General features: G+C 40.7%; 1 protein-coding gene and 1 long non-coding RNA gene across 4 annotated transcripts; one reads left to right on the top strand and one right to left on the bottom strand.

Moving 5' to 3' along the window:
- Positions 1–20,005: 20,005 nt before the first annotated feature.
- GRIN2B (glutamate ionotropic receptor NMDA type subunit 2B) lies at positions 20,006–441,009 on the top strand. Of its 3 annotated transcripts, XM_032159685.2 has the most exons (15): positions 20,006–20,095; positions 20,435–20,669; positions 21,662–22,091; positions 135,727–136,155; positions 246,250–246,848; positions 323,964–324,078; positions 383,759–383,961; positions 384,746–384,917; positions 385,143–385,296; positions 388,540–388,665; positions 391,562–391,791; positions 428,154–428,314; positions 430,104–430,291; positions 432,849–433,087; positions 436,076–441,009. In XM_032159685.2, exons 4-15 carry the CDS (start codon positions 135,745–135,747, stop codon positions 437,930–437,932), a joined length of 4,455 nt encoding a protein of 1,484 aa, XP_032015576.1. In that variant the 5' UTR covers positions 20,006–20,095; positions 20,435–20,669; positions 21,662–22,091; positions 135,727–135,744; the 3' UTR covers positions 437,933–441,009. The 3 variants fall into 3 exon arrangements, with proteins under 3 accessions (XP_032015576.1, XP_032015577.1, XP_032015578.1); XM_032159686.2 differs by lacking the exon at positions 20,006–20,095 and having other exon boundaries at positions 20,220–20,669; XM_032159687.2 differs by lacking the exons at positions 20,006–20,095; positions 20,435–20,669; positions 21,662–22,091 and adding an exon at positions 56,348–56,439.
- A 9,893-nt stretch (positions 441,010–450,902) lies between these two features.
- On the bottom strand, positions 450,903–460,533 carry LOC131384074 (uncharacterized). Its single transcript, XR_009214570.1, has 2 exons — positions 460,218–460,533; positions 450,903–460,046 (listed from the first exon to the last, which is right to left on the bottom strand). It is a non-coding gene; the product is annotated as an uncharacterized LOC131384074 (long non-coding RNA).
- Between the last annotated feature and the right edge of the window lie 37,664 nt (positions 460,534–498,197).

Raw genomic sequence — 498,197 nt, 5'->3', positions numbered from 1 at the left:
TAATGGGTGCAGGAAATCAACATGGCACATGGATACATATGTAACAAACCTGCACATTGTGCACATGTACCCTAAAACCTAAAGTATAATTAAAAAAAAAAAAAAAGAAATGGTAATTTAAAACTTACCAACAAAAAAAGTCCCAGACCAGATGGATTCACAGCAGAATTATAGTAGACATTCAAAGAAGAATTGGTACCAATTCAAAAGTGGCTTCCTTTTTGCTCTTATAAAATAAGATGAAAGTGAAAATGACCTCTCTCCTGCCTTCACTTTTGCACTGCCCACTCTTAAACAGTAGCTTGTTGCTCCTGCTGATGAGCTTCCTCGCAGTGTGCATTTATTTAATGGTTCAGGAATGACTTACACATACTACAACATGGTAACTGTCCATGTAACTCCCCAATTTTTAAAGTTATAACAGGTTCTTAAACCATGCTACTAAGCAAGAGTAGTGCTCCTCCAGTTTAGAAAGTCGAATTAATATTTCTGTGGAGTGTTTACTTATAGATCAGAGTTTCATTCATATTCAATTTATTGAAGAGGGGTTTTCTTGTAAATATAATGTTTAGAGCAATCGATTATGTCAGGCATCTTGACTGATTTACCTTATTCTATATCTCCTTTGTCTTCCCCAAACCTAATGTGACCTGACCAATGTAGCAAGACATGCAGAGATAGATCAGAGGAGAAGGGAAACCCAGCCTGCCTTACAGCTTTCCAAACTAAATACCATTAAACATCTTTATTTCTTCTGCCAAAGGGGTACATCAGATATTGGGAAATACTATTTTAGAAAATACAACATTGAGTTTTATGTATTTTTGACCTGGGAGTTCTTCTAAAAATTGTTATTAATTCCACTTTTTGAAGGAACAGGGAGGAAACAATTCTGAGATACTAAAGCTCTGGGCACAGCCAGTTCAATGTACTTAGGGCCCCCAATTAGAAATGCCAATAGAGCTAATGTATTAGTAAGACATTTCCATCACTGGGCAGCTCCCAGCTCAAAGTTGGAGCTGATAACCCTGCAATTGTTTTTGTACTTGTCTCAACAGAGCAAGGAGTACAGCAAGGATCTATTGTTTCTAGTGAGCAAAATAAACAAACATGAGGCTGTTCAATTTTTCTTTCTGATGTTTCCCTTGGAGACTGTATGGTTTTCTTACAGTCAGGACTTTTTTGAAGGTGGAAGGGGAAAGTAAAGGTGCATAAGAGGACATAGAAGGATGAATGAACGTGAAGTTAGCTCATGAAGAGAAGAAGACCCTGAAGCTGGTATAAAGAAGGTCCTCTCCTTTGCCTTCTCTGCCTTTTCTGGAGTCTTAATAACATTGGGGCTCAGAAAATAGCACAAAAGAATACAGGAAAATTTTCCTGCATTGTACTTTTTTTTTTTTTTTAGGAAGAAAGAGACCCATGTGGCTCTGTCCAGTTCTTCCTTCAAAAACATATTAAAAGTAAGAAAAATGGCCAGGCGTGGTGGCTCACACCTGTAATTCCAGCACTTTGGGAGGTCAAGCTGGGTGGATCACGAGGTCAGGAAATCGGGACCATCCTGGCTAACACAGTGAAACCCCGTCTCTACTAAAAATACAAAAATATTAACCAGGTGTGGTGGCTGGCACCTGTAGTCCCAGCCAGTAAGGAGGCTGAGTCAGGAGAATGGCGTGAACCCAGGAGGCAGAGCATGTAGTGAGCTGAGATCGCGCCACTGCACTCCAGCTTGGGTGGTAGAGTGAGACTCCCTCTCAAAAAAAAAAAAAAAAAAAAAAAGAAAAATGACTTTTATCAAACCATTAACTAAGACAGTGCCAGAAGCAAATTTTCTGTCAACTCTTTTGGAATAATTACATATACTCTCCTATGACTCAAAGTGATATTTTTGCTTGTTATTTAAACCTGGCCTTAATAATTGAACATAAGTAACAATCCTAAATTTGCAGCCTTTTTGAACACCATGCTGAAACCTTGTCATTTAGTTTACAAGCTCCGAGCTGTCATTTTTGCTAACTGCTTTGTTTTTGTCACTTGTATGGTCTTCACTTATTTTTTAAAAATCAAATAGACATTTACTATTAAATGTAGAAATGAAAAAAGAGGCATTATAATGAGCAGATTTATAAAATATATTGTGTGAATGGACATTTTTGACTCAACTATAATTAAGTTTGGGATGGTGCTAGGGCATGTGGTTTTCATTTCTCTCTATAAACTTTTAGTTAGGAATTACTGATGCTAAAATTTACTAAGCGTACGTATAGCATGCAATGATTGTAGAAGACTTTATAACAGTCTTTATTGGTTATTACCATATCACATCTGTGTAGTGAGTAGGAATTACTAGGAATATAATTTCTTCAGACCCAAAACAATAATTTTTAAAAGTGACAAAGAGTAATGTTTGGGACCAAGGAATAGTTCCAGCACTCTAAGTGCACGTTTACATCCTTTTTAATGAAAATATGACCTTCAGCCTCAAAGATAGCTCCAGCTCTAGATATGATTTTTAATTACATCTTTACTCTAAAAATGAGCCCCAAGTCACCATTTGGAGAGTAAAATAAGAGTTGAAGGTTAGAGAAAATATTTTAGTAAATCTTGCTGCACATTCTTAGACTTCCCAGGAAACCGCACCTCACGAAGGGACAGAGGGGATAAGCCCTTTATGGAGAAATGAAGAGGGTTTCTTCTTCAACAGGAACAAGGAAACAATCCTCAGATACAGTAGGGACAGAAGAATCCAGAAGGAGAGAGAGCAGAAACATTACTCCCCTGCTCAGCCACCTCTCCCGGCATTTCCATCTCTTTCAGCTCCTCTGCCATCTGACTTGCTAGAGTAAGCACAAGGAAAAAGAGCAAAGTGGCAAGAATAAAGAAAACTATGTATTAATCCTTTTTCACGCTGCTATAAAGACTGGGTAATTTATAAAGGAAAGAGGTTTAATTAACTCACAGTTCCACGTGGCTGGGGAGGCCTCAGGAAACTTACAATCATGGCGGAAGGCAAAGGAGAAGCAAGTACCTTCTTCACAAGGCAGTGAGCGAGAGACAGAGAGTGAAGAGAGAACTGCCAAACACTTTTAAACCATCAGATATTGTGAGAACTCCCTCACTATCACAAGAACAGCATGAGGGAAACCACTGCCATGATCCAATCGCCTCTCACCAGGTCCCTCCCTTGATACGTGGGGACTACAATTAGAGATGAGATTTGGGTAGGGACACAGAGCCAAACTATATCACTCTATAAAATACAGAATAAGCATCCATTATATGTCTTTCTAAGGCACACATTCAGGAACAAGTCATCTCAAAGATGCCTCTGAATAATTCAAAATTTTAAGCACAAGAAAACGCTTTATCATCTTCTGTTCTCTAAGTGAGACGGTTTTTTGCATATGTTTTATTTAAGAAAAGAAATACTAAAATGGAAAATGATCCAAGTGGGAAAGGAAGAGGTTGTCATGGAAGTGATCTTGGAATATAATTTGATGAGAGTAAAAGGAGTTTTGCTGTTCAGTAATTAGCAATATTTAAAAAAAGTTTTTACATGTGGAACTAGCAAAACATTTTGGAGGACTGATTATTCAAGTACAAAGAAGCCAACAAGACACTCAATTCACCAGTCATTTTAGATATTTTTCCTATTTCTTCTGAGCTTAAACTATGATCTAAAGAGCCATTGATTTTGCTTTGTTACTGTAGTTAGTGTAATTTTTGTGTGATATGATTCGATACAATTCACCATGAGATAGATTTAATTCATTTATTAACATTTATAATACGTTAATGGTCACAGCATCAAAAGCATTAAAGCCCAATGTGTTGATAAGCACCAATCCACTATTGAGTTAATAAGAATCATTGTAATTTACATAGCATTTTATAAGCTGCTCTCCAAAAAATATAGAAATTGGATTAGAGAATATAACTATCTACAGTTAGGCATTGCTTAATGAAGGGGATATGTTCTGAGAAACGTGTTGTTAGGCAAATTTTGTCATCATGTGAACACCATAGAATGTACTTATGCAAACCTAGTGGTATATCCTACTATACACCTAGGCTATATGGTATAGCCTATTGCTCCTAAGCTACAAACCTGTACAGCATGTTACTGTATTAAATATTGTGGACAATTGTAACACAATGGCATTTATGTATCTAAACATATTCAAACATAGAAAAGGTGCAATAAAAATGTCACAATCTTATGGGACCACCTTCATATATGCAGTCCATTGTATATGCGGTCCATCATTCACTGAAATGTCATTATGTGGCACATAACTGTATTCCTAAGGAGAAAGTATGGAAAGACTTGAAATGTAGTCATAAACTGCCTTCCTATTTCCACTTAGCCATGTAAGAGCTGTGTTAACTGTATGACAACCCATGTGAGGATGTGAATGATACAGTATAATTCACTATTGTAGAATCAACAATCCACATTTTTTTCTGCCCTGTGGTAGGATTCTGTAAATAACAAATATCCTACATAAGTCGTTGCCATGCTAAGCAAGTTAGAATTAATCCTGTAAGTGATAAGAGATAGTTAAAGGATTTTATGGTGGGAGGTGCCATGATCAATGTATGTTCCTAAAAGAGCCCTCTGGTGCATTTTGCTATTTGGGAAGGGGTCATTCAGAAGTTGGAAGAACAATTAAGAGTCTATTGCTATTGTTAATCTCCAAAACAAATAAGAAACTTCTGCAACAAAGACGATTTTTGGAAATCATTGTTGTACAGTTGGTATTTGAAACCATGGGAGCAGATGAGATCAGTTTGGAAATGAATTCCACAGGTGTTGTTTCAGTGAACTTTCTAATGCAATAATCTTTTCTTTTTTTTTTTTTTTTTTTTTTTTTTTTTGGGGGGTCTCCCCTTTCCCCCCCGGGGGGGGGGGGGGGGGGCGTTTTTTTTATTCCCAGCTCCCCCTCCCCGGGGCCCGCCATGCTACCGCTTTTTTTTTTTTTTTTTTTTTTTTTTTTTGATACGGAGTCTCGCTCTGTCACCCAGGCTGGAGTGCAGTGGCGCGATTTTGGTTCACTGCAAGCTCCGCCTCCCGGGTGCACGCCATTCTCCCGCCTCAGCCTCTCTGAGTAGCTGGGACTACAGGCGCCCGCCACCACGCCCGGCTAATTTTTTGTATTTTTAGTAGAGACGGGGTTTCACTGTGGTCTCGATCTCCTGACCTCGTGATCCGCTCGCCTCGGCCTCCCAAAGTGCTGGGATTACAAGCGTGAGCCACCGCGCCATAATCTTTTCTTAATGAGGATGAAACTTCAGAAAGTACAGAGAATTTCTCACAATGTAAGGCTGTTGTTCCTTTAACTTTGAAGTGGTGGATGACCACTGCTGTCAGAGAAAAGAGAGATAGTTAACATCGCTGCAAGAAGAACATGGCCTTTCCCTTAACTGTGCTCAATTATTGCGAGTTTTTGTTTATCTCTATTTCTAGAGAGATTATGGCCAGGATGCTTCTGGAGTGGCTTCTGAAAAGTAATTCCCACTAATGTATTCTTGGAATAATAGTGTGGCTTAAGGCTGCCATGTGCAAGCACAGGTTGTATGATCTCAATCCATGGAAAGCTACTGAGAGAAGTGCCTTTCTATGCTGTATTTACCAGCTTTCTAAAAGCATAAACCCTGGATGTGTACCAGGTTCAACTTTACTCACATTCATAATACCAGTCTGCCTGGGTGATTCATGAAGTCAAAGTGTTAAAGCCACATTGCAAAGGAAGAAAATAATCGTCCAGACTTTCAGCACTAGATTGAGACTAATTTAGGCCAATGTAAATTAAGTTCCTGGGAGTTTAGAATATGGTAGTTAGAAATTTCTATATTTCTATTACTATTTACAAATGTTTTTAATAGAAGAAAGTAGGTTATACTAGGGGAAACATGCAAAAATAAATATGATAGGTATAATTTGAACATTCAAATGTAAAGAGAATGACTATAGATACATAAAATTAATATTCCTCTTCCACATAATAATTGACCAAAGAAGAGGAGCAAACCATTTGCACACAAGAAAGAATGAACACCAAGTCAGTATGCTTGGTAATAGCTACAGCAAAATACATTAAAGGCCATAGGAGATGTTGCTTCTTCCCTGTTGTATAAACGAATGTAAATATGGTAATAAAATCCAAGTTTGCGGGGCAGTAGAAAAAGACGTGCAAGTAAGATTTTGCAAATTTGTAAAATCTATCTAGAGAACATTGGAAATGAAGGAAATACACATGATAGTACTTGGTGATCAATAATCCTACTTTGAAGGAATATATTTCAAATTAAATACTTCTAAATAAAAAATGTATTTTTTGTGTTCAGATGTTTATAGCAAATTATTCATTATATTAAAAAATTGGAAATAAAACTTAAGGGATAGATTAGAAAACTGTAGTCTTTATCTTGATAAATATGTGACCTATTATTTCTAGATATCTAGAAAATTATATAGCAAGTAGATTTAAATGAGAAAAGAACATAAGTAACAATCACATAGATTACAACTACAATTTACATATTTACATATGTACCTATAAAGATTGAAGCAGGTGACATAACCAGCTGTTTCAAAATTAAGGTGTAGAGGAAAGTGTTCTTTAAATGAAAGAGTAATTAAAAATACTACGGTGGCTCACGCCTGTAATCCCAGCACTTTGGGAGGCCGAGGCGGGTGGATCATGAGGTCGGGAGATCGAGACCGTCTTGGCTAATATGGTGAAACCCCGTCTCTACTAAAAATACAAAAAAATTAGCTGGCCGCGGTGGCGGGCGCCTGTAGTCCCAGCTACTTGCGAGGCTGAGGCAGGAGAATGGCGTGAACCCAGGAGGTGGAGCTTGCAGTGAGCCGAGATCACGCCACTGCACTCCAGCCTGGGCGTCAGAGCGAGACTCTGTAACAAAAAAACAAAAACAAACAAAAAAAAGAAATACTAATACAGAAGACACAGATTTTTAAATCTTTATTAATAAGTGTAAATTTAAGTTCTTTTCAAATAAAATGTGATGGTCAATCAATCATCTATAAAGATCTGAGGGCAAGATAAAACTTAAAAGTAGATGTTCTACTTGACCAAATTCTAAGAGACTTGATGTCAAGGGTAAATGTATACTCTTTAAAACGCCAAGAAAACCTTTAGCATGATGGCATGTTTCTTTGGAAAGTCTTAATTAAGCCAATCTGTTTTTCCTTCTGCAATCATGTTAGTTAATCGTTTTACCCTCACCTTTTTCTCCATTAGATACTGACATTATTAGATAGCTGTTAAGTTTTTAGTTCTAACATTTATCATGCCATCAAATATGACTTCCAAGTACAGGAAAACCTCATTAATTTTGACCTTACTAAATTGAAATTTGCAATAATTTAGGCAAAATGTGTTTCATTTATCTACATACTGCATCATACTGACTAGTTTTACTAGATCAGGCAAACTCTTCCTTACCCTTGGTGAGATTTGTCAGGGTCAACAGAGAGATTCTGAAGCCCATCCTTCCCTACCTCCCTTACCTCCTGCCTCTCCACATGAACTGTCCTGTTCAGAAATTTACCTTTGTCATGTAAGGCTTTGCTGTCAAGAACATAAAATGTTCTCTCAACCGGAGGTCACAGTCTAGATATTGCCAAGAAGTTGTGTTTTGTTTAATCCCTACAGTGTTTAATTGTGCACACATACACACACCCCTGCCCCCACTGGAATTTGAAAGCCTTCAGACTGAGCATATACTTTCCAGTTCACCACAGCCTTCGCCAGTCTTACATTGGGCTTCTTCATACATTTGAGTTCACCACCTCATTAACTGTTAAGATACTCTCATAAAAGCATTTCAAAACATTCCACACTTTGCATTTTTCTCCTTCCTTCCTCCCTCCCTCCCTCCCCCCTCCCTCCCTCTCTTCCTTCCTTCCTTCCTTCCTTCCTTCCTTCCTTCCTTCCTTCCTTCCTTCCTTCCTTCCTTCCCTCCCTCCCTCCCTCCCTCCCTCCTTCCTTCCTTCCCTCCCTCCCTCCCTTCCTTTCCTCCCTTCTTCCCTCCCCCTTCCCCCCTCCCTTCCCCTCCCCTCCTCTCCCCTTTCCTTTCCTTTCCTTTCAACAGGGTCTCAACTCTGTTCACTGCAGCCCTGACCTCCGAAGCTCCAGTGATCCTCCTACCTCAGCTTCTTGAATAGCTAGGACCACAAGCACCTGCCACCATGCCCATGCCCGGCTAGTTTTTTCTTTTTTCTTTTTTTGAGATGGAGTCTCGCTCTGTCACCCAGGCTGGAGTGCAGTGGTGTGATCTTGGCTCACTGCAACCTCTACCTCCCAGGTTCAAGCGATTCTCCTGTCTCAGACTGCTGAGTAGCTGAGATTACAGGCACACACCACCACGTCCGGCTAATTTTTGTATTTTTTTTTTTAGTAGGGACAGGGTTTCACCATGTTTGCCAGGCTGGTCTTGAACTCCTGACCTCAAGTGATCCACCCACCTCGGTCTCCCAAAGTGTTGGAATTACAGGTGTGAGCCACTGCACCCAGCCTATTCATTGTTTTTGGAGAGACAGGGTCTCCTTATGTTGTCCAGGGTGGTTTCAAACTCCTGAGCTCAAGGGATCCTCCTTCCTCAGCCTCCCAAAATGCTGGGATTAAGGTGTGAGTCACTGTGCCTGGCCCGCATTTTTTTCTTCAGTGATCTCTGGAATACTATTTTTTTCTTTCTTTTTTTTTGAGATGGAGTCTCACTCTGTTGCCCAGGCTGGAGTGCAGTGGTGCAATCTTGGCTCACTGCAACCTCTGCTTCCCAGGTTCAAGCGATTTTCCTGCCTCAGACTCCTGAATAGCTGGGATTACAAGTGCCTGACACTACACCTGGCTAATTTTTGTATTTTTGTATTTTTTTAAAAAGTAAAGATGAGGTTTTGTCATGTTGGCCAGGCTGGTCTCTAACTTCTGACCTCAAGTAATCCACCTGCCTTGGCTTCCCAAAGTGCTGGGATTACAGCATGAGCCACCGCCCCTGGCCTGGAATACTATTTATTTTCTGCTTCTTTGCTTGTGTTTATTAACATTTCACGGACACAGCCTGGTTCCTTATGGGCAGAGATAGGTCTTAAATAATGTTATGTCTCCACAGTGCCTAGTAGAATGTCCTTCATCTAGGTGTTCCATGACTGTTAAATAACTGGCTAATATGTAACTGAGGGTAAATAAAGATCTGAACATCATATAGAAGGATACTAGTCATGTTGCACTTTGAAGTTCAACAATCAAAAGCCTATGGATTCTGTCATTTGATCTTTTCAAACCCCCGAGAGGAATGGCAGTTATGACAGAAAATAGAGCACGAATGCCTTGTGTTTTGAGAAAAGAGGTAGAAATTAGGATAGATAAGTATACATATGTTTATCCAAATACATTTCAAATTAGTGCTTTCACTTTGATCTTGAGTTTTAAGACCGCAAATGTCTAATTACTGGTATGTTATGAGAGGCAGCATAATTGAGGGATGCAGATATCACTACTGCTAAACAATGCTTATGGCTCTATTCCTTCTAGACAGGATTGCACTTCCCTGCTCCCATGAAACTGGGCTTGGCCATGGGAGACTAGTTCTGACTGATGAGTGTGGGCAGGAGTGAGATGTATCATTTTCAATCCAAAACATTTAATTGCCAGTTCAAGACATGTCATCCCTCTCCTTGCTTACAGCTGCTGTCTCGGTAGCACATGTTGCTGTGAAAGTGACATAAGATATAACACAGAATGTTTTGTCAACACATGGATAACTATGTCTTGAAGGGTTGCCTGAATCTGTAGTAGCTTTTGAGAGAGCAAGAAGGAATCTTTTGTTAAGCAACTGTTGTTAGGAGGCTCTTTACTGCAGTGGAACCTTGATTTTCCCGACTAACACAGCTGTTGGGACCAGGGCCTACCATGTTGGTAGAACTCATATGGATTGATTCAACAGTGTATCTGTAAAGAGTGGGATCCTACAGCCAGATTGCCTGAGTTCATATCCAAGCGCCATAGCTACTTGTCCAAGTTCCTTAACTTCTTTGTTCTTCAGTGTCCTTATCAATAAAATGGGATAATAATGGCACTTACCTTATGGTGTTGATGTGTGAATGGATGAATTAATTCATGCAGAGCACTAACAACGGTGCTTTAGAACAGTGCTCAGTGAGAGATAGCTATTATTAATGTTATCATTACTAGTCAGAAAGCATCCTGAGATGATAAATAAACTTAGTGTATTAGGTTTCTTACCACCAAACCTGCTCTTCCTGTCCTGTGTTCTCTATCTTAGTGGCATTGACACAGGCTGTTTGGTTAAAATAAAAGATGTGGAATCTTCTTATCACATCCCATCACCACACATATTCAGCCAGTTGCTGTATCCTGGTGATTTTACTTTGACTATACAAATAAATATAACTTTTATAATCTCCCCAAAATATATTCCCCTTTATCTTTTCTTATTGTTATTACTATAATTCATTACCACTTTCCTAGACCAATAACCTCCTAATTTGCCTACCTGTATACAATATTTGGGAGACAGAATGATGATAGCAGAAAGAGCACATATTTTGCCATGCATACTGACCTTGAACTCTGGCTCTATGTCTTGCCAGCTATAAGATTCTGGGAAAGTTACTTAATCTCTCAGTGTTGTTTTTCTTCATTGGTACAAGGGGATGCCAATATTCACTTTATAGGATTGTTGAGAGGCTATATGAGATAATCAAGGTAAAGCACTCAGTGTAGAGAATCAACCATTCTAAATTTTGTTCCTTTTTCCTCCATTAAATGTGGCTCAAACTATTGCCAATATTATTTTCCAAAGGCTTAGGCCAGATCAAATTCCTTTCTTCCTCCAGAACCCTATAGTATCAAATAAACATAGATTACTTAGTATAAAATTCCATAGACTCTAGAATGTGCTCCAATACCCTTCCACATTTGCGCTATCTCTTACTATTACTTGAAAGTCCCTCTGAACTTCTGTTCGTGCCCCTCCTTCAGCTTGGAATGGTCTAACTCCTTCTCTCCCTATCAAAAGTCTGCTTCTAAGTCCAGAACTGATACCACATCCTTCGAGATGCAAGATTTCCCTCATCCTTCTGTGTATCTGTTAGGTAGTGTGATAAAACTGCTGCGCAACAGATCACCCTGAAACTCAATGGCTTATAACACCAAGTATTTATTCTTGCATATCTATAGGTTGGCTGAAAATGGTCTGGGCTCAGCTAGGGTGACTCAGGTTTGCGCTGCATGGCCCCTTTTCCTCCTAGGACAAACAGGCTGCCCTGGACATGCTCTTTTCATGGCAGTGGCAGAGGTGTGAGTGCTGAAGCAGAACAATGCAGGCATTTTGCGACCTGGATGTGGAACTGGCACTCCACCAATTCTACTTCATTTGGTTGGTTTAATCAAGTCATACTGCCCAATCTAAACTCAAAGTCTAGGGAGGTATGCCCCTTCCATTATCTGGGGGCCACTGCAGTGTTGCATGGCAAAGGTTGTGGTTATATGAAGAAATGAAGGATTGAGGGCAATAAAGCAGTTTCCACACTTTTGTTGGAATGAATATTTAGAGGTATTAGAATTCTACTTCTATCTTTATTATAAGTGTTACATAGCTCTGTATTTTATTACCTGCTTCTCTTTTTACATACTGACTTCTTTTCTTTAGACTATATATATATATATATATATATAATTTTCTAGCTCTGCTAATAATTACTGCACTAATACCACTATCAACAACAGACATACTGTCACTTAATATTTTATTTCAATTCTCTTTGTCCTTAAGTTATTAGGAAACAGGGACATGGGAGCGTGGTCTCAAATTATCATCAACAGATTGCCTATTAATTACAAAAAGGGAAATGTACTTTCATATTGAGAGATCCCTTAAACACTCCCAAATCTGTGATCAAATTTGGAATCATCAGTAATGGGACAAACTGGCATTCCAGGCCTTCTGGTATGACGTGCCAGAGAAGTGTGCAATAACACCTTGCCAAAAAATGCTCATCCTTCATCTATTCATGAGGAAAAACACACAGACACATTTAGAATATGAAATATTCTGTAAGATTACTGGTTCTGACTATCCAAAAATGTCAATGTCGTGGAAGACAAAATAAGGTGAAGGAACTATTCTAGATTAAAGGAGACTAAAGAGACAAATAACCAAATCTAATATGTGATAAAGAACATTTATGGAACAACTGTTAACTATGAATATTGATTTAAGTAAAATTATGATATATGTATATTGAAAGATATGGGGATAGGACTAGGAAGAGTGCATGTGTGTGGCTCATTAGAGGTTTTTTTGTTTTTGTTTTTGGGGAAAGAGAGGCAAACCCTTATCTTCCACAGTGGGATATCAATTGATAATGAGTGGACCGAAAAAAGAAGAAGTAACAATGTAAGTGTGCCATGTTGAGTTGTGAGAGTAAATGCCAAAAATTTCAATGAAAAAGGCAGAAAGGGGCCTTTAGGGAGTGAAAAATTGTGGTGCTGAGGGGATAAGGGGACTGCTGTTAAACTATTCAATTATTTTAAACTCTTTACTTACATAGTTTTGATAAAACTAAAATATAAATTAAAAATAAAATAAACATCAATTTGAAAACAAAACTATAAATGAATGCATTTTATAAAGAGCTACAGAGGAGAGGTAAGTTGGGACCAGACAGTGAAGGAACCAGTGTGTCAAGCGAGAATTTGAACTAAATCTGTTACTGTGGAGCCTGTTGAGAAGTTCAGGTAGGGTCATCATAATGCAGCTATTATAGAGGCATAGAAAATCCTTCCAGAAATACTTACTGACCTCATTCTTCAGGTCCTCTTACAAGTCATTCATTCATTGATTCATTGAGACACTGCTCTAGGTGTTGGGAATGCAGCGGTGAACAAAATAGGCCAGGCCCCTGCCCTTGTGGCGCTTATAGTACCCACCTCCCAGGGTACGTGGCCAGGGTTGATCGTGTGAATTTGGGACATGGGAGGAATAATCCCCCACCACCTCAGGGGGGGGACCTCAGAATTCTCCAAAAGCACTAGAGGTGTGTGTGTATATTTGTGTGTGCACACGTGTGTGTGTGTGCACACACGTGTGTGTGTGTGCCCTAATGAAATCCACCCTAATTCACACAATTTAATATTAATTTCACATTTATTTTGTGAGACTCCTGCCTCCAGACGTGAATGTCACACACCCATGTTACTCCATGTTCTCTCAACAGATTGTCAGGGTCTCCCAGTGGCCTCCTCTTTTCCCTCAACTTGGGCAGATTTTTAAGCAGTTTTGTTCTCATTTCCTTTACTTGGGCTCCACAGAAGTTCTCTTGGCTGTCAGTGGGGAAGGGTGCAGGGTGCCAGGAGTGAGGGAAGGGTACATGTCTTTTCTAGAAGGGGGCAGAAGTCATTATCAATAAAAGCTACTCTAGAAGATAAAAGGACCCTCTGAAGGGGGGTAGGAAAAAGAAGTGGTATTTCCCTGGGGGTGATAACAGGAACTGTTCCAGGAAGAAAGGCCCACAGGAAAGGAGACAGATATTACATGGAAAAAGAATATTGGAGCGCTGGATACATGGCTCACGAAAAAGCCTTTAAAAAATCAGAGAAAGGATGAAGTGACAAGGGAAAAGAGAACTAGCGAAATGAGAGCTGTAACATTTATTTCCACTTTGTTTCCTCGTTTACATCACTATCCGACTGCCTCTGGCAAGAAGATGTTCCAAAATGCCTTGAGATAGAGATTGGGTCTCTCGTTCATATTGTCCATAGTAAAAGAAATTAGCGTACATTTTTTGAGAAACTCAAATAATGAAAGCAAAACAAAAGAAGAATATATGTCTTCTCTACATAAATAATGGTGAGGCTGGAGACAGTTTTTTTCCAAGGTGTTTCCAGGAGAAAAAAAAAAAGAGGGGAGAAGACCTATTCGGATAGAAACATTAAGATTCTAAAGAATCCTTTTTAAAAAACAGCTGGGTCAGATCCGGTGTTGTTGTATCTTTGCTATGTTGAAAGGGAAAAATACAATTAATAAGACAGTGCCAACTGTACCTGTGCCTAACAGGGGATTATTTCCATTCAGGGTATGAGTGATCCTAGAAATAACAAGTGAATTCTCCCTTTCCTTTAGTACAGAGAAAGCTTACTATCACATCGCATCCTATATTTCCTCCTTTCTAGGCTCATTCTTCTCTCTGGAAGTCTTATTCATTCCTCCTTTCTCTCTCTCCTCCCATCCTGCCCCTTTGATTAATTTCCAAAAGAAAAGGGCAGATTTAAGGGTCAGGTGCGGTGGCTCATGCCTGTAATCCCAGCACTTTGAGAGGCTGAAGCAGGTGGATCACGAGGTCAGGAGTTCGAGACCAGCCTGGCCAATATGGTGAAACCCCGTCTCTACTAAAAATACAAAAATTAGCCAGGCATGGTGGTGCGTGCCTGTAGTCCCAGCTACTTGGGAGGCTGAGGCAGGAGAATTGCTTGAACCCAGGAGGTGGGGTTGCAGTGAGCTGAGATCACGCCACTGCACTCCAGCCTGGCAACAGAGCAAGACTCTGTCTCAAAAAAAAAAAAAAAAGGCAGATTTAGATTAGTATTGAAGGAATGTTTCCATCAGAACACAATGTAAATGTCTAGAAGTGTATTGTTACAGTGTATACAACAGGCTCAATAAAATGCCCTGCATAATGAATAATTTTTTCATTGTTGGAGGATAAGTAGGTCTTCAGACAAGGGGTTGAGGGTTGTTTAACCCTCCTTTTGAAAAAGACCATCTGAGTTGAATAATTAATATTATTATGATAAGAACAAATTAGAGATTCTTTTCAAAGAGTAATGATGGTAGAGGCAGGAGCTTAGTATGCTTTTGCAAGTTATTAAAATTGAATGCTCTGCCTGTGTTTCCCGTACACTCCAGGAATTGCAAGCAAAAAAAGATGGATTGGATTAAGCAGAAAACATTAATATGCGTGTTGTCAACTGAGCCTTTAATGATTACCTTTTCAAAGATAAAAATCATTCAAATATTTTATTTAGAAACCAGCAAGCCTGTTTTACATTAGGTAATGAACTGAGAGGCAGACTGACTTTGAAACTACTACAGCTTCGGATTCATAGACTCTCGCTTGGGCCCTTTCTAAGGTCTTGGGAGAAGCCCTAAAATGTGCCCAAATGTTTTGGTGAAATTTGCAAAAGTAGCATATTTTAATTGTAATCTATTATTATTATTATTATTATTTTATAACTGCCTCTTTGTCACCCAGGCTGAAGTGCAGTGGCAGGATGTCAGCTCACTGCAACCTCCACCTATCGGGTTCAAATGATTCTCCTACTTCAGCCTCCCGAATAGCTGTAATTACAGGCGTGTTCCACCACGCTTGGCTAGTTTTTGTATTTTTAGTAGAGACGAGATTTTGCCCTGTTGGCCAGGCTGGTCTCGAACTTCTGACCTCAAGTGATCCACCCACCTCGGCCTCCCAAAGTGCTGGGATTACAGGTGTGAGCCACCGTGCCAGGCCTTAATCGCAATCATTTAAAATTGCTCTTTCCATTCCAACTTTCCCTGTCAGATTTCCCCTCACATTGGGTGTCATTGGAGTGGTGGTGACCATTTTTGGGATGAAGCTAAGGGAAAGTTGAATTGGAAACACGTTCATTTAGGCTTAGTGAGATATATCTCTACACCTTGCAATCAGTTCTCCACAGAGTTAAGTTATTGCTCGCTGTTCCAAAGGAAGAAAAGGTTTCCAGGTGTGACACAAAGGTGTCACAGGATATGTGTTCTGTGGGTCATCCTGGTATTCTAGTTCAAGAAAAAGCTGCCTCTCCCTTACCTCAAAGTTTCGGACCACTTTGGTATTTTGTAACATTTTTTTCTCCTTCAGATTTGTCTCTCAAATGGAGTGTTTTAAACATATATGACAAGTTAGAATTTTCTTTAAAGAATCTAAGTGTAATGTTTATCCTTTGGAAGCTGCTCAAGCCTGTAATGATACCAAAGGGGGGCAGGGAAGTGCTGGGAAGGGAAGGGCGTGGTCCCTGGCTAGGGCTCCAACCCTGTGCCTGTGCCCAGGGACCTAGGTGAGCTCAGGCATTTTTGTTTTCCTACCCAAATGTTGCACTTCCCAAGTCATACCTAAACTAATTCTTTAAGATGAAAACGGAAATTTTAAACAGAGGTAATGAATAGACCCCTGGGAACGTTTGACAATCAAATTAATGAAGAGAAGTGAATCACATGAACATATTGGGGAAATATTTATATTTTTGGCTCGTTCGAGACAAAATGCTGTCATTGATGAAGACAGTATAAAACTTATAATAAATTACAAACTAGTTAATGAATGTTATCAATTCAAGAGATATTTAAGATTAGTCACTGTACAAGAAAACTTGAAATCCTTGTAACCTTAGAGCTTATATATCAAAGAAATTTGATAAATGTCTTTCTAAATTTGACAACAACCCTTAAAGGTGTAAACTGTACTAATACCAATAAATAGGAAATTTTTCTAAATTATCTATAATGAAAAACAATTTTCAGTTATTTTGAAGAATAAACTGGATCCCAGATTATTTTTTTGATTCTAGTATCTTCATAGAAAATTATACTTTAAATCACAATGTGAAGAGGTGCTCAAAGAGAATGTGGTAAAAAAAAAATACAAAAACAAATATTACAGAAATATGCAGTTAACAAAAGATTATTATTTAAATTTTTAACTTTTGTGGTGTTTATAACTATTAAAGAATTTTTAAGTTGTGATTTATTTTCTAAGTGGATATTCACTTTTGCAATTAATTTTTTATTCTTTCTCTTAAAGAGGGACTCCAAATTGTATAAACTTCAGGCTCCACCCTTTGGTACCAGTGTTTGATCTGAAAGATGTTGCCAGATAAACATACTGTTTTTGTTGTTGTTGACCAGGCAAGGCACAGGCTTTGCGTTTGCTGATTGGGCCATGAAAAAGAGTGTTTGCATCTTCTGGGAACCTCTCTTTGGGTTGAGTTGGCAGAATACCTCCAAAAGTGTCGTTAGCAGCCTCAAGCAAGAGCTTCTCCTCAATAAGCAATGCTGTGAAATATGATGCAACATTTTGTCTCATTAGAATATTGTTTTCTGTGTTGCTGGACTAAGAGTTAGGAAATATATATTTGTAACACTAAGAAATGGTGTTTCAAATTTCATGAATCTGGGTGGTCCTTGAAATAGTTTTATTTTATTTTATTTTTTTGAGACGGAGTTTCGCTTTTGTTGGAGTGCTGGAGTGCAATGGCATGATCTCAGCTCACTGCAGCCTCTGCCTCCCAGGTTCAAGCAATTCTCTTGCCTCAGCCTCCCAAGTAGCTGGGATTACAGGCATGTGCCACCACGCCTGGCTAATTTTGTATTTTTAATAGAGATGGAGTTTCTCCATGTTGGTCAGGCTGGTCTCGAACTGCCGACCTCAGGTGATCCACCCGCCTTGGCCTCCCAAAGTGCTGGGATTATGGGTGTGAGCCACCGTGCCTGGCTGAAATAGTTTTATTGAGAGGCTTATGGTCTATGAAGGCAAAGGTTATTAGTGAGAAGAGCAAGTGAGTGACAAGGAGCCAGAAAAAAAGGAGACGAATCTTGGTTCCATTGAGTACTCAATGGGCAATGAATGCCATGGGCAAGGGATATTACTTTCCACTTCACAATCTGTGTGGTCCCTAGAATTAGCTATTTCAGAACCAGAAAAAGTGCTTGATAAAGTGGCTTCAAATAGTCATAAAAAATATTTATTGAACCTCTACTGCATGTCTGGAATTGAGCCAGGTACTGGGAATATATGGATGACTTAGGTTATGGTCTATCCCCTTAGGGAGCTAAACAGCTAGTTAGGAAGACAGGAAATTGATACCAGAATACAATTTTAAGTTTAACTTTATGAAATTGCATTTTTATTATATGTCAATAATGGTTATTTCATATGATTGGCAATTTCATATGATTGAATATCAATAGTCTCACATGGTTCAACATGAATAGCTACAGAGGTAATATTTTTCCCTATAGTGGGCCAGTACCTGGTTAATGAATGCAAGAAGTTATCACCCAGTCAGTTTGATAACTGATCAAGCAAACTCTTCCATACATTGCTGAATACAGAAAATGAAAGTGGAGGGGATGGTGGTGAGGTGTCATCTCTCATTTTAAAATCCTTGCAATTTTTACAGAAATCAATTCAGGCTTGGTTGACTGAAAAATATCCCCAGAGGAGGTGGGACTTGAGCTAGAAACTGAAGAGGAGTGTGGACTCAATTAGGTGGAGGAAGTATGAGTGTTCATTTTTCCCTGTACACTTGGAAAAGTGAACAGGGTGAAATGGAATTGCAACAGGGTTCAGGTAGGGAGGAAAAGGAAAGAAAATAGAGAATAGTATAATTTTGGTGAAGGGACTGAGGATAGGAAGGGGAACGTGGGCTATGAGCCAGAGATAAAAAAATATAAAAACGTAAAAAGTAAATTCAAGGTCAACCCATGTAGATCCTTGAGTGAGCTTGGACGTTATTCTGAAGGTAATGGACCAGGTAAAGGTAATTTTCCCGGAAAATTCAGGGAAGAGTGTTTCAGAAAATCTCTATTAGGTTCTTGCTTTCTGCATTCTATACTCCTCTTGGAATCGGTGTTCTAACAACTGCAAACCTGCCCATAGGCAGGTGAACTTCAAAACCTGGAGACATTATTAGAGGGGCTTGGATTGGCTGTTGTGTACCAAGAGGGCACAGCAACTCTGGGGTGCTTCAACACTTCCCCAAAGTAGTGAAAGATCAGCTCTAACTCTTAGAAAAATAGAAAACCATTACTGAGAAGGAATAATTTGCATGTGAACACACTCTATTTGTGTTTTCACACAATGCTTATGTGTTCGTGTGTATTAAATATGTTAGATTCAAAAATTAAGGCTGAGAGAAACCAGGAAACACAGAAGAATTACTGTAGTTCAGAAATATGAGTAGTCTGGTCTACAGGACAGCAAAAATACATCCGATGGCTTCTACAGACTAAAGTTCCAAGCCACTAGGTATATCCACTTCACACAGCCTTCTCTCCTGTGCGTTTGTATGGCCACTTCTCAGGAATGCTGGTGAGAAGCCCATGATATAACCGATACGAAAATGTTCCACCATTGTAGTATTCTAGATATTTGAAAAGACAGTGGATGAGAATGAAAATGATGCATATACAATAATATTAATGTTAAAAGTAAACAATACTACCGGTGGCGATAAGGGCTATTAAAATATAAAAGAGTTCAATAGGAAGAGAAATGAATGGATGTTCGCCTTTTCAAAGAGGGTGGGTTTATAAATGCCAGGAAATCCAGTTTCCTTTAGGGATTATTCACCGGCCTCATCATCTTCTCTTCTCAAGGCATTTAAATAACAGGATCCACTTTAATAAAAAATGTCAAACTCCTCACGCCTTCACTAGCAGCCAGAAAAGCACGCGAATGGTCTAAACTATACAATTTAGCCACGAATGACATCTGCTTTGCTTTGTTTTCTATTGTGTTAGGCGTCAGCCTCGTGTGCTCAGATAGATCTTAAGCTCCTTGAAGGCAAGAAAGAACCCGGCCCCAGACTGCGTCCGACACGCAGAATGCTCGTAGGAGGCACAGGCTGATTTATGGAAAATACAGCAAGGGTCTTCAATTTCGAACTACAGCTCCGCCTAGGAGATGCTTTCCGCAGCCCGCGCGGCCGCCCACGGGGGGCACTGTCTAGCTCCCCTCGCCCCTCAGCCGCTCTCCCTCGGTGCTGTTCCCCGCTGCGGCCGGGAGGAGGCGCCACGGACTCGGACTAAGCTTCTTCCCCTTCCGTCCCCCTTCCTACCCCACTTCCCCAGCACATGACGTGGGAAGCTGCCTCCGCCAGTCTTAGCAAGAGGAGTGAGGGGGTGCAGGGGCTTGGGGGTGGGGTGGGGTGGGGGGTGTGGAGAAAGAGGACACGCGCTCTCACACCCGCCCCTGGGAGCAGAAGCAGCATCTTCCCCAGCTTCGTGGGTTTCTCCTCCCCCCGGAGTCAGGGTGTGAGAGGTAGGGGGGGTGTGTGTGTCTGTGTGTGTGTGCGCGGCACGTTTTTGAGTGTGAGACCCAAATCCAGACCAGGCAACCTGCGCTCCCCGCACCTCCCCCCGTCCCCAGTGATTAATACCCATTTTTCTGACGCTCCCCTCCTCCCCTCCTGCTCTCCCTCTCCGGCTGCCGCGCGGTTGACTTGCACAGCCTGCCCCCGCCCGCTTCCCTTCCCCCGGCTCTGATCCTCACCAACTGGAATCTGGGCTCCTGCCTCTCCACCCCCCACCTCTTTTTGAGAAAGGAAGGTTCCCCCCACCCCCTTTCAAAAACCACTTCCTCCGGCTTCTTCACCTCTAGGAAATCTCGGGGCTTCGCTCTATCGAGAGTGCTCGTCAAGGGTGATTCTTGATCACCACTATCCAGAAGTGCTGGCGTCTGAATGCATATCCTTTTGCCTTGCAAAGAAGAGTCGTGAACTTCAAAACCCCCGAGACGGATCATTAATCCTGCTTTGCAGGAAAGGAAAACCCTCCATTCCCAGCCACCGGCCACCCCTCTCCGCAGACTGCAACCGCGGAGGCGCTCGGAGCCGGTACGTAAAGATGGGCTTTGGAGTCTCTCCTTTCAATGTAGAGGTTTGGGGGTGTCAGGCAGATAAAGGGTCGAAGCTGTGAAATCGTGAACCAACCTGGCATGAGGTAAAGCTCTAAAATCCAGCAGAACCCGGCACTTGCTAATTTGGACGTGGCTTTTTTAAAGGTTTTTTGTGTGTGTGTGGGGGGGGAGGGGGTGCTGTGACTGGGTAGGGCTGTCTCTGGTCTTTTGGGGGGTTTCATCCCCTCACCTAGCAGAGGGGCAGGGCAGCGGCGCCCCGGGCCGGACCCACGCGCCGAGCCCATCCGTCCAATCGACACGTTGCAGGTGAAGCCCCGTGCGCTGCACCTCAGCGCGGCGGCAGCGTGAGTGTGCGCGGGGGTGAGTGTGCGCGGGGGTGAGTGTGAGTGCGCGCGGGGCGCGTGCGCATCGGGGGCGTGTGCGCGCGCGTGTCAGTGTGCCCCTTCCAAGAAATGCCCAGTGTGCACCCCGTGCACAATCAGAACCCATTCAGCACAAGCCCGGGGTGGGAGGCGGCGCTGCTGCTGGAGGCGATGGGGAGAGCGAGACAGACATGTCAGCAGCAATGCAGATGGGGCTGGGGGCCGCACTCGCTGGCGAGTTAAGTGGGAATTGTGTTTCTGCGTGTGTGTGAGTGTGTGTTGCTGTATGGTGCCGCTTCTCCCTCCCTTCCTCCTTCCTTCCCACTTCCCTCCTTCGCTCGCTCCCTCCCTCTCTCCTCTTCCATTCAGGTTGGCTTTCCCACCTCTCATCCGTGCCTGTCCCAGGAATGGTATAGCCAGACCTTTTCTGAATTATTTATAGACCGGTACCAGCTGTTTTCAATTCCTCTCGTGTGCACTCTGTGGGAAATGCGGGGTTTCCTCCCCCCTTTCCTTAAAACGAATTGATATCTTTTTCGGAATGCATTTTTCTCACCCTCCGGGGGACACGCGAATCAAGCCCTGACCGCCTCTTTTTCCCCCTTAGGAAGGGGACGCTTTGGGAATGACCATGCTCCACCGAGGGACGGAGCCGGCCCCCAGCTTCTCCACACAGAGCCTCCTCCACTAACGCTCCAAAAACCAAAAACCGTAATTGCCAGAAGAAGCGTTAAAAATCTATTCCAGCCACTAACCTCACATGCACGCGGAATAATTACTCTGGATTCTGCATTGTGAGCTGCTCTCCATACCCTGAATTACCTTTGAATTAAATCTTTTTTTATTTTGAATTTGCATCTCTTCAAGACACAAGATTAAAACAAAATTTACGCTAAATTGGATTTTAAATTATCTTCCGTTCATTTATCCTTCGTCTTTCTTATGTGGATATGCAAGCGAGAAGAAGGGACTGGACATTCCCAACATGCTCACTCCCTTAATCTGTCCGTCTAGAGGTTTGGCTTCTACAAACCAAGGTAGGGCAAATTCTATTTTATTTTTTCCTCGCCTGGGGTAGGGATTCCTCCTTTTATCTATCTCTTCGAGTCCCTCAAGTGGATCCTTTTGGAAGAAAAGGTCACAAGATATGAAAATAATGCTGTTTTGGTAAAAAGGCTTATTACAAAGAAGGAAATCTCTCATGTTTTTTCTTTTTCTTCTCTCATCAAACAGGTTTTGGGCTTTTGGGGGGCAGTGGGGGTGGATGTATGTAAGCACAAAAGATGTTGGATGGCATCAGGGGAATGTATCTATATCTGTATCTATAGACATAGCCAGCCGGGAGACCTGTGTGATTTTCCAGTTAAATAGCATTTTATTCATCCAGAACTAAAGCTCTGATTTTTCTGGGAATCTAGAAATCCCCCCCCTTTTTTTTTCAGGTTGGCTTTATTCCCCTTGTCACCTTCATGCCTCTCTCCCTGTCTCCTGTCTTTACCTTCCTAGGCAGCCTTTCCATGCCCTTTAAAACAGATAAAAATAATGACTGAGATTACTGTGATTGTTGCACTAAAATCCACTTGCTGTCTAAAGGGTTGACACTGGGCCCAGAGATCCCAGGAGGCCTATTGCAGAGGGGTAGGTCTAGGTGGGGATCGGGCTGGTCTCAGAACACCTGGAATTGAAGGATGCTGCAGGTTAAAGGACTTAAATCTTAAGCTCGGAAAGGAGGAATTCTGTCAATATTCTACTTTTAATTTGTATTTTTTTCCTGTGCTATTATTTTTGAGCTGTAAATTTCTCCTTCTGTCTACACATCTATTTATACCCACACATCCTCCAAGCAAACTGTTACTTCCACACTCTTGCAAAATGGCTATCTTGCAGAGTTCTAAAATGCTGTGCATGTGGAAGGGGTGCAGAATTCGACACGTGAGTCTTTGTGTTAAACAAAGAGATGTGCTGTTTGCATGTGTTAGTCTTGTACCCTCAAGAATGGAATTAATACTTTAACATTTTCCCTTTCATCAATTTTTACAATATGTGAAATGTGATTAGGCAGTATTTTAATGTACCTGAGAAGAGAAATAGCAGGAGAAATGGAAAAGACTCAGCTAATGACTCTTCAGCTAGTCACTCATGCAATCCAAGGCAATTCTTGAGAAAATCAGATCATTCATGGGTTCGAGGGCCATGATGGTGAGTGGGCTGCTCCTTTCCTTGCTCCACTGACCGTACGTCCCTGAACTCTGAAGGCGTCTAAATGCAGGGATCGGGTTGGGATAAAGATCTCCAAAAATATGTAGCAGAATCATTAGCATCATTATTTTTCCTAAAAGTATTAGCAGCCCCCCAACACACACACATTTTTTTTCTGGCATTTTAAAACAACAATTCTTTGATAAACCAAAATACCCAAGGGATGTGGGGAAGAGGTGAAAGATCTTTGTCGCTCAACATGACAGTAGATGATAGTTCTTCATTGTCCAGAAAGGATAAATGTAATCCAAATTCACTATCCCCCTTCTCTAGGTTTCATTCTTTTGAATTTTACTGCTGAAATGCTACTTTGTGACCATGGTGTAATCAGAGTGAGAGGGTGGGATGCCACTTTGAACCATGTTCTCACCATGTCTACAAATAGCTGAGGTTATCTGGTGTGTGCTCACCTTAGGGACACCTGAGCTCATTCTCCATCTGCTTCCACTCCAAGTAGGAGGATGAACTCTTGATTTGACTTCAAAATAGAAAAGAGCTATGGGTGAGAAAGGCAGCTCCATGTGCAATGCTTTCATACATACAGATGGACAAGGAGAGGAAGGCATTGATGGGGCACAGGGCCCCTTTTGCGTCCCCAGTGCCACACCAGTACTCTACACCCAGTAGGTCCTTTGGAATGTTTGTTTGTTGGTGATGGGGTTGACAAGGATGCGGTTTGACAGGATCTCAGCTACCTCATTTATCTTGAATGCCAATGGATGAAGCCAGGTTCCAGGCTATCATTAGTTGTCCCTAAGACTAGGCGAGGTTGAAAGGGGAGGGAGTTGAGGAAGACAGGAAAAAGTGGGTGGGGAAGCTATAAAGGGAAAGGAGAGGTAATCCAACTGGAAAGGGCTTGTTAAGATTCAAGGAGGAATCGCCACAGGTGGTCTGTGCCTTTTCACCATCCAAAGCCATTTTGGAGACCCCGATGAGGAAGCAGGTGTTCCCCATCCTCACGGGCAGTCTCTCTGAGGCTGTGACTCAGTGGTGCTCGGAACCATCTCAGGGCCATTGTTCTCGCCCCGTTTTTTCCCCTCACAGCGCAGAGCTGACTGGGTTCTATTTTGTCTTTTCTCCTTCTGCCACCCCCCTTACAGTGTGGGTGACATGGGAAAGAAAGGTGGCGGCTGGTGGGAGGAAGAGCAAATTTAATTTCAATTGAGGAGCCTCCACGATGTGCAATTAAGAAAAATAATAATAATGGGAAATGAAGACTTCCCAGGACACAGTTAAGGACATTAGGTGGGTGATTTCAAGAGAAGCAGAAAAACATGGTTATCTTCTATGTCTGTTTCAGGTGTGGCAGAGCATGGCGGATCTGTGAACACAGAGTGATGTGGCAGTTTAGAGTTAGGTGTCACATGTGAGGAGAGGAGCCAGGAGTACCACTGGATTGTGTAATTTTTCCTCTCTCATTGGTTCCATCCCTAGGAAGCCTGTCTGTCTGAAGATCCTTGCTTTGCTAATGTATATATGCAATTTTTGCCAGGGATGGACGCAGGCAGAGAGAATCAATAAGAAGGTGAAATGACAGGAAAGGAGGGGAAAGAGAAAAAATCCTCTATTCAATACTTTGTGCACCAAGTGCTTTTCTTTAAGGTTGATTGAGAAGAGCGACTTCCTCTGGAGAAGGGATGAACAGCAGGAATCTTGATTTTGTGTTCTTGGTTTACCTCCAGAAAGATAGCTTTGGAATCTTGACTGTCTTCCTTGACCTTCATGTACATGCACCCAGCCTTGTGTGGGGAGAGGCAGGGGGCACCTGGGAGGTGGGCAAATGGACTGAAATTGGCTGGTGGAATGACCGGTGTTTGGGAGAAACAGGACTGAGCTGATCCATCCCTTGGCCACAATATTACCTTGTAAAACATTCTTCCAGTTCCTCCATGAATACAATAAACCCCGGGGGCAGGACTTTTTTTTCTATATTCTCGTTTAAGAATCTGAAAACAAAGGTGACATATATACTACTAACAGGTTAAAGTAAAAAAATTGTTAATATTTATGGGCTATAAATAATATTGGTGGACTATAAAAGGAGACAGATGAAAGGACAAATTGTATGGGAAGAAATCATAATCCCAAATCAGCATGTAGAAGCTAAGCAAGAGAAAAAAGCCAGGGTTGAACTCACCATTCTAAAGATGGGAAAACTGTTGTTTCAAACGATAGTCTTGTGTCTTTAATATTGAAGACTGGGGCCGACAAAACCATTCATCTTGTGTATTTTGTTGGAGTCAAAAGTGGCTGAGCTGGGAAAATGAGCTCCTCCTTTTCCTCAGTGCCATTCTATCCCATCCTTAGGAATTCTAGAAATTTCTTCCTTTCAGTAAACTACACTTTCAGTCGCTGCTCCTGTGCACATGATTGGATACCGGTATTGTCTCTCATTGTAAATAAATATAGATCAAAAGAGTTACTGGTGTAATGAATTGTTCGCATTTATTAAAGTGCATCTCCTCTTTGCAACCACAAGAAGAAGTCTCCAGGGAGAGTAGATTAGTGGTTGAATTGATATCTTCCAGAAGGAGGCCAAAGCTAGAACAGAATGTAGTTGGGGTGAAAGAGCAGGCATAGCTCAGAGAAGGTGGGTTTTTGAGGTTCACCTGCGGCTGTTAATGGTACCTGTGGCCATTACACAGAATCCATTGTGCTGTGAACATTTTGGGGGATTGTGAACCCAGCAAGGTATGTTTATGAACCTTTGGTTGTTTTCTTGATGTTCTCCACCTTATATTTGGTCTTTTCACTTCCTAGCACTTTCAGCAGAGGTTGGCAGAGAAGGGACCTCATGCACGTCTACCTTGTCCCCTTGGTGAAACTCTTCATGGTTGCCCCAGGCTGTGGAATTGCCTTCCTTTCTGGTCTTCACCAGCATGTGCTCATGCTTCTTAGTTTATCCTGATTTTGTTTATATGCCCTGTTTCCCTAAGAAGTTTGTGCACTCCTCAAGGGCAAGGAGAGATGTTTTATTCATCTTAGAATCATTTGTACTTAGTGTAGTGACTAGCACATAATAGATTATCAGAAAATGTTAAATAAATGAACAGAGAAAGGAAGTGAGATATTAATTAGTTGACGATGCTACCTGTTTGTTCTGTTGGGTTTAGGAAGGGTTAAAGTTATGCTGTTAGATGAGATCAAGAATATTAGAGCTATGTGACACTTTAGAAAGCATCTACTCTGAAGTTCTCATTTAATAAAAAAACTGAGATCCAGGGACATTAAGTGATTTTCCTAAGGTTGTATAACTTCTTAGCGCCAGTGCTTTGTACACCATGCCATTGATTAGAGTGAAATGCAGAGTTATCTGTGGATTTTAAGTATCTACGTCAGTGCTTCTCTAACTTTATCGTATATTAAAATCATCTGGAGATTTTGTGAAGCTGCATATTCTAATTCAGTAAACCTGGGCTGGGGCTCCACATTTTGCATTTCTAACGAGCTATCAGTTGAAGCCAGAGTTGCTGGACCACACATCACAGGTCTACACCATCCCTGCTTTTAATTATAGACCATGGTTAGTGGCCTTGGCACCAGAACATTGACAATTGTTCTTGTATTCTACTTTTGGGATTCCAGCACTTCTTTTTTTTTGTTTTGTTTTGTTTTGTTTTTTAAATCGGAAAGAAACCTGTAAATTTAAGTTCACCCATCTCCTCTCTTCTTTCACTCTTTCACCTCTGCACATCTTTTGCCTGCTCTCTTTTCATTCTGTGCTCTCTTATTCTGGTCCTTCTCATAACTGATTCCTCTCTTTCTTTTTTTTCTTCTTATGTCCTCCTGCTTTTTAGTGTATCTTTTTATTAATGTCTCTTAGTCTCTTTTACCCTATTCTGTTCTTTTAACTTCATTTATTTTCTTGTCTTTTGCTTTGTTCAATTATTCAACAACATTTAAGAACATTGTGCTGTGAAAAAGAATTAACTCTGTCTGTACCTTCCAGTAGCCCAGGATCTAGTGGTGTGGACATGTATAAAGAGATAGTTATAGATTTAGGTAAGATCTAAAAAGGAGAGAAATCTGGGAGAGTAAGGAGGGCTTCATGGAGGGGTCGACATTTAAATTATGTCTTAAGGAAAACATAGGAGATTTGTAGGATACAGAAAGACAGGTCGTTTTAGGAGGACAGAAAGCATATGAAGAGGAAAGTTGGTGTAAAAGGCAAACCTCCCGCTCTTCCTTGCATCCCTTAACTCAAGGAAAAGAACAACACAGGAATTTGCTGCTTCTTTGATTAGGAATTTCAGATTACAAATGACAAGGTTAGAGAATAAAGCCAGGGTCATCTTAAAAGAAGGAAAAGGCTCTAATTTCTGCTTTCATGATTGTATAGTTAGTGAAATCCTAGCCTTGTTTATTAGACTTGCCTCTAGAATGAGCAAATGATACAGTTTTCATCTTAGACCACTGGATTGCAGCTAACTCTGTTGATGGCCATTACAAAGAAAGGGACAGCTGTTAGTTGGTTTGTGTCCAGAGGGAAACCTGGATCCTAGCCCAGGTCAAGCTACTCAGAAAGAAGGACCAGCCTAGCCCATGTGTTTCTGGAGTAGCGAGGTAAAAAGTTGCCATGCCCTTCAGACACCAGCTGCTTTCTGTAATGGCAAAGGGAGTGATGGATGAAGAGGGATCCCATTATTCCTAGGGGATTCACAAAATGCTTCTTGGTAGTCTATTTAGAGTGGCTTGATATTTTAGAGGTTTTTACTCCTGGGGATGTCCAGGGGTGGAGATGTTGGGGAGACACCTTCAGTCACCTCTTGATTAAACTATAGCATTGGTGCCTAAGGGAAGATGGGCTTGAAATGGATGATTCCCTAAATTTATTTTGTATCTTTTTCTGCTCCTTATCCTTTTACCATTTATCTACACTTTCACCATTCTTTATATGTCGTGGTTTGGATTTGTTTCATTAGCAGAAGAAACCTAAGCTCAGCCTGCTGACTTATTAAAGATGCATTACATATAAAGAGAGTACCCTGGATCTGAAGATGTGTGGGTGAGTAAATGCCCACCATTGACTGACCTAAGAGTCATGCATTCCAACGGGACTTGAGAGGCAGAGCAGGGGAGGCACAGTGATAAGGCTGTGCCCAGGGTCCTGAGAAGGCAGTAGAGGGGAAGCAGGGCCAGCTCTCTGGGAATGGCAGACCTGGAAGGAGAGAGAAGCTACAGGCTTTGGCCCTCCTTGGAGCCCAGCTTGATGGGGAGCGGAAAGTCTGTAGTAGAGGAGCTTCCTAGATTAAGACAATTAAAGTTTCAATGAATTAACCCTCTGAACTGCTCACTCCACTCACCAATGGCAAACTATGCCGTCCACACGCCATCCTCTGTGTCTTTCCTCACTGCCTCACTCAGACTGAAAATTTCTTTCTTTAGAAAGAAATGTCAAGCTTAAGGTTCCCATTAATCTTTATATAGACCCACTCAGGGCTTCAACCGGATAGAATTTCTTAGGAAATCAGATCTTGTTTCTTTTTAAGAGGGGGGACTTAAAAACAATGGCTGAATAAAAGCACTACATAGTTTCAGGAAGGGAGAAGACAGTCTTAGAAGAAGCCTGAAGCTCAGATGAGGACGGTCCTTCTTTTTCCCATAGCTAATTGTACTCTGTGAAAATGGTCGACATTCTTAACTAATCCTACCACCTTCTAGGGGCCGTAGTCTGGTCACACAGATGCCACAGCAGTTTGTACCTTTGGATTCGAAGTTAGTATATTGGATATGTATCCAAATCCACACACACCCCATGCACCTGTGCATATTAGACTTGTGTGTGGATGGATATGTTTGTGCAGTGACTTACCTACCAAATATAGTAGGCCCCAAAATCTTAAATGCATTAAATGTGTGCAATTTAGGGACAATAATGCATGTGGTCTGTGTGTGTGGTGCAGGATAATAGAGCAATAATGCTGACAGTCACCTTGGAGGTTACCTGTCCTCCTCGACAACAACCCTTTAAAAACTATGAAAATAGTTCTAAGGTTGGCCACGTGGCCTAAAGCCACATAATGTGGTCAGCCACGTCCACTGACCCTCACTTTAGTACTTTCCTCTCCCCTGCCCTGCCCCCACGAGCCCCCTTGGAATGCATGGCCCTAAGTCAGCCAGTGGTGTGCATTTGCTCATCCACATAGCATCAGAGTCCGGAGTTCTTTCTTTATATGTAATGGGTCTTTAAAAATGTTAGGTTTTTCCAAGCTGTCCAGTAGCTGCCTATATGATAATGAAAGAGGTGGTGGTCTTAGGAGGTGGTGGTCTTAGGAGTCAGAAGCTTATATTTAATTCTGCTTGTGTTGCTTTATTCTGTGACCATGTATAAACCGTTGACTCTGGACCTCAATTTTCTAATTTCCATAAAGTGACAATAGTCCGAAGCAGTGATTTTGAACTCCACTTCAATAACAAAATCATCCACAGAGCTTAAATAAAAACAAATACAAAAAACTAAACAAGAATAACAACAAAGAAAAGAATAATGCCCATGCTCAGACCCTACCCCAAAGAGTTAAATTGAAATCTCTCAGGGAGGGATTCAGGCAATTGTCATTTAAAAAACTTCCCTGTAGGATTCTAATGCGAAGGCATATTTGAGAATGACTGGGCGAGATGATTGACAAGGCACCTGTTAGCTCTAAACATTATGTTATACTAGCATTTTAACATGAAGGTAAGACCTTGTCACTGTTAAACTGTTCTATGATTAGTGGAGGGTCCCTGGGCCAGAAGTTAAAAAAAAAATGCTGTTGGGATATGACGGTACTTAGTCTACAGATTGCACACAAGGGGTGGAACTGGGGGTTGAATTAAGGGAAGCTCTCTCAACACTAACACTGGCTTGGTGTTGAAAGTTAGGAAACTTAGGGAAAATGCTTTCCTGACACCCTTAAAACAGGTGTGGCTGCAAAATAGGGCGAGTGTTTCTTGGTTTTGCAAACATCCTCTGTTCCACTTAGTCTTTATTGAGGGTGCCCCATTTCTTGTTTCGGAGAGAAAACCTCATTTCGGTCCTTTGTAACAGTGTAAATGTAGGAAAACTATTAATAAATGGGGCTGGCTAAGCAGACCCTGATTGACTGGTGAGGGGTGTGAATGATGCAATTATCTGAGTGCTAGTTGGAATTCACTAGCCCTGTTGCCCTCCCTCTCAGTGCCTGAAGTAGAATAATAAAGGCACGCAGAGGAGGAAGAGGGTAGGAGGCATCAAGATGTCGTTCTTCTCTGACTGTAACTTTAATCACTGATTATTAGGCTGGCTAGGTTAATATTTTCTCACATCCTTCCTTTTTGGCTTACTCTCTTCCCTGTTTTAAAATAAATGTGAACCTAAATGTACAGAGGCAAGAAAAAACCCAGATTTATGAATCCGTGTCTTTAAAAAGACAAACTATAAAAGAGTAAAAACACTACTTCTCTTTTGGACAGCTACTAATAGCCATTGAAGATAGAAAGGGTATGAGTGTGGTTTGGACTCAGTGGTGTTTGGTGGGCTGTGTGGTGGTGTGAGGCACTAAATATTTAGGAGAAAACTAAGATGCATTCTCCTTGATTTGAATTTTTCAAATATCTGCTGGCTGGCCCCACATAGGCAAAACATCCAAATCATGGAGCTACTGCAGCCTTTACCCTGGAATTTGTTACCATGCAGATACATCAGTTTCACCCGTGAGCTCTGTGGAGCCACAATTGCTGTCTTTGTGATTCGTGGTTCTTCCTCTCATCACCTTGTTAGAGGCTCCAGAATTGTTTCTGAGCTTGAGGAGGAATGGAGAATATTTCAGTTTGTATTTGATTTTGTTTACATCTGTATCCTGGTTTTTCCTTCAGTTCACATAGGAAGAAGGACTGCCGAAGAAATTCTACCCTGGCCAAATATAGGTGCTCAGATTCGAAAGATCTTTCCTGAGTAGGAGAATGCTACTCTTTGGATTTTTGAAGAAAGAAATACTGGATGGGTGTGTGTGTGTGTGTGTGTGTGTGTGTGTGTGTGTTTAGAGCCTGCATGTAGAAGATAAATCACTTTTGTTTAAAAGTGATCAAATTTGTTAAAGTGATCAAATTTATTAATTTTTTATTTTCCCGTGAGGACAAGATTTATGTCTTTGTCATTTTATGTCCTCAGTGGTTAGCAGAGTGCTCTCTGCACATGGTCAGTGCTCAGAAAATGTTGGTTGTTGGTAAAGATGATGATGGAAATGAATGTGCGTTGAAGATAAAGCTGACATGTTTATACCTTTTATGTTTCCATTTCTTTGCCATCCAAGCACCTCTTAATGCTTTGGGTGAGATTTACTAGAGTTGAATAGATGAAAGTATCTTTAGTGCCAGCTTTAGGCCGATGAAGTGAAAATATACTCATTCCTTAGTGCCTCAGTTCTTTGAGCTTCCTTTCACATTGTGTTCAATATGGACATTTCTTCAAAAAGTGCTCTCTCATCATGAATTATGCTGTTGCCCTTCCTTTCAAATTCCATGTTAATATTGTCCACTCCTCAAGGCTCATCTCAAAGGCAGGCTCCACCATGAAGTCTTGCTTGATCTCCCCAACTAGAAGTGAACTCTCCCTTGGGAGGCCGAGGTGGGTGGATCAAGAGGTCAGGAGTTCGAGACCAGCCTGGCCAAGACGGTGAAACCCCGTCTCTATTATAAATACAAAAATTAGCTGGGCATGGTGGCAGTTGCCTATAATCCCAGCTACTCGGGAGGCTGAAGCAGGAGAATTGCTTGAATCTGGGAGGCGGAGGTTGCAGTGAGCTGAGATCGCACCACTGCACTCCAGCCTGGACTGTCTGGAATAAATGGGATCATAGTTACCTTCTCAACCTCTCCTTTTTATTATGTACCCATTTACAAAGCTGCTTTGATTTCAACATAAAATTCAAGTTTGGTACTGAAACTCATAAATGATCTTTCAGTAACCATTGCAGGCAATCTAGTTTATTGATAAGTCTGCATTTACGCAACTGAGACAGATTAGGAAAAGGAGTGAGAAGGTCCTGGAATTATGTAATCAGAATTTGTGTATCATTTAAAGATAAGAAGTGGAATGAAAATGCTAAGAATTATTGCTGTCAGTCTAAATATAGTTATCTATAAGGAATTGCCTTGCCTTTGCTTGAGACAAATTTCTGTTGAAAATTATATTCTAGATTACACTGATTATATTCTAGATTATATTAATGCACATTATTCACTTAATCCTCACCACAAGGCTGACATTATTTCTGTTTCTCAGATAAACTGAGGATTAGAGAGCTGAATGTTACACAGCTATAAGGAGCAAGCCAGGATTCCAACTTACATCTTCTGATTCTAACCCCTGACTCTTTAAATTATATAGAGTTGCTTCCATGTTAAAAAAGATAAAGGTTTATGTTGCATGTAGTGGAACTCATAAACAGCATGTACTTGGAAACTTCAGCTAAAGTGATTTTCTTCTAGATCCCTTCCTTCTCTTGGGGCTTTGCTGCTGGTAAAAGGCAAAGTTGTTTTAAACTGGAAAAATGGATCCCTACAAAATAGCTGATTTCTGGACCTTAATTTAATTCAGTGAGGATGAAGGATGAGAAACTCATGGTACTGGCCATAAGCTTCTCATTCATTTCACATATGGCTAAGGCCTGGGCATCATCATCTTTGCCTACTCCTACCATTCTGTAAGTATATTTCACCTCTGAACTTGAAGACTCTGGTTCCTCTAAGAGGGAAGGAACAACCTACTTCTCTCTGATCATGTAATCTTGGACATTTTGAAGATTCTTCATTTTCTTGTATCTATTTCTTTCTCTAACCCATTTGCAAACTACTCCTTTGAATAGAGACTAATGGTTAAGTGCAAGAGAATGGCAGTCATAAGTATTGCTTTGTGCTTGGATTTTACTATTAACAGGGGTCATCACTGTTAAAGAGGAAATTCCAAAAAGGACATGAGTGAGCTAGTTTTGTTTCAAATATCTCTATCAACTATTAACTCGGAGGGCAGTTTTATAGAAAATACATATAAAATACAAAGGTTAAATTCCCCATATCTTTTCTTTCCATTATGAAAGAGGATATATATTGGTGCCACATGGATATTTTAAAAAGGCCTTTCAGTAATTGGAAGCAAGGTGGAATTGAGGAGAGAGCCACTGGTCTTTGGCCCTGTTGAGCAGATCCCACCTCGGCCCCACCCTGGCCATCACTGTGTGACTCAGGCAAGCTATACAACCTTGCTGAACTCACTTCCTCATCTGTCAAATGAGGTCTTTACGGGAGCCAGTTATCGTGTTGACCCCTGTAAAGATGTCATTTTGTGGACTGAATGAGTAAATGTAAAAAATCTCCTCAACCATAAGTGTAACATACGCATGTGCTGTATGAAATAATAATTAATAACTGCATCCTGCTCCAAATAGCCAGTTTTCAATGTATGATGTGGCCTTGAATTCAATACATCCACTCTCAGTGAACAAGAAAATGGAAAATATTTAATGGGCAAGACATGTCATGAGTGGTGAGGTATGCAGCATTCTGAATGCAGAGTGGCACCTAAGCATTGTGACCTGCGGTTTTTAAATCTTTGGTCTATGTCTCCTTCCCAGGTTCTCTTTCACAGTATTTTATTGAGAAAACTAGACAAATACTTGTCAGAAAGGAGAGCAAAACTAATCTTTCTAGCTGTATGTGTGAAACTGTTTTTTCCAGGCTTATCTTTTATCTTTACATGATCCAAGAAGCGAAGAGATGGAGATGGTGACACAGGCACGGGCAAGGGATACTGTGAAAGGCTGATTTACACTCCAGGCCTTTGCTCATGCCTCTTGCTCTGACTGCAGTGCCCTCCCCACCTCCCCTCATGCCTGCAAGTTTCAGCTCAAGGATCCTCAGCTGCAGGCCTTCCTGTCACCCATAGACTGGAATCACTGCCCTCTTCCTGCTCCCATAGCCCGCCCTGGGATGTGAAAGGACTGCTGTCATGTCTCTATCCATCCCACTTCCTGATGTGAATTTCTCAAGGGGAGAAACAGCATCCACCCTCATGTCCCGGTGTATGCCTAACAGAATGCTGGCATACCATAGATGTTTAACAGATGGCTGCTACTTCGTTGTGAGCACCTACAGGTTCTGTGCTTAGTGCTTTCCATGAACTGACCAATTTAACCCTTTCAAACACCCGTAGTGGTATGTAAATTTATCTGCATTTCACAGATGAGGATACTAAGACATGAAGACGTTAAAAGCTTGATTTGCTTAAATGGCACAACCAGGATTTGAACCGGGCGTTTTGGCTCAAGTTCACACTCTTAAACTCTTTGCTCTAAGCTTTGTAGTAAATGTTTATGGTTGACTTGATGCTCAGAGACTTAAAAGAAACATACTGTGTGTCTGGTTCTACATAATGAAGAGAGTAGAGAAAGAGAAGGGTGCACAGCAGGATTCAAAAGGTGGTTAAGACCTGGACTTCTGTGAATGATTTGTGGACCTCTTTCTTCTGATGGGCTCATTAGCTATAGGACACAGCCAAGACAGTCTTCCAGAAATGCACAGGAATGTAATTAATGTAATTGTTGAGTTATGCAGAGGGTGAAATGGGTTGTATTTGCAGCACTTTTACTTCCTCAGCTCCTTGCTGTCATCTTGGGTTTTTTACATTTTCCCCACGACTGTCTTCTCCACCTTTCTTTCTGCAGTGTAACATGGTGGCAGAGGCAGAAAACGGTGGTTTTTCTCCTGAGCAAGAACTCAGGAGTCATACTGCCAGGGTTTATGTTCCGACCCTTGTTCATGTATTGGGCAAATGTCTTTATTTCTCTGTGCTATCAGATTCCCTATCCATCAAATGGAGTATTAATGTTTCTGGGTTTTTAGAGTTATTGTGAGAATCAGGTGAGTTATTTCACTTTGAACAATACTTGTCACAGAGTAGGCATTGCATAAATATTAATTACTGTGACTTCCCCTGTTCCCAACCCACTAGGTATCCAATCAGAGCTAGTTTGGGTGGTGCAGTGTGATGCTTAGTTGTCCCATGTAGAGGGCCAGCAGTCATTTCTGAATTAGAAGCTTCCAGATCAAGTCTGACTTCTTTGAGTATCGCATCAAATTACATCTGGCAAGAAAAGACAATCTGGACACGAGGTGCCATGTTTCCAGAATATTTAGAGAACATGAATTTTTAGTACAAAAATGCAGAAGATACAAATGGAAACCAATTAATTGAGGATTTAAAGGTTCAAGTGAGCCTAGGACAAAGTCACCATGCACGGATCACACATGAAAAACTGTAAGGAAAACTAAAACGAGCCAAAATTTGAGAAAGAAAAGGAAGGTTTTCAATGAAGGAAGGTGACGGAGGCAAAGACAAACCAAATTAGATGTAATAACATCGATCACTTACATTTCTAAAGGTTGATAGTGAGGGTGTCAATAGCTTTCTCATATATACTGTCTTCCTCATACATTATTTGATCTTCCCAAGAACTCATCAGGAGGAATTCTGGGCATGAACTATTATCCCTATTTTAAAGGTGAGGAAATTGAGATACAAAGTACTCTAGTGATATAAAGTGCTTAATGATTGCCCAAAATTACGCAGTCAAGAGGAAGAAAAAGCTAGAATTCAAGCCCAGCTTTTCTGAATCTCATGTCCGGGGCTCTTTCTCCTCTGCAGGTGCCTTGAGATAGTTTAGGAGATCAGCTTGCTCTCCTAGATGAGAAAGTCTGGAGGAATCCTGCTCGGATAAACAAAGGGCTTATTCTGAAAAGAAAGCCACTTCAGCGGGCAGGTAGGCATCTTCAGAAATGGTAAAGGTTGTGAAATCTGAGAAGGAAGATTGACATATCATGCAAAAGATTTAAGACTTCAGGAGCGACGGAATTATTACCATTTTACCTCTCTATCTTTACTTTCCAAAATTTCCACAATAAAGCATGTCATTTTTATATTTAGAAAAGATGATTAGGAAATAAAAAATGAGAAACTTTAGTTATATGAGAAATTAAAGGGAAAGCAGTAAAAGCCATCTTCATAAGAACAAGAAGTATATCTTTAATTTCTTAGAAATATAATTGATAACTGGTAACTAACATATAATCACACACGTGTGTGTGTGTGTGTGTGTGTGTGTGTGTATGGTGTATAATCTGGATTCTAGCATGAGTTACGGAACACAAGACCAATATAAAATTGGAGAGGATTTTAAAACATTAATTAAGGAGAATATGATAAATAACCCTAGGTCTTCATGACAGATTCTAAAATGTCTTTAACAAAGAAGTGGCCAGTGCAGGGCCAAAGGCTGCCATTTGGGAAAATCACATAGGACTGGAAAGATCTCTGAGAGCCAGCATATAACCTTCTTTGAAAAAAGAGATGATGGCTAGAAATTACAAACTCATAAGCATACATACTAGGTTGCAAAAAATATCAAACCTGTCAGTTACCTTAAAGAGACCAGGGCTAGGAACTCTCAAAATGACTTTTTAAAGAACAAATCCTATTAGATCTGGGGCTCTGTGAGAATTTCAGTCTTGGCAGGCTGCAGGAAACTGATATATGTAACTAAGGAACAGTAAGAAAAGTTTAAGATCTGGCTTATCCTGAGATTCTACTTTCTAAACAGGGAAAATGGGGTGGGTTAAATAGATGGTGCTCAAAATGGAGTGATAGCAGTGGCTGCCAGCTAGGGCACTGCCAAAGACGCTATGTGGTTCTCACCTGGGGGAGCTTGGACCCAACCTATATTAACATTCTCAACAAAGGGGGGAACAGGTCTGAACAAAGAAGGCTGAGCTCCTGCTGAGGAATGAGGTGTTCTGCGAGTCACCTTTGGACCGCTGCTGACACAAACAGCCTGGCTTACAGCCTGTGAAGTCCATGCTGCCCTCCTTGACCCCCAAATCTGCTTCATCTTTGCTGCCTTCCCACTTTACCATGACCTTTATTCCACACATTTAAGCAGCAATTCCTAAAATGAATGTTCTGGATCCTCTTCCCTGAAGAATCTACTTTTGTGCCAATGCCTCAAATTCCACACGAAGTATTATTCGGGGACTTAGGATCCCTGAAGCCCATCTATGAATGGCAGGTTAAGAGCCCTTGCTCTGGACCATGTGTCCAGGGCACATCCTGGCAAATATTCCTCTGGTTACTTGTCTCTAGAAGGTGAAGACTTTGGAGAACAGCTTTTCCTTGCAATCTTGACTTTTTTTGTCTTTCAAGATTAACCCACTGCATGGATTCATTTATAGGATGTTTATGAAGGTTTGTGGCCAAGGGCAGGGCCTCTTTGCTGTGGAATCAAATTTAATGCCTGTCCTCCAAGAGCTCACACAAACCAGGAGCTGAGATTTGGGCAATGTCTAAAGAAGAAGGCAGAATTGGTGGTGTCTTTAAGGTGGTAGAAATCAAGTAATGTAGGAGCCCAGCTATCTGGCCCAGACACCGGTGAGCCAACGTGACCACCCAGGGACAGGGGATGCAAGTACTTAGGAAGGGATGAATGTGATTCAGATAATATTGGGATAGAGGAATACTGGCTTTCTTTATAATTCTCTACTATGTTAGCCACCTCCCAGTCCACACTAATGGACTCTGACTCTTGTCTAAGGCCCTGAGAACAAATTCTAGCCACAGCCAGAGATTAAGTCTCCATCGGGTGAAGATTTCTTAAAATTTCTCGTAAGGTTCTCCTCCCCTCTCAAAGTTGATATTCAGTGGAGTCTCTCTTTACCTTTCCCACCAAGGGAGATTTGTCTCTTTTTTCTCCTGGGTGCCAAGCAGTGCCTTACAAGGACAGCTGAGCCCTGGCACCCTCAGGATCCTGGGCTGGTACTGCTGTGGCTTTTACACCAAAGCAAGCCTAGATCTTGAATATTCAACATCCAGAAGTACAGATGGGAGCCCCAGTACCACTCCCCAGAGAGGCAGCCTGTGGGAGTCAAAAGCTGGGTCTCTGATGTCAAAGGGACTTGAGTTCAGAATCCTGGAATTGTCACCGAGTGACTCTGGGTAAGGCATTTCAACTTTTGACTGCCAGCTTTTGCTCTGCTGTAAAGTGCAGGTTATGTGAAGGTTAGATGAGGTGAAGTATGTAAAGCGCCTGGAACTGAGCTCCCTGCCTCTCTTGTCCATATCCTGTGAGTAACGCTGCCGATTTCTCAGTAGGGTAGGAAAAAGCAAAAGGGATGGTCCTTGCTGGCCTTCTCCATCTTCTTTTGTTTTTCTTACATAAATGCCTACCCCAGCCTGTGCCTCAACGATCCTCCGCTACAGCTGTCATGCCGCGGAGAATTGCAGAAGCTGGGTGCGTTCATTTCTGCTGATGAGGGAGATGGAGTAAAGTGTATGAAACCGAGTGCCTAGGAGAGCCTCAGGAAATTGGGAGTGTTGCAGAATAATCCCAGAAATTAGGTGTGTCCAAGGGGGCGATCCAGAGAGACCTGGGGGCTGGGAGCCTTGGGTTACTAGAGAGAATGGCAGGAGCAAGGAAAGAGGGAAATTTTTTAAAAAGAGAGGGTGACACTGATGAAAAAGAAGAAAGTGCCATAGCCAGGACCTGAACTTCCATCAGCTTCTCTGCTTTTTCTCCACCTGTGTGCTAAGGAGGAAAAAACTAGGGAGGGAGAGAAAAAAGGAAGAGGAAAGATGAGAAAAACAGGGTAGAAGAGGTGGCGGATGAGGGGCTGAAAGGAGGTCTGCCTTCTCTGACAGCCAGGGGGAGACAGAGGGTCTGTCTAACTGCATTCCCCAGGGAGGGACAGTGCCTATCACCCTTCCTCCTTCCTTGCCTAGCAGATGACGAGGTAGCAGCAATTTTGGCACACTTCTGGGGGAGAATCAGAAAGCGACAGCTGCTCTGCCCCCCTGGGAAGTTCTGTCTGGACTCCAGGGAGTTTTTGTGACCTCTTTGTGGAGGTCAGCCCGCCTGCCTGCCAGCCTCCAAGGCTTGCTTGGGTGTTGCGATCAACGTGATAATCCAGTCCTCTGCTGGGCAGATATTTGCTTGGTGTGCGTCTCTTTGTCTCACTCCTGCCTGTAAATGGTGGCCAACAGACATTTTGGAAAGGAATTAAGCATTATGAGTTCACAGAATGTCAACATTCAAGTGGCAAATATAAATCAATTTTGAATTGTTTCTGGTTTTAGGTTATTTGTAGTATGGTGCCTAGTTGTAGCATAGGCAATTCAGGGTTACTTTTATACAAAACGAATGCAATTTGCTAAAATCTGAATTGAATAACTGCAGGCTGGTGGAAATATTGATCTTTGTGAAGCCCTTCTGTTTCCGTGGGAGAAGGGATGGTATATATTTAAGGCATTGGGTCTTGATCTCCCTTTGGTATTGGAATCAGGGGTGGGCATGAAGTAGGTGTGGAGACAAGAAGAGCGTGAGCCTCCCTCTGCTCCTGCCTGGTTCCTCGGTGCAGTTGGGTTCAAGCCCAGATGCAGCTGGAGGAAGAAGCAGCTGCCAAGCAAAGCCGTGCTCCCTGCCACTCACTGTGTGGAAGAGCCAGCTTCGTGCACGTGTGTGTGTGTGTCTGTGTGTGTGTTGTGTGTGCGTATGTAAGAGAGAGAATCTGAGAATATGAATGAAAAGCCGTTTCTTCACAGGGTATAAAATCTTTAGGGTATGTTCATAAGGGCACTGATTCTGATTTCTGTCTTAGGGACCAGCATATTTGAAATGCTGCCCAGGTGGTTCTAATGTACAGCCAAGTCTGAGAATTGCTCTTCCAGACCCTCCCACCACCTCTCTCATACCCGTTCCTTTGTCTCGTGTGTGCCTGAGCCGTGCTGCCTGCAACCTCCACTCTAAGGGAGGAAGACAGCCTCTGACTTCTTGGGACTCCAGCCATTCTTGTCTGCCATTCCGCTGGACCTACGCTTCTAGAAGATGTGGTGGGTTGATTAAATAAATGCTCTTAACCCTCTAATTTTATGCACACAGCTCCTCATGCTGTGGAAATAACTGCTCTTAGATTTTTCATTGTAAGTGGATTGCCCAGATTGCCCAGAGGGAAAGAACTTTGTCTAATTTTAATAAAACAAGTGTTTATTTAGTTATTCAGTTAAAATGGTCAGCATTTTTGCACTTTGTTACATTTTCTCCTACATATTTCAAAATATACACTAAATTAACTTTTTTAATATGTTGGATTTATGGATTCTTGCACATTTCCATTGCAGATCAACCACTTACCGGCAAAAGTGTGCCCTCCAATTCTTCCACATTGCCTCTTTGTCCAGGTTTCCAGCAGCATTTCTTCCCTGTGGTATCTCTGTCAGCCCCTCCCATAAGATCTGGATCCTCTCTCCTTGCGACTTCAGGCTTTGCTTCCTCCACTTCACTTAGATCACTGACCTTAGCTCTGAGTGTGGAATTCTCTAATGCTTCCTTCTCCTGGGCTTAGAATTCCTTGTTGCTTCCCTTCCTTCCCTCTCCTGCCACTCTGTTTCCTCGAGCTGGAATTCAGCTTCTCCAGTACTGACCCACCCACTTGCAGGCATATCTGCTTTTAGTGTTCTGTCACTCACACTACTAAGGGCAGATAAAAAAAAAAGTCCTCAGAATCCTTTCTTCCAGAGCCCATCATCACGAATGATGGCGTGACCAGCATTTGCTCACAAGCACCCGCCCCACTCTCAAAACATGGGCTCTCTGAGCATTCTCTCCTCCATAGTCCTGGTCTCAGTTGATGGTGTCATCACACTTTGCTGAGAAATCATCACTCTTTGATGTAAATGTCCATAATCATTCTCTTTCCAGTATGAACATTCATGTCTATCTTTTGTTTGCTGGATGCTTCAGAGGGGACTTTGTTTTGTCCTTTACAGCTACAACTGCCTTTGTCCTGACCCAGTCCATCTCTTCATTACGGACTTTGCTGTCACACGATACTTCCTGTCTTTCCTGACATCAGGAAGTTCTGTCTTCTCTGCTTCTTCACTGCTGCTTTCAGTGTGGTCACCCTAAAACCTTTATTGATCCAAAACAAAATTCACTGTCTTTCCCCAGCCCCTCCCTCTGGGGTCCCTGTTTCTTAGGTAGTAGGAACCTTCTTTTAGTGCCTTAGGCCTGATGCTTTGGGGTCTCCTGCATGCCCCCAGTACCCTCTCTGCAGCCCCCCTGTGGTGTCTTCAAAGAGCTTTTGCATATGAATCCTCTTTCCACAAAAAGGCAGTAGAGCCTTTTGATAAAAAACATGGGCCTTGGAGTCAAACTGCCTGAAGCTGCCACTTTTTAGTGGTGGAAACTTTGAAAAATTACATCACTCCCGAGTCTTGGTTTCCTTATTTGGGAATAATGGAGAATAATAGTAATACAGTGCTTAAAAATATTGTTTTGAGAATTAAATACATTAATACCTATAAAGGACTTAGAACAGTGCCTGGCATATTATAAATGTCTAATAAATATCAATATTACCTCTAACCCATGGGTCTCTATTGGGGGCTGTTTTTTCTCTCAAAGGACATTTGCCAATGTCTGGAGACAGTTTTCATTGCCATGACTGGGGAGCAGGGGTAGGTAGAGGCCTGGGATGCTGCTCAGCATCCTAGGATGCATGAGACAGCCCTTGAAAAGGAAGAATGAGGCATCGCAAAATGTCAGCATTGCTGAGGCTGAAAAGCTCTGCCCCACTTATGCCACCATTTTCTCAAGGCTCAATCAAGCGTCCATTCTGTTTTTTCTCAGTCCTCTACTTCCTTGAATGCTCATTTTCGCACCTGGTTTCAGTTAAAAACTGGTTTTGATCGTTCTGCAATCTACAGTTCCAGCATCCTGAATAATAATATCTCCAGTGGTGGATAGAAAAATCTCTCCTGGCATGTTCTACCAATATTGGAAAACGGTGAAGACCAAAAAAAAAAGAAGAAAAAAAAAAGAAAGAAACCCACTGTTCCTTTCCCTTCTCCCTTCATTCAATCAGCATCTCTTCGCCAACACATTTCTATGGTTGCCAGTGGCACACTGTCCTGGCACCAGTTTCCACTGGCCCCCTCTCCAAAATCCCCCACTTCCACTCCACACCAATGTCGGCCGGTTCTCCCTCAGCATGGTTTCCTTGGATCCTCATTTTCCATTTCCATTTCCATTTCCATGGCTACTGCTTAGTGCAGGACTCTAGCTGGCATCCCCCACCTGGACCTCGCCTCCTCTCCTCCACCCTTCACACAGCTGCTGGAATTGTCTTCATTAAACACTGTTTTCCTCTACTCATGAATCCACGGTGGCTCTCCATTACTGCTTATTAGCAAAAGGAAATTCCCCAGGAAGCCCTCTGCAGCCTGACCTCCCTCTCCCTGCGGGCCCCACCCTGGCGGCTGCCTGCCTTTGTGTTACTCCCTCCCAGTCTCTGGGCGTTCACCTATCGGAACTCTTCCCTGTCTGTCTCTACACCTTAGAGTGTTATAATTCCCCTTCCTGGAAAGCCTCCTTCTCTCCTTTTGCCAAACTGTGTCTGTCACCTCCTTTAAAATCTGGCTCAATTTTGAACTCCCCTAAGAAACTTTCCTGAATAACCCACCAGATTCTCTGTGTCCTATTACTGAGTCTCTCATTTTGGTCACAAGTATTTATGACAAGTATTTATTAGACTTGGCCTATGTTAATATACACTTGCTGATGTGTATGAAGAATCCCTTAGTATTTTTAGAGAATATCCAAATGTGTATGTTTCTTTCCCCCTCCCCCCCCTTTTTTTTCTTTTAAGCTAATTCCCGCGGTCCAAATCAGGTGCTCTGGATAGAGCAGGACTTCAATAAATGACATCTCTGTAATGTCTTTTTTCCCCTTTCTCAAAGCCAAGGAGGGACTTCAAGGGCATATTTTATGGGTGACTTTAAAATAACCTTCTCATCTTTTTGTGGTTGTGTTTGTAGTGGGTGGGAGGAAGAGGAGGAGGATGAGGAGTAGGAGAAAGAGAAAGAGGAGGAGGAGAACACGGAGGAGGAAGAGTGGAGGGAGGAGGAGGAAGCAAATCTGGGCTTGCCAAACACAGGCAACAAAATGCCTCCATCAGAGGTTGCCCACGGGATGAGAAATGTGCTATGAGAAAAATGCACCAGTGCCATGTCCTGGGCATCTGCTAATGAGAACCTCCCTAGGGAAAAAGGAGAGAGAAACATATTGTGTAATAACGTATGGGGGTAACACCCAGCTTTTGTTTAGCATTTGGCAGCAAGCTGGACACTTTTAAGTATATTTTAAATCTATGACCTCATTTGGCAAATGAGATAGGTGATGTTGTTCCATTATGCAGCTGAGGAAGTGAAGGCTAGGACAGCTCATGTGACTTGCCCCTGGGCGTCAGGACTGTGCTGGCGTTTGGACTCAGTTCTTGTGAATTCCGGGGTCCCACGCTTTCCATTGAACCTTGTTGCCTTATCTTACTCTGTAAGGTAAAGCTTTAGTCCACTTCAGTGCCCTTATTTTTACAGATTGTGTTGCCATTATTAGTCCATTATTAGTAAAACTCGGCCTAGAATTAATCCTAATTAGTGCTCTTTTCACTTTATCACAAACACTACATTTTATTCCTAATCCAAGGTGCAAATAGACCTCTTCCCAAGAGCCTTGAGACCAGCGCTGTCCAATGCAATTTTCTACCGTGATGAAAATGTTCTCTAAGTTTGCTGTCCAGTGTGATAGCCACTAGCCACCTGTGACTAATGAGAATGGAGAATTTCAGTTAATTTAAGTGCCAATAGTCACATGCGGCTGGTGGTTCCCTCCTTGGACATGTCAGCTCCAGATTCGTTATGTTCTTATATTTGTCAAAGTTAGTAATTTGCCTAAACTGGGTTTTCACATCTCCCTTCCCTTTTCACCCTCTGGGAGGTTACAGTAAACCACGAAGATTCAGAATGTGGGAGCTCACCCAAGACGGGCCTCCGCAGAGCCTGCATCATCATCAAGGGAGGCAAGAGAGATGAGGGAGCCGACTGCGGTGCTGGGGAGTCGGCACTGGGTGGGAGGCATTTGTGGAGGAGAAACCACCAGCTCCCGGGTGGGTCTCTTCCCTCCCAGCAGCGTTATAGGAGCTCAGCACTCATTCCTATGTGGTTCTTGCCTCTTCCCACAGGAGACAGGCCATGGGAGGAAGATGAACTGCTTCTCAGAGGTTGGGGTGGAGGGAGCTCTAATGTGTTGTAGCATTAGCCTTCTCCATCTGGCCCAGTAGAAGATTATCAATGAGATGAAGATGAGTTCTTTGGGTTCTTCTGTCTTTAATTTCCACAGAGAGATACCTCAGTAGTGCTTTATGGTTGAAGCCTCTCTTTGCAGTCCTCTCTCTCTCTCTGTCTCATGCTTGTGTGCGTACCCATACACATGTATATGGTATGCACACCAAATGCCCTAAGTACCTTTCTTCCCATTTCCTGCATTACATCAAAAATACTAGTTACTATATTTACTGAGGCCGACCTCCCAGGAGAGGCTCCCAATGGCAGACTTGTTGCAGCCGAGCCGAGTCCAGTGGAAGCATCAGAAAATGACAGGTCCCCAAGAGAACAGCTAATGGAAGCGATAGGTTGATGGTATGGCATGGTGTGGCCTGACCCTGTCTTTGCTGGTTTCTTTCTCTTTTCTTGTTCACTATTCTGCTCCACTTGAATTTTAATCTAATTTATTTTTATGCCTATAAGAAAATAACCTGAACTCTCTTTAACCTGTGGGACATACAGCATTGGAATTCTCACCCTAGATAAATTGAGTCTGTTTATACACAGAAATTAAGGGTAGAGGACGAAAAAGAACTTTCCTTAGAAATTCAGTCTTTAATTGTGGGACTAGAAGGAGGATCTGAACTCTGACTCTCTGAGTCTAGAGGAATTGTGGAAGAAGTTAACCTCGGAGTTAACTGTTTAAGGGACATGGATGCTATTCATCCACGTAAAAATGTCCCGTTGTGCTCTTCATTGCTGTGAATATGTTTACAGGGAAATGGAAGTTTTGTTCTGTGGCTCATGGGCTTACTGGTGAGTCCCCAGAAGACCCTCCAGGTATGCTCGTGATGATGCGGCTCGTTGCTGGGCAGACAGATGTGAGCCCACACAGGGTACCCAGAGTCCATACGGAACGAACAGTTGGAGGAAACGACTTGGAGAGAAAGGCGCTTGTTTTCACACAGAAGCTTTTAGAGCAAAATGAGGGTAGGAGCATTTAGGGCAGCTGTGACAGAGAGAAAGCGTTATTGCCCTGATAAGAGATTTTTGCAAAATTTTCTCTGAGGAATGTAGATTTTAAGAACATAACTCAAATTGCCACGAGTTGTCATTTAAATCAGAGATCTAATCACATCTGCCTCCTCGGAAGCCTTTAATGGCTCATTATTACGTGCAGAATGAAGTCCTTGTTTTCCTCCACAGCATGCCTGGGCGTCCGTGGTTTGTCTCTCACGGCCTTTGTCGTCTCCTGCCCACTGCATTGCTTCCTCCTCTTTCTGCTCCATCTCATTCATGCCCTTAGTGCATGCCCTTGACATACTTCTTTGGCTTTGCTCAGGCCATTCCTGCCTTCGGTCAGACATATGCCCTACTCCATCCCAGCACTACCAAAGTTCTGCAACTAAGTTCTTCAAGGTGTCGCTGCAACCTCACCTCCTCTAGGAAGCCTTCCCATATCCTTCAAATGGGACGCATTTTTCTCTCCTGCGTTCTTACGTATCACTCTGTATTCTCAATGGCCCCTGTCACCCTTGTCTTATTTGCAAGTTACTAATATACGTGTCTGGTGCCACCATGCAGCTGGGGCCCCCTGGAGAGCCAGGCTGCATCTTCTTGATCTTCACACTACACGTACTCTAGAAAAGTGCATTGCATACAGCAGGCACATTAAATGGGATGGTTCTTTGTTTCTTAATTGAAACCACTGGCTGCTTACCTTTATCTCCTCATTTGCCTTTTATACTTGTTCTGTAGTTTCAAAGTATTGTATGCCATATATAGGCCCAAAGGTGGAATTGAGTTAAGTGAAGAAGCCAGCTCCAGTGTACATGATGAATTCTGCTCATTTCATCTCAAAATTATTTGGATGCATAACTAACTTTAGCTGAGTAGAATAAGGACATTTTGCTTCAGTTAGAACCGGTTCAGCTGTTTCTTGCTCCTTGAAATCATCGAAGTAAAGTTTTGAATTTGAATGCCTCACAGGTTCTACCCTGTTCAAATAGAGCCAACATAATGATTTAGGCGAGATTCTATGTCTGCTGCAGATGTGTGCTGAGTCTTCTGTCCTTTCTGTTAGTCTTTTGGCATCTTTGATATTACTTTCAGATTTTGGTTTTGGATTCGCATTTTGCCAACTTGTGTTTCTGAATAGTACTTAGGTTTATCTATAGGTCAGATCCTGCTACAAGAAATAACATGAAAATCTCTCTGCCAACAAGGAATGCTAGGTCTAGATAAATAGGTAACCCATTTGCCTCAAATAATATCCAATCAAATAGAATATTTGACCTGAAAATGTGTAGTCACATTTGTTTATAGTTTATTATAATATTTTATTTACTTCAAATATCTTAAAAGATGTTTTGTTAAATGCATGATCAATTTTGTCAAATCTTCTTCTCCTGGAATAGAAAAGAGACAAAGGATGGGTACCTTGGGTGAAGGCTCATTTATGTGCCTAAAAAAGGGCAACCACATGACTTTGCCCCTGTTTCTATCAGCTCTATAATGAAAGCATTTCTCTAAAGCTATTCCCTGTGATGGTATAATTGGAGGGCTCAATTGCACAATTTTTCTTCCCTTTTGCGACAAATTATGTTCCTTTTGTGTCATAAGATTTTTTTTTGTCCCTTCAAAGAAGAAAAAGTTGTTCTTTTTTTTTTTTTTTTTTTGAGACGGAGTCTCACTCTGTCACCCAGGCTGGAGTGTAGTGGCAAGATCTCGTCTCACTGCAACCTCCACCTCCCAGGTTCAAGTGATTCTCCTGCTCCAGCCTCCAGAGTAGCTGGGATTACAGGCGTGCACCATCGCACCTAGGTAATTTTTTATATTTTTGGTAGAGATGGTGTTTCACCATGTTGGCCAGGCTAGCCTTGAACTCCTGACCTCAAGTGATCCACCCACCTCGGCCTCCCAAAGTGCTGGGATTACAGCACTTTCATATGAATGTCACCCAGTGGTTCCCCTGAACTTGGATGGGACTCAGTCTGCAGATGGCCAGATTTACTTGTAAGAGGCTGATGACCAATGCTGTCTTGCTTTTATCTAAAGCTGAGGAGGCAGAAGTGCTCTGAGCTCCCACACTAACCTGATGTGCTGGCCCCATCCTTCCTGTCTCAACCTCAGGTGAAACGTCAGGGCCAATTGTTACGGTGGAGATGGCTCTAGTATCTCTAACCTGGCCAGCACCCTTTGTTGAATCATGTAGCAAATTACGTTTGTTTGTCTGTGCTGAGATATTTTTTAGTGCTGAGGTGAGACGTTCAGAATCAATGCCATTGTGGGTTAGGCCCAGACCTAGTAGGCAGATTATATCTGAAAGATAGAATCACAGAATGTTAGCACCAAAGAGGACAACTCATTTTGTGGCTGAGGACACTAAGGCCGATGGGCTAAGCAAATACCAAAGTACGTAGCTATGCCTGGTCCAGGGCCAGAACTCAGGCAGCCTGACTCCCATTCCAAGGTTTTGAAACTATGTCAATGGTCTACATGCCTTTCAAATCCCACATTTTGGTGAGTAAAACATTTGGGGGTTTTTATCCCTAGTCTGTGTATATTATTATACAGTGAAGAAAATAGCCCATACTAGGTAATTCAAAAGGGACAATTTAATGCTGGGAATCAGGGAAAAAGGGATAAGAAGAGCTGAAAGCTAAATGGGGCATGGCCAACCCCATGTGCAACCCCAGATCAGCAAAGTAGGAAGCCATTGCGAACCTTTGGGTCACAGAGAACAAGATAGAACTTGTCCACTGAGAATGGAACAAGTGGTGGCTGCCTGGCAGAGAATGTCAGTCAGAGAGGAGATATAGCTCCTGGGAAGATGCTGACCAAAGCAGAGAGAAAGGGGGAGATATATTCTAGCTTCTCCTCTCTCCAGCACCCCCACCATCTCTTGGCAGTATCTCCATTGGTAAATCCTAGCCAGAATCTATTTGGCACAGGAGGCTCGGAAATGTGGTCTGCAAGGTTTTTGCTTTCTGCAATAAAGAGCAGTAAAGAGAAGGGATGGGGGACAGATCTCAGAGTGAATAGGCAAATTGGTGTAGATTATTTTCCAAAGGTAACTACAACAGTCTCTCCCATCCCACCTTCTCCTCTGCAATGTGACCTGGTCATTATTGCACATCATGGTGTGGAGAGTCTAGCCCCCTCCCCTTGTATCTGGGCAGCTTCATAATTGCATTGACTAATTGAGTATGGAGAGCATGGCTCTAGGTGACTTCTAAGGCCAGGTCAGAAAAGGCCATGCAGCGTCTATCTGGTTCCCTCGGTTCATTTGTCCTTTGGACATCCCTGCTGCCATGCTGTGAGAAGCCACACAGACAGGTCATGTGTAGGTACTCTGGTCAGTGGTCCTGGCTGAGCCCAGGTGTCAGCCATGTAAGTTGAGAAGTTTCAGATGATTCTAGCACGCATCCCTGGAGTCACTTCCCAGATGCTTGGGTCTTCTCAACGGAGGCTCCAAAAGTCTTGGAAATGAATCAAACAATTCCAGCTGTGCCCTATCCAAACTCCTAACCCTCAGAATTGGTGAGCATAATAAACTGGTTGTTATTTTATGCTACCAAGTTTTGGGGTGGTTTGTTATGCGGCCCTGCAGAACTGGAATGCCAATGACCAGCGTGTTTATTTAGTACATAATTAAATGTGTATACTGTCTAATATGTTGTGTTCATTATAAAGCACACAAAAAAACAGAAATTAAAAATGGGTGAGATAAAAATAAATGTAGATAGAAGTTCTAACATTTTATTTTCATGCCCAGCTCCTGGGGGATTGGAAACTACATGCCATTATATACCTTAAATACATGGCCAGAAGAAGACAGACTTTGATATTCAGGATCTTTTAAATAGTTTTAAAAAATCTATGAAAAAGAAAGACGGGGGCAAGTGATAGAGAGGGGAAGTACAGATAGCGAGGTTCTCACCGGAGGAATGCAGGAAGGAGAGAAAGGAAACATAGGAGGAGAGGTTCCATGGGATAGAACACACGGCTCCTAAACTGGGTGGAGATTTTCCTGAAGCAGTATTAGGCTTTCAGAGTATTTTAGTTTCATTTTTGTAATGCCATTCAGGAGGACCGTCGCTAACTATATCCTAATTTGTGGATTCCTGTGGACACTGTATAGAGGTGAGTGGGTAAGATGAGTTACAGTTTCATTAACACAACGGGGACTGCTATTGAGAGCTGATTCTAGAATCGAGTGCTTCAGAGATCTTAATATTTTTAGAAAGAGAATTGGGTTGAGTCTTTTTTCTAATATCTCTCACTTCCTTTACGGAAGCTCTAACGTATTCCGTGTGAGCACCTGACATGCACATATAGACACATCCTTAAGGTCCTTATATACATTTTTATTTTTATATCATCATATACATGTAGACTTCTTTCTTCACAACCCAACCAAAAAAAAAACCCAGAAAAGTCTTTAATAATTTTCCGTCTTACTGCTATATATACACAGATCCACTTTTGATATATTAAGTGTGCTTATGTATAAGACCTGTACAGATAAATGTATCTAATCTATTGCAAGCAATTAATAATAATAACTTTCTTCTTCTTTCTTTTTGTCTCCTCTTCTCTTTCTTGACTTATTACCAATAAAATCTATTTATCCCCTTCTTCCTGTTTCCCTTACAGAAGCCACACAGGTTAACCAGCTATATAGTGTGGTGGCCATTTGCTATTAGGGCTGTGGTTTCACAGAAAAATTAGATCTTGTCTCCACTCTTGAGAAGCTCACAGTCTAGAGAGAGAGATGGACAGATAAATTGGTAATCATATTTTGTGTGGTGAGTGCTGTGATGGAAGCAAATACAGTGTGTGTGGGAGCCTGTGGTATGGATGCTAAGTGTCCATGAAGTTTTCCTAGAGTTTTGACAAATGGGTGCAATTATACAGCTCTACCAACCATGAATTGCATGTGTTTGGCTTTTGGATGCAGTAAGCTTTCTACAAACAGACTGGATTATTTGACTTGAATATCCTGTTAACAAGACAAGCTAATTTGCCCAAGGGGACTTCTTCACCCTTACATTTAGGCTAAATGGTTTTTACATTGGATTTTCTTATTCAGGCTGCAGGGTTCCCATCCTTCCCTGGAATGAATGCTCTCTAGCTTGTCTACCAGGCAGAGACTGCTCAGGGATCACTCTGGGTTTTTTCAGTGTTTCTATTTCATTTCTGGCCTCAGTCAGTCTGCATACAGGAGGTTCCCTGTACTATATCTAGGGTTGTCAGATTTAGTGAATTAGACACTCAATTAAATTTGAATTTCAAATAAACAATAATTTTTTAGTAGAAGTATGTTTCAAATATTGTAATATTTGCATACTTATACTAAAATTATTTGATATTTATCATGGAAGTTCAAATTCAACTGGGTGTGCTGTATTTGATCTGGCAGGCCACATCACTGTTCTCTCTTGGCCTTGCTCTTCTTGGAATGTTCACAAGGGAGTGGGAGGTGTATGAAATTTTTGTCTCTAGAAGCACCACTTCTGGATTGGAGATTTTGTCCTTCACTTTTCTCTTCCCTGGTCAAACTTAGCTTTTTTCTATGTTGTAGGTGGCTAGGCCTGTCGTTCCATGTTGAATTTATTTCTGATAGGGATTCTGGCGGTATTAAAATTCTGGCCCTTGGTTGAACCGCTTTACCAAAGTAATATTTTACCTAAAACTTATTTTTCTCCATAAGCTTGAAGTGGAAACTCTTTTTAAGGAATTGTGCCCAAAGCATGAGTCAGAGCCATGAGAGTAGGCTCAGGGAGCAAAGGGCATTTACTGTCGTGCAGGAATCTGAGGCATCTCAGCACTCCTTTTGTTTATTTCTTCATTGTTCATTGTGACCTGGCAAATGAGAACCCTAGGCCAAGAATTTTTAGATAGGCAAGGAGTCAAATATAAGAAACAATAATAGCAAGAATTTATCGAGCACATCTTAGCAAGCTAAATGCTTTTCCATGTATGTTCTCACTGAATCCTCACAATAATTGAATGAGATAAGTACTCTTATCATCCTTATTTTCCAAATAAGGAATAAACTTAAAGAGATGAAATAACTTGCCTCAGGTTGTATAGCCCATAAGTGACCAAACTGGGATTTGAAGGCACGTAAATCTGACTATAGAGCTCCCACTTACAACCCCAATGCTACAGTCCATGGGGCTGGGCCTGGGCTAGGGTCTCAGTAAACACTCTTGGGTTGATTCATCTACTCTGTTTAAATGATTTCTAATAAGGAGGAATACTTTATAACCTTTTTTGTAACTTCTAGTGTGTGATCCCCTATTTTGACTTGCTATTCTTCCATAGATTAATACAATGATTTTCACTCTGTGTATAAAACCATTCCTTAGCCTCAGTAGAAATAGCAAATTGATCAATATCTTCCCCTTAAAGTGGTAACTTTTCTTTTTCCTCTGCTTGTCTCTTATTTTTTCTTCTTAGGTTCTGTAATCGACATCATGATCAAAGGTAATTTAAATGCCTGTTCTCTAATGTTTACTACTTTTTGTTGCTCTCTTTTGAGTTCCTCCTTAATGAATTTAGTATATTTTGGAGAATCACAGTGCTTACGTGCATAAAGTTCATAATAAACATAAATTTGATTGGTTTGGTTCTTGCAGGCTTCTGTACTGCAAACACAGTACTGCCTGGTACGTATCTAAAAGTGGGTATTTTGCTGAATCCCTTTAGGCTGTATCCATCTGTGTCTCATGGCCCATCAATATACATTATATTGAATGCAACTTCTTGGCATCGTGGTTTGTGATCTTCCTCTATAATACTAGAACATGTATGTAAATGACATTGTTTGTTAACAATCGTATGTCCACTACGTAATACCTGACACCCTCTACAGAGGCTAATGGCAGTGTAGATGTTATATTGATCATGAGGCCATAGAGTCCCTTACAGTTGAAGCACCTTATGTCGGTGGCTTTGAGCTGATTGCCGAATGCCACGGCAGCTTTCACACTTAAAGGACTCCAGGAGGCCCTGTTGTCCCTCTGGTTGAGTGTTCAGATTAAGGGTCCTGGAAACCTGTAGCAGCCCTGGAGAGAAGAGGCAGGAAGAGGGAGAGGAAAGTTTCTGCCTTTGATCTCAGAGGGTCTGGAGGATGTGGGAGGGCCTAGGAGTTGGAAAGATTGGAAACTCTGTTTGGGACATCTCCATAGCAACCAGAATCTTCTGAGATGTCTCTACTAACTCTTTTACTTAGCCGAGGTTTGCTTGCTGTCCAGGCTGAAATGCAAACCAGCACCTCCCTTCTCCCCTCAATTCTGTCCAGAAACTATGGGTTCTTCAGGCAGTGGATTCAGCCCTGATTTGGATCTCTGGGCACTCTTAGGGTTGAAGCAACGGTCCCTCCAAAGTCCGGCAACCACACAGATAATTCTGCTATCACCTGCTGCAGGGACTAATGGCCTGCCCCTGCTGAGGACTTGAGATGCAGGGAAAGTAGTAGAACCTCTGGGAACACCCTCTTAAGACTGCTTTCCCTCCTTTCCCAAGAACTTAGTTCTTTCAGAGAAAAAGCAGTCTGCAGTAGTCTGGCGAGTTTGTGGTTCCTGGGTTTTCTGAGTGGCTGCCCATCAGTTTAGAGGGACCAAAGTGCCGGTGACTCTAAATGGCCCATCTGTCCATGGAATTCCCATTAGTCACCAGTTACCTTCCTTACATTCTGGATGTCTCCGCACCACAACTTTTGAGTCTTTACTCAAAAGTAAATCAAGACACACCATCCTTGGCATGCTGATGGGATTAATGTAACCTACATTTAGGGGAATTTCAGAAATTTTGTAATTAGAGGTACAGTTGCTCCTTGCAGAATCCAGGTCTCTTCTCTTCAGAAATGTGGCTTTTGAATGAATAGTCTTTGTTAAGTCACCAGTGTTGGCTCTGCCACCACCAACTGTGTTGAAATCTTTGGCATCAGAGCAGAACCGGATGACTCTGGCAAAAATGAATTTGAGAGGATATATATAAAAAAATCTAAGACCCAAATCTGTGAGACTGTGCTTTATCTCTAGCAAAGAAAAATAGGACTTCCTTGCTATTTACAGTGCTCTTTCAGCAAGGCGCACATCTCAGCATCTTTAGTCCCCCCAGAGGGCTAACAAAGGTTTGTTGTTCTTTCATCGCAGCCCATTTTTGAATTTAGCATTTAAACATATGGGGCAGGGTTGGATTGATCCTTATGAAAAGAAAGCATTTACCCCAAGGATCCCCCCTGGCAGAGACTTTCTTTAGGCTTTTTCTATGAGGCAATGTGGTTATATTTGCCCTAGAACCTTCTTTCTTGTAGCTATTAGACAACAAGTTGACATTTTGTATCATATTTATGCATGTGCTACTTTTAGATACCATCTTATCCTTCCCTGACAGCACTTTTTCTACAATTAACTGCAACATTCTTGGGTTTTGAGCGAGTAAATACCATACTTTCAGGGCCTAGGTGGCAGTATGGTCACCTTTCCCATTGTTTTCTTATGGAGAGGTCCTGAGGAGAGTGAAAGAACAATTTCAGTTTAAAAATGGGCTGCTTCTCTGGTTCTGGGACAGGACAGTAAACACAGAGGGTGGTAGGTTAAAGCCTACAGTGTGGTTTAACATTATGGAAGTGAGTTGGAGAACAACTCATGCTTCATCCTCAGCTTTGCGCTGTGTGTCAGTGATGGTTGCCATGGTGACAGCTTCATGTCATCACTGGAAGATTTGGGCTGCAGCTGGAAAATGAGCCACAGCCAAAGGTGGGGTCCTATCAGATCAACAGCCACTTTTGATGCTAGGGTTTCAAGTTGAAAAGGAGAGGATGGAGCAGATTATTGAAAACGTAAGAATATATACGATGTAGAATACCCATGGGGATGTTGAAACATTCTGTTGCAGGATGTGGATAGGATTGCGACTGGATGTATGGGAAAACCACGTGTATGGGGTTGTGATTGTCTTTTTTTCCCTTTGTGGGCCACATTTCTCCAGTGAGGTGAAGCATGACTGTCTGAGCTATGTTACAACTGCCCTGGCAAAGGCTGGTTCATGGGTTTTGCTGCTTGCTGGACCAAGTTGCTGACTCATCCCTATGGGAAGATAATGAGGAGAAGAAAGTAACATGCAGCCCACATTGCTATAATCCAAGGACAATTCACATGGCGAGCCTCAGTTTTTTCCTATTAGTAGTAATGTAGACAGTGAGGGGATACATACATGCAACTTCATGGTTTATTAGCTACACTGACCAGACCACAGTCAGTGGGAAAAGCAACAGGTCTACAGTGTTTCAGAAGTTCTGCAACACAGCAACAAACTGGAGAACAGATACCTTTGTGAGTACATGAAGACATTCAAAGCAGTATGAAGGCATGGATCATTTTAAGGGACTTAATGTTCAGATCATCAGTTTCCTACTATATTCTTTCCTAAAATCCATCTGCTAGAGAAAGTGTCACCTCCCCTTTCATGGTTGCTCTTTTCTCTCCTTACCAAAGAAAATCACACCTCTCACTTACCCAAATTTTACTATATGCATCGCTCAAAGGTGAAAACACTTCTAAGGGTCACATAAAGGGATAATTGGAAATATTTGTGTTAGGAGAAGCATCCTTTCATCAAGAACCATAGACTATCTCTGTCTCCAGCTTATTAAAAGATACAGTCCTAATAATACATTTTTATATATTTTAAACTGTGGTAAAATACACATATCATAAAATGTAATTAGATTTTACTATTTATGTTTAATACTTGTCTGTCGAAATTAGTGTGGTTATTTTATTTTCACCAAATGTTTACAAATAATTATTGTAACACTATCTCAATCCAGAAAACAACACTTAAACACCTATGATTACAGGAAATAAAAAAAATTATAAACTTCAACTTATATATATATATTTTGGTTGCAAAGAAGTATAATAGTGACCAGTAAAATACTTTCAAGCATCATGTATATAATGTAACCTATATATTACATTACAATGAAATTTTGTGGGGGAGATGGAAGAGAAATTCAATGTCAGGGAAAAGAAGGAATGATATCAAATGTATAACTTAAAAAAAGGGTTAATCTTATATTTTAAAAATGGATGGTGGTAGATATAAAGTTACTATGGTCTTTATATTCCATGGAATAATTTGAAAGAGTGGTGAAGTAATTTTATTTTAAAATATTAGTATTTATTATATGCCAGAAATTATATACTTTGTAACCATTTAGATTATGATGGACGAAATTAGGTATCAGCCTAAAACAAATTTTTAAGAATCCTTTTAGTGGGTAACTGAGCAAACAAGTTTGAAGACATCATTTACCCCCTCCACACACAGAATTTACGTATTTATACTAACTTCATCACTGGACTGTCCTTGTTTCCTCTTTTGACCCATCAATATTTTCACTCATTATCTCTCCATGGGGTGGTCTACATCATACTCTGGAATTTCCCACAGAGCTGCTACTTCTGTTCCCAAATGAGGCTTGTTCTTCCATTTTCTTGCATTGTTATAATATGCACTTTTGTTATAATATGAGCAGTGGCTTGGCATCCTAGGCTGCCCTGTTTGGCATCTGTAGTCATTCCTTGGAATTAAATGTAGTAATAGATGGTTTACTTCCAAGTATGACTTTATCAGACTCTATTGCCTCTGAAATCAATCAGGTGAAGAACTAGTTGTTTATGTTCCCATGTCTCACAGACTTCAGCTGGGGTTAGACTGACCTGCTTTAGCGACTGCCTTTGTACTGTTGCTTCTGAAGCCAAGAGATCACCCCTCATTGACTCTTAATACAACCCATCTCACTGTAGGATTTGTACACACAGGTAGGTACTGGTGCTGCCCTCTGTGCTCTATGAAAAGGCTAGCTCTGGAGAGGAAACAGTGGAAGTGGTCTATAGAAAATCTGCTGCCATTGTATTCACAGGAACTTACCACTGTTCTACCAGGTAAGACCAAGGTTCTCGTATCAGCAGCGGTAGGTAGCTCCTAAATAATCTTTCTCCAGGATCACACAGGCAGAGCCAGACTCAAGCAGTAACACCCTGCAGTGTAACAGGGATCTGGAGTGATATAGAAAACAAAGCCTTCAGAAGGAGGTGTAGGTTAGTTAAAACATTGTAACACCTCATAAAAATGCTTACCACCCTGCCACTTCTCACTCTTTCTAATGTCATAACAATGATACATTCAATGCATTAAGGATCTGGAACAAGAAGAGTAGCAGGTGCTTTGTTGCATTTTGCTTTGTGGGCCTGTATGTTTGCTTTGTGTTTTTCGTTTTTGGCCTGCCACAATTTGTTTAGACCCTGAACTTTTAGCCTCTATTTATGATTAGTGTCAACTTAGGAACTTCTGTTGAACCACTCTATTCTTAAAAAGCACATTACCCTAGAAAAGCAGTTTATTTTTCTAGCTGTAGCCATCTGAGAAGTGATTTATGATAAACAACTCATGGTTTACAGGAATCATACAAATTAACTTAACCAACAGTCCAGAACTTAAAAAAATTAAAGCCGTAAGCATGTAAGAAAATAGATAACTGAATCAATAGCCCATAGCTCTCCCTCTCAGCTGGGAACTTCCACATTTCTTCTGTATTCTAGATTACCTGTCATGGTCTGAGACATATAGTCAATTGATGAAAAATACTTGATTAATTAGGTGAAAGCCTTTATATTTCTATGTTAAAACTATAAGAAATATTTCTTTTTTGGACTCAAGTCAGTTATGGGTTCATGTCCCTGCCCCTAACTCACTTCTTGGCCTTGGTCAAGTTGTTGCACTTTTCTGATGCTCACTTTAATTGTTTGTAAAATCAGAAGTAGGAGGCCTACCATGCAGAGTTGGGAGGACTAGAGGAAGTAGATGTAAAATACAAAGATGCTGAATAACTGGAGCTGCTGTTACCATTTTCCTCAAAGGCATCTTAGTAAGTGTCTCTCTGTACATGGAGCTTTGCAAGAATCTGGCTACAGAGCAAGAGGTGGACAGCAGGCCAGCCAGCTGGGAGAAGCATCTCAAGTAAACGTACACACAGCTCTGCTTCTGTTGGGAAGCTACCTTGGGGCAGGGACAAGGATTCTATCTGTAGCAGGAGTCATTTGGTGATTTAGACTTGTGTGAAGTGTGAAATGTTGGGTTGTATGACTGAGATAGTGGCTTTGAAATATTACCTCTCCTCAACAATATGTGGTTAAAGAAGGGTTTTAGGAAATCGTGGAAGGCACTTATAGGAAGGAAATGGTGGCAGTTCAAAACAGGATGTTTCAGATTTGGAGAATGATATAAGACCTAGACAGAAATGGATGAAATTAGATAAATTGGGTAATGAATAGGCCCATCCATATAAATTTGAGATTGTCTTTTCTAGATTTGTTTTACAAATGAAACAAAGTACCCAAATCTGGATATATTGAAAAAGGGATTTATGCTCATTTATTTATTCATTAATTCAGTAGATATTTATTGAGCGTCTACTATGTGCCATTAACTGTTCTAGTGCTTGGGATACATCAGTAAGCAGGCGAGACCCGGTCACTGCCTCCTGAAGCTTTCATCGTAATGGGAGGGACAATAAACAGAGATGCGAATATGATCATAGATGAGAGTGATGGGTACTGCAAATAAAATGGACTATAGGTGAGGGGCTAGACAGTGATGGAAGTTTCTATTTTAGGTAGAGGGGCCAGGAAAGGCCTTTTGGATAAGGTGACATTGAGCGGAGGGGCATAAATGAAATGAAGAGATGGGAATGTAGTTCTTCGGGATGAGAGCGTCTCAGGCTGAGGAAACAACAAATACAAAGACCTTGGAGTAGAAATGTACATGTTTGTTAAAGAAAAAACAAGGAGGCCATGCTTAGGGCTTGGTGAATGGAGCAGAAGTGGGAGAGATGAGATCACGGAGGTAGTCAAGGGCCAGTTCACGTAGGGCTTTGAAGGCCACAACAAAAGCTTGGATTTTATTCTAAATTCAATGGGGGAGTCAGTGGAGAATCTTGAGTAGGAGTGTGACATCATCTGACTTCAGGATCCTTTATGTAAACAAATTATTGTCGGGAAAATAGCAAGCCTGATGGGTTGATTCCATTTCAGATGTGAAGTTATGACTCAGAGAGCCTTGCGTTTGAATCCTGACTCTATTTCTTAAGGTTTTGTAACTGGGCAAAATGCTTAAATTTTGTACACTTCTCCTTTTTCATCCTTAAAATGGTGGAGTAATAAGAAGATCCACCTATGGGGCTGTTGTAAGAATTAAGTGAACTTTTCCTGAAGTGCTGTTGCACAGGCAGGCACATCTACTGAGAAGTGCCTGGGGGTGCACTCCCGTCTTATCAGACGGGAGCAGTGGCTGCTCTAAGGCTAGAAGTCAGGTCCCCTCATTCCCTGTGGCATCCCTTGCTCCACCCCCACCCCACACCACCTGCCGCTAAAGAGATGCTTTTCTCCATGAACCATGATGGGAGGGCCTCTGAGTGACCAGAGGGGTCAAGGAGGTGATCAAAGTGCCAGCCAAGCAAGATAACTCCAAGAGTGGCTTTCAGGATTTTCTGCAATTTATCCTCACGGGGAGACACGATAATGAGATTGTGCTGTGTCTCTCCCATATAGTGCTGTGTACCCAGCAGGCTCTGGATAAACATTTGTTGAGGATGACAATCCTTTAGTGATTATTGTCTCTCCTGAAAGATACTGTATTCTAAACTCCCACTAATTTGAATTATTTTAATTTATATACATTTGTACTTTGTATGAATGAAGAGTTGGAAATAAGTAACTTACTTGGGAACTTTATAGAAAATAGATGATTACCTAACTTAGGCCTATTAGGATATCGTTAATTAATTTGCCTCATTTTATTTTACTTGTTCATATGTATCTTCTGTTAAAATGTTATTTGTACAGCAACTAAAAGTCGTGAAATAATTATTTCCGAATGATTTGAGTTTTCATTAATTTTGAGAAGACATTCTAGTCCTTAACATTTGGAATGAATTACATTTAATTATATTATTCATTTGTACAAGTTAGGTTCCCAAACAGTTAGTGCCTGGGCCCGAGGCTGAAGTATAGACATAGTATGTAGTGGGATGAAGATTGTAGGAGGAATTTTTCTCAGACCCAGAATTGCCTAGAACAATTGCAGGGCAATAAACAGAAAAAGGGGGTTCTTGCTTAAAAAGTTGATCAGCTCTGAAGTTCTGTGCTGTCCTCCCCACCCCTGTCATATCAGTTCTTCCAGCAAATGATGCTAATCCCTTTCCCACAATTACTTATGACCCCCGATGAAGTCTGGGATCTCAGAAGCCCTTGGTTCCAATGGAAAAAGTAACATGGTGGTGGTCGTGGAGAGAGGTTTGCATGTGGAAGACAGTAAAAGCACACCTTTTCTCAAAGGCTTGTAAAAGAGTGGATTAAAGATTAACTGCTATGGGGCACACAAACTTGAACAAGTTATGACTCACACATTTGTACCGACTTTGACCTTTTGCCCAGGAGAGGGCAGTAACATGCTAACATTTAAGCTTTTCCAGTTGTCCTTAGCAGACACTGTGCTAAAGGAGCCAGCATAGAATTAGTCACAATTGGGCCTCATTTTCATTCTCACCTGATCAGCGTTCAATCTTATGTTTAGTTGTTTTCAGCCTTCGGCTACCACGGTTTGCACACACGTAGATCTAGAAGTGACACTTTTCATTTGTCCTTAGGACGCTAACAGACTGGAAATCTGCAGTGATGGTCCCCTGGGTTTGATGCTGTGAATGCTGCATGCCTCGGCCACCACTTCCCAGTGGGTCAAGTTTAAGGGCAGTTTATGCTGATCTACCTCAGCCACTGAGGTGGCTGTCCTGTCCCTAACTTCTCTAGACTAACAAGTCATGCTCCCCACAGTTTATATCCTCCATCCTATCCCACAGAACTTTACATCTCAGACTCAGAAACAAAAGCTCACACCCAATCTGGTGCCTCACCTGGCTTTGAAATCAGAGCATCATTGTGATTTTTTTCTTGTCCCTTTGTCCATCTTCACCGCAGGAGGGTTTGGCAACCTACCTCAGCCTTATCATGCATATGACTGGAGTTGTCAGCTTTTCTTCTGGGACAATTTTCTGGCTGCAAGGTTTGTGCAGAGTTGTGTTCTAGTTATAGGTATTTTTAGCTTTTGACCAGGTTCAATGTGGGAACGTAAAGGAGTATCAAAGTACTAAAAATAGAAGGCACTGAAATATAAGCTAATTCTCAATATCTAGCAGTACTGTTTTGGTCATTCTGGGTAACTGGCCCAGCTCTATCCAAGGGCCACAGAGAGTGTGAATCCCCTGTCTACCCACCCTCCTATCTACCTCCTACCTACTGTGTGTGTGTGTGTGTGTGTGTGTGTGTGTGTGAACATATGTGTGTCTGCTTTCCCTGGAGAAAGCTAGTGGGGCACTAGCATAAATAATAATGGTTAGTGAAAGAAAATGTAGGAAATGAAGGGAAATTGGAGAGAGGGTGAATGTGAATTAGAGCCCCAAAGTCCCTGTAAGGTGTGTGGAGAGTCCCCTAGTTTCAATCATCATGTTGGAAGGTGTGTGGGGAGCATGGGTGATTGTGAGGTGTATGTCAGGGTGGGGCAGGGAGGGAGAGAGATAATACAGAGATGGAACTGTCATCCTTCACAGAATGGCTTATTTAGCAAAGCGATTCCAGGATTTCAGTGAAATGTAAATTTCACCCCTGCTCCCTTTTTTTCTACCAGCCAGGCCACCTGTTATTTCCCATGGTTGAGTATTTAACGATTTCCAGCCATAGGGCTTCCCTGGCTTCTCCTGGGAGCTTGCTTCACACTCTGTTGAGTTGAAATGTTTCTTGATATTCAGCCTACACTTCCCTTTGCTCAATTTCACCCCATTATCTCCTAGTTATACCCCTTGTATTACCCTCATAAATCAATCTTTTCTCCCACTTCGTCATTTTGGTAGTTTGGAGCCTTATCTGTTCGCATGCGTACGTGTGTGTGCGCGTGTGTGTTTGTGTGCCAAGGAGATGAGTTGGAGGACAAATGGCAAGGTAAGAAATAAAAACCGCTGGGGAATAATGCCTTCAGGCTGAGCTATGTGGAATTCTTTAAAGGTGAGAAGGTTTCCTTATTCTGCTTTTCCATAAATCATAAAGCAGTCTGAGGTAAAGCCCGTCAAAATGGATCTAAGTAACTGTAAATTGTATCATTTTCCCAGATGCTGCGGGTGTAAGTGGCATAGGGCACTGAGAGGTGAATGGGATGGAACAGACTCAAAAGGCAGACCCTATTGCAAAATATTTAAGTCTTGGTTTCACTTATAACGGTGAAACTGTAAATATCTCATTGGACTGGTAAAAATTAGCAATAGAATCTACAGATTGCAAACTCTTTTCTCCACATATTCATAAGCTTGCAATACAAATACTACTGGATCATGGACCTGCACTTACAGGCTTACAGGTCACTGTGGTTGCTTCCCAGCTCCTGCCTTGATGCCGTACCTAATGCACAGGCACACTCAACCCTTTCTAGTTTTGTATTCTGTGTACTTTCTGTGGGCTGGATATGTTTCTTGGATTAAAAACTGTATTAGTCCATTTTGTGTTGTTATAAAAGACCGGAGACTGGGTAATTTACAAAGAAAATTTGGCTCATGGTTCTGCAGGCTGTACAAGAAGCATTTTAACCAGCCTGGGCAACATGAGGAAACCCCATCTCTACCAAAAATGATACAAAAATTAACTGGGCATAGTGGTGTGCACCCAGCTACTCAGGAGGCTGAATTGGGGGGATTGCTTAAGCCTAGGAGGAAGAGGTTGCAGTGAGCCAAAATTGCACCACTGCCCTCTAGCCTGGGTGACACACTAAGACCTTGTCTCAAAAAGGAAAAAAAAAAGCATGGTGCAGGCATCTGTCTTTCTGGTGAGAGCCTCACGAAACCTTCAATCATAGTAGAAGGTGAAGGGGGAACAGGCATGTTATGTGGCAACAGAAGGACCAAGAGAGAGGGAGGGGAGGCATGCCATGCTCTTTTAAACAACCAGATCTCCTGTGAACTACAACAGTGAGAACTCACTCATTACCTGGGGAAAGGCACCAAACCATTCAAGAGGGATTCAGCCCCCTGACCCAAACACCTCCCATCAAGCCCCACCTCCAACACTGGGGATCACATGTCTACGAGATTTGAAGGGGATAAACATACAAACCATATCAAGAATGTATGTTGTGTTTTTGAACTTCCCTGACCCACAGCAGAATTTTAAAAACTAGATTTTTAGATAACTAAACGCTACTGAAGATCAACAAAGTTGATTAGTAACAATAATAATGATATTGGATGATAATTCAAAGACTACATTCAGAATAGACAAGGAGTAGGGAACAGTTAAATTCTTCCGAGGTGAGCTCCTATTTTGTTCTAATTCTCCACTTCTCTTTTCTTTCTTTCCTGAATGAGCATGTGTTGAAGTTTGATGTAATGGCAAAAAGAGAAGAGAAGCATTTAATTGTCTTTATTTTTTAAGAAATTAAATAAACTTTATTGAAGTAAAATTGCCACAAAAATTTACATATTTTAAGTGTACAGGTCCATGACTTTTGACAAACATATACAACTGGATGCTAGTTTCACTAGCAACTGTAATAGCTAGAACTCTGATCAAGAAGTAGAACATTTCCATCAACGAAGGAAGTTCTCTTGTGCCCTTTTGCAGTCAGTTTTACTCACCAGTTCCCTACCCAAGGCAACTATCAGTCTGATCTGTATCTCCACAAATTAGCTTTGCTCTAAAATTTCATATAAATGGAATTACTATGTAATCTTTTGAATCTAGCTTTTTTTGTTTAGCCAAATGTCTGAGATTTGCCTGTTTTATTGCACATATCAGTAGTTTGTTCCTTTTTATTGAGTATTGGATTTATGAATATACCACAATTTGTTTACTATTAATGGACAAGTGGATCATTTCCAGTTTTTGATTATTACGAATAAACCTACAAAGGACATTTACATTCAAATATTATTATGAACGTATGTCAAAAAGTAGAATTGCTGGATCATGCAGTTGCAGGGTACAGCTTTTTCTGTCCTTTTACTTTAACCCATATATTCCTTTATATTTAAAATGCTTTTTTTATAAATAGCATATAGTTGGGTCTTGCTTTTTTTTCAGCATGACAATCTCTGCCCTTTAAGTGGAGGGTTGGTATATTTATATTTAATGTAATTATTGAAGTGGTTAGGCTAATGTCTATGTCTTGCTATTTGGATTTCATTTGTCATTTCTTATTTTCATTGCTTCTCTGTTTCTTCTTTCCCGCCTTCTTTGGGGAAAATAAAATATTATTTCGTATTTTCTATTTTATTTCCTTTGTTGTCTTCTTACTTATACCTCTACTTAGTATCTTTTTAGTGGTTGCTCTAGGGCTAAAAAATGCATTCTTAATTATGTTAGTCTATTTAGAGTCAGCATTGTGTCTCTTCACACGTAACATATGATATTGCATACTTCCTGTTTCTCACTTCCTACCCATCACCTCCCAATTTTTATTTCCTGCTTCTTGATTCTTACTTCTCACTTCAGAAGTGTAATAACTTCACAGGAGGATAATTTCATATGACTGTCCACTTTGTCTTTAGTATGATTGTTGTCCTATCTTTTACTTCTATGTGTACTATAAACCTCACCTTATAATGATTTTTGTTTTAATAAAGTGTTATCTTCTGTAAATTATAAAAAGAATAACATAATCTTTTATATTTAGTAATTTATTTTCCATTTTCAGTACATCTTATTTCTTCTTGTAGATCTGGGTTTTCATCTTGTATTGTTTCCCTTCAGCCCGAAGGCCGTTCTGTCACTTAGCTTTTGTTTATCCTAAAATGCTTTTACTTTTCTCTCATTCTTGGATAATAGAATTCTGGGTTGACAGTTTTTTCTCTTTTTTTTTTTTTTTTTTGGCACTTTAGAGATATTATTCCATTGTCTTCTGGTCAGCAGGCATTTTTATCCTTGTTTCCCTGTACTTCATTTATTTTTCTTTCTTACTGGCTACTTGCAAGATCCTCTCTTTAGCCAGGTCTTCAGAAGTTTATGATGTAATTAGGTTTGATTCCCTTTATTTATCCTTCTTGGGTTTGCTGAGCTTCTTGGACCTGTAAGTCAGTGAAAATCGAATTGGCATTCGGGAAATTTTTGGCTGCTATTTCTTCTCATGCTTTTTTCTGCTTCAATCTCATTTAAAAAAAATCTTTTGGGATTCCTCTAGTTATATATATATATGTTAGATTATTTAATATTGTGTCAAATATTAACATGCAGCTCTTTCATTTTTCTTCAATCTTTCCCCCTCTTTTTTTATTTCTGTGCTGTGTTTGAACTCTAGCTCTTTACTGCAGTCAGGAAATTGTCTCTAGGCAGACAGCCAAGGTGAAAAAAAGAAAAGAATAAGAATAGATCAATGATATTATTAATCTGTCTTCAAGTTCACCAACTCTCTGCCATCTCCAATTTGCTGTTAAGCCCATACAATGATTTTTTTTTTCATTTCAGTTACTTTCTAGTTATAGAACTTTTATTTGCATCTTTTTTTTTTTGTAATTTTCTGCTTTTCTACTGAGATTTCCTATCTGTTCACTCATTAGGGCCATATTTACCTTTAATTATTTGAGCATATTTTCTGTACTTTTTAAGACATATTTATAATAGCTGCTAATAGCTGCCTTAAAGTTTCACATGCCAAGTCCCTAATCTGTGTCACATTTTCCATTTTCTTTGTATGTATAAGTGATTTTTAATTAAATACTGGGCATTTTGGAAAATATGTTTTAGAGACACTGGATTCTGTTGTTTCCCTTAGAAAAGTATTAATTCTTGCAGCTTAAATACTGGCTGATCACCTTGAACTTTTGCAGGCTTGATTTTGTGCTTTGTTGTTACATATCTGTGGAAAACTCATGGCATTTTCCAAGTCCCTCTAACTTGGTAAGACTCAATCTTTAAACTGTTCCCTTGAGGATTTTGTTGTAGTTTGAATGTAGTCTTTATTAGGGTGAGACTATAGTAGGTCTTATTTTGGGGTACAGATCTTACTCCTACAGAGTGGCATTTCTGGAATCTCAGATTGATGCCACAGATGTTTTAACATTTAAAGAAGGCTGTTCTACTCTGGCAGGGCTGGAACTCCAACCAGCTCCAGCACTTCTCTTTCCCCACCAGTGCTCAACCTCTAGTAACTGTGTTTTACCTTTAACACTGTAATGGGTGCTGTCTAGAAAATCTTGGAAGTCTTTCCCTGAGCATGTATAACTCAGCCCTCAGCCATGAATTCATAGAGGACCTCATCTTGGACTCATGGGGACCTCTTTGCACATGTGTCTCTCATAATCCACCCTGCAGATTCTAGCCTCTTTAGCTGCCACAAACTATGACCTCTGCCTCCTCAGCACAGTGCAGCCACTGTGCTGTGCTTGGACTCTAGCTCTCTGTCAGGAAATTGTCTCTAGGCCAAAGAGCCAGGATGATTATGGGCTCATCTCATAAAGTTTTCGTTTCCTGAGGAATCAAAGTCTTATGCCGCTTATTGTCCACTGCCTGGAAATAGTTGCCTCACATCTTTTGTCCAGCTTTATAGTCATTTCCAGTAGGAAACTGGCCTAAAATCAGGTATTTTATCATGGCAAAAAGCAGAAGCCTTCCACTTATCTTTGTCTTTAATAATAGCTAGCATTTATTGAATATTTATTTTCTGCAGGGTACTCTTCTATTTACTTTATATGTATGATTTAGTTTAATTCCCACAATAATGCCATGAAATAGGTACTATTTTTTGTCACAGTTTTATAAGCGAGGAAACAGACGTGTAAGGGGCTAAGTAACTCATGGCAGGAAATCCAACTGGTAAGTATCATAGTCTGAATTCAAACCCAGGCAGTTTGAATCAAGTTAATGCTTTTAAATCATATATTCCCTGACTTGACAATAGCCAGTGCTCTGGGAGTATCATTCAGTGTCATTGTTACCATGGAGAAAATGCTTTTCTCCTCTAAGGATGAGATGAAATGCTTCCTAAATGCACATATGATTATTGGTATGGGAATCCCAAAAGAAGGTGCGGTCATGTTATGTTCTGAGGTTGGTGTGAAGTTAAGTAGTTTATTGAGTCCTATTTTAGCATAGCAGTTACTAACTATGGCTTATATTCAAGATTTGTATGATACAGAGGGCTTATAATTTTTTACTGGTCACATATGCTAGCCTTTTGAACAGCTATGACGGGGTCAAGCTTACTTAGCTATGGCTCTTTAAAACTCTAAGTTAATCTTACGTTTCCACATACTTTTCTCATCTATGGACCAATTGTTCCTTCTATCTCTCTATCTTATAGTCCCAGGAGTTCCTGGCTATCTATTCTCAGAAAACTTGAGTCTTCTTTTAGAGGGAAATGGAAACAAACATCTTATCCATTCAGGTGAACCAGGAACAGGAGAAATAAGACAACGAGCTGCTGCTTGCGATCAGATTTTTTAGCTGGAGACCTAGAAGAGTACCAGAGCAGAGTGTTTTCTGGCTGCTGGCCATAGCTGCCTTGACAGACGATCAGAGGCTGAGGATGTATGAGCACATATGGCTTTGCTGACATCAGAACTGGGAGCCATGCTTTCCATATAGAGCATTGGTGAGCATCACTCCTGAGGAGTGAGTGCAGCAGCAAGTGGAAGCCAGGTGTCAGGACTCAGCATGTGGATTGGGGTCTTGGCTTCCTGCCAGTGACGAAGTTGTATGTGATGGCCAGATGCCCTGTTATGGGCATCTCCCTGTGATGTTACACCCACTTGGTAGCCTGTGGAGGAAAGAGGGTATCAACCTGGAGTAGGAAGAGAGATGTGCTAACAGAGAAGCACTGTGGAGTAGCAGGCACAGACTTGGATTGTAATCTGAGTTAAAATCACTTACAAGCCCTGCAGTCTTATGTAAGTTACTTAACCTTTCTGAGCCTTGGTTTCATTAATTCTAAAGTGGAAGTCACAATGCTTGTCACATCCCACCATTAAGGAATTTCGTGAAGAGAAGGAAATAATGTATATGAAAACTATAGTATCTAACCCCGTTTCCAAATAGTTTCCTAAGGACAAGAGTCAATGGAATGCAACTTCTGGAAATTTAGTTATTGTGTAATTTTTGATTTTTGAATAAAACATACATGGAAACAGTTGGCTGGAGAGATTTGGACACAGAGGAAGAGCATGGGTAGGCATGGGTTGTCAAGGAGTATTAGGATTTGAGTCTGTGAGAGTCACTGAAAAATCAGCTGCCAAGATTCGCTAGTGAATTAATAAACATTTTCTGAAGTCCTCTTGGTACTTAGCACTAGGCTAAATGCTACAGAAAACACAGCAGAAATAGAAGGCAGAATTCATGCCTCTATGTGCATATAGTCTCCTCAAGTGGTAGGACTTGCTGGTGGTAACAGATGTTTTAGGAGAATCAGCAATTTGAGTAGGTTGGTGGTGAGCAGAAGATATTGAAGGGTAAGAGGAAGGTTTGAGGAGGAGGAAAATATTCACTGTTACCGCTTCTAGCCCTGCTCACCTTCAGGCAGGGTGAACCTCATTCCATTAGCTTAGACCTGTCCCCATCCCAAACCAGGCTTTACCACGGCAAGTAGCTCTACACCCTCCCATCTATAGTGTCTGGCAACTTGGCCATGCACCTACAGCCATCCCTTCAGTTCTTACAGTCTAGTTGCACCATGGGCCTCTACTTTACTTTCTTGGTTTCCTTTCTAATTGCTCTGCAGGGCCACATGCTCATCTTTGAGTCTTAGCTGCTTTGGCTGATACCTGATACCCTTCTTGCAGAGGTACCAGCAGCATCAGAGGCATCCTAGGGAATGGCTAGTGGGTTGCATTTGGGAAGGCAGGGTTAAGTGGAGAGTAAAAATAGAACAGAATTGTAAGTGTAAGGATATTCGGGTAGGGCCGTATCAAGGAGATGTCTGGGGAAATGGTGATTCAATTGGTTATTAGCTAGTAACAGAGATTGTTGTTAAATTAATCCACCAGTCTTGGAGTTCAAGTAGTGACCAAAATGGAGATATATAGCAGCCACATTAAATTGATTTGATAGAAGGTGCTGCCCCAGGGAAGGGTTTCATCTTTTGGGTTCTACCTGTGTTTCAGTTGGGGTCCTGGCAGGGAGACAATGGCATACTTGAAGGGTTTAATTGAAGAGAGTTTGATAAAGGGACTATTTGCAGAGGTATGTGAAGAAATAAGAGACTTAGCATGAGCTGATGACTAACAGGCTGGAGACTAGCAACAGCTGGAAGCTGTGATCACCCCTGGTTGAATGGGCAAGGGGAAAGGAAACATGCCTCAGGGGCCTGGTGAGAGCTGTAAGCTGTAGCTATGGAAGAGAAGCTGCCCAACAGTAGCTGTGGCCATACACGCAAACACACACACACACACACACACACACACACGCACGCACACACACACACACACACGACAAAGCCTTTTTCAGTGCAAACAACAGTTTACCATTATTTTGGAATACCAATGAAGAAATACCAATAGTTTTAGATGAAGTCTTTCTACTTACCTTATCCGGGAAGGGAATAGTGTAGAAATTAGGCTTTTGTAGTTAAGGGTTGGCTGCTTCCTACTTCATCCTGATTTCTGCAAAGTCTAAAATCAAGATTCTCCCAACCTTTTAGTTCTTGACTGAACGTTTCTCTGGATCCTTCCCAGTTCTGGAAATCTCTCTCACCTAGTCTTGGTCTTTCCGGTAGAAGCTTTAGGGTAGGCATTGTAGAAAGGCCTCTCTGTGTTCTCTCCCTCAGGACTTCTCCTCCATGTTCCCATCCATTTTTTGAATGCTTAATACATCTAAAATAAAGACTTTTGACTGGGTGTGGTGGCTTACACCTGTAATGCACAGATTAGTAGGCAGACATTTATTACTGCCAATTAAGTGGTAGGCATTGCTGTAGTCACTGGGAATGTAGTGATGAAGAAGATGGACAAAAAGCCCTGTTGTAGAACTGACTTGCTAGTGAAGAACATAAATATTAATCATGTAAAACATGATATAAATTTAGACAATGTTAAACTCCTCAAAAAATATAGAGAGTTTAGGTTCTTTTGGGTAATGTAGTCATGGAAGATCTATTGGAGCAGGTGGCATTTGTGCAGATACCTGATAGATCAAAGAGAGTGGGCCACTAGAGAACCAACAACCAGGACAAATGCCCCAAGACATGAGCGAGTTTGGTATGTTTGAGCAGTAGCTAGACAGTCAATGTGATTGGAATGTAGTGAGCATAAATGTATTAAAAAAAGGAATTTGAAAGATAGATAGGAACTGAATCATGAGGGCCTTCCAGGCTACAGCAAGAGGTTTGGATTTTTATTCTATAATGGAAAGTCATTTTATTCTAAGTGTGATGGAAAGAGGATGATTGGGGGATGTTGTCTTTTTTATGTTTTAATCTAGCTAGAGAGTGAATAGTTTGTAAGGGAGAGAGACACTTAGGTGGCTGTTTCATCATTTAGGTGAGAAATGATGGGGATTAAGGTCGCAGTTATGGAGGTGGTGGACAGTGTTAGATTCTAGATATATATGTATTGTACAGCTGACTTAACTTGCGGAGGTTGCATATGGAGGGATGAAGGAGAGAGAGGAATTGTGGATGACTACGTGGTTGAATAAATGGTGCTGGTATTAACTGAGATATGGAAGACTTAGGGAGAGGCAACTTTGGTGCAAGAAAACCCGAATTGTTTTTTGTCTGAATTAGTTTAAGGTATTTCTGATTTAGAAATCCATTTGTGTCTTGAGGTTTGAGGAAGTCAGAACTAGACATATCAACTTGGGAGCTGTCAGCATAGAGATGGTATTTAAAGCTATGGATATGGATGCAGTCATTTAGAGAGTGAGCCTAGTTAGAAGGAAAAAAAATGTCAGATATCAATCCCTGGAGCATTCTACTTTTAGAGGGTGAGAAAAGGAGGAGAGACAGAGAGAGACAGAAAAGACTGACCACTGAAGTAGGAAGAAACCAGGATACTGAAGTGTTACTGAACCTAGAAAAGGAATCATTTCACAAATAAGAGGATAGTCAACATTGTTGAATGCAGATGACAGAGGAAGATGAGAGAGTAAATTGACCATTGCATTTGGTGATATGGGGATTACTGGTGACATCTATACAAGCAATTTCAGTAGAGGATTAAAGGGAGAATAGAGTGTGAGTAAATGGTGTTCTGCAAGTATTAGGAAATAAATGCCACTGGGTATTTTTTAAATTTTTAGATTTAAAATTTTTAGATTAAATATATTTTTTTAGATTTTTAGATTAAATAATTTAAAATTTTTAGATTAAATATTTTTTTCTGGTCAAACCACCTCTATGTGACCTCAAGTGCTTCTAGGTAATGCCTAGAACTGAACTAGTAGTCCATGTGTGATCTGTCCCATGTAGAACATATCAGGAAAACATTTTTCTTCATTCTGAGTATTCTATGTTTACAGTTGTAGCCTAAGAGAGATTGCATTGCTTTTTATGACAATCACATTGAACTTCTGATTGATATTATCATCTAAGCTTTAAATCTTGAACACACATGCTATTTCAAAGCAAATTCTCCACCCTGTTATTATATAGATGGGTTTTTTTGTTGGGGGGCCGTGGTTTGGACTGAAGTGCTGGACCTGGTGGTTGTCGCTGTTGCACTTCATCTTGTTTGATTTGGCTTGTCAAGGTCTATTTTACGTCCAAATTCTGTCACTCGGGGATTGATGTCATCCTTTTATAAGCAGCTCCCTCTGCCTTTATCCAAATCATTAATAAACATGTTAGCTGCTTCATACATTCTGTGGAAGTAGCTGGGTATAAATTATAAATTACTGATACATTAATACAAATGTAGACAAACCAAAGGCCATTTTTAAACACAGGTTAATGGTGGGAAGGCCCCACAACATCAGAGGGTCTGGTTTTTACTGGCTGAAGATCAGGGGCAGGTGGATGCTGCTGTTGCGTGTGTGAGTTTGGACCAGTTCACAAAGGCTCCTTTTAAGCTGCATTCCCCTCATCTAGCTGTGAGCCTCCTTGATTGCACCATGAATCTGCCCACCATTCTCTCTTATAGTCTCAAAGATCTCATAGGAAACTTGGCCAAATGCCCCCATTAAAATCAAGATCCCATGTATTTATATTTCTCTGAATCACCAGTCTAGTAATCCTATCAGCAAAGGTTATAATAAGATTCTATTAAAAAATAAGGTTAATAACTTGTATTATTTATTTATTTATTTATTTTGAGATGGAGTCTGACTCTGTTGCCCAGGCTGGAGTGCAATGGCGTGATCTCAACTCACTGCAACCTCCACCTCCTGGGTTCAAGCGATTCTCCTGCCTCAGCCTCCCAAGTAGCTGGTACCGCAGGTGTGCGCCACCATGCCCAGCTAATTTTTGTGTTGTTAGTAGAGATGGGGTTTCACCATTTTGGCCAGGATGGTTTCAATCTCTAGACCTCATGATCCACCCGCCTCAGCCTCCCAAAGTGCTGAGATTACAGGCTTGAGCCACTGCGCCTAGCCAATAATTATTTATTTAGCATATTGTGGTGTTTGGAGTGCTTCAATATGTATTTTCTCACTTAACCATTGCAGTGAACCATCACAGTAACCCAGTGTTACTGGGTTCTAGGGTGCTTTATTTTGCAGATGAAGAAATTATCAAGGAAGTGAAGTAGTTTGCCCTAGGTTTCATGACTGCTTGTAAATTGTAAAGCTCAGATTCAAACCACTGACATGGAGTTTGGAAATTGGACCTAGGCAGGTCATTATGGCAGGCTGTTGTTCACAGGTGACAGGATAGAGGAAAGCTGCATGCTTCATTAGACACTCAGGGCCTTGTTCAGGCCCAGCATAGTAACAGCAGGTATACAGCAGAAGACAGTTTGCAGATATCCAACACTAATGGAAATCTTCTTTAGCATAACATAAGACCTGCCTTTCCCAAACTCAGGATTGGTTCTGGGCTGAGACTATGTTGTTAGGGTTATTATTACTGGCAGCTGGGCAGGGCTAGTGCGAAATGGACCGGTAATGAATCTATGCTGATTCCTGGTGATCACACACTGTTTTTTTTTAAAGCAACAGCACCATTTGTTTAGTGGTTTGGTTTAGGGCTTTTCTGTGAATCTGTGCAAGTTAGAACTGGTCATATTTTATGGATTTCACTGTTTTTTTGTTTGTCTTAAAAATGACAACCCATGCCGGTCTCCCATTTAGGTATCTTTTTATTCTGCATAATTTCTTAAGGATTATTGATAATGATTCTTGAACAAATCTTCAGGTTATTTAAGTATCTTTAAAAGCAAGACTTATGTGCTAGACACACTGAATTCAGGACCTAGCTCTATACTTTCTAACTGGGAATTTGAACAGGTTTCTTAATGTTTTAGTTATTCACCCTTAAAATGGGAAAAATCATAATACATACCACATAATATTGTTGTGGGGACTAAATTAGTTAATGCTTAATAAGTATTTAGCACAATGCCTGGCATCTCTTAAGAACTCAGTAAACACTAGCCATTGTTGTTAAGTTATTGTCATTGTGCTGGGACAGTACCTGATGTGTATGTTTAAGTGACTGACTACTTCTTAACTATTTCTTTTCCCATATAGGGTTTCAATTTTATCTTAAACCATGTTTGCCTTACCCTTTGCAGTTTGAAGATCATTTTCCTTTGTGGAAGATATAAAAAGCAAGATAAAAGTTGAATACCTCTGCCTTCTCTTTGTCATCGTTTAACCTTCCATCATCACACAAAACTGTTTCTATCATTTCCTGGATCTCTTTCTTTTGAACATAGCTTTAACAAGTCTTTTACCATTTTTTCTAAGCTTTAGCCACTTTTCTTACAAGTTTATCCTTATACTTTTATAACTGTTCTGTTTTTATATATTATGAGTGCATCCTTATCTTCTATATATTTTGTTACATAATTTGATTTCATCACAGAACTTTTTAGGTAACCATATTATCTCCTTTAAATATCTTCTGAATTAGAATTGTTAGCTATTATACAGCCAGAATGAAATAATTTAAAGCAGTGAATCTCTTTTAAATCACCTTGCTCTTTTAGATGTGTCCATAGACTAAAATTCATTCTTTCTTTTTTTTTTTTTTTTTTTTTTTGAGATGAAGTCTTGCTCTGTCACCCAGGCTGGAGTGCAATGGCGTGATCTCAGCTCATCACAACCTCTACCTACTGGGTTCAACCTGCCTCAACCTCCCAAGTAGCTGGGATTGCAGGTGCGTGCCACCATGCCTGGCAAATTTTTGTATTTTTAGTAGAGACAGGGTTTCACCATGTTGGCCAGGCTGGTCTCAAGCTCCTGACCTCAAGTGATCCACCCACCTCAGCCTCCCAAAGTACCGGGATTACAGGTTGCGCCACTGTGCCTGGCATCCAACTTTTTATTTTCTTTATCATCCTTTGCATGGCATCCCCCTTCCCCCCCCTTTTTTTCTTTTTTTTTTGAGACAGAGTCTCGCTCTGTTTCCCAGTCTGGAGTGCAGTGGCAGGATCACAGCTCACTGCAGCCTTGGCTTCCCGGGCTCAAGTGATCCTCCCACCTCAGCCTCCTGAATAGCTGGGGCTACAGGCATGTACCACAACACCCAGCTAATTTTTTTTTAATTTTTATTTTTTTGTAGAGATGGGGTCTCATTACGTAGTCCAGGCTGGTCTTGTACTCCTGGGCTCAAGCAATCCTCCCACCTCAGCCTCCCAAAGTGCTGGGATTACAGGTGTGAGCCACTGCATATGGCTGCACCCTCTCTGTTAGCTAATATAAACACCAGCAGGGTGTGGTCATTTTCTCACTGGGACATCATTAGTTCCATATAAACATCTAGGGCAGGGGTTGGCAAACTACAGTCTGCAGGCCAAATCTGGTCTGCTGTTTGTTTTTATAAATAAAGTTTTGTTGGAACACAGCCACATCTGCTTGTTTAGTAGTGTCTATGGCTGCTTTTGCACTACAAGGGCAAAGTTGAATAGCTATGACAGAGGCAGAGACCATATGGCCCACAAAGTGTAAAATATTTACTATCTGTCACTTTACAGAAAAAAACATTTCTAGCCTGTTACTAAGGCTTCCTTGAGGTGGAAAATTAAACCTCTGATAGCAGCTCTTCTCAAAGATTTCTTAACCTCCAGGGAAATACTGCTGTTAGAAGGAAAAATCAGATGCCCTGTTTTAAAAGAATTAAACTTCTAGCATGTCTAAATACTTGAAATCTTGTATTGCTATCATATGTTGCCTTTCTGCCAGTTTTGTGATTTCTTTCAGTAAATATTTTCAATATCCTCTTTCAGGCTAAGATGCTGGGTGGTCTCTACTCTTACAGTGATATTATTATCTGTCTTATTTTATCCTTCACTCAAATGCTCTCAGCCATATATCCTGGTTCCTGAATTTCCATACACATTTACATCCCCTTAAATGCTTTCCATACAAATTTGTCTTTTTTTTTTTTTTTTTTTTTTCCTGAGACAGAGTCGCACACTGTCCCCCAGGCTGGAGTGCAGTGGCCTGATCTTGGCTCACTGCAAGCTCCGCCTCCCGGGTTCACGCCATTCTCCTGCCTCAGCCTCCCGAGTAGCTGGGACTACAGGCACCCGCCACCACGCCCGGCTAATTTTTTGTATTTTTAGTAGAGACGAGGTTTCACTGTGTTAGCCAGGATGGTCTCAATCTCCTGACCTCGTGATCCGCCCGTCTCGGCCTCCCAAAGTGCTGGGATTGCCACCACGCCCGGCCACAAATTTGTCTTTTTAAAAATGCAGGCAGAGCCAGGTAGGTGGTAAAGTCCTTGACTTTGCTCATTTGTCGACTCACTCTGCTCCTTCTATAATTGTTGGACATCCTTCCCAGCTCTCATCCAGGTTCCATCCATGGGGCAGGATGATGCTGGAGAAACTGGGGAAGGAGGGTTATTGTACAAGGTGGTCTCTGAGCATATGCTGTCAACTGGAGAAGGATAAAACCAATCAGGAGAGTAGCTGCTTCTGCTCCCGGGAGGAAAGCAATGCACATTGTTTAGGTGTGGATGGGCTTAAGGATACACACCAGGCAAGGGTCGATAGCCCCGGGATTCAATAAGGTACAGAACAAAAGCAGTGAACCTGGAAGTGACAAACGGGGGATAGATGTTTCTTTTTGTCATTGGGTGTGTGTTGCCGAAGCTGGAGTGGCTTTTTAAAGATTCTGGATTCTACTAGTTCCCTGGCCTGGTCATTCTGTCCATCTCCAACACCTTCTCATTTTCTGCCTTCTGAATTTGCACCATTTCCCTTTCTTCTCCTTGGTCTAAGTGTGCCCCAGATGGATTTATTCCCTCTCTAACCCACAGTTTCATACACACAGGACTTGGTCTTTACTTCAGATCTGGCATATTCTTGCCCCTTTCCATTGCCTCCTCTGATTGTCAGTCGCTAAAATGTATTCTTTCCATGTACTTTAGTTTTCTTTATCTATGAACTCTTCAAATTGAAAGGAAGAAAATATTTTAGTCTGGAAAGAATGATGAGAAAAGAAGAGTTAATGAATTAATGTAAAAGCCCGTCACTCAGTATTTTAACAATAGGTCATTCGCAGTACTTATTGCAAAAACCATTAAAATCATCAACAGGTCATTAGTGCTGACTTTGAACTAGCTCATCAAAATTGCACTATTAATAGCTTCAATAGCTTTGAAATGCTTGAATTTTTAATAGCCGGGAATGAAAGGTGGAGTAAGGTGACTATTGGGCTTGGTTAGTTTTAAGGCTCTTAGGGAAGTGCGGGGTGTTTCGGGGGTCCTTCCTTAAGTGTGAGGCTAATGCCATAGATGGTGGTGAATTCAGCTTGATCATAAAGCATCTGGTGCCACTGTCCAGGGAGAGATAAAGTGTAACAAGTGCTGGTCTGACCTGCCGAGCCATAAACATGTTGCTTTTCAAAATGGTGGAAATCAGAAAAAGAAGCTGTGCTTTGAAGATTCTGTCAGTAAACATCTCAAAAATGACAGCTGTCCTACTTTCTTTTGCAGTCCTTTTGTGACATAACAGCTCTCCTTTTGTTGGAGTCTCTTCTAAAATCACATTCCTAAATTACTCCTTAATTTCTTCCTGTTATTCCTGCTCTGTTACGCTTCGTAAAATAGGATTTTGCAGAAACCAGGGTCGTGGGTCAAGTTTTTATAGGAAGCCTTGGACTTTGCCTGTAGTCAAAGACTGGGAGCTGCTGAGGGCTGTTTCTAAGGTGAAGCCAGGCTAAGTGGAGGTCAGTGCCATAGTCAAAGTCAACACTGGCACTTCAGCCATTGTTTTTAATTGTCCTCTTAGTGTAGGGGTGGTTTTCATTTCAGGTGTGCATTAAATGATACCTGGATTCTGGTTTTTATATATTGTTAAAGCACAGATTTTCTTTGTCCTTTGAGGTTTTGGAGGACAGTTAGCATTTCTACCATTGCCTTCATTTTTGTTTCATGATTATACCCTTAAGGAAGGTTTTGTCCATGTCTGTGCCTGGGCATGGATAGTGGGAAATAGGAAAATACCACTTTTGCACCCTATGCTGTAGGGTATAAAACTGCAAAAATTAAATAAAACGCAGATTACCATTTAGAGAGGATAAGGAGATCTCACACAAAAATAGAAGGGTTAAAAAAATTACACGCTTTGGAGGAATATGTGAAAAGTTGCCATGGTGTGAGAAATATAGATATAGATATCAGTGAAGATACAGATATTCCTCTTTTTGCTCCTCTAGATCCTCTTCCCATTCTTCTCACTCTGCTTTGACTACAATGAGACTGAACCCTGTAGACTGGATCGGTGGATTTCCTAAGGATCTGATTAGCATTGGCCAGGAGAGAGCAGTCAGGAGGGTGCAGTTAGATGGCCCTTTCTGCAGTTCCCTCTATCCCTGCTGTGCTGTGGGTTGAGAATCCCTGACTTCTTCTCCCAAAAGCCAGAGCTCCTGTAGGGTGGCCACTCTTACATGTCCAGCTCCTGCTGGGTTCTATTAGCAGCTCCCTCACCTTTCTCCTTTGCGGGAGCAGGGGTGATCACAGCTCTCACAGTTGTCAGAACCTGGATGTTTCACCAGTCCTTGTTGGTTCCCCTAGACTCTGCCTACACCTTTTAAAATAGTCCCTTCATTAAACTCTCCTCTATCTTCCCATTTGGAGTTGCCATCTGTTTTATGTTGGGACCCTGACTGATACTATCCTAGATATCTTATCCATATACAATATACCTATTACTGTGTACTGCTTTTACATGCTGTGTGCAGTGTATACCTCGGGTCTTTTTAAAGCACCAACCAGAATGTGGCACTGACTAATCCCCCCAGAGGCACAGGTTATAGATTCTGGAAAGAAAGAACAGTAAGAGTAGGATTCTCTGTTTCTTGTAGAGTAAGAAATGAATCTTGATTGTCTACAAAACTGAGAAGAAAATATTCATCCTTCCTTTTCAAATCCTCCTTACAAGAGAGTGGCCTTATTAGTTATTGTTGGAGTAGCTTTCTTATTCTGGCCCAAAAGCAATGTAGATGAGTTGTCATGGAGACAGTGTAGGGTGTTTGTTGAGCGGTAGAAACATCCATTGGGGCTGAGGGTAGACTGGCTTCACCCTTAGACTTTATTTCCTCTTTTGGTCCATAGTGGCTAAATTTTCTGTGGCCCTTAAACAAGGAGCTTCTTTTAGCCCCAAGCAAAGATGGCGGCATCCCTCCATGCTTTCTACCCCAGAGAGCAGGGCTGTTGCAAAACAGCAAGTGTATTGTGAACATTCATCCCTTTACCCTGGATAACCTGATTCACTTTTAGTACACTTCTCTAAACTCCCTTGGATTTATTCTCTGCCTGCTCTCTCTCTTTAAGGAAAATATGTACTTAATAACTCAGACAATGTACCATAGAGGTCACTTACCATGGATGTATTTTGCTAATGTCTGATATGTTGTACTTTATGCAATATAGAACTTTAATGGTATTTAAAAGTGCCTCATCTCACTGCAATTTCATGTCTGATTCTCTGTCTTCACCTTAGTTCTAAGGTTAGGTGATTTGTTCCATTATGTGTGAATATTAGAATACATTTCTTTTTTTCCAGAAAAATGTCAATGTGAATTGTTTCCAAGTTGAATCTAAACAATGTGATTTTAAAATAGACTACTTTATCTATTGTGGTGTTTCTTACACTAATGTCTGAAAAATATTTTGAGAATTGCTGAACGATCAGATAAACAGAATGCAACAGAATGCATACCCTAGATTTAGTAGAAGCTGCGTCTCAATTATTTGGGCCTTTTTTTGCAGCTCATATAAAATAACATTGCCTAATTTCAGGAAAAAAAAGAAGTATATTAGATTTAAAGAAAAAGGAAAGGAAAAATGCCAGGTACTTCCAAGGATGTAGGTAGCAGGAATTAATAGTTTTGTTTTTTTTTTCCTCAGAGATTTGCTACTGGAATAAGTGATGCTAGATGGTTCAATGTCTTTGTGTCAAAAAACCTTTGTGATACTGTGTTTAAGATTAGAATTCTAGGAAGAGAGCATCCTTTTGGCCCAGCATAGGTCACTTGCCCATCTTTTAGAAGGGAGATTGGGGCATGTTGTTTGACAATTCCATGGAGATTTTATCCATTGGAGGAGGGGTTGTTTCCCAAAGCACGGTTTTGGTGCTGTTACCACCAGTAGGAGATCAGGTGCCCAGCAGGCAAAGCCAACAGATATCCACTTCAGCATCTCTCTTTAGTTTTTTGTTTATCTCTTTTCCAGATCATTAACTAAGATGTTAAATAAAATCGGACTTACCACGGGTGCCACAGGCTCCCCACCAGGCATTCCTCTGCCTGTGTACATTATCGTTGATAATTATTCATTTGCCTTTAGTCAGGTTTTAGCCTCTGTGATGAGTTTTACAGTCTTGCCCATTTGAAATTTCATGCGCTGCCGTATCAGTTTCTTTTTTGGAGTCAAAATGTATTATTTCATTGACTGTGTGCTCCTCTCTACTAATCTTGTAATCCTAACCCAAATAACAATTCAGTCTGGAAGACTGCCATGTGGCCAAAACATGAGCTAGTTTTTCTAGCCACCTTCCATTGTGGAAGCAGGGGTTTGAGCTCAGACACCCAGGGCACCCTGCTATCTGCCATTCTGGCTAATGAACTGGAGACACCATGTCTCAAATGACCTGCTGAAGCATTTTAGTGCTCTCTGAACCATTGAGGAAAGATTGAATTCGGTTCAGTCTACTTGTTTAACCTAAGCATATTTTACACTACTCAAATCCAGTAAAGATTGGTAACGATAAATATTATGTAGGAGAGCTTACTGTGTGCTAGACACCTTACTAGGTACTTTGCTTGTGCCACCTCTCAAACCTTCATTCCAACCCTAACAATCCTGAGAAATAGGTACAATAATGCTCATTTTCCTAATACAGAACCTAAGGCTTAGAGGCAAAATAACTTGGTCAAGGTTACATATTTAACAATATATATTTCATATCATTTAACCTCTGCTGCTTGTGCTTGGTACATACTTACCTGCCTATCCATCTATCCACTGATTCTTCAAACAGTGGCCTACTGTGGGCCAGGGACTGTTGGAGATGCACAGTGCTGGGCACAAAGCTCATTGGACATGGTGTCTTCCCTGCCACCGAGGATCTGGCATTCTAGTAGGCTAAGAAAATATTTATATGGAAACTCTGACTTAATTGAACCTGACCTGCTGTTTACAGAGAATGTATAGATTTTCAACCTCCCCAATACTGCTGTACCATCTGAAATCCCTTCTGAAACATGAACACAAGAGAAACTTAGATAGACATATAGAGAGAAAGATGTGCAGTGTGTTGCAAACTCTTCCATCCAGATACTCAAAATTACAAAGGAGGGTGGAAGCTCATCCTTCAGGTTGAGAGTGCAATGTAAAGTAGCCTTCTGAAAGAGTTATTTTCTCTTAGGTTTTATATTTTGTCCTAAAACTTTTTTATTTTATTTTATTTTTGAGACACAGTCTTGCTCCTGTTGCCCAGGCTGGAGTATAGTGGCAGTGGCACAATCTAGGTTCATTGCAACTTCTGCCTTCCGGGTTCAAGTGATTCTCATGCCTCAGCCTCCCAAGCAGCTGGGACTACAGGTCTGCACCACCACGCCTGGCTAACGTGTTGTATTTTTAGTAGAAATGGGGTTTCACCATATTGGCCAGGCTGATCTTGAACTCCTGGCCTCAAATTATCTGCCTGCCTCGGCCTCCCAAAGTGCTGGGATTACAGGTGTGAGCTACCACGCCTGGATCCTAAAACTTTATTTTAATATGCCCTTTCCCTATGACATTTCAGTGATTATTTCAATATAAAAATAAATTTCTAAAATTACATACTATTGAGTAAAATGGCTCAAGAATACGCATTGTGCTTTGTTAGGGTTTTACATATCCTTGGTGCCGTCACGATTGGTACAAGTCCTCCAACTTGAGAACCATGGGGCAGACTAATGTATTAGTCAGGATTCACAGAAGCCACCTTGGGTATTTTGAAGAGGAAGTGATTTAATACAGGGAATTTGAGGTTTACACAATCTTTAGAAGGCTGGAGGAGTGAAGAACAGGAAAGCTTCATTCGGGAAAAATGTAAGTGAAGGGCTACAGTGAGGCAAGTGGGTGATTCTCCGGAGATGCCTGATGTCACCAGCAAAACTGTACCTTTGCCACAGGCCAACATCAAAGTGACTTCCTCCAGGTGCACCCGGAGCATAGCAGCTTCTCTTTCTCTTCCACCTTCCCCACCCCAGTCTGGAGCCTCTCACTGCTGGGATCTAACCAGGAGCTTGCTAGCAAAAACATTTAGGAAAGGAAGGAAGTTTCTAGGCTTCATAAACCTGGAATGTAAAAGAGCTTAGAGATGTGAGAATGGTGCTAAGGATCAACAAACGATATCCTGCACAATTACAAAATGATGTTTTTGCCTAGGATAAAGCAGTCTTATCCCATATTTTCCCTACTTCTGTTCTATTCCTTTGAATTTTTTCCTTGAGAAGTTAAAGTACCAATGAATGATGCTTCTGTGAGAAGCGTGAGTTGGGGAAATTTAATTCTGTTGACTCTCATTTTTTCACTTCACCTCCTACTCTCCACCCTCCTAGTTCTCCCAATCCCCTTTTTTTTTTCTTGAGATGATGGGGTCTTGCTATGTTACCCAGGCTGGTCTCAAACTCCTGGGCTCAAGCGATCCTCCTGCCTCAGCCTCCCGAGTAGTTGGGATTGCAGGCATGAGCCACTGCACCCAGCTCTAATTCCTTTTTTTCAGTGAGGAGGAGGGCTCTTAGTCCCAGGATTGTGACTGAATTCCTCTGAGGGCTTTTTACCACCCTAGGCCTCTTCAGAGATAAGCTCTTTAGGGAAGACAGAAGGGAGAGAATCTGAATTGATGGCAAGGCTTTGTGGTGTATTCCTCTGCAGGAATGTGATCTTCCTCCTGTGGTAAATGGCGTCAAATGCTCCAGCCAGTTCATCTGCATCATCGCTGCTCTCATTTTCAAGGTGATTCTGATATGGCTCCAAGAATGTCTGCTTTTTTTTTTTTTTTAAGTTCCTGAGCTCCCATGTTCCCATCAGTGTTCAGAATGGAGGGCCATGGACCCTTTCCAGGAAGACCTTCCCTGCATCAGCTTCCAATTTTCAAGCAAGATCTTGGCCAACAGCTTTATAGGGTTCATTTGGATGCTTCCCTACCTTCTTATAAATGGATACTGTCATTTTCCACTAGTAAACCCAAAGACTTAGTTTAAGTTGATGGACTGTCTTAAAAGACTGCATCACATGGCATTTGTTATTTTTAGAGATATTATTAAGCCCTTAAGAAAAAACAAAAAGCCATATTGTCTCTACCTGGAATCTTTCATGTCATACAGGGCCACTATTTCTAAAACGTTGAGGTCATTCCAAAAGTACCTATTAGGGAATGTTAGTTTAGAAAAGAGTTTGAATTTTAGAAACGTTGTGAGAGAAATGATTCAATTTACGTGGGTGTTTCATTGGAATCATTATAATAGAATATTTGAAGAACAGGAGTTTTTAATCCCTAGCTTGACTTTGTTGGCTTTTTATGTAGATGATATATGGGGACTCCTAGAACCATAAAGTATAAACTAGATTCAGAAGGTCTCTAAGAACCAAACTTTGAACATACACACTCTAACTCAGAAGACTGGAGGTTAAAGGAGGTCAGGTCAGTGTGCATATTTGTGGGAAGGTTTGGTTATATGCATGCTAATTATTGAAATCAGGCAGATAAATGTAGAGCTTTTGGAATTTTCATGTGGAGGAAAAGAAACTCAGGCCCACTGTGGGAATTTCCCAGAAAGGGGTGTGAATCTCTATTCTTAGCTGGAGGTAGAAGTCTCCATTTTTTCTTTATGAGAACAAGATAGGTATTAAATAAATGAAGTAAATGAAAATAAGTTAGTTGAACTGCTAATAGTTTTGAGTGGGTGGAAAGATTGAGAAGGATCCTAGACAAAGAAAGCTGACTTTCAAGCTAATTGTTCCAAAAAGACATCACAGAAGGAAGAGACTAAGAAATCCATTTTCAGCTTTGTTTTGATAAAGCCATTCATTTTTGAAACTACAACTACTGTATAAAAAAAGAGACCTCAACTTCGTAATGTGTAGTTTATGAATCAATCATCCACAGGATTTTAGGAGAGGAAGCAAATAACCATCCCTTTAATACATTTTCTTTTCTCCTAACCAATGTCTAATTGCAGAGTATGCATTGAAAATGAAAAGGAACTGGGGTTGGTTGCTGCTATTTGTGACTGATAATTAGGCAAAGGATCAGAAAAAAGGGATTTTCAATTGCCATGTGGCCATTTTTTTAACATGTCCAGATTTCAGAACATCAAACTCCTATTAATGCATAAATGCCTGGTATTTGGTTGTCAAACTCAATTGAACTAAGATTTGTTGAGTGTTGACTATTTTCCATATCCTTTTCTTTTTTTGAGACAGGGTCTTGCTATGTGATCCAGGCTGGAGTACAGTGGTGCAGTCATAGCTTGCTACAGCCTCAAATTCCTGGGCCCAAGTTATCCTCCTGCCTCAGTCTCCTGAGTATTTAGGACTGCAGGCACGTGCCACCAAGTCTGGCTAACTTTCACTCACATCATTATGTTAATCTTTGCAGAAATCTTGTGAGGTATTACTATTCCCATTTTACAGGTTAGAAAATTAAGGTCCAGAGGAGTTAAGAGACTTGTATCTTTAAATGCACTTAAGGAGAAAAGGGTGGAACTGGTACTGAAAGCTAAATCTGATGGATGTCTGATGGCAAGTCCAGGGCTTTTTTCACAGTGCTGCCCTACTTGGTTCCAGTTTCTGGGGACCTGACTTCTATCATTGATATTGCCAGCTGACCACTGTGATGTCTTTATTTCAGAAAATCCACCCAGTATGTCCAAAGAGCCTGGTGAGGTGACCTAATTTATCAGAGGATTAAAAAAAAAAAAAAAAAAGAAACCCAAAAACTCTACCAAAAATCTGATATTTTTCTAGCATATAGTATAATGAAAAAGAAAAAAAGACCACTGTTGCATATTTTGAAATTGCCACTTAAAGTGAGATATTCCCACAATAATGGAACAAATGTTTTTCATCCAAAAATTACCGGCTGATTTTGACTTTATACCTATCGGTGATATTATATCGTTTTCTGTGAATGTTCTAACTTCCTTCTGTACTTTGGGGTAAGTGTACCTCCTTAAAACTTGGTCTCCTTAAGCATGGCATAGAAGATCAATCTTAAGAATCTAATGGCATGCCAGGAAATTTTCCAGCTAGTCCACATTTACCCTGGTCACTGCTGTCCTCTTTTTCCTTCTTGTGCGTCACTCTATTGGACTGTACTTTATGTCTGCTTTTAGCCTCCTTACATTCCTCTCTTTACGTTAACTGTCATTTAGTGCCTCTTATTTAAGTACCGCAGCACTTCACAATACAACCGGCCCACCCAGAGGGTCTCCAGCGCCCGCTGGAATTTTTGCATCACCATCGTATGGATAGTTGGCTACCTGCAGCAGCAGTGCGTGGTCTTTTCCAGGAAACAGCAAACACTGTTCACGTATATGGTGGGTTGCTGGGACTTGTAAAATAAGCAGTTTTGATTAGCAGGGTTTTGGGGTTTTATTAGTGGGACCTCATTTGGAGCCTTGTTATAATGGGATGTGACCCAGAGGGACATGATGTGCTTGGACTGGTTGCATAAATTTGGAAGAGGCTCAAGGGAGACAGGAAGGACTGGCAGGACTGACAGGCTTGAAAATAAAAATGGGGCCAATATTCAGGCTCGCCCCTTAGTGTGGAATGCCCATTTCTTCCCTTGTGCTTTCCTTTCTTCCCATGTTCCTTTCCTGAAATGTAGCTTTCTCTTCCCCATCTTTGCCTGGCATATTTCTATTTGTTCTTTAAGTTGCAGCTCAAAGGATACCTCTTCGTAAAGCCTTTCTTGACTTTTCCCTGTGCCAGGTATTGCTCTATTCTCTGTGTTCCCAGATATCTTGTGTGCAGCATGTGCTATATATAATAATTATTTGCTATAGCTTTGTCAGTAACTGAACTTTGAGCCCATTGTCATCCTGGCACACAGTAAGGATTAAAATACACACACACACACACACACACACACACACACACACACACACATGCCTGGCCACCACGCCTGGCCAATAGATACTTATCAAATGAGTAGATCAGTTTTCCTTTCCATTCCCAACTTTTTCTTACGTGGACCAAGATTTTTGTTTTGTTTTTGTCTAGAGCAACTAGCTTAGAACCATTCACACAACACATTTAATGTTATGGAATGAAGGTCATGAAACCATACAAGACTCACGCCTTCCAAATGAGAGAATGAATCTGTTCTCTCTTAGGGCCAATCTCAGTTTGGCAAAGATGATAATTTATTTATGATCTCAAACCTAACAAACTTCCTGATTTAAAATGAAAGTTAACTTAATATTCTTTATTGCTTCTTGGAATCTGATCTTGGCAAGATTAATGCAGAAAACATTGTGAAGTAAGGTATTCTTGTGGAATTTTTGACTGAGTGAAATGGAAATGCCAAAGATCTCATTTTCAAAAGGTCCCCCAGCCTCTTGCCCCTAATCTGAAGTCAGTGCACAGGCTTTTATTTCCTGGCCTCAAAGCTCTGGTTTTTGCTTAGGTGCCCCACAGCTCTATAGCGTAATCCCACTGCAGGAGGACCCTTCAGAGACCATTACAAGCATAGGTCCAATTTATGTACACTCCCCAAATACAGTGAACCAAGGGGAGATGTTGATTTTACCTGCATTTTAAAAAACAAATCATCTAGTTGCCTAGTGATTGAAGGGCACTGGAAATAGCCATTGAGTGATCTCATTTTCCTGCCTCATCACGCCAGCCTTGATGGAAGTAACAAAGTCCAAGTAAAGATGCCAGCCAGGTGGTTGGAAGGTTCGGATGTCTTGTCTGGAAGAGTGGCTTCAGTTGGACTTTGGCAACAACTGGAGGTGATGCTAAGGCTATGCTAGCCAATGCGGTGGCCACTGGTCATATGTGACTATTTACATTTAAATTAATGGAAATGAAAAAAATAAAAATTCAGTTTCTCAGTTGCTAAGCCACATTTCAAGTGTCCACTGGCTGCATGGGGCAGCTATAGTGGACACTGTGGATATAAATTTCCATCACTGCAGACAGTCCTGTTTGAGCAGTGTTGTTACAAGGGGCCTGGAGCCTATAACATTGTATCTTCTGCAAGATCCTGACTTCCTGAATGGCCAGGAGCAGACCCAGGAGGCACAGCTTAAAATAGAGAGTGAGGTCAGCAAATGGTTTTGGCCTGCCTGTGGCCAGGGGTTGGGTGATGCCCACGGGTACAACTAGCAGGTTTGAAACATAGCTAGTGGAGAGGAAGGAAATGGAGTGGTTTAGACTCCAATTGGTATCTAAGTACAGTGTGACTAATGTATGCCAGGAACTATGTTGTTTGCTTTTGCCTTTGTTACCTTATTTCAACCTCTAAGATAAGATAATGGCCTGCTAAAAAAAATGGATACACAATAGATGTACATATTTTGGGGGTATGTGTGATATTTTGATACATTCATATAATGCATAAAGATAAAATCAGAGTAAGTGGGATATCCATCACCTCTAATATTTATCTTTTCTTTATGCTGGGAACATTTGGATTCTTCTCTTCTAGTTATTTGAAAATATGCAATAGATTATTGCTAACTGTGGAAACCCTACTGAACTGTTGAGCACTAGGTATTTTTTTTTTGCACCCATTAACTAACTATATTTTTTTTTGCACCCATTAATTAACCTCTCTTTATCCCCTCTTTCCTCTACCCTTCCTGGCCTCTGCTAATAGATAATTCTCTATTTTCAAGAGATTTACTCTTTTAGCTCTCATATATGAGAGTGAGAACATGCAATATTTGTCTTTCTGTGCCTGGCTTATTTCCCTCAACATAGTGATCTCTGATTCCATCCATGTTGCTGCAAATGACAGGACTTCATTTTTTATGATTGAATAGTATTCCACCGTATACATTATACCGCGTTTCCTTTATCTCTTCATCCATTGAAGGGCATTTAGTCCAGATTTTGGCTACTGTGAATTGTGCTACAATGAATACGGGAGTGCAGACATCTCTTTGATATGTTGATTTCCTTTCTTTGGGATGTATACCCACTAATGGGATTCCTGGGTCATGTGGTAGTTGTATATCTAGTTTTTCTGAGAAACTCAATACTGTTTTCCATAGTGACTGTATTGATTTACATTCCCACCCACAGTGTATGAGGGTTCCCATTTCTCCATATCCTCACTAGCATCAGTTATTCCCTACCTTTTCGATAAAAGCCACTTTAACTGGGCTGAGACGATATCTCCTTGTGTTGTGGTCTGCTTTTTATAGATGAAAAAGCTGAGGCTAAGAGGCATTAAGTATCATGGAAAAGAGGGTGTAAGCTGGAATCTGATGCTTCTAACTCTTAAGTTCAGTGCTTTTTTGGCTTTAGGGGTGGGGAGGAGTGGGGAGGAGGTAGGCAGGGGACCAGTAGTGAAAAGATGAGACAATTGATTTGAAGAAATTGACCTGGTTGCCCCATTCATTCATTCCATAGGGCCTGGTTCATGCTCAACCACTTTCTCAGAGTCTGTTGTTAAGAGCTGATGCTGAAGGGAATTTTTCTTCTATGGTAAGCTTAATGAATGGAATGAGGATCTGCTGAATCTAAGATCAAAGATGAAAATATAATTAATAATGATGATGATGATGTAGCAGGTGCTGTTCTATGTGCCAGACACTGTACTAAGCATTTTTCATAAATTAACTTAGTTAATCCTCTCAGCTACACAATGAGGTAGATACTACTGTTACGTCTATTTTATTGATGAAGAAACCAAGGTTTGGAGAGAGAAAGTAAGTTGTCTAAGGTCACACGGCAAGAAAGTGGTCCCTGAGAAACCATTATCTCCACTAAGCATTTACAGTGGAGATGGCCTTGGGGCAGGATAGATGATGTAAATGCTAGAAGTCCCTGAGTGTGGGGCAATAGGGAGATTTGGAGTATGTGCCTCGTCTAGTGTTTCATATTCACACTACAAAACACAACGCAACAATTCAGCAACATCTCAATGAAGCCCAGACAAAACTCACCTGCAGTTGGCATATTGCAGACAAGCAGACAGTTTGTAACTATTCAATTTTCAGAGGTTGAACCAGAGGCCCAGAGGGATGAAGTGACTCACCCGGTGCCTCACAGACAGCAGCGCCAGCAGTTCAGTGCCCTTTAGGATTCCTTCCCTGCCTCCAGCGCCACAGTTTTAACCCCTCTTGGCACAGTTGGCTCTCAAAGGGGGCACTGCTTAGAGCCTTCTGGAGGCTCTAAAAAACTCTCTTCTGTCATCTGTTTCCCCGTCAGCCATTCCATAAGTGTCTTGGGTTGTGTGCAAGTAGGGTGAGTATAGGAAGGGCGTCAGGGGTGTTGAATGGAAGATTCTGGCCTCTAAAACCATACTTGAATGTTGTGCTTTCATGAGACTTTTGTTTTAGGAAAGAAAGGGAAATATGGTAAGTGTGGCTCCAACAGTACTAAAGATCTATGTGGGATCCTCCATCCAGGCCATGTGGACTCTGGGCATTGAGTTTCTATCCTTTTCACATGGGATCGTAGCTTCTCACTGCCACTGTTACTCTCAACTCGGGTGGAAATCTTGGGGGCAAGCTTGGGGAGCTCAGTCATTTCTTTCTGATGGGAGGATTGAGGAGTGAGATGAGGTGTTACCAAACCCACTGAGGTATGGGACCACAATTCTAGCCTGTAGGACCAGGAGCCTGCCTACCTCGTTTTCTAAGCAGAGACTTTGAGGAGGGGACCCAGGGATTTTTTATGTGCATCCCGACACCTCTTACCTTCCTGCCTCTTGTTTTTCCCATTGGGAGGCGCCAGAAGTGCACTTTACAAAATACACATGCATTCACTCCCCCGAAGAACTCCATGAAGGATATTCATCCTCATTTTAAAGATGAGGAAACTGAGACTCTTAAAGGTCTAGTCATACTGGAAAAAAAGTCGTTTGAACCAGCACCTCCAAATACTAAGGGCACACTCCTTCCATACTGCAGTGGCCTTGACTCTTGTGTACAGGACACTTCAGGTTCGGACAGAGCCAGGCCACATCCTCATCTTGTGCCCACAAGTACGGAGCTCTGAGCAGGAGGCTCTCAGGTGAGCCCATTGCTCTCTTAGACTGGCCATACTCTCTGAAACCCTAATGGCGGTTTCCTGCAGGTCGTGTTCCAATACGTAGCTTCAATGGGAGTATTAATTCCTTTCAGCGATGTTCACACATCATTTCCTTTAAATGCTAAACCTTTGGAAAGTGATTCACTTTCCCCTCTCACTTTATGTTTCACTTACTTTCTCCTTTCTTCTTCTTTAACATCTGCTTGTTTCTCCTCTCTTTTGCTTCTCTCTCTCTGCTGATTCTCTGTGAGTGGCAAGAGACCCCAGTTGGTTATTATTCACCGCACAGAGTTGTTAGATTGCACCCAGAGTGAATGTCAGCCTGTGATGGAAGAGCTACGGCATCAGCTCCATCTTAATGAGCGCCCCACGCTTCCTGGGCTGGGAAGCATTAAGGAACCGTCTGCACTCTACAGCAGAGTGCCCTTTCAGGGTAGCAGCTCCACCCTGTGTAAGGTGCAGTTGCTGAGGGAAGAGGCAGTAGGCGAGTTCTGAGGGGCTTGGTTAATTCGTGCGCACTAGTCGCTCATTCCCTCGCCCCGAGTGTGGCTGCTTTCATCTCTGTCTCTCCGCACTGCACGCACAGTATGGCAAAGCTTCGCTGCACTGATGGCAGGGGCAATCAAGCCTGCCGTTTTCTTGCTAAATGCTTTCTTCGTAGAAGAAATAGTGTGAGGGGATGGAAAAAAAACAGAGAAGGCAGAGAACGAAGGAGACTGAAGTGAGCAGGTATTTGCATACCTTCCCCTGTGTGTCTGCGGTCATCCACCTTCTGCGAGGGCTGGACCACAGCACCGCTATGGAATCTTTCATGCCGCCTGGTCATTTTGAGGGTGCCTGTGTACGTACTGGGCTGGAGGGAGACCCTGAGGTCTAGATCATGATTCATGGAAAAGGGAGGGAGAATAAATCTTTTTCCTCCAAAGCCATAGAAGAAAAGGGACCCACTAGAAAGACGGAAGTCATGATTTTGATTTATTGCCTGGGGTAAACAGGTAGCCAAGGAGAACTATGTGAAGAATAATGAATATTGACACAAACTACAGAGGCTGGAGGTTGTTCCTGTTTGCCAGGTGGTGACCTCAGAGCAGACTTCTGAGGCTCACTTGCTTTCTTTGACGAGGCCTTCTTGTTGCTTACTTCTCCAGACCTCCACATCCTCGCCCCCGACTTCTAGCAAGGCTTTGATATGTAGGCTCTGACATCTGATCCTTCTGTACCGTCCCCTCTGGCTGAAGCACCTATGTCATCATTCATTCATTTCTTATTCAAAACTATCATCTTATTCTGCTTGGCTCATTATCCTTTATTTTTTTTCTTGTAAATTCTGTGCTAAATGTTTGAGATACAAAAATAAATTAGGTACAGTCATTTTTTCAAAGGAGTTCATGTCTAGTTGAGGAGATGATAAGACTCACTATGGTAGTAGGTGCGACAGTAGAGGTATCTAGGGGTCCATAGGAGAAGAGAAAGGGCCTGGTCCAGGGAGATGCAGAAAGGGTTGGAAAATATCTTTTACATAAGTGTGATGTGTAAACTGAAGTTTGATGGCTAGACAAGGAGAGAAGGAAAGGATACCCCAGGCAGCCATCAGTGTGAAAGCGGGGCTATGGAGACCCAAACAAGCATGACAGATCTGGAAACCTTGAAGTAAAGGGCAATTGGTTTGGTGTAAATGGGTTCCTGAGAGATGCCATGAGATGAAAGTAAAAATCTATGAAAGATGCAAACCACAATGATCATTTTCAGTCATGCTAAAGGATTAATTTGAACTATATCCTCAGAGCTGCAGGAATCCACTGAAGAATCTTTAAACAGAGGAATGACACAGTGAGGTTTATATTTTATGATAAAAAATTTCCTTGGGAAATGGTGTGCAGCAGTGTTGCCGTTCTGCCCTTAGAGCTTAGAGCAGTGTGAATTGGTGGCAGAGCTCATTTAGAGACCTGCCCAATAATCCTGGCCAGAAAAGATGAAGACCTTAGCCGAAGCAGTGGCAAAGAGAGGAAGAGGATGGAGGACTTGCGTCAAAGGATTAGCTGTGGACAGAAGGGGGCTGCACCTTGTTTGAAACCAGAGAGAAAGCGAGAGAAGGCTGCATATTGCTAGCATAGTCTTGTCCATGTGTTTTCCTCATTTCATCAAGCCAGTCCAGGTCAATTTTCATCCAGGAACCTAACACCAAGGCACTTTAGAGACATAGATTCTTGCAAATACTCTAAATATCCCCTGGAAGAAATTTGGGGGTGTTTATGTGTGTGTGTCCTATCAGTTTTATAAGACTCTAAGCTCTTCGAGGGAGGGCGCACACAACATATTCATCTATCTATAATGTGCATCACTTAGCACACCAGGGATACTTAATAAGTATTTAAAGTATTTAATAGTAATAAGATCTGAGCCCCAGGAACATTATTATATTTGTCAGTAATGAAATAACCAGGTTTGGAAGCAATTTGACTTCCAAATTTTATAAGAAAATCTCAATTAAAGATTTTATAAGATTAATATTTATAAGAAAATCTCAATTATTTGAACTTTTGAACATAGCCAAACCCATTCCTGAAATATAATGTAAATGGCTTCTGCTCTTAGTTTGTCTACGTACATATTTTAGTTGGCTTAATTGGAGATTGTTTCTAAAACTCTAGGAGGTACTATTTCTTTGTTGTTCCATAATCTCTGATAACCTGTCTTTAGAAACAAGAACTTTTACAATGATGCTTAATATTTTCTAATTCAGGTCCTTTCACTCTTTCCTGATACTTATATATGTCGGGATAGCCACCACTCATTTGTCTATAATTTACAGCACCCTTTTCTCTCTGTTTACTTCCTTGTCACATTTACCTTTATTGCTGCTAGATATTCCTTCACACCTTAGGGCCCTTTCTTATCCTTTTTCTTCCCGAGTCTTTCTAGTCTTTGTCCCATTTTAAGGACAAGTGAAGTGTCAGCCGTCAGGCCGCTGGATGCAGTCTGCTTTCACAGTGCATTAGCACTGGGCACCAGACCATGCGGTGCCTGTGTCTGTTATGATACACCCAGTTGATATTTTTCCCCGAGACTTTGATAAGCCTGATCAGAAAGTTTCACTGGATTTAAGAACAATGCTCATTATTTCCTGCCCTCCTTGTACATTCCGGTTCTACATCACTAGGACTCACGGCCCTATCATGAGGCACTAACCTGAAGGTGCGGTTATTACTGACCACTTAACATAAACAATAGACTTTTAAACACCCTGGGATGAATCCAGGTAGTCCTTACCAAAGACAAGCTCTCAGGAATGGTAGTGTTCATCTTTCTTTGCTGTGGTTGTTCTCACAACCAGTCCTGGCTTAGCATATGATCTTCTATACATGTAAGCAGTAGTAAGTCAACTTTAAATGAAGCCCTCTGTAATATGGCCTGCCTGAGCTGTGGAATTTGGAGCTCCAAAATTTTGCCCTTTGTGTTGTTCAAGGATCATTGGCTTTGATGAGCTTGTGGAAGGCAGAAGGAGAGAAGAAGGTATATTCATGTCATTTTTTTGGAGCCTGCATTTGTTACAGAGTATGAGCCAGCAGCCATTTATAGTGAACATGGTGGACACACAATCCCAGGACCCCTTCTTTGGGTCACTCCACTCTTTACCAAGCATTTCTAGATTCCACGAAAGTGGCTCTTCCCTTCTGGAGCAGTGCAGCAGTGTGCTTCATGTTATGCACTTACCAGACCACTTTGAAATATACTTTCTTCAATACCAGGCAATCACTGAATATACTGGCATGTGTTTTGTGAGATGTCTCAAGCAAGGGGAGATGTCTTGAAACGAGTTGTAGAAAAACCTGTTGAAGGAAGTAGTGTTATTTAACTTGAGTAGAGAGGTTGAGGGCAGGGCATGACAGTTGCCTTCATGTATTTGAAATATTGTAAGGAAGGAGATTAACATTGTTCTATGTCTCCTCAAAGATCAGGTGCAAGGTAGAGGGAGACAGAGTTCAACTCATTATAAGGAAGAACTTTAGGGTGTGATAGTTAAGAATTTTGCTCTGAGATCAGGCTTCCTGAATTTAAATCCATCATCTGCTAGTTACTAGCCGTAACAACTGGGGTATGTTTTTAAAAACTCTTTTAATCTTTACTTTTTTCATCTGTAATATGGGACAATATTAGTATCTAACTCATGAATTGTTATCGTTATCTGATGCCATGCCGCTAGTTACATGGTCTTAGCATGATGCTAACAGGGATAATGCAACTATTCACAGTCTCAGTTGTCTCAAGATAGTATACATGTTTAAAAACAGTTTCCAGGATTTCCCACTATAACTGAGCACTATATGTTCTTTTCTGTTTTTTTTTTCAAATATGTAGTTCTCTGAAATATATATATGTGTGGTTTTCTCATTTTTTTCTTAGATGATAGAGATTGTTGGAGGACTGAGAAGGCTTAGCTTTCAGAATAACTCGAATGGCATAGATATTCCTGTGATGTTTAGGAAAATGTATACAGTATAGAGCGTCATGAGTTCAAAATAACTGGGGTATGGGGTAGGATGGGTGAGGATGCCATTCTGCCCTGATGAAAAGTTGAATTAGGACTTTTTAAAATAAAAAAATGCAGTTTTAGGATTTTAAAATACTGTATGCATTTCCAATTAAGGCACTTAGGGCAGTAACAAGTAAAATGCCATTCATGGACACTCTTTTAAAGAAAAAGATGAATTATTTTATCCTGAATTTTAAGAAACATTGAAATAATTAAATCTGTAATTTTCCATTTCTTGAGCTCTTGTTCACATACTTTTTTTAAAAAAGATTGAGGTATAACATACACACAGCAAACTTCACTCATCTCAAATATACAGCTTGATGAATTTTTTCATATGTATAACATCCATATAACCACTAAATGGATAAAGATATAAAACATTTCCAACAAATCAGTTTCTTCATGCCCATTTCCAGTCAATACCATTCCCTGTTATGTTATAACCACTATTTGGACTTCTGTCAACCCGAGATAAATTTTGCCTGTTCTTGAACTTCATATAAAGGGAATCAAGTAATAGTACTCTTGTGTCTGGAGGACTTTTTTTTCTTTTTTTCCTGAGACAGAGTCTTACTCTGTTGCCTAGCCTGAGGTGCAGTGGAGTGATCTCAGCTCACTGCAGCCTCTCTGCCTCACGGTCTCAAGCAATTCTTGTGTCTCAGCCTCCAGAGTAGCTGGGACTACAGTTGCACGCCACCACGCCCTAATTTTTGTATTGTTAGTAGAGACAGGGTTTCACCATGTTGGCCAGACTCGTCTCGAACTCTGGACCTCAAGTGATCCATCCATCTTGGCCTCCCAAAGTATGGGGATTACAGGCATGAGCCATCATGCCCGGCCCTCTGGAGGCTTTTTCTCAGCATCTTGCCTATGAGATTCTTTCATATTGTTGTATATAATGAGTTTATGCAAAAACTTCTTTTTTTTCTAGATTGCTTTCCATTTAGAATGAATTATTTTACTACAGATAAATTTTTGAAAATTGTGAGGCTGGGAGGAATCTTACGCAGCTTCATGTCCACGTCATTTGATTTATGTGAAACATCTAACACCAGAAGATATTAAGTAATCTGCATAGTTTTGACTAATGGCTAAGTAACCTAGTATGCTGTATCTTCATAGAGATAAATCTGTTGCAAACATTATTCTCAGTAAGAGTCATGCACATAGTGTCTGAATTATACATAGAAAATGTGAATTTTTATAAATTACATTATATTAAATACTCAAATTACAAATTCATATGATACAAATTAATCCTATTCACTAATGGCCTATATTCGTGGGTTTTATACACATTTTGACAATGACATTGCTAGAGCAGTTTATTCTTGTTGTCCAGTTAAGGAAATCATTGTCATCATGTTCATTAACATAAGACGTGAAGCGCTGCGTATAACAAAATGGAATTGATTTTGCCCGATTAAATCTTAAACACATTCTCTCTTTCTTTCATACACACACAAACATATTCATAAGCAGACATACACTACCTACATGAAATGTGTGAAAACCACACACTTTCTAGGATATAACCATTTATCTCTAGATCAAGTGAGACATTGTCTTTCTACAACCCTATTGTTATTGAAACTCAAAAAGTTGTTCTCGGAATTGATTGAATACAGCAAAACTATAAAATAAGGATATGAGAGGAGATGGAAAAGTGGCACAAGAATTGCCCTTTAGTGCTCAGTGCACTTTAAACTTTGACATAGGAGGACAAGAAGTTAGGTCCTGACTACCTGTGGATTTATGGGTTTACTTGTAGTTAGGGGGCCAGGTACAAGATGGAATATGTTAAGTGACAGAGGCATAAAAAAGACCATTCATTTCTGAGAATATGGCTGTGTGGCTATGTAGCCCAACCCTCTGCTAAAAACATATTAAAATGTCAATAAAATGATGTCTGAAACCATCAAATTGCTATAAGAAGATAAGGCATCATGATGCTGAAATCCAAGAAAAGTATTGGGAGCTCTGTTTACCCAATGGTATTTGCAGATAATTAAGCTGCACTTTTCATGGCCTGGCAGAAGAGGGCAGAAACAAATCTTGGGACTCAACCCAAGTGGGGAGCCTAGGGAAACCCTCCCATATTAAGCTGGACTCTCAGAACCAGAAATAACCTGTGATTATATGCACAGGCAATTCTATGGAGAGCGTCCTTGAGGCTGAGCAGAGTGGGGCTGGGGATGGGAAAGTGAAGAAAACATCAACAACAAAAACAAGACCCTGTCTCTGAGAAGTTGTTGGCTCTTGGCTCATCAGAATATTGGTAAGCTATATTTGCATAAATGAATGGTCAAGAACCCTCCAGCAATGAATTTAGTTTGAGATGGTTCTCGGTCTGTAGTTCTTTTAAGCACCTGGCAGAAGCAAATGCAAAACTTTTTTAAGGAAGACGTCCTAGACTGCTGGGAACCACTTCCCCACTCCTTCATTTTCAAGGGTAGTGAACAGTATAGTCAAACAAAACCAGAGGAAACAGCAGAGTGCAGAAACAGATCAGCACATTCTCCAGACATTGGAATTATTGGCATATAGTATGAAACAACTATACTTGCCACATTTAAATAAATAAAAGGGAAGCTTAAAAATATCTCCAGGAACCAGGAAAGTGCAAAAAGTATTTTTGAAGATTTGTAAAAGAGCCAACTAAAACGTCTAGGAACAGAAAATAACTGAAAGTGTAATAAAAGCTCATCTGATTGATCTAGCAGCTGATTTGTATAGGGCTAACGAGAGAATTAGTGAACTGGATGAGGGGTCTGAAGAATTTTCGAGAAGGCAGCAGGGAGAGACCTTCCCCACTGTCTTCCATGCATATAATCAGAGTGGTGAGAGAAAATAGGCGGAAAAAATATATCCGAAGAAATAATGCTGTAGAATTTTCCATGATCACATCCTCATGATAAAAAGTTTATTTTACCAGAACTATGTAACAATTTTGAATTTGTACATACTTAAAAACATGGCCTCAAAATATCTTTGTTTATCTACCTATAGTTATAAATGAACAGATCTACAAGAAGAAAAAGTCAAATCTACAGGTTCAAAAGGCCCAATAAGAACTAAGAAACATAAATAAATGTATGTAACATTTATATCTCAAAATGGTTTCCACCTCAGAATTACATCATAATATTACAGCAGAAAATCAGCTAAGTAGAGAATATCTTAAAAGAAGTTATGGAATAATGGAAGATTATTTTTGAGAAATGATAGGCAGACGAACTCCTGACCTCTCAAGAACAACAAAAGCCAGGACATTGTAGAAAATTTATGTGTCAAAAGAAAATAACTGACACCTTAGAATTTTACACCAGTGAAAATGCCTTTTAGAATGAAATAAAAGTTTTAAAGATTTGGAAAAATAAAAACTAGAATTTTGAACACCAGCAAACCTTCAGTAAACGATATTCTAATGAACATGAGCCCAAGATGAAATGTCTGAGATGCAAGATGGAGTGAAGAGCAAGTGGAGTAGAAAATGGGAACCTAAATGATTAGTAGCCATGTGCAAAAAGATAAAGATGACTAACAGTGATGCAATTAAAAATGGGAAAAATAATGACAACAAAAGTGTATGTATAAATTAGGCAGGAAAGTTAATGGGGTTAAAGTGTCCTAAGATATTTGTATTTTCTGAAAGAAGGGTAATGATATGAATTAACTCTAAACTTTGATAAATTAAGTAGACATATTTTAATTTCTAGGACAATCACTAAAACACCAGAAACCAAGTGTAGAATTTACAATTAGCAGATTGGAAATAAAAAATGATAAAATATTCAATCATTGTAAAGAAAGGAAAGAAAGAGAGAAAGAAGAAGAAACAGAGGAGGGGTGGGACAAATAGAAAATACAAAATAAGGTGATAAATTTAAGCCCAATAATTACATTAACTAAAAATGCTGAAATTACAAAATCATTTTCATATTGTATTAAAAATAATATTCTGTTTATAAGTGACATATCTAAAACATAATGGTACTGAAAGAGTGACTATACAAAGTTGGAAAAACATATGCCATGCAAATATTAGTCAAAATAATACTAATATAGCTATATTAACATCAGATAAAATAGACTTTAGACAGATTGGTCACTTCAATTGATTAAATATTTTAGATTATAATGTAAACATTTTAGATTATATGAACCTAGTAGCAAACCTCAAAGTATATAATATCAAAAATAACAGTTGTATAATGAGAAATAAAAATATTCATGATTATGATAGGAGGTTTTAGAAATACTTCTCTCAGTTACTGATATGGATATAGGAGATTTGATTAATATGATTAACAAACTTGACATTAAAAGGTAAATACAGAACACTCTAGTAAAAAGCTACCAAATATTACTTTTTTTTCAAACATATATGGAACATTTAGGAAATTGACTATTTATCAAAACTTAAATTACATCTCAGTGAATTTCAAAGGGACTGAAATTAAGGCCAGGAAGACCTTGTTCTTCCTGATCGAAGAGCAATTTAGCTATAAGTAAAAAGCAAAAGGACAACTAGAAAATCTCATATGTTTCGGATAAATAATTCATGTGTTAAAGATGAAATCATAATAGAAGTTTAGAAAATATTTTGAATTGAACAATAACTAAAATGCTACGTATCATTATATGTAGGATGCAGATAAAACAATCCTTAGATGGAAATTTATGGTCTTTGTAGCTTATATTTTAAAAAAGAAAGATTGAAAAATAATAAACTGGACATCTGTCCCATGATGTTAGGAGGAGAATAAAATAATCTAAAAGAGTACAAAAGGAAGGAAATGATCAAGATGAGAGTAAAAATAAAAGAAATTTATAATAAACATATATTGTAAAGTATTCACGAAACGTAAAGTTTTTTTTAAACTTATACATTTACAAATGTCTGGTAAGGCTGCTCAACACAAAATAATATAAGGTACAAATGGTTTAAGGAAGAAAAATGGGGATATCACTAGAAGTGCTACATGAAATAAAGAGGTAAGAAATCATTATAAAATTTTATGTTGATGAATCAAAAAAATTAGTTGAAATAGAAAAATTTTTAGAAAATATAACTCACCAATATTGATTTACAAATAAATAGAAAACTCGAAGATTATGATCCTTTAAACATTTAGTTATTAGTAATAGAAATCTTTCTAAAAAAGTGTGCCAGGCTTAGTTAGCTTCATTGGCAAGTCTTATCAACCATTAAAGAAAGAAAAATTATTATTATTATTTTTATTATAATTTGAGATGAAGTCTTGCTCTTGTGGCCCAGGTTGGAGTGCAGTGGTTGATCTTGGCTCACTGCAACCTCAGCCTCCCGAGTTCAAGCGATTCTCCTGCCTCAGCCTTCTGAGTAGCTGAGATTACAGGCGCGGGCCACCACGCCTGGCTAATTTTTGTATTTTCAGTAGAGATGGAGTTTCACTAGGTTCGCCAGGCTGGTCTCGAATTCTCGACCTCAGGTGATCTGCCCACCTTGGCCTCCCAAAGTGCTAGGATTATCGGCATGAGCCACCGTGCCCAGCGAAAAAGTATACTGTTACACAAACTCTTCAGAAAATGAAAAAAGAGATGATAATCCTTAATTTTTTGTTTTTTTTTTTGGTTCATTTTTTAAATGTATCTGCAAAGACCAAAAAATAATGTAAAGCATTATAAACATATGTATATATGTTTATAACATATATAACAACTAAATTGAAGTAGACGAAAGGAAATGCTATATTTACATATTGAAAGACTGCATTTTAAAATTATTAACTCGCCCCCCAAATGATGTAAGATTCGATTTAATTGAAATTAATGTGTGGCAGATTTTTTTTTCAGAATTTAACAAATAGATTGTAAAATTAACTTGAAATTGCAAACAGCTAAGACACTTAAAGAGAAAGAATACAATGGGAAAAATTGCTTTACCAGATATCAAGATTTATTTTACATTACATTAACTAAAATTGCTCCAATTAAAAAACAAGTATCAGATTGGATTATTTTAAAGCTGAATGGTGTAACATTTTTGCAAGGGTATACAAATATATCAATGAAATGGAATAGAAAATTTCCAAAACAGAGCCCCACTTTTATAGTCACATGATAAATAATAGAAGGGCATGGCAGATTGGTGGAAAAAGGTAGACTTTTTAATAACTAATGCTGAAAAAATTTGATATCTGTATAAAAAATACATTTCTCACTTCACAGCATATACAAAAATCTCTTTGAGATACAAATGTGAAAGGTAAAATACAGAGACTACAGGAATATCTCATGAACTTGAAGTTGGAGTACGGAAATTTTTTGTGTATAAAGCAAAATACTTCTAAAAATAAAAGATGAGATTGATAAATTGAACTATATTAAACTTAAAGTCTTTTATTTATCAAATTATACGAAAAAGATAATGAAAAGACAGATCACAGAGTGGGAAAATATATTTATAAGATACATAGCTGACAAAAGACTCGTATTTACTATTATACTGTCTAACATGGTAGCCAGTATTACATATGCCTATTTAAATTAAATTAGGTTTAATTTAATTTAAAAAATGCTTCTTTATTCTCACTAGCCACATTTCAAATGCTCAATAGCCACATGTGGCTATTGGATACCATATTAGATAGACAACACTGATTTAGATTTTATAAAGAAATATATATCCAAAATATATACAGGGTAGTTTCTTTAACTTATATTCATTTATATCTGTTTAAAGTATCCATAATGTATAAAGAAATGAATATTCTTGTATAAATGAGTAATAATAAAAAAGATAAGTCAGTGGTAAAGTGGGCAAATAGGCCTTTCCCAGAAGAAGATGTCTAAGTGGCCAATAAACATAAGAAAAGATGTTCAACCTCATTAGGAAGCAAAGGAATGCAAGTAAAAACCACTATAAATTGCCAATATATACTCAATGGATTGGTTAAAACGTTGTTTAAACTTGGCAATACTGAATGTTAGTGAGAATGTGGAAGAGGAATACTTCTACACTGCTTGTGGAAATTTAATTGGCCCAATTTGAAAAAATCGTTTGGCATTATCTTTTAAATTTGAATCTTAGAGAACTTCAGTTATTATTGTACTAGGATTCTTGGACAAGAATAGGCATGTCAGAATTGCCCCAAATTGGAATCAACCCAAAGGTCTTATCTACATTCTAATGTAGATAAAGAAGTTGAAGTGTAATCATAAAGTGGAACAGTACATAGCAATTAAGGTAAATGAACCACAGCTGCTCCCAATAACATGGCCAAATCTCAGAAGTATGCTATAGAGTAAAAGAAGCAAGAGGGGAAATAATACATATGGTAGATTCTAAGTGATTCTATCCACGTAATGTTCTAAAACAAACAACTGAACATACTGTTTAGGGATGTGTCATTATGTGAAAATTACAAAGAAAAGGAAGAATACGATGATAATACTCAGAATATGATTATAGTACTCAATGGGGGTTTCCTGCATTGGTGAGGGAGAAGGTTATTACATGGGAAAGGGCACGCAGGGACATTTTGGGACGCTTATGAATTCTTTAATCTGGGTGATAGTTATGGAAGTATTTGCTTCAGAATTTGGAACAATGTGCATAAATGTTCTATTAACTTTTCTTTTTTTTTCGAGATGGAGTTTCATTCTTGTTGCCCAGGCTGGAGTGCAATGGTGCGATCTCTGCTCACTGCAACCTCTGCTTCCTGGGTTCAAGCGATTCTCTTGCCTCAGCCTCCTGAGTAGCTGGGATTACAGGCATCCACCACCATGCCCAGCTAATTTTTTTATGTTTAGTTGAGACAGGGTTTCTCCAAGTTGGTCAGGCTGGTCTCGAACTCGTGACCTCAGGTGATCCACCCTCCTTGGCCTCCTAAAGTGCTGGGATTACAGGCATGAGCCACCGTGCCCGGCCTTATTAACTTTTTATATGTATATTCCACAATAATGAAGAAGGGAAGCTCTAAGCTGCTTATATTTTCTTGAGTTGATTTGAAAAGAAGTTGTAGAGGAAGGATATTTGAGAGTGTTCTTGAAATATGAATAGATTTAACAAATAGAGAAAGAGAAAGATCATCCTAGGATGGGAACATCATGAAAACCGCATGGGAGTGGTAAAATATGCCTGTTTGGATCCTATGAATAATATGTGGGTGTCCTTTAGGGGAGTTGGTAGGATATAATAAGGCTGTTATACAGCTTAGAGATATAGCATGTGAGATAATCATAGACTCAAAGACTATGGTGAAATTATTCCTCAATTAAAAAAATTTGTACATATATTGTCTTCTATAAAGCACATCTGTGGATTTCTCTAAAAAAAGAGCATGGCCATAGCTACATCTTCATTGGTTTTAGTATCAGACAAAATAAGAAAACTTTCCAATATCTTAACATGCTCTTCTTTGTGTATACTAGCTAACAGGAAGTGGATAGTTGGCAATTTCCCCCTTTGACTTATTTAGTTACAATGAATTATTTGGTTTAAATTATTATTTTGACATAGGAAATAATCAAATTTAATGTTAATAGGTTCCTTAATGTGTGTCAGTTACTTTTTGCTACTATGCTGTGTGCCTGGCAAAAATGCATGGGCCAAGAGGAGACAACACCCCTCTGGACATTCCTGCCTATTTTCATTTTCATTTGGGTTGAACATGGCTTACGTAAGGTACCTCCCCGATTGCCCTATGATTAAACACTCTTCAACTTGTCACTGATCCACTTCCTTTTGCCAGATCATAGTGTCTTGTCTTATTTTTATTGAACATTACCCAGTCTTTTTTTTTTTCTTTAAGGGCTGTTTTTGCAATTTAAAGAAGCTGTGTGTTTTGTTTTCTTTCTTTTGTTTGTTTATTTTTGGCTTCAAAAGAATAGGGGGCTTTGCACAAGTTTGTCTCCTATGTTAATTTAATTAATGTGGTCTTGATTCCAGAATTCAAATCTTTCATAATATATTTTGAGTTGTGTAAGACAGTGTTAGGTTCTAAATTTATCTCCGGTTTATAAGCTAGATTGACCTGACTTATTGGCCTCTTAGAATTTCAAGTTTTCTCGTCTGTAAAATGGGGAAAATAATTCTTATGTAAACAAAGCACAGTATCTGACAAAACATAATTCTCAGTAATTGGTAGTGGTAGTAGTTGTAATAGTAGTAGTAGTAATAGTTGTTGCTATTATTATTATTTTTGAGATGGAGTTTTGCTCTTGTTGCCCATGCTGAAGTGCAATGGCACAATCTTGGCTCACTGCAACCTCCGCCTCCTGGGTTCAAGCAATTCTCCTGCCTCAGCCTCCTGAGTAGCTGGGATTACAGGCATGTGCTGCCATGCCCGGCTAATTTTGTATTTTTAGTAGAGATGGGGTTTCTCCATGTCAGTCAGGCTAGTCTTGAACTCCTGACCTCAGGTGATACACCCACCTCGGCCTCTTAAGGTGCTGGGATTACAGGCGTGAGCCACCGTGCCCAGCCCAGTTGTTATTTTTTGCACTAGAGAATGTGCCAGGAAACGCAACAGGCAGACAAGGAAGAACCACATTTGTGTTCTTCCTCTTGCATTCTCCCACATCCAGCAAGTGGGATGATCTGGCCACACAGTGGTCATACAATGTCAACTAAGAGAAGTGCCTGTGGTTAAAAGCACCAGCCTGAGAATCAGGCAGGCCTGGTTTCAGATCCTTACTCTGCCATTTATTAGTTGTGTGGTCTTTGGCTAGTAACTTATCTCTGCTTTGATTATTAAATGCAATTATATGCGTAAATCACACAGCATAGTGGCTGGCCACATACTTACTCAATAAACGAAATTATTATTTCCCTAGTTCTATTAATCAATAATATAAGAAGCTAGATAGAAATAATGACTTGGAAAATCCCTCCAAATCAGTGTCAGACCCTAATGGTTCCCATTTGCAGCCCGTGGATTTGTTTTGCTTTGAAAGGAGAAGAGAGTAACACACTTAACCTCTGTGTATATTCACTGTCATTGTTTCTTTTCCACCTCTCTTTTTCTCATTAACAATAAGCCTTGTTGATAGAGCTAGTGCTCGTTAAAGGTAGCCCTTTCTTTATTATGAAAATGGCAGTGGCAGGTGTGAGGGTAGACAATAAGGACGAAGTTATTAAGATAATCTGGGCCTAGGATATAAAATTTTCTAGTAAAATCAAATTATGGAGTCATTCAATTGTTATGACTTTCCCAATAAAAACGTGCTTTCATTATGTATCTATCATCTATTTATCATTATCTAAATATCTATTCATCCATCTCTTTCTGCTTTATTGATGTAATTTTTAAAATGATATTTAAAGATTCATAGGCCGTTATTTCCAGAAAAGACCTTTAAGATTACCTAATACAACATTCTTATTTTCTAGCGGGGAATCCCAGGGCCCAGAGGGATAAGTGTCCTGCCTGAGATCTCATAGCTAGTTACTTCTAAGAGTCTAAGGGCTCTTGACTCATTGGGAGAACCCACATTTTCTATAGATTGAAATAGAATATGGAAGGCTTAGGAGACCTTTCTTGGGAAATGATAGGTAAAGGGGTAAATTTGTACTCTGTCAAATATGGAGGATTTGGGAGTCTCTCTAAGCTGATGCTCTTCTGGTGCTCTTTATCACACAATAGGATTTCTCTCCCTGGAGCCTGCTCACTGATAGATTTTGGCTTTACCAGTGAAGCAGGGGCAGGGCTGGGGAGTCTTTTATTTAGAGTGTGCTAATGGAGTAAGTGATGGGGTAATTTGGACAGGTCATGCAGTGGGGCTCTAGCTAGGCTGGGCCCTAGTCTCCCTGCGTGAGTGAGGCTGACTGAACTGAGAAGTTCTGAGGAAATATGCTGAGTTGGTGAGAAACTTTTCTAACACATCAGGCTTTTCCTAGTTCTTGTCCATTTATTGATGCATTGCGAGTAGGAGGGGGAGTGGCAGAATGATGCTTCCTTTTAGGGTAATTGAAAAGGGCGAGAGAAGAAGGATTTTGAATGTTTGCAATATTTTAAGTAACATCCTCATCATAATCATTATCATAACTAGTATCTATTATGGGGCAGATGTTCCAGGCATCTTTCTGAGTGCTTTACATACATTATCTCATTTAATTCTCACAAGAGTTCTGCAAGGTAGGTATTATTATTACCATTTTACAGATGAGAATACTGTGGCTTAGAAAATTTAAACAGCTTACTCAAGGTCACCCAGCTAGTGCATGTGAAAGCCACACTAGCTCTGTCTGTAGTGCTTGCTACATAGTGAACTGCATTGCATATAATTTTTTTTTTTTTTTTGAGACGGAGTCTCGCTCTGTCCCCAGGCTGAAGTGCAGTGGCGCGATCTCGGCTCACTGCAAGCTCCGCCTCTCGGGTTCACACCATTCTCCTGCCTCAGCCTCTCCGAGTAGCTGGGACTACAGGCGCCCGCCACCACACCCGGCTAATTTTTTGTATTTTTAGTAGAGACGGGGTTTCACCATGGTCTCGATCTCCTGACCTCGTGATCCGCCCGCCTCGGCCTCCCAAAGTGCTGGGATTACAAGCGTGAGCCACTGCGCCCGGCCTGTATTGCATATAATTAACTTGCTCATAAAACAATAATATTCTTCATGTTTAAATACCCAAAGGCCCTTCCCAATCCCCCAACACATTTTGTATTCTGAGCTTTTCTTTTTCAAGGACTTTACTGTCCACAGAGCTGTGAGATCATCATGTGAGTATTATTTTTAAAAATGGAATGGAGTTTTGTAGTGACTTAAGGAGATCATTGCCATGTAGTTGTACATTATATTCATTTTGGAGACATGTTTCAAATGTTATAGGCACCACTATGGCCTTAATGATCGCTCCCTTTAATCGTCCATTTTTTGCTTCCTTTGGATGCTTTGCATGCCCTCACTGGCCAGTGGTAATACTGCAGACCTTCTGAAGGACTAACCCGTCGCTTTGCCCTTTTCAGTGGACACCCTCTCCTCTTCTTGAGTCTATTCCAAATGGCTGTCTTGATCTTTAATTACAATCCTCCATGGACTTGTCATAGCCAAGCTCATCCTGCACCTTCGCTTTGTCAGCTCTGCACTCCTGTCCCCATCTTCCTCATTATTACTCATTTCCCCTGGCGTGATCCTGCTGTTCTCAGCTTTGAGTTTATTGCCAGTTAAAGGAGCCTCCTCATTGGTAGAGCCTTCTGTTAAACCTAATCTCTCCTCTGAAATCACACTGTAATCCTGTTTGTGTACTTTATTTTCTATTTTGTTATCAACATTGAGTTACTATATGTAGGAAATATTTGCATAGTGAATTTATTGAAATAGTATAGATTAATATAGGATATATATGATATACTATCATATGCACACACGTATTTGGTAAAAGCCTATCAGATATAAAGGGAGTTTAGTTGTTCTGCAAAGTGTTTTAAGTCATGACTTAACCTCTGCCACATACCATAGTACCATGATTAATAGGCACAGGACTCTTAAAAAAGAGCCAACACACACCTCATTAGAACTTGAAGTTAGTGGAACTCACATAGCATGAAAAGATCTAAAGATCTACATTCTAAAAGTTTTTCTAAAGCCCTAGATAATAAGCTTAATAAGTCACCTTGAAAAACTTTACATATGCTGATCACAGCAAGCAAGAATTGCAAAGCAGGGATAGCTGGCCTAATGTTGTACAAGAACAGTAAAATATTTATTATCTGGAGAGTTCCATTTACATTATTAACCAACTTTTCTGTCATTTCTCAAAACCTGAAATTCTTAGCCTTTCAAACTTCGGAAAGAGCTGTTTTGATCTTAAAACACTAACAAAACAGAAGTGCTTTAGCCTCTACTTTCAGTTTATTCTGCTAATTGAGATATTAGTGACCACCCAGGACAGTCACATACATATCTAAGGGCTCAACCACACACTTCTAACAGCTTTTTCAAGTCCCTTTAACGAAGGAACATACAAAATGGCTAAAGTGAAAGTGATCATTTCCTGGGTAGGGTAAGAGTTGGATGTTACCGCAACTTTATCTCAATTTTCCAGCTTCTTACAGTCATAAGGCTGGGTGTAAATGTGGCAATATAAATTAGTGGAAAACCTCCGGATTGGCTTTGCCACTGGCCAGCCAAGTGATCCTGAACGAGTTCTTTGACCTCATGATTTCTTTGGGCCTCAGTTTCTTCATCTGTTGAGGGAGGAGGTTGAACTGAATCAAACCATTCAAGTCTTAGTTGCTTTAATATTCATGCGTATACATTTACACAATGTGCACACATTCACAAAAATTACACAAAGTACATATGCCTTTGTATACACACAAATGAGGGTGCAGCACTTTAAATAAATGTGATAACTCAAAATTAGATCATGACTCTTGCTTTGCAGAAATGATTATTTCCAAAATGATTCATTGTATGGTTCCTTTCAGTCAAGACTAGGAAATATGTGACCCTAGACAGATTTAGGCACTTAATTTTATCCAACTAATGGAGTAAATATTTCATATGCTAGTAATTGCTAAATTACAACACAGCCTTAAAAATTTAGTGGCATTACCTAAAAGGAGACAGGAAGTGGTTGATCTCCATTAATCTGTTTCTCTGTCTCATTTCAGTTGTATTATTCTTCCTTTGTCTTTCGACTGGTATATATACTTAAGCAATGTTTAACATAACTTTAATAATTTTTTCTGATTATAAAAATAACAGAAGTTCATTGTGGTATATTTGGAAAAAAAAAAAGAAAAAGTTGACAGAAAAAAAAGTCACTCAAATTCTAACAAAGACAATTGCTGCTAATGTTCTGTTACTTCCTTCCAGCATTTTTCTATGCATTTTAAAATAGATGAAATCACACCAATTTTTTGGTGTTCTTTTTAAAATTTAACATCACAGCATACAGATTTCTCTATGTTATTGAAAACTCTTGGTAAACATAATTTTTTTAGGCTATTTAGCATTCTGTCATAAAGCTATAGTATAATTTACTTAACCACCTTCTTACTGTCGGCCATTTAATTACTTTCCATTTTTCACTATTATAAATGATGTTGCAGTGAACATTTTGGTGTATAAAGCTTTTTCTGTCTGTATTTTACATTATTTCTTTAGGGAAGATTCCCAGAAATTGAATTACAGGGTCAAAGGTATGCACATTTTTAAGGCTCTTGATCTGTAATGCCAAATGGCTTTTCTAAAATGGTTTGTATCAATTTATATTCACTGTGGTAATATGTGAGAGTGCTGTGTTTCACCATGTCCTTGGTCACCCCCCTCTAAAATCTAAATAAAAAATCTTTATGATTTGGTAGGTAAAAATTACACTCCACCGCTGTGTTTTTATTTCTGTAATTATGAGTAATATTGGACAATTTTCCAGGTTTCTTCACTGTGGCTTCTCTTTTGTGAATTTTCTGCTCATATCTACAGTGTATTTTAAATTCTTTGTTATAGTTGTGAAAATCAGATAAATACAAGCCCCCTTCTTTTTTAAAAAAAAGTCACTTTAAGTTGCCTTTTATGTTCATTCTTGGCTGATTTTATTTTCCTATATCAGTTCTTCAAAATCATTGTTTAAAATAGTAAGTTATGTGCTTTTGAGTAGATGGCTTTCAAATATCTGTGGAATACATTTATAGATTTGAGTTTTATGTTTAGCTTTTGAGGCACATATCTATTAAATAAAAGTGAGATTCGCATTTGTCTGTCTTTTCACAGATTTCCAGGTCACTGTGGGGTCTGAAATCTTAAGTTTTTCTGATTTGGCATTAGTTAATAATGATTAAACAAATAATTTATGAATGTTTATCATCCAATATTTTGGTATATTTCTTCCTACTTTTGTATGTGGATTATTTGATTTGGAATCATAATTTTTCATGTTCTTTTCCTTTGACATCACAATTTAAGGATTTTTCTCTTTTATTAAAACCTTTTTTGGAAGTATTAGTTTTTAATGTTTTCTGCTACCCCCTCCCCTCCACCATCTGTCTTCTGCATCATTTTTCACCAGCACAGGAAAAATAGAAACACATGCTTCTTCAATAGTTGGCCATATGATTAGAAATCAATGTGTATGCAAGCCCTATGAATATTTTATTGATAACAGTGGTGAAATAGAGTGTGTTTACTATTTTAAAATATGGTTGTTTAGATGTAATTCAAAGGCTGTTCAAAACAATTTAATCAAATTTACTTAGCTATGAGCCAAGTGCTAGTCATTGATCAATGCTGAGCAGGTCAGTTTGAATACTGAACAAAATCTAGAGCTAACTAAATGATTCTCAGGGGGTCACAGGGATGGTTTTGGTCGGGTCATCATTCAGTTCTGATTTCAGGTTCTCATCCCTGATGACTGCTTACTCTGTGCTTTGAACCCACGGGTTCCGTGAAAGAGAATGTTCTTTCAGGGAGTCAGGTGAATTCACGTTTAGAACAAGCTTTATAGGATTCATTCTCTACAGTTTCATCAACCTTATATCTTCCTAGGAGGCTAAGTAGATAACCTTCACTCTCTCAAAGTCCTCAAGAGAATGATATGATTTATGTGGGCTGCAGTTAGCTCTTGGGACTCTTGTTGGTAGTTTAGGCTCCTGTGTTATTCTCATATACCACAAAGCTTAGGAGAGTGTTTTGTATTTACAAGGAGAGGTGTCTTTCTCCAAGGTGGCAGTCTCTGCCTCACCTCCACCACTTCTGCAAAGCTAAGTGGAATAAGCAAGCTGTTGGAGATTAGAGACAATGGGAGTTTAGTTTCATTCTGGCCTGCACCCTGTTTAAGCTTATGGTGTCCAGGAATCTTGGGTGCTCACTGGCCCCCCGGATCACTTAAGGAATCTCATTTATTCCACTCCCAGCATAGGGAGGATAAATCTAGCCTGTGTGATATTTCATTATGAGAATTTGAAATAGTTTTTTAAAAATAATATTCTTTATAAAAGGGCCAAGACTGGAAAACTGTAAGAACATTATATTGGATTTGACATATAAGCATAAAATACAAATTAGAACTCGGCCACTGGGAGATGGGACTTCTGGTTTTTTTCTTCCCTTCTGTCATTATAGCCCTGAATGAAAACCTATTATGAGAAGGTTTTAATTTAAGGATCTCACCTTGGTCTTTGGGACGGTTGTGTTTCACCTATGAAATTTCAATTCATTTCACTTCAACAGTTATTTATTCATGAGTCACTAGGGTTGTTTCTTTGAATTTAGCCTCTATTATTTATTAACTGTAGAATCCTGGGCAAGTATGATTGTCATGAGGATCAAAGGACATGTCCCAGGCTGAGTGATGAATATGGTACCTGGTATAAAAGAAGTGCTATGGCAATATTAGTTACTGCCATTATTTTTATTAGATAAATGCTTCTAAAGGGCAAGGCTTGTCTTATGTTTATATTTAAGACAACTTAGAAGAGTGCCTTGTACATAGTAGGTAAATAATTTTTGAATTTGATTGGCTTCTTCAGTAGCTTCTTCTGGGTCTGAGCACCTCTTGGGCTTTTTGTGGCTTTGGTGTTGATGATGGTGATCATAATGGTGATGGTGCAGGCAGCATTTGTTAAGATACATGTAATTCACCATTCTAAGGCTAAATAGAGGATTCAATTTTGCAGTTGCCAGTCTGACACCTTTTGCCAGCACCATTGTAAATTTCACTTTAAAAAGTTTGTAAACTGAAAAATTAGCCGGGCGTGGTGGCGGTCGCCTGTGGTCCCAGCTACTCGAGAGGCTGAGGCAGGAGAATGGCGTGAACCCAGGAGGCGGAGCTTGCAGTGAGCCGAGATCGCGCCACTAAACTCCAGCCTGGGCGACAGAGCGAGACTCCGTCTCAAAAAAAAAAAAAAAAAAAAAAAAAAAAAGCTTTGTAAACTGCATTTTTTTTTTCATTAGAAAGGTGTGGCCACATCTGTATGGTAGATGAGAACATTTAAATTTAGACTTACTAAGCGGACTGTCAGATTCCATGAGGTTAAGAATAAAATTACAAATTGGCAGTTAGATGGTGTGAACCTCATTGCATTGGTGGCACATCTATAGATATGCACTAAACAATGCCTTACAATGACCATTATAGGTTTAAATGGAATTCAGTGGAGCCTGTAATTTTTTTCAGGGCTTTGAAGCTTAGTGAAGTTACAAGCTGGTCAGGACCTTGAAGGGAGGAGGGGGAGAACATTGATGCAGGGGGATGCAAGGAAGATGTTCTTCCTTCTTGAATAGGAATCACAGTCCCATTAAAAGAAAAATGCCAGAGTCTTGGCAGAAAACACAGATTTGCATATTATTCACATACATTTGCATATTGAGTTCAAAAGGCTCTATCTTCAAGTATGTAAAATAAATAGTGTAATCTGCTGCAATTGTGTTCCAATCCAGTATCCAGGGCACTGCACGAATGAAATACATAACATATTTAACAATCACATTTCAGAAGATGAAAGATGGCAATCAGCTGAAGGTGGCTCTGCGTCAGTAATACTGATAGGGAGTGGAGCTTGTCTGGCTTGGCTAATGTGTAAGATTGGAAAAGCCATTGCCTTAAGAGGCCTCATCTGCAGAGGAAACCTGCTCAGATGGGTTCTGGGCCCACTGGAGTTTGCAGCCTCAAAGTTGTGATACCCAGGGCACTATTTGTCTCCCAGGGTGGAAAGTCTGCATGGTGCTCAAAGGACTCTGCCTTCTCTGAAGCTGAGCAGGAGTCACGCTGTTTCCAGACTGCAGACCAGGAATTTCATTTCATGGGCCCTTCCATGTTCAATCATAGAGATCTAAGTGCCTAAGCTGGTTCAGGGGACAGCAATAAGACAAGGGGTGTTGTGGGAGAAACATATAATCTCATACTGTCAACAAGCCCTCGTGAAGCACCCCTTCTTCTCAAGAAATATATACACTAAGTAAAAATAGTGTGAGCTATGGAAATGCTACTCTATACCAAGTCCCCTGGTTTTCTTCTCCAACCAGATTGCTGCCACTGAACCTCTCCTGAATAGAAATTCTAGTGCTGCCACTGGGCACATGGGGTAGTGGCGGTACCCGTCCTCCAGTCCTCCGCGAACGATCAGATTTTGAGATGCTGTTTAGGCTCTGCAGCTTACAAATCCCCAATATGGCTTTCAGATCCTATAGAGCAATCAGTAAGAGATTTAGATTTGAGGAATCCCTGATGTAGTTTGCTTACTAGAGGTGGTAGGTAGGTGGGCAGACTTCATAAGATGTTAAAACCAAAAGGAACAGACAGATAGGGCAAGAGAAAATTACTGGAATGGGCAGTGATTTTGTAAGGAGTGGCAAAACATCCAGGAAAGGACATCCATTCTTCATGTGTGTTGAAACAACGTCCTGAATGTTTATTGTCCGTGAAACGAGGTAGGCCAGCCATATAGTCAGCGTCAGCCCAGCAGGGGCTGAAAGGAAGGCTGACGTCTTGTGGACAGCAGGGACTCACATCCTCTCAGTACAGGGAGGACAAAATTAGAGTAGGAAGACAGTTTCGATCCTCACTAACTGAGGTGCCAGCCTATTGTTTTGACCAGGCTTTTCTTAGAAGTCTAGGCAAGATGAAATCCTCTGAGCAGCAAGGCTGGAGAATGACGGTCACTGATGGGGAGCATTGTTTCCCTGATTGTACATCTCTGTACCTGTTACCATTGAGCGTGTTAGCTTCCTGGGCTCAGATCTACTTGTGAAAATTGTACTGCGTTTTGTCATTTGAATGAAAGGCAGGCGTATGCCAATTTTGCCAGTGCAAAAATCCATCCTTGCTGCCATTCCATAATGCCAGGAGGTTGAGAGCATGATAGTTTCGGGGGAAAATGAGTTTGGCATGGTCTTAGGGAACAGAAATATTTTACTGCAGTTCACGTTCTGATTCCACATGCTAGCCTTTTTCTTCATTTTAAGGTAAGTCACTTAACCTCTTGCTCATGATTTGTCCATTTACAAAATGGGTATTTAATACATGCATACCTTGCAGAGGTTTTGTGAAAATTAATTAGGTAAAGGTTATATAATAGTTGGCAGATGAAGCACTAACTGTTATTAAGCTGGGTAATTATATTGTGCTTACTTAAAATTTCTTCAGTAGACTCAGAGTAAAAGCATTTTGTATGCCCTATCTCAAGCTTAATCAGTAGATGGCAAAATTGTTTTATGTGCCTAGATATGTAATGTACAACTGTGTGCTGCTGCATAATGATGTTTTGGTCAATGATGGACCACGGGTACAGTGGACCACATATATGGTGGTGGTCCCATAAGATGATGATGGAGCTAAGAAATTCCTACTGCCTAATGATGTCTTAGTGATTTTGATTCTGTGTAGAACTAGCCTAATGTATATGTTTGTGTCTCAGTTATTGACAAAAAATCTAAAAGCCAAAACAAATAATTTTTAAAATAGAAAAAAGCTTACAGAATGAGGATATACAGAAAGAAAATATTTTCTATAGCTGTCTTACAAAAGAGACAAAAGTTAAGCAATTTTAGAAGTTTATAAGGTAAAAAAGTTATAGTAAGCTAATTTATTACTGAAGAAACTCTTAAAAATAAATTTAGTGTATCCTAAGTATTCAGTGTTTATGAAGTCTACAGTAGTGCACGGTAATGTCCCAGGCCTTCACATTCACTCACTCACTAACTCAGTCAGAGCAACTTTCAGTACCTGCAGGCTCCATTCTCTATACCATTTTTTATCTTTATACCATTAAAAAAATCTTTTATACTGTATGTGATTTTTTTATCATTTTTTTTTTTTTTTGAGATGGAGTCTTGCTCCCTCTCCCAGGCTGGAATGCGGTGGTGCGATCTCGGCTCTCTACAACCTCCACCTCCTGAGTTCAAGTGATTCTCCTGCCTCAGCTTCCCGAGTAGCTGGGATCACAGGAGTGCACCACCACACCTGGCTAATTTTTGTATTTTTAGTAGAGACGGGTTTTCACCATGTTGGCCAGGCTAGTCTTGAACCCCTGACCTCCAGTGATCCACGCACCTCAGCCTCCCAAAGTGCTGGGATTACAGGTGTGAGCCACCACACCTGGCCCCCTGCTTTTTTTTAAAATCTTTTATGCTGTATTTATACTGCACCTTTTTAATGTTTAGACGTGTTCAGATACACAAATACTTACCATCGTGTTACAAGTGCCTATAGCATTCAGCACAGTAACAGGCTGTACAGGTTTGTAGCCGAGGAGCAATAGGCTATACCACAGAGCCTAGGTGTGTAGTGAGCTATAGCAACTTGGCTTGTGGAAGTGCACTCTGTGATGTTCACACAAGGATGAAATTGCTTAACAACACATTTCTCAGGCCGTGTCCCCGTTGTTAAGCAATACATAGCCGTATATTGATTTTTTTTGGTTAAACAAAATGGTTTCTTTTTACATTCTATCCGTTCCACTCATTCTCTTTCCCTTTCTCATTTCTCTGCCTTCTCTTTCTGATACCAATTCAGCTGTTTTATTGTTTGTGCAACTGACTTGGAATTAGGACAGAGGAGCCAACAGGCTTGTAGAAGTGGACGAAGGTGGACTGTGCACTGCGTCAGTCCTGGGGCTAAGTCCACAGCCACTAAGATAGAGCCATTGTCACCATATATTTGAGGACATGACACAGTTTTCTTCCCATTTTAGAGGGCAAGCACTATGTAAATGTAATACCTGGCTGCAAAGCAAGCTTCAGAAGTAAATGCCTAAGAGCTACTCGCCCATGGAGGCATCAATTGTCCCTCTCTTCTTTTCGAGATTGCTCCAAAGAAATAAAATACATGAGATCCACAAATCACCAGTCTTCATTACTCACTTTCCATAATTATTACTTGTCCTGGATGAGTGAGTAAGTGTAAGTAAGACTGAAATAAATCCCCAAAGCATTCTAAAAGCAGGTCACTTTGACTAAGAATTGATTCATTCTGTGAGAAGTTTGGATTTCTTTTTGTTTATTTATTTTTCTACTTCCATTCATGCTATCTTTTGCCGATCCTTTTGTATGAGTTCTGTTGAATTCTGTGCCTTGTAATCTCATGCCTGTGTATTAGTTTTTTGTTTTTTTTCAGTTTTGAGGATAGAGAAAACTTTTTTTTCCTGTGAAGATTTTACTACACTTCATAATTACGAAAGTATTGAAAAACACGAATGGTAGGTTTTAAAATAGAAATTCACTGAGCTGCATGTACATTTATAATGTATATATTTATATGGTTGTACTTGCCTGTGTAAATACTACAAATTATTAAAATGTTTTAAGAAGTCCCTTATTCAGATCTGTACTTTTTAAAAAAATTTGTGTCTTTGTTTCTCCTGTATCATTGAATGGTTTTTCCAAAGCATTGCAGCTTATTTTTGTAATTATTTTTGGCTTGAAATCTAATTTGTTTTCCTATGTTGACATCTGAGAGGATATATAGGGTAGTGATGAAGAGCATGTGCATTAGAGATAACCGCCTTGGGTTGTATCCTAGCTCCTCCATTTAGTAGCCATATAACCTTGGGTTAGTTACTTAAGTTTTCTGTACTTCAGTTTATTCATCTGTTAAATGGGGCTAATAGGGCTAATAATAGCATCTACCCCATAGGGTTGTGTGAAGATTAAGTGAATTACTATATATAAAGCACTTGGAGTATGCATGTGACATGAGTACTGTGTAAGTGTTTATGGGTGAGGACTTATTCTGTGAACCTCTATTATAGAAGCATCATACTCTAAACATGTGGTTAAGAAACACTGATACTCCTGGAGCTGGCTTGCATTAGGAGGTGTATTATAGAGGAAGGAGTATGGCCCTCAAGAGGAACTGGTGAGGGTGGTGGGTGAGTATTGGGCAGGCTGCAGGAACCAGGCAGCTGCTCTCCTTGTCTCCTTTCCCTGCTGTCTGTGGGAACTCGATTCTGCTTCTCATTCTTTGCCTCTCAGATGGTGCCATTTCTGTTTCTCTTTGCCACCTGGCCCTTCTTGCTTGCTCAGCAATACTCCTCTGTTCAAAATCCATCACCCCAAATGATAGTCTCAACCTGGCAGTTTAGTCAGCCTCAAAAGTCCATTGCCCACAGCTAACTTATTTAGCTTCTAGGCATTCATGTTCCAGTTTTCCTAATTGGTTGAGCTTGGTCAAGCACCCAGCCCTAGTTCAAAGCCAGAGCATGTGGGGTGATATGGAACTGTGGGAGCAGATGATGTATAGGATACTTCTTTGGAGGCAGTTTCTATATGAACTATGTGAACCATGGCTTTGAAAACATTTCCAATTAAATACATTTAACATCAAACCAGTACATACACTGGTAAATATTAAACTGAAAATAATCTTTGCCTTTACAACATGATGTGAACTGATCTGGTCTATTTCATTTCCTTAAAAAATGCTAGTTATCAGCATATTTGGAAAAACACTGCTCTGAGACTTGTATGTACTTGGTGCATTGCGTTGGGGGACAATTGGCTTTTTTACACTCTTCTAATCAGGGCTTCTCTCTCTTTAGTGCACAACAGTGTCATCTGGGGCACTTGTGGAAAATGTAGATTTCCAAATTTATCTCCAGGTATTCCGCATCACCTGGCCTGGGATCAGGCCTAAATATTGGCCAATTTTGCCAAGTGCTCAGGTGTTTCTGATGCAGGTTGCTTGCAGATCTTATTTTGAGAAACACTGCATTAGATATGTGCTCTCAACTAAGCTATATGCCGTTATCACCTTTATTTCCTTCTGTGCATGAGTACTTTGTCTAATGAACAACTTGTATTCTGAAAGTCAGTTTCTGAGACTCCTATTTAAAACTTCAGAATACTACTTCTTTTAGGAAGCTTGGTAGATTCCTAAATCAATACATAAAAGCCTTGTTAAGCACTCCTGTAGATCTTGTTACCAGTGCTTCTCAGACCTGATTGCTGGTAGCACTGGGTTGAGTGACAGAGGGACCAGGATTTGGATTATAGGCAGGGGCAGTGAGGGAATAACACAGGGGAAGAACATTTATGTGGAGGATGAAGTGGACATGAAAGATGAAAGAGTGAAATCTTTCACATTAACAGGGAGAAAAGGTTCCTCTTAGAGGGCTTCTAACCACACCCAGCTACAGAGGAAGATCTCTTAGGAATGTATACTTGCACTCTCAATTTAGAGATAGATTTCATTCTTGTAATGTCTTCATTTAGTTGACACTTAAGTCAGATTTTTCACCCTAACTGCTCTTTTTTTGTGGTTTAGTATTTGTGTTTCATTGTCTATAGGACCTTCTACATTTTTATGTACTGCTAAAATCTGGAAATTGATACAAAATACACAGAACTTATTTTCCACATCGTCTCCCACCACTAACTTCTCCCAAACTTTGGTGTAGGGAACAATTTTGCACAATTTTCCTCTGCAACATTTTTCATAACTTACTGTGTTTTACCCGTCATCAATTTCAAATCTATTATCTTCTCTGCAGCATTTTTTTTTATGGCCTGATTATCTTCTACACGAATAGCTATAACCTCTTTGGGAGGTTTCTTACTTTCTGTGATCCTTCACTCAATCTCTCAAACTCTAACCAAAATAACCACTACATGTGCTAATTTAAACTCACTACTCCCTTCTTAAGTCTCTACTTTTTGAGCAGCCAAGTTCATAGAATGAATCTTGAAGCATGAGAAAGAAATATTTCTTGTAAAGGAAAAAGACAAAAATATGTATATATATACACACACACATTCATGATTTTAAAAATTTCATCAAACTAGAAATGGAAAGGAACTTCCTCAACTTGACAAAGGTATGAAAACCCTACAGGTAATATCTTATTTAATGCTGAAAAACTGAATATGCTACCCCTAAGATAAGGAAGAAGATAAGGATGTTCTCTGTTACTAGTTCTATAAAAATTTTTATTGGAGGTCCTAGCCAGTGTTATTGGACTAGAAAAAGAAGAGGAAGGAGAAAAAAAATTATCACTACTCCCAGACAACATGACTGTCTATGTAGAAAGCAGCAAAAAATACACACAAAAAACCTGTTAAAATCAATGTTAGTTTAGTAAGGTCCCAGGATACAAGGTCATACAAAAATTAATTGTATATATATTATCAATGAACAATTAGAAATTGAAATTTAAGAAATTTGTAGTAATATCAAAAACATGATATTCTTAGGGATAAATTTTATAAAATATCTGACTCAATATTGTTAAGGCGTCTATGTTTCTTAAATTTTTGTAGATTCAACAAAAACACAGTCAAACTCCCAGTAGGATTTTTTTTGTAGAAATTAACAGCTGATTCTAAAATTTACATGGCAAAACAAAAAAGCGAAAACAATTCTGGAATTAAAAAGTTGCAGGACATACACTGCCTGTCTATAAGACTAAAAAGCACAATAATCAAGACAGTGTGGTAATGGCATAAAAGAGTCCACAAGTAGATTTTTGACAAACGTGTCAAGGTGGCGGAGGAAGGGCAGTCTTTTCAGAAAATGATGCTGAAACAATTGTACATCCATATGCAAAACATACATACACCCATAAATGAACCTCGACTCATACCTGTGCCATGTAAAGCGATTAATAAACTGAAAATGTATCATAGAGCTATAATTATACAACTCTGAAATTAAAAAACTTTTAGAGAAAAACAGGAGAAAATCTTTATATCCTTTGTTTAGGCAAAGACTTCCTAGATATACAAAATGTATGAGCCATAAAAGAAAAAATTAATAACTGGACTTCATAAAAACAAAAACTTCTTTTTTTGAAAGGCACTGTTAAGAAAATGATAAGCCACAAAATGGGAGAAAATATTTATAAAATACATATTTTATATAAAGGACATATCTAGAATATGTGTAGAACTCTCACAACTCAATAGCAAGAAAACTCAATTAAAAAGCGGACAGAAGATGTGAACAAGCACTACTAAAGAAGAGATAAGATGGTAAATAAACATTGAACAAAATTTTCACATCATTAGTTGGCAGGAGATTCAACTCAGAACTACAATGAGCTACCACTGAACACTAAGTAAAATGAATGAAATTTAACAAAAAGAAAGAAGGACCAAAGGCAGGTAAGAAGGAAGGAAGAAAAGAACATTCAGAAGACTTTGGAAAGAATAGGTTGGTAGGAATGGTAAGAATGTGGAGAAACTGCTGGTGGGAGTGCAAAATGGGACAGTCACTTTGGAAAAGTTTAGCAATTAAATATAAATGTCAAAGTACTCTAACCAATAACTGCAATCCCACTGTCAGGTACCTACTTAAGAAAAGTGAAAACATATATCCACACCACAGACCATATGTGAACATTATAGCAGCTTTATTCATGATCACCAAAAGTGGAAACACCCCTTAATGTCCATCAACAGTGAATCAATAAACATATTGTGATATATCGATACAAAGGAATATTACTCAGCGATAAAAAGGATGAAGTTCTGATACACACAACAATACTGAGGAATTTCAAAAGCTATTATGTCAGGCAAAGGAAGTCAGACACAAAAGGCTGCATACAGTATTATTCCATTTATAGGATGTCTGGGAGAAGCAAAATTATAGAAATCACATCAGTGATTGTCACGCACAGGAGAGGGCTAAGGGATTGATTATAAAGGAACACGGAAATGTTGGGGTGATGGAAATATTTTATATCTTGGTTATGGTGGTGGTTATATACTGTATATATTTGTCAAAAATCTATAGAACTGTAAACTTGAAAGCGTGAATTTTAATGTATGCAAATTGTACCTCAGTAAACTGATCTTAAAAGATTTTCATAGATTAAAATTTACATACTGATATATACATAAATGAATAATGTCTTTGTCAGGCCCATTTAGTAATAACAAGCTTCCACATTTGCATAGTATCTTTCCATTTTTAAACTACTTTCATACCCATTTTCTCATGTAAGTCTCACAACGCTGTGAAAGAGGCATTGTTGCTTATATTTTAGAGATGAGCCTCTCCGAGGTTCAGAAAGGCTAAATGATGTGCTTAAGGTCACATAGCAAATCTTTCTCAAATCCAGGGATTTTCCACTGTTGCTCAATGCCTCTTTAAAAAATAGATCATATTTGCCAATTTTGAAAAAAAAAGCTTTTTATTTGTTATGGCTTACTTGGCTTCTCTTTCCTCCTCTTGATTGACTGGGAATTCCTGCTTTGGTGCCTTCCATTTATCCAGACAAATTCCAGAGAGCTTCCGAGCACTTCACTAGTTCTCTGCCAGAGTTCCATTTTGTCTAAAGGACAGATCTCTCGGGAAAGCTCTCTTGATAAACTCAGAATCTCCTACCCTTCAAGAGCATGCTAGGTCAGGAAATGTGTCCCTTCCTCTTGGCAAATGAGACACATACTATGTTTGTATCTTATGTCACTAGTTTATCTCTGTGTTATTTCTTCATCTATCTCCAGGAGATTTGTGTAAGAAAGACTCATATTGACCCTGGGGTGAGGAGACAGATGGCAGTTTAGAGAGTTGGTGTAGGAATGAATATGTGCACAGAATGATAGAAGAATGAGTAAATTTTAAGGTGTGGATGATTAATGAGATGCAGAGGTAAAGGCTTAGTGACTCCCTCATTAAACTCTGCAGAGCTCAGACTGAATCAGGTATGCTCCTGTCAAGCCACATCACTATCTCTGTATGTAGATTCTTAAGGGAAGAGGAGAATAGGAGAGAAGATGTGAGGTTTTAGAGGAAGGAAAGTGTAGTATGGCAAGCAGGAGAAAATGATTCTGATGGAGGTATTTTGATGTAGAATGAAAGGAGAAGCCAGAGAAAAGATGGCTGTTGGAAAACATTAGGATATTGCATCAGGTGATGAAGAAAGAATTTGGTGCTAAAGCAGAGAAAGTAGCAGGGTTTGACTTAGGCCTGAATATATATTAGACAAAGGAAAATGACAAGGGCATGCGAAGAGCTTGTGAAAATGTTTCAGATGGGTTAACCTTGCAGCGAGGCCAGGCAACTAGGCAGATGGATAAAAGTGTGAAACCAGGCCTTTCTTCTAGTTAAGGAAGAGTAACTTTTGGGTCACTGACTCAGTTGGGGGACAGGGGATTGGGGGGGTCATGGCTATATCCTGGTCTAGAAATGAAACCTGCTGAAGAGACAGGTTGAAGAACAAGAGAGAATGGTCCAGGCAAAGTAAGAGAGTAGAGGAAGAGGTGCCGAGGGAGACCGCCAGGTGCAAGTGGACCAAGGAAATGTGGAGAGATTAAGTGTTGAGGTGGATGGTGCAATGGGGAAAGAAACAGATGACAAATCTTGTAAAGGACAGCCAGGGAAAATTAGAACGGCAGAAAAAAAGAGGCAAGTGGAGTTGTTCATGAACATATTTTAAGAATAGAGAAGACAGATTTAAGACACAAGGTGAGGAATAGAACAAAGAGGATGGAGTAGGAGAGGCAAAATGAATAGAAATAAAAGTCTTTTTTATACTTACTCTCGTGTGCACGTGTGCATGCACACCTGCACACACACACAACCTTATACTCCTTTGTCAGCCAAAGCAAGGCAAGAGAATTTGAAAACTGAAACAAAGCTGCCTCCAGATGCGAGGTCTCAAAGAGGCTGTAGAACAACCTTTGCAAAGCATGAGAGTGAACACAGTAAACAGGAAGGCAAGAGCTGAAGGAAAAGACTTGGGCTAGAGATGAGGGAAGAGAGGCGTCTGTACACAGGGCAGTTGCAGGCAGTAGCCCAGGGTGATTGTACTTAGGTTCATGTGAGCAGAGGGAAGTTTTCGTGTAGAGAAGAAAACTGTTTCCATGAATATTATTTCAATTGAAAACACTTCAGTGAATGTTATTTTGTAAGCGCTTCAGTTTCTTAATCGTTATAAAACTGGGGTCTTCACTTCTCAACAGTGGCAGCTTATTTGCTGTTTTTGGGTGGCAGGGAAGGAATTTCCATGCTGTAATAAGCCAGCCTAGTTGATTTCCTAAACAGCTCTCGGAGGCAGCTGCGGTTTCAGCCACCTTGGAAGTTGAGGATAAACTGGATTTAGCGATGGGAGATCTGTTCCTCTTCCTCCCGATCTTCCATTGTTTTTGGTTGCATCTCTAGCGTTAAGTCGAGTGCCGGCTGAGCATCCCCAATTCCTTGGCTTGCCTTTTCAGCTTTTCTCCAAACTCTCCTTCCGTGGGCTCTTGCTCCTGGCCAGGCCACGCTGTCCTCATTCCCCAATATGTTTTGTGCCTCACTTGTTTTCTGACTTAAGGCAGCCTCATTTTTGTATTTTGGCTCCTTTCCTCAGATACCCTCGGTGCTCTTTAGTCCAGCTCAAAAGCTGCTTCCTAATAAAGGCGTCTCCAGGACCCAAGGCCAGGGCAGTCCCTGTGCGCTTGTCTTTATACTGCCTTAGCCCTCTCCGCGGCCCTGACAGTCCTGTGTTGGGGAGTGTGTGTGCTTTTCTGTGTAGGGGTGTCAGGTCCTTGTGGCTGAATTCTTACTCCTTAACACACTTTACAGTGACTCACAGATGGGCACACAATAAGGACATGTTGGTTCATTGGACTTTTGAGGACAGAGGGATAGAAGCTGGTGTGTGAAGTTGTAAGTCAAGTTTTCAGCTTTCAACATTTAATTTAAGGTGGGAGAGTTGCAGACATCCTGATTGTACTCCCTTTATCTGATTTTGGAGAATTCTGTCCGTGGATTCTGGCCTGGCCTGCAGCTGTGTCCGGCAAGTCAGGGAGGAGCTCCATTTGGCCTCAGCGGGGCATGGACAAGGAGGCACTGACTGTACCGGCCTGTCCCCCTTGCCCTTCCTATGGCGATGGTGGACATGGTCATTCAGGCCTGATATATGTGCTGTTCTAGCAGAGTCAAGAGGCTGGATTCAGAGACAGCAGCTACTTGCTTTCAAAAACAGTATGAAATGTGAAGGGTGACCAAACTGCAACTCTATTATTACTATTACAGGAAAAGATTCACAAACGGTTCTCATTTTTTTTTTTTTTTTTTTTACTAATTCTAATTTCTTTTCTGCATATTAAGAAAAACCACAAAGTTAACTGTTATATATTTCTTTGCAATGTCACCTTTTTATTTTCTTGTGTTGTTATACAGTCATGTGCCCTATAATGACAGTGGTTCTGTAAGATTGTAATACTGTATCGTTACTGCACATCTTCTATGTTAGTTGTATTTAGATGCAAAAATCCTTACCACTGTGTTACAACTGCCTACAGTATCCAGTACAGTAACATGCTGTACAGATTTGTAGCCTAGGAGTAATAGGCTATCCCATACGGCCTAGGTGTGCAATAGCTGTACCACCGAGCTTTGTGTAAACACACTCCATAGTGTTTGCACCACGATGAAGTCGCCTAATGATGCATTTCTTAGGACATAGCTCTGTCATTAAGCCACACGTGATTGTATTTCCTTCTACTTTGGTTTCTAATTTGTATAGTCAGTAAAAATTGATTCTAAAACTCAATTTGTTTCGTGAATCAGATTCCGACCAAATCAAAGAGAAGAATAAAAAGTTAGGGCTTCATTAACCAGTTTGTTTCTTCAGCAAAGTCCCATTTAACGACCACATTTTCCCTGAGTGAAAATGCACTGCCTTTCTCTGAATTTTATTTTGTAGTCATTATAATAATTGCTTGCTGTATTTTTCTGACTCCCAGTGCTTTTACATTTCTCATTCTCAAAATGCTGGCTCCTGACGGCTGTTCTCTTGAAATAGTCTTCAGGTGTTTGTTCTTTGCTGAGGACCAGGCACCTGGAGACCATTGCTGCTTATGATGCTGCTCACCAGGGCCTGAGGATAAGCAGGGAGCAGCGTCAGGAGAGGCCATACTCGACTCAGTGGTGGAGTGGTGGTGGTAGAATTCAGGTCTTGCTTTCACCACTTTGAATCAAAGAAAACCTCATAGGTATTATTGTGGAACTCAGGAGGAATCTGCATCATTTATAGTCACAGCAGAACACAGAAGCCACACTCAATTTGTTTAATTTGAAGAGAGTTCAGTAAAAGGGCTGTTTACCAAGGTGTGGACAGTGCACAGAAACCACAAGAAATGGTCTGGCATCCTGGAACTAGTAGCAGCTGGGTGTAGCTACCACCACCTGTGGCCCCGAAGGAGGAAGGTGGGAGCAATTTCTGGAGTCTGAAAGTAGGCTGTATGGAGCCAGTCATGGGGAGAGGTTTGCTTAGCGGAAGCTGTGACCTTCAGTCAAGTGATACAACCAGCCCACAGTGAGTGGCAGAAAGGGAAGTGGGTCAGGGGAGTCGATAGCCCTGTCTTGGTCTTGTTCCCACTCATCTCCTGCTTGTGTTGTCTATTGGCAAAACCCACGTGGAAACCAGACAACTGGGATATTTACCATATAGTCCAAACAGGTCTGCTTCCCAGGGCTTAGTGCAGAGCAGAGTAGACAGTAGATTTTTTTTTTGAGACAGAGTCTTGCTCTGTCACCCAGGCTGGAGTGCAGTGGTGCGATCTCGGCTCATTGGAACCTCCGCCCCCCAGGTTCAAGCAATTCTCCTGCCTCAGCCTCCTCAGTAGCTGGGACTACAGGTCCGTGCCATTACCCCCAGCTGATTTTTTGTATTTTTAGTAGAGACCCAGTTTCACCGTGTTAGCCTGGATTGTCTCAATCTCCTGACCTCAAGTGATCTGCCTGCCTTTGCCTCCCAAAATGCTGGGATTATGGGTGTGAGCCACCGCGCCCAGCCTGAGAGTAGATCTTAAGTGGTGAGTGGAAGACCAGAATTCACAGAATTTTAAAGCTGGAAGAGACTTCAAGAACCAGTCCATTTCTCTTATTTCACAGATCAGGAAATAGAGCCACAGGCTTGTTAGTGGCAGAACTGCAACAAGGCCTAACAATTTCCTCAGTCTGTGTGCCTCCTGCCCCACTATTCTACTCATCCTGTAATTTGGGAGAAAGGAGAGAGAGGAGGAAGGGCAAGAACAGCTAAAGAGTAAAGCTTCAACTTACAATAAATGCTTCGAAGAGGTGCTGAGTTACACAGGTAATGTTAGAGGGATTTTAATTAGTTCACAATTTGGTTATGCTTAGTTGTGTGGCTATGTATATTGGTGGGAATAATGATGGAAATTCATATTAGGAAATGTGTGATTGTACCTATAGTTGGCCTGATAACCAGGCAGCTGAAACAATGCAGCTTTTGCTCCCTAGTGACACTGGCCTAGCTACAGGGCTCTCTTTGAGGTATGGTCTCAAAAGCTTCTTTTCAACCTTGGCTCTGAGGTGAAGTCTGAGTCATACTTGGGTGCCATGTTCCATCAGCAGAACCATCCTATAGCTCAGAGACCCAGGGAAAGAGGGCTAATTTGAGCTCACACACAGGCAACTCTCATACAAACATTGATTTACACATACAAATATACATCCAGATACATAGGCAATTACCAACTAAGAACATTGACCTAGAAATGATCCCTATATATCAAGAAGTTGGAAATGGTATTGGTGTTTATTGTATTGCCCTTCTGTTATAGTAACCCTTGAGATAGTTGTATAAAATTTGGTGGCTATTTGGTGGCTGGTAGGAGGGAGGGAGCAAGGAAGTAGGTGCTGGCTCTCCCTGGGATTAGAATTTAAGTATTGTTTACATTAGCCATGAGATTGTCACTTACAGACTTTTTAAAACAACCTATTTCTAAGGTCAGTAGAAATTGTGCTAAAAGCCAGGGAAGGAGGTGGGAGGGAAGAAGCTCTTTGACTCCTTTCTAAGTAATTGGAGTCAACAGAAGCTCCTTATCTGCCTCTGAACAGAATATATTCACATTCAATGAATAAATATCAGGTAACTGCATTGTGCTAGATGCTTTCAAGTAAATTGTTTAATATTCACAACAACTCTGTAAGGTGAGGATAATAATTCTCATTTTATAAAGAAGAAAATGAGGTCTAGGTAATTTAAGTTACTCTCTTCCTTCCCCCACCAAGATAAGTGTCAAAGCCAGGTTTCAATTCTAGCTCTTTTTGACTTTAGGTCCTTGCTTTCTTCACAGGATCATAAGGATCTTCTAAATGATATTTTATTACTTTTGTAATTTCAATCTGCCATTTTCACTACTATTTCCTACTTATCTGTTCGTCCTTAGCTCATTACGCTCCTGATCTCTCAGTTAGCACTGGGCATGCTCTGTCACAGCCCTCTCACGTGATACTGTAATTTCCTGTTTATTTGTTTGTCTTGGCCACTAGTCTAATGGCTGCTTGGAGATAGGATCCCATTCCCATTCTGTGTTGGATCCTGTCTCCTAGCACGTTCCCTGGCCCATGGAAAATGTTCAACAGACATTTATCAAATGAATCGATCTTCACAGTGATTCTGTGAAGGCAGTAGTTATCTCACATTTTGCAGATAAAGGACTTACAGTTAGAGAGGTAAAGATCACACAGCAAATTAAGAATAAATGTTAAAAGTGAGTCCATTAACTCTAAAGCTTTGCTCTCTCCATTACAAAACAACATGATTATTATTGCATTATTGCAAAAGAGGCTTTGTGGAGGGATGCGGTGGCTTGGAATATGTCTAGGCTACAGAGCAGATTGTTTTGGGGGTTGGGGCTTGGAAATAGCCTTCTTTGACACCTACATTTTATTTTATTTTTTACTTTTTAAGTTTTTTTTGAGACAGAATCTCGCTCTGTCACCAGGCTGGAGTGCAGTGGCGCCATCCAGCTCACTGCAACCTCCGCCTCCTGGGTTCAAGCGATTCTCCTGCCTCAGCTTCCCGAGTAGCTGGAACTACAGGTGCTCGCCACCGCGCCCGGCTAATTTTTGTATTTTTTGTAGAGACGGAGTTTCACCATGTTAGCCAGGATGGTCTCTATCTCTTGACCTCGTGATCCACCCACCTTGGCCTCTCAAAGTGCTGGGATTACTAAAGGCGTGAGCCACAGTGCCCGACCATTTTATTTTTTTCTTCAACTTTTATTTTAAGTTCTGGGGTACTTGTGCAGGATGTGCAGGTTTGTTACACAGGTAAACTTATAAATGGGAGCTGAACGATGAGAACACATGGATACATGGATGGGGGAAAATACACACTGGGGCCTGTGGGGTGGGGAGGGAATGGGGGAGAGAGAGCATCAGGAAGCATAGCTAGTGGATGCTGGGCTTAATACCAAGATGATGGGTTGATCTGTGCAGCAAACTATATGGCAGATGTTTACCTATGTAACTCCTACTTTTAAATCTCCTCTAGTGCGGGCTGTTCATCTGCAGCTCAGAACACCACTGTTTTCTGGGTGGATGCCTATACATTTGGTGGTCTGTCTCCTATTCCCTGCTGTCTGTAGTCCTTCCAGTATCTTCCTTTGACTCCTTCCCAGCTGAGATTTTCCTGCTGCCCGTCCCCCTCTTAATAGATAGCGACAAGCCAATAATTTTTATTAACACTTGAAAATGCTATTTTGCTGTTAAACCAATACACGCAATTGCCCTAATCTGCTGCCAAATGGTAATAATCAGAATCAGGTTTCAAAAGGTTTGGATTTCAGCAGTGCCCACACCGTCCTTGGAGGCCTGTAAATTAATTATAATTAAGAACTGTGTGCAGATATTAGGAGAGGAACTTTGAGCAATTTTGATGTCTGCTCTTGCAGCGTATTAAGGAAAAAGGAAAAACCCGCGAGTGTTTGCTGCTGGTGAGAGTACTGATAATCATCTACGTTTGTATTACAAATTTCTATTAAAATGCACACATGTAAAGTGATTTATAATCCTTTATTAGTTATCTGTACAAACCTTGTATCAAGAATCTGGGTGACAGTAGAAGTGATACTTCTGCTTTGTGCATACAGCAGGAAAGAACAGCTCAGATAGGAAAACCTGGCTTGAGCCACTGGAAGTGTTGTAAGGACAAGAAGGAGCCCAGGTGACAGGTCTGGTTGAACTACGAATGAGAAGGCTCTTAACTCGGGAGAGGTTCTAGGAAAGATTTGGCAGAAATATCGCTGCCAAGAGATCCAGTATCACCTTTACTTTTGGCAGTGATGGGGCCATCTTCTCCTAGGGGTCTACAGGAGCTGGGGGTCTTAGGATGGGTATCCTTACACGCATTATGTAAGAGGACTTGATGGTTCATCTGCTGGCTCAAAGATTTGGATAATCAAAGCCTGTATCTTCTCCCCCTCTCCCGTCTGTCCTGCTCTTCTCTGATCAAATATTTTCCAAGAAACAGCTTTAATGAAGGTTTTGATTTTCTGTTTCCATTATTTATGTGGCTGTGATATGTTGAAATCAATTTGGGGTTAATTCCCTGAAGGACTATATTTAGGTGAGTAAATACCCCAACTCCAGGACCAAGGATCCCTGTTTATTGTCATGTGGGTCACTCAATGACAAATGAATTGGGCATGTATCTAGCATGTCCAGGGAGATATTTCTTTCTCCACTGGTTTCACAGGGGCACAGTCTCAGCCCCTGCCTCCAGGCCCCAGACTCTTAGGATTTCTTACCTTGCTCCTTTCTGAAGAAAGAGCAGGGCAAGGGAGCTCAAAAGCTTGAAAAGAGTAACGGATGATGGTAATAGTGTGAGAGCGAGGAAAATAACAGAACACAGAAGTGTAGGTTGCAAGTCAATTGAAATCAAAGATTGGTGCCTTTTATGTGTTATTTCTACAGACTTGGATGATATTTAGTAGTTTAGCAGACACTAAGTGCATTTAGAGGATTGAAATTGGATTTTCAAATGCCCTGAATATATAGATGCCATTTGACAAAAATAGATACTGGTCTTCTACTTAATAGTGATATTGAAAAGTAGATGTTTGTCATCTGTGATACTCACATTTCCTACCTCAGATGGTTGATGAATGCATGTATTGCCTAAGCTAAGCATTCTGACTCAAGGTCACTTCTTTGGTTGAACATTTGCCCTGCTTCTCTAGATTTAAATTTACAAGGTATAACTTAAAACTTTAATTGACTTGGAACTTACAATTCTTAAAAATATATTAATTAAAAATTATTTTGGATCTGTTCTGCAGAATTGAGTCAACCGTACTTCTTAGTTCATAGCACACTTTCATTATAGGTTCAGATAAGGACATTGTGTTTAATAGTTCTTTGGGTACTTTTATCCTTTGTTATACATTTTAGAATAAATTTATAGCATTTCTTTTAAAATCTTACTATTATTTTGATAAGAATTGGCTTGAAATGATAGACAATAGAGCTTAAAATACTGTGATATCACATTCATGAATGTGGTATATGGTTACATTGTTTGGGTCTTCTTTCAAATCTTTTAATAAAGTTTTCAAATTTTTGCTGTAGAGGTCTTGTTAAGACTTTTGTTAATTCCTACATAGATTATAGTTTTTGGATGTACCCACCAGGTAAAGGCTGATGATCTCTTGATTTCCTATTATCAAAGAGTTATTTTTTATTTGTTTTAAACACAATTTAACATTTCTATCATATATATTTCCTTTAGTCAAGTGTGTTATCTGCATTTTTGAGATATTCATGTAAATATCTCATTTAGTTCTTTAATGTGGTGAATTATTTTGATATATATTCTGAAGTTAAGCCATTCTTGCATTTCAGGTAGAAACCACAATTGATCATGGTGATGATGATTACTATTTAAAAAATATACTGTTTTAGTTAGCACTTTTTTTTTTTTTTTTTTGAGTTGGAGCCTTGCTCTCTTGCCAGGCTGGAGTACACTGGCATGATCTCGGCTCACTGCAAGCTCTGACTCCGTTGTTCAAGGGATTCTCCTGCCTCAGCCTCCCAAGTAGCTGGGATTACAGGCACGCACCACCATGCCCAGCTAATTTTTTGTATTTTTAGTATTTTTAGTGATCTGCTCACTTTGGCCTCCCAAAGTGCTGGGATTACAGGTGTGAGCCACCATGCCTGGCCACTAATTTTTTTTTTTTTCCTGTATGCCCATAAGTGGAAGGGATTTATAATAATCTTTTCTTATAATTATCTGAATCTAGAATCAAGCTTTCCTTCTTTTTCTTTTTGTTCCACTTTTATGAACAAGGCTTGTTTCTTCCTTAAAAGTTTGATATGCTTAATCTATAAAACCATCGGTACCACTTTTGCTTCTTTTTATTTTGGCAGAGGTGGGGTGGGCTGGTGGGATGATTGAGTGGGGAGTGGAGGACTAGGGTAGGGAGTAGTTTTGTCGAATTAGGGGTGTGGGCTTTAATAACAATTTCTAAAATTTCTAAAACTTAATTCAAATGTTCTACATTCGTTTAAGCCCCTTTCCCTATTTGCCATTTTTATTATATATTACACATTAAATGGAAAAGTAACTAGTTTTCATAATATTCATTATTTCAGAATTTCTATTATATATGTTATTTTCTCTTTCATTCGCATTTTCTCTACTTTTGTCTTGATTCATCTTGTCAGGACTTTATGTCTTTTAAAAGATCGGTTTTGTTTTTTGCTTTTCTTTGTCTTGTGTTTCATTCATTTGTTATTTTCTTGTTTGTTAGGGTTGACTGTTAAGTTTTTAATGCAATAAGTGAAAACTTAATTATAATTAATCATATTTTATTTTCTTGGTTTCTTATAAATGTATTTAAAAGTGTATTTTTCTCTCTAAATGCTTTAATTGTGCTCTAGAAATTCTGACATTTAGTATTTGTATTGTTATTCTGTTCAAAGGAATTTTAATTTCCCTTACAATTTCCTTTTTAACCTTATAGTTATTTAATCACAAGTTATTTTTTTTTAAGATTTTGGATATGTAGTATTTTTAGTACCTTTAAAAATGTACTTTTAATTTAATCATAATATAGAAAAATGACAATTGATTTCATATTGATTTTTTTAATCTATTGATGTATTTTTGTAGATTTAATATTTTTCATGTATGTACTTAAAAAGAACATCTATTCTCTGTTCTATATGCATTTCTAGGTATCTGAACTAGTTCAAACTTACAACTCATGCTTTAAAAAAATCTTTTATATCTTAGTTAATAAGATCTTTTGTCAGTTGGATTTGTTTCTCCCCATGTAAATTTTAGTTGTTGCCTTGTACATGAAAAGTCTATATTTTAGCCTCATATGTGTTCATAATGATTGCATCTTCCTGGTACCTATATGTTATATCACTTAATGTCCCTTTTGATGTTTTTGCCTTTGAATTTTATTTTGTCTTGATATTAAAATTTTGATAGATACTACCACTTTGACCTCCAAAAAGGTTATACTCGTTTATACTTCTCTTGACTTCCATTGTAGGAGAATTATTGTTTCCCCACTCTCTAATGTGACACCTTTTAAGCCTATGTCTCCTAACCTTCTGTCTTTATTTGGTAGCTTGGGAAACTGGACCTGATACATAGTTCTGGCATTTTAATCTTAACTTCACTCACTGCCTGTCATATTCCAGTCGTAGTCTCCTTAATTGAATCACTCTAAATAACGTCCTGACTGCATTAAGGGATGGTGCTTGGAATATTTTTTGACTTAATTATTGATTAAGTCACATTTTATCCTTCCAGTTGGGGTTGCCCCAGGACTCAGTTTTCTAAGGACAGGGTTGGCCTGGCTTCTCACCCAGATGTGTCTTCCCTTTGAGCCTGCTCTGAGCAAAGTGTAGACTGTTTCCCACTATAGTTACCCTGTACCAGTTATCAGCATGAAGATAAGCTCCTGTGGCCTTTTGTTTACTATGGATCTTGGGATCACTTAGCCCAAGCTTAAAGGAGGCAAAGAGCCAAATGAGTGAACAGTCAGCTCTCTAATCCTGCTGCTTTGTTGCTAGTCCTGCTGGTACACCCTAGTTTCTGAATTCATGGCATGATTTTGATATGCTGAGCTCCACTGATTCCCAATACTGGCCCTGGCCTGAGTGACTCTTGAATTTATCTACATGACTAGTAAGCTGTCAGTGGAGGTTGCTGCTACCCCGAGGCCATTATGGGACATCTTCTTCAGGGAGTTATATCGCTCAGGGAACTAACATCTTTTGCCCCATGTGGGGTTCCTCTTAACATTCCTTTCAGCCTCTGTCTGCCATTCTTTCACCCTCACCTCCCACACGCTCACTTTGTGCTATCATAAATAGCTAGGCTCCTTGAACAGCTTCTATAGAAGCTTAAACGTAATATCTTTTGCATCTGTAGAGTATTTTAGATTCTTCAAAGCACTTCCATATACATATTTTCATTTGATCTTCACAAAAATCTTTCAGGTATGTAGGTTAGGTATATTATCCTGGTTTCACCGATGATAGCATAGAGATGGTAATTAGGTGACTCGCCCATCCTCAGGCACTGTGTTAACGCAGAACTGGTATTAAAACACCAGTTGGTTTTAGTTGGGGATTTCATTCATTCACTCATTCATTCACTCAACACTCATATTATACTGAGAGGCCCCAGAAGGGAAAGAGCAAGGGCTTTGTAACCAGACAAACTTGGGTTTGAAAATTGATGCCATCCCTTAATAGCTGTGTAATCTTGGTCATGTACTTAACCCTCAGTTTTCTCATTTGTAATAAAGGGAAAGTATGACTTACAATGTTTTTGTGAGTATCTAATAATGCATGAAAATTACCTGGCAATAATAATATCTGGCACCTGGCAGGTTGAACTATTATAGGTCAAAAATAGTCAAATATTAACAATTTTATGTGGTTCAACCTAATGGTAGAAACTCAATATTGGCCACCATTTATTGAGTCCTTCCTTATTGCATATGAGGCACTGTTAGAGCTCAAGAATATGAATAAAAGTGAGGAAACATTTTCTTTATGGGTCTATGTCTGTATCTTCTGCTAGACCATGGTCCTGAAGGATAGAATCTGTATCTGTTGCGTCCTCACCACCAAAAAAAAAGAAAAAAGTTCACTAGGTTATAAGTGCTCAATAAATAATTACTGAATTGAAAAAGTCCCTGCTCACAAGGAGGTTATCAACTAGTTAAAGTAGGTGGACACATCATCATATATTGATAATAAAAGTTCATGTGTATTTAGATAGATACATGCAGGCTATGGTGAGAGCCCAAAGGAAGCAATGCTCAATTCTACAGGGGGAGCAAGACTTCCTAGAGCAGGTGCATCAAGACTTATCATGGTGTCTGTGAGGAAGAGAGCAAAGCCACTCTGCTTATCTTGGACTACATGCTTTCTCTCAATGAATCCCCTTTTAATGTTGGAAATTGAGTTTGTATTCAAAGTAGCCTCTTTGTCTCACAGCCCCTCTGCTACTGTTATCTCCCATAATGTATTGCTTTGTAAAGTGCTTTGCTGTATCCTGAGTATAAATGAGATGCCCTGTAAAACCAGATGCTATTCTTTGGGTGTCACAACTAGCCACTGCATAGCCAAATATAATATATTGTGTGAGACAAGATAGAGGAACACAAGAGATATTTTAGAGAGAGCAAATAAAACATCAAAGTGGGAGAGTGGAGTGCATTAAAGGTAATAAACTGTCACGGCAGAGTGGGCCACTTTTAAATGTGAAGGAAACTAATTTAGTGACTTGTAACTGTAGGATTAGAATACCATTGGAATGAAATTAGCTTATAGTTTTGCAAAACGGTAAATCTTTTGGCTTTCCTTGAGAACCAGTCATTGGAATTGAACTGTGTGTGTGTGTGTGTGTGTGTGTATGTGTGTGTGTGTGTGTGTAGCTTGTCCACGGCTTTGTGGTGCTAAACCCCTTCTGTCTTCCTCTGAATATCAGTACTACTCAATTGCCTATCTAGTGTTTCTTTCCTTTAAGTTCTGAGAGGAGGAATTCAGGCCCTGGTTCTCCTGCTAAATTGTGTACAGCCCATCAGCAAAGGTTTCCAGGGATCGTGGAGTCATTCCCTCTTTTCACAGAGACACTGAGATCAGAAAACTGTCAGGAGTAAACTTTGCTCAGGCATGAACCACTGAGCTACTCATCTTATTTGCGAGAGAGAGACAAGGCAATCAATACAGGTCTCCTTCTTGGCAGCGTTGAAGGATGACTATACCATTAAAAGTTCCAAAATGTTTTCTGCCAAGAACTGGATTGGATTTTGTGCTTCTTCAGCCGCAAAATGTCCCAGCATCTTGCTCCCAAATCATTAATGCCCTTTGCAGTCAAGACTGACTGCTTAGCTCGAACACTTCCTTATCTTTCTTTATTCAATACCATCATGATTTTTTAAATTAGCTAATCTCTCAACAGTTTTAGATTTTTGATCTCTCACCTGTTTTTTTTTTGAAACAAGCAGGAGATCTGAAGCAGCATTTTCATCCTTGATTGCATGCTCTCTCTCTCTTTGTAGAAGAATGAGAATCTGGTTTTTGTTCTGGGTGCAGTTTGTAGAGTATTGCCTTGGAGTATTAAAATGCTGTGTTTATGTATTGGCATGCTGGTGTTATAATGCTATTGACCTTGGATAATTACATAACTGTGTTGAGCTTCTGTTTTTCTATTTGAGAAATGGGAATAAAATGTCTAATTTATAGGGTGTCCATGAAGATCAGAGAGATTATATATGAGGAAATGCCTAACACAGTGTGCAGCATATAAAAGATGTGCAATAAATGATTCTTTTTAATTTTTTATGGATTCAGGCAGTACATGTATGCTTTTGTTACATGGATATAGTGTATAGTGGTGAAATATGGACTTTTTAATGTAGCCATCACCTGAATAGTGAACACTGATTACTTAAAATAAAGCAACATAAGCAGAACTAGTTATATTAAAATAAGAGGAGCTCTTGGAGAATAATGAGAAGCATAGAGAGAGATGGCCAAGGCTTATATTCTATAGAGCGTTATGTCCTTAGTTTTGTGCATAGAGTAAGATTTAGGGTCATATGTGGAAGTAAAAAGGAAGGAGTTCCTTGTAGGTAAAAGGTGGCAAATTATATGAAAATACGGTATCAGTCATTTTAGGGAAGTCACGACTGTAGGATGGCATCAGGAAAAAAAAAGGAACATTTTTCAAATGTGGCTCTAACATTACTTCAGCTGCTAATGGTATTTGTTTAAATTTCTGTATTTTGGTGCCCAAATAGATTGGAGTAATATGTGTTCCTTATAATAATTGGTTATATGAGAGGCAGTTCCACGTAGTGTAATAGAACACATATTGGAATACAAAAGTCAGAAGATCTGGGTTCAGGTTTGTTTCACTTAATTGATTGGTTCATGGTCTTAGAACACTTAGCTTCTCTGAGCCTTGGCGTCAATGTTTATAAAAATGGGGATAATAATGTTTTTCTTATTTTATTCCCTACTGGGTCATTGTAAGGATCAATTGAGGCAATGTTTTAAAAATACTAGTCATGTATCAGTTGTTCTTGTAATTTAATATTAAGAGCCAGATACTAACAAGGTTACTAAAGAATTTTCTGGCTGTTGTCCTCATGGAGGCAAACATAAGGTGAAGGCAGCAAGAATGCAGGGCTTGTGTACTTATAGCCCCCCACATCCAGTTTATCCAGCCCATGTTCTGTTGGTCATCTCTGCTGAGCACGTTTTTCTGCTCACTTTGTCTGGCCTTGCTTTCCCTCAGCCCAAGAACAGTACAAGGGTGGGCTGTAACAGGAGGGCCAGGAGATTTGTGAATGCGTACTCGCATGGCTACCTGGACCGCTCACAACCCCTTTTCCTCCTTTGTCTCTGCCTGTAGCTGCCAATGACTATAGCAATAGCACCTTTTATTGCCTTGCTCAATGATTTCTGAGGCTTTTGAAAGTTTCATTTTCTCTCATTCTGCAGAACAAATACCAGAGATAAGAGAGTATGCTGGTAGATGGAGTTGGGTTTGGTGTTCAATGAAAGGAGATAAGGTCCTCGAATTGCAGTATCTAGCCTCTTCTAAGACAGGTTACGTGGTGTGGGTCCTATTTTAACATGCTCTTTCTTTGTGTTTGCAGGGAGTCGACGAGTTGAAGATGAAGCCCAGAGCGGAGTGCTGTTCTCCCAAGTTCTGGTTGGTGTTGGCTGTCCTGGCCGTGTCAGGCAGCAGAGCTCGTTCTCAGAAGAGCCCCCCCAGCATTGGCATTGCTGTCATCCTCGTGGGCACTTCCGACGAGGTGGCCATCAAGGATGCCCACGAGAAAGATGATTTCCACCATCTCTCTGTGGTGCCCCGGGTGGAACTGGTAGCCATGAATGAGACTGACCCAAAGAGCATCATCACCCGCATCTGTGATCTCATGTCTGACCGGAAGATCCAGGGCGTGGTGTTTGCTGATGACACAGACCAGGAAGCCATCGCCCAGATCCTCGATTTCATTTCAGCACAGACTCTCACCCCCATCCTGGGCATCCACGGGGGCTCTTCTATGATAATGGCAGATAAGGTAAAAAGGGGCAGCAGGGAGAAGGGCCTGAGGGTTTGTACTGAGGACTAAACCATGCATTTGTTTTCCTGTAAAACTTGGTTGTTAATGATGGAAGGTAACCAGATTGCATTGACAGCGTGGGTAGGCCAGCAATTAATCCTTTTTTGTTTTGTTTTGTTTTCTCTTTGAGACAGAGTTTTGCTCTTGTCAGCCAGGCTGGAGTGCAATGATGCCATCTCGGCTCACTGCAACCTCCGCCTCCCACGTTCAAGTGATTCTCCTGCCTCAGCCTCCCGAGTAGCTGGGATTACAGGCGCCTGTCACCATGCCCAACTAATTTTTGTATTTTTAGTAGAGACAGGGCTTCAGCATGTTGACCAGGTTGGTCTCAAACTCCTTACCTCAGGTGATCCACCTGCCTCAGCCTCCCAAAGCACTGGGATTACAGGCGTGAGCCACCGTGTATGCTCAGCAATCTTTTAAAGGTGAAAGTGAGGGAAAGGTGCTGGTATCTAGAAACTCCTATAGTTTTGAAAAAGTTTTTGTGTCCACTTGTTTGTAAATGGACTCACTGAAATGACTAAGGGATGTTGACGCTTGTAGCTCTGGGATACCGTTTCTTCAAATGGGTATATGAAAGGCATACTCTGTTATTCTTTGGCAATACATGTTCTCCCCCATACTGTTTTCAAGACTATAAAAAGAAAAATCCCTCAAGGCAGGTGATTTCTCTCCTTGAAGATACAAATGTCATAGGGAAATAATTCTTGCCAAGGTATTAACGCTCATCACACACATTGATCTGCACATCCAAATGGATTTTAATCCATGGAACCTGTAGCAACACATTTTCCCCATGCTTAGATTTGAAGGCAATTGGGTGCACATTAAAATCACCTGAAGAGCTTTCAACACTGCCGATGCCTGAGTCCCACCCCTCGGGATTCTGATTATTGGCCTGGGCTTTGGGAGTCTTAAAAGCTCCCCAGGTGATTCTAGTGTGCAGTTAAGATTGACAACCACTGCTTTAAATCTCCAACAAATCCTAGCCTCTCCTGCATTAATGTTAGGTTAATTGTCATATGACTAATTGCCACTTGACACTGGGGCTTATTTCCTAACTGCAGAAAAAAGCGTTTTATTCTGCTTTGGGTCGTTTTGTTTTTACATACTATCAGTTATTCAGTTATTTTCCTTGCTTTGCTGATTATTGTTCATTGCTTAGATACAGCACTTAGTACATATGCACTGTCCTTTGCAGCCAGCCATTCACGTCTTAGAATAGTTAGTTTCACCACAAGTGCTACGTTTATCATTTTTCATCACTTTGGGTTTCTACTATTGTCATTGTCATCTTATACTTTTTATCACCACATTCAAACCTGCCTTTAGTTTTGTACTTAAAAGACATGCTTTCGGGTTAATAATGTTTGTAAACACCTTAAAACCTAGCACAGACACCACAAGCATGCTGCCTGGCTAGTTGAGAACCTCCGCAGTGGAGCAGCTGAGCCGAGACTGAAAGAACCTTGCATGACCGCTACCGCCACCTGTCGGCAGCAGGCAGAGATGACTAGCTTCTGCTTCAGAGCTTCCCTTCAGTCTAGGAAAGGTCAGGTTGACGGTGTTAAGTGAAGACATTGCAGTATCATATGAGAAACATATTCTTCCATTTACGTGGGTGCAGGTACAGATGTTAGAAAATAGGCACTAGCAAAAATATCCCATGCTAAGGGAAGTGGGAAAAATAAGCAAAATGGAAAATATAGAGTGCCGTGGCAGAACCCATTGAGTTGTGCTTCAGGTAGATTTTTTTTTTTTTTCAAACATGATTGTCCTTAGCAAATTATATTTTATTTTAACAGTGGCAATTTGAGGGCACAATTTTGCTTTGAAAGAATTCTGATATGGTTAAGAGCGAATTTTAAAATTACCATGAATAAGTACATACTTAACTTTGAGAGCACAACAGGTAAAAATGATTTTTTTTCTCACGTGGGCTATTGTACAACCTATATTATTTCTCCCTGTTAGAAAAGGTTATGCCTAAACTAGCTGATTGCTTCTCTCTGGTACCTTTTACAAATCCACAACATCATTATACAAATATGAGGTAAGATGCAGAGCATGCAGAGAGACTGAACTCTTTTTTTCACTGATGTATCTTAGGGGCTTTGAGAGTGTTCCCCATATGCTAGGCGCTTAGTGCTGTGTACGCACTATCTTATTTAATACTCTTAACTACTTAGCGACCTAAGTGGTATTGTTTAATCTTTATCTTACAGATGGGGAAACTGAGGCTCAGAGAGGTTAAATAAGATATCTAAAATGCCATAGCTCTTAAGTGGAAGCCAGGATTTTAACATTGGTTGCTGGCTTCAAAGGCTATGTACTCTCTTGCCTCTCAAGAAAATGACTGGTTAAGGTCTCATATATCTTACTACCCTTCACTTTCTCCCTTGTTAGATGGCATTGTGGGGGATGTCATCTGACTGAAAGTGATCTATTACGTGATTTACAATCAGGCAATACTGGAGTCTAACTACAAGAGAACATAACAAGGGTATGAAATGGTGGGGCGCTTAAGTGTAGCACAATTCCATAGAGGACCCACTGGCTACTGCCTTCCAGGAGTAAATAGGAGAACTGACACCAGTAAAGTGAATTCTTCTAGGTCACTGTAATGAGACCTCCTCTCATCACTTTCCCCTTGCTCCTGCCTTCATTGCTACCACACCCAAATATTCCATCATGTCTTTCTCTCCGCCAAATAAGGAGGTGGGCAATGACTTTTAGATGCTTTTCTAAAATAGTGTAAATATCTGACTTTTGACCTGGAAAGAATGGTTTCTAAAAGGTAAGCAGCAAGAGGGAAAAGAAGAAAGAAAAAGATCCAATAATGGAGATCCTGGAAAGTTGGAGGCTCAGCCCCAGGGGTTTGATGCTGAATGGGTGGTGGCAGGAGCTACCTGGAGAGAGAGTGCCAGCAGCAAACTTCCCAGTAGCCGTGCAGAGGAATGTCTGGGGGCTTAACGGATTTGCATAAAGGCAAATAAAAGGAATCCCCAAATCTCAGAGAAAAAAGCCTTTGGGACAAGTTTCAAAAATAAAACACCTCAAAACTAAGGCCAGGCCAGGCGTTTTTTGTTTTTTTGTTTTTGGTTAATAGAAGTTTAAGTACCATGACCATATTTTACAAACATAGAATGGGGACACACAGTTGGACAACTATTAATAACAGGGGAATAGGACAAAACATTTGAAAGTGGAACTGATGCAGAAAATCTAAGACATGTAGCTTGGCCACACTGAAGGCTCATAGTAATCGTCTGAATGATGATCAATAAGCCTTCTATTTTGTTCTCCCCTTCTCGGAGACAGGTAATTGTCAGTCTGTTTTAACTTAAATTTTTGTTGTTAGTTTATTTCCAATAAAACCCACTTAGTAAGTGCTCTTGTGGACAATTGCATTACAGGGATAAAGTTTGTATTCAAGAAGTTTTTGATGCTGGAGGGACAGCATTGTTCTGTAGACTTTTGACAACAGCACAGACACAGTTCAGCAGTTCAGCACCTGGTCAAATAGCCTGTGCTCACTTTTTTGCATATGCTAATTAATCAGTAAGAACATTAATTAGCACTCTGCTTTCCCAAAGAGGAAATGAGCTTTATATTATGGTGGAAAGAAGCATGGAGGCTAGCTGAGTAGGGCTATTAAAAAATCAGAATTTAGAGTCCAAGCTGGATTCAGGCATCACTTCCTAAATGTTGGAATCAGGACAAGTCACCAATCCCTGACTCTCAATGTTGGTTTCCTTGCCTGTATAATGGAGATAATAATATGTTGATTACAGGGTTGTTGAGGATTAAATGAGGTGATATATGGCAAGTGCTTCACTAAAGTGTCCAGCCTAACATTCAACAGGTGAGGCTGGAGGCTATGTGGAGCAGTTTGGAGGGAGTGAGAGTGTATCATGATGCAGGAAAAGAATGGGAATCGAAAGGCAGCATGGACAATTGTAGAAAAAACTAAATTGGAGACCACCCAAGAAGGGCATATGGTTGAAAGGTGAAAATCCGGGGGAAGGCTCTGAAGTGTGAGGTGGGAATCTTGGTCTCACCCCACCGGGGAAGTTGAGGCTCACAAGTAGTATGGAAGCCTGCTGCAGCCACACAGGGCATGGTCCCTTAAAGAAAATCTCTAACCTGGAAAGAACTGCTAGGTGCTTGTAGCAGAAGACTGTTTAGAATAGTAATGGAGAATGTTTAAAAATGTATGACGTGCTTTTTGGCAGTTCCCCACCTGAGTATAAAGAGCCTATTTTATTTTGCCTTGTTATAATTGCTTTTATTCTCCCTGAGATCCTGGATTTAAGATGCCCATCTGAAACCAAATAATGAACTGAAGCTAGGTGTATTTCCATTTCTTTCTAGGAGGTTTTTCTACTGATTGTCTGAAATCTTCCCTGGGTTTTCAGATTTTAGCTTAGAAAGGTTAAGTAACTAATCCAGGATATCACAGCACATTATTAGCAATGGGACTAGAATTCAAATATCAAGAATACCTATTTTGAAACCTACGCTTTCTATTATACAATTCTGCATCATAAGACACTGAACTAAGAATTACACATCCCTGAGTTTTAGTCTCCATTCTGATGAGCTTTGAAAATGTGGGCAAACACATTACTTATACTACATGATACTCAGTTTATAGTTTATGAGATATAAATCTTGTGTTCTGCCCTATACATCTTACATTTTGAAGATAAAATGAAATAAAATATGTGGAAGATTTTAGAGCTGTACCGTGGCAAACAGACACTTTAGGTGAGGGAAATAAGGAGTAGTGATAGGGAATGACAGAGTCAATGACAACTGTTTTGTCCTTGGCATTAGGACTAATGAAAATGGCTTGGGCAGAAGGTAGGAAGGAAAATAGAAAGAAGTTACAGTAGGAGCAGGCAAAAGGATTCAACATCCAACTTCTAATGCTCCAAGAATGGGGAAGAAAAGGGTATGCTGAGTAAAGGATCAGGATCTGGAAATAGACGTGTTGATCAGGGTGTAGCATGGTAGCTAAAACGTGCATCACATTCTGGATCTTATTCTTCCTTAGATGACATGCAAAAATATTCTTACTGTGGAGTCTATTGCTATGATTCTTTCCTTTCTAAATTGCTTCTTTGGGGGCCAGGCATGGTGGCTCATGCCTGCAATCCCAGCACTTTGGAGGCTGAGGCAGGCAGATCACCCTAAGTAAGGAGTTTGAGACCAGCCTGGCCAACATGGTGAAACCCCGTGTCTACAAAAAATACAAAAATTGGGTGTGGTGTCACACACCTGTAATCACAGCTACTTGGGAGGTTGACGTAGGAGAATTGCTTGAACCTGGGAGATGGAGGTTGCAGTGAGCCGAGATTGCACCACTGCACTCCAGCCTGAGTGACAGAGCGAGACTCTGTCTCAAAAATAAAATAAAGTAAAATAAAATAAAATAAAAAATAAATTGCTTCTTTGGGAATGGATGCTTTCAATAGCACTTTTCATTTTCTGTACTGAGAGCCACATTTCAGAATCTAATTGGGGATAGGAAGATGGCCCTACTCTTCTTTGGCTTCATCCTCTCCCCCTCTTCCCCTATCCTCTACCCCCACTTGCTTAATGACAGTGGTTTTGGAGAGAGTAGATGGGCTGGCAGTGGTGTGTGACACTGGGAATAGACTATTGCCTTCCCTTGGCTCATATGGATTTGCATATCCACATAATCTTGAAACCAAGATGGCTACATGTTACTCATGCCTTACCCTACGCTTCTTCACTAATTTCTGGTGTCTGTTAGATTGTTACCTTGCTTTTAGTTGTCTGTGATATAATATTCCTTGGGACGGAATACTTTGGGAGCAAACTGTAGTGTTATGGCATTTCTTGGATGAAGGGTATTAAGACATAGATGTAGGAAAAGTGACAGGAAAAAGACTAACATAATATGTCAACTTTGAACCAGGCATGATGTTAATGAGCATTTTAATTCTTATGCAATCCCGTGAGGGAAGTAGTAGTATTTCTTCTTTCCTGATGGGGAAACTAAATCAGAGAGCGTTTATGTATGTTGGCCAAAGTCACACATCTACAACAATAGTGGGACTGAAATCTGAATTCAGACGTGTTTGACTTTAAGACTTTTTCCCAGTGCACACAATGAGGGAGTAAGAAAAAAAAGGCCAGGATAAAATTACCTGGAGCTCAGTTTCTTCTCTCCAGTTTTCCCTACTTGAACTATATTTTGGGGAAAGATGGGTAGGCAGTGCTCTCTAAGGCACTGGAAACTTTGTAGTGATGTAGCTCTGTCTGTCTGGCTCTTTCCACCCGCTTCTGTGAAATGTGTTTCTTGTTGGCCAGCACATCCTGTCTTTAAAAATTGGAGCTAGGATTTTCTTTAGGTGCAGTGTTAATGATTGTAACAATTGAAGCCCAGAAATTGCTTCGACATTCATAGAAATACAGGCACTTGGTGCTGGCAAGTAACACACCAGCCATCACTTGTCATACATTTTCCAGGGACGTGATGGTGTCTAAAAGAAGGTACCAGCACAAGGAGAGAATGCAGACTTTGGAGTCAATGGGCTCTACTCATTCTCAGCCATGTGACCTTAGTTGGACTCTTCAGACTCTCTGAGCCTCAAAATCTCCTTCTGTAAAGTGGAAACAAAAATAACACCCAGCTCATAGAGGGTAGGAAGCCTTATGACACAATGTACCCAGTGCATGGTAGACAGTTGGCGCTTAGTATATGCCATCTTGGATTCTCAAAAACCAGACTTGTCCTAAATCATTTGAGGAAAATGGATTCTAATTTTTCCTATTAACAGAAATAGAAGATTTGGGGATGTTAACCTGCTTCCATTTAGACGTGGTGGATAAACAACAGCTCAGTAGGTTCCACCTCTTTGGTGATGCAATTACTGATATTGACTTGATCAGAACTTATCAGGATTTTCAAAGCAGAGACATAAAGTGATTTCAACAAACAGATACACATAGGATATAAGCATTAAAGACAAGTCAAGATCATTTTCTAAAAACATAGCGGAATAAAATAGTGTTTGAATCAGAGTCACTCATAGATTTGGAAGTGTTAATATGTTAAAAAAAGTGAATTATTACATGAAGGAAATATTAATGGTACTAGGTGAGAAGTAGTAAAATGTTATAGATACAAGACAACATAAATTTACTAAATATTGCCAGCCAAATTTTATATCACATTGATATTGCTGAAAAAAACTCCCTGAATTATGATTTCTATACAAAGAGTATATTCTTAGTCCCCTTTCTGAGACTTCTGTGATTCTTTTTGTCTTATTAGATCTACATTTTATTCAAAATTATATTTTGATTCTGTAGTTTAAAGGTCTAGCATGCAGGAGAGTAACATTAAAGGTGGTTATTTTTATTCTACCTTTCTGAGTACAATAAAGGTTTATTGCTATAATTCTATTTTACACAGACAAAGAAGATCTAATTATTGTAAGTTATTTTAAGGTTATGATGAGAAAGACTGACACTGATTGATCATTTATTTTTTGTCAAACTCTGAGCTAGTCACTTTATATGAGCTAGTCATCTTATATATTTTATCTCATTTAATGTTTTCATTGAATTTAGAAAGCACGTATTTTATCTTTATTTTAGAGACAAGGAAACTATAGATCAGAGAGGTTAGCTATGTTGCCCAATACCTTTAGGTAGTGATTTGCTCACCGTAGCTTAAACAAATGAGTCTGTGGGTGTCTCAGAACAAAGAGTCTAGAGACAGAGGCTGCTGGGGGTGGTTCACTGGCTCGGTGATGTCAGTGCTGACATCTGGGGTTCGCCTGGCATTTTGTCATGGTTGGAAGGTGGCTGCCCCAGCGTTAGTCATCCATCATGCTCATACTTAATGAAGGAAAAAGAAGTGGGTTGATATTGGATTAGAAAAAGTCTTCCCCACATCCTGATTTCATGAGCCCAAACGATGTCACATGGGCAACCCTGTGGACGTTGCAAGTCTCTCTGGTGGAGGTGACAAGGGGGGAAAGGAGTGGGAATGGCTTTGGGGCTAGTCAACAGACAGTGTAGTCAACAGACAGTGTAGTCCACTGTGTCTCAAAGGAAGTGACATCCTGGGAATTCAACCAATGCCTGTATGAAACAAAGCCCAAACATCGTGTATTTCCCTTGTCTCACACCAAACCCTCTTTTGTGTCTTAGTCTAGTCTTCTCCAGAACTAGGATCTTGGTTCATCAGTCATTTTCTTTTTTTCTTAACTATCAACTTATTCCTCTCTACTGGTATCTTCCCTTTTAGGGATTCTTAGAAGACGTTTGGGAACGTATGAGGGTGATTTTTGGATGTCATAATAACTGGCGTGTGTAGTGTGTGTGTGTGTGTGTGTGTGTGTGTGTGAACGCACGCACGCACCGCAGGCACTGAGAACTTAAGAGAACTGGCATGTTAAGCGGCCTGTAATATATGTGTTAGTGTCCCACTGTCAAGAATAGTCTTACCCAAAATATCAATTGTGCAACCAAAATATCAATTATCACTGTGGCCCATAAATGTGCTCAAATCACCCTCATCTTATTAAACAAACATGAAAGTTTTCCTTGATGCTCATTCTCCCTCCCTGTCTCCTTCTTTTCACAGTTCACCTCCTTAAAGGGTAGCCTGAAATTGCCTTTTGCACTTCCTCATCTCTCACTTCTCCAAGGTGCCAAATCCAATGGACTTTTCAAGTAGTTCTTGACCTTCTGCAGCACTGAATACTGTTGACCCTTTTAGTGCTAGTCACAAAAATTACGATAAGAGTAATTAGATTTGTCACAGATTTGGTGACAGCGGCAATGAGAATGTATAGAATTTAGAACATGGGTGGGTCATATAGGTGGAAATGTCTAGTAAGCACTTGGATTTGGGCCTGGAGGTAGAGTGAAAGATTTGGGCTGGACATGTAGCTATAAGCCTCATTTGCAGGGACAGGATAGCTGAAACCATGAGAGTGGATGAGATGGCTCAGAGTGAACAGTGGAAAGGGGAGAGAAGTGGGTCAAGGGCAGAACCCTGGGTGCACCACCATTTGAGGGATGGCCAGGGGAGGTGCAAGGTGCAGATGATAAAGGATCTAAGACAAAATTATCAGAGAGATAAGAAGAGAACACGAAGAGCAAGGAAGGAGAAGCATTATAGGAACCAAGAGTTCTAAAAAGGGAGTTATTTCTCAGTCTGGAAATCAACTTAGAGCCCTCCCTTCCCCTCCGACAGTAATGGGACCTTGATAGTTCCACCTTCTTAGGTAGCTCCAATTTGTCCCCTCAACTCCATACATGCTGCAGTGACCCAAGGGCTGGCACTCATTCTCTCTTGTCTGTGCTGTCACATGGAAGCTTACCTGTGATTCTTTAGAAACCCAGATCTGATTATTACTTTTTTGCTTAAAACCGCCCTGGCTTCCTTCAGCTTAGAATGAAGCGTCCTCTTTAATCTGGTCCCAGGCCACCTCTCCAGGATTTCTCTTAACCTCCCTGCCCTTGAGCAGCAATGTCAAGCCACACTAAATTATTTACAGCTCCCCGAATGGTTCCGACTGTTTTACATCTCTGTGCTTTTGTCTTTGCCACCTCCTCTTCTTAGAATGTCCTCTTCCTTGCCCACCCCTTGTCCACTTTATAGGAGAATTCATGACGTTTCTTCTGTGTGCACTTTCCTGACTCCCACCTTCACAGAATCTGCCATTTCTTTTCTTGTGCTTCACCTGTGCCCTCTTCATGCTTTTATTATAACCTGCCTTGTTAACACATTTGTCTCTCTTGCTGCAGAGTAGGCTCATTGTGGGCCAGGGCTATGCTTTAGTAATTTTGTCTTCCTAGCACATAGTGTCAGGTTCGTAGTAACAGCTAACTTTGATGAAACAATTAACACTCATTAAACTGTGCACTCTATACACACTGCATTGGGTAGCATGGTGATCCTCCAAAAGATAGGTCCATGTCTTAACCCTTGGAACCATAAATGTGACCTTATTTGGATAAAGGATCTTTGCAGATGTAATTAACTTAAAGATGTCATGATGAGATCATCTTGAATTATTTGGGTGGGCCCTAAATTCAATGACAAATGTCGTTATAAGAGACAGAAGAGGAGAAGACAGAGATACAGAGGAGAAGCCCATATAAAGAGAGACAGAGGTGGTAGTTGTTGAGCTACAAGCTAGGAAAGCCACCAGAAGCTGGAAGAGGCAAGGAAGGAATCTCCCCTAGAGCCTTAGGGTGTGAGACTCCCGACACCTTGATTTTAGGTTTCTGGCCTTCAGAACCTTGAGAGAATATATTTCTGTTGTTTTAAGCCCCTGAGTCTTCTGCAGCCTTAGGAAATGAATACACACACCACAGTTAAGTGAGGGAGTTCTGGACTCTCACTGCCTCGGCTGTTTCCTGGTTCTATCACCACTTACTGTGTGACCTTTGGAAAAATTCCTTAACTTCTCTGAGCCTTAGTTTCCTCATCTATAAAATAGTGATACAAATAGACCTTTTGCTCTCTCGCTCTCTCTCTCTGTCTCTCTTTTCTCTCTTTTGTCTCTTTCCTTTCTTTCAACAGGGTCTCACTCTGTCACCCAGTGTGGAGTGCAGTGGTGTGATCTCGGCTCACTGAAGCCTTTGCCTCCTAGGTTCAAGTGATTCTCCTGCCTCAGCCTCCTGAGTAGCTGGGATTACAGGCATGCACCACTACGCCAGGCTAATTTTTTTTTTTTTTTTTTTTAAGTAGAGATGGGGTTTTACCATGTTGGCCAGGCAGGTCTCAAACTCTTGACCTCAGGTGGTCCACCCACCTTGGCCTTCCAAAGTGCTGGGATTATAGGTGTGAGCCACTGTGCCTGGCCTAGACCCTATTTCTTAAGGTTATTAAGTAAGGTTGTTCAAAGTACCTGGAAAAGACCTTGAAAATGGTAGGAATCAGCAAGTATGGGTCTATGAGAGTTATTTGGTAAGTCTCCATTGAATAAATGAATGAAGTAAACAGAAACACAAACCATCAACAGTATGATCTTGAACTCACCTAGCTCTGTGGTCATTGGACATGCAGTTTGGGTGTTCTCTCCAAAGGTGATGCTCTTTCTGGTTCACTCCAGGCCTGGGACAATGCTGAAAGAGTTAAGTGTCAGTGTTCCCTTTAGCTGTTCCACTACTGAGGTCCTTGGTGGGACTGGCAAGGTGAAGTTCGTCTTTTAGCACTAGTGTTTCCCTTTCTGCACGCCTCTCTCTTTGTTTTGTTTTTGCTTTTTGCTTCTTGCTTCTTGTTTTGTTTTGTTTTGAGACAGAGTCTCACCCTGTCACCCAGCCTGGAGTGCAATGGTGCGATCTCGGCTCACTGCAACTTCTGCCTCCGGGGTTCAAATGATTCTCCTGCTTCAGCCTCCCGCATGGCTGGGATTACAGGCGCTCACCATCACACCGAGTTATTTTTTGTGCTTTTAGTAGAGACGGGGTTTCACCATGTTGGCCAGGCTGGTCTTGAACTCCTGACCTCGTGATCCGCCCATCTTGGCCTCCCAAAGTGCTGGGATTACAGGCGTGAGCCACTGCTTCCGGCTTGCTTCTCGTTTCATGTGCATGTGTGTGTTTAAGTGTGGTGCTGATATTTTTCTACTTTCCAGGGCCCAAGTGGTACATCTCATCTAGGGCTGTGCTCCTCACCCAAGGTCCTCATGCCCTCAGATATTTTTTCTTCTCTACCATCAGTTCAAAACTCCTGTTTCTTTTCCCTTTATTTCTTTTCATTTCATACATAGTCCATATCACAACTGTAAGTAATGGTAGTAGTTTTTTCAGTTCTCTGTCCTGCTAGACTACAGACTTTGCAAGGGCAAGGACTAGGTCTTTATCATTTTTATATCACCAGAACCTAACATATAGCTTGGCACAGAGTAAGCCCTTAATACATATTTATTAAATGTATGGATGAATTAATTATTTCGGGGCAGCAAATGTCAGTTGCAATTAAGAGAAAAGTATTTTAAACCCAAATGAAAACGGCTGATAGGTTAATCTCTGTGGTTACTGGCAGATACATTCCTACGTCTCTCTGGGCTGCTAGCTCCATCACCTTTCCCTTCCTCACAGATATGAGGGCCAGATACCAGCAATCAGCAACCTGGCACTTCCAGCGGGAGTTATCACATTCGTGTCCACTTTATTTTTAGCAGACAGACATGGCAAAAGGCCTGCTTCAGGTTAGGGGTGCCATCTGAGGTAGCAGAGCAAGACTTTTATCATGAAAATATTTAAGTGCCAGTGATAGCCCTGACTTTATTAGTGCTCTATCAAAAGAGGGAGAAGAAAGAAATAAACAGTTTTAAACACTTTGGAAAATAAACATATGCAATTTATATTATATGCTAATTGTCAAGGTATCACCCAACTATATTTAATCAATGCAATTAACTTTTCAAAGGTAGTAACTTCCTCTCCAAACAACATACTTTCTCAGTTACTTATTCACAAAATATCTTTTATCTACTGGGTATTAGGAACTGTTTGAGGTCCTGGAGATGTGATCAGTAAGAGAGACGTGTCCTCATGGAGCATTGACTGACAGTAAACAGACACATCAATTAAACAATAGTATTTTGGATAGTGGTGAATGCTTTAATGAAAATAGCAGAAAGAGGTATTGTGAGCTATTTTAGTTAGGGTTGTCAGAGAAGGCCACAGAGGAGGTAGCCCTTGAGATTTGCACGATGAGAAGGATCAAGACGCGTGAAGATCTGAGAGGCAGCATTTTGGCAGAGAGAACAGCAGGTGTGAAGGCCTTCCAGTGGGAAATGGTTTTGGTTACTGTTGTTTCTTGATGAGTAATAGGAGGGTCAGTATAGCTGAGGCTGAGGAGGTGCTCTGGAGTTGGCTGATATAGGGCCTGAGGTCTTGGCAGGGAGCTATTTTTTTTATTCATTCTGGGTGTAAGAATGGGGCCATGTTACCTGATACAGTGTCTTTTCAGATGGCGGCAGTATAGTATCGTGGATGGAGCAGATGCCATGGAGCCATTTTGAGTTCTGGTTCCACCTTTCAGAGTCCGGTGACCTCTTGCCATGTGTGATTTCTGTGATCTGTTTTTTTTTTTTTTTTTTTTTTCTCATCTCTCTGTTGTGGTTAATACTCTTCCACCTCAAAGAACTATTATGGAGATTAAATGAAATAACCTTTTAAGTCACTCATTACTCTGCCAGGTACACACCTGGTTTTGAATAAATGGCTTCTGTTATCTACTAGTATTGAAAGATAAATTCCTCTTAAAAGAAAAGGCATCCTTTTCTTTTGATAGATGCATTATGCAGGTTTTGTTTTGTTATTTTTACAAAATTTGTTTACAGGCTTGCAAACAGATGAGCAAAGCAATGGAGGAAGTTAGATACATTATAATTGGCTTTCCTCTAACTAAATGGTTGCTTCTCCTTTTGAGTTCTTGGAGTTTCCATGCACTAGTGTCCCTTGACTACTCCTGGATTTGTCTGCCTAGTTGCAGCTGAATATCATTTCCTCTCTTCCCAAAGTAGGGGGGTGGCACTGAGAAGAGTATCACAGGGAATGCTGCATCTGGGGTGAGCTTTTGAGGTATGGGTTGAGAGTGGAAGGTAGCACAATGGTGCAGCCAGCCAGGGTAGCCTGTCTTGAACTGAGGATTCCTGGCATACCCCCAAGTCCTCATGGCCTGCCACCACGTGTCTTGGATGCCTTCTGTTGCCTTGGCAACATGTAATCCAGAGTAGTAGGGAGCAGCAGCCTTTAACCTTTCAGCATCAGGTTGCTAGGGCAACAGGCTTCCCAGGAAGCCAGGATGCACTGTGGTTTCTGCATGCTGCTTCCGCCCACCTGCCCTCCTCCTCCTCTGCCTACTCGTATTTCTGCTGTCTTCCATCTGCATCGCTCCACTTCTTTTGCCTTCATAGATCTACTGTCTGCATACTCCTTCAATCTCCTTCCAACCTCTTTGCCTTTTATTCTTACCATTCCTGTATTCTCATTGCTTATATCAAAGCAAATATTGTAAATTCTCAAAAATAAAACAGTTTGACATAATCAGCTGAGAGGATGGTGAGAATGAAGGAGTTAAAAAAATAGCAAGAAAGAGAGAAAGGAGCTTGGTAGAATTTATAGTTTATTTTACTGTATGGTAGTGGTTGACTTTGAAATCAACAGGGGAGATTTTATTTTATTATTGTTATTTTAATATAGATGCTCTGGCCTCATACCTAAGGATTCCAATTTAATAGGTTTGGAGCAAAGCCCTACTAATTACTGTTTTTATAAACTTCCCAGTTTGAGAACTACTGGTGAGTAGAACATGTCATGTTGTTTAGGTTATAAAGTCTGTGACAGGTCAGGCTCTATTTGTTGAGATTTCTTATCATGGTTTCCAGTGCAATGTCATTGAGTGAATGCTTAATAAAGATCAAGAAGGAGAAAGAAGAGTTGAAGAAAAATGAAAAGAAGCTAACAGAGATGAGGAAAGGAAAGGAAAACAGAAGGGAGGAAACACCATGAAAATGACAAAGAAAGTCAGTGGAATTAGAGATGATGAAATCCACCATCGGATGTCAGTTCAACAACTCTCTTGTCTCTGATATTCAGTGGGAGTGCGGGCTGTTAAGGGTCTTAACCTAGAATTGATTAACATACTCTTGGGTATGTTTTGAATCCTGGATTTGCCCTGGTTGGGAGGAGAGTGGGGTGGGCCAAATTTGGAGTTTCAGAAGAGGTCAGTTTCATTTTATTCCCCCTTTAGAAAAACCAAATGCCTACTGCATTTCTGGTGCCACTCTTTATATGAAATGGTGCTTTGCCTGCCCTGAGCCAATTTAGCCTTCAAAGGAGACCTAGGATTTAGGCAGTAGTATTATTCTCCTTCTTTTACAGATGAGGAAAGAGAATCAGAAAGGAAAGCAACTGGCCCGCACTATTAATGGCAGTGTGGAAACTAGAACACTTATCCAAATGACAGTGAAGCCCATGGATTTCACCAGTATGCTTCACTTTATTTTGAACACTTTTATTTATTCAACCCTCCTGGGACATCAAGCATTTAGCCTTGGAGTAATAGGATATCCCAGCTATTGCAACAGGGGCTAACTGGAGCCTGGCAAAGTTGATTTCCTCCCTTTCCCAGTTGACCTTAAGACCCAAACATTCAGAATAAGAGAATAGCCAAGGGAGAGACAAGAGTGGGATGAAAGACAAGAAGTAGAAAGGGAAGGAGAATTAGAGAAGAAAGGATGTAGGGGTGGGAAAAACTGTCAGGTCCACCCCCAGTCTGATGGGGCCTGGGAGCTACAGCTGCATGGGAACTTCAATTCTCTCCAAACTCTAGACTCTGGTCAAGAGTGAACCTGAGACCTTCAAGCCCAGAACACTTTCAACTGGATGCCCCAGGATTTGATCCTGGATCAGCTGAAACTCTTCAATAACCCTGGGGACTGGGGGAATTTTTTTCTGTACCATGGTGTTGTGAGGAGAAAATAAAATTGAGTGCACATCAGTCTAAGGTCTAGGATTCCATCTCAGTAGATGAGAAGTTGACAAGGAAGAGAGTATCCTTTCCTCACTATCCTGGATGGTGATAGGTCTTGGAGCAATCTTTTCCTTCTTACTTCTTGAATAGTCTTAGAGAATCAGCTGTAATCGCTGTTACCTCAGACCAAAATCTTTACCAGTCAGTGGTGGTGTTGCCCAAAGGCTGCTTCCATTGTCCCCCTCAGAACCCTCCCGTAGTTCCTCCCATTGCTGGGCCTTCAGCATCTACTGTCCCTATTATTTTCCCAGGATAATCAGAGGCTTGCTTATCTGCAAGAGGGGTATTCAGGTGTTTGGAAGATATCTTTGTGAGCATGATGGGACAGATATCTAGGTGGGCTCAGGCAATGCATGAGAGAAGTAAATTTATCACACCGTGTGCAAGCCCTTTCTAGAGAAAGAGAGCCCCTTAGTTTCCACCCCTCATGATTGGGACAACACAGAACACATGAGGTGCGCTCAGTATGTATTTGTCAGTAATGATAGATTCTTTGAAATCAGATGGGAACAGGCCATATGCTCTTGGAAAAGGGCCCACATTACAAGGTGGGATGGATGAGTGAGATGTGTTTTTGCAAGTTCATTTCATCTCTAACATCTGTGATCCTGTGAATAATTCTCTTCCCCTAGGCCCCAGCTGGCTGCTTGCCTGGAGTCTCTTCCAGAACCTTTCCCCCACCGCCCCTCTGAATGGAGATCATAGAGAGTCTTCTCTTCTAGATAGATGGCTCTAGAAGCCAGAGTTGATACTGAAAACAGGAAATAAGGTCTGAAGCCTAGAGTCAGAGCCCAGGAAGAGAGGAATTAGGGCAGGAAGTGTGAGTGCAACAATTCCCAGAACCAAGCAGGAGAGAAGTAGGGGAACTGATGGCTCAGACCAACATTACCTGAAGTTGTCCAATGGCTGTGACAGCTGTAGGTCCAGTTACACTCATATAGGCCATGGAAGCTTTGCTCCGGCCAAATACAGGGACTGGCTGAGTAGCAGGACTCAAGACCGGGCTGCTCTGCAGGGTAGAAAGAGAGCAGCAGCCAGAGTCCCAGTTCTTGTCCTGCTTGCCTGCCTGCCTGCCATGTCATTCTTTCCAGACATCTAACCAGCACATCTGTATCAGAAGAGGCTGATACAGATGTGAATGCCCTGGTCTCTCATCACTGTTGTTCTCCAAGAACAAATTGGTGACTAATTTTACTGAGGAAAGTACTATTTGGGGTCATGGAACTTCACCCATTTGGCCCTGCAGTTTCTGTGCCCAAGGAGAAGTCTCATTGGTCAATGAAAGGGAAGACTTGGTAACCCAGCAAGTAGTTACTGGTGTCATTTCAGTTCTTCCAGAAGTGAAACCAGTTCAGTGGTTGTTATGAAAACTACTCAGCAAAGCAGAGAGGGGATAAGGACACCGTTCAGCTTTCTAGATGCTCTGGGAGAACAGCACTTTCTCTGACATTGGTGTATTCCACTCTTGTGCTCTATTGGATTCAAGAAAGAGGCTAACTAGTCATGTAGTGGGGGCTTCTGATGCTGTTAAGAGTTGGAAGTATCTGGAGCTGGCTTTTTGTCTGTGGGAGGAAGCATTAGGGCTTGAAAAGGGTTTTTTGTGTGCTTCTGGAACTTCCAAGTAGCAATCATGGCCACTTTGTCATCTTGATCTTGATGGTCAGTTCAGGGAAAAGTTATGCAATTGGAAAAGAGTGTACGTTTAACCCTTTTTTCCTTCCTTTTCCATGTTCTTTTCTCTCATTTGATAGCTCCTACCTCTAATTCTCCAGTGCCTTCTTTCTGTCCTTTGCCTGCCCAGAGGACTCTCTTCCTGCTTCCCTCTGCTCCCGGCACTGCTGGGGTTTCTCCAGGAAGTACTGTTCGATTCAGTGCTGGGTCTGTCCTCCATGTGGCCCCAGAATTTCCTCCTTCCAGTCTATAACAGTAAGTCCTTGCCAGGGTCCAAATAGACAAGAGCAACTAATGAGTTTCCCTCCCTAGGGGCATTTGTATTCTAACTTGGTGGAAGAAGTTTGTAATAGAGGAATTTCAGATACCCCATTGGCCCATAAGGGAAATATGTATTTTAAACGGACGGTACTTTCCTGATGGCCACAGATCCCGCCATTTGTGGGGAGCCGCTCTGATCCTAGCATGAGGGATGGCTCTGCTGGGATACCTTGCTGCAAACAGAAACCCTGAAGGGGAGCTGCTTGAGGAGGGTGTCAGTTGTCCTCAGCTGAGCAGCGGACAGTCCATACCTGCTCTGGAGCCTGGAGAGAATTTTGTCTATTAAGGCAGAAGGACTTCAGGACCTGCTCTGGGAAGTAGAAGAGAATCAGGCAGAGGAGGGAAGTCCACATAAATTGGTGAACTCTGACGATTTCTGGACTGTTTTAACCATCCACACTATGGAGAGGGCTTAACCCTACTTTCTGCACTAAGAACCCTCAGCTGCCTTTCCCTGCCCTCATGGACTCATCTCAGCCTGACTGTGCATGCATCCTTCTTTGTTTCTTCCCCTCTTGGCTTCTCTGATTGTTCCTTCTCTCTGTCTTCCTTTCCCTCCTTGCTCTGCTCCCTGCTCTCCATCATTGCATCTCTGGTTCGTGTCTCTCTGCCCTTCTCCCACCTTGTCCTCTCCCCCATCTCCTGTGACCCACTGTTCCACATGGCTTCTACCTTATGTGGTACACGCAGCCATCGTCGTGCTTCATCCTGTCAGTGCCGAGGCCCCTCCGTGGCCTACCTTTGGACCTGGCATAGTTAAACGTCCCCAGGTGGTCTGCTCTGGACTTTTGGAGCTATTAAACATTAGCTTTATTGTCTGTGGCCACTTGGTTCAGTTGGTTAGAACTTAGCATGTAATGAGGCCACCCAAGGACATAATGCCCTATCTCTGTGGGACCTTGTAGTGCTCTTCCATCCCACGGCAGAGATGCCCTCCAGCAGCCACCTTCTCCATCCATATGCTTGGTCATAGTGGGGGTCTGGGTGAGGAGCTGTAGCTAATTTATTGATAAGGGATATCAGGAATAATAATATAAATTTTTTAGATTAAACATTTTGTTGTGAGATCATTGTAGATTCACATTTTGTAATTTTAAAAATTGAAAAAGAGTTTGAGCTCAATGTAGTAGATAGAATTCAGGCCCAGACAGACCTGGACTGATTCTGGCTCTCCCTTATTAGTTCTATGTTCTTAGCCTACTTAACTCTTCTCTGCCTCAGTTTCCTTAGCTTTGCAGCAAGGAAAATAATAGCAACCGCGACATGTGTTTGGCCTCTTTTAACCTTCCTCTGCCTGCACTCCTTTCTCTTTCTCTCTCGCTCCTGGGTCTATTTTGTTATACTGCTTTCTTTCTTAATTGTTTTATATTTTTACCAATGTTCCTAGGAAATCTCCCCTCCTTTCTCCCAATTTTGTGCTTCTCTTTCCATTTTCCCGACTCTTAACCATTTCCTTATTTTCACTCTCCAACTTTCTCATTTATCACCACCTCACTGAATTTTTACTGCCTTCGCAAATATGTTTCCTCATTCATCCCCCTCCGTCATTGACTGTTTCTGGGCCCTTCATGGCTTCCGGGGGAATGTGCAATTCTTAATTATTTATAAGCATGGGAGAATAATTACAGAAATGATTTAATTACTTTTTCACATAGATCCTACAGCATTGACTGAGCTAAATGGTGGTGGAGTCGAATATCAGCAGGCAGTCTCAATACAAGAAAAAGATTGGTTTGGGTGGGTTTGAGGTAGAGATGCAGCAATAAAGTCTATAGAAGTCTCAACCTCATTAGTCAAAGCAACTGGAAAAAATAGGCAATTATTCACAGCTAGGATTACGTAAAATGGAAGGTATATGTCACCAATATTTGAAATAGAGGGAAAGAGAATAGGGCTAATTATTATTTTTAAAAATAATTTAAGTCTTATGGGCAATATAGTGGATGGTATGCGGCTACTCGCTTTTTAGGGCTTTATTCTTCTTTGGAATACTCCATAGGGTTGAATGGAAATATTCATTGCATGGTGTAGATGTTAGAATGGAAAGAGCCTAAACTAAACTACCAAATCAAGAGGTCTGGTTCTCATCTTTGCTTTATAATCCATATAGCTGTTTGATTCTGGGCAAGTCTCTTTATCTTTCTTTGTTCTTCATCTGAAAATAAAGGGGTTGGGATTTACAATATGTTCAAGAAGTTTCTGGTATGATGTCCATGAGAAGAGGATGTTGAGTGAAGGAAAGGTGAGCGAATAAATAGGGGGAAAGCCACCAAAAATGCACAGGGTTCAGGGTGAGTAGATTAAAAGTAACCAAAGGAAATGAGCAGTGGTGGCAAAATCTGAGGATGTGTGATCAAATTATGAGTTTTTAAACTGCATCCTTGCTGACAGATTTTAAGATTTGGCACATAAAAGGTTGCAAAGAGAATGTTGAAGCTCTTTACATGCAGTAGGGAAAGGAAAGGGAATTCCTGATAAGGCACACTCTATTTTCTTCCCCACTCCACTCTATTCCTCACCCCTCCACAAAAATCCAGATGAACATGTTATCTTACTACATGGTATCAAAGACCATCAAGGTTGGAAAGGATCTTAGAGACTAGTCTCATGCCCTTATTTTACAATAGAGGACACTGAGGCCAAGAAAGATTAAGTGACTTGCCTGAGGCCACATCTGAATTCTCTCCTGGAGCTGGCCTACTTTTCCAGATTACCAGATCAGTTCTAGTAGAACTTTAAAGTCAACAAAATACCAATCCTCTCTAATAGTTCACAGTCTACAGATAATATGATGAAATGAATTGCTATCAAGGGCAAATTGAAATTAGGACTAGGGTAGGGAGGGGGATATGACATTTTAATGTGTTTTGAGATGATTGATTGAAAGTATATTAATAAAATATATTGATATTGATAAAAGTTAATATTAATGACATTTGGGGCTGTATATAGTAGAAAGCCTATATATTAGAGATTATATGAACTTCTGATAATCGTAGGCAGACAGATGGAAAGAAAATTTGGATAAAGTAAATTCTATTTGGGTGAGACTCTTCAATGATCAAAGAAAACTCCAGAAACTGGTGTGTCCCAACTACTCACAGGCCATAGATAGTTCTTTTATTTCCTCCAAATGTGGCACCCTGAGGTTAGCCCTTTCACTCCTCATCTTGAAGCATTATTCTACTGAGTTACTTAGGAAAGAAGTGCTCAAGTATGCAGAGAAATTCATGTACAGCAGAAATTCATACTGGAAAAGCAGGGAGTCTTCCAGAAAGAAAGGAGAGGAAAATCAGAAGAGAGAACAGGAAGAAACACTACAGTACATGTGGCTGGTGGTAGGAGATAAAAATAACAAAATATTACATTTCATGATGTTTTACAGTTTTCAAAGAAATTTATGTACTTTACTTTAATTCGATACTCATAATGATTGTGCAGTATGGGAAACTGCATCTCAAATTCTCTCTCTGAAAAGTGAAGATAGCTATTGTCACTATCCCCATCATCACCATACGTCTCTGAAAAGTTAAATGATATGTCAAAGATGGAGAAATATTAAGTGGCAGGGCTAGGACTAGAATGTAGGTCTTCTGGCCCCTAAGTTAATGGCTACAAGAGAAGAGAACCATGTAAGCTACACTGGAGTGCTGAATGGCTATGAGTGATGAGTGGTGCCATGTCAGCACAGGGGAGTCAAATGGAATGCAGAGGATTTGGCCACGGAATTCTTTGTAGACCTTGGCTGATGGTTTTATGTTAAATGAATAGCTTTGATGGGACTAGAGAGGATGAAGAAGTTACTTGAAGGGAAGAAGAAGAAGCTATGGGTCTGTTAACAGTGCATGCTTAAGGGCCTAGACATTGATTGGAAAGGTTGGGCAGGTATCTAGAATGAGGAATTCATAGGCCCCTACAGAGGAATAGACCCATACAGAGGAATTTTAAAATAAGGACAAGGATTAAACCTCAGTTTAGTGAACAAAAGGCAAAACCATTCAAGCCAAACATGACAAAGTTAAGTCTACAGCCTCTCACCTTATCCGTCCCCTCCTGGGGAAGGAAAAGAGCCACTATTAAAGCTTTTTACCAGAGTACTCTTAAATCTATTCTGAATAAAGCTCTAAATGGGCTGGGACGGTTTCCCTTCATTAATACTTCATTAAGCTTTGTCAGATATAAGCCTCCTAGCCAGATCCTGGAAAGGGACTCTCACTGAGGTGATAATGAGGAGAAAATGTTTTGGCCTACTCCGGAGCTGTTGAATGTAGGCTAAAATGTATTTTGATAACATCGGTATTAAAATGAGTATTAAACATCACTTTACCCTGGGTGGTGTAAATAGAATACATAGGCACAAACAGAAAGAGACAAGCATGCCAATATAACATGACACATTTCAGAGAGATTTGGTGATTGGCTGGAAACAAATTGTTAAAATCTAAGTCATGTTGGACTTCACAAATGATGGGATCTTGATAGATTTACAACGTGTACCTGATATTTTTAAAAATGCCTCTTTCAAAAACAGACATAATAATTGTACATGACTCTTCGAATGTTGGTGCTTTTAGCCCTAAATTGTCTTCTGACTGTTTAATATTTATCAACCACCAGGTGTTCTTAGAATTAAATTGTGCTCATCTTCTAGTAGCTTACCTATGCTCTTAAAAGTGCTGTCACACTGATTTAATATCCTGTGAAAGCCTGAAGGTGCAGACATTTTAAGGAAAAAAGGTGTATTTAATCTTTACTTTGAAGAAGCTTCTGATTTGGCCTCATGGAAAAATTATGAAATTTTATGAAAATATTATAAAAATACAAAAATTATAAAAATATTAACACAGAATCAAATGTGAATGGCTCCTAGGGGTATTTGATGGGGACACAGTTGTCTGGATGATCACACTCATAGTAATCAGCAATCAGATGTCAACCAAAATTTGGAAAGTGAATATTTGTGTGTGTGTCTGTGCGAGTGTGTGTGTGTGGTGTTTATGGGGATTCAGGAGAACATAAGAAAAGCCAAAATGGTGTTTTCGAGGTGATTTTCCTGGGCCCAGTGTTGATATTATTGTTTTTAAGAAGCAGCGTTTTTTTGTTTTGTTTTGTTTTGTTTTATTTTTGTTTTTTTCCAATGTAACAAGCCTACACATTCTGCACATGTATCCTGGAACTTCAAATAAAATATAAATAAATAAATAAATAAATAAATAAATAAATAATAAAAATTTTTAAAAAGAAAAAAATAAAAAAAGCAAAAAACCACAAAAACTGAAAAGCAGTGTTTTGAAAACAATAAATAAGATTTTCTAAAAAAAGAAAAGAAAAACCAATCTCCCCAACATTCCAATAAGCAACTAATCAGAAAAGGAGTTGGAAAAGGAAGACTATTATGTATGGAGCCCTTGCTATGTGTAAGAGCTTTATATGAACTATCTCATTATAATTCTCCTAATTAATTTTGCCATCACTTCGCTAGACCCCATTTTCACCCTATTTCCATAATGAACTGTAGAAGTTAGCCTACTTTTCAGGATTATTTTTACACAAAAAGTCAACATTTTGATAATTTCATCAAATTATCTAATGATTAGCTTTTTGGAAAGTGGTCTAGGATTAGTTTACTCATTCAGAACATCCATTATATGTTAGATGTGATGCAAATCACTGAGGGTATGATGAAGTTGGAGAAATAGATGAACGTGCATAGTGTTTTAATCAATAGTGGTATGCAGAATGCATCACTAAAGGAGAAAATGGCACAGACATTAGATGAGGAAGATCGAATTTGAGCAACCAAGATCTGGGGGACAATCATGAAAAGTTTGTGGCAGTGAGCTACAAAAGCCAGATATGGTATACCTTGGACACTTGAAAGGCTTATCTCATAGGACTAAGAAAAATAATGCATATCAAAACTGCTGGTGATGTTGACACCTAGTAGGTGGTTACCCACCTACATTAATTGAAGTGAAAAATGAAAGCAAAGAACGTAAAACAGAAGTCTCAACTATAACATAATGAAACCCCTATGTGGCTGAATTCAGAAGATACTTGAGTGGAGAGTGTCATATTGGGATATGGTTATACGAAGCTCCCTGATGTCCCATGACCCATACTGGCAGTGACAGTCCCTTCGTCAAGCCTCCTTTTTGGCCAAGAGGGAACCAGTCTTGGTGGGGACTTTACTCCTTCCAGGCACACAGCCTCTATTACCAGTTGCTTAGAGGAGCTGTTTCTGATTTCTCAATTTACAGACTAATTATGTTGTAATGATAGTGGCAGTGGTGGCATGATGTAGCATGATGAATCGTTATTTTTCCAATTTTGACTTTTAAAAAATAGTCCTATACCACATTAAAAAAAAAAACAAAGGATATGGAAACTACAAACAAAACTAAGAAATACATGATCTCAGAATAAAGAACAGTCCTTTAAATTGAATACATATAGCTGTGTCAACAACCCAATACATTGTTTTTATTTTTCTCATTTTTCTGTGGGCCAGTGATAACTTTATCATGGATTGTCATTGATCAATGGGCTAGTGTTTGGGAAGCACTGGTGTAGATATTGTTGCTAGAGGCAGTGTTTCCAAGGAAATTGCTTCTAAGAGCTGTGGATCCAAATGCGTCCCCTGAACTGTTAGGCTAGAGCCTGACAGGTAAGGGCTCTACTCGTATCTTGTTTCTCTGACAGAAATTACAGCACAACGAAGAGTGTGGCACTGAGGTCCTATGGGATATCATCATCTCCAGTAGTGACAGACTGATGAGGTTCCAGGATTGGGGGGGAAGTGATCAATGTACTGTGTCTTGACTTTAGCAAGCCTTTTATTTCTGTCTCATGTGACATATTCATCAATAATCTGAGAAAATAGAATCTACACAACTTTCTGGTTAGAAGGTTATTTCAAAAGTGTGGTACAGAGGTAAGAGGGCTTATCTGAGAGTTAGAAACACTGGGTTAGAGTTTAGGCTCCGGCATGGCTAGCTGCGTGATCTTGGACAAATCATTCATTAGGTCTCAGCTTCTTCAGCCGTACAATGAGAATTGCATCTCCTGGGGCTCATCAAGTTATCTTTAGTGTTACAAAACCCAACATAACTTTACATTTATCTACAAGTAGGCTGCTTAGGCTAAGAAAAATGTGTTTCTTTGCTTTGAGTTAATATTATATCATATCATTGATGTACAGGAATCTCATGCTGCTCCAATATATATTTGTAAAAAGAGGAAAACTATGATTATTTAATAAACACATGGCTATAGGGCATTATTCATACCATAGTGAGGAACAATTTTTCTTTACTTCTTGTTTCTGCCCTCTGGAGAATGGAGCTGAAGGAGTTCTTCTTATATTTTTAGAGCTATGCAAAAAATGATAGGACAAACAATTCAAGACTCGGAGAGAACACCACCACCACCACCACCACCACTAACAACAAAAAACCCAGAGAATGTAGCATACAAAAGATAAAAGTCAGCTATGTAGTAGTATATTTGGAACCAACCAATAAAGAAGCATCCAGTGATTTTTAGACATATAAAAGGTAGAAAGTAATCTAACTGGAACTGATCAGGTACTTTGCTGTATGCTTTGTTTTTTATTTGATTACATTGGGTATATTATTTAATTGCATTATATTAATTAACATATGACATTAATGATCTTGTTTGTATTTTTCTATAATCCTGTGAGGTAATTATTATTACTCCCATTTTATATACAAGAAAACTGGGGCCCAGAGATGTTGAGTGGTTGTCAAAGTTGTCCAGCAGGTAAGAGGGGCAGCCAGGGTCTAAATCAGGTATCTTTGTCTACCAATCACAAGGTCCCCTGCACTGATACATTCATTTACTGCCACCTTCTAATGCACAGTAAGCATCCAAGGCACTTTTTTCAGCCTTGGATTTTTACCTATTTTATTCTGCTGTTTTTCCTTTCAACAAAATGACCTTGAATTCCTTTCCAGCTCCATGTTTCTAGAATGCTTGGATCCCTACCGAATCCAGAGGGAGTGAAGTTGGCGCCAGTGATATGGAGGGCTGGGTGGGGTAGAACTGACAGGCACAGGCTGAAACAGAGCAGTGTGTTACACACTGTGGTGGCATGCATAATGCCCTCTTAGAGATGGAGCGAAACACACCTCACCCTTTGAGTTACAAGTGGTTTGATCCTTCACTCTAAGGTAAACTCACTTGTTCTCCTTCTAGCTAGGTGGGGAGAGACATTACATTTTATTCCAAAAGATTCAAGTATAAAAATATCCCATGGTTTCTATATAGGATAAATATACATACATATGCGTATTTTCTATTATGGAGATTTTTTTATGTCCATTGAATGAGCTTACTGGACCATTCAATAAAATCAAAGCTTTGACCTGGTTATCTGACCTGACTAAAGAAGCTGAATTTTTAATAGTCAATTGATGCTGTTGGATGGCTTTAGTACACACATTTTTCTCAGTTCTTTGGGCCTTTCTTGTCCCTGTCCTTGTTTCTCTGAGCACTGTGGACCATGGTGGCATCAATCTGAGGCATGCAGTCACAAGACCTTTGTCTGACACCTGGGACTTCCGTTTGGCTCTGCCTGTTGCCAGCTGCGTGACCTTGGGCAGATCACTGAACCTCTCTGAGCCAAAGCTGCTTTGTCCATAAAATAATGGATGATGTAATGACTGAAATGAGATACATGAGAGTGCTTCGCTGAGCTATAAGCACTGCACAATCATAAGGTATTGTTCATATTCTGGCTAGAGGGAGCTGAAAAACATCTCAGGGATTTTCACCATGACGATTGTATGTGTGGTTACATTTCACTGATTGAAGCACTTTCAAATTTTCTCCATCTGGAAAAGATACTAACCCAACATCTCCTCTGTGTAAGTAATCATGGTAAAGCCACTTCTGGGCTCCATCACTCTCATTCAGTTACTTCTTAGCCCTGATTCAACCTGTCTCCCTTGTTCTGTGGATGTCTCTGCATGTTACGTCATATAATTAATTTTAGATGATAGAAAATCAGCCTGCCAGGCTACTGTAGAGATCACGGATTCTTTGCTTTAGCTTCATTCACCTTTCTGCACATGTATGCTTCACAGTGCCAGAGCTGACTTAACCTCAGAGTGTGATCGTTAGGTGTTATAAACAGAAGAGTCCTTGGTGGCACCTCTTTTGCCATGTGTTGGCAGAGTGAATGGGTGAATATGCTGGCAAAAAAAGTGGTTCAGGCACTGGGGGCCTTGCTAAATGACTGCTGATCTGATGAACTCCCCGGTGGAGTGCTTCCAAGAGGGGCAGTTGTCAGTGAACATGAGTATGTGAATGCTGGAGTGCCTGGAATAATATGTAAGAGGGGAAGAGGCAGGTTTATGCTGCTTTTCATCAGCAGGGCACTGGGAGCAAGTTGGTAGTTTCCTCTACACACCACCCTGAAATACAGGTATTTCTTCGGCAAGACATCTGGCTTCTCCATCCACTCCCCTTCCTCACCCTCCCTATTAGATTGCTTCTAGGCCATGTTAGAAATTCTCCTGTGCCACACCTAAGCATCAGTGACTGCTGATGGACCTTGAAGAGGTGACAGGAGAGGGAATAGATAAGATTGGGGGGTGGTGGGGAGAAAAGACAGATAGGAAGAGATGGATATTATAGGAAGTGGAGGCCAGAAGGTTAGCACTATAATCAGAAGAGGCCATTGAAGTAATGTGATGAAACAGTGCATGGATAATTCAATTAGTTTTAAAATGCAGGTTATTCAACTGAGGAAAGGAGAGAGAACTAGGAAGGTAAGAAAGGTTGCACTGAAGGACTGGGGTGCTTCGGATATGGACCTTTGTGTTTTCAGGATCAAATGGATTTAGACTAGGGTTTTTTCCTCAGAGAATGAAGCATCCAAGGGAATATCAGGGGCTTTAAGGTGGAAAATGGACCACGCAGGTGCTTTAGGCCAAGGCTGACTGTGCTTCAGGCTTTGTCTTGAGAATTTTAAGTAGTGTTTGTTAAACACTTCTTGTTTTCCTTTCTAATTTTCCCATTTGCTGTTTACCTCTTATTCTTTCCTGTCCTCATCTGTCTGATATGTAGCCTTTTGCACATTTAATTTTGGTAAAAATGGATGGTTTTGCATTTCCTCTTGTAACTTTCTTCTAAGTCTTTACATCCCTTGGTAATTCATGGAGATCCAACTAGAGAAAAAGCAAAATTGCAAAGAATGCATGGTATTTTCTGTTAAACAAATATTTAATATGTATTTGCATTTGTTAGAAACGCAGTGTGCCCACGGCTGCTCCTAGGAAGGCAGGGAGGTAGGAGCTTCTAGCTGTTCACAGATTTCCATCAGCTATAACCCCTTCCTCTTCCCACACCATAGCAGCCGTCCCAAATAAATACACATGTAGAATGTAGATGTGTTTGCTATGTGGTGCTGCCTCAGCACAGCTGCTGAGCCCTGCCTTTCGAACAGATCGCCAACCTGCTGAGCCCTGCCTTTCGAACACATCGCCAACCTGCTGAGCCCTGCCTTTCGAACAGATCGCCAACCCCAAGCCCTTCTATTTGGACATCCTGCACCACCATCGAGAGGAAGGCCATGGTTAAGGACAGTGAATTTGAAAGTCAAAATTGGTTTTGCTGGCACCTGTCTGTGTGAACTTAGGCAATGACTTAACCTTTTGGAACTTCAGGCTCCTCACTATTAAAACAGGAATAATGCCAGCCATGTATGGTTAACATAGAAGGAAATGCCTTACCTCACTAAACACTCTGTCCAGTGCTTGGCTGAGAAGGGTGCCCTTCTGACTGCCAGCCTGCAAATGGGCCAGGCACCATGCCTGCCTCCCCCACAGATATTTTATGCACGCCTCCCAACAATCCTGTGAGGTAGAGATTGTTGTACAAGTGCAGAAATGCAGGACTCAGGGGGACTGTGGTTTGGGCCAGGACATGCATGTGTGAAGTGGTGAAGAGGAGGACGTGTCTCAGAGAAAGATCTGCTCTTGGTTGGAGGAGATAGGGCCAAGAGAGGGTGTTTTTTGTGGGAGAGGTGTGATTTCCTTTAGCTGGGAGTATAGTGAAGCCCCTAAAGGCCTTGAGGCCTCTGCCTTGAGTCAGGCCACATGGGACAGATAAGATGGACTCATTCTGGGTTGTGGGATGTTTATGGAATGGAAAGTTTCAGAGAGAGAGCACAGCAGAGCAAGTGGAAATTTCAGTTTTGTGTGCTAAGAATAAATCTATAGAGAAAATGATTTGATGTAAGCCAATGAACAAAAAGAAAGAGAGAGCCCGGGGATAGCAGTGCACCCATCTGCTTCTATTATTATTGTTGTTGTTAAGCTAAGAGGAGGATGCATTCTCCATTTCCGGGGCCGTACGGGGCTCATCAGGTTACATGGACACCTATGACACACACTACTCCTCGCAGTGGCATCTGAGTGTGCCATGAGGCGCGGGACCATTTGCTTCTCCTTCTCAGCTTCTGGCTTGGCCCTCACCTGATGGAGCTGCTCAGCTCACAGGGCTCTGTCAGAAGATCTCCAGGTCCTAACAGAAGAGGAAAGGGGGAAGGCAGAGCAGGCAAACAGGCCAGAAGGACTAGGGGAGAGACTTCTGAAAGGAAAAAGAGACCAAGTAATGTGGAAGGCAATGTGATTGAGAACTAGTTGCAGGGTGAAATGAATGCTGAGCATTAAGTGCATAATTTGAGTAATTAATGTTCCAGATGGGAGAACAGTTTTATATTCTTATTCCTATTTTCCAAAGGTTCAGAGCCACGCAGGAAACTCTTCCCTGAATTGCCGGCATCACTGGCTTGATCCCAAAGGACCACACATGGCATACCTTCATTTAGGCATGGTTGCCAGGTGGCTTTAACATTTTTTGAATAAATAAAATGTTTTTTCTTCCCCTTTAGGCCAGAATTCCTAACTAGTGTTCCATGAATGCTTATAGGTGTGGCCGAATAATTTGCTGTGCTCAGTCCTCAGGACTGCTGGGTTCAATTCCCTGACGGCACAAGATCACATGCCTGTCAAGTCTCCTGGGAAAGGCCTGAGCATGGCAGGCGGGTTTGCTGTGGGGCTGGCAGCCCTGAGGACAGTCCTGGAAAAGAAGAGGAGTACTGGGCTGGCAGCTGTGTGGCTTTGGGAGAATCTTTCTGAAGCTACAGGTTAACTACATACAAATGCAGTCCCCAACCTGCCCAGATCAGAGAGAAAAGATCCAGTTCAGGACTTGCAGCTTCGCTGTATGAAATTTCTCTTGAAGAATGGCCGGGCCTTGGGCAGCCTCTCCCTGTGGCTCTCTGCAGGCTTCAGAGCTCTTCCTCCTCTCCCAACCCTCCCTTACACTCTTTTCTTTCTTCTTCTTCATAGTTGAACTATTTAACATGATGTTTAAAGGCATGCCTGGCTGCCTTGTGGAGATTCAGAGTTGCCATGGCAATGTGGCCTGTTTCTCCAAATTAGGACGTATTCCTGCTGCCTTTTTTTTTTTTTTTTTAATGTGCTATGTTTTCCCTCTCATACAACTCCTTTGCCTCTTTACATCCATCCCTGCCTTTCTCCCTGAGAATGCTAATTTAAGTACCTGTCCCCAGAACTGGAGAGGTCTGAAGGCTAAAGGGGGTGCCTTCCTGATGTTCTCTCCAAGCTCATCCTTTTCCTCGTTGCACGTGGGTCTATGTCTGTGGGACTGCCATTTCTGTGGCCTTCGGGGAGCCCTTTCTGTGAGGTTTGCTCCGGATGCCTGTTTTTTTCCTGGGCTGGGCTGGTAGCAAATGAATTTCTGTTTTACATAAAACCCTTTTGTGAATGGAAAGAGGTAAGGAAGAGACAACTGTGGCTTGGATTTTAAATATTATTTCCCAGAAACTTCTTCCCAGGCACGTGCTCCCTTTAGGGGACGCTCACAAGATAGACAGGATTCAGGATAAATGAGGGTGCGTGCGCCTCGGCTTTTTCTGTACCACTCATTTTAGGATCCCAGGAAAATATGAACTTCAAATCAAGAAAGCTCTGTAATCTGAGGGTAAGGACAAAAACTGGTCAATGTTTTAAAAAAAGAAAAAGAGAAGGCTGTGGGATGGAGGCGTTTCTTTCCTTCAGGATTATTTCTGCTCCATAGATTGTAGATAGCTCTTCGAGCCAGTTGAATTACAGTCTGTTATAAAAATGGGGAAAGAAAGAGAATGAGAAAAGCAAGACCGATTTAACTCTCCTGTTTCTTATTTTAATTGCTGGTGCTCTGTCCTTGGCACATGAAGGCCAATTAGAAAAGGTTCCTTGGCCCACACTTAGAGCAGAGATGTGCAAACTTGGCTACACTTTGGAATTGCCTGGGGAGTTTAAAAAAATACGGATGCCTGGGTTGCCCCCATAAAGAGTCTGATGTAATTGTTTCAGGGTGCAGCTTGGGCATTAGAATTATTTTTAAATGCTCTCCAGTTGATTCTAATATACAGAAGTTGAGATTTACTGGCTTAGATGGTGATCGCTTTTGGAAGACAGAAATCATGGCTTCCAAATGTTTGGCTATAAAGTGGCTATCTCTGAAATCCTTGGACAAAAGGCACAAAATTCTCAGATTTAATTCATTCAAACCTTCCCCTCTGTTCCCTGCATATTCACCTGTGAAAGGGCCGAAGGGAGAGCACCAAGACAATTAGCCAGGTAAACAAGACAAGAGTTGACCCAGGGACGAGGTCCACTGCAGCCAGACAGTGACAAGATGGGAACCTAGGCAGTGTCAGGGCTGCTGATGCGCAGGCCGAGAGTGGGAAATAACACTGGTGCAGTCACATGTAGGTCGAAGATGACACCGTGCATTGTAAGTGAAACATGACGTGGCCCTTTGATGTGCTGCTGGGGCTTGACCTAAAGCTGCTAGTGGAACTTCCTGTGGACAGCCTCTTCTAGTTCTAGAAGTTAGCTAAGAGGGCCCGGCACGGTGGCTCATGCCTGTAATCATAGCACTTTGGGAGGCCGAGGGGCGTGGATCACGAGGTTAGGAGATTGAGACCATCCTGGCTAACATGGTGAAACCCCATCTCTACTAAAAAAAAAAAAAAAAAAAATTAGCCAGGCGTGGTGGCGGGTGCCTGTAGTCCCAGCTACTCGGGAGGCTGAGGCAGGAGAATGGCGTGAACCCAGGAGGCGGAGCTTGCAGTGAGCCGAGATCGCACCGCTGCACTCCAGCCTGGGAGACAGTGCGAGATTCTGTCTCAAAAAAAAAAAAAAAAAGAAGTTAGCAAAGAGGCAACTGTGTTTTCACCTTGCACCTTTTCTGTAGGCAGTGGGCATGTGTACAGCAAGAGGCAGCAAGCTTTCAAATGACACACTTTTGGCCACATTCAGAAAGCATCACTGGAGTGCCCTTCATTTTCTTCATCTGTAATCTTCATTAGGGAGTAATCCTGGGGTAGTAGGAAGGACCTGTGATGCCTGCTGTGCCATTAGCAATCCGTGGTACTGTGGTAAAGTCCCTTATGCTCTGGGGACTTCATTTCTGTGTCTGTAAAATGGGGTAGGAATGGGAGTGAAGTGGGGGCTGTTGAGCCCCTTCGGTTGCAAGGATGTTGTTTGTTTCTGTCAGTCTCATGTTTGCACCTGCTGTTTGTTAAAAGTTACCTATCAGGTGGCAACATGATGACAGCCTTGTTTTAGGTCAGGGTGGGAGCTAAGCCAGATAGTAGGAATTCAAGATGTGGAGTATCTTGGGCCCCAGAGGTCATTCAGGAAAGCTAATGAGAACACACCTGAATTTGTAACAGAACACATTCTCAGTTAACTTAAAGAACCAGACTTGGGAATCAGGGAAGGGCTGGAGAGGAAAACTGGAATAAGCAAAAGGCCAATATGCAGAAGAGATGGAGAGGAAGAAGGTTCCAAGGCCCATCGTGACTGTCCTAAGCCAGGTTCTAGGGTATTCATCTCCTCGTGAGGACCAGGCCTGGACAATGGACCTAGCAATTCTCTGCTTTGAGTACCTACAGCTCTCTGAACGGAAGAATTGAAATTGTGAGATGTTTTAGTGATTGGGCATCTTTCTAGTTCAGGTTGATGATATGCCCATGGGTTAATACAGGTTTGTATCCTCTGTCTACTTTCAATTCAGGGGATGATAATTTTTAATACCATATCATATGTCATGCACTGTGCTAGACACTGTTCTCAAGAAGCTTCCAACCACAGTAATAACTACTTTAACAATGAACATTTGTATATCACCCAGTATACAGAGCCATTTTTACATGATCCCCTTTGTTCCTTCATACTGTTTATTCATGATATATTTTATCCATCAGAATGACAATTTTTTTTATTAAAATATATAGTGTTGGTGTGAGTGCAGGGAAATACTTTCATAATTTCATGGTAAACATATAAATTGGTGCGACCTTTGTGAAAGACAGCTTGGCAATAAAAGCCTCAAAATATGTATACCCATTACTGCTATTCAACTTATAGAAATTGATCCTATGACAATGCAAAAAACCTTTCAAAGGTGGTCATCATAGCATTAGTTATAACAGTGAGTAATTTGAAACATTTTACATGTTCAGTGATGAAGGGCTGGTTAAATTAAATTATGGTGTGGATGATAATCAACCATTAAAAATCATATTATAGAAGAGAAGAATAATGAAATAGGAAAATGTCATTTCTATAAATACACGAGAAAGGAAGGTTAAAATTATAATCAACAAATATTTATTGAGTGCCTGCTGTGTTCAGGACACTATACTGGACACTGAGAATAGAGTGGCAAATCAGACAGACTCTAGACTCCAAACTTCCATCCAGTGGGCATGAGGGGTCTATACTCTGGGAGGTTTTATCCAGTAGTGGTGTGGAGGGTGTAGACTCTCAAATACTCTATTTAATATGGTGTATTTCAGAGGATAAGGGTGAGATGAGGAGGAATACATGTTTGTACTATGAAGATGTGAGCATTTAAAGCGGATTACATACAGACACCAAAATAATGTTATATCTGAATGAAAAGTAGCACAGATGATGTAAATGTTCTTCTGTATCTTTTTAATAATTCTTTGATTTATGAGCATGCTTCATAATCTTCTTATAAGAAGAATAAATACATGTAAGAAGAAACATAGTTCTTAGAAAGTTGCTAAATTTTCATGGACTCTATTTTCATTTGTAAACACCACCTTTCTTTAAATTTATCCTTCTACTTCTATTGGCCAGCACCAATAAATAAAAATAAACTTACAAAAACATACTACCCTGCCCTCCACTGCCCTTCACCACCAGGGGAAGAAAGAAAAGCCCATCTATATATGGAAGCCTGTATTTTGGAACAGACGTATGAAAGTGTTTCTTCCAAAGTCACATTCCCCTGAAAAGATGATAGAACACTAATGAAACACAGAGTACTGCTTATTGTATTTATTTGGGGCCTGCTGATTTGTTTCTCTTAAGAACAGTCAGATTAATTTTTGTTTCTGGATATATCAGCACACAGTGTTTATAAGGCTGAATAAAAAAAGAGACTAAAAACCTTTCACCAAGGAGGTGGCCAGGTCTGGCCTGGTGCAGACAAGGGGCCTATGACATTGCTCTAGAGGGAATTGTGGGTGGCAGTCACCGGGCTTCCCCACATGAGCCTCTTTTTCTTCTTCTACTGTCCTTGCCTATTCCTAACGTGTTCCCTTTCTCCTACTCAGTATCAGTCCCTTTCGATCCATCACATTTATTGAGTGTTGCTTGGTCCGGCGTTATGCTAATCTCCCTCTCCATAGCCGTTGGTTTTAGTAACGCCTTCTGTGACTCCATGCCTGTTGGGCCTGAGCTGGCATCTTCTAGGGGATCCTAGAAGAGAGGATCACCAGCAATTAATAAACACTGAGAATTCTCCCAGCTCTGTCATTGTCATTTGGGGCAACTTAGAGTTTACTTGTACTGGTTCTGTAGAGAATCAGAAAATTAACTTGCCTGCTGTCTTAGTTCATTTATGTTGCTATAAAGGAGTACCTGAGGCTAAGTAATTTATAAAGAAAAGAGGATTATTTGGCTTACACTTCTGCAGGCTGTACATGAAGCATGGCACCAGCATCTGCTTCTAGTGAGGGCTTCATGCTGCTTCCTCTGAAGGTGGAAGGTGAAGGGGAGCTGGTGTGTCCAGAGACTATAAGGGAGAGCAGAAGCAGGAAGGTGCAGGACTCTTTTTAACAACCTGCTCTTAGGGGGACTTTCACAACGGCTAATAGATTGAGAACACACTCATTGCCTTGAGGAGGGCACCAAGCCATTCATGAGAGATCCACCTCCATGACCCAAACGCCTCCCATTAGGCCCCACCTCCAACACTGGGGATCAAATTTCAACATAAGGTTTGGAGGATCAAACTACAGCACCTGCATTTTTCCATATATACCTGTGATAAGGCGGGGCAGATGACCACGATGTTATATGCATTGAGATTTTTCCTGCTAGGCCTTATTTCCTCTTCTCTTGCAGAAAAAAGATTCTTTAAGAAGGAATATTCAGGCAGAAATGTTGCCCGTGAATTAAGCCTGCTTTAACAGGGCTTTTGATCTGTATGTATGCCTGATGCTATCTTGTGGCATAGTTTCTTAGCTGGGGAGGGTGTACATATATCTAAAATGTAATATAGAACAGATACATATTTTGTGTGTGAATATGTATACACACATACATTTGGCCTTCTTCCTCTGATAAGATCTTTTAAAGATAAGCTAATATGTGTGAAAGAAAAGCTAATGCTTGTGTTTGCTCCAGAGAATATTAGGACATTTGTTTTTTTCTCCTACTATGTTTGCTATAGTTTCTCTATGACTTTCGTGTTCATTAAGAAATGAAAGAAATAGTATCTCTGGGTATTACTGCAGGATCATAAATCTAGAAGTCACGTGTTGAAAAAGACTTATTTCTCAAAGTAGAAGCATGAGTATGTTAACCTTATTTGTTTCAGTTTTTGCAGTACTGATAGTTTTCATATCTGAAAGAGTCTATGTACTAACAGGTTATAATACAATTCACAAAAACTATATTATTCAATCATAACAAAAAGTATAATAATGAGTTTACTAACTGTGCCCTGCTTTTGTTTTGGGTTGCTCCCCAAGTTATAATCCCTGACCTTAGATACGTCCTTCTTTAAAGTCCCCTGCTTTTGTCAAATATCTCCTATATTCAGCTTGTTAATAGAACTCATTTTTGATGACACAGTGACAGACTATCTCTACCTTCCAGGTAGTGGGTCTCAGGTACTTTAAAGAGTGGATTAGAACTGCCACACAGACTCTTGTCCCATCCTCCCAGCCCCTCCTACCCCTACTGCCTTACCTGCCAGCTCACTTTACCACTTCACTCCTTTACCTTCTCACAACATATTGGGAAGAAGAAGAAGACTCTGAGGGAGGTCCTTTTTTTAAGTCAGAGAGCTGTCGTAGGGACTCCATAGTATAAGCATGGAGCAACTGCTTTGATAAAAGTCATCTTTCTATCCTTCTCTCTGAACTCATCTGAGAAAGGAAAAGAAAGGTTTTCTGAACCTAAACAGGTGGACTTCCCAGGACTTCCCTTCCCTCCCACATCACCCTCTTAGAAATGGACATTGAAGAGGATTCCAATTTTAATTTGGATAAAGATAAATCCCAAATACTCAACCAAGACTTAGTAAACCTGCATTATCATTGGGTCTTCTCAAATTAGCTGTTAGGCCAGGACTGCAGATGATAAAGCAGGAGTGGGAGCAAAGAAAGAACAATTAGAAAGACAGGACAGCGGCAACATTAAGGGCTCAATTCCCACACCATCTTTTCTTATCAATCTAGGTCACAAGCCTATCTCTATGTTCTGAATTTTCATTAAAAATAAACAGTATGTAACTCAACAAATATTGAGTACCTAGTATATGCAGTTACTCTTCTAGTTGGTGGATATTCAGGGGTAAATAGACGTATCTTAGATCTAATGGAATTTACATCTCGTGCTCTGGGAGTGGTCAGATAAAACACATCAATAAACAATTATTTTAGACGGTAGTAATTTCTATTAAGAAAATAAAATGGGATCTTTTAGTGAAAGGTGATTGGATGAGTAGCTAGTTTGTATTGTGTGTTCAGTGAAGCCATTACTGAGAAGATAAAGTTTGAACTGAGGTTAAATGACAAGAGGATGCCCCCTATGTGATGGCCTCTTCTATGGTAGAAGTACCCTAGGAAGGGTTAACAGCAAGGTGAAGGGCTCCAGTATAGAAGAGTAGAGCAGAAAGGAAGCAAATGTGGCTAGAATACAGTGAGCAAGGGAAGATTGGTAGAAATCAAGGTCAGAAAAAAAGACAGGCACCAGATAATGTATATCTTTCTTTAGAGGCCATGGTAAAGACTGGATTTAATTTCATGTGTAATATGAAGCCACTGAAGGTTTATAAACAGGAACTATATGATCTGATTTGAACATTAGATTTGAACATTAGAAGCAAAAATTATGATACTTTCACTTCCAGCCATGAGGGAGTGTGGCAATCTGAAATTACCCTCCCACCATAAATAACTAGAAAATCGGAAGAGGGAAACGAAAATGGCAACTTTTAGGCATTGGACAATGGGCAGCACAGGATTATTATTCCTGAGAAAAGAAAAGTAAGGTTTTTCTAGGCTGTTTACCTGGAGATAATTCCAGGACCGAGGTTCAATGAGGAGTAACCCAAGCAGATTTCAGCAATTTCACTGAGTTGAGGAGACAGAGATCAGCATTTGGGGAGGATAAGGCATGAGAGTTTTGTGGGGTGGAATTCCTAAAGTTAGAAGGAGCTCTGGTAATATGCACTGGGTTCCTTTTGAGTTTTTGCTCAAATCTGTGCATATTATAGGTGAAATTCCATGTCTGGACAAAGTTACTTTCTGGGGAAAAAAAACAATTATCAAGGAGCCATAAGAAGAACAATTCCCAGAATTCCCACTGGGCCAGAGGCCATTCTAGTTCTCTTAAGCTAGAGTAGAAAGAACTCACTGATAGTTAATAGAGATCTCAGAAGAGCCATATCTTAGAGGAAGGGATAAATAAGTGCTAAAATAAAGGTTATTCGATAATGCCATAAAAAGGAACAAACTAACCTGAATGCTACTCCCTGCCAAAAAGTTCTCACATTTTAAACAGGAGTTTCAAAAATTATTACACACATGAATATGTGCACATGCACATACACACATACACATTAGGGAATATGACCCATAAACAAGAAAAAAAACAGTAGAAACAGATGCAGAAATAACAAAGATGTTCACAATATTAGTAAAGAATATTAAAAGACCTATTATAGGCTGGGTGCCTTGGCTCACGCCTGTAATCCCAGCACTTTGGGAGGCTGAGACAGGCAGATCATGAGGTCAGGAGTTGCAGACCAGCCTGGCCAGTATAGGGAAACCTCGTCTCTACTAAAATTACAAAAATTAGCCGGGGTTGGTGGCATGCGTCTGTAGTTCCAGCTACTTGGGAGGCTGAGGCAGGAGAATCACTTGAACCCGGGAGGTGAAGGTTGCAGTGAGCCGAGATCACGCCATTGCACTCTAGCCTGGGCTACAAGAGCGAAACTCCATCTCAAAAAAAAAAAAAATATATATATATATCTATATATATAGATATATATAGGTATCTATATATAGATATATATAGGTATCTATATCTATATAGATATATATAGGTATCTATATCTATATATAAATCTACCAGCTTGACCAAATTGACCTTTCTAGAATATTCCATCAAACAACAGGAGAGAGAATATACATTCTTTCTAGTTAATATGTTATATTTACTGAGATAGAAAATATTCTATCAAATAAGTCTTATTCTATCAAATGAGTCTTATCAAGTGTAAGTTGATTGAAATTATACAAAATGTGTTCTGTGACCACATTAGAATTAAAGAGAACTATAGCTAGAAAATACCTAAATTTTGGAAATTAAACATTCAACTTCTAAGTAATGCATGAGTCAAAAAAGAAATCACAAAGGCCTTTAGGATATATTTTGGACTGAATTAAAATAAAAAAACAACATAGTAAAATTTGTACAATATGGCTAATGCAGTGCTTCAAGGGACATTTATAAAATTAAATGATTATATTAGAAAAGAAGGAAGATGTACAATTAATGATCTGAAGCTTCTACCTTAGGAATCTAGAAAAAGAAGAGTAATATAAACAGAATAAACAGAAGGAAAACAAATGAAGAGGGGAAATCAATGAAATAGGGTATAGACAAATTAAAGAAAATCAGTAAAGCCTAAAGCTGTATTTTTTTTTTTTTTTTTTTTTTTTTTTTGAGATGGAGTCTCGCTCTGTCGCCCAGGCTGGAGTGCAGTGGTGCAATCTCAGCTCACTGCAACCTCTGCCTCCCGGGTTCAAGCAATTCTCCTGCCTCAGCCTCCCAAGTAGCTGAGATTACAGGCATGCGCCACCACACCTGGCTAATTTTTTTTTGTATTTTTAGTACAGACGGGATTTCACCATATTGGCCAGGCTGGTCTCGAACTCCTGACCTTGTGATCTGCCCGCCTCGGCCTCCCAAAGTGCAGGGATTACAGGCGTGAGCCACCACGCCTGGCCTAAAGCTGGATTTTTGGAAAGATCAATAAGATTGATAGATCTCTAGCAAGACTGGCTCAGAACTGAAGAGATAAAACATAAATTATCAACATCAGGCAAGAAAGGGGGATATCACTATAGATCATATCAAAATTAAAAGGCTAATAAAAGAATATTATAACCATCTTTATGTCAATAAATTTGACAACTTGGGTAAATAGACAAACGCCTTGAAAGATAGAAAACTACTAAAGTTAACTCAAGAAGAAAAAAATAATGTCATTCTTTATATATCAAAGAAACTGAATTCCTGGGTAAAATCTTTCTTGTAAAGATAATGCCAAGCCCAAATGGCTTCACTGGTGAATTCTACCAAAAGTGTAAAGAAAGAACAATACCAATTCTACACAAACTCTTCCAGGAGACAGAAGGGGAGGAAACATTTTCTAACTCCTTATCAGTATTCTTTTGCTACCAGTAAGTGGCAAGATATTATAAGAAAACTATATACCAATATTTCTCGTGAACATAGGAGCAAAAATCTTCAAAAAACATTAGTTATTGGAAATCCAGCAAGATATAAAAAGGATAATACATCATATCTAAGAGGTGTTTATCCCAGTAACACTATGTTGGTTTAACATTTGAAAATTAATGTAATTCATTATATTAATATGAAAAAATACATATGATCACTTCAGTAATGCAGGAAAGAGTTTGAAAAAATTGAACACTCATTCACGTTGAGAATTCTCAATAAACTAAATGTAGAACATCTTCCTCAACCTGATAAAGATATGTATGGAAAACCTATAGCCGACATCATACTCAATGGTGAAAAAGTGAATATATTTTCCCCAAGGTTGGGAAAAGGCAAGGATGTCTGCCTTTACTGCTTCCACTCAGCCTTATACAAAGGGTTGTAGCATATGGAATAAAGTATGAAAAAGAAATAGAATATTGATGAGAAAGGAAAGAGTAAAACCATCTTCCTTCACAAATGACATGATTTTCTATGCAGAAAATTCTACGGAATTTACATAAAATCACTAGAACTTAGATGAATTTAGGAAGATTACAAGATACAAAGTTAATATACAAAAATCAATTGTATTTTTATATACTACTGGAGAATTATTATCAATTTAAAAAATTTAAATAAAATACTATTTATAGTAGCATCAAAACCATGGAAAAAATTATACATATATATCAACATATTCAAGACCTCTACCGTGAAAACTATGAAGCATTGCTGAGAAAAATTGAAGACTTCAATAAATGGAAAGCTATACTGTGCTTATGGATCAAACGAATCAGTATTTTAAGATTTCAAATCTCTTTACCTTCATCTTTAGATTCATCTCCATCCCAGTAAAAAGCCCAGTGGGGTTTTTTCAGGGTGGGGGTAGAAATTGATGTCATTATAAAAAATTTATGGAAATACAAAGGACCTAGAATAGTCAATACAATTTCAAAGAAGAACAAAGTTGGGGGACTTACATTACCTTAAAACTTGCTATAAAGGACAATGTGGTATTGGCATAAGAAGAGATATACAAATCAATGGAACAGAATGGGGCTCAAATGGACCTACACTTATGCATTCAATTGGTTTTCAATAAAAATGCCGGAGTAATTTAATGGAAAAAGAAGGCTTTCCAATAAATGATATTGAAATATTTGGTTATCCAAATGGAATAAAGAAATGATCATCAACCCTTAGAAGTATCTTTAAGGAATTACAACTAGGATTGGGTGTCATTTATATAAGAAAGATTGGAACGCCAGTCATCAAATCAGTGATCAAAAGAAGGCTTTGTTCCTACATCAAAAGATTGGTGGATGTATACGCATTTATATATTTTGACTTAAAATGTATAAAGAGTAAATGTTCCTTGCTTAACCAAAGTTTCTTGTTTGTCCTGATCTTGTCCAGTAAGATAACTTTTTTTTTTTTTTTTTTTTTGAGACGGAGTCTCGCTCTGTCCCCCAGGCTGGAGTGCAATGGCGGGATCTCCGCTCATTGCAAGCTCCACCTCCCGGGTTCACGCCATTCTCCTGACTCAGCCTCCCAAGTATCTGGGACTACAGGCACCCGCCACCACGCCCGGCTAATTTTTTGTATTTTTTAGTAGAGACGGGGTTTCACCGTGGTCTCAATCTCCTGACCTCATGATCCGCCCGCCTCGGCCTCCCAAAGTGCTGGGATTACAAGCGTGAGCCACCGCGCCCGGCAAGATAACTTTTTATCACTGTGTTTTTGTGTGGTTTTATGAGACTTAACAGAGGTGTTGTAAAGTGCTTGGCACGTAGAATCTTCTCAATAAACAGTTTTTAGTATTACCCCATACCTTCATTTCTTAACTGTTTCTCATCTCTTTACCCTTTGTCTTATTCTATCATATTTGCCTTTCTTCATTGGCACACTGCATCTTACCAAATAGATTGTAAGTACGTAGACTGTTTTTTGTACTTCTAACCCTCACAACTACATTTTGTACTTCTAGCCCTCATAACTACATACAGTATGCCTGATTGATTATGTTTAGATCTTTTACTACTGCCTGAGAAGGTGGACCTACCTTATAGATACCTTTCAGAATCTGTTAGAATGTTCAGCTTCTCTTGACCTAATATATTAGAAGAGTGGTAACATTATTTTTAAGCAAATATATTAAAAGTGTGATTCCATCATTTTTTCGTAGAGGTATTGTCTCCTTCTCTTTTTGCACATCCAAATTCCCTTTGAAGCCCTTGTGCTAAAAATTCCATAAGACTTTAGGCCCAGCCCTTTAGGAAATACTTATAGTTCAGAAGGCAGAATAGAAAAGCAGAGGAAATTAAATTGTCTTCAACATCATTCCCTGATTTTGATTTGACTTGATACCTTATATATATTAGAATTAGGACATATTTCATGGCTGAGATAGAGAATATTTATGGCAGGCTTCTTACAGCTTCATTGCTTCCCATATTTATTCTGGGTAATAGAGAAAGTAATGTTTAGAAGTCTGAAAAACTTCAAGGAATATATTTTCTTCACTTTAAGTTTGGTTGGTAAAAGAACGTCTGGTCCTGGATAGAATGATGGCTTGAAATTCTTGTGAATTCAATAGTTCACTAGATTGTAAGCTGTTTGAGAATAGTGGACATACCTTTGTCAATCATACATGGCTCCAAAAGAACATTGCACAGTGCCTGGTGCTACAATTTTTCTAAATGCCCAGATGATCACGATTACTACACAGAGCCAGGATTGATCCTAGACAAATGGTGAAATAAGGAAAGTTTGTTTTATGCTACCTCTTTTTATATAGCACTTTTCTTCCTTTCTGTCTTCTGCCTTCTTCCTAACACCAGTCCCATTCTATTACTCACCTGGTCATTAACTAAACCCTGATAAGATGGAAGGGATCGTCAGGTTAGCCTTTGCATATGAGGCATCTTTCAGACATTTGCATTTTAGCAACTGCCTCTTAAAGGCAGAGGGATGCATTTCACAGTTCAGATTTGGGGCCAAGAATTAGCTCCTCTGAGCTGTATGGTATGTGTAAGTGTGTGTGAACAGACCCTTCTGTCCTGGGATCCACCTTTACTCTATTGCTTGGTTTCAGAGGATGAAGATGACTGCCTGAGGAAATAGAGAAACTCTATGTGAGAAATGACACTTGAGCTGGGCCCTGAAAAATACTTGAGTTTTTCAGGTTGGGAGGTGGTTTAGGGTAGGGGACAGAGCGGGAAGAGAGAAATAGTAGGAAAGCATTCGAGAAAAATGGAACAGCATGAGCAGAGGTACAGAGATGGAAGAGCAAGGGGTATTTTAGGCACATCGAGTAGTTCTTGGTAACTGGGGCAAACTTCGTATGGTAGCAAGTAGAAGGAAATTGGAAAATAAGAAAAAAACAAGTTGGGGCAGACTGTAAAGGGCCATGTATGTTATTCAAAGGAGTTTAATCCTCATTCTGTGGGCAGTAAAATTCAAAAGGGGGAAGAATCAAATTCCTATTATAGAAAGCTCTTCTTGGTAGCAGCGTAGAGGGTGGATTTTGTGGGCAGGGAGACTAGTTACCAGGCTGTTAAAGCAATTCAGCCAAGAGATAGCAAAGGCTCAGCAGTGGGGAAAAGGAGGAAGGATTTCCTTTCAGATAGTTAAAACAGAAAATGGATAGCATTTAGCAACCAGGTTTGCCCTCATCCCAGTTCATTTATTCATTAATGAAATCAACATTTATCTAGCTCCCTAATGTAGGCCAAGCATTGTACTATATGCTTGAAAAATAAATAGAATATGGTTGCTTCCCATAACAAGCTCAAACTTTAGTAAGGAAAGCTGACACTTAACAATTAAAATGAATTGAGTACTGTAACAGGGGTGAACAATGTGTGCTATCAGAATACAGAGAAAAACAATTTCTAAGAAGCTCCATGAGGGTAAATTCAGTGTTTTACTCACTGTTGTATCTCTAGTTCTTAGTTGACTTGGGGAAACTAATAGGTGCTTAATAAATATTTATTGAATAAATATATGAGCTTGGGTAGGTGGCTATATATGGTCAGAGAAATGACAACTTCTTCTCCACTTTACTGTAGACCAGAGAAGTATCAAATATATAGGGTTGTGGCCCTAGGTGGTGGAGACTAGGATGGCATTGGTATTTGGCTATTGATCTAGTCTCTTTTCTCTTGGGGGCTCATGTGGGCTCCGTGGGGACTGTAAGCCTCTGAGAGTTAGCTAGCAAGAGTAGGGTCAGCATGGCTGTGTTTGTTTCCTCTTTGGCATTTCTTGGAATTTGGTACAATCTTTTGGAAAATCTTAGTTTAGTTGATCAGAGATAAGGGAAACTAAGGGAGAGGTTTTGTCTAAACTTGGGTCAGACAGAGATTCAAGGAGAGTAGGACCCACCTCGGGTCAGGAACCAAGTGGGAGAATCCTATGAGGAAAATGAAACCACAGTGCAGGAAGTTTAGGTTGTTTATTGGTTGTTCCTGTTCACTGGAAGTCTCCATTTATGTATGGACCCTGGACCTTCCGGACTTCATTTTATTAAGGGAAGTTGACCAAGTCCACAGTCTCTTAATTGCCACTCTGAAATCCAACAAGTTCAGAAATGCAAAGGATTTTTTTGTAGTTTATTTAGCATTAAAATATGAACTAATGTGAATTCATTTGGCAGCAAAATCTGACATACAGTGCTTTAAAACTGTTTGTAGTCTTAATCTTAAAAGTGCTCATATTTTTGTGTTTTGTGGGAGAGACGTTTATGTGTTTGATTATAGCATCTTGCCCCAGACACCCCTAGGATAGTGCTAGGTAGTATTTGGTAAATACACCCTATTACCTTCTTAAAATCTGAAAATTTTTGAACAAGAAACACATCCTGTTCCTAGGAACTTAAAGAAGTGGAGATTTATTATATATTTCCTTTCAGGGATTAGTAAGGGTTTGTGGACAAGATGAGTGTAGCTGAGTCTTGAAGATGCATAGAACCTTGTTTTGGTTCTCAGTTGGAGGTGGTATTGTCCCTGTTTTAGTTTTCTAGGGCCCCGGTAACAAAATACCACAGACTTGGTGGTGCAAACAACAGGAATATATTTTCTCAAAGTTTGGAAGGCTAGAAGTGCAAGATCAAGGTGTCAGGAGGTTTGGTTTCTCCTGAGGCCTCTCCTTGGGTTGTAGATTGCCACCTTCTCTCTGTGTCCTCACTCACATGGTCTTTCTTCTAAATGGCTGTGTCCTGGTGTCTTCTTGTGTGTTCCAATTTCCTCTTTTTGTAAAGACACTTGTCAGATTGGATTAGAATTAACAGCCTCACTTTAACTTAATCACCCCCTAAAGACCCTATCTTCAAATACCGTCACATTCTTAGGTCCTAGTGGTTAGGCCTTCAACATATAAACATTGGAGGGACACAGTTGAGCTTATAAAGCTCTCATAGGTGTTGGAAATGTGTGAATGTATTCTTTAGAGGTTATGTGGCTGTAGAGTGTTACTCTCTCTTCATGGGCAGGGCTAGGGTTGCTAAACAGCTTTTAGTATGAAAGAGACCCCTATATGATGATTTGTCTGCCACAAAAGGCCATCAACATCTCTGGTGTGAAACACTCATGAAGGCTCCAAAGAAAGGGCTGGACTGGTCTCTGGGATAGGCTCTGTCATGATGGTTCTGTCTTTGATGGAAAGTGGAGGGCTAGTGATCTTAAGAGAATGGATGTTCTCTTCTTAAAACTACTTTCTATCCTCTCTTCTTTACTCACTTTTTAGTTGGTTCTCTCAAGCAGCATTCCTGGACTTTGTGAAACAGGTATAATAAACAAATAGATTTAACTATGTGAGGTTTGGCTTGAAACTTTGGCTTCTCAATCTCTAAGAATAATGAGAAATTTATACTTTCTGTGTTTCCCCAACTTACCTGTGACTCTTAGACTGAAATAACACCCCTTCTTAAAAATAAATCCTGCCTTGCCTCTAGGCTTGCAGTGGTATGAAATAAAATTGCATGCAGAGCTTAGCACAAGTGTTCAAACAACCAGGGCATAAATTAGTACCCAGAAATATGCCTGTGGCATGTGTGGGCTCTGACTTCTTGGAATAGCCTTTGGTTCCAGTATGTCCCCTTTTCTTTCCCACTGGGTCGCTGGCTCCTTCCTGCCCTTTGGTTAAAATAAAGGGAGTGGGACGATTCAGTCCTTTTCATGTGTAGAATATTGAAATGCCTTGCAAATATTATTGCATTCATTAGTGCCATCATAGGTTGTTATTCAATTATAAATCAACATATCATACAAATGTTAAAAATAACAATAAAATGAGTCTATTTCGTAGGCATTCACTGCCCAGACAGCACTCCATTTATGATTTCTTGAGTCATGCTGAATTATTCACTCCTCTTTTTACAATCTCAACATATAGGAGAAACAAAAAAACTGTAACAATTGCCACTATAATACATAAATAAAAATGAATAATTCAGAACTCCCATCTTATTTTAACTCCCCGTTGTCTAACTCTGACTGATCCCAGCTTTGCTTTCCATTTCACAGCACTCAGCAAGGTAGACAGAGGAGAATGTTCAGGTATAGAAATAATGACAGAGCATTTTAGTTGTTTGACCCAGAAGAACCATTCCTGAGCGGTTGGAAACCCGTGGCCTGACTTGAAATGTCTTTGCCTATGTATGTGGGCTCTCCTTAGTCTTTACTCATCATTGGGTTATTCTGGGGACATTTAAAAAAATAATAACCATTCTCCAATCAGCACATTTTTGAAACTTCCCTTTATTAAGTTTCCTCTCAACAATTTGACCAGCAACTGTAGCAACAGGTTCTTCTCAGGTATAATGCTTTTGTGCATTTTTGCATTCCACATGTGCTAGAATTAATGTCCTAAGTTTATTTTATAAGGTGGAGAAAGAGTTGAAAACAGGAATGGGATTTCAAGGGTTCTGGCTACAATCCTGTGGCTGGTGTGTGGATCGTGCTGCTAGGCCAAGAGCCTTTCTGACATGCCCTGTCCAGTTCCCGAGCATCTGCTGACTAACAGGCTTCCTGAACTTTGGTTTGCTTCCGGTCAGTGGGCATTGCTCCAGCCCAGCTAGAGTACATGCTGTCAGCTCTTGGAGACACCAGAGAAGGGGGCACGAGGGCTACAGAGCTAGCTAAAGAGCCCGTGCTTCCTTCTGTTGGACTTTTCTGATTCTAGAAAACCATTTCCAAACTTTTATTCTTCTTGCAAAATTATGACCAAGGGATAGAAATTGAGAAAAAAAAAATGCTGCACCAAACCCTCAACGGTAAAGATAGGGAAGAGCCTCTCCTTGGCTCTAACAGTTAATTAAATCCTTTGTATTTGTATGCTGGCATTCCAGGCAGACAAAAGAAAATAAAAGAACCCAATGCATGGGATTAGTAGGCCCATCTCTTTAATATACTGCTTGGCAAGATTTGTATTTTTCCAATTTCAAGTGTAGGGTTTTTGACTTAGGTTTAGATTGCTTAGGTTTTTATTTTTCTCTTCTTTACCAGCCCATTCCCCAATAAAAGAGGAAGAAACATCTGAATTTTAAAATCATCTTTGAAGGACATTAATGTACACACACATAACACATATATATTATCTTGTTAGGACCCCACTTTCTCAAGACACTCTTTAATCATTTGTGAGGGGGTTGGGGGCATGTGATATGGAGGTGGGTGTTGGAGCCATGCTTTAGTTTCAGAAGGCCTGGAGGCACAGAGTCACAGAGAGCTGTTTCCATGGCAGTGCTATGGAAACCAGGTCTGCTGCTCACTCCTTCCCAGAGTGGAATTTCCATGCTTCTTATAGCATGGGCTCCAAAAAAGCCTGCTGGTATCTTATCCAAACTGTGACTTTATCATTGAAATCTCATTGTAACCTTTTATTCCGGCCTCTTTTAAGTATGGGAAAATGGGGGGAAAAAAGGAGTTCCAAACACTGGTAGGAAGTCTGAAACTTAGATTTTCTGGACATTTTCCAGAAGGATGGGGAGAATATTAGTTTTGTTGTCTTATCAGTTGTCATTTCCATAACCATGTACTTTTCTAGGTCCTGTTTTATAGCATTGTTAAAGCCCAGAGTACTGTAGGTGATAGGTCCTTGTACATATTTTTTAATCTGTTGAACTAGAAGTGCAAGATCTGTCCCTTTAGAGACCTGTCATCTCTAATATCTAGCCACATAGGGTGGTCTCACCCTTCATACGACTTGTCCACGTGTGCTGTTTTTCACACATGTGGACCAGATGAAAGGTCACAGATGAGTCACTGTAAATTCTTTTTCACTCTGCAAATGCCTCTCAAGTATATGTCTTGCTAGCAGTGAGTTTGTGGCATCATTTCATACCTGAGGAACTTCAGGGAGTGTGTGTGTGTGCACATGTGCATGTATTTGGTTCTCTTGACATGAGATGTTGCTTTACACTTACAGTTATCACCTACTTGTGTTCTTTTAATGGAAAGATTGTTGTGTAAGGAATGACGTCAAATGAAGACCATGAATATAAGTACAAGAAAAAGAAATGTGAAAGTATACAAGCACATTTTTAGAATGGGAGAAAGAAAATACATGAGTATTTCAACCCCACCTTTTCACTTCAAAGTTAGGCATAATGAGCTTCCATGAACGACACCAGGCAAGGTTGTCTGCAGCAACAGCTTATTTTGTTAGACTAAAAACCAGCAATCTTTTTTTTAAACTTCTCTGATTCTCTTATTACATAGAAACACTCCCCGAAGTCCTTTGTTAGAATGTTCACACATCTTTTCTATAGTCTCTTCAAGTTTTTCTAGCACATCTCCAAATCTCCTATCTTTAATGATTCCATTTCCTTCCTCAATAAACAACCCACTCTTTATTATTTTAAATCATTTTCTGCTCAAGGAATTTGTGAATTTCTCGATACTCTGTGATTGTTTAATTGTTATGGTGTCAGAAGTTGCTATATGTCTTTTTTTTTCTTGTCTGTTCTGAATGGTGCTTTTACTGAATTCAGGACTGAAACATATTCTCAGAGGTTTTTGCTTCATGGCTGAATCTCAATACCAATACATTGAATTCATCTGAGGAAAAGTACCTTGAGTACTGCTCAAACGTCTGCTGCCTATCTGACTTTGTCACTCATTTATTCAACCAATATTCAGTCATCTATTCTTTCATTTATTTGGCCACCGATGGTTCCTATAGCATTGTGCTACATCTAGGTCATATTGAAGATGCCTATGATACATTATATGAAGTTGAATCATATAAGATTGCTGATATTGTACTGTTTTTGACCAATAAAAGGTGAATTTTACATATCTTTTTTGTTGTTTGTTTTTTTTTTTGAGACAGAGTCTCGCTGTCTCCCAGGCTGGAGTGCAGTGGCGCAATCTCTGCTCACTGCAGGCTCCGCCCCCGGATTCACGCCATTCTCCTGCCTCAGCCTCCCGAGCAGCTGGGACTACAGGCGCCCGCCACCACGCCCGGCTAATTTTTTGTATTTTTAGTAGAGACGGGGTTTCACCATGTTAGCTAGGATGGTCTCAATCTCCTGACCTCGTGATCCACCCGCCTCGGCCTCCCAAAGTGCTGGGATCACAGGCGTGAGCCACCACGCCCAGCAATTTTACATATCTTAAGACAAAGATAGAGTATAAACAAAATCTAGAAAAACGAGATCAACGTTTAAAGATAGGTTTAAAAAATCAAAGAGATAAAACTTAAGGGAAGAGCTGAAAATAATATTCATAGACAAGAAGAGCTAGAAAATAAGAATCTAGGACCTCTCAATTCTCTGAAGTTCCTGTAGTGACCAGTACAGTAGCCGCTAGCCACATGTGGCTATTTTGATTTTAATTTAAATTAGTTAAAAATAAATAAATTTAAAAGTAGCATGAGCTTCATTTCAAATGTTCCATAACCACATGGGACCATTGGCTATCACATTGGACAGCACAGATGTAAAACATTTCTATCATCACTGGAAGTTCTGTTGGACAGTGCTGCAAGGCTGTTCATATCCATAACTTGATAATGGAGGAAAAAATAGGTTAAGGGAGCTTAAATTTCCTTGTAAAAATCTGTAATGGTAGAGAAAATGTTTTGTTACTTGGAGGCAATTCTCATTATTCACTGAAATTCATTGGTTTTCTTCTTAAGTACTGAGCTGATTTGTAGGCTGTTTTGTAACTTAGTGGCCCAGTGAAATTTGTCATAAGTCCCAAAACATATAAAATAAACATTACACTAAAGCAGACACACAAAACCTTGCTTTTTAACAACTCTCTCCTTTGCTGATCATCCAGCCAACCCTAATGGCTAAACATAGCATGTGAGATCTGGCCTGGCTCTTCACTCTCTTCATGGTCCCTCTAGCTGAGAATTAGCGCACACTGAGGAATACTCTAACACGGAATGTGATCATTTGCCAGCCTTCACATCTTTTGTAAGAGTTTTGTACATTAGGCATTAAGTTCCTAAATCTAAACACTTTGCAGATTCCCTGGAAACCTGAACATTTAATCCCAGCTCTAAATCTCCGCTACTTCCTTCCTGATGACTTTTTGTCTATGGTAACTTTCCTATTTCCCCCAAAAGGAATCAGTTTTGGGAATCCTCAGGTGGTGACACATTTATCATTTTCACCTCTGAGTCATTGCCCATGTTGATCTGAAGAATCCACTGATGATGCATGAGAATACATGTGCTCAGAAGCATACAGACTATTAGTCTTGTGATTTTCAAATATCTCCAAAGGTAAGGCTGTTCAACTTAATGAAAGGCAAGGAAAAAAGAAAACAACTCAAGACGGGTAATTTTATTACTTGTTTTGTGAGATTGGACACACCCCTATTGACATGTATGGACTCACTTCAAAAAGGAATGAATTCAAAATTGTTCACTACTTTTAGCCTATATCATATTGAATGAATTAGCATTTTGACATTAGGCAGGCTTAGGTCTAAGTCCTGTATAAATGACTTCTGGCAAGTGCCTTCATCTTTCCGACCTCAGCTTCCTCATCTGCTGTAGAATCTTGTAGAGTGGTCATTAGGATGCAGTGAGAATATGTGTAAGGCACTGGAACATAGTAGGGGCTCATTAATGCTGGCTATTGTTATTACTCTTATTTGGATGTTCCTGCACTGCTTTTGTTGTTATTGCTGCCACCAAACATTTTCTCCTCATCCTGTTTCCAGTTCTTGGTACCCAGTGTCCCAGAAGTGTAGTAATGTTTGGAATTTACAACATATTCACATGCTTCCTTTGCCATCTGGTTCCGATTTTTGCCTCACTCTTATTCTGCCCTTATATCATAATTCTGATATTTAGCATTCAAATAGATGACTCTAAATAGCTTTATTGCTTGGTCTTTACTTTTTTTGATTTCCAGTTTTATATAAAATTTCCCAGGTCGGGCGCAGTGGCTCACACCTGTAATCCCAGCACTTTGGGAGGCCGAGATGGGCGGATCACAACATCAGGAGTTTGAGACCAGCCTGGCCAATATGGTGAAACCCTGTCTCTACTAAAAATACAAAAATTAGCTGGGAGTGGTGGTGGATGTCTATAGTCGCAGCTACTCGGGAGCCTGAGGCAGAAGAATCGCTTGAACCCGGGAGGCGGAGGTTGTAGTGAGCTGAGATCTAGATCGGACAACTGCACTCCAGCCTGGAGACAGAGCGATACTCTGTCTCGAAAAAAAAAAAAAAAATTTCCCAAAACTTCCCAATTACTTACCTTGTTGCAAGTAATAATATCTGGTTACAAGTTTGCCATGATTCATGAAATGCCTCTACAGATGTCTACAATTGTCACATTAAGGACGAGTCCATTATTTCTCCATTTCCAATGCAAATAGTTTCATGGTTTTAAATACCTTGTGTCTATAATAAACATCCCTGAATCAACATTTCTGATCTTACCGTTCATTTTCTTCGTTCTCTTCCTCACTTCCATTTCTTTCAGACATTATGCTCTAATCTCTTACAGCTTCCTCAGACTTAATAGATTAAAAAAATTGAATTCTTAATTTATTTCATTTGCAGTATTCATTTGTTGAATATTGTACTAGTATTTCTTTAGTGAATGCAAAGTAGTGTAGCAGAATTTTGCTCATGGAAAATGTCTACAGTTGAAATAGGTTTAGTTGAACATGAGAAGAGGAAAAATGGAAAAACAAAGATATATACAGATAAAAACAGAGATCAGGGATAATACATAGTGGGAAATGATAATGTAATAGGCAAATAAAATTCAGTCCAAATGCATGATCCCAGAAGTTATTTCAGGGCTGGGTGTGGTGGCTCACGCCTGTAATCCCAGAAGTTATTTCAGTCAACATTTTCCTAAGAATTTTGTTCCCGTGTAGAAGAAAAGAATCCTGACTTTTTTTTTTTTTTTTTTTGCAGTTTCTTCTGTTGGGCATACACCTAAAAGTGGGGCTGCACAGTGTCTTTTATATAGTTTGGGGCTTAGTATATACTTGTTCGATTGATTTTTATGGAGGTTGGAGGGGTTGATTAACTCAAAACTTTAACCCTACATGTGAACACCAGTATGTCTTCAGAATACAGAATATATTACTTTTTTTTTTTTTTTTGAGACTTCTATAAAAGATTGGCCACGAGTCACGGAGCCCTTTGAGAATCTAATGAAAACTATAGACCCCTTTTCTGGAAAAGTATCCACTTACCAAATGCTGCATGTGGTTTCAGGGAATTCAAGGATCCCTTGAGGCCCATGTTTACTACATGTTCATACATTTCCCTTAATGTCTCCTCTATTCCTTATCTCCATTAAAAGATGACCTCTGTGCCTCATTCCAAACTAGAAGGCTTTTATCACTCTCCACTCTCCAATCAGGCTAGTATGTTAGTTGCCTGATCCCACAGCTTCGTATATTAAGGCTGGAGTATTCTACTTTATGAGGGGAAATGCAGGAAATGCCTGTTGCAGCCCTCAGATAAGTAATAGAGTCCAGAATGTCATTGCACTGGCATAGGGAGGACTCTTCTTGATGTTTCTGTGGCAATAGTGACCATATTTATTTATTTAAAAGACAGGATCTCACTATGTCACCCAGGCTGAGTGCAGTGGCGCTTTAATGGCACACTGCAGCCTCGACTTTCTAGGCTCAAATGATCCTCCTGCCTCAGTCTCCCAAGTAGCTGAAAATGCAGGTATATGCCACTGTGCCCAGCTAAGTTTTTATTTTGTAGAGTTGAGGTCTCTCTATGTTGCACATGCTGGTCTTTAACTCTTGAACCCAAGCGACCCTCCGGGCTCAGCTTCCTAAAGTAAACCAAAACCAAAAAAAACCAAAACCTGGGATAGCAGGCATGAACCATCATGCTCAGCTGAGTGATCACATTCTTTACAAGACTAGGTCGTTTCTGAATAACACCTGACCCTTACCAAATGAGAATAGGAGGAGCGCGTGTTTGGTTTTCATACCGCCGACTCTATTTTGGCATTTTTCTTATCCCCTTCCTGAACACTTAAAAATGCCTGATGTGCATTTCACTGAAGTTAGGCCTCTGTTTTTGGCCAGTTGCCGTAGGTGGCAGTGGCTAATGATCAGATAAATGAATCTCACTACTGGACCTAATAAATTAATCCTTCTTAATGTGACATGTAGCTAATGTTTTATTGCTCATTGGCACCTTAATTCAATTCAGAGAGTGAGACTTTCAGACCAGGTGGTAGATGGTTATTTGTGGAGATGTATTAGGGGTATTGGAAGGAGAAGAAGACAGGTTTTCTTTGACCCTCTTCTGATACAGTACGAGTAACTGGCCCAAGATTTGAATGTGTTGACAGTAGCAAAGATTGTTATTTCTTGTTCCTCTGATTCATCTGACAGTTAAGAGAAATCAACAGTTTTGCCAGACACTGTATAGGCATTAGAAGTGCAATAGCTATTAAGAAGAAGGACATAGAATCTGCCTTCAGGTTCAGTTTGGAGTGGGATATAGACATACAAACTGATAGTTCATTCACTAGTAGTGGGATTATTCCATTTCTCAGGGACCTGTACGAAGGGAGGCAGGCTGCTGGAAAAATATACAGGCTCTGCTCACAAATAATAAAGCCCTTTAGAATGACCACATGGTCATGAGCATATTCACACAACTACACCCAATCAACAAATATTTCCTGAATGCCCATATAGGATAGACCTTGAAGCTACTGAGTAGACACAGTAGAATCCCTGCTTTAATGAAACTTTAGTAGAGGACACAGATGGAAAACCAAATACACACACACACACACACACACACACACACACACACACATTCCAGCTACTCAGGAGGCTGAGGCATGAGAATTGCTTGAACCTGGGAATCAGAGGTTGCAGTAAGCCAATATCATGCCATTGCACTCCAGCCTGGGCAACAGAGCAAGATTCTATCTCGAAAAAAAAATGAGTTGAGACAGAATTAAGTACTGTGCAGAAAGTAAGTACTGTAAGAGGATAAAGAATATTGGAGGTTGGTGGGGGAGGGGCGGGGTTTCATTTAAACAGGATGGTAGGGAAGGTCTCTCGGAAGCGATGGTGTCTGAGCAAAAACCCGAAGGGTAGGAAAGAATGGGGAGCTCTCTGGGTTCAGAACAGCAAGCAGAGAAGCCCTGAGCAGGAATGATTCTGGAAGTTCAAGGAAGAGCAAGAAGACCTCCTGACTAGAGCAGAAAGACTGGGGAGAGAGGCATGAGATGAGGCAGACTGGACCCCACAGACCAGCCCAACATTTCTGGGTCATGTTCTAAGTGTGTAGAAAAAAATTGGAGAGCTTCTGTTTACAAAAGAGTATACTGATGGCTGGATGAAGATTAGATAGTGGGGGCAGGGGCACAAAAGTAGGACAAAAGGCCAATTCAGATAGGTTTATCCATTTATTCAGTATTTATTTAGTACTGCTAGTTATAACTTATTCCTGTCTTTGAGGAGCTAATCTTCTAGTGGGTGTTGCTGATTTCCTTCTTTTTTTCCTCCTTATGCCCCTTTAAGACAAATTGTCATGGTGACCTTCTCTCAGGCTAATATTTTACTTTATGAGTTCTGTCTTTGGCAAGTGGTTCTCTGTCTTAGATTAGCATTTTAGGATTTCCAGTGATATAACAACCACTATTTTAAAATATCTCCTTTATAAGCAGCACCAGACATACATTATTATCTCTTTTAATCCTCATAAAAGTCCCGCAATGGGGTTATTATTGTTCTCATTTTACAAACAAGGACATGAAATCTCACAGAGATGAACTGCCTTAGTTATGTCCACATGCTTAGTACAAAGTGGCTGGGACTTGATCATAGGCCTCTTGGCCACTAAACCTCCTGGTCTTCCTACCACACCTTGTTGTCTCATAAAGAGCTGAAGTGTATAGTGAGCTTATTTGGGAAATTGGGAAATTGGTTTTTCTGAGACTGGTAATATTCAAGAGCAGTGGTTCTTGATGAGGTAACTTTGCTCCCATAAGACATTTGGCAAGTTGGGGTGGGGTTGATACTGGCATCTATAGCGTAGAGATCAGGGATGCTGCTAAACATCTTACAATGCACAGGACAGGCCCCTACATCAAAGAATTGTCTTGCCCGAAGTGTTGATAGTGCCATGGTTGAGAAATTCTGTTACACCTCCACTGTACTCTAGGTCATCACTCTGATTATGTTTCTTTGCTCTTGTTCTAAGCAGATGTTTGGGTCCAACTAAAGAGGATAGAATCTGTTATTAAGCTGTTTTTGGTTTGGTTTTGTTTTTGTCATGACTGGTTTTCTCCTAGCATTGCTTTATCTATTGGCTTATGATAGCCTGAGCTCTGAACTCTATAGGGCTCGGGAGCCCCCTCAGTCATTCTTTTTTTTTATATGTGTATATATATATTTTTTATTATACTTTAAGTTCTAGGGTACATGTGCACAACGTGCAGGTTTGTTACATATGTATACATGTGCCATGTTGGTGTGCTGCACCCATTAACTCATCATTTACATTAGGTATATCTCCTAATGCTATCCCTCCCCCAGTCCCCCACCCCACAACAGGCCCTGGTGTGTGATGTTCCCCTTCCTGTGTCCAAGTGTTCTCATTGTTCAATTCCCACCTATGAGTGAAGTTCATGTCCTTTGTAGGGACATGGATGAAGCTGGAAACCATCATTCTCAGCAAACTATCACAAGGCCTCTCAGGCATTCTGAGCCGTTCTGATCATGTGCTGGGGATCTGCCCTGAATTGCTCCATTGCTCTGTGCTGGGTTTCCTCTGGACTGGTGTAAATTGAGCTATTAGAGCCCTTCTACCAGAAAGTTGTGTAAATTGGGATCAGGTCATACTTAACTCTGTTCTTACTAGCAAAACGTGGCCCTAGAAGCTCTGAGATTTAGAACATGGGCTAGGAAGCAAATTGCCCATCAGTTAGCACCCTTCAATGTTTAAAAATGCTGATGCACACTGATGGGAAAGAGAGAATGTCCTCTATTGTCCCCCACCCCCAAGAGCACTCATGCAATCTTTATGGCTTTCTCAATCTAGACACTAACATAATAACTCAGAGCTACCAGAGTATATGGCCTTAGAAAGGCAGCAGATGCCCCATACATTTGCATTTAACTTTACAGTGCATAATGTCATCTAGAATCATCCTTTGTCTCTAGGTCAAAAGGCTCATTCCATTACTAAAAGCATAACAGATTATGGATTATCTTTCTACTGCTGCTTAAACTTCCCTTCAGAGGAGCCATCCTAAGCTGGGTGGGTTGGTTGAGGTTCGTAATTCTGTGACAGTCCTGCTCTGTGAGACGGACTCAGAAGCAGACTGATAGTCCTTGAATTGGTGCCCTTTTTTAAGAAGCCTCTTTCTACCTTTACTTTTCCTGTGACTTGCCTGACTACAAAAAAAAAAAAAAAAAAGCCTTCTGCTTAATAAACGTCTGCTTGTAATAATCTGAAACAAGGAGGCTAATCAAAGGCCCTGTTCTGCAGAACAGGGACGCTAAATGACAAGATTAATTTCCGTAATCAAGCAGCTTAATTTGGACAGTTTTTCCCTCTCTGTTGCTGATTGAAATTGAGGCAAATTTCGCTGTGGTGAGATTCTGTCTTTGCCTAGGAAAGCTTACTTACTGGTACTAGAAGAGGGGAGGCAAGGTGAATGTGGTCAGAGAGATGTAGGGAGTTGAGAAGGAGAAGGGCATTATGTGAAGTGAAATGTGAACGAGTGAGCTAGTGCACAAAGTCATGGGAATTTTTCTAAGCCCTCTTATATGAAGTGGTGTGAAGGACTTTATGCAATTGTCCACACAGCGACTACTCACAGTCCTGAAATATTTCCATCAGGAGAATCAGAGCACTGTTGTCACTTAGACTCATACAGCTGTGGCAGGTTTGGGCAGAAGGGCACCACAGAAATCATCTAATCCAACCACCTTTTTTTCATAAAGCATTCCCAAAAACATTAAAGAACTTGCACCCTGTTCATTAACACCAAGCAAAATTTCAAGACGAAATGGCTAAGCAATCTAATGAGACTTGCAGGAAAATAAACAGTAACATCATGATGGACCTTATGTTTATATAAAGTGTTATAATTTACAAGGCACTTTGAGTAATTTTTTTTTGAGATGGAGTCTTGCCCTGTTGCGGCACTTTGAGTAATTTTAAGTGGCAGACTATGTTACTCAAATTAGAATTTAAATGGATTTTTTAACCCTTATCTCATATACAAAAATCAAATCAAATGGATTAAAGACTTAAACATAAGACCAGAAACGGTAAAAATACTAGGGAAAACAATGGGAAAGAGCTTTATAACATTGGTTTGGGCAAAGATTTTTTAAAAATATGATCCCCAAAGCATGAGCAACACAAGTAAAAATAGACAAGTGGGATTGCATCAAACTAGAAAGTATCTGCACAGCAAAGGAAACAAGCAACAGAGTGAAGAGACAAACCTAGAGAATCGGAGAAAATGTTTGCAAATCATACATTAATAAAGGTTAATATTAAAAATACATAACTCAAGCAACTCAATAGGAAGAAAACAAATAACCTGACTTAAAAATGGGCAACAGACCCAAAAAGACATTTCTCAAAGGAAGACATACAAAAAGCCAACAGGTATATGGAAAAATGCTCAACATCACTAATCATCAGGGAAATGCAAATCAAAATCACAATGTGATATCACCTCATAGCTGTCAAAATGGCTATTATGAAAAATACAAGAGATAACAAGTGTTGATGAGGAGATGGATGAGAACATAACGTGCACACTGTGGGTGAGAATGTAAATTATTACAATCATTATGGAAAACAATGTGGAGGTTCCTCAAGAAACTAAGAATAGCATTACCAAATGACCCCAGCAATCCCACTTTTGGGCATCTCAAAGGAAGTGCAACCAGTATATCAGAGATGGCTGCACTCCCATGTTCATTGCATCATTTTTCACAGTAGCCAAGATACAGAGTCAACCTAAGTGTACATCAGTTGATGAACAGATAAAGAAAATGTGGTGTGTATATACAATGGAATACTATTCAGTCTTAAAAAAGAAGGAAGTTGTGTCATTTACAACAACATGGATGAATCTGGAGGACATTTTGCTAAGTGAAGTAAGCAAGACACAGAAAAACAAACACTGTATGATCTCACTTATACGTGAAATCTAAAAGCAGCTGAACTCATAGAAGCAAACAATAGGATGGTGGTTACCATTGGGAGTTGAAGGAATTGGGGTATGTTGATCAAAGGATACAAAATTCCAGTTAGACCACGTGAATAAATTCAGGAGATTTTTACTGTACAAGATGGCGACTATAGTTGATAACAATGTATTATATACTTGAAAATTGTTAAGAGCAGATTTTAAGTGTTTTCACCATACAGAAAAATGATAAGTATGTGTGGTAATGTATATGTTAATTAGCTTGATTTAGACATTCCACAATGTAAGCATATGTCAAAACATCATGTAGTACACTATAAATGCATACAATTTTTATTTGTCATTTAATAAATGAATGCAAATAATTTGAATTCAATATTTGTAGACTTTTAATAACATAAATAATAATAGCCTGCCAGCTTATTGTTCTTAGAAAGATGAAACGCCTCACCATGGGGATTTAAGAATCTTCTTTTTTTCTTGTGCTATAGTTAGCACTGAAGAACACCACTTTCAAGGAAAACAACAATACCATCTTGTAGTTTTGGATAACTATTTGAAATTTTGACCTTCAGGCTTTTCTAGATCTAACTTTGTTTAGATTATCTTATGCGGATCCATGAACTCTGGTTTCTGGTAGGAAATGCGGTGAGGTAGGTTAATCTGTGGGCAAGAAGCTGGGTAGCTATAGGTTTTATTATTAACTTTGTCTTTAACCTCAGTGAGTCGTTGCTCCTTTCTGTGCTTTGGTTTCTTAATTGTAAAATAGAGATGACAATACAGATCTACTTCACAGAAGAATAACTAATCAATGATTGAAAAGCTCTTTTCAAACATAAAGTACTAAATAAATACTAAAAAATGAAATAAATTGACTTCTAAATAAAATGGGGAAAATTAAATCATGGCTAGACCAGACTGAAACTAACAGTAAAAGCAACAGGCTTTGTGTATGTCTGTGTATTGGGAATATGACAGGGGAAAACTTAATGACCAGTAAATCCATGAACCCTGGGTTAGCACAGTGAGGTATACGTGGATCAAGACGCCACTGTGCACATTAACCCAAGCCCTCATGAGCAGGATGTTAGAGAAACCTGGTTGGTTCATTTTCCCATTCATTCAAAAAAATACTTAGTAAGTGCCTATTATGGGCGAGGCATTATTGCTACAAGACACTCTTCTAGACCTCATGGAGTTTAGAACGTATTGGAGGAGACAAGAAATAACCCAATGTATATAATATAAATCTCTATGAGAAACACGGCAGGAACTGTAAAAACTAAGTGTTATGTAGGAAATCAGAAGTTTTAATTAGTATGACCAGAGAAAGCATGCTGGAGAAGATGATCTTTGAATTCTATAGGTTCCCCTGGGCACTGACAAGGCAAAGAGGGTACAGTCAAGGTGGAGGGACCAGGGCGACCAAATATGAAAGTGTTATAATTTTTAAAAATGAAGAGGTTCAGATATCTTACGTTTGGATTTGCACTGAACAGATGGAAGAGACAGGACTAAAAATAGATGGGGTTGATCATAGTGAACCCTAAATGACTGTGGAGAACCTAAAAGGCATAAGACTATATGAAATTAAAAACTTTAGGAATAACAATCTAAAACACTAACAAACCACTGATCTCCCTGGGATGTGAGAAGAGCAGAGAGTAAAAATCGATTTAATAAAATGTAAGTAATTCATTGTAGGGTGAAAAAAAAAAACAGTCCACAGAGGATTACAGGAGCATTTAAAAGATTTCTTATCTAAAAATAATATCTCACTAACGAAAAGAGAGCTGCAGAAACGACAAGATACAGTGTGATCAGAAAGGAGAGGCAAAAGTTGGCAGGTTTATACTTGATCACCCAGGAATGCATATTCTGGTGAAAAGATATAATTTGGCAAGTTCAGAGAAAGACGAAAATGGGTAAATGGTGAATAAAGCACTTAGTGAAGTGACAATTCATACCGAGCACAGTATCATTCTTTGTCCTGTACTTTAAATAGAAACAGAGGGGCATAAAATGACTGGTTGGGACAAACAGAACTGCAGGTTCACAGGCAGAAAGGCAAATGCCCATCTGGGTTGACTCGCTACATCAGCTCAGACTTGGCTGCGGGTAACCCCTTGTGAATTGTCGTTTCCACATGTGTGTTGCTTCATTTTTGGCTCTCCATTGCCCCCATCACCTTCCCGTCTCACCATAGGGTTTAGGGTATTTTGCTGTGTGTTCAACTAGAACGTGAAAGAAGCCTTTTAAAAGTATTTCTGTGCCTATTCACAATCCCCTAAATTTTATTATAGTTTATACATTGGTTTAAAGAGTATTTTGGTTTGATTTACGTGGAAAACTTCTTTTTTAATATTATAGTAACAAGATTTTTTAAAAATGAAATTCTAGGAAACAAATATTATAGACTAGTTAGATGGCAAGGGGAACAGGAGTTTTAGAACTGACTTTTCATCTCTATAGGTACTAGTTTGTCTGGACTAGCTGAGTCATTTCATCTCTAATACTTGGCAGTGCTGTGAATAACAGATCTTGCATGCACAGAACACAGCCCAGTACCTGGCACGTGACAGGCATTTTATTTTCTGTTAAAGTTAAGTACAGTTGACCCTTGGACAATGTGAGGGTTAGGGGAACCAACCTCCCACACAGTAAAAAATCCGTATGTAACTTTTGACTCCCCAAAACTTAACTACTAACAGTCTACTGTTTACTGGAAGCCTTGCTGATAACATAAACAGTCAATTAGCATATATTTTATATGCTGCATGTATTATTATACTGTATCCCTACAATAAAGTAAGCTACTGAAAACAAAATGTTATTAAGAAAATTATAAGGAAGAGAAAATACATTTACTATTCATTATGTGGAAGTCGATAATCATAGAGGTCTTCATCATGTATACTCAAATTGAGTAGGCCGAGGAGGAGGAGGAAGAGAAGAGGTCATTCTTGCTGCTTCAGGAGTGGCAGAGGTGGAAGAAAATCTGTGTGTAAGTGGACCCTGTACAGTTCAAACCTGTGTGTTCCTGGGTTAACTGTATCACTTTAATAATTTATCCTGTTACAAAAGCAATGCATGAACATTTGAGAAAAGCTAGAAGACAAGGAAAAAAATTAACCAGATAGTTAATCTCACCAGATAGTAGATAGCATTCTGAACATCTCTCAATGTGCAATATATAAAATAAAAAGTCATACTGCATGTACTGTTTTGTATTAGTTCTTTTCTATTTATGTAAAAAATTTCAATTTATTTGTATTCATATATGATTATCCTTTCCCATCAAGAAATCTTTCTACATAATTTCTAATGACTTCTTGGAATTCCGCAATTTAACCAATTCTCTATTCAGTATTTTATATTATTTTTAAATTGGGAGATTTTACAAATGATAGAATGGTGGACATCCTTGTAGATAAATCTTTTTGTCTATCCTAAATTATTTTTCAGCATAAATTTTCAGAACTGGACTTGCTTGGTCAAATACTGTCAACATCTTGTGGCTTTGAATATTTATTATCAAATTACTCTCCATTAATTTTAAACTAGTATGTGTGTTTATCAATAGTGTATGAGAATATCCACTTCCCCCGCCTTTGCAATATGGAAAAAAAAATTGTGTTTAAATTTCTATTTAGTTGATTTACTAGTGAAGTTGAACTTTTCAACTATACTTATTAGCCACTTGATTTTAATTTTGCCTTTGTGAATAGTATGTGATTCTGGTTGGTACTTTCAAATGGAAGCTGTCTTTTCCCCTGTGTCTATCTTCACGATTTCATTTAGTAAAGTATTATTCTTTGTTCACATTTGTTTATTTGGCTAGATTTCACACTCCTTCAGGGCAGGATTATATGTTACTCTTTTTTGTATCTTGAGCACCCAAGCACGGAAGAAAGACTCAGTAAGCATCTGGTGGGTGCGTGAATGGAGGGGTACCAAACAAACAGAAGGAAGGGTGAACCAAGGTAAGTGTCTCTGTCTGCTCACCCAGACAGTGAAGTCACTGGAGTGTAGGTAACTCGTCTTGTCTAAACCAAGTGTATGGAGCTCAGAGCAGTTCCCAGGGAACAGACTGAAGTGCTTAGTCCAACAAGAGATGGATGACTTGTAAGACAGTGAGTAAATGAAGACAAATGAGCTGAGTGGTCTCCAAAAGTTCAGATGAAGGCTGAATGCAGGACAGCTCCGTGACACAGGGCTGCTTTTCTTTGGTTTTGTCAAGATTTTTCCTGAGTGACACCTTAGGATCATTATGTCTGATTTCCTCATTGATCACCTCACCTGGAAGGAATTCTTTGGAGTATCAATCCAGGGTCCTTGCTGTATTTCTTATTGAGAAGGTCATTTTTGTTTGGCCAAGACTATGTTTTCATATTAGATGGTGAAGCCATTTCTACAGTCCCCACTGGGACAGTACAAGTTTCTCTGTCCTTCTCTGTTCTGGGCCTGTGGTGGTGTACCTCCTAGATGTACTCTCTTGACTTCTTGCTCTCTTTCTTTGAAATTCTTATCTTTTGAGCTCCTAATATTTATAGAGAAAGATATAGGGATTTAAAAAAAGGAAGGGAATTGACACTAGATAATAAATCATTGATCAGTTTTTTATCTAGGGGTCACAAACTGTGACCTGAACATGTGGCTGAGTGTTTTACACAGCCAATGTATGTTTGTAACATTTGCACAATACATTCCACATAGTGCACTTAATGATCACGTACTGTCCTCATTATATAGAACTTAATTTTATGTCAGTATTTACAATCAATAAGTATATGTTGATATGGCAGGTTTTCGTTTATTACAAATTGTACGTATTTTTTGCCTACTGTTCCTGCGGCAGGGACAGACAGTTTTATAAATCTCCTGCGTATTAGGCATTCAACCACAAACAAAAGAAAGAGAAGATAAATCCCCTTGAGGAATTTATTCTTAATTTGTATAAACTGTTAATACTTGCTGATCTACTACAATCTTCTTTTCAGGTAAATAACATATATAGACCTAGCATCTTACATCATTCATATCATTTTCTTATGTATTTACATCAGAATATAGCATAACATGACATTTAAAACATCTCTATACAATAGAAAGTGAATTTTTGACACATATTTGGTTAATTAGATCATTGTGAACATCCAAATCATGACTTACATTCATAGTAAATGTGTTAGCCTGTGACATCCAGTTTGGTCCTCCATAGAAGCAAAATTAATCAGGCAATGAAAGACTATTATTTTCACTGTAACAGTATGCTGAACAAGGATGCCGTGTTCATTTGTCTCGTAATTTCTGTGCTTGTGAGTTCAGAGATGTTGATACTATATGGAAGCCCCAAGGGGTGACAGTTTAGACAATTAATGGAGATTTAAACCATGGTTAATAACCAAATTTAAGTAAATTTGTGCATGCAGAAAAAAATCAGGAGAGACATTAATAACTGTGAAGCCACTTTAGCAAAGAGTGATAAAAATGGTCAGGAGTTTGGATAATGTCAGTTAAACTAAGTTTAACAAACACTGTCAGTGAAAAAGAGGCTGGGAGATGAAAATGAATGTGATTGTGCTATACAACTGAGGGGACATTGTAAATGTTCCAGAGTACCCACAGGGCTTTCATAGGAGAAGGCAAGTAGAGGCTAAGAAACACTATGCCCAAACTTAGCAAAGACACCAGAGACTGGGATAGGTCCTTAACATCAAAATCGAGCACAGCTGTAGGTTAGTCATCTGGTTCTAAGACTGCTGCACTAGAGAATGGTCTTTAAGGGAATGTGACATAGCCCTCGCATGGGGTGAATTATCAGTGATTCCAGGAGGAAAATGGCACACGTCGATTGGGTTTGAGGGAGCTGCTTTGTGTTCCCATTATTAGAGCTCTTTCTATTCTGGTGCTGATCTTTCATCAACACTGAAGAATGGCTGGTATTGTTCAGTAGGATCCCCTGGGAGAAATAGAGTAATATGGAGCGGTTTCTTCCAGGCAGGCAGCAAGGTTTTAGGTCCGGCAGATCTTCGTATTAGGATCCTGAGTTCTCTCCCTGGCCCTGCCTAGCAGATTCTCCTGATGCATTCTCTCCCTCACTCTCACCCCGGGTGGCATCCTTAACTTGCCTGTACCCCCTGCCATCTATTGACAGTCAATTTTTCTCAGAAACAATCCACCATGCTCCTGACCACCCCCAGTCCTCCTTCCCTGCTCCTCCTTTCCCCCGCTCCCTCCTGCTGATTTGTTATTATGTACTGCAGCTGCCCGGAGGATTTTAAATAGACCCATAATGGCACAGCAGCGCCTCTTGGAAGTTTAAATATAACCTTCTTGTTAATCTTGTCTGTGGCGGCAGCACAACAGCACCTGGAGAAGGCAATGGACAAGAGATGCCCTGGGGTTCTACCCTGAGATCAAGTCTAGCAATCTTTCAGGTGTCCTGTGATCTGAAAGTATGTGGTCTCAGCCTCATGGGTGACTGTGCCTCAGCCTTAAGTGGATTTGGTGCCAGATTGACAGTCCCTAGAAATGTGAGCACAGTGGAATACCAGGGCAAAAGAGGCTCAGGAACCACAAGGAAAGTTTAAAATTCCTCTCCACCTTCTGCCAAAACATGTCACTCATCCTTTGCCACTCTCAGAGGCAGAATGTGTTTGGTCCTATTTAGCCTTTGGCCCTGTGTGGGGACCTGCAGGGGGAAGGGCTAATTAGTGTCAGTTACATCAGTGGCCATGATTCTTAAGGAACAGGTGTACAAATAATAAGCACTTCCAAGCCACAAAATAAAGGCCTCAGACAGCTTCCAGGGGATGCAATGGGTGGTTGCTCTGACCCAGAGCAATGAAATTGTTCGTGAAGGAAAGATGCCTACAAATTGTAGCCCCAGTACCCAAACTTGTCAGTATTTTCTTGGATTTAACAAATGTCAAACACTAACATTAATTAATTCATTCAATGAATATATGTTGAATACTAGTGGTTGTGGGAATTGTTCTCAGATCAATGGAAGAAAAGAACAACAGGGAAAGGAGGCACCTTTTTGAATGTAAGGAAGCCTTCAATGCTGGAATGACAGACCCTTCAGAACAGAGATTGTTATGAGGACATGTTCTAAGATCCATCTAGTTTGGGTTTTTTCCTGTTGAAATGTTCTAGAATGAACTGATTGTCCAAGCGTGGGAATAAAAGAGATTAGACATTTAATGAAAAAGAATTTAAATTCTGTAGAGTGTAAAGAAGTATTTTAAATGCTTAGTTTTGGTGGAAGGGATACAGGTGGTGTCATTTGTTATCTTAAGGCAGATTACAATATAAGAGAGGAACCTGAACAAATAATAAATACATATGATAATAAGCATATCAAACATTTTATAGTATATTTTGGGGTATGTTGTAAGTTTACATACATAATTCTATATTGTACTCATACTACTCTATATGGTGAACATTGTTATCTTCATTTTATATAAGAAAAAATTAGCAGAAACTGATTAGATGGTTTATCCAAGGTTAATGAGCTAGTTAGTTGTGGGACCAAGACATGTAACTCCAAATATGATTGTGTGTTATTCATACTTGAATCCCTAGGGGCTGGTATGATGCATTGCAACATTGACTTTTTTTTTTTTTTTAGTAAATGAATGAATGATACCATTTCCTTGTTTCATAACTCTACAAGCATATATTCATTTTTAAATAAACACACAAAAGCCATTTCAAACATTTTAGTATTTTAGTAGAGAGGTTACTGAGGAAGGAGAATGGGTCAGGAATGGTTCTAATGGATCCATATAGTTGATCATGGGATACATTCTAGAGTTTTGCTATTCAAAATATGGTCTAAGGGCCAGCAGCATCAATGTTATCTGGGACTTGTTAGAAATACAGAATCTTAGGCTTTGCTTCAGACCTTCAGAATCATAGTTGTGACTTAAAGATTGACTTTGAGCAGGTAGAAAGGCTTCTTACAAACTGAAATCTGCAAGTGATTATAGGTAGGAGATGTGTGATGGTAGAGAATTAAATATTACTAGAATATCACTGTAATAAGAGCAGAAAGTAAGTGGGGAGAGAAAGGATCACAGAAGGGCTTCTATCCAGCCTATGTTTTCATGAGGGAGAACAGCTGAACCATCCAAGTTAGACAACATTATTTTATAAGATTTCTAAGGATAAAGATTATGTAAAGTCTGTTTACAGAGTTTTAAGTCCATCAAATAAGAATATTACCTCCACCTCATAGATCAGGAAACTCTTGCTGAATTTTGTTTATTTAATAGCTTTTAATCCTATACGGAAATGGAGACCAGTTGGTTGTTATATTAGTCAAAACAGTTGTAGTTTCCTACCTATTTGAATGAAAGTAGACCTATTTGAAAATGGCAAAGCAGGTCCTACCGACATTCTGAGAACCATTAGGGGTTCTTCAAAACTGTAAGCAGGTCTGAAGGGAGTGAAACAGAATAAACCAGTCCCTGTCCAAATGGGAACAGACTTCTCTACTTTCCATTATCATTTTGGTAAAAGTGCAGCTTACAGTATTTGCTATCGTCTGAATGTTTGTGGCCCCTCAAAATTCATATGTTGAAATCCTAACCCCCAAGGTGATGGTGTATTAGGGGGTGGGGCCTTTGGGAGGTGATTAGGTCATGGGGGCAGAGTCTTCATGAATGAGACCTTATAAAACAGACCCAAGAGAGACCTTTTGCCCCTTCCATCATGTGAGGAAGGCATCATCTGTAAACCAGGAAATGGGCTCTCACAAGACATTGCTTCTGCTAGTATTTTGATCTTGGACTTCCAAGCCTCCAGAACTGTGAAAAATAAATTTCTGTTCCTTGTAAGTTACCTAGTCAATGGGTATTTTGCTACAGCAGCTTGAATGGACTAAAACAGTATTTTTAATCATCTATTTATTGCTTTGAGTGAGAAATACAAAAGCTGGATGTTTTAGCCTCCTTTAAGGGCTCACAATCTAAATAGAGAGAGGTAGAGGAATCATATCCCTTGTCAAATAAAATCTTTAAGGTGAGAATGAACAAGGCAGGCATGACAGGTAATTAGGAAAACTAGGATCTGGTATCAGTTTTGCCATCGAATTTGTGTTCTTAGAAAACATCTTAATTTCTTTAGGTCTCAATTTCCCATCTGTCAAAATGAGAAGTTTGGATTGGATGGACTTTCAGGTCTTTCAGTTCATGCTCCAAAGCCTGCAGGGGAATGGCAGATCAGGTGTTAGAGTGATGGATGGAAATGTTTCGCTGGCCAGATGGAAGACACTAGATATGCAGCATAAAGTCTGTTTATCTCACAAAGGTTTTTTAAATGAGTTGATCATTTTCTTTTTCCTTTATAAGATGGTTTACTATTTGCATTACTCATTGTCTGCTTTCAAGGTTAATGGACATTTCCATTTCAAATGGCCCTAAAACTTCTCTGAATTGGGGAAGAGATGCCCTGGGGTTCTACCCTGAGATCAAGTCTAGCAATCTTTCAGGTGTCCTGTGATCTGAAAGTATGTGGTCTCAGCCACATACTTGATTTGTAAATCCAAGCTATAGTTGATCATGCTTGTGCCTTGTGGTCCCAATTATGCTGCCCTCTGGCCTTCTTCCCTCCACTCACAAAGTGAGATTAAAAAGAAAGATATCCAAGGAGTCTGGCTGATGACCCAGTTGGAGCCTCAGAGACTGAGGTGGGGGCCCAAAATCAGAGGGTCTGATCCTCAGCTTTGTGGGTCTGCAATTGGTCAAGTTTTCAGGAGAGGCCATATTTTACAACATTAAAAATGTGTGGTGTTCTCCAAAAACCTTCTACATTTTCATTCATGTTTCTTTGGTTATATCAGAAATAGATGTTCCATTCATAGCCAATGTGTATTGAACTCTTATTGCATGCCATACACTGGAAAGCTGTTTCTTTTTTTTTTTTTTTAAATTATACTTTAAGTTCTAGGGTACATGTGTACAACGTGCAGGTTTGTTACATATGTATATATGTGCTGTGTTGGTTTGCTTCACCCATTAACTCGTCATTTACATTAGGTTTTTCTCCTAATGTTATCCCTCCCCCATCCCCTCACCCCACGACAGGCCCCAGTGTGTGATGTTCCCTGCCCTTCATCCACATGTTCTCATTGTTCAGTTTCCACCTATGAGTTAGAACACGTGATGTTTGGTTTTCTGTCCTTGTGATAGTTTGCTCAGAATGATGGTTTCCAGCTTCATCCACGTCCCTACAAAGGACGTGAACTCATTCTTTTTTATGACTGCATAGTATTCCATGGTGTATATGCGCCACATTTTCTTAATCCAGGCTATCACTGACGGACATTTGGGTTGGTTCCAAGTCTTTGCTATTGTGAATAGTGCCACAATAAACATAGGTGTGCACATGTCTTTATGTAGTGTGATTTATAATCCTTTGGGTGTATACCCAGTAATGGGATCACTGGGTCAAATGATAGTTCTATGCATTAGCTAGTTGAATTCTTACAACATATGCAACAATAAAATTATGCATTATCAATATGCTCATCTTACAGGTGAGAAAACAGAAGTTCAGAGTTTAATGCCAAGCAGCATAGTGGAAGTGCATGGCAATATCAAATTCAGTTCTTCCAATTGTAAAACCTTTTTTTTTTTTTTTTTTTTGCCACTGCATCAACCTGAGTTCCTTCTCTAGAAAAGATCTCAGCCATGTTTTAATAACTGCCTTCTTATGTCTACCTTGCCACCTAAAATTTAGATACCCTGATGTGTTAACTTTTTTCTATCTTATTATAGTATTAACTCAGTTAGCTTATTATCCACTAAATGTTGTTAGATATTTTTTCTCTACCCAATATAGATGGACACAGCTTATTTTTACTAAGCTCATTTGTTCTTGTTAAACTTTTTTTGTTTGGTTCTAATTATGTCATGATTATGTATCCCAGTCATTCTGAATTCTCATGAGTGAGCAGAGCTGGGCTTTAATTGCTCCTTTAAGTCTCAAAACATCGGAAAGGCTCAAAGAATCATGGGGCTCTGGCCTTATCCAGCCATCCCAGGAGCTGGCTCTAGGCATGTGGCAGCTCCTCTCATGGTGAGGCTTGCTGGCAATAGAAAAGTGGAACTGAATTTCAGCACACACCTGCAGCGCAGTCTGGCTTCTATGCCCAGGACAATGAGGTAGCTTGGTGTCCATCTGGACTCACTGATCACCTCCTGGGAGGACAAAACCTGAATTAGATTGTCATGGCTGAACAGAAAGGGGCATTGTGCATTCTGAGGCTTGGCGAGTAGAGAAGAACTTGCCAGCATTTTGCTGAGTTATATCTTCCCATTCCATGGCTAACGTTATTTATTTTTAGTCTCATTTCTTCTGATTACTCAATTGACTTGAACATGAGAAAAATGATGTCTTTATCAGACAACTGTAGAGAGATTTCTTGCTGGAGATATATTGATGTAAAAATATTTTCTTGGATGCCACTGGATCTTTGTGACCTCTTGGGTATTTCGGGTCCAAGGGGAGGTTAGTGGGGAGTGGGTCACAATAATGGAAGTAGCTGAGGCTTGATAGTGTGTTCTGGTGATAGCTCATTCTAGTTGGACATTTAGTAGAGTGGTGCCTTTGCAAATGCACTGAAATGGATCTGCTGCTAGAGAATACTGGCATCTTGCCATAGGAATGGAGGTAGTTCTGACTCAAGAATGTAGACGTGGGGAAACTACTCTGCTTTCCTTTGCTTTAACTTTTTTTATGCTTTCTTTTTCTTGATTTTTCTTTTTCTTTTTTTGAGACAGAGTCTCACTCTATTGCCCAGGCTGCAGTGCAATGAAGTGATCTTGGCTCACTGCAACCTCCACCTCCCAAGCTCAAGCGATCCTCCTGTCTCAGCCTCCCACAGGCACATGCTACTACACCTGGGTAATTTTTGTATTTTTTTTTTTGGTAGAGATGGGATTTTGCCATGTTGCCCAGGCTGGTCTCTAACTCCTGAGTTCAAGCAATCTGCCTGTCTTGGCCTCCCAAAGTGCTGGGATTACAGGTGTGAGCCACTGCACTAGGCCCTTTTTATCCACTTTCATGAAGGACTTGAAGACACAGATTTTAAAGGATTTACAAACCTAACCCTCTCCCACTTCCTTCTTCCAAAAAGTCTGATTTTGAAGATATGACTTACTGGTTGTGCTCAGAGGCTAAGACAGAGTGTGAAGAATCCCCCTTGAACACACCATTCAGGTAAGGGGTCAAAATATGGAGAATGCAGCTGGAATAGCAATAGCCAGAAAGACCTTTCTAACCTGTAACCAGTGGGAAAAGTGCTAAGGATAGGTTACTAGAGCCCCTTGGGAACTGATGAGGCGTGGATTCAAATTAGGAATCATAGGCCAAAGAACAGTGGGAGAAAAACAGAATCACAATTGGCATGGCCGTTAGGGTTGATGACTTCATTCTGTTCAGAAAGGAGGAAGGGTACCGAACACATCTTTGGTTAGAGGATAAGCACATCCTGGAATTTTCTTGAGAACTAAGGATTTGTGAGTTGAATAAGCTTTTTTTTTGTTTTTTTGAGACAGAGTCTCACTTTGTTGCCCAGGTTGGAGTGCAGTGGCGCAATCTCAGCTCACTGCAACCTCCGCCTCCCAGGTTCAAGAGATTCTCATGCTTCAGCCTCCCGAGTAGTTGGGACTATAGGTATGCACCACCACTCCTGGCTAATTTTTGGATCTTTAGTAGAGACTGGGTTTCACCATGTTGGCCAGGCTGGTCTCCAGCTCCTGGCCTCATGGCATCTGTTCACCTGGGCCTCCCAAAGTGCTGGGATTACAGGCGTGAGCCACTGTGCCTGCCCTGAGTTGAATAACTTTATCCAGCACATTCAGGTTTGCTTTGGGGTTCATCTGAATTACAGACATGACAAATGCAGTTGGAAATATTACGAGTAACACAGACTTCCCCAGGCTGCACCACTTTGTGAGTGTATAATATTACGAAGAGTCCAGATCTCACTGATTCTTGCTTCTTCCTACTCATTTAAGACCACGATCCCCCACAAAGTCACTATTCCCTGATGTGCTGTGGGGAGTTCTCAGGAGGGCATATTACAGATTCACAGACAGTTCAGGTGCAATATCTGCTGAGAATGGCTGCCACTTTTTGTGTTTCCTGGTTTTTCCTGGGTCCTGCTGACGTTTCCTGTTGTTCTAATTGCAGTGGGGACCACTATCTGTGTTAGGCATGGCTGCTGCTTCTCTCAGGTGCCACAGCATCTGCCTTGCACCATGGCCTCTTTCAGACCCTGCTGTCTTCTCCCATTGACAGCACAGACCCCTGTGGATACTAGTTTCCCACTAGTCACCTTCCTCAGGTACTCTGAAGCCTTCATGAAGTTGAAGCTTCAACAGGGTCTGGGGTGAAGTATTTGAGAGAGATTCTTATCCCCAATTATGTTAGGCACCAAAGCTGGATGGTCATGTCACAATATCTCCTAAAGGTTTTAATGAAAAACTCCTTTGGTTTTTACTTACATCTTCTCCTTTCTTATTCCCTGAGGACCCACAGGCCAGGCTGGGAGAGCTTCAAGGGATAGCCATCATGGTGGTTTCTAAACTGCTTCTCTCATCCTATGACTATAGCTCTGTTAATTGATTGAGCTTGTTTGATTCCTTCCTTTCCTTAAAGTAAGTTCTCCTCTAGGGAGCTCCTCTGTTTCTCATGAAAATAGACTTCTGCAGAGCCCATCCCTTCAGTTTCTTAGACATGCCCAAGCACTCAAAATGCTGGCACTGGCTTATGCTGGGGGATGCCCTTCAGGGGTCCAAAGCCAATGGCTGCCCTTGAGGAAGTGAGATGCTGCCATCAGTCATGGCAGACAGTTGAGGCTTATGTTAAGTGAAACAACCAAGCACAGAAAGACAAATATGGCATGTTCTCATCCATCTGTGGGAGCTAAAAAGTGGATTTCATGAAGCTAGAGAATAGATTAGTGGTGACCAGAGGCCAGGAAGGGTAGGGGAGAGGGAGTACAAAGAGAAGATAATTATTGAGTACAAATATCTAATTAAAAAGAAGAAATGAGACCTGATGTTTGATAGATCAGCAGGGTGACTATAGTTAACACTAACCATTCGCAGATTTCAAAATAACTAGAAGAGAATAATTCGAATGTTCTTAGCTTAAAGAAGAGATAAATATTAAATGTGATGGATACACTAATTAGCTTGATTTCATTATATGAATGTATCACCTGTACCCTTAAAATGTGTACATATAATATGTATTAATAAATAATTAGTTAATTTTAAAAATTCCTACCTCATAAGGCTATTGAGAAAATGAAAAAGCTAACAGAGGTGTTTATTCATGTGGTTAACTCAGAATATTGTAGGAAAATTGTAGGTACCCCAATAAGAAACAGAGTGCAACATACTGTCCGTGGTGCAGTCTGTGGTTCTTTCTGTCATTAAAAATTCTGTGAGCCTTTCACAGGACACGGAATGTTAACCCTGTTGTCATAAACATATTCTGCTTCAGCTCCTTAATTCTCTCTGTACTGTCATTTTTTTCTGTAGCTATGATATTATGACCTATGCTGAATTAGGTGAAGGCCACCCTGAGGGCTGCCCCGAGCCACCTTCTCCTTTCCCTGATGCCAAGCACAGGCTGTGACCCCTGCGTCCCTTCTGGACCCTAGTTCTGTGTCTGCAGGGAAGAGTTCCAGCCTCGTCACTCCCACTGGAACAGCAGCCTCTGGACTTGTTCTGCTTCTCACTCTTGGCCCCGCTCTCTAGGTCCTTATTTTAACCTCAGTCTTGCTCAAACCAAACTGCCTTCCTTAAATCTTGCTTTCAGTCCTGGCCTAGGTCCTCATAATGGTCCTAATTTCACTTTAACAGCTTCGTCAACAAGAGTGGGCCTCCTTTCTAGGTCTGAAGTTCCTACTGTGTATTTTATAAAATCACTGCTCAGCACCAGTAACAGTGACCATGCCCCTCTAAAACAATTGAAAGAAAAGAAATGATTCTCCACAGAGGATTCATGGGAGATGACTATTATAAAATGCAATTACCCCAAAAGTTATGGAAAATATAATGAGGGACCTCTGCAGACCTCATGTCACTGTGTTTAACTTGTACATATCTATTTGGGTCTCTCAAAAGGGGAAGTGAAAACATTTTCATCTGGGTCAGGTGGATTTATGATTAGGGAACAATGTTTTTAAAAATTAAGCTTGTTTGTTTCTATTAAATATGTCTACACATTCAAGGAAAGTAGAGATAATAAGAGAGGTGACTCAGATTGGAAGGGTTTGGGGATGTGTGGGACAGGAAAGTCTGAAGAGCTAGGATGGAAGGGGACAAGAGGACACAGGAGAGTGGAAGGTCAGTGCAGAAAGATGGGGTGCTGTGAAGGAGGGAGGTTCCTGCAGGGATATTGAAAGAGGGACCAAGGACCTGCAGGCCAAAGGCTTAGATATTTACTACAGAGGAACTGCGTCTGTGATGGATAGGCAGATGGAGGCCAGGAGAGGAGAGGATAAATCCAGGCCTGTACTGAAGGATATTTGCATCCCTCAGTTGCATGGGAGATCAGAACTAAGAAAGTGGGCAGTTGTCTCAAAGGAGGATTTCTCAGCTGATACCTCAAGTATCAGGGGCTATGTAGGAAGAGTAAGGATGCTTTCAACTCATGCCAAGCTAAGTAACATAAACATCTACTTCCAATACTCACCTCTATGGTCATGCATGTTCTGGTGCCCTTACATTTTAGTAAAGACGCTAGAGGAGCAAAAGATTGCTTCTCCCACTCACAGTGTCTCCCAGTTTTACTTCTGGGTGATAGTAACAGCAAGTTAATTTCAATTGATACTGGTGGTGATGGGGGACTCTGCAAGACATTCTATTTAATTAGATTTTCTTTAAAAAATAGCAAGTAACATATATTGAGCACTTACTTGTACTTCTCACTTTACCCAACTCTGATGCATAGCCCTGGATCACTTAATCCTTCCAACAATTCTTATATGAGCATAATTATTATCACCAGTTTATAGTTGAAAAAACTAAGGCTAGTAGTGCTTAGATAATTTCTCCAAATATTCAGAGCGACTGAAAAAAAAAAACAAACTGATCTTGGACTGACAGGTCTTACGCTAGGGTATTTGCCATCAAAATATTCTTCCTTTTAGGGTCTCTTGTGATTTAAGGAAAACTTGCCCAGGGGATGCAGGGGAGTGGGGCATCCTAAGCTAGAAGCATCATTTTCCCTCATCCAAGTCCTTTAAGCTGCAACCATCTTCTGAAACCTTTTTGCTGGAATGTGGAAGGCACATGCACTTAGTTTAATGGTAACATGCTTTTGCAGTTATTGCCTCTTAAGATCTCAGTTGTTAATGGGATACCATTATTGCACCATTGCCAGTGGTTTTTCATTTTATTCTGATACTCTGGCATGGTTCCTACAGAGGCTGTTGTTGAATATAAGAGTTTATAACCCCTGACATGCAAGGCTATGGATAAAACACTATTTGACTGTTTTAAAAACATTCTCTCTTGTTTAATGAGGTTTTTAAGTGTGTATAGGAAAAAAAAACAACAACCAGGACTCTTTAAGAAGCCTTTGGCAAGAAGCTCCAGAGGTTTAGCTAGAGCTGACTTGAAATGTGGAGACCAGCCATTAATCAGGTGGTCAGCAAATTAAGTGAGTTCGATATTTGCTGGAACTTTATATCTCCATTGCCAGTTTCATGTTCCACTTGCTTGCAGTCACCAGTGCAGAGAGAAGGTAATGATGCTCAGGCCAAGGAAGGTCTTCCTTGGAGAAAAAGGGAAGTGGTCTCTCCTAGCAGCAAAGATAGTTCTAGCAGAGTCCCCAGAGTTCAAAGGGAGTTGCTTGGGCTGAAACTAGTAACACCTTCCTCAGCAAAACAACCATTTTGGCTGCAAGCAGGTTTAACTGTCACGTGAAACATCAATACACAGAAATTAAGGGTTCCTCGAAAAGGAAAGAAGGGAAACCAAAGCATATACAAGAGGCACGTGAAATTGTTTTCCCAGTGGGCACCAGGTGATTTCTGTGTCTAAGTAACAGGAAACCACTTAATTTTTCCTTCCCTTGGTAACCTCATTTTTAAAACGAGGTTGGGTGGCTGACGTCCAAGGCTCTCTTGTGACTAAGCATTCTATGGTTCTAGCAAATGCTTGGTAAGAGTTGAGTATATTAACAAGGTCTTTATGCCTAGATTTTTAGAATTTTTCTCTGATTGACATTAGTATCAGTAATGGCTATAATCAGTAGAAATGACAGAAATGTGTGATTTTAATGGTTGTATTTGCTGGAAACTTAGTCCATTCTGTTGAACACTGTATGTTTTCCCTATAGTGGCCCCTGTAATGTTCTGAGAGTCCAGTTCTGTCCCCGCAATTCAGCATCTTTTCTTTGGAACAAAGTGGAAAGCTTCATCACACATAATCTCTCTTCTAATATCTACCTGACTTTGGGAGAAAAATTATATATTTCGACCTCTCCCACTTGAGCCTCCCTCTACCTGCCACAGAAGCTATCCAGATGCAACCTGATATTTTATCCTTCCTTCCTCTTCCTTTGCCTCTGAGATGACAGGATATCAGTCCCAAAAGGTCTTAAGGTTCATGAGGGCTCCATTGGCTTATGGCCCAGAGAGGTGTGGGGCTGCTATGAAGAATCTTCCTGGTGTATTTGAGATAAGTTGGTGTTTGCAGGCTGGTCTGGGGTTGCAATCCCAATTTACTACATTGGATCAATGGGAGAATGCTTTTGGATTTCTAAATAACTAGCTTACGGGTGAATTTTTGGAATGTGATGTATTTATGGATTGGGGATTGATCAGCCTAATCAGTGAGACAAAGAAGTTGAGATCTTTATTCTTAAAAATGTGGGTTCCATGAAAGATGGCTCCCACTGGCCGAAATTGTATCTTCACAATTGTCTATGAGTTCTTTACATGGATTGGAATCTTAGTTACAGGCTTAAATGACCATAATAGGATGTATGAAATCCTTAGATAATTTGCATATTTTCTGAACACTCAAATTCCTTTCTTTTTTTCTTCCCCCCATGAGATCTTTTTCTAGCTGAATTGGCAATTCTTTGTGTTTCAATTCTCTGGTATGGCTTGCCCTTTTGCAGAAGTGCTAATAAGCTGTAACATTGCACAGGGAGAGGCGCTGGGGGTTAAGTCACCTGAAATAATGCAGATGTTTCTGGCAGGCAGATGTTTCTGGCAGGTGTAGTCCTAGAATTTGAATAGTACTTTTTCTATTTCAGAGCATTGGTAGCAGCCAAGTCCCATTGTACTTGCCATTTCCTTTCTCTCTCCTGGACTATATGAAATAGAATCTTCACCTTTTCTGATGATATGTGTCAGATAAGCAATGAATGGCTAAAGAGTTGGGGAATTCCACTGAAGTTCATCTTCTTTTATGCAGGGGCTTCTCATAAACTTAAGACAGCTTTTCAAATAATATTCAGTGGCCACTTCTCCTAGCCTAGGTTAGATATGATCCTGCATTTCATCTAGTTAACAGTTATGCCTATTTTAATAGGCCTTAAGAAAAAAACAATTTTTAAAAGATATTTCTTAGATGAATTGGAGTTTTGGGAGGTAGAAGCTGAACAGAAAGCAGCAGGTAAGAACTGTCTATCAAAGGTTCCTTGGAGGAGGTGGATCGCGCTACATACTTTTTTTTTCTCCTTTGAAACCTGTATTTATTGTCCCTCTTTTGTGTAGAGTCTCAAACCGGGAGGACTAAGTGCTCTTGAACAGGCCCTTTTGCCTGCTCCCTCCCAGCCCCTACCTGCTGCGCAGCCTGCATGGACAAAGAAAGGGAATGGACAACAGGCACAGCGGCAAAACAAGCTGTGTCAGTTTCCCTTTCTTCCCCTTTCAGTTTGTAAAAGAGCTATTTCCAAGCTTACATGGTTCACCTGGGTTTCAATTCAATCAGGGATTTTTTCTTTTCCTTCTTTTTTTTTTTTTTTCCCTCAGCCCTGATACCTGTGGGAAAAATCTGGTCTATTCCTGGTTCACCAGGCCTTTCTCAGCCCCTAGCCTCTGGACCCTGATCACCACGGCCAATGGCAGGTCTGCTTTGCTAAGTGTATAAGTGTGTCCGCCAGGACTCAACTGCCTTGGTTGACATTTTATGTAATTAAAATGGCGTGCAGTTCTTCAAAAGCAAATAAGTTCAGCTATGTGGCACTCTTTGAGAGACAAGTGCATAAAGTAGGGTAGAATGAGATTAACATGTTTAAGGCATCAGTGGTCCCAGCATAATTGAGTACAATTGGGTATATAGGACATTTAGTTCAGTTGTATATTAACAGGGTTACTGGGTGGAATTTTTCTGACATTTGAATCAAATTAAACCCCAAATTATTTTAATTTGGGTTTAGGCTTAATTTCTCCCTCTAGTCTTGGGACCCTTGGCTGAATAACTATGGATGATTAAAGCAGTAGGAGAAAATGAAATGTACCTGCTTAGTTTAGTCGAGGCGTTCTTTACTGAAAAAGTGGGCAAAGGCAAAACTCTCAAGCTTTTCTGGAGAGACCAGTCAGCAATTATCCTTTCCTGGGCAGCAGAAAATTAGCATAAGATTGAGGGAATCAAAATATTTTGATTCATGATGTAGTACTGCTGGTGACTCTGTGACCTTGGGCAAGTCATTTAACTACTTTGTGGCTTAGTTTAGTTTATTTCCATAAATATGGAAAGTTCAAATGAAAACATTACTTAGCACAGCACATTGGCTCCTAGAATGCTAGATTCAAATTTTAGCTCTGCCACTTAGTAGATATTTGACAATGGATTAACCTTTTGGGTCTCAGTTTGCCCATATATTACATATGGAAAATAGTAATCATAACTATTTTGTTATCTGTTGCTATATTTGTTATATCACAGGATTGATGTGATGATTAAAAGAGAATGCACATAGAGTGCTTAACAGAGTGATAGCTCATAGTACGCACTTAATATTGTCATTGGTGTTATCACATTCTTTTCATTACATGAAGATACAGTGGAGAATTAGGATACCTTTTTAGAATTGGAGGCTTTGAATGAGACTTTGGTGGGAGATTGCAAGCACATGAAACAAGCTGAATAAAAATATGAAAGTGAGAGAGTAGGAGACATGCTTGGTAAATGGTGGAGGCAGACTAGGGTGGCTGGGACATAAGGCATGTGGGAGTTGTGGTGTGAGACCAGCCTGGAAAAGGGTGTTTGGGCAAAAATGTCAGAGATGGAATTGGCCATCTGAGTAGTTCACACTTCATTCTGTACGTGATAGGAAAGGTCTAAACTTTTTAAGGAGGGGAGTGATATGATCATATCCATGTTTTATCAAGATAACCATTACATATTATGCAGATGGGGTTAAAACAAGGATGGATGCCAGGGAAACATCTAGGGACTGATTTTAATGGAAAAATTAAGAAATAAATGAGGAATTTATTAAGTAGTAGCAAGTAGTGGGAACAGGGAAATGACACATGCAGACATATTATAATTGAATTAATGATAAGGATTCCTTTTGCTTTTTCTTTTGAATTGAATTGTTAGAAGCTAAAACAGATCATAAACATTTAAAAACAAGGTCAGTAATGAAGAACATAAAACATAAAAGCAACATTTTGTGGGGTGTGTTAGTTTGCTATTGTTATATAATGAAATATGCAAAACTTACTGGCTTAAAATAACAACCATGTCTCATTTCTCGTAAGGTTAGCAGTCAACTGGATAGTTCCTCTAGTCTCAACTGGACTCACTCCTGCATCTGTGGTCAGCTTTGGTTGGTAGGCTTCTTTGCTCATCCTGGTTGGGTTGCCCCATGTTTCAGTGTTGGCTGGTTACAGGCTGGTCCAGGATAACCTCAGTTGGGACAGCTGGGCTCTTAGCCATGTGGTCTCTTATCTTCCAGCAGGCTAGCCAGACTTATTCTCCTATCATGGCAGGCTTCCAAGGGAGAAAGCAGAAGTATGCAAAGCCTCTGGAGGCCTAAGCTGGGAACTAGCACAGTGACACTTCTATCACATCATAGTGGCCAAGATGAGTCTTTAGGCCAGCTCATTTCAAGGGGGTAGGGGGGTGGAAATTGACTATAGCTCTCAATGGGGAGACAGTGAGGGGTCACATTGCAAAAAGGTGGACACAGGGAGGCCATCTTTAGTGGGACAGCTATCACCTGGGGACAGCTCAAATTGTCATGTGGGAACTCCTCAAATTGAGCTATTGTGCCCACATAACAAATACATATTCATCACTTGCCATATTTTAGTCACTCCTCTAGGTCTTTCCTGACTTCAGGAAGCTTCCTATTTAGCAGGGAGACAGACACCTACATAGATAGCTATGACAACAAAGGGATTTTTTTTGTTTGTTTTTTTTTTGTTTGTTTGTTTTTTGAGACGAAGTCTCGCTCTGTTGCCCAGGCTGGAGTGCAGTGGCACAATCTCGGCTCACTGCAAGCTCCGCCTCCCAGGTTCACGCCATTCTCCTGCCTCAGCCTCCTGAGTAGCTGGGATTACAGGCGCCCGCCACCACGCCCGGCTATTTTTTTGTATTTTTTAGTAGAGACGGGGTTTCACCATGTTAGTCAGGATGGTCTCGATCTCCTGACCTTGTGATCCACCCGCCTCAGCCTCCCAAAGTGCTGGGATTACAGGCATGAGCCACTACGCCCGGCTGGGATATGTTTTTTTTATTAGGTATACATTCAATTTTGCCTTTCCCTGACCTGCTAAGGTGCAAATTCTGAAAACACTGAACTCTCAGGCTCAGCCCCTTTTAGTTCCTCAGCTAATCTACACCAAGTCTGGCCAGCAGGTAGATTGTAGAGTTCTGCTGCTTGGAGCAGGTGTCTTTGTTTATTTAAAAGAATTTCATCACACTCTTTTCCTCTGATCATTTGACATTCCTTTTCCTTCATTACAATGAAACATACTTTTATCCCATTGAAGAGCCCAGAGACCTTCATCAATTTCTCTGGGTATTCACAGACTTCAGTCAGCTCTCTTTGTCCATGTGCCCCAGATTCTTATGCCAAGATCATCGCATCTTATTACTGCAGTGTTTTAGCTTTTGAAGTATGTCTCTGTTAACACCCACCTAACTGTGCGTATTGCTTGGAACAAAGGTAGCATTTCACCCTGCTGCCTATCTGTGGTTTTCAAAAACAAAACAAAACAAAACAAAACCTATTTCCGTTACCAATTCTCTTGTCCTATATTTTGGAGATCAATAGAATGTCTGTAACTCATTACATAGGGAATCCTGTTGCCTGTAAGCGGAAAGTAGATGTTGTACATGGAATCACTAACTTACTCTTTTCTTTATCCCTGGTGTGTGAGGTGTTTGTGTGTGTGTGTGTGGTGTTTGTGTGTTTGTGTGTTTGTGTGTGTGTGGTGTTTGTGTGTGTGTGTGTGTGTGTGTGTGTGTGTGTGTGTGTGTGTCTTTTCAGTGTCCTGCCCTTGGTGATTGGGGTGGGAAAGAGATGAATTCATCTGGAAGAGAGTTGAATGAATTTTCAGTAAAGACATTGAGAAAAGTGAAATTTTTGCTATTTTTTGGTAGTATGTTATAAAATTGACCTTTATATTATTTAAATTTGACATTAAGTATATAAATTATGTTTTTTAATACTAACATTTAAAACATTTCCCAGTCTTTGGAAAGTCTAGGTTTTTTGGGGGAAGGACAGTGACTTTAAATCACTGGCATCCTCTAAATGTGGAAGAGCTCCAGGTGTTTACACAGTGTATCCCCATTCCCACGAAGACTAGATAGATCCGTTTTCCCCATCTGCATAGGCTAGTGGGTGGACTCTTTCCATATCTGTACTTTCAGAGTCCCTGGCCCACTGCTGGGCTGCAGCTTTGACCTTTGGTGCAGAGGTAAGATGAGGCAAGGAGTGTGATGGGGAGATAAAAATATGTGGGTGAGCTGGGTCTAGAGCAAAGAGCCTCTCAAAGTTTGATTCACCCGAGTGAAAGACAGCTTAAGAAGGATGAACATAGCAGAACTATAAAGTAGTGACAGTTATATTCTCAAATCTGCAAGAAACATGTCTCATTACATTACTGTCAGAAAGAGAACCATGTTGAATCATTTATCTTAAAACAAGAGCTGAGAGATAATCTAGAATTCTTTCTGTATTTTATTGTAGTTTCAACTCAAAGACAAGCATGATATCTTACAATCTGAGAAATTTGTCCCTTGAGAAGAGCAAAAGTATAATACTGTTCTTAACCTCAGTGGCAAAGATCATCTGGATATAAAAGAGGAAGGTTTGCTCACAAGCTGCTGAGAAATGTTGAGAGTCACAGAAGCCTGGTCTTGGGCTGTTAGCAGAAGAGAGAGATATATATAGAGAGAGGGAGCAGGGAAAGAGAGAGAAATAGTGTGTGTGTGTGTGTGTGTGTGTGTGTGTGTGTATCCTGAGTGGCCCCCTTTTTTCCTTTCCCCTGTGTGACCCCCATAGTCAGGAGAACTGAAAACTATTCATTTTTCTCTGTAGCCTTCCTGCTGACTGATGTATGCTTTCTAATTATGGAAAAAGTGAAGCCTATAACATCAACTGGAATAAATTCTGACACTGTTTTACGTTCAACCTCGCTAGCTCAAAGTCTAGCCCATAACTCTGTTGACATAATTGATCTACAGACACAGAAGAGCTAAGGTTTGTCTCTAGTAATCACACACATACTCTGTGATGGGGCTATGTGTATGTAATGACCTCACATTCACCTTATCATGTCAGACAGAACTGACTCAATTTGCTTATATTTTACTACATAAATACCATATTAAGAGTCTTAGAAGGAACCTTAAGGGTCATTTAGTTCAACATCTCACTGAGTGAAGGAATCCCTGACAGTTGACCCCATGACTCTTTTTCTTTGAACATTTCTTGTGGCAGAGAACTCACTTGGATGATGAGGAGAATCCATTCCATTCAGATTGCGAGAGATTTTCCTTATACTGAGACAAAAATCTACTGTGCTATAATTGGCATTTTGGGGGTCATATTCTACTCTTTGGAGTTATTTTTAACAATTTTTTCATGTGATTGCCTCTGGGTGCATTATACATCTCAGGCAGAGTCTGAGTATTTTCTTCTTCAAACTAAGCAGCTTAAATTTCTTCAGCTGGCTTTCAAATTAAATGATTTTTTAGATATTTCATGCTGGAAACTTGATCAAGCTACCAATGATCAGTTTATCAGTGTGTTCTGCTTACAGTCAAATACAATAGAATTATCATCTCCCTTGTTTGGTATGCTATCTTTTTATTAAAGTAGTTTAAGATCATATTAGCTGTTTTGACAGCTGGGTTTCCCAAATTTACAATAATCTAATATCTAAAGTAAGCCAGGCATTCTCATGTGTTCTTTATGAAGTTGGTTTCACATTTAACCCAAACGAATATCATTTGATTATGTTGATCTCAACTTTCATGCCTACCCATGTATTTTTGAAGTTTGATTCTTGCCAACTGACACCTTCGTTATTCTTTCTACCATCTGGCCATGTGCATATTTTTTAAATTAGTATAAATATTCTTCCCCAAGTTATTGAGATTAAAATGCTGAATAAAACAGGACTCAGTAAGTTTGCTTTGGTTATCAATCAGGGATCTCTCTCCATGTTATTTTTTTATTTTTTCTACCAGAACTACATAAGGAACTTTTTTGAGTATCCTGCTGAAATATTGGTCTACATCTGTGATCAGAAAATATTTCTCCTTAAGAAAAATAAAATATAGTTTCATACTACATCTACAAAATTGCTTCCATTTTTTCCCTTTTTTGCAAGTTTTATAAACCATGCCACTTAACTATGCAAACATCTCTGTAAAGGCATTTTTTTTTTTTTTTTTTTGCAAAACCTGCCCTTACACTACCTTTTCTAGGCCTTGAAAAGAATCCATTTCTTCTCCACAAGTAATGTCATACTATCTAGTTCTGCAAATATTTTTGTTCTTAGATTTTTTCTGACTCTTGACATTTGACTTTCATCTTTGTAAATTCTCCTGCCACGTCATGTTATAAACCTTTGTTCTCTGTTAACAATTTGGCTCTTGATGAGACTGGATTCTTTACATTCCCTTCCCACTATCTCGCTCCAGCCCTTAATTCCCAACTCTCCGGTCATTAATGTTCCCATTTCTTTTGGAATCTACAAGACTGGTTTTAAAGGAATTTTGGGAAACATAGTGCATCTGCTATTCTTTGTGGTTGAAATGAAGCCATGGTTGGGGATGGATATGACACCTGCTTAAAGGCCACACAAATAACATTCTGCAATATTTGGGAGGGTAAATTATAATGAACGCGTTTCTCTGGCTGAACCTTCATGAAGTACTGGCTAGAATTCAGGCACAGAGCTTGAAGTTGCTTATGTAAATGAAGAGACTTTTTTTTTAATAGCTCTATGGTAAATAAGGATGCATACAATAGGTAAATAAAAATTGTACTTCTCACTCTCCTGTATTTGGGCTATGGTTGGGTGAATTTACTTCTGTGTTACTTTTGGTCCATCTAGGCCAGGAAAGGTATCATCTAGTTAGTAAATGTATGGTGCTGTTCTAGGTAATTATTTCTCCAACTGAGAAAAAGCAGTGGCTGAGAAATGAGTTTCTAGATAGAGAATTTTCCTGATATGGTGACACCCATTCTTTTGTGTATTCAATAAAAAGTTGGAACAATGGATAGTAGTACTGGGAGAAGAAATACCAAAATAATGATTGTTTGATAATAACAGCTGACATTTATTGACGTTTTATTCTGTTTCAGGAATTGTGCCTTCTCACTAAATTATAAGAATCTTGTGACGTGTGTTCTATCATTATTATCGTTTGACAGATGGGGCAACTGAGGCACAGAGAGGTTATTTACCCGAGCTTGAGCAGCTAAGAAGTGGAGCTATAAGTAGCTGGACTAGGTCGTTTGGCTCTAACTGCAGTGTTCAGTATGGTAGCCACGAGCCACATTTAGCAACTGAGCACTTGAAATGTGGCTAGTCTGAACTAAGATGTGTTGTAAACACAAAATACACACTGGGAATTAAAGGGTTTATATGAACAGAAGCACATGAATTACCTCATTAATAATTTTTATATTGATTTCACATTGAATTAATATTTTAGATATATTGAGTTAACGTGAAATGTATTATTAAAATGTGTTTACCTATTTCATTTTATTTATTTTAATATATCTACCAGGCTATTTAAAATTACATGTGTGGCTTGCATTATATTTTTGTTGGATAGTGCCATTCTAGAGTTTAATTCTTAAGGATTGCTGTTTGGCAAAATACCAAAAACAAAACAAAACCAAAAAACATCTATAAAGATAAAGAGGAACAGGCCAGGCACAGTGGCTCACACCTGTAATCCCAGCACTTTGGGAGGCCGAGGCAGATGGATCACCAGAGATCAGGAGTTTGAGACCAGCCTGGACAACGTGGTGAGACTCTGTCTCTACTAAAAATTCAAAAATTAGCTGGGTGTGGTGGTGCGCACCTGTAATCCCAGCTACTTGGGAGGCTGAGGCAGGAGAAGCACTTGAAGCCAAGAGGCAGAGGTTGCAGTGAAAGTGCACCGCTGCACTCCAGCCTGGGTGACAGAGCAAGACTCAGTCTCAAATAATAAAATAAAATAAAGTAAAATAAAGAGGAACAATGCAAGTTATGGAGTAGGGGTTGGGTCATGTTAAGGAAAGGAAGCTGGTTATGGGATATATCTGTAACCTAGAAAGCCTACAGAGGCAATTCTGGGTCACTTTGAAGGGGTTAATTTCTCCCTCAAATTAAAGAAAAATATTTGATCAAGAACGGATTGATTTCCTAGAAACCAAAAAAATCTCAGAGCACTGGTCTTGGACCAAAATATAAAACCAAGAGTGAACGATCAAGTTACGGACAGGATTACTTAAAAGTATGGGTTTCAGGTGATTTGACAACAAGGAAGACTGGGGAGAGATGGAAAAATATTTTTGGCCAAATAAAATGGAATCAGGTAAGATCGTTCTTGATGAGCCACTTGATTAAAGTTTAGCTGGTAAGCACTCATGTGGTTGTGCAGTTGTTAAGGAACTCTCTATACTAGTTAGTAAATGGCAGCTGCTCTGAGGCCTCTGGGTGCCCTGTTATTCTCCCAGACTTTCTTGTAAGTCAGCACCTAAAGGGCAAATGCCTGGAAGAATAGGAGCCACAAGACCCTGTCCCCTCCCTAAGGCTGGCTTCTGTTCTGGTTGGCTGTTAAAGGTGCCGTGCTTATGGGGAACTATAACTTGTAACTTCTCTAATTTTGTATGATTTGCACCATCATGTAATATGATCAAAGAAAGTTGTGTTCTCCAGAATACCTTTCAGAGAGTGTAATACGTTCTTTAGAAGAAACAACTTGAAAAATCCACCTGGGGTAGAAGCTGCGAGTTTGAGGGGATTCAGAGTGGGAGAAGCTGTTCTTGATATAGAGAAGAATTACATGAATAAGATAAAAATAAGAAAAATTAATCTTCAAGAATAGGAGGACAACTGAGGAAGAAGGGAGCAGGGGCAGAGGTGTGGAACAACCATGGAGATAGGGAAAGTCCACTCTGTCAACAACATGGTCTTTCCCTGGTTCTACCCAAGTCTGCAAGATTACTAAGCTCACAGAATGGATGCAACAGGTAGATTTCTTCCCCTTTATGTAGAAACCAGTTAAGACTTGACTTTGAATTTCAATTGTTTTAGGTAGAATCATAGCAGACAATCAAGGCAGACATAGGAAATTGGAAAGAGACTGAGAAAAAGTAGACCACAGGTATTGTAAAAAGTTTAGGAAAGATTGTGCTAGCCTTAGAGTTGATGTTTGGACCAAAAGCAATAAGACTGCCCCAGAAGAGGGAGAAGCACCTATAGCTTGTGAGCTGCAGGCATCTACTTAGCACCTTTAATATGTGATGCTTCTATTCTGAATATCAGTGTTCTTTAGGGAAGGAGAACAAAGGAGAAAGGCTAAGGAATCCTAAGAGTTTGGAGGAGAAATCACCCATGTTCTCCAGGAGCCAGTGATGGAAAGGCACCAAGCGTTAGGCACCTTCTCTTGTTTAGGGGCCTCGAATCCCAGCCATTGTGGATCTTGCAGCCATTGCTGCAGGCCTGCCTCCTCCCAGGTCCTTGTTCTGAAGATGGGTGTTGCAGAATACTTCAGTGCAGTGTGGATAGTGACATCCTTTAATTCTTCCTTCTGCCTCTTTCCCTTTTCCCAACTTGCCTTTCCTGCAGATTCCTGGCACAGGTGAGGTGGACTGAAATTGACATGGAAAAGAAGAGGTCTAGAGGAGTCTGGAAACTATTGAGTGGTCAGGATGTAGATGAGAGTTTGGCCAGGTGATCACTCTTGAGGAAAAGAAGCTTCTCCAGGAAGTTGGTGAGAGGAAGCAGCTTTTGGTGTCAATTCATGCCCATTCCTGGCCCCATTTTTAACTCTTTATTTTCTGTGTGGCCCTTCGGTTTTTAGTACCAGGAGGGGACATTCCAAAGGAGATGTGGGCTGAAACATCCATATTCAGAAGCGATTCTTACTTAGATTCTTCTTGTTCACCTCAGGTCAGGACAGAGAGGGAGCTACTAGGTTAATGGGATAGGGCTTGGGATTCCCTTGGCTCTGAGAACTTGCACCTTAGGGACACCCATTAGTGTCTCCTTGCTCTGCCCTGCTGTATTATTCATCTCTCTTGCCTGCTTTATTGCTCATTGTGCAGCACAAGCAGCACAGCCAAAGCTACCCTTTTCTAAGTACAGAGGTAGGAGATGAAAGGCTACAAAATAATAAATGTATTAATTTTAAGAAGTTTTGGGGGCTCGTGTCTCGCCTCCTCCCTTTCTTTGCCTTGCTTTGATAATCATGTTCCTCTCACTGTCTTTCCTTTTTTCTTTGTTTTGTTACCTATATTCATCTTTTTATCTGAAAAGTTTTCTGCTTATTCTCTTGTCTCTGCTCTAATCCCCACTAATTTCTGCTCCCCAAATCCCACACACTTGCTTTAGTATTAATCTTGTTTATTTCTGTTATTTCCCTAAAATATGATAAGAAATGAACTAGCACATGTGTGCTGTTGTAGAAGATTATATTTATTTGTTCTCCTCAGTAATTTTCAAGGACTATATCTTTCCTGACTCTTTAAGTGCAAAGAGAAACTGTGTAACCAAAATTTCCAAAATTCCTAAAATTCAGAATTTCCCAATTTATAAAATGGGAAGATTTTTTTTATTATTTAACTTTTATTTTAAGTTCAAGGGTACATGTGCAGGTTTGTTACATATGTGAACATGTGCCATGGTGGTTTGCTGCACAGATCATCCCATCACCTAGGTATTAAGCCCAGCATCCATTAGCTACTCTTCCTGATGCTCTCCCCTGACCAACCCCTGACAGGCCCCAGTGTGTGTTATTTCCCCCAATGTGTCCATGTGTTCTCATAATTCAGCTCCTACTTATAAGTAAGAACATGTGGTATTTGGTTTCTGTTCCTGCATTAGTTTTCTGAGGATAACGACTTCCAGCTCCATCCATGTCCTTGCCAAGAAGATGATCTCATCCCTTTTTATGGCTGCATAGTATCCCATGCTGTATACGTACCACATTTTCTTTATCCAGTCTATCGTTGATGAGCATTTAGGTTGATTCCATGTGTTTGCTATTGTGAATAGTGCTGCAGTGAACATACGTGTACATGTGTCTTTATAATAGAATGATTTATATTCCTTTGGGTATATATTCAGTAATGGAACTGCTGGGTTGAGTGGTACTTCTGTTCTTAGGTCCTTGAGGAATTGTCACACTGGGGAAGACTACTTTTTGTGAGGGAAAATATATGTGACTAAAGAACATGAAAAATATTTAGCCTCCCTGTAATCCTATAGAAATTAAAACAACAATGACATATCATATTTTACCTACCAAATTAGTGAAAATTGAAAAGAATTTATTAACTATGGGGCATGGTACACTTTTCATATACTGCTTAGGAGAGTGGGAAATGATGCATTTTTTTGAATACAATGTATACAAATGTATTAATGACTTTTGAAAAGTTAATATGTTTGGCTGATTCTTCCCTAATTCTATTTCTAAGAAACTATCTTCTTCTTGACATCAGATAGGCAGACAGAGAAGTGCAAACAAATACGTGCCTCCCAGTACTATTTACTAAGCACTTCCTTGGTGCCCAGCACTATGCTAAGTGCTTCCCGGGTACCATCTCATTTACCCAGAGAGGCAGGTGCATTCCTAACTCACTTCACAGTTAAGGAAAACCGTTGGAAGAGAGGCTAACTTGCCTAAAGTAAACAGCCTGTAGGTGATGGAGTCTGGTCCCTACCTGGACAATCTTACCACAGAGCTCTTACTCTCAATCCCCACCTGTAAAGCAGTATAGTTATTACTTATTATGTTATCTTCTATTTATCTTTTGCTCCTCTGCTAGACCTTCAAAGCCTAAGTAGGAGGCTCTTGTCTCCATCCTCAGCCTTTAACCCAGTGTCTGGTGTTTATTAGGTACTTGATAGATATCTGCCGAAGGGACAGCCTAATTGAAACTTTACTGTCCTCAGAACCAACTTGTCACTTCTGTTTAAATTGTTCTCACTGCTAGAATTGGCCTCTAATCCCATTAATGCCTGGTAATAATCATCACCACCAGCAGCAGCAGAAGCACCACCACCATCATCATCATCATCTTACCTCTCCTGCATGAGAACTTTCCTGATTCATGATCACTTGTGATCTCTTCCTTTCCTATGCCGCATATATTTGTTTTCATTCATTTTGTGATAATTACGTTTCACTTTACATTAGGGTCACTTGTATATTCCGGGTGTAAAAACTGCAAACTCTATTTGATCAAGGATAATTTCCTTTTACTTTTGGTTATCTTCATGCCTAGGAAAGGGCCTTTTATATGGTAAGTGCTCAGGAAAGATTGAACGCATGTTCTGTGTTTAAAAGGAAATACATAAAGCTTAACTATTTGCCAGACATGTCCCTCAGTGACAACTCTTGATAAAATGTCTTTACCAAAGGCACTGCACATGTTATGGTACCATTTAAAAATATTTACTCTTACTTTGTACACTTGATTTTGCAAGATTAGTAATCCAGTGGGTATTAATCCCTTCTGCTATAACCATGTCCCCAATTGAGGCCTGTAAAATTATTAAATGCCTCTTCTAGACTCAACACTATTCCCATTCATATCATTCCTAGTTTCTGTCCCAGGGATGAGCTTTTTCTGATGACATTGACTTGAAGTCACACTGGTTTCCATGTATTAGGAAAATGAGCCACAGTTCACCATCTGGATGCTCACCTTTCGCCACATTACACTTCTATTTCTTTCACTTTTTGATAAAAACCCACTAGCAAAATTATCTAAATTGGACTAAAGTGGTTCTATCTTTATCTTTTGCGTAAGAATTTTGCACCCATTTGTACTGGTTATCAGCTGGGGTGTAAAGAGAAATCACATCCCTTATTTTAAAATTTACTACTAAAACTCCTTTTTGCTTATATTAACAGAAAAGCAGTTTTCCCTTCTGAAGTTCTCTCTAGTATCCACACCAGATTCTTCAAGAGCACTAGGAGTTTACTCAGGCCATGGGTCAGTCTGCTTCTAGACCTCAGATGAAGAGAGAACTGGACAGTCTGAGTGGTCCAGTACTAGACCCTGGTATACTTATTTTTCTGGTTTGTCTTAGGCTTGCAATATTTTAAATTAGTTCATTTGCTCACCCAGTGTTCCCAAGGCAGGACCACTGTTCTAGGGTGAGTATGTCTGGAAGGACTTCCAGATTCAGCCTTATCCTGTGTGAAACTAGTTCCCCTCCATGTACCTCTAGTCTCTTATGTCAAGCTGGATTCTTTCTCAAATTCCCCACTGTCTCGTGGAATGTTCCGCCATTTTTCTTTGCTGTCCATGGTCTCAGTCTGAACTGTATCAAGCTACAGAAGAATTTCTAGTAATGTTGAAGGGGTTTGGAGTATCAATTTCTCTTTTCCCAACAGAATCCTTGGCTCCTTATTGCTTTTCTCCACCTCTTCTCCAGAGATCAGTGTGCCCATACCGAGAAGAATAGTTTCGTCATACTCCAAAAGTCTTCTTTTATTCCTCCCGAGAAAAAAGAGGCATTTGCTTGCCTTTGAGCACTTTTGGGAAGATGTAGACTTCTCTTCCAAGGTGATTCTCTGTGTTCACCTTAAAGAAGAAGCAGACAACTGCTTTTACGACAATGTTAGCTGCCATGACACCATGAGCCACCTCATGTGTATTTGACAGATGCGTAGCTCTGCATGTACAGATCTGAGATGACTCATTTCTGCATTTTCGTACATAAACACTCAATATTGTGCAGGTGTGTGCATGAACACACCCAACTAAGGACATGCTAGCTACTTTAGACCAAAAAAAATTAGACTTGGGGGAAATATAGGCCTCCAAATAGAGGATATTTTGTCTCTTTCATAAAGACTCGCGGTTCCTTTATTGCTGGATGGGTAGGAACTTGCCAAGTACGTGTCTGTGAGTCACTAGGTGGGCACCTGGAAACACTGATCACTTTTGCAGTTCTAACTGTCCCCTCCAACCCACCACCCCATTGGTCTGTGGCTGTTCAAGAGTTCTTCCTATGATTGTGTCGGAGTGTGAAATCCACCCACCTGTAGTCCATGATATCTCCAGGCCCTCCCAGAGAATGGACCTTAGAGCATTTACTTCACCTTTGAGGGTGTGGGTGAGAATGGAGGCTGAGAGTTTGTTAAATGAGAATACATTTGCTACAGAGCAGGGGGTGGCTTTGATCCTGAGAAATAGCAATGGAAAGTGTGATTATTTTATAGGCCTCTGAAGATATTTAGAAATTCGTTGATTTGTAAAAGAAAAAACATAAACAAAACCTGTTACAAGGTTGCAATGTTGCCTGTGATAAAAGTGTGTCCTAAGTGATTCAGATATTCAGAATTTCAAGTTTTACTTCCGCCTTAACTCTTCTTGATCTTAGTTCAGGTATTTACTCTGTGCAGACATGATTTAAATACTGCTTCTTTATCAGTAGGAATTACTTTGCATTGTTTTATGTGTGTGCTTAGAGAACTTTATATTGTAAAATTATGATGCGCTGATATTAAACTGATACTTCGGCGAGTACACTGTAGCTGATGAATCATCCCAAAGAATCAGGGCAAGTGGGTGGAGCTTGTGGACTGAGCAGGGGGCATGAATGGGAGTGAGAAGTGGGTGGTTTAGCTTTTCTTTATGCTCAGAGCAAACCAGTCTGCAGATGAGACAAAAGCTGGTGGCATTCCTCAGATTGGGGAAGAACTCAGATTGGACAAGCCTAGAGGAAATCTAGATTTTCACATGGGAAAAAAGAGGTAGTTTTCCTTAAGATAGTGAATTGGAATTGTGTCTGGCAAAGGAAGGTAACCTGATGGTAAAAGAGCCATCAGTGGCACAAATCAAACCTCCCCAGAGGGAGCTGATCCATCTGAGACCGGGTGGTAGCTGGGAATAATAACTGAAGAACATGACTTTTATGGAACAGTGGAATCAATATCCTCAATGGGTTGTTGAACATTCTTCAGACATCTGACTATACAGTAAGAAGCAGGAAAGAGGCAAGGTATTTCTCTTGGGCCAGAAATCATAGCAATCATCCAGCTGAGTGAATGACCTAAAGTCATGGGAAAAATCAGTGGGACCCACACCAGGCCCTGAGGAGGTGGAGTGTTCTGACATATTCAGAAGGGACAACTCAGGAGCCCATGCTGTTCTAGGTTACATTGAAGGACCAGTCAAACTCGGAAGGCATGTTTTTGATCAAATATGACTGATGCTTAGATGATGAGGACAATGAAAGTGATGATGAATTTAACAACGTAACCAGTTTGTAAACCAGTATGAAATGAAGCTCATCCTCACTTATATTCTTGGCTATAGTATGTGGTCAATAGATTCACACTTAATGAACCAGAGAACTTACTGTGTGCTAGGCACTGTACTGAGCACTTTCTTATGTAGTGTTTCATTTAATCCTCTTTACAGTTCTATGAGCTAAGAATTAGCACTTTTATTTTCTGGAGGAAAATGAGGTTTGGATACGGTAAATAACTTTTCAAAGATCACACAGCTAAGTATTCAGATTTGAATCTAAATTTCTGATTCCAAATCCAGTACTTTTTTTTTTTTATAGCAGCAATATGCTTCTGTTCTGTTTTGAACTTACTGCTTTGTTACCTTGGCTACTTACTAAATCTTTCTTTGTAAAACTGTGTAGGTTTATCAAGATGAAAGTCTAAATTTTAGATTTTTACTGTATTGTCTAATCTCATGCTGTTAATAAAGACATACCCAAGACTGATTAATATATAAAGGAAAGAGGTTTAATTGACTCACAGTTCCACATGGCTGGGGAGGCCTCACAGTCATGGCGGAAGGTGAAGGGGAAGCAAGACACATCTTACATGGCAGTCGACAAGAGAACTTATGTAGGGGAACTCCCCTTTGTAAAACCATCAGATCTTGTGAGACTTATTCACTATCACAAGACCAGCACAGGAAAGACCCACCCCCATGATTAAATTACCTCCCACTGTGTCCCTCCTACGACATATGGGAATTTTGGGAGCTACAATTCAAGATGAGATTTGGGTGGGGCAGAGCCAAACCATATCAGTTACTTAGGAGCTATTGTGAAGTGGTGGCTACAGAAACCAGTTGTCAACATCAACATCGTTCAGAAAGTTGACGCACCTAGGGAAGAAATACAGGGAGTAAAACTTTGTAGAGGTTTCTGGAGGCTGGTGCCCCTGGTTCTTGTCAGATAGACTGCATTACAGAATATCTTTAGTTCCTCACAGCTTTCCAACTCTCTGCACATATATCCTCACAATAAATTGCCTGAGGATGATGGCTTCCAGCTTCTCACTCATAAGTGGGAGCTGAGCAATGAGAACACATGGACACAGGGAGGGGAACAACACACACCAGGGCCTGTCCATTACAAAATATCTTTAGACCATTATTCTCAGGAATAAATAGCACATATCTACCTCCCTTTGTGGCTTGTGTTGAGATGCTAATACCAAGGGCTAAATTGATGTTTATTTGACTTTTAAATCTGTGCTAACGAGTAACTCTGTAACCTCCTCTCACACAGCAAATTTCTGTGAAGCCTATTAAATATTTCAGAAACTAGTCTTTCTGACAACCACTTAACCACCATTTTACAGAGGGTAAACTTAATATCTTACCTTGTCATATTCTGATACATTCAAAGTGAATCAAACTTGGTCAGTGTCAATGAACATTAAATTCTTTTGAAGTGATCATGGACACTTCATAGGCCAGTGTGAAACACCCAATGATTTGGAAGAAACAAAGCTGTAACCTTGATGGTCAGAGCCAGTTCTTTCATCCTAAATTCTTAAGGATGTGGGGAATGATGTGATTTGAACAAAGTGCAGATCAGCCTTATGTGCAATGAGGAAAAGCTGAATACTGGTGAATTTGGCCCTTGTTCAGGACCCATTGATAAGGTACTTGAGAGAGCAGAGCAAGATAGGAGAAATTTCATTTCTTGCAGCTGCATAGAACTGGATGTAGTGAAAATTTTAGAAACCAAGAGTCATATAAAGATGAGCAGAAACTCAAACAAAATAGAAGTTCAAATAAAATAAATAGCTAACTTTCCGCATAGTTTAACATCTGCTTGATATTGCACAAAGAACCTTCCTCAAGGCCTGATGGAGGTTTGTGTGAGTCCCAGTGGCTTCAGACATGTGGAGCAGCCACCACATCCCAGGATTTCATGCAGCTTCACTCATCTTTGATTATCCCCACACAATCTGGGATACCAGCCCCCATCTACCTGCTTATTTATTATTTGGGGGGCACGTTTGTAAGCAACTTCTGATTAACCCTTGCTATGCCTGTGAAGGGAATATGGTTTTGTTAGCATCTATTACTCAGCTTGCTGATGCAAACAGTATTTAATCTCTAAGCAAACTATAAATCTTCAAGTGTATGATTTGACTTTATTACCAAGTAAATTGTCCCTGCTTGCTATGCCCAATTCTTTGTTAGCCATGAGCTGCATACTGAATAAACACCAGTGGCTGGATAGATGAAAGAACAGATGGAGAAATGCTGTGAATGTATACCCTTACAGCTCTGGAGACGTGCCTGGGAACTTGGGAGCACATGCACGAAGCACTGGGTATGAATGCGGCGAGCTCGCCATCCATCTTGAGAACGATGTGACAAAAAAAAGCCACACTTGAATGAATATTACAACCAGACAGGGGATGAAAACAGAATGGGAAATAAGAAAAGGGCCTTGGGGTGGTGGGAGGATTCTTGTGTGAGTGACCTTGCATTACTGAGGGCACTCTGTCTCCTGTCTCAGGCCAGGGGACTAAACCTGACTCTCACCTTAGCTCTGCTCTGTTGCATTCTGAGCAAGGTAAACGTCATGGAGGCAGATGTTTGCCTCATGAAAATGGGAAGCTGTAGAATAAATTCCAAGAATGATACTGTAAAACAAGGAAATAGTAACTAATGGTAGCCTTTATACCTGTTTATTTTATTTTATTTTATTTATTTTTTGAGACAGAGTCTTACTCTGTTGCCCAGGCTGGAGTGCAGTGGTGCGATCTCAGCTCACTGCAAGCTCCACCTCCCAGGTTTACACCATTCTCCTGCCTCAGTCTCCCGAGTAGCTGGGGACACAGGCACCTGCCACCACGCCCAGCTAATTTTTTGTATTTTTAATAGAGACGGTGTTTCACTGTGTTAGCCAGGATGGTCTCAATCTCCTGACCTCATGATCCTCCTGCCTTGGCCTCCCAAAGTGCTGGGATTACAGGCGTGAGCCACCATGCCGGCCACCTGCTTATTTTTAATTAGGCTCTTTTAATTAGCAGGAGCAAAGACTAACTAAGTTGTTGCACAACAACCAACAAAATAAAAACAAAATACCAGGCAATTTACTATGAGGATATTTGTGCCTGGAGTTGGAAAGCTGAGAGGAACTAAGACCACTCCCCAGCTGGCTCCCTACTGGGTCTTCCTCAAGGACATATGGTCTGTATTTTGAAGATCTTGAGTTCTTTGCTTTCCACTTGCATCTGAGCCACTTCCCTTCCTACTGCAGGCATCCCCTGCTATCCCATAGCTTCCGCTTCCTCATTACTTCATGGTGCCCATGACCTTGGTTGTCATGGCCCTTACTCTGTTTCTTGTTACAGGTGAAAGACTTGCCATTCTTTCAAGTTTTTTTGGTTCAGACTCCTGAGAGAGACAGAGGGTCTGATGGTTCTGGCTCATTTTTCTAGCCAGGCCCAGACTGCAGGCACTGGGCAGCTGCAAGATGGTCTGCTTCGGTCAGGTACCCACCTCTGATTAACAACACTTAATGCTGTGCAAAGAAGAGCTGAAGCTGCGAACCAGGGCAGGGAATCTAAAAGGAAAATTGGGCATGATGGATATGATGACTTGACATTTCAAAGAAGGAAGCTTAGCTAATTCTGACTCTAGAAGGCATTCACTGAGCAAAGTGAAAATCCTCTTTTAGTGCATATTTAATAAATAAGGCCAATTAGGTAGCTGAAGAGTTTTATTGTGGTGAAACTTTGCCTTTCTGTGAAGGAACAGAGAGGGGAATCTGAGATTATTCTCCCTTACATTAGGAAAGGATTAAGAAGTTGAGAGAATTAAGGAGAGACAAACTTACCCTTTGTCACCGAAGATTTCAATATTAATAACTTACTGTAACTAGGTTACTGATACTATGGAGTTTCTTGATGAGAGGTCTTTTGGGGACACTTGTGAAAATTTTGATAACCTGTGCACCTTCATGGAACTCAAAAATATGAACAAAAGAGGACATTTTCCTATGAACCAAGATATCTTTCATCTGTGTGAAGCTAACGCAAACTTAACCCATGATCTGGTAACTCTGTTGGTAAATTGTTACATATGTAACTAAAATAAGCATCAATATACAGACAGAAACATTGTGCCTTACTCTATTTGCACTTGGAAGTACCTCTAGCTCAAATCATATGCTGTTTTTTTGGCAAAAGTTGAGAAACTATGTTGCTATTTATGCTGTTAATACACATGGGCGCCATTGCTAGTATATATCCACTTAATGTCATTGTGCCAAGAATAAAAGCAGCCTTTAAAATATACTCTTGATTCATCAGTAAGAAAATCAGGAAAAAAAATTACATTTCTTTAATAGACATGGAGGCAGTTTTGAGAACCGATAGCATTTAGGTAGTCATCTATGTCTTTTTAAATGAATGGAGCACAGGGACTAGTCAATTGAACTGGAGAAGGAAAATTTGGCATTAGGCTACTTTTTTTTTTTTTTTTTTTTGAGACGGAGTCTCGTACTTTTGCACAGGCTGGGGTGCAGCGGTGCGATCTCCGCTCACTGCAAGCTCCACCTCCTGGGTTCACGCCATTCTCCTGCCTCAGTCTCCCGAGTAGCTGGGACTACAGGCGCCCGCCACCATGCCCGGCTAATTTTTTTTTTGTATTTTTTAGTAGAGACGGGGTTTCATAGTGTTAGCCAGGATGGTCTCATTCTCCTGACCTCGTGATCCATCCTCCTTGACCTCCCAAAGTGTTGGGATTACAGGCGTGAGCCACCGTGCCCAGCCGACATTAGGCTACTTTTGTGAGTTGCTTGGATTTAAATTTGAAAGCCCACGTCATCTCTATGGGAGGAACACTGAAATAATTGATTGATTTCCTGACCAGTGTGTATGATTATTAAAACTGTCGGAAGACTAGAGGAAAGAGGCCAGTGTAAAGAAATCAAATACACTGAGAGAAGAGATGAGGAATTATCATTCCCCCAGCTTTTCTGAAGAATAAAAATCTTAACAAAATCAATTTGCAATCATTTGAAGAGAAGAAGGTTTTTTAACTGGGTAGCCTGACTTCATAAAGGACAAGTCCTGTCATACTAATCTAATCTTCTGAGATGAAAATGAAAAGCTGGGTAGATCATGGAAAAAGATATATGTATAATTCATTTAGACTGTAGCTATGATTTGGACGTGATACTCTATGGTATGGCCATTAGCTGAGACAGTAGATATCAGAGGCTCACTGTCCACCTGAGGACAAATACAAGGAACAGTTCAAGGCCCAGTGTTTCTTATGTTTCTTTTCACAGTCTGGCATTTGGATTGAAATGCACATGGATGTTTACTTTGCTCACTGCACAAAACTAGTGGGAGAACTGGGAAAGAGAGGGATAAGTAGAAAGAAGCTTGAAAAATAGAGTGGTCCAGCCATAGTACCCTCTCTTCTCACTATTCTTAGGATACTTACATTCTAAACTTCATGCTGGCATTTAAGGAACATCGTCAATCATTTTAAATATTTTTATCTTCCAATTAGCTTGCCTGAGGATGATGATGGTTTATACTTCATTTCTACTTCCTACAGCACCTGATAAGCATTTAATAAATATGTGATTGATTAGCAAACAATACTGTTACAAAGAATCAGTTGTATGCATGTCCAGTAGAAGAACACTGCAGGAGTAATAATGTGTACCGAGTCCATCACTAGTTCGCAGTGCCAGTGGATAGATGCATGGGATTGAAGCTTAAGGAATTCATGAAAATAATCTCTGTAATATACTAGGCAGAGGTTAGACTTTTACTAGACTACTGTAATCACTCTGTGCTTCCTAAAGAAACAAGGATGTGTAGACAGTTCAGATGAGAGCTACAGAGATGAATAAAAGAAACCTGAGAACGTGTGCTGCAGTGGTTGGTGGGTGCACCCTGAGCCAGATATACAGAGGGTCTCTTTCCAGCGGTTACCTTGGGCAAGTCCCTTCATGTCTCTGAAGCTCACTTTCTCTATTGGTAAAATGGAGAAAATATCAGGGCCTGCTGCAATGGAATATGAGAATATATTCACATACTGCATGGACAGCACGGAGCCTGCTATGAGCACTCAGTGAATATTGTCATAAGAATTATAAGAAATGAATAAGGGAGATTGTTTAGGCTCAGGAAGAAAAGGCTGAGAGTGGGCTTAGCAATAATCTTTACGTACAAGGTAATGACAAACCATCATCCATCTTGACATCAGTTTTGTTCATACTGACAAAATTTTTGAAGGCTTATCATGTGCCTTCCACCAAGGAGAGCATGAGAGCCAAAGAGCTTAATCTGCAGCATGATGGACTTAAGACAGACAAAGGGATGAATTTCTGAAAGTCAGGTTTCTGGACTCGCCAGCTTAGGTAACTGAAGAAAATTGTGGACTTTTCTTTGAAGACTTGGAAAATAATCTAGTTTCACCTCATGTTCTACAAAACCGGTTTAGTTGTGGTCCTACTATGAGCTGGACTAATGTGTTCTCAGGGTACTCTAGTTAGTGTCTGTTCTTTGAGATCTTGGGCTGGCATTTAACAGAGAGTTTCATCTGTGCTTATAAAAGATGAGCAGATCGGCACCTTGAAGCAGTACCGAATTAACATCAAAATGTCATTGCTGAGCCATAAGGATGCCCCCATTTTGTTTTGTTAGCGTGGATCAGAATTCACAGTTGGCTGATGTGAGCCTGATAGCTTCAGGTGAGTTGATTTATTGCCAGTTCTAAAGATAACGAGACTGCATGTCGCACTCATACGTGTCTGGGATGATTCATTTATAGGCAGAGGCCCCATTGTGAAGGATTCAGATTAGCCATTAATAAGTACTAGTATCTGCTTATAGCAGTGACTGTGTACTCCAGAGTCTGACGAGGATGGGGGCAAGAATAAGCCCCGAGTTTCCTTGTGTTTGAAATAACAAATGACATTTTCTTTTGAAGACCTCTTTCTCTGCTTGTCAACTTCCATCAGAGGAGAAGTATCCAAGTGAAATGCCATCAGCAATAGAAATGTTGGAGGCCACTGAATGTGGTTTGAAACCAAACAAGTAAACAGATTTCAAAATAAAAATGAGTAAATAGACCATTCTTTTACTTGCCAAGTTCTTATTTCTAGGAAAGATTTATTCTGATTTCCATCGATGTTGGTACCTCCCATGAGTGATTTCTGCTGCTTGTCCCGGCTTGGTCCATCTCCCAGAGTCAAGCTGAGATGGCAATAGCATTTCAGCTACCCAAGGTCCCACAGGGGAGAATGGCAAAACTCGTTGGGCTAACGGTGTTAGCCGGTTAGAGCATTCTGTTGGGGTCTTTATCTGTGGAATTAGGACTGTGGAAAAAGGGAGGCAAAGAAGGAAGAGGTCACAGCCTGGGCTGCAGTGCTGATTGCAGCAAGGAGGGACAAGATGGGCTCCAAGAGTGTTGACAGGTTTAGTACTGGTAAGTCAGAGGGGATGGGCTGGGCCAGAGAGAGTGTCTCTTGACTGTGTTGGCAACTGGATCCTTAGCATTCTGTACCTTCTAAACTAATATCCTTTTTTTTGTATGGATAGAGAAAAGGATAGGCTGTTTTCCAGGACTGTGGACACAATTATGTGGTTAGAAAAGTAGTTTTCGTGTGTTTCTCCCTGTATCAGGATAGGAGCTGGGCATCCATCCTAGTGGATTGTGTTGCACTCTCAATGAAACTTCACGTGTCCATTCCCAGGAAAGTTAGAGATCAAGAAAATGAAGGTAAGCAGTTAGAACCTCAGAAGTCTTAAACATCCATTTTTAGTGCTAATAACCAGCAGCCATAAATGAGCCACAGTAAAAGAAAGAGTTGAATAATTCTGGAAAAGGAGAGCAATTTTCAGTATAAAGCAAACAAAGAAAATCTCAAATAAACTTGGATGCAACCAATCAAACACTGAACACAATTTGTATTGCAGGCCAGGGTCTAGGGAGGGTCAGAAAGCTGGGAAAGATTGGACTTAACCCTGCCATGGGGTTGCCTGCCACGGGGTGGAGGTCAGCAAGCTCCGAGTCCTTATTTAAGAACAGATAACCCCCTTGGTGGGATTCAGGCTAGTGTGGGTATGCAGGAATTTGACATAGTAATGGAAAAAGGCAACACAGATGTGTTGACACTAATAATGCCCTAATCATCTCGTATAGAACAGGAAACGGTAGATGTGTCAGACCCCAGCTGGCATCTGTAGATACAGGAAGCCTAGCATCAAGGATTTAGGCAGCTTCTCATGGACTGTCCAATGTAGTTGGAGGCTCTGAATAAGGCTCCTCATCCACAGGAGACTGGAATAAAAATCAGAACATGAGGAAGTGATTTAGTCCTTTGGATTGAGTACGTGGGAGGCACACGAAAAGACAGGCTTCATCTGGGTGGCCATGTCTGAACCCAGCCAAGCTCACAATCAGTGCACCAATTCCTGGGCGTAAAGGGGCAGCCCAGCCAGCTTTAGAAGATGGTGTCGGTGAGGACTGTACTTGGCCTATCCTGGTTTAAAGATCAGAAGGCAGTACTTAGTGACTAAAGTTCAAAGTCTTATAGTTGAATGAAGCTGGGACATGCAGGTGCTGACAAGTTGTTGAAGTTTTTTTTTTTTTTAATCTGCCTCTGTGCAATTTTATTTTCATTTCTGGAGCCCTTCAAAATGCATTGCCTCTTTTAGATGGAGGGCCAAATTGGTTTGGGAGATGTGAATAAATTCAAAGCTTCTTTGATTGTGAACAGCCGTACTTTGCTATATGTGAGGAAGTAGTGATCAGTTTTCCAATCTAGAGACCTAGAAAAACACATCACTGGATGTTTGGTGGAAAAAAAAAAAAAAAACTTTCTCAGAAAACTTCTTTCTGGGTTTAGCCTTTGGAGACAATGTTAATTTATGGCCAAACAAGCATGACTGATCCACATTTTAAACTCAGCCATGCCTGGTCTCTCACTCCATATGGAGCTGGGACAGAATGGCAAAGAGTCCTTTGTTTCCCAGGGATCACTTGAAGAGACCCATGTGTACAAGCAAGATCACTATATCTAGAACCAGTGCTTGTGTTATTTTCAGCAACATGTGCGGTACTAGCACTCACAGCTTAATCAAATATAAAGTGCCTTTTCTACCCTTCTGCTTCTCTGCTCCCCTTGGTATATGAACGTGATGTTCTGATCAAAATGTGTTTGAAGAGATGGGAATGTTAATTTATTTGAGACAAATGTCAACATCTTTACTCTGAAAAATGCTGCTAGTACGTCAAGTGCCATCACTGGCTTGCACTTAACTCTGCTCTTGAGTAATAATCACAGTTCTTTTGTAGATGGTGTCCTTTCAGCTTAAGTTAAATAAGATGATTTTGATGAGATAAGGCAATTTTGGATTTAGTATTTCATACCTAATAAGAAATGATGGCTGGGCGCGGTGGCTCATGCCTGTAATCTCAGCACTTTGGGAGGCTGAGGTGGGCGGATCACGAGGTCAGGAGATTGAGACCATCCTGGCTAACACGATGAAACCCTGTCTCTACTACAAATACAAAAAATTAGCCGGTCGTGGTGGCGGGCACCCGTAGTCCCAGCTACTCAGGAGGCTGAGGCAGGAGAATCACTTGAACCTGGGAGGTGGAGGTTGCGGTGAGCCGAGATGGTGCCACTGCACTCTAGCCTGCGTGACAGAGCTAGACTCCCTTCCAAAAAAAGAAAAAGATTCATCTTCCCTTTGGTTATTAGGTTTAGTTTTATGATGCCTTTCATTTTATTCTATAAATGCCCAGACCTATATTTGTGTTGACCACACTTGATTTTATAAATTTAGTGTGATATTGATAACCCTACTACTTAACACTTAGTTTAATATGTACACACCTTTTCTCTATTCATTTCATTTTTTTCCAACCTTTCCTATTTTCCTGCCTTCTTCCCTTGTGTTTATTTAAAAGCACATTTATTCAGTCACAGAACCGGATTGTTGCTGAACTTGTCAGCTTGCTCTTTTATAGAAAGGCAACTCTAAATAAAAATACAAGTCAGTCCATCTGAGAGTAGGTTGGATTGCTTTTAGGAAAGGAATTTTACTTTAAGATGAAATGAAACAGTCTTGTTAAGATTTTAGTGGTCCTGATACCTTACAAAGGGGCACAAACACATTCTCGAAGTGCTCTTACTATCCTTCAGGACCTTTGCTCCCTTACGTTAATTCTGTAATTCATTTAGGTATCTTAGTGATGGGGAATCTGCCTGTTCCTTCTCCTCTTATTACACTTCCTGTTGTTTTCTTCTGGCTGTAAAGTTGTCTCTGTGGCCTAGAATATCAAGAATCTTGTAGACATTCTCAAAGTGAATGAATACCTTTAGTTTGTTTCTCTACTGTGGCTTAAATTTGGTGATTAAAGCACATCCAAAGAGAAACTCAGTCAGGGAGGAAAATGGGGCCAAATTCAAGTAGAAAGGACAATTATCTCCTGAAAGAACAAATAATAAAAAGAATGCTGGCTTCTGCGGAAGTTGTTTAGTTATCCAGAGTGGCTCTTAAACTTGCCAGATCTGCTTGAATTTCTTTGAAAACTCAGAATGTTCTCCTTTGTGTGCAAGGGTTTAAAGAAAAGAATGGGTCTGGCATTTAACAGGCATGAAAGATCATGATTCTCTATCAGTATGCTTCCATTGTGTGTTTCAGTCATGATATTTTTGATTAATGGTGAGGCTGGAGAACATCAGAAATTTTCCCTATCTTGCAAGACACTGCTCGCAAAACTCTGACACTATTCAAAGCCATGCTAAGGAACTAACTCCAGCCTTAGTCACCAGAAAAAAATGATGGCGTGGTATCAGAATTTCTAGTCATCAAAGGAGATGATCATTTAGGATTTGGTGAGTAGAGGAAAGTATTTCCCCTTATTTTGGGAGGAGAAAGAGATTTTTTGTCTCCCATATTCTGCTTCTACTCTGTGCTAAATGTGGAAGGAGTGAAGATGGAGTACTCAGAACTTCTCAGGACAGCTGGATAACCCTGGCCTCTTAGCCCATCATTTCTACATTTGCCTTCCTTAATCTGATGGAGAAAGTCTCAGGGAAAGCCTACCAGTTCTAGAGTTTTTCAGACACAGATCCTCCTCAAGAACTGAATTTAGAAGAACAGAAGGAGAATTTTCTTTATTAATATAATAGGAAAGAGACTAGAGGAAAACCAGATTGATTTAATCTGAAACTATACTAGTGTCCTAACAGGATTATAATCCCTATGATATTATATAGTACTAAGATTTGAATAATGTGAAAGACTTTAAGATGCTGGAAAAATATAATCACAATTGGATAGCCAACAAAGATAAGTTAGATTTGAGAGCATCTGGTTGCAGCATCCATGACCCCATTTAAAAAAATTCAAATATTTACTGAGTGCACCCTATGGGCCAGACCTCAATTCTAGGTGCTGGGTTATAGCAGTGAACAAACACATACCAATCCCTGCCTTCCTGGTGTTCACATTTAATTGGGAAGAGGCAGGTGAGTTAATAATAAACATGTCAAATAAGTAATCATGTAGTCCATCTGATGGCGAGAGATGCTATGGGAAAAAGAAAAAGCAAAGCTGGACAAGGGGATCAGATATGCCTATGAAAAGTGAGGACAGGCTTCAGCATTCCATGGTGTGGTCAGGATTGAGAGCACTTTGTTGGGAAGGCAAGATTTTAGCAAAGACGTGGAAGAGGTGCCTGTGTGATACCTGGATAGCTGGAGAAAAAGTGTTTCAGGCAGGGGAAATAGCTACAGTAAAGCCCTGGAGCAAGAATGTGTGAGTGTGTTCAATACAGATCAGAGTGCATGGAGCAGAGTGAGGGCCTGGGACCCCAGGGCCAATAGGGGGTCCAAATCAAGGGTGCTGGCTGTTTCTTTGTAGTACACTGGGGAGTCTTTGAGGGCTTGGGGTATAGAATAACATCTTAAGTTTACAAAAGATCATCCGTCTTTGTTGAGCATTAGACTAGGGGGTCAAGACAGAGCCAGTGGTACCATTGAGCAGGCTCTTGCAGGGATTGGAAGAAGAACATCAAATGTTGCTGGTAGATAAGGAGGACTGCAAGTGGACATTGGCATTGTCGATATCAAAGTCACCTGCCTTTTACAAGAGGAGTTTCAGTGAAGAGGTGGGGTTGAAAGTCTCATTGGATTCAGTTTGAGAATGGGAGAAGAAGAATTAGGAGAAGTGAGTATAGATGATACTTTTAAGGAGTTTGCTACAAAGGGACGTAAATAAGTGACTATAGCATTTTCTGCCACTCTGGCTGGCTACAACAGGGATCCCCTCACATTTTGTAAAAGCACAGTTTATGTATAACTTTTTAGGCATGGCTTATTTCTATGAGGTAGATATGTGCCATCAGCATAAAAATTTGAAACTAGGCTGGGCGCGGTGGCTCATGCCTGTAATCTCAGCACTTTGGCAGGCTGAGGTGGGCGGGTCACCAGGTCAGGTGATGGAGACCATCCTGGCCAACATGGTGAAACCCCATCTCTACTAAAAATACAAAAAAAATTAGCTGGGTGTGGTGGCGCGCACCTGTGGTCCCAGCTACTTGGGAGGCTGAGGCATGAGAATTGCTTGAACTTGGGGGGCAGAGGTTACAGTGAGCCAAGATTATGCCACTGCCCTCTAGCCTGGCAACAGAGTGAGACTTTGTCTCAAAAAAAAAAAAAAAATTGAACTAGATGAGATCATCAAATTCATTTCAGTTACTTTCCCACCCAGTAAACAAAACGTCTACAATATTAATACAATGAACACTAGAAAAATGTTTCATGTGTCAGCTAGGGATCTAGAGATGAACAAGGTATAGTTTATACTCTTGAGAAACATTTTTAGTCAGATAAGGCAAGTATGCATGTTTACTGTGTAAGTATGATGATGGAGGCATGTACAAGATAAAAGCAAAGGGGAGATAGAACTAAGTTGACCAGGGCAAGTTAGAGTAGATGACATACATGAAAGACCTGACATTTGAACTGGGTCTTAAGGATAATCATAAAATTTTCCAGCCCATGTACTGGCAAAAATCCCTCTGTTAGATAATAATCCAGCTCTTGTTTGAATGCTTACAGTGATAGAGAGCTCACTACCTTAGGAGACCCATTCCATTTTAAGAACCTATAATTTTTGCAAATGCATTTCTTATATTGAGCCCAATAATGCCTTTTAATACTTCTACTCATTGTTCCCAGTTCTCTTCTCCTCTGAATTTAATGAGCAAAGATTTGTCTTTCTACCAAATAAGTCATTTCAGTATTTGAAAATAGATATGTTCTCTTTGAAGCAATTTCTTTTTGGTGTTGAAAAGGGGGAAATGGGCAGAGTCAGGTTCCCAGGGAAGCAGACTATAAGCCTGAGGTTACTGTGCAGGGGGTTTATTAGGGGGTGCTTTTGAGATCAGCACCATAAGCAGGAAGGGAAGATTGGACAAGGCTGGACAGGAGAAGTGCAGGTGTGATGCAGTTTTAATGGAAGCTCCAGAAATCCTGTGGGGGAATTCTGAAGAGAAACTGACCCTTTGGAGTTGTCCAGAGTTAGGGCAAGAAGATTAGGTCTTTACACCTGTAACAGCCAGTCATTCAGTCCCATTTACCCCAGGAAAGGGATATGGCTTCGGGGAAGTGGGCTTCTTCAGCTGAGGCAGTCCCCAAAGGTGTTGAGTGGAAGCCCTATTGCCAGGGGGGCACCACCAGCCGCTGGGGCACTTAATCCTTTATTTCTGAAGTGGATCGATAAGGGATCTGGATGATGTAGAAGAGGAATCTTAGGTATTGCTGATTTTTTAGGCAATTATTTTCTGAGGCAGATAATAAGATGAAAAAGTGCCTCTTTTTGTTTATTCTTATTAGCAAATAAACACCACAAACATCAAAATGATGGGGGCCCCACGTTATGGTTCTAGACTGTTAGGGTCTAGTGTACCATTCTACCTTCCCTGTGCTGCTTATTCATCTCTGTTAGGATGGCCCTTTATACAGGAATATGTTAAAGATGCTTTTGAGGTGAGCTGAAGAAATACATTCAGGTAATAAATTTGACTGGGATTCTTCACTAGGAGGAGACTGCTCCAAGGACCCCTGCATGTCAATATTTTGTAATGACATTAGGAGATAGAAATGTAAGTGGGGAAGCATAGTGAGCTACAAACAGAATTATATCTCTGTCCTTCATCCTTGATGACTTGTGGTAATCACAGTGCATGCTGGGTGCCTGCAAAGATGGATGTGTGGCCACCAATCCTTTCTACTCTATGCACACATGAAGATTGCCCTTTGATTTGTGGCTATGGCCATAATTTGCAAAGCCTGTCACCATTTGCAACTTATAGCTAGACTAGAGCTTTACTGAAAAACAGCTGTCCCATTCCTGATCACTGTACACCATATTGATGTGTCAACTAAATGAATAATAATAACTGGACTACCCATTATACCAGGAAACATTGGCCCAAGCTATTATTCTGTTTCTTGACTTCTGTTTGGCTTCATTAGCCTCCTTGGGGTGCCAGATAAAATGGTCATATAAAGCATCCTTATTTAATAAGGGCTTGGCAGAATAAAATGGTTGATCTGGGCATTGATCGGGGCAGAAGAATCAGGAAAAGGATCAGGTTGTGGAGGACAATAGAACTAGAAGGTACGGTAAGGATGTAGTGGGGGATGATGGAGCCATATCAATTTTCTCATTTCTCACTCTCATTATGCATTGGCTTCCTTCACACAGTAGCTAGCAGTGTCTTTACAAGCCACTTGCAACTGGGGGAGAGAGAATATTAAGAGAAGACTAACAGAGGGGAGGGCCAAGTTGGTATTTAATAGATTGGTTTTCTTTTAAATTCAATCTAATTAACAGAGCCCATTTACTGTGGACCCCCATGGCTTTTGTACCTCTTGCTATGTATTTGAGCCAGCTGTGGTTTCATAGCACATGAGCTTTGCATCTATTCGAGAGCCTTCTTGTGATAAGATCTGTTCATTTATCACAGAATAGGTAGACCTGCTTTGTTTGCCGCTGGGATCCCTTTCATCCCAAGCTTGTACATCTTAAAGCATATTGGAAAGTTTCTTCACTTTGCTGTAACCACTGGGCTTGTGGAAGCTCATGCGATAATATTTCTCATTTGGGAATCCCCCAGTTTTTCTTTAGCTGGAAGCATGACAGGAAAAACAGATGGGTGTCTCTTTAAAGTGACAGCTATTCTAGGTGTGTCATCTTGCCACTGGCCTTCCTTTCCTGTTGTCGTCCTCTGTAGGCCAGTGACAATTCTTGGAATAAAATTACATTGCCCCAGATTTCCACTTGTCTCAGTCCTTTTAGGCTACTTATAAACTGAGTAGCTTATAAAGAACAGAAATTTGGATGGGCGCAGTAGCTCACGCCTGTAATCCCAGCACTTTGGGAGGCTGAGGCAGGTGGATCACAAAGTTAGGAGTTCAAGACCAGCCTGGCCAAGACGGTGAAACCACTTCTCTACTAAAAATACAAAAATTAGCCTGGCATGGTGGTGGGCATCTGTAATCCCAGCTACTTGGAAGGCTGAGGCAGAGAATTGCTTGAACCCGGGAGGTGGAGGTTGCAGTCAGCTGAGATTGTGCCACTGCACTCTAGCTTGGGTGACAGAGTGAGACCCCAGGGGAAAAAAAAAAGAACAGAAATTTATTTCTCACATTTCTGGAGCCTGGTAAGTTCAAGATCAAGGTGCCAGTAGATTTGGTGCTTGGTGAGGGCTCATGCCCTGACTCATAGAGAGCACCTTCCTGCTGTGTCCTCACAGGGTGGAAGGAGCAAGGCAGTTCTCTGGGGCTTCTTTAATAAGGGCACCAATTTCATTTATGAGGGCCTCACTCATCTCTTGATACCATCAGATACCATCACCTTGGGAGTTAGGATTTCAACATATGAATTTGAGGAGGACACAAACATTCTGACCAAAGTCTCACTGTGTTATTTAACCTAACGACAAGGTCAGCTTTGCCTAAGAGTTGTACTCATGTAGTAGGAGAAGTCTAGGATCAGGGACTGGCCAGGTTTGGAATAGATATACATGATATAATTATTCTATTTTGAATTCATTCCCTTTTTTCTACTCACCCATTCTTGGTGCCTCACCCTCCCTGCTTTTCTGAATTACATGATCCTGTGAAGCTCCTCTTCAACTGTACCTTTAAGTCCAGAGAACAGCGTGCTGGTGAGCACCATTTCACCCTTACCAGGAAAAATTACTCCTATATGACCAAGCATCCAGGGTTTCATTCTGGGTAGCCTGTGGAAAATGTGAAAAGTTCAAGCTGCGAGAACAAACAGCCCAGGCAGAGCCAGGGGCTGGCAGCTCCCATTGTCGAATCAGGATTTTTGGATACCAGCTGGATATTTCCCAGTCTGTATTTTTTCCAATAAGGGGTGCCGAAGAAATGCTCAGCAATTTCTCAGTTGCACAACAATATGTTCCTGAACTAAGAAACCACTATATAATTTTGTTTAAAAGCCCAGGTCTCTTGTAACTGTACTTTGAAGCTCTCATTGGGGGATAAGAAGGAACTGCCCCTTAGAAAAGACACAGTTTGGTTAGCCTGGATTGCTATAAAATGGAGATGAGCCATGGGATAGAAGATAGGGGGCACAGAGCAAGAAAAGACATACGATTACCCAGGAGGAAATCAGGGGAAATAGGAGGACAAGACTGAGAGGGTGTTCATTTTGTGTTTTCGGACTTATCTAGCTAAAGGTAGAGAGAAAATGCAGGACTTAACATCTCAGAGCAGCAGGTGAAACACAGCTTAAAATGGGAGACATTTAAAATGGCTTCTCCCTGGAAAGGAAGGAGAAATCAGAAGACGCTCAAAATTGACAGAGGAGGGTGTGTCAATGCTCAGGTCAAACCAAGACCTGTGGTGTCCTGTAGGTCAGAGAAAGAGCATATCTTCTATATGTCTGAAGTAAAGCTTAATCAGATATGAGTTCAAATGGCAATAATTTTAACTTGCAGCTTAGACATACTGTTTGAGCCTTATTCTGTTCTGCATATATTATTATCAGAGTAGAAGTTAGAGAGCAAACTAAATGTGATATTAATTTAACATTTGTATGTTTATAGAACATATAGTGAATCAATTTTATTCTACATATATTTCTCCCTGATATCTGTACCTGAGTACCATTCACCTTCTGGACCACTGAGCTTATCTCACCTCCATAGATAGATTTATGTGTAGACCAATGACATTTTTGGATTAAGTGATACACATTCACAAGCAAGAAATCCAAAAGCCTTGAAAAATGGAAAGTATGTGTGTGTGTGTATGTCTGTGTGGGCATGTGCATTTGTGTTTGTATAGCTCATTTGACAACAAAACCTGACCTGAACTGACGTGAGGCTGTTTAGAGCCTTTATTCTACACTATGTGACTCTTCATATGTTTTGCTATAGAAATATTAACCTATTTGATTTTGGGGAGCTTCCCTAGGCTCTGGCAGTAACCCCAAGGATTTCAGACAAGGCAAGTATAGACATAGGTTGATTTTCTGTAAAGTCTAGGAGACAATTTTAGGAAGAAAGGTATTACAAAAGTCTGAAATTTAAATATTTAAAAATATTTATTGTAAATACAAACTTGTAAAGACATTATATAAAAAATAAGTAATGAACACAAATCTTTGTACTCACTTGGTTTAAAATCTCCATTACCTTTACTCTCCATTACTATCTTTGGTTTGATTTTTTTCTCTCCCTTTTTTTGTCCTGTTCTTTTTCTAGGATGAATCCTCCATGTTCTTCCAGTTCGGCCCATCAATTGAACAGCAAGCTTCCGTAATGCTCAACATCATGGAAGAATATGACTGGTACATCTTTTCTATTGTCACCACCTATTTCCCTGGCTACCAGGACTTTGTAAACAAGATCCGCAGCACCATTGAGAATAGCTTTGTGGGCTGGGAGCTAGAGGAAGTCCTCCTACTGGACATGTCCCTGGACGATGGAGATTCTAAGATCCAGAATCAGCTCAAGAAACTTCAAAGCCCCATCATTCTTCTTTACTGTACCAAGGAAGAAGCCACCTATATCTTTGAAGTGGCCAACTCAGTAGGGCTGACTGGCTATGGCTACACGTGGATCGTGCCCAGTCTGGTGGCAGGGGATACAGACACAGTGCCTGCGGAGTTCCCCACTGGGCTCATCTCTGTATCATATGATGAATGGGACTATGGCCTCCCCGCCAGAGTGAGAGATGGAATTGCCATAATCACCACTGCTGCTTCTGACATGCTGTCCGAGCACAGCTTCATCCCTGAGCCCAAAAGCAGTTGTTACAACACCCATGAGAAGAGAATCTACCAGTCCAATATGCTAAATAGGTGAGTGTGGAACAGAGGGCCCACTGATCGTGGAGATGAGAGGGGAGCTTCAAAGACTGGGGTTGGAAGTTCAGAAACTGCAGGAAGAACAATTCAAGATGGTAGCAGGTTGAAGCCTGGCCTTGGGCATGGCAATTGGTCATGATTGGGGGAGTGTTTTGGATCCAACCTTGCCAAAACAACTTTCACTTATTGAGCACTTATTATGTGTTAGATGTTACTCTAAGGGTTTTGCACGTTTGGTTTCATTTGATCCTCAACTCTGTAAGTCAGGTTTTAACAATCGTTTGTTTTACAATGTGAAAGAATAGGCTTGGAGGTGTAAATTATACAAAGTCATGTTGCAAGTGAGTGGTCAGTTTGGAGTTGAACCTAGGCCTCTCTGATCTGTAAATACTACTTGATCACAAAGAAAGATGCAGGAGACTTAGAAATAAGGGAGGACCAGTCCACTTACCTTTGGAATGTTGCCGTATTGTAGTAAGATTGAAGAACAGGTTATGCTGATCTGTAGTCATATGAAGGATATTCTTCCCTTAAAGAAACAGGCTTGGCTTTTGTCTCTTGCTTCTCCAGCCTCTGCCTTTAAGGGTGAGGATGCTGCTATAGAGGTGGCTTTTATAGTTACTTAGTCTGGTTTGTTTAGCAAACCCTCACCTTGCATAACCCAGCCATGACTGCAGTGCATCTTCCGTGGGGTATTAAATGACTATGTGGGGTAGGAGATTCTATACTATACTTTCATGGTTTTATTATGTGTATAAAACTTCTATGTAAGTACATTATAAAAATTCAAACTAAATAGAACATAAAGAAGTGTGTTTTAAAAATAAAAGTGATCTTAAATCCAACTAATTGGAGATAATCATTGTAGAAATACTTTGTGAACATCTTTCTAGATATCTCTCTGTGCATGTACATTTATATGAATATAAATATACAATGTTACATATATGGAAATATAAGTACACTTGCTGTTCAATAGCTTGATTTCTTTCATTCAACAATGTTTTGGACATCCATTTGAAATTATTTTTAATTGTATTAAGATGTACAGAAAGGTATTCAGAAAAACAAGGCACACTCAGGTACTCACTATCTAGCTTAATAAATAAAATATTAAAAGGTGTACTTGGGATGTTAAAAAACATATAGTGGAGGTTGAGTGGGTAACTTCTACCAGGGAGCTGGACTGCAGTCTGTAGAGTACAGCTTCAATTCAGGGTTGAAACTCAAACCAGGTTCACAGTAGTTATATCTGTGATCCAATCTTGATATTCTTCCACCATCAACTCTCTAGAGGTTCCTCTTTCCACCATCCCTAGGTATTGCCCCTTGCTTGGTACAGATTGTCTTGGTTTTTTTCTACCTCTCTGGTTTCCTTCTATTCTAGTTCCATCTTGGGCTCCTTAGCACACTCCTGTTTTATGCATCCCTTAAATATGGGCACTTCTTGGGGTTCTGTCCTAGACCCTCTTCCTTTCTCATCCATTCCCAAGGATACAATCAATGTCTGTATATTTTCCAAAGTGACATCTCTGGTTGCAACCTCTCCCTTGAGCTCTAAATTTGTATTCTTAGCTGTGGCCAGATATGTTTCTTTGGATTCCATGGGCACTTTGAACTCACAGCATCCAAAGCTGAACTTCTGTCTCTTCTCTCACTGGTCTCCTACCCTCTCCTAGCCAAATCTGCACTGCCTGTCAATGATGTATTCTATTACAAAGTTACCTAAAATAAAAATTTCCTAGATACCCTTGGTTCCATATCCCTGACACCTCATAGTCAATCATACTGTTTGCCCTAGATTTCAGTCTCCCTGTACCTCTGGAATGCCGTTCTTGTTTTCATCTCTCCTACAACATCCCAGTCCATTTTTTCTCACGTGCATTACTGCAGGGCTTCTTACATGATCTTCCTCCTCCAAGTTCTACTGCTTTTCAATTTACATTGCAGCCAGGGTGATCAAAATTAAAAATGTGATTTCATCATTCTCTTGCTTAATACCTTTCAGGGGCTTTTCATTGCTCCTATAATTAGGTCCGTTCTCCTTAATATGGTTTATAAAGACTTCAGCCTCATGGGCCCTGCCTATCTTTCCAAAATTCTCTCATGCTCTTCTCTGCCTTGCACGCTACCTTCCTGCAACACTGAACTTAGTTTAGTTCTTCGAAAACACCATGCTCTCTCTTGCTTCCAGCTCTTTCCTCTCTCTGTCTTAAACTTACTCTCCAGCATGCCCCTTCCCACCAAACACAGGTGCTGATGTTCCCTTACCTGCCTCATGCTCTTCATTTGTCAGATTCCTCAGGCTTCAGTCTTGGCATTACTTCTGCTGGGAAGTCTTTCCTGAGCCTCGGAATAAGATTACTGCATTATATGCCTTCACTACCTCTTGTACTTTTCCGATAAAGCCACTCTTCAAACTGTGGCAATTGCATGCTGTATTATCTCCCTTCCCCGTGAGCTCTGTGAGAGTAGTGACCTTCCCATAGCGCTCATTTCTCTGACCCCATTTCCTGCACAATGCATGGCACAGGGAAGTGAATGACGCCCTCCAAGACTCAGTGCGCACCTGCTCTGCAGGAGCCTTCCCGTTCTGCTCTGTTCTTGCAAGACAATAAAGATTCTCGAAAAATGTACTGTTGATTCAGTTCTGTAGCTTTGGTTTTTCTCCCACTGCTTTTACTGTTAAATTCAAATCTGATTCAGATTATTTTCCCAAATGTTTGCTAATTAAAACCAAAGCTAACGACGAAGGACTACTGAGACTAAAACATCTGCCCAACAACACGAAGAAATCAAGTGAATGTTACCTTAAGGCTCATAAATATGGCTTAGGAATGCCTACTTTTAACTTAAAACTTCTGCTGGGTAAACAGTGATCTGCAGATATTATTATTTCCTGCTTGGCTTATGTTACATCACAATGTAAATGTCATCTCTGAAGCCTGGTTTCTAACCACATATCTCTGAAATCGCAATTGGTTTTAACCTTCGTTGCCATGTCTCTGAGGCCTGAGATGCTCCCGTGTGGCCACCCAGGAAGGTGGCCCTACTCAGTCCTAGAGGCCCACATCCATCTTTTCCAGTATAGCAGTCCTACAGGGAATAAGGGTTATTATTCATCAATTCCTCAGGCACCAGTGTAGAGCAGAGAGATTGAGAGAGAGAGAGGGAGTCCAGCTTCACTTGATTTCCCAAATGTACTGCTTAAGAAGTGTCTTCAGATTTACCTACCTGCTTCTCCACTAAAGCATTTCCTCTGCAAACTGCTCCAGTTCCCTGCCTTTACTTGGGTTCTGCATCTGCCTGCCCGCTGGACATCTCTTGGACGTCTCCCTTGTCCATACACCTGCATTCTTCCCTTATCTCCATTGTCTGTCTTTTCCTTCCTCTCCATCCAAATACATCTTCTTCTGGTTCTTTACTGTAATCCCTGCCTGTCTTGAGAATATTTTAGTATAGTTTCCTATCAGGATCCAGAAAGGATTGGGGTTGACTAACAGGGTTTGTGGAGTTAGCCCCAAGTCTGCAGTTTTATCACCAGGCACAGCACGCTCAAAAGCAGCAGTGGAATCAATTAGGCACATTCAGCTCAAGCTCCTCCTACTTACCCTGCTCTGAAATCAGACTCTCCACCCCCTTCAGAGCTCTGGTCTCACTAGGGTCACTCTTTTAAATAACAAACCAAGCAGCCACACCATTTAGCCACAGCAGGAAATCTTTGCAAATAAAATTGCTGCAAATGGCTGGTTGTTTTATAAGGATGACTTTTCCTTCGGCCTGCTGTTCTCCTCTCAGCAATTGCAGTAGGGAGGAAGGCTCTCTGGGAGATTTCTGGGAGTGGCCCAGCCCCAGGATGACACTAGGGATGTAGAGTTAGGAAAGTGGCTTCTCCTCTCCCCTTCTGAAAAGGCAGTAGCATTCATAGGCCCCTTTCCCCGCTAGAAGCATTGTAGGGGGAGGTACAGCTCTCATTCACACCTGTCCAGATTGCAGCTTTCTTTCTATGTGGGTAAAGTTCGTAAGTCTACACTTAGGGGATGGAGAGAAGAGGTTATATGATATACCTGAATCCCAAAGAGAGACATGTATTTGAAGTGATTCACTTGTTAGTTACCAAAGGAAGAATATACTTTTATGGCATGAAATCCTTCTCAGGGAGGATCCTTAAATGCACTATTTCAATTCACCATCAAATGAACATTACTTATCAGGTGTTAATCCAAATGCCTCACTGATAAACTTCTTAACTCCTTGAAGCTTGGCCTGTTATAGACTTAGTGATTATCTCCAGATAGCTTCTGGGTTGCCTGGAGGAGGCATTTTGCCAGGGTTGCAAGAAAAATACTTAAGCCAAGTTAAATTTGAATTTCAGATAAACGATGAATAATTTTGTTAGCACAAGTCAATCCTAAATATTGCATGGGACATATTTATACCAAATGAATATTTGTTATTTATCTGAAATTCAGATTTCATGGGGCTCTTGTAGTTTATTTGCTAAATCTGGCAACCCTACTTTGAATACTTATAAAAATTAATTTTCTGTTGGAACTTCATAGCATTCATTTGTGCCTTATTAATAAATATAGTGTGATGCCCTATACTATAGCCCAAGACATGCTAAGAGAGTTTTTTTCCAACTGATACCTTATTTGATTGAAAGAGCTGGAGAATTTCTTATGCTATATATTCTCTAAGGGAAGAATTTTCTTGATTCTTGAGAAAAGTCTAAAAACCTTTTGGTACCAGATGATCTGAAAATGTTTAGAAAATGATTAGGTAAGTTTTCCAAACCCATCTTCATTCCCCCTGAGCTGGGAAGAAATTGTGAGTTATTAGGAGGCACCCGTCTACATTTTTCATTTATCATTTCTCCAGGGAGCAGTTAGTGGTTATTTTCCTTCTCCATGTACTCTGTAATCTCCGATGGTCTGTTTCTGTCACTCACGTGATGGTACACCTGCCACGTACCTCTGTGCTCTCTTTCTGTCCTGAGAGCCCGCTGCTTCTCTTCATACAGAGCTACTTTTGGAACTTGTGGAAAGAACGGATGCTATTTAAGATAGATGGATCTTAATATAGCAAATCTCTTATGAATCTTGCCTAATTACTTTTCCCCAGTGTCTTTAGTTTTTCTACTCAACATTTGTTTCCTCTTTCCCTAAATTCTTCCTTCCCAGTGAAAGTTGCCATTTCAAAAGGCTGGGTCGTCCTGGCCCAGCCTTTGAGGGATGGGGAAGAGTGACTTTGAATAACTGATGTGAAAAAAAGTACTTTGTTAGGTTCTTCATGAAAGAACTGTGATAAGCTCGATCTTCCTACAACCTTAAGGCAAATTCCCCTCTTTGGAACCAATGTATGAGCCAGATTGTTCCCATGGGATCCTCATTTGACTTTTGGCCTGGAAAGTGCTGAAAGGTTAAAAAATAAATGAGGAATTGAGTCAATTAGTTTTTAGGCATTATGGGCAAGAGCTGCTTGGTAATTACCCATCTTTTATTTGTTATTAAATGTTCGATGAGTGCCAGCACAGGCAGATTTATGGTAAGGCAAACACATGTTATAGGTTCACTTCACTTAATCTAATTTACAGTGAAACAACCAAAAGATTACGTGAATGCATAGTAATAAGCAGTATAGCTGGCACAGTGGCCTTTCATCTTATTAAAGAAGTGCGCCAGAGTCTAAGGAAAGCTACATTTTTATGTATATGCACAAAAATGCACATTTTAATGCAAAATATTTAGTAAAATGACACACACCTGTATATAGAGGGAGGGAATGACTTTATCTGCTCAGTAGTGTAAAAGGATATAAAAGTTGGGAAAAATAATTGAAGAACCTAATAACTATCCTACAAGATACATTCAATGCTTATTGTAGTTCAGGCATAACAACGCATGTGTTAGCTGTGTACGGAACAATCATTGAATGGGAGGACGATTCAAACTCTTCTGTTTTCCTCTAGTCTTTCACATTCCTCATATCCGACATATAGACGGTCATTTCAGTAAGTGATTTTGCTTCTTCTCCCTGAACTCAAACTTGTGAAAGGCATTTTCAAGTATTTTTAACACTGAGACCCCCTACAGTATTCTTTCCTTAATCACTATTTAATTCCGTGGCTGACTTTTAAGATTTAAAACTCACCCATAATATAGGTGGTGTTTTTTTCTTTGTCTCGTTTTTGTTGTTCTTCCTCTTCCTCTTTCTCCCCCCTTTTATTTTTCTCTTCACCTTCCTCCTCTTTGCATTTCGATAAAGTCCAAAATGGATTCCTGTAGTCCATTTTGCATTGCTCTAAAGGAATACTAGAGGCTGGGTGATTTATAAAGAAGTTTATTTGGCTCACAGTTTTGCAGGCTGTACAAGAGGCATGGTGCCAGCATCTGCTTCTGGTCACGGCCTCAGGAAACTTCCACTCATGGTGGAAGGTGGAGGGGGGCAGGCATGTCACATGGTGAGAGAGAAAGCAAGAGAGTGAGGGGAGGAAGTGCCAGGCTCTTCAAACAACCAGCTCTCACGTGAATTAATAGAGTGAGAACTGACTCATGACCATGGGCAGGGCATCAAGCCATTCATGAAGGATCCACATCTGTGACACAAACACCTCCCACTGGCTCAATCTCCAGCATTGAGGTCACATTTCAACATGGGATTTGGGGGGGACAAACATCCAAACTATATCACTCCTTTAAAAAATTATTATGATTTGGAGGAGACAGCAGGGGATAAAGAGGGTGAGTGAGTGGGGAAAGAGTTACATTTAACCGAGGACAGTGAGTGGGGTGGAGAATGCACATCTGTGCAGGGGAAGAAGATACAGATGGAATATGGTCTATGGGAAGGAATAGGATGGTCTTAAAGACAGAAGCAAACCAGAGAAGGGCAATGGCTCTCAGTGGAGAAAGCAGACAAGCCTCATTCTGAAAACAGATTCTGCCTCAGAAAGGACGTGGGTTGGTGACAATGGCATGGGTTAAAAAGCGGGTCATAGGCATATATTTAAATCAGCCCCAGTTGTCAGCCAGGCTGCGAAAGTTATGAACTCCAACGTTAGTTGCCTTTTTGAGTACTTACTGCATCCCCAGCGCTGTGTAGTTACCTAATTTGATCCCTGCAAAAATCCTGATGCAAATGTCCTCGAGAGACATTCCCTGATCACCCTGTTTAAAAGGGCAGCTTGTATTCCCCACCCTCCCAAGCACTCTCTGTCCCTTTCTCCTGCTTTATTTTTTGCCATAGCGCTTATCTGATATACTGTATAAATTATATTTTAAAATATTTTGTTGTCTCCCTCCTCCCAGTAGAATTCATGCTCAATGACAGCAAGGTGTTTTTTTTAACCTTTATATTCTCAGCACAGTGCCTGATAAGTAGGCAATTGATAAATATTTATCAGATAAAAAAGCAGGAATGAAAAGACAGGAATCATTATTTTCATTTTATATGTTTCTAAGGAACCCGAGGCCCAGGGATCCCCAGCTCAGGCTGTGTGATGCCAGACGCCTGATCTGCCTTGGGGGTCCTGGATTTCAGCCCCTCACTGTGCAGCACATTAAGGAAGCTTTAAAGAAAGCTCAGCTTTCCTTAGCATCAGAGCATTAGAGCTGGAAGAGTCTTTAGTGCTCATCTAATCCAACCCTTTCAATGCATGTCTTCCTAATGAATAGATGGTAGGATGGAATTTACGTATGTGAAAACACAGTCTCAGAGTGGTCACTCCTCTGTTGGAAGCTGGGTAGGCACAGAAGCCAGGTGTCTTGATGGCAGGAGCAGTGCTCTTTGCTAGAGCATGCTGCCTCTCCACTGCTTGGCCATGTCCTCAGAAGGGCTGGCAGGCAGCCAGGGCTTTGCTGTTAACCTTTGCCCTGGCCTGCCAACGTCCCCATGGCTCTTGCTCCCTTGGTTCTTACCTAGACAAGGATTCGAATTCACAGTTAATGGGAATTGAAGCTGGTATTATTTAGGAATTGAGTGGGAGTCGTTTCTCCATCTGCTGTCTCTTCCCACCAGAGGATAAAGGCTGCCTGGGTGGGGGTAAGGATGGGGATGAGTTGCCAGAAAGCTGGAGTGCTGTCATTTCTGGTTACAGACATGGACTGGAAGCCTGAGTGAGGGCTGGACCACAGCTGTGCAAGGTCAACTTAACTAACATGAGCTTCCCGAGAGCAGAGATGGTTGTGTGGCTTTTACATCTACATGAGATCTTGCACAATTTAAATAGATAATGGTTTGAGTCTTTCTCTTTGTTTCCTCTCAAATGGTGCTGTCAGGGATGCATAGGTGGTCATGTCCTGGAGAAAATTCTCCAGGATCTGATGTGGCCGATAAGGATTTGGAAGAAGCAGGGCATTTAGGATGACTGCTGAGGGATCTGAACAGCACTGTAGACAGGGCACGGGAGAAGCCAAGGAAGATATGTGGCAGGAGCTAGCAAGAGAACCTTCCCTCGGCTTTCAGAAATTTTTGGTGGCACGTCCTCTTCCGGGAGGACATGGTGGGGTTAGCTCGCCCAGACTGGCACCAGTCTCCAAGCTGAGCTGGCTGGTCACACATGAAGGAACTGCTGCTGACAGATTAGGGCTTCCCGCTGCTGAAATCTGTTCCCTCTTGTCCAGCTTCCAGCAGCAGCAGCCGGCCGGGGGCTGCCTACAGCTTCCCTCAGTGCCCAGGCCTTTTCTTTTCCTCATTCATTACTGCTCCACACCCCACCCTCTGTCTTTCTTTATTCTTTTCTGTCTCTTTCTCTATTGGGTGTTTTGTTCATTGATCTTTTGCTGCCCCTCTCTTCTTTAGCCAGCTTTCATTTAAAGCTTTTAAAGCCTTTCTTGCCTTTACCTTTCTATGTTCGTAAATGACCGTCTGCAGAATTCTTGCACGGACACACTCGTATTCATGTGTGCATGTATTCCTCATACAGACAGCACCTATTTACGTATATTTGCATTTGTCAAGTGAATAGAGAATTAAGAAAACTGGATAAAACACTTTTATATGTTATATTTCTCTAATTCTTTCTATTGCTGAGACTATTTAGATGATTACATGAGAAGGGTTGAATATGGGATAGAAGTTGGGAGGAATTCTTAAAAAATGGCTTGCCTGGAATTAGCTCTGATGAATATCAAGAAAATATTTCCTTCCAATCTGATTCCATTGTTAAAGTCTTGACGGCTGTAAGGATGGTCACTAAATATCCCTAGTACATTTATTGTTTGGGCAAAGGAGGGAAACTTAGTAGTCAAGTAGTTTTATATATTTTTGATGAGCCTATAAATGAATCTTCTTTTTCTAAAGTTAAGTTCTCCCCTGACAAGAAACAGGAATAGCCATGGAAACCACCCTATGACAATATGGTATTCATTGTAAGTGGTCCTTTTCACAATTTTCCAAAAGAGATTGTAGATGGGGTCCAGATGGAGATAGCTGTCAAAATACATTTAGTGTTAGACAAAATACCCAGTGATCAAAAATTTCGTTGTTCATCATCATGGCTAATAATGATGATGATAAAAGTGAGGATTTTCATACAGATAATCTTCTTGTAACTCGTCCACTAAATCATTATAACAAACACATGTGAAGGCTTCTTTTATTCACTGCAAGGATTGGCTGCGGACATCAACAGAGAAACCTCATGTACTTGCTTCCTTTTTGTTTTCTCAGAGGTATTTCCAGACACTCCCACCAAATTTCTTCCTCCCCTGCTTGAAAAAAAATCTTTCAGGCACTTTTGTTTAGGCAAAAATGGCACAATAGAGCATTATGATATTATAGTTCGCTATTACACAGATCTTAATAATGTGTCAAATTTCCCTCATTATTGACTATAGAGGACACGGTGTACATGTGTATATGTGTGCGTATTAGAGACTATGACTCAAAATAGTGGACTCCACAGGCTACACAGGGTCATTGTCCTCACTTCTGTCACATGTGGTCACATGTGTTCACATGGAGACTTGGCTGTTTTACCTAAAGGACAGGAGGTCACATATTCAACAACCTGATGTATCTAGAACATAACCAACAGTCATGAAGAAAGCAGAAAAGGGCTCTGAGCTAAAATCCCTGACACAAAACTCTTGCCCTAAAATGACTGCTGTTTCTTGTCATACAGAGTGTCGCTCAAAGCACATTTACTCTAATTTTACACATACTTCTAAGAATCTTGTAGGCAGTTAGCTTATCTATGGTGTGGAGTCCCAGTAACCCAGTTTAAATGAGATACATGAGCATAGTTAGGTGGTCTGTCCAGAGCTGGGATGACAACTGCATGTCATCAGGACCCAGATGCCTGCTAGCTTTCCACTCTTTCATCCACTGGGTATGTCCTTCATCCCCATGCCTAAAATGGCTGCTGGAACTCCAGTTTCAAGCAGCAGATTGAAGTTAGAAAGGAAGGAAGGTAAATCCTTTCCCTGTTTAGGAAATTCCCCTGAAGTCCCCCGCTTTGCTTGTAGTCTACTGGTTGGAAATCAGTCAATGGCCACAGCTAGCAACAAGGAAAACTGGGAAATATAGCTTAGTTTAGTTTTTAACCTGGGCAGTAATGTGCCCATTTAAAAATCAAAGTTCTAAGCTGGGCGCCGTGGCTCATGCCTATAATCCCAGCACTTTGGGAGGCCAAGGCGGGCAGATTACCGGAGGTCAGGGGGTTGAGACCAGCCTGGCCAACATGGTGAAACTCTGTCTCTACTAAAAATACAAAAACTAACCAGGTGTGGTGGTGCACATCTGTAATCCTAGCTACTTGAGAGGCTGAGGTAGGAGAATCACTTGAACCTGGGAGGTGGAGGTTTCAGCGAGCCGAGATTATGCCACTACTCCAGCCTCAGCAACAGGGCGAGACTCTGTCTCAAAAACAAAACAAAACAAAAAACAAAGTTCTGTTAACTAGTGAGAGAGGGCCAAGGCCATATCTTTGGTAGACAACTTTGACATATTTGTTTATATGATTTCCTAGATAACAACAGCTTAGGTATAACAGACATGATGATGGGGATCAGATAGGCAAACCAACAGCATTAATAAATAACAGAATGGAAAAGAGTGGAAGATATTAGAAAAAAACAGCAGAAAACCTTGAAAAGCAGAGTTGTCTAACACCATTTGGGGAGAACTGTCATCTACACCCCAGAAAGTGTATACCCCGCATAAAAATCCCTGTATAGCAAAAAAGCATAGTCATTGTTAAGTCATCAATAAGAGCTTAAATTATATTGATTATCTTAGGTATAAAAAGTCAGAGAACTCTGTAATGCCTTTCTGAAATTTTCCATTAAAATGCTCCTATAATCAAGAAAAAGCCTGTACTTTAAAATACTAAGCTTCAGCAATTTAGAAAATTTATTTTTAAAAAAGATTATTGGGTGAATACTATGTGCCAAGGGCTTTATATAGCATAATTTAAGCTTAAAAGTATTGTACAGGGATGTGATTACCTCCAATTTTTAGATAAAGAAATTGAGATTGCCTGAGTGAGGTGGCTCACACCTGTAATTTCAGCACTTTGGGAGGCTGAGGCAGGTAGATCACTTGAGACCAGCCTGGGTAACATGGCAAAAACCCCGTCTTTATAAAATACAGAAATATTAAATTAACCAGGCGTGGTGGCATGCACCTGTAGTCCCAGCAACCTGGGAAGTTTAGGTGAGAATCACTTGGGCCCAGGAAGATAGAGGCTACAGTGAGCCATGATCATGCCACTGCACTCCAGCCTGGGTGAAAGAGCAAGACCCTGTCTCAAAAAAATAAAAGCAACAACAAAAAACCCCAAACCCCTTGAGATCCAGAAAGATTAAGTCTTGCTTACTTTGGGTTTCAAACTCAAATTTTTATGAATTCCAGGCGTACTTTGCCCCATGTTGTCCATCTTTCTATGTCCTTTGCTGAAGAGGTTGAGTGAATTAGGCGTGACTCACATGTATATAAACATATCATTAACCTGTGGGACAGGGTGGTTTGGTAATAAAGAGTTTCCTGGCTGGGCGCGGTGGCTCATGCCTGTAATCCCAGCACTTTGGGAGGCCGAGGTGGGCGGATCATGAGGTCAGGAGTTCAAGACCAGCCTGGACAAGATAGTGAAACCCTGTCTCTACTAAAAATACAAAAAAATTAGCTGGGCGTGGTGGCAGATGCCTGTAATCCCAGCTACTTGGGAGGCTGAGGCAGAGAATTGCTTGAACCCGGGAGGTGGAGGTTGCAGTGAGCCAAGGTCACGCCACTGCACTCTGGTCTGGGTGACAGAGTGAGACTCCATCTCAATAAAATAAAATAATAAAAAGGAGTTTACTTTCTTGGATTCTCTGCTATTTCTTGCCCTAAAGACCAGACCATGATAAATCCAGAATCAGCCTGGGAGTGGCATCCAGGACACACATGGTAAGGACGTCCCATACTGAACCTACTGATCTCACTCTCTGTCCTGAAGTGTGCCTGTCTCTACTTGCTGGTCTTGCTCTGATCTTGCTGATACCTCCCTTTTCCTAATGGGAAGGAGGATTATTTTTTCTTATCCTATTCCCAAATCCTTTAACCCATAGAGGAAAAAACAACTTGTAGTCTTTGCATACCTGAAAAATCCTTGGAACTGAAGCGGGTGGAGACTTTCTGGTCTACAACCTGCCAAGGTTCAGGGAGATTATAGATGCATTGAAAATACTGTCAGGGACATGCAATAGAACAAGACAAGACCTTGGCCTCTGCCATGATTTACAAATGTCCTCCAGTACCACTGTTCATTTTTGACAGGTCAGATAAGTTTGGATTTGTTTAAGCCTTGTATTCAGCTGGAGATTGGAGAAAAGTTAAAAAGAAAAAAAAAAAAGAAAATGCTATTAGAAATGAAAGAAATGGGACATGTGGGGCCCACTTTTTTGCACTTCACAAAATTACATTCATTCTTAATTCACCGAGCGACACATCCAGTAGGAATGTGGACCCCTATTCTGTATGTACTGAACCCTGTGCCGGATGCCGGGGATACAGACAATACATAGCATTCATCTGATTGTCTTCACAAGGAGTGGAGTGTCCACAGATGCTTTTAGTTTGCTGTTTAGACTTGTTTTTCTTGAAATACAAAGTGAATTGCCTAAAAGGCTAGCAGAATGAGCTTCAGGAACAAAGAATTTCAGAATGTTAGTGAAAACCATCACGAATTTCCTGGTACCTCTGACCCAAGGCCATGGAGGATCCTTTCTGATAGAGACTAGGAGAGTGGAGTTCAGGAGAAAGGAACCATTCCAATATAGCTGATTCTAGTTTGATTCTCTAATCTCATTGTCTCAATTTATTGGCCACCTGTAAACTCAAAACTTCATGAAAGAATATTCTTTGGGAATAGACTACAGTCCCCTTCCCCCACGTGCATACACCCGCACTTTGTGGGCTCACTCACTAAGTTTAAAAATAGGAACCATGGTGTTGCCATGACTCCCGGTGCTACTCAGCAGCCTTCCTTTTCCCTTTGATGTGATTCTACTTCATAGCATGGTTTAGTGAGAATCTGGCTCAGAGCGGCCTCTAGTGGCTCAATCCTTAGGGACGCGCTTCCTTCCTGGAACATTCAGCCCAGTTCCAAAATTAACCACCTTAGCCAAGTTGAACACTTGTGTGTTTAGAACCATTCTTCATGCGATCAGCTTTTTTTTTTTTCAGAATCTGTCTTTCTCATCAGCCACCAGTATTACACCGGGGAGTACCTACTGAGTGCTCAGAACTGTGGGGAACAGCCCAGGTGTTCACCATCTCGCTGGCCAGGAGAGACCTGCATTCCCCAAACTTTTGGTGAACAGTAGAAAGCAGCGGAAGGGAAGCTACGTGGTAGAGGCATTAATGATGAATAAAGTAATCCCAGTAAAATAGGTTGGTTAGGATCATCAGAAGTTATTTTTTTTTTTTTTTTTTTTTTTGAGACGGAGTTTCACTCTTGTTGCCCAGGCTGGAGTGCAATGGTGCAGTCTCAGCTCACCACAGCCTCCACCTCCTAGGTTCAGCGATTCTCCTGCCTCAGCCTGCCCAGTAGCTGGGCAGCATGCACCACCATGGCTGACTAATTTTGTATTTTTAGTAGAGACAGGGTTTTTCCATGTTGGTTAGCCTGGTCATGAACTCCTGAGCTCAGGTGATCCGCCTGTCTTGGCCTCCCAAAGTGCTGAGATTACAGGTGTGAGCCACCACACCCAGCCACATTTTTCTTTTTCCGGATACAAGAGTCTTCTAAAATGTATCACCTGATACTGACTCAACAGCCTCAGGGATGTATTGACATGCTGACTTCCTCCCGTACTGTCTTCACCATGTTTTCAGTTTTCTGTGTTTTGAGTTCCTTAGGTCAGTGCTTCTCAGTCATGACTGCATGTTAAAGTTTCCTGGGAAGCTTTAAGAAACTGTATACAGACCCCAAGGCCCCACCCAGCACACATTCTGATGTAGCTGCACTGGAAGAGGGTAAGGGCCCGGGAATAGATGTGTATTAAAAGCGTCCAGGTTGATTCTTAAGGGCAACCAGGGATTGTAAATCACTGTTCTCCACTCTCCTGTCATTTTTTTTTTTTTTTTACCTCAGTTATCAGAATAGGGTAAAATGCAATGATAGCATTCACATGCATTTGAACTTGGTGCTCTTGAAAGAATTCCTTCGTTTCATTCTTTCCTGGTCTGAAAATTGTGATTTCTATTGGTGCTATGAACTTCAAAATTTGGAAAGTGTACGGGATATGAACAATTCATCATGGTGATCCTCTTGCAGGTGGTCATGATTTCCTAATTTGGTTTCTGTTCCTGTTGCTGTTACTTCATGAGTCTATTTTATGCAGAGGGATGAGTTTTCATCAGTAAAACTGGCAACATGAGCATCAAAACAAATTTGACTTTAAACAGCATTTCAGTTCCTCTGTACATAGATTATAAACCCAAAAGAAACAGAACTTTGAAGTTTCAAATTTGATGTGTCTGCTGGCCTTGATGAGAAATTGATGCTTTGCTAAATTTTGGAGTACACAAATGGTTTTAAAAATGAAAGTTATTAGCACTAGAAAGTGATGTTCTTTGTATTACTACACTGTTATTATATTTAATGAAATGGCTTTCTAAAGTATTGCAGATAAAAGGAAAAGCAGTGTTTAGAATAAGACACAGGGTAAGATAAGAAAAGAAATGGTGGGCTGTCTTTATCTTACAGTGTTTCTCCTGGAGGCTGGGAGAGTCCTCCTTCAGGGGAACCAGTCGAGATGGGCTTGATGATGTTCTGGAAGGGGTTTGTAGGTGGATTCATAATGCGTGGAATTTTTGTGGTTCTGACCAAGTCCAATCTTGGCAATGTCTACTGTGGACAACAAGGCCAAGGAATAGCTTTGAAACTGTATTAAGAAAGAACATAATTTTTCAGAATTATGGGTAGGGTATGTAATCTATCTGATTAAACACTTGGAAACTTTATGTTTGTCTAAAGAAATAAGAAGAAGAGGAGAAAGAAATGCCTATTACTATTGTTAAAGCGCTTTATGATTTCTGAGAAAAGAACCATGGCAGAACCTCCAGGTACACTTACCAAGCAGGAGACTATTAGGTAATTTTTATCATTGGCTTCAATCCCTTTCTTCCACTCATCCAGCCATCTCTCTAGCATTTATCACAAAGGTGCGTGGATGAACAGACACCATTTTGTATCACGTCCTTAACGTCATCAGACTCGAGTTTTGTGGAATGAGCAGGAAGAAATCAATCCAGAGTGCCTATGCTCCAAACTTCAGATTTCACATTTAAGATATTATATGAACTTTCGGCCGGGCACAGTGGCTCAAGCCTGTAATCCCAACATTTTGGGAGGCCGAGGCGGGCAGATCACAAGGTCAGGAGATTGAGGGCATCCTGGCTAACACAGTGAAACCCCGTCTCTACTAAAAATACAAAAAATTAGCCAGGGATGGTGGCAGGTGCCTGTAGTCCCAGCTACTCAGGAGGCTGAGGCAGGAGAATGGTGTGAACCCGGGAGGTGGAGGTTGCAGTGAGCCGAGATAGCGCCACTGCACTCCAGCCTGGGTGATAGATCGAGACTCCATCTCAAAAAAAAAAAAAAAAAAAAGATATTATATGAGCTTTCTGGAGTCTCTTCCTCATAAGTGTAATATGAGGGAAGAACTAATCACTATTAAGAAGCATTTATTAATTGCCACATAATGCATGTTCCTCTTTTGGCCTTGACAAGGAATTTATTGTATTGTATGTTGCATGTTCTTTTTCTTCTTCTTCTTCTTTTTTTTTTTTTTTTTTTTTTTGAGATAGAGTTTCTCTCTTGTTGCCCAAGCTGGAGCGCAATGGTGCAATCTCTGCTCATTGTAACCTCCGCCTCCCAGGTCCAAGCTATTCTCCTGCCTCAGCCTCCCAAGTAGCTGGGATTATAGGTGCAAGAGGCATGCACCACCACGCCTGGCTAACTTTTTGCATTTTTAGTAGAAACGGGGTTTCACCATGTTAGCCAGGATGGTCTTGAACTCCTGACCTCAGGTGATCCACCCGCCTCGGCCTCCCAAAGCACTGGGATTACAGGCACGATCGGCCCGGCCATATATTGCATGTTCTAATATTGACCTGGCTTCTCAAGGTGTGATTGCAAATATCTTACGTAGGCAGCTAAATTCTTATTTTCCATATGAACAATGACTGATACTGTAAGTGGGTTTATGTGTTTAATTGTTGTTGTTGTTGTTTTTTTTTGAAAGTAAATAGAGGTTTTTCTGGATTTCATATCATGGGCACACAAAGCAATACCGAGTTCTGCATTTGAGGTTAAAGATGGGTGAAATGAGATGTAGCTACTACATTGCATCCTCAAACAATTTAAGACCTGGGAATTTTAGTGGGCAAGAGTCCGTGTCCATTATTAACATTCCTTGCACCTGACAGGGGTTTCCTTTCCTTGGTTGTCATTGTTTCCATCTTGCCTGAAGTGATGCCAACCTCATTTCATCCTGGCTATTTGGTGTTGTCTTGAGAACCAGAAAGGGAGAGGAAGAGGCACCATAGTTAATGTGCCCAGAGTGCCTCACTGCACGGCTGCCATACTTTAAGGGTGACCTAGAAATGCCATATGCTGTCCTGGAGGAGCAGAGGAGCTGAGGGTACATCCAGGAGTTGAGTGGCCACCTGTTTATTCCCCCTCACCCCCGCTTTTCTATGGGAGATGAGAGTTCATGTTTCTCAGTGTCAAGGAAACTGAGAAATGTTTCTTTTTCTATTTCTATTGCAAAGGTAAAATTGAGAAGTGGGAAAAGCAGGCAAGCCCAGCATTCAATTCAGCCTTGGAAATCTTTCGAATCCTGTGTAAAGGACACACATGCTATGTCTGTCAGCCCTGGCAGTGACACGTGCTTCAGATTGAGGTTATTTTTTTCCAAAAAAAAAAAAAAAAAATCCTGTCTTCCATTCCTTCCGAACCCTGGGAAAGGATCCTACTTCTCCACACTCGGTTGTACCAGCTGTCATATCAGTCATTCTGGTTATTGGTAAGCAGCAGGAAAATATGTCTATAAGAAATTGACAGGAGACATAAAGGAACAGGACATATCTGATGAGAAGGAGGGATTTCGTAAATAAATAAGATTAGGGCATGATCCTGTAATGCCCGGGTGCTTAGTCTCCTGAGCAGAGCCCTGTTGGTCCAGCCTGCATTGCATTGGCCCATTCTGATACTATTGAGATTCTGCTGAAAAAGCAGCAGCATCATGACAGGAGAGCAATCTGCCTTAACATAGCAGCATTATGCCATGAGACAATGAAACCCCTGCTTTTATGAATTTAATTCAGGGAAAAGGAGGTTGACTCCTTGTAGGAGTATATGCTTAAAATTTCTCAAATACAGTATGCTTTCCTTCACAAAGGAATGAGGCCCAAGGCTTGACCAGATATCAATTTCAAAGGCATGACAAAGACCCCAACAAGCATCTTCCAGGAAGCTGATGTCTAGTCATTGCATTGGATGATAAAAAACCCATCACGTTGGTGTCTGCACTTTTTTAGATGGAGACATTATCATTGAAGACTTCAAAGTGGCTATTGTAGTCTTTCTCAAATCAAGTTGGGTATGAGAAAGAAGTTGTAACCATGTTTTATTGGCTCAAATAAGATTTCCATGTGCTGCAAATAATAAAGAATTGGATATCTAGAACAGAAACCTAATTTTTCCCACAAATCTCTGATGGTTTATTTTATCCACTGGATGTGGTCCACATTTCTTGGCAAGCCATTAAAGACCTTTGAATATCTGGCCCTAACCTTCATAATTGGGCTGATCTTATTTAACTACCCTCTCCTCCAACTCCCCACCTTATGCCAACATACACTGCTTGTTGTGATCTCACAACATCAAATAACATGACTGGCCACTCTCTTAGTATGGCAGTCTTTTACCCCTCCATGCATTTGCATATGCTGTTCCTTGTGATGCTCCTCTCTTTCAATTTCCCTGGAAGGACATAGGTGTGCTTTAAGATCTGACTCAAGTGTTGCCTCCTCTCTGAAGCCTTCTCTGACGATTCCAGGCAGAATTAGTCATTCCTCTCTTTGTGCTCCCATAGCCCATTGTTCATACCTATGGCAGAGCACATAGATATGCAAACAGTTCACATTAAAAATTCATTATGGTATCCACCCTAGGATTCATGGCACAGTAGACACAAACATTTTCTATTGAATGAAAATGTGAATGAATCCTTAAAGAAATAAAAGGTGAGGTTTGTGCGCGTGGAGTAAAAAACCTGATTATTATTTTTAAAGATTAAATATGCCATCCTTCATGTGTGAAGATCACTCTTTGGATTCATTGGCAGAAGCATGTAGGCTTTGAACTAGTTTTCAGCATTTGCTTTGTGTGCATCAAGTGTTCTCATGGTCTTAGGCTTTATAATCAGTAACGTACTTGGGTACTTGGAAGGGATTCCTCACTGCTCTTTATTCCTTTTATATCTGCATCAATCAGACTCCCATCACCCTGCACACTGCCCCTAAGTAAAGTCATCCTTTCCTGCCACCTGCAGAGTCACTATCCTCATTAGCTTGTGCCTAGATTTCTATAACAAGCTGCTCTATTTCCCATATCTTGAATATCACAAAATCATCTCATCTACTATGAATTTTATATTTTTCAAGTATTATTTCGATCATTTTACTCATGTGATTAAGTACCTATGGGGGCTTCATTTAGCAAATTGAAACTTAGAATGGAAATTATCCTCCCTAGATATCATCAATTTGATCTCAAATTACTTTCTGAAAGGGACTGTTTTCTAGGCAGACCCTTCTCTTTTCCCTCCAGACTGTATGGTATAGTGGAAAGAAGCAAGATAGCATGGTTCTGTTCCCAGCTTTGTCACTAATTTGCTGTGTTACCTTAGGCAGGCAAGTCATTTTACCTTTTCAGACTTTGATTGGTTTTCTCCTCTGTAAAATAATGTCTTAGGAGAGACGCTTACTTGGAAAGAAAGAATTTAGAAGAGGTGAGCCCTACGTTCCTTCTGATTCCAAAGTTTTTTTATTTTTTGATTATATGAGGTATTGAACTTCTATGTTCCTTTCCAACCCTGTGATCAGTGAAGAGGCTTGAAGAGATTTTAATCCAGAATGCTGGCCTCATTTATACCACAATATTATACAGCAGCCAACAATGTCTCAGAAGGGGAGTGAAGATTAAGAGCCTCTATGCAAGCCTACCTCTTGCATGGATGTATACAACACCAGGAGCCATCCTCTTTTAGATTGGTTTTAGTTTTTCATTTAGCCAAGCTTTTGATTCACTTGATAAAGAGAAATAAATAGGCCAGATTTTTTTTCTGTGATTGAAAAGATTTATTTTATATTCTCCTTGCCTCAGCGAACACTAACCTACCCAATTAAATTACCCAATTCTGGGCTGTCTGGGTCCTTGATTCTGCTTTCCTCTTCTCAGGCCTGCTTGGTAGAGCTGTTACTTTTGGGGGAGTATAGGGTGTTTATGACAATGAATAGGGTAAAGGTCAAAAAAAGAAACTTCAAATCATTTTGGGTCAACTTCTTTTATCTAATAGGTTCTGCTAATGGAATTGTTCAGCATGCCCAAGGTTGAATTTTCCTGATATACCCCCATAGACCTTGTCCTCCACTAGTTTTCTCCAACTCAGGGGAATGGCATGGTCATCCTTCCTGTTGCAGGTACCAGAAATTCGCAAATTATTTTTTATTCTTTCCTAGCCCTCACTCCTTTCCTTTAATCATGTATCCCAAATCTGTTCACTTCTTTCCATGTTCTCTACAGTCCTGGTTAAACTTTTAATATATGTGTGTGTTCCTCTGACTAGACTGTTAGCTCCACGTTGGCAGGGGTGTGTCTCACTCACCATTGCATTTTAATGCTTAGCACTTCAATGAGCTCAGTGCAGACACTCATTATATACTTGTCGAATGAGTGAATTAACTTAAGCTAATTGTGAAATTAAGCTTGATTTATCTATGGACTTGATTTTCTCTGGGGTCTTGGATTACCTATTTAAGATTTTGTTTCAGATTCTATTTTTAGATTCTTTATATTTTCAACAAACAGTAAAGTACCTACTTTGCAAAGAACTGTATTCACTGTGAAGGATAACACAATAGAAAAGACATGATCCAGCTCACTTAAGAAGTTGAGTTTAGTCAAGAAGTGAAGTCCCCATACACAAAAATGTTGAGTAAACATGAAATAATATGATTACATGTCTCACATTGGTATAGAACAATTCAAATGCTATATTAGAGGGATATTGTCTAGGTCGGCTGAAGTTACAGCCTTGACACGTCTTGGAGGGGTTGGAGTGGCACTTGACCTGGATTTCAAAGAATGTAAAATACAGAGGCCCGAGGGAAGGGGGAGTTTCTTCAAATGGGAATAATAGCATGAACAAAGATTTGGACTTGACACTGAATGTTTATGTGAGGGTTATATTGGAATCAACTTGATCTGAATGGAATTGTAAACAAGTCATGGGAGATAAGTGTGGTGTTTACAAGTGGAACAGAGTTGTTCTTTTGAAAGGCAACAGGCTATCATCGGAAAGGTACCATATTGGGAGTTGGCATGGAAATATGTGATCTTAATTAAGTCATTTATTTTCTCCAGATCTGTTTTCTTATCCAAAAAAAAAAAAAAATAGTGTGGTAATGAGCATGCAATAATAAAGGGTTGCATTACATTAAATTTTAGCTCTTATATGCTCTCATTCTGTAAATGAGTTCAACTAGGCACCATTAGTGTATTTTTGTTTTAAACCCTTGCTCTATGAAATGGCCTAGTTTGTTCTTGAATCTCTACCCTGGGCTGAATGAGTGTTACTATTAACCAATAGGTCATGGAGAACCCTGAAGGCTAGATTAGTCATTTAACTTTACTCTGGAAGGTAATCATAAAAAACACTTGATGAAATGGTTATGATAAATGGTTATTTTAAGAAAGTTAATCTCATTATTACTATATGAGAGAATGGGGCAAGAGTAAATCAAGATGGGGAGGCAAGTCAGGCCTTTTTCAAATTCCCCAAATGTGAGGTGATGAGGGCCAGAATTTTGGTGGCCATTGGAATTGCAAGGTAATTTTGAAGGACACTTCTTTAGGATCCAGTAATGTCCTCTGTAGAGCTAATATAGGGGACAAAATGGTCAAAGCTGGCTTTTTGTTTGTTTGTTTGTTTGTTTTTTGAGACGGAGTCTCACTCTGTCTCCAAGACTGGAGTGCAATGGCGCGATCTCGGCTCACTGCAAGCTCCACCTCCCGAGTTCATGCCATTCTCATGCCTCAGCCTCCCGAGTAGCTGGGAACCATGCCCAGCTATTTTTTTTGTACTTTTAGTGGAGACGGGTTTTCACCGTGTTAGCCATGATGGTCTCGATCTCCTGACCTCGTGAACCACCCGTCTCAGCCTCCCAAAGTGCTGGGATTACAGGTGTGATGGCTTTTGGATTTTAAGATTGAAGAGATGATGATAGATTGGTGGAAACTGAGAAGTTGGAGTGGGAAGTTGCTTTTCACAGAAGCTGCATCAAATTCTAAACTGAGGGCTGGACACGTTAGTGAAGATGTCTTGTAGTGCCTACAGCTATGCAGTCTGGAACGTGGAATTACAGATTTAAAATTTGTCAGCATAGAGTGGATACAACTGTCAGTGGCCCAGTTGAGAAAAGCTGAGTTGTCTCCGGAGAAGAGTATCTAGAAAAAAGTGAGCTGTGGACTGAGCCTTGAATATCAGCTATAGTTCCAGGGCAGGAGGAGCCACAGTATTCAGTGAAAGTCACAGGCCTGGTGGAGACAGGGAAGGAGGATTGTGGTGGTCAGCTGTATAGGTGCACATGTTATTAAAGCCAAAAGAAATAACCATTTTAAGAAAGGAAAGGGGTTCAGTAATGTCAAATGTGGTAGAGAGGGCAGGCATTTGTGGGCCGTACTTACCTTTTATTTCCTTTTCTTTGTGCACTTAACTACTGTTAATCAGGGATTAATTTTCAGTTTTTAATTATTCTGTTCAGTTGCCTAATGTTTGATCATTTTATAAACAGCATAAGGAAGAAATTTAAGGGAAAGGGAAGATTCAAACAATTTTCCCCCTATTACGATGTGTAGGAAAATTTTGGTGGGGAAGAAACTTAACACTCACTATCGCCTACAATGAGATTTGGGGCCCTTGGCGCATGATTAGATGCCAGGGGTCTCTCAACATCCTGGCCCGTATACTTGTTAGCTGAATGACCATGGCCAGGTCCCTAACCTCTCTGGGCTTGCTTCTTCATCTGTAAAAACGGAGGCAACACTAAAGGCTTTATACTGTTTTTGTGCTTGTTAAATTAGAATGTATACAAAGTGCTTAGCAGGGGGCCCGGAACAAAGAGAGTACCAAAATACAGTCAGTTTTTTTTGGTTATTAGTATCTAACTTTGCTTGTTTTATTGGGCTATCCCTGCTCATATTGACATTAATTATTGATAATTGAATAAAACATTGTATTTGGAAAGTGTAATCATTAAAAATTGTATTTTCTTTTTCTCATTTTTTGAAGACGAACGGGTTTCTTCCATTATAGTTTTATAAGATATAAATCTATATGAAATCTGAGCAATTCCTTGTTCCTGAATTTTCCCTGCCAAGGGACCCCAGCCTGGGGATGGCACCTTTATGAGGAACAGTGAGGAAGTGGCCTGGGGATGCTTTGTGATAGGAGGAATGAAATTATCTGAGTTTCTCAGTCTGAAGTGTCTTACTGGTGTTGGAATGGGGAATCATCCTGAAATTAAAAAAAAAAAAGGTGTATATTTCTCAGAGCAAAGATACATGTGCTGACAATTTAGATTTTTTGCCCAGAGATGCTGGCATTTTGTTTCTGGGGGCGGTTCTTATGTTTCCAACAGTGTTCCCACTGCATGCCATGTTCTCTCCTCCTCGCCCTTACCCTCCCACCCCCCTCCCCATATGGCTTCCTCTTTGTCTCGCCCACCCTACTCCTGCTTTCTTTCTGTCTCTCTCTTCTCCTGTAGTTATTTCCTTTCGGCAGCAAAATGAATCCTTCACAGAACAGAGTATGACTTTTCCTCAAACCCATTCTCCATCTCTTTCAGCTATTTCTTTTCTGGAAGTTCTCGAATGAGCAAGATATCTGGGAGACAGTCTTTCCTACATATTCTATTGCACTTCTCCAGTGATTCTCTTTCCTCTGGTGATTCATTTGGCTCCATTCTCTGCCTCCATCTTCCCCAAGCTTTCTCCCTAATGACTCTTCCCTCCACCCTCCTGCAAGACTGTCTCTCCATGAGCAGGCTACTCCCAGCCCAAGACTTACCTGGCCTTGAAAATCTTCATCATACAAAAGCTAAGACAGACAGAGAGCTACATAAAAACAGGAGAGATAGAAAGAAGAAAGGACTCTGAGAATGAGTTTGGACATGACTAAAGATGACCCAAACAGCTGGGTGCAGCTGTGGGAATGGCAGTGCATTATTTGTGATAAAGAGTTATGATTGATAGTGCAGTACACAAGGACTCATCCACATTAACCTCCTCCCCGCCACTCCCATGCTGGGAATAAATGTTAAGTTATTGTTAGCATATTTTGCTTTCTTTGTTTAAAGCACAGGATAGCCAGTGCTAAATAAGAAAAAAACAGAAAAATAAAACATCCTTCTTAGACTTTAACTCTGTCTCTGACTTCATCTCTTACTCAGATGGAGACACAATACCCTAAGTGAGAATACCATCGTATTATGTTGTGTGATTTCTGTGAGAAGATACTTGTGTATGTAGAGAGTTTTACTGATGGGTGCTGAGGGAGGTAAGGGTTTCTTTTGAATAATTTAATAAAGAACAGAAAATACGTGAATATTAGTTCTGTGTGAAGAAGAGTCCAGAGGAAATTAATGAGTAAGAAAGTGATTATCAAACTGGTAGCTTATTTGGGCATTCTGACCAGAGTTAAACAACTTACAGGTGACTGTTGGTAATGCCGGCAATAGCAAATTATATTCCCTCTGTGCATCCATCCACCCACCAATCCTTCCACCCATCCATCTAATTTTTACTGAGCATTGGCTGTGTGTACAGCCAGTGATAGATGTTGTGGGAGATCTATCAAGTTTACACCTGGTTCTTGCCATTAAGGAATCTTTGATATTGAAGCACACACAAAGAGGGTGTGAATTGCCATCTCCCCTCTTTGGCCTTTTTCTCCATCCTTTCTGTCTTCCAGGCTTAAAAATCATCTCTGAAGCCCCAAACTACAGCTCTCTGTGTATCTCCTTAGGTATCGGATTGCCTACAAAACAAATTTCTTATTTTTAAAACATATATATGGAAAATATTCTGATGTATAGGGAGTTGTGGGCATCCTTTGGTGGCTGGATGATGAAATATTAAAGAACTACTAAACGGTGGTTCTCTAAAACTAGTTAAAAAAAATTTCTAGCCTTCAATATTCTTTTTCATTCTCCCTAAAAATTTATTGGTTCCCATACTCCAAAGTTAGTCCTACCCAACACACAACCCTGGGAGGACTACTGGGTGCATGAACCTGAGTCATGGGCTGCTGAATGAAAGCAAAGTGATTGCAATCCAAGGAGGTCGTAAAATCATGCATTCATTCATTATTCAACCACCATTTCCTGAGTGCTAACCATGTTACTGGCTTTGTAAATACAGAGATAAAAGACAAGGGTTTCTGCCCTTGAGGGGCCCACAATCTCCAACAATGGAGGTGGCTGGGAAAACAGCCAAAATACCAAATGTGATCAGTTTTACATAAGCTTTACTCACAATGCTACAGTAAAAGCTACAGCGAAAGGGTCAATGATGCATGCTATCCATGCCCAGGAGAAGGGGTGCATGCAGAGGTAGGTTTCCATGACTCACAGTTTCTCCTTTTTGACAGATTTACATTTTACCCCACAGAGCTATTATCCAGAGCTGTTAATAAGTAGGAACACGGTTTGCAAAAGTAGGAACATGGTTTGCATTTCCTAGCTTTTACTCACAGCCTTCCCTCTTCCCAGCAGTGATCCCAGCATCAGGTCCTCTCACCTTGAGAAACAATTACCATCTGAGTCTCTATCCCTGTCACCATTTCACAAACTGCAGAAATAATGGGTAAAACATTGTGCTTTTAACAGGACTAATCATGATCATTGTTGTAATAACAGGATTTATATATTTCTTACAATTTGCAGGTCTCCTCAGATATAACAATTAGATTTCCCAGAGAGTTAAAGAATGTGCTGTGTTACATCTAATAAGGGAAGAGCTAGCATTTGGATCACCCAATGCTAAAGCCCCAAATGACCAGGTGTAAATCCTTACAATCTCAAGTGCTTTTTCTATACAGCCTTGATAAAATGAAAATCCTTTGTGAAATTGTAAATCTACAGATCAATTCAAGAACTCATGGGGAACCACCAGAAAACAGACTAGAGGTGAGAACTGTTGTCTGGAACCAAGGCCGTGTTGTATAGCAACAAAAACATTAAACTGGAAATCAGAAGACCTGCATGGCAGTCCACACCCCACCTTGTCCTGGCATATGTTACTTAGTTTCTTTGTGTCTTACTCTCCTTATTTATAAAATGAAGGGAATGGGTTAGACAATCCCTAGGGTTAAGAGTGCAGAATTTGGAGCCTCTTACCGATTCAAATCCTGAGCTCTGCCACTTTCTGGTTGCTCTAGTTCTTTCCATTTCTTACACAACGTGATTAAATTACTAGTTATTTAATCTTGTTGAGCCTCAGTTTCCGCATCTGAAAAAATGGAGATAATAACTGTTCTGTGAAAGGATTGCTCTGATAATTAATTAGTTAATAGTTTTAGGATTGGAAAACCAAACGGTATGTTCTCATTTATAAGTGGGAGCTAAGCTATGAGGATGCAAAGGCATAAGAATGACACAATGGACTTTTGTGGACTTGGGGAAAGGGTGGGAGGGGGGTGAGGGATAAAAGACTACACATTGGGTATAGGGTATATCCGCTCAAGTGATGGGTGCACCAAAATTTCAGAAGTCACTACTAAAGAACTTATTTATGTAACCAAATACCATGTGTTCCCCAAAAACCTATTGAAATAAAAAAGTAAATTAAAAAAATACATAAAATTATACAAAAAGAAGAAAAAAATTAGTTAATGGAAATAGTATGTGACTTGAGTAAATATTATATATAATACACATATATATATATACATATGTATACATAAATATGTATGGATACATATATATACATAGATATACATATATCTATGTATATATAAAATTTTTTTTTTTTGACAGAGTCTACTCTTTTGTCCAGGCTGGAGTGCAGTGGCGTGATCTTGGCTCACTGTAACCTCCATCTCCTGAGTTCAAGTGATTCTCCTGCCTCAGCCTCCCGAGTAGCTGGGATTGCAGGTGGCCACCACCACACCTGGCTAATTTTTGTATTTTTAGTAGAGACAAGGTTTCACCATGTTGGCCAGGCTGGTCTCAAACTCCTGGCCTCAGGTGATCTGCCCGCCTTGGTCTCCCGAAGTGCTGGGATTACAGGCATGAACCAATGTGCCCGACAATTGTTTCTTTAATTAAAAAAAAAAAATTGGCCCCTTCACCTCTAGGCTATTATGAGTCTTTGAAGCTTTGATATTACTGAAAGTGGAGAAAGAATATAAAATTTACAAAGTAGCTAAAGAAAATGCTGAAATGCCAAAGAGGTATGACTACTTCAGCAGGAAACTCAAGAAAGGATACAGTGGAATAAGAAATTAGCAATTTCATGGGTGTAGGTAGAAATTTATGGGTAGAAATCTCAGTAGGGAAGCAGAGGGAAGTGATGTAACGCTCCGGACCTTCCAGAAATAAAGCAGAGCAGGTGAAGATCCACAAAAAACTCCAATCTGGTGAAATCTCCAGGAGAGTCATTGTGAAGTTCATTTTGTAGTTAACCCAATGCGCTCACCTCTCTGCCCATCCCTGTGTCCTGCTCTGATTTCTGGGCTCCTTCATTCTGGCAGCGTCAGAACTTAGGGTTCAGTGAAGTTGGGGTTTCTCCTCACAGAACCCTGGGCCCTCTTCCCTGGAAATAGCTCCATATATACTTGTTTGGTTACTGTTTCTTGTTAAGCAGAGGAAAAATGAAAATATTCTAGTTGTCTGCATTCTATAATAGCTCTGTGATGTTTTTCCATAAATTGATATAAACAAATAAATACAAGCTATAAGAAGGCAGAAGTGTAAAGAGTCTGTGTATCCGATCTGCTTGGTTTCCCTCATTCTTGATCGAGTCCTGTGTCTTGCTCATGCTGTGGCCCAACCTGTAACTCCTAGCTGCTAATTTAGCTGAAGAATCAGTTGTTTAAAACAGGGACCCGATGCCTTGGCTTCCCCATCTGTATGACTAGGAGAACACCTTGCAAATGTATTGTGATGCTGAAATAAAATAAAATGTGTGAACTCAGCAAATACAGTCCTCCCACCCTACTGCCTGACTCCTCCTCTTCCCTCTTACCTGCACATCCTCCTCCACCCCTCCTCTTCCCCTTTCTTTCCTCTCATTCTTCTTTTCTTCCTTGTATTCAAAATGACACAATCTGGTGACTAATTCCTGATCTGCTCTTTGATTTCCCCAGAGGAAGAACTGATCCCTTCAGGGGACACTATTATCCTGAGGCTAGATAGTGACAACGGTGTGCTGAGAAATAAAGAACAGAGATTTGCCCAAAGAAGGGTGGGTTCAGGAGGGCCTTTTGGTAGGCACAGAGCACAAGAGTTTGCAATTGCTATACAAGCATTATTGCTCTGTCTCAAGGAAGTGTTTGCCTTTCACTGACATCTGAATTTACTGTTTCAGATGAAGGGGGAAGAAAAGGAGGAGGAAATTATCATCTGCTGGGGACCTGCTATGTTTTAAACACCATAGTAGAATGCATCTGGCAATAATTTTTGGAGGTAGTGGTAGGGCCCTGTGCAGTCTCAGGATTATTTAGCTTGCCTAGAATTTCTACTTCTTAGAAGCAGCCTGTCTTAGCCTTTGTGCAAGGAGTTTATATGGGAAACAATCTTAGGGAGCAGAAATTAGGGAGTAGGAGTGTGAATGTGGAAGGGGGGAAAGCCAATGATAGGAGGAGCCTTACTGAGCTGAAACCCTGTGAGTGACAGGTGCTGGATCCCACAAGGCCATCCTAGGAGAGCCTTCGGAAATGCATCTTAGGACAGAGTCAGGTAATCAATTTTCAGTCTCACATAATATTAATACTTCCATTTTAACATTCCCACCTTCTTAATCTTCTGATCTCTTTTTCAATATTTTGCCAAAGTCATCCCACCATTTATCACCTCATCCCCTAGGCCATCAACCCAGGAGTATATTAGGAATGCCTCTAGGCATCTCTGCAAGGAGCTTGAATGTCATTTCACAAAAAAGTGTTGCTGTGCCAATAAATTCTCTATCCCACTCTACCTCCAGTTTAACTTCCTCAAAGTTCACTCCTACATCTGCTTCTTGATTCCTGCAGACCTGTAATTGGCCGGGCCTTTCTACTGCAATTCCTTCAGTATGTAAACTATTTCCTCCTAGATATTCATCCCTTCTAGGGACTGTATTTTCCAGCTGTAGGTGTGCTATGACCTGGCTCTAGTTATTGGCCTGTAGGGACTACAGAGAGATGGGATCACATATTGAGGACAGGAGTCAGAATGAGAGGCACCTGCCTCAGGTGTGTTCTTTACAGATTTTTTTAAAGGCAGATTATTTCCTTTGGCAAGAGGGGAGCAGCTTTCCTTGCCTTCTAAGAGGTTTCAGGAAAATCCTCTCTTACTGTCCTCCTAAGTGTACCATGTGGGTCTCAGGGTCTCATTCTTTTCCTGTTGGAATTTCCTATCAGAATTTCCACAAAGGAGGAATTCCAAGGTTGTGCATTTAGTCTCTTTCGTAGCATTGTCACCATTAGTTTTTTTTCCTGGATCTGATTTTCAGCAGGATTTCCTGAGTTGATAGTCAGTTCATTTGATTCTTCCAGTTTGTTTTTTTAAGACTTGAAAATGTATTGACAAAGCCAGCCAACTGCTCATATATTTTTCAAATACCAGAGCCACCACATAACCCAATACGTTACCCTCTACCTCTAGCTTATCCCAATCCACCACAGGTAAGAGTGTTAGTATTTGTGATGCTAAAGAATGAACATACTAGGAATTAATACTACTTCACTACTTCACTCACCCGTAGCAGTGGGGTCTTCATTGAATTCCACCTTGAGGAGCTGATTTCTAAAGCCACTCCTAATGCCAGTTATCTTACCTGAGTTCCTTTGATGGCAGAGAATGAGGCACTAGCTTATATGCAAGTTTTTTTTTTTTTGAAGTAGTTCTAGGGAGAAGGGGTTAGGGACCAGAACAGTGAGACAGGGAAGGAGAGAAAATTCATACAAGGATACATTATCTGGTTGAGCATTGCTGACAGCAAGTGGTCGTTCATCCTACAAGAAATGCTCTAAGAAGCCTTAAGAAATGTGTCTTTGAACTGTATACTAAAAAACAAAAGGTGGGGGGCTAGGGGAGGGATAGCATTAGGAGAAATACCTAATGTAGATGATGGGTTGATGGGTGCAGCAAACCACCATGGCACGTGTATACCTATGTAACAAACCTGTACATTCTGCACATGTATCCCAGAACTTAAAGTATAATAATAAAAAACAAAAAAACAAAAGGCGTAAGCATTTTTATTCAGAGGCTCCCTTTCACTCTCTTGTACCTCCGGGTTGCATATATGCACGTCTCCAGCAGTTCCTTCATTAGTGTCCTGCTTCCTGGACCCTAGTAAAGGAGAAACCCCAGGGCAAGAAGCTATAGCTGGACAGTAGCTAGAGATGAGGTACTCCACGAAGTTGGCTGAAGCCAGAGCAGAAGTGATCACCAAACCCATCCCTGGAAGAGCAGGTGTGGTGAGACGATTTGAAGTGGTGCACAGTGGTGCCTGATGAATAGCCTCAGTTAAACAAACTGCTCATTTCTTGCTTGTCTCGAAGCAATCAAGCAACTCTAGTTTCTTTTCCGAACTGGAAAAACACAACCATGATGATGAAGCCATGGATCTCAAATTGTCACTCGAGTCAGCCCAGCACTCCGGCTACATTCCTTACTATGTTAACTTTCTCCCACTTCAAAATAACTTCGCACTCTCTCTTGTCACTCTGAACCTATTACATATCCTCTTTTCTATAAGTAGCACTCTTTGCTGCTAAGTCTGCCTCATAATTCATTGAGAAAATTGAGTTATTCTACCAGGAACTTTCTCATTTTTATACTACCAAAGTTACCAGCTTACCTGCATCAGTACCCATGCCGTCTGTCTTCACTCTGGCTACTGTGGATGAAGAATCCCTGCTTCTACTAGAGACCAGTTCTTACAAATAGCAAAGTCCTTGAGAAAGCAAAAGATCTTGAATTTAGTTTTTTCAAACTCTTAAATTTTGGATCTCAGCCTTTTTCCTTTTCAAGGATTTTGCTATTTCTCCTTCTCCACTATATTATTTCAAGTACCCACAAGTAAGTTCTAGTACATTCTATATATATACAAAAAAAAAACCTCAAATCCTTGACCACACATCTGCTTTTGCCTATTTCCTTGTTTTTCTGTTCCTCTTAATAGCAAAACATCTTGAAAGAGTTGTTTCTGCTTTGTCTTTCTGCTTTCTCTACTTCCTCACCTCTTTCACCCTCCTTAACCCATTTCTTTCAGATGTCCATTCATACCGTGTTAATGGAATGGTTCTTGTGGCTCTTGCGAAAGTCACCAGTGGTCACTGTGTTACCAAATCCAATAGTCAGTCTACTATCATCTTGTCCCCTCTGCAGCATTCAATGAAATGACAGATTCCTTACTGAAAGATTTTCTTGATATTCATGAAGCTGCACTCTTGTGATTTTACTCTCATCTTATTGGACAGTTTTTCAATCTTCCTTGCTAGCTCTGTTCTTTTCTACCCACCACTAAATGTTCGCTGCCCAAAGGGCTCTGCTTGAGATCCTTTATTTATTTATTTACTTATTTGTTGAATTTACATAACTTTCCTAGATTACTTCATCTGGTCTATGGCTTTTACATATCCTTTATATGTAATGACTCTCAAATACACATCTACAACTTGGACCACTCCTCAGAACTCTAGACTGGACTATCTAGTTACCTACTAGACATTTCCACACAGTGTCTGTGAGGCACCTAAAACTTAACATGGTGAAAATAGTAACTTTTTTCCCTTTTCAAATTGCTCCTTTTCTAGTCTTCCCCAGCTCAGTAAATGGTGAACCAAGGTCACCAAGGCAGGTTTTCCTTACTTATTTTTCTTACACCCATATCCAAAACATAAGCCCATGCTATTAAGCCTGTCTTTTCATCCTCTCATCTGCTCTCCTTTCTGCCAATCACCTTAATCCTTTTCTAGGATTCCTGCAAGAGTCTCCCAGTTGCCCGCCCCACACAACAACCAGAATAAATTTTTTTTTAAGGAGATCAGATGATCACGTCAAAATGTTTCAATGGCCTCCTGTCACACTCAGAATAAAATCCAACACCTTCCCTGCCTTACTTTTTCTATTCCGCTTTTTCCTTGGCTGTTGTCTTCCGACTCCATCAGCTTCTTTCCTTTTCTTCAAATGTGCCAAGCTTCTTCCTGCCTCAGGATTCTTGAACATGCTTCCCTCTCTTCTTGGCGCGTTTTTCATATTGCCAGCTCACTCTTACCATTTAGGTCTCAGTTTAACTACTATTTGCTCAGAATGGCCTTTCCCGCCTACCCAATACCAAGCAGCTGCTTGGTCACTATCTGTTGTATGGTACTAATTAATTCTCTAAATAGCTGCTACCATTAGTTAATATTTTTATTGCCTCAGTCTTGTGGTTGTAGTTTATTATCTGTCTCTCCCTTTGGACGTGAGTATCATGAGTCCAAGATCTGTGTCTAATTTGTTCATATAAGTTTCTAAAGTGCTTATCGCAGTATATAGTAGGCAGTATATGTTAAAGGAACTAATTAATAAACACTGTACTTACCCTGCAAGAGCAGCTCCAAGATGTTTCCTTTAGTCTTGCCCCTTACAACAGGTTTCTGCCTCACACCTCCTCCCAGGCTCTTTCTATATAGAAATTCTGGAAGCCCCTCCTATAAATAAGGTGTTTGTTTAGTACTTTACCAAACATGAAGAGGGCAATAGAGGGACTTTCAAGAGCAGTGATGGGATTGCCATAAGATTGAGGCTTACTCTAGACTTTTCTAACCCTTTAGAAATCTGCTGGTAGAAGGAAGCTAATCAGGGACTTCAGTTCATGTTTTTCAACAGACCAGACTTTGCTTTTTGAACCTTAGCTGAATGCACTGTTGGTGAACAGTCACAAGGACCTAAATCTGCCACTGAATTAAATGCTTTCCTTAAAGACCTTCAAGATGACATTTGACCCTAGCCAGTTTTATGTCTCAAGTACATTAATGCTACCCCCTTTCCATCACAGTAAGTCCTGTGCACCGGTGTAGACAATCTGACACAATGCTAGAAAGGGCATGCCATTTTGTATTGGGGATGTAAGAAAAAGACCGCTTGGTTGAATATGCCAGAACTGAGAAGCCAGACACCCTGTGACAGATGCCAGGCCACAGGTACCTGGGAAGTGACACAAGCCAGGGCATTATCCACATGAGAAGCTTATTTTTTAATTAGACAAAGCCAGGCTGACTCGACATTCCCTACGTCTCCATTAGCCCAGGGAACTGAGACTCTCGTTTGCCATTTTGTTTCTATCATGCTCCCCTCACCCTGTAAGTGCACCATGCCATCCCTGAGGCCAATCTTTTCCCAGCCTTGCACAGGTCCCATGGTTTGGGATAGTTGTTCCTTCTGTCTATTTAAAGGCTTACAAGGTAGTTGGACCGGAAGTTTTTCACAATCATGCAGTACTGTTGTGATAAACCAGTTTTGGTATTTGCAAGCATAGGCTCCAGAATTTTAATGGACAAAAGCACCAAGTAACGAGAGTGATTGCCCTAAAAAATTGCCTTCCATTTCTCCGAAATAACGAAAGAATTGCCTCCTGACCCTGTGGCCTTAAGACAGCTATACTTCCGAAGGGACAAGTTAGCGTAAGAATGGTTTTCTGAAACAGATGTAATGTAAAGATGCAAAAAGTAGCTATATGAATTTGATATCTACATTTTGGGCTTATCACAAGTTTCATGTTCAGTGAACAGAAATGTTGGCATGGCTTTACAAGAATCCCTGCACATTGTACTGTGATGGTCTCCTATTCAGGTACCACCATGTAGCTTCTCATGGTGATAAGGTGGTAATCAGTGTTACCACCATTTTGGTTGTTAAGATGGACTTCTCTTGTTTGGAGTTTCATACCACAATAAATGTTTATTGAAATTTATTGGAGACTTTAGACTTTTTTTTTTAAGTGATCATGCTTTAGAATTTTCAACAGAGTACAAGGGATGATTTATCTAATTAATAAATCTGATTAATGTGGATGAGTGCATTTAGGAGTATGTTTACACTTGAGTGTTTATTCAGCTGGGAAAAAGCCAACAAGAATGAATGACTGAATGCACTGTACATGTATTTATAGAGGGGACTGATTCCAGGAGCAAGTGGCTCACTGTGCAGGAGAGAAAGTATGGTGGTGAGCTTGCGGGAGTGGCAGTCTACTCTGTTGGATACCAGGTGTAGGTCAGCCCCTGGAAATGGAAGAGAGTGAGTGGTGATGAGTTAACCGAGTGCGATTTCAGTGTATGAGGAGCTGTTGGGGAGAATTCTTGTGACAGCAGGCATGTGGGTGGGTGGATGATGGCCTCTGACCCATGCTGTGAGTGGTTGAGACTTAGCATGTGTCTCTTAGCAAAGTAGGTTGGTCAGTGGTTTGGTATATTTTCGCATGAAGTGTTGGTCTACAAAGGGCATCTTTAGTCCCTGTGCAAGTGGTGAGTTGGAGAGAGGTTGCTCATTGATGCATATCTTCTCTGTGTTTCTACTTACAGCGTGAAGGGAGCCAGTCATTATACCCCCAAAGTCACACAACCAGTGATAGCCCTGTGGTGCATTGACTTTGTCATCTCTACTAAGTTCAACCTTACGTGACAGAGTTTGCCCACCAGGGATATCACGTGATTGTCTAGAGGGCTTCCAGATCCTCTTTAGAAGCTGCTGTGCAAGGCAACATTATAGTTTCTCTTATTTACATTTTTCTCACCTCCAGTCCCATAGGAATTTCCTAGAGAAGCTTTCCAACACCATAAAAATGCTGTAGGGCAAAGCACGCAATTTACACTTGGGTGTAAGCCAGTAACAACTCCGGCTTCTCCTCACCCCACCCCTTCATCTTTGGAACTGCCTCGGTCCAGTCCGGGTCTTGGCTCTTTTTTTCCTTGGTACTTCCTCTCCAGCACTTGAAACTACATGTGGACTCTCACAGCTATGAATCTCTCCTTAAATACTCCTGGTTAAGTTTCTTGACTGATCAGGCTGAGATGCTTTGTCTCCTCACCTTGAAGGAGGGAAAAGGAGGAAGAAGAGCAGCATGTATGTGGCATGCAGGCCACTGAGATGTTCTTGGAGCTGAAACTCACATGTTCTTCTGGAGAATTATATGGGAGCTGCAGCAGCCAAAGCATGCTCCAGGTTAGAGAAAAGTGAGTGAGTGTGGCACTGGGGGAGGATGTTTCAGAATAGGAGACTAGGGTCACCATGTCAAGCATAATCATTGTCCGTGAGAGGCAAAGATTTCCCTTCCATAAGGAGAAGCAGGGAATGAATCATCATTATAGATCCAAGAGACAAAGGAGGTCATGGAGGAGAACGAAGAGGAAAGACATTAAAGAGAAAATGGGAGAAAATGCCTGACGGAGCATCCTCAGTGTCTGACCTTAAGCCCTCATGTTTCTTTTGGGATTTGTTTTCCTTTTCTTCTTCTAAGGGTGGCTATAAGGGAAGCTACCTCAGTAGACAAACAGAAAAAGATATTGTGATTTGCGGCAAAAGAATGAGTCCATTTTCCATTTTGGATCCCCCAGACTGTGCCTCTACTTCCACCTCCAGTGTTTTGTATTTTGTTTACTTTTGATTTATGACAGTGAAGGTATAGGTAGTGTGGTCTCTGGGGGTGGGGGAGGGATAGGTAATCCTTAAAAATAACACAACCATCTGTTACGATTTTGTGAGTTATTGTGGGTTCACACACGTCTACTGCATTATCATTCAACAGATATTTACTGAATGTCTACTGGGTACAGGTTCTGTGCCAGGAACCCTATTGTATAGGCTACTGGGTTAGGCACATTCGCAAAGATTATCATATCTAGTTCATACTACTGTGTTGTCGGGTAGTTCTTAGACCATTTAACAGAGGAGAAACTGCGGCTAATGGAAAGTAATTTGTTTAAGGGTTGATGATAGAGATAGTATTCCAAGCGGGGCTGGGTTTAATTCTAATGATCTTTTTTATTATTCTGCATTGCCTTGCTTTTATTTCAAGTCAGAATTGTTTTTTTATTACCCAGAATTGCCTGATTTCTGAGCTGCGATATATTTTAGAGTCAGCCAGACCTAGTTACGAATCCCAAGTCTCCTGGGATTCATAACCACTTAGTAGCTATTTAACTTGTGTAAAACTGTCCATACCTCAGCTTTACCAATTGTAAAAAGGAGATATGAACTCCAAAATTTAAGGGTCTCTGTAATGATTGAGTGAATACACACACACACACACACGCGCGCACGTGCACGCGTATGGCATGATACAATGCAAACATATTTATTACACAGGAAATGCTAGTACCCTTTCCCTCATTTCCCCTTCTGATGAGAACTGACCATTCTTATTTTCTGGGTTTGCAGAAAATTTAGTAGTTTTCTATAGTTCTTGCATTGGGTCAAAGAACTAAGTCCTTGCATATTTTGTCACATCAGGGTAGTCACCTTAGGCAGAGGTGTGAATGAGAAGGACTTTCTCAGTCACAAAGACCAAAGTTTATGAAACTAACACTACTATATGTGGGCAGGACAGGAATGGAATGATAGGAATATTTGGCAGTGCTAAATGCCCTCTATTTTGTGTTTTCCTAAAGATCATCATATGACATTAACTCTCAGAGGACAGGTTAATGCTTCAACTGGAAATGTGGGAAAGAAGAATTTCTTTCATTGAAAGCATTTCTTTCCTTCTTTCTTTCTCACCTTCACTCCATATCCCTGTCTTCCATCCTTCTTGAAAAATTCAACATCAGTCTCATATTTCACTTGTCATCATCCACTGTGACAATGAAATACACAGCCCATTTAGGTAGGGTTCTTCTCAACAGTAAGATATTCAAAGTCAGAAATACCCTGTATAAGGTGCCACTGTGAGATTGCTCCGCACCCTTAGAGCTTAGTGCTTTTTCATTTTAGATGCTTAGATTACTACTGGCTCATAGCACAGCCATTTATTTCAATATATTATTTAAGTCTGTCATCCTCCGTGAAGTCTGTTCTGACTTCACCTCCCTACACTATACTCTCCTGTTTCTAAATTTGTACAGTATTTATTTCCTATTGCATCACCCTAGTCCTATTTCTGCATTTAATCAATGGACATTTATTAAGAGGATGTTTTATGCAGAACTTACTATTAAGTTTGTTGTAGATACAGAGGTATTATAAATTGGGGATATTCTTATCCCCAAGGAGTTTTCAACCTGGTGATGTTTAGGTCACCAACTATCCATTGAGACTTTCTTTGTAGGCTTTTAAAAAATCCTACAGAAAGGATTGTGTGGCTGTTAGCTCAGTGATTTTTGGACTTAGATCATGAAGGACATGATAATGATTTGTAAATAGATATTATGGGAGATGTAAGCAAATGCTGGAAGAAACATACCTCCATCACCACATTCCATAGAGATAAAATTCTACTGCTACTACAGATCTTCTGGTTAAAATTCTGTGGAAATTGACATGAAAAAATTATAATGACCTAGAAAAGAACGTGCTCTTATGACATCATCATGACTAGTTTATTTTGTTTTATTATCAAGGGGTTATATTTTGCAGTAAGCTTCTGAAGCACATGTACAGTAATCTTAAAATACTCATTTGAAAGATCAGAGTTTAGGTTCTCTGAGATCATTCTTTCAGAGGATAAGCCCCAGATTTCTTACGATGTGATTTTTTACCTGCACAATCGGTAACTATTCTAAAAAGTAGAGAGATATAGTTCAATGAGCCATTTATTTGCTTACCCACTCTTTTGTGTATTTATCCATTTATTTATCCAATCATACATGCATTCATTCAAAATGTTACTAAGTGTTTATTGCATGTTACTTTTCCTAAGAGTTAGGAACAGAGACAACTTTTTACCTTCAGTGCAAGACTATTCCTGAAAAGCCTTATATTGTTAAGAACTTTTACAGTTATCATTTTATTCTTGCCAGAAAGAAAAACATTTCTGTCTAATGGTGCAATAAGTTTAATTTGAATGTTACTAGCTAGACTCCTGGAATTCACTTTCTGCTATGTCTGCACTATTCTAGGAGAAGTGAATATGATATGGAGGATGATATCAAAGAGGCTTCAGAAAAGTGAATGAAGGAATACATACATAATAATTATTCCCAGAATAATTCACCCTGTCAGGTCATTTTTAAATTTGGCTTCATCTTGTTAGTGAACATCATTGTCTTCTTCATTACTTCATACATCATCGTCATAACTATCACCACCACCACCATCCATCAATGTTTAGCACCGTAAGACCCATAATACTCCAACAATGCACTAAGAACTACGAGAAGCAATCGTTTACTGAAAAGATTGGCCTACTCTCTTCAGGGGGTTGGCACCTAATTTTATCTGAATAATGAAGTGATAGTACATAAACACATATTTCCTAGAGTTTTGAAATTTCTTGAGAAGCTCTTTACTTTGGTATATGACGAGAAAAGAGTTAATGGAGACAACATATGTTATTCGGGTGACAGATACCCCAAAAGCCCTGACTTGACTGCTACACAATCTGTGCATGTATCAAAACTGCACATGTACCCCATAAACTTGTACAAACAATAAAAAAATTAGGTGCTTTGTGTTATAAAATACATTCTCAGAATATTTGACCTTCTCAGCCTTTCTTATCCTTTTTGGCGTAGGTGGAAGGCTGGGTAACCAACCAGAGTTCCCTCTTTGGGCTTAAGATTAAGAGGCAGCATCAATATAATTTATCAGAGTTCTGAACCCACAAAATGCTTAGGACTCAGCAAGACTCTGTGGGATGGGGGCATTTTACAGGGGAGATATGACTTTTTAAAAAGCATGGAGTCTGGGTCAGCTTTAAATCATAAGCATAAAAATACAATATTTCTTAGAATCCTCGAATCCCTAGGGAAACTATTTCTCTCCAGCTTTGCTAAAGAAAGAACTGTTCTTTGTCTAAAAGTCTCCTCCATATCAAGCCTCTGTCGTGGACTATTTTTTCCCCCCCGTATCAGAGGAGGTATCTTACTGAATAGATCTGCTTTCCTCCTGTTTGCTGAGACTTATTAAAAGAGCTGACTGCAAACAGATTTTTACTGCCTCAATGTGGACTTACATCAGGTAGCACCCAATAAGACTTGACAAGCTGACATCTCCAATCCATCAGAGTGGTGGGTGGGGGAGGGAGGACAGGAAGGAGAGAATCTTATACGCTCCCACTTTCTGAGAGACAGACTTTGGGTGAGTGATGTAGGGTCCATTTTTAGAAATCTATTTAATTTCTGAATTGGAGTTTTAGAGATTTTGCTTTTAGAATATAGGGCTAGAAACAATACTCATCTTGTCTATGCTAAACAGAAACTGAAAATTACACACCCTTAAGGTCACAAAGGAGCAAAGTCCTTAGGAGTAAGAAAAAAAAATCTTTACAAAACACTGGTAACAGAGCATTTTAAACACTCTGCATTGTTCTCCAGCCAGGCAGACTAAAAGCTCTAAGTGGTAGGTAATAATGGCAAGCTTTTGTCCAGAAGAAGGAAACTTCTTGTAGACACAGATTTCTAAATATGCAAGCTTTATTGTCCCAACTTTTGCCCCACTCTCTACATACTTTTCTTTCTTAAGCATTAGTGACCCTGATAGCAAGAAAAAAAAAACAGGCAAAAATAACAACCAGATTCTGAGTTGTTCCCTTATAGAATTTTTGTTCACATGTGGAATGACGTATTGGTTCATGTGACATTTTGTTCTATTAAGAATGTCTTACCAACACTGATGGCTCATTGCTAGGGAAGTATTTCATGGCTGCTCTTTTATTGGATGAATATAGGTACTGATTTCTGCTTAAATAATTTTCAGAATAGATTCTGTGATTCATTTGAAAAGAAGTTGGTGCCTCTTTAGAGGGAGTCATACTGCCTGTCTTCGTAAGATGGGGACCTCTTGAATATGGGAGGCTTAAGCCACTAAGGTCAGTGTTCTTTCATGATCACTTACTAAAATTATTAGGGCTAATAGGAATGGAGATTTGGTGGAATGAAATCGTCAGTGTCTGCTAATTATGTCTGCTAGGAGCATAAAAGGAGAACATCGAATGGACCGAGAGTAGGGGAAAAGAGTCATGTTGTTAACTTAAAATGGTTTCAACCAAGGATGTTAAAAGGAATACCTAACGCTTCTTAAATGTACTGTAAATGTTTCATATCTTGTTGATTGTGTATTACACTCTTTAAAATTACTTCTATCCTGCCTATATTTTAATTCTTTGGTATCTCACCTTATGCTTGGTGGTAAGCATATTGAAGGAGGGACTAAATGCTATCTATCTTGGATTTCTTGCATCACTTAGCACCTCGCCTTGCATATAGTTATGCTCGGTAATATTTATTGAAGTGAACTAATTGAGATCAAGAAACATTTTCACTGTCACATATTCTGAATATAAATTAACACCAAGAGAAGCTATCTCCAAGAACTGTTTGAAGATGTGGGATACCTAGAAACTTGGGAGAGTGATATTGACCATACTAACTTAGGGTTTAAAATTTTGAAATTAGAAAACGTATGCCCTATGCTTTATAGCAATGTATTTCAAAAGTTGATAGAAAAGATTGGCTTTCCCTGATAGTCAGAGACTTTATAATATTCTCCAAAGATAAAATTCTAATGAAAACAAAGCACACTAGGTATTTCAACATTTATCTTAGGTGTCTATTCAGTGAGCTTTCACAAATGCCTTCACGAGTGTAAGCCACACCGCTATCAGTATACGGAACATTTTTATCACCAGTTGTGTCTCATGCCCCTTCCCAGTCAATCCTTGTCCCCTCCCTGCTCCCAATACACATGTATACACAAAAGTGACCACTGTTTTGATTTCTTTCACTGTAGATTAATTTTGCTTTTTTCTTTTATTAATGATATATTTTATTTTATTATACGTTAAGTTTTAGGGTACATGTGCACAACGTGCAGGTTAGTTACATACGTATATACATGTGGCATGTTGGTGTGCTGCACCCATTAACTCATCATTTAACATTAGGTATATCTCCTAATGCTATCCCTCCCTGCTCCCCCACCCCACAACAGGCCCCGGTGTGTGATGTTCCCCTTCCTGTGTCCAGGTGTTCTCATTGTTCATTTCCCACCTATGAGTGAGAACATGTGGTGTTTGGTTTTTTGCCCTTGTGATAGTTTGCTGAGAATGATGGTTTCCAGCTTCATCCATGTCCCTACGAAGGACATGAACTCATCATTTTTTTATGGCTGCATAGTATTCCATGGTATTTATGTGCCACATTTTCTTAATCCAGTCTATCATTATTGGACATTTGGGTTGGTTCCAAGCCTTTGCTATTGTGAATAGTGCCGAAATAAACATACATGTGCATGTGTCTTTATAGCAGCATGATTTATAATCCTTTGGGTATATACCCAGTAATGGGATTGCTGGGTCAAATGGCATTTCTAGTTCTAGATTCCTGAGGAATCGCCACACTGACTTCCACAATGGTTGAACTAGTTTACAGTCCCACCAACAGTGTAAAAGTGTTCCTATTTCTCCACATCCTCTCCAGCACCTGTTGTTTCCTGACTTTTTAATGATCGCCATTCTAACTGGTGTGAGATGATATCTCATTGTGGTTTTGATTTGCATTTCTCTGATGGCCAGTGATGATGAGCATTTTTTCATGTGTTTTTTGGCTGCATAAATGTCTTCTTTTGAGAAGTGTCTGTTCATACCCTTTGCCCACTTTTTGATGGGGTTATTTTTTTCTTGTAAATTTGTTTGAGTTCATTGTAGATTCTGGATATTAGCCCTTTGTCAGATGAGTAGATTGCAAAAATGTTCTCCCATTCTGTAGGTTGCCTGTTCACTCTGCTGGTAGTTTCTTTTGCTGTGCAGAAGCTGTTTAGTTTAATTAGATCCCATTTGTCAATTTTGGCTTTTGTTGCCATTGCTTTTGGTGTTTTAGACATGAAGTCCTTGCCCATGCCTATGTCCTGAATGGTATTGCCTAGGTTTTCTTCTAGGGTTTTTATGGTTTCAGGTCTAACATGTAAGTCTTTAATCCATCTTGAATTAATTTTTGTATAAGGTGTAAGGAAGGGATCCAGTTGCAGCTTTCTACATATGGCTAGCCAGTTTTCCCAGCACCATTTACTAAATAGGGAATCGTTTCCCCATTGCTTGTTTTTGTCAGGTTTGTCAAAGATCAGATGGTTGTAGATATGTGGCATTATTTCTGAGGGCTCTGTTCTGTTCCATTGGTCTACAACTCTGTTTTGGTACCAGTACCATGCTGTTTTGGTTACTGTAGCCTTGTAGGATAGTTTTAAGTCAGGTAGCTTGATGCCTCCAGCTTTGTTCTTTTGGCTTAGGATTGACTTGGCAATGCGGGCTCTGTTTTGGTTCCATATGAACTTTAAAGTAGTTTTTTTCCAATTCTGTGAAGAAAGTCATTGGTAGCTTGATGGGGATGGCATTGAATCTATAAATTCCTTTGCCAGTATGGCCATTTTCACGATATTGATTCTTCCTACCCATGAGCATGGAATGTTCTTCCATTTGTTTGTGTCCTCTTTTATTTCATTGAGCAGTGGTTTGTAGTTCTCCTTGAAGAGGTCCTTCACGTCCCTTGTAAGTTGGATTCCTAGGTATTTTATTCTCTTTGAAGCAATTGTGAATGGGAGTTCACTCAAGATTTGGCTCTCTGTTTGTCTGTTATTGGTGTATAAGAATGCTTGTGATTTTTGCACATTGATTTTGTATCCTGAGACTTTGCTGAAGTTGCCTATCAGCTTAAGGAGATTTTGGGCTGAGACGATAGGGTTTTCTAGATATACAATCTTGTCATCTGCAAACAGGGACAATTTGACTTCCTCTTTTCCTAATTGAATACCATTTATTTCCTTCTCCTGCCTGATTGCCCTGGCCAGAACTTCCAACACTATGTGGAATAGGAGTGGTGAGAGAGGGTATCCCTGTCTTGTGCCAGTTTTCAAAGGGAATGCTTCCAGTTTTTGCCCATTCAGTATGATATTGGCTGTGGGTTTGTCATAGATAGCTCTTATTATTTTGAGATACGTCCCATCAATACCTAGAACTTCATATAAATTCAGTCATAAAATATATTTTACTGTATGTCTGGTTTCCTTTGCTCAATATAATGTTTTGAGATTCACTCATGCTGTTGCATTTATCAACAGTATACTCCTTTTTAAAGCTGAGTAATATACCATTTTATGAATATAACAGAATTTATTGTTTTCTGTTGATGAACATTTTGGCTGTTTCTAGTTTTTGGCTGTTGTGAATAAAAACGCTCTGAACATTTTTGTTTATATGCTTTTGTGGACATATGTTTTTATTTCTCTTGGGTATATATCCAGGAGCTGAATAATTGGTTATAGGATAGGCGTGTGTTTAACCTTATCAGATATGGCCAACCATTTTTCAAAGCGGTAGTATCATTTTACATTCTCACCAGAAATATATGTATGTTTGTCAACAGTGGGAATGTAATATAGGAAATCAGACAGCTGGAAGAATGAAAAGGGAATACTGAGAAATAATACCTGCAGGGACTTAGTTTTAGAGCTGGGGTTGTTGTTATTAGAATTTAGAAGCTCAGAGGTAGTGACCCATGGATCTGGTGCAGTACTTAGAGCCTCAAGGAGAAGGTACTGCTCAGCTATACTTGTTACCTTTAAGTTCACTGACTCTTTCCTCTATTACTAACATTTTGGTCACTGAGTTCCATCCAGCAGGTACTTTTTATATTAACCATTATATTGTTTCATTTCTAAAATTTCTGTTTGGTTCTTCTTTCTATCTTCTGTGTCTTTGCTGATGCTTTCGATTTTAACTTTTGTTTAAAGCATGTTCATGATTGCTTGTTTGAGTATTTTTATAATAGCTGCTTTAAAATCTTGGTCAGATAATTTGAATATTTGTGTCATCACAATGTTGGGGGCCTGTCAATTTTTTTTTTCTTATACAAGTTGACATGTTATGGTTCTTTGTATGCTGAGTAATTTTGGATTGTATTTTGGATATTTTAAATATTATGTTATGAGTTTCGGAGCCTTATTTAAAGCCACTCAGTTTGGTGACACTTTGAATTCTGGTGTTCTTCTCAATCTGCCTGTTGATATTTTATTCTTAGAGACCTTAGATAGGTGTGCCATGCATTTTGTCAAGGGTTTATAGTTGTGTTAAGTTGGAGAGAAAAATTGGCATGTGTTCACTCCATCTTATCTGGAACCAGAACCAGTAAGTTTGGATTTTGAAGGCATACTTCACAAGATGAAAGAAAAACCACTTCTTTATTTATGTAAACCTGGGTTTCTCATTTATTGTCTATTACCACCTTTAGAATTTAGGCTTTACAAGGGCAAGGATCTTTGTTCTATGTATCCCAGGTACTGGGAACAGAGTCTGGAACTAAATAAATATTGTAAGCACTCAATAAATATTTTCTAATGAATGAGAAAGCTAATAAACAAAATAAGCACTAGTGTACAATGAACAGTACTGCAAGATAGTTAGAATTACCAATACCTGTTACCTTGGACAAGTTGATTAACCTGTCTGTGTATGTACCAGTTTTTTTCTTGTATGTAATAGGAAAATATTTATTTTATGGGGAGAAATGATATACGTAAAGTATTTAGCATAAATAAGTGCTCAAAAACCCCACAAATTCAATGTCTTCTCTCCTCTTCAAATACCGAAATAATAAAGATAACTTTTAAAATGTGGAGCAAGAATAACCAAAGGATAGACTTATTTCATGGGGCCGTTGGTCTTATGTAAACAGATGATAAATGAAATCAGAAATAGTCCACCTCTATTTTAATTACATCTTCTCTATTAAGAAAAATGATCTTCATATGGAAAAAGGGAGTTCATACATAGGCTTTGATGTTAGAATGGCCTCACTGGTGACTTTTCTTAATCTCTCAGGTTGAACTCAATTCTCTCTGTAAAATGGAAATGACAATGCCTACTCCCACAAAGTTGTTTTAAGTGTGACAGAATAAAACTTACGGGAAGCATGGGGGAAGGAGAGGACATAGACTCTTCTCATTACCCAGCCTCAAAGAGAATCTTACAATTGCCAGCTGATTTCCAAAACCAATTCTATTGGGAAGTGGTAAATTGACAACCTTTATTAGTTTTGCTGCTGTTGACCTTTTGGTCTGGGATAGCTGGACTAAGTTCAACACAAGTCTGTACCTGCTGAGTCACAGCCCACTCTGCCTTATTGCCTGTAACTCCCTTGTTCCTTAAAGAACAAACTCTACATCTATCAGGCTTCTAGCCTTGCTTAGAACTTCAGCTTTGGTCCAGAGCAGATCAGCTCTCTACCAGAGCTCTGTGGGAGACGTAGGAGCCTGTGCCTGTTTCTCTCACCATGATTGCCCAGTAACCTTGCTCCATATTTTACATGTTACAAATTCTCAAAGAAATTTGTTGCTTTCATTCCTTCTTTTCAGGCATTGAATAGAAATATTCCAATAGGATTTACAAAAATTTAAATTAAATTTTTTTCCAATTTTACTGTCCACAAAGCAGCTGTGTTTTGTATATCTGCACATTCTCTACCCATCTCAAGCCCTGCACCGAATAGGTGCTAAGTGAAAATTTCAGACTTTATAACTGCTGTGCACTGGTGCAAGAGATCTAATAAGTGTTAAAAAATGCATTGATTTCCCTGATTTAATTGTTTATTGATATAACACTGTTTAACTTTTCTTTAGATAACCACAACTTTCCAAAGACCCCAAGAAAATAATGTTAATGTTTTGGAAACTATATAAATGTATAGCATCTCTATGAGCATCTAGCTCTGTTTATAATTCTTTGACATTTAGCTATTGAATTCAGGAAGAAGATATAGTGATGAATATCACTGAACAGGGATCAGAGGCTTCTTCTCCTGAGTCACAGGCCATCTTTCATAAAATGTCCGTTAAAGAGTTGCAGAAGACCTACTTGTTTGGGCGTTGTTCCCTGTGAGATCTTCTGAGATGCCACCTGATGCTGGTGTAGATCTACTGTTCCCCCTTGAATGAATTGCTGGAGTGAAAGAGAGATTACAAGGCCTTCATTAATAGAGTAAGAGCTGACAGAATTGACATTTGGTAGGCTCTTGATTCAGGAATAAAAGCAAAGTGAGATTTTCATTTTAATTACGATCTTGTGTTTTTTAACATTCATGCTCATAGATTAAGAATAAGACCTTTAAACAGAAAAGAGTTTACATGCTGACCCTCATGAGCAGCGAGAAGTGAAGGGTTGGAAAACCTCATTCCCACTCTATAGTCAGGCTTGGGCAAAGAGATTTTTACAAGGGATAATAGATGGGGTGGCTGTTCCTGAGACGAGGAGGAAGGAGACTGTGTCTGAGAGCCTTCATCAAAGGGAAAGAAGAGAACCATGGGAACTCTCTGGGCCTGGAAAGATGCCTTGGGACAAGGCAGGCCAAAATGTCTCCTACTCTGATTGACTTTGTGAGTGTTTTGTCCCTGTAGCTGGGTGGAGCTGAAGCAAACAGGACTCACACAGTTCTGACATTCCAGTTTAGGAGATTCGATAAATCTTCCTAGAGCAGGTGGCATCTGAGCTTGGGCTTTCAAGGTGGTTAGGGCTTTGATGGTCAGACATGGGGAGGTTGGGAATTCCATGTTCAGGCTAGAGGAGGAAATGTGTGAGATTAATTTGGGGACTACTGCTATCCATACAGCAATATGGCATAAAGCTGGGGCTTTAGATCTGTGGGAGGCATGTCGGTGTCCTGGAAAATAAGATTAAATAGTGAGTCTACTTTGACCTTTTTATTTTCTCTGCTGATTGAGTTCTCCTTAGGTTGCTGGAAGATACTTTATTTTATTTCTAACCATTTAGTCTCCCACTGGGAAAGTATGAGTTTATGCATTTTTCATTTGATCTTAACAGAGTTAGAATATGATCATATTGAAGAATGGCATTTGTTGTGTCTATTCAGTGCTTAATTCTCCCACTAATCCCTGCTGTTTTCCAGCCTTATTGAGCCTCAGTGTTTTGCCAGTTCCAGTGTATTTCTGTGACCCATGAGACACCAATAAGCACTGTAAGAGACTCATGAAATCAAATAGGTGGAGGGAACCTCTAGAGGTCTTGGTGCCGTAGCTAGATGATTACCAAAGCCTGCCAAGGTAGAGAATTGTTTACTACCTCCTTGAAGCACTCCAGAGATGAGGATGACAGCCTCTCTCAAGGACTTTATTCTACTAATTAATCAGCCGGGAGGTTCTTCCTTATGTCTAATTGAAATCTTTCCTGATGTAATTTAATTTGTTTGCTCTTGTGTTGTCCACTGTGGGCATGGATAGCAAATGATTACTACCTCACGAATAACAACCCTTCATGAATGTGAAGACAAACTTTTGTCACCTTTCTGCCCCTACTGTCTAGACTAAACAACTGCAGTTTCTTGCACTGTTCATCAAAGGATTTATTTTAATGTCTTTAGCCATCTTGATTAAAGTTCTCTGAACTCTTGAGTATCTCCACATTATTTAAAAATAATTATTATAGTAAAGAGAAATTTAGACTAAATGCAAAATAACTGTTTTAGAGATCTCATTAATGACTTTCAATGTGGGGAAGCTTGTGGACTATTTTTGGTGAAAATAAAAATGGCTGGTGTTACAGCCAGGTCGTTAGACAGGGCCATTAGTGATACAGTGCATTTTTGTTGTTCATTAATGTGTTAACAGACATAATCCCTTTGTGGTACACAAACACATTTTGGGAATCCTTATGAACATATATTTGTGTGCCTCCTGCCATGAAAGTTCAAAATATAGTATACTTTTAAATTATAAATCTAGAGAATACAAGACACTATGCCTTATATCATCCATGCCTTTCTAATCTGATCATCTGGGATTATTTCCTCTAGTGTCTCTTAGAGTGCCTTGTCCAAAGAATTTGAAATAATAGACGTGATGATTGCTGCAAGTAACTGTGAGATTATATGGCATTTATTTCCTCATAAAATGGCTTTGTGGTTTATGGAGAAGTTAGGGAGATAATCGGTAATAGGGATAAGCTAAGGCAAGAGAACAGGGAAATCAAATTCAACATTCGTTAAATACCTCCTATGTGTAAAGCACCTGCTAGGGATGGTGGATATATGAAAATGAGTATGCACAGCAAATCACTATCGGGGGAAGGAAAAAAGAATGGATAGGATTGTCAAATCCAGGTATGCTTATATGATGACACAAAGGTACCTGGGAATTGGAGAAGGGGCTACCTAAGGACGTATCAGTTGTGAAGATATTCCACTGAAATCAGTCACGTGACATTAATATTTTAGGCATAAAGAACCGATTCCTCCAAATTAGGGCTCAGTAAAAAATGAGGAATAAAAGTATCAGTGACGTGTTTTATTTACAAATGAGAAATCATTGTAATAATGGTTAACATTTTTGAGCTTTGACAATGCCTCAGGCAAAGGACTTAGAAGTCGTTTTACCTGTATTAATTAGTTTAGCTCTCACAACAGTGCTGTGAGGCAGACGCTGTTTTATCTCATTTAACATAGATGCAGCCATGGGGAGAAGAAATCTCACGGAATTACATGGAGTGCCAGGTCTAACGGCAAGGAAGGAGTTCACTTGGAGATGGTGCCAATAGGATTTGGGGGGCACTAGATTAGGTGGGTATGTTGGTGTCTCCTAGAGATTGGGATGGTACTGGGGGATGGTGTGATGACCAAGAAGAACTGTAATGCTGTGGGTGTTATTTCAGCATATTCTGGAAATAGATGAATGCAGAGTTAGAGAAATCTGTTTGTGTGTCAGGATTTGGTTTAAGTCATTAAAAGATGCTGGGTAAAATGCATGTTCAAGGATTGGCCATTCAAGCAGTGTGTTTCACCAGGATCAAATCCTTCTTCCTTTCATCAGCCCGTGCCCTTCTCCTTCATCCTTTCCCTTTCTCATTGAGAATTTTCCTGCAAGCCCTGGCATTGGCTCTGCATGGTGGTGGTGTAGCCCCCATCTGGCTAAGTCCTCCTCATGCATCGTACCCTTGAGCATCCATGTCACTGTCAGCCTCCCGGTCTCAGCATCGAACTTATCCTAATTGATGAGTTTGATACCTTCTTCTCATAAGTGGAGATGCCACTCTCATGACCACATTACTACTTTCTTATCTCTCTGACAAATCCCTGACTAATTTTCATTTCTCCCCAACCTTCAGAACTCCTCTGCTGTTCTGTCCCTATCTTCATGCAGCCTTAGCCTTATCCTAGCCTCTTCCTCTCTTTTGATGACAGAGACAAGTGAATATATGAGGAATCTGTATACTGAGTGTATTTCTGTATGGGTAGAGTTTGAATCTGCATGTCATTGTGAGTGAAAGTGACTATGTGAGATTACATTTGCTGTACATATTTTTATGTTTCTCAAGTGGGAAGAGGCAGTTGGGAATAAATAGATTGAAATTAAAAGGAGCCCATGGTGGTCAACCTTACTTAAAATAAGGAAAAGGTTTATTGCACAAAGATATGCCTATGAGGGTGGTTATCCAGTTTTTGTGAATTGAAAACATCCTAAATTTTCATGAAGAGGGGATTGATTAAATTTTGGTTAATAATTCAATGAAAGATTATGAATTTTTAAAAATATATTGCATATTTGAGTGTGTATGTGTAGAGACAGAGATTAAAGTATTGAATGAAAATAAAACATTACAGCAGTTATGTATAATTAATATATATTTCTGTTGTATTTGTGTATTGATGCCTAGATGTTTTCATCTGGGAAAGTTGCTAAAATAATAATGTGGGTTGTCTCTACAAAGTGAAATTATTATTATTTTCTTAACTGCATTTTTTCATTTGCTCTAATGAACATATAGCATATGAGTGATAAAAAATATAAAGTTGTGAGCTGACAATAGTATTTCAGGAATAACACAAATATGAAGAGTGGGCATCAGCAAGAGGTCTCTCGTTATGCCCAAATAAGGGAGGGGTTTAAAGGCCTGTTATCTTTTCTTTCCCTCCTTCTCCAGCTGGCCTTATGGGAGTGAAATCACTTAAAGAAAAGCCCAACCATTGCATACAATCTCTTTCTAAAAACCCTACCCAATTAGAAATGTATTTGAGGTAATAAACAAGTATCCCTGGGAGCATAAAAATGTAGTGGTGATTCACAAAACAGTTTAGCCCATATGGCACCTTTGCACAAAATTTTTAAAGTGTCCATTCCTCCAAACGCTTTCCTGCCATGTGCTGGGAAATTGACATCATAAAAACGCTATGACCAATATTCATGTTGTGATGACCCTCTTCTAAGTTTGTGCAGTTCCCTTTCTATACAAACTTGTAAGCAATGAGTTGATTTGGAATACATTTATTTCTTCCTGGTCTGACTGAGACCTTAGCTCTAAGGAATCGGAGTTTGACAAGCACATAAACACATGGTATGACAGGAAGGGAGAGCAAATGATAAATTTGAAACACGTTGCTTAAGGTGTCTGCTAGAGCTCTGAATTTGGGAACTTCAGATCGGCAGAAACAACATGAGGGCATGAAACTAAGGAAAAAGAGGGGTTTTGGAAGCCAGAGAATGACAGAACAGAAGGGAAAGAAGTAAGAATCCAAAAACTGTACTTAAAATTTTTAATGCTGGACTGGGGTCTCCTGTTTGCATGAGAGCCCTGGAAAGCCACTCTTTAACTCTTCTGGGGTCCTTATTTATGGGGTATTTGGAAATGAGTTGAATCCCTGGTTATAATGAAGCTGGCTCTCAGGGATGGATAGACTTTCACTAATTGTGTATGGACTCCCATGGAGGGCGGATTAATGGAATCTATTCCTGTGTTCAAATCATAATGCTCATTTAACAGCTGTGTTTCTTCGTTTAGTTTACAGCCACTTATCACAGTTTCAATCCTAGATCTTTTCATTTATCACTGATACAGAGACATTCCCTAGTCTACTGAAGTCAAGAGCATAAGGCCAGACCAGAAAACCATCAATCTCTGAGCAAACAGCTGCCATGTGCATGCTCTGACTGCTATGTTCTGTTATGAAGTCCTCCTTGGATCTAGGTAGCACATAAAGTTACCAAATAAAAATTAAATACCTTGAGATTCCCTCTTTAAGGGAAAGATCCTGGTGAACACATTTTTAATCAGTAAACTTATAAATATTTTAACAATTATAGTTCTGTTACTCTGGATGTGATGGTAGTAGCTTGGAAGGAATCGAGCTAAGAGGTCCTATGGGAAATACTTTCTGAGAATGATAATGGAAGAACAATTATGTACATGAAAGAGATCCATAAATTATAAAACACTTATACAAATCTTAATTAATGTGATGATTTGTCAGCAAATTGCTGAAGTTCTGTTATTGCCGAGATTTTTCAAATGTAAAAAGAAAAGACTTCTTGGAGTTTGAATTGACCAATACTGATTTGTATAGCAAAGACTCAACTTACTTGGTAGAGGAGTTGCATACGAATTTTTCAACAGGCCTTCAAGGATTCTTCTCACAGCTCTTCTGAACCTCTGCTTTGCTTTGTGTTTGTCTTTTATCTGAAGAACACTGAAGTAAGGCCGTGTTCAGGAGGATTGGTGGAGTTCTTGTCTGGATCTTTGAGTGCTATGCTTGAAGCAAGCCAAGCTGAACTGACAGCAGTTTGACACACATTTGTAATACATAGTCTTGGGCTTCTTGTGCTAGTCATCCAGTCTTCATCATCAAAACAAAACCTTCCATTGTGATCTTGCCTGGATGGTGCAGTTGTAGTTAATTCAGTTAGAGCAGGCACTGCTTGTTGCAGTTAGAGGGGTGAACTTAGACATCTACTAGACCAAGAACACAGTGGTGGCAGGAACTGTCTGTATTTCTTTTTTTTTTTTTTTTTTTTTTTTGCCACTGAATCCCTAGTGCTTCACACATAATAGTTGCTTGGTAAGTATTAGTTAAATGAATTTTTTGAATATGTTACAGAGGGAGACCAATGTGGTACTTTAGGCAGAAGTCAAATAACTATTGCTTTGACAGGATTATGATACCCCATGAATTTTTAGTCTTTCAGTCTCAATTTCATAAGTTTCCTAGAGTTGGTCAGAATCAAGGCAATAACCAATCTGATATGGTTAGGCTTTGTGTCCCCACCCAAATCTCGCCTTGAATTGTAATCCCCATAATCCTCATAATCCTCATGGGTCAAGGGAGAGGCCAGGTGGAGGTAATTGAATCATTGGGGTGGTTCCCCCCATTCTGTTCTTGTGATAGTGAGTGAGTTCTCATGAGATCTTATGGTTTTATAAGTGTGTGTTAGTTCTTCCTGTGTGCGCTTCTTCCTCCTGCTGCCTTGTGAAGTAGGTGCCTCATTTCCCTTTCACCTTCTGCCATGGTTGTAAGTTTCCTGAGGCCTCCCCAACCATGCTGAACTGTGAGTCGATTAAACCTTTTTCCTTTATAAATTACCCAGTCTCAGGAAGTTCTTTATAGCAGTATGAAAACAGATTAATACACCTCACCAAATTCATCGAAGACTGAAATGTAAACCAGTTATCAGTTAGTTACACAGTTTCCATTATGGATTGTTCCACAGAAAATCACCTCCAAACTTATTGTGTTAACAACACTTATTTATCTGCTAACAATTTCACAGTTTATGAAGGACCCAACAGGGACAGCTTATTTTAGCTCCAAGTGGCATTAGTTAGAGTGTTTGACCAGGGCTGGAGGATCCACTCCTAAGGTGGAGTACTCATATGCCTGGCAAACTGGTACTAGCTGTCACCTGGGAGTCACCAGGACTCAGTTCTCTTCCATGTGGGCCTTTCCACTTAGCCACTTGGGATTCCTCAAACATTGTGACTAGTTCTGCCTGGCAAGTATCACTTCTTCTGTACTCTCTTGGTCAAAGCAGTTACAGCCCAATCCAGATTTAAGGGTAGTGGGGGTATGGGGGAAGATAGAAGTAGACTACCTCTTGATGGAGGAAGTGATAGAGAAATTGCAGTCATTTCTAATGAACTCCAAACATTCACTGAAAAATATCTATTAAAAAGATTTGTCAATCACCTCAAGTTGGTTTTTCATTATGTTCTCATTCTAGTAGAAAAATTCCACAGTTAGCAAAATTACATAGGCCAAGAGGAGGGGGATGGTATTTGATCTCCTTAAAGTTGCCGTCAGTTCCTCTTTCAAATCCTGGAAAATAGGAATACAATGAGAATAAAACCAGTATACTTACTGTGCAGATGATGTCTCAAGAAAAGTCCCAGGGTACTGACATCTCCCACCCCACCTCCCCACAGACAGACAGTGTATGACTGCCCTTCAGTCCTCTTCTGTTGAAATTCTGGAGCTGCCTCTGCCCAGTTACAATAAAAAGATTCCCTAGTAAGTTTAGAAACAGAAAAAGGAGTGAATTATGTGGTCTGAGGGTCTGGTGTCACAGACGTTATAATCTTTCCATCTCAACTAGATTGTTATCTGCCAAAGATATTTATTTAGACAAAAAAAAAAAAAAAATTTAGGCTGGGCGCGGTGGCTCATGCCTGTAATCCCAGCACTTTGGGAGGCTGAGGTGGGTGGATCACAAGGTCAGGAGTTCAAGACCAGCCTGGCCAATATGGTGAAACCCCGTCTCTACTAAAAATACAAAAATTAGCTGGGCGTGGTGGCGGACACCTGTAGTCCCAGCTACTTGGGAGGCCGAGGCAGGAGAAATCACTTGAACCTGGGAGGCGGATGTTGCAGTGAGCTGAGATAATGCTACTTCACTCCAGCCTGGCAACAGAGCAAGACTCCATCTAAAAAAAAAAAAAGAAAATTATTTTTGTCCTTTCAGGTGGATTTCTCCTCTCCATGGTGCTAGAAAAGTCACTTTTTTATACATTAATTCTTCTTTTGTAGGTTTTCAACAGACAAGTTTCCTTTGCCAACCCTATCTTTTTTCATAGATCCCTGTTAAACAAGTGATACATGTTAATTCTTATGATTCTTCTGCAGATTTCTTTTACTATTTGTAATACCTTGATAAAAGTTCCAAGCTTGCTTACTGTACTTCTATTTAGGAGACCCTAGTGGCCACCATTTATTAGTTATCTATTAGTTCCAGAAAGTGTATATGTCCTACTTTGTAGCACAACAATGCACTGCAGGTATTGGGGAGATGGGACCTCAGAGAAGCCAACTTTCCCAAGGCCTGTAATACATAGACAGCAGCAATATGAAAATCAGAACAGAAGAAAGTTCACTGATATTCCCACCATCCTAACATAAGTATTTTGATTTTCCTGTAGCCTTTGACCTTGTGCATGCTTACTTTTATATAGTTGTCATCATAGCATGTGCCTAATTTTTATTCTGCTTTTTTAGACAATGTTTCAATGGATGGTCACCTTCCCAAGTTTTTACATATTACAATAATAATTTTGATCTGGCTGGTCGCGGTGGCTCACGCCTGTAATCCCAGCACTTTGGGAGGCTATGGCAGGTGGATCACCTGAGGTCAGGAGTTCGAGACCAGCCCGAGCAACATGGTGAAACCCTGTCTCTACTAAAAATACAAATTTAGCCTGGCATGGTGGTGCGCGCCTGTAGTCCCAGCTTCTCGGGAGCCTGAGGCAGGATAGTTACTTGAACCCGGGAGGCAGAGGTTGCAGTGAGCCAGGATCACGCCACTGCACTCCAGCCTGGGTGACAGAGAGAGACTCTGTCTCAAAAAAAATAAAAATAAAAATAATTTTGATTTGTTATGCAGATGATCAAAGTAGATCTTCTTTGGTTTTTAAAATATATTTTTTCTGTATATAAGAGTAATACATGTATACACATTGTGGAAATATTTGAAACAGTTATATAATACACTGATTTTTATCACAGACAAAGATGTAATACTATTATATTTTTTGAATATTTTCCGCCAGGCTTGTCAAAATCTGTTATAAATATATTTTGTTTATTCAGACACACGTCATTTTATCGTATACAAAATTGAAATTATACTATCAAAGCAACTTCAACTAATATTTACTTGTCTCCACAAAAGGAACATTTTGAGAAATTCCCTGCTGTCTTGCTTTTCTATAGGGGCTCTCCTTGTGGAGGGTTTCATTGTTTCAATAAGGCAGGGATTTGCTGGGATTTGGAGACATTCCTAAATGTAAAATTATTCCGCTCCTCACCCCACCCCCCCGCCCGCTCCACCACATGGTATTGCATCAGTACAGAACAGCATGCACGCGCATCCCTCAGCAGTGTGTGTTATCCACTCATTGCCTCATCAACCATGGAGCACGGCCTGATAATGATGTGGGGAGGTGACCTCCAGCTGAATGCCGAAGCTGGAAGAAATAGTGCTGTTCTGTGCAATGGTGGTTACATCTGAATAATGTCCCGGCTTCTCATTTAAGAAATGCTATCCAATGGAGAAGAGCAAGTGGGATCTATTTAGCATCCTACATGTCGGATGCAAAAGTGATCTTATCTGTGACTTTGGTGCACGTTGCAGTGTCACATGTTGAACTGAGCAAAATGCACTCTCAGGATCAACATTCTCTGCTTAAATAGTGAAACAGTAGTGTTGGTGCAGGTTAACTGTGTTTTTGTGTTTTATACAGCGAAACATTTTTAATGTGAAATTCTTGAAATGCACACAAAAGTACAGAAAATACTAACTTGGATACCATGTTTTCACTGCACAGATTTAATGGATAAGGTTATATTGCTTCCGATCTCTTTAAAAGGCTCTATTTCATTCGTAGGGATATTGTCCCTAAGTGCAACCTTGGACAAACTGTTTGGGATGAGGAACATGGAGTAGAGCCTCTTTGCTGAGGCTCCTTCCAGCACCCCTACTCTAGTTCCTGCTTTTGGAATGTCACTGTCAAATAAGAAGTCTCCTTCTAGTGACTGTAGCACCTACATAAGAGAGAACAGGGATAAGAATTGAAGGGGAGATAAAATCAGGTGTTCCCAAAAGCTAGTAGGGTGACAAGGGAGAAATGGGGTAGGGATATGGACTCAGCTTGATGTTAATTGCACCATCTGTGAGTGTGTCAGAAGCCCTGATAGACTCAATAGACTGTTCTGTGTTTTTTCTAATCACATTTAGAGACAAGCTGCTTCCTGAATTGGATGAATTTTAAGGTTACGGTTGCACATTTAAAAAGTGAAAATTGAGGCTTTTCCCATTCTTTGCCTCTCTTCTGAGTTGTGGGAGTAATTCATGGCAACTCAGAATTTACATCTTAGAGCAAACTTGCTGGGTGATTTGTCTTCATTGCATTTGGGGGATGGGGGAATAAACCTCATCAAGCAGGGCATGATTTTCCAAGAGCCCATCATTCAGGCACTTATTACCCACTTTGGGCAGTTTCTAGGTCTTTTGCTTTTCACCCTTTCCCCTCCTGCTGGGTTTTGGTCATTTTGCTGCTTGTTAGGACTTCCACCAGCTGACGTGGAGAAGCACAAAGAATGGCTAAAGCATTATTAAGTTCTGCTTCATGATAGGAGCTCTGCAAAGGGCTTGGTGGGGGAGAATTTTGAACCCTTTGCCTACAATAAGTTTTGGAGTTACCTGTTGATTTTGGTTAGGTATGCTCTCCATGTCCTCCATTAGTACTGATAATGAAGAGCTCACTTACAGGAAGACAGGATGAAAGAGGATTGCAAAATACAGCTGAGAATCGCAGTGAGCCATGACTTAAACATGTTCCTGTAATATGATGCTGTAATGAGAGGGAGCCCAAGTCCATATGAGTTCACTGAAGTATCAGATTGGTGTGCAATCTTTCTTCTCATTCAGCATAGGTCAGGCACATATTAGAGTAGAAGTTTTTAGTGGGGGTGAGACTGCATGGTGCAGGTAGATTCTAGCAACTTTTTTTTTTTCTGGGGCAACTTTTTCAAATGATATGCACTGACATCTCTGAGATTTGAGAGGACATCAGGGTGTGGACTTTGGAATAATTACTGAAGCAATCATCTCATATCCCACCATGTAAAAGAGATGTTGGTGATTTTGAGAAGGCTGAACAAGAACAATGAAGATAGTTAAAGAACTCCAACCTAGTATTCTCATGTCTGAAGACAGGAGGGCTCCAAGGTAGTTGTACACCTTTTGTTACATATATAAAAGTTTACTTGTGGGATGCTGTTTCCCTCACATCATTGTGTGTACTCATACTAGCCCAGTCTTCCAATACACAACATGATTATGCTGCACCCCTTCTTGGTCTTCATTAATGCTCCAGGCTTCCTTTCCTTCTTGACTCCCAAGCATTTCTTCTTCCTTTGGCAATTTTAATAAGAACCAGCCAGCTCACCTTTGACCTTGAAGTCCTAAGGAGGTTGTAGTTATAGTAAGAAAGATCATAAATACAAGGTGTCATACCTTGATAGTGACCTGCAGAGGTCAGAGCTATACTTATTCTCCCTGCAGCCACAGGGAGCAATTGATGCATTTAAATCCACTACATTTCACATGTCACATCCATCCACTCTTCACAGCAGTCTCAGATTATTCTCCAGCATGCAGTCACCATTTCCACTACTGGGGTTCAGATTTGCATTGTTTCTCTTATCTACACTATGAGCCCCTTAACCTGTCTTTATGCCAACCATTATTTTTCTTAACAACAATGAAAAAAAGTAATTAGAAAAATTAATTGGATCACTTATCTGCCCTGTTTGAAAACTGTTCTTGGGTACTTATTTCTAGGAATACAGCATCCTGTTCAAAAGCTTCCCAACTGGCCCTGTTTTCAGCCTTATTCCTTCCATTGCTTCTGCCCACCCTGACTCCGTTATTCTCTTTCCTCCCTCCTGTCCCGCAGCTATACCTTCATCATTCCCATACTCTTCTTTGTACCTGAGACACTCTCTGGACTCTCCATTCTTCTCTTCTTTGCCAAGTAGACTACTCGCTCTTTCAGACCCAGCTAAAATAACTCCCCTGGTGAAGCCTGAAGCTTTCTCCCCACCAGCTTCTTATGTTCTTACTTCTTTATAAAACCAGCATAGTCTTTAAATCATTGTTTTCATGGGGTTTTCCTCTCCTCAGCTTTGCTGGCTTGACTCGGTTATTGCTGTGTCATACACCTGAGAGAGATGACAGTGGTAGGCCAGTATTTGGCAAGGTAGAAGGGAAGGAAGGGGATAGGTGAGCGAAAGATGTAGGCTTTATGCACTGGTTTCCTATCCTGTCTGTTTTCTATATGATGGTTAGGATACACCCCAAAATACAAATTCTTTTATTTTCTTGACAAAGCCTTCTTTCATGTCAGTTTTCTCTCTTTGTGAATTGAGTGGGACAATGTAGAAAGCTTAGGGATCCCTTTGCTGCTTTCCATAGAACAGCAAACTCCTTGTTCCTTGTCGTTGGCACCACTTTAAATCCTCTTAATTCTTCAGAGTCTGTCACTTCTAAAGTGGGAGCACATGTAGCCTCAAGTCTTTTGAAGAGGGAATAATGAAAGAAAAGGCAAATAAAGACCATAAAAACATTGGAATCCTTTACTTCATTCACAGAGACTTTTCTTCACTTTCCCCAGTCCTGGAAAAAGTAATATGAGTAGTGTCTCATCTCTTCTTAGAAGACACATTCTTTTTTTGTCTCATCATATTTCCATGTACCCTTGGTGCCTGTTTGAGGATTAAAATAGGGGAGAAGAGTGGATATGTGGTGACCAATATTAATTTTTATATATATATATATATGACATTTTCTTGCACAATAGACTGGGAAGGAGCTACTGTAGTGGACTTAATGAAGTATAATTTGGGGGTAAACCTCAATTTTAATTCCAGTCTGTCACTTACTAGCTGTCTGACTTCAGCAAAATGAGTCACCTTCTGATCCTTAGTTTCCTCATCTGTAACATGGGATTATATTAGGTAACATACATAAGACACCTGTAACACAATCAGTGCTTGAGAAGAATGATGACTTTTCTTACTTATCTCTATGTTCACAGTGCCTGACACATCATAGGGTTCAATAAGCATTTGCTGCATAAACTTGACACTGCCTTTGTCAGATGCCTCACCTGGTGAATTTCACTTTTTATACAATTATTTGGTTTTGGAAGAGCTTCTCCAAGTGTACAGTTGTATAAATCTAAACCAGAAAATGTTGGTGTTCTCAAACAGTACGAGAGCTGAGTGTTGATCTATGTGATGTTCAAGGGCTCTTTTGACTTATCTTTAATTTTTCTGGCAAGGCTATGATGTAGGGAAGTACTTCTGTGCATGGACAAGAGAAAAAAGAGTGTGTTTATTTCTTATTCAAAATTTGGCTGTTTATTGCACCTTAAGACCTAACTACTCTCCCTTGCTGACTCGGTCCTCTGGTGGAACCTAGGTTCTCTTTCTTCCTAGTTCCCCTCTATCCCTTCCACCCAGAATTTATAGGAGAGTGCATCTGAGAGCAAACTCCTCTAGAGGGTGGTAGTTGGTGACCAGAACTGGTCTAACTCATTTTTCAGTGCAGAAGGACACTTTTCTGGCCTCATAAGTGCCCTGGGAACAGCTCTCTAACAGGTGTGATGACCTGCCATTCCGGAGGCAAGGAAAGGGTTCCTCACCACTGGTTTATGGTTTTTCCTTCACATATATACATATTTTGATATTTAAATATAAAATATATAAATGTGTATTTACTTTAGTTTATATTTGCTGGGTAATTTTAAATGTCCCGAGAAACATGCAATAAGTCTTCACTTAACTTCATCAATAGGGTCTTGGAAACTGCAACCTTAAGCGAAATAATGTAGAATGAAACCAATTTGACCATCAACTAATTGGTATAAAGACTTAAGTTCCTATAGTATCTCTCTGGTCACAAAAACATCATCAAACTTCTAAATAAAGACCTAACACACTTCTAATATTAAACATTAAGATAAATGTGAGCTATATGTATACTTAAGAAAGATTAGAGGCCGGGTGCAGTGGCTCACGCCTGTAATCCTAGCACTCTGGGAGACCTAGGCAGGCAGATCACCTGAGGTTGGGAGTTTGGGACCAGCCTGACAAACATGGAGAAACCCCATCTCTACTAAAAATACAAAATTAGCCGGGTGTGGTGGCAGGCGCCTGTAATCCCAGCTACTCGGGAGGCTAAGGCAGGAGAATCACTTGCACCCAGGAGGTGGACGTTGCAGTGAGCCGAGATCGCACCATTGCACCCCAGCCTGGGAAACAAGAGCAAAACTCTGCCTCAAAAAAAAAAAAAAAAAAGAAAGAAAAGAAAAATTAATGAAAATAAGTAATGATTACTACCCAACTGTTCCAGTTCAGGGTCTCGGGTAGCCAGAGACTACCCTAATAGCTGAGGGTCAAGGTGAACACTGAGCTAGGACAGGATGGCATCCCATCACAAGGCACACTCACACACACCCATACTTGTTCACGCTGGCACCATGTAGACACGGCAGTTCACCTAACGTGCACAGCTTTGAGATGTGGGAGGAAACCAGAGTAACTGGAGAAAACCCACACAGACGTGGGGAAAATGTGCAAACTCCACACAGACAGTGGCCCCACCCAGCCAGAAATCCGTTTTTTTCTCATCAATGTAAGGAAACAAGTTGAACAAAAATATGTCATTTGAGGACCTGCAGTATGTATTCTGAGCACCTATATTCTCTAGGGACATCTTAACTATATTTGTAATAGGATTCTCCCTGTGTTACAGGGATAGATTTCACCAATGGACAGCCTAGCTCCCTAATGTGTGAACTTGGTACCTATCTTTATAGTTTCCATTTTACCTGCCCAATAATGTTTTCATCAACTTTGTTACCCCTCCCGAAGCCACCTGGAAAATAAAAAAGTATATTCCTTCTGTGCAAATTGCTGAAAAAACTTGGGAAAGTGAGTTAATTGCTACAGGGAAATTATTTACCTCACTTATGATTGTTCTCTTGGCTTCAATTGGGGGCTTTTTAAGCCTCATTCATGTCATCCTGAGACCTTCCTGAATGATCTGGATTTGACAGCCTTGACACTTTAGACACATTCTCACTCAAACTAGAGCTTTGGGTATGGTTAGAAAAACAAATGGGAAGAAGAGTTAAATTCACAAAGATAATTCATCTCCTCTAGGTAGTTTTTGTCCATTGCTGAGTGCTTGTCTTCTCTTTCCACCAACACCTACTTGCTTGGATCTTGACTTATTTTGGCAGTTCTCTGTACATGTAATGTGGTTGCCATGGAGACGTTATCCAGCATGCTGCATGCTGTTTCATCTCCTCTCCATCTCTTCATTTGTCTCTAGTGTGTGCTTGTTCTGTCACATTTCTATCTCTTCTACACTCACCCCAACCCCCTTTGTAATTGAAGACATCAAACACTGTATTTCTTCAAGCTATTTTGCTTCCTTTCCCCAATCATATCGAATGTGTTTTTAACTTAATATAATCAAAGCAACCTGAAAGTGACCGGAAAAGGGGGTAAAGAAATTGACTGAAATGCTAAATTCCTGTAGGTTATGCTAGGATGCCCAAGAATTTGAGGGAATTCAAGCAAGTGGTAATCAAATTAACTTCCTTTGCTTTCACAGGGATAAAGTCTTTACTGTGGTTCAGAGAGACTTATTAATAATACCTTTCTGATTTCCACCTGGACTACTTCATCATGTCCTGGTGTTATCTACAAACAAGAAATTTCTGAACTATCCTCAACTCTTAATTTCCCAACCATGGAATATTCACTTCGGGCATTATTTGCGTGGACCCACAGGGCCTCTCTGAAGATATTGACATCCTGGGTTATTAAGAGTTGGGCCAAATGTAGAGAAGATCTTAGTGTGAATATCAACTCTTCACCCTCACCTTGCTGTGATGTGTGTAGGGAGTAAGGAGTGGAAAGGAGTGAGAACGGGATTTTGTAGTTATGTGCACCTAACCATGTGAAGATTGAGAAAAAGGTTATTCCTCTCCTCCACTGAGGATATTTTAATTTTTCTCAAAAATTGAAAAGTACTAGAAAAAAATAATGAATAAATGTCCCTTTTGTTTTTCTGGTTTCTCTTAAAAGACCTCCTCATCTCAATGTTACAAGTAAGATGAATTTGATTTCATTTCTTCCCAAACTGACAAAATGATTTATGTTAGTAAAGAATATTCAAATATTAATTTTAACATATATTTCAGATTTCCCCAATGCTTTGAGTTTCTAAACTAAAAAAATCATAGCCAGCAACCGCAATATCAAGAAATTTTATTTTTCTTTCTTACAGAATAAAATATTTCAGAAACAAAGAGAAATCGCTTTTGATTTCTCTACTGATCATTAATTATGTTCACTTCTGTGTCAGCTCTCTCCAAGGGCACAATACCATGGAGAGAATAAGGATTTGGGTAGATTACATGATCCTCACAGGCAGATCTGTGTTTTTATGGACAGAGTAATGAGAAAAACATTAAAAGGGAGAAGTTTAAAAAGAGTCTGGGCAAGAATGAAGTCAATCCAAACTTTCATCTCATGTTTTAGAAAAGAAAGATTGTAGATTATATATCTTCTTTAGAATTTATTCTTTTTTTAAATTAATAATTGGAGGAATTACTTTCTTCCACAGGGAACCAGTACTCAATGCCAGTTGCATCTGTGTGTGTGTGTGTGTGTGTGTGTGTGTGTGAGAGAGAGAGAGAGAGGGAGAGAGAGAAAGGCAAAAAAAGTATTTGTAAATAGATTGCATGTGTGTGTGTGTGTGTGCGCGCGCATGTGGTGTGACATAGAAGGGGTGTGGGTGGGAGTGAGAAGTGAGAAAGTAGCATGGGAGGATTTCAACACTAGTCTTCTTCAGGTGCAGAACAAATCAATAAGTATTATTGAATACTTACTACAAGCAAGACACTAGTTTGGGTTCTGCAAAGGATAACAGAAGGACGAGCTTTGATTTTTACCTTTAAATAGTATGTTGTCTATCATGGAAGACAAGATACAGACAAGTAAAAAGTTAAGTAATAAAAGGGAACAGAACAAGTCAGGTGAACAATAAATGAAATGTTGAAATGTGGACTGGAGGCAAAATAAGACGAGGAGGGAAGAGGGAAGAAGGCCTCAGATTGATAGGAAAGTGTAGAGAGAGGGTAAGATTTGATCTGTGTCCATAATCCTGAGCAAGATTTGGATTATGCTCAATTGAGAGAAAATGGAAGAGGCAGAAAGTGTAAATAATGTTTGTCAGGGGACAGCAAAGATGGTTCTTGGCTTCAGCAAGAGTTCATGTAAAGAAGATGAGAGAATTCCGAACAGGTAGAAGGGACCAGGATGTAGAGAACCTTTGCCGAGAGCAGACTTTGGCTCTAGGCAGTGTGGAGCCGTTGGAGATGTTTGAGCAAGTAGTGATGTGGCACTAAGAAATCTCGTGGTAAGATTAAATGGGGATAGTATTGGGGAGGGTGGCAATGATATCAGGCAAAGGGCCCAGGAGGAGGCTGTTGCAAGGATCCGGGTATCAGTGGATATATGCCTGGTCTAGGGTAAACATTTAGGGAGTAGAAAAGGGACAAATGTAAGAATCATTTTGTAAAGAAAGGGAAGTTTTGGAGGATGGATTGGGCATGGGAAATTAAAAGAAAAATGTTGGAGACAGCTGGAAGATTTCAAGACTAAAGGAATAAGGCTAGTTAATATTTACTGAGTGCCTACTATGTGCCAGGCACCTTTCCAAGTGCTTCATAAGTTTTAACCCATTGAGAGAGAGGAAGAATTGAAAGTCAGCTATTTTGAGAGCAAAGATAAAGCCAATCAATTTTGGGCACTAAGAGTTTGTAATAGGGATAAATACAAGTGGGGATGACTGGCAAGGGATGGAAATGGGGAATAAGAGGTCAGACCTGGAGGAGAAGAATTGGACTAATCCACTTAGAAGAAGAGTTTGTGCCATGGGAATGGCCGATATCTGCATAAAATGAGAAATAAACAGCCTGTTTTGAATTTCCTTTAAAAAGTAAAATAAGAGAAGAGATAAAGGCATCCAGTAAAGGAGGAGAAATCACAGACGAAGGAGGATAACTAAGATAACATAGCATGGTAGTATCTAGACAGAAAGCAATTGCAAAGGAAGGAGCTATTCTACAGTGTAAATCTATGGAGAGATCAAACAGGGTAAGTACTGAGAGCAATTTATGTATTTGATTGTCCAGATCATAAGTGAAGATCAGCCTGTCCTATTGAGGGCAATTGAAAGTTCATTATAGCCCAAAATAAATACTTTAATATTGTATTTTTAAGTCCAGAGAGAATTTGGATATTCTGTGCCAAACCAGGATAAGTTTTTGTCACTCTTAACCAAACCAAATAAATATTCTAGCTCTTATTGTCTGCCTTTAACAAGAACTCTGAGAATTTAGTCTTAGACTTTCATAACTGACTTCCTTCCAGAGCACGATCTAAGAATTAATTCCTCTATAAGTCCAGTCAAGCTTACTGCTGTGTGGTTTTTCTCCTGTTTTCTTATAAGGCAAATTAATTCAATTTCTTCACTTTTTTGGGTTAGTGCTTGTGAAATATGACAGACTGACAGCCCTTAGAGACTGGGGTTCTCTGATTATCCTATGAACATAGCTCCTTACCAGTAATGTGCCTCTTGTCTCTCTTAGGGCTGTAAAAAGCCTGTGTGTTTAGTTGACTTTCCTGTAGACCTCTTTATGATGATGGCATCAGGGACAATTTAAAACAACTGATGGACTGCTGGTTGGTAGTATAAATCATAATCGAGAACCTAGGGCTTGGAGCCATTCAGATCTGGATTTGAATTTTAGTTCTACTGTCTTAGAAGTTTGTGGCTTTTTTCTTTTCTCTACTGACCATTGCTTCTCTTGACAACATTGTTCTTAGTGTGGGGCAATGGAAGGAAAATGGGCTTTAGAATCATTCAGAAGTGGATGGATTCAACTCCCAGTGCTCCCAACCTTGGGCTTTCGTTATAGTATTTACCTGCTATTTTATATCATTGATGTGAAAATGTAAAATAATGTAAAGCACCCAAAACAAGGCTAGGCATGTGCTCAATAAATGGTAGCATTGTTGGATTTTTTAAAAAATTGAGCAGCCAGAGCAGAAATAAGACTTCCAAGCAACTTCACTTATAGATCATAAAGCTATGAGATTCATTTACCTTGTGGAGACAAAATTCTGAAACTATGTGCTGAAGAGGGGAAAAGTGTCAGTCAGCATATTTTGTACATGAAGCTAAACTACAGTTGACTTTTAATTGATTTGATTCATCCTGGGAATCCAGTGCCTAAGAGCAGCCAGCTAATTCTTCTTTTCATTCATGTGTTAAAGATGAAATTATAACAGAAAGAGAGAAGACAAAGCTGTAACAGTTTTAAAGCTGTAAGTGTGGTGGTCTCATTGTCTAAAGACATAGGGGAACCTGGCTTGGATTTGGTCATGTTAAGTTTGATCTGAGCATTCAAGTAGAACATTCCAATCAGAAATATTGAGCTGAAGGTCAGGGAACTGGTGGAACCTATGATAGGGATTTTGGAGACCTTGGCATGATTTTTGATGTTATGGCTGTGAATGCATCTCAGAGGGAGACAATATGGGCTCAAAATTGAATCTTGGTATACCCCCAAATTGGGGAGTTTCAAGTCAAAGTGGAGAAAAAATGGAGAGATGACTAGCCTGAGATGTATAAGGAGAACCAAGATATTATCCTACTTTAAATAATAAAGTACAAAAAGGGGACTTGCTAAAAAAAACTGGGAGTATCAACTGTTAGAGACTATAGAACACTTAGGAGAATGATGATAAAGCAAAGGCTACTGATTTTATTTTTGTTGACCTTTGTCTTAGTCTATTTTGTGTTGCTATAAAGAAAACTCAAGGCTGGTAATTTATAAAGGAAAAAGGTTTACTTTTTGATGATACTGATGGCTGGGAAGTTCAATATTGGGCATCTGCCTCTGATGGGGGCCTCAGGCTGCTTCTACTCATGGGGGAAGGTGAAAGGGACACTGTATGTTGAGAGATCACATGGCAAGAGAAGAAGCAAGGTCGAGGAGGGGTGTGCCAGACTCTTTTCAACAACTGGTTGTCATGGGACCTGATAAAAAAGGAACTCATCCCCGAGGGAGGGCATTAATCTTTTCGTGACCCAAACAGCTTCCATTAGGCTCCACCTCCAATATTGGGGTTCAAATTTCAACATGAGGTTGGGAGGGGACACACGTCCTTGCTTGGATGGACAGACAGCCAAATCATAGCAACCTTGTTTGATTATTGATGATTTTGCAGCAATAGTTTCAGTAGAAAAGAGAGGCAAAGGCCAAGATTAAAAGGGTTAAAGAGTGAAGTCTGGGGAGGAAATAAGATCATCAGATGCCAATTACTTTTTTTAAAAGTTCCCAGTAAGAAAAGATAGAAAATAAAATTACTTTTCATAGGGGTTGAAAAATCTCTTTGTGATTTGCCCTGGTCAAAAAAGAGTTAATGGTATAAATGCACAGTAATTTCAGAAGCATTAAAGAGCATGTTTCCATGGAAACATCAACCTACAGAGGGAGAGAAAGAGCTAGGATCCCCTGACAAAGAAGGAACAGCAGAGTTCTAGCCCCCACAGAGTACAGCAGGGACAGATGATAACACGTTTCTTTCAGCTTCCCAGTGAAGATGCAATTGGGGTTCATGGTGCTGTCCGCTTGAGGATGAGAAAAGTGGGAAATGGGGTTTGGTTTAAAGAAACTCTTGACCTCATCTTGCTTGAAATTCTGGCTCAAGGGCCAATCTCATTTTAGAATATTGGAAAAGATCAATGGATGTCTTTAGCTAAATAAATAAATAAATTTGATCTTCCCCAACCTCTTTATTCTAACCTGGTCTAGAAACAGTGCCATAATGTACTGCGTTAGAGTGAAACTTAAAGAAACTCTAGCTGATAACTTTTGACCAGCACTTTTGCATTATGGTTTTTCTCATCTAGATGTATTTTCTTTGGTTATGTACACATTTGGCTTCACAGTTTTCAGATCCATAATATCCCTTTCACTGCCATCTAGTACAAATTTCCTGTACCCTTAAAACCAACCCTACTGTTAGAGATTGTTCATCTCACTGAACTGTAGCTCAGAAAGCTGTTCTCCAGAATGTGCTACGAGAACCACATTAACAAACTCCTTATTGTGAACAAATCTTCCTGTCAGTTCACTTTCTCCATTCCCAGATTATATTCCGCTTTGCATCTCTTTCATTACTCTGGTCTTTCCTTGGGAGAAATTACTTCGTTCCCTATGTGAAAGGATTTTATCTGTATGGTAGGTGTGGTTTATGACTGGGTTTTCTGAAGTCAGAGATATGTTTTTGAATGAGTCAACAGCCTCCACCACTCTCTCTGTCTCACATGCATAGTATGACATGCCTGTTTCCCCTAAAGACATAATCTTCACCCAGGCATCTTGAGTCTTCTGTCTGTTGGAAACGTCCCCCTGACTCTGGAAGATCCTCCCTCCTTTGACCCTCTCCTCCTCCCAATTCAACATAATCGCTTCTATAAATCTTCACTTGAAGAACTCTGCCAACCGTTACTGGAAGACTAAATTATAACCTTCTTTTTCCATGAGTGACAATTCCTCATAACTTCCACTCTCCAGCCCTGTAAGTGAAGCCATCACCAACTCATATATTCATCTACCTTTTTTGTCCCCTTCGGTAGAGCTGTTAGAGGGAATTGTGAGGTCAAAAATATGGTAGCTACAGAGGGGGCAGGAATTGTGTGTATGGAGATATTTCCCATGTGTTGATTTTGTTGACCACCCAATGTGTAAGAGGAAGTAGAAAGAGGCTCTAGAAAGGACAAATTGAGGAAATGGAGAAAGATCAAAAGGGAGAGAAAAGCCTTCTTATTCTTTTCCCTTGATATCATACCTAGGTCACTCACTTTAGGTTCTTACCCAAGGGCTTCTTGAGTACATATGCTCAGGATTTGTTTCAGTAGGCCTGAAAGTTCACGGGAAGGAAAGTCTTCCTGCCATAGTTGAATGTCCTAGAGAAATCTTGGCCAGTCATTGTTTACATAGCCCCTGAATAGTTTTGCCAGCCTGTGAGCTAAAATGGATGTCAGAAAGGCAAGCCTTCACCTTAAAATTATTAATAATCACAAAAAAGAGATAACAATGTAGTCAGTGATCAGCTAGCCTTTGACCTGCCTTGGTATTTTCTCTGGGAAGTTCTCACCACTTCGTTTTGATAGCCTACCTACTCTGGGCTGCATTCCAACATACTGAACACCTAATCTCTGAAAGAAGAAAGGAATTTTATTCAGTGTTTTAAGAAAGTGATTTTGACTAATATACAGCATGGAAATATGAACTAAAAAGAAAAATAATCCAGTGACAGTAACATTATGCAGAAAAGCTACTTGGTTTCTTCTCACTGGGGATTTCTACCTTTCTAACTGTCTAATAAGTCTGGCTTTCCTGTAGCACCTTACCAGGTCTCACCTATAGTAGAGGTGACTAAGAGTCGTGAGCATGAGCACAAGGAGGAATTTTATTTTTCATCGCTGAGTTCTGTGCACTGAGCTAAATGAGAAGCAACTTTGGTATTCTGCACATTTGATTAATTGGCATCAAAAGGCAGCCTCGCTAGTTCCCTAAGGAAGTGTGGTACCTTCACACATAATCAAGAGTGTGTTCTCTCCAAAGGGATTTTAAAGAGAATTACATAGTGTTCAAAGCAGGGATCTGGGAGGTCAGAAGGGGATCATTTGGGGAATCATTTATTCTAGACTAAAATTACGGAGGTATGAGCACATCTTTTGTCTTCCTTGGAAAGTGAACTTTATATTGAAGTGGTATGATTTAGTGACTACCCACTGCAAAAAAACCTCACAAGGGTAAGTAATCATAGTAAGAACAGACAAGTATTCCCAAGCCTTAATAGTTTTGGATGTTATAGGAATGAGAGAGAATATACTGAACTGGTAGTATTATGGAAAAACAGAGGTCCAGGAATTAGGAGACCCAGACTCAACTAAATAGGCCAAAGCATGACATCATTTTCCCAAGCTTCAGAGTGTTCAGCTCTCAGTGTGAACAGTTAGATTGTGATCCAAAAGTCCCTTCAAATGCTAACTCCCCTGACATCCAGGCAATGTAAAAAATAGGTAATAATAATAACAACAGTAACAGCAACTAATACATAATGCTTACTCTGTGATAGGGAGAATTTTAAGTCCTTTATATATGTTGAGAGCTTGTTTGGAGGTTCTAGAATGGAAGCCCAGCTACTCATATACCCTTGAACGAAGACCAGTCCTCCTTTATCGGGAATGGTCATCCTCTTCCACTGAGCCTGCAGCTTAGGGATGGATGCACATGGAGTAGTGAGGGAGGAAGGGGACACCCGTTTAGCCAGCCAGATCAGCCGAATCAACCCTGGTAATCGATGGGGTGACAGATGTCGCAGCCAGATCACCCTCACATCCCCTTTGTATATATTGAAACACAACAATCCTATGAGATAGGTAATATTATTCATATTTTTTATGGGGAAGAAAATGAGGAAAGAGAGGTTACATAACTTGCAACACCACACAACTTCAGAACTGGTGGGTGCAGGATTTGAATGGGGACCGTGACTACTACACTGTTTAAGAACTGTGCCCTTGTTCTTAAACACCTCACTACACTGCCTGTTGTAGTATGAGTGTGTACATGTGTTATATGCACTGTATTCTTTCCCTCTTTACTTATTGTTTCTCCCCTTTATTTTCTTTCTATTCACCTCTCACCACTAAGCATTTTGGGGCATTGTCCAGATTTTTTTCGTTCATTTGAATGAGAATATCTTACTAATGAGAATGAGTTCCTCCATTTCATCCCAGATGGACCCGTAGGTAAGTCTAGAGAGCATTGTTCCCTAGCCATGGCCTGTCACATTGACCCTGCCTGGTGAAAGGTGGCATAGATAGGAGGTTATCACAGCTGGTGACAGAACTCCTTAAAATTCTCATTGCTTTGATAATTGGTCAAAGATAGCATCTTTTTGGAGGGAGGTTAATGTTCTCTACCTTCTTATATCAGTCCTCCTTTGTTTTCTTTCATTGCAGATTAAACTAATTCATGGTATTCAGTTGTGAAACAGAATCCAGGTAATAGCTCTCTGAAACTTTTTATTGTTAGGCCAAGGGGGCTGAAAATACTTTTTCTTCATAATAGATGGTGAATTTACACATTGCCACTTACACCTCTAACGAATTCAATTCAGCCCAAACTACTAAGGGGCTAAAGCACATTTCTCACCACCAGTAGGAGATAAGAGGTATATTAAATTTGTATCAATCACTATTCAAGATACTTTAATATCTCATTAACTTAACACTACTAATTTAGAATTTAAGATACTTTAATATCTCATTAATTTAACACCACTAATTTAGAATTTAAATAACTATGATATGAACTAGCCCAAACTTGAACATTTTATGATTTGTGAAGAATGGTTTGCAAAATAAATTAATGGTATAAACACCATTTCAGAGAAAATGTGTAACCCACTGGAAGACAAACTATTTTTAACCCATCTCAAGTAATCATAAACTAATATTACAGTCTGCTCTTTAAATTACTTATTCCTGAGCTTCCCTACAAGGTATCATTTTGCCTAAATAAGAGAAAAGAACAGCTTAGGAAACTGGCATTTCTAATTATATTGTCCAACCACAGAGTTTAATATTTTTATATATGACGTATCTCAAAGGAATCATTTAAAACTTCTTCAAATCCTTCTTCCTTAAAAAGAGGACATTGTTGACCAGATTGTAATAATCTTGCCTGCCATGTTGACCACACTAAACTGGATTAATCATTTTGGATTTATTTTGATAATTATCAATTTCTTAGCTGGGAAAAATTCAGAAATTTCTATTTAGTCTATCTAAACTAGAACACTGAAAATCGAATTTTTAAATATCTTCGCCTCTTTTCTCCAATACCAGTCTGTAATTAGGTAGCTTTTTAAAGTTTTCAAGTCCACTATTTCTAATCCTTTGGGAAATTGTTTCTGCTATTTCTAGAGGTACTGTGTATAAATAATCATAATTCCTAAAAAGAAACTCTAGTCTTTCAAAAGAATTGTGTTTTTTCCATTCACATGGTAGAGAGTAATAACAGCAGCTAATAATAACAGAATTATAGCAACATTAATAAGAACAGTATTAATCAGATGAAATGTGAGGTGATAGATAAGTTAATTTGCTTCACTAGAGTAATCTTTTTTACTATCTATATGTATCCCATAAAATCATGTTGGATACCTTACATATACACAATACAAACTATTTTTAAAAAAGAAGAAAAGAAACGTAGAGAGAAACAGCAGGTCAAAGGATCCTCCCTGTAGCTTCTCACATCAGACAAGTAAGATGGTATGAACCACCTGTTTTATAGATGAGGAAGCTGAAGGCTTTAGAAGGTGACACACGAATGATACAAAGTTACAGAGTTACAGCTTTTCAGAGCCAGAAACTTGCAAAAAAGAGGGGGTCAAGAACTTGTCTCTTGCCTGGAACTGTGTTCCTTTATCACTTTACTTTTAATAGCTAGAGAATGAAAATGAGAGATATGACTATGGGTTAGGACACCTGGGTCCTATTCTCAGCCTTGTCATCTAATCACAAAAGCCCTGATGGACTTTGTCCGTTTCATCCGAAGATGAAAAGATTGGATGAAATGAGATGCTATCTCTTCTCTTATTGACACATTAGCAGATATTAATTTTTAAAAATCTAGTGCTTGTAAAGACATACAGGATAAAGTAAGTATTATAGTTCTAGGGCTGTTGGTTGGCTGGGAAAATTCTGGTAGAGCTCCTTCGAGTGCCTCCCACTCAGGGTATGCTGCTAAATCATTGCTGTGGGTATCAACGTGGTGCAGTAGATGAGCTTGGAGTGGCATGGCCAAAGTCAGAGAGGCAGAAGGGCTCTTTAACCTTAGCCTGATCCCATTAAGCTCACTGTGGTGTGACTTTGGCCGTATAAAGCAAATGTATTGGCTCTGAGCCCATCAGGATTCTGAGGCTCTTTCTCAACAAGCAGGCAAGCAGGTAGATTAATCATCTAAGATAGATTTTGTTTTATGCAGTCTGTATTAGGGATCTATATAGTCCAGGATGTGCCATGTGATGCAAGCATGCTAAAATGCACATCTGGAGCTCTGTGGAACTGATTTTACTTCACTTGGTGATCATGGAAAGACCCTGAGCTGAGAGTCAGAAGACATAAGCTCTAGTCCTGAACAGGCAGGTCACCTTGGGAAAGTTGTTTTGCATCTTGGGACCTATTTTCTCCTCTCTAAAATGAAGGTTCTCAGTGGATAATTTCTAAGTTCTCTCCTAGTTTTAGCAATGTGAGATTCTGTGTAACATTAGAACTGTATGAGGCAGACCATCTGGTTTCTTAAGGTTCAAACTACATTCTAGAGACAAAGCAAGCAATTTAAAATACACACACACACACACACACACACACACACACACACACACACACACTCACACAACCTTGATGGGACTTCCAGGGGATTTGAGTCTCATGGGCAGAACTTCTGCATTTGGCTGCCACTTGAAGTAAAGCTTTTTGACTGTGTACTTGAGGATGACATGTTTGGAGAGAAATAGAATAGCTATGGCATCTCTCACTCTTAATTATAATTTAATCCTTTACCCAGGATTCACACATGAACGTTTTGAGCTTCTAATTAATATTAAAAATCGACAAAGTACAGCCAGATCCAAGGGTAGTTGGATATTTTCATGTCTTATGGAAAGTTAAATTGATTAATATAGCCATTTGATCTAGTTTAGCCTCCATACGTGGAAGCCATTCTCCATTTTTCAGATGTATTTCATTGATAATTGAGTCTTGTTAAAATGTAGTTATCGCACTTATTCACTGAGGTTTAAAATCAAGCCACTTTCTCGACTTTAGACACTCAAATTATACTAATATATTCTTTTTCTGAATTTTTCCTATTAAATAACCTTATATTTGTATTATATTTTATATAGTTTTCCTATCCACTCTTTCATTTGATCATCACAACAGACTTCTCTGATAAGCTGGAAGTAAAATGATGTCTCCATTTTAAAGAAGAATAACTGAGATTCAGGTGCCAAGATCACATGTCTAGAAGTGACCACACCCCCAATTATTTTTTCACACTTTTCATTACCAATGAATGGATGGGTTTGTTCTGCTATTCAAAGGGCATCTTGCTCAAGGCTGGTGTATATTTGTAAGCTCCTCACTAATGGCTAAATGTTCTCACACCACAAGAAATTAGTCATAAAAACACAGTGTGAATGATTAATCTATATGCTGCTGACAGATATGAATGATGGAAGGATACTTTGGAGAAGAATATTTTGTATATTGTCATAAAATTTTACTAATGTTTTTGATAAGTGTAAAATACGTGAGGAGTACTTAGGTAGATAAAATGAACTTAGAGCTGGAAGAGGGGGAGCACCCCAGAAAGAGAACAATTTCTAAGGAAAATCAGAAGGTGCTGGAACAGGAATAGCCAGAAAAATTTACAGACCAATTACATTGCTCATGAGTGTGATTTTCTGCAAGTTCAGATTTCTCAATCTGTACACCTAATTCAATGCTGTCCCCTTCAAAGAAGTCTTCTTGAGAGGCTATATAGTTATTCCATTGATGTTGCTTATTAATTGAATTATTTTTGGAACTTCTTTTTTATAATTGCCTTCTGAAATAGATACTTTCCTTTAAATATTCTTGATGGTGTTTTAGATAAAGGCAGAATTATTCAGCACAATGTCTGATGGAAAGGTGGATGCTTAAACCAGATAATTTATTTCCCTCCTATCCTTCTTCTTCCTTACCCCTCTCCTCTATCTCTCTCTTCCTTCCTCCCACTTTTCCTCTCTTTCTTTCCTTCCTCTTTCCTTTTCTTCCTTTTTCCTTCTTTCCTTCCTCCTTTCAAAATAGACGAGACCAAATTGTTTTACATGTCTCATAAAGTTTATTTGAAGACTCCAGAAATTATTCAGGGTCTTTGTAGTAAGAATACATTTTCAAGTATATTACATTGGTGCTTACATTCTAGTTTGTTGGTTTAAAATATCCTGTCTTGTGGTTTTGTAACTATATTCTCTGCAATGAATTCTTCAGGGCCTTTGGTTGGAGTGTTAGAGTCATTGCAAACTGTAGGAGACCTGAATATTACCTTTATACTAATGATGGGCTTGGGTGAGCAGCTCTGGGCTGAGAGCTGAGGAGCAGGGCAAGGAGTGGAGCAGATTGAGCACTGAGTTGTGCTGGGGATGCTGCATGTCACTGAGTGGAGGCGTCTGGAGACAGCAGCCAAGGTGGGATGGTAGAAAACGTGAAGCCATGGTATATGAGGAATATGTAAAGGACTTAGGATGCTAAGCCTGATGTTGTATATGAGAATCAGGCTGGTGTCAGGAAAGGACATGGAACTGGAGATATTGCTTAAAATGTTACTTCTGCTCCCAGTTACCTGTGTAACTGTCATGCTGGACCCTTATTGACTCCAATAGCGATGGCACCATATCTGAAAGGCCTAAGAAGAGACCCAGAGATAATGAATGAGACATAGGATTTACTGGGGAAACTTACATACAAGGACAATCCAGTGGTGGTGGGCTGGACAGGAGAACTGCTGCCATTTGTAAAATACATGTCGTTTGTATAGCATTTTCACTTAGCAATGTTCACCTAAACGTTCATTTAATCCAAAACAAAGGGCTTTGATCCCCTGTATGGCCTGCATTCCAAGAGATGAACTGGGGGTTTAGATGCCCTTCATAGATAAAAAGTGAATTTCTGGGTTGGCTATTCCCAGATTTCTTAGCTTAGGGCTCCGAACATACATTTTTCTTAGACTGTAGGGTCATTCTCAGGGTGTGCATAAGTTATTGCTGTCAGGTGCATCTGCCATGCAATAACATTGGACAGATAATTTAACCTCCTCGTGCTTGTTTTTTAATCCATCAAGTTAAAATTATAGAACTAAAAGAGTTTAACAGTTCTTTAAAGAGTAAAATTGATTTCATAAGGGATGTATGACAAATGTCTTTAAATACCTGAGAAACTCATGTAGAAGAAGGATTAGACTAAGACTGTAGAATCTCTAAAGAGGAAACAGGTATCAAAGGGTTGCAGGGGAGGAGGTTTCAGCTTTAAGTAAGAAAGAACTAAGTAGCCAACACCGAGATGGCTACCTTGAGCCTGGAAAGGGCCATTGAAAGTTCCCCATCAGTGAAAGAATTCAAGAAGAGCTGAGAAGACTAATTTTATGGTATAGAAGGAAGCATAAACTGTAAGAAGTGGTAGGCTAGTTGATTGTGAAAATCTCTTTCAGTTCTAAGATTCTAGGAATCGCTACTCCTTTGGGATCTTCTGTGTTCTTGATTGCATTTGTGAGGCCACACAGGACCAGGGAATGACAGGCTTAAACATCCCAGGTAATTCTGGAAATGCGAAGTGATCCATGAGGGTTTGGCTCATGCTGCGTAAGCATCGTTAGAATCACCAGAAGAATATGCATCCTAGCAACCTTGTTGTTTAACCTAATGTTACCTGGAAGAATCAAAGAAGACCTCCCAGTTTCATTGAATGAGAGGAGTTAAAAAAGAGTCTTTAAGCTGCCTCCTTTAGCATCCTCACTGCAATTACAAGATACCCCTTTTGCTTCTTAGCAGGGACATGTCTCACAAGCAACATTAAGCCCAAGGCTCCAGAGTAACATATCATGTGAACACAGAGCTAATCATTATTGATTCCTTGGGCCATTATGGTAAAAGGACATTAATTACCATCAGTGCAGTTGCACTAATGCAGTTGTAATGAGCATGCCTTTGGGAATTCCCAGTGAAGGGACTGCTCATCAGATGACAGCAGGAAGAGGGGAAAAGGGTGGGCTAAGGTGAAGGTGTCCAGGAGGAAGACAGTTTCATTGGTCTGACTCTAGTTACCTCCAGTTTCTGCTAATCTATGCACAAGTAACCAGAGCACTCTGTGAAATGCCTTTCCCACCTTTTCCCATTCCTTAGTATTTTCTGTTCCCTATACATAGTGTAATAGCCCTGGTTTCCAGATGCATCCTGTCATATCAGATCCCTGCTTACTGTACTCATCTCACAACTCTTAGAAGTATGGGCTTGGCAAGACCTTAGCAAGAGTTAAGGAGTATGTACATATCTCTGGGATAGAGGGAGACTCTAGGCTCCTACATGCCACCTTTCTTAGCAGAAAGTTGTCTTGGTACACTCCTACTTTCATTTCTTATCTCTACCACCTCCAGCTTTTAATCCACCTTTGTTTTTCAATAGCAATTGTTAGCACTTCATGAGACTCTACCATGCACCAGGCCGCATGGTAAGTGGTTAACCTAAGTTATCCTCTTTAAGCCTTACAAACCTAATGAAGTAGGTCCCTTTATTACCCTAGTTTTTGCTGATAAGGAAAAACACAGAGGCTCAAAAAGGCTGAGTAATTTGCTCAAAGTCATACCTCCAGACTGAACTTAAACCAAACACCTTTTTAAAATTTTTTATTTTTAATTTTAAGTTCTGGGGTACATGTGCAGGATTGCAGGTTCATTTTACAGGTAAACTTGTGCCATGGTGATTTGCTGTACCTATCAACCCATCACCTAAATATTAAGCCCAGCATGCATTTGCTGTTTTTCCTAATGCTCTCCCTCTCCCCACTTCCCTGCCTACAGGCCCCAGTGTGTCTTGTTCCCCTCCCTGTGTCTGTGTGTTCACATTGTTCAGCTCCCACTTGTAAGTGAGAACATGTGGTGACCAAACATCTTTTATTTAAAATTTTTATATTACTTTTTCATATGATTCCTACTATGTGAAAACTTGGATGACTCTATTGCATAATGAAATGGGAGTTCAAGGAGTACCAAATTTGATAATGGTATCTGTATTTCTATTTACTTGTCTGTCTCCAGCCAGCTTTCTCTCTATATACCTGACTGCCTTGTTCATGGTATACCCTCTTCATACTTTTAATCTTCCTTTTATTTTATCTTTACAGGTATCTGATCAACGTCACTTTTGAGGGGAGGAATTTGTCCTTCAGTGAAGATGGTTACCAGATGCACCCGAAACTGGTGATAATTCTTCTGAACAAGGAGAGGAAGTGGGAAAGGGTAAGACAGGTCTTTGACAATTCTTGAGCAAAGTAGAGTAGAGATGTGAAATTTTGCAACACAGTGAAGGAAAGTAGTCCTTCGGCTTTTGTCCCTACACCTGTGGGGCAAGGGATCAATACCCTGATACACACGAGAAGCCATTTCTCAAACTTGCATGTTCATTTACTTGCTATTTTGGTTGATCAAGAGATTGTTTTCTTTATGTATTACCATTTATTGTTGATAATTGCATTGCTGTCTGAATCATGACTTTGTTTTCGTGGAAGAGTATGTGTGTACAATATAACATAATTTGGTGAAGAAACTGAATTAGTGGTATAGTTCAGGAGTTGTGTCCTAGAGAGCATCTGGGAAGCTTATAAAGATGAATTTATGAGAAGAAAGGTTTAGACTTATTGTGGTTGAAGGATTCCCATGCAAGGCTCTGCTCAGAATCTCTCCCACTGCCAGTTGATCACAGTGTTTGAAATTCTACCATCAGAAATTAATTTCTGTGGGCACCAGACTGTCTAGGTCCAATTCCCAGCTCTATGTAGGATCTTAGACAAATCTCTTCACTACTTTCAAGAAGTTTATCTCTGGCCTCATTTTCTGGTAACTCTCTCTAGAAATATACAGCTGGATTTCACTACTTGGTGTCTCAGTTTTCTCATCCATAGAAGGAAAATAATAATAATAGTACCAACGGGTATAAGGATGAAGTATACGTAAAGCATTTAGAAAGGTGCCCGGTGCATAGTAAGCACTCAGTTAGTATTACAGTTTTTATTATTCCACATTCCCAGTTGAATACAAATATTCCTGAGAGTAACGTCATCACTGATTTTTCTCCAAATATGTTCTGCAGTGCTCTTGTCTCTCGAGACATTTTGCTGAAAAATAGTTTTACAGACACATAAGGTTGGGAGGTGCTACCTACTGTTTCTCACTCTAGGACAGTCTTAGAACATACTAACCCTTGGAAGTTCAGAGGTGTCTTATAGCAAAGAAACATCTTTAATTTTATGTAGAATGGAATTTCCCAAAATTATTCTACCTCAAGACCCCTTTGTTCATGATATTCATATTCCATGAAAACATGTTGGGAAACTGATTTAAGACAACTTCCGCAGTTTCCATGGGCCAACTGGCTGGGAATGGGCTTCAAAATGTTAGCATAGTTCTGCCTAGAATGGAAATCCAGCTGTATATTTCTAGAGAGAGTTACCAGAAAATGAGGTCAGAGATAAAATTCTTGAAATTCACAACCTCATCACAGAGAGCCCTGGACAGCTAGTTGTGTGAATGTGCGAATGCTCACCTGAGAAACTAGGCATGTGTGGCTCAGGCAGTAGAATCCAGGATCTAATTCTTCAAGTTGAAAGACCTCAATCTGTCATGCATTTTCTCTTATCAGATAGGGCACAATTATAAGGCTTCAATTATGCCAGCTTTTTATTTAATCTTATTATTTTGAGACAGGGTCTCACTCTGTCACTCAGACTAGAGTGCAGTGGTGCTGTCATAGCTCACTGCAACCTCAAAATCCTGGGCTCAACCTGTCCTTCCAGCTCAGCCTCCCAAGTAGCTGGAATTATAGGTGTGCACCACCATGCCTGGACAACTTTCAAATTTTTGGTAGAAATGAGGTCTCACTATGTTGCCCAGGCTGGTCTTGAACTCCTGGCCTTAAGTGATCCTTCTGCCTCAGCCTCCCAAAGCACTGGAATTAGAGGTGTGTGCCACTGCACTTGACCTGCCTGATGTTCTTGATTAAAGTTGCCCTCCCTCCACTGAGTTATCATTTGTTCAGAAATGGTTGTTCCCTGGGCTTCTGCTTTTCACTCCAATCAAGCTGCTTTCACTGCTGCTCTAGAGATGTCATAATTTAAGAAATGTTCTGGGCTCTTCATGTATAACAGGCACTTCTGTCTGTCTGCAGAAGAGGAGCTATTAATAACTGAGGCTTCATAGGTAGCTCATAAGATGTACAGAGGGGACAGCTTTTTTTGCAGTAGGCTCACAATTACTGTCTCAAGCAGGAGGAGGCATCTCACAACTGCCTTTTCTTAAAGAGACACTACTCACCATCAGGTCATATTGGCTCCTCTTCTTGAGTCCAGAATCTGAGGCCTGCATCCCCGACCCCTTTCTAGAACTAGACCCTTCTTCCTAGGGTTTGGATCCCTTCCCTCACCAATTCTACTTTTATTCTAACTCTTGAATTTATTCTTTACTTTATATATGATCCAGGAACTATGTGACAATTTTTTAAATGGGCCCCCTTGTCCCTGGTACCTGCCTTTACTCCTTCAGATTAGTCCAAAATATGGCTGCCAGAATGAGCTTCCAGAAGCACAACTGTGACTGTGATGTTCTTTCTCTGCCCAAAGCCCACTTGAGCCTTCTGTGGTTTATGGATTGGGGCTAGACTTGATCTGTTCTTGCATTCAAGGCTCTGGTCTCCCTTCCAAGCCTTTCTTCTCCTCCTCATGATTTCCTGTCTCACAATTAAGCTACCCTGGGCTTCTTCTTGTTCTGAGAATGTACCTTTGTAGGTCCCGTCCCCTGTACATGTCATGATGTTTCTTCCTAGAATGAATTATCGAATTACATAATCATAACCATCCTTTGAAACCCAATTAAAATGTTGCAGCTTCCTTCCCTCATCTTTGATTGAGATAAAATCTCACACTCCCTTGTCCCCTATAGATTTTGTCCATATGTCTGAGGTAGCACCCATCACATCTGCCTCTTGTTAGAGTTGTCCATATGCAAGCTTCCAAAGGGCAGAGGCTGTGTCTTTAGCTCAATTGTGTCCTCACAGCAACCTGTAAGAGCGTATTTCATAGAGCAGTTCAATAAATATTTGTAGCATGTATGAGAATCATTACATAATAAAAGAATCCCAAAATCTACCATTAAGAATTCAAGTTTATGTTGTTGCCGTTGATATGGTAGGTGTTGTTTCGTGGGGAGGGGGAGGAGAAAATCTTCGTGTAGATTGAATTTTTGTAGATCATACTTTACATGTACTAAAGGAAATTGCTATTTAAAGGAATTCCGTGGTTAATCTTTTTGTAAGGCATTTGGGAGGGGTTGAGATAATAGAATAGAACATTTTCATATCGACTCAATTAAACCAGGGAACACTTTGGAAAATAGATGTCTAATGTTCATTGAGGTCATAGAGCCATGTAGCTCCCCAACTTGAAGGCTCCTATTAGGGCTCACCTGTGGGCAGGGAGGATGGCAGGAGCCAGGTGTGGCTCCAGGGAATGGCTGGGTTTTGGTGAGATTGCATCATGGAAAGTTATATTGGTCCTTCCACTGTTATCCTCGTCCCCAGGACATCATCCTCAAGATGCCTAATGCTGCTTCAGAAGGTCCCCTTGGTCCAGGGAGGATTTAGTGTCAGTGGACTCCAGGGAGGCAGGCACCAGGGTGAAGATTCTACAGGGAGGAGTTGAACACTGGACAGATAAGCAGGGGAGGAATGTGGGTTTGTGGAAGAAATATGGGCTACAGATAGGACTCTCAGCCACCGGTCAGGCCACTAACTAGCCATGGGACCTGCTTTTTTCACTTTTCTACATTTTTCTTTTCTCATCTCTAAAATGATAGCATGGGACTAAGAAGACTTCTTGGGTCCTTTCTAGTGCTAACTTCTCGGACTGCAAAATCTCCTTGTAAATAAATAGCAGATTGGAAAAGAAATTGGGTGAGGGATGGAACACACAGGAACCTGAGCTTGTTTTGAAGGGCGTAACTCCTAGGGCATATTTGTCATTCCTGTCATTTAAGTAAATATTTCCCCAGAAAGGCCCTCCTAGTGACCCATGATGAGGTAGTCACCCAGTCACGCTGTCTAACAGTAGATTTTAATTTTCCTCAATACACTCATTATCTGGCGTTCTGCTTACTTGCTTGCTTGTTTGTTTATTGCCTGCCTCTTCACACCAGGATGGATGCTTCCTGGGGGCAAGGACCTCGCTCACCTCTGTAATTCTGACCCTTCAGAAGAGTGCTTGCCTTCAGTGTCTGGACCACTCAAAAGATAATTGCTAAATAAATGAAGAATCCGTATGCTTAGGAGAACTAGAATATTGACAAGCTATTTCACTTCTACCTTGAAAATCTCCCATTTAGACACAGAAGTTTACTGGAGACAGCATGGGAATAGGTAACTTCCCCTCCTCTGGAGTGAGCACCCCAGTGCCAGGGAAGGACTTGGGGGGAATTGTCAGGGAGGCCCAACTCCCAGTGGAGTCGTACATGCGTGACCAGCTTTTAACAAGGCATCTCGGGTCAAGGAAGATTAAGTTGTTGGTGTGAACCATGTGATAAGACTTCCCAATGTTCCTTTAGTTTCCTAAAAGTAGTCCCAATGCTACAGTCTTACGCATTTTGTTCCCTTGGGAAGACTTGAAGTCAACACAACATAGTCTATGGTTTTGGAAATCAGAACTGAATTCAGTTCTCCGTGTTGCCGTTTATCAGCTAGTAATGGATACTACCTGAGTTTGTAACATAGGGTTTTACATAAGGCTGTTGTAAAGATTCAAAGAGGTTTTATAGTCAAACATCAGTGAATAGTCACTGAAACAGTTGGTCTCCAACAAATGTCAGTTGGTAGTCAATACCCTTCTTGTGTAATTTTTAAGGTAATATTTGCACATGGTAAAAAATCAAATGGCACAAAAGAGTACCCAGTAAAAAGAAAGTCCTCTTCTCATCTATGACCCTTTGCTTCCCTCTCCAGAGCAATGCTGTTCCCAGTCTCTGGAATCCTCCCCAGAGCAATTGTTGTTGCCAATTTCTTATGTACTCCTCTGAAAATACTCCAAACATTTACAGATTTGATACATTTACCCAAGTACTTTAATAAAACAGTGAACAGTATCTGCTCTTGTGAACCTTTAATGGGATCCTATGTAAGGAACCTCTAGGAGGCTTAGGGGGCTAGAATAGCAAAGAGATCTCTGGATCAGAATTTGATTCACAGAAAGCCAAGAACATCTCTCTGGTATGTAGGAATGTGGAGAAGGACATTTAAAAAGAAATATTTTACACACACACACACATGCAGACATAGCATGGTGAGTTGGAAAGGGTAGAAATGGTGAAAAAAATCATCGTGTGCAGACTGGGCTCATTTGTAAGGCTTCTAAGTGGGGGGCAGCTGCATAAACTTGCTTTAAAAATAGTCTGGCACAGAGACGCAGTTCCAACAAGCTTTAAGGCTTCTGTCTCTATCAGAGCCTCTCATGATTTGCTTCATTGCTACTGCTCTCTGCTTCCATTTAATCGTTCCTAAAATGGTGATAATAAAAATGAAATGCAGTGGGGGTGTGCTCCAAGTAATGACTTCAAGAAATGATGATGGTGCATTTTTAGGCTCTGAGATGTAAACAGACCTTAAAGGGACTGTCTGGGTCAGAATTAAAGGAGAGTATGTAAGATTTGCATCTCTGCTTATCTTTTTCAGAAAGAGACAAGAGAGTGTTTTATAAGCCCACTCCCTCTTACCTGCCTCCACCTACCAGAAAACTCCCTTCCTTGTGTAGATTAAAAACATATTCAGTTTGTGTAGATCATTCTCTGGACTCCCCAAACCTGTTTCCATCTATGGCTTTCAACTCTGAGATGTCACGGCCACATCCACCAGTAAAGGAGAGACTAGAAATGAAAGTGCCTGGCACACAGTTTTGGACTCGTGATAGTACTCAGGAATTAATGGATGGATCAACTGGAGGGAAGGAGTGCAACCAAACTGAGAAAAGGGAGACCCCCGCAAGAGCTAAAGCAATGAAAATGTAGTAAGACAGAATGCTCTGCCAGTATCGGCAGCCTGGAATAAATAAGACAGGCTAAGGGACACTGTGTCTCTAGTGACCTCGTGTCCAGGAGGTAGCACCAAATCCAGGGTGTGGGGGCTCTGTGATCCTAGCCCCTAAGGACTACGGTGATCATAGTCCACAATGATCAAATCAGTGTTTACACAAATAGAGGTCAATCACTACCTCTATTGATATTACGTGAAAGCTTTTGACTGGCAAAATAAAACAGCTCCTCCATCCCTGCTCATGCACATTCACTCACTCAGCACAAACTGGCAGGAACCACATCTGTGTGCCTCTCCACTATACCTCTGTGCATAGCATGGTGTGAGACATCACTGAGCAGGCCAGTAAATGCAGTGTTGGTGACTGCCTGGGCACAGCTGGACAGACTTTGTTCCACCTCCCAGCCTCAGAGGAGAGGCCAGGGGATGATATTCATACTCCTCCAGGCTCTACAGAGGGCATCTAAGGGGGTGAAACAGAAGCTCCTCATGGCAAGGGTGTCTGTTCAGGATCTCCTGATACCACCGTTTGACAACATGCTATTTTTACTGACTTTGAACTGAGTACTAATACGCATCATTGGATTAAGGGATTAGAAGACAGGATCCATGGAGAACGGCTGTGGGAATTGGGGTTGTTAAGGGAAAGAAAAAAAAGGCAATGAGGTGATGACTTATTCTCTTTAAATGTATGAAGAATAATTGTACCAAGTGTAGAGATCAGCTGTTCACTTTCTCCTCTGAGACACAACCAGAGTGAGTGGGCTTAAGATGAAGCAGAGAGGGTTTATATTAGCTACAGGGAGAATTTCTTAATAGAGAGAAGTGTTGAGTACTGGAACTGTTAATAACACCAGGGGATGACTTTGAAAGTCCTCAAAATTGTATATGTCCTTGTCTGTCTGTAATGTACAGCCCTGTGCAAGCAACAATGCGTGAACTAAATGGCTTATCCTCCCTATCTCCCCACCTCCCCTCCCTCCCCTCCCCTCCCCACCTCCCCTCCCTTCCTTTTTCCTTCCCCTTCTTTCTCTTTCCCTTTCCTTCTTCATTCCTCCTTTCCTTCTCACACCTAATTATTAAGCACCTATCATGAGCCAAGGCTGCCCCCACAAATTTGTATCATAGCTTTCCTGGTGGCTGGGAAAAACAAAACAAGTACATTGCAATAAAAAAGGTGCTTGTTGTGACGTTTAACATTTCTATAAACTAAGGTGATTTTTAAGTCTTACTATTTGATACCATCTAATATTGGGTTGATGTTCATTAGTAAAGACTCCACTAATGTGCATTTTACTTATGACAATGACATGGGGCCACTGGATTACATATTTTGTTGTGTTTTTCTGGGTTGTGATTAGTGCAGGCCCTCACATCCAGATGTTTCCTTGTTCACTGAGCTCCAAGAGCCCTGGCCAATCCTGTTTGACTACACCATTCTCCAGGGTTCCAGAAAGAGATTACAGGGGGCAGCCATGGAGAGGAGGAGGTAGAGGTGTGCTATTAATCCCTAAAGTCTCAACATTGCTGTAGGCTCAGTCCAAAATGTCAAGCTGCTACTCCCATGCACGTTTCTGAAATAATTCAAAGAGAAGAGCAGGGTGTATTGGGGGAATAGACTTTGGAATATCATTTAAGAAAGGCTGGTTGTCTTCCAGTGCTTGTCATCAGCCACTGAATGAAAAGGATAAAAGAACAAGATAACCTTGGTTGACTTTACTTTTGAAACCTGTATATGCTGATGGAGAGAGAAAGCAGAACTGAACTCAGAGGCTGAAGAAGTGCTGGCCTAACCTTGGTTTCAGGAAAAACAGTGAAAAGGAAAGTGTCCCCAAAGCCAAAAGATGGCTTTCATCCATCTCGTTTAAATGTTATTGAGATTTTTGTTTCATGACAGTTATCTGTGGTTGGTCCCTGAGTCCTCTAAACAATTTTTTCTAATTTTTATGTTATAATGCTTTTCCAGTACTGGTGTTGAAGAAGAAAGAGTGGTAGAGAGATGAGAAAATTTTATGTTTATATCCAGGATAAAAACAACATTTATGATTTTCTTATTATGTAGGTAATTAATGTTTATTAAAGACATTTGAGGGGATAAAATAAAATTTACCCATATCTGCACCTACAAAGAATTAGCAGTTACATTTTATTTTATTATTTTTTTTAATTTTATTATTATTATTATACTTTAAGTTTTAGGGTACATGTGCAAAACATGCAGGTTTGTTACATATATATTTTTAAATTTCTTTCCAGTGTTTTTTTTTCTGTGCAGTCTGTGTGTACACTCTAATACAATACAGAATAATACAGTAGAATTGGGATCTTAATGTATGGATAATTTGCAATCTACTTTTTTCTCTTCCTAGGATATTGTGGACATGTTCCCTTTTTATTAAATGTTTTTCAAAAGCATGAAACTTAATGTCGAATATTACACTGTAAGAATATAAAATGCTCAAACTGGTTCACTATGATTAGACATTCATATGCATGTTAAATAGAAACTCTGGTTCTCATATGAAAATAATTTCAGAGTTGGTGGTCTAACTTTGATGCCATAAGATTGCTTTTTAAGATGAGAAGATTTGGCCCCTTTTTTTCTTATCCAATGTCCCTAAATGTTAAAAATGAAAACCCTTGATTTGGGAATTGGTTCGTTTATGTCGATTCTGCAACATCCAGGGGGACACATATGCAGTCTGGTGGAAGGCTCTCCTTTGTTATTTCGGGTCTGCTAGGAGTCCCAGAGGGTTTTCTCTTTTTGATCTTCTCATACAGTGCACTGCCTTCTAACTTTGTTGAGATGTGTATTTCTTAACTTTAGTAGTTACACCACAGAGAATGGGGTTGTCCATGTGTTCCATGTCTGTCTGCATTTTTCATCATATTGGTTTTATTTTCTTGAAAGTTGAAGGTTTGTAAAATTCAGACTCATGTTCCCAAGGAGTCTGCTACTGACTACTGCTCAGTATGAGACCCTTTCCAGTGCTGTTCCTATTCTCTGGTTCATACATGACCCAGAAGGGAGAGAGCAATGCCCTTCTTTCACCAGTAGGGATAGAACATACCTGACTTGCTGTTATAGCAGTATACTATAAAAATACCTTTACATATTTTTCACCAAACAAGCTACTTTGTGCCTACATTAATAGCATATTGACTTTAGCTAAGACCTGAAGTTTGGCATTAAATCTATACTATCTGATTGTCCTTCATATGCAAGCATGCCTTTATTGATCTAGCACCTGAAGACCTTATGCATTGAGTTTTTCCTGCAGTGATGATGGATTTGTACCAGCCATGCACAGACTCTATCTCCACAATACCTATTTATGAGAGCTGGCCAGAAACAGGGTAGAAATAATTCATGTATACAGGAAGAGAAGCTCTGACCTTGGCATGTTAACTCTGCCAAGCAGCCTGTGGTACAAACATTTTAAAGGAAGTAATAGCCAACAACAACAAAAAAATAAAATTTAAAAATAATAAAAGCTATTAATAAAAACCATGAACATTTCCCACAGCAGCCATAACATTCAGATTATTCAGGGTGATTTTATAATTTTCTCTATTAGGGTGATTTCTGCTCATAATTTGGTGAACCTTTTAGTTTATTCTGACAGAGATGTCTTAAGGTGGCTTGCTTAGGAGCTTTTCCACTTTCCTTCCACCCTCCCTCTCTGTTCTGTGGCCAGGTGTCCTTCACTGTCATACAGGTGGCCCATTGCTGGTTTTACAGGCGTTCCAGGTCTTAGTTCTGTCATCTAACTGTTCTGAAGGTTTAAACTTAAAGCAAATCTGTGCCAGGGGAATGGTGAGAAAGAAAGTATGACCCTGGAAGGAGAAGAGTGCACATAGAAGACAGTCATTGGGGAGGGAGTGATGGACCTTGAGGGGAAAGAAGCCCGTGCTCCACTGCCCTATTCTGCAGGTGCACACCACATTCCTGCTCACACCAAACTTCTGGTGGATGCCTTTCCACGTTTTTCTAGCTCAAGCGTTTGTTGTCAGATGTCTTCTGAGGTCATCATCTTTGACTCTTCCTGAAATAATATGTACTCGTTTTTCTTCATCTATCCCATAGGAAAGGAAGTTTGCCGGCAAAGGAACAGAATATTCCCTTTGAGGTAAAATTCATAGTGAATATTTAAGGCACCTCAGCATTCCCTTTATAGAAAAGTGAACACAAAATTCCATTTTCCCTACAGGATCTGGGAAAGACATATAAATGATCAGACAGTCTAGCCTAGAATTAAGGGACATTAGGAAGATTTGGCCATGAATACATCTGACTTTTATGTAACACTTTATTAGCAATGCTGTTAATGGACAAATTTAGCATATATGATCCCATTTTGATTCCTATTAAAATGTTGAGAAATACTCGTACATGTAAGTAAGTTGAGGATCAGAGAGGTCACATGATTTTCCTAAAGTCACATAGCTAAGGAGCGGCAGAGCTGGGTGTAGACATTTACATCCAGCTCCATTTGTGTCCAGTGTGCTTTCTGCCTCAACACATGGAGCATAAGAGTACAACTAGACTAATGGGATCCATATGTAGCAATGTCAATGGAGATAAATTCATAGACGACAGGACAAGTCACACTATGGAAATATGCAGACCCTGCTACCTGAGTTTTAAAACTATGTGTTAAGAAATGGTCCAGCATCTGAGGTGGAGCTAGAGGTGTGGAGGCTGGTTAGCCCAGACTGTGACTGGCTATTTCAATGTAACATTTTTCTGTGATTAGCAAAAATGGAAGAAAGGAAGGAAACGAGAGAGAGAAAGAAAGATAAAGGGGGGAGAAAGCTTTCTTGTATCTTTCTACGCTTATAATTCCTGTTAACACACACACACACACACACACACACACACACACACACACACACACACCACACACACACACACACACACACACACACACACACACACACACACACCCACCCCCTCTCTTTTCGGTTAGGAACACAGAACCTATCTCCTCAAACTGTGAGGAAAGAACATGTTTCTTTGAATTACAAAGGCCACAACGACCTACAGAAACAGCTGTCTAGGTCCTCATTGCATGGAAGGGATTTTCGAGGAAATAGTCATCTTCTGAATTAAAAGCTCTTCTAAAATCAACCATCATGGCAGTGGCACTGTATCCCTGCAGCCCCATTGATCAGACATCTGTTGGAGGTGCAGAGAAATGTCAAAACACTGAGGGGAATTTAAAATAGCTGACCTACAAAAACAGCTCTTAAATCTTAGTAGGACAGTAACATGAAAATTTAACTGCTTTATTTGAAACACAAGCAACCAAATATTTTATGAACTCAACTAGCTAAGGGAGAGGAGTTTTGAGATCTTACATAAAATGGGATAAATTAAACTCAATTAAGTTAAAAAATACAGGTATAAGAAAGAAAAAGTAGGAATAAAATTCAACAATAAGAACACTGATCTTCAAATTCATCATTGCTGCATCAGTGTTTCCTCACATGTGGCTGTGAATTCCAACTGTAGTATATGAGTTAATTCAGGAGGGATGAGTATTTTTTTGTGTAAATAATCATCTTTTTTATAGTTATCTTCTACTTTTGGCAAGTGGCACAACTTACATTTATAGTAATGATATGAATTTTTTGATACATATATTCTTAAAGATTATTTCAAAAATTAGTATAGGTGGTGTACAGATGTGACAAAATTATTACAGTACTATTTGAATGAATGAAATTTGGAAAAATCATTTCCACAGCACAAATTGTTCTCCTCCCCCACCCCAGCCCCAAAATCATGGTGTTTGAGGTTGACCCACCTTCCCTTCCTTTTCCTTCCTCACCTCTCTGCATTCAGCCTCCATGCCCCATAATTGCAACTAACTATTCTCTAGCACCTCTTGTGCTTTTATGCCTTAAGCCCTGGCTTATGCTTTTCTCTTGACCTTGGATTCTTGAACTTGTCTTTTGACACACAGTTTAAAAACCAAGAGGCACCATATTTTGGTCACCTCTGCCCAGTGCAGTGATTTATCCAAATAAATTTAAATAAATGTTGTTCCCCCTTTCTGTGCCTTTGTTTCTTCATCTGTAAAATGGGGATTATAATAGCACCTACCTCAAACTGTAAAGTTTTAATTTTGTTAAAACTAAAATTATAATTCATGTAAAATTCTTAGCACAATATCTGACATGTAGCAAGTGCTACTCTCGTGTTCACTATCATTTTACTTGAACACGTTTTAAACCAATAATAATACAAATGAAATTAGATTCTAGAAAACAGGAAAATGGAAAAATTGACCATACTTAACTACACAAAGACACACACAAACTAATTGGGTTTTGGTCTTAGTCACTAACAGGAAGAAACTAGAAAACAGTATATAGATTTTTGATGTGCCTAGTTATAAACTTGAAATGAGCAAGCTTTTTTCCTTCATTCTAAAATGCCTTTTTGCACAGGGATTTTTAAAAGGTGAGTCTTAATTAATAATAAAATACTGACAAAGTCTACAGCATAGCACAGCAGCCCATGCTGGGCCTATCACTCAGAAATCAGGCGATTAGAAACCCCTCAGTTTTGATTTAGCACATTGTGGGTTCTCAGTAACCATTAAATTACAACCAAAACACATTAAGCAATAATCACAGTTTATGAAACCTTGGAGTGTGTCCTTGTGCTATTTGATCTACTCGGGTGTTGTTTCACTGTAATAAACCACCATGTTGTGGTTGATCTTAAAGAATTGCCAATTTTCCCTTTATGTCTTCCTTATTCTGCAGCAGATAGATTAGCTCATAACCATTAAAAAAATGCCTTCTACAAGGGAAAGTGGTTTAATGTCAAAAGACATGCCCATAGTCATGGTTAGTCATAGTTGAACGTAAAGGGGATGGTGGTGAAATGGTAGGTGGGGGGAGTGGTGAATGGTCTTAACAATAGACAACTGAATAGTGTTTCACAGTTTACATCAGAGGTTCTCAAAGTGTGGCCCCTGGACCAACAGCATCAGCATCACTGGGGAACTTACTGGAAGTACAGATTCTCAGCTTCTACACCAGAAGCTCTAGGGATGAGGCCCAGTAATCTGAGTTTTGACCTATAAAACATAAGGGCCGCTGATCACAGACATTTCCTTTTCACAAGGAAAAGTATCTGCTTAATAGATATTTAAGGCTGCCACTCTGTCATTGTTCTCTGCTCTCATTTTATTTTCCAGCCATTAATTTTATAATAAAACTGAATCTTTATCCTTTCATAAAGTGGAGGACAGAGCCAGTAGCCCAGTAAGAAAAAGTTAAAGCCTGTCCTACTCACTCCAGAAGATTCTGAATTACCCGATATCTTCACGTAGTTGCTAAAGACATTCCCTGACATGAGGTCGATTGGGTTTATGCATTTGGCGAATATTTTCCCGAGCCCCTACTAAGGGCCGGGCACTATTCTAGGTGCTGGGGAAACAGTATTGAACAAGACCAACAAGTTCCCTTCCTCAAGGAGCCCATGTCTTGGTGAGTGGGGCCAAACAACAAACATATAAACAAATCAATACATATGATCACTTCAGATGGTTCCATATACCCTTAAGGTGGTAAGACAGGGTTCAATGGCTCTCAGACAGTTAAGGCCAGTCTCAAAGGGGCTTTTGATAGATTTATCATTTTAAGTAAGTTGCTAGTTAAATTTCTTCAGAGTATGTTCAGCAGCTGTCATAAGAAATTTCACTAGCAACTTATTTAAAGTAAGAACTTTCCAAATTATGTCCACAAGTCCTCTGCGCAAATTGTATACAGATTCTGTGTTGAGGCTACAGGCCCACTTTGAGGCCACAGGAGAAATGTGAGTAGTATTTTATCTTCCATTTTTTTCTCACTGCTAGATTTTAGAGAATGGGTATGGATTTTTATAATCTGTCACATCAGGCTATGAACATTACAATATTTATGCTTGATTTTTCCAAAAAATCAAGAAGCATTAACCTTCATTGTTTAATAAGAACTGCATTTAGTGAGTTACCTACTCTAGCCTACTGTTCTAAGTGAGCATGGCATCTTTTGGCTTTCTTTCACAGCTATTATGGAAATTATTTCACTTCATTGTCTCCAGTTGACCCTGTAGCATCGAATGTGACACAACATGGGACCTGGTGAGGGTGTATAGGAAAGGTCATAAACTGGCAGTCAACAGACTACTTTTGGGCCATCGACATGTTCTATACGGCTTAAAAAGTATATTTAAAGATTAAATTGGTCTCTAAAATTAAAAATTCAGATTCCCATAGAACTCCAGATTCTGGATTTCCTGAAAAATCAGAAGATGGGCAGCACTGGGTTCACATTCTGCTGGGCCGCCTTTGGGTGGAATACATGCTGTCCAGTTCATCTCAGCCCCCTGCAAGTGTCCCACCTCTTTCATTAATTATCTACCTAGCCCCTGCAGACACTGGAGTTTGCAACTCCCAGAACACGGATGAGTTTGAAAAAGAGTGATTCCCTGCTAAAATCTAAAATGGATACCTTAGAAATGGGTAGATTTAGGATTAAGGGATTGGGCATTTATGGAGCTGACACAGCCTTTTGATTGCTCCTGCAGTTTACCTTGGAGTCTCTAGGGGGCAGCTGCGAATCCTGAGCACTGCCTTGGAAATGCACGCACACGGAGCAATTCCAGTTCTCTGTTACACGGAATCTCCAGATGCACCCTGGAAGTGTAGAAGGCAAAAGGCACTACTTGTCTGAAGGGGGTTTTCTGTTTGTCAGACAATGAAATACAGAAATATCGACTTTTAATGCATTAAAAGGTTTTCGGCACATGAGGAGTGTGCATTTTTCTTTTTTCTTGGCAGAGTAACAAATAATCCTAACTGAAGGAATACCCGGCATGGCTTCATAGGCATGAGCTTTACAGGGAATTTGAGTGATCCAAGGGCATTTACCCAGCAAAGAAAGGAAGGCTTCAACAGAGGAAAAGCTCAGCTAGAGGACTAGGAGAATGAAGGAAAGGGGCTGGGTAAATGAAACAGATGTGAATATAGGAAAAACTGAAATTAGAAATGAAGGCAGGGCCAGAATGTTGCATCTTAAATGTAAGAATGGAAAACTGACAGCAATTAAAAACAGTGACATAGTCTAAGTGTAGAGAGAAAGCATGATGATTTTAAGTCATGCTATACTGATTAAACTATGGAGAGAGAGAGAGAGAGGAGGAAAAGCAGAGTCAAGAAAAGATGAGGTTGAAGTTGTCAAGGCAGAAAAGCCATACTCATGAGGCTTTGAACAGTCTGGCTAGAAGCGAAGGGAAGTTAATAATGACAATAATTACACATGTATCTTTATATTGTACAAGAGCTAAATAAGGATGTAAAGGAAGTGCTTAGTCTCTTTTTGCCCTGAACACATGGTATTTTCGATTTTAGATCCCTTCACCCCACCCCAGAAGTTAGAAACACTTCGTCTCAGAATGGAATTTCCTAATATTCATAGAACAACATTGACCATATAGCATTTTTCTACTCCACAAAGCTCTAGTGAACCTTTTCTTCTCTGATCCCCAGTGGTGTTTCTGCTTTTCACATGAAAGCAGATTCTCAAAGTCCACAAGAAGGAGGCATTGCTTTTGCTGCCTGTATCCAGAGTTAGCACTTTTATCAATCAATTAGCTTCAGTTCAATTCAACAAACCTAAACTGAAGGGCTTCTCTACGAAGGACTCTGTGCTGGGTGCTAAGAGGAAAATATAAAGGTAAATAGACACACTGTTCTCAAGAAATGTACCCTTTTAACAGAGGGGATAAGAAAATTACACAGGTATGATGCAGGGAAGAATGTGATGTGGTAGGCAGCCGCTAAGATGACCCCCAAAGATTGTACTTCATGTTATTCATGCCTGTGTGTGGTCCTCTCCCCCAGTTATGGACTAAATTTAGCAACTTGACTATTAGGAATAGAATAGTGAAGTGATGAGATGTCAGTTTTGAGATGTGCACATGAAAGGACTAGCTTCTTTATTGGGGCCTTCTCTCTTGCATCCCTTGCTCTAAAGGAAGCTAGCCACCTCGCTGTGAGCAACCCTGCCCAAGTGGCAAGGAACTGATGTCCCTGAATAGCAACAGATGAGGATTGGGGCCTGCCCACTGCCATACAGCCTTGTATAAAGCCCTGAGCCACAGGACCCAGCTAAAGCATGTCTGGATTCCTGACACACAGAAACTGTGGGATAATCAGTATTTGTGCTTTATACCACTAAGTTTTATGATAACTTTTTACACAGCAATAGATAACTAATAAATGATAAGACAAAGGGGCTTCTAAAAAGAAAGTACATATCTGGTTAAGGGAATCAGGAAGGGTTTTGAGAAGAACATGATTTCATTGATAGGCTTTAAATAATAGGGAAGGTTTTAGAGATGAGTAATATTGGAACTGAGGATGATATTTCAGGCAGAGGGAGTAACAGGTGAAGTATAATATTTGTTTATTGAATAATAGTTTTTTTAAAAAAATTTGTCCAGGTGATAGGTACAAATAAGGGGGTAGAGAGACATCTTTAAGAAAAGATTGAGCTTAAAGAGCATTAGAAGCAAAGATGGTTTGAATTAACTCAAGAAGCAATCAGAAGCCATGAAATGTTTGTGAGTGGGAGAGTGATGTGATTATGACTTCTCTTCAAAAAATTCATCCAGCAGCTGTGATGGGGTGTAGGAACTAAGGTGCCTGCCGGAATGCCACAGTGATCTTGGGCCTGAATGAATGTGGACAATCATGGAGCAGAGGTGGCTGCGAGAGTGATGGCAGAGGTGGAATAAATCTGTAACCTACTGGGAAAGATGAGACAATGACCACTGAAGAATTGAACTTCAAGAAATGGGACATTTATGGGACACTGGGACATCATACAAGGAACAAAATTAGTGATGGGGAAGCAGTTTCATGGGTTCAATTTTAGGATTTCTAATTCTGAGTTACTGTTGAGTCAGGAGGGAAGTAGAAATGTCAATTTGTGGTTCTGGTGTGAAGATACCACTGAGAATGCAGACTGAGGGATGTTCTCCACGGAGGGGATAATTGAAGACTAGTGAGAAGATGAGTTTCTAATGAGAGCAGAAGGAGAGGGAAGAGGACCAAGGACATGGGCTACAGGACATGCCTCTGGGTGGGTGCAGGGTAAGAGGAGAGAGTGGAATCAGCAAAGGAAAGGGAGAAGTAGTCATCACGCAAGAGGTTGGTAGAGCCAGCAGAGCATGACAGCAAGGTGAGGGCAGGCAACTTTAAGGAGGAGAGGAGGGGATGAAGACTGACTTCTCAGTGGTTCTCATTTATGCATCATTGGGAAGAAATGCTTCACAAGACCCCACCCCATCAAAAACAGACCATGCCAGGCAGTCACAGAACAATGTAGCTCTGTTCTTTCACTCATTGTTTAAAACTCAGGCATTAGGTTTTTCTTGACAATTTAAGGAATAGATGGACACAAACATTTTTACCCAGATATAAATTCTTATTGTTCTTCAGTGATGGACCTCTGCTCTTCAAAATCTATGTTTTTATTCTCCAGCTGAATTATTGGCCGCCTAAAAGACTCTTCTTAAGTGTGAGATCCTAAAGAAGGAAAATACCTTAAACCGTGGTCTTAAATGTATTCCATCTAATTATGAGGATCTCTTTTTGAGAACCTGAGGAATCCTGTTTCGTTTTCATTTCTCTTTTATGTAACAATATTTTGTTATTTGTGTCTGATGTCAAAAGTATAGCAATCGTTTATTAAGGAAAAGTTAGAGAAAAGCATGAAGAAAATAAAATCCACCCCAAATTCAACCACCCAGAGATAATTTGTTTATGTTTTGATTTATATCATTTTAGTCCTTTTACCTTTATATTATAAATGTGTGGGTTGGTTTTTTGGGTTTTTTGGGTTTTTTTTTTTTAGATGGAGTTTTGCTCTTGTTGCCCAGGCTGGAGTGCAATGGCACAATCTTGGCTCACCACAACCTCAGCCTCCTGGGTTCAAGCGATTCTCCTGCCTCAACCTCCCGAGTAGCTGGGGGATTACAGGCATGTACCATCACGCCCAGCTAATTTTGTATTTTTAGTAGAGACAGGGTGTCTCCATGTTGGTCAGGCTGGTCTCAAGCTCCCTACCTCAGGTGATCCGACTGCCTTGGCCTCCCAAAGGGCTAGGATTACAGGCGTAAGCCACTATGCCCAGCCTATAAATGTGTTTTATAAAAACGTGGGAATATTTTTATAAAATTGAGATAGTGTTATATATCTTGTTTTATAATCTATAATCACAATATGCTGTGAATGATGTCATAAATATATTAAATCATATAAACTAACCGTTTATCTACTATTAAAATGTAAGAAATATCTAATCTCTGTCCATTATCTATTTAGATTCATGTATTTATCACATGATTTTTAAATTTCTGCCCCTCTGTACTCTCCTCTTCCCTGCCCCCCAACACAAGGGGCAAATCTTGGTCATGGCTTATTGGTCTGAACATGTTGTATTGATAGTAGGAGCATCTGGCATTTGTTGGCTTTGCCTTCTGCATCACTCACTTTTCAGTGAACTACTGAAGAGCACACCAACAGGTGTCAGGGAACACCAAACACCTGCCTGTGTTGGCTCTTCCCATATCGCTAACATGAACTCTGCTCCTTCTCTGAGCAAGCACTGCCCTCCTGGGACTGCTGTTGCAGCTGCAAATCTGTCTCCTGGTGCTTTCTCTTAAATGCCTTTTTAAACATGCTTAATAATAGATGAGCACCTGGGCCCTTCTTCATGAAGGGGAGCTCTAGCAGCTTTTAGAACACGGAAAAGCTATTTGGCCCTTAAAAGCTGATTCTTGGAGCATCCCCAGTTCCCCAGGACACCATTCAGTAACCACGTGCTCCAAGACAGGAAGTGGTTTTCCTAGTGGGTTTTGTTGCTCCACTTCCTCTTCACCTTACTTTTTCAATCCTGGACACAACTTTTACTGATTCTTTGCAGCCAGTCAGCTGACTGGCAGCAAAGCAACTCCCAGGCCCCTCTCCTGCTCTCCTTCTCTACTCTGGCAATCCCCTGCTGTGTGACTCAAGCAGGACATCTATACTTGACTTGGGGTGAATGATCCGTTTTCTGAGTCCTAGTATCCCAGAAAGAAGTGAGTCCCTTCCCCTTGGATTATCATGTCTTGGCTTTGCCATCCATCTAGTGGGTAACCTTGGACAAGTCACAAAATGTCCCTGGGCTTCAGTTTCCATCCATATCTATAAAACAAGAGGGTTGGATTAAATTCTTATGGTCCATCTAGTTCAAACAATCTGTAGTTTTAAGTACAGGTTTAGATTTTCCAGTGTTCTGACTATGGCGTATTTTTAGTGACATCTATTTATTCATTAGTTATAAGAATAGCTTATTTTTAGAACTTCATTTCTTAGATGGGGCAACTCAGTCACTTGGTCCCATGGTCTTTATTAACAGCTACCTTCCTGGGAAGGATGCTTGGAAGGGAGGTTGAATTTTTCCACTGTCCTCTTTCTTCTGCCTTTTTAGTAAAATTTAGTAAAATTCTCAGTAATAACAATCTAGAGCAGACTTCTTCAGAACCTTGCCACCAGCGATCAGAGAAAGACCTTTGACTCTCTTTGTCTTGTGCAGTTGACTTATTTGTGTCTCCTTCCTAAAAGAAACTGGTGATTTGAGTCAGGCCGAACTGCCTGCACATTGGTGTGTCATGGCTGCGTGCACAAAGAACACCACCAGTGTTCCCTACCCCGCTGCAAAACAGTCTCTTTTTGTTTGTTTGTTTTATTCTGTGATACTAGATACTGTTTTATGTGTGACCATTTGTCTCTTTCTCTGTGATCTTTTCCTTCAAAATTGGAAACAATTTATAGGGCATAGTGATGTTTTTTTTCCTTTTTATATTTTGAAATTATTATTATATTCAGGAACTGAATCATATGTTCATGCTTTGGTTGATCATTCATTCAACAAATCTTTAATACGTTCCTACAGTGTACTAGATTCTGTTCTCCAAGGAAGGAGATTGAGGAAGATGAGTGGAGGGAACTGACAGGTAGAGAAGCAAGAGAACGGAGAGGGAAAGGTAAAGAAAAACACTACAGGAGAAGCTAGAAGGGAGTGGAGGTGGAGTTTTCTCAAAAGAGGTAAGGAACAGCACAGACTCCATCTAGGGCAGAAGGCAGAGGAAATGAAAGTAAGGAATCGGAAAATTTAGGGAGTGCCAGCCAATCCTTCTTGTAAAGACGATTCTCTCAAGCAATTGGAGCCCTGATTGACAGATAACAAAGTGTTAGTAATAGCTAACACTATAATATGTCTACAGCATGTCAGTATTTATAGGTCAGGCACTGTTCTAAGCAGATCACTTACATTAACTCATACAAATCCTCACAACATTGCTATGGAGTCAATATTTAATATGACAAAAACAAATATAGGCCAACAACCTGAGGCCCAGAGAGGTTTAGTGACTTTCTGAAGGACACAGCTAGTCAGTGGAACAGCCAGGCGTTGGACCATGCAGTCGAATTCCAGAGACTATGCTGACCTCCCATGCACCACTGAATATAACACAGAGAAAGATCTGGTCCCATTCTCATTCTATTGAGGATGCAGTGGGGATTAATCTGCAGTAGCTTCCAAGCGTCCTAATGCCCATTTTCCTTCTCAGTCAATTCTTACCGCTGTAAAATTCAAGCCTCCTGCTCGATGCTTGCTGACAGCAAAAATCTGGCCAGCATTTTTGCTTTAGCCTCAGGCATGGCTTGAGTGTCATCGTGACTGGTAGGGCTGGGTGGTTCTATTCTGGGATGAGGTAGGTTAGGAGAACAAGCTTGAAAAGATGTGGCTTTTGACTCACTGGTTTGCTTGTACATGGAAAGAAGTATAAGAATTTTGCGGCTTTTGAATACCTTTGGGTAATATTGTGCTTGGTGGGTTTTTTGGTTGAATGTTGATTCTCTCCAAATGATATGCAACTACTACCCTACTAAGTCTTAACTTCTCTGGATTTCTCAAAAGTGTTACACTGGCCCGACTCAGGGAATTACTAATTCACTTCTTTTACTCATAGGGAGAAGGCTGTGGAAGACTGACATTTTTCAATTCCATTTCTTCTGTTGAAATATTGTTTTTTGTTCTCCTGGGTTCCTATCCTCTCTAACAGGTGTAAGCCTGTTTCTCCTGCTTGTAAAACCTTCAGTGAAGTAGCCAGAACCTGAGACAGAATATTATCCTCACCCTGAGAGCTATTCTGAAACCTTAGAATGGGCTTTGCAGAACTGGAGGCAAATCTAGCTTTTCCTCTTTGTAATTGCCATTGTAATAGGTGAACAGAGATGCCAGGACCTGAGTTATCTGGACAATACCACCTGCGAAGAGCAAAACACACCAGCAGGATGGCCAGAACTGGATTTTGGGGCTTTTAGCAGTTTCATCTATGAAAGAAAAACAGAGTCAGCCCTTGTTGTATACAGGAACTCAGTGAAAGTAAACTGTTGGAAACAGAACCATTTGACGCATTGGCAGCCAGCAGTTTGGGGGAGCCAGTCCTAAGAATGTTCTGTATATCATTGCATTGGCATTAACCTGTAAGCAGAGACCATCAGAGTCAGCAATGGGTTTCTTAAAAGATGTGCTTCATGTCAAGATTTTCACTTTGGTTTTTCATATACAAACAAGCAAACAGAATTAGTTAACCATTGTTGGGGTCTTTCATTCTTCTGTTTCCTGCCTACTTCTCAACATGCACACATTTTCAAATATTTTCCTAGAGCTTCTTTGCAAAGATCCCAGGGAAGCTTTTCTTTCCCTTGCCACCTCCTCTCTTTTCTTCCTATCTGGCCCTGCAGTGAGCTTCTCATTACACCTCTTATCATAATAATTCCAGAAATAACATCTACCTTTTCTGTCATGCCTTTCATCGGAGAATTCCCATTGAGCCACTCTAGCAGTGAGGGCTATTGAGCAGCCCGCCCCTAGCACAGCATTTCTCTGCTTTTGGGTCACAGACAGAAAATACTGGAAGTATAGGTACAGCCTTTTTGGTTTTTGAGAGTCAGAGGGGAGTGCAGAAAGGAGGTAGCAGAGTTGCATAACCTTTTTTTGTGATTTTTGACAAAAATCAGATACTTAGTCCTATGACTGGCTCAACAAATAGAAATTTTAGTGTGAACCATAGGTCTGTAGCGCAGAAAAGAGGAAAGATGGACAATTAATGTTACCAATTAGTGGTTATAGATGAAACATGTCTATTGAAAATGGGTGGAGACATACTTATTTGAAATAGTGGATGTAAAGCTGTGGTGTTAGGTGAGCTCCCACCATATACACTTGAAGAGAATGAAAGTCGCCTCCTGAGTTAATATTGTACTGTGTGCTTCCATTGTAATTGCCCTTCCTAATGCCATTTGTGATTTCTTATATATCAATTTGTTAACTTACTGACATCTCTCTGACATTTGATACTGGGGACCCCTCTCTCCTTCTTGCAACTCCTTTTTTCTGTTTAAGTCTCTCCTTTCTCTGCTGGCTTTTTTTCTCACTCCCCCTCCCCTTACCTTCCATCTTTACTCCCACTCTGCCTTCCCTTATTTATTGATATACTCCAGGGTACCGTTTTTGATCTTCTCATCTTCTCAGAGACCTGTCTACACAGACTTTATGAACAATGCCTGTCTAAAAACAATGACTTTCAAATCTGCATAGCCAGATTTTTCTCCTGAACCCAACTTAGATGTCCAACCCCCTTCTTTTAAGCCTTAACTTTTATGTCTCGCAGAGACCCCAAGCTCACCAAACTCAAAAGTTAACGCCCCATTTTCTCCCCTCTCTTTCCAACATGCTTCTCCTCTTGTATCGATGTTGGCATCACAATCTACCTAACTGTCCAAGGTAGAAAGCTGGGACTTGCTAAGTGATTCCTCTTCCTCATCTATCCATCTCTTTGATCTACCATCTCTTCTTTATTTTCTCCTTTATTGCCTTTGTCATTGATTGCATGAATTACTGCAATTTCCTTCTTTCCTTGACTCTAATCTAGCCCTTTTCTAATCTATCCCTCACACAGTGTCAGATGGATCCTCCTAAAGCATAAAATTATTCATGTCAGTTCCCTGACTAAAACTCTGTAATAGTGCTCCAGGGACATCAAGATGAAAACTCAAAGCCCCGCTAAGGAGCTTCCATTTCTATTTTGTTAACAGCTACCTTCCTGGGAAGGATGCTTGGAAAGGAAGTTGAATTTTTCCACTGTCTTCTTTCTTCAGCCATTTTAGTAATTCTCAGTAATAACAATCTAGAGCAGCTTTCTTCAGAACCTTGCTACTGAGTGATCAGAGAAAGACCTTTGACTCTCTTTGCCTTATGCAGTTGAACCATTTGTGTCTCCTTTCTGAAAGAGACATTGGTGATTGGAGTTAGGCCACCTGCACATTGGTGTGTCTTGCTTGCCTCTTCCTTCTCTTTTTCCATAATTTCTTTCTTAACTTATAACCATGCATAAGAAATTGATTATGGTTCTTTGAATCTACCATACCCTCCTCACCTCCTTGCACTGCACATGGTTTCCGCTTTGTCTAGAAGGGCCAATATTCCTCCTCCTACATCAGACTGTTAGCACTTGGCTAACTCTTCACAATTCTTGAAGGCTCAGTTCAAATGTTGCCTTCTCTGGTAAGCTTTTCCTGACCTCTCTGCGGCCTCCATTAGAAACAGATTAGGTGTTTCCAAACTAACCAATACACTTCATCCATACATTTATTGCACTGTATTGCACTTGCTCATGTTTACTTGTATCTCTTCTCCAGAGGATACAGAGAGCCTCTTCACAGAGGCTGCAGAGAGGTCAGGAAAAGCTTGCCAGAGAAGGAAACATTTGAAGTGAACTTTCAAGAGTAATGAAGAGCTAGCCAAGTGCTAAAGTCTGAGGTAGGAGGAGGAAAAGTGGCCCCTCTAGACAAAGCAGAAACCATGTGTAGTGCAAGGAGGTGAAAAGGGTATGGTAGATCCAGAGAACCAAAATAAATTTCTTAAGGATGGGTATAAGTTCCCTAGAGTGGGAACTGACTCTTTAGTCTCTAGATTCCTAGTGCACGATGTAGCCTAGAACATAGTAAATGCTCAATAAATGTTAAATGGATGAACAGATCAAATCCTGTTCTCATTTAATTCTCATAACATCTTACTGGATAGATATTATCCCAGTTTTATAGATGAGGAAACCAAGATCTGGAGAGGTTAGATAACTTTTTCAGGATTACACAAATATCAAGTCATAGAGAAACGTGGATCTGTTCAAACCAAATGGACATTTTGCATAGACCACTGGACTAATTTCTGTTTACTGGCACTAGAAAACAACTTCTGATATAGGCTGTTTTCTAGCTTAATTATGAGACAGGTAGAGAAGAGTTCATATTAAGGAGTTAGGGTTAGAGTTACACTGAGTGGGAAAAATCAGCAATGTATTCTAAGCCCAGTAAAATGGATGGACATTATACTTGCCACTATTTCAGTTCCAGAATTTCTACAAATGCCTATAAAATCAACACCAGCCAATCAATCAGCTAACATTCATTGAGCCACCATTTTATGCTGAATATAAAGGTAGTGGTGCTACTTTTTGACAAAGTTTACACTGAGATATTTTTCTTTCCCCTCTCATCTCTGCTTCTTTTCCCAAAATAATTAAACTTCTTTATAGATTCTTGTCCCCACTGGGTTGGGGACAGATGTTGGAGGCCCCCCTGTCTACACATGGTTGCTGACTAATTTTATTGATCACGTGCCTGGTTTTAATGCAGGACAGACTCCACTATAAAAGACCATTCCTGGGCCCACATCGCCCTTGTCATTTCTTCTCTTTTCTACCATAGGCCATCCCTGCCTGAGGTACTAGATCTTGGGAAGATATAAGCCATCTTAGGCCTTGGCTTTTGAGACAATCAGATGTATTCTTGCTATCTCTCTTGCCCCTTTGCTTCTAGCACTGGCAGGTATGATTCAAACTGGACTTCCCTCTCATTTAGTGGAAAGATCCCAGCACAGATTTGCAAGGTAGAAGAGCAGAGAGTAAGAGTCCATATGAAGTCCTTTAGGTTAAATGGTATTCTCTAACTCAGCTTTGACCAGAGAGTTCTGCATTCATTTATTTACTTAAGAAAGATTTGTTCAGCACCTACTATGCACCAGGCACTAATCTACTACTCGAGCACCAGGGTTCAGTAACAAAAAAGACAAAAATATATGCCTTCATGGAATAGTCATTCTAGCAGGAAAGATAGAAAATGTTAGGACTAAGTAAATTATGCAATATAATTATACATCATACAATTTGTTAGACAGAGATAAGTGTTGAAGAGATAAAGCGAGGGAGGAGGTCTGAAATGTTGCGGGGAGTGTGTTGACATTTTAGGTAAGGCAGACCTCATTGAGAAGATGGATTAAGAGTTACTGAACTGAATGAGGTGGGACTTTTTTCCCCCATTTGCCAATTGATGTTTATGGGATATAATTTCTTGTTTTAAGAACTCCAGCAGAAAGAAGGGGTGGCTGGTGGACCTGAATCTCTACCTTTTAAGATTTCATGGGAAAGGTAAATCAACACACATGTAAAGGGGATTTTCTATCATCTTAGTGAAAAGGCACACACTATGGTCTGCTGAATTGTAAGTGAGTGAGAGAAGGTCCCTACTATGGGGACAGGGCAGACTTCCTGTGATCTGATCGGTGTCCTGAAAGAAGAAGGGAATTTACATTGACAGAGGGGAGGAAGGGGACAGGTTGCAGGCAAGATAATGCTGTGAAGGAAGGAGGGAAGCACATGACTGGGCACGTAGAGAAGGCATGTAGAATACTTTCATATGAAGGGAGTGTCCACATGGAGGAGAGGAAGGAGTGAAAACCCAAGGTTGGCATAGTTATTGGGAGATGAAGAATATCAAATGCGTAGACTCTGGAGGGCCTTGACTACCAAGCCAAAGAGATTTCTTCCTCTTTCTGCTTTGTTCGTAAGGCAAACTCTTCCAGGAACCATCAATCGAAGGAGCCTGGGCAGTGCAGGGCATCTACCACACAGCATGGTGCAGAGTGGCTGCTCAGTGAACATCTCCAAAGCTTCTGTTGAAGTGAATTGCTGGTTCTCTAGAAGGAACATAGTGATGTGTATAGTTTCCAAATTCTTAATCGTGTAGTTTATGCTCACATAGAAATGTTAAACTATTAGCGCTAGAACGGTACTTAGAATATGTATCTTCATCCTTTTATTTTACACATGAGAAAACCAGAGGGCCAGAGGTTTGAATGATTTAGTGCAAGGTCATACCACTTAGTTATGCAGAAGACAGGGCTTATCTTCTAGATTATTTTCCCAGCAGCTTCTTCTGGGGACTTTTTCCCAAACAGTCTGGTGTCCACTGGTATGATATCTTGATATAAATATCAACTTGTATTCAATGGACCCTAACCCCATGTGATCTACAATGATAAACTGGTTTCTATCAAGTTAACTTGGGAAATGCTGTCTGTTATATTATCTTGAAGAGATAAAGTGCACATTAAAAAATGTAGGCTGTAATATTCCTATAGTAAAAAAAATTGCTTAATTTCACTGTAGCATTTATCCAAACATATTTTACTATGATTTAATTTTTTTCCTAAATACCTGTAATCTTGTGGAACTGCTCATAGGAACCAATTGCAAGCTGTTCTCAGCACCAGTTGACCTCTTGCTAAAAGGAAAGAAGAAGGTATATATCAGAGAAGCTTCAGGGGAAAGCCTAAAACACTCAAGGAAATTAAGGCAGTAGAGGAAGAGCGAGTCCCTCCCACTTCTATCTTCTGTCTGCTCTCCCTGCCTGCGTTTGTTCCTTCCTTTGATAAATTACTTTTGAGCATCCACTAGATGCAAATCCTCATGCTACTGGCTTCACATACATTATCTTGCTTATTCCTAACAACCCCCTGGCAAGGTCAGCAATATCTCCTCCAAATGAGGAAGCTGAGCTCAGAGGTAGCAGGGAATAGCTCAAGGTTGCACAATTACACTAGTGGCAGGGCCCAGATTCAAACCAGTGTGTGATTAAAGCCAGTATTTTTGTCTATTGTGCTATTTTTTCCCAGGCTATTTCTTCTTATCCCTCTTTCTTCTCCTTCTCTCCCTTGTGATGTCAACCGTGCATAGCACATATGTTAAAACCAATATCCTAATAAGTTAAAGAAGATACTGGACCCTCAAGGAGATGTAACAGTAAGGCTCCTACAGCTCCTATGCCTCTTAGGTATTTAATTTAGCATGTAATTTAGTTTTCCTTAACTAGATCACAAGATCCTCCAGGGCAGAGATTTGTTATACCTATTCGAAAGTCCTCACTCCATACTTCCTGTGAATGCCTTCTGCTTGGAAGGTGGAGATGATAAAATCCAGAAATGTTCATTGAACTCATGGTCCTTTCAACTGGACCCTGCCTATTGTCAAAGGAGCTAACTGCAATAAGGTCTTTCATCAAAGGAGAAACTGCTTTCTCTGTGGCAGTGGGAGGAAATTTTAAATCCTAGGACTTCTTATAGCAAGTGACACCTTGCCCCTTAAGCCTTTCACACCTGCCGCCTGGTCTTCCAAGTGATGTAGTGTCACCTACTTGGCTGTGTTAAAGCCAGTGCCAGCTGTGCCCTTCACCATTGCTTGCTCCAAAGAGGCTAATTCCAAATGTCTGTAAGGTTGTTTAGTTATTAATGTTTATACTTCTCTATCCTACTGGATTAGAGACTCTAGAAGGGTGAGAGCTATGTCTAACTCACCCTGTGTTTCCCTCACAGCACTCAGCCCTGGGCCTGGCATGGAATAAGCTCTCAACTGTCTGTTGAGCTTTTTCTGAAACTGTGCTTTAGAAATTCAGCAATATGATAGACTAAATAAAGCTAGGGTTTATACTACTCCGTATGTGCTCTCATGTAATTTGGCATGTCAATATTTTGATACACCTAGTTTATTACTGTTCTAGTGATTTAACTGTGGCCCATATAAAATTCAGTCCAATTTGGTCCAATAGCAGACAGGCCCAGCCAAGCCTCACCAATGAATTTTCTGCCTTTATAATCCACATCAAACAGACAGCCTCTAAGATATCTGAACCAATGCTCTCTGACTTATCAAGCTCAAAGTCATCCCACTGCCAGCGTCCTTTCATCCAACCGAAACCAATAGTATTGAAGAGAAGCTGTGGGATTCATTAACACAGAGCATGGAACGTTATTCATAGGCCCTAGGCTTCTGCCTCTGGGGTATTCCTGGTGAGAGGCTCATTATTTGTGATCCTCAGAGCTTTTTCCTAGGTGGAGCAGTTCTCTTTTGGAAGACATTCACTGAATTCCCCTTTTGAGTGGGTGTGGACCTCTCTTCAATGCTAGTCAGGCTACCCCTCTATTCTATTCAGCCCCTTTCCTCTCCTCCTCTCTGCTCTTTCAGGGGTAAGAGGTGGGCAGCATTCCTTAACACGATGGCCAGGGAGGAGGGCATGGAGAGAGGAACAGACTACTTTAGTTATTTTTAACTTCAAGACCATATACATTATGGATTCAAAATCACCAGAAGTCATATTGTAATCCATACATAGTTATATTCAGTCAACAGTGGCAGTTAATGAGAAGAAAATTGTGGAAAAGCAACATGGTAGATTGGACAGCATTTAACCTTTGGGCTTCAGGAGGACTCAAGTTTAAGTATGAGTCCTGTTGCTTTATGCGTTGTGTGACCTTGAACGAACTTACTTAAATTATCAAAAGCTCACATACTTAAGTTCTCCAAAGCTTGATTTCCTCTTCTATTAAAAAGAGATAACAATTGTATTAATTTTCTATTGCGGCATAATAAATTTCCATCAACCCAATGGCTTAAACAGCACATACTTCTTATACCACAGTTTCTGGGGGTCAAGACTCCAGGCATGTCTTTAACTGGATCTTCTACTCAGGGTCTTACAAGACGCAACCAAAGTGTCAGCCCTGCTATGTTCTCATCTGGAGGCTTGAGTGAGGAAGATGCTACTTCTAAGTGTCTGCTGCTCATTGGCAGAATTCATATGCTTATGGCTATTTGGCTGAGGTTCTTACTGGGTATTGACTGGAGACAACCCTCAGCTTTTAGAAACCGCTCACAGCTCCTGGCCATGTGACCCTCTTCATAAGTAAACAAATGGCTGTTTACTTCCTCAAGGCCAAGAGGAGAATCTCTGCCTCAAGTGTGGTAAGAAGAAATTTTGTGGCTGGGTGCAGTGGCTCACACCTGTAATCCCAGCACTTTGGGAGCTGAGGCAGGAGGATAGTGTGAGCCCAGGAGTTTGAGACCAGCCTGGATGACATGGTGAAAACCTGTCTCTAAAAAAATGAAAATAAATACAGAAATAAGAGAAGAAGAAGAAGGAGGAGGAGAAGGAGAAGAAGGAGGAGGAAGAGGAGGAGGAAGAAGAGGAGGAGAAAGAAAAGGAAGAAGAGGAAGAAGAGGAAGAAGAAGAAGAAAGCAAAAGCTTATATAACATGACATAATCATGGGAGTGACATTATATCACCTTTGCCATTAAAACATAACCTAATTAAGGGAGTGACATTGTATCACTTTTCCATATTCTATTGTTTAAAAGAAAGTCACAGGGAGGGGATTACACAGGGCAGTAACCCAGTGTGGTCCCCTTCGGGTGTATCCACAGTAATATCTACCACTTTTTATTACAGTGAGGATTTAAACAACTGATGTATGTAAAACATAAAAGGAATGTCAGTGCCTTTATTCCTGTATTTGGGAGACACACTGAGGCAGGTATTCTTAAAGAAGAGGAGTCAAAGACAGTAGATAGAGTTGGAGGAAGAGAAATGGGTAATAAAAGAAAGAACTTAGCAAGGAGAGGGCAGATACTTCTATTCCAAAGCTTGTCATTAGAAATGTTGCATATATGTCTTTGAATTACTTTTTGTAAATCAGGGAGAGAAACTTGCTATCACTACCTCTCATATCTGCTGCTGTATCCAGCTCTTCGTTTTTGTTCCAGGTAGCAGCTGTTGTAGACTACTTCCTTACCAGTGAACACTGTCTGGGGAGTTAAGAAAGAAAAACTCAGTGTCCAAGATGACTGACTAGAAGAATATAAATTTCTGTGGTGAAATGATGCCTTTGAGTTTCTTCTAATCATTCCTTTCAAATTTACCTCTTTCTATTTACTCTTCCCCAGATTCCACAACTAGGTCTTTAGAGTCACCCCCTTCTCTTTCTGTTATTTAAACATTTATTTATGTAGAACTTTCCTTGAGGGAAAATGCAAGTGAATCAGAGAAATCAGTGAATTGGACAGGAGAAATGCTGAAGGAGCTCAGGGAAGGGAGCTGTTGACATCATTCCTTCCACCTAGAGGCCTAATCCCATATCAAGTGGGAAAGAAAATGAAAAACTAGGGTTTGGAGAGAAAAAAAAAGGAAGAGGAAGAGGAGAAAGAAATTGTTTATTTCTCTGAAGAAATTAGCACAGGCACACCTGGTTTTATTGTGCTTCACTTTGTTGCACCTCACAGACACTGTGTTTTTTACAAATTGAGCATTTGTGGCAGTCCTGGGTAGAGCAAGTCTACAGCTACCATTTTCCCAACAGCATGTGCTCACTTCATGTCTCTGTGTCACATCTTGGTAATTCTCACAATATTTCAAACTTTTTCATTATTATTATTATATCTGTTACGGTGATCAGTGATCTTTGATGTTACTACTGTAATTGTTTTGGGGTGCCACCAACCACACCCAGATAAGACAGCAAACTTAATTGATAAACATCTTATGTGCTCTGACTGCTCCAGCAACTGGCCTTTCTCCCATCTCTCTTCCTCTCCTTGGATCTCCTTATTCCCTAAGACACCACAACATTGAAATTAGTCCAGTTAATAACCCTACGATGGCCTCTAAGTGTTCAAGTGAAAAGAAGATTTGCACATTCTATCATTTAAAATCAGAAGCTAGAAATGATTAAGCTTAGTGAGGAAGCCTCATGGAAAACCTAGAAAGGCTGAAAGCTAGGTCTCTTGTACAAAACAATTAGCCAAGTTGTGAATGAAAAGGGAAGGTTATTGAAGGAAGCCAAAAGTGCTACTCCAGTGAACACACATATGATAAGAAAGCAAAGCAGCCTGATTGCTGACATGAAGAAAGTTTTAGTGGTCTAGATAGAAGATCAAATCAGCCACAGCATTCCTTTAAGCCAAAGCCTAATTCAGAGGAAGGCCCTAATTCTCTCCAATTCTTTGAAGGCTGAGAGAGGTGAGGAAGCTATAGAAGAAAAGTTAGAAGCTAGCAGAGATTGCTTCATGAGGTTTAAGGAAAGAAGCCATGTTCATAACATAAAAGTACAAGGTGAAGCAGCAAGTGCTGATGGAGAAGCTGCAGCAAGTTATCCATAAGATCTAGCTAAGATCATTGATGAAGTGGCCACACTAAACAACAGATTTTCAATATAGATAAAACAGCCTTCTGTTGGAAAAAGATGCCATCTAGGGCCTTCATAGCTAGAGAAGAGAAGTCAATGCCTGGCTTTAAAACTTTAAAGACAGGCTGACTCTCCTGTTAGGGACTAATGCAGCTGAGGATTTTAAGTTGAAGCCAGTGCTCACTGACCTATTCCAAAAATCCCAGGGCCTTTCAGAATTCAGCTTAATTTACTCTATCCATGCTCTATCAATGGAAAAACAGGGCCTGGATGACAGCACATCTGTTTACAACATGATTTACTGAATATTTTAAGCCCAGTATTGAGACCTACTGTTCAAAAAAGGAGATTCCTTTCAAAATATCACTGCTCATTGACAATAAATACATCTAGTCATTCAAGACCTCTAATGGGGATGTACAAGGACACTAATGTTTTTTCATGCCAGTGAACACAATATTCATTCAACAGCCTATGGATCAAGGAAAAACTGTAACTTTCAAGTCTTACTATTTAAGAAATACATTTCTTAAGGCTATAGCTGCCATATATAACGATTCCTCTGATGGATGTAGGCAAAGTAAATTGAAACCTTCTGGAAAGAATTTGCCATTCTAGGTGTCATTAAGAACATTCGTGATTCATGGGAGGAGGTCAAAATATTAACATTAACCAAAGTTTAGAAAAAGTTTATTCCAACCCTCATGGATGACTTTAAGGAATTCAAAACTTCAGTAGAGAGGGTAACTGCAGATGGGGTGGAAATAGTATGAGATCTGGAATTAGAAATAAAGCCTGAAGATGTGACTGCATTGCTCAAATTCATGATAAAACTTGAAGAAATGAGGAGTTTATTCTCATGGATGAGCAAAGAAAGCGTTTTCTTGAGATGAAATCTGTTCCTAATGAAGATGCCATAACATTGTTGAAATAATGAAAAAAGAATTTAGATTATATAAACTTAGTTGATAAAGCAGTAGCAGGGTTTGAGAGGATTGCCTCCAGTTTTGAAGGAAGTTCTGTTGTGGGTAAAATGCTATCAAATAACGTAGCATGCTACACAGAAATCTTTCATGAAAGGAAGTGTCAATTGTTGTGGCAAACTTCATCATTATTTTAAGAAATCACCATAGTCACCCCATTCTTCAGCAACTACTACCCTGATCATTTAGCAGCCATCAACATGGAGGCAAGATCCTCCTCCAGCAAAAAGATCACAACTCACCGGAGGCTCAGATGATCCTTAGCATTTTCTAGCAACGAAGTATTTTTAAATTAAGGTATATGCATTGTGATTTTAGACATAATGCTATCGCACACTTGACAGACTACAGTATAGTATAACTTTTATATGCACTTGGAAACAAAAATTTCTGTGACTTTTTTATCATAATATTTGCTTTATTGTGGTGGTCTAGAACCAAACCTGTAATATCTCCTAGGTACGCCTGGTACTAAGAATTTGACTTTTTCAAAGTTATTCTTTCTCAGACTCAGATTCAAGTATCTTTTAGAAAATAGCCTTTATCTATTTCCTAAAGAAAATTATTTATACATTTCCAGTGTAAGAAATTTTAGAATAACTTTTGTCTTCACAGACTAAGTTGATGGTCATTCATCATTGAAAAAGAGACAGTTCTTTATTGTGTGGTGAGGCCTTTAATTGGTTGCTGCTATAACTCACGGTATATTCTTTTGTGGCATATACTGAGTTTGAAGAATAAACTAGGTGGCCATGCAATCATAGCATAATGGAAAGATTTCAGAACTCTATGTCCCAAAACCCAAAGTCAAGCCCCAACTCTGCCAAAGCCAGCTCCATGGCCCTGAGCAGTCGCTAAACCAGTCTGGGCTTCAGTTTCCTCATTTTTCAAGTGAGAATTCTGAAATATCGTATCGGTAGATGGGGACCTCATGAGAAAATAACAGTTATCAGAGTATCTCACACATAACCAGCATTCAAATATTTGAGCATGCACGGAGAAGGAATGCATAAGCAAATAAACACGCATTTTTGGCAAATGAATTCTAGACAATATGCAAAGCTAGTCTAACTTTTATTTCTTAAATGTGTTTGAAGTTGTAATCTTTATGTAAGTGTCATGGGAATGCTTATAATTGAAGTATACATGTAATAATTAGCCACTGAGAATAATTAGCCCTTAAGAGAGAGTCATAGCTTCTTGGATCTGAAAGGCACATTTGATGAAGATAAGGTCTGGGCTGAGAAAGGTTTGGTGACTCACCCAAGATCATACGCTGAATAGCAGAGATGGAACTAGAAGCCAGTACCTTGCCTCCTACTCAGTGCTCCTTCAGCAAGGCAGAGTGTGCCCACAAGTGATTCTCAGGGAAGAATGGTGAAAATAGGTACTGACTTTCATAATCAAAATAATGACGTGGGTTTTTTTTAAAGTTACACTTTAGTTTAGTTTAGTTAGCTAGTTTGTTTGTTTGTTTATTTATTTTGAGACAGAGTCTCACTCTTGTCTCCCAGGCTGGAGTGCAGTGGCGTGATCTCAGCTCACTGCAACATCTGCTTCTGGATTAAAGCGATTCTTGTGCCTCAGCCTCCCGAGTAGCTGAAATTACAGGTGTGCGCTACCATGCCCAGCTAATTTTTTGTATTTTTAATAGAGACAGGGTTTCATCACATTGGCCAGGCTGGTCTTGAACTCCTAACCTCAGGTGATCCACCTGCCTTTGCCTCCCAAAGTTCTAGGATTACAGGCGTGAGCCATCACGCCTGACTTTAAGGTTACATTTTGAGAATGACTTTGATTAATCAAATTTCACTTGTATAGAAATACAGACTTGAATTGCGAAAAATTTTAAAAATTCTAGTCAAGTAATTCCGGATGCTGAAGAAGGAGGCCTATATTTTCTAAACTGAACTTCATTAAAGCACCTGCCTATACATTTCCTCTGATGAGTAAACACTAAAAATGGTGCTGCACAGGGCTCAGTCCTGGATTCATTTCTAGCTAAGATGATCATCCATGACTTTGTTACCGAAACAGCATACTCATTAAGTTCATAGACGAGACTGAATTTAAAGTGTAGGCTAAAGCCTTGGGGGATGCAATTAGAATTGAAAATGACCTCAACAAATTGGACAAGTAATCAGAAACTAACAGGATGAAGTTCAATAAAGACAAGGGCAAAAGGAAGTCAAGAACTCAAGAGAAAATAAAGACAGAGAAGTATAAAACATGGAAATGGCAAGTCAGGCTGAGAGCTACCCAAAGATACGTGGGTTACCATGAACCTCAAATTAACATGATGCAAGGCTGTGCCCAGTGGCTCACACCTGTAATCCCAGCACTGTGGGAGGCTGAGGTGGGAGGATCACTTGAGGTCAGGAGTTCAAAACCAGCCTGGCCAACATGGTGAAACCCCCGTCTCTACTAAAAATACAAAAATTAGCTAGGTGTGGTGGCAGGCACCTGTAACCCCAGCTACTTAGGAGGCTGAGGCAGGAGAATCACTTGAACCCAGAAGACGGAGGTTGCAGTGAGCCGAGATTGTGCCACTGTCTGGGTGACAGAGCAAGACTCCATCTAATAATAATAATAATAAACATGATACAATTAAGTAGCAGGGTTTAGCTTATATTCAGTTCTATGTTTTCTGGAAAGGAAAACTATGATTCCAAATTTTTATGGAAGGTTTACACCCTAAATCGTTCTTCTCACAACAGAGTTGTGTCCACCAATAAGTAACCTGGTGTAACAACTAATGGTTACCATTGCTCACAAATTTTTAAAAACTTCAAATTATTTTTAAACCTCTTAATCTTCTGGTTACTGGGTAGGTAAGAGTGCTGTCCTTACCTACTCGACCTAGGCTCCATCTCAATCACACATTTGGTTCCTGGAGGTAGAGGGAAATTTGGCTATTCCTTGGCCCTAAGCTTCTCATTCATAACAGATAGTTCAGAATGGTTCAAAGTATTTAATAGTGTTGTTATTACATTCTTTAGAATCAGCCATCACTGTGATGCTTGAACATTTTGTCAACATGCAACATTCTGTAATGTCTAGTTATTTGTACTTAAAGCCAGATTAGGAATAAAGGAGCATAGGACATGAGGAGAATCCAGTCAAAGACAAACTATAAAATAGAGAGGGGGAATGAATTGGATGCTGAGCCAGGACCAGAGACAACAGCTATGGGGAATAACAGACAGAAGGCAAAATCAACGTCTGAGGCAAGATAGGCAGGGCAAGGGGCAGTATGGGAGCAGGGGTTTTGCCTATCACTTATGAATGTCCTACCTCCAAATAAAGTCCTAAACCGAATCTACACAGGTTATCTCATTTAATATTCAGATCTACATATAAATATAGTTGATATCTACATTTTTTTCTTTTTGGTTTTTTAGAGACAGGGTCTTGCTCTGTCATCCAGGCTGGAATACAGTGGCATGACCATAGGTCACTGCAGCCTCAAACTCCTGGGCTCAAGCAATCCTCCCACCTCGGCCTCCCAAGTAGCTGGGACTACAATCATGCACCACCATGCCTGGCCTGGTGTCTACATTTTACATCTACCAGGGCCTGGTATCCCTTTTCCTCAAGGAAGGGCAGAATAGTTATTTTTCCAAGGATACCATAAGTGGAAAAACTAGCATTTGAACCAGGTTTATGTGACTTCAACATCTCTATTTTTTTCAACTCAATTGATTTGCCTCTAAAAGTGTAAAAGAAGAAGAGAAGGTGAAGAGTAAGAGGTGGAGGAAGTGAAAGAGAAGAATATGGGAAATTTAATAAGGGAAAGGTATGGAGAGAGAAAAAGATGAAAAAGAGAATGAGTAGAGGAAGGAGAGAAGAAAAGACAAAAGAAGCAACAATAGGATAAACAGGTAAGAAAGAGAGGAAATAAAGGCTGCAGTGAAATGAAAGAAAAGAAGTGTGGAACCCCAGCAGAGGATGCAGTATGCTTCTGATAAGAGCATTCTGAGTGCTGATCAGGTCATCTCTCTTCTGGGGCACATTGTGATTTTCCAATCTTCCTTGAGTACTGGGTCCTGTTGAGAACTGCAGAATTTTCAGGAGATAAAAAGAACCTGTGAATGTCTATTGGAAATTAAGAGAATGATTATAAGGGCAGTAAGTGGAACACGTGTGGGAACGTAAAAGGAGATGGGACATTGAACGTTGAGAAGTGACCTATTAATGGTCTTCGGGTATGAAAAAGCTATTAACACAGGGACTGCTGAAAACTGCAGGATTTATCTGGCATTAGAACTGACCTCTTCAGTGTCTATGAACACTGTGACTGCTTTTACTGCCTCTACCACTGCAGAATCTTTGTATTTTTATGACCCATCCAAGCGCTATCTGGCACTAGGATCTGCTGCTGACTGGTTGCCACAGTCTATGAATCAAGGAGCATTGCTCCTGAAATTCTGCTGGGATCTTTAGTAGAATGGGCATGATCTAAACCAGACTACCTTGCCTGGAAAGAATATGGCTTTGGCAGAGACAATTGGGTTTGATGTTTTGACACTGCAACTCATTAGCCCAATGACCTTGGGCAACTCAACTTTTCTCCCTCCTCAGTGAAATGGAGAAAACTTAACTTAGCTCATTGTGTATGTAGGCCTTCCTCAGGGCTTGAGAGATAGGAAGCATTCCATAAATGCTATTTTTCATTTCCTTTTTCCTTCCTCTGAGGTACAACAAAGGTGCAGAGAGGGGCTCATCTTCACCATGGGTTGTCATAATTAGGGAACCAGGATTAGGGTAATTGGGGTAAGAAATGGAGAAATGTCCAGAAAATTCAGACCCTTCCATTTCCATAGATGGAGTAGGATGGAATTTGCCATGCTGAGGTCACCAGGAATACACAGTTCTCTGGGTAACAGGACTTCTCGGAAGCTTCCGCCAACCTTATTTTCCAAGCAGTTTTTTAGTGTCGAGGGCTGACATCTGTGCCCTAATACTTACATTTTTAAGACAGAACCATTTTGAAATGAGAGTTCAAATAGAGATGGACTCATATACCTCCAGAGGTACATTGAATTTGCAAGTGAAAAAGATCCTTTCTTGTGTTTTGAGTACCAGATCGAAAACTGAAGCCCAGCTCTTGCCTGTCTTTGGAAAGCATGACTTTTCCCTAGTGATACTTTCTACAGTCCATGGTCAGTGCTCAAGGGCTGCCTCTGCCAATAACCCCCTTCTGCTTGCACGGACATTTCCATTCACGTTCATTCAGTAGGTACTTATGCATTCACGTGGACATATCTTGGTTTTGGTTTACTTCTTGCAAAAACAAAAATCACTGAGCTCAAAATCCTTTAACTATATGATTGTTATTTCCAGGTATTGTAGGGACTAGTCTCTTGTACGACTTTTCTTTCAGTAACCTTGTGAACAATAGTGTGAAAAACAGGGTCAAGGGACGTGCCCTTGTCTGAGAAGTTGTCTCTTGCGTACTTAAAGCCATTGGAAATGAGCTTTTGCCCAGTTTCTTTGAGCAGACCTTGTTTGTCTGTTTGTTTTCTCTTACGTGGTCTTTGGCTCAGGTCAAGGAGTACATAACTCTCACCATCTGGGACAGCAGAAAGATGACAGCAGGTCTTTCTGAAAAGTAGAAACCTTCCTTTCCACTTGAGTGAGAAATCTAATCTCGTTTCTTTTAAATCCCCTTTGCCACCCAGACACATAACACTTATTTGCAGGTCAGTAACAGCATTTTGGCCTAGACTCTTAACCAAGCTCTATTTGAGTTGGTAAAACAATTTACTGATTGTGAGTAAATAAGTAAAGCCTGGGCCTTAGTTATTTGTACACAAAGTAGACAGTAAAGGGAGAAGAATGCTGAAATAGTAGGTGGATGATTTGAACAAGTTTCTTAATAGATGCAGTTTCTCTCTATATTCTAAGGGTGTAGTGTCCTAAATAGAGAAGAAAACTAGTAAATCTTTTCATCAGGGTCCTGCTTACTATTAGGTTATGAATGATAATAATTTGTTAGCTTAGGTAAGGCCCTGTGTCGTGATTATCGTTATCATTTTGAGAAAATTCTGACTACTCCATGGACTATTTTTTGCTGCAAGTGCAAACTGCATGGAAATTGTGACATTTCCATTCACTGGTTGGTGCCAAAACCTTTACTGGTGATGGAATATCTCACTTAAGAAGACAACTGATATTTTTCTTGAGGAAATGTACACAGGTGCATAATTAATTTTCACATTGTCCTTTTCTATACTTACATTTTTTAACCTACTCAACATGGGCTATGAGTGTTATGATTAAAAACATACAAAGGGGAACTGTGAGCATAATACCAATGGAGGTTCATCCTTCAGGTTTCCACTTAAACATCAGTTACCTACATCTAGATTAATTCCTCTTCTTGCATACTACCCTGAAACTCTGCCTATTTTCTTTTTAGCTCAAAACTCATATAATTTCTCATCTATTGCCTGAATTTGGCCAATGAGTGCAAGATTATAAAATCCAGTCTTTCAACTTGCAAAATATCCTAAATGTCAATGTCTCTCAAATTTGTATCATCAGTTTTGAAGCCCAGACTCTTATGCCCACCTGCTCATTAATATTTCTACTGAGCTACATGATAGGAATCTCAAACTTACCTTGTCCCAATACAAACTCTTGATTTTCTCTGTGAGTCTGTTTCACACCCTCCATGTTCCTCATTTTAGGCAATATTTATTGAGAGTTTCCTTCACTCTAGATGCTGCTCTAAGTGCTTTACAGGTATTAACTTGTTTAATCTTCGTAGCAACCCTATGATTTAGGTATTATTAATATCTCCATTTCACAGTGGATGAAGCTGAGATGCAGAGAGAGAGAGATACAGAGGTCATACAGTTCATCACTAGAAGACCTGGGCTTTGATTCGAAGCTGTCTGGTATCAATAACTGTATTGGCCACAGCCTCATCACTATTCTGCCCAGGATCTGTCTCAGTAAATGGCACCACTATTCACCCAGTGGCTTGGGCCCAAAACCTCAGAGTTATCTTCGATTTTTCTCTCTCTCCAGCCAATATCAAATTCATTAGCAAATCCTCTTATCTCCACCTTTCAAACATATCCAGAAAGTGGCCACTTCACAATCCCTCTATTGCCATCATCACAGTCATGTCCCCATCACCTGTTCCCTTGTCTTTTGCATCCACTCTTGCTCCCCTTAGTCAATTCCTATGTAGCAACCAAAGTGCTTCTTTCAAAATGTAATAGTTTGTGTCTGCTATTTGCTCAAAACCCTGCCGTGGCTTTCTACCACATACAGAATATCCAAAGCCTTACCACGGCTGCAGGCCCACCGTGATCTGTGTCCTCCCTATCTCACCAGACTTATTTTCTGCCACTCTTCCCTTGGTTCCCTCAAGGTTCTCCAGCTATGCTAGCCAACTTGCTGTTCCTTAGACACTCCAAGCAAAGTCCCATCAAAAGATCTTTGCCCTTGCAGAGTCTTCTGCCTGAAATCCTCTTTCTTCAGATAGTCACATGACATTCACTTTATTCAAGCCTCTGCTCAGATGTCACCTCTTTAGAAGACTTTTCTGAACATCCTAACTCCCATCACACACCATCCTCTTTCTCACCTTTAATTATCTCAATAGCTCTCTCTAGCTGATATTTCGCTATATATTTGTTTATTGTCCTTGTCCCTCACTAGAATGTTCTGGAGGGCAGGGACTAGTTTATCATCACTGTCCTCAGCACCTAGAAAATTCCTGACTCCTGATTGTTGTGAAATAATACCTGCTGAACAAACGAAAGAAGAACTTATATTCTAATTACACGTGTGAATACAGGCAACTTCTGCCTGAGCTTATGTCTCCATCATAAAATCTGCAAGGTATAAAATACCTTTCCCAGCATAATGTAGAGGAAACTCCCATACACACTCATTTCTTCACTGCCACTAAATGCCTAAATGAAACAGAATGCCTTGCTTAAAACAAGCAAATGGCTAGATTCAGGGCATCAAGTTAGAGAGCCCAGGTTCACATATGTGCTAATCCTTCTGTGCTTGTACTCTACCTTTTGATTGCTTCTTATAGAAAATTGTCTTCATTGCAAAGCAGCAGGGGGTTGTAGTCCAGAAGTGTGCGGCATTTCCATCTTCCTCTGCTCCTCCCAGGACCCTAAGCTAGTAACATCGTGTCTGGGAAAGTGATGGAAGAGTAGTGAGAGGGAGAAATGAGATAGGTATCCGTTCTTCACCCAGAGGAGCGTTTAAAGGCGTCTATTGATTTCCCTTCCTGTAGAAAACAGGAAAACATCAAAAGGCCCCCTCTCCATTTCCAGCTGACTTGGTTTCACCATCTCCCCTTCTCAGTGTGAAGAGGTTTCCCCCATTTTCCTCCACAGTCTACGTTTCTCAGCCTCCTCTCAGCAGTAATATTCCATCAGACCCCAGAATGAACACTCCGAGTAAAGCAGTTTCTGTTCTGCCTTACTGGACCCTCTGTTGGCCCAGGCACCTGAATGAAATCTATCACTCTCTGGGCAGTGCCAGAACAAAAGTGATTTCCATGGATTGGCACTAAGCAGTGAAGTATTGACTAAAAAGAAGAACACAAAGAGGTTAAAGATGCATCATTTGAAGATTGTTACCCCTCTCTTGCTGAATTCTTTCATAGCCTCCCAATAATGCTCATCCTTGGAATGGGCTATACTGCCCAGTCTTCCTTAAAACTCTAGGAAAAATCAGGAAAGTAGCAGCGAGTTCAGGTAACAGGATCCTAACTATAGCAGGATCTTCAGAAGTTACTGTGATAGTGAGAAACAATGAAACAACACGTGTAAATAAATAAAACTGTCCCCCAGCCTCACACACCTTCCCCAACCATGCCCAGTATGGCAGAAACTGTTGGGTATTTAACAAAATGTGTTTGTTCACCTTTCTGGATATACAGATGGACTCCGTTTCCCATTTATGGTGAGGTGTGGCCATGTGATGGACCCGTAGCCAACACAATGTGGGCAGAAGTGATGGGTGTCACTTCCAAGCTTAGCCCATAAAACCCTCCCCTGAAAGCTCAACTACGCTCCTTTTGTCTCTCGCTAGTTGGAATGCAGACACCTCCTAGGGACTTTGGAAGCCTCCTGTTGAAGATGACAGTCTCCATTGGCTTGGGTTCCCAAATCACTGCTTAGAGAAGGCTGCCCTGCCAACCTCAATGTGGTTACACGAGCTGGAAGTGAAATTCTATTGTGTTGGAATTATAATACATTTCACAGACTATTTGTTACGGTAGTTAGCCTACCATAGTTAATACCCTGGATGTTATAACTTCTTTCTCAATAAGTGTATTTCTCTTTCCTCAGTTTCATTACAAGCTCCTTGAAAGCAGAATCTGTGTATCCCCTACCGTATCCCCTGCAGGATCTCATACAGAGACTGGCACAGGACACATAATTAGTAAATATATTGGTCAGAGAGATTATGTCTACCTTTTATTCTGGAACATGAGTAGGAACATGGCCAAATCATATGGGTTTTTCATTTTGCTTTGCAATCCATCTTAGGTATGAAGGATCTTTTATGTATGTATAGCAGCTCAGGACCGGCATGGTCAACGAAGTGTGACACACATTTTTTATTATCCATAAATGGATTATCTGCTGTGACCCAGCTCTTCCATCATTCCAGCACATTCCTCCTGTCAGCAGCTGTGTCGTAGGCGCTGAGAGGGACCTTGAGCCAAGGGAGAATCAGAAACAGGTGGGGTGGGTTTGGGGGTGGGTGCTGGTGTTACTGACTGGGTATGAGTTGTGAATACATCTGCAAGTCAAATAAAATGTTGATTATGTTTTCACTATTATATGCATCTTCTTATTAACTATTATGAGACATAATCAAGAGTTGACAATAGAAAGATATAAGTTAAGACCAGGTAGGAGCAAATGAAACTTTTTCAAGTTGGGAATGTATTAGTTTGGCATGAGATCTCTTTCAGGAAACAAGAGACATTTTATTTCTACCAGCTGGCTGGAGGTCAGGCAGGCAATACCTGGTAAATATTAAAATCCTTGTTGTAGAAGGGGATGAGTTTTACCCTGCATCCTTGATTACTCCAAAGTAAACTGCCAGCCTTTATCCGCAGTGGCAGAGGCCAGTGTCCTCATGAACACCCCTACCACCATTACCTCCTACTTTTCTCCCTGTCTCCAAAGACTCATTTTTGGAAAATGGTTGTGTAAACCAGCAGTTCTCAAACATTAGCATGTGTGAGGCTTTGTTAAAACCAGATTGCTGGATTCTGCCCACAGTTGCCAATTCAGTAGTTCTGGAGAGATGCCTGAGAATGTGCATGTCAAATGATGCCCATGCTACCGATCTTGGGGCCACACTTTGACCTTCACTGGTTTAAACCCCTCAACCTCATTCTGCATCAGTGAAGGAATCTGCAAACATGCACAAGTGCAACAGCCTTACAAGGTGAAGGATCCCAGCACCTGGGAGTGACTTTATGTGATTTCCCTTTCCCATGAAGGCAGATTGAGGCTGTGAAGGAGGAGTGGCGTTCTCAGGGCAGCTCAGTGAAATGTCACCTGACACCAGGGACCTACACAGTCTCTCTTTTGCTTCTCCAAATGTGTTCCCTCATTTCCCCACTAGGAAAATAAATAGGTTGCCACAGATGTGTGGGTCTCAATTCTGGTGCCCATTAGAATCACCTGGGGGAGATTTTAAATACTATTATTGTATATCCTGCTTAGCGATTCCAATATAATTGGTCTGAGATAGGTCCTAGGAATCAGCATTTTAATCACATTACAGGTGATTCTAATATACACCCTGGTTGAAAACCACTGACGTTTTCTAGGTCACTTCCAGATCTACCAGTCTACCTGCACGCCCTCCCTCCCCATGGAATCCCACCTTGTCTACCTTTGCTCAGCCCTCAACCCTCAAGCCTAGCTGAACTCTTTGCCCTTACCTCTCTCCACGTACATTATATTTCATTCACCCTGGGACACAAAGTTGCTTCAAACCTCATTAACTTCCCTGCTTAGGCAGAGGATGAGTCCCAAAGAATTGCAGAAATTCACTGATAAAAATATAGACAACAAAATAGGAGCACTTCTAGAACCCCTGTGAAAAGTTAACTGTGGAAGCAGTGGGGAAACCCATTCCTGGAAAGTAACTTTTACTCATAAAGTCACACCAGAACCCGAAGAGTACACATTACACTTAATATTGGCTCCATATTATCTATTCTCCTGGGCTGGCCCAACCCCATTTTGTGGTGATTCCTGCAGATTGACATGTACTTTCTATTTACAAGTGACTCATGTGATAACATTTCTGCAAAGGTGGTGGCTTTTGCCTACTAGGAATTCAAGTGCTACCTTAATTTTTTGTTTTACTTATCTTGGTACAGATGTGAACTTACCCACTGTTAGCCTAACTTACTTTCATTTCATTCTCTCCTGTAAACTGAACTGGAAGCACTGGAACCTTCTTTTCTGAACTTCACTTGAAGCTTTGGTTGGTGGAGATTTTCCAGTTGAGTTGTCATTTTTAATAAGGTTATTGTTTGGAGTTTTGTTTTCTTTCAAATGGCTTAAGTTGGAGGAAAAGTCTAGTAATTTAATTCTACCATGTGATCTGGCCATGACCCCAAGGCCTGAGGACTGGTGCCTTTCTGCTAATTAATTCTCGATGTCAGACATCTGGAAACCCGCCTTTTCTGCCTCATCTGAGTTGACTAATTAATTAAGCTATGTTTGTAAACAGGCGTTTTCTCCCTAGCACTTCTTTCATCATCTGTTTCTTTAGCCACAAGCTGGCGACCCCATTTAATGGTAAACTACCTGGCCAATAATTCTGTTCTTGCACAGGCTGTGGAGGTTCCTTTAGGAGGCCGCTTAGCACTGTGCAAGAAGCCCAGGCTTTGGAGTGAGGCAAATCAGGATTTGAATCCAATTGAGCCATTTATTAATTATGTGACCACAGGCAAATTACCTGGCATCTTAACATGTCAGTTTCCCCATTTTCTCCCTGCAAAACCTACCACTTAGCCCAGTGTCTGGCACATCATTTGGTACTCTCTAAACACTGAGTATTTTTCTTTTTTTTCTTTTATTTTTGGCTGGATGGGAGCATTCTTGCCACATTGCTTGCCTTTGTCCAGGGAGTAGCTAGTTTCAAGGCACTTCCAGAAATATTTTCACCTTTGTTTCTCTCAAACTTATATGAGGGAATTTTGGCAAATGTTTTTACCCTCATATTTTATAGTTAGAGAATCGGTCTCTGCAAGTTTATGTGCCAACGTCCCATGGGCAGTCACAGACAGGGCCTGGCCAGGTCTTCATGCTCTTGGCTAAAAGCTCTTGCTTTGACACCAGATATCCCCCTGCCCTTCAGTGGAGGATGTGAGACTAGATTATAAACACTGGGAGGAAAAAGTTACACAAGATATACTGAGAGCACCTGATATGGTTTGGCTCTGCGTTGCCAACCAAATCTCATCTCAAATTGTAATCCCCATGTGTTGGGGAGGGACCTGGTGGGAGGTGATTGGATCATGGGGGTGGCTTCCCATGCTGTTCTCATGATAGTGAGGGAGTTCTCATGAGATCTGGTGGTAAAGTGTTTGACAGTTTCTCCCCCTGATCTCTCTCTCCTGCTGCCACGTAAGACGTGCCTTACTTCCCCTTCGCTTTCCACCATGATTTTGAGTTTCCTGGGGCCTCCTCAGCCATGCAGAATTATGAATCAATTAAACCTCCTTTCTTTATAAATTACCCAGTGTAAGGTAGTACTTTTTAGCAGTGTGAGGACGGACTAATACAGTACCCCATAAAACAAAGTGATGAGGTAACACTGATACTTAAGGTGTTGAAATGCCTAGTAGAGAAACATTATCTGATACATGGAATATGCCAACAGTCTAACTGCTGGATTTCCCATTCTATAGCATAGAATATATAGATTCCCTCATTGTCCCACCAGTTCTGGTTGGTTTGTGGGTCAGCTGTTAGTCATTGTTGTGTCCCAAAGTTATTAACCAATTTCAATAACATTAATACTTACATGCAGGTGCTTTGATGTATGTTCGAGTCCCCCACCAGCCCTGTGAGATTGGAAGTAGAATACACACACACGCACACACACACACACACTACACATATATATCTTCCTGCTTTGCTCATAAAGGACTTAGAATCCAAGAGTTCAAATGACTTGACACATTCATGGGGCTTATCAGTGGTAGGGCCAGGCCAGAGATCTAGGACTTCCAACTGTGCGTTTGGTATTATTTCAACAATGCTACCATTAAGAAGGACTTACATCAGCACTGTACTTATCTATATTAAAGCACTCTAAAGAACGTTGTGCTGGTTTGTCTTTCATTTCTATCCATGCTTGTCTTTCTTCTTGCTTATTGTATTCCTTGATTTGGCCTGATATATATATATATCTCTTTTTCCCAAGGTAGATATATTGCAGTTAACCTTTGCTGTGTAACAACCACCTCGAAACTTAGTGGCCTGAAACAGCCATCATTTTATTACTCAGCCTTCTTTGGGTCAGCAGTTTGAATTAGTGGTTTTTGGGTTGGTCTCCAGGGGGTCACTTATCTGATGAGTCTACCAAGGCTGAACCATCCAAAATGGCCTAATTCCTGGGTCTAGTATTGGTACTGGTGTTCGGATGAGCCTCATTCTACGTTTGCTTGTCCTCAAGGAGGCTGGCCCAAGTTTTTTCCGCATTGTCAGCAACATTCCAAGAGGACTAGACCCACTGACTATCGCTTATCCAAGTCTCTACATGTGTCACATTTTTCAATATCCTATTGGGCAAAGCAAGTCACAAAGCTAAACTCAGAGTCAGTGTGAGAAACGATTGCACAAGGGCATGAATACTGGGATATCTGATTCATTTAGTTACCACTAATATAATAATCTACCATAAATGGATATAAAAGTAATATCTACCTTATAAGACTATTCTGAAAATTAAATTTCATACTGCATGTGTTTTGCTCAGCATCACCTCTGACATACTAAATGCTCAATAAATATTAGCTAGTAGTATTGGTAGAATCATCATTATCTATTATTAGCTGCCAGGAGCAGGTTCCCCTTTTGAAATCTTGTTGTTATGTGTTTAGCTAACATTTATTTAGTGCTTACTGTGGTAATCTTCCCTATGCTAGGTATTGGGGATACAAGAAAATGATAATATTCAGTCCCTGCCATTGAGGAACTCATAATATACTGGAGGAGACCAGACACATAAGCAGTTAGATATAAGATATCATGGCAAGTTGTGAGGCTGAGATATGCACACGGTATTTTGGCAGTACAGAGGAAGGATACCTAACCCCTTAGTCCAGCCAAGGGGTGTGGTAAGGAAACACTTCTTGGCATAGATGCTACTGAGCTGAATCCTAAGGGAAGAGCTGTGTCATTCAGAAGACCAGGGGTTTAAACTAGAGGATTTTGGCATGAGTAAAGACATTCAGGTAAGAAAGATCATTCTATGTTATCAAATGAAATTAAAAGGCTAGGAATCCTGACGAAATAAGCCAAAAAAGAAACAAAGGCAGGGAGGCAAGAGAGAGAGAGGAAAAGAGAGAGGGAGAGAAAGGTAAAGAAAGAGGAGAAGGAGGAGCAAGAGGAGGGAAGGAGGGAAAGAGGAAGGGGAAAGAGAAAGGGTGAAATGTGGGGAATAAATGTGTACTTTTCCAAAGTTAGATATTATTCTATAGGTGAATTAGGAGGCCCTGACAGGCTTTGAGAAGGATAAGGATGCAGTCAGTTGTGCATTTAGAGCGATCACTCTGGGGGCCAAGTGGAGCATGAATGGAGGTGGGGAAACCATTAGGAGTAGTGCAGAAATCCAGGCAAGAGGCAGAGTATCTGTGAATGGAAGTCAAGGTAGGATCCTTTCTATTTCTACCCTACACAGCTGAAGAAAAGCATTTCCGTGAGAGATGCAATGACCTTGGATATCCTAGTTTGGGAGCCTATAGTCTAGAATATCTGACAAAAAACTATTTTCTTCATTCTTTACCGATATTCTTATCTACCAAATTGACCTTTATTGTCTAGGAAGAGTGGTCGACCCTGGGCAATCTTAGAGTGAGTGTTATTGTTAAGTATTTAGTCTTGTTTTGGATGGCCCTGGTGAGGTGTGAGGAAACTGTTCTATGAATTTGACAGGTCACCTTAGAGAGAACAGTAAGTACATTCTTAGACACAGATCCTTCAAGCTTTTTTTTTTTCCTTTGTGGTCTAGGCTTCTAAAATTATAATGTATTTTTAATGACTTTGACCTCTTCCATTTGTGCTCCCTCATTGCCTCAGTAATTCTTATGTGTCTCTTAATGTTTATGCCTTGTTTCTTTTCATATGCATTCACAACCTTATGTCTTGGATTTCCTGGATGATCACACTTTCAACTACATTGCTTCATTGTCCCAGAAAGCACATTCGTAATTATCAGTGTTTACATTCAGATTTGTGGTCTGGAAAATATTGTCATTATACTTATGCAATATGTCCCTTTTCCAGAATGCTTCTCATTACTTTCTTTCTGATACTTGTGTATGGGCACTCTGCAGTGATAAAATCAGCTCTCTGCAGTCTCATCTGATGAGGTCCTGCTCCAGTCCAGCTACATGTTCTAGCACCAAAAAAATTTGCTTGAGAACCAATTTTGCTTGTTTGATTGGTTTACTATGTGCAATGATTTGCATCACTTTTCATTTGTGTCTTGAGCTATATCTGAGAGGGGTTAGTTTAGTGTGTTTAAGATCTATCAGTAGATTCCTGCATATTTTCAAGTAAACTTTTCTTTAAACATATTGAAAACACTTGAAATTCAGAGAAAGATCATGAAGAGGGTGTGATGAGACTGATCAGGAAGCAAAGGGTAGAGCAAGCTGGGTACCAGACCAGTAAGCCTCGTTTGAAGAGCAGTATAATCATTTCTGACTCCCAGGGGTCTTCTGCAACAACCTGGTGCCTTCTGCATGGTGGCACTGTTTCCACTCAGTGCCTTTCATCCTCCTGCTTCTCTGGGCCCCTAGACCATCTAATGCTATGGCAGGCCCAAGGCACACAGAACTGCCAAGGAGAATAGGACAGGCGGGTATTCTAGATCAGCATCATTTATTAGACATTATTATGACATGCCTGATACTGTTCTCTGCATTTTATGTGCCTTGTGGCACATACTATTAATACTTGTAGCATAGAGGAGTGGTAAAAAACAAAGGCTTTGGTGTCAGACTGCCTATGTTCAAATCCTGTTTCTGCCACTTACTTGGTTTGGGGAACCCCTAAGTGGGGGGTCTTAAAGGACCCTTCTGGTTATGAGCTCTTAATCCTGGGAAGGGACTTGTAGAAGGAATGCATAGGGAGTAGAAGGGGAGACGGAAAGCATGCAAATGACTGCACCTGGCAGCAGGGTCTGGCACATGGGCCAGGTGGTAACAGATGCCAAGTGACCTGCTGAGTGCGTTTGGCTGTGACTGTAGACTCTGTGGCTGTCCAAGCACCCCCACAAGGCCTGAGGGCCAGGAAGAGAATGCAGCCACAGGTCACTATCCAAACAACAGGAGCTCTAGCCGATTGGCTCTGCCTAAACCCAAGACTCAAAGAGCTTGGGTGGAGGCCCCCTGCTGCTTCTTCCTTTGGAGAGACACTTGTTTGGGAATGGCTGAGGAATCTGCCTGTCACTTGCAACCCAACTTACTTCTTGGCTCCTGAGATGTTGACAGAAATTGGTGATGATAAATGTCACTACTGCCACCACAACCACTGTCATTTACTCAGGGCTCACCATGCTCCAGGAACTTTGCAAAGCACTTTATGTACATTATTTTATTTAATTTTCATCAGAACCCCACAAAGATAGTTATATTGCCATTTATGAATGAAATACACAGTACGTTATGAGAACTGTTTTGATTATAAAGAATAGACACCCAACTTGAACCAGCTTAAGCAAAAGACAACTGTATTATAGGATACTGGATCATCTCAACAGAACTCACAATGGGAATGTGGTTGAGCCCCCAGAATAGCCATAAACAGGGATTCTGGTGCTGTCATATATCTTGCTCATACTCTCACTTGTATTTACTTTTCAGTAGCTTATGCCTTCATTCTTCTCTCCTTCCATAGGTCAGTTTCTCCATAGGCTACAAAACATGGCTGCCCAGGGCTTCTGAATTTTACATATTATAGCTTATGCCACTAGAATGAGACTGACTTAACATTCTCCTGGGTCCTACCAAAAATCCCAAGGATTTGACCCAGCCAGTCAGGTGCCCCACCCTTCAACTTCTCAGCTGTGGCTGGGTCAGTGGGTAGACCAGGAGGTGGAATAAAATGGCAACCTCCACAGGACCACATGGTTGGAGTTGAGGAAGGGGCAGTTCACAAGAAGAGGAGATACAGAGCTATGGTGAGGGGCAAGAAGGGAGAGTGAGTCAGAAAGTGAGGCAGGGATGGCTGGTTGGTAGCTCAACAGTAGCCATGCACAACACAGGGTTAAAAAGATTAAGGAACTCATCCAGAATCACATGCAACGAATGATGGAAAAGCAAGGATTCAGATTGGGCATTTCTGACTTCAAAGTCTATGTTCCTTACTAATGTGACAAATTAGAATAAAGTAGGGTGAATGAATGAGTTGACATACACATACATACATATTTGCCTAAGTACTAATGAAGACCTTGCCAAGTCAGTGCTCAAATCCAGAGAGTCACAGTTCAGAATCATCCAACATTACACACTTGTGCTCTACCCTCACAACTGTCATTTGAGAATAAAGGTAGAGAGTAATGACAAGGTAACCTGATGACACGCAGTGTCAGTGATTGCAGCCTGTGGCCCAGTTCCCAAAAGCAGATTATAACAGCATCCCTAGAACCCACCCATCATTTATCAGTCAGCAGATCAGCATCGCTGCTGAGCTGTGTTCTGGAGCAAGCCAAGGCCTTGGGCATGGTGCACGCATGTCCAGGAGGAAGTTGATTTAGAGGGAGTGGTCTGTTTGAGTGGTTCCTCACTGTGTCCTGCATGTCCCAGAAGATGGTTTGGGACCCAGTTTTGTTGTTCCAGAAGACAGGTCTTCATTGGAAGAAGGCACATCAAAGGAGAAGGTAGAGCTCCGTTCTCACTAATTGAGCTCCTATAAGTCTAAGAATAGGACTCTGAGGATTATGGCTTCCCAAGGATGGAGAGTTGTGGCTTGGGAGTTTCTGAGCCCTTGAGCCAAGAGGCATTAGATACTTCAGGAAATCCTGTTGAATCTTTCCACCTATTTGAGCCTGTTTAGCAAACTGTTTACAAAATTATCTGACCTGAAAGAATTAATGCTCTTTTCTAAAATGGCATCTTGTCCCAGGGAAGGGTTTATGACGAGGCACCACCTCGCTCAGTGGTACTCTTTGGATTCAAGACCTTTGGTAAATTCAGATAGGTACTGGCATTTTTATTCCTGTGATTTCTGTTTTTATCTGCATGTGAATGAAAATAGTGAATGGAACCAAAAGGACCTCATAGAGTTTGCCCTGATGTTTGGAAAAAATTGAGTTAAAAGCTTGGGAAGTAGAATTTGTTCAGTATTTCCCCCTTGACAATTGCAAGCCACTTGCACAAAAAATTATGTTTCTGGGAAGAAGTCACATTAAGGAGCTGCACTGATGTTTTCAATTGTAGTAGTAATAGTTATAATGAGAAGGAAGAGAAAAAATAGCAAATACTTGCAGAAAACTAATGAGCCCGGCACAGAGAGATTAAATAACTCATGCAAGGTCACACAGCTTGTCAGTGCCCTGCCTCCCACTGCCACCTGCCACCATTCTGCCTATCTGGTCCCCATTATGAACTTCAGTTGCCACTTGCCATGAATCCTTTAGACACAACCATCAGGGATCTTGGGAGACTAGGGTGAGCTGAAACAGACTCTTCTACTCTCTTAGATCACATAAGTTTGCAAGGAATATAGAGATCATAAATATCCTCTTGGTAACATAGCATGGTGAAAAAAAATATGAGCTGCTAGAGTCAAATCAGAGATAAAATTCTGGTCCCTCAGTGAGCCTTGGGTTTTTTGGTCTATATTGTAGGCAATTAATAATATCCACCTTTTTTAGTGGCAATGAATTGATAGACCTCTGCAAGAAGTGCCTGGCTCTCGGCCTGGTCCCTAATGGCTCTAATTACTCTAATATGATCACATCTCCATCCGTAGTGTTATCTGAAATGACCATAACAGCTCTCTGGTGCTGAGGGAATCAACAAATTCTATTCCTGCCAGGTGAGTCTGCTCTACCTCCCCCATTTTCCCATTCCTTCACTCTCCAGAGTAGGAAAGATGGAAGGAGGGATAAGCAGAGAACAAGAGTCACTCAGAGGGCAGTGCCCAGCAGCAACAATGGGTACACACAGCGCTGAGGGGGCCTGGGCTCTCTTGGAGAGGCAGGGCTCAGCCAGGCATAGCATCTGAGGCCTGAGATGGCAATGGATGCCTCAGTGTCCCTGGGAGAGCCACACAGGTGCCAGACAGAATTGGCTGGATGGGCTTCCCTTTAGCGTGCGTACCCAGAGCCATCGGTCCCCAGCTTAGTAAATGACGAGGCAGTCATAGGCCAAAGGCAGTCATGGATCAAATTTAAATACGGAAATTATTTTCAGGCACACTTTTCAAAAACTGGATTTCTAACCTAGATGTCACTGAATATGCAAATAATTAGGAGAAGAAGCATCAAAGCCATGCCAGTGGCCTTTTTAGATACTCACTGCAGCAGATTGTGCCGTTGCACTTAGAGCAATTCACATAGAACTGAGTCTGTCCAGGGTAAATTTATAATCAGGAAGGCTGAAGAGAAACAGAATGAAGCACACTTTACATCTTACATCCTTTTCATGGAAGAAAGAACACTGGAGGGAGATCTAGTGGAGGCTTTGTGAAGGGTGTGCAGTGACATCAGTCAATAATTTACCGAGAACATAGTTGTTATTCATGCCAGTACAAGGGACAAAAAGAGGCAATCTAATATAGTACCTGCCCTCGAAGGGCTTAAGGACCAATTCAGAGACATGAATTTTGAAATACAGCTAACATTTTAATATGATAGCCAAAGGGAGAGGTTGACCCACAAAATTATTACAGGAGATCAAATAAGAAAGCTCTTTCTCTGGGCTGGGGTGATCAGGGACAGTATCATGGCAGAGGAGAGGTCTGAGAAGGGCCAAGGAGAATGCAGAACATTCCTGAAACATGGAAAGGGGACAGACCTGCAGGCAGGGGAAGGCCACGTGCAACAACAGAAAGCAAAACGGCATCTCTGTCACATGTATAGGAAAAGCTACATGCAAAAGTATACTAAGACCAAAGAAGAACACTTTGGGAGTGGGGTAGATTGTTTTACAAGTCAGATAGGAAACCAAACCCTCCATTTAAAAAGACATATTATGTTTTACTGCAAAAGAAAAACAGTAAAATTTTGTGCACAGAAAAAAGACCAGTCAGAAGACAAATCTCAGGGTGGGAACAATATTTCAAGCATACCTCACAGATGAAGGGTTACTATCATACTACACCAGGAGCTCTTCTCTATGAATAGATAAGAAAGACAAATAACTCAATAGAAAATGGATAAAAGGTGTGACCAGAGGGTAAAAGAGGAAAATTTAAATGGCTAAGAGATGTGGAAAGGTGCTTGCGCTCACTGTGAGGCAAGGAGATGAAAATTAGAGCAGGAAGATATTGTTTTTCATTCCTCGGACTGGCAAGCATTTAGTAGTGATAAAAACTTAGTGCTGGTGGTGAGAGTGTCAGCAGGATGCACTCTTGTGCTTTGCTGATAGGAATTTCAATTGTGGCAAACTGTTGTATTCTGGCACCATTGAGAACATTTAAAAACATACATATCCTTTTGTTCTGCTTTTTCATTACTGGGAATTGATGCCTTAGAAATACCAAGATATGTATTATGTCTTCTGGTTAATTTTTTGGAAGTATCATAAATATTTATCAATAGGGCTATGCTTGAATAAATCAAGGCACATTCATTATTATAGACTACTATTCAGTTCTTAAAAGGAGTTAGATTTACTGTTGGAAGAAATTCCATACTGAAGTGGGAAAAGTAAGTGGCAGAGAAATGTGTGTGTTATGATTTGATTTAGGAAACACACATATACATACCAAGTCACACAAATCCCCTTCTTTGTATATAGGTAGATGTATTTTGAATGGATACAGATAATGCAGGGCCATACAGTGTTAGAATGTTCACTTGGTTACAAAGAAACGAGGGGGAGTGGTAGTGCTGTAGTTTGAATGTGTCTCCCAAAGTTCATGTGTTGGAAACTTAATCCTCAATGCAACGTTGTTGAGAGGTGGGGCCTTTTAGAGGCAATTAGGTCCTGAGGCTCTGCCCTTGTGAATGAATGAATGATATTATCACAGTAGTGGGTTGGTTATCGAGAGAGTGAATTTGTTATAAAAGTGAGCTTGGCCCTCTCCTGCTCGCTCTCTCACACATATTCTCTTGCCCTTCTGCCTTCTGCATGGGATGATGCAGCAAGAATGCCCTTGCCAGATGCCAGCACCTTTATATTGGACTTCCCAGCCTCTAGAAGTGTGAGGGATACATTTTTTTTTAAAAAATATATTACCCAGTCTGTGGTTTTTTGTTTTTTTTTTATAGTAGCAGAAAACAAACTAAAGATAGGTAAATAGAGAAAAACAAAGATTGAGCAAAATGAAGTATTATCATATACTCAAACATTAAAAATCCTCAGAGTTAAGATGTATAGCTTTGGGGGTGGGGAAGTGAGGGTGTCCTCCTGTCCTCGGATTTCTGCTCTATTTGGAGTCTGAGGCCTGCCCCCGGGCTGCAGGACAGAATGGGATGCAGAATTTGGGCTGCCTTGCAGAGACTCTGCCTCTTCCTTTAGCTTGCTCAGGGAAATAGCATGTAGCTTTAAGTTTCACATTTTAAAAGTCAGATGAAGGCTTAAAATAAGCAGCAAGTGTTTCATGTTACATCCAGATGTCATCTCAAGCAAAAAACAAAAACGCTTTGATTTTTGAAAAATAACCTTTGACGCCTAAAGAGGCTCTAATAAGTGTTTTTGTTCCAGAATCTTAAAAAATGACTTTCTATGCAGATAAGAGAGGCAGCCCGAGGAGACCGATGTCCTTTGCTAATCTGTGCAAGGACTGCAGCAGCCTCAATACCCTGCCCTGGTCCCCTCTCCCTTCTTCACAATGACACATTCGCCCTTCTGCTCACATCAACTGTTCATGGTGGAGGGACAAACGCGGGGGCTTTCAGAGAGGAAAACAGTCTCTGTGGTCTTTTTTAATGTGTGGCCTTGTCAGGGTGCTAACTGGTGCCAATTTCACTGGCAGTAATGGAGGAATCTGTTAGCAGAAGGAAGACTTTGAAGTCTAAAAGCATTACAGATTAGTTCCCTAGAATTTTCCTAAGGGAAGCCTTATGAGCCAAGTCCACTTGAAGGTACCACAGGTTTGTAAGGTAGATTTCCTTCTGAGGAGAAATTCCCATCTATTCAGGTGTTCAGCCTGTACCAAGAGAACCAAACCAGAAACTCTAAAACACCACTGTTTTTCTGGGAAAAAAAAAAAACAAAAACTAGGCAAATATTTTTTTTTCTCTTGAGAAAGATGATTTTGGTCCTCAAGAGATCTTTTTAATGTTAGAATGGCAGATAACTGAATTTTTTGTAGACAGATGTTGTGAAATGTGCTTGTGGTAATAATGTTTGTTTAGTTCCCTCAAAGGAATTCTGAGTGCTTTACAGTCATTTTCTTCATTATTTCTTAAGGTTTTTTATCTTCCTGATCGTATTTTAATCTCAAGCATAAATTCTTTATTCAGTTCTTCTCGCTACATTGTCTCTGAAGTATCTCCTGTTAGCCTCATGTTCTACCGCTGTCTGCACTTCCAGGATTGTAGACTCACACCACTTCGGACATCCTAGATGCACTTTCAAGATGTTTGCTTGGTGTCTCTGGCTTCTCTTTCTCTAGTTGCTATTTTTCATTGCTCTTTCAAACTTTTCCATTTATATTTTTCACCATACTTTCTCCCCCTTGAGAGAAGGATTGCTTGAAATACACCTTGTTCTTCTACATAATTTTTTTCCTTTTTTGTTAATGTTAGTTGTTTACTCATTTGTAACTGCCTTGCTCCATAAAGAATTGGCAGTGACTAGCTACACGTGTTCTTTAACATGAACCCTGTTTGTTGGAATTGGGAATCTGATATTCATAGATTTTGTTTTTCAAAAAGCTTCACCTTTCAGTACTCAAGGAATTTAACTTTCCTTCTCATTTTTTTCTTGTTTCCTTGAAGAAACAAACAAAAAAAAATGACTTTAAGGCGAGCTCATATTTTGTAGAAACAAATCAGATACTGCCATCCCTTCAAAAAGTAACCTCTAAAAGCACCTCTTCATTGGGCTTTAATTTGTAGGACGTAGACAGCCCCTGGCCTAAAGAAATTATGACCATGAAATTATGTGGAAGGCACCTCAGAATGCCACACACCTATTTTTACAGATGCAGAAACTGAGGCTCACAGTGTTTTAGAAATGTTTACAGCCTCAGAAATACTCAGAGACATGTTTACAATTAATTTAATTAAGACAAGTCACCTGAAACACTTAAAAAAAATCATTAAAGAAGGTAGTAGATAGCATGAAATGATGAATGATTGGGTTCTGGGCAGTGATGAGCTGGTGGATGTTTAACAACAGGGGCCAGGGCTGGACAGAGGGACCCTGATTGATAGTGTTTGCCAACTTCATGGTGCCCATGCCAGTTTCAAGCTACCAGCATGACACCCTTGAACAAGGAGTTGAGAAGAGATGAGCACAATCCAGTCAGCTCTCGAGAGTGGCAGAGATCATCCAGCTACAGTGAGCAGGCCTGTAAGGAAGAGAACTGTGCTAGACAATTGCTCCCCATGCCTCAGACCTTACAGCGGTGAAAAATAATCCATTTTCATTTAGCCTCTGCACCACTCTGCTCCTTCACTCTTGCTCTTGCCTTGGCAGATAAATAACTCTTACCTCCTCAGCTATCATTTACATTTCAAGCCCCAGCTCAAAATGAGGGTCTCTGTGAGATTTCTTCTGATTCTTTTAGAAATCATCACTTCTACTCTGAATGCCGGAGTATTTTATTTATATCTTTTATTACAGTAATTACCAAAGCCTAACTTGTCAATGGATAGTGGATATTAAGAGTAATTACCAAAGCCTATTATTGTTGATAGATAGTGTCTTTTCCCTCTAGACTTCCTTGGAGGAAAAGGAACATGTCTTACTCCTTCATTGTCAGAGAAGCAGTGCAGTGTGGTGGGTAGGAGCCCAAGCTCTGGAGTCAGACTGCTCAGCTTCAAGTCACTTGCCATGGGACCTTGGGCAAGTCATCAAACCCCTCTGTAGCCATCTGTAAAATGAAACATTAAATGTGAGTCTCAATCTCACAGGCTCACTGTGATATAATGAGATTACTAGATATGGTCAGTGCCTAGCACATCTATGCCCTCAATAAACGCTACCTGGTATTGTTACCTCTAGCACATAGCCCAGTGCCTGGCACAGAATCGGTGTGCAGTTGTTGGTGGTTGAAATGAATGGACTTGAAGTAAGGATGTGACCTAGCTAACTTGGTAGGAAGTTGGGAAAGGGTGTGATAGAGGGAACTGCATGAACAAACTATTGCTGGGGAAATGAGAATGATATATGTAATAAAAATCAGTAGATTATAGAATCATAGGATCAGAACCCAGTTTTCCAGCTGTGGTATGATGAACACAGAGCAGGGTAGGATCATTTGTACCTTCCCTTCACCCCATATGCTAGATGATGTATGTCTATAAATATACCATTGTTATTGCAATAGCTTTTGTAGACTGCTGATTGAAATATCTCATTTTCGATACTGTGCAATTGCTTTTTAAAACATCAAAATGCTAGATTTTGGGTACAAATACTGTTACATTTCATTCAATTTGGTTCAGTCCATCATTCCAACTAGTTCATATCTCCTCCAAACTTGATTATCTTTCCTCCTATCTAGTTTTCTGTTGTCTGCAATTTTGTAAGCATAACTTCTATTTTGTTTTCTAAAAGACTATTCAGGCCGCTTCTAAGAACAGAGTCCCCTGATATGACACCAGTGACTTTTTTCTATGTTGGCAGTCATTCATTAAACAATCTCTTTTTTTCCTTTTTGGGTACAGATTTTAAACTCATTTCAAATCTATCAAAGTGTGCAATATCCATATTGTTCACAATAGTATCTGAGAAACTCTGGCAAAATATTATGTCTGTAGCATTTTTTCCCGCAGATATAGTAAGTCTATTAGAAAAGAAAATGCAGCTAGTTTGTTGCAAAGTGTTCCTAATTAATCCATGTTAGCCCTTAATACCAACAACTTCCTTTTCCAAGTTGAACTAAGGATTCATGATGTAAAATAGTGAAATTAACTGTATCAAGGTAGGCTAGACTCAACGTACAGACTTTGACTATCTAGGTGAGAAATTTGGGCACAATTCTGAGGACAGTTGAGAGATCGTTGAAATTTTTGAATCAGGATTATATGTTGAGAGAAGGTGATAGGAAATAAATAAATAAATAAATAAATAAGTACTTTAGGGCTTCTTGACCTTTTACACATTATTGAAGGTGCAGAATATAAAACCAGTTTGGCCACTAGGGTAAATAGGCCTATTTGGGGAGGGGGTGACCAATGTCCTGGGCCCCCAGGACTGAGTCTCTCCTCTCCCAATTCCTACCTGCCCCAACTGGCAGAGGACATTAGTATCTCCACTGGCTGGAGAGCCATTTGGAAATTTCTGTTTTAGAAATAAGTAGTCTTAGCAATATGAGAAAAAACAGACTTGTACTAAAATCAGGATCAACAGTTCAGATAAGTCTATACACATGAAGGAAAGCAAACATTTGGTTCAGTGCATGATTCTGAACAAAGAAGCAAAACATCATTTATACCCTTGAAAGAAAACCAACCAGCATCAGCCAAACAAGGACTGTGTAGGTACCAGATAAGATGATAGCCCACGCCACCAAGCCACTGCCTGCATTATAACGATGCAGTAACACAAGGGCAGTGGCTATGCAGGCTACTGGACAAAGAAACCAGGAAGGAGGGAGTCTGAGTTTTGCATTAATATGGAAATCCAAGCCGATTTGCTTGAAAATTTATGAAGTCCTACCAACTTGTTGCTTCTTATTGATTTCTGTAGTTAATAAATTAAGTAGTGCTGTAGTTCCTAGTGCCTCACCTGTTCTACTAATTTGCATTGCTGCATGGAGGAAATCATAGATTGAGAAAATGCAGGTGCTTGCAATCCATAATTCCTTAAGATAATTGAAGATGCTCAGTTATAGAAAATAAACAAGTGTTCCCTCTTTCTCCGTTAAACTCAATGAGACAGAGAGAATAAGAACCCCCCAACAAAGCTATGTCGATTCCCTTGTAAACAGGAATGAGTGGCTCTTCTGAAAAATAATGGAACCCATACATTTCTCAGGATGGTTGCCAGCAGGCCGCCATGTTCATGATTCAGGGGCACTGGTCTTTCACATTGGAGCCCATGTGGATGGTGCTCCCTGGTGTTGGGGCACTTAGCCTGTGTAGCCATAGGTGGTGGCTCACAGAGAGACATATCTGATTCATCCCAGGGCTTCCACCCAGCCCAGGAGGTGCACATCTGCATTGACCCATGTTCATCCCCAGCGTAACTGTGCTCCCTTCCCAAACAGTGTTTGTTAGTATTCTTTAATCCCAATTTGTAATTTTATTCCAATTCAGATCTACCTAGCTGTCCCCACTGGATCTCTTCTACAGCCAAAACACATCCTTTTGGCTCATTTGCTCCCATTGTTCTGTTGACCTTTACAAAGCTATCTGCTGCTCTCACCATCATGCTCCTTGTTACAGTTAAATAGAAAAAACTGGCAGCCACACATAATGCAGGGAACTGCAGCATCCTCACAGCACTTACTACACAGTGCTGCAAGATATTTGTTTACATATCTGACTCCACTCACTGTGAGCTTCATGAAGGACAGAATGATGCCTCTTTGAGCCATGGGTCTTGCAGGGTGCCAGCACATAGTAGGTTCTCATTTAATGTTTGGTAAGTGAGTGATAAATGAATGTATTGCCTTTCTTACATTTGGACACAGTTGTCTCATTTGGGGCCTATTATTTAAAAAGTATTCCTATCTCTAGTATGTACAATGTTGGCACTTGTTGGCTTTTGTTCAACTGCTTCTGGGATTATTCAGACCATACTGGGACAGGCTGTTATGTTGTGGCCAGTGGTTTCTGATTCTTGTGTTCGTCCTTGTGCAGGTGGGGAAGTGGAAAGACAAGTCCCTGCAGATGAAGTACTATGTGTGGCCCCGAATGTGTCCAGAGACTGAAGAGCAGGAGGATGACCATCTGAGCATTGTGACCCTGGAGGAGGCACCATTTGTCATTGTGGAAAGTGTGGACCCTCTGAGTGGAACCTGCATGAGGAACACAGTCCCCTGCCAAAAACGCATAGTCACTGAGTATGGCATCCTCTCAACGACTTTGGGTGGCATGGGAGAGTCAGCTTTGATGCACCTGTTAGCACTTGGCTGGCCTGAGACCTGAGGCATGAGAATTGGGCACTGTGTCTGATTTCTGGTTGCTTTTGAGCTGTGGGATTACTGGCAGCCCTCTGGTCTGATGTCTCATTCTGTCCAGATGATGACCTGGGAAAATGATGGCTAACTTCCTATGCTAAAGTTTCTTTGGTCTTGCTTGGCCTCAATGATCAGGACCTCAAGTTTATGAAGATTTAAGTTTACTTCTGGTGTTCAAATATGTTTTCTTGGGCCAGCATGTCCCAAAATCTTGAGATTTAGAACCATTTTCTGAAAAATATAAAACTAATCTATGCTTTTAAAAGTCAGGATAATGGTTCTCCTTGGTGTGAAGTGCCTAGAGTGGGAAACAAGAGGCCTCTCGGGTGCTGGTAACTCTTCTGTATCTGGATCCAGGTGCCGATTAATGAGAGTTCAGTCTGAAAATTCATTGAACTGAAGCCTTCAAATATGCACCCTTTTCTTATGTATTTTGTACTTCAAAGGAGAATTAAAATTAAGAGGAAACATATCTCAATGCGATGAGATAATGAGAATATTGCAGGTCTGTTGTCTATTTCTTCACTCGAGTCTAGTATAAATTGTGCTGAGCTGTGAAGGGGGCCTGCTTTGGGATTGGAGTTTTTTAATGGCAAAGGGTAATAAATGTTGGCTTTTTGTACAAAGCCTTTTTTGTTTGTTTGTTTTTGTTTCTTTAATTGGCTAGGAATAAAACAGACGAGGAGCCAGGTTACATCAAAAAATGCTGCAAGGGGTTCTGTATCGACATCCTTAAGAAAATTTCTAAATCTGTGAAGTTCACCTATGACCTTTACCTGGTTACCAATGGCAAGCATGGGAAGAAAATCAATGGAACCTGGAATGGTATGATTGGAGAGGTGAGTGTCCACAAGGGCTGTTTCCATTTCCATTTTCATTTATTTTCCTTCTTTTAAATATATGTTTAAAACATGCTCACTTTATGCGTTTCAGAAAATATAAAATGGCAAATAAGATGTATTATTGCCACGATACAAAGAAAACCACTGCTAGGCTGTATTTTCCTCATGGTGGTCCCTTGTCCTCCTGAATGTTTTAATTGGAGCATTGCGCCTTTCTTTTAGGTGGTCATGAAGAGGGCCTACATGGCAGTGGGCTCACTCACCATCAATGAGGAACGATCGGAGGTGGTCGACTTCTCTGTGCCCTTCATAGAGACAGGCATCAGTGTCATGGTGTCACGCAGCAATGGGACTGTCTCACCTTCTGCCTTCTTAGGTAAATGATGGGTTTGCTGGTGGAAGGAAATGGACATATAGATGGGGAAGTGAAATAAGGAATAAAGAAGGAGCACATGGCCTGGCTCTTCCAGCTCGGAGGTGGTTTGCCAGGAGCTCAACTCAGCAAGGGACTTCACTTAGGGACTTCAAAATTAATTGCTCTCAAACATGAAACTGATGAACACCCAGAAAAATAGGAAAGCTTAATGTTGTCTAAGAAAGTAGTACTAGGCTGGTCCTCAGAGGGCCTACTGTAGTCCCATTCCTGCCATTTAGTCAGCATGTGACCTTGAGCAAATTTGCTCTATCTGGTGACTCAGTTTCCTCATCCACAGGAGAAGTCATTTCAACCAGGCTGATCTCTGAGGCTGCTTCCTGCCATAATAATTTCTAATTCTGGATATCATTGAAATATCTATTTATTTTTAATTATCTGCAAGAATTGCGCTCAGTGCTACCAAAAAAGGATTTTTGTTTCCACACAAATTTTCTGAGGCTTTGCCAGATAGAGCTGATCTGATTCTTCCTCCCACCCCACCGCACCCCTCCCCATACCATTCTCTTCGGCATCACTTAAATGTCAAAAATCTCAGATGTGATATAAGACTGGGTGAGATGAGGCCAAGATTTCAATTCGATGAGGTCTTTTGTGAGCTCATACCGCATATTTTTTGCAGGGGCCGTGGAATGAGGGGTTGGAAAATAAAATATCACCTTGAAAATAGAACACTGGGCTAGGAGAAAGGAGACTGGGTTTAGCATAAACAAGCTGTAAGCCCCTGAACGAGTCACCATCTCTCTAAGGGACATCAACATTTTTTAAATGGGGCTGTTGCAGTAGACAGTGACTAACATTTCTTTAAGCTCTAACCATAGGGAATTCGTTCAATTAATGCATTGCGAAGTGGGGTTATAGGCGCCATAGAATTTTTCTATAAATTACTCAAATTTCCTAGCTAATCTTCTTACTCACAGTGAAGCAAATTCCAGCCTTGCCAATTTTATGTGAAATGTGATTAGATAGTACACACTGTATGCAGTAATTCTCATAGCTGCTGTACATATTTTATTTGCTTTTTTCCTGTGCAAAGATAATTGGAACATTAAGAGATATAAACAAAACCACATTCTAATTCTAACCTTGTCAGTACAGCACTACCTTAACTTCTGAACTGGCAGAGCCAGTGGTACATTAATATATCCCTGGAATAGCATAGAAATGTCAGGCAGGGTGTGTTTGCGTCTGTGTTCGGAGGAGCGGTTAATTATAGGGATAAGAGAAGCCAACATTTATTGAGCACCTACTGTATACTGTGCCAGGGATCATGGTACATCCTTTGGTTATATTAACTCATAAAATGTTACTATACCCATTTTATAGCTTAGGAAACTGAATCTTAGACATATTAAGCCATTTTCCAGCAGTCTCTTAGCTGATAACTGGCAGCTCTAGGATTAAAATCCAGCTATGGTAGCCTTCAGAACCTGTGTTCTAGTACAAATAAGGCCGTTTCAGAGTTCAGCCCCTAACCCAGGAACCAGCGTGGGGGACAAAGAGCAATGTAATACAATGAAAAAACACAGACTTTTTGGCTCAGTTTGTAAACTGACCCTGACACTTTCTGAGTATGAATTGGAAAGAAACTTGACCTCTCAGTCCTAGTTTACTCCTCCATAAAATAGATAAGGTAATCCCTAATGAAAGGGCCATTAGAAGGATTATATATATAGTATGTGGTAAAAGTAGTTTCTAAATTGTAAAGACCAAAACAGACGATGTATTTTGTGTATAGAAAGTTTCCCTGGGCCTAATGGGAGGAAAAGACCATAGAGGTGGTGCTTTTACTCAGTTATTCCCCAATCATAGACAAAAGGGAAATCAGGGTAGAATTGCAATCAATTAGAGTCAAGTGTGCAGAGGTTTTCTCCGCACCTCTGGAGAGAGCCTTTGAATTGTACCTCTTACACTCGCATCTCTAGCTGCCATTGAAAGGTTTTGCATTTCACAGTTGGTGTGTTAAGCACTGGGGCTTTATCAAGATCTTTTTAAAATTGATTAAGTGACCAGGCTTTTACAATTCCTTTGGGAGTTCAATAATAAAGTAGGTTTCAGAGTAAGAAATATATTTTCTAATTTTCAGCCAACTTTTCCCCTTTTTAAACTTCATCTTTATTAATGATTTGGAAGATGGAGAAAACAGCATGTTAATTCACTTAGTTATGAGTTTACAATGTGCTGTGACAGCTAAAAAGGCCAGAACTATTTTGAGACACAATTGAGGGAGCATTGTATCATGGGACAGAATAGTGATTGTCCCTTTTTATAGGCCTTCACAGAGATGGCTTCTGGAATATAGTGTCTAGTTTCTGGACACCTCCATGCCAGAGAGATGTTTAGCTCATTCGGAAAGGATTCAGCACACATGATTAAAGATATTAAAGAAAGCATGTGTGGAACATTCTTGCTACCTTGCCCAGTCTTGTCCCATCAACCCCATCACTTGGTAATGGGGGATAGATTGTAGTTGGTTTGTGAATTACAGCTTAGGCATGTTCCCTTGTCACTTGTTAAATTCCCACTGTTGCAGATAATAATATTTAACGTGGAAGGATTCTTTAACATTGACTTATATTCTCATACCCTAATGATGTCTGATAACATACAGTACATCGAAATAGGTTGAAAAAGTGAATCTAGGCTAGGAAGTTTAAGAGAAATGATACAAGGGGGAAAGGGGCTGGTTATTTATTGTACATAATTATTCCTGAACAAATTCAACTCTAAAATAGTAGGTAGGTCTGTTGAGAAAGACTGCATCTGCAAGGCTCAGAAGCATTGGAGAAGGCATTTCCAGGCCTCCATTACATGATGTGGCCATATAGATGAGAACATAAATTGAGTCAGTCCAATACAACTCACTCACTTCATAGCTAGTGCTTCTTCCAATTGCACCATTTACTGAAATACCCAGATATTGGTCCAATAATGGCAGAAACTGCCTCTACAACCTAAAAGGCTCACGGGCATGAAGCTGTCCTTCTCATGTATTTGAAGGAAGGTAATCCTTGATCTTTAAGGAAGTGGTTCAGTACAATCTAACCTAGGCCCTGGCTTCCTGAAGGCAGACAACACATTGTGGTTTTTTCCCCACCCCCTAAAATATGAAATGAATATGTGAGTTAATTCGAATTCTTTTGCTCTCTGTTTTAACCCTGAGCACTGCTTTTTTCCCTTCCCCAGAGCCATTCAGCGCTGACGTATGGGTGATGATGTTTGTGATGCTGCTCATCGTCTCAGCCGTGGCTGTCTTTGTCTTTGAGTACTTCAGCCCTGTGGGTTATAACAGGTGCCTCGCTGATGGCAGAGGTAAGGCTGGCTGGAACCGCTGCATTTCCCCAGTTTTTTTCTCCTTATTTTCAAATCTCTGGACCCCTCATTTGTTATCTGCATTTTCCCTAGCATATCCATTTCTGAAAAGGAACCCTCAGGTGAACATTTCTAAGTCACCAGCTTGGCGTCTCTTTAGAAATACCCCAGTTAAGATGTTAGTTTGAATCTATAGGTCTGCTTTATGCCTGGCCCCAAGCCTAGTTTCACTCCCAAGTAAAGGAGAGGAAAAACTGTTGGTAGATATGGGTATAGCATAAACATGTCATAGGAAACTATTTTGATAACCTTAGGCTGTGGGCAGTCTGTTGGAACAGATGTCACTAACAAGGCAGATTGTACACACATGTTAAGAACAAGAAGAAATGGATTGCCCCAGGGTATATGCAGGTGGTTGTGGCTGGTTGAGTTCCCCAATGCCAAAGGATCACAACTGAGGTACCAGCTCTCCAAAGCATATGCCCCTGGCTCAACCCCCTTGCCAGAGAGTATAAAAGTTGGGTGTTGGAAATAAAATGAATGGGAAAGACCAATTCTCACTCATAGCTATTATTGGGTATGGTACAATTTCCTGGGTAGGTAGACCCAGAGATGTGAGGGCTGCCTGTGTGTTTGAGGCATTTATGACAGTTTTTAAAAGTTCACATGATTCCTAAAGGGGACCATGGGATCTTTGTAAATAACTCCTCTAAAACTTCCTGAGAACCCCAGGATTAAGAAATATTCTGCCTTCTCTGAGTCTTCTCCATCCCAGAATGTGAGCTCTATCCTAGAATTATACCTCCAAGAGGAAAGATTCTTAATCCTGGCTACACATAAGAATGATCTATGGGGCATCTAAAAGACACAGGTGCTTGGACCTCATTTTCTGATTCACTAAGTCTAGGGTGGGCCTTAGGCCACTGTATGTTTCAAAATAGTGTTTCTCTATCTTGGTTGCATGTTAAAATAACCAGCCCCACCCTACACCAATTTAATAAGAATCTCTAAGTATACGGTTTCAGGCAGCAATATTTTATAAAATCTTCCTCATGCTTCTGTTGGATTCACAGTCCAAGCTGTGAAACACCACTTTACTGAAGTACTTTCAAGTGTAGACCTATCTTTTAATTTGGTTTGTGTATTCTGAGGTGGGAGTTGGGGTGTCTCCACTGCATGATACAATCGGGGCCTTCCACCTGTGGTTCATCCAGAAGCCATGGCCTATATCCCAGCCTGTGTGGCACCAGTAAGAAGTGGAACATCTGGGAATCACATGAGTATATACTTAGGTCGGCAATGTCAAGAGCTAAAGTCAGTGTGCCTTGCCTCTTTCCCTTGAAAAAATAACAGGACCCGAAAATCCAGATTTGCAAAGAAAGCTCAGAGCGAGGGCTTACAATTACTCACTTTACCAAAGGATGTTTGTCTTCACAGAGGAATTCAACATGGGGCCACTTTAAATATCAAGTCTCCTTAGAGCATTTTACAATTTATAAAACTTTGATTTATAAACAACTTTTTGGTTACACATCTGTTGCATGAAATAAGGTCCACATGCACAGATGTGTGTGCACAGTTAGATATCAGGTTCAACATGAGTTGTCCCTGATGATTTATTTGGCTGAGCAGATGCTATCAGGATCACAGATTACATCATAAGACCTGTGCAAATATGTTGTAAAACTGTGCAGGCAGATGTTCATTTCTGCAGTGGAGAGGCTACATGGAGATTCAGACAACAGGCAAGATTTTACCATCAGCAAATAGAGATTGCAGTGAGGTCACAATACATATATGGGCAGAAGCCCAAGCACTGTCTGTGCAAAGGTTAGATGGGGGGAAATCAAAGTCAAAGGCATCTTCCTTTCTCCCCTTAGATGCATGTAGCCAGGCCAGGATTCTATGGCTTCCCCCTTGGCCTTCCTGATATTCTATTTTTTTTTTTTTTGAGACAGAGTCGCGCTGTCGCCCAGGCTGGAGTGCAGTGGCACGATCTCGGCTCACTGCAAGCTCTGCCTCCTGGGTTCATGCCATTCTCCTGCCTCAGCCTACCGAGTAGCTGGGACTACAGGTTCCCGCCACCACACCTGGCTAATTTTTTGTATTTTTAGTAGAGACGGGGTTTCACCATGTTAGCCAGGATGGTCTCGATCTCCTGACCTCGTGATCCGCCCACCTAGGCCTCCCAAAGTGCTGGGATTACAGGTGTCAGCCACCACGCCCAGCCCCTGATATTCTTTTACACACAAGCTTCTATGGCAGGAAACCAGTTGGGAAGTGTTGGCATCGGAGTGGGGTCAGAAACATTGAGTCTTAGAAACATTGAGTGCTAAGTGCTAGAAGCTAAAGAAAAATCAGGAAAACGTGCATTCCAAGCCATCTAGTGTCAGTGTAAACAGACTTGGAGAGGGCTTATGAATGGTAGAAAACAATCTTACACAATTCTTCCTGGTGTTTTTGGAAGTTAGAATGCATTCTTGATAGACACAAATATAAAATTTAGGAACAAATATAAAATTTAGGAACAAGTATGACCATAGTGACATAGTCGGCCTGTGTTATTCAGTTTTGATGTGATCTTGAGAGGGTCTTGTATATGGGGGCAGGTTGATGGCTGCTCCAGAGGGGAGTCACGACTGTTAGTTTGAGAAAGACCACCCCACACACACCCCAGGCTTCTGGTTTTTCTCCTAAGGAAACTTCTGCCGCACCTCCTGAGAGTCCCTGGAAAAGAGAGATACACACTCTCAAATTTAAAAGCCGTCTATAAAAGGGCTCGGTTTTAGTGGAAGGGTTTCCTGCTCTGAGCAGGGACTCGCCCTGTGTATTTGTGGGTTTCAAGAGAACCAGCCATGATGGCTTAACTTTCGTCCTTGTCTTTTTGTCATGCCAGAGCCTGGTGGCCCCTCTTTCACCATCGGCAAAGCTATTTGGTTGCTCTGGGGTCTGGTGTTTAACAACTCCGTACCTGTGCAGAACCCAAAGGGGACCACCTCCAAGATCATGGTGTCAGTGTGGGCCTTCTTTGCTGTCATCTTCCTGGCCAGCTACACTGCCAACTTAGCTGCCTTCATGATCCAAGAGGAATATGTGGACCAGGTTTCTGGCCTGAGCGACAAAAAGGTAAGAGACTCATTTGAAATCTCCCATCTTTCCCTCAATCCTGTTCTCAGCCATACTCAAAGTTCTCATGTACCTGCTTGTCTTCTAAATTTTTGGAATTGACCATTCTTTCTTATGTTTCCTTGTATCGGAACATGGGAGTAGAAGTCAGTTTCCCTACTGAAATAATATGACTTCGTGCTGGCCTCCTGATTCGTGAAAAGTTGTCACTAGTACACCCTAGGCTGCAAATAAGGGGCTTGGTATGTTGGCGGCTTTCTGAGTGCATGGTACCTCCTGTTGGATGTGGTTGGGTGGCCTATCTGCACAGGGCTGTCAGTGTGGGATGTTATTAGAGGACCACCGCTGTGTACCCACACTGAGGAGATGGGCGCATGATGGCCTCCTTTTCTTCCCAGTGGTGTTTGGCAGTGGGCTTTCCGTTTGCTCCGTTGCACACTCATGTGTTTCTGGGGCTGAGCAGGAAGAAGCATTGTGTCTTGAAGAGAAGTAACTTCTGTTTAACTGGATGATTTGGATGATTGCCGCTGTGTGGTGCTGATGAATGGGCTGCCCCCTTACTAATTGCAGGCCTCCTGCGGGCCTATGCAGTTGAGAGAGAAGGGAAAGTGTCTGCTGTTTTCCATCACTGCTGGATGAGGATGTGCAAAACCCATTCTAAATACATCTGACCCTCCAGTCTGCCTGAAGCATCACATTTTCCATGGGAGATCTGTCTCCTGAAACTGTGTAACCAGGACTAGGGATGGGAGCCACTTTCATGGAGTGTCCCATAAAGCTTATGGCCAAAATAATTTTGGAGGCTTGCACTTACAACAAATTTTCTACTCTATTTCCTTAAGATTTAGAAAACGTGATATCTTTCCACTCCCACTCCCACCGCCCCCCCAGGATGAAGCCATGAGCTATAGACAGGTGTGTCTTCAGACCAAATAGTACTTTGCACATGGGTTAGATTTGCCCAACCTAAAACCCTACACACTTAAGCAAATGGTCTGAGAAGAATGAAAAGGAGGAGATATTCTCTTCAGGGGCTCAGATTCTCATTTTTCCTTCTACATCTCTACTTATCAAGAACATTCAAAAGCATGTGGAGAAGATAAATAGTATCTTGAGAAAATGTATATATTTATTATATATAATATATATTTATTATATAATATATATTTATTATATATATTTTAAATATTTATTTTATATATTTTATATATATATTATATATTTTATATATATATATATATTTTTTTTTTTGAGTGCATGGTACCTCCTGTTGGATGTGGTTGGGTGGCCTATATACACAGGGCTGCCAGTGTGGGGTGTTACTAGAGGGCCGCTGCTGGGTACCCACATTGAGGAGATGGGTGCATCATGGCCCATGGAAAATATATACTCCACTGTGCTTACCCCTTTGTGTTATCTGTTTCTCTGATTTGTCTTCTTTTTTGCTTTATTTTTCTTCCTTATTTAAAAAAAAATTCTCTCTCATATTTTTTTCTCTCTTATTTGGAAGCTTTTATTTACTTCTCTCATCTCATGATTTCTGATACACTTATATATTCATCCATTTATTAATCCATTTTTAAACCTCTCTCTCATTGTCCCTTCATCAACATCTTTCATCACGACCCTAACTAAAATTTAAGTCGGACACCTCCTTTCATCCCCATTTGCAGCCACTACCACAATCACCTTTTAGTGACTATTTCTGTAACCTGGACAGTAATGGGGCGGAGAACAACCTCTGGGCTCAATACTTGGATGTGGCTTAGGGCAAGGTGGACCACGCCCACCTCCTATTGTTTGGATGTCTGATCCCTTTAAATCTCATGTTGAAATTTGATCCCCAGTGTTGAAAGTGGGGCCTAATGGGCAGTGTTTGGGTCATGGAGGTGGATCTCTCATGAACAGATGAGTACCTTCCTTGGGAAGGGTGGGACTGAGTGAGTTTTTGCTTTGTTAGTTCCCATGAGAATTCTCCCAACAGCTGATTGTTAAAAAGAACCTGGCTCCTCCCCTCTCTCTTGCTTCCTCGCTTGCCAAATGATCTCCGCACATACTGGCTCCCTTGCCCCTTCCACCATGAGTGGAAGCAGCCTGAGGATGTCACCATATTCCCAAACTTGAAGTTTTCCAGACATCAGAATTATGAGCCAACTGAATCTTTTTCTTTATAAATTACCTAGTCTCAGGTATTCCTCTATAGCAACCCAAAATGCACTAAGGCACCACCCTAAAACATGGATGTTGCAGAAACTTGATGGGCCATGCCCCATGTGTAGACTTGTCAGAGGTGTGGCAGACCATTTCTTCACATGAGGCTGTGGCAGAGATGTAGTAGACTATGTACCCACACAGAGTATAGCAGGGCCATGTCACCATGCATGACATGGCAGGGCTGTACTGTATCATGTCCTATGCATGCTTATAGCACTGTATGGTGAGATCATGTCACTGTGCATCAATATGGCAGAGATGAGGTAGGTCACAGACCTTCTTGGGGGTCTGGACTGTTAAGTGGAGGATCTGCATGGGTATCAAAATGTTTCCTTCAAATGTCTCGAGAATTATTTGGCATAATGCACTTATGTTTCTCTTACCCTTATGGGCCACGCAGTAACAACTGAATGCTTTTCTGTTTGAACTAAGCATAACTGAGATGGAGGAAGGTAGTTTTCTTTTCCATGATTTTGAAGTAAGTATCATTTCTAGGCTTCTTAAAGCAGACAGGATATGCACATGTCTGTCCTCCATACCATGCTGATTATGTTCTAAAAGTTGGAGCCCATCAGTTTGTTTTATAGAATGAAGACAGTTGTGTGTGTGTGTGTGTGTGTGTGTGTGTGTGTGTGTGTGAGAGAGAGAGAGAGAGAGAGAGAGAGACTTTCAAGACCTTTGCAAATAATTTCCACTGTGACCCCAGCTCTGCAGTCTCATTGGCCAGTGCTTGGGTTCCCGCATCTGATATCCTGGGTATCCACAACTTCATCTTTTTCAGCCATACCTCTATCTGTGCATCTGCCTAGGAGGCTTTTTTCCGCACTTTTTCACTCATCAAACTCCTACTGAAACTTCAAAACCTAGATTAGAGATCCCTTTATTTGTGGAGCTTCCCCTAGCTCATCTGGGAAATTAGTCATTCTGTGCTCTATTATGGCAACTATTCAAATCTTTATTTTATCTTCCACATTCTGTTACAATAATCTATAGGCCTATACCTGACCACCTATTCCTCTGTCTGACCATGAACTCCACAAAGTCAATGACCATAAGTTGGTCATCATTAAGACAAAAAAAAAAAAAAGTCTGTGGGGAGAGAGGAAGAGAGGTTGTATTTACTTAAGAGCCCCTGGCAAAAACAACGGACCCAGGATCACAGGCAAAGAAAGCAACAAGTCAGCAAGTGCCCCTTAACAGCTGTTTACTTTGTAAATGTTTATCTGATACATTTCAGAACTTTGTAGATGACAAAACAGTAAAGTGTAAGCACCCTACCAGAATCTGTCAACATGATTTACATAATTATAAAAAACATTTAAGTAACTAAGGACTGCATATCAGTGTCAGAGACAGTTATATAAATCAGAAAGAGAGTTTCCTGAAAATATACTTAAAATGTTAAAATTCTTATAGACTTACTTACTTACAGTCTAACACCTAAAGAAAAAAATTATTGGGACAGGGTATGGTAATGCATGAGAGGAAGAGTATTCTGTGAATTTGGAAAAAGAATAAAGACATTCAAACAATAATGTTGAGAAAAGAAATGAGGTGATTTTGAAGATTATTTTCCAATGTGATTAGATTTTTATCAAGGAAGTAACATTTAAAATGGAGAAGGGTTCCTAAACTTGTTTTGACTCTTACAGATGATATATCTTCCATATAACTCAGATCAAGTGATAAATATCTTGGAGTGATAATGGAAAGATATTTGTAGCCATTCGATTTGTAGCTTTTTAAAAAATTATCTTCAGCTTTTTTGCAGAAAAAAAATGTACTCAGATTTCATTTGTGTTAAGGTAGAAAACCAGAGTTAAATTTCCATGAAAACCTATTTTTGTACTCCTTTATACTGGAAGGCTTCCATTTTGCGGTAGCACATTACAGTGAATTCAGAATTATTCCACTACATGCTGTACCTAAATATGGGTGCAAGTTCTAACATTCAGCAACCCGACTGTACATTCCATCAGCTCCCCCAGTGGGAGGATGGTGTAAGGGAGCTAGTGACATCTTTCTTCTCTTAACAAAGAGCCCACAGTGCATTCTCATATTTCTCACCCATCCAGATGGATTTCTCATTTTGCAGTCTGCCAACCATAGTATGAAGGAAAAAGAGCTTGGCCAGTGAGGGAAGGGGGACATATTTGCTGGGCACTAGGTACATTTTGTATGCTCTGTGTATGCTATTTGGATAATCGTCATACAGGTGTGATTATTCTCATTTTACAAATAGGAACACTGAGACTCTGGAAAACTAGTAACTTCCCCAAAGTTATACATTACCAAGTGACAGAGCCAAAATTTGAGTCCCTGTGTATTTGGCTCTAAAATCACTCTGCCAGGGTGTTTCTCTTGGAGCTAATCTCAGGGAAAGCTGTGACATAGATAAGGATTGGAATTGACACCCCTGCCCCCACTTTCCTATTTAATTCCCTATCCTTTAATATAATGCCTTGATTCCACTTAACAGGGCACATTAACACCACCACTACTATTACTACTAATAATAATGATTATCACTGTTATTATTAATATAGCTTCAGTGATAACATCCCAGCTAAGATTTTTTTCAGTTCTTACAAGCCAGGCATCATGCCAAATATATTTCATAGATTATCTTATATAATGGTGCAATTAATATCTTTATTTGTAGATGAGGCAACTGAAGCTTGGAGAGGTTAAATAATTTGCCCTTATGGTATTCCTGGCTCACTATAGCCCCTGAACAGTGTGCCACCCTGTTTAGACCCTGATGCTATTTGATGCTTTTTCCAGTTATTCACTTTTCTTCCTACATTCCTATCTACCTTATCAAAGTCTAACAAGTTAGATCCTTTCCCCCTACTAACATGTAGCTATCTAATTAATTGAGCCATAATAATTAGAAAGTATTGTAACATTTGCACTTTATTTAATAAGCCTTTTAGAGACACTATTTTAAATAGAGAAGAATGGTGATTTCCAGTACTTGGGCAGGCTAATGGCCCTCAAATTGACTTTAGCCTGTGTATAGAGTGACCCTTAGCTTTAAGCTACTGGTGGATGGTGGAGAACGGTGGCACCAGGAGTGAGAAGGGACAGTCAGGGGGTCACTGGGGTCTGGGGTCAGATTGAAGGAAGCCCACAGGGAGGTGGGCTTGCCGTTTGACCACTGGGCTCTCAAGGGTATCTGGCTGCAAATGATTTCACACTTTCCTACCACCATTGTGACACATGCCTGAAATATATTTTGCAGCTCTTTTCCTCAAGGAACTAGAGGAGTTTTATTAACTTTCAAATGTCAAAAATGTGCTCATCTGCTTACTGAGGGTAGCTGTCTTTGCCTGAAACGCTGGAGGTACAATCAGGATGGCCACGTAACACCTAAATGAATAATGAGTCTTCTGGGTTTCCAAGAAGTCCCATGGGGGTCTGGAAGTCACTTCATATTCTTTTGGGATATAGGAAGGGCATGGCTTTTAAATCAATATGCAGGCAAATAAATAAATATGCATTCTGGAACAAACTCGGCCTGGTGATAAGCAAATTTACTCCACAACTGCCCTGAAATGGTGGGTGGTTGTTGAGCATGTGTGAGGAAATGGGGCCATGCTTTCCACTGCACAAATTTATTTTCCTGCCCTATTAACTTGAGGCTGGAAGCCAGCAGGAGACAGCCAACCTCCCGCCCGATCTGTCACACCCTTTTCCTGGCCCAGATCATCTCGCTCAGACCATGGAATACTGGGCTAAAAATAGCTTCATCGAGAAAGTAGCAGTCATGACCAACTAGCCAGGGAGGTAGTAATGAGGGCCTGGATTGGACCTCTAGGTAGCTGAGCAAAATGTAAGGGTATGAGTCATGCATGGGAGTCCTCTGGGCCTGTCAGGCAACTATTCCTCTTGGAGCTACTGATCAAGAGCAGGTCTGGAAAATGTAAAACTCCCCAAATCCTGGGAGTGTCCGAGGTACAGAATGCACATGAGAGGGGGAAGGACAGCTGCCTTTTGTTCTCTTAATTGGCAGAGCCAGTCTGACCCTTTCCATGGACTGCTGTCCCAAGCGCTGAGCCTCCTTCATTCCTGCCAGGGTGACCTCCATCCAAATGGGTCCAGAACAGATCCCTGGGGCTTGGCTAGCCCCAGGTCTGTCCATTAGGGTTGACTACCCCCACTTCTTCTCTGGCATTATTTAAGAATGGGTCTGCTATGTCCCCCAACAGGTACCCCCAAGCCCTAATTCCTGAATCCATCTTTACTGAGACAAGAGATCCCTAACTTCATTTCAACACCTTGTGGCTTAGTAGTGGTCACCGTCCAAGTCATGGAGGGCAGATGACCCAGAGTTGATAACTGGGTTCCTGGCAAGGCTTCACAGTTGCCTTTTACTCCTTCCTCTTTTGTGGTCCCCTTCCCCTTGAACGGCCCTCTTTCCCTTGAACGACCACCTGCTTCTTGCCTTCCCATGACTTCTAATACCATATTCCTCACCTCTAAGCTCTACTACCTTGTTGGGGCCTGAAGTGGGTTGAATTGTATCCTCCGAAAGATATAGCCACATCCTAACCCCTAGAACCTACAAACATTGACCTTGTTTGGAAAAAAAAAAAAATCTTTGCAAATGTAATTAAGTTAAAGATCTCAAGATGAGATCATCCTGGAGTATCCAGGTAGACACTAAATCCAAAGACAGTTGTTCTTATAAGAAAAAGGCAGACATAGATTTGACAAAGAAGGGGAGAAAACACACAGATGAGAAGACAATATGAGGATGGAAGCAGACACTGGAGTGATGCAGCCACAAGAACACATGGAACCACCAGAAGCCAAAAGAGGCAAGATATGGATTCTCCCCTAGAACCTTTGGAAGAAGCACAGCCCAGCTAACACCTTGTTTTGGAACTTCTGGCCTTCAGAACTACGTGAGAATAAGTTTCTGTTTGTGGCTATTTTTTATGGCTGCCGCAAGGACCTAATATAAGGCCTTCGCGACTTCTTCTGTAATCTGCACTTTGAGCTCATTGCATCCTTTAGACTTCAGTCCTTCTCCTCTTTGTCCCAATTTGCATTGTCAGTCTCCCAGCCCCATCCTTTCAAAGTGAGTATTTCTTACAGTGGGATCAGATTCAGTTCCCCTCTCCTTTGCCTGGAAGAATGGATCCAGTTTGCACTGAAGCTTTGCAGAGACATGCTTTATAGACAGTCTTCTCCTTGCTGGTTAATTTTAGGGAGACAATACAAAACCTGAGTGTCATTGTGTGCTCCCTTTTGCTGTGTCCTTGAGCCGGATTAATGTTAGTTTCTCACAATACATACTACACTGCTTATGTGCACACTTCCCCACTACCTTCTACGAGGCCTTTTTGTAGTGATGTCCTTTTCAAAAGGAATTGAGGACATGTTTCTGTGAGATGTATCACTTTCACAATTTCTTTGTGCAGAAAAACACTAATGCACTCTTCTCATATTCTAGACTGTGCCATGTTTAAATCACAGAACTGGAAGATACTTTATTTGATCATCAGGCACAGGGAACTCTTTTCTCATCAAAAGCAAACAGGTGTCCTCTCTCTTCTTGTAGCCTTATCCTCCTTGTTACACAGGAATGTACATACACACACACACACATACTCCTACCCTCCAAGACTACATAAAGGTGCCAAGATAACTGGATAGATAGTAACTTAGCACTCACAAAGCTGCACAAGGAACACAGGTTTCCCGTGTGCATAGAAGATTTACTAAATGAAAATGAAAGAAAGTTTGTCTTTGTTACCTGGGTAAAGAATTTAGCTTTGTCTCATTCTGCTGATATTAGTAGAGTCATCTTTTTGTGAAACACAAAAATGAAATGAAATGAAGGAAGGAGAAGGAAGGAGACAGATGGAGAGAGTATGAGGGGAAGAGGAAGGGAGGGAGGGAGGGAGGGAGGTAATCAGAAGCCAACGCCATCCTGGATCTGCTCTGTATTACCCTTCTTAGAAAGGTATCCCTATGCAAGATATTAGAGGACTGGAGGCTTCCTGGAACTACAATTTTTTTAATGCAACTATGCAAACTAGCATGAGTATGAATTCGCAGTTTTGTCACCTGCATTGAATTGAACTAGGCCCAAAATTAAAGCCAAAAATAGGCAACAAACAATTTTAATTAACAAAAATCAAAGTACACAGCATGGGATGTTGTCCTTTCAGATTTGGATGTTCTGGATGTGGGAGAGGCTAGCGAGCACTTCTTTTAACTGTTGGAATCATTGAATTTGTCTGTAGCTTCTCTATGGGGCCTCTCCCAGTCAGACTGACTCTCCCAGGTGGGCAGGAGCAAGTGGCTCTGAGGATTCCCACCAATTTCAAATCTATTTACAGCCAAGTCTCTGTTTCTATAAGAGAGCTATTCTATTTAGCTAACTGTTGAAGGCAGTTGCTTTATTCCAAAGTTTATTTACATAAAATAGGAGAGTTCCCCAATATTCTTTTCTGATTAAAAACAAAAAATTATCAATGTTTTAGTATGGGGAGGGCTAATCTTTTATAAGTTCACTAAATCGTGGGTTGTGGATTGAGAATTTATTAAGAATTAATGTTTCACTTCTGAACAACTAAGTTCAAGTCCTTTGAGACGAATTAATGCAGCATGGAAATTTATATGTGGCCAAAAGCATCAAGCCTAGAATGAGTCAGGTTTTAAAGATGTCAGAATTATATTCACAATGAAAATTGTGGCCAGGGCTGCTCTGGGCTTTTGTGTTTCAGCCTTGTTACCTCCAGCTGTAATGGTGGCAAGAGTGGAAAAGGTGTGCAGCCTGCTATATTTTTGGAACCTTTCGGCCTAGCTGGGCATATGCGAGGGCTGCTGGGGCCCTGAGACTCCCTGAGGCTAGGGAAGCCCAACCATTTAGTTTACGATTCCACATCGAGATTTCCTGTCCAGCATGGGTCACAGAGAGCCATTTAAAGACCAAGTGGCTGACACTCTGAAAACACTATAGTCTCGGATGTTTCCTCTCCTATTTTACTCCAGTGCCACTCAGGTGATGGCTTTGATCGAGAGCATCAGGAGCATTGGCTTCAGGCCAACATGATCCTGAGAATGGCCAGAGTGGAGAGAAGAAAATGAGCAGGCAAGCCGACTCCCTCAGCACAGAGCAGCTTGGATTGTCAGCTGTCACTCCAGGAGGAAGTCAGGAGGAGGAGGCTCAAGGCCTCGGGTCCTCACTTTAAACAGGACGTGGCTAGTCAGTACGAGAAGTTGTTTCTGTTTGGGAGTGCACAGGAAGGAGTAGCTGCCAGGGAAGTGGTGGGGTAGAACGGTGCATTGATATCAAAATTATCTGGAGAACCCTTTCAAACCAAGTAGGACTCTGTCCAACCAGCTGGAAATAAAAGTACAGGTGCCAAAAGCTCCCACCTGTGCGGCACTACTCTGTCAAGGAGGTAGCCAGGAAATCAAAATTAAGAAAAGGATTGTGAGAGAAAACTACTTTGGGGTGGTGGAGGGGGTGGCGTAGCTGTTGGAGGGCTGTGGAATTCTTTTTTCTGTACTTTTTAACCTACTGAAGCTGCTTTGAGGGGGTCATCTAGAGAGCTTTGTATACACCCCCTGCAGTTAGAATGGAGAAGGGCTGGCATTTGACACATACCTGAGAAGACTGAAGGTGACAGGTCTTGGTGAGAACTGGTCCCTGGCTGGTGGGCCACACTCCCCACAATGGCTAGATAGATCTGTTTCTCAAGACCAGATAAGGCCATATGGGAAGGAGGGAGTCAGTCTGGGCCTGAGGTCACAGGAGGTGTTTTTCAAGGCTCCCTGCCCAAAGGGCTTCCTTCCCAAGATAAGGCAACTGCAACAGAAAGAGTCAGGAGGGGTGCGGTCCAATGGAGAAGCTGGAGGGACTGCTGTGAGTGACCAGCTGCACTGCGGTTGGTCCAATGTTCTCCCTGAGAGCATTTCTGGGGAGCCCAGAACTTGCCAGGCAAGGAGGACATCTGCCATGCCTAGGGAGTGGCAATGCCAGACCACTGCGGTGCCAGCCAAGGAAGTGCTTTCCTGCCTCTGCAGCTCCTCCTTTCCCTGACACCACCGCCTTCCACCCCACCCTAGAGTGGAAGGAGAACAACTAGGGTGAATGCAGGATCTGTAAGAGCTGGCATCACGTTGAGTTTTATTTCTTGGCTAGATGATAGCCACTGGGATTCCTGGGGCCAAACCTGCCTATTTCTCTCTGCCCTTATTATTGAACTATGTAATGAACATATATTATGTGCCAAGCCTACTATTAAACTCTTCACATACGGTTCTACTGTTACCAATGGAGGGTCTTGACCAGAAATTGTCCAGGTCCTTGGTATTTTGAACAAAGATTTGAACAAAGCACACAAACAAAGTAACCGAGTAATGAAACACAGGATCGAAGCAGCAAAAGCAGAAATTTATGAAAGCGAGAAAGCACTCTGCCTGGTGGGAGTGGGCCCGAGCAAGTGGCTCAAGGGCCTGGTTACAAAGTTTTCTGGGTTTTAAGTACCCCATTTGAGGTTCCTATTGGCTACCCCTTGTCTGGATGAAGGATTTGGTCTGTGGCTAATTAAAGGCTGAGGTGAATTGGTGCCCTACGCAGATAAAGGGATGGTCCCAGCTTGGCCCATGGCCAATCCAAGGCACTCTCCCTTTTCCATCTGAGACTTGGTGGAAGGAGGAGGTTGGTAGGGAGAATAGCCTTTGATCCTTTGCTACTGGGAATGGGAGATGGGGTTTTTCCTTTCGGTTTAGCTTCAGGAAGTTTGTGTTAATTGGCCTTAGGTTCCCTGCGCCCAGGCCCAGGTTTTTTCTTCTTGATCCAGCTTTGGGAAGTCAGTGCAAATTGGCCTTAGATTCCCTGCCCCCTGACCTTGATGTTTTTCCTTGATTCAGCAGGAGTTGGCCTTAAGTTCCCTTCCTCCAGACCCTATTCTCCTGCCTCACTACTTTTAATCTTTATGCCCACGCTTTGAGATCACCATTATTAACATCATTTTACAGATGAGGAGAGTCATCTAAGGATTAAGCAAATTCACCTAAGTCACACAACTAGAAAGTGAGGGTTCCAGGATTTGATCCAGAGAGCTGACCCCACAGCCTGCATCTGCCCCTGTGGTACTGCACTAACAGAGCCCTGTGTCTTCTTTGTGTGGACACAGGAAAGTGGGGCATGCTTCTAGAGGCATTGGCCTGAGGCAACGGAATCTAATAAAGCCCCTGTCCTGGGGACCTTCTCTGGCCTGGCTTCTTGGATTCGCAAAGGAGTGATAATGGGGCTCCGGCCAGAGACCACTCATTATCCAGCTGTGAGTGCACAGGAACCTGGAAGAGACTTTGTTCATTCTAACCAAAAGTATTTCCAGCGAAGTTTGTTTTCTTCATTTGTGCACATACAGCCCCGTGCACATTTAAGAACCACTTATTTAACGAGAGTTGACTGGATGAATGAATCAAAAAGACATCGAATATTATTGGGTGTCATGTTTTCTCTCTGCTAGGCAGTAATCAGTGTGTTTACTTAATCCAGCTACAAAGGAAAAGATCCCACTCTCAGCAACCTTCCCTTTATGGGAAAAGTGTAAAAGGCAGAGAGGGAAGAAATGGAGAGGAGGGAAGGACACCCTACTTCATCCCTCCATCCTCATCTCAGAAGGGAAATAGAGCAAGAGCAGTATTTAGTTTCTGAAGTACTCGTGACAAGGAGACCATGAGTAGCTTAAGGCTATAAACCACCGTGATATTAATTTCCTAAATGCTTAATTCTGCGAAACTCCTCTACACATCTCCCAGCTTATCACTAGCACCACAGTTTTCTGAGTCAAGTATTAGCCAGCTGTGTTTCTTGCAAGCACTGATTGCCAACAGACCCTGAGACAGCTGGGACTCCGCCTTTTTTGGACTGGGTACAAAAGAGATGTTGAGCTGGGTGTTATCCTGGTACTGAAGAAAGAATACTGTGATTTCTAATGATGTCTCCGAGTGGCCTCAAATACAAATTGAACAAGATGGCTAACAGCATTGTGTCATGAAGGACTCTGCAGCTGAGGACCTCTGGGGTTCAGGAACCTCTGGGAAGTGAGCCTTTTTTTTTTTTTTTTTTTTTTGCTTACAGAAAAAAAATGCACTTGAACACACAAGGTTATTAACTCACATGCCTTTACATGACACACCCATCCATCCCTGCGAACACACCAGCACATAACACCACATAGGGTGCAGATGTGGTTTTGACTTGGAGCACTGAGCAATTTTCTGCTTTTCTTTTTATCCTTTTAAAAGCGCACCAAAGTAATTGTGGCCAACTACCTATAAATCCCTTTCTCTCTGCCAGTCAGGGCTGCCTGAACAGGCAAGAGGTGCTCTCACCTGCTTCGTTATGCAAATTGTATTCAAATGCTGAAGAACAATGCAGCCTTCAGCACTGCAATGATTTCAGGTTGCTAATGAGGAGAGGCTGCTGCTAGGGGAGTTGTTTTAACCCTCTGATGCTGAGGCAAGAAGGCATCAAGTGGAGATGGGGCAGAGTCAAAGTCAATGCCAGTTCTCAGCACCAGACAGGGTGCTCCCAGAGCACCATTACCTGGTGCAACTTGGCCCCTGATATAGAAGGTCACCCCCAGGTCTGACATAATTTGGGACAATTTGGAGTCCAAACAGTGTGGACAGAATAGCTTGATTTCTTAAATATCCCTGTGGTCTGACAACCGTAAGTACATTTTTCAGGATATGGTGGACATCTGTAAGTACATGGTCTGACATGGTCATAGATGTATCAATCCTCAGAATACCTACAGTCAAGGACAGGCAGGATCCACCAGGCAAAGTGCATGAGAACGATCAACACACACACATAGGAAGAAATCAATGAACACTAAGACCTCACATCATGAGATTCATTTGAAGAAGACCTGTCCCATTCAGCCATTCATTCATTCAGGACCTGCTCTATGTGGAGCAAAAATTATTTCATTCTCCAGTAATCACAGTTGTCAGGACTTATTTCTCTCTTGACTGCCTCACCCTGTTACCTTGCCCCAACATTTCAGAATCTCCTCTTGAATTGGAATTTCAATCTCACCTCTCAAACCCAGGTAATCAAAAAGGGGCTTTTAACACAATTATGTAATTGTCATGCTGGGACTCTGTGTGAGCCAGACAGTTTACGCAGTAGTAAGGGGCTTTTCTGCTAGGCAGCCATGGTAGCATTGCCTTGGAATGGAACAAAAAGGAGTTTGGTGTTGGGAAGCACAGCAGTTTTCCAGCTCCTTTTGAAGAAAGTCTTTATAATGCAACTTCAACTCTCAGTTGGAAATGCCCTGAAATCACACGTTATCCAATACACCCATGTTCCAAAATGAGTTTCCCCAGGTTACAGATGGCCTAGACAAGCAGCCACTCCACTTCTGCCCTTCCACTTGGCAGTACTGGCACCTCCATGTGAGCTGCTTTTTTTTTTTTTTTTAATACTTTAAGTTCTAGGGTACATGTGCAGAATGTGCAGGTTTGTTACATAGATATACACATGCCATGGTGGTTTGCTGCACCCATCAACCCGTCATCTACATTAGGTATTTCTCCTAATGCTATCCCTCCCCTAGCCCCCAACCCCCTGACAGGCCCCAGTGTGTGATGTTCCCCTCCCTGTGTCTGTGTTTTCTCATTGTTCAACTCCCACTTATGAATGAGAACATGTGGTATTTGGTTTTCTGTTCTTGTGTTAGTTTGCTGCAAATGATGGTTTCCAGGTTCATCCATGTCCCCGCAAAGGACATGAACTGATCCTTTTTTATGGCTGCATAGTATTCCATGGTATATATGTACCACATTTTCTTAATCTAGTCTATCATTGACGGGCATTTGGTTTGGTTCCAAGTCTTTGCTATTGTGAACAGTGCCACAATAAACATAGGTGTGCATGTGTCTTTATAGTAGAATGATTTATAATCCTTTGGGTATATACCCAGTAATGGGATTGCTGGGTCAAATGGTATTTCTAGTTCTAGATCCTTGAGGAATTGCCACACTGTCTCCCACAATGGTTGAACTAATTTACACTCCCACCAACAGTGTAAAAGTGTTCCTATTTCTCCACATCCTCTCCAGCATCTGTTGTTTCCTGGCTTTTTAATAGTCACCATTCTAACTGGCATGAGATGGTATCTCATTGTGGTTTTGATTTGCATTTCTCTAATGACCAGTGATAATGAGCTTTCTTTCATAAGTTCGTTGGCTGCATAAATGTCTTCTTTCAAGAAGTGTCTGTTCATATCCTTCACCCACTGTTTGATGGTGTTGTTTGTTTTCTTGTAAATTTAAGTTATTTGTAGATTCTGGATATTAGCCCTTTGTCAGATGGATAGATTGCAAAAATTTTCCCCATTCTGTAGGTTGCCTGTTCACTCTGATGATAGTTTCTTTTGCTGTGCAGAAGCTCTTTAGTTTAATCAGATCCCATTTGTCAGTTTTGGCTTTTGGTGTTTTAGTCATGAAGTCTTTGCCCATGCCTGTGTCCTGAGTGGTATTGCCTAGGTTTTCTTCTAGGGTTTTTATGGTTTTAGGTCTTACATTTAAGTCATTAATCCACCTTGAGTTAATTTTTGTATAAGGTATAAGGAAGGGATCCAGTTTCAGCTTTCTGCATATGGCTAGCCAGTTTTCCCAGCACCATTTATTAAATAGGGAATCCTTTCCCCATTGCTTGTTTTTGTCAGGTTTGTCAAATATCAGATGGTTGTAGATGTGTGGCATTATTTCTGAGGCCTCTGTTCTGTTCCATTGGTCTATATATCTGTTTTGGTTCCAGTACCATGCTGTTTTTATTACTGTAGGCTTGTAGTATGGTTTGAAGTCAGGTAGCATGATGCCTCCAGCTTTGTTCTTTTTGTTTAGGATTGTTTTGGCTATGCGGGCTCTTTTTTGTTTCCATATAAAATTTAAAGTAGTTTTTTCCACTTCTGTGAAGAAAGTCAATGGTAGCTTGATCGGGATATCACTGAATGTATAAATTACTTTGGACAGAATGGCCGTTTTGATGATATTGATTCTTCCTATCCACATTATTCTTACAGCACCTGAAAAATTAGTGGTTCAGTAAAGAAGTAGGAATGACTTAAATAAAATAGTTCCCAAGGCAATCTGTAAACTGGGCCAACTGGCCTTCATGACCACTACATTTTTTTGGCATGCTTTTATGTATTTAAACTTCCAGTTTAACACTTTATATAAAAAACAAAAAGAATTTTGGGGAAGTTGAATGCCTGTTTAATCACACATCAGTAAGACGTTGTATTCAAATGATCTTCCTTTTAACACATAGATGTCATCCCTTAGACCAAAAGAACAGGGCTTTTGATTTTGTGGATGTGAATCATGTAGGAAAATAGGGGGTGTCAGGCTTACATACCCCAGAAGAAGGTTAGGAAAGCACCAGAGCTCAGCAAGTGGAGTACAGGTATAGATAAATGAAGTATGGGGGCCAGCTCTGAACCCAAACAAAGGCAATTCATTTTCCTTTCCTCCAGTACTTCATTACCCTTTTCTGGCCTTTGTCACCCCCACGTCATGGGTGCAACTGGCTAGGGCTACATCACAGGTGGTAAAAGAATTTACCAAGACAGTTGTGGGTAAAGAAAGGCAGATTTATTAGAGAAACTGAGAAAGCTACGTTGCAAGAGTGCAACAGGCGGTACAGCGGAGAGAAGGCTGTCTGCCAAGATGCAGGAGATAGAGGGGAGTTTTATAGGGCATGCTGGAAAGGCTACTGCAGATAGGTTCATGCTGCTGGGGCTAAGTTTGGAAGGAGGTATTTGGGAACAGGATGTTTGTGGTTAGCCATTTCTTAGAACAATAGCTTGTTAGCCACTTCTCTTAGAACAAAATGGCTCTCTCCTACCCTCATTCCTGTTCCTGCCAGCAAGGGCCTCTTTCTTGTTTCTATCAACTTATCAAGACTCCACACCCCAGACACCCACCCCTGTCCTCCTACAATGGCCCAAACACACCCGTCACCGTCCACTAGAATCATTGAGCAAGTGCTCATTTCCTTCACTGAATCATAAGCTCCTTGAGGCAAGAGACATGCTTTCAATAATTATGTCTTTTCAGCTCCTGAGACAGTACCTGGTACATTGTAGAAGTCTGTTAAATGAGTAAATGTTCCAAGAACATAAGCTAATATAACACAAAAGTTCTGCTCTCTTTTGGATTAAATTGGCTTTAGTGAGCTAACCACTTAATAGTATTGTTTCTTGGGGGCAGCATATTTCTGTTTGTGAGCAGCTGATTTATAAATGAACTATTGAGGACAATGTGTTCATAGGTTGGAGTCTGCCTATTGAAAACTGCAGTCCAAAGCCAAAAATAAATTAACCTTTGTATTATGTGTTCTTTTGCAATATTAGCAACCATGGCCCTCATCCGTGGTAATCACGTGAAACCACATCAGTAGTTACAGTCTCAGAGAGCATACCTGTCATTAGTGACTGCTGGGTGGCATTCTCCAGGCTAGATGTTTTACATTCTTTAACTCATTTGCCATCTCCCACTTTTAGGTAGATGCTACCTCTGCTGTGCAGTACAGAAAACTAACTAAGACAGGAAGCTATGTGATCTGGCTAGGTTCCTAAACCCTTCTCATGCTTCAGTTTCCTAATGTGTAGAATGGGGATTAAAATGTTACCTACTTTATAGCTGCTGTACTGATGAAAGAGTTACTCTTTGTAAAGCTTAGAAGAGTGCCTCAAGCATACTAAATCCTCGATAAATATTAGTGGTCACATCCTACATCCACCCAGGGTTCGCTTCTAAACCCAGCTCACAAAGCCCATGCTGTTTCTAGCAGATGAATAACATGTGCCCTGAAAGCCACAAACTGCTACAAATACACCCAAGAGCCCACCTCTCAGCCCTCCTTCCACCCTGCTTGCCCCAGGCACTCACTTGTTTCAATGAGATTTTGAGGTGGGAGTAGGAGGGCTGGTGGAGGGAAGGTCAAATGTCAGGACTAAAAAAGATGTGGAAGGGACAACAGGCGAGTTGCAGTGCTTAGACCTCTTGAAACTAGCTCTGGCTCCGAGGATGCCTAGATGAAGAGCATCTTCATGGCCCTCTCGGACAAGAGGTGCCTGATACGTCTTTGCAGTCAACCTTGTGGGTCTTTTGAAAACATGCTGCCAGCATCCTCCTAGGCACATGGTAAGGGCTCAGCGAGCATTTCTGAATCTGTGTCTTTTGCTCATCACTGTGATAGAAAACAGTGACCTCAAGAGTGAGCTTCAACTATGATTCCACCTGACTACTGGTCTCTACCCCAAGGAAACGGTTTCTGACAGGAATGGGCAAATTATAAAACTGGTCTTTCCCCAGCAATTCCATTGCTGGGTTTACACCCAAAGGATTATAAATCATTCTACTAGAAAGACACATGCACACGTATGTTTATTGCAGCACTATTTACAATAGCAAAGACTTGGAACCAACCTAAATGCCCATCAATGATAGACTGGATAAACAAAATGTGGCACATATACACCATGGAATACTATGCAGCCACAAAAAAGAATGAGTTCATGCCCTTTGCAGGAACATGGATAAAGCTGGAAGCCAACATTCTCAACAAACTAGTGAGAAACTAACACAGGAACAGAAAACCAAACACCACATGTTCTTACTCATAAGTAGGAATTAAACAATGAGAACACGTGGACACAGGGAGGGGAACATCACACACCAGGGCCTGTCGGGGGGTGGGGGAAGGGGAGGGAGAGCATTAGGACAAATACCTAATGCATGCGGGGCTTAAAACCTAGATGGTGAGTTGATAGGTGGAGCAAACAACCATGGCACGTGTATACCTATGTAACAAACCTGCATGTTCTGCACATGTGTCCCAGAACTTAAAATAAATAAATAAAAATTTAAAAACTAGCTCTTTCTTAAGGCCTTCCCTGCTTGCATGGCACATATTGCCAAAGAATTGTCTGTTCTTTCAGACACTCAGAAAAAGTAAACCTAATTTATTCTACTTCAAGCTCTCTGAGACTTAGAGAAGAGCATTAGTTTCATTGCAAATTATTGATGCAGCCAGATAATTTATAACATTTCTAAGTTTTTAATTAATACTCATTTTGACTACTGTGTTTAGCAATAAAAGTTGTTTTTATTGCCATAGTTGATAGTCTATCATAATCTGTCCACTATTGAAGGAAATACTGACTCTCTCTGAAGGTCCCTTGCCATTTGGAAAATTCATAGTAATTTCAAGTTAGATGTGAGTTTGGGAGAGGCTGAGTCCCAGTGGTTTTAGTTCCTGAAGCTCCTCTTCTCCATTTCCAGCCCAGAGAGCTTGTCTTCCAACCTCTATACCACATGGGGTTTTTCCTGGCAAATTCATTCTTAACGCATGCTAGCTATGAATGTGACTTATCCTGTGTATCTGTAAGTTGCAACTAGAATGTAATGATGTTCTCTAAATGAGGGATACAAGTCAGTTTCATTGCTTCTCAGTCTCACCGCCTACTTTTCATTTATTCATTCATCAGATAGATTCTAAATATCTACTACATAGCACTTACTGGAATAGAGTATAGCAAAATCAGAACAGCTCCGCATAAACATAATCTCTGATCTTTTTGTTGGTACTAAGGTTAGTGTCCAACCACCTAGTCTATCTCAGGAGTCCTTAGTATCTGCCAGACTGCCCATAGCTAAGGCCTGGAGGCCCTCAGAATAGAAAAGATCAATAGCTCTGTTTTGTCATCTCAAAGTCTCTAGAAACTGCCACCCTCAGTCACCTTGTAAGCACCTTGTTCGACTTGGATTCTACCTGTTACCAACATCCTGCTCCTGTCCTCATTTCTTTGAATTAACTAAAGCCTCTGTTGTATCATCTACTTGGCTTTTAAAAGTTTCTATATCCTCTGTATTTACAATAATACCTACACTATATAACAACAATTAGCTTACTAGTTATTGAATAGTTACTAGTTAACTTTCGAATAGAGCTAACAGATTTAGCAAATAAGAATACAGGGCACTGAGTTAAATTTGAATTTCAGATGAATTGTGAATATGATTTTAGTATAAGTATGTCCCAAAATGTCATGGAAACCCTACCTTATGAGATGTTGGAGATACGCTGACACAGCCCTACTCTCAGACTCTAGTGACGGAGGCAGACACTTCGTTCTTAAAAAATAGGATGGTAAATACAACAGAGGAATTTCCTTCGTTGCTCCTTTCAAGGCTAAATCTAGTTTTAATCTTTTATAAGAAGACTTGCTCCCCTCACCTTTAATCACTTTCTGAACCTTCTGCTGTGAGTTATAGAAGGGAGCACACTGTGGTCAGAAGCCCTCCTACTGGTGAATAACGCAGCCTGACCACATCCATTCCACATATTGCTCTTTAGCGTCCAGTTATAGGCTCTTTATTTTAAAAAAGCAGCACTGCATTACGTATGCATGATGTTGTCAGGTAGAACTCCATGATTTTTCTTGAGCATGCATTTGACAAAGCCTGTTCCTGTCCCTTCTAGTTCTAGTGCAGTGTGGTTTTACATCCTGTAAGAATTATTTCGTGTGCTTCCTAATTTAACTTCATCCTTTTAATATCTTCTTTTGCAGGCCAGACTTACTGTTTTGATGTTTAATTCTATTTCTCAAGTAGCCAGCCATCCAGTCCAATTTGATGCCTACAGCAGGTTTAAAGAGCAGGTTTTTCATCCTGTCACTTAAGTTATTAAAGAAAACAAGACCCTTCCCTGTGTGTTTAATAAGTTGCTCCACACTCCCAACAACTGGTCATGTCTATCCTTTCACCAAATATCTCACCTGCCTAGTGATGGAGCCTCTTTATTTGAAAAAGAGAAACGTTTTATTTTACAGCATTCTTTGCTGTGGGTTAGAAACATTTTCCATTTGTTAATTAGATCCTGCCTTGGAATTTCAAGAATCGTTTTGAAGTAGGCTACCTTCTCTGTAATCCAGTGACAGAACATGAGATGCACATTTCAGACCATGAAAAGGATTCAGTGGCCTCGTCTCATGATAGAATTATCATGGAGTTCAATAAGATCATTTGGGAGTAACTTCCTACTAGGTAGGTGGGGAAGTATCCCAATTAGTGAGTCTGTTTCCCTCTATTTAGCATGTTTAAACTATATTAAAGCTGGTGCAAAAGTAATCGCGGTTTTTGCCATTTGGTTTTGCCATTAAAAAGTAATTACTTTTAATGGCAAAAACCACAGTTACTTTTGCACCAACCAAACAAGTGTGAAATTGACTCATCTAGATTATTTTCCCAAATATGTGTTACAAATCAAAGGCAAGCTATTCTACCAGTAATCCTATTTCTTTAGCCCATTTGCTTACTCTAGAAAAAGTGTCTGCTTCAAGCCTGGGATGAAACAGGACTTCTGATTTTAAGTGGAAAAAAATAAATGTTAATATATTTTTCTGATGTAAACTCGAAGTTGTTCTTCTGAAAATTCAGCTGGGTGTGGTGGCTCATGCCTATCATCGCAGCACTTTGGGAGGTTGAGGTGAGAGGATCACTTGAGCCCAGGAGTTTGCGACCAGGCTGGGCAACAAGACAAAAATCTGTCTTTACAAAAAAATTAAAAATTAGCTGGGCATGGTGGAATGCACCTATAGTCCCAGCTACTTGGGAGGCTGAGGTGGGAAGATCGCTTGAGCCCAGGTTGAGGCTTCAGTGAGCTGTGATTGTGCCACTACACTCCAGCCTGGGCAACAGAGCAAGACGCTATCTCAAAAACAAAAACAATACAAAAAAAAAAAAAAGAGAGAAAAGAAAATATATATCAGACCAGGCTAGTGGGGCTAGATTCAGAGAGGAAGATGCTTACAAGTTGTATATTGTTAAAGACAAGGGTTTCCAGGGAATGACCGGTCTAAGTTCAGGCCACCAGATGAGTATCTGATCTAAAATTTGGAAGAGGATCTAAAGAAAGTTTATTCTTCCCTGTCCTTCCATCTTTTTATACATTAATAGAATTTATATGTTCTATGGTGTGATGTATCAATATTTAATATATTTATAATATTTAATTGTCTCTTCATACTAGACTGTAAACTCAATGAAGGCAAGAATTTGTATCTGTTTTGTTCACTAATGGATCTGCAGTAATTAAAACAGGGTTTTGTACATATAGGTGCTCATATATTAATAGATGAATTAATTAACCAACTAGTCAATGAATGAATGAATAAGAAGACAGTTATGTAATTCATATAGTGTCCACAGCATAAGGCAGTACTTTTCACTCTTTATTAGCCATGTGAATTTGAGAAACACTGAAAGAGTTTCATGACCAATGGTTGAGGGGGAAGGAAGAGAGGGTAATGTAGATAAGAAATATTTGACATTTAGAATCCCAGATAGAATTTTCTCACCTTGTGGTTTCTATTCCTGTCAAACAATCTAAATTGGCCAGGTATTTCAGAAGAGAACTGAGTAAGTGAGGTCTCCAACTGTGCTGCTATGTGGCTTGTTGGATCTTAAATTATAAAGTTCTTTCAGGACCTATTTGGCAATGACTTCTTCAAAGCCCCTGATTATTCCCTGGCTCCTGTGTGAGACAGGCACAGGAATCCCCTCCTTGTATGCATGTGTTAAGCCTGCCCTGTTCTTTGAATGGTGAGGCATCGGCTTCCCAATCAGCCAAGTGTTTGCTGAGTACTTTCTATTTTCATAGGAAAATATCACTTCTTTAACAAAAAGTAACCCACCCTAAAATAACTATAACCCTTGCCACTTTTAGAGGGGAAGAGATATGATGATAACAAAGAAAGCTTATATAAAGAAATTATTAAAAGTAATGATAGTTTCTAGGATTTTCCTGGAATAAGTACATAATAAACATAATGTCCTAAACCGTCTATGGTCTTTTGTGTCTTAATTTCTGTATATCATTTACCTCCCTGTATCATGACACATAGCAGATGCTCACTGAGTATATTTGAATGACTATAGTTTAGAATGATTTTCATCAAAAGAGTTGAAAGTAAAAGTTTTTTGGCTTAACCCTTAGTCAACTGGAAAAATTGAACTTCATTTTTCTACCAACATGGTTATTGATATTTTACTTTTGTAGCAATCACCTTGTAATAATTACGTTTGCATTATAATTGGAGGTCCATTAAGGACAACTGAAGTACATTGGCCTCCCATTAGTCCTAAAAGCCTGAGACATGGAAATGTCTGCCTTATCTTGCTGTTGACTGTTCAGGGCAGCTCCTGGTGCAGAGTAGGTACTCAATACATGTGTGGAGACTAAACAAAAAAAAAGAGATGGAGACAGGAGCAGACGATGGCTGTTTGTTTGGTCTTGGATAGGTAATGAATTTCCCAGGCCTCTGTTTCCTCCTCTGTACAGGGAGAAAGTTGCTCAGTTGGCATTTCTCAAACTGTTTCATAGCCTATGAGTGTTCTGGGAAACATAATGGCTATTCTTTAGAAAAAGAAATCCATGGGAAAATAAGTTTGGGGAAATGCTGTGTCAGGGTTAAATAAGTCTCTTTACCAAAGGATTGTTCGAGTCCTCTCCTGTGATGGTCCATTGTGAACCCCGAAGGGCATGCAGTGTGCGTGGTGGGATCGCCAGGCTGCATCCCAATACTAACATTCCAAAAACCAGAGTGTCCCTTGCATAGGGCTGACTTTATTGACCAAAGGAAGAAGCTCTGCTGGGCTGTAAGTGGGTCACAATGTGACAGTAAGTACACATGCTGGCATTTCCATGCCGCAATTTGGAACTGACAGATCTGATTGATTGCCAGGAGGGCAGATACACACCTGTCCCCCTGCCTTGCCTGTCACTGGATCCTCGCTCACCCTGGCCTCCGCCTGGCAGAGATCTTTGACATTTCCGCCCCACCCCAGCTTCATGACTCTGAAGATGTTGATACCATATTAGAACCTCAGGTGATTGTGCTAATAACTGGAGAACCCTAAATTCATTGGGCATCTTGGTAGTAACCTTCTTTATCTATCTCCTCCAAAATTTTATGAGCTGCTGAAGCTCCTGGTACAACTTCAGGATCCCAGTTTCCATGGTGAATCCATCTGTTTCCTTTACTTGAAAGCTTCTTTAAAGGCCATTTCTCTTTGCTAGCACCCACAGCTTTTATAAAATATCTGGAACAATCCCTTGTACCCTCCCAAGTTGGTCTGTGAGGTAGAGTGCAGTGGACAGTAATAACACCTCTTTGTAACAATCTTGTGTAAGAATAGGCTGAAGGAGCTCAACGAAGGCCACCTGTCACACACAGGATGACTTGAGGATAAAACTCAAATGCCTCTGTCCTCATGCCTCTGTTTCACTTCATCTCCGTCTTATCATAATCATCTCTAACTCTGTCACATTTTTGGTGCCAAAGAAATATTCATATGCATTGTCAAGTCCTAAATCTGACAACCTCTTGCGGGATTTCAGATCTGATATATTTTGTGAAGGAAAAATGGAGAAAGTGCCAGGAAAGATGTCCTTGACTGGCATTAGGACACATTAACTCCTTATTCACCAGAGATGCTAGGCTAGCCCTAGATCTGAGGAATGCTAATGCTCAACTGTGTGTTGCATAATAATGTGTCAACGGCTAAATAGTGCACTTTGAATGGAGTTTTTCATATAATAAATATATCCACATGTGCGATTCAATTCATTCATTCTTTAAATCACTCATTCATTCATTCATTCATTTATATTGAGAGCTTACTAAGTGTTGGATGCTTTTCTAGGCACTAGAGATACAGCAGTGATCAAAACAGACCAAAACTGTGTCTATTATGTTACATTCTAAGGAGGAAAGGGCAGAAAATAAAAAGGCAATTAAGTCTGGCCCAAAGTTAGTGAGGGATCAATATATGTGGATATCCAGGGCTTTTGGGGCAGAGAAGAGCATGTGAGGGTAGGAACTCGCCTGGTGAGTTTTAGAAACTGCAAGGAAGCCAGTGTGGCTCCTGAGGAGTGGGTGAGGGAGGAGAGTGGGAGGGGAGGAGAGTGGGAGAGAAGGTGGTGGGGATGAAGCTGACTCTGCCGCTTCCTCTCCTTCGTTCTTCTGAATGTATAGGCAGACTTGGATTCAGTCAAGGCTTCCACTCTGATGTCTTTTTTCATTTATCCCTCCCATTATTTTCCCTCTGAAAATAGTCCAGGCTCTTAGTAGTTTTCAAATAAACGTCCCTTCTCCAGCCTCTCTGTTCTTCGAGCCATGCTACTTTAGCTGAACGATAGCTACACCTGAGCACTGTGGGATTCACAGTGTCCTTCCTCAGTCTGACCATTCGGTGTGCCCCATGGGATGGTTTCTATCTAGGCGCCAAACATTCCTCCCAAGGTCAGTGCAGATGCCATGCTTACGTCCCGGTGCTTCTTTGCTCATGCCATTTCGCTTGCCCCATCACCCTCCCCAGACCTCTTTGCCTGGATAAACGTGGCCGATCTGGAGGAGTTGGCTCCATCTCTGCCTGCTCCGTGCAGCCTCCCCAACCGTATCCTTTTGTAATGATTTTCACTCCCTCTAAACTTCCGTAGCCCTTCCTTTCCTTACCTCCCATTGGATAGGCATACTCATTCAGGCACTGGATTCCTTAATCTGTACATTTTCTGAGCATCCATTCTATTTGCATAGAGCCCTGTGGTGTGTTTTACAGTTAAATATGAGTACCCTGCATTTGAATCCTTGCTCTGATAGTTTCTAGCTGTATGGCCTTATTCAAATTACTATCTGTGCATTAGTTTCCCTCCCTAAATGGAGATCATAATGCCTACCTTATAGCATCAATGAGAGGATCAATGAGTTACTATACATAAATTGTGTGACACATAGTAAGTGCTGTATAAGCGTTAGCTGCTGCTGGAGTTATATAATTATCATCATTATTATTTCCAGCTAAACTGTAATGGTAGGGATTGTATCTGTTGCCTCATTTTATTTCAGAGCTCAGTGGATTATATGTGGTTTATGCCCATTAAATGTGTGCTACCGATGTGATATTTTATGGCCAGACAAAAGACTTTGCCAAACACCTAAAACCTCAAGGTGCAGGTTATGATATGTTAAAGTTAATATAGTTAATATAGGAATAAACCCACTTTCTTGGCTCTGCTAACTCAGGGGCCAAGCCTCAGCTAGCTAACATGCCATTATCTGATTTTATGAAATATTTCAGGAAATATTAAGGCTTATGTATCCAAATTTTATAAAATACAAAAGAAATGACTGCCTTATTGCATTAAAACTATCGTTGCGAGGAAAACTGGTAATTAACTAAATTCCAGGAATCTGAAGAACTGGTGTTTTATTTGTTGCAAGCTTTTGTTTCAGCCCCAGCAGGAGGGTGATGACAGGAGAATAAGTTCCAGTCCCCACCATCCCCACCCTTCTAAGGCCTATTATAGAACCCCAGCTCCACACTGAGCTCAGAGAGGCACAAAGTTCCTTCGCCAGCAGCACGGCATCCAGAGCTGTGAAGATACAGCCTCGAATGACAGCACAGCCAGAGGCAGGAGAAAGGCCACTTACCAGCCTTCTCACATCCAAGTGCAGGTCTCTTCACATGTAAACGTAAGGGTGTTTGCCACTGTCGGCAATTATAGCACTAATGTTAATAATAAGAGGAAAACAAGCAGAAACAATTAAGGTGTTGAATGCTTATTATATGCCAACTCCCTTTCTGGCAGTAGCAAAATGTCATCAGATTCATCAGGGGCCCAGGAAGAGAACAGAGTTAATTTGGGCAATTTTCCTATATACCGGTAGCTTCTAACTACATTCTGTAATGTTATTGTTTCCATAATTCAGCCATGCCTTTTGAATGAATTTGAACAATATTCTCTCCAATGAATACTTTATAATGAAATATAACAATAATTATTTATTCCTCTTACCTCCATTCCAGATTCTTTCATGAAGTTGAAGGGTTTAACTTTCTAATCTGTCACCATGTCCACAGCCAGTTTGTTTTAGGGGTAGGGTCTTGGGGGGCCACTCCGGGCCCCATGTTTTGAAATGGAGGATTTGTAGTGAGATGCTATACCTTATTTCTCCTCTTGGAACATTGCTAAAATTCAGTTTCAAAGCTAAGTGGCTTGTTTACTGAGTCACACAGTTAATAAGTGGTAGAGCTCAGATTTGAACTTAGATCTTCGAGCCCATAACCCATGTGTTTACTTACTGTTTTATCACTAAATTGTCTTTTTTTTTTTTTTTTTTTTGAGACAAAGTCTCACTCTGTCACCCAGAGTGGAGTGCAGTGACACGATTTTGGCTCACTGCAACCTCTGCTTCCTGAGTTCGAGCAATCCTCCTGCCTCAGCCTCCCGAGTAGCTGGGACTATAGGCATGCACCACCACAACTGGCTAATTTTTGTATTTTTAGTAAAGACTGTTGTCCAGGCTGGTCTCAAACTCCTAACTTCAGGTGATCCACCTACCTCAGCTTCCCAAAGTGTTGGGATTACAGGCGTGAGCCACCATGCCTGGCTAGAATTGTCTTTTCAATGTAAGCACAGATTACCTCCTTTTCACATCTGTCCCAAGCACTTATGGACCATGGAACAGTGAAGGAGCTCATGCTCTCAGAAAGTCTACTCCTTGTGTGGTCACCTGAGCTGCTTCTTCCCCCATTGGGCCCAACAAGGGATTATGGTAGAAAAGGAGAGAGGGTGCTTCCTGCAGCCACTTCCTCCCCTCTTCGGATGCTGCCCAGAATCTGGAGTCACACATACATATCCCTTCACCCTAATTGGGCCATAGCGTATTATTATGGGAGATTTAGTGATGGGCAACACGGTTTGGTGCAACACCCCTGGGCTAAGGAAGATAATGTCAGTTGCTGTACTTGCTTGATAGTTCCTGGAAAAACTGAGAAGATCAAAAGCTAAAAAAGCTGTAAAAAGACTTTGGGAGCATGGGGCATATGACTCGTCACTCCCACCCTTGAATATTTACCTTAGAGAAATGAAAACATGTTCACTCAAAAACTTGTACATGAATGTTTACAGCTGCTCTACTCATAATTACCTGAAAGTAACTCAAATGTCCTTCAATAGATAAATGGATCAACTGGTGCATTCACATAATGGAATACTACTCAGCAATAAGAAGGAATGACCTACAGATACATGCAAAGGCCTGGAGATGAATCTCAAAGGCATTATCATAAGTAAAAAAGCCAGTCTCAAAAGGTTATGTACTATAGGATTCCATTTATATGACGTTTCAGAAAAGGCAAAACTATGGGATAGAGTGGCTGGAGGTTAAGAGCAAAGGGAGTGTGTGACTTGAAACGAGTGGCACCAGGGAGCTTTTTGAGTAATGGAATTGTTTTGTGTCTTGATTGTGGTGGTGACTGCAGGATTCCATACCTGGTTAAAATTCATGACAATAAAAGTCAATAATTTAAAAGTACTATTAAAATATAAAATAGGGTAATGACAATAATAATAATAACAGGAGGGTGCTGAGTAGGTAAAAATGTAGTGTCTTCAGAATTCTGACGTGCTGCCACCTCCTCATAATTAGCCCAGGCCCAAAGCCATTTACAGCTCCTAAGCCTTTCCCACCTTTTCTCTTGGGTGCCTGGGAGGGCTGAGTGGCATTTGGGCATTGATTCTTTTTGTGATGCAAATGTAAAATCAGAAGTAATGGAATGAATATTTATGTGTAGGATTGTCGAGCTTTGAAGACAAAAGCCCCCAGATTCTATATCTCATATGGATGGATCCCTGCAAATAGGATGTCCAATATCCGCCTCTGCAAGGTCACAGCACTGGTTTGTCCTAATCTGCATATGCTGATTGGACACAGACTGAATGCGCAGAGCCATTTTTCAGGGAAGCCAACTACCCAAGAAGGCAGTTCCTCACCATCCTCTTCATTTTAACAGAGCTGCTTTCATTTGTGTGCTGTCATTCACCGGATCTGACTCTGATTATTGTCCTTGGGACTGGGTGACAGCTGATGAGGAGATGGCCTTGACTGGTGGTCAGAACGACCACTGCTTGGACACCATCAGTATTTAGGACATTCTTGGTTTTATTTTCAGAACCTGCTCCTCTCCTGGTGCCAGGACCTCAAAGACTTCTCAACAAGTATGTTTCTTCATTCTCACCCTGGAAACTAACCAGGTTGGAGGAGTCTTAAAGCAGAGAGTTCCTCTGGTGTAAATTGATGTTAACGCTCCATCACCACCCTTCCAAAGCCAATCCATCCTCCCTGACAGCTTCAATTCAGCCTCCTTCTGGAAGCCTTTCAGGAAATTTATATGTCAATGGCGTGCACCTCTGTGGTCTTGTATGTTAGCTAGTAGTGTAGGGAAATATCTGACAATGCGTCTGTTCCTTCTTAACCGACTACAGCACCCATACCCTCACCAGAGCTCAGGGCCTCCTCAGCTCTTGTCTTTCCATCTTACTCCTTTCAACCTGTTCTGCACACCAGCACCTGGTGACTTTTTCTAACACAAAATCCTAATCTTGTCATTCTGGCAGAGTTCTTCAGTTGCTTCCAGTGGCGATGATGACAATGATGATGACAGTAATAATAATGATAATAACAATAGCTAACATAGTGTATTTATCAGCCAGGCACTGTGCCAGTACTTTGCCCAGATTGACTGGTTGAATACTTAAACTTTATGAGGTAGGTGCTATTAGCAGCCCATTGTACAAATGTAGAAACTGGGGCACAGATAAGTTAAGTGAGTTGATCAAGGTCACACAGCTATCAAGTGGCATAGCTGGGATCTGAATCAGGCAGCTTAACTCCAGAAGCTCTGCTGTTTCTCGTCCCTTATATTATGAACTCTAAACTCCTTTGCACAGAATTCAACTTTCTTTGTGATCCAGGCCCTGCTTCCTTCTTCAGCTGTGTCAACCTGCTGTCACCATGGCCATACCTGCTATGCTCTGGCAACAATAAGCTGCTTGTGGTCTCTGATCATGCCCAATCTCTCTCGCCACCTTGTGTCTTTGAACAGACACTTGTCTCTATCTAGAAACCATTTTGCCCCTCTTGTTTAAATGGTTAAGTCTTAGCCCCAGTGTGCAGGCTCTGGGACACCATCGAGACAGCCCCCTTGTTCTGTTCTCTCACTGCTGCATGGGCACAGCTGCTCATAGCACCCGCCACATTATTTATAGCCCCTGGTCACACCAAGCTTGTTCCTCCATGTCAGGACCTTTGCATTTGCTGTTTCCTGAGCCTGATACATTTTCCCCCTTGTCTTTGTGTGCCTGGTTCTTTCTTATCATTCAGATGACACCTTCTCAGAGAGGCCTTTTCAGGACAGCCAGTCTAAACTTGTTCTCCTACCAATCACTCTTTATCCTATTATGCTGTTTCAATTTCTTCCTAGCACTTCATTTTCACTATTTGAAATCATCTGTGTTTCCGTCACCTATTGCTACACAGCAAACTAGCCCAATACTTAGTGGCTTAAAGCAAGAATATTTTATTATATTTTACTGATGTGTGGGTCAGATATTTGGGTAGGGCTTGCCTGAGTGATTCTTCTACTTCATGTAGCATGACTGATATTCAGTGGGAGGCTGGGCTGGGCTGGAGAGTCCATAATGGCTTTACTCTAATGCCTGGCTCTGACTGGAATGGGTAGAAGTCCAGGGCTCAGCTAGGACTGGAGATGGGAGCACGTATAGGTGGAATCTCCAGCATGGCGGCCTCAGGGTTGTTGGACTTCTGACATAGTGCACCGATTCCCTCAGAGCGAGGTTTCCAAAGGCCAAGGTGGAAGCCGCAAAGCTTCTTATGCCCTTGCCTCAAAAATCCCACAGTGTTACTTCTGCCGCCTTCTACTGGTTGAGCAAGTCACCTAGGTCAGCTCAGAATCAAGGTGGGGAGGGGACACGGACCTGTTTGTCATAGAGTGGCAAATAATTTCTGGCAGACTTTAGTCAACTGTATGGGAGGCTGAGGTGGGAGGAATGCTTGAGGCTGGGAGTTTAATACCAACCTTTACAACATGGAGAGACCCTATCTCTACAAAAGATTGTTTCGAAATTTAAAAAATAAAAAACAGGCTTACTATTTGCCTCTCTTCTTTATAATGTGAACTCCTTGAAGGCAAGATCATACTCTTCTGCAATACTGCATCTTCAGCACCAGCATCTCCTCTGTACACGATAAACACCAACAAATGCTTGCTGAGTGCTTATATAAATGAATGAAAGGAATAAATACATGAAATGAAAGGGTAAACGAATGAAAAACTGAATGAATGTTTATGTTTCTGACTCTCTGTAATGCAGACTCCTTGAAAACTGGGTCTGATTTTTTTCATCTTTGTATCTCTGTTCCTACTACAGTCTCCTGCCCTAATAGATGCTTGGCAAATATTTGCCAAATGAATGGATGCATTTTAATTATCATAGTTAAAGGAGATAATGTAATTTATACCCAGTACATACATAGGTATTGAATAAGAGTGGCAATTATTAATGAATTACAATGCCTAATACATAGGAAAATCAATTTATATGTTAAAAATGGACCAGATCCGTACTTCCCTTACTTGCTCCCCTCTTCCTTTCTTTCTCCAGCAGGCTGTATGAGAAGCTCTCTAGTGGGGAGGTGGCAGCCAAAACAGCCCAGGACCCTAGTGTCTGCTCATCTCTGGGTGGGGGCCTTGACTCCTGGCCCTTGAGCACCTTTCTCCTTGCATGGCTGCTGAGACTAATCCACTTTGAGGTCATTAAGATGGAGGCTGAGGTGATCTGAACAGCTCAGAGGGCTGAATTCTGATTCCCTGCTGCTCTCCAGGAGGATCAAATGAGATTACAGTTCTTTTCACATTCTGGCATTGTTTTGCCCTTGTGCAAGTGTGTGCTCACAGTAGTTGCTGGAAGCCCTGTGTTAAATGCAGTGGGAAGGATGGGAGTTGGCATTTGGTTTGCCACGAAAGGAAGGATGCTCTCACTATGTGGCCCCACTTACAGTGTATGGCTTCACTCCCTAGTAGGCAGGACTGTTCAGCTAGCATTTCAGCTGGCAAAAGGAAGGCCATACTCAGGGGTCAAGTCTCAGCTTGTCCTCCCTCTACACTGTGTCTGCTTGAACAACGTAATCTCTTCAGGGCTTCGGTTTCCTCATCTATGAAATGGGGCCCTTCCTGTCTGTGTTATTTTCCTATCCAAATCTATGTGTTGATAATTCCAATCTGGGTGACTCCCAGAAAAAGATTCCACATTCAAGGAAGCTCTATGACCAAACGTGATTAATATAGAGTACTGGGCCCAGCATGGTGGCTCTCGCCTATAATCCTAGCACCTTGGGAGGCCGAGCAGAGCAGATCGCTTGAGGCCAGGAGTTGGAAACCAGCCTGGCCAACATGGCGAAACCCTGTTTCTACTAAGAGTACAAAAATTAGCCAGGTGTGGTTGCTCACATCTGTAGTCCCAGCTACCCGGGAGGCTGAGGTGGGAGGATCACCTGAGCCTGGGAGGTTGAAGTTGAGGTTTCAGTGAGCCAGGATCTCAACACTGCACTCCAGCCTGGGTGACAGACTGAGGCTCTGTTTAAAAAAAAAGAAAGAAAAGAAAATAAAGAGTACTGTATACATTTTCCTACTTTGAAATCAGACTGAGTTTTTTGATTCAATTACTGAGCTCCCTGATATATTAGGCTTTTAAATGTGTTTAAAAATTATTTTTTCAGGGTCCTCCCTGTTCTATTAATGTTAAGACATTCTGGTTCTTGACAGTGCTAAATTTTTCTCCTTCCCAAATTGTCACTCAGGCTAAACAAGTGCCATATAATGTCTTACAGCTTGGGGTAAGTTTTATTACAAGGGCATTTATTGGAAGCATCAGGATATTTGGAAGATTATTTTTCCTTCTTCCCCACGGGCCTCCCTAAACAGTTCTCCATGAATGTGAATTTTAGTACAGTTCAAGTTCCAATGACAGCATAAAAAATCTCCGTTTTATGTAAACTTCACAGATCTCACCAAGCTGGGACAAGAATTTTCAAAAGAAAAGGCAAACTCACTGCTTTGGCTAATTCTGAGGCAGTGTTCTCTCCCTGTTGGCCTCCAGACTGGCCTAGTTTAAGGAACAAATTAGAGAATAAGAATTTTCAAACTTAGGGAACATTGCCTTACATAGGACAATTTTAAATGTTAGAACTTCATCTCCATAGAAGCAACTAAGAATTTTAAGAATCCATCATGTGCCAGGTATTAAGTATTTTTTTTACATATTATCTTATTCATTAAAATAATACTTCCAGAAAAGAAGGTAGGTCCATAAATTTAAGTAACTTGCCCGTGTTCATGCAGCTGGCCTGAGACAAAGCTGAAATCCAAATCCAGGTTCTCTGCCTCCAAGACCAGCACTTCCCTTCTTCCTAGTACTGACTGCTTGGTTTTTCCGATTATTTTGATGATGATTATTATTATTTATTATTTTTTTAGAGACAGGGTCTTGCTCTGTCACCCAGGCTGAAGTGCAGTGGCACAATCTTGACTTACTGCAACCTCCACCTCCTGGGCTCAAGCAATCCTCACACCTCAGCCTCCCAGGTAGCTGGGACTAGAAGTGCATGCCACCACGCACGGCTAATTTTTATATTTTTGGTAGAGATGGGATTTCACCATGTTGCCCAGGCTGGTCTCAAACTCCTAAGCTCAAGCGATCCACCCACTTTGGCTTTCCAAAGTGCTGGGATTACAGGCGTGAGCCACTGCACCTGGCCCGATTATTTTCATTTGAAGGATGCCTTAACTATGTAAGTCTTGCTATGTTATTATCTAATTCCTTTAGTGTTTTAATAGCTTTAATTTATTTTCAAATACTTCTTCCCAGTCGGTGGCTTATCTTTTTTATGATTTTAACTGCATCTTTCAAAAAGAAGTTATTTATTTTTATGAACTCCAATTTATCGTTTACCTTTTTTGGTGGATTGTGCTTTCGGTGTTGTAGCTAAGAAATCTCTGTCTAACTCAAGATGACAAATATTTTCTCCTATATTTTCTATAAGTTTTATAATTCTAGTATTTACATTTTTGATATATGATCCACTTTAAGTTCTGTGTATCTTATGAGGTGTGAAATGAAGTTCCTTTTTAGCAAACAGATGTCTAATTATTCCAACACCATTTGTTAAAGGCCATCCTATCTCCACTGAATTGCCCTTGCACCATATAGGTGTGGCTTTGTTAGTGGGCACTCTATCCTGTTCCAATGATCTGACTCTACGCTAATGCCACACTCTCGTGATTACTGTAGCTTTATAATGAATCTTAAAGTCAGGTAGTGTAAATCCTTTAACTTTTTTTTTTCCTTTTTCAAAGTTATCTTGGCTATTCTAGACCCTTTATCATTTTCCTTTAGCTTTTATTTATTCAGGGATACAATTACAAAACAGGATTTCGAAATCTAAAAATAATTTAAAATTAAAAATTACTATATAAAGAGCTGTATGAAAACTACCTATAATGTAGCTTCATCAGGAAGTGAGGCCCTCTGGGCACTGGATTCCATTTAGTTACCATCAAATTGTTGCATATACCTTGCATGGATTGCCATTTTTTCAGAAAAATTAAAGTATAATCATTTATACCAGAATTGTATTGGACATGATTGCAATTTTCACTGATGTTTCAGAAAATACCTTGGGCCCTAGAGTATCTTACTCATTATAAACATCAGTTGTCATTGTCCTAGTGTTGTGGGGGAATTGCTGATTAAAGGGAGTTAATTAGTTGTATTGCTGTCTACCATAGTTATTTACTCTACTTTTGATTTGAGGAATCTCTTTCTTCAACCATCTGAAGTGTTGTATTTGATAGTGATATGCAAAGCATTCTGGTGTCTGTCTCTTCCAGTAAGCATATCCCTATTTACTTTAAGCTTGCTATCTGCTGGAGACAGTGAGCAGTGACTATTAATTAGGCGAATTTAGCTCTGATCTGTTAGCTATCAATGCCACTGTGTGATATGGAGCAAATTACTTACCCTCTTTGGGTTTTGTCATTTGTAAAATGAAAGGTTTGGGCTAGTTAACCCTGAGTGGCCCATTTGGCTGAAGATTTTTCTTACTCTTTTGTGGTGTCTTTATCCACTTAAAAATTATAACCCCTTTCAAAATAATCAAACAGAAACTTTTAATGCCAAAAAGCCCTGTGATGAGTCAGAGGGGGAGCTTTCTCAGTCAGGAAGTAGTAGCTGTTGGGTGCATCACAGATTGCCTAACACCACTGCATGACTCTAGTTTTAACCATGGCCAACACTGAGCAATTAAGATGGCATTTATGGCTCCTGGTGCTGAGATATTTTGTGGCCCATGGAACTCCCGTACTCTAAGAAGGAAAAGAATTCCTTCTAATCCCAGGCAATCCCAAAGCTTCAGAGTTCTCCTGAGTTGGCAGGTTAGATTTTCAATTGTATCTCCAAAGTAAATGGTACTATTACTTGAAACCAAGAGGACTTCAAATATCTTCACTGTGGTTCTGATGCCAAAGCACAGGACAGCTACAATGACCATTGCTGTACTAATAGAATAAGAAGCTTAGAGAGCAGGTTTACTAGGAAATGCAGAATAGAGACACAAATTAAAAATAGTATAAGAGAACATTTATTGGGCACTTACTGTATGCCAGGTGCTGTGCCAAGCACTTTTTTTTTTGAGACGGAGTCTTGCTGTGTAGCCCAGGCTGGAGTGCAGTGGCACGATCTCAGCTCACTGGCAGCTCCGCCTCCCGGGTTCATGCCATTCTCCTGCCTCAGCCTCCAGAGTGGCTGGGACTACAGGTGCCTGCCACCACACTCGGCTAATTTTTTGTATTTTTAGTACAGGCAGGGTTTCACTGTGTTAGCCAGGATGGTCTCGATCTCCTGACCTCTCGATCCGTCCGCCTCGGCCTCCCAAAGTGCTGGGATTACAGGCGTGAGCCACCATGCCCGGCCACCAAGCACTTCTTATGCATTATATTAGTTAATCCTCACAATAATCTTGAAAACTAGGCATTATCATCCCCTTCTTACAAATGAGGACAGGATGCACAGAGCATTTATGCTACTTGCCCAAGGTTACACAGTGGTAAGTGGCGGAGCTGGTCTTCAATCCGTATCTGTTTCAATCTAGAGTTTAAACTCTTAATGATGACATCAGAGACTAGCACATTTAGAGAGTAATTGCATCTGTAGGATTACAGTGATCTAAACAAAGAATAACAGGTTCTGATGGATCACTTTGGGGTAGCCTTGATGGAAGAAAGAATTCACAGAAGATTTCTTGAAGAAATTGTTTTGAGTTTTATTTTGAAACGGATATAAATTGGCCTAGAGAGACAGATGAGTTGGCACTGAGGAGATGGACTATATGAGGCTGTGAAGATACAAATGAACAAATTTTGTGTTCAGGAAGCAACATAAAGACTTACGCATTGCAGGGTGATAGCCAGAAATAAAGCTGATGTCATAGGGATGAAAATCCAAGAGGTTTCTCTTTATTATAATGGGCACTGGAGATGTACTCTCAGTCTCAAGCAAGAAAGGGAACATAATTAAAATTGTCTTTGATTGTACAGTTTATCCTACAACTCATGTGGGATAAATATGAGCTTTCAGTGCATCAGGGAAGGTCAAAAGAAAATTTCTTAGCAAAACATATTTGATACTCAACAAATTATCTTCAGGAGTACCGCATAGCTCACCTCACTAAGGCCCTATGGACAAAATAGTGCAATGACTGTGTATTTAGGCCTTTAAGAGACCTGAATACAGATTTTACATAATTTTTTAGAAATAAAGGTGACTAGTCCACCGCAATTAAGCCACCAGCACATTCCTTTGGCCCATCAACACTGGTATTGTGTAGTGTACATAAAAGGAACACAGAAGGGTTATAGATTAAAGTCAGGGTTGGGCAAATAGAAATCTCTCAACAATATGTACTAAATTGAATTGAATTGAAGTCTGCTTTCAGATAGCAATTGCTGCTCTTGAGTGAGGGCTAATGTATTTGGTGAATTATAGTTGGGTCCCTTCCATTATAAATCCACTAATGCTAACTTACTTAATGTCTCTTCACATTTTCTAAAATGACTTTTCTCTCTCTCTCTCCCTCCATCTCCCGCTCTGTCTCTATCTGTCTTTCTCTCTCCAGTTCCAGAGACCTAATGACTTCTCACCCCCTTTCCGCTTTGGGACCGTGCCCAACGGCAGCACAGAGAGAAATATTCGCAATAACTATGCAGAAATGCATGCCTACATGGGAAAGTTCAACCAGAGGGGTGTAGATGATGCATTGCTCTCCCTGAAAACAGGGTAAGAACTGCTTCCAAGCTCAGAGTCCTTGATCTGTTTCTCACATTTATTAAGCATACTATTGAATCACATGCACTAGGTATACCATGCTTGGTATCATAAAATGTTAAAGAAGACTTCATTTGCTCTTTATGGATTTCCAAGTTAAATTTGATAGTATCATTTAGACCAGTGTACAAAGATTCCTATGCTATTACTTCTATGTATTTTTTTTACAAATTATTTTCTAGTTGCACTAATGTAACCATGAAATAAGAGTGAAATAAATGTAGAAGTAGGAGGGCAGAGTGAAGGATAAGGTATTTGTGCCATGTATGAAACAAAGACCTGTTGTCTAAGAGGTGAAAATTATGGTTCTGGTGTCTTATGGACAAGGGAGAAATAAAAGGGGGAAAGTGTAAATGTTTTTAGATAATTAACAGTAAGAATGTGTTGACTGATCTCCAGTGCCAGCTTGTGTTAACATACTCTGTCCTCTAGGGAGTGTTTGTCCATTCATAGGAGTTCATAACCTACACATGTGTTGGCTTGCACAGTCCCAGCCACACTGGTCCCTTTGTTCATTTGGCCTCCACAAGCCACAGCTATGGAAGATAATGGATAATGGGGCATTATAGATGTTTGGATTTGGAGGTCAAGGGATCTTGTAGCTGATTTTCTTTGTTGTATGATGACTAACAGCACTTGGACCTTGTCTCAATACCCTTGTAGCTCCAGGTCTGGAAAAGGCAGCTAGATACATGGTTACTTAAAATACTGTTAGATTCTATTTTATCACCATAAATACAGTCACAGAAGATTTCAGAAGATGGAATTTGAGCTTGAAGGTAGGGCCACTTTGGGTAGTCTGACCACTGCCACCCCCACTGTTCTCATTCATATCAGGGCTTTGGTTTTTTGGTGTTCCCCTTTCTATCAGGTACCTAACAAGGTGACTTAACTAATAAAAATGAAGGGAATAATGGTGTTGCTTTTCTTTCTTGCAGACCTCTCTATTGCCTGTAAGGCTATATCTAAATTTCTTCCTCTACCTTTGATATGTTTAAACGTTGGTTTTAAATATTGATTCATGCCTTCCTGCCCCTACGCCTGGTCTTATTCCCTTTTTTATGTATTTCTGCCTTGCAAAGCACAATACATAAAATGAAGTTCTTATATGTTTAGGAACTATATGCTGTAATTTATGTATTTGAGAGATCTGAATTCTTCTGTATTTTGCCTTCTCTTGTAGTTTCACTCATCTGCTCTTACACAAGCCTGTACTGCCACCACCTCAACCCCTCACCTCTATCCTTGTGCTGCACAACAGAATACTGGAACCTTCCTGACCACAAAAATAGCATTGCACATCTATTGAAACACAAACACCTACACTTATCCCCACTCCAGACTGTAATGAACTGAGAAATGAAAAATGTTATATAAATCTAACCCCATGCTATTTGTTGCTTGTTGTGGTGGTTACTTTTCATTATTTCTGTTATTATTTTTATTGATCCCTTTTTACTCCTTCTTCCTTTCAGACACAGTTTATGAGTTGGCTTCAGGCCCAACTTACATTCTCATCATTCCCAGTGGGAAGAAAAGAACTCCTCCTTTCAACCCAAAAGCACATAAAGAACAGCCTGGGATTTAGGCTTTAGATTCTGGCAGAGTTCCAACTTAAACCTTACTTTGAACCAATTCTCCACATAGTTTTCTGGAGCCCTACTGCTTCATATTAATGGCCCCATAGGTAGTTTTGTTCTAAAATTCCTCCATTGGATTTGTTTGCTTTTTTCCTGTACAGGAAACTGGATGCCTTCATCTATGATGCAGCAGTGCTGAACTATATGGCAGGCAGAGATGAAGGCTGCAAGCTGGTGACCATTGGCAGTGGGAAGGTCTTTGCTTCCACTGGCTATGGCATTGCCATCCAAAAAGATTCTGGGTGGAAGCGCCAGGTGGACCTTGCTATCCTGCAGCTCTTTGGAGATGGTGAGTTCAAGAAAGGGAAAGTGCCCATTTGTCCTCTACTGATGGCCAGTCCAAAACATCAACCTTTCCTTTTCCTCCATTTCTTTAACCTGTGCATTTCCGGAAAAGTATTTCACAGTATATTGTGTAGTTTTTGGGTATATATTAATTTCCTATTGCTGCCATAATAAAGTGCCATGCACCGAGTGGCTTAAACATCAGAAATGTCTTGTCTCACATTTCCAGAGACTAGACGTCTGAAATTACAGTGCCAGCAGGGTCAATCTCTTCTGGGGTCTGCAAGGGAGAATCTGTTTCATGCCTCTCCCAGTATCTGGTGGTCTGCTGGTAATTTTGGTATTCCTTATCTTGTAGAGTCATACCCCCGATCTCTGATTCATGTTCACATGGTGTTTTACCAGTGTGCACATTTTCCCTCTGCACATGTCTATGTCTGAATTTCCCTTTTTCTTAAGAATGCCAGTCAGATTAGGGGTTCACCCTACTCTGGGATGATCTCAGCTTAATTATGTTTGCAATGACTCTATTTCCAAATAAAGTCACATCCCAAGGTATTGGGGGTTAGGACTTCAGCATATATATTTTAGGGGGATGCGATAACATCTTTCAACCCATAACAAGCTGAAAGATGGCAGGGAGAGGATTGAAGCAGTTTATCCAGGAGGTTTGTTTCTGGGTTGCAGGCTATAATCAAACCTTCAGGGATGAAGTAGGAGAACTGATATTAGATATTTTGTCCAGTCATCTCACATGTGGCCAAAATAATAGATGGAACTGTGGAAGGTCTCTGCTCTTTATGTGTCCAGAGGTAGGGCAGAGAAATAAACTTGCAGCCATCTCTTCATTCTCTTTCAGCTGGAAGAGGCAGGAGGCAGGGTTAGGGTCCTCAGAGGCAGACACCATCAGCCATTCCCCAGTATCATCCTGGCAGCAGACTGAGCCACCAACTTGAGTTGAAAAAAATCTCATCTTCTTGAGCCACCAACTTGAGTTGAAAAAAATCTCATCTTCTGTTTCATTACATTCCTGTCTTCTGCATCCCTCTTCACTTTATTGTACAAAGAAACTACTGTTTCTGTTAGCATCACAGAAACTAACTCAGTTATGGATGAGCAGCCAGACCCTACTTGGCTTCACCAGCCATCAGCCAAGTGGCTATCTCAATTATGTCTGCAGAAGCTTTGCTGTTAAGGATGAGATCAGAAGCAGAAGACCACAGTGGATTTTTAGAATCCAGGTGAAGTTGTCTGCTCCGCTAGTTAGGAGAATCACAGTTTGATCAAAAAAATAAGGGAAAAGTGATTTGATTAACATCGGAAATAGGAGGATGTTTTAGCTGGAGTGTTACCAAGCCATTTTGGTATAAGAGCTTCTGTAATTTTAGTGTAGCTGTCACTCAAAGGCAATAATGGAGACTGTATCCATGAGAAAGAGATGATTTGCAAAAGTTGCCAAAACTTTAGTCAGATTATGCAAGCAAAGTTCAATTTTTTAGCCAAACTAGAACTATGGGAATAGGCAATTTTTCTCCATGAGATTTTCAGAATTTTGCTTGTCTAGAATTAGATGCATTCTAGGGCACATGGTTTCTTTTACTTTCCTTTTGTCTGGGACCTCTTCCTACTTCCTCCTACTTCCTAGCATCTGGTGAAGTGGAAAAAGGTCATTGAAATCTGACATGAATTAAAGTGATCAAAGCACCATTAAACAATGTATAAAGAAGGCAAGTCTGAATTGGGGGGTCTTATTTTATCCAAGCTTACTCCTCTTTGCTCTTTATTTTCTTCAACAAGAGATAAGTAAATCTGAGGGGCCCTAGGGAATCAATCAATCTCTCTGCCCATTTCTCTCTGCCTCTCTTCTCCCTACCCGATCTGCTTTGCACAATTTTAAGGGCAATTCTCTGAATCACTCATTCGATTATGTTATTCCCCACTGTCTATAATATAAAGTACAGAATGCTTAATCTCATACTCAGATCTTCAGCACTCTTACGTCAATCTTTTTTATTCAGCTTCTTTTGCCTACTATATCTTTTTCTGTTTGAACTGTTCTGCATGCCTTTCCTTAAACAAGCCTTGTGTGTTCCCACCGATCATGCTTTTTGTACAATGTAAATTAAAATTCATCCATCCAGCATGCCCACTTCCAACTCCTACTTACTTCACGAAAACCCACTGGCCATGCCATCCACAGAATTACTGTCACCAATTTGAACTCTTGTTACCTGCAGACAGCTTGTCATTGTGATTATTTATATGCCAATTTATACAGGCTAGATAACGGAGAGCGGGAGCAACGTCTCATGTGTTCATATCGCCTGCAGTACTCACATGAAATTTTTATTGAATGCTTACTAAGTACGTTGATGAATTAATATGTAATGGCATTAATAAGATTACTGTTAACTTTATTCATGTCCCTTCTTTTTGTCTCCTTGTCTCTTTTTCTCTCACGTATCTTTCTCTTTCTTGCTCAATACCCCTCTTTTTCCCTTTTCTCTACTCCTTTCCTGTCTCCTCTTTTTATCTGTTTTCCTTCTCTGTCCTTTCCCCAGGGGAGATGGAAGAACTGGAAGCTCTCTGGCTCACTGGCATTTGTCACAATGAGAAGAATGAGGTCATGAGCAGCCAGCTGGACATTGACAACATGGCAGGGGTCTTCTACATGTTGGGGGCGGCCATGGCTCTCAGCCTCATCACCTTCATCTGCGAACACCTTTTCTATTGGCAGTTCCGACATTGCTTTATGGGTGTCTGTTCTGGCAAGCCTGGCATGGTCTTCTCCATCAGCAGAGTAAGTGTTTTGATTTAAATGCCTAGAGCTTGTTAGGGACAGCTTAGCCTAGCACTGTGCAAAGCAAAGAGAACCAAGAGGACACTAACTCCACCCCCATGTTGTTCAAGCAAGAAACCATATCATGTATGTTTTCTCAGGAGTTTGTGTGATATGATTGCAAGTGGCTCAGAACAGTGGGTGATACTATATTTCCTTCAAGAAACAGCTTTCTGTGTGGGATTTGGGCAGTTGGTTCTCTGTAAGAACTGACAGATCTGTCAAAACGGAAAATTTGGCTTTTTACCAATGCCTTTCATCACTATTAGTTGGTTCTGTATAAATTGTATGAACTATCTAATCCTTTAAAAATGTACATTTCTATTTAAATAAGCATATATAACATATCTCTCTTATTTTAACATACAAAGGTATATTATTAGTTGTTTCACTCTATGTTTTAACCATGTGTTCGTTATGAAGAGTTGAAGAGCTTAACAGAACCTTTAGAAATAAGCTCTGACTCATAAGAAATTTACATTCCAGAAACTTCCCTAGTTGGAGCAAGAGTAAAACTCTTAGGTCATTCTTCATTTAGGTCTCCTCTTCATTCCTAGTCCAAAATGAGACACTAGGAAGACAGTTTTATATATGAACAGGTCACAGGGAGAAGTTTTTTTAAAAAGTGAGCTTCTTTTGGAGTGGAGAGACTAATTCATGAGAGGTGAACTCAAATGTCCTTTTAGAATGAAGGTCTAGGCCGGGCGTGGTGGCTCACGCTTGTAATCCCAGCACTTTGGGAGGCCGAGGCGGGCGGATCATGAGGTCGGGAGATCGAGACCACGGTGAAACCCCGTCTCTACTAAAAATACAAAAAATTAGCCAGGCGTGGTGGCAGGTGCCTGTAGTCCCAGCTACTCGGAGAGGCTGAGGCAGGAGAATGGCGTGAACCCGGGAGGCGGAGCTTGCAGTGAGCCGAGATTGCGCCACTGCACTCCAGCCTGGGCGACAGAGCGAGACTCCGTCTCAAAAAAAAAATAAATAAATAAATAAAAAATAAAATAAAATAAAATAGAATGAAGGTCTAGGTTCCAGATATGGCCAACCAACTTTGACTCAAATGGAGTTTTGTATTAATGAGAAAATTAAATTATTTCATCTTTTCATCATTTTCCTATAGTGTTTTACTGATAGAGAACAATTTCTCCATTTCCTCTCTGGCTGTGAGTTAATTCAGGCCATCGAGTGAGCTCAGAACAGGAGGATGGAACTGGGGTGGTGATGATCCCTGAGCCGTGTTGCTTCCTTGGTAGCCCTTCCCTAAGATCTCAGATAGGGGAACACCAGAAGCCATGGGAGCTGGTGATGTGTAATAAAAACCCCATTTATAATCCTTTGACACGATCAATGATTATAGAGGAAAAAAGGCTTGGAATTTTCTCTTGAGCTTAATCAGGAAGGGTTAGAAGAACTGGGAAAGTGGAATGACCTTACCTTGAAGATCTTCCATCTTGCTAATGCCCTGTGGGACAAATGGACTTACTTACCTTATTGAAACCTTTCTTCTTTCCCATTTGGCTATGATTCTTCTAACTCTCTCCCCTCTCATTCCCATCCACGGAGACAACTTCCCTTTCCAAATTAGTCCCATTTGTTTTTTTTTTTTTTTTTTTTTTGAGACGGAGTCTTGCTCTGTCACCCAGGCTGGAGTGCAGTGGCGCAATCTCGGCTCGCTGCAAGCTCCGCCTCCCGGGTTCACGCCATTCTCCTGCCTCAGCCTCTCCGAGTAGCTGGGACTACAGGCGCCCGCCACCACGCCCGGCTAATTTTTTTGTATCTTTAGTAGAGATGGGGTTTCACTGTGGTCTCGATCTCCTGACCTCGTGATCCGCCCGCCTCGGCCTCCCAAAGTGCTGGGATTACAAGCGTGAGCCACCGCGCCTGGCCCATTTGTTATAATGACACAATTCAAACAACCTCTTTTCAAATGCTTTCCCTAGCCAGGGAGAAAAGTTCCAAGTTTGTCCACCTTTCCAGGCAGGGAACAAGATGTGAGCAGGAGGTTGGCTTGACTTTAGAATCAAACATACTCAGCCCTCCAGGAACCCAGCCCATTGCCTCTCCTGCACGGTGTCCTTCAAAGCCCTGTACAAAGAGCTGTACACAGGGAGCTCTCGATCAATACTAATTTGTTAAGATGTTAATTATTGATGATAATATTAAGTGAGTGAGAAAATATAAGAAGGAAGACAGGAGCTAAAGAGAGAATAAATGAGAGAATTCAACAAGGGAGTTATTTATTCCTATTGAGTACTGGCTGTTTGTCCCAATTCTTCCCTCCCACAGTGTAGAACACAGCAGGAGAAAAATCCTTCTTTGACCCCAGGGCTTCCTAATTCTCTCTTTCTGTGAATTTTGTTCATGCTTGGCTCAAGAAGAGAATTGCTCAGCTGTTATTTGGTGACCAAAATTCTAAACCTGTTTAAAATTTGTCAGAGCTAGAAAACAGTGACAGTTGTGAGCTACTGAGCTCCCCTGTGCTTTACTGTCAGCCAGGTGTGGCCAGCCATGGCAGAGCAACCTCAGCGTCCATAGAGCATGGCCATTTATTTCCAGGAGGCTGACAATATTGTTTGCTATGGGTTGATATCATGGCCTCATTTTTAAGATGTGAAAATCTAGGCATAGAAAACCACGGTAAGTCAACAGTGAAGTTGAGGCAAAAATGCCGTATCTTATGATTCCAGTCCCTTTGCTCAAGTTACTGCGTGTGGTTATGCCCCCCCTCTTATGGCCAGGTCACTGACCTCAGCTCACCACATGACAGTTACCAAATTTAGGGGTATAAATTAGGCAAACTTCTAGCCACATCTAATAGTATATTAGACTCTTTGCTTCATGCTTTCCCTTTTTCTTATCCAGTTGGGGCAAGTATTGGCGGGAGAGTGTTTTTTGTGGTCATTTCTAGCCTCTCTGGAGATCTAACCTGTCCCTCCATTCTTGCTTCAGGGTATCTACAGCTGCATCCATGGGGTGGCGATCGAGGAGCGCCAATCTGTAATGAACTCCCCCACCGCAACCATGAACAACACACACTCCAACATCCTGCGCCTGTTGCGTACGGCCAAGAACATGGCTAACCTGTCTGGTGTGAACGGCTCCCCGCAGAGCGCCCTGGACTTCATCCGACGGGAGTCATCCGTCTATGACATCTCAGAGCACCGCCGCAGCTTCACGCATTCTGACTGCAAATCCTACAACAACCCGCCCTGTGAGGAGAACCTCTTCAGTGACTACATCAGTGAGGTAGAGAGAACGTTCGGGAACCTGCAGCTGAAAGACAGCAACGTGTACCAAGATCACTACCACCATCACCACCGGCCCCATAGCATTGGCAGTGCCAGCTCCATCGATGGGCTCTACGACTGTGACAACCCACCCTTCACCACCCAGTCCAGGTCCATCAGCAAGAAGCCCCTGGACATCGGCCTCCCCTCCTCCAAGCACAGCCAGCTCAGTGACCTGTACGGCAAATTCTCCTTCAAGAGCGACCGCTACAGTGGCCACGACGACTTGATCCGCTCCGATGTCTCTGACATCTCAACCCACACCGTCACCTATGGGAACATCGAGGGCAATGCCGCCAAGAGGCGTAAGCAGCAATATAAGGACAGCCTGAAGAAGCGGCCTGCCTCAGCCAAGTCCCGCAGGGAGTTTGACGAGATCGAGCTGGCCTACCGTCGCCGACCGCCCCGCTCCCCTGACCACAAGCGCTACTTCAGGGACAAGGAAGGGCTACGGGACTTCTACCTGGACCAGTTCCGAACGAAGGAGAACTCACCCCACTGGGAGCACGTGGACCTGACCGACATCTACAAGGAGCGGAGTGATGACTTTAAGCGCGACTCCGTCAGCGGAGGAGGGCCCTGTACCAACAGGTCTCACATCAAGCACGGGACGGGCGACAAACACGGTGTGGTCAGCGGGGTACCTGCACCCTGGGAGAAGAACCTGACCAACGTGGAGTGGGAGGACCGGTCCGGGGGCAACTTCTGCCGCAGCTGTCCCTCCAAGCTGCACAACTACTCCACGACGGTGACGGGTCAGAACTCGGGCAGGCAGGCGTGCATCCGGTGTGAGGCTTGCAAGAAAGCAGGCAACCTGTATGACATCAGCGAGGACAACTCCCTGCAGGAACTGGACCAGCCGGCTGCCCCAGTGGCGGTGACGTCAAACGCCTCCACCACTAAGTACCCTCAGAGCCCGACTAATACCAAGGCCCAGAAGAAGAACCGGAACAAACTGCGCCGGCAGCACTCCTACGACACCTTCGTGGACCTGCAGAAGGAAGAAGCCGCCCTGGCCCCACGCAGCGTGAGCCTGAAAGACAAGGGCCGATTCATGGATGGGAGCCCCTACGCCCACATGTTTGAGATGTCAGCTGGCGAGAGCACCTTTGCCAACAACAAGTCCTCAGTGCCCACTGCCGGACATCACCACCACAACAACCCCGGCGGCGGCTACATGCTCAGCAAGTCGCTCTACCCTGACCGGGTCACGCAAAACCCTTTCATCCCCACTTTTGGGGACGACCAGTGCTTGCTCCATGGCAGCAAATCCTACTTCTTCAGGCAGCCCACGGTGGCGGGGGCGTCGAAAGCCAGGCCGGACTTCCGGGCCCTTGTCACCAACAAGCCGGTGGTCTCGGCCCTTCATGGGGCCGTGCCAGCCCGTTTCCAGAAGGACATCTGTATAGGGAACCAGTCCAACCCCTGTGTGCCTAACAACAAAAACCCCAGGGCTTTCAATGGCTCCAGCAATGGGCATGTTTATGAGAAACTTTCTAGTATTGAGTCTGATGTCTGAGTGAGGGAACAGAGAGGTTAAGGTGGGTACGGGAGGGTAAGGCTGTGGGTCGTGTGATGCGCATGTCACGGAGGGTGACGGGGGTGAACTTGGTTCCCATTTGCTCCTTTCTTGTTGTTTTAATTTATTTATGGGATCCTGGAGTTCTGGCTCCTACTGAGGGCAACCCCGGTGACCAGTACCATCTCTCCTCCTTTTCACAGTTCTCTCCTTCTTCCCCCCCGTCAGGCATTCCTGTTCCCATGAGATGATGCCATGGGCCCTCTCAGCAAGGGAGGGTAGAGTGGAGAAAGGAAGGGCTGCATGCGAGCTTCCTCCTGGTGTGGAAGAGCTCCTTGACATCCTCTTTGAGTGAAGCTGGGAGAACCAAAAAGAGGCTATGTGAGCACAAAGGTAGCTTTTCCCAAACTGATCTTTTCATTTAGGTGAGGAAGCAAAAGCATCTATGTGAGACCATTTAGCACACTGCTTGTGAAAGGAAAGAGGCTCTGGCTAAATTCACACTGCTTAGATGACATCTGTCTAGGAATCATGTGCCAAGCAGAGGTTGGGAGGCCATGTGTGTTTATATATAAGCCAAAAAATGCTTGCTTCAACCCCATGAGACTCGATAGTGGTGGTGAACAGAACAAAAGGTCATTGGTGGCAGAGCGGATTCTTGAACAAACTGGAAAGTACAGTATGATAGTGTCCCACGGTGCCTTGGAAGCGAGAGCAGGCGGATTGTGCGTGCATGTGTGTTCATGCACACTTGCACCCATGTGTAGTCAGGTGCCTCAAAAGAAGGCAACCTTGATTCTTTCTATTGTTTCTTTCAATATCCCCAAGCAGTGTGATTGTTTGGCTTATATACAGACAGAGATGGCCATGTGTTACCTGAATTTTGGCTGTCTCCCTTCATCCTTCTTGAATAAGGAGAATGAAAATTCTTGATAAAGAAGATTCTGTGGTCTAGACAAAAAAAGGTGGTGAGCAATCCTGCAAGAGGAAGGTACATAAACAAGTCCTCAGTGGTTGGCAATTGTTTCCACCATTTTCAACCAAGAACTTTCCAGGAAGGCTAAAGGGAAACAGAATTTTCACAGCCATGATTCTTTTGCCCACACTTGAGAGCAAAAGAGTCTACAAAGCTCTTTTGAGCATTTGGACTCTCGACTGGCCAAAGTTTGGGGAGGAACGAAGCCACCTTTGAAGAAGTAAGGAGTCGTGTATGGTAGGGTAAGTGAGAGAGGGGGATGTTTCCAATGCTTTGATCCCTTCTTACTTAACCTGAAGCTAGAAGACCAGGCTTCTTCCCCCCAAAACTGATTACAACTGCTACGGAGCAGACAAGAGAAATGAGCTGCACTCCACGAGTGCAGCTCAGGAGGTATGAAGAGAGGGGAAGAGACTTGGAAATGGGAGAGGGGGGGCAGAGAGGGACCCTCCACCACCTCTTTGGGCCTGGCTCCCTGGGAATGTCACTTGAGCCCAGAGTGAACACTCTTGGTAGAAGCCCTTCTATCTTCCTGCAACACCTTGTTTCCCTCTCAGATTGTACCACTGAGGAATAAAAAAAAGATATACATGTATAAAACTCCAGGGATGAGGGTACCGGCAGAACTGATGCTCCCTTCACTTAACATTGGAAAATTGAGAAGGGAAATGAATATGTGTCACTGCCGGTCCTGAAACTTGCGGTAGGGCTATTCTATGGGTCAGTTCCACTGTCCTGCCATCCTCCCCTACACAGGGTGGCATCCAGAGAGCCCCGGGTCTGTGTGGAAGCTTGACTGCAGGATCGCCATGTTGCACACAGGACACATAAACCAGAAAGGTGCTCATCCTCCTCTGGAAGGAAGCTGCCATGTCTCTTCAAGTCACTCCCTCCAGGGCTGCTCTTCGCCCTTGTTTGCCCTCACTCGCGACCCTTCCTCATCCCGCCCTTGACTGCTGTCCCCAACCCTTCTCCTTGATTTTTACCTCAGTATCTTTCATTTTAAAGTCAACTGAAGGCCTTGTAAAGCTTTGTTTTCTTTCTAAAATGAACATGGGGGCAAGGGGCTGAACCTCTCACAGCTTTGGAGAGAGGAGCATGGAGTGCTTTACCTTAGATAACGGGAAAGACTGAGAGAGGACAGAGGGTGTGAGGCACCTCCAGGAAGAAGAAGGCGAAGGGCCATGTAAACACCGCTTCGCCCTGACTCTGTCCAGGGGTCAGGGACTCATCCCCTCATCTTCCTCTTACCTCACCCCTTTCAAACAAAAAAAACCAAACCAACTAACCTAGCGAACAGCAATCTAGAACCAAGGGAGCTCTTTCAGTCTCCGCTGGCAACAGAAATCAAGATGGTGTTTATTTCATATGTAAATATTTTGTTTTCTAATTAATTTTGTATAGATAAAGTGTTCTCTTGTGAGTATTCAGGGTGTTGGGCTGGAGGGAGTGGGGTGGGGATGGGAATGAGAGGGAAAAAGTGTTTTGTTATGGGTTTTCGTTTTCCATTGGGGGAATTGTTTTGTATGGATTTTGCTTCAGGGTGTCTGGAAAAAGTGAATGCCCATGGAGGCCACTCTGGTGAAAAAGCCAGGGGAAAGTAATCTGTGTCCATCCCCCCCCCCCAGAAAACCAGTCTTCTTACTGGTTTGTCAGAAATGTTCATGCACTTTGGCCAGGGCTTTACATAGGGTTCAATTTGGCTCTATGCAAACCCCAGGTCTGACTCCTATCTTCTGAGTAGACCCTAGGTTACCGCATTCCACAAAGACAGGCTGGTGGCACCATATTTCCTCTGTCAGTACCTAGGGTAGGAAAGATTCCTAAAAGGGCTTAAACAGAATTAAGTTCAAATTAACTTCCCATTCTTGGTGTGACTGCAAGGTTTCAGGAAACTCAATCCTGAGAAATCTCCCAGCGGCCTCCTCTGATGCTGAAACAATCATCTCAGTCATCTGAGTCTTTTCTTCCTTAGGACCTGGGTGCTGACTTGCTCCCTGCCCCACCTCCACCCTCAGAAATCAGCCTGGCAAACACACCTGGAAAAACCTCCACTAACTCTACTTTTTGAAGCATGTGATACCTGGTCACAGAGAGGTAGTGCTGGATATGTGTCTTACAAATTTGCATGCTTTTCTAGAAAAGATGATGGGATCCACTAAAAGCTCAGTGGTGAGATGATTCCCTTAGCAAGATTGCTGAAGTTAGGTTTAGAGGTGGGAGGGTGGGTATGTGAGCAATGGTGCCAATAGTGGCTCTTTAATTGCCTTGTCCTATTACTGCCATCAGGAAGGTGCTACTGGCTTCGAGCCAGGTGTTCATAATCTGGCCTTGGGTTAACCAGACAAATAGAACTTCTTTTCCTAGACTGTTGGCTTTGTGGAGGTTGGCAGCCTCTCTCTATCACAGGATAAAATTTCCAAATCCATTTACCCAGTATATTCACTACGTTTTTTCCTATCCTCCCATCATGAAAGCTGTTAGCTGGATAATTTTATTTTTCTCAACTCCTTATTTGGCCCCAATTGGTCACTTTTCCTCAACTGGATATTTGCATTGGGACTAAGTTACTCAGAAAGCTTAAAGAAAGGAAGGCTGGGCATTGTTAAAATCTAGATGTTACTTAATTTCAGAATAACAAGCAAGTAAAATGCATGAGGAAGAATTCAGCTATAAGCCCAATCTATATCACAGATGGGTATGAAACAACACCCAATCCATCCAAAACTGTGAGATTCCACAGATACCCTCAAGAGCACCTAATATTCCCATGTTCTTCAGAATCCATGCTTTCTCTCTTTGTATGCTCTATCATTCCCTTCCATTGCAGAAGTGATTGGTGAGTGTGGTCCTGTATGAACTCCTTTCAGTGGCAATGCTTAAATCTCAGCATTTCCACTGACAATAATCTGACCCTTGAATTTGCCTGAGTCGAGAATGTGCACACCCTTCAAAGTGATGCATGTACAGTGGACTTTTTGTTATTTCAAAATCTGTCACTGTGTATCCTCAGCCAGAACTTGGGAAACATCCTTCATGTGTATTCCCCTGCACTGGCCACAGCCATGTTGTGATTGAGGGGAAAATCCCAAATGATTCCATTAAATGTTGCTGGTGTCAGTAGTGCCAAAAACGCATGTATGACGTGATACAGTAGGAGTTGTCTATACAGTTAAGTGACTATCACCCACCCAGTCTTCCGTGGCCATCGGGAGTTGCCCAAGGGAGAATTCTCTGCAGAGTGCTGGTCACCTGCACGTCACTAAGAACTAGGTTTCTTTGGTTCATTTTTTTTTTTTTTGGTCAGTTTTTAGTTAGTTCAAGATTTAGACACAGAATAGCCAGATTGTTTGGGCAATAAGCTTTTGGAAAAACTATTCCAGAACTCACTTTATTCTTTCAACCATCATCTCTCTAAAAAGGCCCTGTCATTGCTTGACACCCTGTGAATGTCTGTTTTTGTATGTTAGGAATGATTCAGGTGTGCGCATAAATGATGTCACTGAAGTGATACTGATGAATGCATTCAGCATTTCCAGGGATTGTGGCCGTACCTTATGTGCTCTCTGAGCCCAAAGCCATATAGGAAACATATGCTCACTAGGCTGCTACACACTACAGCAGAGCTTTTGCTTTCTTCACTTGGATGTCAGAGACTTTTCCTCCTGTTTATGGAGCTCTTCATGGAGGAGAAGCAGCTGAAGGTGAATAGTCACACTGGGATGGGTCTGGCCTTACGTATGCTATGTGGTCCATGCTGTGTTGAAGGTCCTGAAAAGGTCTTTTTCATTTCCCACCCCACTCCAACTACCGCCTTCCCACACAGATTTGTTGCTTTAGCACTGAGCTGAGCTGCCTGTCATTCAAATGAAAGTAATCCCAGGAAAGGTGACATATTAAGCCATATTAGGGATGTATACATTTAATCACCTAATTTACATTAGGAATCTCACTCCTTTTCCTGGGAATAAGTTATGATACAAGAGAAGAGGAAGGGAGCAGACAGCACTGAGAGCAATAGAGTAGGGAACAAGGATACAGGTTCTAGATGGCAAAGACATTTAAACCATATTTTATCCTCTGCCTGCTTTTATTTAAGGCTCATGTGACACCTAAATAGGACTCCTGGTTAGGAATTATTTTCAATACACAATCATATGAGTGTATAATTTATGAATTTCTAAATTCAATATCTTGTAGGGCAGGTTGAGAACTATGATTCTTTCTACAGAAAATAGAAGAGTGATGCTTCTCCTCCATTATATGTTACTGAGTAGGCAGCTAGAAAAATCAAATTGAATTAATGATACAATAAAAGTTACTGTCATTGTCTGGTTTCTGTCCCAGTTTAATTAATCTTCCAGTTAGCTGAGTTGGTCTATATCCTATACTTTCCACCTCCATAGGGGGTGCCCTGTTATCTGGTAAAAGAGCCACTTATGACCTCAGGCACTACTTAACCTGGGGGGCAATTGTTTCTTAGGCCTATCAGATGTTTGGGATGACACTAAAATGCAGATTAGTCAGTCTGAGAATGTCTAGTATTGATCTGGATCTAGGATTCTATTCTAGTTTGGCGGGGTGGGGGGGGTTCCAGTATTGTATAAAATCGTAGGATATCTGAGAACATCCCACCCTCAACTCATTCCAACCACATTGATTCACACAGTGGCCCTGTGAGTTCTATGACTTAGAAGAGATAGCCTATCTATTCCCATGACAAAGGCCCTTACCCAAAACCTTAAATTGAAAGCCAGTGCTGCTACTTTCATGCCTTGGAGAGATCTGTGAAGTTTAGGGCTTCTCATTTACAATATTGAAGCAAGAGAAAAGAATTTTTTGTTCAGAGTAATGGGTTAGAATACCAGTACTGGGAATAAGTGGGGAAAGTTAGAAATCTTCCACTTTTCTCTCTACATCTCTCAGAGCTCCGTACAGTGAGTTTCTGGAGCTGCTTCATGCTTTGAATGTAATTGCTGGGTTGATTATGTGGTTAAGGGCTCCTGAAAGAACTGAAGGTGAAAAGCAGAGTAGATGAGTAGAATTCCTCAGAGCCTTGGCACTCTGGTGTGTAGAATCTGTGTTTTGGAAAAGGTAAAAGAACTCAGTGCAAGAATTAAGGTACAATTAAAAAGCACAACACTAAGCCCAATTTAAACTGGTATTTTAAAGATTAGGTTTCCACACTTTAAACCTGAACTCTTTTATCAGTAATTATTTATTTTAGTGTTGTGATTTAGGGGGTGGAGCAGATTCTAGTACTATGCAGGAGAAAAAAATAAAAGCTCTCTGGTTAAATATGTGAGTTTAATTAAACCAACGTCTATTGTGCACGTACTATGTCCCTAGGCTAGTTCTGTGAATGATATAAAAGGTTTCAAAATGGGGTATATTATACTCACGTAGAATATATGAATGCATAAGTATAAAACATGTAAATGTATGTATAAATAGGTATGCATACATTTGTATGATTATACATGCAAGTTTAACATTTTCTGGTTTCAAGGTAGGAGTCAAAGATATCCATTATGTTATTTGAAAAAACATTGCAGAGATTCAGCTTCCCATGTCATGACCAGGCCTGGACTTCTTTTCAAATTATTACGCCTCCTAGAGCTAAAACTGAGATTTCCTCCCTAACCACAACTTTGCCTTTTCGATATCTTCCTGCCTTCAAGACCCCTCTGTTGTTCTGGTCCATCAATCCATCTGGCCTCAGTGACTTCCCTCTTTGGTCTAACCCTGTATTTACCCACATTAGCAATATTCTCACTGGCAATTCCTTTTTCCTCTTGCCATCTCACTACACCAACCATGCTTAGCTAACTGCATCCCATCCCATTGTCATTCATTGCATCTCCAAGAAAAGCAAGTCTTAAACCTGTGCTGAAGAGCACAAATTCAATCAATTTAACCTCACCTGAACCCTACTCACTTGGACTTTTTAATTTCTCCAATGTTGACTCGGTGTCACATTCTGTGTTTGTTAAATTTGTTTTATTTTCATGTTCCTGTCCTGTCTTTCAACAGGCAATCTTTCCTACTGTGTTCGCAAGAAAATCTGATTATTGAATCCTCACATACGCTGTCCTCTCTGCCTTTAGATTTTTCTTGTCTTTCACACATCTTTCCCCTCCTTTCTCCCAACTGAGTGCTCCTCTTCTCTATGCTCTGACCTCTTCTGAGGTGCTCTCCAGCCAATTGTACTTCTGTCTTTTACATCTTTAATTCCTTCCACACATCTACCTGCAACTGTCTCAAAAACACCAATCCTACAACTATCTCTAAAGACAAATCTCTCAATCCAATTTGACTCTTGAATTTCTGTCCTATCTCTGTTTATCTTTTCATTTCCGAACTTCTCAAAAGGGTAGTCTTTCTTTCTCCACTTCCTCACCTTATGCTCCTGGCTTCATCAATGGGCTACACCCTACCACTCTTCTGAAACTACTCTCAGGCAACATTCCAATGAAGTTCTTGTTACAAAAGTCAATAGCCTTTTTTCTTTACTTTCTCTGCTCTTCAGCCTCATTGACAATTACCATTGGGAGGCAATACATTCTGGTTTTAATCTTAGTTCTCTGGTCCTGTTACCTCATTGGTTCCTGCTCTTCCTCTTATCTCCTTAGCATTGACTTGCCATGGCATATCTGAGCTTGACCCTCTTCTCCTTATCTTAATGCTTCTGTAGCAATCTTTCTGTCTTCTATGATTTCAATAACTCTTTGAATGAACAAGAATCCCAAATCTTCACTTTTAGCCCCTACCTTTTGCTTTTCCTTCATACACATACTTTCAGTCACCTTCTGAACACTCAACTTCATCTTGACTCAAATATCCAAGACCATTGCTGCAAACCAACATAATCACCAAGTTCCTCCTTTTGCTTAATGGTATCACCATGTCTTCTGTCACTAAACTCAAGCTTTTCAGGCAGTTTTGCCTCCTCCATTTCCTTCATCCTGCATATCTAAAAATTTGAAAAGCCTAGTAATTCTTCCCCCTAAGCTTTCCAGTCTTCCCTTTTCATTCAGACCCTTCCTTCTAGTCTGGATTATTTCAGTGTCTTTTAGCATTGTTCCAATATTTTATATTTGAATCTACTCTTGTCAGTTCTCACTTCCTAAATATAAATCAGATGTCATTCTTCAGATCAAGAAACAACCTTCAGTGGGCTTCACTTGCCGTAGTCTGCCAGCAATAATTTCTTGTTACTTGACCATGTATGTGCCCTATAATCCAGACAAGCTGAATAACATTTGTTTCAACTTTCCCTACCAGCTTGTTTTCCCACTTGCATCTTCCCTTAAACTGTTCCCTTTGCCCAAAATACTCTCCTTCCTATGTCCCATCTCACTCCCTTCTTGAATAATATCCATTCCCTCTATATAAGTCTTCAAAGACCAGAACAACTTCATCTTCCATCCAGAAAATAATTTTAGGCATTTTATGAATGCCCATAACACTTTCGTTGTATCTCCCTAGTGGCAGCCATCATATGCCATCTTATTTCATAGGTATTTGGTTATACATCTCGTCTCTCCTGCTACAGCAGGAGCACTAAACAGAGTGCCTTGTATATGAAAGGCATTAGTAAATAGTTGATAAATTATAATTGAGAAGGAGTCACTTTATTTTGCCCATTTGTATCTGCAGTAGCACCTAAGGACGAATCCCCCTAGTTTCTCTCTATATATCTTCACACACAATCACATGTATATGCTACATGTATACAGTTCATTATTTCAAATGAAATCTGGATTTTTCTAAGTGCTTTGTCCTTTGAAGTTGTTTTGGACTGTTTTATGGTTAGGAAAGTGTACTTGGGAACACCACATGTACTCAAACAAGTAAGTGACAGAGGGAGAAACTATGAAGGATATTGATCAGATTTTAGGTATCAGCTTTTCAGATGCTTTGGGTAGAGCTTGTATCCAGACACTTTACTACCAAGATTGAGTCTCTAACAACCTGATCCATGCTGGGATTGATTTGTGATCCAATATTTAGCTTCTTTTTTAAACTTGCAACACCAAAAGAACCTTGTCACAGTTCTGGCTCACTAATCACACAGCCTTGTAGACCCCAGGTGGTGGTCCAATAGGACCAGTGTATTTCACTACATGCTATTTCCACATTTGTGGCCTTGGGGGAACTGTCCGTGCTGGTCACCACCTTGTCTTTATATTTCTTTCCTGGGTTCTGTGGCTTCTCACCCTTTCTGAGGCTTTGTCTATAGGATCACTTCTCCCAAAGGGAGGATAAGAGTTGAGGTAATTGAGCACTTTACCTCTTATCTGTATATTTCCAGTGAAAGTAAATTAGGATTTGAATGAGCTGGCTCAGAGAGAATTCTAGTCTCTAAACTACTCCTTTCTCTGTAAATATAAAGGGATTCATTACCTCAGGGGGAGACATCACTTCTGACCTTATGACCCTCCCTTATCCTCTGGTCCCTGTATTCTTGAAGCCCTGTTTACGCTTCCTCCTCCTCTCTTGGCTCTACTTAGAATCTATTGTTCTTTCTAGCCAGTGTCAGTCTCTGTCCCTCTGAAGAAACTCTTGGAGCTGTTACTGCCCTTTAACTTCAGCTGCTCTGGTAACCGATAATGTTTTCTTTCCTTCTCCTGGCCATCCTTCTCTGTAAATCTCATTATGCCATTGGCCATGAATTATTCCCCTTTGGGAGGCATCTTCTGCCACTGTGTGCTAATTTAAAGCATACTATAGAGAACTGAACTCAAATAAGTTACAGGCAGTGACAAGTCTCTTTTTTAAAAAAAAGTGAATAAAGTCCATTCTTCATTGAGACAGGAGTGGGTAGGACAATTATTATTGGCAAGGTAGGGCAAAACTTGTGACAACTTGGGAGATACCTAGTGAAAATTAAAATATAAGTCTAGAGAGATAATTTTGCTTTTCAAAAGTCCTATTGGGTCTAGATAGTCTTGCTCCTGAAAATGAGAATAGTTAATATTTTCGAGCAAAACCCATTTCATTATACTATGAGTTTTTTTTTAGCTGATGAAACAAATATTCTGGTAAACAGCTGGTGGGAGGGTAGGAAGACAGCCATCCTCATGAAGGACGTTCATGAATCTCACTTGGGCCAATAAATGGACCAAAATTCTAGGCATTTTAGCCATGAAGTGTTCATGTCAATTATTTTGCCTACAAATACCCATAAAAGGAAAGGGAGGATATGAGGAAGGAAAAGAACAGGAAGTCTACACTGGAGCTTCCCTTTGTGTCACCAATAAAGCCAGAAGCTGACATGTGAGGCCCATGGTTTCCCCTTGGTTACCGGCTTCAACGATAGCTTCAGAAAGTAGGGAACATTGAAAGAGCAAGGACCAAAGTTGAGATGAGTGAGGAACCTGAATGCAACCCGATCTGTGAGGTCCTGATATCCACAAGGAATCTGGCCCCATGTCATTCCTGCCCAGGCCCTTCAGACTACAGCACCCAAGGAGCCCTTGATCATCACCCTGGGCAGAGGGAGTGACTCATCACACCACCCTTACCCACAGAATTTAGGCCACCAGGCTGTGACTCCATCTGTCCCCCTTGCAGTAAGAGATTCATAGTCTCTGAAATCCGACAGAAGAACAGTGTCAGGGGAAGAGGCCACAGGAATGCGAATTTGCTGAGCTGCCTGCTCCTGTAGGATAAGTATATTACCTGTTTCCAGGGGGGATTTTTTTTTTTTTTTTGAACTGAAACAAAACATGCCTGCCTAAAACTTTACCCCTATTCAGAACAGTCTTGCAGTTAACTGTCATTGTCACATTTTAATTGTAATTGATTTTCTTTTGAAATCAATGGCTATTTTAATGCTCCCTTTGGCCATGACATAAAAACCTTCTGCAAACCAGAGACCTGGCCATTAGGTTGCCTCTGGCTGAGTTATACTCTCAGTAGTTCATACATTGCTCTCAGATATTCACCCGAACAGCACAACTTCACAGAATTTGATCTCTTTGCCATGAGCATTCTGATGCCTATGCACCTCCCTAATGCACACACATGCAATCTTAAAAAATAGATCCAAATTTCCAGTGTCAATCATGTTATGGTAGATGAAAGTGTTCATTTAGAATGGGATAAAGAGACATATTGTAATTTATGCAGCCAGTGTTTTCTCTTTTGCTCTACCTGGCTTGTGGATCATTGATCCCTCAAGGTTTGACAGAAATATTCAGGCTTCATGTGAAGGCATCATGTTCTTTGTGATGGAACAACCTAGTTATCCTCTTCATTTTCCCATTTTACCCTATGGAATCCATCTGACCTTCTAAGGTCCTGTTGATGGATTGGTACTAAGAGGATGGAGAAGCAGAAGCCAGTCCCCCTGAGAACAGACAGTCCTGTTGCTTAGATACATACATATTCACACATGTGCCCACAGCTCTTCTTGGAAACATCATGAGCAGAGGTGGAGAGGTCTGTTCTTAATGGGAGGAATAGGGATAAGAGAATTCCTTGAGAATCCCTATTCTCAAGGAATAGGGATAAATGCCTTCGCGGATTCAATAATTTATCTGTTCTCTCTCTCCCAGGGTCAGGAGCAAGAAAAATATCAAGGTTTCATGTAGGCAGGAAGCAAGGAGGATAGTGAAGCATCCAGGTAAAGAAAAACATGAAGTAGTAAAATCACCCTTTCTTTGATATAAATGCATTTGGAAGTCAACGAGGGCACTTACAGCTGTGTTTCCCTTCATTAACTTTTCATCTCTTGCATTCTTTACTTCTCTTTCTCAATTTATTCATCTTGAGGTATACTTATCCTGAGTTGACCCTGAGCAGCCCACCCTCAAAACACAAACAATGTTAGGATGAGAAGTTGAGTGAGCACAGAGCTCGAACATGTGCATGGTACTTAATGTTTCCAAACCCGAGCCCAATCAGTCTAGCATAGTCAATCCCACTGCATTTTAATGACTAGGATGGGGCTGCTGTACATAGCTGGACATCTTGGATTACAGAAAAGAGGCTTTATGTGAAGGCAGCATTTTCTTTGTGATGGAGCAATCTAGTTATCCTGCTAACTGTCCTATTTTACCTGGTGGAATCCATAAGGTCCTGTTGACGGGTTGGTTCTAAGAGGATGGAGAAGCAGAAGTCATTCTACTGAGAACAGACCCTGTTGCTTAGATACATACATATTTTTTATGACAGGATTCCTCCTGAGACTCTTGCACACCTTCAGTGATCAGCACATTGACTTTGGTTATTTCTTGGTAACAGGCACAAGAAATGGGTCACATAGAAATCTGAAGAGTCATTTCTTAAGCATTTTTAGCTCATTCCCATGTAAAGAGGCACTGAGCTCCTGCAGTTCTAGCCTGCCTCTGCTCCTCTCCTTGGGGAATAGTGGAGTTTCCAGGGTCACCAGCAACCCATTAGGCTCCACCACACTTAGCCTATGGTACATTCTGAGTAAATCACAGTAGTTGGTATGTGAATACAGGAGAACTTACCATAACCACTTCTCCAAATAACCTCCTTTGACTTGGAAATAAGATCATCTTTCAATTTTACGGATGAGAAGTCAAAGCACAAAATTGGATAATTAGCCAAAAGTAAGATTATGCAGAAAATTCTTGACAGAACCAAAACTTGGCTGAACCAAAACTTGTCCAAATTTCTAACTCTCAGTCTAGCTCAGCAAGTAATGCTGCCTGAATTGTCTGCCCCCACTGCAGGTTTTCAGCATCTAGCAGTGGAGAAAAGTCACGAAATCTAGGCAGCTGATTTAGCCAAATCTTTTCTATGAAATTTCCCTTTGCAGACACACACACACACACACACACACACACTTCACATACATCTACAAGTCAAAAAGAGCAAGAAGAAAGCAAAAATTTGAAAATCAGAAAGGATAGAGAGGTTTCCACGGTGAAGAAAACTTGGTCAAATAAAAATGTTTTTGAATTCTATGGGGTAAGATATTGTGAATAATTTTTTATAATTAAATTTTTTTTATATAGCATGTAATCCACATATATAAAAAGCTCAAGAAAAAACTGGGACAGAGGATTTCTTCCAGAGTGCTACATGGGAAAAGAGCCTTCAGGAACGTGTGCAGGGGAGTCATGATACTCCGAAGGTGTCAGTAGTTTTGGTCAGCCCACAGTGAGCAGGGCAGCCTCAAGGGACAGCCCCTTACATCCTCTTCTGGGCAGCTCTGTCTAATTAAGTTCAAACATACAAGCCTGATTCTAGGATTAAGGCATAAGTTAGTTCTGAACAGAAAAATATAAGGCAGTTCACATACACGATGAATTCTTGAAGAAAGAACTTATAGCCCCCAGACCGATTATAAATAATTACTGCCTGCCTAAATCCTGAGGAAAGGGAAACATGGGTGCTCCAAAGATTAATAGTCTCCTGAGAATACTTATGAGACCTTGATTTTGTCACAAGGTTGCAATGGTGAATTATTTATTAAGCACCCGCAGATCAGAGAATCTTGCAACAACCTTCTGTGGCAACCCACCTGTTCACTTATGAATGATATCAAGCTTAGGATATAATCCATCTTTCCAAAGATTTTAGCATCTTTAGTTTGTGCTGCAGAAGAAATTTTAGCTCACAGCATTATGCTTATACCAAAAACAGTGATAGAGCTCTAGTGTCCTGTTTAATGTAGAGTAACTTTTTTTTTTTTATTTTATCAGTCCTTCCTAGCCCTAGAGGGAAGATAGGAGAGGAGGTAGGAAGATGGAAAAGTCTTTAGATGAATGAGTGAGGAGTCTTCTATACCATCAACTTCAGAGTGTACTGATCCCCGGAGCCTGGTTCAGGAGGCTGGTTTCAGATGATCAGAGCAAACGGAGGAGGTAGCTTTTATTCCCATGCATGAAGATGGGGGGAGGAGGTGGGCATTAGACTAATTTTTTAAGCTAAAAAAAAAATCAAGCCTATTACAAATCTCATTTTTCCCCTGTCCTTTTGCCTCTGAATAATTCACATAAAATCACGTTATCATAGTAAGCTAAGAGAGACGGGCAGTAGCTATTTCTACCTTGACTCCGTAGTGACTTAATCTTTTTCATGAGTGTCATTACAGATACCTAGATCATGATGATCCTGAACAACAGGTCACAGGACCAACAGCTGATGAGTATTTGGAGCATCTTATTCCCCCAAGATGACCACTCCCTGTCTTCTGCTACACCTATATTCATCAGGGGGAGGTGGGAAAATAGCAGGATTCTTGGGGACTCTGAGGGCATGAATGGAGAATTATTTGATTGAAACCACAGAGCTCTTGTGCTTAGTATTAAATATTAAAATAGAAATGAAAAGTTCAGCTTTTCTGAGCTGTACCATAGCGGCCAATGGAGGAAGTCTTACAAAGAAAATCTATATCTGCACAAGACTAAAGCCACTAAACCGAGTATACACGAAATAAAGATATCTTCCTATTCCAAGTATATCTTAGGGGGCATGGGTGCTTAGCTATCCTATGAAAGACAGAGAAGATAAGCTCAATTTTAGAGCCCAGAGCTGGCTCCTGAGCAGCAAGATCCACATGAACTTAAACTCTTTCCCACTGAGCCTAGGGGTGGAAAGTAATTCCTCTGATGGTTATGATTTCTTTCCAAGCTACCCTGTTTGGGTAAGGCCTGTTGACAGAAGCCAGATATCTGGGTGGAAGTTAGAAGATGGGCAAGGAATTCTTATCTCAGAGTTTCAACACCATAACAATGTGGAGAGAAGTCTCCTGGGAAAATGCATATGCCCAATAACTTCCGGACGGATCAGGGAAGTTGGAGTATTTTTGAGATTTACAGCGTCTTTACTTCAGTAAAACAAGCCATAGCAACATTATGCTCTGCAGAGTCTTCTTTTCACCCTCGGATGGACAAGAGCTGCTTCTCCTAGGGAGACAAATAAGACCAAGAACAAAACTCCCATCTCCTAGGCCAATTATTGTTTTCTCCTTTCCTTTCTTTTTTATTCTCTTTGTTACATAATGGTGAAATCTACCTGGCCATTGCCAGTCAAACATTCTAATTGCTAAATATCATATAGAAATTCATGAAAAAAGAGTAGAATCAGCAGATTTCATTTAATCCCAAGGGTCTTTGCAGTTTTCATCCTCTCCCTCAAAATTATCTCTTCTTTGAGGCACATGATCACCCCTTTCCTCTTCTGGGTGGCCATGATTCCAAAATGAATTTCAGTGGTTGGTGCTTCACAAAAGGAAAGACAGCTATAATATAAAATAGACCAAAATACTTATATTTTTAGCCACTGCAAAGTGGATTTTATCGTTGAGAACAACCTTCCAAGCCCCTTACCTGGAAACCCTTCCTCACCTCCCAGCCTCCTGGCAGCTCTCCTGCTTCCCCTTCATGTTTTTGGCTCCCTTCCCCGATTTTCTTTTCCTATGAAAACGGGATGTATCCCTTAAAGTGTATTCTTATCTAAACTATCAGACTGTTAAAAGAAGCCCTTGATAGTAATTTTTCATGGTTTTCTCATCATTTTTTAACTTAGGAAGTTGGAGAAAGAATGACAAGCAGGCAAATGAGGTCTTGTTCCTGAGTGCTTCAACTCAAAGTCAAGTGCTGGGATAGTGAGTGCCTCTTAGTGGAGAGGGATGTGCTCTGGAATATTAAGCCACCTCTGAGCATGTGCCCTGGTGCTTTGGTTGAGATGCCTGTTGTGTATGTGGAGGTATTTTGTGGCTCTTCTTGTTCTCTCTTTTTAAATTTATTTCAAGGCACAAGCCCGTTGTGATGGAAGATGTCTAGCTCGAACATGCTGGTAACGTGACACTATCCTCAGCTCCCCTTGGCCCTGGGTTCATAGGAGGCAAGTGTTTCTAAATTTCTCACCCAGTGAGTTGTTGCACGTTATTTTTAACCATTAATATTGTGTGTCTATTGGAATGAGAAAGAGAAGGTTGAATGGGAAACAGATCCAGTGACAAGCAGACAAAAAGCTTGGTTGTGAAAGATGTTCTTCACTGAGTTGAAAAAAAAAATAATCTAGAAACAAAGAAGAGGGAAATTCGGGTTGAATGGTTTGGTGGTGAAAAGACGATGACACCCACATCCAGATGCTCTGGTGTATTCTCTCAGAGGTTTGTTTGTCATTCCCTGTGAGCTCTGGCAGAAGGAGAGGCTGTGCTGCCATTGATGGCTCAGAAATGGTGACAGGCTGGCTTCAGAAAGAGACGTAGGCTTTCTTCCAGGCAGACACTGATAAGCATTGTAGCTTGATTCTTCAAAACCTTGTCTACAAACCTTTAGGGCAGCCCCTCTCCAATGATTTCCATTCTCCAGTCAAGAAGATTCTGAGTGGAAGAGCCTTGTGTGCACTGTGATTACATTGACTTAAATTGGGAAGCCAAGGGGCACGGAGAACTGAATATATCAGGGGAATGGAGTTAGCTGAACCTTTTTTTTCAATATTGGAATGATTTTGGATCACAAAGTTAGGTCACCTCTGAGAGAGAAAATCTGTTAAATAAAATTATATCTTCCCATCTCCAGTGAAATCACTAGGTTGCTAATGTGATTACTGTTTACTTCAGGAAGAAAATTGCTAGATTCGATTACAAATAGGCATTTTACAGATTGATCTAATCCTGAGTCTTACACATATTAACATGGAATTTACTGACTCAGACATGATCTTCTAAGCTACAAAAGATTACTGGCGGGTAGTAGATCATATGTTCCAAGCAAACCAGGAAAGCTAAAACGTTAAGTAATCCTCCCAAATATTCAGCGTCTGTGTATTTCACTATAGCTGTAGGGGATTTAGGAGTTAGGCCACAGGGGAGAGGAGGGACAGAGTGCCATAGATTAATGAAACTCAGAGTAACTTTTTTCTTAACTATTAAAAAAGAATAATTAACCCAAGGACAATTCTCAAACCAGAAAAAAGCATGAAAAGTGAGCTCTGCACTTGCCATTGGTTAAAATTTAGAAACGCTTAGAATACATATCCAGGTTTTGGGGGAGGAGTTGTTTCTTTGCTTGTATTGTTTTGTTTACTGGAGCCTTTATTTTGGGGGTATTTGGTCTGTGGCTATAGAGCATGTTTTGGATAAATGACTTATCCATGCATTGATATTTATTGAGTGGAAACCCATGCCAGGCTGTTCTAGGTGCTGGAATATAAGAACGAACCACACAAAATCCATACCCTCTTGAAGTTTATATGTTGATGATAGGAAATGGACAAAAAAGCAAATCAATAGATCTCATGTCAGGTAGTGCAAAGTGTCATGCAGAAAAATGAGGCAGATTAAGGGGGATAGATGACAGGATGGGTGTGGAGTTGCTACTTTTGAGTAAGCAAAGATGACATTTAAGTAAAGGTTTAGAGGAAATGAGGGAGTGAGACTTGGGGCTTTCTACGCAAAGGCAAAGAGAAAGCAATTGCAAAGGCCCTGCTGTCAAACCAAATGCTTGGCAAACTAGAGGAAGAGCCGGGAGGCCAATGAGGGAGGAGGAGAGTATGAGAGGTGAGGTCAGAGAAAGGGCAATAACACAAGTCAGGTAGGGCCTTGTAGGACACTGTCAGGATTTGGCTTTTACCAAGAGCAAGATGAGAAGTTGCTAGAAGGTTCTGAGCATAGAGTGATATGATCTGACTTCAGTTGAAGAGGAAGCTTTGGGACTGCTGTGTTGAGAGTATACTGTGAGAGGGCAGACAATGGAAGCAGCTGAAAGACCAGTTAGGAAGCTCTTGCAATAATCCTGGTAAGAGATCATAGTTGCTTGGGCCATGGTGTTAGCAGGGGAGGTGATAAGAAGCAGTTGGATTCCGGAAATGTTTTAAAGAATTGATATCACACAGTTTGCTGATGAATTAGACATTGAATAAGAGAAAGAAAAATCTTAAGAATAACCTTAGAATGTTTGGCCTGAGCTATTGAAAGTTTGGAGTTGCCATCAGTGTAAGACAGGAATCCTGCAGGTGAGGCTGAGTGGGAAGGAAAGCCTTATAGTTTAAGGTGTCTACAGATGTTCCAAGTAGAAATGATGATTCGGCAATTAGATATATGGATCTGGAGTTCAGGGAAAAGATATAGCCTGAAGAAACATATTTAAAATTTGTATGCGTTTGGATGGTATTTGAAGCCATGATACTGGAACTAGAGAATGAGTAGCGACAGAAGAGAATTCTCTAGACTGAGGCCCAGGGTGGAGGATTGTTCAAAGCTCCAGGAGATGAGAAGGGACCAGCAATGGGAGGAGTGGTTAATGGGTAAAGCAAGTACTACTATTGAGTAGGATAAGACTATCTGGAAACACAGAGGTCATCTCATTGATGACCTGGAAAAGAGCTGTTTCAGTGGACTGGTGGGGGCAAAAGCATGATGGAGTGGATTCAAGAAAGAGGGGAAGGAGAAGAGGTAGAGACAACAGGAATAGGCAATGCTTTAGGAGTTTGGCTGTAAAGAGGACATGGAAATAGCAGATCACAGAGAATGTGACGCCCAGGGAGGGACTTCTTTTTTTAAGATGGGAAAAATAACAGCCCATTTTATGTTGACCAGACTAATCTAGGAGAAAGGAAAAATTGATGATGCCTAGGGAGAGAGGACAATTGCTGGAGTAATGTCTTTGATGAAGTGAGAGGGCATGGGATTCAATACATACATAGAGGGACTGGCTTCAGGGGACTAACCAGGTTTGTTTGTATTAATAGTAGAGAGATAGTTCATTTGGGCACAGATGCAAGTGGGCTGGTAAATGGGATAATGGGAGCATGCTTTTTCTGATTGATTTTTAGTAAACTATGAAAGGAGTTCATCAGTTAAGAGTGAGTATAGGGGAAGAGTATTGGAGGCTTTGGAAGGAAGAAAGCATGAATGAGTCATATAGCCATCCGGCAGGAAGAGTGAGAACAAAAATGTTGGAGACACCAAAAATATAGGAGACATGCTAGGTGGCACAAAGGACTTATTTGAGTTCTTATGATCATGAGTTTAAAGAAATTTCAGTGTTTTCTTCAGTCACCTTCAGCTGCTTAAACAGGGTGGCAAGTTAGATTGGAACAGGGTTGGGGTATAACCAGGTGAATATAATGAAGGCAACAAGGGATGCGGAGTCAAGGGCAACTGCAGTGTATTAACGATAATGTTTGGTCATGGAATCTAAGCTGGGTGTAGAGGAAAGTGAGGATTTTTAGGGAAGGAGGAACAATGAAGCATATTAGAGGCAGAGGATTGAGATTCAAGCTGGGATCACTCAATTAGTGAGTCGGGGTCTCAGAAGCAATAACCTAGAAATTAGGAGCCGGGTCAGAGAGGTGGATGCTTGAGGTTATGGAGGGCTTGCAGTTACTGGTAGTTTGGGGTCTGTTGTTGGGGTGGTGGGCTGAGATAGAGGAAAAGGTTATAGAAGGAGCAGGGGTCAAGGAACTGAGAGGCCAGGATATGGGAATTATATAGATATTGAAGTCAACAAAATGTTGACTTCCATATGACAGGAATGTAAATTATGACAGGAATGAGGGAGAGTGATTCGAGAGCATTTCAATCATTGCATCAAGTAAGGGGTGCAGCTAGCCTAGTCTGATGTGCATCAAAGCTGGATTTTATTGTTGTTGCATAGTATTTTTTTAAAAAAGGAGGGAGGATGGTCTGGAATGGCAATGAGGGGCAAGGAGGGCATCTCCACCTCCAGGCCCCGGGGCATGAGGAAGGTGCAAGTGGAAATGCTCACCACCTGGGAATGATTCAGGTCCTCAAAGAGGAGCCAGGTTTCTGTGAGAGCATGAGGAAAGGAATTGCCACGGTTGTGGCTGGTGATGAACCACTGATTCCTAGGCAGGATTTGGGAGTTGGTAAAGGAAGGGAAATGGGCTGAGATGAGAGATGTGCATGGGTATCTGGGGATGAAAGTCCAAGTGATAAGAGGGACTGGGGGTCTTGGGCTTCTCGTGGTGATTGCCCTAAGTGAGGCTGTGGGCATTTGGGGTTGGCCCTAATAGTCTCTGTGTCAGATTGAGGTGGTGATGCTGCAAGTGCCTGGGGCAGGGACTTGATGGCAGCACATGGAACTCTGGTACCTCTTCCTCAGTCCTGATATTTGTTTTTTTAACTTCCACTAAAAACCCCACTGCTAACTGTGATAGGCCACAACATGTTTTTATAGATGTCAACAAATGTTATCCTGGATTGAGACCACATTTTGACTATTTATCCTGGAAAGTACACATTTTCACAGGAAATCTTGTCCTTTCTAAAGTTCCCAACTAAGCTAGTCTCTTTGGGGGAGATCATAATTCTTTGTTCTTACTTACCTTACCCCTTGTTCATCTTTTAAAAAAAAATCAAATAAAAAGGATTGGAAAGCAACTTTGCTTCTGCCCAATTCTGCTAAATGAAAGTTTTCTCTGACAGATCATTTTGATTTTGTATTTTCTTTTGTGACAGAGATAAACAGTGGGACAGGAGCATGGAAATGAATGAAAGTCTTTAAAAGCCTTGAGAGAGAGTTTTCAAGGATCAGGAGAGGGCTTAGAAAGAAAAGGACTCTGAGTGGGGCTGCATGAAAAGGGGGTAAGTGAAGACTCTTGGGGAGGGTCTGAAAAAAACAAGTAGTTTGGCAAGGAGAGCAGAAAAATAAAAATCCACTGTGTAGGCATTTGGAGATTTAGCAAGAGCAACCTAGAGTCTGCCCCCAGAGACATTGCACATTATTTGTGACACAGAGGATGTGCTAATTCTATTTCCTGTGCCACTTGAAAAAATCATAATTTGAGAAGAGAAACTGTTAGGCCATTTCTAGTGAACTATTTTTCCAAACCCTCATGGAACCCTGAACAGGGTGTGAATGAGATCACAACCACTGCTGCTGCTAGTTCAGCCTCTCTGTCCACTAGTAAAGGCAAACCCTTCAGCATGGTCATATCCTCCCAGCTGTTTTCCCCAAAAGATGAAATTGTGCTCATCTTGGCTCATCTAATGCCACATCTTGAGTTCTTAAGGTATCACAGCCAACTCAGAGTCATACCTTACTTTATGCACTGAGTACTCATTGAACTCTATTTAGGAAGGAAGAGGGAAGCAAAGGAAGCCAGGGATGGTTTTGTCATGACCTCTCTTTGCTTTCTGACCTCCCGGAATCCACTCGTTGGAAGATGAGCAGAAAACAATGTGACTTCCATTTACCCTGTCTCAGATGTCCCCTCCTTCAGGCTGGCTCCCACCCCTGGTTAATGGGGTAAATTGGGTACACCTATTTGTTAAAGGAATTTGTGGGAAGTGAGGGGCAAAATTGACGGAGCAGAGGGAATAGATTTATGGGAGCTTTGTTACCCGGTAACTATCCCAGCATTAATACTTCAGAGTAGCCCTGACACTTGTGGAAACATTTCAACGGAGCTAGAGGCAATGTTACAGTGGAGATCAGAGAAGGGATGAGGCAGTGAGCTCTTGTCCCTAGGGGAAATCTCTTTTCCTCCATGTGACAGGAGTCAGTGCTCCCACAGCATCATAATTCACTTAGCCACAATGACTGATGTGTGTGTGTGCCTGTGCACATGTGTGTGAGCGTGCGTGCGTGTGCGCACACGTGTGTAAGGGGGTGATGATGGAAACAAGATACGCCATCCACTGTGGGGTTGCATTGCAAATTCACAGCTGCACCCCTCCCAAAGTCACATGGCGGAGGGGAAATGGTCATAGCTTTCCCGTGCGATGTCCTCCCCAGGGAGCACCGACGACTCAGGCTTGCCTCAACTCTGCGAGGCCCAGACTCCACACTCCTCCCTGGGGCCGGCTCTCCTTCCTCTTGACTCTCAGATCCCCAGCCCATCCACCTCCAAGTTCTTTTTTTGTTTATTTGTTTTGCTTCTGTTTTCTGTAAATATCTATTTCTTATTTTGGACATGCAGGGATCAACTGAGATTCTGGAGTGGGGGGAGGGGCGGATGACTGGGTCTTTTTATTTTTTCCTTTCTCTCTTGGATTTTGGTGTTTGAACTTGAAAAAAATAATTACAAGTATATATATAAGCAAATGACTTACCTTTAAACAAAAGAAATAAGTTGATTTCATTCTTTTGATTTATCTTGTTTCTCATTGGGGTCGGGTGGGGGTGGGGGGTCTTTTGGGTGGAGGGCTTTTTTGTGAGCTGTATAGATTTCCAGTTTGGACTTGTTCAAATGATGCAGGAACAAAAATTAAAACGAATTAAAAAAAAAGACAACATAAAAAACAAGAAAAACTTTGTGATGTATAAAAGCTGTAAATAGTCAAAGATTCTTTCTCTTTTCTAATGGCAAATTATTTCTGTCACTTTATATTCAAAAAATAAAGAAACCTACCACAAATTATCAGGGTAAAAAAAAAAAAAAAATCCAGAATCAGAGTTTTTTTCTTGGTCTTTGTGCTTTCTTTACTGTGATTCCAAAAAGATTGTTAAAAGTACTGTTTGGGAAAAAACCCCTGCCCAGTTGGTTTCCGATTGTTGGTAGGAGTCTGGACTGGCGAATCTAGCTGGGTTAGGATCTGTTTCTACTATAGCTGATGCTGGAGCCCTTAGTTACACTCAGCTCCCCCTCCTGTATTATTCTGAAGCAAATCCCATAATTATGTCATTTCATCTGTAAACATTACAGTATATATCTCTTTTACTAAGGACTCTTTTTTAGTGTAACCACAATGCCATTGTGACATCATAAGGTAGCCATAATTCCTTGATAAGAAATATCCAGTGTTCACTAATTGTTTCAAATGTAATACTGTTTTATGGGGTGATGGTGGGTTTACTTTTTTCCCATAAGTCAAATAAGGTCCATACAATTAGTTGCTATTTCTCAAATGTATTTTAAATCTAAAGATTTGCTTTCTAACTTTTTCTTGACATATACTTGTTAAAGAAATAGAGCACTTTATCCTTTAGAGGTTCCCACAGTTGGATTTTGCTGGTTCCTCCCAATATTAATGAAGACAATGTAAATTGGTAATTGTTTTACTCTTTAATGCATACTTCCATTGCTTGGAGGTGTCAGAAAAGCAAACCAGCCCTTGTTTTGCTGATTGTTACCCACCCCACCCCTAGTCCCAGTCCTGTTACTGGCTTTATATATGGATTCTAAATGATCTCTCTTTCTGTACCTTGGTTGCTAAATTATCCAAGTTAAATAATAGTATCTCCCCTTAGCTATTTCTGGTAAGAAAATAGCATAGACATATTTAGCTTTTCACATGCCAATCATGAGACACATTTCAACATCACTTTATTAAAAGCCACGTGCTCCTCCTATAGTCCTAGTACTGGAAAGGACCTTCTAGAGACCATTTAAAAGAACTCTGTCTCATGGTCAAGGAGCCTGGGTGAGCTCATATATGGCAGCCCTGGCTGGAAGCCAGCAGGGCTAATCCCTAGTTCCGGGAATCTCCCAGGATAATGTATTGTTATCTCTTTGAAGTTATTGTCCCAGAGAGATTATCTATGAGGGTTTCTCTTGTACTTTTCTTTACACTGAACAAAAATTCTCGTTTCTCCCTGAACATTCCAGAAAGTAGCAAGCTCTAACATAAAGCCAGATTCTTCCCAGATGTAGTGATTCTCTTTACTTCTGGAGATACTTCCTTAAATCCCCAATTTTTTTTGGACAACAGAACTGCTTTAACAAGAATCTGAAAATTATACAGTAAGTTTGATTTGAAAATCTGAGATTTGTTTTAAAAAAAAAGTTGAGGAAAGACAAGACTTGAAACCTTGGCTCTGATTTTTCTGTTGCTTTTGTTTTTTTGTTTGTTTTGTTTTGTTTTAAGAGGGTCTTGCTCTGTCATCCAGGCTGGAGAGGAGTGGTATGATTACGGCTCACTGCAGCCTTGACCTCCCAGGCTCAAGTGATTCTCCCACCTCTGCCTCCTGTGTAGCTGGGTACTACTGGTGCATACCACCACACTGGGCTGATTTTGTATTTTTTGTAGAAATGGGGTTTCACCATGTTGCCCAGGCTGGTCTTGAACTCCTGGGCTCAAGTGATCTGCCTGCCTCGGCTTCCTATGATGCTGGGATTACAGGTGTGGGCCACTGTGCCCATCTTGGCTCTAGTTTTAAATAAGGAAGCTTGAGAGTATTTATCTGGATTCTGGTGGGAACCTCCAGTAGGATATCATGAAAGCTTTGATCATGATCACAACACCTTCAATAAAACAAAGACTCTAATGACAAGGGTGAGTGCCAGAACTTCCTGCGACTGTGCCAAGTGTCTGTTCTTTATACAGCCTGCCTCACCCACACCTGGAATCTCTTAAATGGATTAGCTCAGAGCACCTGTATTCTACATGCCCTTGTGCCACCCTGAAGTCCACTGCAAGGGACTATCAGCAAGACCAGTCTAATGAAAGGCTGAGGGAGCACCCGGTTGTGTCCCCATCAGCCAACTGTCCCGGAAAGATGAGCCTCCTTGGCTGTCCCAGGATTGACACTCTTCCCCTGCATACATCACTAGGAAGGTAGAACCTACCCTGAACACTTGATTTGAATATTTCTATTCCCCTATTCTTTTACAAATGCAAACTAATTCATTCAAAAATATAAATGATCCTCTGAAAGAAATTTCTTGTGGAATTCTGGAAAGACCAAGAAGATGGGAAGAGACCACCAGAAAAGTGGTTCTGAGAGTCTGCAGGGCCTGTCAAAAAAATTATGCCAAAGCTATCATTTGTGGCCTGCATCAAATCATCTAGACTTCCATTTTCTTACCTTGAAATCCAGATGTTGGTCTATCTGCCCTCCCCGTCAAAGGTTACCTGGAGCAGTAGTTCTCAATTTTACATAGTGGAGTTATCCGAATATTTCTAAAATGCTGATGCGAGTCTCATCCCCTAGAAAGTCTCATTCAATTGTCCTGGGTGGCTGAGGGGGGGTTGGGGCTTGAAAACCTACCCAGGTGATTTTAATATACAGCCAGAATGAGAACCACTATGTATGTGCATCTGGGGAATGCGTGCCTCCTATTTTACTTCTAATTCCATTATATGTGGCAGCTATTTGTTGTCACTCTCTCCTCACCATGGACAACTACTCACAGCACGGACAGTCACCCTTTGGAACTCCAGGACCTCTTTCCTCTTCCATTTGGAGCTGCAGAATGGACATAATGGAGGCACCATTTTATGATTGCAGCCTTGTTCTCTAATTCTGCCTATTTCCAGCATACACGGCTAGATATAGGCATACTGCAAAGCTCCTCTATGTAAAGGAAATTCTACACATAAAATTTAAACTTGAAATCGACCTTAAATATAGTCATGATTATGGGAAGAAAATCAAAACTATAAACTTACTCCACAAGGTTGGCTCATTGGCTATAATTCCTGGACTTACTCCCCAATTTAAAATCTATGATCTTCTAAAAAGGCACCTCTTTTTCAGCTCTCCATAGCCTGGGTCTTGATTCTCTAACCCCGTCAGTTAGGGAAACCTATCCACATTGATGTTCTTTGCCTGGAAATTAGTCCCTTCCCCTCCTCCAGGCAAACTCTAGGACACTGTAGTTCCCTCAAGCACATGCCCCATAGTTGGAATAATTGACATCACAGGGTCTTCATCAGGACAACAAAAGGTAGGCTTTGCTCCTCCACATCCAACTCTTCTTTTAGATGTGCCCACGAGAGCAGGGGGTGTATTTTTTCCTGGTGGACCAGTGGACACCTCTGGTATTATTCCACAAATAAGGGATTCTAAATCAAGGGTCAAAAACTGGTGTCCTGAAGACTGATTCTGACCTCAAAATCAGTCAGGAAACTGGCTTTGTGGGATGGGCACTGCTTTTCGAATATTCAGATTTGAGTGCCTCCAGAGAGTATCTGCTCTCTACTTTAGGGCAGCCCCTATCATTTCTTATGCCCTGTCTCACTTCAGGAAGCAAGTGAGTCTGCAGTAACTTCCCCCTTTCCCACCACTGGCCCTCAACACACCCACGTACACAGGTCCCTTCTAGCTGTAGCAACAGACTCTTCAAAGCTGTATTTATACCAGAGAAATAGTATTTCTTCTTTCAGAGCAAAGCAGTGCCAATTTTTTTTTGTTTTTCCTTCTGCTGCCAGTCTAGGTACTGAGGTCCCTCAAATGAGTAATAAAACAGCCACCATGTGGGGGCTATTTTATTAGTCATTGATGGGACCTCGGGACCTCAGTACCTCAGTACCATGGGGCAACTTACATGATGTCTACACTGCTTAGCTATACACACTCTCAAAAGCTTTGAACGTCAAGATTGTTCTCTTTCTCTTTTGCCTTTTTTGAAGTCAATGTTTGTATAGATTTTTCTCTAATCCCACTGCACACACCAGTGTGATTATTTATCCTATCCAAGAAACCTCTCAGTTATCAGAGAAGAGGAAATTTTTTTCTTTCAAGTTAGATCCAAAATAACTATCATTTAATGTGAACCTACCATATTCTAGTCCCTTTCATTCATTATCTCATGTGATCCTCTTCATACCTCATTTTACAAATGTTATTACAGTATTGAGGTTTGGAGAGATTTGTCAACTTGCTCAAAGTCATACAGCTATTAAGTGAAAGATCAGCAGTTCAAAACCAGTGAGGCACATTTCCGAGCTCTTATCACTCAAACCACCTCACAGATCTACTGCAAAGAGTAAACTAGACAATGAACATGAAGCTATTCTGCAAACTGTAAAGTGCTGAGAATAAATGTAATGTGGTATCATTCTGTCTAGCGACACCTTGATCATTGACTTGCCTCTTTCTGATGCTCAACAATTAGTTCCTTATACTTACTTAGGCACCAATCTTGGCAGATCTTGTCCCTTTGTAACTCTTTGGGTTTAAGGGTTTTTGCTTTGTTCAGAGTGTCACATTGGGTAACCATTCTGAGAAAGTCATGAAGAAATGGTCTTTGCAAGAGAGAATCACCACCACCACTGTCAACATAAACATTAACTACTGGATACTTAATAATGGCCAGCACTGCACTAAACATTTCACATATATTGTCACATGTGCTATTTATAATAACGCTGGGGAAAATGTATTTCCCTCCCAACTCCTCATTTTACAAAGAAGGAAATCAAGGTGCAGTGATGTTACTTAGCCAGCCTGGAGTTGCACAGTGCAACAGATCTATCTTAACCCAGAATTTTTCTGTTATGGAGCCTTTGAAGGCCACAGTGCTCCTAAAAATGTCATTTCTGAGGCAGCTTTATTTCTTGTCAACGTCTAGTCCAGAGGTTTTCAACTCTGGCTGCATATTAGCGTTACCTAAGGAGATTTTGAAGTTGCAGATGCTAAATACTCAGTAATGTGTAAAAACTCTTTGAGTGGTGCTCAGCTGGAGCCAGGGCTAGAAACAAGTGGTCTCAGTTAATGCCAGAAAAAATGAATCAGGGCCAGGAGAAGGGAAAGAGGCTGGTGCAAATACCTACAGCCAGAGGGCATGCACAGAGGGTTCACAGTCAGAATATAGGAGACCCAGAAATATTATTTACCCAATATGTCCTTTGGGGTGTGTCAGTTACTAATCTGGAGCTTCCACGTTCACCCGTGTCCTTCTTGCCCTGCTTTGTGATCCTGGTGGTCTCTGTAAGCTACAGCTCTCCTTTGCCAGCCTCTCTTTGCTAGGCTCTGCCAATAGAGGGCGCCAGAGGGAGACTGGGAGGCGGGTGGAGGAAAGGTTTTTTGTTTTGTTTTGTTCAGTTAGCAAGCCAGCCCCTCTGTGGGCATCTGGCCCCTGACGTCTCCCCCACTCTCGTGGGCAGTACTCCTATCCCAGGATGGCTTTCTGCCCGTTTCTTTCTTGTGCAGCAGCCATGCCCTTGCCATGGTCTTGGTCTTGAATCTCAGCCTAGCAGAGCTCCCCTCTCAGCAGAAAGTCCCTTCCTTGTTCACGTTCCCTCTATCCCAGGGTGGAAGTCATTCCCTACAGTTGCTACTCACATTACAACTCAGAGTTCTCTTTCACCCTTCCACAAAACAATTATGCAGTTAACAATTCTTTAACTTTTCCCTGCTCAAATTCTTGCTTTGGTCAGTTGCCTCAACTGGGCCATGGCAGATATAGTGGAACACTTTCTTTATAACTCGGCTGTCAGATCACAAAGGGAGATGAAGGAAAAGTTTGCACAGGCTCCCCTCATGAAGCCTGGGAGAGCATGCCCCTTTAAGGAATGGGATCCGTTTCAATGATTCTGGTTAAGAAAAGGCTGCATGAGCTACTGGCGTATTTATTCTGTAACCAACTGCTAATGCCAGACTTTTTCTTTGCTTTCATTGCTATATCACAATGGTAAAAGAATTCACTTAATTAATTTGCAGCTTGTACATAATGAGAAGAATATTTCCTGACAGCTTTATAGAGAGGATTATATTTACATAACATTAGTTACATAATATATAATTTATAATTTATTTTCCATATAACTCAATAATAATATCATTTATATAAGTAGATGCTTGTGTATCTATCTGCTTTATATTTATTCTGGTGGTTGTGGTGGCAGTGGAGGAGAGAAGGATGTCTTCATTATTTTGTCTGTGTAGCTTTTTTCTTAGGATACTGGCAGATTTTGATAAAGCTTTTCTCATCTAAGTTAACAATGATCACAAAGGTTATGTGGGGGCTGTGGAGATGATTATGGTGCAGGACCTATGAGAAAATTCTAGAGGAAGAGCAGGTCTGCCACTGCTTCTACTCATTTGCATTCACTCATTCATCCGAATATTTATTGAGCATGCAATGTCTGCTATGTGCCAGGCATTATTCTAGGAGTTAAAGATCTAGCAGCTTGCAAAACAGACCAGCAGTCCTGCCCTCAGGAATTTACATGCCAGTGCTTCCTTGGGCAAAGTCTTGGAAAGCCATATATGGCCCCGACAAACCTGGGTTTGTCCCAAGCGGGAGGCTACTTGTGCCCACTGCATTTGGTCCTGCAGAGCCTTAAGGATGTAGGTCTGATTACTCATCCTGGGAAGGGCTACCTGTGCATGTGGTGCCAGCTTCAGTGGAGGAGCCTTTGAGTCTGGGGTGGAAGCATGAAATCCTCTTTAGAGAAGGGGATACTCTTGCAGAAGACTCATTTTGAAAGAGTATAAACAGATTAGGAAAGCCACACCTGAATTGAAGTGAAAAATAGACACAGGCATATATAAAAGTATAGAAAACTCTGGAATTGGGGGTGTGGGAGAGGAGAGATAGAAAAGGGCAGGTGACTCAGGAAGAGAAATTGCTTCCATACATTGGTCTTTTTGAGTCTCACCACAGCCTTGACAGGTAGGTAGGCAGGCAGTATTATCATCATGTTATAGATGAGGAAACTAGGGGAAGGGACTTTTCCAAGGCCACACAGTGAGAAGTGGACCCCAGATTTCCCAAGTCCAGTGCACTCTCCATTGTACCATGCTACTCTCATGATGATTGGCATGGATAATTGCAGGAATTTATGAGAGGAAAAATGTAACATATGGTGATGAGAATGATGCAGCAGAAGCGAAGGTAAAACGGAACCAAATATACAGACAGAAGAATACCCTTCCTCATAACTTTGATCTAGTCACTATTATAAAACCTTCACATGAAGAAAACAACTTGGCAGATCCTTTCCAAACATTTACCAGCAAGAAATGGATTGCATGAACCCACAAAACTTGCCCTGGCTCTCCTTATATCACCATAACAGTGTCATGGTGCTGACATCTTATTGCACAGACATGCCTGAGGAAACACCGAAGTGAGAGCTGAATGTAGTCACGTTTCTGCTACTCTACAATTTGGTCTCCCCCCTCTGCTTGCACTGTGTCCTTCCCCAGTCTCCCTGTGAAACCGACAAGTACACAATTTTTCCTAGGGACAGGAAAATGTACCAGATTCTTGGCGAAGTCGTTGCCTCCTGGTATTTCAGGCTCTAAATGATCTCTACATCATCCTGTAGTGTCTGTAAGGTGGTCATCCCTTCTCTCTCACATCACTCCACAAGTCACTGCCATTTCTATTTAATCAGAAAGGAAAAAATGAGGGAGGGAGTCTCTAGGCTGTCATGTAGCCGCTAGAGGAATTCATGTCACCCTCCCCCGAACCAGCCTTGGACACTGGGAAGCTCTCATGCCATATTGAATCCCAAGCGCTTGGATCTTTATTATCAGAAGATGAAGCTCCCAGATTCACCCAGCATCATTGATCTTGGGCCCTGCAGTGGGCCCTGAGCCATAGTGGCTTTTACCTTCAAGGGTGAACATCAGGGAAGTGGGATTCAAAGGAGAGATTGCAAAGCAATTGAGGGGAAAGGAAAGGTGAAGGCAACAACTCACTTGGGGAGAGAGGCCTTCTCAAGAGAGTTTGGAAAAAGGATTGAATGCTTCACTATATGATTTTGTGAGGACTGGCAGAAGGGAGGGTACCATGAAACCAAATATAGACGCAGACATCCCTCCTTCCCTATGATTAAGTCACCCATCCCAGTAGCAAAACAAAACAAAACAAAACAAAAACATAGAATGCCAAATCTTCCTCTTCTTTTCCACATGGAGGTGAATGTCAGGCATGGGTCAGGTATCTATTTTGAACTCAAACCTTTGTCTTCCTACTTAGTTTTCTTATGTAACCTACTTCACACTTAACTTCTTCACCCTGGCATGAGAATCCCTAGGAAGGAAGATGACAGGATTCTCCAAATTGGCAGGATCAGACAGACACCACGACCTCAAGGGAATTCTTTCCAGGTTAGGGCAGGCTGTCCCCCAGGCCTGCCTTCAAGGAGGCCCTTGCAGCTCTCCTCTCCAACTTCTCATCCTAAGAATGTCAGCTCAAAAAGCAGAGGGGGCCACACCATGGGCCTGGAGGCTGTGTCAATGTGCTGATGCTTCTGGATAGATCATAGTCATCTCTTGTACCAGCTTCTCCCCCTGCAAAGTCTGGACCCAGGTTCTCCTTTAATCTACATTGACTCCTTTAGCCACTCTGCCCATTAGATTAGAGCCCTGCTTTTCAGGGAAAGGGGCACAAAATGCCTCCAGTCTTCAACCATCTCCATAGCAAAGAGCAAAAAGCTTTACTTCCTTGCATCTTGGAAAGTAATAAGGCACTGTACTCTTAGCTTCCATTTCACAGCAGTGACTGCATTCACATGGGGCCTGGGCTCTGCAGGCCACCTTCAACCCATTATAATTTCCTGTTCTTTTCCCAATTACCCCAAGTCAATAGGTCCAAGGCAGACTCAAAGTATAGCCTTTGCAATTTAGATGCCACAAGTAGCTTCGTGTTTGGATGGTAGAGAAAGGAAAAATAATAACCTTGTCTTACTCAGGCCCCTGCCGTGTCCCAGTGTCCTGGAGCGGCGCAGCTGTGTCTCTTGGACCCACTTAGTGGCCTTTGTCTCCTCTCACAAGTGCAACTTCTTCCCCGGTAGAGGCTGGCAAGAGTGAAACCATCTGCATAGAACAGAGCAGAGCTGCTGAGAGCCAACAGCAAGAAGGGAGGGGTGCACAAGAAAACAGAAGGGCAGCGGAAGAAGGCTCACAGGGAGAGGGTAATTCCATTAGCTGGAACCTGACCTGATCCAACATAACCCCACCTCCACCCCACCTTACCTTATGAATAGCTCGGCAGGACCTTAATTACACTCCTGACATAATAAGCACTTTATGTGGATGGACCAACTGTGTTTCCATCACAGTCCCTTTTAGGCCAGGAGTTCAATGTACATAATAAACTTTGTTTGCCATTAGACTTTTATGCTGCAGATCAGGTTGGTGAATATCAACATTACCCAATTCCGACAGAAAGGAGAAACTGAGGGACCCATTGGTTCAGGCACTTGCCAAAGGTAAGTCAGAATTCGGAAGCACCAAGAAGGTCTTTTGATGTCAAAATCAATGTTCTGTTGCCCAGTACATCACCGCACAGCCCGTTTTGTGCAGCTGTAAGTCTCAGGTGTTCTAAAAGATCATAGAAAGGATGGACAAAGTGGGAACAGTTGCTTATTCTAGCATCTTAGTCCTAGGGCTTTCCTACTCAAAATGAGGGCGAACCAGTGGGTGCATCCACATGGCCTCTGCACATTCTCCCTCCTTATATGCCTTTTCCCTTCTCCCATGCGAGGCTCAAAGTCTGGGTCAGCTTTGACTCTTTGACTCTCCTTGTCTCTACTCCAATATGCATCAGTTTCCAAGTCCTGTCAACCCTGCTTCCGAAATAAATCTAAATGCTCTCCTTCTATCTGAATTAGGTCCTCTGTATCTCCCTAAGGAACGACGGCAATGAAGTCCTGAAGGATCCGCTCCCCTCAGAGTCCCTCACACCCATCCATCCTTCAAATCTGCTCAGATGACCTTCTTATGACACAAAACAGTCCGGGCCATATGCTCCCCAGGCCATCTATGGCTTGCCACTGCCTGTGAATGAGCATGAACACTTCCCCGACATCGTGGGCTTGTTTCCCCTTCTGGCCTTCTTGTCTGAGGTTCCCTTACACACCAGGAACTGAAGCTCACTTAGTCTATTTACCATTCTCCAGTCGCATCCCATCCTTCCCTACTTTCATGCAGATACTCCCATTTGCACTCCCATTACCCCATAAAACACCATCTCAAATGTCACCTCCTCCTTGAAGCCTTTTCCAGTCACCCCAGCAATGCGGGCTCCTCTTCCTTTGATGCTCACATCTCTTTTATGCCACTTGTTTTCTACCTGATCTCAAGAACACAACCTGACTGGAGGGTCCTGAGTGACAGATACCTGCACTAATGCCTCTCTGCACTCAAGGGTGTGAGCAGGGTCTCTGCATAGAGTACAAGGTTAAACAATGTAAAATTGGAAGCTCTTAGGCAAAAAATGCAACTTTGCCTTTTTTATATGTTTGTTTTCCCTTTCCATCCCCTCCTTTCCTTCCTTCCAACAGGTATCTGAGCATCTACTATATGCCAGGTAAATTCTTGTGACTGATGGTACAGCAGTGATCAGATCTGACAAAAATCCCTTCCTTAGTAAATGAAGTATGAGATCTGGTGAGCGGAGGCAAATAAAAATCAAACATGTAAGATGTTTAGTGTGCCAAAGAGTATTCAATGCTATGGAGAGGAGTAAACAGAAAGAAGTGGGGAGAGTCCAGGGTGAGTGGTCAAAGAGGCCTCCCTGAGAAGCCTTCACATGAGCAGAGCAGGAGGGAGCCATGAAGGATTCTAGGGGAAGCGTATTCTATGCAGAAGGAACGGCCAGTGCAAAGGCTCTGTGAAAGGGATAGTGTGGGGGTATGTTGGGGAAACAGGTGAGAGGAGGAATCGTACATATAACATTCTCTTTTTCTCTTTTACCTTTGCTGACTTCTAAGATTGGTGCACCATCAGGGCACACAGAATTGATATTGCTCAGGCTAATGGCTTAGATTGGTTAAACCCAAAGTTGGAGTGAAAAACCCAAATTTACAGTGGAGAAACCAAAGGGAGTGGCAGAAATTCCTGTAGCCTAGTGAAGGGCAGTGAGCACACCCCTACATGTAACAGGGTGGTGTATCTGTGTCTACAGAAGAGGGATGACCATGCCAGCAACAACCAGGCTGTTTGGAGACGCTACTGCTGGATTCCTATGTTAACATCTGTCAGGGGCTAAATTTGGGTTCCTTTTTTGACATTATGAGGAAATATCTTACTGATGACCTGTCCTGCTTGTGTTCCTTCCTGGCCTTTGACTTGTCTGGATGTATCTTTATTCTCAACTTCTTCCATGCTGACAGTTTTGGCACAAAACCCTGCATCACTGCTTAGGCAGGCCCAGTCGGCACAAAACTGAGAATTGTCTTCAGAACTCCGTGCTCCTGGGTCAGTCTATCTCAGGTCTCTAAGCTAGCCCTGGAAGTGACGGCTGGAATGCAAACAACCCTACTGGAAGTTTAAGAGTTTAAGGCACACACTGTCTTTTGGTTTAAGGATTCTCATATTCAACGTAGAACACACTTCAGTTTTCCATCTCACTGCAGCATCTAGTACAAGAATTTCTCACCCCACCAAGATTTCAGTCCTGATGGAAAAGTAGACCTGGAGCATTTTCATGTTTGCCTTCATAAGTGCAAAAGTCAAAATAACCACAAAGATGTGACACTGCATATTTATGCTATTGTTACTCCCATTTTATAGGTTAGAAATTGTTAAGTAAATTATCATGTAATATTCTATGAGTCTTTGTGTTTGTCATTTTAAGGTAAGTATTAAATGATTGTATGCTTAGGGACTATTGGGATAAGAATAGCAAATATCACCGGTGCAGTGGCTCAGGCCTGTAATCTCAGCACTTTGGGAGGCCAAGGCAGGTGAATCATTTGAGGTCAGGAGTTTGAGACCAGCCTGGCCAACACGGTGAAACCCTGTCTCTACTAAAAACATAAAAGTTAGCTGGGTGTGGTGGTGGACACCTGTAATCCCAGCTACTTGGGAGGCTGAGGCAGGAGAACTGCTTGAACACAGGAGGCGAAGGTTGCAGTGAGCCAGGATCATGCCACTGCACTCCAGCTGGGCAGAAGAATGAGACTCCTCTCAAAAACAAAACAAAACAAAAGAAAAACAAATATTTATGGAGCACTTAATGTGTGCCAGGCAGTGGAATTGATACTTTCCATTTTCAGGTTTAATGTTTCCATAACACCACGAAGGCAGTAGCATTCCCATGTTCACATTGGAGGAAACAAAGGCTCAGAGAAGTGGAGGAACTTTACCAAAGCTACACAGCTAGTTGATCAACAGGGGATTTAGATCTATATTAGCTCCACAGTTAGTGTGGTCTTGCAACACCCACAGCTCTTGAGTCTGGGGAAGGAAAAAACTTTAAAATGTGGGAAGCATTGAAATCATAGGTTGATGTGAAAAAGAGAGTGCTGGGACATGTGGGTAAACGGTCACCCTAGTAATGGGGCTGCTGCCTCTGGCATGGGCCAACGGCACACTGAGGGGCTAATCCCCTGGGTGGTCAAAGCAGCCTGGATCCAGAAATAGGCAATAAGAAGATGATGAAAATACAGGAACATGGGAGGTTGTGAGCACGTCCATTTTGTTTCACCCAATTGAGGCTCTGGATGATGTGGTAACTGTGAGGTGCGACTGCCCACCAAATGGGAATGCACAGGCCCTATCGTCTCCTCCAGGCTCCCACGCCATGGATTAGATTTCTCCTTGACTTGACTCACACTTCCCACGTACACAATTAAGCCAGACCTCTCCCATCATGAAAAATGTTCTCCCTGAATCCTGGTTGCACTTTTAGCCATTATCAGATTTCTTTTAATTACCATTATAGGCATGTCCCTGAAAAAGTAGCCCACAGTCTACTTAACATAGGTAACATTTATTGAGAGATAATCAGGAGCAGACACTGGGCCAAGTGGTTTATGTTACTTTTCTGTTTCTCACAACTACCCAGTGACATAGGTACGATTGCCATACCATTTGATAGACTAATAAACAAAGACTAACTAAGATGAAAGAATTTCCCAAGGCTACACAGAAGGAAGTGGCACAATCGGTATTCATTTCCAGGTCATTTGAGAATGTAAGTAAGCTTTATAAGGGAAGGGATTTTCATCTTCTCTCTTTCACTGATGTATCCCTAGGACTGAGACGAATGCCCCAAACAGAGTGGGTATTCAATCACTATTAGTTGAACAAATGAACCTGTGATGGTATCTCCACTTACTCATGATGCCAGGCTGCCCGCTGATCCTGTGGCCTTCCCCTCTGCTGCATTTTCCACTGCTGCATGACTGTTTTTCTCTTCTGCAGTCCCATTTTCCTCTGTGGGATTCCCATGTCTCTCTAATGCATTCTCCTTCCCCTTTGCTGCATTCCATTTCCCACTCCTGCATTCCCATTTCCCACTCCTGCATTCCATCCCCCTCTGCTGAATTCCATTTCCCTCTTCTGCATTCCCATTTCCCACTCCTGCATTACGTCTTCCTCTGCTGCATTCCCATTTCCCTCTGCTGCAATCCCATTTATTATTCCAGCATTCCCATTTCCCACTGCTGCATTCCATCTCCCTCTGCTGCCATCCCATTTTCCACTCCTGCATTCCATCTGTCTCTGCTATATTCCCATTTCCCATTCCTGCATTCCATCTCTCTCTGCTGCAAACCCATTTCCCTCTGCTGCATTCCATCTTCCTCTGCTGCATTCCCATTTCCTACTCCTGCATTCCATCTCCCCCTGCTGCAATCCCATTTCCCTCTGCTGCATTCCCATTTCCCACTCCTGTATTCTATCTCCCTCTGCTGCAATCCCTATCCCACTGCTGCATTCCATTTCCCTCTGCTGCATTCCCATCTCCCACTCCTGCATTCCATCTCCCTTTGCTGCATTCCCATTTCCCACTCCTGCATTCCATCTCCCCCTGCTGCAATCCCACTTCCCTCTGCTGCATTCCCATCTCCCACTCCTGCATTCCATCTCCCTTTGCTGCATTCCCATTTCCCACTCTTGCATTCCATCTCCCTCTGCTGCATTCCCATCTCCCTTTGCTGCATTCCATCTTCCTCTTCTGGATTCCCATTTTCTACTCCTGTATTCCACTCCTACATTTCCGTTTTCAACTTCTGCATTCCATCTCCCTCTGCTGCATTCTCATTTCCCACTCCTGCATTCCATCGTCCTCTGCTGCATTCCATCTCCCTCTGCTGGTTTCCCATTTTCTACTCCTGTATTCCATCTCCCACTCCTACATTTCAATTTCCAACTCCTGCATCCATCTTCCTCTGCTGCATTCCTATCTCCCTTTGCTGCATTCCATCTCCCTCTGCTAGATTCCCATTTTCCACTCCTGCATTCCATCTCTCTCTGCTGCATTCCCATTCTCCTCTGCTGGATTCCCATTTTCTACTCCTGTATTCCATCTCCCACTCCTACATTTCAGTTTCCCACTCCTGCATTCCATCTCCCTCTGCTGCATTCCCATTTCCCTCTGCTGCATTCCCATTCCTAACCCTTTCCTCTGCTGCATTCCTTCCACTCCGATTCACTCCTGCTGCCACCATTTCCATCCCACTCTCCTCTGCTGGATTCCCATTTTCCACTTCTTTATTCCATCTCTCACTCCTGCATTTCCATTTCCCATGCCTGCGTTCCATCTCCCTCTGCTGCATTCCCATTTCCCTCTGCTGCAACCCCATTTAGCATTCCAGCATTCCCATTTCCCACTGCTGAATTCTGTCTCCCTCTGCTGCCATCTCATTTTCCACTCCTGCATTCCCTCTGTCTCTGCTGTAGTCCCATTTCCCATTCCTGCATTCCATCTCTCTCTGCTGCAAACCCATTTTTCTCTGCTGAATTCCATCTCCCTCTGCTGCATTCCCATTCCCCACTCCTGCATTCCCAACTCCTGAATTCCATCTCCCTCTGCCTCATTCCCATTTCCCACTCCTGCATTCCATCTCCCTCTGCTGCATTCCCATCTCCCTCTGCTGCATTCCATCTCGCTCTGATGCAATCCTATCTACCACTGCTGCACTCCCATTTCCCACTGCTGCATTCCATTTTCTCATGCTGCAATCCCCTCTGCTGCATTCCCATGTTTTCTACTTCTGTAACCCCATTTTCCTCTGCTGTATTCCCATGTCCCTCTGCTACATTCTCAATTTCCTTTGTTGCATTTCTATTTCCCTTTGCTACACTCCCCTCTGCTGCATTTCCATTTTCCACTCATGCATTCCTATTATCTTCTGCTTCATTCCCATTTTCCACTCCTCCATTTTCCCCAGATGCATTCGCATTTCTCCCTACTACATTCCCTCCATTGCCTTTCCCAGTGCTGCATTCCCTTTTCTCCATTTCTGTTCTCCTCTGCTTCATTCCCATTTCCCACTGCTCTGTTCCCATTTTCCACTGATACGTTCTCCTCTGCTGTATTCTCATTTCCCACTGCTGCATTTCCATTTTCCACAGATGCATCTCCTTCTGCTGCATTCCCTTTGCTGCATGTTTCACTGCTGCAATGATAGGCTGTTCATTCTTGCAATCCAGCCTTCTCCCCACCTCCCTACGCTTTGCCCCACCCCTAAACTTGGCTCTGATCAAGCCAGTGAACACTGCAGGCTTTCTCTGTTATTTGATACTGTTGAAAATTCCTGGTTGAAATTTTCTTTCCTTTGTGGTATCCATAATGGCAATGATTCCCAATTATCTTCCTGCCTCTTGAGCTGATACATACAGGGATTTTTTTTTCCTATCTTAATATGTTACTCCTCTTCAGCTCACCTCCTACAAATAGGCAGGCTCTTCTTAATTTAGCACTCTTACTTTTATTGCACACACACACTCATTTAGATCTAATGCTTCAACTACCAACTAGAACCTACAAGCTCCAAATCTATACCTGTAACCAGATCCATGTCTGAACTCCAGAGTAATATTTCTGCCCTCCTGTTGTAATTTACACCTGAAATCTCTTGGTGGCCTCAGATGCAACTTCCATACAATAGAATGTATTAGTTTGTCCCCTACACCTGCTCATTCTTCTGCAGCCCTTGTCTTGGCAAATCACACCACCATCTGCCTGGGCCCCCAAAGCAGACTCCAAGTGCCATTGTCCACACTGAATAGATGCTAACTCCAATCCCTTCTACTGCCTATCTCTCTCAAACCTGGCCCTTGTCTTCAATCCACTTCCAGGATGGTTCACCCTGTGTCATCCCCCATCCTACACAACACTAGTGCTCTCTTTCCAAAATGCTGCACTGCCCATCATTCAGCCGCCAAACATTCATTCATAGCTCCTTGTCACCTATGGAATAAAGTCAAAACTACTTGTATGTCATGAAGATCTTCATAATCAATCCCCATTCACTTTTCCTGCCTCATGTCCCATGAGTACCATATGCTCCACTATAGCTGCATTTTCCTGGACATACCAGGATCAGCTACTTGGAATGTTCTCTCCCTGCCTCCCAGCCCTACCCTGACTTCTCCAGCTTCTCCTTCCAGGTGAAATCCTGATCACTCCAAGGTGCGTTGTCAGCATCATCCCCTCTTTGATGTCTTTCCTGACCCCTTTCCCTTCAGGCACAATGAAGAGCATCCTCCCTTAGACCTCCCACAGTGCCTGAGTCATTTTTCCCTTTCAGTACTATGACACCGAATTTTAAACTGCAGGCAGTGCCCATCATGAAAACCAAGCACGGTCCTTGGCTTTCACTTTTAATGGATCTTTTATAAATAAATGGGTTGGTAAGTAATTAAATGAAAGCATGAATGAGAAAAAATGAATTCAGGGTTCTATCTACCAAAGAGTGGCTCAATCAGTGCGATGTAAATGAGATCAGATCTTCTGGTAGGAGAGTGATTTGCTTCAGAGACAGTTGACTTCTCTGAACTTAATTATATTTCTTTTTCAATTAGAATTGTCTTAACTAATCCTCCAGCAATTCCGTAGCTGAGTTACTTGTAACTCAGAAGGGAATATGTCATTTAACTTATGCTCAACACTGTGTAATTACAGCAGCTTCAGTGCATGTTATTTCCCATGTACACCAGTTAGGATACTTCTTTCTTAAAGAAATGAAACTTGATCCAGTGGTTTAGGAGAATTACAGGAGGATTGTGAATCACTCATCGATTTGAGCAAAGGCAAACAGTAAAAGCACTGGTGAGGGCATCTTTTTCCTGCCTATGAGTCTTAACCTGTATGCAAGTTGTAAAATCAATTTAGGGAGTTCCGTTTAGCATTTAAAATGAAACAGAATAAAATCAAACAGGAAGTACCAAAGTATATTGCATATAGTAAAGGTAAGTATTAATTTGTGAAACTTTAATTTCAGATTCACGTGTGTGTACGTCTTTATCATGGGCTGTAGTGTAATATTCTTACCATGTATCATAATCAAAAAGTTAGAAAACAGTGGTTAAAAGCATTTATTGAATTTTATTGATAATTAGGTCTGCTGCCAACTCCCTCTGTGACTTTGAATAATTGTTTAACCTTAAACAGGAATAATAACACTCACTTCTTAATGCTATTATAGTGCTTAGTGCTTATCACAAAGTATTATATGAGATTTAATATTATATTATAATTATATATATTTATATAATTATTAATTAACAGTGATATGTTACATATATTACTATTATGGTCTATAATTAATAACTGGACTGGTCTCAAACTATTAACCTCACAAAGAAGTGAGAATAGATTTGCTATAGTGCTGGTTCATAGATATATGAGTCTAATGTGGAAAATATAAAATGATACTTCCTAATGTGTTGAGTTCACCAATTCAATTCAATAGATGTTTACTGAGCATCTACTATACAGTTTCTATACTTAGGAAATTAGAATCTATATTTCTCCTGTTTCTACTGGCAGGAAGGCACTGGGCCAAGCCTGGACCAGAATACCAAGTTGCAGGGTTATACTTCTTGCCCTTGAGCGCTTAAGACCTCGTAAAGTATCTAAGACACAAAAACAAATGTATCATTAAAAGACAATATATAATATATGAAGAGTAAAAACAGTGCCACAAGAGAACAAAGGAAATAACTTCTGGCTAAAGACATCATAGTATGGGAAGATGGGGTAACAAAGGTGGTTCTACTTGAGGAAGGACATGAAGAATGGCTACTATTCAAATGAGAGAAGACAGGAGAAAATGCATCCTGAGCAAGGCAAGGACATCACATAAAGTATGGTGATGGGAGACTGCAATGCTTATTTAAAGAAGGAGCATGAAGTCTATCACGAGAATTATAAGAGGTAAGAATGGAAACAGAGAGCAAACTGGGTTTTATGCCTTTGCCTTCATTAACACTGATAACTGCATCTTCTCCAAAAGATTTTTCCCAGTATCTGAGCACCATCTCCCATCCTTTCAGCTCAACTTCTTGTTGAATGCTTTGACCTAGAATAGCCTTCCAGTCCACTGAGCCTGCCATTTCCCCCACTGCCCCCACACATCTTCACTGTCCTATCTCCAGACAAGCAACATCATCATACTCATTCCCTCACAAGCATCATGAACTCCTTTGCCCTCTTCTCTGTCCAGGAACTTGCCAGGCAATGCCAAAGCCTGGTTAAACAAAACTGTTTGGCTATTCTGAGCCTCCTCCATAACTTTTGAACTCTGAAGAAAAGTATATACTGCACTGTTTTGCCTTAAATTCATGAACACACATTTTAAATGGCATTCAAAATTGATGAATGGCAATCCTATAACACTTCCATAGTATCTCAACTCTCGCAATCTTCAAAACAACTATTTCACACTTAGTCACTGGAGACAGTTCAAACAATTTTTCTGTCACTTACTAGCTATGTGAGTTTAATCTCGATGTGCCTTAGTTTCTTCATATGTAAATATGTACCTATATGGTTTCCTCATATGAACCACTATATAGGATTGTTATGAAAATTAAATGGGTTAATAGATGTAAAACATTTGTATACTACCCAGAACATGGTAAGTTCTATAAAAATATTTGTTCTAATTATTGTTCTTCTCCCTCTTTAAAGTCCCCTATTTCTTTTTCCCTTTTCACTTAATTATTGACCTTATCTCATACTTTATTTGGAAATAAGAACAATTGAAGCCAGGTATAGTGTGCATGCCTGTAGTCCCAGCTATTTGGGAGGCTGAAGTGGGAGGATCATTTGAGCCCAGAAGTTCAAGGCCAGCCGCAGCAACATAGTGAGAACTGTTTCTAATAAATAAATAATAAAAAATAAAAACAAAATTTAAAAATAAACACAATTGGGAGAGGACTCTGGAAAGATCAAGGAGTGGGAAGAACCAAGAATCTGTCTCCCACCTAGACAATGATAGCACAAAAGAATTCTGGAGTCTTTTGAAGGCTTTCAGCTTCCAGGGGAAGGCTTGCATAGTAAATTGCAATCAATTTTGGTCAATTTCAGTTGTTAGTGTAACAGCAGCTGCCCATCTCCTACTACCAGCCCTGTGGCAGGCAATCGTGCACATGTTCCCAGAGCAGCCTGCATATAGCTTGCAGGAGCCAGAGTGGGCAAAAAGGACCCTGTCCTTTAAATGGCAGGGCTGTATGCCCTGACCACTGATTGTTGCTTCTGATAACAAAGTACAGATACGGAACAGTTGGCCATTTTTGCTACACCTTCCCCTATTCTTACAAGTCCTTCCCCCACTGACTTAAGTAACTTCCAGGGGATTTAATGAGAACAAAGAGACAGTGTTCCAGAATCTCTGGGACACAGCTAAAGCAGTGTTAAGAGGGAAATTTATAGCACTAAATGCCCACATCAAAACCAACAACCTAACATCACAACTAAAAGAACTAGAGAATCAAGAGCAAATAAACCCCAATGCTAGCAGAAGACAAGAAATAAACAAGATCAGAGTGGAACTGAAGGAAATGGAGACATGAAAAACCCTTCAAAAAATCAACAAATTTGGGAGCTGTTTTTAAAAAAAAAAAATTAATAAAATAGACCACTAGCTAGACTAATAAAGTAGAAAAGAGAGAAGAATCAAACAAAAGTAACCAGAAGTTATGGTTCTGAGGGATATCACCAGTGACCCTACAAAAATACAACATCAGAGAATACTATAAACATCTCTATGAACATAAACTAGAAAATCTAGAAGAAATGGATAAACTCCTGAACACATACACCCTCCCAAGACTGAACCAAGAAGAAACTGAATCCATGAATAGACCAACAAGTTCTAAAATTGAGGCAATAACAAATAGCCCACTAACCAAAAAAAAGCCCAGGACCATACAAATTTACAGGTGAATTCTATCAGAGATACAAAGAAGAGCTGGTACAATTTCTACTGAAACAATTCCAAAAAACTGAAAGGAGGGACTCCTCCCTGACTCATTCTTTGGGGCCAGCATTGTCCTGATACCAAAACCTGGCAGAAATATGACCAAAAAAAGAAAACTTCAGGCCAATATCCTTGATGAACATTGATGCAAAAATCCTTAATAAAATACTGGCAAACCAAATCCAGCAGCACATCAAAAAACTTATTTACCACAATCAAGTTGGCTTCATCCCCAGGATGCAAGGTTTATTCAACATACACAAATCAATAAATGTAACTCATCATATAAACAGATATAAAGACAAAAACCACATGATTATCTCAACAGACACAGAAAAGGCCTTTGATAATATTCAACATCCTTCCATGTTAAAAACTCTCCATAAACTAGGTATTGAAGGAACATACCTCAAAATAATAAGAGCCGTATATGACAAACCCACAGCCAATATCATACGGAATGGGAAAAAGCTGGAAGCATTCCCCTTGAAAACCAGCAAAAGACAAGGATGCCCTCTCTCACCATTCCTATTCGGCATAGTATTGGAACTTCTCGCCAGGGAAATCAGGCAAGAGAAAGAAATAAAGTGTATTCAAATAGGAAGAAAGGAAGTCGAATTACCTTTATTTGCAGATGACATGATTCTATATCTAGAAAACCCCAACATCTCAGCCCAAAAGCTTCTTAAGCTGATGAACAAATTCAGCAAAGTCTCAGGGTATAAAATCAATGTGCAAAAATCACTAGCATGCCTATACACCAACAACAGGCAAGCAGAGAGCCAAATCATCAATGCACTCCTGTTCACAATTACTATAAAAAGAATAAATACCTAGGAATATTGCTAACAAGGGAAGTGAAGGACTTTTTTTTCTTTTTTTTTAAATTTTGTTATTATTATAAGTTTTCGGGTACATGTGCACAAAGTGCAGGCTTGTTACATATGTATACACGTGCCATGTTGGTGTGCTGCACCCATCAACTCGCCATTTAGCATTAGGTATATCTCCCAATGCTATCCCTCCCCCCTCCCCCCACCCCACAACCGTCCCCAGTGTGTGATGTTCCCCTTCCTGTGTCCGTGTGTTCTCATTGTTCAATTCCCACCTATGAGTGAGAACATGCGGTGTTTGGTTTTATGTCCTTGCAATAGTTTCATCCATGTCCCTACAAAGGACATGAACTCATCATTTTTTATGGCTGCATAGTATTCCATGGTGTATATGTGCCACATTTTCTTAATCCAGTCTGTCGTTGTTGGACATTTGGGTTGGTTCCAACTCTTTGCTATTGTGAATAGTGCCGCGATAAACAGGAAGTGAAGGACTTCTTTAAGGAGAACTACAAACCACTGCTCAAGGAATTCAGAGAGGACACAAACAAATGGAAAAACATTCCATTTTCATCAATAGGAAGAATCAATATTGTGAAAATGGCCACACTGCCCCAAATAAGTTATAGATTCAATGCAATTCTCATTAAACTACCATTGACATTCTTTATAGAATTAGAGGAAACGATTTTAAAATCCATATAGAACCCAATAAGAGCCTGAATAGCCAAGACAATCCTAAGCAAAAAAGAACTAAGCTGGAGGCATCACATTAGTGGACTTCAAACTACTCTACAAGGCTACAGTAACCAAAACAGCATGGTACTGGTACAAAAGTAGATATATAGACCAATGGAATCGAATAGAGAACTCAGAGATAAGGTTGCACATCTAAGACCATCTGATCTTCAACAAACCTGAAAAAAATGAGCAATGTGTAAAGGATTCCCTACTTAATAAATGGTGCTGGGAGAACTGACTAGTCATATGCAGAAAACCGAAATTAGACCACTTCCTTATGCCTTGTACAAACATTAACTCAAGATGAATTAAAGACTTAAATATAAAACCCAAAACTATAAAAAAAAGTAGAAGAAAATCTAAGCAATGCCATTCAAGACATAGGCACAGGCAAAGATTTCGAGACAAAAATGCCAAAAGCAGTAGCAACAAAAGCGAAAATTGGCAAATGGGATCTAATTAAACTAAAGAGCTTCTGCACAGCAAAAGAAACTATCATCAGCGTGAACAGACAACCTACAAAATGAAATAAAATTTTTGCAATCTACCTATCTGACAAAGGTCTACTATCCAGAGGCTACAAGGAACTAAAGCAAATTTATGAGGAAAAAAAAAAACCCATTAAAAAGTGGTCAAAGGACATGTCTTCTCAAAAGAAGACACATCTATGTGGCCAAAAAACGTATGAAAAAAAACTCAACATAACTGATTATTAGAGAAATGCAAGTTAAAACCACAATGAGATACCATCTCATGCCAGTCAGAATGATGATTATTAAAAAGTCTAAAAACAACTAGTGGTGAGGTTGTGAAGAAAAAGGAATGCTTTTACACTGTTGGTGGGAATATAAATTAGTTCGACCATGGTGGAAGAAAGTTTGGCAATTCCTCAAAGATCTAGAGACAGAAACACCATTTGACCCAGCAACCCCATTACTAGGTATATACCCAAAGGAATATAAATCATTCTATTATAAAGATACATGCATGTGTATATTCATTGCAGCACTGTTCACAATAGCAAAGACATGGAATCAACCCAAATGCCCATCAATGATAGACTGGATAAAGACAATGTGGTACATATACACCATGGAATATTATGCAGCCATGAAAAGTAATGAGATCGTGTCTTTGCAGGGTCATTGATGGAGCTGAAAGCTGTCATCCTCAGCAACCTAATGCAGGAACAGAAAACCAAATACCACATGTTCTCACTTATAAGTGGGAGATGAATTATGAGAACACATGAACACGGGGGGGAACAACACTCACTGGGACCTGCCAGGGGTCGGGGGAGAGCATCAGGAAGAATAGCTAATGGATGCTAGGCTTAACACCTAGGTGATGGGATGATCTGTACAACAAACCACCATGGCCCACATTTACCTATGTAACAAACCTGCACATCATGCACATGTACCCTGAAATGTAAAATAAAAGCTGAGGGGAGCTGGGTTCAGTGGCTCATGCCTGTAATCCAAGCACTTTGGGAGGCCGAGGAGGGCGGATCACGAGGTCAAGAGATTGAGACCATCCTGGCTAACACTGTGAAACCCCGTCTCTACTAAAAATACAAAAAATCAGCCGCACGTGGTGGTGGGTGCCTGTAGTCCCAGCTACTTGGGAGGCTGAGGTGAGTGAATGGTGTGAACCTGGGAGGTGGAGGTTGCAGTGAGCCAAGATCGTGTCACTGCACTCCAGCCTGGGCAACAGACCAAGACTCTGTCTCAAAAACAACAACAACAACAAAAAGTTGAGGGGAAAATAAGTTCAGGAAATTTATGAAAAACAAAACCCTTTCAGGCCAGGCATAGGTAGCTCACGCCTGTAATCTTAGCACTTTGGGAGGCCAAGGTGAGCAGATCACTTGAGGTCAGGAGTTGGAGACCAGCCTGGCCAACATAGCAAAACGCTGTTCTACTAAAAATACAAAAACTAGCCAGGCATGGTGGTGCATACCTGTAGTCCCAGCTACTCAGGAGGCTGAGGCACAAGAATCATTTGAACTGGGGAGGCAGAGGTTGCAGTGAGCCAAGATCTTGCCCCTGCACTCTAGCATGCATAACTAAATGAGACTGTCTCAAAAACAAAACAACAACAACAACAAAAATATCCTTCAATATTTCTTAATTATAGTGGTCATAGGGAACACACATATGAACATTCTGAAATCAGAGAAAAATAAACCCTTAGTTATTTTGTGAAAGCAAAAAAAGCAGCACCCTTTCTTTTTTCCCTTTTGGGAGCTAAGCAGTAACCTTTAGGACATGGAAAAATAACTGCAACTGTGGGGAAAATTAGAAAGTAACCATGCACACTCAGGAAAGGGGCAGGCTCAGAAGACCTTGAGTTTATACCACAGGCTGATCCTTGGTACTGAGAGACATCATCTACAACAATAAAAGTAAAGCCTGGGGGAAACCACTCCCTGATTCAATCATCTCCCTCCCTCAACTTGTGGGGATTGTATGTCTCTCCTTTGACATATTGGGATTACAATTTAAGATGAGATTTGGGCAGAGACACAGAGCCAAACAATATTAGAGATAGACAACCTAAAAAGAAATCTGTAAAACACAAGAACAAAACTGAAATAAAAAATCTATTAGAGGGATTCAAAGGCAGATTTAAGCAGGCAGAAAAATCAGCAAACTTGAAGATAGGATAACAGAAATTATCAAGTCTGGAACAGAAATAAAAAACATTAAAGAAAAGTGAATAGAGCCTATGGGACCTGTGTAACACCATCAAGTGAACCAACATACACATTTCGGGAGACCCAGAAGCAGAAATGAAAGAACATGTGAAGAAATAATGGCTTCAAACTTCCCAAATTTGGTGAAAGGCATGAATATAAACATTCAGGAATGTCAATGAAAGTCAAGAAAGATGAATTTTAAAAGATTCACGCTGAGACACATTACAATCAAACTGTGAAAATCCAAAAACAAAGAGAAAATATTGAAAGCAGCAAGAGAGAAGAGAGAAACATATAAAGGATTCTTAATATGATTATCAGCAGGTTTCTCATCAGAAACTTTGGAAACCAGGAGACAGGGCAGTGGGCCCATATATTCAAAGTGCTAAAAGGAAATAATCTGTTACCAAGAATTCTATATCTAGCAAAACTATCTTTTAAAAGTAAGGGAGAAATTAAGATATTCCCAAATAAACAACAGCTGAGAGAGTTTATTATCATTAGACCTGCCCTGTGAGAAATGCTCATTTTCATTTCACTCTTAACAAAGTCCTGCAGGGTGAAATGCAAAAACACTAGACAGTAACTTGAAGCCATATGAAGAAATACAGATCCGAATAAAGGTAAGTACATGGCCAATTATAAAAGCAAATACTATTATAACAAATGTTCATAATGTGACTTTTTGTTTTCTAGAATATTAGAAACTAATACTTTTTTTAAACACACAATTACTAGTCTAAAAGCTAATATTATTACAGCCATGGTTTGTAACTCTACATTCTGTTTTGACTTAATTGACTAATGAATTTAAAATCATTATTTGACATAATATAATTCTGTTTCAAGGCACACAATGTATTAAGATGTAATTTTGTGACATCGACAGCTGAAAGAGGTGGGTCTAGCTCTAGAAAAAGCAGAGGTTTTGCATGTTACTGAAGTTATACTAGTAAAATTCAAATTAGAGTGTTATAACTTTAGGTCATTAAATGTAATCCCCATTGTAGCCACAAAGAATATAGCTATGGGATATACACAAAATGAAATGAGAAAGGAATTTAAACACTACTAAAAAAAATCAAACACAAAAGAAGACAGTAATGCACAAAGTAAGGGACAAAAAGAGCTGTAAAGCCATAGAAAACAAATAGCAAAATACAGAAACAGATGCTCCCTTATTGGTAACTGGCTATATTAAATGTAAACTCTTTTGTAAACTTTGATAAAGAATTAAACTCTATATCAAAATGCAGAAATTGACAGAATGGGTAACAGCAAATGATCCAACTATATGCTGTCTGTAAGAGAATCACTTCAGATTCAAAGACACAAATAGATTTAAAGTGAAAAGATAGAAAAAGATATTCCATGCAAATAGTAACCAAGAGATGGCAGGGGTGGTTATCCTAATATGAGACTAAGTGGACTTTAAATAAAAAAAAGAGTTATAAGAGACAAAGAACATTATATATTAATATAAGTTTCAATATAGCAAGAATATATAAAAATTATAAACATATATGTACCTAATAACAAACCATAAAAATATATGAAGTAAAAACTGACAGAATTGAAGAAAAACATAGTTTTACTATAATAGTTTGATACTTCAATATTCTCCTCTGAATAATGGGTAGAACAACTGCACAGAAGACAAGTAAAGAAACAGAAGACTTAAAGGTCACATAAAACCAACTAGATCTAACAGATATATACTGAACACTTTACCCAACAGCAATAGCATACATATTTCTCTTGAGACATTTGTGATATTTTCCAGTATAGACCATATTTAGGCCACAAATTAAGTATCAGTAAATTTTAAGATAGATTTCATACAGGGTACCCTCTCTGACTAAAATGGGATGAAGTTAGAAATCTGTAAGAGAAGTAAAGCCAGAAAAATTCAAAAATTTGTGGAAATTATACAATGTACTCTTAAACAATGGATCAAAGAAAAAAATCACAAAGGAAATTGAAAAATATTGACAAATTTAAATGAAAACACAACATAACAAAACTTATGGGACGTAGCAAAAGCAGTGCTAAGGAGAAAATGCATAGCTATAAATATATTAAAAACCTAGAAAGATCTCAAATCAACAACCTAACTTTAAAACTTAAGGAACTAGAAACAAACAAACAAACTAAACCCAAAGCTAGCAGAAGGGAGGAAATAATAATTAGAGATAAATAATAGAAAATAGAAAAATAAGAAAGTAAATGAAACCAAAAGTTGGTTTTTTGAAAAGATCAACAAATTGACAAACCTTTATTTAGATGGACTAAAAAGAAAGACTCAAATTATTACAATGATAATTAAGAGTAGAGAGATTACAAAGTATATAGAAATAAAAAAGACTGTAAGAGAGCACTATGAATTACTGTATACCAACAAATTGGATAAGTTAGATAAAACGGACAAATTCATAGAAACACAAAACCTATGAAGACTAAATTATAAAGACATAAAACACCTGAATAGGCCTATAACTAGTAAGGCAATTGAATCAATAATTTACAATCTCCCAGTGAAGAAAAGTCCTGTACCTGATGGCTTTGCTGGTGAATTCTACCAAACATTTAAAAAAGCTAACACTAATCCTTCTCAAATTTTTGCAGAAAATTGAAGAAGGAGGATTTCCTAACTTACTCTATGAAGCCAGCATGACTTTGACACCAAAGCCAGATAAAGACACTATAAGGGAAAAAAACTACAGATGAATATACCTTATAAGCATTGACACAAAAATCCTCAACAAAATTCAGCAGCCTATTAAAAGGATTATATCAATGACCAAGCGGGATTTATTTCTGAAATGCAAGGATGGTTCAATATATGAAAATCAATTAATGTAATACATCATATTAACACAATTAAGGGAGTAAAACACATGATAATCTCAACTGGTACAGAAAAAAAGCATTCGACAAAATTCAACACTTTTTCATGGTTAAAACACTCAACAAACTAGGAATACAAGAAAACTACCTCAACATAATAAAAACTGTCTATGAAAAACCAACACTAAACATCATCCTCAATGGTAAAAGACTGAAATATTTCCTTCTAAGATCAGGAACAAGGAAAAGATGCCCCCTTTCACCACTTCTATTTAATACAGTATTGGAAGTTCTAGTCAGAGAAATTAGGTGATAAAAAGGAATAAAAGACATCCAAATTATAAAGAAGTAAAATTATCTGTTTGCAGATGATGCGCTCTTTTACAGTATATAGAAACTTCTAAAGATCCCACCATGAAATAATTAGGGCTAATACATGAATTCAGCAAAGTAGCAGGATACAAAGTTGACACATAAAAACCAGTTGCATTTCTATGCACTGACAATGAACAATCTGAAAAGAGAATTATGAAAACAATTTCATTTATAATCACAACAAAAAGAATAAAATATTAGGAATTAACTAAAAAACTCAAAGAATTATACAATGAAAACTATAACACATTGCTGAAAGAAATTAGAGAAGACATAAATAAATGAAAACACATCCCAAGTTCATGAATTGAAAGACTTATTATAAAAAACGTCAATACTAACCCAAGGAGATCTACAGATCCAATGCAATTCCTACCTATCCAAATTTCAATGACTTTTTATTATTGCAGAAATAGAAAAACTCATGCTAAAATTTATATAAATTCTCAGGGGACCTCAAAGAGCCAAAGCAGTCTTGAAAAAAGAGAACAAAGCTGGAAGACTCACACTTCCTGATTTTAAGACTTACCATAAAGCTATAGTAATCAAAACAGTGTGATACTGGCATAAAAATAAACTGATGGAATAGACAAGAAAGCCCAGAAATTAACTCTTGCATTGCGGTCAAATGATTTTTGACAAGTATGTCAAAACCATTCAATGGGAAAAAGAGAGTCTTTTCAACAAATGGCACTGAGAAAACTGGATATCCAGGTGGAAAGGAATGAAGCTGGACCCTTACCTAACACCATTTTCAAATTAACTGAAAATGGATCAAAAAACTTATATGTAAGTACTAAAATACATTTTTTAGAAGAAAATGTAAGGCAAAATCTTAACAACATTGGATTTGGCAATGATTTCTTGGATATGAAGCCAAAGGCATAGGCAACAAAAGAAAAACAGACAAATTGAGCTTCATGAAAATTTAAAAATTGTGGGCATCAACACTATCAAAATGGGGGAGGTTAGGCAAGTGTGGGAGCAGGGGACATATGGGAAATCTCTGTACCCTCCTGATTTTGCTGTGAACCTAAAACTTTTCTTTTAAATAAATATTTTTAAAAACCATCAAAGTAACAACAACAAAAAAGACACTATCAACAGAGTAAAAAGGCAACCCACACAATGGGAGAAAATATTTGCAAATCATTTATCTGGCAAGAGATTAATATCCAGAATATACAGAGAACTTCTAAAACTCAACAATAACCAACAAACTAAATTCACAAATAGTCAAAAGACTTGCATAGACATTTCTTTAAAGAAGATATATAAATGACCAATAAGCAATAAAAAGATGCTCACTGTCATTAATCATTAGGGAAATACAAATCAAAGCTATACTGAGCTATCACCTCACACCAATTGGGATGGCTACTATCAAAAAACAGAAAATAACACATGTTGATGAGGTCGGAGAAGTTGAAACCACGGTGCACTGTTAGTAGGTATATAAAATGGTACAGCTGCTGTGGAAAGCGATAGGGCAGTTTCTCAGAAAATTAAAAATAGAATTACCATATAATCTGGCAATTACACTTCTAGGTACATACCCAAAATAATTGAATGCGGGGTCTTCAAGAGATATTTGTACACCCATGTTCATGGCAGCATTGTTCACAATAGCTAAAATGTGGAATCCACCCAAGTGTTCATCAATGAATGAATAAGAAAAATGTGGTAGATGTATACAATGGAATATTATTCAGCCTTAAAAGGAAGGAGATTCTGCAATATGCTTTAACATGGATGGACCTTGAAGACATTAATGCTAAGTGAAATAAGCCAGTAGCAAAAACACAAATACTGTACAATTATATAGTACATAAGGTACTTAGAAGAGTCAAAATCATTCCATTGTTAATGGGAACAAAGTTTCAGTTTTACAAAAACAAGTGACAGTCGCACAATGTTATGAATGTATTCAATACCACTAAAATGCACACTTAAAAATTGGTAAGGTTGTAAATTTTATGTTACATGTATTTTAAGATAATTTATAATTTTTTTAAAAGGAGCAATTAGAAAGCAACTCCATCTTTCTTCCACCAAATCTACCATCCTTTTGATATTGGTGCCCATGCATCCACATTGTCTCCTGCTTTTTTCCAGAGCCAACTCTTCCCTCGTGCTCTGAACCCATCTGCTCTCACCTTCATGGACTTCAGTCCTGCAACTCACCCCAATCTCTTCTGCATTAATTGCCACCTCCTCTCTACTACACGAACAAGCTCTGGTATTATTTAATTTTGAAATAAAACTTTCTCTTGCCCACCAAAGCCTCATTTTTTTCTCACTTTTATAGCAAAACTTCTTCAGCTTCCTAATGTCACTTTCTCTATTTCCTGTCCTGTATTCTTTCTTCAAACCCACCCCTGTTAGGCTTCCAGTCCTACTGCTGCATTGAGACTACATTGGCCTGATGATTTTCATGTTGCTAGATCCAAGTCTTTCTCATATTACTCCCCCTCTCAGCATCCCACACAGTTGATCACTTTCTTCATCCCAAAATACTTTCTTCTCTTGGCTTTCATGATACCTTATTCCCCTGATCCTTCTCTTTCCTCACTGGTCACTTCTTCATAGACAACTGTGTCAACACTTCCTCTTCTGCAATTCAAAATACTGCTAAGCCAAAGACCTTGGTGCCAGGCTCCCATCTCTATTCTGCCTACACACTCCTTCCAGGTGACTACATCCAGTCTCGTGGCATTAACTACATTCCATATCTACTTTATTCTAAATTTTTATTGTTATCATGAACTTTTCCCTAGCCTAGATGCTTACATTCAAATACTTACATTTATTTACTTCACCCTTCAACTGGGAAGTTTAATAATTATCTAAAACATGATAGGAAGATAACTACAGATAACCTATCCCCGTTACCCTGCTACTTTTGAAACTTTCCCTCTTCAGTAAGTAGCCTCTAGTGTCTGACGCCAAAAATCCATAAAGTAGCCTTGATTTCTCCCTATCATTCACCACAATATATAAAACATCATCAAATCTTCTCAGTTCCATCATCAAAATATATTCAAACCAACTCACTCTCCTGCATCTCTGCTGCTTCTACCCTAACAGAAGTCAATATCATTCTTACCCTTTTTGCCCTGCTTACAGTTTATTCACCACAGAGTAGCCAAAATTATTTTTAAATGCACAAATCACGTCATGTTACACCCCTTTGAAAACTCCTCCCACTGTTTTTTAAGCTATCTGGAATAATGTATGCACTAAGTCCTTAGCCTGACTTCAAATTCCCTAAGTAATCTGGCCTCTGCCTCCCCCTCCAACCTCACCTAAGACCACTGTTCCCCCCAGTATCCTCTACCTGCACCAGCTTTCCTTTGGTTTCTCAGATTTTCAAGCTCATGGCCACCTTTGCCCTTGCTGCTCCTCTGCCTGGGATGCTGTTGCAGCAATCATCACAAGGCTGGTTCCTTCTTCTTCAGATCTCAGCTTAAATGCCACATTCGTGGTAAGGCAGTTTGTGGCTACATCTAAATTAGGCATTAGATGCTCTATCATTTCACTTTATTATAATCCTCTGCATGGCACTTTAATGTATTCTTTTTGCGTGATTATGCTCTCCTCCCCTACCCACTAGAAAGTGAGCTCTGTCCAAGCTTTTCTGACCATTCACCACTGACTATACCACGTGTGCCTACAACTGGCACATTCTAGAGATTAAGTAAATTTCTTGTTGAATGAGAAATGAGCTAAGATAGCTTTTGGGCTTCATAATTTAGCTATGAGGGGCCAGTGATGTGGTTAAAGGGGTATCATTTTCCACCCCCTCAGAAGGCCAGCCTCACCTCTTAATAGAACCCCAGTCCTTCATTCCACTGCATGTCCTCCCTTCTCTCCCAGCACTCCTCACCTGCACTGCTTCAATCGCCTTCTGATAACACTCCCTGTCCTCTTTCTTTCCCTGATCCAATCCATTCTACACATCACCACCAGAACTCTTGAAATTCTTCTGTCACCATATTGCTTTCCTGCCCTAAATCTTCACAGGTTTTCCACAGCTTACAGAATAAAGTTCAAAATCTTCAGCCTGAATCAAAGAATCTTTTACAATGACTGTGAAAGCTGCCTGTGGATATAAAAGAAATACCAAATATGTGTGGTCCAGCAGGTGGGACACTCTGAGCTGAGTTATGTCTCCCTTCCCTTCATAACTCAAGTGATTTTTTAAAGATCATGGCTGAAATTCAACGTCAAATGACCCCAGAGTAGCAGCCACTGCCCCGCCCCCAACTCACAATACCTGAGCAAGGCTCCACAGTAAGTATCACTAAAGGTATCTGAGCTGAAGCCAAGCACACATGCACATCAAAATGCTTTTGAGAGTTTCACAAACACAAGGTTCTTCCCAAATCAATTTGGAAGGTTTACCAAGGCTCTGTGATCATTTCTTCAGTAAAAGGCTTGGGTGGTTTTTGATGAGTGGTCTAGTATGTCTACACTCCTCCTTATATTCTTTTGATTCAAACCAGTATGGACCAGTTGTTCTGAATACTAAATGCACATTAGAATGATATGGGAAGCTTTAAAAAGAATACCAATGCTGGAGCCCCACTGCAATTGAACTGAATCACTGTGTCTGGGCTGAGACCAAAGCATCCGGGTTTTACGACCACCGTAAATCTATGACCCACTAATCGAGACATAAAATAGAACGAACTTGCAGGAAGGAAGACTCCAGGGAATCCTAGCACTTCCTAAAATATTAATAATCAAAGTTTAAAAAACTACATCGGCCAAGGGGAGGGCAAGAGGAGTGGGAGGGATAGGGAGAGGACTAAGGTAATTAGCATAGTAGCTAATATTTGAAAACATATGATGCCAGTCACTGCTCAAAGTGCACTAACTTACTTATCTTGACTGCAATCCTATGAGGAAAGTATTATTGCTTTATCCCCATTTTACAGATGAAGAATCCGAGGCACAGAGAGAAGGTTAAGTAATTGCCCAAGGTCAGCAAGGTAAAGCTGTGACCTGAACCCAAGAAAGCTGACTTCGGAACCCTACCTTATCCGCCACTAATAGCAGCAGCATGCACTTACTTAGGCCTTATTGAGTACAAGGTGCTCTTCTGAGTGTTCTATGCATATTATTTGACAAGACTGTGGTAAAGATTAAATGAGATAATATGTGTAAAATACCTAGAACAGCACCTTGTACTATTAGTATATTATCTCCAGTTTACACATAAGGACACTGAAGCACATGTGGGTTAAGCCACTTGACCAAGCACTCTACCAGGAATGGGGAGTGGGAACATCCTTTGCTGCCCTCCTGGAACTCCATGCTACAGCTGTTCTCCTGGGGATAAGGCAGGTGCACTCACAGTTTGCCTATTCTCAAGAAAATTCTTAACAGCTTCTTGGTGCTACCACATTCATTCTTTATTTTAATTTTAAAAGCCTGAACGCCTGCTTATGAAGGTGTTAGGGGGCCCACAGCAGATGTTTGATTAGTAGTACACATGGGGTTGATGGGAACAGGGTCCCCTCAGCCCCTCATAGAGGCAGAATTCCCTAGCAGGGAATTCTGAAGTGGATCTTTCTACAAGAAGCCAGACTGCATATGTATCAGACAAAAATCACAGGCCCTCACCAAGTCCCCTCCTGTGGTTCCTTGGTCCCTCCCCATCCTGTGTGCCAAGTCCTCATGTGCCTCATGTGCGCAGGACAGGCTGCTCATAATGCTCATCAGAGCTCCTCAAACCCTCCTTCTCCTTCCATTAATATGTACCTCCTTTTCTATTCTAAAACTGCTCAAATGGATCAAGAAAGTATAATTTTAAAATGCCCAACCTGTGTCCAGGAGAGTCTCTCTTTTTTTTTTTTTTTTTTTCCCACCTAGGTGGGAATTCAGTGGCACCATCAAGGATCACTGCAGCCTTTACCTCCTGGGCTCAAGCAATACTCCTACCTCAGCTTCCTGAGTAGCTGGGACTACAAACACCATGGCTTTGAAGGAAAGACAGGCATGAATAATGGAAATTATAGGTACCCTGGTCAAGTTGAAAAGTTTATATTCAGTTGTACAGGCCAAAGGAAGCCATTGCTGGTTTTGAGCAGAACAAAGTCATGGGTCCTACTTTAGAAAATCGATCTGGCAGTGATACGTAGAATGAATTGGAGCAGAGAAAAGAACAGTTGGTTGGAACATGGTGCTGTGAAGCCAAAGGCTTGGGAACGTTGGCACAGATCGTGTGGATTCATCAGTACAAGCCATTCTTGCTGCTAAAAAGCTGGTCAAAGAGCACATCTAACTGATGGATTTGTATTAGGAGGACAGCACTTAAAATATATGTCTACTCTGAGCTGCTTTTATCTTCAGATTCCATGTTAGGAAAAAGCTTCCATACCTCTGTCATTACTGAGTTACTAGCCTTCTTGGTGCATTAAATCTTCTATTTTCAGACCTGAATGTCATGGGCAAGTAACTCTATTTCATAAGGATGGGGATGCTATTTCATCTCTCTTTATGTGATGCAGGGCTGGATCCAGGCAGAACTTTCTGCAGAACCCTTCTGTTACCACCTCCCCCATGATTTGTCCCTTTCCTCTCCTTGCTTACTTTATCCATCTCTGACCCCAAACCAGGACACTCTATCCAGCAGAAGAACCATCCTCTCTCCCTGCCCATCCCCCTCCATTGTGGCTGATGTCTCCCCACCTTGACCCAAGCATTCACTTGGGTGACATTAGCTGTACTTTGATCTCTGACTCTGGCACAGTGACCAACAAATTTAGGGGCAAATAATTTCAGAAGCAAAGAATAAAAAATTCTTTGTGTTTATGAGTCACTGTGGCTGCAGGAATCTTCAGCTCTGCAGAATTTCCAGTGTTTTATTTCTAAACTTGAATAAAGCCAGGTTAGGCTACTATGTTCTAGTTCATGAACTTCTCCCATCAGACAGGCTGGGTAGAGATAAGAGAAATCAGGGGATCTTGTTCCTATGAGAGGGACTTTTCTGACCCCTTGGCCAAGTTTTGCCATGATCTGCAAGTTCCACCATCTCTGCTGTTGAAGGTAGTGTTAATCATTCTCATGGCCTGGTTATGGTTTGATCTGGGTCCTGAGTTTACACATATTCTTTCGCAGACACACAAGGGTAGGAGGACCTCAATCAAATCCTGCCAAATTGTGGCTACTGTGTATAGAAAGCAGTACCGGTTACAATCAATAGTTTGGGCAACCCAGATTTTCTTAATGGTTTGGGGGATAAAATTGCTGACTCATTATTCAGACTGCAACCTCCCTTCCACTGTTACCCCACAAGCAGCAAATTGGGCTTTCAGAATTTTCCTCTGCCAACTGCACACATCAGGAAGGCTCTGAGAGTCACTTTTTCCAATTCTTTTTGTTTTTCTTTGCTGCAAATCACCCTATTTCTCTTCCTTTCTTTAACTTGCTGACTTCTCCTCACCCTCAAAACTCTCTATTCCTTTTAGAGTATCCCCTATCTCAGCCAATGGTAGCATCATTTACCCAGGAACCCAAGGTAAAACCCTGGAAATTATCCTAGACTAGTGGTTCTCAAATTTGAGCTTGCATCAGAACCAGCAGGGCTTGTTAACACACATACTGCTGAACTCCAGCCTCAGTGTTTCTGATTCAGTAACTGGTTCACAAGGTCTGGGGTTGCCCCCAGATTTGCATTTCTAATACATTCCTATGTGATGTTGCTGCTGCTGCTCCACCTATCACACTCTAAGAACTGCTGTTCTAGAAACCTGTTCTCCCCTTTCTTCCTATACCACAAATAACTAATCAGGTTCCATTGATTTATGTCTCCAACTTAGTCTATCTTCTTCCTGGCACTGCTGTCATAGGTCAGGCCTTTGCCATTCTTTCTTAAGCTCTTGAAATCACCTGTAACCCACACCTCTCTACTTCTAGTCTTGCCCCTTAAATATATATAGCTAGTGAAACGATCTCTCTGAAACACAGGTCAGGCCCCATTTTTCCCCTAATGACAACCCTTCAGTGGCTTTTACGCTACCAACAGAACAATGGTTAATTTCTTCAGCATGGCAGGCAATGCCCCTTGTGACCTGGCCCTGTTTACCTCTGCATTCTCATTTTGGAACTACCCCTTTGCTAACCAAGTGCTAAAAGTCCCCAGCATGCAGCATGCAGTTTCTTGTTCTCTTGGATGCTGCCATTTTGTCTAGACCTGTCTTCCTGTCTGTACATCTTGGCTATTAGCTCAGCCTTCCATTGTCCAGATACCCTTCCTTTATAATCCCCATGGTGACTGCAGTGACCCCACACAGCTCTCCCAGGGTCCCCTAGCACATCTCTACACTATTTCTGAGCACATTATATTGAAATTTCCTGTTTGCATGTCCTCTTGTGGCAGGAAATTTATCGAGTTTTATCTCTAGAACCTAGCTCAATGAATGCTTGCTGAACTGAATTTCCTCGCCAAAATTCCTTCTCCCCTTCTGCTGGTACTGGGCCTGGCTCTGCTTTTCCCCTACACACACTCCCCTCTTGATCTTCACAGAAGAGATCAAAGATCTCAGAAGGGCCAGTGATGGCTGAGATTCAGCCCACCGGCAGCATTTCTTAGTCACTCTGTGAAGTCTAGTTTTATTTTCTCATGCATCCTTAATAAAACAACAGCTCTACTTTACAAAATCAGCCTTTCTCTTCAAAGACTTTGGGGAGCTTTACAGCTCTGGCTATGATATCCTAAGTGGAACACTGTGTGGTAAGGAGAGGCCAAAAAGAGATGAAAGTGGCACATTTAAAGGCCAAAACCCAAATCAAATACATTTTTTGTGCTGTGTTTATGAGTCACTGTGGTTACAGAAATCTTTAGCTCTGCAGAATCCTGTATTTCTAGTGTTTCATTTCTAAACTTGAATAAAGCCAGGCTAGGCTAGTGTGATGTTCCAGTTTCTGAGCTTCTGACCTCAGACAGGCTGGGTAGAGATAATAGAAATCAGGCACAGTCCCAAATGAGAAAATGTTTCATTTGCCTCCCCTACCTCGGGTTTTGTTTTAGCTTTCTGAGTACGAAATTACACATTCAGAGAAAGATGCCCCTAACTTCTTAGGCATCTATATGATGTTAATAGATGAAAATTTCGATCCTAAAAATGTGAATGGAAGAAATTGTTAAGATTGGGTAGAGGCTAATGTAATATTCAGGATTAAAGTTTTTAAGTAGGCAAGATGAATAAATTTTGGAAATTAATCAAACAACTGACAATGTTTCACCAAAGTATTTTATGTGTTTAATATACTCTGTGCACATTCTCCTACAGGCATATGCAAATGTATAAACTTAACATATTAAATAGCAGACTAGGGTATGAGAAGCACTTTAGGTGTATAAAATACTGTTATTTTCATTATTGTTATAGCAAACTTGAACACTCTTTACTGGAATCATTATTTGCTTGGAGAAATTTGCTGAGTTTGGCAGTTTTCCACTGTCATTATGAATTTCTCTTTGTCAGGCAGCAGGGCCTCTGGAAGGGAGAAGGGTAAGTAATTCAGACAACCGGTTAGAAAAGAGTCCTGTTTTTTATCAGTTTCTTTGGCCTGAATGCTGAATCTTTTGGCCATGAATTGTCTGAACCACCTGTCCCATACTGTCCATTTCTGAGAAATAGTCACTGCGTTCTTCTCTAGGTTGTCAGATGCTGGGAGGACAACAAGTGGAGATACCCAAGGATTCTTTCCAGCAAGAACTGTCTTGATCTATAGGCATCAGAGATAAGAGAAGCCCTGGGTGCTTTGTTCTAACAGGCTACTGAGGAATGATCGTGGGTGCTGACCTTGAAATGCTGATGGAAACTCAACTCAAGATGTGACATAGCACCCTGCTTAACCAGCAGAGCAAAGCATTTCTCCAGCACTCTTTCAAGAGGACTGTTAGTTGCATCCTGGTGGGCAGACTCAACCAACAGGAGGAAGAATAGACAAATAGTTCTTGATCGTTGCTGTTTTGGGGGCCCTTTTGAGTTAAGCTTAGTTTTGTTTTCTTAACGTCAAACCTGGCTGCTACACTTTTGTATATG

The sequence above is a fragment of the Hylobates moloch genome, unplaced genomic scaffold, assembly GCF_009828535.3.
Source record: "Hylobates moloch isolate HMO894 unplaced genomic scaffold, HMol_V3 SCAFFOLD_8, whole genome shotgun sequence".
Classification (NCBI taxonomy): Eukaryota; Metazoa; Chordata; class Mammalia; order Primates; family Hylobatidae; genus Hylobates; species Hylobates moloch.
This window is presented reverse-complemented; position numbering and strand designations above follow the sequence as displayed.

What these genes read in the sequence shown, in the direction of transcription:
- GRIN2B (XM_032159685.2), top strand. Translation starts at nt 135,745, where the DNA reads ATGAAGCCCAGAGCGGAGTGCTGTTCTCCCAAGTTCTGGTTGGTGTTG. An exon ending in AGGAGAGGAAGTGGGAAAGG is followed by an intron (nt 324,079 to 383,758) that starts GTAAGACAGGTC and finishes GTCCTTGTGCAG; the next exon opens with GTGGGGAAGTGGAAAGACAA. An exon ending in GTGCCTCGCTGATGGCAGAG is followed by an intron (nt 388,666 to 391,561) that starts GTAAGGCTGGCT and finishes TTGTCATGCCAG; the next exon opens with AGCCTGGTGGCCCCTCTTTC.